Genomic DNA, 576,716 nt, shown 5'->3' with positions numbered 1-576,716 from the left:
TTTTTGAAGCCTATCTCTGCTGGCACCTAGGGAAACCTAGCAAACGTATACATTTTTGAAAAATAAACACCCAGGAGAATCCAGGATGGGGTGACTTGACTGCCTGCCTCCAGATTCTGTTACCCAGAATTCCTTGCAAACCTAAAAAATGTGACATAAAAAACACATATTTTCCTCACATTTCAGTGGTGGAAAGTTCTGGAATCTGCATGGATCAACAACTTTCCACCCACCCTGCATTCCCAAAAGTCTTCCGAGAAAAATGGTACCTCACTTGCATGGGTAGGCCTAGTGCCCGCGACTTGAAACGGCGCAAAATGCAACGTGGACACACCACAATTTCACAGTGAATAATGACCCTTTTTTGGCAAAGTGCCTAGCTGTAGTTTTTTAACCCTAGCACTGCTGGCACCTAGGGAAACCTAGCAAACCTATACATTTTTAAAAAATAGACACCCAGGGAAATCCAGGATGGGGTGACTTGACTGCCTGCCTCCAGATTCTGTTACCCAGAATTCCTTGCAAACCTAAAAAATGTGACATAAAAAACACATTTTCCTCACATTTCAGGGGTGGAAAGTTCTGGAATCTGCGTGGATCAACAAATTTCCACCCACCCTGTGTTCCCCAAAGTCTTCCAAGAACAATGGTACCTCACTTGCGTGGGTAGGCCTAGGTCCCGCGACATGAAACGGCGCAGAACGCAACTTGGACACACCACAATTTCACAGTGAAAAATCACCCTTTTTTGGGAAAGTGCCTAGCTGTAGTATTTGAACCCTAGCTCTCCTGGCACCTAAGGAAACCAAGCAAACCTATACATTTGTTAAAAATAGATACCCAGGGGAATCCAGGATGGGGTGACTTGACAACCTCCCACCAGGTTCTGTTACCCAGAATCTCTTACAAACCTAAACAATTGTCCTAAAAAACACATTTTCCTCACATTTCTGTGGTGGAAAGTTCTGGAATCTGCGTGGAACCACAAATTTCCACTCACCCCTTGTTCCCAAAAGTCTTCCGAGAAAAATGGTACCTCACTTGCATGGGTAGGTCTAGTTCCCGCGACATGAAACGGCGCAAAACGCAACGTGGACACATCACATTTTCTCAGTGAAAAATTACCCATTTTTGGCAAAGTGCCTAGCTGTAGTTTTTGAACCCTAGCTCTGCTGGCACCTAGGGAAACCTATCAAACCTATACATTTTTGAAAAATAGATACCCAGGGGAATCCAGGATGGGGTGACGTGATTGCCTCCCACCAGGTTCTCTTACAAAGAATCCCTTGCAAACCTAAAAAATTGTCCAAAAAAACAAATTTTCCTCACATTTCTGTGGTGGAAAGTTCTGGAATCTACGTGGATCCACAAATTTCCACTCACCCCGTGTTCCCAAAAGTCTTCCGAGAAAAATGTTACCTCACTTTTGTGGGTAGGCCTAATGCCCGCGACTTGAAACGGCGCAAAATGTAACGTGGGCACACTACAATTTCACAGTGAAAATGACCCTTTTTTGGCAAAGTGCCTAGCTGTAATTTTTTAACCCTAGCTCTGCTGGCACCCAGGGAAACCTAGCAAACCTATACATTTTTGAAAAATAGACACCCAGAGGAATCCAGGATGGGGTGACTTGACTGCCTGCCTCCAGGTTCTGTTACCCAGAATCCCTTGCAAACCTAAAAAATGTGACAAAAAAAACACATTTTTGTCACATTTCAGTGGTGGAAAGTTCTGGAATCTGCGTGGATCCACAAATTTGCTCCCACCCCGTATTCCCAAAAGTCTTCCGAGAAAAATGGTACCTCACTTTCGTGGGTAGGCATAATGCCCGCGACTTGAAACGGCGCAAATTGTAACATGGACACACTACAATTTCACAGTGAAAAATGACCCTTTTTTGGCAAAATGTCTAGCTGTAGTTTTTTAACCCTAGCTCTGCTGGCACCTAGGGAAACCTATCAAAGCTATACATTTTTGAAAAATAGATACCCTGGGGAATCCAGGATGGAGTGACGTGATTGCCTCCCAACAGGTTCTGTTACAAAGAGTCCCTTGCGAACCTAAAACATTGACAATAATAAACACATTTTCGTCACATTTCAGTGGTGGAAAGTTCTGGAATCTGCATGAATCCACAAATTTCATCCCACCCCGCGATCCCCAAAGTCTTCAGAGAAAAATGACCCTTTTTTGGCAAAGTGCCTAGCTGTAGTTTTTAATCCCTTGCAAACCTAAAGAATTGTCCAAAAAAAAGAAAAATTCCTCACATTTCAGTGGTGGAAAGTTCTGGAATCGGTATGGATCCACAAATGTCCACACAACCCGCGTTACCCAAAGTCTTCCAAGAAAAATGGTACCTCACTTGCATGGGTAGGCCTAGTTCCCGCTACATGAAATGGCGCAAAACGCAACGTGGACACACCACAATTTCACAGTTAAAAATGACCCTTTTTTGGCAAAGGGCCTAGCTGTAGTTTTTGAACCCTAGCTCTGCTGGCACCTAGGGGAACCTAGCAAACCTATACATTTTTGAAAAATAGACACCCAGAGGAATCCAGGATGGGGTGACTTGACTGCCTCCCGCCAGGTTCTGTTACCCAAAATCCCTGGCAAACCTAAAAAACTGTCAAAAGAAACATATTTTCCTCATATTTCTGTGGTGGGAAGTTCTGGAATCAGCGTGGATCCTCAAATTCTCACTCACCCCGCGTTACCCAAAGTCTTCCGAGAAAAATGGTAACTCACTTGCGTGGGTAGGCCTAGTCCCGTGAAAATAAATTGCGCAAAACGCAACATGGACACACCACAATTTCACAGTGAAAATTGACCCTTTTTTGGGAAAGTGCCTAGCTGTAGTTTTGAACCCTAGCTCTGCTGGCACCTAGGGAAACCTAGCAAAACTATACATTTTTGAAAACTAGATACCCTATGGAATCCAGGATGGGGTGACTCGACTACCTCCCTCCAGGTTCTGTTACCCAGAATCCCTTGCAAACCTAATAAATTGTCCAAAAAAACACATTTTCCTCACATTTCTGTGGTGGAAAGTTCTGGAATCTGCGTGGATCCACAAATTTCCAATCACCCCGTGTTCCCAAAAGTCTTCCGAGAAAAATAGTACCTCACTTGCGTGGGTAGGCCTAGTGCCTGTGACTTGAAACGGCGCAAAATGCAACGTGGACACACTACAATTTCACAGTGAAAAATGACCCTTTTTTGGTGAAGTGCCTAGCTGTAGTTTTTGAAACCTATCTCTGCTGGCACCTAGGGAAACCTTGCAAATGTATACATTGTTGAAAAATAGACACCCAGCGGAATCCAGGATGGGGTGACTTGACTGCCTGCCACCAGGTTCTGTTACCCAGAATCCCTTGCAAACCTAAAAAACGTGACAAAAAAAACACATTTTCCTCACATTTCAGTGGTGGAAAGTTCTGGAATCTGCCTGCCTCTAGATTCTGTTACCCAGAATTCCTTGCAAACCTAAATAACGTGACAAAAAAAACACATTTTCCTCACATTTCAGGGGTGGAAAGTTCTGGAATCTGCGTGGATAGGCCTAGTTCCCGCGACATGAAACGGCGCAGAACGCAATGTGGACACACCACAATTTCACAGTGAAAAATCACCCTTTTTTGGGAAAGTGCCTAGCTGTAGTAATTGAACCCTAGCTCTGCTGGCACCTAAGGAAACCAAGCAAACCTATACATTTGTGAAAAATAGACACCCAGGGGAATCCAGGATGGGGTGACTTGACTACCTCCCACCAGGTTCTGTTACCCAGAATCTCTTGCAAACCTAAACAATTGTCCTAAAAAACACATTTTCCTCACATTTCTGTGGTGGAAAGTTCTGGAATCTGCGTGGAACCACAAATTTCCACTCACCCCTTGTTCCCATAAGTCTTTCGAGAAAAATGGTACCTCACTTGCGTGGGTAGGTCTAGTTCCTGCGACATGAAACGGCGCAAAACGCAATGTGGACACACCACAATTTCACAGTGAAAAATGACCCTTTTTTGGCAAAGTGCCTAGCTGTAGATTTTGAAACCTATCTCTGCTGGCACCTAGGGAAACCTAGCAAACGTATACATTTTTGAAAAATAGACACCAAGGGAAATCTAGGATGGGGTGACTTGACTGCCTGCCACCAGATTCTGTTACCCAGAATCCCTTGCAAACCTAAAATACTTGACAAAAAAAATACATTTTCCTCACATTTCAGTGGTGGAAAGTTCTGAAATCTGTGTGGATCCACAAATTTCCACTCACCCTGCGTTTCCCAAAGTCTTCCGAGAAAAATGGTATCTCACTTGCAAGGGTAGGCCTAGTTCCCGCGACTTGAAACGGCGCAAAATGCAATGTGGACACACTAAGATTTCACAGTGAAAAATTATCCTTTTTTGGCGAAATGCCTAGCAGTAGTTTTTGAACCCTAGCTCTGCTGGCACCTAGGGAAACCTAGCAAACCTATACATTTTTCAAAACTAGACACCCAATGGAATCCAGGATGGGGTGACTCGACTACCTCCCTGCAGGTTCTGTTACCCAGAATCCCATGCAAACCTAAACAAGTGTAAAAAAAATACATTTTCCTCACATTTCTGTAGTGGAAAGTTCTGAAATATGCGTGGATCCACAAATTTCCAATCACCCTGCGTTTCCCAAAGTCTTCCGAGAAAAATGGTACCTCACTTGCGTGGGTAGGCCTAGTGCCTGCGACTTGAAATGGCACAAAATGCAACATGGACACACTACAATTTCACAGTGAAAAATTACCCTTTTTTGGCAAAGTGCCTAGCTGTAGTTTTTGAACACTAGCTCTGCTGGCACATAGGGAAACCTATCAAACCTATACATTTGTGAAAAACAGACACCCAGGGGCATGCAGGATGGGGTGACTTGACTACCTCCCACCAGGTTCTGTTACCCAGAATCCCTTGCAAACCTAAATATTTGACAAAAAAAAACATTTTCCTCACATTTCTGTGGTGGAAAGTTCTGGAATCTGCGTGGATCCACAAATTTCCACTCACCCAGTGTTCACCAAAGTCTTCTGAGAAAAATGGTACCTCACTTGTGTGGGTAGGACTTGTGCCCGGGACATGAAACGGCGCAAAATGCAACATGGACACACCACATTTTCTCAGTGAAAAATGACCCTTTTTTGGCAAAGTGCCTAGCTGTTGTTTTTGAACACTAGCTCTGCTGGCACATAGGGAAACCTATCAAACCTATACATTTTTGAAGAATAGATACCCAGGGGAATCCAGGATGGGGTGATGTGATTGCCTCCCACCAGGTTCTGTTACAAAGAATCCCTTGCAAACCTAAAAAATTGACAAAAAAAACACATTTTCCTCACATTTCAGTGGAGGAAAGTTCTGGAATCGGTGTGGATCCACAAATTTCCACACACCCCGCGTTCCCCAAAGTCTTCCAAGAAAAATGGTACCTCACTTGCGTGGGTAGGCCTAGTTCCCACGAAATTAAACAGCGCAAAACCCAACGTGGACACACCACAATTTCACAGTGAAAAATGATTCTTTTTTGGCAAAGTGCCTAGCTGTAGTTTTTGAACCCTAGCTCTGCTGGCACCAAGGGAAACCTAGCAAACCTATACATTTTTGAAAAATGGACACCCAGGGGAATCCAGGATGGGGTGACTTGACTGCCTCCAACCAGGTTCTGTTACACAGAATCCTTTGCAAACCTAAAAAATTGACAATAATAAACACATTTTCGTCACATTTCAGTGGTGGAAAGTTCTGGAATCTGTGAGGATCCACAAATTTCCTCCCACCCCGCGATCCCCAAAGTCTTCAGAGAAAAATGGTACCTCACTTGCGTGGGTAGGCCTAGTTCCCGTGACATGAAACGGTGCAAAACGCAACATCAACACACCCCAATTTCACAGTGAAAAATGACCGTTTTTGGCAAAGTGCCTAGCTGTAGGTTTTTGAACCCTAGCTATGCTGGCACCTAGGTAAACCTAGCAAACCTATACATTTTTGAAACTAGACACCAGGGGAATCCAGGATGGGGTGACTTTACTGCCTCCCACCAGGTTCTGTTACCCAAAATCCCTTGCAAACCTAAAGAATTGTCAAAAGAAACATATATGTCTCACATTTCTGTGGTGGAAAGTTCTGGAATCTGCGTGGATCCACAAATTCCCACTCACCCCGCGTTACCCAAAGTCTTCCGAGAATAATGGTACCATACTTGCGTGGGTAGGCCTAGTGCCCGCGACATGAAATGGCGCAAAATGCAACGTGGACACACTGTGGTAAATATTTCGTTACCGGTACTATTTTTTATGCGGTAAAGTCTATCAAGAATAACTCAGTAAATATAAGAGGCAGAATCCGTGGTATTAGAGGTTTAAAAATGCTTTATTCCTATAAAAAGGAAGACAATTCGAATTGTGGGCCTTCTATTCCATCACCACGAAAGTTCAGGAAGGAAGGGAGCATATATTATTAACAGATAGGCAGTTTTATAGAAAATACATTACAGTGAAACAGATGCAAGAGGCGTAACAGCTGATAAAAGGTGCATACGTAGCTAATAGAGGGCGTAATTAAAGAAACGTCATTAAACATGATGTCACAAGTGGGTGGATCCATAAAAGAATCCTGCAATGTCAGCAGAAATGTTTGGCAAAGATGCGCATGCAGCCGCATGACGTGTGATTGACGTGCAACTAGAGGGTGAAGGGGACTTGACATTTAGCTCTACATGTGGAGACAGAAGTCTGGGGTTATGTCAACCTAATTCCAAATCATATCTAATATCCTATGTTTAAAGAACTGTGTTATCCAAAAGGAAAGGTCTCTTAGGATAGAATCTTATTCTATACTGACTATACTGACTGTTAGTGCGTGTACAAGCGTCTAAGTGTCTACACTAGATGCGAGGGGGTAGGAATATTCCATGGTAACGGGGCTATGAATTACTTGCATGAGGACAGCGAGGCCTGGCCCCTTTGCATGGTAGCTGGAGGAATGTTTACCTAAACTACTAGACAGGAATGCATCGGATGAGGAGCGAAGGAGATAATCTCGAAGGTGAAATACAGTTTTTGGCAGGCGACAGGCTGGATCAGGCACCGTTAGCCGCGCAAGGAGTAAGACAAAGTTCATGGTCACAGATGCAGGCTCAGACTGGAGCTTTCAGAGGCAGAAGGCAGGAAAAGGCTTGATGACAGAATTCGGGCCTACTCGCCTGAATCTGTGAAATGTGGAAAGTGAACCACATAAAGTCGGTGGCCTTTCATACTTAGGAATGGAATATCTGACCCATTCATGGCGGATCTGAAAGAGGACATGTTGACGGTGGACGCACATATGTTTGCGTCTTCAGAACTGGAGCAGGAGGGAACATACATGTACTTATAGCATGCACATGGAGCCGTTGGGGTCTACGATAGGGGACATAACTGATCACAAAATTCATATTTCCTCATTCCCTCCTTGTCCCCTTCAGACCCTTAGGAGATATCGATCTTCATCAATCCATCGATCTGTTCATATAGCATCATTTGTTCTTCTTTCTTCTTCCGGGATCTCGAATGAAAACTTGGAGGTGGGATACACGAGGTGGCACACAGACCACAAATCGCTGGCCCACATTGTAGACATAAGCAGCAACTGAATAGTATGAGAAAGCCAATACCTAGGAAGGATAGGATTCTCCATCCCCAGGCTGACAACACACCCCAGAACCAACCGGACCAAGTCCAGGTGCCTGGACTCTGGTGTATCTGGCTTATAATCTTATGAAGGCGGGTTATGGCTTTATATACAGACGGTGAATTTTCTGGTATGAAAATGCAACAACTTGATCCGATGACCCTACAAGCTCCGCCCCTATCGGCCAGGATGACGTCAAGGACAAGACGATTTTGAAGCACAACAATCCGCATAGCAGACTGCTCTTCTGTTAAATTGCCTAAGGCGGAAATAGTCTCATTCACTACTGCTTCAAGGGTTCTTGTTAATCTACGTATCAGCTTACTATTAGTGACTGTACCTATATAGGGAAAGAAACCTTTATTGAAATCTGTGTATTTTTCCCATGCTGTTTCAGTGTAATCGACAATTGGGAGATCTCTCTGCTGTCTATTGTGTACTAAATGGGTATTTCTATGATAATCAGGAGGAGCTAGGAAAACAGGTGGCAGAAGGAATGCTATGTAACAGGTACCATCCCAATCTAAAGGTAGACATATATATGCGGTCTGGCCACATATGAAGTAGGAATGATGGGAAGCTCTAAATGTAGACTTGCCTTGATCACTGAATTTTATTACAGTGGTGCATTTACTATGGCCCATGTGTATGGAACCATTCTTTCTTATACATAATTCCCCTTTTACTGGGAATACTGACATGGCGGGCAAGATTGGTGTAGCTTCAGATTCAACGTTCAGGATCATGAGGTTAAGTGTAAAGTTACCTAATCCATATACTTCATTTTCTAGATCAGTTCCTGTTCTTTTGGGAAGTCCCTCCTTGTTAGGGTAGCAGACTTTAAGTAAAACTAGGTTCAGGTTTCCCCATACCCTGTTGTCTTGATAAACTGCGGAATTTGAATCTAGGGTATTAATCAAACTAAACCATGCTCCACAGGAGCCATTGTGTGTGAACGGATAGGGAAAGAGGGGCAAAACTCCCTTATAGTTCTGATAGGGAGGGAGTCGGCCACATATCCAACAATTTGTGGCATTGCTGGTTTGATGGGAATGATGTAACATACTAATGAATGTGTTGTTGCGCAGCGCAAATCTATATGACAACTCATGCGGAGGAAATTCGCTAAAAGAATGTTCTGCAGTTATATTATAAGCACGTTTAAGAATAGGGTAATACATGTGCAATAGTATGCTAAAAATAATAATCAGAAGACTTAGAAAAAACAAAATTAATAATGTTACTGTACAGTGACTACGAAGTGATTTACAATACGCATGCTTTTTCAGCTGTTTTCGCTGATTTCTTTCTCTATTCCGGTCTAGAGGATACATGTCAGAGACAAATTCAACCGATTCACCTTGGAGAGGACTTAAACAATCAAATTATCTGACTTACTAGACCTCAATTTTAGTTTATAAATTTCTGAGTTCGATTGCTCAACCAAGGGGAGCTTTGAGTCTGTTTGTGAGGGAATACAGGGTTGAGTATCTACACCGGTGGTAGTCCATAAAATTTCTTGATATGACTCGAGTGCAACCACCCTTTTCTTCCCTCGATTTTCACGGCTGTCCTTGTGGTGAGTAAAACCAACTTCGGTGACTTCCACCTAGGATCCAGTTGGGTCTTCCGGTCAAAATTCCTGACCAGCACCAGGTCACCAGGAACCACGTCATGGGGCTTCACCTCAGTATTGTCGGGAAAATCTGCGGATACCTGTGAACGACAAGATTGTAGTGCAGACATCAAGGAAGCCAGGTAATCTGTCAGCATATTACAGTCAACGTCAGTGATTTTACGAGGTATAGGCGTCCCCCACATATTTGGTGGTCTACCGAAGATCACCTCATACGGGGATAGCCCTGTTCGAGAATGTGCTACCATTCTCATGTAAAAGAGCGCAACTGGTAAGGCTACTATCCAATCGACTCCTTTTTCTCTACATATTTTGGACAATCTAATTTTCAAAGTTTGATTATGGCGTTCTACGAGACCTGCTGCCTCGGGATGTCGGACACAGTGAAATTTCCATTGATAGCCTAATAGAAGGGAAACGTGTTTCATTAGTTCGGATGAGAACGGCTGGCCGTTATCTGAGTAGACAACACGTGGTAAACCGTACCGTGGGAAGAATTCTCGAACTAACTGTTTGGCAGTAGTCGGGGCAGTGTAATCTGAAACCGGGTATGCTTCTGTCCAACGGGAAAGAGCACAGACAACTACGAGAACATATTTGAATCCTCGACATCGTTCCATCTGGATATAATCCATCTGGAGGACTTCAAAAGCATGATTAGGAGGTTGAAATCCACCCTGCTCTACGGGGATGCTTTTACCTGGATTAAACTGACAACATATCATACAGGTACGAACCTTTTGTTTAGCTGCGGCTCGCAAGTGTTTGTTGAACCAAATGTGTTGAATGCTGTCTAGCATAGCTTTCTCTCCTAGGTGTGCTGGACTATGTATTGTGTTAATAATAACTTGGACCATAGAGTCGGGAAGAAACCATATAGATTTTTCCTTCGTCATCCATCCTTGATCTGTTTGGATCCCTCCTAATTCAGTCCATTTCTTTATTTCTTCTGGTGTAGCATGTGTCTGTATGTCAATTACATCAAGGGCGGGATCCTTAACTGTCATGCAATGTGTTAGTGTCGGGACTATTGTCTTTGTCGCGTCAATTGTGAGAGTCTGATTCTGAGCAGTCTGTTTAGCTGTTCTGTCAGCTAGGTCATTACCCTGAGAAATGATATCGGTAACTTTTGTATGGGCTTTGCATTTCATAATCGATATTGCAGTAGGTAGATGAATCGCATCTAATAGGGCTTGAATAAGGGGTCCGTGCTGGATGTGGGCACCGTGAGAAGTTAAATAACCTCTCTCTCGCCACAGTACGCCGAAGTCATGGACGACTCCGAAGGCATAACGTGAATCTGTGTATATGTTGACCTTTTTGTTTGTGGCTTGAATACAGGCTTGTGTCAGAGCGGTGAGCTCTGCTGCTTGAGCTGACAAAGTGTTAATACAATTTGTTTCAATGACTTCAGTGTCTGTTGTGACTGCGTAAGCGGCCACTAGCTCTCCTGTACTTGTTCTCATACATGACCCATCTACATACAATGTCAAGTCTGGATCTGACAAAGGGATGTCTGTCAAGTCTTGTCTGGGTTTCGTCGTGATAGTAATAACTTCAACACAATCATGTGCCAATGGATCTGTTCCGCTCACTGGTAACAGTGTGGCAGGATTTAACGTATTACAACGTCTGATTTCTATATGTGGCTGAAAAAATGTTAATTCGTAACCGGTGAGTCTCGCTATAGTCAAGTGTTGTGTTTGTGTGTGGTTCAAGAGAACCTCTACTGCGTGGGGTACTTGTACTGTCAATTGATGTCCTAACACTATGGCATCGCTTTGTCTGATTGCTAAAGCTGTTGCTGCCACTGATTTCAGGCACGCAGGAAGAGCCTGAGCTACTGGATCTAATGTACTAGAGAAATAAGCACATGGTTTATGTGATCCTGCTTGTTCCTGAGTGAGTACTGACAAAGCAGTACCTTCGCGTTCTGTAACGAAGAGTGTAAACTGTTTACTGTAACATGGTGTTGCTAGGACAGGTGCTTGGCATAAAGCTTTCTTTAAGCTTTCAAAGGCGTGTGTATGTTCTTGAGTCCAAGGGAGGACAGTCGATGTGGCTGCCTCCTGTGTTGTCAACTGGATGAGTGGTTTTGCTAGAAATGCATATTGAGGGATCCACTGCCTACAGTATGAAGTGAGGCCTATAAAAGCCCGCACCTCCTTTTGTGTCTTGGGTGGTGGCATGTTAGCGATTAACTGGATGCGGTCGGGTGTAAGCTGCCTTCCCTCCTTGGACAGCGAGTGCCCAAGGTAAACAACTCGCTGGACACAGAATTGCAGCTTAGAAGGGGACACCTTGTGCCCCTTGTCAGCCAAAAATTTTAAAACCGTCAGTGACGCTTTTTCACATTCAGGTTCGCTTCGGGCGGTGATCAGCAGATCATCGACATATTGAAGCAAGGCAGTGTTAACTGGCATGTGGATACTGTCCAGTTCTCGTTTCAGTGCTTGGCTATAGATGCTGGGGCTTTCTGTAAATCCTTGAGGTGCGCGTGTAAATTTAAAACTTCGTCCATTTAAACTAAATCCGAATAAATATTGACTTTCCGGATCGATTGGGACACTAAAGAAAGCATTCTTGAGATCAATTACAGTGAAGAACGTAGCTTCTGCGTCAATAGCTGTGAGTAATGAAGAGATATCGGGAACCACAGGGTATTGTGGTACAATACATTTATTTAATTCGCGCAGATCAATAACTAATCGATATACTGGTGGAGCTTTTGGATCCGTTCTTTTAAGAATCGGAATTATCGGAGAATTACATACATTGGAGTCAGTTTCGACAACCACTCCTTGTGTAATGAGCTCGTCAATGATTTGCAGCAAAGCCACAACAGCATCGGGGGGTAACTTGTATTGTCGCATTCGTGGTAGTACTATTCCTGTTTTCAGTGTAACTCGATATGGTGTAATGTTCATGCAACCAACATCAGTGGGGCCTTGTGCCCATAAATGTGTAGGTAAATTCTGCAGTCGGTGATCCATGTCTCTGGACACGTAGTGACCTTTAAAGTCACGTAGAAATAGTCGTACTCCTTCCGGAGAACAACATATTATAGCTCCTAGAGCTTTCAATGTTTTTATACCTAATAAGTTTTCTGGACATGATTTAGTAAGCAATAAATCTGTAGTACGTGTCAATGGACCAATCGTAAGTGGAAGAGGTTGTGTCACATCATTAATTATAGGTTTTCCTGAGAATCCAAGGAAAATATTCTGTGAGCCTGAGAGGGGTGCCCCTGGAACTTCACTACGTCTTATAGTTGTTCTGCTTGCCCCTGTATCAAGTAAAAACTTTCTGTCTTCCCCTAATAATTTGCTATGTACATAAGGTCCCTCTTGGTCTACAGGAACCTCAATAAGGGGTAAGCCAACTTCCCTCTCTAGGCTATCTCATGAGTATCGCTGATAATCGGGATAATCTGCTTGTGCATACTGATACATCTGTTGCGTCGTTGCTTGTGTTGCAGCAATAGGCTGCGCTTGTGGTGGTGCTACAATTTGTTGTGGAGCTGCCTGTTGCGGAGCTAGCTGTTGCGGAGCTAACCTAGGTTGTGCATGCTGAGGGATTTGTTGTTGATTCTGATCCTGTCTAGGTGGACGTGGTCTCTCATGTGTTCTACCTGTAGCAATATTATGTTTCAGGACTGGACAATCGTGTATATAATGACCTGGTTGTTTACAATAGTTGCATGTCCCTTTCGCAGGGCCTGCGGAATCACCCTTTTGATGATTATCGGCTGGAACTGACTGTGCAACAAGCATTTTCATTTTTGTATCTTTCATACGTCTTTGTTCGTGTTCTTGTTCTTCTCTAATTCTATTGTGGTGATATTGTAACATCTGTAGCATCTGTGATGGGGTATTACCTTGCCAGGTACTTTCGAATTTTAATACTCTATTCTTAACTTGTATCAGAGAATTTTCAACTAATTTTGTCACAAACAGATGTGGGTATGACTCACTACTGGCTTTTATGCCACTATTTATACCAAAACATTTTTCAAATCGGGAATAGAAATCACTAGTATCTTCGTCTGGCTTTTGTTTACAGGCTGAGATTGCACCCCAGTCTTCCTTTTTCGTAGTTAATAAACGTGGCAATACCTGTATTAGTAATCCTGCTAGTGCTGTAGTCTTTTCCCCAAGCCCTGCTCCTGCAGCTCGGGCCTTTTCTTCATTTTCTAATGCTGTCCAATCTATCTTTTGGTCTCCCACCTCCCATTCCTTTTCTTTGAGTTTCTCATAAACACCGGCGGGTAGTAGGACTTTTAATATTTTCATAATGTCGGGGTAGGTATACTCTCCCATGAGTAACATGTCTTTTATCTCACGGTGGAAACCTGCTGGGTCTTTGTCATGGCTGGGTACTACTTTCTTCATTTCTAATAATTCTAATTTAGTTATAGGTGTGTACACAAATACGCGTGTAAAATTATCACCGGCACCTCTAATTGGGTGTACTTCGCGTAACGGGTTCTGTCTATCTATGTGATACATTTTTCTTCCCATTATGGGAACTGGAACGTGTTCTGGGCATACGAAATTTAAATATTGGTTTCGGGATTCTAGTATTTCTTTAATCAAATCAGTACCTGACCCTTTCCATATGTTCGTGAGTAGTTCTGTCAATATGTCAGGTAAGGGTCCTGGATCGGAGTGTTGGCTTTTATATAATATAAGGAGGTGTTGAATCATGTATATACTAGCTAAACGCTGTTCATATGGATCTAGATTCAGAAACGTGTGTGCAAGTACATCGTCATTGTATTCGCTGGGACTGTCAGCCCATTGTACTGCTGACCTGGCTAATTCTTGTTCGTCCATGGAATCGAGCATGTGGTACCCCCTTCGATCTCGGAGTAATTTATCAGCGGCTTGGAATAAGTGTTCGGGGGATTTTGTATTTAACATAGGGTTTGGAAAATGTCTATTATATTCTGGACGTATTGGACGTACCGGATCATTAAAACCTCTGGTATTATTATGGGGTCTTCCTCTACCTACATAAGCTATCGTTTCTACTTGCTCTGACTCTTGCTCCTCCTCTTCTCTGTTTAGGTTAGCGGCGTCTACCTCTAATCTTTCTTCGTGTATTCGTTCTACTTCTTTGCGGATCTTTCGGTACATAGCGACTATACATAACTGTTTATCATGTCTCCCTTCTGATATATTCTGACCCCAAGTGACAAGTTTTTGCATTTCTTCCGGATTTACCCCAGACCGGTCTTGATTTCTGATTACACAGTTTATGAGGAAACGTAACAGTTGTCCCTGTACCTCCGCTTTCTGGTACTCCATGGCTCTGCTAATACTTTCAGGACTTCGCCCTGACTGGACAAAGTGATACATATTTTCTAAATGTGTAGTCATTCCTGGTAGCTTCGTTAAATATATTGCAGCTCGTCGAATACGTAATGATGACAGCAGCATTTCGTCCCGTTTACCGGGCACAGGATCATATCTACAATCTACTAGAAGTTCCTTAAGCATGTCGGGAGTTGCTAGTTTGGGCGTACGTTGGAGGGCTAAATCTCTAAGAGTCTGTTTATTTCGCGGCGGAGTGGCAAACATGTCTGTCGTACCTCCTGTAGCACCGTCTGAGGTGCTAGGCACGAAAGGATTCGTTGGGCGTAGGATAGAGATTGTAGATGCGGGAAAAACTGTAGAAACGGACGGGTCTGTTGGAACTTGTGTAGGAGTTTGTAATTGCGGGGATACAGACGGATGCTCTTGGTGTTAAACACCATCGGCAAGCGGTGTGGGTGGTATGGCATTAGCATACTCGGGAGCTGCGTCATCTAAATAGGACGAAAGAAAAACGTCATTTGCTGTTTTGGGATGTGATTTGGGATGTGCTTTTATCGGAAACAATGGAGGTGGCAAGTCTTTTGGTATTTCCGGAGTAGCCTTAGGTAACCCTTCGGCCAGAAGTGGATACATACCATTCATAAGGGCGTTTCTTTGTCTATCTACTTGTTCTGATTTTACTCGGGTACCTTCCTCAAGTAATAGATTTTCTCGTGTTTTATTTGAATTCTCTCTACCTTTCTCTTCCTGTCTGCGTGCTTTTTCTGTACGTCTATATGATTCTTTACGCCATAATTCAATGGCATCTTTCTGTGACTGTCTGGCTTTCTTTTTCCATAATTCTTCTTCTACTCTCATGATGCAATCTGCATCCCAGGTCCCCGCTGCGGGCCATCTCTGACTCTCTGGTAATTCTTTGGTGTAGTCCACCCATAAATCAAGAAATAATACGGCATCTAGACCATGCTTATGATACATAAAGTATCCTGGAGTATCCCTAGGTGGAATGGGAACAGCTTCTTCGAGTACACCTTTTCTAGTTTTGATCTGTCTTAGTTTCGAAAAGAGCGGAATTTTTAGATCTTGTTTCTAGAACACACTTTATACAAGAAAACACAATAATGAACAGTCATTCACACCACAATATATAGAACGTATTAAAACATTTAACGCTTAACAGTTTTAACGAACAATGATAACTAATAGAAAACTAGTTACTGACATTATACTGACACTAGATAATACTTATTTATATGCGAAACATACTATATTACTATATATACTGCTAAACAGTACAGATACACTGCTGAAACAGTGCAGACCGGATTTGTGTACCCAAACCCGTCTTGACCGGCACAGACTATGTGCACGTAAAATGCCTCCCCGGTAATGGTACTCACCGGGTAGCTCGGAACGGAAGGCCTCGGAACGGAACTGAAACTGGACCGGACTGGACTCGACTCGACTGGACTCGACTGGACTCGGAACTTCGGAACCTGGCGGGACTCTGTATACCTCGGATCTTGCTCTCTCAGCTAGGCTCTGGTCGGGATACTTCGCACTTCTCACCGCCTCGTCTGGGTGTTGATCGCAGCCTCAGTCGTCCCCGCTTGGCCGGAGGGAGATACAGGAAATCCTGCAGGTACGCGTTTTTGTCCGTTCAGCTGTGGCAGGAGACCGGGCCTGCAACGCACCGCCGGCGCGTGAGATGAGAAAGTGTCCCTATTCGGGCGCCAATTTATGTGGTAAATATTTCGTTACCGGTACTATTTTTTATGCGGTAAAGTCTATCAAGAATAACTCAGTAAATATAAGAGGCAGAATCCGTGGTATTAGAGGTTTAAAAATGCTTTATTCCTATAAAAAGGAAGACAATTCGAATTGTGGGCCTTCTATTCCATCACCACGAAAGTTCAGGAAGGAAGGGAGCATATATTATTAACAGATAGGCAGTTTTATAGAAAATACATTACAGTGAAACAGATGCAAGAGGCGTAACAGCTGATAAAAGGTGCATACGTAGCTAATAGAGGGCGTAATTCAAGAAACGTCATTAAACATGATGTCACAAGTGGGTGGATCCATAAAAGAATCCTGCAATGTCAGCAGAAATGTTTGGCAAAGATGCGCACGCAGCCGCATGACGTGTGATTGACGTGCAACTAGAGGGTGAAGGGGACTTGACATTTAGCTCTACATGTGGAGACAGAAGTCTGGGGTTATGTCAACCTAATTCCAAATCATATCTAATATCCTATGTTTAAAGAACTGTGTTATCCAAAAGGAAAGGTCTCTTAGGATAGAATCTTATTCTATACTGACTATACTGACTGTTAGTGCGTGTACAAGCGTCTAAGTGTCTACACTAGATGCGAGGGGGTAGGAATATTCCATGGTAACGGGGCTATGAATTACTTGCATGAGGACAGCGAGGCCTGGCCCCTTTGCATGGTAGCTGGAGGAATGTTTACCTAAACTACTAGACAGGAATGCATCGGATGAGGAGCGAAGGAGATAATCTCGAAGGTGAAATACAGTTTTTGGCAGGCGACAGGCTGGATCAGGCACCGTTAGCCGCGCAAGGAGTAAGACAAAGTTCATGGTCACAGATGCAGGCTCAGACTGGAGCTTTCAGAGGCAGAAGGCAGGAAAAGGCTTGATGACAGAATTCGGGCCTACTCGCCTGAATCTGTGAAATGTGGAAAGTGAACCACATAAAGTCGGTGGCCTTTCATACTTAGGAATGGAATATCTGACCCATTCATGGCGGATCTGAAAGAGGACATGTTGACGGTGGACGCACATATGTTTGCGTCTTCAGAACTGGAGCAGGAGGGAACATACATGTACTTATAGCATGCACATGGAGCCGTTGGGGTCTACGATAGGGGACATAACTGATCACAAAATTCATATTTCCTCAACACCACAATTTCACAGTGAAAAATGACCCTTTTTTGGCAAAGTGCCTAGATGTGGTTTTTGAAACCTATCTCTGCTGGCACCTATAGAAACCTAGCAAACGTATACATTTTTGAAAAATAGACACCCAGGTAAATCTAGGATGGGGTGACTTGACTGCCTGCCACCAGATTCTGTTACCCAGAATCCCTTGCAAACCTAAAATACTTGACAAAAAAAAAACATTTTCCTCACATTTCAGTGGTGGAAAGTTCTGAATTCTGCGTGGATCCACAAATTTCCACTCACCCTGCGTTCCCCAAAGTCTTCCGAGAAAAATGGTACCTCACTTGCAAGGGTAGGCCTAGTTCCCGCGACTTGAAACGGCACAAAATGCAACGTGGACACACTACAATATCACAGTGAAAAATTATCCTTTTTTGGCGAAATGCCTAGCAGTAGTTTTTGAACCCTAGCTCTGCTGGCACCTAGGGAGACCTATCAAACCTATACATTTTTGAAAAATAGATACCCAGGGGAATCCAGAATGGGGTGACGTGATTGCCTCCCACCAGGTTCTGTTACAAAGAATCCCTTGCAAACCTAAAGAATTGTCAAAAAAACCACATTTACCTCACATTTCAGGGGTGGAAAGTTCTGGAATCGGTGTGGATCCATGAATTTCCACACACCCCGCGTTCCCCAAAGTCTTCCAAGAAAAATGGTACCTCACTTGCGTGGGTAGGCCTTGTTCCCGCACCATGAAACGGCGCAAAACCGAACGTGGTCACACCACAATTTCACAGTGAAAAATGACCCTTTTTTGGCAAAGTGCCTAGCTGTAGGTTTTTGAACCCTAGCTATGCTGGCACCTAGGTAAACCTAGCAAACCTATACATTTTTGAAAATTAGACACTAGGGGAATTCAGGATGGTGTGACTTGACTGCCTCCCATCAGGTTCTGTTACCCAATATCCCTTGTAAACCTAAAGAATTGTCAAAATATACACATTTTTCTCACATTTCTGTGGTGGAAAGTTCTGGAATCTGCGTGGATCCACAAATTCCCACTCACCCCGCGCTACCCAAAGTCTTCCGAGAAAAATGGTACCATACTTGCGTGGGTAGGCCTAGTGCCCGCGACATGAAATGGCGCAAAATGCAACGTGGACACATCACAATTTTACAGTGAAAAATGACACTTTTATGGCAAAGTGCCTAGCTGTAGTTTTTGAAACCTATCTTTGCTGGCACCTAGGGAAACCTGGCAAACGTATACATTTTTGAAAAATAGACACCCAGGGGAATCCAGGATGGGGTGACTTCAATGCCTGCCACAAGGTTCTGTTACCCAGAATCCCTTGCAAACATAAAAAACTTGACAAAAAAAACACATTTTCCTCACATTTCAGTGGTGGAAAGTTCTGAAATCTGCGTGGATCCACAAATTTCCACTCACCCTGCATTCCCCAAAGTCTTCCGATAAAAATGGTACCTCACTTGCATGGGTAGGCCTAGTACCCGCGACTTGAAACGGCGCAAAATGCAACGTGGACACACTCCAATTTCACAGTGAAAAATTACCCTTTTTTGGCAAAATACCTCGCTGTAGTTTTTGAACCCTAGCTCTGCTGGCACCTAGGGAAAACTATCAAACCTATACATTTTTGAAAAAAAGACACCCAGGGGAATCCAGGATGGGGTGACTTGACTGCCTCCCACCAGGTTCTGTTACCCAAAATCCCTTGTAAACCTAAAGAATTGTCAAAAGAAACACATTTTTCTCACATTTCTGTGGTGGAAAGTTCTGGAATCTGCGTGGATCCACAAATTCCCACTCACCCCGCGTTACCCAAAGTCTTCCGAGAAAAATGGTACCATACTTGCGTGGGTAGGCCTAGTGCCCGCGACATGAAATGGCGCAAAATGCAACGTGGAGACATCACAATTTCACAGTGAAAAATGACACTTTTATGGCAAAGTGCCTAGCTGTAGTTTTTGAAACCTATCTTTGCTGGCACCTAGGGAAACCTAGCAAACTGATACATTTTTGAAAACTAGACACCCAATAGAATCCAGGATGGCGTGACTCGACTACCTCCCTGCAGGTTCTGTTACCCAGAATCCCTTGTAAACCTAAACAAGTGTAAAAAAAATACATTTTCCTCACATTTCTGTGGTGGAAAGTTCTGAAATATGCGTTGATCCACAAGTTTCCAATCACCCTGCGTTCCCCAAAGTCTTCTGAGAAAAATGGTACCTCACTTGCGTGGGTAGGCCTAGTGCCCGTGACTTCCAACGGCGCAAAATGCAACGTGGACACACTACAATTTCACAGTGAAAAATGGCCCTTTTTTGGCAAAAGTGCCTAGCTGTAGTTTTTGAACACTAGCTCTGCTGGCACATAGGGAAACCTATCAAACCTATACATTTGTGAAAAATACACATCCAGGGGAATCCAGGATGGGGTGACTTGACTACCTCCCACCAGGTTCTGTTACCCAGAATCCCTTGCAAACCTAAATATTTGACAAAAAAAAACATTTTCCTCACATTTCGGGGGTGGAAAGTTCTGGAATCTGCGTAGATCCACAAATTTCCAGTCACCCAGTGTTCCCCAAAGTCTCCTGAGAAAAATGGTACCTCACTTGCGTGGGTAGGACTTGTGCCCGGGACATGAAACGGCGCAAAATGCAACGTGGACACATCAAATTTTCACAGTGAAAAATTACCCTTTTTTGGCTAAGTGCCTAGCTGTAGTTTTCGAACCCTAGCTCTGCTGGCACCTAGGGAAACCTATCAAAGCTATACAGTTGTGAAAAATAGATACCCAGGGGAATCCAGGATGGGGTGACGTGATTGCCTCCCACCAGGTTCTGTTACAAACAATCCCTTGCAAACCTAAAAAATTGACAAAAAAAACACATTTTCCTCACATTTCAGTGGTGGAAAGTTCTGGAATCGGTGAGGATCCACAAATTTTCACACACCCCGCGTTCTCCAAAGTCTTGCAAGAAAAATGGTACCTCATGCGTGGGTAGGCCTAGTACCCGCGACTTGAAACGGCGCAAAATGCAACGTGGACACACTCCAATTTCACAGTGAAAAATTACCCTTTTTTGGCAAAATGCCTCGCTGTAGTTTTTGAACCCTAGCTCTGCTGGCACCTAGGGAAAACTATCAAACCTATACATTTTTGAAAAAAAGACACCCAGGGGAATCCAGGATGGGGTGACTTGACTGCCTCCCACCAGGCTCTGTTACCCGGAATCCCTTGCAAACCTAAAAAACTTGGAAAAAAAACACATTTCCTCACATTTCAGTGGTGGAAAGTTCTGGAATCTGCGTGGATCAACAAAATTCCACCCACCCTGTGTTCCCCAAAGTCTTCCAAGAACAATGGTACCTCACTTGTGTGGGTAGGCCTAGTTCTCGCGACATGAAACGGCGCAAAACGCTACGTGGACATACCACAATTTCACAGTGAAAAATCACCCTTTTTTGAGAAAGTGCCTAGCTGTAGTTTTTGAACCCTAGCTCTGCTGGCACCTAGGGAAACCTAGCAAACCTATACATTTTTGAAAACTAGACACCCAATGGAATCCAGGATGGGGTGACTCGACTACCTCCCTGCAGGTTCTGTTACCCAGAATCCCTTGCAAACCTAAAAAAGTGTCAAAAAAAATACATTTATCTCACATTTCTGTGGTGGAAAGTTCTGAAATCTGCGTGGATCCACAAATTTCCACTCACCCTGAGTTCCCTGAAGTCTTCCGAGAAAAATGGTACCTCACTTGCGTGGGTAGGCCTAGTTCCCGCTACATGAAATGGCGCAAAACGCAACGTGGACACACCACAATTTAACAGTTAAAAATGACCCTTTTTGGCAAAGGGCCTAGCTGTAGTTTTTGAACCCTAGCTCTGCTGGCACCTAGGGAAACCTAGCAAACCTATACATTTTTTAAAAATAGACACCCAGGGGAATCCAGTATGGGGAGACTTGACTGCCTCCCGCCAGGTTCTGTTACCCAAAATCCCTTGCAAACCTAAAACATTGTCAAAAGAAACATATTTTCCTCATATTTCTGTGGTGGAAAGTTCTGGAATCTGCGTGGATCCTCAAATTCCCACTCACCCCGCGTTACCCAAAGTCTTCCGAGAAAAATGGTAACTCACTTGCGTGGGTAGGCCTAGTCCCGTGACATTAAATTGCGCAAAACGCAACGTGGACACACCACAATTTCACAGTGAAAATTGACCCTTTTTTGGGAAAGTGCCTAGCTGTAGTTTTGAACCCTAGCTCTGCTGGCACCTAGGGAAACCTAGCAAAACTATACATTTTTGAAAACTAGATACCCTATGGAATCCGGGATGGGGTGATTCGACTACCTCCCTCCAGGTTCTGTTACCCAGAATCCCTTGCAAACCTAATAAATTCTCCAAAAAAACACATTTTCCTCACATTTCTGTGGTGGAAAGTTCTGGAATCTGCGTGGATCCACAAATTTCCACTCACCCCGTGTTCCTAAAAGTCTTCCGAGAAAAATAGTACCTCACTTGCGTGGGAAGGCCTAGTGCCTGTGACTTGAAACGGCACAAAATGCAACGTGGACACACTGCAATTTCACAGTGAAAAATGACCCTTTTTTGGTGAAGTGCCTAGCTGTAGTTTTTTAACCCTAGCTCTGCTGGCACCTAGGGAAACCTAGCAAACCTATACATTTTTGAAAACTAGACACCCAATGGAATCCAGGATGGGGTGACTCGACTACCTCCCTGCAGGTTCTGTTACCCAGAATTCCTTGCAAACCTAAATAACGTGACAAAAAAAACACATTTTCCTCACATTTCAGGGGTGGAAAGTTCTGGAATTTGCATGGATAGGCCTAGTTCCCGCGACATGAAACGGCGCAGAACGCAACGTGGACACACCACAATTTCACAGTGAAAAATCACCCTTTTTTGGGAAAGTGCCTAGCTGTAGTAATTGAACCCTAGCTCTGCTGGCACCTAAGGAAACCAAGCAAACCTATACATTTGTGAAAAATAGACACCCAGGGGAATCCAGGATGGGGTGACTTGACTACCTCCCACCAGGTTCTGTTACCCAGAATCTCTTGCAAACCTAAACAATTGTCCTAAAAAACACATTTTCCTCACATTTCTGTGGTGGAAAGTTCTGGAATCTGCGTGGAACCACAAATTTCCCCTCACCCCTTGTTCCCATAAGTCTTCCGAGAAAAATGGTACCTCACTTGCGTGGGTAGGTCTAGTTCCTGCGACATGAAACGGCGCAAAACGCAACGTAGATACATCACATTTTCTCAGTGAAAAATGACCCTTTTTTGGCAAAGTGCCTAGCTGTAGTTTTTGAACCCTAGCTCTGCTGGCACCTAGGGAAACCTATCAAACCTATACATTTTTGAAAAATAGATACCCAGGGGAATCCAGGATGGGGTGACGTGATTGCCTCCCACCAGGTTCTGTTACAAAGAATCCCTTGCAAACCTAAAAAATTGTCAAAAAAAAAAAAATTTCCTCACATTTCTGTGGTGGAAAGTTCTGGAATCTACGTGGATCCACAAATTTCCACTCACCCCGTGTTCCCAAAAGTCTTCCGAGAAAAATGGTACCTCACTTTCGTGGGTAGGCCTAATGCCCGCGACTTGAAACGGCGCAAAATGTAACGTGGACACACTACAATTTCACAGTGAAAATGACCCTTTTTTGGCAAAGTGCCTAGCTGTAGTTTTTTAACCCTAGCTCTGCTGGCACCTAGGGAAACCTAGCAAACCTATACATTTTTGAAAAATAGACACCCAGGGGAATCCAGGATGGGGTGACTTGACTGCCTGCCTCCAGGTTCTGTTACCCAGAATCTCTTGCAAACCTAAAAAATGTGACAAAAAAAACAAATTTTCCTCACATTTCTGTGGTGGAAAGTTCTGAAATCTAAGTGGATCCACAAATTTCCACTCACCCTGCGTTCCCCAAAGTCTTCCGAGAAAAATGGTACCTCACTTGCATGGGTAGGCCTAGTGCCCGAGACTTGAAACGGCGCAAACTGCAATGTGGACACACTACAATTTCACAGTGAAAAATTATCCTTTTTTGGGAAAGTGCCTAGCTGTAGTTTTTGAACCCTAGCTCTGCTGGCACCTAGGGAAACCTATCAAACCTATACATTTTTGAAAAATAGATACCATGGGGAATCCAGGATGGGGTGACGTGATTGCGTCCCACCAGGTTCTGTTACAAAGAATCCCTTTCAAACCTAAAACATTGACAATAATAAACATATTTTCGTCACATTTCAGTGGTGGAAAGTTCTGGAATCTGCGTGAATCCACAAATTCCCACTCACCCCGCGTTACCCAAAGTCTTCCGAGAAAAATGGTAACTCACTTGCGTGGGTAGGCCTAGTCCCGTGTCATTAAATTGCGCAAAACGCAACGTGGACACACCACAATTTCACAGTGAAAATTGACCCTTTTTTGGGAAAGTGCCTAGCTGTAGTTTTGAACCCTAGCTCTGCTGGCACCTAGGGAAACCTAGCAAAACTATACATTTTTGAAAACTAGATACCCTATGGAATCCGGGATGGGGTGACTCGACTACCTCCCTCCAGGTTCTGTTACCCAGAATCCCTTGCAAACCTAATAAATTGTCGAAAAAACCACATTTTCCTCACATTTCTGTGGTGGAAAGTTCTGGAATCTGCGTGGATCCACAAATTTCCACTCACCCCGTGTTCCCAAAAGTCTTCCGAGAAAAATGGTACCTCACTTGCGTGGGTAGGCCTAGTGCCTGTGACTTAAAATGGCGCAAAATGCAATGTGGACACACTACAATTTCACAGTGAAAAATCACCCTTTTTTGAGAAAGTGCCTAGCTGTAGTTTTTTAACCCTAGCTCTGCTGGCACCTAGGGAAACCTAGCAAACCTATACATTTTTGAAAACTAGATACCCAATGGAATCCAGGATGGGGTGACTCGACTACCTCCTTGCAGGTTCTGTTACCCAGAATCCCTTGCAAACCTAAAAAAGTGTCAAAAAAAATACATTCATCTCACATTTCTGTGGTGGAAAGTTCTGAAATCTGCGTGGATCCACAAATTTCCACTCACCCTGAGTTCCCCGAAGTCTTCCGAGAAAAATGGTACCTCACTTGCGTGGGTAGGCCTAGTGCCCGCGACTTGAAACGGCGCAAAATGCAACGTGGACACACCACAATTTCACAGTGAATAATGACCCTTTTTTGGCAAAGTGCCTAGCTGTAGTTTTTTAACCCTAGCACTGCTGGCACCAAGGGAAACCTAGCAAACCTATACATTTTTGAAATATAGACACCCAGGGGAATCCAGGATGGGGTGACTCGACTACCTCCCTGCAGGTTCTGTTACCCAGAATCCCTTGCAAACCTAAAAAAGTGTCAAAAAAATACATTTATCTCACATTTCTGTGGTGGAAAGTTCTGAAATCTACGTGGATCCACAAATTTCCACCCACCCTGTGTTCCCCAAAGTCTTCCAAGAACAATGGTACCTCACTTGCGTGGGTAGGCCTAGTTCCTGCGACATGAAACGGCACAAAACGCAACGTGGACACACCACAATTTCACAGTGAAAAATCACCCTTTTTTGGGAAAGTGCCTAGCTGTAGTAATTGAACCCTAGCTCTGCTGGCACCTAAGGAAACCAAGCAAACCTATACATTTGTGAAAAATAGACACCCAGGGGAACCCAGGATGGGGTGACTTGACTACCTCCCACCAGGTTTTGTTACCCAGAATATCTTGCAAACCTAAACAATTGTCCTAAAAAACACATTTTCCTCACATTTCTGTGGCGGAAAGTTCTGGAATCTGCGTGGAACCACAAATTTCCACTCACCCCTTGTTCCCAAAAGTCTTCCGAGAAAAATGGTACCTCACTTGCGTGGGTAGGTCTAGTTCCTGCAACATGAAACGGCGCAAAACGCAACGTGGACACACCACAATTTCACAGTGAAAAATGACCCTTTTTTGGCAAAGTGCCTAGCTGTAGTTTTTGAAACCTATCTCTGCTGGCACCTAGGGAAACCTAGCAAACGTATACATTTTTGAAAAATAGACACCAAGGGAAATCTAGGATGGGGTGACTTGACTGCCTGCCACCAGATTCTGTTACCCAGAATCCCTTGCAAACCTAAAATACTTGACAAAAAAAATACATTTTCCTCACATTTCAGTGGTGGAAAGTTCTGAAATCTGTGTGGATCCACAAATTTCCACTCACCCTGCGTTCCCCAAAGTCTTCCGAGAAAAATGGTACCTCACTTGCAAGGGTAGGCCTAGTTCCCGCGACTTGAAACGGCGCAAAATGCAATGTGGACACACTAAGATTTCACAGTGAAAAATTATCCTTTTTTGGCGAAATGCCTAGCAGTAGTTTTTGAACCCTAGCTCTGCTGGCACCTAGGGAAACTAGCAAACCTATACATTTTTCAAAACTAGACACCCAATGGAATCCAGGATGGGGTGACTCGACTACCTCCCTGCAGGTTCTGTTACCCAGAATCCCATGCAAACCTAAACAAGTGTAAAAAAAAATACATTTTCCTCACATTTCTGTATTGGAAAGTTCTGAAATATGCGTGGACCCACAAATTTCCAATCACCCTGCGTTCCCCAAAGTCTTCCGAGAAAAATGGTACCTCACTTGCGTGGGTAGGCCTAGCGCCTGCGACTTGAAATGGCACAAAATGCAACGTGGACACACTACAATTTCACAGTGAAAAATTACCCTTTTTTGGCAAAGTGCCTAGCTGTAGTTTTTGAACACTAGCTCTGCTGGCACATAGGGAAACCTATCAAACCTATACATTTGTGAAAAATAGACACCCAGGGGAATGCAGGATGGGGTGACTTGACTACCTCCCACCAGGTTCTGTTACCCAGAATCCCTTGCAAACCTAAATATTTGACAAAAAAAAACATTTTCCTCACATTTCTGTGGTGGAAAGTTCTGGAATCTGCGTGGATCCACAAATTTCCACTCACCCAGTGTTCACCAAAGTCTTCTGAGAAAAATGGTACCTCACTTGTGTGGGTAGGACTTGTGCCCGGGACATGAAACGGCGCAAAATGCAACATGGACACACCACATTTTCTCAGTGAAAAATGACCCTTTTTTGGCAAAGTGCCTAGCTGTTGTTTTTGAACACTAGCTCTGCTGGCACATAGGGAAACCTAGCAAACCTATACATTTTTGAAAAATAGACACCCAGGGGAATCCAGGATGGGGTGACTTGACTGCCTGCCTCCAGATTCTGTTACCCAGAATTCCTTGCAAACCTAAAAAATGTGACATAAAAAACACATTTTCCTCACATTTCAGGGGTGGAAAGTTCTGGAATCTGCGTGGATCAACAAATTTCCACCCACCCTGTGTTCCCCAAAGTCTTCCAAGAACAATGGTACCTCACTTGCGTGGGTAGGCCTAGGTCCCGGGACATGAAACGGCGCAGAACGCAACTTGGACACACCACAATTTCACAGTGAAAAATCACCCTTTTTTGGGAAAGTGCCTAGCTGTAGTATTTGAACCCTAGCTCTCCTGGCACCTAAGGAAACCAAGCAAACCTATACAATTGTGAAAAATAGATACCCAGGGGAATCCAGGATGGGGTGACTTGACTACCTCCCACCAGGTTCTGTTACCCAGAATCTCTTGCAAACCTAAACAATTGTCGAAAAAAACACATTTTCCTCACATTTCTGTGGTGGAAAGTTCTGGAATCTGCGTGGAACCACAAATTTCCACTCAACCCCTGTTCCCAAAAGTCTTCCGAGAAAAATGGTACCTCACTTGCGTGGGTAGGTATAGTTCCCGCGACATGAAACTGCGCAAAACGCAACGTGGACACACCACATTTTCTCAGTGAAAAATGACCCTTTTTTGGCAAAGTGCCTAGCTGTAGTTTTTGAACCCTAGCTCTGCTGGCACCTAGGGAAACCTATCAAACCTATACATTTTTGAAAAATAGATACCATGGGGAATCCAGGATGGGGTGACATGATTGACTCCCACCAGGTTCTGTTACAAAGAATCCCTTGCAAACCTAAAAAATTGTCCAAAAAAACTAATTTTCCTCACATTTCTGTGGTGGAAAGTTCTGGAATCTGCGTGGATCCACAGTTTTCCCACTCACCCCGCGTTACCCAAAGTCTTCCGAGAAAAATGGTAACTCACTTGCGTGGGTAGGCCTAGTGCCCGCGACATGAAATGGCGTAAAATGCAACGTGGACACACCACAATTTCACAGTGAAAAATGGCCCTTTTTTGGCAAAGTGCCTAGCTGTAGTTTTTGAAGCCTATCTCTGATGGCACCTAGGGAAACCTAGCAAACGTATACATTTTTGAAAAATAAACACCCAGGAGAATCCAGGATGGGGTGACTTGACTGCCTCCCACGAGGTTCTGTTACCCCAAATCCCTTGCAAACCTAAAGAATTGTCAAGAGAAACACATTTTCCTCACATTTCCGTGGTGGAAAGTTCTGGAATCTGCGTGGATCCACAATATCCCACTCACCCCGCGTTACCCAAAGTCTTCCGAGAAAAATAGTAACTCACTTGCGTGGGTAGGCCTAGTGCCTGCGACATGAAATGGCGCAAAATGCAACGTGGACACACCACAATTTCACAGTGAAAAATGACCCTTTTTTGGCAAAGTGCCTAGCTGTAGTTTTTGAAGCCTATCTCTGCTGGCACCTAGGGAAACCTAGCAAACGTATACATTTTTGAAAAATAAACACCCAGGAGAATCCAGGATGGGGTGACTTGACTCCCTGCCACCAGGTTCTGTTACTCAGAATCCCTCGCAAACCTATAAAACTTGACAAAAAAAACACATATTTTCCTCACATTTCAGTGGTGGAAAGTTCTGGAATCTGCATGGATCAACAACTTTCCACCCACCCTGCATTCCCAAAAGTCTTCCGACAAAAATGGTACCTCACTTGCATGGGTAGGCCTAATGCCCGCGACTTGAAACGGCGCAAAATGCAACGTGGACACACCACAATTTCACAGTGAATAATGACCCTTTTTTGGCAAAGTGCCTAGCTGTAGTTTTTTAACCCTAGCTCTGCTGGCACCTAGGGAAACCTAGCAAACCTATACATTTTTGAAAAATAGACACCCATGGGAATCCAGGATGGGGTGACTTGACTGCCTGCCTCCAGATTCTGTTACCCAGAATTCCTTGCAAACCTAAAAAATGTGACATAAAAAACACATTTTCCTCACATTTCAGGGGTGGAAAGTTCTGGAATCTGCGTGGATCAACAAATTTAAACCCACCCTGTGTTCCCCAAAGTCTTCCAAGAACAATGGTATCTCACTTGCGTGGGTATGCCTAGGTCCCGCGACATGAAACGGCGCAGAACGCAACTTGGACACACCACAATTTCACAGTGAAAAATCACCCTTTTTTGGGAAGGTGCCTAGCTGTAGTATTTGAACCCTAGCTCTCCTGGCACCTAAGGAAACCAAGCAAACCTATACATTTGTGAAAAATAGATACCCAGGGGAATCCAGGATGGGGTGACTTGACTACCTCCCACCAGGTTCTGTTACCCAGAATCTCTTGCAAACCTAAACAATTGTCGAAAAAAACACATTTTCCTCACATTTCTGTGGTGGAAAGTTCTGGAATCTGCGTGGAACCACAAATTTCCACTCAACCCTTGTTCCCAAAAGTCTTCAGAGAAAAATGGTACCTCAATTGCGTGGGTAGGTATAGTTCCCGCGACATGAAACGGTGCAAAACGCAACGTGGACACACCACATTTTCTCAGTGAAAAATGACCCTTTTTTGGCAAAGTGCCTAGCTGTAGTTTTTGAACCCTAGCTCTGCTGGCACCTAGGGAAACCTATCAAACCTATACATTTTTGTAAAATAGATACCATGGGGAATCCAGGATGGGGTGACGTGATTGCCTCCCACCAGGTTCTGTTACAAAGAATCCCTTGCAAACCTAAAAAATTGTCCAAAAAAACAAATTTTCCTCACATTTCTGTGGTGGAAAGTTCTGGAATCTGCGTGGATCCACAATTTCCCACTCACCCCGTGTTACCCAAAGTCTTCCGAGAAAAATGGTAACTCACTTGCGTGGGTAGGCCTAGTGCCCGCGACATGAAATGGCGCAAAATGCAACGTGGACACACCACAATTTCACAGTGAAAAATTACCCTTTTTTGGCAAAGTGCCTAGCTGTAGTTTTTGAAGCCTATCTCTGCTGGCACCTAGGGAAACCTAGCAAACGTATACATTTTTGAAAAATAAACACCCAGGAGAATCCAGGATGGGGTGACTTGACTCCCTGCCACCAGGTTCTGTTACTCAGAATCCCTTGCAAACCTATAAAACTTGACAAAAAAAACACATATTTTCCTCACATTTCAGTGGTGGAAAGTTCTGGAATCTGCATGGATCAACAACTTTCCACCCACCCTGCATTCCCAAAAGTCTTCCAAGAAAAATGGTACCTCACTTGCATGGGTAGGCCTAGTGCCCGCGACTTGAAACGGCGCAAAATGCAACGTGGACACAACACAATTTCACAGTGAATAATGACCCTTTTTTGGCAAAGTGCCTAGCTGTAGTTTTTTAACCCTAGCTCTGCTGGCACCTAGGGAAACCTAGCAAACCTATACATTTTTGAAAAATAGACTCCCAGGGGAATCCAGGATGGGGTGACTTGACTGCCTGCCTCCAGATTCTGTTACCCAGAATTCCTTGCAAACCTAAAAAATATGACATAAAAAACACATTTTCCTCACATTTCAGGGGTGGAAAGTTCTGGAATCTGCGTGGATCAACAAATTTCCACCCACCCTGTGTTCCCCAAAGTCTTCCAAGAACAATGGTACCTCATTGCGTGGGTAGGCCTAGGTCCCGCAACATGAAACGGCGCAGAACGCAACTTGGACACACCACAATTTCACAGTGAAAAATCACCCTTTTTTGGGAAAGTGCCTAGCTGTAGTATTTGAACCCTAGCTCTCCTGGCACCTAAGGAAACCAAGCAAACCTATACATTTGTGAAAAATAGATACCCAGGGGAATCCAGGATGGGGTGACTTGACTACCTCCCACCAGGTTCTGTTACCCAGAATCTCTTGCAAACCTAAACAATTGTCGAAAAAAACACATTTTCCTCACATTTCTGTGGTGGAAAGTTCTGGAATCTGCATGGAACCACAAATTTCCACTCACCTCTTGTTCCCAAAAGTCTTCCAAGAAAAATGGTACCTCACTTGCGTGGGTAGGTCTAGTTCCCGCGACATGAAACGGCGCAAAACGCAACGTGGACACACCACAATTTCACAGTGAAAAATGACCCTTTTTTGGCAAAGTGCCTAGCTATAGTTTTTGAACCCTAGCTCTGCTGGCACCTAGGGAAACCTATCAAACCTATACATTTTTGAAAAATAGATACCATGGGGAATCCAGGATGGGGTGACGTGATTGCCTCCCACCAGGTTCTGTTACAAAGAATCCCTTGCAAACCTAAAAAATTGTCTAAAAAAACAAATTTTCCTCACATTTCTGTGGTGGAAAGTTCTGGAATCTGCGTGGATCCACAATTTCCCACTCACCCCGCGTTACCCAAAGTCTTCCGAGAAAAATGGTAACTCACTTGCGTGGGTAGGCCTAGTGCCCGCGACATGAAATGGCGCAAAATGCAACGTGGACACACCACAATTTCACAGTGAAAAATTACCCTTTTTTGGCAAAGTGCCTAGCTGTAGTTTTTGAAGCCTATCTCTGCTGGCACCTTGGGAAACCTAGCAATCGTATACATTTTTGAAAAATAAACACCCAGGAGAATCCAGGATGGGGTGACTTGACTCCCTGCCACCAGGTTCTGTTACTCAGAATCCCTTGCAAACCTATAAAACTTGACAAAAAAAACACATATTTTCCTCACATTTCAGTGGTGGAAAGTTCTGGAATCTGCATGGATCAACAACTTTCCACCCACCCTGCATTCCCAAAAGTCTTCCAAGAAAAATGGTACCTCACTTGCATGGGTAGGCCTAGTGCCCGCGACTTGAAACGGCGCAAAATGCAACGTGGACACACCACAATTTCACAGTGAATAATGACCCTTTTTTGGCAAAGTGCCTAGCTGTAGTTTTTTTAACCCTAGCTCTGCTGGCACCTAGGGAAACCTAGCAAACCTATACATTTTTGAAAAATAGACACCCAGGGGAATCCAGGATGGGGTGACTTGACTGCCTGCCTCCAGATTCTGTTACCCAGAATTCCTTGCAAACCTAAAAAATGTGACATAAAAAACACATTTTCCTCACATTTCAGGGGTGGAAAGTTCTGGAATCTGCGTGGATCAACAAATTTCCACCCACCCTGTGTTCCCCAAAGTCTTCCAAGAACAATGGTACCTCATTGCGTGGGTGGACCTAGGTCCCGCGACATGAAACGGCGCAGAACGCAACTTGGACACACCACAATTTCACAGTGAAAAATCACCCTTTTTTGGGAAAGTGCCTAGCTGTAGTATTTGAACCCTAGCTCTCCTGGCACCTAAGGAAACCAAGCAAACCTATACATTTGTGAAAAATAGATACCCAGGGGAATCCAGGATGGGGTGACTTGACTACCTCCCACCAGGTTCTGTTACCCAGAATCTCTTGCAAACCTAAACAATTGTCGAAAAAAACACATTTTCCTCACATTTCTGTGGTGGAAAGTTCTGGAATCTGCATGGAACCACAAATTTCCACTCACCTCTTGTTCCCAAAAGTCTTCCAAGAAAAATGGTACCTCACTTGCGTGGGTAGGTCTAGTTCCCGCGACATGAAACGGCGCAAAACGCAACGTGGACACACCACAATTTCACAGTGAAAAATGACCCTTTTTTGGCAAAGTGCCTAGCTGTAGTTTTTGAACCCTAGCTCTGCTGGCACCTAGGGAAACCTAGCAAACCTATACATTTTTGAAAACTAGACACCAAATGGAATCCAGGATGGGGTGACTCGACTACCTCTCTGCAGGTTCTGTTACCCAGAATCCCTTGAAAACCTAAATAATTGACAAAAAAAACACATTTTCCTCACATTTCAGTGGTGCAAAGTTCTGGAATCTGCGTGCATCCACAAATTTCCTCCCACCCCGCGATCCCCAAAGTCTTCCGAGAAAAATGGTACCTCACTTGCATGGGTAGGCCTAGTACCCACGACTTGAAACGGCGCAAAATGCAACGTGGACACACTACAATTTCACAGTGAAAAATTACCCTTTTTTGGCGAAATGCCTAGCTGTAGTTTTTGAACCCTAGCTCTGCTGGCACCTAGGGAAACCTATCGAACCTATACAGTTGTTTTTTAAAAATGACACCCAGGGGAATCCAGGACGGGGTGACTAGACTACCTCCCACCAGGTTCTGTTACCCAAAATCCCTTGCAAACCTAAAGAATTGTCAAAAGAAGCATATTTTTCTCACATTTCTGTGGTGGAAAGTTCTGGAATTTGCGTGCATCCACAAATTCCCACTCACCCCGCGTTACCCAAAGTCTTCTGAGAAAAATGGTAACTCACTTGCATGGGTAGGCCTAGTGCCCGTGACTTGAAACAATGCAAAATGCAACGTGGACACGCTACAATTTCACAGTGAAAAATGACCCTTTTTTGGCAAAGTGCCTAGCTTTCGTTTTTGAACCCTAGCTCTGCTGGCACCTAGGGAAACCTATCAAACCTATACATTTGTGAAAAATAGACACCCAGGGGAATCCAGGATGGGGTGACTTGACTGCCTGCCTCCAGATTCTGTTACCCAGAATTCCTTGCAAACCTAAAAAATGTGACATAAAAAACACATTTTCCTCACATTTCAGGGGTGGAAAGTTCTGGAATCTGCGTGGATCAACAAATTTCCACACACCCTGCATTCCCAAAAGTCTTCCAAGAAAAATGGTACCTCACTTGCATGGGTAGGCCTAGTGCCCGCGACTTGAAACGGCGCAAAATGCAACGTGGACACACCACAATTTCACAATGAATAATGACCCTTTTTTGGCAAAGTGCCTAGCTGTAGTTTTTTAACCCTAGCTCTGCTGGCACCTAGGGAAACCTAGCAAACCTATACATTTTTGAAAAATAGACACCCAGGGGAATCCAGGATGGGGTGACTTGACTGCCTGCCTCCAGATTCTGTTACCCAGAATTCCTTGCAAACTTAAAAAATGTGACATAAAAAACACATTTTCCTCACATTTCAGGGGTGGAAAGTTCTGGAATCTGCGTGGATCAACAAATTTCCACCCACCCTGTGTTCCCCAAAGTCTTCCAAGAACAATGGTACCTCACTTGCGTGGGTAGGCCTAGGTCCCGCGACATGAAACGGCGCAGAACGCAACTTGGACACACCACAATTTCACAGTGAAAAATCACCCTTTTTTGGGAAAGTGCCTAGCTGTAGTATTTGAACCCTAGCTCTCCTGGCACCTAAGGAAACCAAGCAAACCTATACATTTGTGAAAAATAGATACCCAGGGGAATCCAGGATGGGGTGACTTGACTACCTCCCACCAGGTTCTGTTACCCAGAATCTCTTGCAAACCTAAACAATTGTCGAAAAAAACATATTTTCCTCACATTTCTGTGGTGGAAAGTTCTGGAATCTGCATGGAACCACAAATTTCCACTCACCTCTTGTTCCCAAAAGTCTTCCGAGAAAAATGGTACCTCACTTGCGTGGGTAGGTCTAGTTCCCGCGACATGAAACGGCGCAAAACGCAACGTGGACACACCACATTTTCTCAGTGAAAAATGACCCTTTTTTGGCAAAGTGCCTAGCTGTAGTTTTTGAACCCTAGCTCTGCTGGCACCTAGGGAAACCTATCAAACCTATACATTTTTGAAAAATAGATACCATGGGGAATCCAGGATGGGGTGGCGTGATTGCCTCCCAGCAGGTTCTGTTACAAAGAATCCCTTGCAAACCTAAAAAATTGTCCAAAAAAACACATTTTCCTCACATTTCTGTGGTGGAAAGTTCTGGAATCTGCGTGGATCCACAATTTCCCACTTACCCCGCGTTACCCAAAGTTTGCCGAGAAAAATGGTAACTCCATTGCGTGGGTAGGCCTAGTGCCTGCGACATGAAATGGTGCAAAATGCAACGTGGACACACCACAATTTCACAGTGAAAAATGACCCTTTTTTGGCAAAGTGCCTAGCTGTAGTTTTTGAAGCCTATCTCTGATGGCACCTAGGGAAACCTAGCAAACGTATACATTTTTGAAAAATAAACACCCAGGAGAATCCAGGATGGGGTGACTTGACTGCCTCCCACGAGGTTCTGTTACCCCAAATCCCTTGCAAACCTAAAGAATTGTCAAGAGAAACACATTTTCCTCACATTTCTGTGGTGGAAAGTTCTGGAATCTGCGTGGATCCATAATTTCCCACTCACCCCACGTTACCCAAAGTCTTCCGAGAAAAATGGTAACTCACTTGCGTGGGTAGGCCTAGTGTCCGCGACATGAAATGGCGCAAAATGCAACGTGGACACACCACAATTTCACAGTGAAAAATGACCCTTTTTTGGCAAAGTGCCTAGCTGTAGTTTTTGAAGCCTATCTCTGCTGGCACCTAGGGAAACCTAGCAAACGTATACATTTTTGAAAAATAAACACCCAGGAGAATCCAGGATGGGGTGACTTGACTCCCTGCCACCAGGTTCTGTTACTCAGAATCCCTCGCAAACCTATAAAACTTGACAAAAAAAACACATATTTTCCTCACATTTCAGTGGTGGAAAGTTCTGGAATCTGCATGGATCAACAACTTTCCACCCACCCTGCATTCCCAAAAGTCTTCCGAGAAAAATGGTACCTCACTTGCATGGGTAGGCCTAGTGCCCGCGACTTGAAACGGCGCAAAATGCAACGTGGACACACCACAATTTCACAGTGAATAATGACCCTTTTTTGGCAAAGTGCCTAGCTGTAGTTTTTTAACCCTAGCTCTGCTGGCACCTATGGAAACCTAGCAAAGCTATATATTTTTGAAAAATAGACACCCAGGGGAATCCAGGATGGGGTGACTTGACTGCCTGCCTCCAGATTCTGTTACCCAGAATTCCTTGCAAACCTAAAAAATGTGACATAAAAAACACATTTTCCTCACATTTCAGGGGTGGAAAGTTCTGGAATCTGCGTGGATCAACAAATTTCCACCCACCCTGTGTTCCCCAAAGTCTTCCAAGAACAATGGTACCTCACTTGTGTGGGTAGGCCTAGGTCCCGCGACATGAAACGGCGCAGAACGCAACTTGGACACACCACAATTTCACAGTGAAAAATCACCCTTTTTTGGGAAAGTGCCTAGCTGTAGTATTTGAACCCTAGCTCTCCTGGCACCTAAGGAAACCAAGCAAACCTATACAATTGTGAAAAATAGATACCCAGGGGAATCCAGGATGGGGTGACTTGACTACCTCCCACCAGGTTCTGTTACCCAGAATCTCTTGCAAACCTAAACAATTGTCGAAAAAAACACATTTTCCTCACATTTCTGTGGTGGAAAGTTCTGGAATCTGCGTGGAACCACAAATTTCCACTCAACCCCTGTTCCCAAAAGTCTTCTGAGAAAAATGGTACCTCACTTGCGTGGGTAGGTATAGTTCCCGCGACATGAAACTGCGCAAAACGCAACATGGACACACCACATTTTCTCAGTGAAAAATGACCCTTTTTTGGCAAAGTGCCTAGCTGTAGTTTTTGAACCCTAGCTCTGCTGGCACCTAGGGAAACCTATCAAACCTATACATTTTTGAAAAATAGATACCATGGGGAATCCAGGATGGGGTGACATGATTGACTCCCACCAGGTTCTGTTACAAAGAATCCCTTGCAAACCTAAAAAATTGTCCAAAAAAACTAATTTTCCTCACATTTCTGTGGTGGAAAGTTCTGGAATCTGCGTGGATCCACAGTTTTCCCACTCACCCCGCGTTACCCAAAGTCTTCCGAGAAAAATGGTAACTCACTTGCGTGGGTAGGCCTAGTGCCCGCGACATGAAATGGCGCAAAATGCAACGTGGACACACCACAATTTCACAGTGAAAAATGGCCCTTTTTTCGCAAAGTGCCTAGCTGTAGTTTTTGAAGCCTATCTCTGATGGCACCTAGGGAAACCTAGCAAACGTATACATTTTTGAAAAATAAACACCCAGGAGAATCCAGGATGGGGTGACTTGACTGCCTCCCACCAGGTTCTGTTACCCCAAATCCCTTGCAAACCTAAAGAATTGTCAAGAGAAACACATTTTCCTCACATTTCCGTGGTGGAAAGTTCTGGAATCTGCGTGGATCCACAATATCCCACTCACCCCGCGTTACCCAAAGTCTTCCGAGAAAAATGGTAACTCACTTGCGTGGGTAGGCCTAGTGCCCGCGACTTGAAACGGCGCAAAATGCAACGTGGACACACCACAATTTCACAGTGAAAAATGACCCTTTTTTGGCAAAGTGCCTAGCTGTAGTTTTTGAACCCTAGCTCTGCTGGCACCTAGGGAAACCTAGCAAACCTATACATTTTTGAAAACTAGACACCAAATGGAATCCAGGATGGGGTGACTCGACTACCTCTCTGCAGGTTCTGTTACCCAGAATCCCTTGAAAACCTAAATAATTGACAAAAAAAACACATTTTCCTCATATTTCAGTGGTGCAAAGTTCTGGAATCTGCGTGCATCCACAAATTTCCTCCCACCCCGCGATCCCCAAAGTCTTCCGAGAAAAATGGTACCTCACTTGCATGGGTAGGCCTAGTACCCACGACTTGAAACGGCGCAAAATGCAACGTGGACACACTACAATTTCACAGTGAAAAATTACCCTTTTTTGGCGAAATGCCTAGCTGTAGTTTTTGAACCCTAGCTCTGCTGGCACCTAGGGAAACCTATCGAACCTATACAGTTGTTTTTTAAAAATGACACCCAGGGGAATCCAGGACGGGGTGACTAGACTACCTCCCACCAGGTTCTGTTACCCAAAATCCCTTGCAAACCTAAAGAATTGTCAAAAGAAGCATATTTTTCTCACATTTCTGTGGTGGAAAGTTCTGGAATTTGCGTGCATCCACAAATTCCCACTCACCCCGCGTTACCCAAAGTCTTCTGAGAAAAATGGTAACTCACTTGCATGGGTAGGCCTAGTGCCCGTGACTTGAAACAATGCAAAATGCAACGTGGACACGCTACAATTTCACAGTGAAAAATGACCCTTTTTTGGCAAAGTGCCTAGCTTTCGTTTTTGAACCCTAGCTCTGCTGGCACCTAGGGAAACCTATCAAACCTATACATTTGTGAAAAATAGACACCCAGGGGAATCCAGGATGGGGTGACTTGACTGCCTGCCTCCAGATTCTGTTACCCAGAATTCCTTGCAAACCTAAAAAATGTGACATAAAAAACACATTTTCCTCACATTTCAGGGGTGGAAAGTTCTGGAATCTGCGTGGATCAACAAATTTCCACACACCCTGCATTCCCAAAAGTCTTCCAAGAAAAATGGTACCTCACTTGCATGGGTAGGCCTAGTGCCCGCGACTTGAAACGGCGCAAAATGCAACGTGGACACACCACAATTTCACAGTGAATAATGACCCTTTTTTGGCAAAGTGCCTAGCTGTAGTTTTTTAACCCTAGCTCTGCTGGCACCTAGGGAAACCTAGCAAACCTATACATTTTTGAAAAATAGACACCCAGGGGAATCCAGGATGGGGTGACTTGACTGCCTGCCTCCAGATTCTGTTACCCAGAATTCCTTGCAAACTTAAAAAATGTGACATAAAAAACACATTTTCCTCACATTTCAGGGGTGGAAAGTTCTGGAATCTGCGTGGATCAACACATTTCCACCCACCCTGTGTTCCCCAAAGTCTTCCAAGAACAATGGTACCTCACTTGCGTGGGTAGGCCTAGGTCCCGCGACATGAAACGGCGCAGAACGCAACTTGGACACACCACAATTTCACAGTGAAAAATCACCCTTTTTTGGGAAAGTGCCTAGCTGTAGTATTTGAACCCTAGCTCTCCTGGCACCTAAGGAAACCAAGCAAACCTATACATTTGTGAAAAATAGATACCCAGGGGAATCCAGGATGGGGTGACTTGACTACCTCCCACCAGGTTCTGTTACCCAGAATCTCTTGCAAACCTAAACAATTGTCGAAAAAAACATATTTTCCTCACATTTCTGTGGTGGAAAGTTCTGGAATCTGCATGGAACCACAAATTTCCACTCACCTCTTGTTCCCAAAAGTCTTCCGAGAAAAATGGTACCTCACTTGCGTGGGTAGGTCTAGTTCCCGCGACATGAAACGGCGCAAAACGCAACGTGGACACACCACATTTTCTCAGTGAAAAATGACCCTTTTTTGGCAAAGTGCCTAGCTGTAGTTTTTGAACCCTAGCTCTGCTGGCACCTAGGGAAACCTATCAAACCTATACATTTTTGAAAAATAGATACCATGGGGAATCCAGGATGGGGTGGCGTGATTGCCTCCCAGCAGGTTCTGTTACAAAGAATCCCTTGCAAACCTAAAAAATTGTCCAAAAAAACACATTTTCCTCACATTTCTGTGGTGGAAAGTTCTGGAATCTGCGTGGATCCACAATTTCCCACTTACCCCGCGTTACCCAAAGTTTGCCGAGAAAAATGGTAACTCCATTGCGTGGGTAGGCCTAGTGCCTGCGACATGAAATGGCGCAAAATGCAACGTGGACACACCACAATTTCACAGTGAAAAATGACCCTTTTTTGGCAAAGTGCCTAGCTGTAGTTTTTGAAGCCTATCTCTGATGGCACCTAGGGAAACCTAGCAAACGTATACATTTTTGAAAAATAAACACCCAGGAGAATCCAGGATGGGGTGACTTGACTGCCTCCCACGAGGTTCTGTTACCCCAAATCCCTTGCAAACCTAAAGAATTGTCAAGAGAAACACATTTTCCTCACATTTCTGTGGTGGAAAGTTCTGGAATCTGCGTGGATCCACAATTTCCCACTCACCCCGCGTTACCCAAAGTCTTCCGAGAAAAATGGTAACTCACTTGCGTGGGTAGGCCTAGTGTCCGCGACATGAAATGGCGCAAAATGCAACGTGGACACACCACAATTTCACAGTGAAAAATGACCCTTTTTTGGCAAAGTGCCTAGCTGTAGTTTTTGAAGCCTATCTCTGCTGGCACCTAGGGAAACCTAGCAAACGTATACATTTTTGAAAAATAAACACCCAGGAGAATCCAGGATGGGGTGACTTGACTCCCTGCCACCAGGTTCTGTTACTCAGAATCCCTCGCAAACCTATAAAACTTGACAAAAAAACCACATATTTTCCTCACATTTCAGTGGTGGAAAGTTCTGGAATCTGCATGGATCAACAACTTTCCACCCACCCTGCATTCCCAAAAGTCTTCCGAGAAAAATGGTACCTCACTTGCATGGGTAGGCCTAGTGCCCGCGACTTGAAACGGCGCAAAATGCAACGTGGACACACCACAATTTCACAGTGAATAATGACCTTTTTTGGCAAAGTGCCTAGCTGTAGTTTTTTAACCCTAGCTCTGCTGGCACCTAGGGAAACCTAGCAAACCTATACATTTTTGAAAAATAGACACCCAGGGGAATCCAGGATGGGGTGACTTGACTGCCTGCCTCCAGATTCTGTTACCCAGAATTCCTTGCAAACCTAAAAAATGTGACATAAAAAACACATTTTCCTCACATTTCAGGGGTGGAAAGTTCTGGAATCTGCGTGGATCAACAAATTTCCACCCACCCTGTGTTCCCCAAAGTCTTCCAAGAACAATGGTACCTCACTTGTGTGGGTAGGCCTAGGTCCCGCGACATGAAACGGCGCAGAACGCAACTTGGACACACCACAATTTCACAGTGAAAAATCACCCTTTTTTGGGAAAGTGCCTAGCTGTAGTATTTGAACCCTAGCTCTCCTGGCACCTAAGGAAACCAAGCAAACCTATACAATTGTGAAAAATAGATACCCAGGGGAATCCAGGATGGGGTGACTTGACTACCTCCCACCAGGTTCTGTTACCCAGAATCTCTTGCAAACCTAAACAATTGTCGAAAAAAACACATTTTCCTCACATTTCTGTGGTGGAAAGTTCTGGAATCTGCGTGGAACCACAAATTTCCACTCAACCCCTGTTCCCAAAAGTCTTCTGAGAAAAATGGTACCTCACTTGCGTGGGTAGGTATAGTTCCCGCGACATGAAACTGCGCAAAACGCAACATGGACACACCACATTTTCTCAGTGAAAAATGACCCTTTTTTGGCAAAGTGCCTAGCTGTAGTTTTTGAACCCTAGCTCTGCTGGCACCTAGGGAAACCTATCAAACCTATACATTTTTGAAAAATAGATACCATGGGGAATCCAGGATGGGGTGACATGATTGACTCCCACCAGGTTCTGTTACAAAGAATCCCTTGCAAACCTAAAAAATTGTCCAAAAAAACTAATTTACCTCACATTTCTGTGGTGGAAAGTTCTGGAATCTGCGTGGATCCACAGTTTTCCCACTCACCCCGCGTTACCCAAAGTCTTCCGAGAAAAATGGTAACTCACTTGCGTGGGTAGGCCTAGTGCCCGCGACATGAAATGGCGCAAAATGCAACGTGGACACACCACAATTTCACAGTGAAAAATGGCCCTTTTTTGGCAAAGTGCCTAGCTGTAGTTTTTGAAGCCTATCTCTGATGGCACCTAGGGAAACCTAGCAAACGTATACATTTTTGAAAAATAAACACCCAGGAGAATCCAGGATGGGGTGACTTGACTGCCTCCCACGAGGTTCTGTTACCCCAAATCCCTTGCAAACCTAAAGAATTGTCAAGAGAAACACATTTTCCTCACATTTCCGTGGTGGAAAGTTCTGGAATCTGCGTGGATCCACAATATCCCACTCACCCCGCGTTACCCAAAGTCTTCCGAGAAAAATGGTAACTCACTTGCGTGGGTAGGCCTAGTGCCCGCGACTTGAAACGGCGCAAAATGCAACGTGGACACACCACAATTTCACAGTGAATAATGACCCTTTTTTGGCAATAGTGCCTAGCTGTAGTTTTTTAACCCTAGCTCTGCTGGCATCTAGGGAAACCTAGCAAACCTATACATTTTTTAAAAATAGACACCCAGGGGAATCCAGGATGGGGTGACTTGACTGCCTGCCTCCAGATTCTGTTACCCAGAATTCTTTGCAAACCTAAAAAATGTGACATAAAAAACACATTTTCCTCACATTTCAGGGGTGGAAAGTTCTGGAAGCTGCGTGGATCAACAAATTTAAACCCACCCTGTGTTCCCCAAAGTCTTCCAAGAACAATGGTATCTAACACGCGTGGGTATGCCTAGGTCCCGCGACATGAAACGGCGCAGAACGCAACTTGGACACACCACAATTTCACAGTGAAAAATCACCCTTTTTTGGGAAAGTGCCTAGCTGTAGTATTTGAACCCTAGCTCTCCTGGCACCTAAGGAAACCAAGCAAACCTATACATTTGTGAAAAATAGATACCCAGGGGAATCCAGGATGGGGTGACTTGACTACCTCCCACCAGGTTCTGTTACCCAGAATCTCTTGCAAACCTAAACAATTGTCGAAAAAAACACATTTTCCTCACATTTCTGTGGTGGAAAGTTCTGGAATCTGCGTGGAACCACAAATTTCCACTCAACCCTTGTTCCCAAAAGTCTTCAGAGAAAAATGGTACCTCAATTGCGTGGGTAGGTATAGTTCCCGCGACATGAAACGGTGCAAAACGCAACGTGGACACACCACATTTTCTCAGTGAAAAATGACCCTTTTTTGGCAAAGTGCCTAGCTGTAGTTTTTTAACCCTAGCTCTGCTGGCACCTAGGGAAACCTATCAAACCTATACATTTTTGTAAAATAGATACCATGGGGAATCCAGGATGGGGTGACGTGATTGCCTCCCACCAGGTTCTGTTACAAAGAATCCCTTGCAAACCTAAAAAATTGTCCAAAAAAACAAATTTTCCTCACATTTCTGTGGTGGAAAGTTCTGGAATCTGCGTGGATCCACAATTTACCACTCACCCCGTGTTACCCAAAGTCTTCCGAGAAAAATGGTAACTCACTTGCGTGGGTAGGCCTAGTGCCCGCGACATGAAATGGCGCAAAATGCAACGTGGACACACCACAATTTCACAGTGAAAAATTACCCTTTTTTGGCAAAGTGCCTAGCTGTAGTTTTTGAAGCCTATCTCTGCTGGCACCTAGGGAAACCTAGCAAACGTATACATTTTTGAAAAATAAACACCCAGGAGAATCCAGGATGGGGTGACTTGACTCCCTGCCACCAGGTTCTGTTACTCAGAATCCCTTGCAAACCTATAAAACTTGACAAAAAAAACACATATTTTCCTCACATTTCAGTGGTGGAAAGTTCTGGAATCTGCATGGATCAACAACTTTCCACCCACCCTGCATTCCCAAAAGTCTTCCAAGAAAAATGGTACCTCACTTGCATGGGTAGGCCTAGTGCCCGCGACTTGAAACGGCGCAAAATGCAACGTGGACACACCACAATTTCACAGTGAATAATGACCCTTTTTTGGCAAAGTGCCTAGCTGTAGTTTTTTAACCCTAGCTCTGCTGGCACCTAGGGAAACCTAGCAAACCTATACATTTTTGAAAAATAGACTCCCAGGGGAATCCAGGATGGGGTGACTTGACTGCCTGCCTCCAGATTCTGTTACCCAGAATTCCTTGCAAACCTAAAAAATGTGACATAAAAAACACATTTTCCTCACATTTCAGGGGTGGAAAGTTCTGGAATCTGCGTGGATCAACAAATTTCCACCCACCCTGTGTTCCCCAAAGTCTTCCAAGAACAATGGTACCTCATTGCGTGGGTAGGCCTAGGTCCCGCGACATGAAACGGCGCAGAACGCAACTTGGACACACCACAATTTCACAGTGAAAAATCACCCTTTTTTGGGAAAGTGCCTAGCTGTAGTATTTGAACCCTAGCTCTCCTGGCACCTAAGGAAACCAAGCAAACCTATACATTTGTGAAAAATAGATACCCAGGGGAATCCAGGATGGGGTGACTTGACTACCTCCCACCAGGTTCTGTTACCCAGAATCTCTTGCAAACCTAAACAATTGTCGAAAAAAACACATTTTCCTCACATTTGTGTGGTGGAAAGTTCTGGAATCTGCATGGAACCACAAATTTCCACTCACCTCTTGTTCCCAAAAGTCTTCCAAGAAAAATGGTACCTCACTTGCGTGGGTAGGTCTAGTTCCCGCGACATGAAACGGCGCAAAACGCAAAGTGGACACACCACAATTACACAGTGAAAAATGACCCTTTTTTGGCAAAGTGCCTAGCTATAGTTTTTGAACCCTAGCTCTGCTGGCACCTAGGGAAACCTATCAAACCTATACATTTTTGAAAAATAGATACCATGGGGAATCCAGGATGGGGTGACGTGATTGCCTCCCACCAGGTTCTGTTACAAAGAATCCCTTGCAAACCTAAAAAATTGTCTAAAAAAACAAATTTTCCTCACATTTCTGTGGTGGAAAGTTCTGGAATCTGCGTGGATCCACAATTTCCCACTCACCCCGCGTTACCCAAAGTCTTCTGAGAAAAATGGTAACTCACTTGCGTGGGTAGGCCTAGTGCCCGCGACATGAAATGGCGCAAAATGCAACGTGGACACACCACAATTTCACAGTGAAAAATGACCCTTTTTTGGCAAAGTGCCTAGCTGTAGTTTTTGAAGCCTATCTCTGCTGGCACCTAGGGAAACCTAGCAAACGTATACATTTTTGAAAAACAAACACCCAGGAGAATCCAGGATGGGGTGACTTGACTCCCTGCCACCAGGTTCTGTTACTCAGAATCCCTTGCAAACCTATAAAACTTGACAAAAAAAACACATATTTTCCTCACATTTCAGTGGTGGAAAGTTCTGGAATCTGCATGGATCAACAACTTTCCACCCACCCTGCATTTCCAAAAGTCTTCCAAGAAAAATGGTACCTCACTTGCATGGGTAGGCCTAGTGCCCGCGACTTGAAACGGCGCAAAATGCAACGTGGACACACCACAATTTCACAGTGAAAAATGACCCTTTTTTGGCAAAGTGCCTAGCTGTAGTTTTTGAAGCCTATCTCTGCTGGCACCTAGGGAAACCTAGCAAACGTATACATTTTTGAAAAATAAACACCCAGGAGAATCCAGGATGGGGTGACTTGACTCCCTGCCACCAGGTTCTGTTACTCAGAATCCCTCGCAAACCTATAAAACTTGACAAAAAAAACACATATTTTGCTCACATTTCAGTGGTGGAAAGTTCTGGAATCTGCATGGATCAACAACTTTCCACCCACCCTGCATTCCCAAAAGTCTTCCGAGAAAAATGGTACCTCACTTGCATGGGTAGGCCTAATGCCCGCGACTTGAAACGGCGCAAAATGCAACGTGGACACACCACAATTTCACAGTGAATAATGACCCTTTTTTGGCAAAGTGCCTAGCTGTAGTTTTTTAACCCTAGCTCTGCTGGCACCTAGGGAAACCTAGCAAACCTATACATTTTTGAAAAATAGACACCCAGGGGAATCCAGGATGGGGTGACTTGACTGCCTGCCTCCAGATTCTGTTACCCAGAATTCCTTGCAAACCTAAAAAATGTGACATAAAAAACACATTTTCCTCACATTTCAGGGGTGGAAAGTTCTGGAATCTGCGTGGATCAACAAATTTAAACCCACCCTGCATTCCCAAAAGTCTTCCGAGAAAAATGGTACCTCACTTGCATGGGTAGGCCTAGTGCCCGCGACTTGAAACGGCGCAAAATGCAACGTGGACACACCACAATTTCACAGTGAATAATGACCTTTTTTGGCAAAGTGCCTAGCTGTAGTTTTTTAACCCTAGCTCTGCTGGCACCTAGGGAAACCTAGCAAACCTATACATTTTTGAAAAATAGACACCCAGGGGAATCCAGGATGGGGTGACTTGACTGCCTGCCTCCAGATTCTGTTACCCAGAATTCCTTGCAAACCTAAAAAATGTGACATAAAAAACACATTTTCCTCACATTTCAGGGGTGGAAAGTTCTGGAATCTGCGTGGATCAACAAATTTCCACCCACCCTGTGTTCCCCAAAGTCTTCCAAGAACAATGGTACCTCACTTGTGTGGGTAGGCCTAGGTCCCGCGACATGAAACGGCGCAGAACGCAACTTGGACACACCACAATTTCACAGTGAAAAATCACCCTTTTTTGGGAAAGTGCCTAGCTGTAGTATTTGAACCCTAGCTCTCCTGGCACCTAAGGAAACCAAGCAAACCTATACAATTGTGAAAAATAGATACCCAGGGGAATCCAGGATGGGGTGACTTGACTACCTCCCACCAGGTTCTGTTACCCAGAATCTCTTGCAAACCTAAACAATTGTCGAAAAAAACACATTTTCCTCACATTTCTGTGGTGGAAAGTTCTGGAATCTGCGTGGAACCACAAATTTCCACTCAACCCCTGTTCCCAAAAGTCTTCTGAGAAAAATGGTACCTCACTTGCGTGGGTAGGTATAGTTCCCGCGACATGAAACTGCGCAAAACGCAACATGGACACACCACATTTTCTCAGTGAAAAATGACCCTTTTTTGGCAAAGTGCCTAGCTGTAGTTTTTGAACCCTAGCTCTGCTGGCACCTAGGGAAACCTATCAAACCTATACATTTTTGAAAAATAGATACCATGGGGAATCCAGGATGGGGTGACATGATTGACTCCCACCAGGTTCTGTTACAAAGAATCCCTTGCAAACCTAAAAAATTGTCCAAAAAAACTAATTTACCTCACATTTCTGTGGTGGAAAGTTCTGGAATCTGCGTGGATCCACAGTTTTCCCACTCACCCCGCGTTACCCAAAGTCTTCCGAGAAAAATGGTAACTCACTTGCGTGGGTAGGCCTAGTGCCCGCGACATGAAATGGCGCAAAATGCAACGTGGACACACCACAATTTCACAGTGAAAAATGGCCCTTTTTTGGCAAAGTGCCTAGCTGTAGTTTTTGAAGCCTATCTCTGATGGCACCTAGGGAAACCTAGCAAACGTATACATTTTTGAAAAATAAACACCCAGGAGAATCCAGGATGGGGTGACTTGACTGCCTCCCACGAGGTTCTGTTACCCCAAATCCCTTGCAAACCTAAAGAATTGTCAAGAGAAACACATTTTCCTCACATTTCCGTGGTGGAAAGTTCTGGAATCTGCGTGGATCCACAATATCCCACTCACCCCGCGTTACCCAAAGTCTTCCGAGAAAAATGGTAACTCACTTGCGTGGGTAGGCCTAGTGCCCGCGACTTGAAACGGCGCAAAATGCAACGTGGACACACCACAATTTCACAGTGAATAATGACCCTTTTTTGGCAATAGTGCCTAGCTGTAGTTTTTTAACCCTAGCTCTGCTGGCATCTAGGGAAACCTAGCAAACCTATACATTTTTTAAAAATAGACACCCAGGGGAATCCAGGATGGGGTGACTTGACTGCCTGCCTCCAGATTCTGTTACCCAGAATTCTTTGCAAACCTAAAAAATGTGACATAAAAAACACATTTTCCTCACATTTCAGGGGTGGAAAGTTCTGGAAGCTGCGTGGATCAACAAATTTAAACCCACCCTGTGTTCCCCAAAGTCTTCCAAGAACAATGGTATCTAACACGCGTGGGTATGCCTAGGTCCCGCGACATGAAACGGCGCAGAACGCAACTTGGACACACCACAATTTCACAGTGAAAAATCACCCTTTTTTGGGAAAGTGCCTAGCTGTAGTATTTGAACCCTAGCTCTCCTGGCACCTAAGGAAACCAAGCAAACCTATACATTTGTGAAAAATAGATACCCAGGGGAATCCAGGATGGGGTGACTTGACTACCTCCCACCAGGTTCTGTTACCCAGAATCTCTTGCAAACCTAAACAATTGTCGAAAAAAACACATTTTCCTCACATTTCTGTGGTGGAAAGTTCTGGAATCTGCGTGGAACCACAAATTTCCACTCAACCCTTGTTCCCAAAAGTCTTCAGAGAAAAATGGTACCTCAATTGCGTGGGTAGGTATAGTTCCCGCGACATGAAACGGTGCAAAACGCAACGTGGACACACCACATTTTCTCAGTGAAAAATGACCCTTTTTTGGCAAAGTGCCTAGCTGTAGTTTTTTAACCCTAGCTCTGCTGGCACCTAGGGAAACCTATCAAACCTATACATTTTTGTAAAATAGATACCATGGGGAATCCAGGATGGGGTGACGTGATTGCCTCCCACCAGGTTCTGTTACAAAGAATCCCTTGCAAACCTAAAAAATTGTCCAAAAAAACAAATTTTCCTCACATTTCTGTGGTGGAAAGTTCTGGAATCTGCGTGGATCCACAATTTACCACTCACCCCGTGTTACCCAAAGTCTTCCGAGAAAAATGGTAACTCACTTGCGTGGGTAGGCCTAGTGCCCGCGACATGAAATGGCGCAAAATGCAACGTGGACACACCACAATTTCACAGTGAAAAATTACCCTTTTTTGGCAAAGTGCCTAGCTGTAGTTTTTGAAGCCTATCTCTGCTGGCACCTAGGGAAACCTAGCAAACGTATACATTTTTGAAAAATAAACACCCAGGAGAATCCAGGATGGGGTGACTTGACTCCCTGCCACCAGGTTCTGTTACTCAGAATCCCTTGCAAACCTATAAAACTTGACAAAAAAAACACATATTTTCCTCACATTTCAGTGGTGGAAAGTTCTGGAATCTGCATGGATCAACAACTTTCCACCCACCCTGCATTCCCAAAAGTCTTCCAAGAAAAATGGTACCTCACTTGCATGGGTAGGCCTAGTGCCCGCGACTTGAAACGGCGCAAAATGCAACGTGGACACACCACAATTTCACAGTGAATAATGACCCTTTTTTGGCAAAGTGCCTAGCTGTAGTTTTTTAACCCTAGCTCTGCTGGCACCTAGGGAAACCTAGCAAACCTATACATTTTTGAAAAATAGACTCCCAGGGGAATCCAGGATGGGGTGACTTGACTGCCTGCCTCCAGATTCTGTTACCCAGAATTCCTTGCAAACCTAAAAAATGTGACATAAAAAACACATTTTCCTCACATTTCAGGGGTGGAAAGTTCTGGAATCTGCGTGGATCAACAAATTTCCACCCACCCTGTGTTCCCCAAAGTCTTCCAAGAACAATGGTACCTCATTGCGTGGGTAGGCCTAGGTCCCGCGACATGAAACGGCGCAGAACGCAACTTGGACACACCACAATTTCACAGTGAAAAATCACCCTTTTTTGGGAAAGTGCCTAGCTGTAGTATTTGAACCCTAGCTCTCCTGGCACCTAAGGAAACCAAGCAAACCTATACATTTGTGAAAAATAGATACCCAGGGGAATCCAGGATGGGGTGACTTGACTACCTCCCACCAGGTTCTGTTACCCAGAATCTCTTGCAAACCTAAACAATTGTCGAAAAAAACACATTTTCCTCACATTTGTGTGGTGGAAAGTTCTGGAATCTGCATGGAACCACAAATTTCCACTCACCTCTTGTTCCCAAAAGTCTTCCAAGAAAAATGGTACCTCACTTGCGTGGGTAGGTCTAGTTCCCGCGACATGAAACGGCGCAAAACGCAAAGTGGACACACCACAATTACACAGTGAAAAATGACCCTTTTTTGGCAAAGTGCCTAGCTATAGTTTTTGAACCCTAGCTCTGCTGGCACCTAGGGAAACCTATCAAACCTATACATTTTTGAAAAATAGATACCATGGGGAATCCAGGATGGGGTGACGTGATTGCCTCCCACCAGGTTCTGTTACAAAGAATCCCTTGCAAACCTAAAAAATTGTCTAAAAAAACAAATTTTCCTCACATTTCTGTGGTGGAAAGTTCTGGAATCTGCGTGGATCCACAATTTCCCACTCACCCCGCGTTACCCAAAGTCTTCTGAGAAAAATGGTAACTCACTTGCGTGGGTAGGCCTAGTGCCCGCGACATGAAATGGCGCAAAATGCAACGTGGACACACCACAATTTCACAGTGAAAAATGACCCTTTTTTGGCAAAGTGCCTAGCTGTAGTTTTTGAAGCCTATCTCTGCTGGCACCTAGGGAAACCTAGCAAACGTATACATTTTTGAAAAACAAACACCCAGGAGAATCCAGGATGGGGTGACTTGACTCCCTGCCACCAGGTTCTGTTACTCAGAATCCCTTGCAAACCTATAAAACTTGACAAAAAAACCACATATTTTCCTCACATTTCAGTGGTGGAAAGTTCTGGAATCTGCATGGATCAACAACTTTCCACCCACCCTGCATTTCCAAAAGTCTTCCAAGAAAAATGGTACCTCACTTGCATGGGTAGGCCTAGTGCCCGCGACTTGAAACGGCGCAAAATGCAACGTGGACACACCACAATTTCACAGTGAAAAATGACCCTTTTTTGGCAAAGTGCCTAGCTGTAGTTTTTGAAGCCTATCTCTGCTGGCACCTAGGGAAACCTAGCAAACGTATACATTTTTGAAAAATAAACACCCAGGAGAATCCAGGATGGGGTGACTTGACTCCCTGCCACCAGGTTCTGTTACTCAGAATCCCTCGCAAACCTATAAAACTTGACAAAAAAAACACATATTTTGCTCACATTTCAGTGGTGGAAAGTTCTGGAATCTGCATGGATCAACAACTTTCCACCCACCCTGCATTCCCAAAAGTCTTCCGAGAAAAATGGTACCTCACTTGCATGGGTAGGCCTAATGCCCGCGACTTGAAACGGCGCAAAATGCAACGTGGACACACCACAATTTCACAGTGAATAATGACCCTTTTTTGGCAAAGTGCCTAGCTGTAGTTTTTTAACCCTAGCTCTGCTGGCACCTAGGGAAACCTAGCAAACCTATACATTTTTGAAAAATAGACACCCAGGGGAATCCAGGATGGGGTGACTTGACTGCCTGCCTCCAGATTCTGTTACCCAGAATTCCTTGCAAACCTAAAAAATGTGACATAAAAAACACATTTTCCTCACATTTCAGGGGTGGAAAGTTCTGGAATCTGCGTGGATCAACAAATTTAAACCCACCCTGTGTTCCCCAAAGTCTTCCAAGAACAATGGTATCTCACTTGCGTGGGTATGCCTAGGTCCAGTGACATGAAACGGCGCAGAACGCAACTTGGACACACCACAATTTCACAGTGAAAAATCACCCTTTTTTGGGAAAGTGCCTAGCTGTAGTATTTGAACCCTAGCTCTCCTGGCACCTAAGGAAACCAAGCAAACCTATACATTTGTGAAAAATAGATACCCAGGGGAATCCAGGATGGGGTGACTTGACTACCTCCCACCAGGTTCTGTTACCCAGAATCTCTTGCAAACCTAAACAATTGTCGAAAAAAACACATTTTCCTCACATTTCTGTGGTGGAAAGTTCTGGAATCTGCGTGGAACCACAAATTTCCACTCAACCCTTGTTCCCAAAAGTCTTCAGAGAAAAATGGTACCTCAATTGCGTGGGTAGGTATAGTTCCCGCGACATGAAACGGTGCAAAACACAACGTGGACACACCACATTTTCTCAGTGAAAAATGACCCTTTTTTGGCAAAGTGCCTAGCTGTAGTTTTTGAACCCTAGCTCTGCTGGCACCTAGGGAAACCTATCAAACCTATACATTTTTGTAAAATAGATACCATGGGGAATCCAGGATGGGGTGACGTGATTGCCTCCCACCAGGTTCTGTTACAAAGAATCCCTTGCAAACCTAAAAAATTGTCCAAAAAAACAAATTTTCCTCACATTTCTGTGGTGGAAAGTTCTGGAATCTGCGTGGATCCACAATTTCCCACTCACCCCGCGTTACCCAAAGTCTTCCGAGAAAAATGGTAACTCACTTGCATGGGTAGGCCTAGTGCCCGCGACATGAAATGGCGCAAAATGCAACGTGGACACACCACAATTTCACAGTGAAAAATTACCCTTTTTTGGCAAAGTGCCTAGCTGTAGTTTTTGAAGCCTATCTCTGCTGGCACCTAGGGAAACCTAGCAAACGTATACATTTTTGAAAAATAAACACCCAGGAGAATCCAGGATGGGGTGACTTGACTCCCTGCCACCAGGTTCTGTTACTCAGAATCCCTTGCAAACCTATAAAACTTGACAAAAAAAACACATATTTTCCTCACATTTCAGTGGTGGAAAGTTCTGGAATCTGCATGGATCAACAACTTTCCACCCACCCTGCATTCCCAAAAGTCTTCCGAGAAAAATGGTACCTCACTTGCATGGGTAGGCCTAATGCCCGCGACTTGAAACAGCGCAAAATGCAACGTGGACACACCACAATTTCACAGTGAAAAATTACCCTTTTTTGGTGAAGTGCCTAGCTGTAGTTTTTTAACCCTAGCTCTGCTGGCACCTAGGGAAAACTAGCAAACCTATACATTTTGAAAAATAGACACCCAGGGGAATCCAGGATGGGGTGACTTGACTGCCTGCCTCCAGATTCTGTTACCCAGAATTCCTTGCAAACCTAAAAAATGTGACATAAAAAACACATTTTCCTCACATTTCAGGGGTGGAAAGTTCTGGAATCTGCGTGGATCAACAAATTTCCACCCACCCTGTGTTCCCCAAAGTCTTCCAAGAACAATGGTACCTCACTTGCGTGGGTAGGCCTAGGTCCCGCGACATGAAATGGCGCAGAACGCAACTTGGACACACCACAATTTCACAGTGAAAAATCACCCTTTTTTGGGAAAGTGCCTAGCTGTAGTATTTGAACCCTAGCTCTCCTGGCACCTAAGGAAACCAAGCAAACCTATAAATTTGTGAAAAATAGATACCCAGGGGAATCCAGGATGGGGTGACTTGACTACCTCCCACCAGGTTCTGTTACCCAGAATCTCTTGCAAACCTAAACAATTGTCGAAAAAAACACATTTTCCTCACATTTCTGTGGTGGAAAGTTCTGGAATCTGCGTGGAACCACAAATTTCCACTCAACCCTTGTTCCCAAAAGTCTTCAGAGAAAAATGGTACCTCAATTGCGTGGGTAGGTATAGTTCCCGCGACATGAAACGGTGCAAAACGCAACGTGGACACACCACATTTTCTCAGTGAAAAATGACCCTTTTTTGGCAAAGTGCCTAGCTGTAGTTTTTTAACCCTAGCTCTGCTGGCACCTAGGGAAACCTATCAAACCTATACATTTTTGTAAAATAGATACCATGGGGAATCCAGGATGGGGTGACGTGATTGCCTCCCACCAGGTTCTGTTACAAAGAATCCCTTGCAAACCTAAAAAATTGTCCAAAAAAACAAATTTTCCTCACATTTCTGTGGTGGAAAGTTCTGGAATCTGCGTGGATCCACAATTTACCACTCACCCCGTGTTACCCAAAGTCTTCCGAGAAAAATGGTAACTCACTTGCGTGGGTAGGCCTAGTGCCCGCGACATGAAATGGCGCAAAATGCAACGTGGACACACCACAATTTCACAGTGAAAAATTACCCTTTTTTGGCAAAGTGCCTAGCTGTAGTTTTTGAAGCCTATCTCTGCTGGCACCTAGGGAAACCTAGCAAATGTATACATTTTTGAAAAATAAACACCCAGGAGAATCCAGGATGGGGTGACTTGACTCCCTGCCACCAGGTTCTGTTACTCAGAATCCCTTGCAAACCTATAAAACTTGACAAAAAAAACACATATTTTCCTCACATTTCAGTGGTGGAAAGTTCTGGAATCTGCATGGATCAACAACTTTCCACCCACCCTGCATTCCCAAAAGTCTTCCAAGAAAAATGGTACCTCACTTGCATGGGTAGGCCTAGTGCCCGCGACTTGAAACGGCGCAAAATGCAACGTGGACACACCACAATTTCACAGTGAATAATGACCCTTTTTTGGCAAAGTGCCTAGCTGTAGTTTTTTAACCCTAGCTCTGCTGGCACCTAGGGAAACCTAGCAAACCTATACATTTTTGAAAAATAGACTCCCAGGGGAATCCAGGATGGGGTGACTTGACTGCCTGCCTCCAGATTCTGTTACCCAGAATTCCTTGCAAACCTAAAAAATGTGACATAAAAAACACATTTTCCTCACATTTCAGGGGTGGAAAGTTCTGGAATCTGCGTGGATCAACAAATTTCCACCCACCCTGTGTTCCCCAAAGTCTTCCAAGAACAATGGTACCTCATTGCGTGGGTAGGCCTAGGTCCCGCGACATAAAACGGCGCAGAACGCAACTTGGACACACCACAACTTCACAGTGAAAAATCACCCTTTTTTGGGAAAGTGCCTAGCTGTAGTATTTGAACCCTAGCTCTCCTGGCACCTAAGAAAACCAAGCAAACCTATACATTTGTGAAAAATAGATACCCAGGGGAATCCAGGATGGGGTGACTTGACTACCTCCCACCAGGTTCTGTTACCCAGAATCTCTTGCAAACCTAAACAATTGTCGAAAAAAACACATTTTCCTCACATTTGAGTGGTGGAAAGTTCTGGAATCTGCATGGAACCACAAATTTCCACTCACCTCTTGTTCCCAAAAGTCTTCCAAGAAAAACGGTACCTCACTTGCGTGGGTAGGTCTAGTTCCCGCGACATGAAACGGCGCAAAACGCAACGTGGACACACCACAATTTCACAGTGAAAAATGACCCTTTTTTGGCAAAGTGCCTAGCTATAGTTTTTGAACCCTAGCTCTGCTGGCACCTAGGGAAACCTATCAAACCTATACATTTTTGAAAAATAGATACCATGGGGAATCCAGGATGCGGTGACGTGATTGCCTCCCACCAGGTTCTGTTACAAAGAATCCCTTGCAAACCTAAAAAATTGTCTAAAAAAACAAATTTTCCTCACATTTCTGTGGTGGAAAGTTCTGGAATCTGCGTGGATCCACAATTTCCCACTCACCCCGCGTTACCCAAAGTCTTCCGAGAAAAATGGTAACTCACTTGCGTGGGTAGGCCTAGTGCCCGCGACATGAAATGGCGCAAAATGCAACGTGGACACACCACAATTTCACAGTGAAAAATGACCCTTTTTTGGCAAAGTGCCTAGCTGTAGTTTTTGAAGCCTATCTCTGCTGGCACCTAGGGAAACCTAGCAAACGTATACATTTTTGAAAAACAAACACCCAGGAGAATCCAGGATGGGGTGACTTGACTCCCTGCCACCAGGTTCTGTTACTCAGAATCCCTTGCAAACCTATAAAACTTGACAAAAAAACCACATATTTTCCTCACATTTCAGTGGTGGAAAGTTCTGGAATCTGCATGGATCAACAACTTTCCACCCACCCTGCATTTCCAAAAGTCTTCCAAGAAAAATGGTACCTCACTTGCATGGGTAGGCCTAGTGCCCGCGACTTGAAACGGCGCAAAATGCAACGTGGACACACCACAATTTCACAGTGAAAAATGACCCTTTTTTGGCAAAGTGCCTAGCTGTAGTTTTTGAAGCCTATCTCTGCTGGCACCTAGGGAAACCTAGCAAACGTATACATTTTTGAAAAATAAACACCCAGGAGAATCCAGGATGGGGTGACTTGACTCCCTGCCACCAGGTTCTGTTACTCAGAATCCCTCGCAAACCTATAAAACTTGACAAAAAAAACACATATTTTGCTCACATTTCACTGGTGGAAAGTTCTGGAATCTGCATGGATCAACAACTTTCCACCCACCCTGCATTCCCAAAAGTCTTCCGAGAAAAATGGTACCTCACTTGCATGGGTAGGCCTAATGCCCGCGACTTGAAACGGCGCAAAATGCAACGTGGACACACCACAATTTCACAGTGAAAAATTACCCTTTTTTGGCAAAGTGCCTAGCTGTAGTTTTTTAACCCTAGCTCTGCTGGCACCTAGGGAAACCTAGCAAACCTATACATTTTGAAAAATAGACACCCAGGGGAATCCAGGATGGGGTGACTTGACTGCCTGCCTCCAGATTCTGTTACCCAGAATTCCTTGCAAACCTAAAAAATGTGACATAAAAAACACATTTTCCTCACATTTCAGGGGTGGAAAGTTCTGTAATCTGCGTGGATCAACAAATTTCCACCCACCCTGTGTTCCACAAAGTCTTCCAAGAACAATGGTACCTTACTTGCGTGGGTAGGCCTAGGTCCCGCGACATGAAATGGCGCAGAACGCAACTTGGACACACCACAATTTCACAGTGAAAAATCATCCTTTTTTGGGAAAGTGCCTAGCTGTAGTATTTGAACCCTAGCTCTCCTGGCACCTAAGGAAACCAAGCAAACCTATAAATTTGTGAAAAATAGATACCCAGGGGAATCCAGGATGGGGTGACTTGACTACCTCCCACCAGGTTCTGTTACCCAGAATCTCTTGCAAACCTAAACAATTGTCGAAAAAAACACATTTTCCTCACATTTCTGTGGTGGAAAGTTCTGGAATCTGCGTGGAACCACAAATTTCCACTCAACCCTTGTTCCCAAAAGTCTTCCGAGAAAAATGGTACCTCACTTGCGTGGGTAGGTATAGTTCCCGCGACATGAAACTGCGCAAAACGCAACGTGGACACACCAGATTTTCTCAGTGAAAAATGACCCTTTTTTGGCAAAGTGCCTAGCTGTAGTTTTTGAACCCTAGCTCTGCTGGCACCTAGGGAAACCTATCAAACCTATACATTTTTGAAAAATAGATACCATGGGGAATCCAGGATGGGGTGACGTGATTGCCTCCCACCAGGTTCTGTTACAAAGAATCCCTTGCAAACCTAAAAAACTGTCGAAAAAAACAAATTTTCCTCACATTTCTGTGGTGGAACGTTCTGGAATCTGCGTGGATCCACAATTTCCCACTCACCCCGCGTTACCCAAAGTCTTCCGAGAAGAATGGTAACTCACTTGCGTGGCTAGGCCTAGTGCCCGCGACATGAAATGGCGCAAAATGCAACGTGGACACACCACAATTTCACGGTGAAAAATTACCGTTTTTTGGCAAAGTGCCTAGCTGTAGTTTTTGAAGCCTATCTCTGCTGGCACCTAGGGAAACCTAGCAAACCTATACATTTTTGAAAAATAGACACCCAGGGGAATCCAGGATGGGGTGACTTGACTGCCTGCCTCCAGATTCTGTTACCCAGAATTCCTTGCAAACCTAAAAAATGTGACATAAAAAACACATTTTCCTCACATTTCAGGGGTGGAAAGTTCTGGAATCTGCGTGGATCAACAAATTTCCACCTACCCTGTGTTCCCCAAAGTCTTCCAAGAACAATGGTACCTCACTTGCGTGGGTAGGCCTAGGTCCCGAGACATGAAACGGCGCAGAACGCAACTTGGACACACCACAATTTCACAGTGAAAAATCACCCTTTTTTGGGAAAGTGCCTAGCTGTAGTATTTGAACCCTAGCTCTCCTGGCACCTAAGGAAACCAAGCAAACCTATACATTTGTTAAAAATAGATACCCAGGGGAATCCAGGATGGGGTGACTTGATTACATCCCACCATTTTCTGTTACCCAGAATCTCTTGCAAACCTTAACGATTGTCGAAAAAAACACATTTTCCTCACATTTCTGTGGTGGAAAGTTCTGGAATCTGCGTGGAACCACAAATTTCCACTCACCCCTTGTTCCCAAAAGTCTTCCAAGAAAAATGGTACCTCACTTGCGTGGGTAGGTCTAGTTCCCGCGACATGAAACAGCGCAAAACGCATCGTGGACACACCACATTTTCTCAGTGAAAAATGACCCTTTTTTGGCAAAGTGCCTAGCTGTAGTTTTTGAACCCTAGCTCTGCTGGCACCTAGGGAAACCTATCAAACCTATACATTTTTGAAAAATAGATACCATGGGGAATCCAGGATGGGGTGACATGATTGCCTCCCCCCAGGTTCTGTTACAAAGAATCCCTTGCAAACCTAAAAAATTGTCCCCCAAAAAAATTGTCCTCACATTTCTGTGATGGAAAGTTCTGGAATCTATGTGGATCCACAAATTTCCACTCACCCCGTGTTCCCAAAAGTCTTCCGAGAAAAATGGTACCTCACTTTCGTGGGTAGGTATAATGCCCTCGACTTGAAACGGCGCAAAATGTAACGTGGACACACTACAATTTCACAGTGAAAAATGACCCTTTTTCGGCAAAGTGCCTAGCTGTAGTTTTTTAACCCTAGCTCTTCTGGCACCTAGGGAAACCTAGCAAACCTATACATTTGTGAAAAATAGACACCCAGGGGAATCCAGGATGGGGTGACTTGACTGCCTGCCTCCAGGTTCTGTTACCCAGAATCCCTTGCAAACCTAAAAAAAGTGACAAAAAAAACACATTTTCCTCACATTTCTGTGGTGGAAAGTTCTGAAATCTACATGGATCCACAAATGTCCACTCACCCTGCGTTCCCCAAAGTCTTCCGAGAAAAATGGTACCTCACTTGTGTGGGTAGGCCTAGTGCCCGAGACTTGAAACGGCGCAAACTGCAACGTGGACACACTACAATTTCACAGTGAAAAATTAACCTTTTTTGGCAAAATGCCTAGCTGTAGTTTTTGAACCCTAGCTCTGCTGGCACCTAGGGAAACTTATCAAACCTATACATTTTTGAAAACAGGACACCCAGGGGAATCCAGGATGGGGTGACTTGACTGCCTCCCACCAGGTTCTGTTACCCAAAATCCCTTGCAAACCTAAAGAATTGTCAAGAGAAACACATTTTCCTCACATTTCTGTGGTGGAAAGTTCTGGAATCTGCATGGATCCATAATTTCCCACTCACCCCGCATTACCCAAAGTCTTCCGAGAAAAATGGTAACTCACTTGCGTGGGTAGGCCTAGTGCCCGCGACATGAAATGGTGCAAAATGCAACGTGGACACACCACAATTTCACAGTGAAAAATGACCCTTTTTTGGCAAAGTGCCTAGCTGTAGTTTTTTAAGTCTATCTCTGCTGGCACCTAGGGAAATGTTGGACTTGGCCCTTCTGGCAGGTTCACCCCTGAACTTTTTTTGCTTTTTATTGGTGACTTGGTGTGGTGATATTTGGTTTCTGCGCACTTTCCCTGTGTCCCAGACGAAAGTGCGTGCGCATTCTGAGTGCATGTGGTGAGATAGGCCTGCCCTCCCATAGGAATGCATGGGGAATGTATGTGTCCCTAGTAGTTCCTGATGTGTGGGGTGTGCAGGCCCGAGTTTGGTATGTGCGGACTCGTGTGATTGAATGCTGCGCGATGATGTGTGCGGCGTGCATGTACCTAGTGTGGAAGTGCCACTTCTAGAAGTGGGCACTTCGGTGTGCAGTGTGAAATGTGTGCCTTGTCGCGTGATTGGCTGGTCATGTCATGTGACGGGCTAGGGATTCCCCAGAGTCAGGATGAGTCACCCAGTGGTGAATGGGGAGATCAGCAGCTAGATGGGTGGGAGGAGTACACCTGGGTCCTGAATAGGGCAGGGTTTTTCCCCACACAATTCTGGCTCCGCCCCCTGTGGTGCGACTGACGACCCTAGCCCTGCCAGTGAATAGAGTGAGGGGCTGAGCACATCAAGGGTGCTCCCCAACCAGCTGCGACTGGTTTTCCCCCTCACCCTGAACCAAGAACAAAGACTTTTACTGTATAAAAAGGGGCTGTGTCCCCTTACAATTTGTTCTCTGCCAGGTTCTTACCTGAGGGGGGCTGCTGCTGCCGCTGGACCAGAGGACCGCCACTTGGATTACCTCCCTGCCTGGAGGCCCAGTGAGCTGGCTCTGGGTCCAGCCTTGCCCCCCACCCCTGCCCTGCTGCATGTAGGGAAGAACTTTGCTGGACTTTGTGGTTCTTTTCATCCTACAGCGCTGGAAGCGCTTTATTTGTGTCCCCAAAGCGCCTGGAAGCGCTTCTGATGTGCCCTTAGCGCTAGGAGCGCTTTATTTCGGGAAGCCGGTGCCCACCCGGCGTTTGCCCCGTCTTTGCGGATCTTAAAGCCTCCTGGCAGGTGCCCACCCTGCCAGGGACATTGCCACTCGTTGGCGAGTGCCCACCCCGCTTTTTGTGCCGCTTTTGGTGGTGGTAAACTCACGTGGCGGGTGCCCACCCCGTTTATTTGCCTCACATCGCGGGTGCCCACCCCGCGACTTAAAACTACCTGGAGAATCACCGCCGCGGCCCAGTTCGGCCGATCCGGAAGTCAGGCAGGCCAAGGGCGGGCCTCCGGGACAACCGGAACTTTCAAGAGGAGGGCGGGAGCCAACGCCGCCTCCCAACAAAGCATCGCGGCTGCTCAGAGCCCCGGAGCCGGCAGGAGCCTACCCTGCGCCCCGGGGCACTCTGCCCAGAAGAGGAAGCAGCGCCGTGAAGGCCCCAGCCCCGCTGCGAGAGAAGTGACGGGAGTGCGACCGGAGCTGGTGCGGAGGGGGCGCGAGGCACATTGTCGGTGCCTGCCCCTCCGCGTTGCAAGGAGCCTCTGAGTCCTCCCTTCAGCCAGTGAGTGGGAGCCGGATTTACTCTCAAGAGCCGTGAAGGCTCCAACGACGGTGCAGCTATTTGTGTAGAGCCTGCGAGGCTCGGGGGCATTTGGTTTAAGAGCCGTGAAGGCTCCAGCGCGCAGAAGCATTGTGTTTCAGAGCCGGGTGAGGCTCTAACGTTACGGGGGTGATTTGAGTGGCGAGGGCCCCAGAGAGGGGGCCCCCACCTATCCCTGCCAGTGCTCGAGCGGCCCCGCCTGCCAGAGGGCCGCTCCAACGACGGGGCAGATATTTGTTCAGAGCCACGGAGGCTCAGGGAGCATTTCTTGGTTTAGAGCCTACAAGGCTCAGGGGGCATTGCTTGTCGTAGAGCCCAGAGGGGCTCAGGAGGCCATAATTGTTATAAGGGCCCAGAGGTGCCCAGGCCTCAGTCCCCACAGCTGCCCAGCACTTAGTGGGCAGCTGCCACGTTTAGCCCCCCCCCCTGACTTTGCTGGACACAGGGCGTCCTTGCCCCTTCAAGGCCAGTTGGCCTAGGGACTGCCACAGGTTGTGGCTAATGTGAGTTTGGCGCTATTCTTGTCCTGCACCTCTGAATGTATTTTATTCATCATGTGTTTTCCCTTCCTACACCTCTGAATGTGATGCATCATGTGTAATGTGCGTTTACCCCTACAGGTATTGTGATACTTAGGTGGTTGTTTTCTCCCTAGTACAGGTGGTGCTAGTGAGGTCCTGATTCCCTGCGCAATATTTTCCTAAGGTGGTTAGGGTTGCGTAGGTGATACTTACCTGATGCCAGTAGTTACTGGTTGTGTGCTACATTTGCTATTTTGTACTACAGTATTATTCCTATGTTCTAAAAAGTGCTAATTCCTGACAGTGGTCCATGTGGCCCTGTCCCCTGTATATATAATCCCTTGTAAATTCTGCCCGTGCCTGTTGGCACATTGTAAAGTGTGTGTTTTTATCTAATGTGTTTTTGATATAATACAAAGGTTATTTTTATATAATACCTTGTGTGGAGTTTCCTTTGTGGTGGGCCTTGGGTGTTGTTGCTGGGTGCGCGCGCAAACGCTTTACACATTGCCTCAGAGATAAGCCTGACTGCTCGTGCCAAGCTACCAAGGGGGTGAGCAGGGGTTATCTTTTGCGTGTACCTTCCTTGCCCTGACTAGAGTGGTGGTTTCTGCCTGGCTTTGGCGCAAGCCCTAGCCAACCAGAAATCCCATTTCTAACATTGGTGGCAGCGGTGGGATTTGGACTTGCGTTTGCGCTGTACCGCAGCGGCAACTGGCCGCACTACAAAACTCTGCATTTAGATAAATCACATGGTATAGGGATTATTGTTCTAAGTTTGTTTTTAATTGTCATTTCTTTGGAAATGTGTTTCTTGTGCACTGTGAGTTAGGTGTCCCTAGCTCGGGAGGGTAGATCATCCCCCTTAGTGCATTGTGTTTTCTGGATTCACCAGAGGGTGGGATCCAGTGGTGGCAGCGTAATAGTGTCCTGTACATTTGTCCCCCGCCCTGCGCCCAGAGTTGGTACCTGTGTCACGTGGTGGTCAGGTTGAGGAATCAGGGGTGGTAGAAACTGCCTTACCAGTCCGAGGGGAGGGTTGTGTGTGGATGAATGGTGTGTGGCACTAGGCAAGTGAGTGTGAGTTCTCTGGGATAGAGAGCTTGCTGAATCCTTTTTTTGAATTGTGTGCTCCTGTGTTAAACGCAGACCCCTAGGTTCCCTGTGTGATCTTTTCTCTAGAACGTCTGCCAGAATGGAGCCTGCTTTTGATCCCAGTGATCTAGTTTATTACAGTATGCAGGAGTTGGAAACGTTCTGTAGAGAGAGAAACATAGGGGTGAGAGAGTCAGACACTGTGTACGAACTGAGGAACCACATGATTGGATGGCAAACAGGTGAATGGGAACGTGAGCGCAGGGAGGAAGAAAGGGCCCGGGCCTCACACCTGGAGGGTGGTGGGTCTGTGGGGAGCCCTGAAGATTCAGAAGGAGATGACAGTACCTGGACGCCAGTAGAGAGTGAGGACCCCGTAGGTAGGGAGTCCCTTGCTGGGTCCAGCGTAGGAGCTAGCGCCTCATCCCTTTTCCTGTCCCCTGAGCACAGTGGTAGTTTTCTGGATTCCCCAGTGAGGGTGGAGTCCAGTGGTGGCAGCGATATAGAGTGCAGAACAGAGAGTCCCATTCCCAGTTCCCCGAGTGTGGTACCTTGTTCCCGAGAGGAGGAGGAATATAGGTTGACGTTCAGGGCCAGTAGGAAGCTGTCCCACCATTCTTGGGAGGAGTTTTTGGGGGAATGTGATGATGCACTGTTTGATTGGGTAAGAGTTACCACAGTAGATGATTTTGATAAACTGTATAGACTGGTTATCAAAGAGCAGATGCTCAGTAGTTGTTCTCCAGGGTTGCGCCAACACCTGTTGAGGTATGGCTCTTTTTGTCCATTTGAACTTGCAGAGGAAGCAGACCGCTGGGAAAGGGCCAGAGGTTCTCTAGAGTCATTAGTGAGTGATTCCAACAATAGTGGGTCAGAGATCCTCCAGCCCAGTGTGGTGGAGGAGGCTCAGTGTAGCCCAGCTAGGTCCCAGGATAGCGAGGAGGGTGTAGGGGCTCACTGCCTGGCTCAATGGAGCAGGAGTGAGGGGGTGACCGAGGGTCCCCAGACGCCCGAAACCCTGCCTCAGGACTTGGATGGTTTCATGAGGGAACACCAAGTTGGAGACCTAGGCTGTCCTGTTAGTCCACTTGAGGAAGATCTCTTAGTGAGTAGAGGACCTGGAGCGCCTGTAAACAGGGCTCCTGTGGTTCTGGAGTCTGGCAGTACTGCTCCGGTAGGGAGGGTACAGGAGTCCAGCGTGAGTGATTGGGGGATGAGTTCCCCAGTGGAAGAGCCGGTGGGTCAGGGACTTCCCAGTTGGGCTAGGATCCCGTGTAGTGACCAGGGTGACACCACTTCTGTTCTGGGGGATCTCCGCGCACTGTCAGGTGGACAGGGGACGGGAGATCAGCGCCAGACAGACAGTCGCTCGACATATGTGTCATTTGATAGCCTTAGGGGGATGGAGTGTAAATCCCCCAAAGTCCTGGAGTGCCAGGCGATTATTCCACCAAAGGTTCTAGGCCGGAGGTTGGAAGGCCAGGTTCGGGATCAGCCTGACCTGAAGAGTGGGACGTCTGTAATCAGCGTCCTGACCGGTTCTTCTTCCAGAGGTACCGCCCCAGTTGGTAGGGAGCAGGGTTCTGGAAGGGGGTGCAGAGGGTGGGAGAGCCCACCTCTGGCCCCGGTACAACCTGAGGGGTTAAACCCTGGGTTGGAATGGCGTTCTAGGTGTACCCCTCGCCAGAGGAGGAGGAAACCTAGGAGAAGAGGTAGGGGGAGGAAAGCCTTCCCTGAGACTCCTGGTCCGCCTGAGGGTGTAGACCCTAGGCTGGAGAACCAGTGGCAGTCTAGTCCTGTCTTGCAGAGAGGAAGAGTGGAGAATGGCCGCTATGTGCCAGGGGTTACTACCCCCCACTCTGTGATTAGGCAAAGACCGGGGGCACCTGGGTGGCCTAGGGCCTGGTCTTGGCCGCGGACAGCTTGGGAGTACCAGTGGGGTAGCCCAGTTGGTCCAGACAGTGGTGTTAGAAAGAATTCCATGGGTTCACCGTGGCGTAGAACCGGAGGGTGTCCCTGCAGTTGCGGGCCCGCGTCCGTGTTCTATCGCCCCAAGCAGGGAAGTCCATCACGGTGGTGATTGGTCTGCCCTGCGTTTTGGCTGGAAGGGGGTTGTGTTGGACTTGGCCCTTCTGGCAGGTTCACCCCTGAACTTTTTTTGCTTTTTATTGGTGACTTGGTGTGGTGATATTTGGTTTCTGCGCACTTTCCCTGTGTCCCAGAGGAAAGTGCGTGCGCATTCTGAGTGCATGTGGTGAGATAGGCCTGCCCTCCCATAGGAATGCATGGGGAATGTATGTGTCCCTAGTAGTTCCTGATGCGTGGGGTGTGCAGGCCCGAGTTTGGTATGTGCGGACTCGTGTGATTGAATGCTGCGCGATGATGTGTGCGGCGTGCATGTACCTAGTGTGGAAGTGCCACTTCTAGAAGTGGGCACTTTGGTGTGCAGTGTGAAATGTGTGCCTTGTCGCGTGATTGGCTGGTCATGTCATGTGACGGGCTAGGGATTCCCCAGAGTCAGGATGAGTCACCCAGTGGTGAATGGGGAGATCAGCAGCTAGATGGGTGGGAGGAGTACACCTGGGTCCTGAATAGGGCAGGGTTTTTCCCCACACAATGCTGGCTCCGCCCCCTGTGGTGCGACTGACGACCCTAGCCCTGCCAGTGAATAGAGTGAGGGGCTGAGCACATCAAGGGTGCTCCCCAACCAGCTGCGACTGGTTTTCCCCCTCACCCTGAACCAAGAACAAAGACTTTTACTGTATAAAAAGGGGCTGTGTCCCCTTACAATTTGTTCTCTGCCAGGATCTTACCTGAGGGGGGCTGCTGCTGCCGCTGGACCAGAGGACCGCCACTTGGATTACCTCCCTGCCTGGAGGCCCAGTGAGCTGGCTCTGGGTCCAGCCTTGCCCCCCACCCCTGCCCTGCTGCATGTAGGGAAGAACTTTGCTGGACTTTGTGGTTCTTTTCATCCTACAGCGCTGGAAGCGCTTTATTTGTGTCCCCAAAGCGCCTGGAAGCGCTTCTGATGTGCCCTTAGCGCTAGGAGCACTTTATTTCGGGAAGCCGGTGCCCACCCGGCGTTTGCCCCGTCTTTGCGGATCTTAAAGCCTCCTGGCAGGTGCCCACCCTGCCAGGGACATTGCCACTCGTTGGCGGGTGCCCACCCCGCTTTTTGTGCCGCTTTTGGTGGTGGTAAACTCACGTGGCGGGTGCCCACCCCGTTTATTTGCCTCACATCGCGGGTGCCCACCCCGCGACTTAAAACTACCTGGAGAATCACCGCCGCGGCCCCGTTCGGCCGATCCGGAAGTCAGGCAGGCCAAGGACGGGCCTCCGGGACAACCGGAACTTTCAAGAGGAGGGCGGGAGCCAACGCCGCCTCCCAACAAAGCATCGCGGCTGCTCAGAGCCCCGGAGCCGGCAGGAGCCTACCCTGCGCCCCGGGGCACTCTGCCCAGAAGAGGAAGCAGCGCCGTGAAGGCCCCAGCCCCGCTGCGAGAGAAGTGACGGGAGTGCGACCGGAGCTGGTGCGGAGGGGGCGCGAGGCACATTGTCGGTGCCTGCCCCTCCGCGTTGCAAGGAGCCTCTGAGTCCTCCCTTCAGCCGGTGAGTGGGAGCCGGATTTACTCTAAAGAGCCGTGAAGGCTCCAACGACGGTGCAGCTATTTGTGTAGAGCCTGCGAGGCTCGGGGGCATTTGGTTTAAGAGCCGTGAAGGCTCCAGCGCGCGGAAGCATTGTATTTCAGAGCCGGGTGAGGCTCTAACGTTACGGGGGTGATTTGAGTGGCGAGGGCCCCAGAGAGGGGGCCCCCACCTATCCCTGCCAGTGCTCGAGCGGCCCCGCCTGCCAGAGGGCCGCTCCAACGACGGGGCAGATATTTGTTCAGAGCCACGGAGGCTCAGGGGGCATTTCTTGGTTTAGAGCCTACAAGGCTCAGGGGGCATTGCTTGTCGTAGAGCCCAGAGGGGCTCAGGAGGCCATAATTGTTCTAAGGGCCCAGAGGTGCCCTGGCCTCAGTCCCCACAGCTGCCCAGCACTTAGTGGGCAGCTGCCACGTTTAGCCCCCAACCCCTGACTTTGCTGGACACAGGGCGTCCTTGCCCCTTCAAGGCCAGTTGGCCTAGGGACTGCCACAGGTTGTGGCTGATGTGAGTTTGGCGCTATTCTTGTCCTGCACCTCTGAATGTATTTTATTCATCATGTGTTTTCCCTTCCTACACCTCTGAATGTGATGCATCATGTGTAATGTGCGTTTACCCCTACAGGTATTGTGATACTTAGGTGGTTGTTTTCTCCCTAGTACAGGTGGTGCTAGTGAGGTCCTGATTCCCTGCGCAATATTTTCCTAAGGTGGTTAGGGTTGCGTAGGTGGTACTTACCTGATGCCAGTAGTTACTGGTTGTGTGCTACATTTGCTATTTTGTACTACAGTATTATTCCTATGTTCTAAAAAGTGCTAATTCCTGACAGTGGTCCATGTGGCCCTGTCCCCTGTATATATAATCCCTTGTAAATTCTGCCCGTGCCTGTTGGCACATTGTAAAGTGTGTGTTTTTATCTAATGTGTTTTTGATATAATACAAAGGTTATTTTTATATAATACCTTGTGTGGAGTTTCCTTTGTGGTGGGCCTTGGGTGTTGTTCCTGGGTGCGCGCGCAAACGCTTTACACATTGCCTCAGAGATAAGCCTGACTGCTCGTGCCAAGCTACCAAGGGGTTGAGCAGGGGTTATCTTTTGCGTGTACCTTCCTTGCCCTGACTAGAGTGGTGGTTTCTGCCTGGCTTTGGCGCAAGCCCTAGCCAACCAGAAATCCCATTTCTAACAGGAAACCTAGCAAACGTATACATTTTTGAAAAATAGACACCCAGAAGAATCCAGGATGGGGTGACTTGACTCCCTGCCACCAGGTTCTGTTACTCAGAATCCCTTGCAAACCTATAAAACTTGACAAAAAAAACACATATTTTCCTCACATTTCATTGGTGGAAAGTTCTGGAATCTGCATGGATCAACAACTTTCCACCCACCCTGCATTCCCAAAAGTCTTCCGAGAAAAATGGTACCTCACTTGCATGAGTAGGCCAAGTGCCCGCAACTTGAAACGGCGCAAAATGCAACGTGGACACACCACAATTTCACAGTGAATAATGACCCTTTTTTGGCAAAGTGCCTAGCTGTAGTTTTTTAACCCTAGCTCTGCTGGCACCGAGGGAAACCTAGCAAACCTATACATTTTTGAAAAATAGACACCCAGGGGAATCCAGGATGGGGTGACTTGACTGCCTGCCTCCAGATTCTGTTACCCAGAATTCCTTGCAAACCTAAAAAATGTGACATAAAAAACACATTTTCCTCACATTTCAGGGGTGGAAAGTTCTGGAATCTGCGTGGATCAACAAATTTCCACCCACCCTGTGTTCCCCAAAGTCTTCCAAGAACAATGGTACCTCACTTGCGTGGGTAGGCCTAGTTCCCACGACATGAAATGGCGCAGAACGCAACTTGGACACACCACAATTTCCCAGTGAAAAATCACCCTTTTTTGGGAAAGTGCCTACCTGTAGTATTTGAACCCTAGCTCTGCTGGCACCTAAGGAAACCAAGCAAACCTATAAATTTGTGAAAAATAGATACCCAGGGGAATCCAGGACGGGGTGACTTGACTACCTCCCACCAGGTTCTGTTACCCAGAATCTCTTGCAAACCTAAACAATTGTGGAAAAAACACATTTTCCTCACATTTCTGTGGTGGAAAGTTCGGGAATCTGCGTGGAACCACAAATTTCCACTCACCCCTTGTACCCAAAAGTCTTCCGAGAAAAATGGTACCTCACTTGCGTGGGTAGGTCTAGTTCCCGCGACATGAAACGGCGCAAAACGCAACCTAGACACACCACATTTTCTCAGTGAAAAATGACCCTTTTTTGTCAAAGTGCCTTGCTGTAGTTTTTGAACCCTAGCTCTGCTGGCACCTAGGGAAACCTATCAAACCTATACATTTTTGAAAAATAGATACCATGGGGAATCCAGGATGGGGTGACGTGATTGACTCCCACCAGGTTCTGTTACAAAGAATCCCTTGCAAACCTAAAAAATTGTCCAAAAAAACTAATTTTCCTCACATTTCTGTGGTGGAAAGTTCTGGAATCTGCGTGGATCCACAGTTTTCCCACTCACCCCGCGTTACCCAAGGTCTTCCGAGAAAAATGGTAACTCACTTGCGTGGGTAGGCCTAGTGCCCGCGACATGAAATGGCGCAAAATGCAACGTGGACACACCACAATTTCACAGTGAAAAATGACCCTTTTTTGGCAAAGTGCCTAGCTGTAGTTTTTGAAGCCTATCTCTGATGGCACCTAGGGAAACCTAGCAAACGTATACATTTTTGAAAAATAAACACCCAGGAGAATCCAGGATGGGGTGACTTGACTGCCTCCCACCAGGTTCTGTTACCCCAAATCCCTTGCAAACCTAAAGAATTGTCAAGAGAAACACATTTTCCTCACATTTCTGTGGTGGAAAGTTCTGGAATCTGCGTGAATCCACAATTTCCCACTCACCCCGCGTTACCCAAAGTCTTCCGAGAAAAATGGTAACTCACTTGCGTGGGTAGGCCTAGTGCCTGCGACATGAAATGGCGCAAAATGCAACGTGGACACACCACAATTTCACAGTGAAAAATGACCCTTTTTTGGCAAAGTGCCTAGCTGTAGTTTTTTAACCCTAGCTCTGCTGGCACCTAGGGAAACCTAGCAAACCTATACAATTTTGAAAAATAGACACCCAGGGGAATCCAGGATGGGGTGACTTGACTGCCTGCCTCCAGATTCTGTTACCCAGAATTCCTTGCAAACCTAAAAAATGTGACATAAAAAACAAATTTTCCTCACATTTCAGGGGTGGAAAGTTCTGGAATCTGCGTGGATCAACAAATGTAAACCCACCCTGTGTTCCCCAAAGTCTTCCAAGAACAATGGTATCTCATTTGCGTGGGTAGGCCTAGGTCCCGCGACATGAAACGGTGCAAAATGCAACGTGGACACACCACAATTTCACAGTGAATAATGACCCTTTTTTGGCAAAGTGCCTAGCTGTAGTATTTGAACCCTAGCTCTCCTGGCACCTAAGGAAACCAAGCAAACCTATACATTTGTGAAAAATAGATACCCAGGGGAATCCAGGATGGGGTGACTTGACTACCTCCCACCAGGTTCTGTTACAAAGAATCCCTTGCAAACCTAAAAAATTGTCCAAAAAAACTAATTTTCCTCACATTTCTGTCGTGGAAAGTTCTGGAATCTGCGTGGAACCACAAATTTCCACTCAACCCTTGTTCCCAAAAGTTTTCAGAGAAAAATGGTACCTCAATTGCGTGGGTAGGTATAGTTCCCGCGACATGAAACGGTGCAAAACGCAACGTGGACACACCACATTCTCTCAGTGAAAAATTACCCTTTTTTGGCAAAGTGCCTAGCTGTAGTTTTTGAACCCTAGCTCTGCTGGCACCTAGGGAAACCTATCAAACCTATACATTTTTGAAAAATAGATACCATTGGGAATCCAGGATGGGGTGACGTGATTGCCTCCCACCAGGTTCTGTTACAAAGAATCCCTTGCAAACCTAAAAAATTGTCCAAAAAAACAAATTTTCCTCACATTTCTGTGGTGGAAAGTTCTGGAATCTGCGTGGATCCACAATTTCCCACTCACCCCGCATTACCCAAAGTCTTCCGAGAAAAATGGTAACTCACTTGCGTGGGTAGGCCTAGTGCCCGCGACATGAAATGGTGCAAAATGCAACGTGGACACACCACAATTTCACAGTGAAAAATTACCCTTTTTTGGCAAAGTGCCTAGCTGTAGTTTTTGAAGCCTATCTCTGCTGGCACCTAGGGAAACCTAGCAAACGTATACATTTTTGAAAAATAAACACCCAGGAGAATCCAGGATGGGGTGACTTGACTCCCTGCCACCAGGTTCTGTTACTCAGAATCCCTTGCAAACCTATAAAACTTGACAAAAAAACACATATTTTCCTCACATTTCAGTGGTGGAAAGTTCTGGAATCTGCATGGATCAACAACTTTCCACCCACCCTGCATTCCCAAAAGTCTTCCAAGAAAAATGGTACCTCACTTGCATGGGTAGGCCTAGTGCCCGCGACTTGAAACGGCGCAAAATGCAACGTGGACACACCACAATTTCACAGTGAATAAAGACCCTTTTTTTGGCAAAGTGCCTAGCTGTAGTTTTTTAACCCTAGCTCTGCTGGCACCTAGGGAAACCTAGCAAACCTATACATTTTTGAAAAATAGACACCCAGGGGAATCCGGGATGGGGTGACTTGACTGCCTGCCTCCAGATTCTGTTACCCAGAATTACTTGCAAACCTAAAAAATGTGACATAAAAAACAAATTTTCCTCACATTTCAGGGGTGGAAAGTTCTGGAATCTGCGTGGATCAACAAATTTCCACCCACCCTGTGTTCCCCAAAGTCTTCCAAGAACAATGGTACCTCACTTGCGTGGGTAGGCCTAGGTCCCGCGACATGAAACGGCGCTGAACGCAACTTGGACACACCACAATTTCACAGTGAAAAATCACCCTTTTTTGGGAAAGTGCCTAGCTGTAGTATTTGAACCCTAGCTCTCCTGGCACCTATGGAAACCAAGCAAACCTATACATTTGTGAAAAATAGATACCCAGGGGAATCCAGGATGGGGTGACTTGACTACCTCCCACCAGGTTCTGTTACCCAGAATCTCTTGCAAACCTAAACAATTGTCGAAAAAAACACATTTTCCTCACATTTCTGTGGTGGAAAGTTCTGGAATCTGCGTGGAACCACAAATTTCCACTCACCTCTTGTTCCCAAAAGTCTTCCAAGAAAAATGGTACCTCACTTGCGTGGGTAGGTCTAGTTCCTGCGACATGAAACGGCGCAAAACGCAACATGGACACACCACATTTTCTCAGTGAAAAATGACCCTTTTTTGGCAAAGTGCCTAGCTGTAGTTTTTGAACCCTAGCTCTGCTGGAACCTAGGGAAACCTATCAAAAATATACATTTTTGAAAAATTGATACCCAGGGGAATCCAGGATGGGGTGACGTGATTGACTCCCACCAGGTTCTGTTACAAAGAATCCCTTGCAAACCTAAAAAATTGTCCAAAAAAACTAATTTTCCTCACATTTCTGTGGTGGAAAGTTCTGGAATCTGCGTGGATCCACAGTTTTCCCACTCACCCCGCGTTACCCAAAGTCTTCCGAGAAAAATGGTAACTCACTTGCGTGGGTAGGCCTAGTGCCCGCGACATGAAATGGCGCAAAATGCAACGTGGACACACCACAATTTCACAGTGAAAAATAACCCTTTTTTGGCAAAGTGCCTAGCTGTAGTTTTTGAAGCCTATCTCTGATGGCACCTAGGGAAACCTAGCAAACGTATACATTTTTGAAAAATAAACACCCAGGAGAATCCAGGATGGGGTGACTTGACTCCCTGCCACCAGGTTCTGTTACTCAGAATCCCTCGCAAACCTATAAAACTTGACAAAAAAACACATATTTTCCTCACATTTCAGTGGTGGAAAGTTCTGGAATCTGCATGGATCAACAACTTTCCACCCACCCTGCATTCCCAAAAGTCTTCCGAGAAAAATGGTACCTCACTTGCATGGGTAGGCCTAGTGCCCGCGACTTGAAACGGCGCAAAATGCAACGTGGACACACCACAATTTCGCAGTGAATAATGACCCTTATTTGGCAAAGTGCCTAGCTGTTGTTTTTTAACCCTAGCTCTGCTGGCACCTAGGGAAACCTAGCAAACCTATACATTTTTGAAAAATAGACACCCAGGGGAATCCAGGATGGGGTGACTTGACTGCCTGCCTCCAGATTCTGTTACCCAGAATTCCTTGCAAACCTAAAAAATGTGACATAAAAAACACATTTTCCTCACATTTCAGGGGTGGAAAGTTCTGGAATCTGCGTGGATCAACAAATTTAAACCCACCCTGTGTTCCCCAAAGTCTTCCAAGAACAATGGTACCTCACTTGCGTGGGTAGGCCTAGGTCCCGCGACATGAAACGGCGCTGAACGCAACTTGGACACACCACAATTTCACAGTGAAAAATCACCCTTTTTTGGGAAAGTGCCTAGCTGTAGTATTTGAACCCTAGCTCTCCTGGCACCTATGGAAACCAAGCAAACCTATACATTTGTGAAAAATAGATACCCAGGGGAATCCAGGATGGGGTGACTTGACTACCTCCCACCAGGTTCTGTTACCCAGAATCTCTTGCAAACCTAAACAATTGTCGAAAAAAACACATTTTCCTCACATTTCTGTGGTGGAAAGTTCTGGAATCTGCGTGGAACCACAAATTTCCACTCAACCCTTGTTCCCAAAAGTCTTCAGAGAAAAATGGTACCTCAATTGCGTGGGTAGGTATAGTTCCCGCGACATGAAACGGTGCAAAACGCAACGTGGACACACCACATTTTCTCAGTGAAAAATGACCCTTTTTTGGCAAAGTGCCTAGCTGTAGTTTTTGAACCCTAGCTCTGCTGGCACCTAGGGAAACCTATCAAACCTATACATTTTTGAAAAATAGATACCATGGGGAATCCAGGATGGGGTGACGTGATTGCCTCCCACCAGGTTCTGTTACAAAGAATCCCTTGCAAACCTAAAAAATTGTCCAAATAAATAAATTTTCCTCACATTTCTGTGGTGGAATGTTCTGGAATCTGCGTGGATCCACAATTTCCCACTTACCCCGCGTTACCCAAAGTTTGCCGAGAAAAATGGTAACTCCATTGCGTGGGTAGGCCTAGTGCCTGCGACATGAAATGGCGCAAAATGCAACGTGGACACACCACAATTTCACAGTGAAAAATGACCCTTTTTTGGCAAAGTGCCTAGCTGTAGTTTTTGAAGCCTATCTCTGCTGGCACCTAGGGAAACCTAGCAAACGTATACATTTTTGAAAAATAAACACCCAGGAGAATCCAGGATGGGGTGACTTGACTCCCTGCCACCAGGTTCTGTTACTCAGAATCCCTTGCAAACCTATAAAACTTGACAAAAAAAACACATATTTTCCTCACATTTCAGTGGTGGAAATTTCTGGAATCTGCATGGATCAACAACTTTCCACCCACCCTGCATTCCCAAAAGTCTTCCGAGAAAAATGGTACCTCACTTGCATGGGTAGGCCTAGTGCCCGCGACTTGAAACGGCGCAAAATGCAACGTGGACACACCACAATTTCACAGTGAATAATGACCCTTTTTTGGCAAAGTGCCTAGCTGTAGTTTTTTAACCCTAGCTCTGCTGGCACCTAGGGAAACCTAGCAAACCTATACATTTTTGAAAAATAGACACCCAGGGGAATCCAGGATGGGGTGACTTGACTGCCTGCCTCCAGATTCTGTTACCCAGAATTCCTTGCAAACCTAAAAAATGTGACATAAAAAACACATTTTCCTCACATTTCAGGGGTGGAAAGTTCTGGAATCTGCGTGGATCAACAAATTTCCACCCACCTTGTGTTCCCAAAGTCTTCCGAGAAAAATGGTACCTCACTTGCATGGGTAGGCCTAGGTCCCGCGACATGAAACGGCGCAGAACGCAACTTGGACACACCACAATTTCACAGTGAAAAATCACCCTTTTTTGGGAAAGTGCCTAGCTGTAGTATTTGAACCCTAGCTCTCCTGGCACCTAAGGAAACCAAGCAAACCTATACATTTGTGAAAAACAGATACCCAGGGGAATCCAGGATGGGGTGACTTGACTACCTCCCACCAGGTTCTGTTACCCAGAATCTCTTGCAAACCTAAACAATTGTCGAAAAAAACACATTTTCCTCACATTTCTGTGGTGGAAAGTTCTGGAATCTGCATGGAACCACAAATTTCCACTCACCTCTTGTTCCCAAAAGTCTTCCGAGAAAAATGGTACCTCACTTGCGTGGGTAGGTCTAGTTCCCGCGACATGAAACGGCACAAAACGCAACGTGGACACACCACATTTTCTCAGTGAAAAATGACCCTTTTTTGGCAAAGTGCCTAGCTGTAGTTTTTGAACCCTAGCTCTGCTGGCACCTAGGGAAACCTATCAAACCTATACATTTTTGAAAAATAGATACCATGGGGAATCCAGGATGGGGTGACGTGATTGACTCCCACCAGGTTCTGTTACAAAGAATCCCTTGCAAACCTAAAAAATTGTCCAAAAAAACTAATTTTCCTCACATTTCTGTGGTGGAAAGTTCTGGAATCTGCGTGGATCCACAGTTTTCCCACTCACCCCGCGTTACCCAAAGTCTTCCGAGAAAAATGGTAACTCACTTGCGTGGGTAGGCCTAGTGCCCGCGACATGAAATGGCGCAAAATGCAACGTGGACACACCACAATTTCACAGTGAAAAATGACCCTTTTTTGGCAAAGTGCCTAGCTGTAGTTTTTGAAGCCTATCTCTGATGGCACATAGGGAAACCTAGCAAACGTATACATTTTTGAAAAATAAACACCCAGGAGAATCCAGGATGGGGTGACTTGACTGCCTCCCACCAGGTTCTGTTACCCCAAATCACTTGCAAACCTAAAGAATTGTCAAGAGAAACACATTTTCCTCACATTTCTGTGGTGGAAAGTTCTGGAATCTGCGTGGATCCACAATTTCCCACTCACCCCGCGTTACCCAAAGTCTTCCGAGAAAAATGGTAACTCACTTGCGTGGGTAGGCCTAATGCCTGCGACATGAAATGGCGCAAAATGCAACGTGGACACACCACAATTTCACAGTGAAAAATGACCCTTTTTTGGCAAAGTGCCTAGCTGTAGTTTTTGAAGCCTATCTCTGCTGGCACCTAGGGAAACCTAGCAAACTTATACATTTTTGAAAAATAAACACCCAGGAGAATCCAGGATGGGGTGACTTGACTCCCTGCCACCAGGTTCTGTTACTCAGAATCCCTCGCAAACCTATAAAACTTGACAAAAAAAACACATATTTTCCTCACATTTCAGTGGTGGAAAGTTCTGGAATCTGCATGGATCAACAACTTTCCACCCACCCTGCATTCCCAAAAGTCTTCCGAGAAAAATGGTACCTCACTTGCATGGGTAGGCCTAATGCCTGCGACTTGAAACGGCGCAAAATGCAACGTGGACACACCACAATTTCACAGTGAATAATGACCCTTTTTTGGCAAAGTGCCTAGCTGTAGTTTTTTAACCCTAGCTCTGCTGGCACCTAGGTAAACCTAGCAAACCTATACATTTTTGAAAAATAGACACCCAGGGGAATCCAGGATGGGGTGACTTGACTGCCTGCCTCCAGATTCTGTTACCCAGAATTCCTTGCAAACCTAAAAAATGTGACATAAAAAACACATTTTCCTCACATTTCAGGGGTGGAAAGTTCTGGAATCTGCGTGGATCAACAAATTTAAACCCACCCTGTGTTCCCCAAAGTCTTCCAAGAACAATGGTATCTCACTTGCGTGGGTAGGCCTAGGTCCCGCGACATGAAACGGCGCAGAACGCAACTTGGACACACCACAATTTCACAGTGAAAAATCACCCTTTTTTGGGAAAGTGCCTAGCTGTAGTATTTGAACCCTAGCTCTCCTGGCACCTAAGGAAACCAAGCAAACCTATACATTTGTGAAAAATAGATACCCAGGGGAATCCAGGATGGGGTGACTTGACTACCTCCCACCAGGTTCTGTTACCCAGAATCTCTTGCAAACCTAAACAATTGTGGAAAAAAACACATTTTCCTCACATTTCTGTGGTGGAAAGTTCTGGAATCTGCGTGGAACCACAAATTTCCACTCAACCCTTGTTCCCAAAAGTCTTCAGAGAAAAATGGTACCTCAATTGCGTGGGTAGGTATAGTTCCCGCGACATGAAACGGGGCAAAACGCAACGTGGACACACCACATTTTCTCAGTGAAAAATGACCCTTTTTTGGCAAAGTGCCTAGCTGTAGTTTTTGAACCCTAGCTCTGCTGGCACCTAGGGAAACCTATCAAACCTATACATTTTTGAAAAATAGATACCATGGGGAATCCAGGATGGGTTGACGTGATTGCCTCCCACCAGGTTCTGTTACAAAGAATCCCTTGCAAACCTAAAAAATTGTCCAAAAAAACAAATTTTCCTCACATTTCTGTGGTGGAAAGTTCTGGAATCTGCGTGGATCCACAATTTCCCACTCTCCCCGCGTTACCCAAAGTCTTCCGAGAAAAATGGTAACTCACTTGCGTGGGTAGGTCTAGTGCCCGCGACATGAAATGGCGCAAAATGCAACGTGGACACATCACAATTTCACAGTGAAAAATGACCCTTTTTTGGCAAAGTGCCTAGCTGTAGTTTTTGAAGCCTATCTCTGCTGGCACCTAGGGAAACCTAGCAAACGTATACATTTTTGAAAAATAAACACCCAGGAGAATCCAGGATGGGGTGACTTGACTCCCTGCCACCAGGTTCTGTTACTCAGAATCCCTTGCAAACCTATAAAACTTGACAAAAAAAACACATATTTTCCGCACATTTCAGTGGTGGAAAGTTCTGTAATCTGCATGGATCAACAACTTTCCACCCACCCTGCATTCCCAAAAGTCTTCCAAGAAAAATGGTACCTCACTTTCGTGGGTAGGCCTAATGCCCATGACTTGAAACGGCGCAAAATGTAACGTGGACACACTACAATTTCACAGTGAAAAATGACCCTTTTTTGGCAAAGTGCCTAGCTGTAGTTTTTTAACCCTAGCTCTGCTGGCACCTAGGGAAACCTAGCAAACCTATACATTTTTTAAAAATAGACACCCAGGGGAATCCAGGATGGGGTGACTTGACTGCCTGCCTCCAGATTCTGTTACCCAGAATTCCTTGCAAACCTAAAAAATGTGACATAAAAAACAAATTTTCCTCACATTTCAGGGGTGAAAAGTTCTGGAATCTGCGTGGATCAACAAATTTCCACCCACCCTGTGTTCCCCAAAGTCTTCCAAGAACAATGGTACCTCACTTGCGTGGGTAGGCCTAGGTCCCGCGACATGAAACGGCGCAGAACGCAACTTGGACACACCACAATTTCACAGTGAAAAATCACCCTTTTTTGGGAAAGTGCCTAGCTGTAGTATTTGAACCCTAGCTCTCCTGGCACCTAAGGAAACCAAGCAAACCTATACATTTGTGAAAAATAGATACCCAGGGGAATCCAGGATGGGGTGACTTGACTACCTCCCACCAGGTTCTGTTACCCAGAATCTCTTGCAAACCTAAACAATTGTCGAAAAAAACACATTTTCCTCACATTTCTGTGGTGGAAAGTTCTGGAATCTGCATGGAACCACAAATTTCCACTCACCTCTTGTTCCCAAAAGTCTTCCAAGAAAAATGGTACCTCACTTGCGTGGGTAGGTCTAGTTCCCGCGACATGAAACGGCACAAAATGCAACGTGGACACACCACATTTTCTCAGTGAAAAATGACCCTTTTTTGGCAAAGTGCCTAGCTGTAGTTTTTTAACCCTAGCTCTGCTGGCACCTAGGGAAACCTATCAAACCTATACATTTTTGAAAAATAGATACCCAGGGGAATCCAGGATGGGGTGACGTGATTGACTCCCACCAGGTTCTGTTACAAAGAATCCCTTGCAAACCTAAAAAATTGTCCAAAAAAACAAATTTTCCTCACATTTCTGTGGTGGAAAGTTCTGGAATCTGCGTGGATCCACAGTTTTCCCACTCACCCAGCGTTACCCAAAGTCTTCCGAGAATATGGTAACTCACTTGCGTTGGTAGGCCTAGTGCCCGCGACATGAAATGGCGCAAAATGCAACGTGGACACACCACAATTTCACAGTGAAAAATGACCCTTTTTTGGCAAAGTGCCTAGCTGTAGTTTTTGAAGCCTATCTCTGATGGCACCTAGGGAAACCTAGCAAACGTATACATTTTTGAAAAATAAACACCCAGGAGAATCCAGGATGGGGTGACTTGACTGCCTCCCACCAGGTTCTGTTACCCCAAATCCCTTGCAAACCTAAAGAATTGTCAAGAGAAACACATTTTCCTCACATTTCTGTGGTGGAAAGTTCTGGAATCTGTGTGGATCCACAATTTCCCACTCACCCCGCGTTACCCAAAGTCTTCCGAGAAAAATGGTAACTCACTTGCGTGGGTAGGCCTAGTGTCCGCGACATGAAATAGCGCAAAATGCAACGTGGACACACCACAATTTCACAGTGAAAAATGACCCTTTTTTGGCAAAGTGCCTAGCTGTAGTTTTTGAAGCCTATCTCTGCTGGCACCTAGGGAAACCTAGCAAACGTATACATTTTTGAAAAATAAACACCCAGGAGAATCCAGGATGGGGTGACTTGACTCCCTGCCACCAGGTTCTGTTACTCAGAATCCCTCGCAAACCTATAAAACTTGACAAAAAAAACACATATTTTCCTCACATTTCAGTGGTGGAAAGTTCTGGAATCTGCAAGGATCAACAACTTTCCACCCACCCTGCATTCCCAAAAGTCTTCCGAGAAAAATGGTACCTCACTTGCATGGGTAGGCCTAGTGCCCGCGACTTGAAACGGCGCAAAATGCAACGTGGACACACCACAATTTCACAGTGAATAATGACCCTTTTTTGGCAAAGTGCCTAGCTGTAGTTTTTTAACCCTAGCTCTGCTGGCACCTAGGGAAACCTAGCAAACCTATACATTTGTGAAAAATAGACACCCAGGGGAATCCAGGATGGGGTGACTTGACTGCCTGCCTCCAGATTCTGTTACCCAGAATTCCTTGCAAACCTAAAAAATGTGACATAAAAAACACATTTTCCTCACATTTCAGGGGTGGAAAGTTCTGGAATCTGCGTGGATCAACAAATTTAAACCCACCCTGTGTTCCCCAAAGTCTTCCAAGAACAATGGTATCTAACTTGCGTGGGTAGGCCTAGGTCCCGCGACATGAAACGGCGCAGAACGCAACTTGGACACACCACAATTTCACAGTGAAAAATCACCCTTTTTTGGGAAAGTGCCTAGCTGTAGTATTTGAACCCTAGCTCTCCTGGCACCTAAGGAAACCAAGCAAACCTATATATTTGTGAAAAATAGATACCCAGGGGAATCCAGGATGGGGTGACTTGACTACCTCCCACCAGGTTCTGTTACCCAGAATCTCTTGCAAACCTAAACAATTGTCGAAAAAAACACATTTTCCTCACATTTCTGTGGTGGAAAGTTCTGGAATCTGCGTGGAACCACAAATTTCCACTCAAACCTTGTTCCCAAAAGTCTTCAGAGAAAAATGGTACCTCAATTGCGTGGGTAGGTATAGTTCCCGCGACATGAAACGGGGCAAAACGCAACGTGGACACACCACATTTTCTCAGTGAAAAATGACCCTTTTTTGGCAAAGTGCCTAGCTGTAGTTTTTGAACCCTAGCTCTGCTGGCACCTAGGGAAACCTATCAAACCTATACATTTTTGAAAAATAGATACCATGGGGAATCCAGGATGGGTTGACGTGATTGCCTCCCACCAGGTTGTGTTACAAAGAATCCCTTGCAAACCTAAAAAATTGTCCAAAAAAACAAATTTTCCTCACATTTCTGTGGTGGAAAGTTCTGGAATCTGCGTGGATCCACAATTTCCCACTCACCCCGCATTACCCAAAGTCTTCCGAGAAAAATGGTAACTCACTTGCGTGGGTAGGTCTAGTGCCCGCGACATGAAATGGCGCAAAATGCAACGTGGACACACCACAATTTCACAGTGAAAAATGACCCTTTTTTGGCAAAGTGCCTAGCTGTAGTTTTTGAAGCCTATCTCTGCTGGCACCTAGGGAACCCTAGCAAACGTATACATTTTTGAAAAATAAACACCCAGGAGAATCCAGGATGGGGTGACTTGACTCCCTGCCACCAGGTTCTGTTACTCAGAATCCCTTGCAAACCTATAAAACTTGACAAAAAAAACACATATTTTCCTCACATTTCAGTGGTGGAAAGTTCTGGAATCGGCATGGATCAACAACTTTCCACCCACCCTGCATTCCCAAAAGTCTTCCAAGAAAAATGGTACCTCACTTTCGTGGGTAGGCCTAATGCCCGCGACTTGAAACGGCGCAAAATGTAACGTGGACACACTACAATTTCACAGTGAAAAATGACCCTTTTTTGGCAAAGTGCCTAGCTGTAGTTTTTTAACCCTAGCTCTGCTGGCACCTAGGGAAACCTAGCAAACCTATACATTTTTGAAAAATAGACACCCAGGGGAATCCAGGATGGGGTGACTTGACTGCCTGCCTCCAGATTCAGTTACCCAGAATTCCTTGCAAACCTAAAAAATGTGACATAAAAAACAAATTTTCCTCACATTTCAGGGGTGAAAAGTTCTGGAATCTGCGTGGATCAACAAATTTCCACCCACCCTGTGTTCCCCAAAGTCTTCCAAGAACAATGGTACCTCACTTGCGTGGGTAGGCCTAGGTCCCGCGACATGAAACGGCGCAGAACGCAACTTGGACACACCACAATTTCACAGTGAAAAATCACCCTTTTTTGGGAAAGTGCCTAGCTGTAGTATTTGAACCCTAGCTCTCCTGGCACCTAAGGAAACCAAGCAAACCTATACATTTGTGAAAAATAGATACCCAGGGGAATCCAGGATGGGGTGACTTGACTACCTCCCACCAGGTTCTGTTACCCAGAATCTCTTGCAAACCTAAACAATTGTCGAAAAAAACACATTTTCCTCACATTTCTGTGGTGGAAAGTTCTGGAATCTGCATGGAACCACAAATTTCCACTCACCTCTTGTTCCCAAAAGTCTTCCAAGAAAAATGGTACCTCACTTGCGTGGGTAGGTCTAGTTCCCGCGACATGAAACGGCGCAAAATGCAACGTGGACACATCACATTTTCTCAGTGAAAAATGACCCTTTTTTGGCAAAGTGCCTAGCTGTAGTTTTTGAACCCTAGCTCTGCTGGCACCTAGGGAAACCTATCAAACCTATACATTTTTGAAAAATAGATACCCAGGGGAATCCAGGATGGGGTGACGTGATTGACTCCCACCAGGTTCTGTTACAAAGAATCCCTTGCAAACCTAAAAAATTGTCCAAAAAAACAAATTTTCCTCACATTTCTGTGGTGGAAAGTTCTGGAATCTGCGTGGATCCACAGTTTTCCCACTCACCCCGCGTTACCCAAAGTCTTCCGAGAATATGGTAACTCACTTGCGTTGGTAGGCCTAGTGCCCGCGACATGAAATGGCGCAAAATGCAACGTGGACACACCACAATTTCACAGTGAAAAATGACCCTTTTTTGGCAAAGTGCCTAGCTGTAGTTTTGGAAGCCTATCTCTGATGGCACCTAGGGAAACCTAGCAAACGTATACATTTTTGAAAAATAAACACCCAGGAGAATCCAGGATGGGGTGACTTGACTGCCTCCCACCAGGTTCTGTTACCCCAAATCCCTTGCAAACCTAAAGAATTGTCAAGAGAAACACATTTTCCTCACATTTCTGTGGTGGAAAGTTCTGGAATCTGTGTGGATCCACAATTTCCCACTCACCCCGCGTTACCCAAAGTCTTCCGAGAAAAATGGTAACTCACTTGCGTGGGTAGGCCTAGTGTCCACGACATGAAATGGCGCAAAATGCAACGTGGACACACCACAATTTCACAGTGAAAAATGACCCTTTTTTGGCAAAGTGCCTAGCTGTAGTTTTTGAAGCCTATCTCTGCTGGCACCTAGGGAAACCTAGCAAACGTATACATTTTTGAAAATTAAACACCCAGGAGAATCCAGGATGGGGTGACTTGACTCCCTGCCACCAGGTTCTGTTACTCAGAATCCCTCGCAAACCTATAAAACTTGACAAAAAAAACACATATTTTCCTCACATTTCAGTGGTGGAAAGTTCTGGAATCTGCAAGGATCAACAACTTTCCACCCACCCTGCATTCCCAAAAGTCTTCCGAGAAAAATGGTACCTCACTTGCATGGGTAGGCCTAGTGCCCGCGACTTGAAACGGCGCAAAATGCAACGTGGAAACACCACAATTTCACAGTGAATAATGAACCTTTTTTGGCAAAGTGCCTAGCTGTAGTTTATTAACCCTAGCTCTGCTGGCACCTAGGGAAACCTAGCAAACCTATACATTTTTGAAAAATAGACACCCAGGGGAATCCAGGATGGGGTGACTTGACTGCCTGCCTCCAGATTCTGTTACCCAGAATTCCTTGCAAACCTAAAAAATGTGACATAAAAAACACATTTTCCTCACATTTCAGGGGTGGAAAGTTCTGGAATCTGCGTGGATCAACAAATTTAAACCCACCCTGTGTTCCCCAAAGTCTTCCAAGAACAATGGTACCTCACTTGCGTGGGTAGTCCTAGGTCCAGCGACATGAAACGGCGCTGAACGCAACTTGGACACACCACAATTTCACAGTGAAAAATCACCCTTTTTTGGCAAAGTGCCTAGCTGTAGTTTTTGAAGCCTATCTCTGATGGCACCTAGGGGAACCTAGCAAACGTATACATTTTTGAAAAATAGATACCCAGGAGAATCCAGGATGGGGTGACTTGACTGCCTCCCACCAGGTTCTGTTACCCCAAATCCCTTGCAAACCTAAAGAATTGTCAAGAGAAACACATTTTTCTCACATTTCTGTGGTGGAAAGTTCTGGAATCTGCATGGATCCACAACTTTCCACCCACCCTGCATTCCCAAAAGTCTTCCAAGAAAAATGGTACCTCACTTTCGTGGGTAGGCCTAATGCCCGCGACTTGAAACGGCGCAAAATGTAACGTGGACACACTACAATTTCACAGTGAAAAATGACCCTTTTTTGGCAAAGTGCCTAGCTGTAGTTTTTTAACCCTAGCTCTGCTGGCACCTAAGGAAACCAAGCAAACCTATACATTTGTGAAAAATAGATACCCAGGGTAATCCAGGATGGGGTGACTTGACTACCTCCCACCAGGTTCTGTTTCCCAGAATCTCTTGCAAACCTAAACAATTGTCGAAAAAAACACATTTTCCTCACATTTCTGTGGTGGAAAGTTCTGGAATCTGCATGGAACCACAAATTTCCAGTCACCTCTTGTTCCCAAAAGTCTTCCAAGAAAAATGGTACCTCACTTGTGTGGGTAGGTCTAGTTCCCGCGACATGAAACGGCGCAAAATGCAACGTGGACACACCACATTTTCTCAGTGAAAAATGACCCTTTTTTGGCAAAGTGCCTAGCTGTAGTTTTTGAACCCTAGCTCTGCTGGCACCTAGGGAAACCTATCAAACCTATACATTTTTGAAAAATAGATACCCAGGGGAATCCAGGATGGGGTGACGTGATTGACTCCCACCAGGTTCTGTTACAAAGAATCCCTTGCAAACCTAAATAATTGTCCAAAAAAACAAATTTTCCTCACATTTCTGTGGTGGAAAGTTCTGGAATCTGCGTGGATCCACAGTTTTCACACTCACCCCGCGTTACCCAAAGTCTTCCGAGAATATGGTAACTCACTTGCGTGGGTAGGCCTAGTGCCTGTGACATGAAATGGCGCAAAATGCAACGTGGACACACCACAATTTCACAGTGAAAAATGACCCTTTTTTGGCAAAGTGCCTAGCTGTAGTTTTTGAAGCCTATCTCTGATGGCACCTAGGGAAACCTAGCAAACGTATACATTTTTGAAAAATAAACACCCAGGAGAATCCAGGATGGGGTGACTTGAATGCCTCCCACCAGGTTCTGTTACCCCAAATCCCTTGCAAACCTAAAGAATTGTCAAGAGAAACACATTTTCCTCACATTTCTGTGGTGGAAAGTTCTGGAATCTGCGTGGATCCACAATTTCCCACTCACCCCGCGTTACCCAAAGTGTGGAAATATGGATTTTTATGGTCGGTTATGTCCCCTATCTTGGACCCCAACGGTTTCATGTATATATCACAAGTACATGTATGTTCCCTCCAGTTCCAGTTATGAAGACGCAAACACATGTGCATCCACCGTCAACATGTCCTCTTTCAGATCCGCCATGAATGGGCTGGATATTCTATTCCTAAGTATGAAAGGCCACCGGCTTTATATGGTTCATTTATCCCATTTTACAGTCCAGGCGAGTAGGCCCTGATTCTGCCACCAAGCCTTTTCCTGCCTTCTGCCTCTGAAAGCTCCAGTCTGAGCCTGCATCTGTGACCATGAACTCTGTCCTTCTCCCTGTGCGGCTAACGGTGCCTGATCCAGCCCGTAGCCTGCCAGAAAACTGTACTTCACCTTCAAGATTATCTCCTCCGCCCCTCATCCGATGCATTCCTGTCTCGTAGTTTAGGTAAACATTCCTCCAGCTACCGTGCAAAGGGGCCAGGCCTCGCTGTCCTCATGCAAGTAATTCATAAACCCTGTTACCATAGAATATTCCTACCCCCTCGCATCTAGTGTAGACACTTAGACGCTTGTACACGCACTAACAGTCAGTATAGTCAGTATAGAATAAGATTCTATCCTAAGAGACCTTTCTTTTTGGATAACACAGTTCTTTAAACATAGGATATTAGATATGATTTGGGATTAGGTTGACATAACCCCAGACTTTTGTCTCCACATGTAGAGCTAAATGTCAAGTCCCATTCTCCCCCTAGTTGCACGTCAAATCACACGTCATGCTGCCGCGCGCGCATCTCTGCCAAGTATTTTTGCTGACATTGCGAAATTCTTTCATGGAACCACCCATTTGTGACATCATACCTAATGACGTTCTTTGGTTACGCCTAGTTACACCCATTTTAGTTACGCATGTATATCTTTATCTCTGTTATCAACTGTTACGCCTCCTGCATCTGTTTCACTGTAATGCCTCTTCTATAAAAATGATTACCTGTCAATAATGTATTGTCCTTCACTTCCTGAACCTCCATGGTGATGGAATATGAAGCCAACAATTCGAATTGTTATTGGAATAAAGCTCGTTCCGAATCTCTAATACCACGGATTCTGCCTCTTATTTTACTGAGCTATTCTTATTAATTTTCCGCATCAAATTAAGTACCGGTAATTAAATTATTTACCACATATATGGCGCCCGAATAGGGACACTTTCTCATCTCACGCGCCGGAGGTGCGTTGCAGGCCCGGTCTCCTGCCACAGCTGGACGGACAACAACGCGTACCCACAGGATTTCCTGTATCTCCCTCCTGCCGAGCGGGGGTAACTGAGGCTGCGATCAACACCCAGAGCCTAGCTAAGAGAGCAAGATCCGAGGTATACAGAGGCCCACCAGGTTCCGAAGTTCCGAAGTTTGGAGTCGAGTCCAGTCCGGTCCAAGTCCAGTTCAGTTCAGTTCCGAGGCTTTCCGTTCCGAGCTACCCGGTGAGTACCATTGCCGGGGAGGCGTTCTGACGTGCACATAGGTTGTGCCGGTCAAGACGGGTTTGGGTACACAAATCCGGTCTGCACTGTTTCAGCAGTGTATCTGTACTGTTTAGCAGTATATCTAGTATGTCTAGTATATAATTCAGAATACCTAGTTAGTGCCGAGTATTATGCTTAGTGACTAGTTCCCTAAATGGCCATCATTGTTGTTCATTAAATATTAAATGTTAAATGTTTTAAATACGTTCTGCATATTGTGGTGTGAATGACTGTTCATTGTTGTGTTTTGTTGTATTAAACGTGTTCAAAATTAGGTCTCAGATCAGTTCTCAATATGCCGCTCTTTTCGAAATTAAGACAGATCAAAACTAGAAAAGGGGTACTCGAAGAAGCTGTTCCCATTCCTCCTAGGGACACTCCAGGGTACTTCATGTATCATAAACATGGCCTAGACGCCATATTATTTCTTGATTTATGGGTAGACTACACCAAGGAATTACCAGAAAGTCAGAGGTGGCCCGCAGCTGGGACCTGGGATGCAGATTGCATCATGAAAATAGAGGAAGAATTATGGAAAAAGAAAGCTAGACAATCACAGAAAGATGCCATTGAATTATGGCGTAAAGAATCGTATAGACGTACAGAAAAAGCACTCAGACAGGAAGAGAAAAGTAAGGAGAATTCAAATAAAGTCCGAGAAAATCTATTAATTGAAGAAGGTACCCGAGCAAAAGCAGAACAAGTAGACAGACAAAGAAATGCCCTTATGAATGGTATGTATCCTCTTCTGGCCGAAGGGTTACCTAAGGCTACTCCGGAGATACCAAAAGACTTGCCACCTCCATTGTTTCCGATAAAAGCACATCCCAAAGGGCATCCCAGAACCGCAGAAGATGTTTTCCTTTCCTCTTATTTAGACGACGCAGCTCCCGAGTATGCTAATACTGCACCACATAGACCGCCTGCCGAGGGGGTTCAACGCCAAGACCCTCCGTCTGTACCTCCGCAACAACAAACTCCGACACAAGTTCCGGCAAGCACATCTGTTTCTACAGCTGTACCCACACCTATGGTTGCTATATCACGTTCAACGAATCCTTTCACATCCAGCACCCCAGGCGGTGCTACAGGAGGTACGACAAACATTTTTTTCACGCCACCCAGAGTAAATAAACTTTCCTTTCAAGAATTAGCCCACCAACGTACGCCCAAACTAGTAACTCCCGACATGCTTAAGGAACTTCTAGTAGATTGTAGATATGACCCTGTGCCCGGCAAAGAGGAACAAGAACATGAACAAAGACGCATGAAAGACACGAAAATGAAAATGCTAGTTTCTCAGACAGTTCCAGCTGACGGTCATAAAAAGGGTATGACACAGTCCAGTGTTTCAGCAGGTTCTGTAAAAGGGACATGCAACTATTGTAAACAGCCAGGTCATTATGTACACGATTGTCCAGTTTTAAAACATAATATCGCCATAGGTAATACAAAAGAAAGGCCACGGCCACTTAGACAGGATCAGAACCAACAAGGAGCCCCGCAGCATGCACAGGCCATGCCAGCTCCGCAACAGTCTATGCCAGCTCCATCACCGCAGCCTATTGCTGCCACACCAACAACGACACGACAGATGTACCAGACCGCACAGTATGACTATCCTGATTATCAACGATACTCATGAAACAGCCTAGAGAGGGAAGTTGGCTTACCCCTTATCGAGGTCCCTGTAGATCAAGAAGGACCTTATGTACACAGTGAACTATTAGGCCAAGATAGAAAATTTTTACTTGATACAGGGGCAAGCCGAACAACCATAAAACGTAGTGAAGTTCCAGGGGCACCCCTCTCAGGCTCACAGAATATTTCCCTTGGTTTTTCAGGAAAGCCTATCATTAACGAAGTATCACAGCCTCTTCCACTTACGATTGGTCCCTTGACACGAACTACAGATTTATTGCTTACAAAATCATGTCCAGAAAACCTGTTAGGTATAAAAACATTGAAAGCTCTAGGAGCTATAATATGTTGTTCTCCGGAAGGAGTAAGATTGTTTTTACGTGATTTCAAAGGGCACTATGTGTCCCGAGACATGGATCACCGACTACAGACTTTACCCACATATTTATGGGCACAAGGCCCTACAGATGTTGGTTGCATGAACATTACACCATATCGAGTCACACTAAAGACAGGAGTGGTACTACCACGAATGCGACAATACAAGTTACCCCCAGATGCTGTAGTGGCTTTACTGCAAATCATTGACGAGCTTATTACCCAAGGAGTGGTTGTGGAAACCGACTCCAATGTATGTAATTCCCCGATAATTCCGATTCTTAAACGAACTGATCCAAAAGCCCCGCCAGTATATCGATTGGTTATTGATCTGCGCGAATTAAATAAATGTATCGTACCACAATACCCCGTAGTTCCAGACATTTCTTCATTACTGACAGCCATTGATTCCGAAGCAACATTCTTTACTGTAATTGATCTCAAGAATGCCTTTTTCAGCGTCCCAATAGATCCGGAAAGCCAATACTTGTTCGGATTTAGTTTAAATGGACGAAGCTTTAAATTCACACGCGCACCTCAAGGATTCACAGAAAGCCCCAGCATCTATAGCCAAGCACTGAAACGAGAACTTGACAGTATCCACATGCCAGTCAACACTGCCCTGCTTCAATATGTCGATGATCTGCTGATCACCGCTAGAAGCGAAACTGAATGTGAAAAAGCTTCACTGACGGTTTTACAATTTTTGGCCGAAAAGGGGCACAAGGTGTCCCCTTCTAAGCTGCAATTCTGTGTCCAGCGAGTTGTTTACCTTGGGCACTCGCTGTCCAAGGAGGGAAGGCAGCTTACGTCAGATCGCATCCAGTTAATTGCTAACATACCAATACCCAAGACACAAAAGGAGGTACGGGCTTTTATAGGCCTCACTTCATATTGTAGGTAGTGGATCCCTCAGTATGCATGTCTAGCAAAACCACTCATTCAGTTGACAACACAGGAGGCGGCCACATCGACTGTCCTCCCTTGGACTCAGGAACATACACAAGCTTTTGAAAGCCTAAAGAAAGCTTTATGTCAAGCACCTGTCCTAGCAACACCATGTTACAGTAAACAGTTTACACTCTTTGTTACAGAACGCGAAGGTACTGCTTTGTCAGTACTCACACAGGAACAAGCAGGATCACACAAACCATGTGCTTATTTTTCTAGTACATTAGATCCCGTAGCTCAGGCTCTGCCTGCGTGCCTGAAATCAGTGGCAGCGACAGCTTTAGCAATCAGACAAAGCGATGCCATAGTGTTAGGACATCCATTGACAGTACAAGTACCACACGCAGTAGAGGTTCTTGTGAACCGAACGCAAACACAACACTTGACTATAGCAAGACTTACCGGTTACGAATTGACATTGTTTCAGCCACACATAGAAATCAGACGTTGTAATACCTTGAATCCTGCCACACTTTTGCCAGTAAACGGAACAGACCCACTAGCACATGATTGTATCGAAGTTATTACTATCACGACGAAACCCAGACAAGACTTGACAGATATCCCATTGTCAGATCCAGACCTGACGTTGTATGTAGATGGTTCATGTATGAGAACAAGTACAGGAGAGCTAGTGGCCGCGTATGCAGTCACAACAGACACTGAAGTCATTGAAACAAATTGCATAAACACCTTGTCAGCTCAAGCAGCAGAGCTCATAGCTCTGACACAAGCCTGTATTCAAGCCACAAATAAGAAAGTCAACATATACACTGATTCACGTTATGCATTCGGAGTTGTACATGACTTCGGCGTACTGTGGCGAGAGAGAGGTTATTTAACTTCTCACGGTGCCCACATTCAGCACGGACCCCTCATTCATGCCTTATTAGATGCAATACATCTACCCACTGCAATATCAATTATGAAATGTAAAGCTCATACGAAAGTTACTGATATCATTTCCCAAGGCAATAACCTAGCTGACAGAACAGCTAAACAGACTGCTCAGAATCAAACTCACACATCTGACATGACAAAGACAATAGTTCTGACACCAACACATTGCATGACGGTTAAGGATCCCGCTCTTGACGTAATTGACATACAGACACATGCTACACCAGATGAAATAAAGAAATGGACTGAATTAGGAGGGATCCAAACGAATCAAGGATGGATGATGAAGGAAAAATCTATATGGTTTCTTCCCGACTCTATGGTTCAAGTTATCATTAATACAATACATAGTCCAGCGCACCTAGGAGAAAAAGCTATGCTAGACAGCATTCAACACATTTGGTTCAACAAACATTTACGAGCAGCAGCTAAACGAAAAGTTCGTACCTGTATGATCTGTTGTCAGTTTAACCCAGGTAAAAGCATTCCCGTAGAACAGGGTGGATTTCAGCCTCCTGATCACCCTTTTGAAGTCCTCCAGATGGATTATATCCAGATGGAACGATGTCGAGGATTCAAATATGTTCTCGTAGTTGTCTGTGCTCTTTCCCGTTGGACAGAAGCATACCCGGTCTCAGATTACACTGCCCCGACTACTGCCAAACAGTTGGTTCGAGAATTCTTCCCACGGTACGGTTTACCACGTGTTGTCTACTCAGATAACGGCCAGCCGTTCTCATCCGAACTAATGAAACACGTTTCACTTTTGTTAGGCTATCAATGGAGATTTCACTGTGTCCGACACCCCGAGGCAGCAGGTCTCGTGGAACGACATAATCAAACTCTAAAAATTAGATTGTCCAAAATATGTAGAGAGAAAGGTGTCGATTGGGTAGTAGCCTTACCAGTTGCACTCTTTTACATGAGAATGGTGGCGCACTCTCGAACAGGGCTATCCCCTTATGAGGTGATCTTTGGCAGACCACCAAATATGTGGGGGACGCCTATACCACGCAAAATAACTGATGTTGACTGTAATATGCTGACAGATTACCTGGCTTCCTTGATGTCTGCACTACAATCTTGTCGTTCACAGGTAGCTGCAGCCTTTCCCGACAACACCGAGGTGAAACCCCATGACGTAGTTCCCGGGGACCTGGTGTTAGTGCGTAATTTTGACCGGAAGACTCAGCTGGATCCTAGGTGGAAATCGCCTCAACTTGTACTACTCACCACGAGGACAGCCGTGAAGATCGAGGGTCGCAAAGGATGGTTACATTCAAGTCATATCAAGAAATTTCATGGACTACCGTCTGATGTAAACGTTACACCTCGCGTGTCTTCACCGATTGACTCAAAGCTCCCTTTGGTTGAACAAAGCGATAAGGAACTATACAAACTAAAATTACGGTCTAATAAGTCAGACAATTTGATTGTTTAAGTCCTCTCCAAGGTGAATCGGTCGAATTTGTCTCTGACATGTATCCCCTAGACCTGAATAGAGAAAGAAACCGAAAGATGCAGTTGAAAAAGCATGCGTACTGTAAATCACTGTGTAGTCATTGCACAGTGACGTTATTAATCTTGTTTTTTTTAAGTCTTTTAATAATCGCTGCAAGTATATTGTTGCACATATATTATCCTATTTCTAAACATGTTTACAATATTACTGCTGAACATTCTTTTAGTGAATTACCCCCGCATGAGTTGTCCTATAGATTTGCGCTGCGCAATAACACTTTCATTAGTATGCTACATCATTCCCATCAAACCAGCAATGCCACAAATTGTTGGATATGTGGCCGACTCCCTCCCTATCAGAACTATAAGGGAGTTTTGCCCCTCTTTCCTTATCCGTTCACACACAATGGCTCCTGTGGAGCATGGTTTAGTTTGATTAATTCCCTAGATTCGAATTCCGCAGTCTATCAAGACAACTGGGTATGGGGAAACCTGAACTTAGTTTTGCTTAAAGTCTGCTACCCTAACAAGGAGGGACTTCCCAAAAGAACAGGAACTGATCTAGAAAATGAAGTATATGGATTAGGTAATTTTACACTTAACCTCATGATCCTGAACGTTGAATCTGAAGCTACACCAATCTTGCCCGCCATGTCCGTATTCCCAGTAAAAGGGGAACTATGTATAAGAAAGAATGGCTCCATACACATGGGCCATAGTAAATGCACCACTGTGATAAAATTCAGTGATCAAGGCAAGTCTACATTTAGAGCTTCTCGTCATTCCTACTTTATATGTGGCCAGACTGCATATATACGCCTACCTCTAGATTGGGATGGTACCTGTTACATAGCATTCCTCCTACCACCTGTTTTTCTAGCTCCTCCTGATTATCATAGAAATACTCATTTAATACACAATAGACAGCAGAGAGATCTCCCAATCGTCGATTACACTGAAACAGCATGGGAAAAATACACAGATTTCAATAAAGGTTTCTTTCCCTATATAGGTACAGTCACTAATAGTAAATTGATACGTAGATTAACCAGAACCCTTGAAGCAGTAGTGAACGAAACTATTTCCGCCTTAGGCAATTTAACAGAAGAACAGTCTGCTATGCGGATTGTTGTGCTTCAAAATCGTCTTGTCCTTGACGTCATCCTGGCCGATAGGGGCGGAGCTTGTAGGGTCATCGGATCAAGTTGTTGCATTTTCATACCAGAAAATTCACCGTCAGTATATAAAGCCATAACCCGCCTTCATAAGATTGTAAGCCAGATACACCAGAGTCCAGGCACCTGGACTTGGTCCGGTTGGTTCTGGGGCGTGTTGTCAGCCTGGGGATGGAGAATGCTCTCCTTCCTAGGTATTGGCTTTCTCATACTATTCAGTTGCTGCTTATGTCTACAATGTGGGCCAGCGATTTGTGGTCTGTGTGCCACCTCGTGTATCCCACATCCAAGTTTTCGTTCGAGATCCCGGAAGAAGAAAGAAGAACAAATGATGTTATATGAACAGATCAATGGATTGATGAAGATTGATATCTCCTAAGGGCCAGTAGGGGACAAGGAGGGAATGTGGAAATATGGATTTTTATGGTCGGTTATGTCCCCTATCTTGGACCCCAACGGTTTCATAAATATATCACAAGTACATGTATGTTCCCTCCAGTTCCAGTTATGAAGACGCAAACACATGTGCGTCCACCGTCAACATGTCCTCTTTCAGATCCGCCATGAATGGGCTGGATATTCTATTCCTAAGTATGAAAGGCCACCGGCTTTATATGGTTCATTTATCCCATTTTACAGTCCAGGCGAGCAGGCCCTGATTCTGCCACCAAGCCTTTTCCTGCCTTCTGCCTCTGAAAGCTCCAGTCTGAGCCTGCATCTGTGACCATGAACTTTGTCCTACTCCCTGTGCGGCTAACGGTGCCTGATCCAGCCCGTAGCCTGCCAGAAAACTGTACTTCACCTTCAAGATTATCTCCTCCGCCCCTCATCCGATGCATTCCTGTCTCGTAGTTTAGGTAAACATTCCTCCAGCTACCGTGCAAAGGGGCCAGGCCTCGCTGTCCTCATGCAAGTAATTCATAAACCCTGTTACCATGGAATATTCCTACCCCCTCGCATCTAGTGTAGACACTTAGACGCTTGTACACGCACTAACAGTCAGTATAGTCAGTATAGAATAAGATTCTATCCTAAGAGACCTTTCTTTTTGGATAACACAGTTCTTTAAACATAGGATATTAGATATGATTTGGGATTAGGTTGACATAACCCCAGACTTTTGTCTCCACATGTAGAGCTAAATGTCAAGTCCCATTCTCCCCCTAGTTGCACGTCAAATCACACGTCATGCTGCCGCGCGCGCATCTCTGCCAAGTATTTTTGCTGACATTGCGAAATTCTTTCATGGAACCACCCATTTGTGACATCATACCTAATGACGTTCTTTGGTTACGCCTAGTTACACCCATTTTAGTTACGCATGTATATCTTTATCTCTGTTATCAACTGTTACGCCTCCTGCATCTGTTTCACTGTAATGCCTCTTCTATAAAAATGATTACCTGTCAATAATGTATTGTCCTTCACTTCCTGAACCTCCGTGGTGATGGAATATGAAGCCAACAATTCGAATTGTTATTGGAATAAAGCCCGTTCCGAATCTCTAATACCACGGATTCTGCCTCTTATTTTACTGAGCTATTCTTATTAATTTTCCGCATCAAATTAAGTACCGGTAATTAAATTATTTACCACAAAAGTCTTCCGAGAAAAATGGTAACTCACTTGCGTGGGTAGGCCTAGTGTCCGCGACATGAAATGGCGCAAAATGCAACGTGGACACACCACAATTTCACAGTGAAAAATGACCCTTTTTTGGCAAAGTGCCTAGCTGTAGTTTTTGAAGCCTATCTCTGCTGGCACCTAGGGAAACCTAGCAAACGTATACATGTTTGAAAAATAAACACCCAGGAGAATCCAGGATGGGGTGACTTGAGTCCCTGCCACCAGGTTCTGTTACTCAGAATCCCTCGCAAACCTATAAAACTTGACAAAAAAAACACATATTTTCCTCACATTTCAGTGGTGGAAAGTTCTGGAATCTGCATGGATCAACAACTTTCCACCCACCCTGCATTCCCAAAAGTCTTCCGAGAAAAATGGTACCTCACTTGCATGGGTAGGCCTAGTGCCCGCGACTTGAAACGGCGCAAAATGCAACGTGGACACACCACAATTTCACAGTGAATAATGACCCTTTTTTGGCAAAGTGCCTAGCTGTAGTTTTTTAACCCTAGCTCTGCTGGCACCTAGGGAAACCTAGCAAACCTATACATTTTTGAAAAATAGCCACCCAGGGGAATCCAGGATGGGGTGACTTGACTGCCTGCCTCCAGATTCTGATACCCAGAATTCCTTGCAAACCTAAAAAATGTGACATAAAAAACACATTTTCCTCACATTTCAGGGGTGGAAAGTTCTGGAATCTGCGTGGATCAACAAATTTAAACCCACCCTGTGTTCCCCAAAGTCTTCCAAGAACAATGGTACCTCACTTGCGTGGGTAGGCCTAGGTCCCGCGACATGAAACGGCGCTGAACACAACTTGGACACACCACAATTTCACAGTGAAAAATCACCCTTTTTTGGCAAAGTGCCTAGCTGTAGTTTTTGAAGCCTATCTCTGATGGCACCTAGGGAAACCTAGCAAACGTATACATTTTTGAAAAATAAACACCCAGGAGAATCCAGGATGGGGTGATTTGACTGCCTCCCACCAGGTTCTGTTACCCCAAATCCCTTGCAAACCTAAAGAATTGTCAAGAGAAACACATTTTCCTCACATTTCTGTGGTGGAAAGTTCTGGAATCTGCGTGGATCCACAATTTCCCACTCACCCCGCGTTACCCAAAGTCTTCCGAGAAAAATGGTAACTCACTTGCATGGGTAGGCCTAGTGTCCGCGACATGAAATGGCGCAAAATGCAACGTGGACACACCACAATTTCACAGTGAAAAATGACCCTTTTTTGGCAAAGTGCCTAGCTGTAGTTTTTGAAGCCTATCTCTGCTGGCACCTAGGGAAACCTAGCAAACGTATACATTTTTGAAAAATAAACACCCAGGAGAATCCAGGATGGGGTGACTTGACTACCTGCCACCAGGTTCTGTTACTCAGAATCCCTCGCAAACATATAAAACTTGACAAAAAAAACACATATTTTCCTCACATTTCAGTGGTGGAAAGTTCTGGAATCTGCATGGATCAACAACTTTCCACCCACCCTGCATTCCCAAAAGTCTTCCGAGAAAAATGGTACCTCACTTGCATGGGTAGGCCTAGTGCCCGCGACTTGAAACGGCGCAAAATGCAACGTGGACACACCACAATTTCACAGTGAATAATGACCCTTTTTTGGCAAAGTGCCTAGCTGTAGTTTTTTAACCCTAGCTCTGCTGGCACCTAGGGAAACCTAGCAAACCTATACATTTTTTAAAAATAGACACTCAGGGAAATCCAGGATGGGGTGACTTGACTGCCTGCCTCCAAATTCTGTTACCCAGAATTCCTTGCAAACCTAAAAAATGTGACATAAAAAACACATTTTCCTCACATTTCAGGGGTGGAAAGTTCTGGAATCTGCGTGGATCAACAAATTTAAACCCACCCTGTGTTCCCCAAAGTCTTCCAAGAACAATGGTACCTCACTTGCGTGGGTAGGCCTAGGTCCCGCGACATGAAACGGTGCAGAACGCAACTTGGACACACCACAATTTCACAGTGAAAAATCACCCTTTTTTGGGAAAGTGCCTAGCTGTAGTATTTGAACCCTAGCTCTCCTGGCACCTAAGGAAACCAAGCAAACCTATACATTTGTGAAAAATAGATACCCAGGGGAATCCAGGATGGGGTGACTTGACTACCTTCCACCAGGTTCTGTTACCCAGAATCTCTTGCAAACCTAAACAATTGTCGAAAAAAACACATTTTCCTCACATTTCTGTGGTGGAAAGTTCTGGAATCTGCGTGGAACCACAAATTTCCACTCAACCCTTGTTCCCAAAAGTCTTCAGAGAAAAATGGTACCTCAATTGCATGGGTAGGTATAGTTCCCGCGACATGAAACGGTGCAAAACGCAACGTGGACACACCACATTTTCTCAGTGAAAAATGACCCTTTTTTAGCAAAGTGCCTAGCTGTAGTTTTTGAACCCTAGCTCTGCTGGCACCTAGGGAAACCTATCAAACCTATACATTTTTGAAAAATAGATACCATGGGGAATCCAGGATGGGGTGACGTGATTGCCTCTCACCAGGTTCTGTTACAAAGAATCCCTTGCAAACCTAAAAAATTGTCCAAAAAAACAAATTTTCCTCACATTTCTGTGGTGGAAAGTTCTGGAATCTGCGTGGATCCACAATTTCCCACTCACCCCACGTTACCCAAAGTCTTCAGAGAAAAATGGTAACTCACTTGCGTGGGTAGGCCTAGCGCCCGCGACATGAAATGGCACAAAATGCAACGTGGACACACCACAATTTCACAGTGAATAATGACCCTTTTTTGGCAAAGTGCCTAGCTGTAGTTTTTTAACCCTAGCTCTGCTGGCACCTAGGGAAACCTAGCAAACGTATACATTTTTGAAAAATAAACACCCAGGAGAATCCAGGATGGGGTGACTTGACTCCCTGCCACCAGGTTCTGTTACTCAGAATCCCTTGCAAACCTATAAAACTTGACAAAAAAAAAACATATTTTCCTCACATTTCAGTGGTGGAAAGTTCTGGAATCTGCATGGATCAACAACTTTCCACCCACCCTGCATTCCCAAAAGTCTTCCGAGAAAAATGGTACCTCACTTGCATGAGTAGGCCAAGTGCCCGCAACTTGAAACGGCGCAAAATGCAACGTGGACACACCACAATTTCACAGTGAATAATGACCCTTTTAAGGGAAAGTGCCTAGCTGTAGTTTTTTAACCCTAGCTCTGCTGGCACCTAGGGAAACCTAGCAAACCTATACATTTTTTAAAAATAGCCACCCAGGGGAATCCAGGATGGGGTGACTTGACTGCCTGCCTCCAGATTCTGTTACCCAGAATTCCTTGCAAACCTAAAAAATGTGACATAAAAAACACATTTTCCTCACATTTCAGGGGTGGAAAGTTCTGGAATCTGCGTGGATCAACAAATTTAAACCCACCCTGTGTTCCCCAAAGTCTTCCAAGAACAATGGTACCTCACTTGCGTGGGTAGGCCTAGGTCCCGCGACATGAAACGGCGCTGAACGCAACTTGGACACACCACAATTTCACAGTGAAAAATCACCCTTTTTTCCCAAAGTGCCTAGCTGTAGTTTTTGAAGCCTATCTCTGATGGCACCTAGGGAAACCTAGCAAACGTATACATTTTTGAAAAATAAACACCCAGGAGAATCCAGGATGGGGTGACTTGACTGCCTCCCACCAGGTTCTGTTACCCCAAATCCCTTGCAAACCTAAAGAATTGTCAAGAGAAACACATTTTCCTCACATTTCTGTGGTGGAAAGTTCTGGAATCTGCGTGGATCCACAATTTCCCACTCACCCCTCGTTACCCAAAGTCTTCCGAGAAAAATGGTAACTCACTTGCGTGGGTAGGCCTAGTGCCCGCGACATGAAATGGCGCAAAATGCAACGTGGACACACCACAATTTCACAGTGAAAAATGACCCTTTTTTGGCAAAGTGCCTAGCTGTAGTTTTTGAAGCCTAGCTCTGCTGGCACCTAGGGAAACCTAGCAAACCTATACATTTTTGAAAAATAGACACCCAGGGGAATCCAGGATGGGGTGACTTGACTGCCTGCCTCCAGATTCTGTTACCCAGAATTCCTTGCAAACCTAAAAAATGTGACATAAAAAACACATTTTCCTCACATTTCAGGGGTGGAAAGTTCTGGAATCTGCGTGGTTCAACAAATTTCCACCCACCCTGTGTTCCCCAAAGTCTTCCAAAAACAATGGTACCTCACTTGCGTGGGTAGGCCTAGTTCCCACGACATGAAATGGCGCAGAACCCAACTTGGACACACCACAATTTCACAGTGAAAAATCACCCTTTTTTGGGAAAGTGCCTAGCTGTAGTATTTGAACCCTACCTTTGCTGGCACCTAAGGAAACCAAGCAAACCTATACATTTGTGAAAAATAGATACCGAGGGGAATCCAGGACGGGGTGACTTGACTGCCTCCCACCAGGTTCTGTTACTCCAAATCCCTTGCAAACCTAAAGAATTGTCAAGAGAAACACATTTTCCTCACATTTCTGTGGTGGAAAGTGCTGGAATCTGCGTGGATCCACAATTTCCCACTCACCCCGCGTTACCCAAAGTCTTCCGAGAAAAATGGTAACTCACTTGCTTGGGTAGGCCTAGTGTCCGCGACATGAAATGGCGCAAAATGCAACGTGGACACACCACAATTTCACAGTGAAAAATGACCCTTTTTTGGCAAAGTGCCTAGCTGTAGTTTTTGAAGCCTATCTCTGCTGGCACCTAGGGAAACCTAGCAAACGTATACATTTTTGAAAAATAAACACCCAGGAGAATCCAGGATGGGGTGACTTGACTCCCTGCCACCAGGTTCTGTTACTCAGAATCCCTCGCAAACCTATAAAACTTGACAAAAAAAACACATATTTTCCTCACATTTCAGTGGTGGAAAGTTCTGGAATCTGCATGGATCAACAACTTTCCACCCACCCTGCATTCCCAAAAGTCTTCCGAGAAAAATGGTACCTCACTTGCATGGGTAGGCCTAGTGCCCGCGACTTGAAACGGCGCAAAATGCAACGTGGACACACCACAATTTCACAGTGAATAATGACCCTTTTTTGGCAAAGTGCCTAGCTGTAGTTTTTTAACCCTAGCTCTGCTGGCACCTAGGGAAACCTAGCAAACCTATACATTTTTGAAAAATAGACACCCAGGGGAATCCAGGATGGGGTGACTTGACTGCCTGCCTCCAGATTCTGTTACCCAGAATTCCTTGCAAACCTAAAAAATGTGACATAAAAAACACATTTTCCTCACATTTCAGGGGTGGAAAGTTCTGGAATCTGCGTGGATCAACAAATTTAAACCCACCCTGTGTTCCCCAAAGTCTTCCCTGAACAATGGTACCTCACTTGCGTGGGTAGGCCTAGGTCCCGCGACATGAAACGGCGCAGAACGCAACTTGGACACACCACAATTTCACAGTGAAAAATCACCCTTTTTTGGGAAAGTGCCTAGCTGTAGTATTTGAACCCTAGCTCTCCTGGCACCTAAGGAAACCAAGCAAACCTATACATTTGTGAAAAATAGATACCCAGGGGAATCCAGGATGGGGTGACTTGACAACCTCCCACCAGGTTCTGTTACCCAGAATCTCTTGCAAACCTAAACAATTGTCGAAAAAAACACATTTTCCTCACATTTCTGTGGTGGAAAGTTCTGGAATCTGCGTGGAACCATGAATTTCCACTCAACCCTTGTTCCCAAAAGTCTTCAGAGAAAAATGGTACCTCAATTGCGTGGGTAGGTATAGTTCCCGCGACATGAAACGTTGCAAAACGCAACGTGGACACACCACATTTTCTCAGTGAAAAATGACCCTTTTTTGGCAAAGTGCCTAGCTGTAGTTTTTGAACCCTAGCTCTGCTGGCACCTAGGGAAACCTATCAAACCTATACATTTTTGAAAAATAGATACCATGGGGAATCCAGGATGGGGTGACGTGATTGCCTCTCACCAGGTTCTGTTACAAAGAATCCCTTGCAAACCTAAAATATTGTCCAAAAAAACAAATTTTCCTCACATTTCTGTGGTGGAAAGTTCTGGAATCTGCGTGGATCCACAATTTCCCACTCACCCCGCGTTACCCAAAGTCTTCCGAGAAAAATGGTAACTCACTTGCGTGGGTAGGCCTAGTGCCCGCGACATGAAATGGCGCAAAATGCAACGTGGACACACCACAATTTCACAGTGAATAATAACCCTTTTTTGGCAAAGTGCCTAGCTGTAGTTTTTTGACCCTAGCTCTGCTGGCACCTAGGGAAACCTAGCAAACGTATACATTTTTGAAAAATAAACACCCAGGAGAATCCAGGATGGGGTGACTTGACTCCCTGCCACCAGGTTCTGTTACTCAGAATCCCTTGCAAACCTATAAAACTTGACAAAAAAAACACATATTTTCCTCACATTTCAGTGGTGGAAAGTTCTGGAATCTGCATGGATCAACAACTTTCCACCCACCCTGCATTCCCAAAAGTCTTCCGAGAAAAATGGTACCTCACTTGCATGAGTAGGCCAAGTGCCCGCAACTTGAAACGGCGCAAAATGCAACGTGGAAACACCACAATTTCACAGTGAATAATGACCCTTTTTTGGCAAAATGCCTAGCTGTAGTTTTTTAACCCTAGCTCTGCTGCCACCGAGGGAAACCTAGCAAACCTATACATTTTTGAAAAATAGACACCCAGGGGAATCCAGGATGGGGTGACTTGACTGCCTGCCTCCAGATTCTGTTACCCAGAATTCCTTGCAAACCTAAAAAATGTGACATAAAAAACACATTTTCCTCACATTTCAGGGGTGGAAAGTTCTGGAATCTGCGTGGATCAACAAATTTCCACCCACCCTGTGTTCCCCAAAGTCTTCCAAAAACAATGGTACCTCACTTGCATGGGTAGGCCTAGTTCCCACGACATGAAACGGCGCAGAACGCAACTTGGACACACCACAATTTCACAGTGAAAAATCACCCTTTTTTGGGAAAGTGCCTAGCTGTAGTATTTGAACCCTTGCTCTGCTGGCACCTAAGGAAACCAAGCAAACCTATACATTTGTGAAAAAAAGATACCCAGGGGAATCCAGGATGGGGTGACTTGACTACCTCCCACCAGGTTCTGTTACCCAGAATCTCTTGCAAACCTAAACAATTGTCGAAAAAAACATATTTTCCTCACATTTCTGTGGTGGAAAGTTCTGGAATCTGCGTGGAACCACAAATTTCCACTCAACCCTTGTTCCCAAAAGTCTTCAGAGAAAAATGGTACCTCAATTGCGTGGGTAGGTATAGTTCCCGTGACATGAAACGTTGCAAAACGCAACGTGGACACACCACATTTTCTCAGTGAAAAATGACCCTTTTTTGGCAAAGTGCCTAGCTGTAGTTTTTGAACCCTAGCTCTGCTGGCACCTAGGGAAACCTATCAAACCTATAAATTTTTGAAAAATAGATACCATGGGGAATCCAGGATGGGGTGACGTGATTGCCTCTCACCAGGTTCTGTTACAAAGAATCCCTTGCAAACCTAAAAAATTGTCCAAAAAAACAAATTTTCCTCACATTTCTGTGGTGGAAAGTTCTGGAATCTGCGTGGATCCACAATTTCCCACTCACCCCGCGTTACCCAAAGTCTTCCGAGAAAAATGGTAACTCACTTGCGTGGGTAGGCCTAGTGCCCGCGACATGAAATGGCGCAAAATGCAACGTGGACACACGCCAATTTCACAGTGAATAATGACCCTTTTTTGGCAAAGTGCCTAGCTGTAGTTTTTTGACCCTAGCTCTGCTGGCACCTAGGGAAACCTAGCAAACGTATACATTTTTGAAAAATAAACACCCAGGAGAATCCAGGATGGGGTGACTTGACTCCCTGCCACCAGGTTCTGTTACTCAGAATCCCTTGCAAACCTATAAAACTTGACAAAAAAAACACATATTTTCCTCACATTTCAGTGGTGGAAAGTTCTGGAATCTGCATGGATCAACAACTTTCCACCCACCCTGCATTCCCAAAAGTCTTCCGAGAAAAATGGTACCTCACTTGCATGAGTAGGCCAAGTGCCCGCAACTTGAAACGGTGCAAAATGCAACGTGGACACACCACAATTTCACAGTGAATAATGACCCTTTTTTGGCAAAATGCCTAGCTGTAGTTTTTTAACCCTAGCTCTGCTGCCACCGAGGGAAACCTAGCAAACCTATACATTTTTGAAAAATAGACACCCAGGGGAATCCAGGATGGGGTGACTTGACTGCCTGCCTCCAGATTCTGTTACCCAGAATTCCTTGCAAACCTAAAAAATGTGACATAAAAAACACATTTTCCTCACATTTCAGGGGTGGAAAGTTCTGGAATCTGCGTGGATCAACAAATTTCCACCCACCCTGTGTTCCCCAAAGTCTTCCAAGAACAATGGTACCTCACTTGCGTGGGTAGGCCTAGGTCCCGCGACATGAAACGGCGCTGAACGCAACTTGGACACACCACAATTTCACAGTGAAAAATCACCCTTTTTTCCCAAAGTGCCTAGCTGTAGTTTTTGAAGCCTATCTCTGATGGCACCTAGGGAAACCTAGCAAACGTATACATTTTTGAAAAATAAACACCCAGGAGAATCCAGGATGGGGTGACTTGACTGCCTCCCACCAGGTTCTGTTACCCCAAATCCCTTGCAAACCTAAAGAATTGTCAAGAGAAACACATTTTCCTCACATTTCTGTGGTGGAAAGTTCTGGAATCTGCGTGGATCCACAATTTCCCACTCACCCCTCGTTACCCAAAGTCTTCCGAGAAAAATGGTAACTCACTTGCGTGGGTAGGCCTAGTGCCCGCGACATGAAATGGCGCAAAATGCAACGTGGACACACCACAATTTCACAGTGAAAAATGACCCTTTTTTGGCAAAGTGCCTAGCTGTAGTTTTTGAAGCCTATCTCTGCTGGCACCTAGGGAAACCTAGCAAACGTATACATTTTTGAAAAATAAACACCCAGGAGAATCCAGGATGGGGTGACTTGACTCCCTGTCACCAGGTTCTGTTACTCAGAATCCCTTGCAAACCTATAAAACTTGACAAAAAAAACACATATTTTCCTCACATTTCAGTGGTGGAAAGTTCTGGAATCTGCATGGATCAACAACTTTCCACCCACCCTGCATTCCCAAAAGTCTTCCGAGAAAAATGGTACCTCACTTGCATGAGTAGGCCAAGTGCCCGCAACTTGAAACGGCGCAAAATGCAACGTGGACACACCACAATTTCACAGTGAATAATGACCCTTTTTTGGCAAAGTGCCTAGCTGTAGTTTTTTAACCCTAGCTCTGCTGGCACCTAGGGAAACCTAGCAAACCTATACATTTTTGAAAAATAGACACCCAGGGGAATCCAGGATGGGGTGACTTGACTGCCTGCCTCCAGATTCTGTTACCCAGAATTCCTTGCAAACCTAAAAAATGTGACATAAAAAACACATTTTCCTCACATTTCAGGGGTGGAAAGTTCTGGAATCTGCGTGGTTCAACAAATTTCCACCCACCCTGTGTTCCCCAAAGTCTTCCAAAAACAATGGTACCTCACTTGCGTGGGTAGGCCTAGTTCCCACGACATGAAATGGCGCAGAACCCAACTTAGACACACCACAATTTCACAGTGAAAAATCACCCTTTTTTGGGAAAGTGCCTAGCTGTAGTATTTGAACCCTACCTTTGCTGGCACCTAAGGAAACCAAGCAAACCTATACATTTGTGAAAAATAGATACCGAGGGGAATCCAGGACGGGGTGACTTGACTGCCTCCCACCAGGTTCTGTTACTCCAAATCCCTTGCAAACCTAAAGAATTGTCAAGAGAAACACATTTTCCTCACATTTCTGTGGTGGAAAGTGCTGGAATCTGCGTGGATCCACAATTTCCCACTCACCCCGCGTTACCCAAAGTCTTCCGAGAAAAATGGTAACTCACTTGCGTGGGTAGGCCTAGTGTCCGCGACATGAAATGGCGCAAAATGCAACGTGGACACACCACAATTTCACAGTGAAAAATGACCCTTTTTTGGCAAAGTGCCTAGCTGTAGTTTTTGAAGCCTATCTCTGCTGGCACCTAGGGAAACCTAGCAAACGTATACATTTTTGAAAAATAAACACCCAGGAGAATCCAGGATGGGGTGACTTGACTCCCTGCCACCAGGTTCTGTTACTCAGAATCCCTCGCAAACCTATAAAACTTGACAAAAAAAACACATATTTTCCTCACATTTCAGTGGTGGAAAGTTCTGGAATCTGCATGGATCAACAACTTTCCACCCACCCTGCATTCCCAAAAGTCTTCCGAGAAAAATGGTACCTCACTTGCATGGGTAGGCCTAGTGCCCGCGACTTGAAACGGCGCAAAATGCAACGTGGACACACCACAATTTCACAGTGAATAATGACCCTTTTTTGGCAAAGTGCCTAGCTGTAGTTTTTTAACCCTAGCTCTGCTGGCACCTAGGGAAACCTAGCAAACCTATACATTTTTGAAAAATAGACACCCAGGGGAATCCAGGATGGGGTGACTTGACTGCCTGCCTCCAGATTCTGTTACCCAGAATTCCTTGCAAACCTAAAAAATGTGACATAAAAAACACATTTTCCTCACATTTCAGGGGTGGAAAGTTCTGGAATCTGCGTGGATCAACAAATTTAAACCCACCCTGTGTTCCCCAAAGTCTTCCCTGAACAATGGTACCTCACTTGCGTGGGTAGGCCTAGGTCCCGCGACATGAAACGGCGCAGAACGCAACTTGGACACACCACAATTTCACAGTGAAAAATCACCCTTTTTTGGGAAAGTGCCTAGCTGTAGTATTTGAACCCTAGCTCTCCTGGCACCTAAGGAAACCAAGCAAACCTATACATTTGTGAAAAATAGATACCCAGGGGAATCCAGGATGGGGTGACTTGACAACCTCCCACCAGGTTCTGTTACCCAGAATCTCTTGCAAACCTAAACAATTGTCGAAAAAAACACATTTTCCTCACATTTCTGTGGTGGAAAGTTCTGGAATCTGCGTGGAACCATGAATTTCCACTCAACCCTTGTTCCCAAAAGTCTTCAGAGAAAAATGGTACCTCAATTGCGTGGGTAGGTATAGTTCCCGCGACATGAAACGTTGCAAAACGCAACGTGGACACACCACATTTTCTCAGTGAAAAATGACCCTTTTTTGGCAAAGTGCCTAGCTGTAGTTTTTGAACCCTAGCTCTGCTGGCACCTAGGGAAACCTATCAAACCTATACATTTTTGAAAAATAGATACCATGGGGAATCCAGGATGGGGTGACGTGATTGCCTCTCACCAGGTTCTGTTACAAAGAATCCCTTGCAAACCTAAAAAATTGTCCAAAAAAACAAATTTTCCTCACATTTCTGTGGTGGAAAGTTCTGGAATCTGCGTGGATCCACAATTTCCCACTCACCCCGCGTTACCCAAAGTCTTCCGAGAAAAATGGTAACTCACTTGCGTGGGTAGGCCTAGTGCCCGCGACATGAAATGGCGCAAAATGCAACGTGGACACACCACAATTTCACAGTGAATAATAACCCTTTTTTGGCAAAGTGCCTAGCTGTAGTTTTTTGACCCTAGCTCTGCTGGCACCTAGGGAAACCTAGCAAACGTATACATTTTTGAAAAATAAACACCCAGGAGAATCCAGGATGGGGTGACTTGACTCCCTGCCACCAGGTTCTGTTACTCAGAATCCCTTGCAAACCTATAAAACTTGACGAAAAAAACACATATTTTCCTCACATTTCAGTGGTGGAAAGTTCTGGAATCTGCATGGATCAACAACTTTCCACCCACCCTGCATTCCCAAAAGTCTTCCGAGAAAAATGGTACCTCACTTGCATGAGTATGCCAAGTGCCCGCAACTTGAAACGGCGCAAAATGCAACGTGGAAACACCACAATTTCACAGTGAATAATGACCCTTTTTTGGCAAAATGCCTAGCTGTAGTTTTTTAACCCTAGCTCTGCTGCCACCGAGGGAAACCTAGCAAACCTATACATTTTTGAAAAATAGACACCCAGGGGAATCCAGGATGGGGTGACTTGACTGCCTGCCTCCAGATTCTGTTACCCAGAATTCCTTGCAAACCTAAAAAATGTGACATAAAAAACACATTTTCCTCACATTTCAGGGGTGGAAAGTTCTGGAATCTGCGTGGATCAACAAATTTCCACCCACCCTGTGTTCCCCAAAGTCTTCCAAAAACAATGGTACCTCACTTGCGTGGGTAGGCCTAGTTCCCACGACATGAAACGGCGCAGAACGCAACTTGGACACACCACAATTTCACAGTGAAAAATCACCCTTTTTTGGGAAAGTGCCTAGCTGTAGTATTTGAACCCTTGCTCTGCTGGCACCTAAGGAAACCAAGCAAACCTATACATTTGTGAAAAATAGATACCCAGGGGAATCCAGGATGGGGTGACTTGACTACCTCCCACCAGGTTCTGTTACCCAGAATCTCTTGCAAACCTAAACAATTGTCGAAAAAAACACATTTTCCTCACATTTCTGTGGTGGAAAGTTCTGGAATCTGCGTGGAACCACAAATTTCCACTCAACCCTTGTTCCCAAAAGTCTTCAGAGAAAAATGGTACCTCAATTGCAAGGGTAGGTATAGTTCCCGTGACATGAAACGTTGCAAAACGCAACGTGGACACACCACATTTTCTCAGTGAAAAATGACCCTTTTTTGGCAAAGTGCCTAGCTGTAGTTTTTGAACCCTAGCTCTGCTGGCACCTAGGGAAACCTATCAAACCTATACATTTTTGAAAAATAGATACCATGGGGAATCCAGGATGGGGTGACGTGATTGCCTCTCACCAGGTTCTGTTACAAAGAATCCCTTGCAAACCTAAAAAATTGTCCAAAAAAACAAATTTTCCTCACATTTCTGTGGTGGAAAGTTCTGGAATCTGCGTGGATCCACAATTTCCCACTCACCCCGCGTTACCCAAAGTCTTCCGAGAAAAATGGTAACTCACTTGCGTGGGTAGGCCTAGTGCCCGCGACATGAAATGGCGCAAAATGCAACGTGGACACACCACAATTTCACAGTGAATAATGACCCTTTTTTGGCAAAGTGCCTAGCTGTAGTTTTTTGACCCTAGCTCTGCTGGCACCTAGGGAAACCTAGCAAACGTATACATTTTTGAAAAATAAACACCCAGGAGAATCCAGGATGGGGTGACTTGACTCCCTGCCACCAGGTTCTGTTACTCAGAATCCCTTGCAAACCTATAAAACTTGACAAAAAAAACACATATTTTCCTCACATTTCAGTGGTGGAAAGTTCTGGAATCTGCATGGATCAACAACTTTCCACCCACCCTGCATTCCCAAAAGTCTTCCGAGAAAAATGGTACCTCACTTGCATGAGTAGGCCAAGTGCCCGCAACTTGAAACGGTGCAAAATGCAACGTGGACACACCACAATTTCACAGTGAATAATGACCCTTTTTTGGCAAAATGCCTAGCTGTAGTTTTTTAACCCTAGCTCTGCTGCCACCGAGGGAAACCTAGCAAACCTATACATTTTTGAAAAATAGACACCCAGGGGAATCCAGGATGGGGTGATTTGACTGCCTGCCTCCAGATTCTGTTACCCAGAATTCCTTGCAAACCTAAAAAATGTGACATAAAAAACACATTTTCCTCACATTTCAGGGGTGGAAAGTTCTGGAATCTGCGTGGATCAACAAATTTCCACCCACCCTGTGTTCCCCAAAGTCTTCCAAAAACAATGGTACCTCACTTGCGTGGGTAGGCCTAGTTCCCACGACATGAAACGGCGCAAAACGCAACTTGGACACACCACAATTTCACAGTGAAAAATCACCCTTTTTTGGGAAAGTGCCTAGCTGTAGTATTTGAACCCTTGCTCTGCTGGCACCTAAGGAAACTAAGCAAACCTATACATTTGTGAAAAATAGATACCCAGGGGAATCCAGGATGGGGTGACTTGACTACCTCCCACCAGGTTCTGTTACCCAGAATCTCTTGTAAACCTAAACGATTGTCGAAAAAAACACATTTTCCTCACATTTCTGTGGTGGAAAGTTCTGGAATCTGTGTGGAACCACAAATTTCCACTCACCCCTTGTTCCCAAAAGTCTTCCAAGAAAAATGGTACCTCACTTGCGTGGGTAGGTCTAGTTCCCGCGACATGAAACGGCGCAAAACGCAACGTGGATACACTACATTTTCTCAGTGAAAAATGACCCTTTTTTGGCAAAGTGCCTAGCTGTAGTTTTTGAACCCTAGCTCTGCTGGCACCTAGGGAAACCTAACAAACCTATACATTTTTGAAAAATAGATACCATGGGGAATCCAGGATGGGGTGACGTGATTGCCTCCCACCAGGTTCTGTTACAAAGAATCCCTTGCAAACCTAAAAAATTGTCCAAAAAAACAAATTTTCCTCACATTTCTGTGGTGGAAAGTTCTGGAATCTGCGTGGATCCACAATTTCCCACTCACCCCGCGTTACCCAAAGTCTTCCGAGAAAAATGGTAACTCACTTGCGTGGGTAGGCCTAGTGCCCGCGACATGAAATGGCGCAAAATGCAACGTGGACACACCACAGTTTCACAGTGAAAAATGACCCTTTTTTGGCAAAGTGCCTAGCTGTAGTTTTTGAAGGCGATCTCTGCTGGCACCTAGGGAAACCTAGCAAACGTATACATTTTTGAAAAATAAACACCCAGGAGAATCCAGGATGGGGTGACTTGACTCCCTGCCACCAGGTTCTGTTACTCAGAATCCCTTGCAAACCTATAAAACTTGACAAGAAAAACACATATTTTCCTCACATTTCAGTGGTGGAAAGTTCTGGAATCTGCATGGATCAACAACTTTCCACCCACCCTGCATTCCCAAAAGTCTTCCGAGAAAAATGGTACCTCACTTGCATGGGTAGGCCTAGTGCCCGCGACTTGAAACGGCGCAAAATGCAACGTGGACACACCACAATTTCACAGTGAATAATGACCCTTTTTTGGCAAAGTGCCTAGCTGTAGTTTTTTAACCCTAGCTCTGCTGGCACCTAGGGAAACCTAGCAAACCTATAAATTTTTGAAAAATAGACACCCAGGGGAATCCAGGATGGGGTGACTTGACTGTCTGCCTCCAGATTCTGTTACCCAGAATTCCTTGCAAACCTAAAAAATGTGACATAAAAAACACATTTTCCTCACATTTCAGGGGTGGAAAGTTCTGGAATCTGCGTGGATCAACAAATTTAAACCCACCCTGTGTTCCCCAAAGTCTTCCCTGAACAATGGTACCTCACTTGCGTGGGTAGGCCTAGGTCCCGCGACATGAAACGGCGCAGAACGCAACTTGGACACACCACAATTTCACAGTGAAAAATCACCCTTTTTTGGGAAAGTGCCTAGCTGTAGTATTTGAACCCTAGCTCTCCTGGCACCTAAGGAAACCAAGCAAACCTATACATTTGTGAAAAATAGATACCCAGGGGAATCCAGGATGGGGTGACTTGACAACCTCCCACCAGGTTCTGTTACCCAGAATCTCTTGCAAACCTAAACAATTGTCGAAAAAAACACATTTTCCTCACATTTCTGTGGTGGAAAGTTCTGGAATCTGCGTGGAACCACAAATTTCCACTCAACCCTTGTTCCCAAAAGTCTTCAGAGAAAAATGGTACCTCAATTGCGTGGGTAGGTATAGTTCCCGTGACATGAAACGTTGCAAAACGCAACGTGGACACACCACATTTTCTCAGTGAAAAATGACCCTTTTTTGGCAAAGTGCCTAGCTGTAGTTTTTGAACCCTAGCTCTGCTGGCACCTAGGGAAACCTATCAAACCTATACATTTTTGAAAAATAGATACCATGGGGAATCCAGGATGGGGTGACGTGATTGCCTCTCACCAGGTTCTGTTACAAAGAATCCCTTGCAAACCTAAAAAATTGTCCAAAAAAACAAATTTTCCTCACATTTCTGTGGTGGAAAGTTCTGGAATCTGCGTGGATCCACAATTTCCCACTCACCCCGCGTTACCCAAAGTCTTCCGAGAAAAATGGTAACTCACTTGCGTGGGTAGGCCTAGTGCCCGCGACATGAAATGGCGCAAAATGCAACGTGGACACACCACAATTTCACAGTGAATAATGACCCTTTTTTGGCAAAGTGCCTAGCTGTAGTTTTTTGACCCTAGCTCTGCTGGCACCTAGGGAAACCTAGCAAACGTATACATTTTTGAAAAATAAACACCCAGGAGAATCCAGGATGGGGTGACTTGACTCCCTGCCACCAGGTTCTGTTACTCAGAATCCCTTGCAAACCTATAAAACTTGACAAAAAAACACATATTTTCCTCACATTTCAGTGGTGGAAAGTTCTGGAATCTGCATGGATCAACAACTTTCCACCCACCCTGCATTCCCAAAAGTCTTCCGAGAAAAATGGTACCTCACTTGCATGAGTAGGCCAAGTGCCCGCAACTTGAAACGGTGCAAAATGCAACGTGGACACACCACAATTTCACAGTGAATAATGACCCTTTTTTGGCAAAATGCCTAGCTGTAGTTTTTTAACCCTAGCTCTGCTGCCACCGAGGGAAACCTAGCAAACCTATACATTTTTGAAAAATAGACACCCAGGGGAATCCAGGATGGGGTGACTTGACTGCCTGCCTCCAGATTCTGTTACCCAGAATTCCTTGCAAACCTAAAAAATGTGACATAAAAAACACATTTTCCTCACATTTCAGGGGTGGAAAGTTCTGGAATCTGCGTGGATCAACAAATTTAAACCCACCCTGTGTTCCCCAAAGTCTTCCCTGAACAATGGTGCCTCACTTGCGTGGGTAGGCCTAGGTCCCGCGACATGAAACGGCGCAGAACGCAACTTGGACACACCACAATTTCACAGTGAAAAATCACCCTTTTTTTGGGAAAGTGCCTAGCTGTAGTATTTGAACCCGAGCTCTCCTGGCACCTAAGGAAACCAAGCAAACCTATACATTTGTGAAAAATAGATACCCAGGGGAATCCAGGATGGGGTGACTTGACAACCTCCCACCAGGTTCTGTTACCCAGAATCTCTTGCAAACCTAAACAATTGTCGAAAAAAACACATTTTCCTCACATTTCTGTGGTGGAAAGTTCTGGAATCTGCGTGGAACCACAAATTTCCACTCAACCCTTGTTCCCAAAAGTCTTCAGAGAAAAATGGTACCTCAATTTCGTGGGTAGGTATAGTTCCCGCGACATGAAACGTTGCAAAACGCAACGTGGACACACCACATTTTCTCAGTGAAAAATGACCCTTTTTTGGCAAAGTGCCTAGCTGTAGTTTTTGAACCCTAGCTCTGCTGGCACCTAGGGAAACCTATCAAACCTATACATTTTTGAAAAATAGATACCATGGGGAATCCAGGATGGGGTGACGTGATTGCCTCTCACCAGGTTCTGTTACAAAGAATCCCTTGCAAACCTAAAAAATTGTCCAAAAAAACAAATTTTCCTCACATTTCTGTGGTGGAAAGTTCTGGAATCTGCGTGGATCCACAATTTCCCACTCACCCCGCGTTACCCAAAGTCTTCCGAGAAAAATGGTAACTCACTTGCGTGGGTAGGCCTAGTGCCCGCGACATGAAATGGCGCAAAATGCAACGTGGACACACCACAATTTCACAGTGAATAATGACCCTTTTTTGGCAAAGTGCCTAGCTGTAGTTTTTGACCCTAGCTCTGCTGGCACCTAGGGAAACCTAGCAAACGTATACATTTTTGAAAAATAAACACCCAGGAGAATCCAGGATGGGGTGACTTGACTCCCTGCCACCAGGTTCTGTTACTCAGAATCCCTTGCAAACCTATAAAACTTGACAAAAAAACCACATATTTTCCTCACATTTCAGTGGTGGAAAGTTCTGGAATCTGCATGGATCAACAACTTTCCACCCACCCTGCATTCCCAAAAGTCTTCCGAGAAAAATGGTACCTCACTTGCATGATTAGGCCAAGTGCCCGCAACTTGAAACGGGGCAAAATGCAACGTGGACACACCACAATTTCACAGTGAATAATGACCCTTTTTTGGCAAAATGCCTAGCTGTAGTTTTTTAACCCTAGCTCTGCTGCCACCGAGGGAAACCTAGCAAACCTATACATTTTTGAAAAATAGACACCCAGGGGAATCCAGGATGGGGTGACTTGACTGCCTGCCTCCAGATTCTGTTACCCAGAATTCCTTGCAAACCTAAAAAATGTGACATAAAAAACACATTTTCCTCACATTTCAGGGGTGGAAAGTTCTGGAATCTGCGTGGATCCACAATTTCCCACTCACCCCGCGTTACCCAAAGTCTTCCGAGAAAAATGGTAACTCACTTGCGTGGGTAGGCCTAGTGCCCGCGACATGAAATGGCGCAAAATGCAACGTGGACACACCACAATTTCACAGTGAATAATGACCCTTTTTTGGCAAAGTGCCTAGCTGTAGTTTTTTGACCCTAGCTCTGCTGGCACCTAGGGAAACCTAGCAAACGTATACATTTTTGAAAAATAAACACCCAGGAGAATCCAGGATGGGGTGACTTGACTCCCTGCCACCAGGTTCTGTTACTCAGAATCCCTTGCAAACCTATAAAACTTGACAAAAAAACACATATTTTCCTCACATTTCAGTGGTGGAAAGTTCTGGAATCTGCATGGATCAACAACTTTCCACCCACCCTGCATTCCCAAAAGTCTTCCGAGAAAAATGGTACCTCACTTGCATGAGTAGGCCAAGTGCCCGCAACTTGAAACGGTGCAAAATGCAACGTGGACACACCACAATTTCACAGTGAATAATGACCCTTTTTTGGCAAAATGCCTAGCTGTAGTTTTTTAACCCTAGCTCTGCTGCCACCGAGGGAAACCTAGCAAACCTATACATTTTTGAAAAATAGACACCCAGGGGAATCCAGGATGGGGTGACTTGACTGCCTGCCTCCAGATTCTGTTACCCAGAATTCCTTGCAAACCTAAAAAATGTGACATAAAAAACACATTTTCCTCACATTTCAGGGGTGGAAAGTTCTGGAATCTGCGTGGATCAACAAATTTAAACCCACCCTGTGTTCCCCAAAGTCTTCCCTGAACAATGGTGCCTCACTTGCGTGGGTAGGCCTAGGTCCCGCGACATGAAACGGCGCAGAACGCAACTTGGACACACCACAATTTCACAGTGAAAAATCACCCTTTTTTTGGGAAAGTGCCTAGCTGTAGTATTTGAACCCGAGCTCTCCTGGCACCTAAGGAAACCAAGCAAACCTATACATTTGTGAAAAATAGATACCCAGGGGAATCCAGGATGGGGTGACTTGACAACCTCCCACCAGGTTCTGTTACCCAGAATCTCTTGCAAACCTAAACAATTGTCGAAAAAAACACATTTTCCTCACATTTCTGTGGTGGAAAGTTCTGGAATCTGCGTGGAACCACAAATTTCCACTCAACCCTTGTTCCCAAAAGTCTTCAGAGAAAAATGGTACCTCAATTTCGTGGGTAGGTATAGTTCCCGCGACATGAAACGTTGCAAAACGCAACGTGGACACACCACATTTTCTCAGTGAAAAATGACCCTTTTTTGGCAAAGTGCCTAGCTGTAGTTTTTGAACCCTAGCTCTGCTGGCACCTAGGGAAACCTATCAAACCTATACATTTTTGAAAAATAGATACCATGGGGAATCCAGGATGGGGTGACGTGATTGCCTCTCACCAGGTTCTGTTACAAAGAATCCCTTGCAAACCTAAAAAATTGTCCAAAAAAACAAATTTTCCTCACATTTCTGTGGTGGAAAGTTCTGGAATCTGCGTGGATCCACAATTTCCCACTCACCCCGCGTTACCCAAAGTCTTCCGAGAAAAATGGTAACTCACTTGCGTGGGTAGGCCTAGTGCCCGCGACATGAAATGGCGCAAAATGCAACGTGGACACACCACAATTTCACAGTGAATAATGACCCTTTTTTGGCAAAGTGCCTAGCTGTAGTTTTTGACCCTAGCTCTGCTGGCACCTAGGGAAACCTAGCAAACGTATACATTTTTGAAAAATAAACACCCAGGAGAATCCAGGATGGGGTGACTTGACTCCCTGCCACCAGGTTCTGTTACTCAGAATCCCTTGCAAACCTATAAAACTTGACAAAAAAACCACATATTTTCCTCACATTTCAGTGGTGGAAAGTTCTGGAATCTGCATGGATCAACAACTTTCCACCCACCCTGCATTCCCAAAAGTCTTCCGAGAAAAATGGTACCTCACTTGCATGATTAGGCCAAGTGCCCGCAACTTGAAACGGGGCAAAATGCAACGTGGACACACCACAATTTCACAGTGAATAATGACCCTTTTTTGGCAAAATGCCTAGCTGTAGTTTTTTAACCCTAGCTCTGCTGCCACCGAGGGAAACCTAGCAAACCTATACATTTTTGAAAAATAGACACCCAGGGGAATCCAGGATGGGGTGACTTGACTGCCTGCCTCCAGATTCTGTTACCCAGAATTCCTTGCAAACCTAAAAAATGTGACATAAAAAACACATTTTCCTCACATTTCAGGGGTGGAAAGTTCTGGAATCTGCGTGGATCAACAAATTTCCACCCACCCTGTGTTCCCCAAAGTCTTCCAAAAACAATGGTACCTCACTTGCGTGGGTAGGCCTAGTTCCCACGACATGAAACGGCGCAGAACGCAACTTGGACACACCACAATTTCACAGTGAAAAATCACCCTTTTTTGGGAAAGTGCCTAGCTGTAGTATTTGAACCCTTGCTCTGCTGGCACCTAAGGAAACCAAGCAAACCTATACATTTGTGAAAAATAGATACCCAGGGGAATCCAGGATGGGGTGACTTGACTACCTCCCACCAGGTTCTGTTACCCAGAATCTCTTGTAAACCTAAACGATTGTCGAAAAAAACACATTTTCCTCACATTTCTGTGGTGGAAAGTTCTGGAATCTATGTGGAACCACAAATTTCCACTCACCCCTTGTTCCCAAAAGTCTTCCAAGAAAAATGGTACCTCACTTGTGTGGGTAGGTCTAGTTCCCGCGACATGAAACGGCGCAAAACGCAACGTGGATACACCACATTTTCTCAGTGAAAAATGACCCTTTTTTGGCAAAGTGCCTAGCTGTAGTTTTTGAACCCTAGCTCTGCTGGCACCTAGGGAAACCTAACAAACCTATACATTTTTGAAAAATAGATACCATGGGGAATCCAGGATGGGGTGACGTGATTGCCTCCCACCAGGTTCTGTTACAAAGAATCCCTTGCAAACCTAAAAAATTGTCCAAAAAAACAAATTTTCCTCACATTTCTGTGGTGGAAAGTTCTGGAATCTGCGTGGATCCACAATTTCCCACTCACCCCGCGTTACCCAAAGTCTTCCGAGAAAAATGGTAACTCACTTGCGTGGGTAGGCCTAGTGCCCGCGACATGAAATCGAGCAAAATGCAACGTGGACACACCACAATTTCACAGTGAAAAATGACCCTTTTTTGGCAAAGTGCCTAGCTGTAGTTTTTGAAGGCGATCTCTGCTGGCACCTAGGGAAACCTAGCAAACGTATACATTTTTGAAAAATAAACACCCAGGAGAATCCAGGATGGGGTGACTTGACTCCCTGCCACCAGGTTCTGTTACTCAGAATCCCTTGCAAACCTATAAAACTTGACAAGAAAAACACATATTTTCCTCACATTTCAGTGGTGGAGAGTTCTGGAATCTGAATGGATCAACAACTTTCCACCCACCCTGCATTCCCAAAAGTCTTCCGAGAAAAATGGTACCTCACTTGCATGGGTAGGCCTAGTGCCCGCGACTTGAAACGGCGCAAAATGCAACGTGGACACACCACTATTTCACAGTGAATAATGACCCTTTTTTGGCAAAGTGCCTAGCTGTAGTTTTTTAACCCTAGCTCTGCTGGCACCTAGGGAAACCTAGCAAACCTATACATTTTTGAAAAATAGATACCCAGGGGAATCCAGGATGGGGTGACTTGACTACCTCCCACCAGGTTCTGTTACCCAGAATTCCTTGCAAACCTAAAAAATGTGACATAAAAAACACATTTTCCTCACATTTCAGGGGTGGAAAGTTCTGGAATCTGCGTGGATCAACAATTTTTCACCCACGCTGTGTTCCCCAAAGTCTTCCAAGAACAATGGTACCTCACTTGCGTGGGTAGGCCTAGGTCCCGCGACATGAAACGGCGCAGAACGCAACTTGGACACACCACAATTTCACAGTGAAAAATCACCCTTTTTTGGGAAAGTGCCTAGCTGTAGTATTTGAACCCTAGCTCTCCTGGCACCTAAGGAAACCAAGCAAACCTATACATTTGTGAAAAATAGATACCCAGGGGAATCCAGGATGGGGTGACTTGACTACCTCCCACCAGGTTCTGTTACCCAGAATCTCTTGCAAACCTAAACAATTGTCGAAAAAAACACATTTTCCTCACATTTCTGTGGTGGAAAGTTCTGGAATCTGCGTGGAACCACAAATTTCCACTCAACCCTTGTTCCCAAAAGTCTTCAGAGAAAAATGGTACCTCAATTGCGTGGGTAGGTATAGTTCCCGCGACATGAAACGGTGCAAAACGCAACGTGGACACACCACATTTTCTCAGTGAAAAATGACCCTTTTTTGGCAAAGTGCCTAGCTGTAGTTTTTGAACCCTAGCTCTGCTGGCACCTAGGGAAACCTATCAAACCTATACATTTTTGAAAAATAGATACCATGGGGAATCCAGGATGGGGTGACGTGATTGCCTCTCACCAGGTTCTGTTACAAAGAATCCCTTGCAAACCTAAAAAATTGTCCAAAAAAACAAATTTTCCTCACATTTCTGTGGTGGAAAGTTCTGGAATCTGCGTGGATCCACAATTTCCCACTCACCCCGCGTTGCCCAAAGTCTTCAGAGAAAAATGGTAACTCACTTGCGTGGGTAGGCCTAGTGCCCGCGACATGAAATGACACAAAATGCAACGTGGACACACCACAATTTCACAGTGAATAATGACCCTTTTTTGGCAAAGTGCCTAGCTGTAGTTTTTTAACCCTAGCTCTGCTGGCACCTAGGGAAACCTAGCAAACGTATACATTTTTGAAAAATAAACACCCAGGAGAATCCAGGATGGGGTGACTTGACTCCCTGCCACCAGGTTCTGTTACTCAGAATCCCTTGCAAACCTATAAAACTTGACAAAAAAAACACATATTTTCCTCACATTTCAGTGGTGGAAAGTTCTGGAATCTGCATAGATCAACAACTTTCCACCCACCCTGCATTCCCAAAAGTCTTCCGAGAAAAATGGTACCTCACTTGCATGAGTAGGCCAAGTGCCCGCAACTTGAAACGGCGCAAAATGCAACGTGGACACACCACAATTTCACAGTGAATAATGACCCTTTTTTGGCAAAGTGCCTAGCTGTAGTTTTTTAACCCTAGCTCTGCTGGCACCGAGGGAAACCTAGCAAACCTATACATTTTTGAAAAATAGACACCCAGGACAATCCAGGATGGGGTGACTTGACTGCCTGCCTCCAGATTCTGTCACCCAGAATTCCTTGCAAACCTAAAAAATGTGACATAAAAAACACATTTTCCTCACATTTCAGGGGTGGAAAGTTCTGGAATCTGCGTGGTTCAAAAAATTTCCACCCACCCTGTGTTCCCCAAAGTCTTCCAAAAACAATGGTACCTCACTTGCGTGGGTAGGCCTAGTTCCCACGACATGAAATGGCGCAGAACGCAACTTGGACACACCACAATTTCACAGTGAAAAATCACCCTTTTTTGGGAAAGTGCCTAGCTGTAGTATTTGAACCCTACCTTTGCTGGCACCTAAGGAAACCAAGCAAACCTATACATTTGTGAAAAATAGATACCGAGGGGAATCCAGGACGGGGTGACTTGACTGCCTCCCACCAGGTTCTGTTACCCCAAATCCCTTGCAAACCTAAAGAATTGTCAAGAGAAACACATTTTCCTCACATTTCTGTGGTGGAAAGTTCTGGAATCTGCGTGGATCCACAAATTTCCACTCAACCCTTGTTCCCAAAAGTCTTCAGAGAAAAATGGTACCTCAATTGCGTGGGTAGGTATAGTTCCCGCGACATGAAACGTTGCAAAACGCAACGTGGACACACCACATTTTCTCAGTGAAAAATGACCCTTTTTTGGCAAAGTGCCTAGCTGTAGTTTTTGAACCCTAGCTCTGCTGGCACCTAGGGAAACCTATCAAACCTATACATTTTTGAAAAATAGATACCATGGGGAATCCAGGATGGGGTGACGTGATTGCCTCTCACCAGGTTCTGTTACAAAGAATCCCTTGCAAACCTAAAAAATTGTCCAAAAAAACAAATTTATCTCACATTTCTGTGGTGGAAAGTTCTGGAATCTGCGTGGATCCACAATTTCCCACTCACCCCGCGTTACCCAAAGTCTTCCGAGAAAAATGGTAACTCACTTGCGTGGGTAGGCCTAGTGCCCGCGACATGAAATGGCGCAAAATGCAACGTGGACACACCACAATTTCACAGTGAATAATGACCCTTTTTTGGCAAAGTGCCTAGCTGTAGTTTTCCCTAGCTCTGCTGGCACCTAGGGAAACCTATCAAACCTATACATTTTTGAAAAATAGATACCATGGGGAATCCAGGATGGGGTGACGTGATTGCCTCTCACCAGGTTCTGTTACAAAGAATCCCTTGCAAACCTAAAAAATTGTCCAAAAAAACAAATTTATCTCACATTTCTGTGGTGGAAAGTTCTGGAATCTGCGTGGATCCACAATTTCCCACTCACCCCGCGTTACCCAAAGTCTTCCGAGAAAAATGGTAACTCACTTGCGTGGGTAGGCCTAGTGCCCGCGACATGAAATGGCGCAAAATGCAACGTGGACACACCACAATTTCACAGTGAATAATGACCCTTTTTTGGCAAAGTGCCTAGCTGTAGTTTTTTGACCCTAGCTCTGCTGGCACCTAGGGAAACCTAGCAAACGTATACATTTTTGAAAAATAAACACCCAGGAGAATCCAGGATGGGGTGACTTGACTCCCTGCCACCAGGTTCTGTTACTCAGAATCCCTTGCAAACCTGTAAAACTTGACAACAAAAAAAACATATTTTCCTCACATTTCAGTGGTGGAAAGTTCTGGAATCTGCATGGATCAACAACTTTCCACCCACCCTGCATTCCCAAAAGTCTTCCGAGAAAAATGGTACCTCACTTGCATGAGTAGGCCAAGTGCCCGCAACTTGAAACGGCGCAAAATGCAACGTGGACACACCACAATTTCACAGTGAATAATGACCCTTTTTTGGCAAAATGCCTAGCTGTAGTTTTTTAACCCTAGCTCTGCTGCCACCAAGGGAAACCTAGCAAACCTATACATTTTTGAAAAATAGACACCCAGGGGAATCCAGGATGGGGTGACTTGACTGCCTGCCTCCAGATTCTGTTACCCAGAATTCCTTGCAAACCTAAAAAATGTGACATAAAAAACACATTTTCCTCACATTTCAGGGGTGGAAAGTTCTGGAATCTGCGTGGATCAACAAATTTCCACCCACCCTGTGTTCCCCAAAGTCTTCCAAAAACAATGGTACCTCACTTGCGTGGGTAGGCCTAGTTCCCACGACATGAAACGGCGCAGAACGCAACTTGGACACACCACAATTTCACAGTGAAAAATCACCCTTTTTTGGGAAAGTGCCTAGCTGTAGTATTTGAACCCTTGCTCTGCTGGCACCTAAGGAAACCAAGCAAACCTATACATTTGTGAAAAATAGATACCCAGGGGAATCCAGGATGGGGTGACTTGACTACCTCCCACCAGGTTCTGTTACCCAGAATCTCTTGTAAACCTAAACGATTGTCGAAAAAAACACATTTTCCTCACATTTCTGTGGTGGAAAGTTCTGGAATCTGTGTGGAACCACAAATTTCCACTCACCCCTTGTTCCCAAAAGTCTTCCAAGAAAAATGGTACCTCCCTTGCGTGGGTAGGTCTAGTTCCCGCGACATGAAACGGCGCAAAACGCAACGTGGATACACCACATTTTCTCAGTGAAAAATGACCCTTTTTTGGCAAAGTGCCTAGCTGTAGTTTTTGAACCCTAGCTCTGCTGGCACCTAGGGAAACCTAACAAACCTATACATTTTTGAAAAATAGATACCATGGGGAATCCAGGATGGGGTGACGTGATTGCCTCCCACCAGGTTCTGTTACAAAGAATCCCTTGCAAACCTAAAAAATTGTCCAAAAAAACAAATTTTCCTCACATTTCTGTGGTGGAAAGTTCTGGAATCTGCGTGGATCCACAATTTCCCACTCACCCCGCGTTACCCAAAGTCTTCCGAGAAAAATGGTAACTCACTTGCGTGGGTAGGCCTAGTGCCCGCGACATGAAATGGCGCAAAATGCAACGTGGACACACCACAATTTCACAGTGAAAAATGACCCTTTTTTGGCAAAGTGCCTAGCTGTAGTTTTTGAAGGCGATCTCTGCTGGCACCTAGGGAAACCTAGCAAACGTATACATTTTTGAAAAATAAACACCCAGGAGAATCCAGGATGGGGTGACTTGACTCCCTGCCACCAGGTTCTGTTACTCAGAATCCCTTGCAAACCTATAAAACTTGACAAGAAAAACACATATTTTCCTCACATTTCAGTGGTGGAAAGTTCTGGAATCTGCATGGATCAACAACTTTCCACCCACCCTGCATTCCCAAAAGTCTTCCGAGAAAAATGGTACCTCACTTGCATGGGTAGGCCTAGTGCCCGCGACTTGAAACGGCGCAAAATGCAACGTGGACACACCACAATTTCACAGTGAATAATGACCCTTTTTTGGCAAAGTGCCTAGCTTTAGTTTTTTAACCCTAGCTCTGCTGGCACCTAGGGAAACCTAGCAAACCTATACATTTTTGAAAAATAGATACCCAGGAGAATCCAGGATGGGGTGACTTGACTACCTCCCACCAGGTTCTGTTACCCAGAATTCCTTGCAAACCTAAAAAATGTGACATAAAAAACACATTTTCCTCACATTTCAGGGGTGGAAAGTTCTGGAATCTGCGTGGATCAACAAATTTTCACCCACGCTGTGTTCCCCAAAGTCTTCCAAGAACAATGGTACCTCACTTGCGTGGGTAGGCCTAGGTCCCGCGACATGAAACGGCGCAGAACGCAACTTGGACACACCACAATTTCACAGTGAAAAATCACCCTTTTTTGGGAAAGTGCCTAGCTGTAGTATTTGAACCCTAGCTCTCCTGGCACCTAAGGAAACCAAGCAAACCTATACATTTGTGAAAAATAGATACCCAGGGGAATCCAGGATGGGGTTACTTGACTACCTCCCACCAGGTTCTGTTACCCAGAATCTCTTGCAAACCTAAACAATTGTCGAAAAAAACACATTTTCCTCACATTTCTGTGGTGGAAAGTTCTGGAATCTGCGTGGAACCACAAATTTCCACTCAACCCTTGTTCCCAAAAGTCTTCAGAGAAAAATGGTACCTCAATTGCGTGGGTAGGTATAGTTCCCGTGACATGAAACGGTGCAAAACACAACGTGGACACACCACATTTTCTCAGTGAAAAATGACCCTTTTTTGGCAAAGTGCCTAGCTGTAGTTTTTGAACCCTAGCTCTGCTGGCACCTAGGGAAACCTAACAAACCTATACATTTTTGAAAAATAGATACCATGGGGAATCCAGGATAGGGTGACGTGATTGCCTCTCACCAGGTTCTGTTACAAAAAATCCCTTGCAAACCTAAAAAATTGTCCAAAAAAACAAATTTTCCTCACATTTCTGTGGTGGAAAGTTCTGGAATCTGCGTGGATCCACAATTTCCCACTCACCCCGCGTTACCCAAAGTCTTCAGAGAAAAATGGTAACTCACTTGCGTGGGTAGGCCTAGTGCCCGCGACATGAAATGACACAAAATGCAACGTGGACACACCACAATTTCACAGTGAATAATGACCCTTTTTTGGCAAAGTGCCTAGCTGTAGTTTTTTAACCCTAGCTCTGCTGGCACCTAGGGAAACCTAGCAAACGTATACATTTTTGAAAAATAAACACCCAGGAGAATCCAGGATGGGGTGACTTGACTCCCTGCCACCAGGTTCTGTTACTCAGAATCCCTTGCAAACCTATAAAACTTGACAAAAAAAACACATATTTTCCTCACATTTCAGTGGTGGAAAGTTCTGGAATCTGCATGGATCAACAACTTTCCACCCACCCTGCATTCCCAAAAGTCTTCCGAGAAAAATGGTACCTCAATTGCATGAGCAGGCCAAGTGCCCGCAACTTGAAACGGCGCAAAATGCAACGTGGACACACCACAATTTCACAGTGAATAATGACCCTTTTTTGGCAAAGTGCCTAGCTGTAGTTTTTTAACCCTAGCTCTGCTGGCACCGAGGGAAACCTAGCAAACCTATACATTTTTGAAAAATAGACACCCAGGGGAATCCAGGATGGGGTGACTTGACTGCCTGCCTCCAGATTCTGTTACCCAGAATTCCTTGCAAACCTAAAAAATGTGACATAAAAAACACATTTTCCTCACATTTCAGGGGTGGAAAGTTCTGGAATCTGCGTGGTTCAACAAATTTCCACCCACCCTGTGTTCCCCAAAGTCTTCCAAAAACAATGGTACCTCACTTGCGTGGGTAGGCCTAGTTCCCACGACATGAAATGGCGCAGAACGCAACTTGGACACACCACAATTTCACAGTGAAAAATCACCCTTTTTTGGGAAAGTGCCTAGCTGTAGTATTTGAACCCTACCTTTGCTGGCACCTAAGGAAACCAAGCAAACCTATACATTTGTGAAAAATAGATACTGAGGGGAATCCAGGACGGGGTGACTTGACTGCCTCCCACCAGGTTCTGTTACCCCAAATCCCTTGCAAACCTAAAGAATTGTCAAGAGAAACACATTTTCCTCACATTTCTGTGGTGGAAAGTTCTGGAATCTGCGTGGATCCACAATTTCCCACTCACCCCGCGTTACCCAAAGTCTTCCGAGAAAAATGGTAACTCACTTGCGTGGGTAGGCCTAGTGTCCGCGACATGAAATGGCGCAAAATGCAACGTGGACACACCACAATTTCACAGTGAAAAATGACCCTTTTTTGGCAAAGTGCCTAGCTGTAGTTTTTGAAGCCTATCTCTGCTGGCACCTAGGGAAACCTAGCAAACGTATACATTTTTGAAAAATAAACACCCAGGAGAATCCAGGATGGGGTGACTTGACTCCCTGCCACCAGGTTCTGTTACTCAGAATCCCTCGCAAACATATAAAACTTGACAAAAAAAACACATATTTTCCTCACATTTCAGTGGTGGAAAGTTCTGGAATCTGCATGGATCAACAACTTTCCACCCACCCTGCATTCCCAAAAGTCTTCCGAGAAAAATGGTACCTCACTTGCATGGGTAGGCCTAGTGCCCGCGACTTGAAACGGCGCAAAATGCAACGTGGACACACCACAATTTCACAGTGAATAATGACCCTTTTTTGGCAAAGTGCCTAGCTGTAGTTTTTTAACCCTAGCTCTGCTGGCACCTAGGGAAACCTAGCAAACCTATAAATTTTTGAAAAATAGACACCCAGGGGAATCCAGGATGGGGTGACTTGACTGCCTGCCTCCGGATTCTGTTACCCAGAATTCCTTGCAAACCTAAAAAATGTGACATAAAAAACACATTTTCCTCACATTTCAGGGGTGGAAAGTTCTGGAATCTGCGTGGATCAACAAATTTAAACCCACCCTGTGTTCCCCAAAGTCTTCCCTGAACAATGGTACCTCACTTGCGTGGGTAGGCCTAGGTCCCGTGACATGAAACGGCGCAGAACGCAACTTGGACACACCACAATTTCACAGTGAAATATCACCCTTTTTTGGGAAAGTGCCTAGCTGTAGTATTTGAACCCTAGCTCTCCTGGCACCTAAGGAAACCAAGCAAACCTATACATTTGTGAAAAATAGATACCCAGGGGAATCCAGGATGGGGTGACTTGACTACCTCCCACCAGGTTCTGTTACCCAGAATCTCTTGCAAACCTAAACAATTGTCGAAAAAAACACATTTTCCTCACATTTCTGTGGTGGAAAGTTCTGGAATCTGCGTGGAACCACAAATTTCCACTCAACCCTTGTTCCCAAAAGTCTTCAGAGAAAAATGGTACCTCAATTGCGTGGGTAGGTATAGTTCCCGCGACATGAAACGTTGCAAAACGCAACGTGGACACACCACATTTTCTCAGTGAAAAATGACCCTTTTTTGGCAAAGTGCCTAGCTGTAGTTTTTGAACCCTAGCTCTGCTGGCACCTAGGGAAACCTATCAAACCTATACATTTTTGAAAAATAGATACCATGGGGAATCCAGGATGGGGTGACGTGATTGCCTCTCACCAGGTTCTGTTACAAAGAATCCCTTGCAAACCTAAAAAATTGTCCAAAAAAACAAATTTTCCTCACATTTCTGTGGTGGAAAGTTCTGGAATCTGCGTGGATCCACAATTTCCCACTCACCCCGCGTTACCCAAAGTCTTCCGAGAAAAATGGTAACTCACTTGCGTGGGTAGGCCTAGTGCCCGCGACATGAAATGGCGCAAAATGCAACGTGGACACACCACAATTTCACAGTGAATAATGACCCTTTTTTGGCAAAGTGCCTAGCTGTAGTTTTTTGACCCTAGCTCTGCTGGCACCTAGGGAAACCTAGCAAACGTATACATTTTTGAAAAATAAACACCCAGGAGAATCCAGGATGGGGTGACTTGACTCCCTGCCACCAGGTTCTGTTACTCAGAATCCCTTGCAAACCTATAAAACTTGACAAAAAAAACACATATTTTCCTCACATTTCAGTGGTGGAAAGTTCTGGAATCTGCATGGATCAACAACTTTCCACCCACCCTGCATTCCCAAAAGTCTTCCGAGAAAAATGGTACCTCACTTGCATGAGTAGGCCAAGTGCCCGCAACTTGAAACGGCGCAAAATGCAACGTGGACACACCACAATTTCACAGTGAATATGACCCTTTTTTGGCAAAATGCCTAGCTGTAGTTTTTTAACCCTAGCTCTGCTGCCACCGAGGGAAACCTAGCAAACCTATACATTTTTGAAAAATAGACACCCAGGGGAATCCAGGATGGGGTGACTTGACTGCCTGCCTCCAGATTCTGTTACCCAGAATTCCTTGCAAACCTAAAAAATGTGACATAAAAAACACATTTTCCTCACATTTCAGGGGTGGAAAGTTCTGGAATCTGCGTGGATCAACAAATTTCCACCCACCCTGTGTTCCCCAAAGTCTTCCAAAAACAATGGTACCTCACTTGCGTGGGTAGGCCTAGTTCCCACGACATGAAACGGCGCAGAACGCAACTTGGACACACCACAATTTCACAGTGAAAAATCACCCTTTTTTGGGAAAGTGCCTAGCTGTAGTATTTGAACCCTAGCTCTGCTGGCACCTAAGGAAACCAAGCAAACCTATACATTTGTGAAAAATAGATACCCAGGGGAATCCAGGATGGGGTGACTTGACTACCTCCCACCAGGTTCTGTTACCCAGAATCTCTTGTAAACCTAAACGATTGTCGAAAAAAACACATTTTCCTCACATTTCTGTGGTGGAAAGTTCTGGAATCTGCGTGGAACCACAAATTTCCACTCACCCCTTGTTCCCAAAAGTCTTCCAAGAAAAATTGTACCTCACTTGCGTGGGTAGGTCTAGTTCCCGCGACATGAAACGGCGCAAAACGCAACGTGGATACACCACATTTTCTCAGTGAAAAATGACCCTTTTTTGGCAAAGTGCCTAGCTGTAGTTTTTGAACCCTAGCTCTGCTGGCACCTAGGGAAACCTAACAAACCTATACATTTTTGAAAAATAGATACCATGGGGAATCCAGGATGGGGTGACGTGATTGCCTCCCACAAGGTTCTGTTACAAAGAATCCCTTGCAAACCTAAAAAATTGTCGAAAAAAAAAAATTTTCCTCACATTTCTGTGGTGGAAAGTTCTGGAATCTGCGTGGATCCACAATTTCCCACTCACCCCGCGTTACCAAAAGTCTTCCGAGAAAAATGGTAACTCACTTGCGTGGGTAGGCCTAGTGCCCGCGATATGAAATGGCGCAAAATGCAACGTGGACACACCACAATTTCACAGTGAAAAATGACACTTTTTTGGCAAAGTGCCTAGCTGTAGTTTTTGAAGGCGATCTCTGCTGGCACCTAGGGAAACCTAGCAAACGTATACATTTTTGAAAAATAAACACCCAGGAGAATCCAGGATGGGGTGACTTGACTCCCTGCCACCAGGTTCTGTTACTCAGAATCCCTTGCAAACCTATAAAACATGACAAGAAAAACACATATTTTCCTCACATTTCAGTGGTGGAAAGTTCTGGAATCTGCATGGATCAACAACTTTCCACCCACCCTGCATTCCCAAAAGTCTTCCGAGAAAAATGGTACCTCACTTGCATGGGTAGGCCTAGTGCCCGCGACTTGAAACGGCGCAAAATGCAACATGGACACACCACAATTTCACAGTGAATAATGACCCTTTTTTGGCAAAGTGCCTAGCTGTAGTTTTTTAACCCTAGCTCTGCTGGCACCTAGGGAAACCTAGCAAACCTATACATTTTTGAAAAATAGATACCCAAGGGAATCCAGGATGGGGTGACTTGACTACCTCCCACCAGGTTCTGTTACCCAGAATTCCTTGCAAACCTAAAAAATGTGACATAAAAAACACATTTTCCTCACATTTCAGGGGTGGAAAGTTCTGGAATCTGCGTGGATCAACACATTTTCACCCTTGCTGTGTTCCCCAAAGTCTTCCAAGAACAATGGTACCTCACTTGCGTGGGTAGGCCTAGGTCCCGCGACATGAAACGGCGCAGAACGCAACTTGGACACACCACAATTTCACAGTGAAAAATCACCCTTTTTTGGGAAAGTGCCTAGCTGTAGTATTTGAACCCTAGCTCTCCTGGCACCTAAGGAAACCAAGCAAACCTATACATTTGTGAAAAATAGATACCCAGGGGAATCCAGGATGGGGTGACTTGACTACCTCCCACCAGGTTCTGTTACCCAGAATCTCTTGCAAACCTAAACAATTGTCGAAAAAAACACATTTTCCTCACATTTCTGTGGTGGAAAGTTCTGGAATCTGCGTGGAACCACAAATTTCCACTCAACCCTTGTTCCCAAAAGTCTTCAGAGAAAAATGGTACCTCAATTGCGTGGGTAGGTATAGTTCCCGCGACATGAAACGGTGCAAAACGCAACGTGGACACACTACATTTTCTCAGTGAAAAATGACCCTTTTTTGGCAAAGTGCCTAGCTGTAGTTTTTTACCCTAGCTCTGCTGGCACCTAGGGAAACCTATCAAACCTATACATTTTTGAAAAATAGATACCATGGGGAATCCAGGATGGGGTGACGTGATTGCCTCTCACCAGGTTCTGTTACAAAGAATCCCTTGCAAACCTAAAAAATTGTCCAAAAAAACAAATTTTCCTCACATTTCTGTGGTGGAAAGTTCTGAAATCTGTGTGGATCCACAATTTCCCACTCACCCCGCGTTACCCAAAGTCTTCCGAGAAAAATGGTAACTCACTTGCGTGGGTAGGCCTAGTGCCCGCGACATGAAATGGCACAAAATGCAACGTGGACACACCACAATTTCACAGTGAATAATGACCCTTTTTTGGCAAAGTGCCTAGCTGTAGTTTTTTAACCCTAGCTCTGCTGGCACCTAGGGAAACCTAGCAAACGTATACATTTTTGAAAATTAAAACACCCAGGAGAATCCAGGATGGGGTGACTTGACTCCCTGCCACCAGGTTCTGTTACTCAGAATCCCTTGCAAACCTATAAAACTTGACAAAAAAAACACATATTTTCCTCACATTTCAGTGGTGGAAAGTTCTGGAATCTGCATGGATCAACAACTTTCCACCCACCCTGCATTCCCAAAAGTCTTCCGAGAAAAATGGTACCTCACTTGCATGAGTAGGCCAAGTGCCCGCAACTTGAAACGGCGCAAAATGCAACGTGGACACACCACAATTTCACAGTGAATAATGACCCTTTTAAGGGAAAGTGCCTAGCTGTAGTTTTTTAACCCTAGCTCTGCTGGCACCTAGGGAAACCTAGCAAACCTATACATTTTTGAAAAATAGCCACCCAGGGGAATCCAGGATGGGGTGACTTGACTGCCTGCCTCCAGATTCTGTTACCCAGAATTCCTTGCAAACCTAAAAAATGTGACATAAAAAACACATTTTCCTCACGTTTCAGGGGTGGAAAGTTCTGGAATCTGCGTGGATCAACAAATTTAAACCCACCCTGTGTTCCCCAAAGTCTTCCAAGAACAATGGTACCTCACTTGCGTGGGTAGGCCTAGGTCCCGCGACATGAAACGGCGCTGAACGCAACTTGGACACACCACAATTTCACAGTGAAAAATCACCCTTTTTTGGCAAAGTGCCTAGCTGTAGTTTTTGAAGCCTATCTCTGATGGCACCTAGGGAAACCTAGCAAACGTATACATTTTTGAAAAATAAACACCCAGGAGAATCCAGGATGGGGTGACTTGACTGCCTCCCACCAGGTTCTGTTACCCCAAATCCCTTGCAAACCTAAAGAATTGTCAAGAGAAACACATTTTCCTCACATTTCTGTGGTGGAAAGTTCTGGAATCTGCGTGGATCCACAATTTCCCACTCACCCCGCGTTACCCAAAGTCTTCCGAGAAAAATGGTAACTCACTTGCGTGGGTAGGCCTAGTGTCCGCGACATGAAATGGCGCAAAATGCAACGTGGACACACCACAATTTCACAGTGAAAAATGACCCTTTTTTGGCAAAGTGCCTAGCTGTAGTTTTTGAAGCCTATCTCTGCTGGCACCTAGGGAAACCTAGCAAACATATACATTTTTGAAAAATAAACACCCAGGAGAATCCAGGATGGGGTGACTTGACTCCCTGCCACCAGGTTCTGTTACTCAGAATCCCTCGCAAACCTATAAAACTTGACAAAAAAACCACATATTTTCCTCACATTTCAGTGGAGGAAAGTTCTGGAATCTGCATGGATCAACAACTTTCCACCCACCCTGCATTCCCAAAAGTCTTCCGAGAAAAATGGTACCTCACTTGCATGGGTAGGCCTAGTGCCCGCGACTTGAAACGGCGCAAAATGGAACGTGGACACACCACAATTTCACAGTGAATAATGACCCTTTTTTGGCAAAGTGCCTAGCTGTAGTTTTTTAACCCTAGCTCTGCTGGCACCTAGGGAAACCTAGCAAACCTATACATTTTTTAAAAATGGACACTCAGGGAAATCTAGGATGGGGTGACTTGACTGCCTGCCTCCAGATTCTGTTACCCAGAATTCCTTGCAAACCTAAAAAATGTGACATAAAAAACACATTTTCCTCACATTTCAGGGGTGGAAAGTTCTGGAATCTGTGTGGATCAACAAATTTAAACCCACCCTGTGTTCCCCAAAGTCTTCCAAGAACAATGGTACCTCACTTGCGTGGGTAGGCCTAGGTCCCGCGACATGAAACGGCGCAGAACGCAACTTGGACACACCACAATTCCACAGTGAAAAATCACCCTTTTTTGGGAAAGTGCCTAGCTGTAGTATTTGAACCCTAGCTCTCCTGGCACCAAAGGAAACCAAGCAAACCTATACATTTGTGAAAAATAGATACCCAGGGGAATCCAGGATGGGGTGACTTGACTACCTCCCACCAGGTTCTGTTACCCAGAATCTCTTGCAAACCTAAACAATTGTCGAAAAAAACACATTTTCCTCACATTTCTGTGGTGGAAAGTTCTGGAATCTGCGTGGAACCACAAATTTCCACTCAACCCTTGTTCCCAAAAGTCTTCAGAGAAAAATGGTACCTCAATTGCGTGGGTAGGTATAGTTCCCGCGACATGAAACGGTGCAAAACGCAACGTGGACACACCACATTTTCTCAGTGAAAAATGACCCTTTTTTGGCAAAGTGCCTAGCTGTAGTTTTTGAACCCAAGCTCTGCTGGCACCTAGGGAAACCTATCAAACCTATACATTTTTGAAAAATAGATACCATGGGGAATCCAGGATGAGGTGACGTGACTGCCTCTCACCAGGTTCTGTTACAAAGAATCCCTTGCAAACCTAAAAAATTGTCCAAAAAAACAAATTTTCCTCACATTTCTGTGGTGGAAAGTTCTGGAATCTGCGTGGATCCACAATTTCCCACTCACCCCTCGTTACCCAAAGTCTTCCGAGAAAAATGGTAACTCACTTGCGTGGGTAGGCCTAGTGCCCGCGACATGACATGGTGCAAAATGCAACGTGGACACACCATAATTTCACAGTGAAAAATGACCCTTTTTTGGCAAAGTGCCTAGCTGTAGTTTTTGAAGCCTATCTCTGCTGACACCTAGGGAAACCTAGCAAACGTATACATTTTTGAAAAATAAACACCCAGGAGAATCCAGGATGGGGTGACTTGACTCCCTGCCACCAGGTTCTGTTACTCAGAATCCCTCGCAAACATATAAAACTTGACAAAAAAAACACATATTTTCCTTACATTTCAGTGGTGGAAAGTTCTGGAATCTGCATGGATCAACAACTTTCCACCCACCCTGCATTCCCAAAAGTCTTCCGAGAAAAATGGTACCTCACTTGCATGGGTAGGCCTAGTGCCCGCGACTTGAAACGGCGCAAAATGCAACGTGGACACACCACAATTTCACAGTGAATAATGACCCTTTTTTGGCAAAGTGCCTAGCTGTAGTTTTTTAACCCTAGCTCTGCTGGCACCTAGGGAAACCTAGCAAACCTATAAATTTTTGAAAAATAGACACCCAGGGGAATCCAGGATGGGGTGACTTGACTGCCTGCCTCCGGATTCTGTTACCCAGAATTCCTTGCAAACCTAAAAAATGTGACATAAAAAACACATTTTCCTCACATTTCAGGGGTGGAAAGTTCTGGAATCTGCGTGGATCAACAAATTTAAACCCACCCTGTGTTCCCCAAAGTCTTCCCTGAACAATGGTACCTCACTTGCGTGGGTAGGCCTAGGTCCCGTGACATGAAACGGCGCAGAACGCAACTTGGACACACCACAATTTCACAGTGAAATATCACCCTTTTTTGGGAAAGTGCCTAGCTGTAGTATTTGAACCCTAGCTCTCCTGGCACCTAAGGAAACCAAGCAAACCTATACATTTGTGAAAAATAGATACCCAGGGGAATCCAGGATGGGGTGACTTGACTACCTCCCACCAGGTTCTGTTACCCAGAATCTCTTGCAAACCTAACCAATTGTCGAAAAAAACACATTTTCCTCACATTTCTGTGGTGGAAAGTTCTGGAATCTGCGTGGAACCACAAATTTCCACTCAACCCTTGTTCCCAAAAGTCTTCAGAGAAAAATGGTACCACAATTGCGTGGGTAGGTATAGTTCCCGCGACATGAAACGTTGCAAAACGCAACGTGGACACACCACATTTTCTCAGTGAAAAATGACCCTTTTTTGGCAAAGTGCCTAGCTGTAGTTTTTGAACCCTAGCTCTGCTGGCACCTAGGGAAACCTATCAAACCTATACATTTTTGAAAAATAGATACCATGGGGAATCCAGGATGGGGTGACGTGATTGCCTCTCACCAGGTTCTGTTACAAAGAATCCCTTGCAAACCTAAAAAATTGTCCAAAAAAACAAATTTTCCTCACATTTCTGTGGTGGAAAGTTCTGGAATCTGCGTGGATCCACAATTTCCCACTCACCCCGCGTTACCCAAAGTCTTCCGAGAAAAATGGTAACTCACTTGCGTGGGTAGGCCTAGTGCCCGCGACATGAAATGGCGCAAAATGCAACGTGGACACACCACAATTTCACAGTGAATAATGACCCTTTTTTGGCAAAGTGCCTAGCTGTAGTTTTTTGACCCTAGCTCTGCTGGCACCTAGGGAAACCTAGCAAACGTATACATTTTTGAAAAATAAACACCCAGGAGAATCCAGGATGGGGTGACTTGACTCCCTGCCACCAGGTTCTGTAACTCAGAATCCCTTGCAAACCTATAAAACTTGACAAAAAAAACACATATTTTCCTCACATTTCAGTGGTGGAAAGTTCTGGAATCTGCATGGATCAACAACTTTCCACCCACCCTGCATTCCCAAAAGTCTTCCGAGAAAAATGGTACCTCACTTGCATGAGTAGGCCAAGTGCCCGCAACTTGAAACGGCGCAAAATGCAACGTGGACACACCACAATTTCACAGTGAATATGACCCTTTTTTGGCAAAATGCCTAGCTGTAGTTTTTTAACCCTAGCTCTGCTGCCACCGAGGGAAACCTAGCAAACCTATACATTTTTGAAAAATAGACACCCAGGGGAATCCAGGATGGGGTGACTTGACTGCCTGCCTCCAGATTCTGTTACCCAGAATTCCTTGCAAACCTAAAAAATGTGACATAAAAAACACATTTTCCTCACATTTCAGGGGTGGAAAGTTCTGGAATCTGCGTGGATCAACAAATTTCCACCCACCCTGTGTTCCCCAAAGTCTTCCAAAAACAATGGTACCTCACTTGCGTGGGTAGGCCTAGTTCCCACGACATGAAACGGCGCAGAACGCAACTTGGACACACCACAATTTCACAGTGAAAAATCACCCTTTTTTGGGAAAGTGCCTAGCTGTAGTATTTGAACCCTAGCTCTGCTGGCACCTAAGGAAACCAAGCAAACCTATACATTTGTGAAAAATAGATACCCAGGGGAATCCAGGATGGGGTGACTTGACTACCTCCCACCAGGTTCTGTTACCCAGAATCTCTTGTAAACCTAAACGATTGTCGAAAAAAACACATTTTCCTCACATTTCTGTGGTGGAAAGTTCTGGAATCTGCGTGGAACCACAAATTTCCACTCACCCCTTGTTCCCAAAAGTCTTCCAAGAAAAACTGTACCTCACTTGCGTGGGTAGGTCTAGTTCCCGCGACATGAAACGGCGCAAAACGCAACGTGGATACACCACATTTTCTCAGTGAAAAATGACCCTTTTTTGGCAAAGTGCCTAGCTGTAGTTTTTGAACCCTAGCTCTGCTGGCACCTAGGGAAACCTAACAAACCTATACATTTTTGAAAAATAGATACCATGGGGAATCCAGGATGGGGTGACGTGATTGCCTCTCACCAGGTTCTGTTACAAAGAATCCCTTGCAAACCTAAAAAATTGTCCAAAAAAACAAATTTTCCTCACATTTCTGTGGTGGAAAGTTCTGGAATCTGCGTGGATCCACAATTTCCCACTCACCCCGCGTTACCAAAAGTCTTCCGAGAAAAATGGTAACTCACTTGCGTGGGTAGGCCTAGTGCCCGCGATATGAAATGGCGCAAAATGCAACGTGGACACACCACAATTTCACAGTGAAAAATGACCCTTTTTTGGCAAAGTGCCTAGCTGTAGTTTTTGAAGGCGATCTCTGCTGGCACCTAGGGAAACCTAGCAAACGTATACATTTTTGAAAAATAAACACCCAGGAGAATCCAGGATGGGGTGACTTGACTCCCTGCCACCAGGTTCTGTTACTCAGAATCCCTTGCAAACCTATAAAACATGACAAGAAAAACACATATTTTCCTCACATTTCAGTGGTGGAAAGTTCTGGAATCTGCATGGATCAAAAACTTTCCACCCACCCTGCATTCCCAAAAGTCTTCCGAGAAAAATGGTACCTCACTTGCATGGGTAGGCCTAGTGCCCGCGACTTGAAACGGCGCAAAATGCAACATGGACACACCACAATTTCACAGTGAATAATGACCCTTTTTTGGCAAAGTGCCTAGCTGTAGTTTTTTAACCCTAGCTCTGCTGGCACCTAGGGAAACCTAGCAAACCTATACATTTTTGAAAAATAGATACCCAAGGGAATCCAGGATGGGGTGACTTGACTACCTCCCACCAGGTTCTGTTACCCAGAATTCCTTGCAAACCTAAAAAATGTGACATAAAAAACACATTTTCCTCACATTTCAGGGGTGGAAAGTTCTGGAATCTGCGTGGATCAACACATTTTCACCCACGCTGTGTTCCCCAAAGTCTTCCAAGAACAATGGTACCTCACTTGCGTGGGTAGGCCTAGGTCCCGCGACATGAAACGGCGCAGAACGCAACTTGGACACACCACAATTTCACAGTGAAAAATCACCCTTTTTTGGGAAAGTGCCTAGCTGTAGTATTTGAACCCTAGCTCTCCTGGCACCTAAGGAAACCAAGCAAACCTATACATTTGTGAAAAATAGATACCCAGGGGAATCCAGGATGGGGTGACTTGACTACCTCCCACCAGGTTCTGTTACCCAGAATCTCTTGCAAACCTAAACAATTGTCGAAAAAAACACATTTTCCTCACATTTCTGTGGTGGAAAGTTCTGGAATCTGCGTGGAACCACAAATTTCCACTCAACCCTTGTTCCCAAAAGTCTTCAGAGAAAAATGGTACCTCAATTGCGTGGGTAGGTATAGTTCCCGCGACATGAAACGGTGCAAAACGCAACGTGGACACACCACATTTTCTCAGTGAAAAATGACCCTTTTTTGGCAAAGTGCCTAGCTGTAGTTTTTGAACCCTAGCTCTGCTGGCACCTAGGGAAACCTATCAAACCTATACATTTTTGAAAAAAAGATACCATGGGGAATCCAGGATGGGGTGACGTGATTGCCTCTCACCAGGTTCTGTTACAAAGAATCCCTTGCAAACCTAAAAAAATTGTCCAAAAAAACAAATTTTCCTCACATTTCTGTGGTGGAAAGTTCTGAAATCTGTGTGGATCCACAATTTCCCACTCACCCCGCGTTACCCAAAGTCTTCCGAGAAAAATGGTAACTCACTTGCGTGGGTAGGCCTAGTGCCCGCGACATGAAATGGCACAAAATGCAACGTGGACACACCACAATTTCACAGTGAATAATGACCCTTTTTTGGCAAAGTGCCTAGCTGTAGTTTTTTAACCCTAGCTCTGCTGGCACCTAGGGAAACCTAGCAAACGTATACATTTTTGAAAATTAAAACACCCAGGAGAATCCAGGATGGGGTGACTTGACTCCCTGCCACCAGGTTCTGTTACTCAGAATCCCTTGCAAACCTATAAAACTTGACAAAAAAAACACATATTTTCCTCACATTTCAGTGGTGGAAAGTTCTGGAATCTGCATGGATCAACAACTTTCCACCCACCCTGCATTCCCAAAAGTCTTCCGAGAAAAATGGTACCTCACTTGCATGAGTACGCCAAGTGCCCGCAACTTGAAACGGCGCAAAATGCAACGTGGACACACCACAATTTCACAGTGAATAATGACCCTTTTAAGGGAAAGTGCCTAGCTGTAGGTTTTTAACCCTAGCTCTGCTGGCACCTAGGGAAACCTAGCAAACCTATACATTTTTGAAAAATAGCCACCCAGGGGAATCCAGGATGGGGTGACTTGACTGCCTGCCTCCAGATTCTGTTACCCAGAATTCCTTGCAAACCTAAAAAATGTGACATAAAAAACACATTTTCCTCACGTTTCAGGTGTGGAAAGTTCTGGAATTTGCGTGGATCAACAAATTTAAACCCACCCTGTGTTCCCCAAAGTCTTCCAAGAACAATGGTACCTCACTTGCGTGGGTAGGCCTAGGTCCCGCGACATGAAACGGCGCTGAACGCAACTTGGACACACCACAATTTCACAGTGAAAAATCACCCTTTTTTGGCAAAGTGCCTAGCTGTAGTTTTTGAAGCCTATCTCTGATGGCACCTAGGGAAACCTAGCAAACGTATACATTTTTGAAAAATAAACACCCAGGAGAATCCAGGATGGGGTGACTTGACTGCCTCCCACCAGGTTCTGTTACCCCAAATCCCTTGCAAACCTAAAGAATTGTCAAGAGAAACACATTTTCCTCACATTTCTGTGGTGGAAAGTTCTGGAATCTGCGTGGATCCACAATTTCCCACTCACCCCGCGTTACCCAAAGTCTTCCGAGAAAAATGGTAACTCACTTGCGTGGGTAGGCCTAGTGTCCGCGACATGAAATGGCGCAAAATGCAACGTGGACACACCACAATTTCACAGTGAAAAATGACCCTTTTTTGGCAAAGTGCCTAGCTGTAGTTTTTGAAGCCTATCTCTGCTGGCACCTAGGGAAACCTAGCAAACATATACATTTTTGAAAAATAAACACCCAGGAGAATCCAGGATGGGGTGACTTGACTCCCTGCCACCAGGTTCTGTTACTCAGAATCCCTCGCAAACCTATAAAACTTGACAAAAAAAACACATATTTTCCTCACATTTCAGTGGAGGAAAGTTCTGGAATCTGCATGGATCAACAACTTTCCACCCACCCTGCATTCCCAAAAGTCTTCCGAGAAAAATGGTACCTCACTTGCATGGGTAGGCCTAGTGCCCGCGACTTGAAACGGCGCAAAATGGAACGTGGACACACCACAATTTCACAGTGAATAATGACCCTTTTTTGGCAAAGTGCCTAGCTGTAGTTTTTTAACCCTAGCTCTGCTGGCACCTAGGGAAACCTAGCAAACCTATACATTTTTTAAAAATGGACACTCAGGGAAATCTAGGATGGGGTGACTTGACTGCCTGCCTCCAGATTCTGTTACCCAGAATTCCTTGCAAACCTAAAAAATGTGACATAAAAAACACATTTTCCTCACATTTCAGGGGTGGAAAGTTCTGGAATCTGCGTGGATCAACAAATTTAAACCCACCCTGTGTTCCCCAAAGTCTTCCAAGAACAATGGTACCTCACTTGCGTGGGTAGGCCTAGGTCCCGCGACATGAAACGGCGCAGAACGCAACTTGGACACACCACAATTCCACAGTGAAAAATCACCCTTTTTTGGGAAAGTGCCTAGCTGTAGTATTTGAACCCTAGCTCTCCTGGCACCAAAGGAAACCAAGCAAACCTATACATTTGTGAAAAATAGATACCCAGGGGAATCCAGGATGGGGTGACTTGACTACCTCCCACCAGGTTCTGTTACCCAGAATCTCTTGCAAACCTAAACAATTGTCGAAAAAAACACATTTTCCTCACATTTCTGTGGTGGAAAGTTCTGGAATCTGCGTGGAACCACAAATTTCCACTCAACCCTTGTTCCCAAAAGTCTTCAGAGAAAAATGGTACCTCAATTGCGTGGGTAGGTATAGTTCCCGCGACATGAAACGGTGCAAAACGCAACGTGGACACACCACATTTTATCAGTGAAAAATGACCCTTTTTTGGCAAAGTGCCTAGCTGTAGTTTTTGAACCCAAGCTCTGCTGGCACCTAGGGAAAACTATCAAACCTATACATTTTTGAAAAATAGATACCATGGGGAATCCAGGATGAGGTGACGTGACTGCCTCTCACCAGGTTCTGTTACAAAGAATCCCTTGCAAACCTAAAAAATTGTCCAAAAAAACAAATTTTCCTCACATTTCTGTGGTGGAAAGTTCTGGAATCTGCGTGGATCCACAATTTCCCACTCACCCCTCGTTACCCAAAGTCTTCCGAGAAAAATGGTAACTCACTTGCGTGGGTAGGCCTAGTGCCCGCGACATGACATGGCGCAAAATGCAACGTGGACACACCATAATTTCACAGTGAAAAATGACCCTTTTTTGGCAAAGTGCCTAGCTGTAGTTTTTGAAGCCTATCTCTGCTGGCACCTAGGGAAACCTAGCAAACGTATACATTTTTGAAAAATAAACACCCAGGAGAATCCAGGATGGGGTGACTTGACTCCCTGCCACCAGGTTCTGTTACTCAGAATCCCTTGCAAACCTATAAAACTTGACAAAAAAAACACATATTTTCCTCACATTTCAGTGGTGGAAAGTTCTGGAATCGGCATGGATCAACAACTTTCCACCCACCCTGCATTCCCAAAAGTCTTCCAAGAAAAATGGTACCTCACTTGCATGAGTAGGCCAAGTGCCCGCAACTTGAAACGGCGCAAAATGCAACGTGGACACACCACAATTTCACAGTGAATAATGACCCTTTTTTGGCAAAGTGCCTAGCTGTAGTTTTTTAACCCTAGCTCTGCTGGCACCGAGGGAAACCTAGCAAACCTATACATTTTTGAAAAATAGACACCCAGGGGAATCCAGGATGGGGTGACTTGACTGCCTGCCTCCAGATTCTGTTACCCAGAATTCCTTGCAAACCTAAAAAATGTGACATAAAAAACACATTTTCCTCACATTTCAGGGGTGGAAAGTTCTGTAATCTGCGTGGTTCAACAAATTTCCACCCACCCTGTGTTCCCCAAAGTCTTCCAAAAACAATGGTACCTCACTTGCGTGGGTAGGCCTAGTTCCCACGACATGAAATGGCGCAGAACGCAACTTGGACACACCACAATTTCACAGTGAAAAATCACCCTTTTTTGGGAAAGTGCCTAGCTGTAGTATTTGAACCCTACCTCTGCTGGCACCTAAGGAAACCAAGCAAACCTATACATTTGTAAAAAATAGATACCGAGGGGAATCCAGGACAGGGTGACTTGACTGCCTCCCACCAGGTTCTGTTACCCCAAATCCCTTGCAAACCTAAAGAATTGTCAAGAGAAACACATTTTCCTCACATTTCTGTGGTGGAAAGTTCTGGAATCTGCATGGATCCACAATTTCCCACTCACCCCGCGTTACCCAAAGTCTTCCGAGAAAAATGGTAACTCACTTGCGTGGGTAGGCCTAGTGTCCGCGACATGAAATGGCGCAAAATGCAACGTGGACACACCACAATTTCACAGTGAAAAATGACCCTTTTTTGGCAATGTGCCTAGCTGTAGTTTTTGAAGCCTATCTCTGCTGGCACCTAGGGAAACCTAGCAAACGTATACATTTTTGAAAAATAAACACCCAGGAGAATCCAGGATGGGGTGACTTGACTCCCTGCCACCAGGTTCTGTTACTCAGAATCCCTCGCAAACCTATAAAACTTGACAAAAAAAACACATATTTTCCTCACATTTCAGTGGTGGAAAGTTCTGGAATCTGCATGGATCAACAACTTTCCACCCACCCTGCATTCCCAAAAGTCTTCCAAGAAAAATGGTACCTCACTTGCATGGGTAGGCCTAGTGCCCGCGACTTGAAACGGCGCAAAATGCAACGTGGACACACCACAATTTCACAGTGAATAATGACCCTTTTTTGGCAAAGTGCCTAGCTGTAGTTTTTTAACCCTAGCTCTGCTGGCACCTAGGGAAACCTATCAAACCTATACATTTTTGAAAAATAGACACCCAGGGGAATCCAGGATGGGGTGACTTGACTGCCTGCCTCCAGATTCTGTTACCCAGAATTCCTTGCAAACCTAAAAAATGTGACATAAAAAACACATTTTCCTCACATTTCAGGGGTGGAAAGTTCTGGAATCTGCGTGGATCAACAAATTTAAACCCACCCTGTGTTCCCCAAAGTCTTCCCTGAACAATGGTACCTCACTTGCGTGGGTAGGCCTAGGTCCCGCGACATGAAACGGCGCAGAACGCAACTTGGACACACCACAATTTCACAGTGAAAAATCACCCTTTTTTGGGAAAGTGCCTAGCTGTAGTATTTGAACCCTAGCTCTCCTGGCACCTAAGGAAACCAAGCAAACCTATACATTTGTGAAAAATAGATACCCAGGGGAATCCAGGATGGGGTGACTTGACTACCTCCCACCAGGTTCTGTTACCCAGAATCTCTTGCAAACCTAAACAATTGTCGAAAAAAACACATTTTCCTCACATTTCTGTGGTGGAAAGTTCTGGAATCTGCGTGGAACCACAAATTTCCACTCAACCCTTGTTCCCAAAAGTCTTCAGAGAAAAATGGTACCTCAATTGCGTGGGTAGGTATAGTTCCCGCGACATGAAACGGTGCAAAACGCAACGTGGACACACCACATTTTCTCAGTGAAAAATGACCCTTTTTTGGCAAAGTGCCTAGCTGTAGTTTTTGAACCCAAGCTCTGCTGGCACCTAGGGAAACCTATCAAACCTATACATTTTTGAAAAATAGATACCATGGGGAATCCAGGATGAGGTGACGTGACTGCCTCTCACCAGGTTCTGTTACAAAGAATCCCTTGCAAACCTAAAAAATTGTCCAAAAAAACAAATTTTCCTCACATTTCTGTGGTGGAAAGTTCTGGAATCTGCGTGGATCCACAATTTCCCACTCACCCCGCGTTACCCAAAGTCTTCGGAGAAAAATGGTAACTCACTTGCGTGGGTATGCCTAGTGCCCGCGACATGAAATGGCGCAAAATGCAACGTGGACACACCACAATTTCACAGTGAATAATGACCCTTTTTTGGCAAAGTGCCTAGCTGTAGTTTTTTGACCCTAGCTCTGCTGGCACCTAGGGAAACCTAGCAAACGTATACATTTTTGAAAAATAAACACCCAGGAGAATCCAGGATGGGGTGACTTGACTCCCTGCCACCAGGTTCTGTTACTCAGAATCCCTTGCAAACCTATAAAACTTGACAAGAAAAGCACATATTTTCCTCACATTTCAGTGGTGGAAAGTTCTGGAATCTGCATGGATCAACAACTTTCCACCCACCCTGCATTCCCAAAAGTCTTCCGAGAAAAATGGTACCTCACTTCCATGGATAGGCCTAGTGCCCGCGACTTGAAACGGCGCAAAATGCAACGTGGACACACCACAATTTCACAGTGAATAATGACCCTTTTTTGGCAAAGTGCCTAGCTGTAGTTTTTTAACCCTAGCTCTGCTGGCACCTAGGGAAACCTATCAAACCTATACATTTTTGAAAAATAGATACCCAGGGGAATCCAGGATGGGGTGACTTGACTACCTCCCACCAGGTTCTGTTACCCAGAATTCCTTGCAAACCTAAAAGATGTGACATAAAAAACACATTTTCCTCACATTTCAGGGGTGGAAAGTTCTGGAATCTGCGTGGATCAACAAATTTTCACCCACGCTGTGTTCCCCAAAGTCTTCCAAGAACAATGGTACCTCACTTGCGTGGGTAGGCCTAGGTCCCGCGACATGAAACGGCGCAGAACGCAACTTGGACACACCACAATTTCACAGTGAAAAATCACCCTTTTTTGGGAAAGTGCCTAGCTGTAGTATTTGAACCCTAGCTCTCCTGGCACCTAAGGAAACCAAGCAAACCTATACATTTGTGAAAAATAGATACCCAGGGGAATCCAGGATGGGGTGACTTGACTACCTCCCACCAGGTTCTGTTACCCAGAATCTCTTGCAAACCTAAACAATTGTCGAAAAAAACACATTTTCCTCACATTTCTGTGGTGGAAAGTTCTGGAATCTGCGTGGATCCACAATTTCCCACTCACCCCGCGTTACCCAAAGTCTTCCGAGAAAAATGGTAACTCACTTGCGTGGGTAGGCCTAGTGCCCGCGACATGAAATGGCGCAAAATGCAACGTGGACACACCACAATTTCACAGTGAAAAATGACCCTTTTTTGGCAAAGTGCCTAGCTGTAGTTTTTGAAGGCTATCTCTGCTGGCACCTAGGGAAACCTAGCAAACGTATACATTTTTGAAAAATAAACACCCAGGAGAATCCAGGATGGGGTGACTTGACTCCCTGCCACCAGGTTCTGTTACTCAGAATCCCTTGCAAACCTATAAAACTTGACAAGAAAAGCACATATTTTCCTCACATTTCAGTGGTGGAAAGTTCTGGAATCTGCATGGATCAACAACTTTCCACCCACCCTGCATTCCCAAAAGTCTTCCGAGAAAAATGGTACCTCACTTGCATGGATAGGCCTAGTGCCCGCGACTTGAAACGGCGCAAAATGCAACGTGGACACACCACAATTTCACAGTGAATAATGACCCTTTTTTGGCAAAGTGCCTAGCTGTAGTTTTTTAACCCTAGCTCTGCTGGCACCTAGGGAAACCTATCAAACCTATACATTTTTGAAAAATAGATACCCAGGGGAATCCAGGATGGGGTGACTTGACTACCTCCCACCAGGTTCTGTTACCCAGAATTCCTTGCAAACCTAAAAAATGTGACATAAAAAACACATTTTCCTCACATTTCAGGGGTGGAAAGTTCTGGAATCTGCGTGGATCAACAAATTTTCACCCACGCTGTGTTCCCCAAAGTCTTCCAAGAACAATGGTACCTCACTTGCGTGGGTAGGCCTAGGTCCCGCGACATGAAACGGCGCAGAACGCAACTTGGACACACCACAATTTCACAGTGAAAAATCACCCTTTTTTGGGAAAGTGCCTAGCTGTAGTATTTGAACCCTAGCTCTCCTGGCACCTAAGGAAACCAAGCAAACCTATACATTTGTGAAAAATAGATACCCAGGGAAATCCAGAATGGGGTGACTTGACTACCTCCCACCAGGTTCTGTTACCCAGAATCTCTTGCAAACCTAAACGATTGTCGAAAAAAACACATTTTCCTCACATTTCTGTGGTGGAAAGTTCTGGAATCTGCGTGGAACCACAAATTTCCACTCACCCCTTGTTCCCAAAAGTCTTCCAAGAAAAATGGTACCTCACTTGCGTCGGTAGGTCTAGTTCCCGCGACATGAAACGGCGCAAAACGCAATGTGGATACACCACATTTTCTCAGTGAAAAATGACCCTTTTTTGGCAAAGTGCCTAGCTGTAGTTTTTGAACCCTAGCTCTGCTGGCACCTAGGGAAACCTATCAAACCTATACATTTTTGAAAAATAGATACCATGGGGAATCCAGGATGGGGTGACATGATTGCCTCCCACCAGGTTCTGTTACAAAGAATCCCTTGCAAACCTAAAAAATTGTCTCCCAAAAAAACTTTTCCTCACATTTCTGTGATGGAAAGTTCTGGAATCTATGTGGATCCACAAATTTCCACTCACCCCGTGTTCCCAAAAGTCTTCAGAGAAAAATGGTACCTCACTTTTGTGGGTAAGTATAATGCCCGCGACTTGAAACGGCGCAAAATGTAACGTGGACACACCACAATTTCACAGTGAATAATGACCCTTTTTTGGCAAAGTGCCTAGCTGTAGTTTTTTAACCCTAGCACTGCTGGCACCTAGGGAAACCTAGCAAACCTATACATTTTTGAAAAATAGATACCCAGGGGAATCCAGGATGGGGTGACTTGACTACCTCCCACCAGGTTCTGTTACCCAGAATTCCTTGCAAACCTAAAAAATGTGACATAAAAAACACATTTTCCTCACATTTCAGGGGTGGAAAGTTCTGGAATCTGCGTGGATCAACAAATTTTCACCCACGCTGTGTTCCCCAAAGTCTTCCAAGAACAATGGTACCTCACTTGCGTGGGTAGGCCTAGGTCCCGCGACATGAAACGGCGCAGAACGCAACTTGGACACACCACAATTTCACAGTGAAAAATCACCCTTTTTTGGGAAAGTGCCTAGCTGTAGTATTTGAACCCTAGCTCTCCTGGCACCTAAGGAAACCAAGCAAACCTATACATTTGTGAAAAATAGATACCCAGGGGAATCCAGGATGGGGTGACTTGACTACCTCCCACCAGGTTCTGTTACCCAGAATCTCTTGCAAACCTAAACAATTGTCGAAAAAAACACATTTTCCTCACATTTCTGTGGTGGAAAGTTCTGGAATCTGCGTGGATCCACAATTTCCCACTCACCCCGCGTTACCCAAAGTCTTCCGAGAAAAATGGTAACTCACTTGCGTGGGTAGGCCTAGTGCCCGCGACATGAAATGGCGCAAAATGCAACGTGGACACACCACAATTTCACAGTGAAAAATGACCCTTTTTTGGCAAAGTGCCTAGCTGTAGTTTTTGAAGGCTATCTCTGCTGGCACCTAGGGAAACCTAGCAAACGTATACATTTTTGAAAAATAAACACCCAGGAGAATCCAGGATGGGGTGACTTGACTCCCTGCCACCAGGTTCTGTTACTCAGAATCCCTTGCAAACCTATAAAACTTGACAAGAAAAGCACATATTTTCCTCACATTTCAGTGGTGGAAAGTTCTGGAATCTGCATGGATCAACAACTTTCCACCCACCCTGCATTCCCAAAAGTCTTCCGAGAAAAATGGTACCTCACTTGCATGGATAGGCCTAGTGCCCGCGACTTGAAACGGCGCAAAATGCAACGTGGACACACCACAATTTCACAGTGAATAATGACCCTTTTTTGGCAAAGTGCCTAGCTGTAGTTTTTTAACCCTAGCTCTGCTGGCACCTAGGGAAACCTATCAAACCTATACATTTTTGAAAAATAGATACCCAGGGGAATCCAGGATGGGGTGACTTGACTACCTCCCACCAGGTTCTGTTACCCAGAATTCCTTGCAAACCTAAAAAATGTGACATAAAAAACACATTTTCCTCACATTTCAGGGGTGGAAAGTTCTGGAATCTGCGTGGATCAACAAATTTTCACCCACGCTGTGTTCCCCAAAGTCTTCCAAGAACAATGGTACCTCACTTGCGTGGGTAGGCCTAGGTCCCGCGACATGAAACGGCGCAGAACGCAACTTGGACACACCACAATTTCACAGTGAAAAATCACCCTTTTTTGGGAAAGTGCCTAGCTGTAGTATTTGAACCCTAGCTCTCCTGGCACCTAAGGAAACCAAGCAAACCTATACATTTGTGAAAAATAGATACCCAGGGGAATCCAGGATGGGGTGACTTGACTACCTCCCACCAGGTTCTGTTACCCAGAATCTCTTGCAAACCTAAACAATTGTCGAAAAAAACACATTTTCCTCACATTTCTGTGGGGGAAAGTTCTGGAATCTGCGTGGAACCACAAATTTCCACTCAACCCTTGTTCCCAAAAGTCTTCAGAGAAAAATGGTACCTCACTTGCGTCGGTAGGTCTAGTTCCCGCGACATGAAACGGCGCAAAACGCAATGTGGATACACCACATTTTCTCAGTGAAAAATGACCCTTTTTTGGCAAAGTGCCTAGCTGTAGTTTTTTAACCCTAGCTCTGCTGGCACCTAGGGAAACCTAGCAAACCTATACATTTTTGAAAAAAAGACACCCAGGGGAATCCAGGATGGGGTGACTTGACTGCCTGCCTCCAGGTTCTGTTACCCAGAATCCCTTGCAAACCTAAAAAATGTGACAAAAAAAACAAATTTTCCTCACATTTCTGTGGTGGAAAGTTCTGAAATCTACGTGGATCCACAAATTTCCACTCACCCTGCGTTCACCAAAGTCTTCCGAGAAAAATGGTACGTCACTTGCGTGGGTAGGCCTAGTGCCCGAGACTTGAAACGGCGCAAACTGCAATGTGGACACACTACAATTTCACAGTGAAAAATTATCCTGTTTTGGGAAAGTGCCTAGCTGTAGTTTTTGAACCCTAGCTCTGCTGGCACCTAGGGAAACCTATCAAACCTATACATTTTTGAAAAATAGATACCCAGGGGAATCCAGGATGGGGTGACGTGATTGCGTCCCACCAGGTTCTGTTACAAAGAATCCCTTTCAAACCTAAAACATTGACAATAATAAACACATTTTCGTCACATTTCAGTGGTGGAAAGTTCTGGAATCTGCGTGAATCCACAAATTCCCACTCACCCCGCGTTACCCAAAGTCTTCCGAGAAAAATGGTAACTCACTTGCGTGGGTAGGCCTAGTCCCGTGACATTAAATTGCGCAAAACGCAACGTGGACACACCACAATTTCACAGTAAAAATTGACCCTTTTTTGGGAAAGTGCCTAGCTGTAGTTTTGAACCCTAGCTCTGCTGGCACCTAGGGAAACCTAGCAAAACTATACATTTTTGAAAACTAGATACCCTACGGAATCCGGGATGGGGTGACTCGACTACCTCCCTCCAGGTTCTGTTACCCAGAATCCCTTGCAAACCTAATAAATTGTCGAAAAAAACACATTTTCCTCACATTTCTGTGGTGGAAAGTTCTGGAATCTGCGTGGATCCACAAATTTCCACTCACCCCGTGTTCCCAAAAGTCTTCCGAGAAAAATGGTACCTCACTTGCGTGGGTAGGCCTAGTGCCTGTGACTTGAAATGGCGCAAAATGCAACGTGGACACACTACAATTTCACAGTGAAAAATCACTCTTTTTTGAGAAAGTGCCTAGCTGTAGTTTTTGAACCCTAGCTCTGCTGGCACCTAGGGAAACCTAGCAAACTTATACATTTTTGAAAACTAGACACCCAATGGAATCCAGGATGGGGTGACTCGACTACCTCCTTGCAGGTTCTGTTACCCAGAATCCCTTGCAAACCTAAAAAAGTGTCCAAAAAAATACATTCATCTCACATTTCTGTGGTGGAAAGTTCTGAAATCTGCGTGGATCCACAAATTTCCACTCACCCTGAGTTCCCCGAAGTCTTCCGAGAAAAATGGTACCTCACTTGCGTGGGTAGGCCTAGTGCCCGCGACTTGAAACGGCGCAAAATGCAACGTGGACACACCACAATTTCACAGTGAATAATGACCCTTTTTTGGCAAAGTGCCTAGCTGTAGTTTTTTAACCCTAGCACTGCTGGCACCAAGGGAAACCTAGCAAACCTATACATTTTTTAAATATAGACACCCAGGGGAATCCAGGATGGGGTGACTCGACTACCTCCCTGCAGGTTCTGTTACCCAGAATCCCTTGCAAACCTAAAAAAGTATCAAAAAAATATATTTATCTAACATTTCTGTGGTGGAAAGTTCTGAAATCTGCGTGGATCCACAAATTTCCACCCACCCCGCGATCCCCAAAGTCTTCAGAGAAAAATGGTACCTCACTTGCGTGGGTAGGCCTAGTTCCCGTGACATGAAACGGTGCAAAACGCAACATGAACACACCCCAATTTCACAGTGAAAAATGACCGTTTTTGGCAAAGTGCCTGGCTGTAGGTTTTTGAACCCTAGCTATGCTGGCACCTAGGTAAACCTAGCAAACCTATACATTTTTGAAAACTAGACACCAGGGGAATCCAGGATGGGGTGACTTTACTGCCTCCCACCAGGTTCTGTTACCCAGAATCTCTTGCAAACCTAAACAATTGTCCTAAGAAACACATTTTCCTCACATTTCTGTGGTGGAAAGTTCTGGAATCTGCGTGGAACCACAAATTTCCACTCACCCCTTGTTCCCAAAAGTCTTCCGAGAAAAATGGTACCTCACTTGCGTGGGTAGGTCTAGTTCCTGCGACATGAAACGGCGCAAAACGCAACGTGGACACACCACAATTTCACAGTAAAAAATGACCCTTTTTTGGCAAAGTGCCTAGCTGTAGTTTTTGAAACCTATCTCTGCTGGCACCTAGGGAAACCTAGCAAACGTATACATTTTTGAAAAATAGACACCCAGGGAAATCTAGGATGGGGTGACTTGACTGCCTGCCACCAGATTCTGTTACCCAGAATCCCTTGCAAACCTAAAATACTTGACAAAAAAAAAACATTTTCCTCACATTTCAGTGGTGGAAAGTTCTGAATTCTGCGTGGATCCACAAATTTCCACTCACCCTGCGTTCCCCAAAGTCTTCCGAGAAAAATGGTACCTCACTTGCAAGGGTAGGCCTAGTTCCCGCGACTTGAAACGGCACAAAATGCAACGTGGACACACTACAATATCACAGTGAAAAATTATCCTTTTTTGGCGAAATGCCTAGCAGTAGTTTTTGAACCCTAGCTCTGCTGGCACCTAGGGAAACCTAGCAAACCTATACATTTTTGAAAACTAGACACCCAATAGAATCCAGGATGGCGTGACTCGACTACCTCCCTGCAGGTTCTGTTACCCAGAATCCCTTGCAAACCTAAACAAGTGTAAAAAAAATACATTTTCCTCACATTTCTGTGGTGGAAAGTTCTGAAATATGCGTTGATCCACAAGTTTCCAATCACCCTGCGTTCCCCAAAGTCTTCTGAGAAAAATGGTACCTCACTTGCGTGGGTAGGCCTAGTGCCCGTGACTTCCAACGGCGCAAAATGCAACGTGGACACACTACAATTTCACAGTGAAAAATGGCCCTTTTTTGGCAAAAGTGCCTAGCTGTAGTTTTTGAACACTAGCTCTGCTGGCACATAGGGAAACCTATCAAACCTATACATTTGTGAAAAATGCACATCCAGGGGAATCCAGGATGGGGTGACTTGACTACCTCCCACCAGGTTCTGTTACCCAGAATCCCTTGCAAACCTAAATATTTGACAAAAAAAAACATTTTCCTCACATTTCGGGGGTGGAAAGTTCTAGAATCTGCGTGGATCCACAAATTTCCAGTCACCCAGTGTTCCCCAAAGTCTTCTGAGAAAAATGGTACCTCACTTGCGTGGGTAGGACTTGTGCCCGGGACATGAAACGGCACAAAATGCAACGTGGACACATCACATTTTCACAGTGAAAAATGACCCTTTTTTGGCAAAGTGCCTAGCTGTTGTTTTTGAACACTAGCTCTGCTGGCACCTAGGGAAACCTATCAAAGCTATACATTTGTGAAAAATAGATACCCAGGGGAATCCAGGATGGGGTGACGTGATTGCCTCCCACCAGGTTCTGTTACAAAGAATCCCTTGCAAACCTAAAAAATTGACAAAAAAAACACATTTTCCTCACATTTCAGTGGTGGAAAGTTCTGGAATCGGTGAGGATCCACAAATTTTCACACACCCCGCGTTCTCCAAAGTCTTGCAAGAAAAATGGTACCTCATGCGTGGGTAGGCCTAGTACCCGCGACTTGAAACGGCGCAAAATGCAACGAGGACACACTCCAATTTCACAGTGAAAAATTACCCTTTTTTGGCAAAATGCCTCGCTGTAGTTTTTGAACCCTAGCTCTGCTGGCACCTAGGGAAAACTATCAAACCTATACATTTTTGAAAAAAAGACACCCAGGGGAATCCAGGATGTGGTGACTTGACTGCCTCCCACCAGGCTCTGTTACCCGGAATCCCTTGCAAACCTAAAAAACTTGGAAAAAAAACACATTTCCTCACATTTCAGTGGTGGAAAGTTCTGGAATCTGCGTGGATCAACAAAATTCCACCCACCCTGTGTTCCTCAAAGTCTTCCAAGAAAAATGGTACCTCACTTGCGTGGGTAGGCCTAGTTCCCGCGACATGAAATGGCGCAAAACGCAACGTGGACACACCACAATTTCATAGTGAAAAATCACCCTTTTAAGGGAAAGTGCCTAGCTGTAGTTTTTGAACCCTAGCTCTGCTGGCACCTAGGGAAACCTAGCAAACCTATACATTTTTTAAAACTAGACACCCAATAGAATCCAGGATGGCGTGACTCGACTACCTCCCTGCAGGTTCTGTTACCCAGAATCCCTTGCAAACCTAAACAAGTGTAAAAAAAATACATTTTCCTCACATTTCTGTGGTGGAAAGTTCCTAAATATGCGTTGATCCACAAGTTTCCAATCACCCTGCGTTCCCCAATGTCTTCTGAGAAAAATGGTACCTCACTTGCGTGGGTAGGCCTAGTGTCCGTGACTTCCAACGGCGCAAAATGCAACGTGGACACACTACAATTTCACAGTGAAAAATGGCCCTTTTTTGGCAAAAGTGCCTAGCTGTAGTTTTTGAACACTAGCTCTGCTGGCACATAGGGAAACCTATCAAACCTATACATTTGTGAAAAATACACATCCAGGGGAATCCAGGATGGGGTGACTTGACTACCTCCCACCAGGTTCTGTTACCCAGAATCTCTTGCAAACCTAAATATTTGACAAAAAAAAACATTTTCCTCATATTTCGGGGGTGGAAAGTTCTAGAATCTGCGTGGATCCACAAATTTCCAGTCACCCAGTGTTCCCCAAAGTCTTCTGAGAAAAATGGTACCTCACTTGCGTGGGTAGGACTTGTGCCCGGGACATGAAACGGCGCAATGCAACGTGGACACATCACATTTTCACAGTGAAAAATGACCCTTTTTTGGCTAAGTGCCTAGCTGTAGTTTTCGAACCCTAGCTCTGCTGGCACCTAGGGAAACCTATCAAAGCTATACATTTGTGAAAAATAGATACCCAGGGGAATCCAGGATGGGGTGACGTGATTGCCTCCCACCAGGTTCTGTTACAAAGAATCCCTTGCAAACCTAAAAAATTGACAAAAAAAACACATTTTCCTCACATTTCAGTGGTGGAAAGTTCGGGAATCGGTGAGGATCCACAAATTTTCACACACCCCGCGTTCTCCAAAGTCTTGCAAGAAAAATGGTACCTCATGTGTGGGTAGGCCTAGTTCCCGCGACATGAAACGGCGCAAAACCCAACGTTTACACACCACAATTTCACAGTGAAAAATGACCCTTTTTTGACAAAGTGCCTAGCTGTAGTTTTTGAACCCTAGCTCTGCTGGCACCAAGGGAAACCTAGCAAAGCTATACATTTTTGAAAAATAGACACCCAGGGGAATCCAGGATGGGGTGACTTGACTGCCTCCCACCAGGTTCTGTTACACAGAATCCTTTGCAAACCTAAAAAATTGACAATAATAAACACATTTTCGTCACATTTCAGTAGTGGAAAGTTCTGGAATCTGCGTGGATCCACAAATTTCCTCCCACCCCGCGATCCCCAAAGCCGTCAGAGAAAAATGGTACCTCACTTGCGTGGGTAGGCCTGGTTCCCGTGACATGAAATGGCGCAAAATGCACCGTGGACACACCACAATTTCACAGTGAAAAATGACCCTTTTTTGGCAATGTGCCTAGCTGTAGTTTTTGAAACCTATCTCTGCTGGCACCTAGGGAAACCTAGCAAACGTATACATTTTTGAAAAGTAGACACCCAGAGGAATCCAGGATGGGGTGACTTGACTGCCTGCCACCAGATTCTGTTACCCAGAATCCCTTGCAAACCTAAAATACTTGACAAAAAAAACACATTTTCCTCACATTTCAGTGGTGGAAAGTTCTGAAATCTGCGTGGATCCAGAAATTTCCACTCACCCTGCGTTTCCCAAAGTCTTCCGAGAAAAATGGTACCTCACTTGCATGGGGAAGCCTAGTTCCCGCGACTTGAAACGGGGCGAAATGCAACGTGGACACACCACAATTTCACAGTGAAAAATCACCCTTTTTTGGGAAAGTGCCTAGCTGTCGTTTTTTAACCCTAGCTCTGCTGGCACCTAGGGAAACCTATCAAACGTATACATTTTTGAAAAATAGACACCCAGGGGAATCCAGGATGGGGTGACTTGACTTCCTGCCACCAGGTTCTGTTACTCAGAATCCCTTGCAAACCTAAAAAACTTGACAAAACAAACACATTTTCCTCACATTTCAGTGGTGGAAAGTTCTGGAATCTGCATGGATCAACAATTTACCACCCACCCTGCGTTCCCCAAAGTCTTCCAAGAAAAATGGTACCTCACTTGCGTGGGTAGGCCTAGTTCCCGTGACATGAAACGGCGCAAAACGCAACGTGGACACACCACAATTTCACAGTGAAAAATGACCCTTTTTTGGGAAAGTGCCTAGCTGTAGTTTTTGAACCCTAGCTCTGCTGGCACCTAGGGAAATGTTAGAAATGGGATTTCTGGTTGGCTAGGGCTTGCGCCAAAGCCAGGCAGAAACCACCACTCTAGTCAGGGCTGGGGAGTTACACACCAAAGATAACCCCTGCTCACCCCCTTGGTAGCTTGGCACGAGCAGTCAGGCTTATCCCGGAGGCAATGTGTAAAGCATTTGCGCGCGCACCCAGCAACAACACCCAAGGCCCACCACAAAGGAAACTCCACACAAGGTATTATATAAAAATAGCCTTTGTATTATACCAAGACACATTAGATAAAAACACACACTTTACAATGTGCCAACAGGCACGGGCAGAATTTACAAGGGATTATATGTACAGGGGACAGGGCCACATGGACCACTGTCAGGAATTAGCACTTTTAGAACTTAGCACTTAGAACATAGGATATGAAATTACATAGCGCAAAATAACACATGTAGCACACAACCAGTAACTACTGGTAACAGGTAAGTACCACCTACACAACCCTAACCACCTTAGGAGAATATTATGCAGGGAACCAGGACCTCACTAGCACCAACTGTACTAGGAGAAAACAACCACCTAAGTATCACAATACCTGTAGGGGTATAAGCACATTACACATGATGCATCACAACACATTCAGAGGTGTAAACACATTCAGAGGTGCAGGTTTAGGAACAATAGCACAAAACTCACATTAGCCACCACCTGTGGCAGTCCCTAGGCCAACTGGCCTTGTCAGAGCTAGGACGCCCTGTGTCCAGCAGAGTCAGGGCGCGCCTGCGCAGGCTGCGCAAACCATGGCGCACAAGGCACAACCTACACGTTGCAGCTGCCCACTAAGTGCTGGGCAGCTGGGAAAGGGAGCGTGGGCACCACTGTGCCCTTTAACACAAATATGCCGCACTCATGTGGAGCCTCTCCTGGGCTCTAACCACACGAAAGGCCCCCTAGAGCCTTCGTGGCTCAAGAACGATGTGCCCCCAACGTTGGAGCGCCCAAGCGCTCGGAAACCAACAATGCCCGGCGTGGGAGCCTCGTGGGCTCTGGAACAAATGTGGGGGCAAGGTTGGAGCGGCCCGCTGCTTTCCGGGGCCGCTCTTAACAGGAGGAAAAAGCCCCCGCTCGTCGGAGCGCGCAGTGCGCTCTGAACACGCACACAATGCCCCCGCTCGTCAGAGCCTTCGCCGGCTCGTAACTAGAACACTCCGCCCCCTCACTCACCGGGACTCTGGAGGACTCCTTCAGACCTCCTCCGGTCGTCTCGGTGCTCCACGGGGCTTGGATGTGGAGCCTACGGGTTCAACAGAGCGCCTCACCTGACACAGGAGGGCTCCCGCTCCTCGGGGGCTCTCTCACTCACGGCAGCACTCCGGCGGGGCAGCAGCGTCTCGCTGCCTCGCTTCCTTCTTCCTCTGCCGAAGCGTGGGGTAGGCTCCCGTCGCTTCCGGCTCGATGACCCGCCCACGTCCCAACAAGGGCCGCCTGACTTCCGGTTACAAACCGGGCCGCAGTGGTGATTTTTCCGGCGATAAGAGGGGTGGGCTCCCTCGGTATATGCAATATACGGCGAGGTGGGCACCCGCCGTAGGAATAATTAAATAAGCGGGGTAGGCACCCGCCAACGAGCGCCACAATGCGGGGTGGGCACCCGCTTGAAATCCGGCAAAAGTGGGGGAATCCCTACGTCGGGGTTCCCTCAATTATCGTAGCGCCGCACTACGGGCCACCATGAAGGCGCTCTTCAGGGAAAGCGCTTCTCAATGCTGTGGTCTCCAATTAAAGCACTCCTAGCGCTACCAGTAAAATAAAAGCGCTTCCAGGCGCTTTGGGGAGAAGGAGAGTCCAGCAAAGTTCAGGAAGGTAGGCAGGGGGGCAAGGCTGGGCCAGGGGCCAGCTCACTGGGCCCTCCAGGCAGGAAGGCAGTCCTAAGTGGCGGTTCCTCCTGGCCTCCAGCAGCAGCAGCCCCCCCTCAGATAGGATCCTGGCAGAGAACATTTTTCTTATACACAGAACACCTTTGTCTCAAGGTGCAGGGAAGGGGTGAACCAGTTACAACTGGTTCCTGAGCACTTTGTTTTGCTCAGCCCCTCTCCCTATTCAGAGAGCAGGCCAGGGTCATCAGTCGCACCACAGGGGGCGGAGGCAGCATTGTGTGGGGAAAACCCAGCCCTATTCAGGACCCAGGTGTACTCCTGCCACCCATCTAGCTGCTGATCTCCCTATTCACCACTGGGTGACTCCTCCTGACTCTGGGGATTCCCTAGCCCGTCACATGACCTCAGCCAGCCAACCGCCAGACAAGGCACACATTTCACACTGCAAACAGAAGTGCCCACTTCTAGAAGTGGCACTTCCATACTAGGTACATGCACGCAGCACACATCATCGCGCATTATTTCATCACACCAGTCCGCACAATACCAGACTCGACCCTGCACACCCCACGCATCAGGAACTACCAGGGGCACATACATTCCCCATGCATTCCTATGGGAGGGCAGGCCTATCTCACCACATACACTCAGAGTGCGCACGCACTTTACTCTGGGACACAGGGAAAGTGCGCAGAAACCAAAATCACTACCACCAGGTCACCAGTAAAAGCAAAAAGTTCAGGGGTGAACCTGCCAGAAGGGCCAAGTCCAACAGGAAACTTAGCAATCCTATACATTTTTGAAAACTAGACACCCAGGGGAATCCAGGATGGGGTGACTTGACTGCCTCCCACCTGGTTCTGTTACCCAAAATCCCTTGCAAACCTAAAGAATTGTCAAAAGAAACATATTGTCCTCATATTTCTGTGGTGGAAAGTTCTGGAATTTGCGTGGATCCACAAATTCCCCCTCACCCCGCGTTACCCAAAGTCTTCCGAGAAAAATAGTAACTAACTTGCGTGGGTAGGCCTAGTGCCCGTGACATTAAATTGCACAAAACACAAGGTGGACACACGACAATTTCACAGTGAAAAATGACCCTTTTTTGGGAAAGTGCCTAGCTGTAGTTTTTGAACCCTACCTCTGCTGGCACTTAGGGAAACCTAGCAAACCTATACATTTTTGAAAACTATACACCCAATGGAATCCAGGATGGGGTGACTTGACTACCTCCCTGCAGGTTCTGTTACCCAGAATCCCTTGCAAACCTAAAAAAGTGTAAAAGAAAATACATTTTCCTCCCATTTCTGTGGTGGAAAGTTCTGCAATATGCGTGGATCCACAAAGTTCCACTCACCCTGCGTTCCCCAAAGTCATCCGAGAAAAATGGTACCTCACTTGCATGGGTAGGCCTAGTAGCCGTGACTTGAAACAATGCAAAATGCAACGTGGACACACTACAATTTCACAGTGAAAAATGACCCTTTTTTTTGGCAAAGTCCTAGCTTTCGTTTTTGAACCCTAGCTCTGCTGGCACCTAGGGAAATGTTGGACTTGGCCCTTCTGGCAGGTTCACCCCTGAAACTTTTTGCTTTCACTGGTGACTTGTGTTAGTGATTTTTTGGTTTCTGCGCACTTTCCCTGTGTCCCAGAGTAAAGTGCGTGCGCATTCTGAGTGCATGTGGTGAGATAGGCCTGCCCTCCCATAGGAATGCATGGGGAATGTATGTGTCCCTGGTAGTTCCTGATGCGTGGGGTGTGCAGGCTCGAGTTTGGTATGTGCGGACTTGTGTGATTGAATGCTGCACGATGATGTGTGCAGCGTGCATGTACCTAGTGTGGAAGTGCCACTTCTAGAAGTGGGCACTTCGGTGTGCATGCTCCGGCCCATTTTAGTATCCGTCAATTATCTACAAGAACCCACTCTGGTCGGATGGAACTTTTTACTTGCCCAATAGCGTGGAGGGAATGAGCACAATTATCGAAAAATGCTGTCCGCAATTTGTCATAATCAAGGACTCGAGACTTAGTCTCTTGGCTCTCTGGCTTTTATTATCAGCATAAAGATTTGTAGATACAGACTCCTTGTAGGAAGGTGGATATCTGACTATGGTTACCCCCAAATTTTTGCCTAGTGTCTAGCTGGTTTTTCGACTTAGTTGGCCTGAGATCCTGCCATTCAGGCTCTCAGGCTATCTGCTCTCTCTGTAAAATGGACTCCATGTACCCTAGGTACATACCCAATTGGTTGGATCACCCTGTCAGCCCCTGTACCAGTGTACACTAGGTACCCAGGGCATTGGTGTACCCAAGGCCTGCCAGGGGCTGCAGCATGTATTATGCCACCCCAGGCTTGGCCTAACAATCTGACACAACTGGCTGATCACTCAGCTGGGGTAAGTTGGTGTAATCACCTCTTACTTAGGTGTAGTATACCTATACCTAACCTTAAATGGGACACCTGGTAACCTATGAGTCACTCCTATGGCAGGCCTTAACAATCCTGAAGGCAGAGTGCTTGGTTCCATGTGAGATGGTGCTCTGGCATGAGCTGAGCCTGTCTGCAGTGGTCGGAACAACTTCCTTCTACTGTTTCCAGATATCGTCATACCATATACTCTTAAGTGCATTATGAACCTCGCGGTTAAATGCTATCTTTGGTTTGGCTTTATCAAAACATGTCGAGTAAGGTGTCATACGAATTGGAATACTAACCCCTCGCCAATTCTGGCGACGGGGTTAGCATTCCACCCTTCTAGAGGGACACGACATGTACAGTGCCTGAAACCCGGGTAAAATCAGACATAGCCTCAGCTCCACAAAATGGATGCTGCCACCACAGACACAAGTCTGCCCTCCTGCTGCTGGGAGTCCTTCCAGCTTGGGAGGTGTGGACAAAGGGTTTCCTGCCAGGGGAGGTGCGTGCACCACCCCAGACAGGATTTTGTGTATTGGTCAGGTAGGGCTTGAAAGAAACCAGACATGCCTGTGGCTCACAAGGAGCCTCGGTGCATATGCCAGTTCAAACCGGTCCTGGGGCACACCAGTCCCGGGCCTGGGGCGAGCTGGACAAAGGATTGGGGGTGTAACCACCCCCCTTCCTGGTCCCACCCTTAGGGAGGGACCTAGCAGGTAGTCCGGCCCCTAGAATCCGCTTAAAGGTAGGAGCTGTGTCCTAAGACTTCAGACATCCTGGAATCAACTTGAAACTAAGAAGAAGACGGGAACTTCGACATTCTGCTGCACAGAAGACTGAAGAAAATCTCCCCTGTGGTCAGGGAGTGACCACCTTGCTAACGCAAGCACCATCCAGCGAATCAACGTCTGCTTTGCCGCCGCCTCCCGCCGGAGCCCGAGCCCAGAGACTGACAAGACCTGGACCTCCAGACCTCTCACCGCCCGATCCACAGTCCCTGAAAAGAGGAGACCCGTGGAGGCACCGAGACACGTGGAGCCAGCCATCTTGGAACGACTACGACAAGCTGACCAGTGCAACAACCGAGGCTCCCTCCAAGTTGTGCTTTGGGTCCTGAGAAGCCCAACCCTCGAGCAGCATCTGCACCAAAGGTGAGCCCTCCAGCATCTCCACGATCTGCGTGGGGCCCTTCTGCATTTTGCCACTCGACGCGCCTAACCGGTTGCTGGCCCGCTGGCTAGTGGCCATCTTGGCGACGAAATCTACGACAAACACCGCTGGTCTGGTTGCTCCAGACTGGCCCTTGCTCCCCTCCAAAGGAGCAATCCCTCTGACCTTGCTGGTCAGAACCAACAGCTGATTTCCGAATCCTCCTGCAATTGCTTTTGCCAAGGCTTGGTTGCTTCGATCAAGTCGCCGACACCGCCGACAGCGAGAGCCTGCGTGGGACAGCTCGTGAGCCGACTCCTGGACGTCGTCGACCTTCAGGGACCACGTGGCTGCGGAGACAAGCTACCCCTCATCACCTGTTTGCACCCGACATCGCCTGGTACCCACCTGGTGCCACGCTGGTCACTGGCTAGTGACTGTGAACACTGTCCCCTCTGCTTACAGGTCTTCAACATCTCCGATCCACTCTTGGATCCACTGCATCTCTCCCGGACCGACCGCCTGCAGCATCTTTGTCTTCAAGCTCCACGGAACAGATAGAAGAAACCCGACGCACTTCGAGGCCTATGCACCCGCTTCCTGTGGGTGAGGTAAAGCTGGCACACCTGTGCCCAAGTGTAGTAATACATCTCTAGTGCCTGTGTTCCAAATCTTAAGTTCCTAGGTCATCCGGAAGATTCCTTTTGCAGTAACTTTGTACTTTTTACGCACCCATTGAAACCTATGGGAGCACGCGTGTGACTATTTGCTCTGCACACGCCACCCGTGGACCTCCTGGTCACTAACTGACGTTAGCTCCTTGTAGGCCCAGCGATTCTAGAGGCCCTAGGCCTTTTCCCTTTTCTGTTCGTGGTACTTATACCACTATTTTAGTATATGGTTTGAGTGGCCACCAGGGCCTACCCATATAAAGTGCAACTTCTGTGTATTCTGTGATAATCTTGTTTGACGATTTGTGCTCCTGTGCTCATAAAGAGACTAGGGGTAACTTTGATAAATAAATACACATATATTTTGAATATATATCTGTGTGGTGTCCTTTCATTGGTATAAAAGGGGGTTGCATTTGGTAAAACAGCTTGCTTAACACGCTTCACGAGTTTAGCCTCAAAGACTGCTTAGCCTACGCTACCACTAGGGCAGCTAGTCCGAAAAGGTTGACTTACAACCACACCATAAGGGTTGCTTGGCATGGTACAAGGTGATCACTTTAACTAGTGAGCATCATATACCAGGCCAACTTCTCACATTGGTGAGCAGCGGTTGGATTTGAGCTTGCTGTGTTTTACCATTGTAATCTCTTGGTTACCAATTGAAAGATCACATAGGTACCTGTAGGTACATATAAAACAAGATTAGATATACATAAGTTCTACTGAACTTAGTTGTTGTAGAGCAAAGGGAGTAGCACACCCTGACTACAACTACTAGATAGGTTTAGTAGGTAAACCCAAGTGTAGGTAGATTGCAACACATCCACCCACACTTAAGAGCAATGGCTGGGGCAGAGGGGTCCACTGTACCCATCTCTGTTGAGAGTGACCCCCCGAGGGCACCATCCATCTATGCTACCCTTAATCAAAATGAGCTCAGGCAGCTGGCAACTCTTAGAGGCCTTAAACAGCCCAAGAACCCTACCTCTGCTTTGCTCAGAGAGCTCTTGCAAGAAGATGAAAATCAAAAAGAGCTCAGGAAAGCTTCCCAGTTAGCCCCCTTAGGGACAGGAACAGGAGGCCCCCCTTCTGAAGATGCCACTGAGGTACCCCTTTCCAATAGTCACCCCTTAGATGGGATGCCTACCACAGAGGATGAGAGTGAAAAGGATACTGACAGTAGTGAGGATGAAGGGAGAACTAGCCCAGTGCCAAGTGTTATACTTGGCCCAGCTAAACTAAGGCTATTGGGGACTGACAGTGGGTTCACCCCACTGGATCTCCCCAGTGGACTTAACACAGGGCTTGGAAGGCAAAGGAATCGCTCAGGTGACTCCAATGCTTCCCATGGCTCTAGAGGCTCTCAAGGTCACTCCAGGAGAAGGATGACCACCCCTCAGAGGAGGGAACATGAGGCCAAGATGCAAGAAGCCCAGCTGAGGATCAGGAAGCAGGAGCTAGAAGTAGCCCTGATGGAAGAAAAACTGAGCAAGGCTAGGCAGCATAGAGAGAGTGGGTCTATACCCACTGGTGGCAGCAATGTCCCTAGGGACAAAGATAGGGTCTTTGACAATAGGAACCTGTCCAAGATTGTGCCCCCCTACAAAAGTGGGGATGACATCCACAAATGGATGACTGCTCTTGAGAGAGCCTGCAAAGTGCAGCAGGTTCCTGAAGACCAGTGGGCAGCAATCTTATGGCTCTCCTTTGAGGGGAGAGGCAGAGATAGACTCCTCACTGTTAGAGAAGAGGATGTCAGAAATTACAGAGTCCTGAAGAGTGTCCTAGTTGATGGGTTAGGCTTAACCACTGAACAGTACAGGTTAATGTTCAGAGACACCCAGAAGACACAGACTCAGGACTGGTCTGAATATGTGGAATGTGCCACTAAGGCTTTGGAGGGTTGGTTGCTGGGAAGTAAGGTGTCTGATTATACAGGATTGTACAATTTGATGATGAGAGAGCAGATTTTAAGTAATTGTCAAAACCAGCTTCTCCATCAACACCTGGTAGACTCAGATTTGACCTCTCCCCAAGAATTGGGAAAGAGGGCAGATAAATGGGTCAGGACCAGGATCAGGCCTAAAAACCAGGGTGGTGACCAAAAGAAAGATACCACCAAGCCTCAAGAGAAGGGTGGGGATAAAGAAAAAGAGAAACCTTCCTCAGGGCCCCAAAACTCCACACAGGGTGGTGGGTCCCAAGCTCCCTCCTCTACCACAGCCAAAAAGCCCTACTGCCATGAGTGTAAAACTCCTGGGCATTGGAAAACTGACAGCGGTTGCCCAAGGGCTAAAAACAAAACTGTTCCTCCAATTACTCCTGTCACACCACCTATTACTGTCAGCAGTAATCCCCCAGGTGGTGGGAGTGCCCCCAGAAATCTGGGTGGGTTTACTTGGGGAACACAGGGGGACCCTGGCTTAGCCAATTCCCCTGCAGCAGATACTCTTGTCTGTGATGGTGGCATGGGGTTTGCCAACTTCACTGCCTGTCCCAACACTTTGGGTAGGTACAGACAGGAGCCCTACATCAATGGTACAAAAGCTGAGGCCTACAGAGACACTGGAGCTAGCATCACAATGGTGGCCCATTGGCTAGTTCCCTCTGAGCAGCTTTTGCCTGGTTTCTCCTACCAGGTGACCAACATTGATGGCAAACAGAACAGTCATCCCATGGCAGAGGTATGTCTCAGCTGGGGAGGTGTCACTGGCCCTAAAAGGGTGGCAGTGTCCCCAACCTTGCCTGTAGACTGCTTACTGGGAAATGACTTAGAACTCTCAGCTTGGGCTGGAGTTGAACAAGACACCCATTCTAAAATGGTAGGCCTGTCACAAAAGGGTAGGGGGGTTGTGCCATTCACAACCCCTGTCCAAATAGATTTCCTCCCTGAAAAGGTTGGAAGGGCAGTGGTAGCCACAGCCCAGGCACAGACAGACTTCCCTGTAGAGACTGGCAGAGCTGTGACAGTCACAGCTCAAACACAAACTGAGTGCCCCCCTGAAAAGGTTGGCAAGGCTGTAATGGTCTCAGCCTATACTCAGACTGACATAGGTGTAGTGAAGCCTGAAACAATGGATCACTCCACACAAACTGAGAGTAGTGGGGAGGAAGAAAAGTCTCCCTCTCCCCAGACATTAGGAAAAGGTCAGCCTCCTCAGGGATCTGACCTCACCCCTTGTGAAGGAACTGCCCCAGAGGTAGCCAGGCCTGGCCTGGCAGAGCCTCTGATGTCAGTGGCCCCTTCCAAGGTGGGACCCAGTCTGGTGCAGGTAGCCTGCCTCTCTCTACCCTGCCTCAGTCAGCCCAGGGCTGCAGAGGTCAGGGAGGCCAGTGGACCCCCAGAGGGCCCCTGTCCACAAGAACCCCCCCATCAAAAGAATGAGGATTGCCTGGCTAGTAGCCCTAGTCAGGGGATGGGTAAAAACATTCCTGAGGGATCTCCTTTACAGGTAGTTAGGGACCTCCCCCAGAGGGATTCTGTTGGGCACAGGCAAACCTGGGACCTTAGGGCCCCAAACCTGACCTGTCCCTCCAGTAAGCCCACAAAAGGGACCCAGCCTCCAGCTTTAGGTAGCCAGAGGCTGACCCTGAGAGCACAGTGCAACTCAGTTAAAGGAAGAAAGGCATCCATGGTGGAGGATGATTGGAGGAAGCTGAGGCCTCACTTTGAGGACACTCACTTCAGTACTCCATCTCAACACCAGCCTTTTACTTTGCCAAGACACACCACAGGTAGAGATTCCCTATGGTGGAGACCCTCTGATACCCTTAGGGTGAGGGATTGCTTAGTGGACCATGAGACAGGGGGTAACCATGCCAGTGCTGGTTCCTCCTTATATGGCCACTTGGGCAATATAGGCTTACCTGGTCAAGGTCAGCCTTATCTCCCTTCGTTTGGGGGGGGGTTGTGTAGGAAGGTGGATATCTGACTATGGTTACCCCCAAATTTTTGCCTAGTGTCTAGCTGGTTTTTCGACTTAGTTGGCCTGAGATCCTGCCATTCAGGCTCTCAGGCTATCTGCTCTCTCTGTAAAATGGACTCCATGTACCCTAGGTACATACCCAATTGGTTGGATCACCCTGTCAGCCCCTGTACCAGTGTACACTAGGTACCCAGGGCATTGGTGTACCCAAGGCCTGCCAGGGGCTGCAGCATGTATTATGCCACCCCAGGCTTGGCCTAACAATCTGACACAACTGGCTGATCACTCAGCTGGGGTAAGTTGGTGTAATCACCTCTTACTTAGGTGTAGTATACCTATACCTAACCTTAAATGGGACACCTGGTAACCTATGAGTCACTCCTATGGCAGGCCTTAACAATCCTGAAGGCAGAGTGCTTGGTTCCATGTGAGATGGTGCTCTGGCATGAGCTGAGCCTGTCTGCAGTGGTCGGAACAACTTCCTTCTACTGTTTCCAGATATCGTCATACCATATACTCTTAAGTGCATTATGAACCTCGCGGTTAAATGCTATCTTTGGTTTGGCTTTATCAAAACATGTCGAGTAAGGTGTCATACGAATTGGAATACTAACCCCTCGCCAATTCTGGCGACGGGGTTAGCATTCCACCCTTCTAGAGGGACACGACATGTACAGTGCCTGAAACCCGGGTAAAATCAGACATAGCCTCAGCTCCACAAAATGGATGCTGCCACCACAGACACAAGTCTGCCCTCCTGCTGCTGGGAGTCCTTCCAGCTTGGGAGGTGTGGACAAAGGGTTTCCTGCCAGGGGAGGTGCGTGCACCACCCCAGACAGGATTTTGTGTATTGGTCAGGTAGGGCTTGAAAGAAACCAGACATGCCTGTGGCTCACAAGGAGCCTCGGTGCATATGCCAGTTCAAACCGGTCCTGGGGCACACCAGTCCCGGGCCTGGGGCGAGCTGGACAAAGGATTGGGGGTGTAACCACCCCCCTTCCTGGTCCCACCCTTAGGGAGGGACCTAGCAGGTAGTCCGGCCCCTAGAATCCGCTTAAAGGTAGGAGCTGTGTCCTAAGACTTCAGACATCCTGGAATCAACTTGAAACTAAGAAGAAGACGGGAACTTCGACATTCTGCTGCACAGAAGACTGAAGAAAATCTCCCCTGTGGTCAGGGAGTGACCACCTTGCTAACGCAAGCACCATCCAGCGAATCAACGTCTGCTTTGCCGCCGCCTCCCGCCGGAGCCCGAGCCCAGAGACTGACAAGACCTGGACCTCCAGACCTCTCACCGCCCGATCCACAGTCCCTGAAAAGAGGAGACCCGTGGAGGCACCGAGACACGTGGAGCCAGCCATCTTGGAACGACTACGACAAGCTGACCAGTGCAACAACCGAGGCTCCCTCCAAGTTGTGCTTTGGGTCCTGAGAAGCCCAACCCTCGAGCAGCATCTGCACCAAAGGTGAGCCCTCCAGCATCTCCACGATCTGCGTGGGGCCCTTCTGCATTTTGCCACTCGACGCGCCTAACCGGTTGCTGGCCCGCTGGCTAGTGGCCATCTTGGCGACGAAATCTACGACAAACACCGCTGGTCTGGTTGCTCCAGACTGGCCCTTGCTCCCCTCCAAAGGAGCAATCCCTCTGACCTTGCTGGTCAGAACCAACAGCTGATTTCCGAATCCTCCTGCAATTGCTTTTGCCAAGGCTTGGTTGCTTCGATCAAGTCGCCGACACCGCCGACAGCGAGAGCCTGCGTGGGACAGCTCGTGAGCCGACTCCTGGACGTCGTCGACCTTCAGGGACCACGTGGCTGCGGAGACAAGCTACCCCTCATCACCTGTTTGCACCCGACATCGCCTGGTACCCACCTGGTGCCACGCTGGTCACTGGCTAGTGACTGTGAACACTGTCCCCTCTGCTTACAGGTCTTCAACATCTCCGATCCACTCTTGGATCCACTGCATCTCTCCCGGACCGACCGCCTGCAGCATCTTTGTCTTCAAGCTCCACGGAACAGATAGAAGAAACCCGACGCACTTCGAGGCCTATGCACCCGCTTCCTGTGGGTGAGGTAAAGCTGGCACACCTGTGCCCAAGTGTAGTAATACATCTCTAGTGCCTGTGTTCCAAATCTTAAGTTCCTAGGTCATCCGGAAGATTCCTTTTGCAGTAACTTTGTACTTTTTACGCACCCATTGAAACCTATGGGAGCACGCGTGTGACTATTTGCTCTGCACACGCCACCCGTGGACCTCCTGGTCACTAACTGACGTTAGCTCCTTGTAGGCCCAGCGATTCTAGAGGCCCTAGGCCTTTTCCCTTTTCTGTTCGTGGTACTTATACCACTATTTTAGTATATGGTTTGAGTGGCCACCAGGGCCTACCCATATAAAGTGCAACTTCTGTGTATTCTGTGATAATCTTGTTTGACGATTTGTGCTCCTGTGCTCATAAAGAGACTAGGGGTAACTTTGATAAATAAATACACATATATTTTGAATATATATCTGTGTGGTGTCCTTTCATTGGTATAAAAGGGGGTTGCATTTGGTAAAACAGCTTGCTTAACACGCTTCACGAGTTTAGCCTCAAAGACTGCTTAGCCTACGCTACCACTAGGGCAGCTAGTCCGAAAAGGTTGACTTACAACCACACCATAAGGGTTGCTTGGCATGGTACAAGGTGATCACTTTAACTAGTGAGCATCATATACCAGGCCAACTTCTCACACTCCTCAACACGAGGCACAACAAATACATAGGCACTAACACAAATGCTACTCTACGAAGATTCCGCATACGACTAAAAATAACTAAAAGCACAATTTCTAAAAGCATGAGGTAGAAAACTACCAAGCCAATGTCGATATTAGGGACACTGGACCATACCATCTCTGTCCCTACTCTGTACTAGATGTCATCCCTACTTAACAATCCCTTGAGACCCTCAAATCGAGAAAAGGTGTCAGAGTGAAACTTCTAAGAAGTCTTCACCCAGAGAGCTTGATCTAAAATTGCCCCCTCTAGCTCCTCGCCTAACTCTTCTCTGCTCTGGGCTGCTCTGTTCTGCTTCCACCCTCGGGGCGCTTTCCCTAATACAGAACCCCAAATCCCAGAACACGCCCTTTTGCACCTCCTCTTCAGCCGGGTCGTCTTTCAGTAATTTTCCACTGAGCGCTGTCCAGTTCCATCGTCCATCAGCTTGGCCTTGAGTCCCAGACACAGTCCGCACTAGGAGTTACGATTGGCACATTCCAATGCACTCCCATGTCTGGCTTTAACTACATAAGTCAATTCGTGAACAAAGAACTTCTCTACTAACGAAGCAACTGTCCTTGCACCTGGAGTGAGATCATGGAATGCAGACATACTTCACATCTTTTAACTTTGCAATTTACTACAGCCTAAAACTTCTACTGGAATAAATTCTTTTGGCCTATTGCCCTCGGCTAACATAAGAAAATAACAGGCCTTTCGCCTCAACGATATATGTGAATTCTGGCCACTACTTCGGTTACACAAGCATGCCTAAATCAGGCTATTGACATTTACGTCTTCCCTTTCATGTATGTTTAAACAGTCTACATGCACGTATTCTAGGTTACACATTTTAACATCACATTGCGTTTATATAGACTAAAACTCTATGCATTTCTCTAAATACTTTCACAATATGCTTACACATTGCTAACACTTCTAAATTAAATCGATATAGGCTATACAATTCTTAATACATTGCACACAAAATACCTGAGTACACATTTGATTATATACGGGTGCCAACTAACAGTGAATATGACACACCCCTACAATTTTCAACCTTTTAAACGCTACATCAGTGTGCAGTGTAAAATGTGTGCCTGGTCTGGCGATTGGCTGGTTGAGGTCATGTGACAGGCTAGAGAATCCCCCGAGTAAGGATGAGTCACCCAGTGGTGAATGGGGAGATCAGCAGCTAGATGGGTGGGAGGAGTACACCTGGGTCCTGAATAGGGCTGGGTTTCCCCTACACAATGCTGGCTCCGCCCCCTGTGGTGCGACTGATGACCCTAGCCATGCCAGTGAATAGGGAGAGGGGCTGAGCAAAACAAAGTGCTCAGGAACCAGTTGTAACTGGTTCGCCCCTTCCCTGCACCTTGAAACAAAGGGGAAAGCTGTATAAAAAGGGGCTGTGTCCCCTTACAATTCGTTCTCTTCCAGGATCCTATCTGAGGGGGGCTGCTGCTGCTGGGTGCCAGGAGAGACCGCCACTGGGGACTGCCTCCCTGCTGGAGGGCCCTGTGAGCTGGCCCCTGGGCCCAGTCCTGGCCCCCTGCATCTGAAGAATTTGCTTCTGGACCTGGTTTCTATCCCTAAGCACCTGGGAGCACTTTTATTTGCTTTATAGCGCTAGGAGCGCTTTGTTTGGGACCCCAGCGCCGAGGAGCGTGTTTCTTGGCGCTTCACTACAGCCTCCAGTGCCTGGAAGCGCTGGACTTGCCCTCGGCGCCAGGAGCGCTTTGTTTCTGACAACGGGTGCCCACCCCGTGTGCTGCCGGTGTCACGGGAGCCTACCCCGTATTTGGGTGCTTGTTGGTGGGTGCCCACCCCGCTTAACCGATTGTTCCTGTGGCGGGTGCCCACCCCGCAAATTTGCGTTTATTTCGAGGGAGCCTACCCCTCTTACGGCCGGAATAATCACCGTTGCAGCCCGGGCCGAAACCCAGGAAGTCAGGCAGCCTTCTTCGGACGTGGGCGGGACTTAAATAGGAAGCGGACGGGAGCCATTAGCCATTGAGTTATAATCTCCTTTCTTTAGAACTGATTTTAAACAGTACTGGTCATTGCTCTGCCATGTCGAACTCCCTCCATTCTCTTAAGACTCTCATATTGTTGATCCTGAAATTTCGCCATTCTCTGCTCATTTGCTCTAAGAGCTCTTTCAACTTTGCCTCCTTGATACCACTTCCAAGCTTTCACACATCCCCACAAACAAATCACACAAACTACAGCGATGATAATTGGCTTCAACACCGATCCAAGAAATCTCCTACCCAAATTTGCAAACCATGTTCCCACTCTACCAAATCCCTGTCCAATCTTTTCCCACACATTCTCCTCCGTCAAATCCATAATTTCCTTGTGAATAGTGGTGATGTTATCTATGTACTTCCCCAACTCCTTCGTATTGTCTGGAATATACGTGCAGCATTCTTGAACCTTCAATAATTTGCAGACCCTGCCCTCTTTGGCTAATAGCACGTCTAACGCAAGGCGATTCTGCATAACCATATTCCGTATCGACAACATCTCTCCAGTCACCAACAACAAAGACCTCGCCGTATTCATAGACAGCTCATCAACTACTGTCGCCAACCTTCTGATCTTCACGTCATTCAAAACCACACCCATACTAGGTATCATTGCTCCATATAGATCACCAATTACTGCACCTGCCTTTACAGTCCTACGTCTTCTAGAGTGTTGTCTCGTCTCTAACAGCTCCAAGTCCTCCGTGTGATAAATCTTCGGGAATATGATAGCCAAATAACATATGCCATATCAATTTGCAGGCAATCTGACATAAGCATTCTTCCCACATACATAATACACGGTCGGAATCACTTGTACTGGACCTTGCATAAAGTCCTTAACAGAAGCCTCCATAGTGAAGGTCTGAGAACAGGTGCTATGTCCTACTGCAACCTTCTCAGTAGCTGATTGAGGACGTCCAATACACAAATTCCCCTTCTGCACTTCATCTAATGCAATTGGTCCATAGCTTCCCTTGGACTTGTGAGATTTCTCCTCCTCAGTCCAATCTACTGGACTATCTCCGGTGTCTCGTGTCTGGCACAACTTTCTATATCTGTCCTCTACCTGATCAATGAATTTCTTCTCCGTCTCGGATAATGCACATGTCAGGTTATGCCTGTGAGCATGCGCAGTATCCAACTTCACAGTAGGTCTAAAATACTTCAGGAGTCTGTCCTCTTTCTTATAATAGTCGTACTTATTCAAATGCTTGATTGCTGGAACTTCAGGAAGTACCGTATCAAAATTTGAAAAGAAATACTCGAACTGCCTCCTGTCGTAAAATAAACTAAGCAATAAACTACAAGAAATCCCATACGTCAATGGGAGATGGTGATACTTGATACCCTCATCCACTGAAGCAGGCAACTGCATACACACATAACAATCCTTCACATTCATCGCATCAACATACTCGTACAACAACTTCGCATAAGCATTGAGTTTAAAATCACCCTTCGACAAATCCATGTGGAGTCTACGATCCTCCCTTAACTTTGATGTTCTCTGATCTCTAATACTGACACCTCTCTGTCCTGGGATAATAGGTGTAGGTGCTCCCTGAACCTCCCCCTCCTGCCTGTGGGCCACCATGTACGAAGTTATCACTACTGCAAATATAGTGACTATCACAACTCCTACCAATGTGCCTACTATTAATCTAGCCCTACGATGTGTGTTTGCAGGATCTGCCATCTTCGGAATATACTCAATGTTCAATACAATCTCTGGAATGGTGAGTCTCTTTCTCATTAATGTCTCTTTTGCGAACTTTGGCAAACCTCCCTAACTTTTCTTCGTTCTACAACGGAAGGTCCCTAATTTTATTCTTCTTCCGCTCAGGTCTAGGTTATCTTCCTTTTCCTGCTTTACAAACTCTTGAATCAGTCCAAAATAACTGCTGGTCCCAACAGTTCTAGGACCCCCTGCAATATCTCGAGCTTAAGAATGGTCAGTTCTTGTGGAGCTGGCACAACTGTGAATGTCAGGAAATCCAAAGTATCCAAGATCATACCACGAATGAGGCTTAGAAATGGTGGATCCGGGATGTTGATGGTCAGGATTCCATCGATCTCCAATCCCGGAATTCTCAGCAACACTTCTACTCTCGGAAACGGAGCACTGCTGACCAATGTCATTGACCTCAATCTTCCTGTGCTCGGTAAGCATGGCATCAGTCACTGGATATGCCCACTCCGGTGAAGCGTACTTCTGATTTGGCACTCTAGTTCTCTTTGACCTTCTCAGAGTACCTTGAGGATGCTCCTCGTCACTCGATTCTGCTTCTGGCTCCTCCGAAACTGGTGCAAGATCTGTGCTCGGCGCCAACCTGAGGTTTACCCGTTTCTGTCTTGCGGGCCAAACCCTTTCTGCTTCTGTGGCACCTCCGGTGTTCCCCTCGATACCCTGTGCACTGGTCTCCTCTTCCTCGGCAGAACTCGATTCTGTACTGCCCACTGCACCTCTTATTTCTTCCCCTGTTTCTGGTTCGGTGCTTCTCTCACGTTCTCCTTCAGCTTGATTCAGTGCACCATCAGCTGCTTCAGCAACCCTTACAGCTTGACTTGCCCTCTCAGGTGGCTCTGTCGGCTCAGCTGGGTTTTCGTTCTCAAGAGGGGCTGTATCTTCTAAGGGTGCTGGAACTCTACGGGTATGGGAAGCATGCACCCAGTTCGGTAAACCTCCACACTTGACTGCTGTGTTTGTGATGAGGATCACTTGAAACAGTCCTCGCCACCTAGCATCCAAGCAACTCTTCCTCACGTGCTTGCGGACCAGGACCCAATCGCCGGGACATAGGTCGTGGCACAGGTCACTCGCAGCTGGAACCGTTGCTGTCTGCACCTGCTGAGACACAGAACGGACCACGTCAGCAAGGCCTTTACAATAGTCCAGGATCATATCATCAGTGATATTTATCAGAGCAGTGGCAGGTATTGCAGGCAAACGCATCGCCCTCCCCATGAGAATCTCATGGGGTGACAATCCAGTCCTTCTATCAGGCACACTTCGAAGGCTCATGAGAACTAAAGGTAATGCGTCGGGCCATTTCAGGGAGGTTGACGAACACACCTTTGCCATTTGAGCTTTTAAAGTCCCATTCACTTGCTCCACTATCCCTGAAGCTTCTGGTCTATAGCTACAATGTAACCTCTGATCTATATTTAAGGCGGCACAAAGCAACTTCATGACTTCACTGTGGAAATGAGTTCCTCTATCTGATTCAAAAGAGGTCGGGAAACCGTACCTCGGAATGAGTTCTCTCAATAATAATTTGGCTACCGTGAGTGTGTCACACCTGCGTGTAGGGTATGCCTCCACCCACCTGGAAAAGACACATACTATGACTAATATGTACCTCAACCCATTACACTTCGGCATTTCAATGAAATCCAGCTGCATCCTATTGAAAGGTCCACCTGACCTCCCTATGTGACTCAACGTCACAGCTGTCCTCTTCCCTACATTCATCTGTTGACAGGTGACACACCTCTGGCACACGGTTTCGGCCACCGCCCGAAACTTCGGGTTATACCAAGTTTGGCGAAACACTCGCATCATTGCGTCTCTACCAAGATGTACAGCACCATGTATCAACCTCGCCATGGGATTTAACAAACATTCTGGCAACACCGCTCGTCCATCATTCGAAACCCATATGTCCACATCTCCTTTCTCACATCCAGCTCTTATCCAACTGTCTCGCTCCTGATCCGAAACCCCTTCCTGAAGCTGCTTCAGTTCCTCCCATGAGTCTGCCATTGCTAACATCTGATCATACACTGTTTTCTCCTCAGTTTCCTCAATGCGATTCTCCGTGTAATTACATCCCTGCTCTGCACAAAACCGGGCTACTTCGTCAGCATAAGTGTTACCCAATGAAACAAAATCATTTCCCTTAGTGTGTATGGAACATTTAACAACAGCAATTTCATCAGGACCTTGCAATGCTTCAAGCAATTTTCGCACATGGTCACCATTTCTAATGGGTGAACCTGAAGACGTCATAAACCCTCTCTGGGCCCATAGCTGTCCAAAGTCATGAACCACACCAAACCCATATTGGCTGTCCGTGTAAATAGTTACACGGATTTTATCAGCTGCCACACAGGCATGAGTCAAGGCAATAAGCTCAGCCACCTGCGCGGAGTGTACTCCTTCTAAACAAGCGGCTTCAACCACCCCCGTGATGGTGCATACTGCAAACGCTGCTCTCAATCGACCGACACTGTCTCTTAAACATGAACCGTCCACAAAGAAGGTCTCATCTGAAACTGGGAGCGGTTCATCAACAATGTCAGGTCTCGGTTTGGTGCATAGTTCAGTCACATCGAGACAATCATGGTCCTCACAATCTTCATCATCATCCACGTTTGGGACAGGTAACAATGTAGCAGGATTTAAAACAGCACACCTCTTCAATATCACATTATCGGCTGCAAGGATGACTTGCTCGTAACGAGTCAGCCTATTATTCGTGAGGTGCTGTGTTTTAGTCCTAGTCATCAACAGTTCAACGGAATGTGGCACATGTACAGTAAGAGGATGACTCATCACAATGCTCTCACATCTCTCGATGCTGACACCTGTTGCCGCAACGGATCTGAGACATCCGGGCAACACAAAAGCTACTGGATCTAGAGTAGCTGAGAAATAGGCAACTGGTCTACGGACACCTCCATGATTCTGAGTTAACACTGCTAATGCGCAACCTTCTCTTTCGCAGCAGAATAATGCGAATGCCTTGTTGTAGTCCGGCATTCCCAACTCAGGAGCGCTACATAAGGCTTCTCTCAGCCTCAGAAATGATTTCAAACAGTCGTCGTCCCATGGTACCGGATCACTTACGTCCTTTCGCGTCAGCCGCTGTAAAGGCTTCGCTTCAAAGGAAAAGTTTGGGATCCACTGGCGGCAATAACCCACCATTCCCAAAAACATTCTAACTTCCCTCTGCGTCGAGGGAACTGGCATTCTCAGAATCGCATCTATGCGATCTGGAGACACCTTTCTTTTGCCCTTCTCAATTCTGTGCCCCAAATACTGTACCTCAGGTAAACAGTATTGCAGCTTGTTTGGGGACACCTTGTGACCATTTTCTCCCAGGAAATTCAACAATGCAATCGTATCAGTTCTGCAAGCGTCTTCTGTTTCTGACGCAACAAGCAGATCGTCAATGTATTGCACTAAAACAGAGTTTTGTGGCAACACAAGACTTTCGAGGTTTTTCTTCAAAAGTTGATTAAAAATCGATGGGCTCTCTGTATACCCCTGTGGGATACGACACCACGTTAATACACGGTTCTCTAGTCTAAATGCAAAAAGAAATCTGCTCTCTTCATGTAGGGGAATTGAAAAAAATGCTTGACACAAGTCAATCACTGTGAACCATTCAGCTTCACATGGGATCTGAAACAGGATCACAGATGGATTCGGTACCACCGGACAACATGGAACAACTATGTCGTTTATTTTCCGCAAATCTTGCACGATCCTGAACTTCCCACTTGGCTTCTGCAGTCCCATAATGGGCGAATTGCATGGACTACCCATGATTTCCATCAGTATTCCCTGCTTAATCATGGACTCGATCACAGGTTTAATCCCTGCAATCGTCTCAGGGGATAATTTATACTGAGGGGTTCTCGGGAATTCCGCATTTGGCTTGATCTGTATCCTCACTGGATCCACTCCCCTGACTAATCCAATCTCTTCTCCACTTAGGTCCCACACGTCGATGGACACTGAGTCCCTCAAATCAAGTGGAAGCTCCTCCACTGTCAAAGCAGGGTACATTTCCACGCACACCCGCTGATTCGCAACCTTAAAGGTCACGTCGTCATCCCTTGTCTGTACCTCTACTCCTTTCGGGGTACAGTAGATTGTGCAGTTGAGCTTGCACAACAAGTCTCTCCCCAATAGACAAACAGGACTAGAATCGCACACCACGAACTGGTGTCGATCCCTAAAATTGCCTATCCTAACTGGGATCGGTTCTGTCAATGGGCTCACTAGCCTCTTATTCGCCACTCCAACAACCTGTATACTTTCCCCAGAAAGGGCTACCCCCGGAACTACTGCCGATCTTATAGTCGACCTAGTAGCCCCCGTATCGACCAAAAAGGTAGTAGGGTGTCCGTCGAGCTCTGCTTCCACAAAGGGTCCTCTCTGATCTACCTCTAAGATGGCCCTAAGTATGCAGTCATCATCTTGGCTTAAACTCAACCGGGCCAGCAAATCTGTATCCTTCTCTTCGCTTACTTCAAACATGGGCATCTGCAAATAAGTTCGAGCTCCCTGCTGTATGTTCTGTATCCTGGGTGGCTGGGGAACCTGCACCTGCAGGATGTCTGTCCCCCCTTTCATCATTCTCGGTGTAGTCACCGTCTGTACCTGTTCCGCCCCAGGGACCTGAGCTATTCCTCCCTCCATCTGTTGCTGGTTCCAGGGGTTCAGGGGACACTCGCGTCTTCAGTGTCCTACCTGGTGACACTGGTGACAAGCAGTCGTCTTTTTCAGTATCGCTACATCCATGCCTGTCCTAGGGTCTATGGGCCTTGGCCTTCCCTGCCCCTGAACATTCTGATTTCCTACTTGATAGTTTCCCTGTCTCCTTACCACTGGTCTCCCATTCGTCGGTCCCTGCGCGGCTTGCATCTGAATAAACAACAAATTATCTTTCATCTTCTTATGCTTCGACTCAATCTCATCCGTGCAGTACCTGGCGTACCGTAAAATTTCATCCACGGGCTTATTCTGCCAACAGATCAAATGCTGCTGTATCATGAGACTAACCTCTGGCTTCAAACCCAACACAAACTTAGAAACGAACTGTCCCATATCTTTCGTTTCTAACTCGTCTAGGCCACTGTACTGCTTAAAAGCCTTTAAGAGTCTCTCATAAAACTCATGTACTGTCTCCTTTGGTTCTTGCACTGTCCTGTCTATTTTCACCCAATCAATATCTTGGGGTGAAACCTTCGATTTCAAACAGGTAATTACCTTATCATACAGCCTCATCACCGCTGGCGACGGACCATTTGTAATCATGTTCCTATCAGGCTCATAGTCCGGCCAATCAACAGCAACCTTACATGCGTTCCACAAATCTCCCAGAACCACAATATCGAATAAGGTATTGAGATAGATCCATAATACCTTCGAAATCTTAACAAAGCGCTCAACTTGCTTGTACCACTCTGCAGGCTTCTCCCTGAGCCTGGGAAAGTCATTCGTAAATGATGCCAAATCACCCCTGCTCCATGGTACATGCACATATCCCCCATTCGCCACTTCCCTCAGGGGGAAGGTCTTTGCCAATAGCAACCCTCCACCCGGAGTTCCTCCTTCCGCTCCCTTAGAGCTCTTTTTCTTAGACCATCTCTCCTCCCATTTATCAAGCATCAGCCATACTCGCATGGCTAGAATCAGTTCTCTGGTATGTGACCTTAATCCAACAACCCTTTTCTCCTCCAGCTCCCGCTCGGTATAATGCATCCTATCACTTCCTTGCAACGCCCTAGTCTTGGATAAATCCACCTCATATTCCTTCGCCAATCCCCTCAATTTCTCGTGTGCAATTCGTGCTTTACGAGTCACATCTTTCGCTACAAAGAACAGCTCATCCGGGTTGTATGTTACTATTCTCTCAAGAGGTAGACTTCCATATATTATTTCATCTACCTCCGCCTTGAACCTTACTATGTCTATCATCCCTACTTTCAAGGCTCCTCTCAACACCTGACAACTGGTTCCCTGTCTCTCGTCATATTCACATTCCGGTTCCCTCTCTCTACTCTCTTCTGGTGCTTCTGTAAGAGCAGAACGGCTCATAAAATTTGCCCGATCTCTCTCCGATTGGACCGCATTCGTGTTCTGATTCCTCTCTGATGGTACCCACGACCTTAAATCTGACCTTGACTCCATCAGATTTCTCGGCCTCACTGATCTTGGTTCCTCTTCGCCCCTAGATGTGTCTGACACCGCTACCAATGGTGTACTCCATTGTACAGGGCTAGGAGGTCGGGCCATTGCGCCCTCCAACCCACTTTCCTCACTTTCCCTCCTCGTTCTTTCTGCTACCTGTTCGGACCTCTCCCTTTCCTCCGATTCCGGACTATAAATCGACACAATCGGTCCAATGGTGACCGGTACCCTTAATGCATCCGGTAACCTCATCTCTCTCTCAATCCTCCCACTAGCCTCAGACTGACTCCGTGGACTCTCTGTTCCAAACGAGACCAACCCTTCTACTCGAGTCTCGGGTTGCATTGCTACCCTTCTAGTTTCCCCTCTCTCACCCCACCTGTCCTCTGCTTCTTCTGGATTGTAAGGAGGTGGCCTCTCCTCCAACAATCTTTCCAATACTCCGTTATCAGAGTCACTTTCTTCATCCTCTGCTTTCACATGCCTTATCCCCGTCGAATCTATCAATAAGGGATACAGTTTCTCTTCCTCAATTGCCTGCACTCTCCATCTTTTATCCGCTGCATCCCACTTGGCATCCTGGAATGCCCTGATCGATTTTCTCATCCTTTCCTGACTCCTTCCCTTTTCCTTATCATGCGCTGCTCTAATCCACGCATGTAATGCTTCGAACTGTGTTGGTCTTGGCAAAGGTCTTAAGGACGCCATCACCGACTTCAGCTGGTACAGCACCGCTAGTCTAAATGAGCCATACCTCGGGAAAGCTAGTTCCCCTTCACCTTGTGTAATCTTATGCCAATTCTCGATCCAAACTATGGTATGTAATCCCACATTCTTTGCCCTGTAAGGTGCTGGGGTATCCTCGGGAGGGGCTTCTTCTCCCTTCCGAGTAACCACATGCTTGTCGCCTCTACACAATTCTCGTAAAACCTTAAGACACTTCATGACGAGCAAGTTCGATCTCGCGCTCTGTTTACTTCTTGCTCTTAAATCCTCCAATAACAGCGTGACTCACACCAACCGGCCTATCACAGCGCAACACTCTCTGACGTCACCTTCCTCCGTTCGCAGCAGTTCCCTTCACCAGACACGTTTCACGCCGACTCTCGTCCCATTCATACACTGAAATAACCAATTTGAGTTACCTCTCTGGCTGTTCGTCCACAGCCTCTGACTGTTCGTCCACAGTCTCTCGACCTTGTTGACCTCGATTGGCGACCGTCTGTCCCCGTCCGGCCAGACAGATCGCCTCTGATAGGTTACTAACACTCCGACCCACACACAACAACCCACAACCAGCGTTAAGTTGCCATACACACACACGTTCGCTCCCCCTATCTCGGTCCAGGTGATCGATGGTACCTCACGATCTCCTTTGGGTGGTCAACAAAATCTATCTCAGGTGTCTTCTACGCCACAACTCCCGGGCTGCACGCGCTCACAGCCTGATCTCACAAGCACTCAACATACACATCAACTCCGCAAGACATCACACAGCAATCAACACCGCAATCTACAACATCTCATTTTGTTCATACTCACTTCTGGAACTGCTGCTTCCTGCCGCACTGCTATTCGCCATCGATGCTCATCTGCCGCCGTCGTCTCCCGCTCACCATCTGATGATTCACCATCACTTATCGTCTATGGGCCTCAAGGATCACTTATCCTTATCTAATCTAATCGTCCCTCGCTATCGGAAGTAACCATCCGTCTCTGCTACCAACTGCTCCGGCCCATTTTAGTATCCGTCAATTATCTACAAGAACCCACTCTGGTCAGATGGAACTTTTTACTTGCCCAATAGCGTGGAGGGAATGAGCACAATTATCGAAAAATGCTGTCCGCAATTTGTCATAATCAAGGACTCGAGACTTAGTCTCTTGGCTCTCTGGCTTTTATTATCAGCATAAAGATTTGTAGATACAGACTCCTCAACACGAGGCACAACAAATACATAGGCACTAACACAAATGCTACTCTACGAAGATTCCGCATACGACTAAAAATAACTAAAAGCACAATTTCTAAAAGCATGAGGTAGAAAACTACCAAGCCAATGTCGATATTAGGGACACTGGACCATACCATCTCTGTCCCTACTCTGTACTAGATGTCATCCCTACTTAGCAATCCCTTGAGACCCTCAAATCAAGAAAAGGTGTCAGAGTGAAACTTCTAAGAAGTCTTCACTTAGAGAGCTTGATCTAAAATTGCCCCTCTAGCTCTTCGCCTAACTCTTCTCTGCTCTGGGCTGCTCTGTTCTCCTTCCACCCTCGGGGCGCTTTCCCTAATACAGAACCCCAAATCCCAGAACACGCCCTTTTGCACCTCCTCTTCAGCCGGGTCGTCTTTCAGTAATTTTCCATCGAGCGCTGTCCAGTTCCATCGTCCATCAGCTTGGCCTTGAGTCCCAGACACCGTCCGCACTAGGAGTTACGATTGGCACATTCCAATGCACTCCCATGTCTGGCTTTAACTACATAAGTCAATTCGTGAACAAAGAACTTCTCTACTAACGAAGCAACTGTCCTTGCCCCTGGAGTGAGATCATGGAATGCAGACATACTTAACATCTTTTAACTTTGCAATTTACTACAGCCTAAAACCTCTACTGGAATAAATCCTTTTGGCCTATTGCCCTCGGCTAACATAAGAAAATAACAGGCCTTTCGCCTCAACGATATATGTGAATTCTGGCCACTACTTCAGTTACACAAGCATGCCTAAATCAGGCTATTGACATTTACGTCTTCCCTTTCATGTATGTTTAAACAGTCTACATGCACGTATTCTAGGTTACACATTTTAACATCACATTGCGTTTATATAGACTAAAACTCTATGCATTTCTCTAAATACTTTCACAATATGCTTACACATTGCTAACACTTCTAAATTAAATCGATATAGGCTATACAATTCTTAATACATTGCACACAAAATACCTGAGTACACATTTGATTATATACGGGTGCCAACAGTGAATATGACGCACCCCTACACTTTTCAACCTTTTAAACGCTACATCAGTGTGCAGTGTGAAATGTGTGCCTGGTCTGGCGATTGGCTGGTTGAGGTCATGTGACGGGCTAGAGAATCCCCCGAGTCAGGATGAGTCACCCAGTGGTGAATGGGGAGATCAGCAGCTAGATGGGTGGGAGGAGTACACCTGGGTCCTGAATAGGGCTGGGTTTTCCCTACACAATGCTGGCTCCGCCCCCTGTGGTGCGACTGATGACCCTAGCCATGCCAGTGAATAGGGAGAGGGGCTGAGCAAAACAAAGTGCTCAGGAACCAATTGTAACTGGTTCGCCCCTTCCCTTCACCTTGAAACAAAGGGGAAAGCTGTATAAAAAGGGGCTGTGTCCCCTTACAATTCGTTCTCTTCCAGGATCCTATCTGAGGGGGCTGCTGCTGCTGGGCGCCAGGAGAGACCGCCACTGGGGACTGCCTCCCTGCTGGAGGGCCCTGTGAGCTGGCCCCTGGGCCCAGTCCTGGCCCCCTGCATCTGAAGACTTTGCTTCTGGACCTGGTTTCTATCCCTAAGCACCTGGGAGCGCTTTTATTTGCTTTATAGCGCTAGGAGCGCTTTGTTTGGGACCCCAGCGCCGAGGAGCGTGTTTCTTGGCGATTCACTACAGACTCCAGCGCCTGGAAGCGCTGGACTTGCCCTCGGCGCCAGGAGCGCTTTGTTTCTGACAACGGGTGCCCACCCCGTGTGCTGCCGGTGTCACGGGAGACTACCCCATATTTGGGTGCTTGTTGGCGGGCGCCCACCCCGCTTAGCCGATTGTTCCTGTGGCGGGTGCCCACCCCGCTTATTTGCGTTTATTTCGAGGGAGCCTACCACTCTTACGGCCGGAATAATCACCGCTGCAGCCCGGGCCGAAACCCAGGAAGTCAGGCAGCCTTGTTCGGACGTGGGCGGGACTTAAATAGGAAGCGGACGGGAGCCTACCCCACGCTCCTACCGCCGGACGAGGAAGAAGAAGCGAGAAGTCCGGAGGGGGGCCCGGGGGGAAGGAAGGTCCGCGCCGCAGAGGAGACACCCGAGGAAGGAGACGCCGCCTCGTAAGCAATCGGTGATTGCGGTCTCCAACGGCAGGGGCACTTTTGTGGTGCCTGAGCCAGGCACCGAGGCGCTAAAAGTACCGGGCGGCCCCGGAAGGCAGTGGGCTGCCCCCACGTGGTTGGGGGCAGTGGTTCAGAGCCCCGTGAAGGCTCCAACGTTGCCTGGCATACTGGGACAACCAGAGAGGCCCCGGAAGGCAGTGGGCCGCTCCAACGATAACGGCAGCATTTCATTGCGCTGAGTCCCTGAGCAGGACTCCAACGTCGGGGGGTGATTTTTAGTTGCCCAGGCCCCAGAGAGGGGGCCCCCACCTACTTGTACCGGCGCATTGTTTGTTTAGAGCGCTGGTGCGCTCCAATGTTAAGGGGGCAGATTGCTGAGAGCAGAGGTCGCTCCAACGACGGGGCAGATTATTGTTTCAGAGCCCAGAGAGGCTCCAAGTGCGGCAGATTGGGTCATTTGATTTAAAAAGGCACAGTGGTGCCCAGGCTCATTTCTCCAGCTGCCCAGCACTTAGTGGGCAGCTGCAACGTTTAGGTTGTGCACAGTGCGCCCTGGTTTGCGCCTGACTCTGCGTCCTGACTCTGCTGGACACCGGGTGTCCTAGCCCCGACAAGGCCAGTTGGCCTAGGGACTGCCACAACTGGTGGCTTATGTGAGTTCTTGCGCAATTGTGTTTCCCTGCACCTCTGAATGTGTTTTTATGCGTCATGTGCCTTGTTTTACACCGCTGAATGTATTTTATGTATCATGTGTTTTCCTTCCCTACACCTCTGAATGTGATGCATCATGTGTAATGTGCGTTTACCCCTACAGGTATTGTGATACTTAGGTGGTTGTTTGCTTTCTCCTAGTACAGGTGGTGCTAGTGAGGTCCTAGTTCCCTGCGTGACATTTTCCTAAGGTGGATAGGGTTGCGTAGGTGGTACTTACCTGTTACCAGTAGTTACTGGTTGTGTGCTACATTTGCTATTTTGTACTACAGTATTTTATATCCTATGTGCTAATTTCTACAAAGTGCTAATTCCTGACAGTGGTCCATGTGGCCCTGTCCCCTGTACATTTAATCCCTTGTAAATTCTGCCCGTGCCTGTTGGCACATTGTAAAGTGTGTGTTTTTATCTAATGTGTTTTGGTAATATAAAGGCTATTTTTATAGAATACCTTGTGTGGAGTTTCTTTTGTGGTGGGCCTTGGGTGTTGTTGCTGGGTGCGCGCGCAAACGCTTTACACATTGCCTCAGAGATAAGCCTGACTGCTCGTGCCAAGCTACCAAGGGGGTGAGCAGGGGTTATCTTTGGCGTGTAACTTCCTTGCTCTGACTAGAGTGGTGGTTTCTGCCTGACTTTGGCGCAAGCCATAGCCAACCAGAAATCGACATTTCTAACAGGAAACCTATCAAACCTATACATTTGTGAAAAATAGACACCCAGGGGAATCCAGGATGGGGTGAGTTGACTACCTCCCACCAGGTTCTGTTACCCAAAATCCCTTGCAAACCTAAAGAATTGTCAAAAGAAGCATATTTTCCTCACATTTCTGTGGTGGAAAGTTCTGGAATTTGCGTGGATCCACAAATTCCCACTCACCCCGCGTTACCCCAAGTCTTCCGAGAAAAATGGTAACTCACTTGCGTGGGTAGGCCTAGTGCCCGTGACATTAAATTGCGCAAAACGCAACGTGGAAACACCACAATTTCACAGTGAAAAATGGCCCTTTTTTGGGAAAGTGCCTAGCTGTAGTTTTTGAACCCTAGCTCTGCTGGCACTTAGGGAAACCTAGCAAACCTATACATTTTTGAAAACTATACACCCAATGGAATCCAGGATGGGGTGACTTGACTACCTCCCTGCAGGTTCTGTTACCCAGAATCCCTTGCAAACCTAAAAAAGTGTCCAAAAAAAAAAAATTCCTCATATTTCTGTGGTGGAAAATTCTGAAATATGCGTGGATCCACAAATTTCCACTCACCCTGCGTTCCCCAAAGTCTTCCGAGAAAAATGGTACTTCACTTTCATGGGTAGGCCTAGTGCCCGTGACTTGAAACAATGCAAAATGCAACGTGGACACACTACAATTTCACAGTGAAAAATGACCCTTTTTTGTCAAAGTGCCTAGCTTTCGTTTTTGAACCCTAGCTCTGCTAGCACCTAGGGAAACCTATCAAACCTATACATTTGTGAAAAATAGACACCCAGGGGAATCCAGGATGGGGTGAATTGACTACCTCCCACCAGGTTCTGTTACCCAGAATCCCTTGCAAACCTAAATAATTGACAAAAAAAACACATTTTCCTTGCATTTCAGTGGTGAAAAGTTCTGGAATCGGCATGGATCCACACATTTCCTCCCACCCCATGTTCCCCAAAGTGTTCCGTGAAAAATGGTACCTCACTTGCGTGGGGTGGCCTTGTTCCCGCGACATGAAACGGCGAAAACGGCAACGTGTATACACCACAATTTCACAGTAAAAAATGACCCTTTTTTGGAAAAGTGCCTAGCTGTAGTTTTTGAACCCTAGCTCTGTTGGCACCTAGGGAAATCTAGCAAACCTATACATATTGAAAACTAGACACCCAATGGAACCCAGAAGGTGGTGACTCGACTGCCTCCCTCCAGGTTCTGTTACCCAGAATCCCTTGCAAACCTAAAAAATTGTCCAAAAAAAACACATTTTCCTCACATTTCCGTCGTGGAAAGTTCAGGAATCTGAGTGGATCCACAAATTTCCACTCACCCCATGTTCCCAAAAGTCTTCTGAGAAAAATGGTACCTCACTTGCGTGGGTAGGCCTAGTGCCCGCGACTTGAAACGGCGCAAAATGCAACGTGGACACACTACAATTTCACAGTGAAAAATGACCCTTTTTGGCAAAGTGCCTAGCTGTAGTTTTTGAAACCTATCTCTGCTCGCACCTAGGGAAACCTAACAAATGTATACATGTTTTAAAAATAGACACCCAGGGGAATCCAGGATGGTGTGACTTGACTGCCTGCCACCAGGTTCTGTTACCCAGAGTCCCTTGCAAACCTAAAAAACATGACAAAAAAAACACATTTTCCTCAAATTTCAGTGGTGGAGAGTTCTGGAATCTGTGTGGATCAACAAATTTCCACCCACCCCGTGTTCCCCAAAGTCTACCAAGAACACTGGTACCTCACTTGCGTGGGTAGGCCTAATTCCCGCGACATGAAACGGCGCAAAACGCAACGTGGACACACCACAATTTCACAGTGAAAAATCACCCTTTTTTGGGAAAGTGCCTAGCTGTCGTTTTTTAACCCTAGCTCTGCTGGCACCTAGGGAAACCTATCAAACATATACATTTTTGAAAAATAGACACCTAGGGGAATCCAGGATGGGGTGACTTGACTTCCTGCCACCAGGTTCTGTTACTCAGAATCCCTTGCAAACCTAAAAAACTTGACAAAACAAACACATTTTCCTCACATTTCAGTGGTAGAAAGTTCTGGAATCTGCATGGATCAACAATTTACCACCCACCCTGCGTTCCCCAAAGTCTTCCAAGAAAAATGGTACCTCACTTGCGTGGGTAGGCCTAGTTCCCGTGACATGAAACGGCGCAAAACGCAACGTGGACACACCACAATTTCACAGTGAAAAATGACCCTTTTTTGGGAAAGTGCCTAGCTGTAGTTTTTGAACCCTAGCTCTGCTGGCACCTAGGGAAACCTAGCGAACCTATACATTTTTGAAAACTAGACACCAAATGGAATCCAGGATGGGGTGACTTGACTACCTCTGTGCAGGTTCTGTTACCCAGAATCCCTTGCAGACCTAAATAATTGACAAAAAAAACGCATTTTCCTCACATTTCAGTGGTGGAAAGTTCTGGAATCTGCGTGGATCCACAAATTTCCTCCCACCCCGCGATCCCCAAAGTCTTCCGAGAAAAATGGTACCTCACTTGCATGGGTACGCCTAGCCCCCATGACGTGAAACGGCGCAAAATTCAACGTGGACACACTACAATATCACAGTGAAAAATTACCCTTTTTTGGCGATATGCCTAGCTGTAGTTTTTGAACCCTAGCTCTGCTGGCACCTAGGGAAACCTATCAAACCTATACATTTGTGAAAAATAGACACCCAGGGGAATCCAGGATGGGGTGAGTTGACTACCTCCCACCAGGTTCTGTTACCCAAAATCCCTTGCAAACCTAAAGAATTGTCAAAAGAAACATATTTTCCTCACATTTCTGTGGTGGAAAGTTCTGGAATTTGCGTGGATCCACACATTTCCTCCCACCCCATGTTCCCCAAAGTGTTCCGTAAAAAATGTTACCTCACTTGCGTGGGGTGGCCTTGTTCCCGCGACATGAAACGGCGAAAAACGCAACGTGTACACGCCACAATTTCACAGTGAAAAATGACCCTTTTTTGGAAAAGTGCCTAGCTGCAGTTTTTGAACCCTAGCTCTGTTGGCACCTAGGGAAACCTAGCAAACCTATACATTTTTGAAAACTAGACACCCAATGGAACCCAGAAGGTGGTGACTCGACTGCCTCCCTCCAGGTTCTGTTACCCAGAATCCCTTGCAAACCTAAAATATTGTCCAAAAAAACACATTTTCCTCACATTTCTGTCGTGGAAAGTTCAGGAATCTGAGTGGATCCACAAATTTCCACTCACCCCATGTTCCCAAAAGTCTTCTCAGAAAAATGGTACATCACTTGCGAGGGTAGGCCTAGTGCCCGCGACTTGAAACGGCGCAAAATGCAACGTGGACACACTACAATTTCACAGTGAAAAATGACCCTTTTTGGCAAAGTGCCTAGCTGTCGCTTTTTAACCCTAGCTCTGCTGGCACCTAGGGAAACCTATCAAACGTATACATTTTTGAAAAATAGACACCTAGGGGAATCCAGGATGGGGTGACTTGACTTCCTGCCACCAGGTTCTGTTACTCAGAATCCCTTGCAAACCTAAAAAACTTGACAAAACAAACACATTTTCCTCACATTTCAGTGGTGGAAAGTTCTGGAATCTGCATGGATCAACAATTTACCACCCACCCTGCGTTCCCCAAAGTCTTCCAAGAAAAATGGTACCTCACTTGCGTGGGTAGGCCTAGTTCCCGTGACATGAAACGCCGCAAAACGCAACGTGGACACACCACAATTTCACAGTGAAAAATGACCCTTTTTTGGGAAAGTGCCTAGCTGTAGTTTTTGAACCCTAGCTCTGCTGGCACCTAGGGAAACCTAGCGAACCTATACATTTTTGAAAACTAGACACCAAATGGAATCCAGGATGGGGTGACTTGACTACCTCTGTGCAGGTTCTGTTACCCAGAATCCCTTGCAGACCTAAATAATTGACAGAAAAAAACGCATTTTCCTCACATTTCAGTGGTGGAAAGTTCTGGAATCTGCGTGGATCCACAAATTTCCTCCCACCTCGCGATCCCCAAAGTCTTCCGAGAAAAATGGTACCTCACTTGCATGGGTAGGCCTAGCCCCCACGACTTGAAACGGCGCAAAATTCAACGTGGACACACTACAATTTCACAGTGAAAAATTACCCTTTTTTGGCGAAATGCCTAGCTGTAGTTTTTTAACCCTAGCTCTGCTGGCACCTAGGGAAACTGTTGGACTTGGCCCTTCTGGCAGGTTCACCCCTGAACTTTTTGCTTTTATTGATGACATGGTGATAGCGATTTTTGGTTTCTGCGCACTTTCCCTGTGTCCCAGGGTAAAGTGCGTGCGCACTCTGAGTGCAAGTGGTGAGATAGGCCTGCCCTCCCATAGGAATGCATGGGGAATGTATGTGTCCCTAGTAGTTCCTGATGCGTGGGGTGTGCAGGCCCGAGTTTGGTATGTGCGGACTCGTGTGATTGAATGCTGCGCGATGATGTGTGCGGCGTGCATGTACCTAGTGTGGAAGTGCCACTTCTAGAAGTAGGCACTTCGGTGTGCAGTGTAAAATGTGTGCCTTGTCGCGTGATTGGCTGGCTGAGGTCATGTGACGGGCTAGGGATTCCCCAGAGTCAGGAGGAGTCACCCGGTGGTGAATAGGGAGATCAGCAGCTAGATGGGTGGGAGGAGTACACCTGGGTCCTGAATAGGGCAGGGTTTTTCCCACACAATGCTGGCTCCGCCCCCTGTGGTGCGACTGACGACCCTAGCCCTGCCAGTGAATAGAGTGAGGGGCTGAGCACATCAAGGGTGCTCCCCAACCAGCTGCGACTGGTTTTCCCCCTCACCCTGAACCCAGAACAAAAGGATTTGGTGTATAAAAGAGGGGCTGTGACCCCATGAAAATGTTCTTGTTCTGACTTGAATCTGCCAGGGGCGTGCTGCTGCTGGGGCCCAGGGGAAGGCTTGCCTCCCTGGGCCCTGCCCAGCCCCTGGATGCCCTGGGCGCTGGAGGACTTCTTGGACCATTCTTGCTATTGCCCCTTCCTTTCTGAAGACCTCTTTGCTGGGAGCTTTTTGCTCCATTTCTTTATGCCTCCAGGACTTTATTGACCTAGCGCCTGGAAAGCGCTATCTTTTCCCCCAGGAAGGAGGAACTTGTGGGCCTTGGCAGCGCTGGGCTGCGATCTCCGCCGCGGGAATCCCGACGTAGGGATTCTCCCGTAATGCTGGTCTCGCGGGTGCCCACCCCGCTGCCTTTGCGTTAATTCTATGCAGGTGCCCACCCTGCGTCTTCGTGCTTAAGGAGTAATACGGGTGCCTACCCCGCGTATTTAATGATTTAAAATTGCGGGTGCCCACCCCGCACTTTGCCCGCTAAAGAAATCACCGCCGCGGCCCGAGCCGCATTCAAAACTCGCCGCCGCGGCCCGCCTGGTTGTGGGCGGGGCCGCGGGACGGAAGCGGAAGTGCCGCCATTCTCCCTGGATGTGGAAGTCAGAGCCTCGCAGGCTCCTTCAGAGAAATCCCGGTCCCGAGATGGGGGACCGGGTAAAGACCGTGGCGCGTCTAGAGGACGGGGCTCTCCCGAGGTGAGAGAGCCCCGCCATGATCACCGCTGAAGAGTTCGCCCCGCAAAGAGAAGCGAAGGAGTCTGCCTGCAATAGCCCGGTGAGTAGGGCTGTGTGGAGTGTCCGGGGAGGGGTGAGACCGCGCCTTCCCCCCCCCCAGGCCGCCGAAGACCCGAAAGTGCCAGTGAAGGCACAGTGTTCCGGTTTCCTGGGCGGCCCCGTCTGGCAGCGGGTCGCCCCCACGATGGGACATGGTCATTCTAGAGCCAGAGAAGGCTCCAACGGTTGGGGCAGTGTTTGTGTTTAGAGCGCTAGTGCGCTCGGCTTCGGGGGCATTTCCTGGGTGTTCTGAGCCCACGAGGCTCCAACGCTTGGGCATGATGGGTTCTTGAGCCTGCCTGGCTCCCACGAGCCTAATTGTTTCTCGAGCCCAGAGAGGCTCCAACGCTATGGGGGCATGCTGTTTCTAGAGCCTAGAGGGCTCCAAGGATTGGCGCAGTTTGTTTTGAAGGGCTATTGAGAGCCCCTGCCTCATTTGCCTCCCCCAGCTGCGCAGCACGTAGTGCCAGCTGCAGCGTTTAGGCCCTGCATTGTCCCCAGCTGCCAAGCAAGTAGTGGGCAGCTGCTACGTTTAGGTTTTGGCGCAACCTGGACTATAATGTGATTTTGGTGCTAGGAAATGTACTGTGTAGTATGTTTTGCGCACCCTGCGTTCATGCTTATGGGGGTTAGGAAATGTACTGTGTATAGTATGTTTTGCGCACCCTGTATTTCATACCTCTAGATAGGATTCCTGCCTAGGAGGTTGTTTTACCTTTTCAGGTTGATGGTAGGGAGAATGTACTTCCCTGTGTTATGTACGCCCCTAGAGTAGTTATACTTAGGTTTTTTAGGTCTAATGCGTTAGACCGATGAGAAATTGCATAAAGGTGTTTATGCCCCTGTGATGGATACAGGATAGGTTTTATACCTGATGCTAGTGTGATGACGCTGAGGTCATTATTGCGCCAGTAGAGACTGGTTGTGCTCTACAGTTACTTTGTGTTATGTTCTACGTTTACTATTGGTGATTCCTGCTATGTTCTAAGTGCTAATTCCTGACAGTGGTCCATGTGGCCCTGTCCCCTGTATATATAATCCCTTGTAAATTCTGCCCGTGCCTGTTGGCACATTGTAAAGTGTGTGTTTTTATCTGATGTGTTGTGTATAATACAAAGGCTATTTTTATAGAATACCTTGTGTGGAGTTTCCTTTGTGGTGGGCCTTGGGTGTTGTTGCTGGGTGCGCGCGCAAACGCTTTACACATCGCCTCAGGGATAAGCCTGTCTGCTCATGCCAAGCTACCAAGGGGGTGAGCAGGGGTTATCTTTGGCGTGTAACTTCCTTGCCCTGACTAGAGTGGTGGTTTCTGCCTGACTTTGACGCAAGCCCTAGCCAACCAGAAATCCCATTTCTAACATTGGTGATCAGCGGTGGGATTTGGACTTGCGTTTGCGCTGTACCGCAGCAGCAACTGGCTGCACTACAAAACTCTGCATTTAGATAATCACATGGTATAGGGATTATTGTTCTAAGGTTGCTTTTAAATGTCATTTCTTTGGAAATGTGGTTCTTGTGCACTGTGAGTTAGGTGTCCCTAGCTCGGGAGGGTAGATCATCCCCCTTAGTGCATTGTGTTTTCTGGATTCACCAGAGGATGGGATCCAGTGGTGGCAGCAGATGTGTGTCCAGTGCATGTATTCCCATTCCCAGTTCCAGGGGTAATGGTACCTGTGTCACGTGGTGGTCAGGTTGAGAAATCAGGGGCGGTAGAAACTGTCTTACCAGTCTTGGGAGGGGTTTGGGGATGAATGTGTAATGCGCTGGATGAATGTGAATGTCCCATTCCCAGTTCCCAGAGTGATAGTACCTGTGTCACGTGGTGGTCAGGTTGAGAAATCAGGGGCGGTAGAAACTGTCTTACTAGTCTGGGGGGTGTGTGTATGTGGATGAATGGTGTGAGTTCTCTGAAATAAGGAGATTGCTGGTTGATTGGGTGTGAGTTCTCTGGGATAGGGAGCTTGCATTGGGGAGTGATTCCAAAAGTAGTGGCTGAGGTGTCTTCCAGCCCAGCGTGGTGGAAGAGGTTCAGAGTAGCCCAGCTAGGTCTCGGTGTAGGGGCTCACGGCCTGTCTCTGCGGAGAAGGAGTGGGTGGGACTGCGTGTCTCCAGGTGCCCGAAACCCAGTGTCAGGGCCTGGATGGTTTCTTTAGGGAACATCAGGTCGGGGGCCTAGGCTGTACCAATAGGTCATTTGAGGAGGATCTCCCAGTGTCTAGAGGACGTGGAGCGTCTGTAATCAGAGCTCCAGTAGTCCTGGTGTCTGGCGGTACCGCTCCAGTATGGAGGGTGCAGAAGTCCAGAGGGAGGGGTGAGGGGGGGAGTGATTCCCCAGTGGGAACCAGTAGGTCAGGGACCAGCCAGGAGGGCTGAGTCGCCACTGAGTGACCGTGGTGTCGCCACTTCTGTCCTGGGGGGTCTGCACGCACTGTCAGATGGACAGGAGGTCGTGAGATCAGCGCCAGGCAGACTGTCACACGACCCATTAGGTATGTGTCACCCTCGTTAAGTCCTGGTTCGCCAGGCATCTGACCAAAGGGTACGTCCCTCGGTTGGGGAGCCAGTATTCGGTGTTTCCGGATCTGGACGTAAGGGCGGCTGTAGTCCTGAGGGCAGGTGGGGCTCATCTTAAGTGAAGAGACCCTGCTCTACAGTGGAAGGGGGTGCAGAGGGAGGGAGTCCTCGCCTCTGACCCCTTGGATCCCAGGTGGTAGACCAGTTGGTGGAGAGAGGTCCTGAACTGGTGGGAGAGTTGTGTTCTGGTGGGTGCTTCCCTGGGAGGGTGCGGAACCCCAGAAGTAGAGGTAGGGTGGGGCATTCTTGCCCGTGACCTCTGGTCAACCTGAGGGTGCGGACCCTAGGTTGAAGGATCAGTGGTATTTGGGAACTACACTGAGAGGGAGAGTGGAGAATGGCTTGCATGCCAGGGGTTACTACCCCCCACTCTGGGTTTGGCAAGGACCAGTGGTATCTGGGTGGCCTAGGGCCTGGTCCTGGCCATGGACGACTAGGTAGTACCAGTGGGGTAGCCTAGTTGGGCCTAAGTTCTTTTCCGGTTGTTTTTTTTTTCAGATGGAACCATGTTGATTGAGAATGGCGTAGAACCGGAGAGTGTCCCTGCAGTGCGGGCCTGCGTTCGTGTTCTATCGCCCCAAGCAGGGAAGACCATCACGGTGGTGATTGGTCTGCCCTGCGTTTTGGCTGGAAGGGGGTTGTGTTGGACTTGGCCCTTCTGGCAGGTTCACCCCTGAACTTTTTGCTTTTATTGATGACATGGTGATAGTGATTTTTGGTTTCTGCGCACTTTCCCTGTGTCCCAGGGTAAAGTGTGTGCGCACTCTGAGTGCATGTGGTGAGATAGGCCTGCCCTCCCATAGGAATGCATGGGGAATGTATGTGTCCCTAGTAGTTCCTGATGCGTGGGGTGTGCAGGCCCGAGTTTGGTATGTGCGGACTCGTGTGATTGAATGCTGCGCGATGATGTGTGCGGCGTGCATGTACCTAGTGTGGAAGTGCCACTTCTAGAAGTAGGCACTTCGGTGTGCAGTGTAAAATGTGTGCCTTGTCGCGTGATTGGCTGGCTGAGGTCATGTGACGGGCTAGGGATTCCCCAGAGTCAGGAGGAGTCACCCAGTGGTGAATAGGGAGATCAGCAGCTAGATGGGTGGGAGGAGTACACCTGGGTCCTGAATAGGGCAGGGTTTTTCCCACACAATGCTGGCTCCGCCCCCTGTGGTGCGACTGACGACCCTAGCCCTGACAGTGAATAGAGTGAGGGGCTGAGCACATCAAGGGTGTTCTCCAACCAGCTGCGACTGGTTTTCCCCCTCACCCTGAACCCAGAACAAAGGGATTTGGTGTATAAAAGAGGGGCTGTGACCCAATGAAAATGTTCTTGTTCTGACTTGAATCTGCCAGGGGCATGCTGCTGCTGGGGCCCAGGGGAAGGCTTGCCTCCCTGGGCCCTGCCCAGCCCCTGGATGCCCTGGGCGCTGGAGGACTTCTTGGACCATTCTTGCTATTGCCCCTTCCTTTCTGAAGACCTCTTTGCTGGGAGCTTTTTGCTCCATTTCTTTATGCCTCCAGGACTTTATTGACCTAGCGCCTGGAAAGCGCTATCTTTTCCCCCAGGAAGGAGGAACTTGTGGGCCTTGGCAGCGCTGGGCTGCGATCTCCGCCGCGGGAATCCCGACGTAGGGATTCCCCCGTAATGCTGTTCTCGCGGGTGCCCACCCCGCTGCATTTGCGTTAATTCTATGCAGGTGCCCACCCTGCATCTTCGTGCTTAAGGAGTAATACGGGTGCCTACCCCGCGTATTTAATGATTTAAAATTGCGGTTGCCCACCCTGCACTTTGCCCGCAAAAGAAATCGCCGTATTCAAAACTCGCCGCCGCGGCCCGCCTGGTTGTGGGCGGGGCCACCGGGACGGAAGCGGAAGTGCCGCCATTCTCCCTGGATGTGGAAGTCAGAGCCTCGCAGGCTCCTTCAGAGAAATCCCGGTCCCGAGATGGGGGACCGGGTAAAGACCGTGGCGCGTCTAGAGGACGGGGCTCTCCCGAGGTGAGAGAGCCCCGCCATGATCACCGCTGAAGAGTTCGCCCCGCAAAGAGAAGCGAAGGAGTCTGCCTGCAATAGCCCGGTGAGTAGGGCTGTGTGGAGTGTCCAGGGAGGGGTGAGACCGCGCCTTCCCCCCCCCCCCCAGGCCGCCGAAGTCTTGAGAGTGCCAGTGAAGGCACAGTGTTCCGGTTTCCTGGGCGGCCCCGTCTGGCAGCGGGTCGCCCCCACGATGGGACATGGTCATTCTAGAGCCAGAGAAGGCTCCAACGGTTGGGGCAGTGTTTGTGTTTAGAGCGCTAGTGCGCTCGGCTTCGGGGGCATTTCCTGGGTGTTCTGAGCCCACGAGGCTCCAACGCTTGGGCATGATGGGTTCTTGAGCCTGCCTGGCTCCCACAAGCCTAATTGTTTCTCGAGCCCAGAGAGGCTCCAACGCTATGGGGGCATGCTGTTTCTAGAGCCTAGAGGGCTCCAAGGATTGGCGCAGTTTGTTTTGAAGGGCTATTGAGAGCCCCTGCCTCATTTGCCTCCCCCAGCTGCGCAGCACGTAGTGCAAGCTGCAGCGTTTAGGCCCTGCCTTGTCCCCAGCTGCCCAGCAAGTAGTGGTACAAAAGGGGGTGGTGATGGACGGAGCATCAGAACCAATCAAACACTCACACCCAATCAACAGATCTGGGTTTGATCCATCACCGTTCTTTAGCCCACTCTGCCACCCCAGTTCAGACATGACCATATGCAAATCAGTCTGACCCTGTGCCTCATGGGAACAGTCCAGCCCGAACTGCCAAGCCATGCCTTCCCTGGACCGGAAACAAGCTTCCTAGGACCGGTTTCTGGCATTTCAGCCGTATTCAGCCAGGCTTGCTTGAATCCAGTGGCAAAGTGAGCAAGGGACTCACGTCTGAGCATACCCTGCCAACTTATGGCGAACAAAGCGGTACAAAAGGGGGTGGTGAAGGACGGAGCATCAGAACCAATCAAACACTCACACCCAATCAACAGATCTGGGTTTGATCCATCACCGTTCTTTAGCCCACTCTGCCACCCCAGTTCAGACATGACCATATGCAAATCAGTCTGACCCTGTGCCTCATGGGAACAGTCCAGCCCGAACTGCCAAGCCATGCCTTCCCTGGACCGGAAACAAGCTTCCTAGGACCGGTTTCTGGCATTTCAGCCGTCTTCAGCCAGGCTTGCTTGAATCCAGTGGCAAAGTGAGCAAGGGACTCACGTCTGAGCATACCCTGCCAACTTATGGCGAACAAAGCGGTACAAAAGGGGGTGGTGATGGACGGAGCATCAGAACCAATCAAACACGCACACCCATTCAACAGATCTGGGTTTGATCCATCACCGTTCTTTAGCCGACTCTGCCACCCCAGTTCAGACATGACCATATGCAAATCAGTCTGACCCTGTGCCTCATGGGAACAGTCCAGCCCGAACTGCCAAGCCATGCCTTCCCTGGACCGGAAACAAGCTTCCTAGGACCGGTTTCTGGCATTTCAGCCGTCTTCAGCCAGGCTTGCTTGAATCCAGTGGCAAAGTGAGCAAGGGACTCACGTCTGAGCATACCCTGCCAACTTATGGCGAACAAAGCGGTACAAAAGGGGGTGGTGATGGACGGAGCATCAGAACCAATCAAACACTCACACCCAATCAACAGATCTAGGTTTGATCCATCACCGTTCTTTAGCCCACTCTGCCACCCCAGTTCAGACATGACCATATGCAAATCAGTCTGACCCTGTGCCTCATGGGAACAGTCCAGCCCGAACTGCCAAGCCATGCCTTCCCTGGACCGGAAACAAGCTTCCTAGGACCGGTTTCTGGCATTTCAGCCGTCTTCAGCCAGGCTTGCTTGAATCCAGTGGCAAAGTGAGCAAGGGACTCACGTCTGAGCATACCCTGCCAACTTATGGCGAACAAAGCGGTACAAAAGGGGGTGGTGATGGACGGAGCATCAGAACCAATCAAACACTCACACCCAATCAACAGATCTGGGTTTGATCCATCACCGTTCTTTAGCCCACTCTGCCACCCCAGTTCAGACATGACCATATGCAAATCAGTCTGACCTTGTGCCTCATGGGAACAGTCCAGCCCGAACTGCCAAGCCATGCCTTCCCTGGACCGGAAACAAGCTTCCTAGGACCGGTTTCTGGCATTTCAGCCGTCTTCAGCCAGGCTTGCTTGAATCCAGTGGCAAATTGAGCAAGGGACTCACGTCTGAGCATACCCTGCCAACTTATGGCGAACAAAGCGGTACAAAAGGGGGTGGTGATGGACGGAGCATCAGAACCAATCAAACACTCACACCCAATCAACAGATCTGGGTTTGATCCATCACCGTTCTTTAGCCCACTCTGCCACCCCAGTTCAGACATGACCATATGCAAATCAGTCTGACCCTGTGCCTCATGGGAACAGTCCAGCCCGAACTGCCAAGCCATGCCTTCCCTGGACCGGAAACAAGCTTCCTAGGACCGGTTTCTGGCATTTCAGCCGTCTTCAAGTAGTGGGCAGCTGCTACGTTTAGGTTTTGGCGCAACCTGGACTATAATGTGATTTTGGTGCTAGGAAATGTACTGTGTAGTATGTTTTGCGCACCCTGCGTTCATGCTTATGGGGGTTAGTAAATGTACTGTGTGAGAAGTTGGCCTGGTATATGATGTTCACTAGTTAAAGTGACCACCTTGTACCATGCCAAGCAACCCTTATGGTGTGGTTGTAAGTCAACCTTTTCGGACTAGCTGCCCTAGTGGTAGCGTAGGCTAAGCAGTCTTTGAGGCTAAACTCGTGAAGCGTGTTAAGCCAGCTGTTTTACCAAATGTAACCCCCTTTTATACCAATGAAAGGACACCACACAGATATATATTGAAAATATATATGTATTTATTTCTCAAAGTAACCCCTAGACTCTTTATGAGCACAGGAGCACAAATCGTTAAACAAGATTACGTTAGAATACACAGAAGTTGCACTTTATATGGATAGGCCCTGGTGGCCGCTCAAACCATATACTAAAATAGTGGTATAAGTACCACAAACAGAAAAGGGAAAAGGCCTAGGGCCTCTAGAATCGCTGGGCGTACAAGGAGCTAACTTTAGTTAGTGACCAGGAGGTCCACGGGTTGCGTGTGCAGAGCAAATAGTCACACGCGAGCTCCCATAGGTTTTCAATAAGTGCGTAAAAGTTACAAAGTTACTGCAAAAAGGATCTTCCGGATGGACTATGAACTCAAGATTGGAAACACAGACACTAGAGATGATACTCTACACTTGGGCACCGGAGTGCCAGCTTTACCTCACCCACAGGAAGCGGGTGCATAGGTCTCGAAGTGCGTCGGGTTTCTTCTATCTGTTCAATGGAGCCTGTGGACAAAGATGCTGCAGGCGATCGGTCCGGAAGAGATGCGGTGGATCCAAGGGTGGATCGGAGTTGTAGAAGACCTGTAAGCAGAGGGGACAGTGTTCACAGTCACTAGCCAGTGACCAGCGTGGCACCAGGTGGGTACCAGGCGATGTCGGGTGCAAACAGGAAGGAAGGTGTAGCTTGTCTCTGCAGCCACGTGGTCCCTGAAGGTCGACGACGTCCAGGAGTCGGTGCACGAGCTGTCCCACGCAGGCTCTCGCTGTCGGCGGTGTCGGCGACTTGATCGAAGCAAATAAGCCTTGGTAAAAGCAATTGTTGTGGGAAACAAAATAAGCTGATGGTTCTGACCAGCAAGGTCAGAGGGACTGCTCCTTTGGAGGGGAGCAAGGGCCAGTCTGGAGCAACCAGACCAGCGGTGTAGTTCTTGAAGTTCGTCGCCAAGATGGCCACTAGCCAGCGGGCGAGCAACCGGTTAGGCGCGTCGAGTGGCAAAATGCAGAAGGGCCCCACGCAGATCGTGGAGATGCTGGAGGGCTCACCTTTGGTGCAGATGCTGCTCGAGGATTGGGCTTCTCAGATCCCAAAGCACAACTTGGAGGGAGCCTCGGTTGTTGCGCTTGCAGCTTGTCGTGGTCGTTTCAAGATGGCTGGCTCCACGTGTCTCGGTGCCTCCACGGGTCTCCTCTTTTCAAGGACTGTGGATCGGGCGGTGAGAGGTCTGGAGGTCCAGGTCTTGTCAGTCTCTGGGCTCGGGCTCCGGCGGGAGGCGGCGGCAAAGCAGACGTTGATTCGCTGGATGGTGCTTGCGTTAGCAAGGTGGTCACTCCCTGACCACAGGGGAGATTGGCTTCAGTCCTCTGTGCGGCAGAGCGTCGAAGTTCCCGTCTTCTTCTTGTAGTTAAGTTGATTCCAGGATGTCTGAAGTCTTAGGACACAGCTCCTACCTTTATTCGGATTCTAGGGGCCGGACTACCTGCTAGGTCCCTCCCTAAGGGTGGGACCAGGAAGGGGGGTGGTTACACCCCCAATCCTTTGTCCAGCTCGCCCCAGGTCCAGGGCTGGTGTGCCCCAGGACCGGTTTGAACTGGCATATGCACCGAGGCTCCTTGTGAGCCTCAGGCATGTCTGGTTTCTTTCAAGCCCTACCTGACCAATACACAAAATCCTGTCTGGGGTGGTGCACGCACCTCCCCTGGCAGGAAACCCTTTGTCCACACCTCCCAAGCTGGAAGGACTCCCAGCAGCAGGAGGGCAGACTTGTGTCTGTGGTGGCAGCATCCATTTTGTGGAGCTGAGGCTATGTCTGATTTTACCCGGGTTTCAGGTACTGTACATGTCGTGTCCCTCTAGAAGGATGGAATGCTAACCCCGTCACCAGAATTGGTGAGGGGTTAGTATTCCAATTCGTATGACACCTTACTCGACATGTTTTGATAAAGCCAAACCAAAGACAGCATTTAACCGCGAGGTTCATAATGCACTTAAGAGTATATGGTATGACGATATCTGGAAACAGTAGAAGGAAGTTGTTCCGACCACTGCAGACAGGCTCAGCTCATGCCAGAGCACCATCTCACATGGAACCAAGCACTCTGCCTTCAGGATTGTTAAGGCCTGCCATAGGAGTGACTTATACGTTAACATGTGTCCCATTTAAGGTTAGGTATAGGTATACTACACCTAAGTAAGAGGTGGTTACACCAACTTACCCCAGCTGAGTGATCAGCCAGTTGTGTCAAATTTGTTAGGCCAAGCCTGGGGTGGCATAATACATGCTTCAGCCCCTGGCAGGCCTTAGAGACACCAATGCCCTGGGTACCTAGTGTACACTGGTACAGGGGCTCACAGGGTGATCCAATTCCAATTGGTTATGCACCTAGGGTGCATAGTGTAAATTTAGTAGAGAGAACAGCAGGCTGGGGGTCTGATTGGCAGGCCCACAGCCTCAATATGTCAAAAACCAGTGAAGCAAAAAGCAAAAATTTGGGGTGACCATAGGATAGCAGACCCTACTCTCCTACACAACCCCCCCCCCCCCAAACGCAGGGACATTAAACTAGCCTTGACCAGTCTCGTCTTCATGTCCTAAGTGGAAGTACATGGAGAGACCATCTGCATTCCCATGGTTAGTACCTGGCCGGTGCTCCACTGTAAAGTCCATCCCGTGTAGGGAAATGGACCACCTAAGCAGTTTGGGGTTTTCACCCTTCATCTGATTTAGCCACAAGAGGGGCTTATGGTCGGTCTGAATCTTGAAGTGAGTGCCAAACAAGTATGGCCTCAGCTTCTTCAGGGCCCACACCACAGCAAAGGCCTCCCTCTCAATAGCTGACCAATTCTTCTCTCTGGGGGTCAACCTTCTGCTAATAAAAGCAATGGGTTGGTCTTGACCATCTACATTAAGTTGTGACAGCACAGCTCCCACACCCAACTCAGAAGCATCTGTTTGGACAATAAACTCTTTGGAGTAGTCAGGACTTTTCAGGATAGGTGCAGAGCACATGGCCTTCTTCAGGTCATCAAATGCCTTTTGACAGCTTACTGTCCACTGAACCTTTTTGGGCATCTTCTTGGATGTCAGATCATTAAGAGTAGTCACAATGGACCCATAGTTCTTAACAAACTTCCTGTAGTACCCAGTCAAGCCCAAGAAAGCTCAAACTTGAGTCTGGGTGGTTGGAGGGGACCAGTCCTTGATGGATTGTATCTTACTCTCCAGTGGTTGAACTTGGCCTTCACCTACAAGGTGGCCCAAATACACAACCTTACTCTGCCCTATCTGGCACTTAGTAGCCTTGATAGTGAGGCCTGCCCTTTGCAGAGCCTCAAGAGCCTTCTTCAGGTGGATCAGGTGATCCTCCCAGGTGGAGCTAAAGACAGCAATGTCATCAAGATATGCTGCACAAAAGTCATCCAACCCAGTAAGGACTTGGTTCACCAGCCTTTGGAAGGTGGCAGGTGCATTCTTCAGACCAAAGGGCATCACCACAAATTGTTAGTGCCCACCTGGGGTTGAGAATGCTGTTTTGGCCTTAGACTCCTCAGCTAATCTGATTTGCTAATAGCCAGCTGTTAAGTCAAATGTGCTCAAAAACTTAGCAGAAGCTAGTTTGTCTATGAGCTCATCTGCCATTGGAATAGGGTGTGCATCTGTCCTGGTGACAGCATTGAGACCCCTGTAATCCACACAGAACCTCATCTCTCTCTTGCCATCTTTGGTGTGAGGTTTGGGGACCAGAACCACTGGGCTAGCCCAGGGGCTCTCTGAGGGTTCAATGACACCTAATTCCAGCATTTTGTGTACCTCAGCCTTTATACAGTCCCTGACGTGGTCAGGTTGTCTGTAAAGCTTGTTCTTTACAGGCAGACTGTCACCAGTGTCCACCACATGGGTACACCAGTCAGTTTGGCTAGGTATCAAGGAAAACATGTGTTGAAATGATTGTAGAACTTGTCTACATTCAGTCTGTTGATGATCAGTGAGGTTGCCTCCAAGGGTCACTCCTTCAACTGAGCCATCTTCAGGGTTCTGAGACTACAGGTCTGGGAGAGGGTCACTCTCTTCCTCCTGTCCCTCATCTGTAGCCATGAGCAAGCCCATGTCTGCCCTGTCAACATATGCTTTTAACCTGTTAACATGGAGTACCCTGTGGGGACTCCTGGGAGTTCCTAGGTCCACCAAGTAGGTAACCTCTCCCTTCTTTTCCAGGATTGTATGGGGTCCAGACCATTTGTCTTGGAGTGCTGCTGGGGCCACTGGCTCCAACACCCATACCTTCTGTCCTGGCTGAAACTCAACCAAGACAGCCTTTTGGTCATGCCAAGCTTTCTGTAAGGCCTGGCTTGCCTCAAGGTTTTTGGATGCCTTCTCCATATACTCAGCCATCCTGGAGCGGAGACCAAGTACATAGTCCACTATGTCTTGCTTAGGCTTTTTGAGAGGTAACTCCCATCCTTCCTTCACCAAACACAGTGGGCCTCTTACAGGGTGCCCAAACAACAATTCAAAGGGGCTGTAGCCAACCCCCTTTTGTGGGACCTCTCTGTAAGCAAACAGAAGGCAGGGTAGAAGGATGTCCCATCTTCGCCTGAGCTTTTCAGGTAATCCTTTGATCATACCCTTTAGGGTCTTGTTGAATCTCTCAACAAGCCCATTGCATTGTGGGTGATAAGGGGTGGTGAACTTGTAGTTGACACCACATTCCTTCCACATAGCTGTCAAGTATCCTGACATGAAGTTGGTACCTCTGTCAGAAACTACCTCCTTAGGAAACCCCACTCTGGAGAATACTCCCAGCAGGGCCCTGGCCACAACAGGTGCTGTAGTGGTCCTAAGGGGAATTGCCTCTGGATACCTGGTGGCATGATCCACTACCACCAGTATAAATCTGTGCCCAGATGCAGTGGGAGGATCCATGGGACCCACTATATCTATTCCCACTCTTTCAAAGGGGACCCCCACCACAGGTAGTGGTATTAGGGGGGCCTTTGTTGTGCCACCTGATTTGCCACTGGCTTGGCAGGTCACACAGGAGCGACAAAACTCCTTGGTATCTTCATTCATGTGAGGCCAGTGAAAGTGAGGGACAAGCCTGTCCCAAGTCTTGTTCTGGCCTAAGTGTCCTGCTAAAGGAATATCATGGGCCAAGGTAAGAAGGAAGCCCCTAAATTGCAGAGGTATAACCAACCTCCTGGTTGCACCAGGCTTGGGGTCTCTAGCCTCTGAATAAAGGAGCCCTTCATCCCAATACACTTTATGGGTACCTTGAGCATTCCCAGCAGCCTCAGCAGCAGCCAGCTGTCTGAGGGGTTCAAGAGAGGGACAGGATAACTGAGCCTGCCTCAAGTCAGCCCTTGAAGGTCCCCCTGTCCCCAGAAACTCAACCTGATCAGGTTCAAGCTCTTCAGGGACAGTTCCTTCAGGGTTCTCTAGATCAGCTTCCTGGGAAGGTTGATCATCACTCTGAGGCAGGGGGGAAGGCACAGCCTTGACCCTCCTGTTCTTCTTCTTGGTAGGTGCTTGGTCCATTGTTCCAGGATCCAAGACCTGAGGTTCAGTAAGGCACTTTTTGGCCTGTGACCTGGTCACAGCAAGGACATGTGGTGATATACCTAACATCTCTGCATGTGTCCTGTAGTCCACTTCAGACCATAGAGAACTCTCTAGGTCATTGCCCAACAAACATTCTACTGGGAGGTCTGCACTAACCACAACCCTTATGAGGCCAGTTACCCCTCCACATGACAAGTTAACAACTGCCACACTATGTGAAGTAGTGGCATTGCTGGCATTGGTCACCAGGTAATTCTCACCTGGTATGTACTGTCCAGGGTCCAAAAAGCCTGGTGTCACCATAGAGACACTGGCACATGTGTCCCTTTAGGCTTGAGCCACTTTTTCATTAATTAAAGGAGTCTGTCTGTACTTGCCCAGGTTACTGGGGCTCACAGTCAGGGACAAATCAATGTCCCCATCACAGATCAGGACTGCCTGGGTCAGGGTTCTGTCTAAGTCAGAATCTCCTTCAGTTCCCATAGTGATTCCCACTACACCCTTTGTCTGGGGACCAACACTGCTAACAGTAGTACTGGGAGCAGGTGCCTTAGGGGCAACAGTGTTGGGGGCTCCACCCTTCTTACAATCACTAGTCCAGTGAGTTGTATTCTTGCAATGATTGCACCAGGGTTTCTTTTGACCTTCTTTCTTCTTTCCCTTGGATTGTTGTTGGGACCCACCCTCCTTAGCAGTAGTTTGGGGCCCTGTTGAAGACTTCTGGTCTTTAGATTTCTGATCTCCACCCTTTTGGTCTGTTTTCTTCTGATCACCCCCTTGGCCCTGGTTCTGGTTCTTTTGCTTAACCCTGGTTCTGACCCATTTGTCTGCCTTCTTTCCCAATTCTTGGGGAGAGGTCAGATCAGAGTCAACCAAGTGTTGATGCAGTTGCTGGTTTTGACAGTTATTTAAAATCTGTTCTCTCATCATCAAATTGTACAATCCTGTATAATCAGATACCTTACTTCCCAGCAACCAACCCTCCAAAGCCTTAGTGGCACATTCAATGTATTCAGACCAGTCCTGAGTCTGTGTCTTCTGGGTGTCTCTGAACATTAACCTGTACTGTTCAGTGGTTAAGCCTAACCCATCAACTAGGACACTCTTCAGGACTCTGTAGTTTCTGACATCCTCCTCCCTAACAGTGAGGAGTCTGTCTCTGCCTCTTCCTTCAAAGGAGAGCCAGAGGATTGCTGCCCACTGGTCTTCAGGAACCTGCTGCACTTTTCAGGCTCTCTCAAGAGCAGTCATCCATTTGTGGATGTCATCCCCACTTTTGTAGGGGGGCACAACCTTAGACAGGTTCCTATTATCAAAGACCCTATCTTTGTCCTTTGGAACAATGCTGCCACCAGTGGGTATAGACCCACTCTCTTTAGGTCGCCTAGCATTACTCAGTTTCTCTTCCATCAGAGCTACTTCTAGCTCCTGTTTCCTGATTCTCAGCTGAGCTTCCTGCATTCTGGCCTCATGTTCCCTCCTCTGAGGGGTGGTCATCCTCCTCCTGGAGTGACCTTGAGAGCCTCTAGAGGCATGAGAAGCATTAGATTCACCTGAGTGATTCCTTTGCCTCCCAAGCCCCTGGTTAAGTCCACTAGGGAGATCCAATGGGGTGATCCCATTGTCAGTCCCCAGTAGCCTTAAGTTAGCTGGGCCACGTATAACACTTGGCACTGGGCTAGTTCTCCCTTCATCCTCACTACCTTCTGTATCCCCACCACTTTCCTCCTCTGTAGTATGATTCTCATCTAAGGGATGACTATTGGAAAGGGGTACTTCAGTAGCATCTTCAGAAGGGGGGCCTCCTGTTCCTGTCCCTAAGGGGGCTAACTGGGAGGCTTTCCTGAGAGCTTTCTGATCTTCATCAGCCTGTAAAAGCTCTCTGAGTTCAGCAGAAGTAGGATTCTTGGGCTGCTTAAGGCCCCTGATATTTGCCAACTGCCTGAGCTCATTTTGATTAAGGGTAGTAAAGATGGATGGTGCCCTCTGGGGGTCACTCTCAACAGAGATGGGTACAGTGGACCCCTCTGCCCCAGCCATTGCTCTTAAGTGTGGGTGGATGTGTTGCAATCTACCTACACTTGGGTTTACCTACTAAACCTATCTTGTAGTTGTAGTCAGGGTGTGCTACTCCCTTTGCTCTACAACAACTAAGTTCAGTAGAACTTAAGTATATCTAATCTTGTTTTATATGTACCTACAGGTACCTATGTGATCTTTCAATTGGTAACCAAGAGATTACAATGGTAAAACACAGCAAGCTCAAAACCAACCGCTGCTCACCAATGTGAGAAGTTGGCCTGGTATATGATGTTCACTAGTTAAAGTGACCACCTTGTACCATGCCAAGCAACCCTTATGGTGTGGTTGTAAGTCAACCTTTTCGGACCAGCTGCCCTAGTGGTAGCGTAGGCTAAGCAGTCTTTGAGGCTAAACTCGTGAAACGTGTTAAGCAAGCTGTTTTACCAAATGCAACCCCCTTTTATACCAATGAAAGGACACCACACAGATATATATTCAAAATATATGTGTATTTATTTCTCAAAGTAACCCCTAGTCTCTTTATGAGCACAGGAGCACAAATCGTCAAACAAGATTACAGTAGAATACACAGAAGTTGCACTTTATATGGATAGGCCCTGGTGGCCGCTCAAACCATATACTAAAATAGTGGTATAAGTACCACGAACAGAAAAGGGAAAAGGCCTAGGGCCTCTAGAATCGCTGGGCCTACAAGGAGCTAACTTCAGTTAGTGACCAGGAGGTCCACGGGTTGCGTGTGCAGAGAAAATAGTCACACGCGTGCTCCCATAGGTTTTCAATGGGTGCGTAAAAGTTACAAAGTTACTGCAAAGAGGATCTTCCGGGTGGACTATGAACTCAAGATTGGAAACACAGACACTAGAGATGATACTCTACACTTGGGCACCGGAGTGCCAGCTTTACCTCACCCACAGGAAGCGGGTGCATAGGCCTCGAAGTGCGTCGGGTTTCTTCTATCTGTTCAATGGAGCCTGGGGACAAAGATGCTGCAGGCGGTCGGTCCGGAAGGGATGCAGTGGATCCAAGAGTGGATCGGAGTTGTAGAAGACCTGTAAGCAGAGGGGACAGTGTTCACAGTCACTAGCCAGTGACGAGCGTGGCACCAGGTGGGTACCAGGCGATGTCGGGTGCAAACAGGAAGGAAGGTATAGCTTGTCTCTGCAGCCACGTGGTCCCTGAAGGTCAATGACGTCCAGGAGTCGGTTCACGAGCTGTCCCACGCAGGCTCTCGCTGTCGGCGGTGTCGTCGACTTGATCGAAGCAAACAAGCCTTGGCAAAAGCAATTGTTGTGGGAAACGAAATAAGCTGATGTTTCTGACCAGCAAGGTCAGAGGGACTGCTCCTTTGGAGGGGAGCAAGGGCCAGTCTGGAGCAACCAGACCAGTGGTGTAGTTCTTGAAGTTCGTCGCCAAGATGGCCACTAGCCAGCGGGCCAGCAACCGGTTAGGCGCGTTGAGTGGCAAAATGCAGAAGGGCCCCACGCAGATCGTGGAGATGCTGGAGGGCTCACCTTTGGTGCAGATGCTGCTCGAGGGTTGGGCTTCTCAGATCCCAAAGCACAACTTGGAGGGAGCCTCGGTTGTTGCGCTTGCAGCTTGTCGTGGTCGTTTCAAGATGGCTGGCTCCACGTGTCTCGGTGCCTCCACGGGTCTCCTCTTTTCAGGGACTGTGGATCGGGCGGTGAGAGGTCTGGAGGTCCAGGTCTTGTCAGTCTCTGGGCTCGGGCTCCGGCGGGAGGCGGCAGCAAAGCAGACGTTGATTCGCTGGATGGTGCTTGCGTTAGCAAGGTGGTCACTCCCTGACCACAGGGGAGATTGGCTTCAGTCCTCTGTGCGGCAGAGCGTCGAAGTTCCCGTCTTCTTCTTGTAGTTAAGTTCCAGGATGTCTGAAGTCTTAGGACACAGCTCCTACCTTTATTCGGATTCTAGGGGCCGGACTACCTGCTAGGTCCCTCCCTAAGGGTGGAACCAGGAAGGGGGGTGGTTACACCCCCAATCCTTTGTCCAGCTCGCCCCAGGTCCAGGGCTGGTGTGCCCCAGGACTGGTTTGAACTGGCATATGCACCGAGGCTCCTTGTGAGCCTCAGGCATGTCTGGTTTCTTTCAAGCCCTGCCTGACCAATACACAAAATCCTGTCTGGGGTGGTGCACGCACCTCCCCTGGCAGGAAACCCTTTGTCCACACCTCCCAAGCTGGAAGGACTCCCAGCAGCAGGAGGGCAGACTTGTGTCTGTGGTGGCAGCATCCATTTTGTGGAGCTCAGGCTATGTCTGATTTTACCCGGGTTTCAGGTACTGTACATGTCGTGTCCCTCTAGAAGGGTGGAATGCTAACCCCGTCGCCAGAATTGGCGAGGGGTTAGTATTCCAATTCGTATGACACCTTACTCGACATGTTTTGATAAAGCCAAACCAAAGACAGCATTTAACCGCGAGGTTCATAATGCACTTAAGAGTATATGGTATGACGATATCTGGAAACAGTAGAAGGAAGTTGTTCCGACCACTGCAGACAGGCTCAGCTCATGCCAGAGCACCATCTCACATGGAACCCAGCACTCTGCCTTCAGGATTGTTAAGGCCTGCCATAGGAGTGACTTATAGGTTAACATGTGTCCCATTTAAGGTTAGGTATAGGTATACTACACCTAAGTAAGAGGTGGTTACACCAACTTACCCCAGCTGAGTGATCAGCCAGTTGTGTCAAATTTGTTAGGCCAAGCCTGGGGTGGCATAATACATGCTTCAGCCCCTGGCAGGCCTTAGATACACCAATGCCCTGGGTACCTAGTGTACACTGGTACAGGGGCTCACAGGGTGATCCACTTCCAATTGGTTATGCACCTAGGGTGCATAGTGTAAATTATGTAGAGAGAACAGCAGGCTGGGGGTCTGATTGGCAGGCCCACAGCCTCAATATGTCAAAAACCAGTGAAGCAAAAAGCAAATATTTGGGGTGACCATAGGATGGCAGACCCTACTCTCCTACATACTGTGTATAGTATGTTTTGCGCACCCTGTATTTCATACCTCTAGATAGGATTCCTGCCTAGGAGGTTGTTTTACCTTTTCAGGTTGATGGTAGGGAGAATGTACTTCCCTGTGTTATGTACGCCCCTAGAGTAGTTATACTTAGGTGGTTAGGTCTAATGCGTTAGACCGATGAGAAATTGCATAAAGGTGTTTATGCCCCTGTGATGGATACAGGATAGGTTTTATACCTGATGCTAGTGTGATGACGCTGAGGTCATTATTGCGCCAGTAGAGACTGGTTGTGCTCTACAGTTACTTTGTGTTATGTTCTACGTTTACTATTGGGGATTCCTGCTATGTTCTAAGTGCTAATTCCTGACAGTGGTCCATGTGGCCCTGTCCCCTGTAGATATATAATCCCTTGTAAATTCTGCCCGTGCCTGTTGGCACATTGTAAAGTGTGTGTTTTTATCTGATGTGTTGTGTATAATACAAAGGCTATTTTTATAGAATACCTTGTGTCGAGTTTCCTTTGTGGTGGGCCTTGGGTGTTGTTGCTGGGTGCGCGCGCAAACGCTTTACACATCGCCTCAGGGATAAGCCTGTCTGCTCGTGCCAAGCTACCAAGGGGGTGAGCAGGGGTTATCTTTGGCGTGTAACTTCCTTGCCCTGACTAGAGTGGTGGTGTCTGCCTGACTTTGGCGCAAGCCCTAGCCAACCAGAAATCCCATTTCTAACAGAAACCTATCAAACCTATACATTTTTAAAAAAAAAGGCACCCAGGGGAATCCAGGATGGGGTGAGTTGACTACCTCCCACCAGGTTCTGTTACCCAAAATCCCTTGCAAACCTAAAGAATTGTCAAAAGAAACATATTTTCCTCACATTTCTGTGGTGGAAAGTTCTGGAATTTGCGTGGATCCACAAATTCCCACTCACCCCGCGTTACCCAAAGTCTTCCGAGAAAAATGGTAACTCACTTGCGTGGATAGGCCTAGTGCCCGTGACATTAAATTGCACAAAACGCAACGTGGACACACCACAATTTCACAGTGAAAAATGGCCCTTTTTTAGGAAAGTGCCTAGCTGTTGTTTTTGAACCCTAGCTCTGCTGACACTTAGGGAAACCTAGCAAACCTATACATTTTTGAAAACTATACACCCAATGGAATCCAGGATGGGGTGACTTGACTACCTCCCTGCAGGTTCTGTTACCCAGAATCCCTTGCAAACCTAAAAATTAATTTTCCTCATATTTCTGTGGTGGAAAATTCTGAAATATGCGTGGATCCACAAATTTCCACTCACCCTGCGTTCCCCAAAGTCTTCCGAGAAAAATGGTACTTCACTTGCATGGGTAGGCCTAGTGCCCATGACTTGAAACAATGCAAAATGCAACATGAACCCACTACAATTTCACAGTGAAAAATGACCCTTTTTTGGCAAAGTGCCTAGCTGTAGTTTTTGAAACCTATCTCTGCTGGCACCTGGGGAAACCTAACAAATGTATACAATTTTTAAAAATAGACACCCAGGGGAATCCAGGATGGTGTGACTTGACTGCCTGCCACCAGGTTCTGTTACCCAGAGTCCCTTGCAAACCTAAAAAACGTGACAAAAAAAACACATTTTCCTCACATTTCAGTGGTGGAAAGTTCTGGAATCTGCGTGGATCAACAAATTTCCACCCACCCTGTGTTCCCCAAGGTCTACCAAGAACAATGGTACCTCACTTGCGTGGGTAGGCCTAGTTCTCGCGACATGAAACAGCGCAAAACGCAACGTGGACACACCACAATTTCACGGTGAAAAATCACCCTTTTTTGGGAAAGTGCCTAGCTGTAGTTTTTTAACCCTAGCTCTGCTGGCACCTAGGGAAACCTATCAAACCTATACATTTTTTTTTAAAAGACACCTAGGGGAATCCAGGATGGGGTGACTTGACTGCCTCCCACCAGGTTCTGTTACCCAAAATCCCTTGCAAACCTAAATAATTGTCAAAAGAAACACATTTTCCTCACATTTCTGTGGTGGAAAGTTCTGGAATTTGCGTGGATCCCCAAATTCCCAATCACCCCGCATTACCCAAAGTCTTCCGAGAAAAATGGAAACTCACTTGCGTGGATAGGCCTTGTGCCCGCGACATGAAATGGCGCAAAATGCAACGTGGACACACCACAATTTCACAGTAAAAAAATGACCCTTTTTTGGCAAAGTACCTAGCTGTAGTTTTTGAGACCTATCTCTGCTGGCACCTAGGGAAACCTAGCAAACGTATACATTTTTGAAAAATAGACTCCCAGGGGAATCCAGGATGGGATGACTTGACTTCCTGCCACCAGGTTCTGTTATTCAGAATCCCTTGCAAACCTAAAAACCTTGACAAAACAAACGCATTTTCCTCACATTTCAGTGGTGGAAAGTTCTGTAATCTGCGTGGATCAACAAATTACCACCCAAAGTGCCTAGCTGTAGTTTTTGAACCCTAGCTCTGCTGGCACCTAGGGAAACCTAGCAAACCTATACATTTTTGAAAACTAGACAACAAATGGCCAACTTTTTGTTCGCTTGCCCTGCCTATAAAAGTGCAAGGGCAAAATGGTTAAAACCTATTTGCAGAGATCTGGAGAGCACGTGACTATTGTATTGCCTTACGCATCTTGAAGGCCGACCCGCGAACTCTTTTCGCCTGTGGTGTAGCCAAATATCTTGGTCGTGCCTGGATTGTTAGATTCAAATATCTGAACTAAGTTTAGTATTCAATTATGCTCTTATCGCTATTGCTATGGCCCCTTTCCCTATCCATTGCACAGTCACTTTATACTCGAGAGCTATTTGGCACCAACAGGAAAAAGGGCTCCCCCGATTAGAAGGGCACTCAACCAAAGTTTGCAATTTTTATTTTTAGATTTGTAGGTATTTTGTATGTGATGAGCTTAATGTTGGTCGCTCTTACTCTTTTAACTGATGTTTTATATCTTTTTAACTTTTTCTATTTAATGTATGTATTGGATGAAATGCTTTCAAGATACTGGATATCGAAATAAAGCTTTTTGAACTGAACTGAACTGGAATCCAGGATGGGGTGACTCGACTACCTCTCTGCAGGTTCTGTTACCCAGAATCCCTTGCAAACCTAAATAATTGACAAAAAAAACACATTTTCCTCACATTTCAGTGGTGGAAAGTTCTGGAATCTGCGTGGATCCACAAATTTCCTCCCACCCCGCGATCCCCAAAGTCTTCCGAGAAAAATGGTACCTCACTTGCGTGGGTAGGCCTAGTTCCCGTGACATGAAACGGTGCCAACCGCAACATGAACACACCACAATTTCACAGTGAAAAATTACCCTTTTTTGGCAAAGTGCTTAGCTGTAGGTTTGTAGTAAATAAAGTATTACGCACTCATAATTTCTATAGGTATCAATAGGATCATGCATAAAGCAAGAGGCTGAGTCCGTGGTATCAGGTTCAAAAGGGCTTTATTCCAATAACTCGAGTTATAGGGAGAATAGTTCCATCACCACAAGGGATCAGGAAGGGTCTTCTGCTCAGAATTCTCAAACTTTATTCACAGAGTACAGTATATATGCATTCCATATTATACGTAAGCAGGAGCGCTTCAGGCAGAGCAAGAGAGAAAGAGATAAGAGCATGTGGGCGTGTAAGTAGGCGTGAAGGTGGGCGTCCATGTGGGCGTCCGCTTGATGAGTCATAGGTGAGTGTCATAGGTGGGTGGGTACCTGGAGGGGGTTGCGTGATCAGCTGGAACTTTACTGGAACTTTGCCTTACTTGTGCTCAACTCGAGCATGACGTGTAACTGACGTGTAACTGGGGGAAGGCTGCTGTGCAGTCGGGGAGTCTGGAAGAGAGGCCTTCAGTGTCAGGACGACCAGCACATCTTGTATTATCTGATATCTAAAGTCCGGAGCAGGAACTGATCTGTGACATAGGTTGCCCATCACCACGAGCCGATGTGGCGTCTATTTCTTCATTCACTGCGTGGGCCTTACATGGGGGCTATGGGCTTTTCACTTACGTGAGCTTTGCAATCACATAAAAGAAGACAGAAAGGCTAGGCTCTCTCCTTTGCATACGGGTTGTGTTTATTCCTCCTTATCCAGGCAGGAATGTGATTCAGTAGGAGTAAGCAGATAACCGTGCTCAATACTGTCTCGGCACCCCGGACTGGGCCCCTTTGGCTGAGGCCCAAGTGTGCGAGGCCAAGGATACGCAGCTGCAGCTCTCAGAGCGTCTGAGGCCTGAAACCTCTTTTCGGCTCTGGCTGAGCCACAAAAATGGGCTTTCATGAAATGACACGAGTGCAGGAAAACATGATGCAAAACGTGTAGGCCTCAATGCAGATTTGTCGTCTCTCTCATGGGAGACTTGATGGCAGGCCACGTTATAGCATAGGCATCATGGTAGACAGGCCATGGAGGGCAAATGCATGGCGTACATGCATGTAAACAAAAAACGTTTGGGGAACACATAGGGGACACATAGGCCTCATAATTTTTATTTCCTCATTCCCTCCTTGTCCCCTAGTGGACCCTTCATGCCACATCTATTCTCATGAGACAGTCGATCTGTTCTTGCAGCATTATTTTTCCATTTTCAATGCTTTGTATATGGGGACGTGGAACACATGCAGTAGCACACAGGCCGTAAATGGCCGGGCCACACTGCAGACATAGACAACAACTGAATACCATTAGTAGTATTAACCCACAGACGGTCAACACTTTCCATCCCCATGCCGATATTACTCCCCAGAGCCAACTGGACCAAGTCCACGTGCCTGGGTCTTGATGTATGCTTTGGGCAATCTTGTGGAGCCTTGTTATTGCTTTGTATACAGATGGTGCGTTATTAGGAATAAAAGAAATGATATGTAGCACGTCCCACCCCAGTCTAAGGGCAGCTGTACATAGGCTGTCTGGCCACAAATAAAGTAGGTGTGTCGTGATGCTCTGAAATAGGACTTTCCTTTGTCTTTAAACTCTATTATAGTATTACACTCGCTGTGCCCCAAATGTACTGAGCCTTCTTTTCTGACACATAAGTCTCCTTTTACTGGCAGGACTGTAATTGAGGATGGACCTACATTGTGTATGGGTTTGACATTCAACATTATAAAGTCGAGGGTCGCATTTCCTTGCTGATACTCTTCATTTTCTAGATCTGTACCTTTTCTTTGGGGAAGACCTTCTTTGTCTGGGAAACATGCTTCATTCATGACTTTATTCAAGTTACCCCATACCCAGTCACCCCTACACTCCTTGTCTTGACATTCTTTGGCATCACCGTTGATGGATGTCATTAAGGCAAACCATGCTCCGCAAGAACCATTATGGGAGAACGGAAAAGGGAAAAGAGGCAACACCCCCTTCACCTTCTGATACGGGGGAAGTCGGCCACAGACCCAGCAGTCTGTAGCATTGCTAGTCTGATGTGAATGGTGCAGCATCTGAATAAAGGTATTGTTGCGCAGGGCAAGTCGATAGGATAGCTCATAGGATGGCAGATCACTAAATGTATGCTTTATGGTATCATTAGTGGAGGAGTGTAAGAGTGAGGCAATAGGAGGAAAAATAGCATGTAGTATTAAGCTGATACATATTATCGTGATGCACAGAAGAGATAGAAAAATCAAAGTCACTATACATCTACCACGTAATATTTTACAGTATTTGCTTTTCATCTTGCTCTTTTTATGATTATCATTGTCCGAGATCTTATGCAAGCCAGAATACATGTTCAACCGATTCACCACCTAGTGGACTTAATTGATCAAACGGGGTCTGGCTTTCTAGATCTAAGTTTAGCTTTGTACTCCTGCTGAGGAGTCTCCTCTAGTACAGGGGGCTCAAAGTCTGAAAAGTTTGTTTCCTTTTTAAAAGAGTCGTTATTCCCGAAGTAGCGCTTGCAGTGATGTATATGCAGCCATCCTTTCCGTCCTTCGACTTTAACGGCTGTCCTTGTGGTCAATAGCACTAACTTCGGCGCCTTCCACCTCGGCTCAAGAGGACTCGTCCTGTCAAAGTTCCTTATTAAAATATAATCCCCAGGAGCGATGGAGTGTTCCTTGACCTGGGTGTTGTCAGGGAAGGCGGCGGCAACCTGCGAACGACAAGAGAGTAGTGCAGACATCAAGGAAGCCAGGTAATCTGTCAGCATGTTACTATCAACATCAGTAATCTTTTTAGGCATCGGAGTGCCCCACATATTCGGTGGTCTACCAAAGACCACTTCGTAAGGGGATAAGCCAGTTCTAGAATGGGCTACCATTCGCATGTAAAAGAGGGCAACCGGCAGGGCTACCATCCAATCTACACCTTTTTCAGCACAAATCTTTGCTAGTTTTGTCTTTAGGGTCTGATTGTGCCTTTCTACAAGGCCTGCTGCTTCAGGATGTCGCACACAATGAGACTTCCAGGTATACCCTAACAGAAGGGACACCTGCTTCATGAGTACCAGGACATATTTGTAACCTCTACATCTGTTCATTTGGATATAATCCATTTGGAGGACTTCAAAAGGATGGTCAGGTGGAGAGAAATCCACCTTGTTCCACCGGAATGCCTTTACCTGGATTGAATTGGCAACAGATCATACATGTTCTGACTTTTTGTTTCGCTGCTGCACGCAGGTGCTTGTTGAACCAGATATTCTGTAAGCTGTCTATCATTGCTTTCTCTCCTAAGTGTGCAGGACTATGTGCGGTATTTATGATCACTTGTACCATCGAATCAGGAAGAAACCATGTTGCTTTGCCCTTAGTCATCCAACCCTGATCAGTCAGTACCCCTCCTTGTTCCGACCATTTCTTTAATTCGTCTAGAGTAGCATGTGTCTGTATGTCTTGTACATCCCTGGAAGGATCCCTGACTGTCATGGCTTTGGTCATTGATGGTATCTGTGAGTTCATCATGTCTAGTGGGGTCTGAGCTGTCTGTTTAGCAGTTCGGTCTGCCAGATCATTGCCTTGAGAAATGGTATCTGTAGCTTTCGTATGTGCTTTGCATTTCAGGATAGCTATGGCTGTCGGTAAATGTATCGCTTCCAAAAGGGCTTGTATAAGGGGGCCATGCTGTATCTTGGCCCCGTGAGAGGTCAAGAAACCTCTTTCTCTCCACAGTACTCCGAAATCATGAACTACCCGAATGCGTATTGTGAATCGGTGTAAATGTTTACTCTCAAGTGCTTAGCTCTTATGCATGCTTGTGTCAGAGCGATGAGCTCTGCTGCTTGGGCTGACAGTATGTCTATTCTTTTAGTCTCTATGATTTCAGTAGCAGTGGTCACTGCATACGCTGCCACTAATTCTCCCGCCCCCGTCCTCATGCATGAGCCGTCAACATAGAGTGTTAGGTCAGGGTCTGGGAGTGCAACATCTGTCAAGTCTTGTCTTGGTTTAGTCACGGTATGTATCACTTCAACACAGTCATGTGGGGGAACGTTTTCTGTACTAGAGGGCAAAAGAGTAGCAGGATTCAGTATGTTGCATCGTCTGATCTCTATGTGTGGTTGAAATAACGTCAGCTCATAACCTGTCAGTCTCGCTACAGTCAAGTGTTGGGTTTGTGTCCGGTTCAAGAGAACCTCCACTGCGTGTGGTACTTGTATTGTCAGGGGGTGGCCCAGCACTATCGAGTCACTTTGTCTTATGGCTAAGGCCGTTGCTGCAACAGATTTTAAGCACGCAGGCAAAGCCTGTGCTACTGGGTCCAATGTACTAGAAAAATAAGCACAGGGCTTATGTTTTCCTGCATGATCTTGTGTTAGGACAGATAGTGCTGTTCCATCCCGCTCTGTCACAAAAAGCATAAAAGATTTGTTGTAATCAGGGATTGCTAAAACTGGAGCTTGACATAAAGCTCTTTTTAATTCTTCAAATGCCACAGTGTGTTCTTGTGTCCAAGGGAGGACATTAGTAGAAGCTGCCTCCTGTGTCGTCAACTGTATTAGGGGCTTGGCTATGTAAGCATACTGGGGAATCCACTGCCTGCAATATGAAGTGAGGCCAATGAATGCACGTACCTCCTTTTGTGTCTTGGGCTGTGAAAGGCCAGAAATCAATTGAATACGTTCCGGTGTTAGTCGCCTACCCTCCTTGGATAGCAAGTGCCCAAGGTACGCCACTTGCTGTTCACAGAATTGTAACTTCGAAGGGGACACCTTGTGCCCCTTGTCAGCCAGAAAGTGTAAAACCGTGAGTGATGCATCTTTCTGATCTTGCAGTGACGAGAATGTCATCTACGTACTGTATCAGCGCTGTAGTGGTAGGCATATGAATACTGTCTAGTTGTCGTTTTAGCGCCTGACTGTAGATGCTAGGACTCTCTGTGAAGCCCTGTGGTGCTCTTGTGAATCTGAAGCTGCGGCCTTTTAAACTGAAGCCAAAAAGATATTGGCTGTCTGGATGTATTGGGATACTGAAAAATGCGTTCTTCAGATCGATAACTGTAAAGAACGTAGCCTCTGCATCAATAGCAGTCAATAATGAAGAAATGTCCGGGACCACCGGGTACTGTGGGACTACACATTTGTTTAATTCCCGCAGGTCCACAACTAATCTATAGACAGGTGGTGCTTTGGGATCAATTCGCTTAAGAATAGGAAGAACAGGTGAGTTGCATATGTTTGAATCTGTCTCCACCACCACCCCTTGTGTAACGAGTTCGTCTATTATTTTCGGTAACCCTACTTCAGCCTCAGGTGGGATCTTGTATTGTCGTATCTGTGGCAGCACTACTCCCGCCTTGAGGGTGACCTGGTGTGGTGTAATGTTCATGAAACCTACGTCAGTCAGACCTTGTGCCCATAGGTGCTGTGGTACATTTTGGAGCCTGATATCAAAATCTTTCATTACAAAATGTCCCTTGAAATCACGTAAATACAGTCGCACTCCTTCTGGCGAGCAACAGATAATCGCTCCCAGTTCCTTTAATGTCTTTATACCAAGTAAGTTTTCTGGACATGATTTAGTAAGCAGTAAGTCTGTTGTATGTATCAGTGGACCAACTCCTAAAGAGACTGGTTCCGAAACATCATTTATAATTGGCTTTCCTGAAAAACCCAGGGATATGTTCTTTGAGCCCGAGAGGGGTGCCCCTGGAACCTCGGAGTGACTGATGGTAGTTCTACTCGCCCCAGTGTCAATCAAAAACTTTTTATCCTGTCCCAGTAAACGTGCATGTACATAGGGACCCTCTTGGTCCACAGGAACTGGAATAAGGGGCAAGTCGAATTCCCTCTCTAGGCTGCTTCATGAATATGCTTGGTATTCTGGATAGTTGGGTTGAGCGTGCTGATACATTTGTGCTGTAGCGTGGGTGGGTGCAGGTGCATGGACAGGCGGTGGCGGCGGTGGAAACGTATCCGATGTCTGATGAGTGTTATTTTCCTTGGGAGGATATGGACGTGGCTTTGTTTTACCTATAGCTATATTGTGTTTCAGGACTGCACATTCATTTACGTAGTGGCCTGGCTTCTTGCAATAATTACAGTTCCCTTTAACTGGTGTCGCGCTACTTTTGTTCGTATTTGTGTTTGTGTTTGCCGGTGTCGATTGGGCCACCAGCATCTTCATCTTTGTGTCTTTCATGCGTCTCTTTTTCTGGTCGTGTTCTTCTCTAATTCTGTTCTGGTGATATTGTAACATTTGTAACATTTGTGAAGGGCTGTTTGCTTGCCAAGTACTCTCAACCTTCAGTACCCTATACTTTATCTCGGGTAGGGAATTTTCTACTAATTTGCTCACGAAAAGATGGGGATATGAGTCGCTACCGGGCTTAAGGCCACTATTAATAGTAAAACATTTCTCAAACCTAGAGTAAAAATCGCTTGTGTCCTCGTCTGGTTTCTCCTTACAGGCTGAAATAGCATCCCAGTCTTCCTTTTTGGTAACTAATAATCTAGGCAAAACTTGTACAAGGAGTTCAGGTAATTCTTTAGCTCGGGGACCCAGACCAATCCCCGTGGCTCTGGCGGCATCCTCTGTTTCCAACACATCCCAGCTAATCTTTTTCTCTCCCACCTCCCAATCCTTTTCTTTAAGCTTCTCGTAAATACCAGCAGGCAATAGTACTTTCAATAACTTTAGAATGTCAGCATATGTATACTCTCCTAAGCGGAGAATGTCCTTTAGCTCTCGGTGAAAACCCCCCGGGTCTTTCTCATGGGAGGGCAACATCTTTTTCATTTCCAGTATCTCTAATTTCGACAAGGGGGTGTAGACATACACCCGTTGTAGCACATTGTTTGCATCTTTTACAGGATGAACCTCTCGTAGGGGGTTCAGCTTGTCGTATAACTGTCCCCTATCCTGGGGTGGAGCGGGAAGCAGGGACCTAGTCACGTATACTATATATTTGTGTCGCTGATCTAGGATGACATTAATCAATTCAGTACCCATGTTCATCCATCTGTCTAGTATTATGTCGTCCAGCAACTTATACAATAGACCGGGATCAGAATATTGACTCTCATACAACGTAATCAAATGTTGGACCATGTAGACACCAGCTATGCGCTGTTCGTTTGGTGGGAGGCTCAAGAACGTTTGAGCTACTATATCATTATTATATGTATCATATTGGGATACCCACAGGGTGGCTGACCGTGCGAATTCATTTTCGATCGGGGTGAGGGGCTGGTCGTTACCTATCCATTTATTCAGGGCTTTGTCGGTAATTTGGAATAAACTTTCAAGGGAATATCTTTCTTTTATAGCCGTTCCCTTTTTACGGTAATTGAGGCCCTTGGGCCTCTCGAACCGTCAAGCATGGCCCACGTATAGTACTTTGTCTTTGTCCCCGGCTTCGTCATCAGAGGATGACTCAGCCTTTCCGTCCGGTCCTGCTTTGTGTGAGGCTATTATTGCCTTTCGGATTTTGGTCAACATGCTGTCTGTCTGTCCTGATTTATCATGCTGACCGGCATTTATATGATCACTCCAACCTATATAACAAGGATGTACATCCCCGTCACCTTCGTCTTTTTCCTTGATCAGACAGTTAATTAGGAAACGAAGGATATAGTTCTTAATAATTACTTTTCTGTTTTGTGTGGCCTCTGCTATGCACTCAGGACCCTCCCCTGTTCTTATGAATTTGTACATTTTCTTTAGGTCTTTATCCATATCTGGTAATTTTTCCAAATATGCGACTGCTCGCCTAAGTCTTAGTGAAATCACGAGCATATTGCCCTTTCCTGGATCTGGATCGTATATACATTCGGAGATGTCTACTTTTACAGTCGGCCCCCCTCCTGATGCTGTCCCGGATCCCTCCCCGCCGTCCTCGAGCTCCTGGAGCTGGGCCTGTGTTGGGGGTGCAGGGAAAGATCCGTCTAGGTATGCTGGTGGGGATTCCTCTAGGTAGGTGTTAATAAACGCTTCGGATGCTGTTGGTCTTATTTTTCGGGGTACTTGCGGTGGCACTCTAACTGGTCTTTCTACTGGGGCCACTCTTGCTAGTTCCTCTGAAAGGACGGGATAAATACCAGCAATGACAGTATTTCTTTCTCTTTCAGTCTGTTCTCTTTTTACCCGCTCCCCTTCCTCCTGTAACTTCTTTTCTTTGGCTTTCTCAGATTCCTGTCTACTTCTCTCTGCTTTGTGGAACTCTTTCTCTGTTCTTCTATGTGACTCCTTGCGCCAAAACTCAATGGCATCCTTCTGAGCAGGTCTACATTTTCTCTTCCATAGCTCTTCCTCTACCTTCATAATGCATTCCGCATCCCACGTTCCCGTGATAGGTCATCTATACTGTGTCTCTAAATCCTTCGTGTAATCCACCCATAGCTCTAAAAACAACACGTCATCTAAACCATGTTTACAGTACATGAAATGTCCAGGTGTGTCTCTAGGCGGAATGTTAACTGATTCCTCTAGTACACCTTTCCTGGTACATATTTTACGCAGTTTCGAAAACAACGGCATGTTGAAATGTAACCAAAAAACAAAAAAATCACAATGAAACAATCTTACATACAAACCTGACACATTCAAACCTAACTGAACCTGACTAAGACAACAACATTCATACAGTTGAATCGGTGCACCTGAATACTTGAATACTTGAATACTTTATGCATGCACTTGAATACTTGAATACTTGAAAACTTTATGCACTGGAATACAGCACAACCATACCGGTCTCACAAGTGAGACACGTCTTTACCGTGTTCATTAAATGAACCCGTCTTTATGCAACCCCCATGAAACTCACCGGGAAGCAGAACTTGAAGGCCTCGGACACTCGACGCTGCGCGGGAAGGGCGTATCTTTGGTGGATCTCTAGAAACCTCGGACACAGCTCTCTCGCAGGGTGGGCTCTGGGTCGGGACGATCCGCAATCCTCACCGCCTCGTATGGATGCCTGGTCGCAGTCCGTCTCTGTAGGAGAGTAGGGTCTGCTATCCTATGGTCACCCCAAATTTTTGCTTTTTGCTTCACTGGTTTTTGACATATTGAGGCTGTGGGCCTGCCAATCAGACCCCCAGCCTGCTGTTCTCTCTACTAAATTAAAACTATGCACCCTAGGTGCATAACCAATTGGAAGTGGATCACCCTGTCAGCCCCTGTACCAGTGTACACTAGGTACCCAGGGCATTGGTGTACCCAAGGCCTGCCAGGGGCTGAAGCATGTATTATGCCACCCCAGGCTTGGCCTAACAATTTGACACAACTGGCTGATCACTCAGCTGGGGTAAGTTGGTGTAATCACCTCTTACTTAGGTGTAGTATACCTATACCTAACCTTAAATGGGACACCTGGTAACCTATAAGTCACTCCTATGGCAGGCCTTAACAATCCTGAAGGCAGAGTGCTTGGTTCCATGTGAGATGGTGCTCTGGCATGAGCTGAGCCTGTCTGCAGTGGTTGGAACAACTTCCTTCTATTGTTTCCAGATATCGTCATACCATATACTCTTAAGTGCATTATGAACCTCGCGGTTAAATGCTATCTTTGGTTTGGCTTTATCAAAACATGTCGAGTAAGGTGTCATACGAATTGGAATACTAACCCCTCGCCAATTCTGGCGACGGGGTTAGCATTCCACCCTTCTAGAGGGACACGACATGTACAGTACCTGAAACCCGGGTAAAATCAGACATAGCCTCAGCTCCACAAAATGGATGCTGCCACCACAGACACAAGTCTGCCCTCCTGCTGCTGAGAGTCCTTCCAGCTTGGGAGGTGTGGACAAAGGGTTTCCTGCCAGGGGAGGTGCATGCACCACCCCAGACAGGATTTTGTGTATTGGTCAGGTAGGGCTTGAAAGAAACCAGACATGCCTGTGGCTCACAAGGAGCCTCGGTGCATATGCCAGTTCAAACCGGTCCTGGGGCACACCAGTCCCGGGCCTGGGGCGAGCTGGACAAAGGATTGGGGGTGTAACCACCCCCCTTCCTGGTCCCACCCATAGGGAGGGACCTAGCAGGTAGTCCGGCCCCTAGAATCCGCTTAAAGGTAGGAGCTGTGTCCTAAGACTTCAGACATCCTGGAATCAACTTGAAACTAAGAAGAAGACGGGAACTTCGACATTCTGCTGCACAGAAGACTGAAGGAAATCTCCCCTGTGGTCAGGGAGTGACCACCTTGCTAACGCAAGCACCATCCAGCGAATCAACGTCTGCTTTGCCGCCGCCTCCCGCCGGAGCCCGAGCCCAGAGACTGACAAGACCTGGACCTCCAGACCTCTCACCGCCCGATCCACAGTCCCTGAAAAGAGGAGACCCGTGGAGGCACCGAGACACGTGGAGCCAGCCATCTTGAAACGACCACGACAAGCTGACAAGTGCAACAACCGAGGCTCCCTCCAAGTTGTGCTTTGGGATCTGAGAAGCCCAACCCTCGAGCAGCATCTGCACCAAAGGTGAGCCCTCCAGCACCTCCACGATCTGCGTGGGGCCCTTCTGCATTTTGCCACTCGACGCGCCTAACTGGTTGCTGGCCGCTGGCTAGTAGCCATCTTGGCGACGAACTTTACAAAATACACTGCTGGTCTGGTTGCTCCAGACTGGCCCTTGCTCCCCTCCAAAGGAGCAGTCCCTCTGACCTTGCTGATCAGAACCATCAGCTTATTTCATCTCCTACAACAATTGCTTTTGCCAAGGCTTGTTTGCTTCGATCAAGTCGCCGACACCGCCGACAGCGAGAGCCTGCATGGGACAGCTCGTGAACCGACTCCTGGACGTCGTCGACCTCCAGGGACCACGTGGCTGCAGAGACAAGCTACACCTTTCTTCCTGTTTGCACCCGACATTGCCTGGTACCCACCTGGTGCCACGCTGGCCACTGGCTAGTGACTGTGAACACTGTCCCCTCTGCTTACAGGTCTTCAACAGCTCCGATCCACTCTTGGATCCACCGCATCTCTCCCGGACCGACCGCCTGCAGCATATTTGTCCACAGGCTCCACGGAACAGATAGAAGAAACCCGACGCACTTCGAGGCCTATGCACCCGCTTCCTGTGGGTGAGGTAAAGCTGGCACTCCTGTGCCCAAGTGTAGTATTACATCTCTAGTGCCTGTGTTCCAAATCTTGAGTTCCTAGTCCTTTCGGAAGATCCTCTTTGCAGTAACTTTGTACTTTTTACGCACCCATTGAAACCTATGGGAGCACGCGTGTGACTATTTGCTCTGCACACGCCACCCGTGGACCTCCTGGTCACTAACTGAAGTTAGCTCCTTGTAGGCCCAGCGATTCTAGAGGCCCTAGGCCTTTTCCCTTTTCTGTTCGTGGTACTTATACCACTATTTTAGTATATGGTTCGAGCGGCCACCAGGGCCTATCCATATAAAGTGCAACTTCTGTGTATTCTACTGTAATCTTGTTTGACGATTTGTGCTCCTGTGCTCATAAAGAGACTAGGGGTTACTTTGAGAAATAAATACATATATATTTTGAATATATATCTGTGTGGTGTCCTTTCATTGGTATAAAAGGGGGTCGCATTTGGTAAAACAGCTGGCTTAACACGCTTCACGAGTTTAGCCTCAAAGACTGCTTAGCCTACGCTACCACTAGGGCAGCTAGTCCGAAAAGGTTGACTTACAACCACACCATAAGGGTTGCTTGGCATGGTACAAGGTGATCATTTTAACTAGTGAGCATCATATACCAGGCCAACTTCTCACATTGGTGAGCAGCGGTTGGATTTGAGCTTGCTGTGTTTTACCATTGTAATCTCTTGGTTACCAATTGAAAGATCACATAGGTACCTGTAGGTACATATAAAACAAGATTAGATATACATAAGTTCTACTGAACTTAGTTGTTGTAGAGCAAAGGGAGTAGCACACCCTGACTACAACTACTAGATAGGTTTAGTAGGTAAACCCAAGTGTAGGTAGATGGCAACACATCCACCCACACTTAAGAGCAATGGCTGGGGCAGAGGGGTCCACTGTACCCATCTCTGTTGAGAGTGACCCCCAGAGGGCACCATCCATCTTTGCTACCCTTAATCAGAATGAGCTCAGGCATTTGGCAACTCTTAGAGGCCTTAAACAGCCCAAGAACCCTACCTCTGCTGAGCTCAGAGAACTCTTGCAAAATGATGAAAATCAGAGAGAGCTCAAGAAAGCTTCCCAGTTAGCCCCCTTAGGGACAGGAACAGGAGGCCCCCCTTCTGAAGATGCTACAGAAGTACCCCTTTCCAATAGCCATCCCTTAGATGAGAACCATACTACAGAGGAGGAAAGTGGAGAGGATACAGAGAGTAGTGATGATGAAGGGAGAACTAGCCCAGTGCCAAGTGTTATACTTGGCCCAGCTAAACTAAGGCTATTGGGGACTGACAATGGGATCATCCCATTGGATCTCCCCAGTGGACTTAACCAGGGGCTTGGGAGGCAAAGGAATCGCTCAGGCGACTCTAATGCTTCTCATGCCTCTAGAGGCTCTCAAGGTCACTCCAGGAAAAGGATGACCACCCCTCAGAGGAGGGAACATGAGGCCAGAATGCAGGAAGCCCAGCTGAGGATCAGGAAGCAGGAGCTAGAGGTAGCCCTGATGGAAGAAAAACTGAACAAGGCTAGGCAACCTAGAGAGAGTGGGTCTATACCCACTGGTGGCAGCATTGTCCCTAAGGACAAAGATAGGGTCTTTGATAATAGGAACCTGTCTAAGGTTGTGCCCCCCTACAAAAGTGGGGATGATATCCACAAATGGATAACTGCTCTTGAGAGAGCCTGCAAAGTACAGCAGGTTCCTGAAGACCAGTGGGCAGCAATCCTCTGGCTCTCCTTTGAAGGAAGAGGCAGAGACAGACTCCTCACTGTTAGAGAAGAGGATGTCAGAAATTACAGAGTCCTGAAGAGTGTTCTGGTTGATGGGTTAGGCTTAACCACTGAACAGTACAGGTTAATGTTCAGAGACACCCAAAAGACACAGACTCAGGACTGGTCTGAATATGTTGAATGTGCCACTAAGGCTTTGGAGGGTTGGTTGCTGGGAAGTAAGGTATCTGATTTTACAGGATTGTATAATTTGATGATGAGAGAACAGATTTTAAATAACTGTCAAAACCAGCAACTGCATCAACACTTGGTTGACTCTGATCTGACCTCTCCCCAAGAATTGGGAAAGAAGGCAGACAAATGGGTCAGAACCAGGGTTAAGCAAAAGAACCAGAACCAGGGCCAAGGGGGTGATCAGAAGAAAACAGACCAAAAGGGTGGAGATCAGAAATCTAAAGACCAGAAGTCTTCAACAGGGCCCCAAACTACTGCTAAGGAGGGTGGGTCCCAACAACAATCCAAGGGAAAGAAGAAAGAAGGTCAAAAGAAACCCTGGTGCAATCATTGCAAGAATACAACTCACTGGACTAGTGATTGTAAGAAGGGTGGAGCCCCCAACACTGTTGCCCCTAAGGCACCTGCTCCCAGTACTACTGTTAGCAGTGTTGGTCCCCAGACAAAGGGTGTAGTGGGAATCACTACGGGAACTGAGGGAGATTCTGACTTAGACAGAACCCTGACACAGGCAGTCTTGATCTGTGATGGGGACATTGATTTGTCCCTGACTGTGAGCCCCAGTAACCTGGGCAAGTACAGACAGACTCTTTTAATTAACGAAAAAGTGGCTCAAGCCTACAGGGACACATGTGCCAGTGTCACTATGGTGACACCAGGCTTTGTGGACCCTGGACAGTACATACCAGGTGAGAACTACCTGGTGACCAATGCCAGCAATGCCACTACTTCACATAGTGTGGCAGTTGTTAACTTCTCATGGGGAGGGGTAACTGGCCTCAAAAGGGTTGTGGTTAGTGCAGACCTCCCAGTAAAATGTTTGTTGGGCAATGACCTAGAGAGTTCTCTATGGTCAGAAGTGGAGTACAGGACTCATTCAGAGATGTTAGGTATATCATCACATGTCCTTGCTGTGACCAGGTCACAGGCCAAAAAGTGCCTCACTGAACCTCAGGTCTTGGATCCTGGAACAATGGACCAAGCACCTACCAAGAAGAAGAACAGGAGGGTCAAGGCTGTGCCTTCCCCCCTGCCTCAGAGTGATGATCAGCCTTCCCAGGAAGCTGATCTAGAGGACCCTGAAGGAACTGTCCCTGAAGAGCTTGAACCTGATCAGGTTGAGTTTCTGGGGACAGGGGGACCTTCAAGGGCTGACTTGAGGCAGGCTCAGTTATCCTGTCCCTCTCTTGAACCCCTCAGACAGCTGGCTGCTGCTGAGGCTGCTGGGAATGCTCAAGGTACCCATAAAGTGTATTGGGATGAAGGGCTCCTTTATTCAGAGGCTAGAGACCCCAAGCCTGGTGCTACCAGGAGGTTGGTTATACCTCTGCAATTTAGGGGCTTCCTTCTTACCTTGGCCCATGATATTCCTTTAGCAGGACACTTAGGCCAGAACAAGACTTGGGACAGGCTTGTCCCTCACTTTCACTGGCCTCATATGAATGAAGATACAAAGGAGTTTTGTCGCTCCTGTGTGACCTGACAAGCCAGTGGCAAATCAGGTGGCACAACAAAGGCCCCCCTAATACCACTACCTGTGGTGGGGGTCCCCTTTGAAAGAGTGGGAATAGATATAGTGGGCCCCATGGATCCTCCCACTGCATCTGGGCACAGATTTATACTGGTGGTAGTGGATCATGCCACCAGGTATCCAGAGGCAATTCCCCTTAGGACCACTACAGCTCCTGTTGTGGCCAGGGCCCTGCTGGGAGTATTCTCCAGAGTGGGGTTTCCTAAGGAGGTAGTATCTGACAGAGGTACCAACTTTATGTCAGGATACTTGACAGCTATGTGGAAGGAATGTGGTGTCAACTACAAGTTCACCACCCCTTATCACCCACAATGCAATGGGCTTGTTGAGAGATTCAACAAGACCCTAAAGGGTATGATCAAAGGATTACCTGAAAAGCTCAGGCGAAGGTGGGACATCCTTCTACCCTGCCTTCTGTTTGCTTACAGAGAGGTCCCACAAAAAGGAGTTGGCTACAGCCCCTTTGAATTGTTGTTTGGGCACCCTGTAAGAGGCCCACTGTGTTTAGTGAAGGAAGGATGGGAGTTACCTCTCAAAAAGCCTAAACAAGACATAGTGGACTATGTACTTGGTCTCCGCTCCAGGATGGCTGAGTATATGAAGAAGGCATCCAAAAACCTTGAGGCAAGCCAGGCCTTACAGAAAGCTTGGCATGACCAAAAGGCTGTCTTGGTTGAGTTTCAGCCAGGACAGAAGGTATGGGTGTTGGAGCCAGTGGCCCCAGCAGCACTCCAAGACAAATTGTCTGGACCCCATACAATCCTGGAAAAGAAGGGAGAGGTCACCTACTTGGTGGACCTAGGAACTCCCAGGAGTCCCCACAGGGTACTCCATGTTAACAGGCTTAAAGCATATGTTGGCAGGGCAGACATGGGCTTGCTCATGGCTACAGATGAGGGACAGGAGGAAGAGAGTGACCCTCTCCCAGACCTGTTGTCTCAGAACCCTGAAGATGGCTCAGTTGAAGGAGTGACCCTTGGAGGCAACCTCACTGCCCATCAGCAGACTGAATATAGACAGGTTCTACAATCATTTTCACATATGTTTTCCTTAATACCTAGTCAAACTGACTGGTGTACCCATGTGGTGGACACTGGTGACAGTCTGCCTGTAAAGAACAAGCTTTACAGACAACCTGACCACGTCAGGGACTGTATAAAGGCTGAGGTACATAAAATGCTGGAATTAGGTGTCATTGAACCCTCAGAGAGCCCCTGGGCTAGCCCAGTGGTTCTGGTCCCCAAACCTCACACCAAAGATGGCAAGAGAGAGATGAGGTTCTGTGTGGATTACAGAGGACTCAATGCTGTCACCAGGACAGATGCACACCCTATTCCAAGGGCAGATGAGCTCATAGACAAACTAGCTTCTGCAAAGTTTTTGAGCACATTTGACTTAACAGCTGGCTATTGGCAAATCAGATTAGCTGAGGAGTCTAAGGCCAAAACAGCATTCTCAACCCCAGGTGAGCACTACCAGTTTGTGGTGATGCCCTTTGGTCTGAAGAATGCACCTGCCACCTTCCAAAGGCTGGTGAACCAAGTCCTTACTGGGTTGGATGACTTTTGCGCAGCATATCTTGATGACATTGCTGTCTTTAGCTCCACCTGGGAGGATCACCTGATCCACCTGAAGAAGGCTCTTGAGGCTCTGCAAAGGGCAGGCCTCACTATCAAGGCTACTAAGTGCCAGATAGGGCAGAGTAAGGTTGTATATTTGGGACACCTTGTAGGTGGAGGCCAAGTTCAACCACTGGAGAGTAAGATACAATCCATCAAGGACTGGTCTCCTCCAACCACCCAGACTCAAGTTCGAGCTTTCTTGGGCTTGACTGGGTACTACAGGAAGTTTGTTAAGAACTATGGGTCCATTGTGACTCCTCTTAATGATCTGACATCCAAGAAGATGCCCAAAAAGGTTCAGTAGACAGTAAGCTGTCAAAAGGCATTTGATGACCTGAAGGAGGCCATGTGCTCTGCACCTATCCTGAAATGTCCTGACTACTCCAAAGAGTTTATTGTCCAAACAGATGCTTCTGAGTTGGGTGTGGGAGCTGTGCTGTCACAACTTAATGTAGATGGTCAAGACCAACCCATTGCTTTTATTAGCAGAAGGTTGACCCCCAGAGAGAAGAATTGGTCAGCTATTGAGAGGGAGGCCTTTGCTGTGGTGTGGGCCCTGAAGAAGCTGAGGCCATACTTGTTTGGCACTCACTTCAAGATTCAGACCGACCATAAGCCCCTCTTGTGGCTAAATCAGATGAAGGGTGAAAACCCCAAACTGCTTAGGTTGTCCATTTCCCTACAGGGGATGGACTTTACAGTGGAGCACCGGCCAGGTACTGACCATGGGAATGCAGATGGTCTCTCCAGGTACTTCCACTTAGGACATGAAGACGAGACTGGTCAAGGCTAGTTTAATGTCCCAGCGTTTGGTGGGGGGGGTTGTGTAGGAGAGTAGGGTCTGCTATCCTATGGTCACCCCAAATTTTTGCTTTTTGCTTCACTGGTTTTTGACATATTGAGGCTGTGGGCCTGCCAATCAGACCCCCAGCCTGCTGTTCTCTCTATTAAATTAAAACTATGCACCCTAGGTGCATAACCAATTGGAAGTGGATCACCCTGTCAGCCCCTGTACCAGTGTACACTAGGTACCCAGGGCATTGGTGTACCCAAGGCCTGCCAGGGGCTGAAGCATGTATTATGCCACCCCAGGCTTGGCCTAACAATTTGACACAACTGGCTGATCACTCAGCTGGGGTAAGTTGGTGTAATCACCTCTTACTTAGGTGAAGTATACCTATACCTAACCTTAAATGGGACACCTGGTAACCTATAAGTCACTCCTATGGCAGGCCTTAACAATCCTGAAGACAGAGTGCTTGGTTCCATGTGAGATGGTGCTCTGGCATGAGCTGAGCCTGTCTGCAGTGGTCGGAACAACTTCCTTCTACTGTTTCCAGATATCGTCATACCATATACTCTTAAGTGCATTATGAACCTCGCGGTTAAATGCTATCTTTGGTTTGGCTTTATCAAAACATGTCGAGTAAGGTGTCATACGAATTGGAATACTAACCCCTCGCCAATTCTGGCGACGGGGTTAGCATTCCACCCTTCTAGAGGGACACGACATGTACAGTACCTGAAACCCGGGTAAAATCAGACATAGCCTCAGCTCCACAAAATGGATGCTGCCACCACAGACACAAGTCTGCCCTCCTGCTGCTGGGAGTCCTTCCAGCTTGGGAGGTGTGGACAAAGGGTTTCCTGCCAGGGGAGGTGCATGCACCACCCCAGACAGGATTTTGTGTATTGGTCAGGTAGGGCTTGAAAGAAACCAGACATGCCTGTGGCTCACAAGGAGCCTCGGTGCATATGCCAGTTCAAACCGGTCCTGGGGCACACCAGTCCCGGGCCTGGGGCGAGCTGGACAAAGGATTGGGGGTGTAACCACCCCCCTTCCTGGTCCCACCCATAGGGAGGGACCTAGCAGGTAGTCCGGCCCCTAGAATCCGCTTAAAGGTAGGAGCTGTGTCCTAAGACTTCAGACATCCTGGAATCAACTTGAAACTAAGAAGAAGACGGGAACTACGACATTCTGCTGCACAGAAGACTGAAGGAAATCTCCCCTGTGGTCAGGGAGTGACCACCTTGCTAACGCAAGCACCATCCAGCGAATCAACGTCTGCTTTGCCGCCGCCTCCCGCCGGAGCCCGAGCCCAGAGACTGACAAGACCTGGACCTCCAGACCTCTCACCGCCCGATCCACAGTCCCTGAAAAGAGGAGACCCGTGGAGGCACCGAGACACGTGGAGCCAGCCATCTTGAAACGACCACGACAAGCTGACAAGTGCAACAACCGAGGCTCCCTCCAAGTTGTGCTTTGGGATCTGAGAAGCCCAACCCTCGAGCAGCATCTGCACCAAAGGTGAGCCGTCCAGCATCTCCACGATCTGCGTGGGGCCCTTCTGCATTTTGCCACTCGACGCGCCTAACCGGTTGCTGGCCGCTGGCTAGTAGCCATCTTGGCGACGAACTTTACAAAATACACCGCTGGTCTGGTTGCTCCAGACTGGCCCTTGCTCCCCTCCAAAGGAGCAGTCCCCCTGCCCTTGCTGGTCAGAACCATCAGCTTATTTCATCTCCTACAACAATTGCTTTTGCCAAGGCTTGTTTGCTTTGATCAAGTCGCCGACACCGCCGACAGCGAGAGCCTGCGTGGGACAGCTCGTGAACCGACTCCTGGACGTCGTCGACCTCCAGGGACCACGTGGCTGCAGAGACAAGCTACACCTTTCTTCCTGTTTGCACCCGACATTGCCTGGTACCCACCTGGTGCCACGCTGGCCACTGGCTAGTGACTGTGAACACTGTCTCCTCTGCTTACAGGTCTTCAACATCTCCGATCCACTCTTGGATCCACCGCATCTCTCCCGGACCGACCGCCTGCAGCATCTTTGTCCACAGGCTCCACGGAACAGATAGAAGAAACCCGACGCACTTCGAGGCCTATGCACCCGCTTCCTGTGGGTGAGGTAAAGCTGGCACTCCTGTGCCCAAGTGTAGTATTACATCTCTAGTGCCTGTGTTCCAAATCTTGAGTTCCTAGTCCATCCGGAAGATCCTCTTTGCAGTAACTTTGTACTTTTTACGCAAACATTGAAACCTATGGGAGCACGCGTGTGACTATTTGCTCTGCACACGCCACCCGTGGACCTCCTGGTCACTAACTGAAGTTAGCTCCTTGTAGGCCCAGCGATTCTAGAGGCCCTAGGCCTTTTCCCTTTTCTGTTCGTGGTACTTATACCACTATTTTAGTATATGGTTCGAGCGGCCACCAGGGCCTATCCATATAAAGTGCAACTTCTGTGTATTCTACTGTAATCTTGTTTGACGATTTGTGCTCCTGTGCTCATAAAGAGACTAGGGGTTACTTTGAGAAATAAATACATATATATTTTGAATATATATCTGTGTGGTGTCCTTTCATTGGTATAAAAGGGGGTTGCATTTGGTAAAACAGCTGGCTTAACACGCTTCACGAGTTTAGCCTCAAAGACTGCTTAGCCTACGCTACCACTAGGGCAGCTAGTCCGAAAAGGTTGACTTACAACCACACCATAAGGGTTGCTTGGCATGGTACAAGGTGATCACTTTAACTAGTGAGCATCATATACCAGGCCAACTTCTCACAGTCTCCTTCGTTGGCCTGAGGGAGTTGGCGGGAAAACCCGCGACGTGCGCACTTGAAGTCCGTCACGGCTGTAGAAGGGGGCAAAACTGGACCTTCATCTCCGGCGCATGGGGAAGGGGATTCGTCCCTGTTCGGGCGCCATTAAATGTCGTAAATAAAGTATTACGCACTCATAATTTCTATAGGTATCAATAGGATCATGCATAAAGCAAGAGGCTGAGTCTGTGGTATCAGGTTCAAAAGGGCTTTATTCCAATAACTCGAGGTATAGGGAGAATAGTTCCATCACCACAAGGGATCAGGAAGGGTCTTCTGCTCAGAATTCTCAAACTTTATTCACAGAGTACAGTATATATACATTCCATATTATACGTAAGCAGGAGCGCTTCAGGCAGAGCAAGAGAGAAAGAGATAAGAGCATGTGGGCGTGTAAGTAGGCGTGAAGGTGGGCGTCCATGTGGGCGTCCACTTGATGAGTCATAGGTGAGTGTCATAGGTGGGTGGGTACCTGGAGGGGGTTGCGTGATCAGCTGGAACTTTACTGGAACTTTGCCTTACTTGTGCTCAACTCGAGCATGACGTGTAACTGACGTGTAACTGGGGGAAGGCTGCTGTGCAGTCGGGGAGTCTGGAAGAGAGGCCTTCAGTGTCAGGACGACCAGCACATCTTGTATTATCTGATATCTAAAGTCCGGAGCAGGAACTGATCTGTGACATAGGTTGCCCATCACCACGAGCCGATGTGGCGTTTATTTCTTCATTCACTGCGTGGGCCTTACATGGGGGCTATGGGCTTTTCACTGACGTGAGCTTTGCAATCACATAAAAGAAGACAGAAAGGCTAGGCTCTCTCCTTTGCATACGGGTTGTGTTTATTCCTCCTTATCCAGGCAGGAATGTGATTCAGTAGGAGTAAGCAGATAACCGTGCTCAATACTGTCTCGGCACCCCGGACTGGGCCCCTTTGGCTGAGGCCCAAGTGTGCGAGGCCAAGGATACGCAGCTGCAGCTCTCAGAGCGTCTGAGGCCTGAAACCTCTTTTCGGCTCTGGCTGAGCCACAAAAATGGGCTTTCATGAAATGACACGAGTGCAGGAAAACATGATGCAAAACGTGTAGGCCTCAATGCAGATTTGTCGTCTCTCTCATGGGAGACTTGATGGCAGGCCACGTTATAGCATAGGCATCATGGTAGACAGGCCATGGAGGGCAAATGCATGGCGTACATGCATGTAAACAAAAAACGTTTGGGGAACACATAGGGGACACATAGGCCTCATAATTTTTATTTCCTCAGGTTTTTGAACCCTAGCTATTCTGGCACCTAGGTAAACCTAGCAAACCTATACATTTTTGAAAACTAGACACCAGGGAAATCCAGGATGGTGTGACTTGACTGCCTCCCACCAGGTTCTGTGACCCAAAATCCCTTGCAAACATAAAGAATTGTCAAAAGAAACACATTTTTCTCACATTTCTGTGGTGGAAAGTTCTGGAATTTGCGTGGATCCACAAATTCCTACTCACCCCGCGTTACCCAAAGTCTTACGAGAAAAATGGTACCATTCTTGCGTGGGTAGGCCTAGTGCCCGCGACATGAAATGGCGCAAAATGCTACGTGGACACACCACAATTTCACAGTGAAAAATGACTCTTTTTTGGCAAAGTGCCTAGCTGTAGTTTTTGAAACCTATCTTTGCTAGTACCTAGGGAAACCTAGCAAACGTATACATTTTTGAAAAATAGACACCCAGGGGAATCCAGGATGCGGTGACTTGACTGCCTGCCACCAGGTTCTGTTACCCAGAATCCCTTGCAAACCTAAACAACTTGACAAAAAAAAACACATTTTCCTCACATTTCAGTGGTGGAAAGTTCTGAAATCTGCGGGGATCCACAAATTTCCACTCACCCTGCGTTCCCCAAAGTCTTCCGAGAAAGATGGTACCTCACTTGCATGGGTAGGCCTAGTGCCCGCAACTTGAAACGGCGCAAAATGCAACGTGGACACACTACAATTTCACAGTGAAAAAGTACCCTTTTTTGGCGAAATGCATAGCTCTAGTTTTTGAACCCTAGCTCTGCTGGCACATAGGGAAATGTTAGAAATGGGATTTCTGGTTGGCTAGGGCTTGCGCCAAAGCCAGGCAGAAACCACCACTCTAAGTCAGGGCTGGGGAGTTACACGCCAAAGATAACCTCTGCTCACCCCCTTGGAAGCTTGGCACGAGCAGTCAGGCTTATCCGGGACGGAATGTGTAAAGCGTTTGCGCGTGCACACAGCAACAACACCCTGGGCCCACCACAAAGGAAACTCCACACAAGGTTATATATAAAAAATAGCCTTTGTATTATAATAAACACATTAGATGATAATCACATAATTTACACAGTGCCAACTGGCACTGGGCAGAATTTTACAGGGGACTATTTACACAAGACAGGGCCACATGGACCACTGTCAGAATTAGCACAAATCACTAATTGTAAATGTAGAACATATACCAACTGTAACACAAATTATAACTGTAGAGCACAACCAGTAACTACAGGCGCAATAATGACCTCAGCATTATCAATCTCTCACAAGTCTAACGCATTAGACCCTAACCTCCTAAGCATAACTACCTTAGGGAATAATTCTCACTAGCATAAACCAACATATGCGAACCAACCTCATAATCATGAATCACATTTAGAGGTATCAACACAGGTGCGTAAAACATACTACAGGAATTACATTTCCTAGCACCAAAATCACATTAGGGCCGGGCGCCCTATAAACCTAACAATCCCAACAGCCCCCCTGGCCAACTGGCCATCGCAACGGAGTGGCTCAAACGCCCTGTGTCCCAACAGTCAGGGCGCGCTGCAAAGGCAGCGACCACAAAGGGCGCAATGAATTTGCCTGAACGTTGCAGCTGCCCACTAATTGCTGGGCAGTTGTAGAAATGATCATGGGCACCAGCATGCCCTCTGAGCCCCTCTCTGGGACTCTGAAACGGAATGGGCCCAAGGGTTGCAGCTGCCTGCGCAACGTTGCAGCTGCCCTCTATCCCGTGGGAAAGCTGGGGAAAGTAAGTCCGTTTTAGACAAGTTGGAGCCCCTCTCTGGGACACGGTGATCAAAAAGCCCCCCCCCCCGGGTTTGTAAAAACAACATCCTTCTCAACGTTGCAGCTGCCCGCTCTCTCTCGCGGTACAGCTGGAATGGGGCCTGGCACCACTGTGCCTCACGAAGGAATGCTCCCGAGTCCCACTCCGGGACTTCACCAGAGAACTGACCCAACACGTTGCAGCTGCCCGCTTCTGTGGTGCAGCTGAGAAAATGTCACCGGCACCGAAAATGTGCCCCGAGCGGCACCAACACTGCGGTGCATTCAGCCCCCCCTCACTCACTGGAGGTGCACCGGCAGCTTTCCCTGGGGCCCCATGGGTGGGGGCAGGCACCGGCAACGTGCTTTGGCTCTCTCCCACCCATCGGGCCCCTCCTCACCTCGTCGGCAGTCTCTTCCCTGGTCTGAGGTCACAGGAGCGCGGGGTGGGCTCCCGTCTGCTTCCTGCTTCTCTCGTTGGCCAGCGCGGGGCTCTCCTTCACGCAGGGGAACTCCGCTGTACTCTGATCGCTTCTCCTGGGACGATGTGTGGCTTCCCTTCCTCACCGGAGCCCCACTGGTTGATTTCCGGCTGCACTTCCTGACTCTGACCTTGGCTTCCGTCTTGAGGCCCCGCCCACAGTCAGGCGGCCCGCCTTACTTCTTGCTTTTGCCGGGCTTGGCGGCGGTGATCCTTTCGTGAGGTTCGCTGAGGCAATGCGGGGTGGGCACCCGCTTCCTATCAATATTTGAAGTTGGCCACAATGCGCGGGTGGGCACCCGCTTCTTATTACTAATAAAATACAAGTCGGCGCCTCTACGCGTAGTGGGCACCCGCGCTGAAAAGAAGTTGGATTGCGGGGGGGAATCTCCACACCGGGGATTCCCTTACATGGATGATTGCAGCTTCGTGCTGCTGTTGGTAATCGAAACGCTGCTCCTCGTGGCGTAGAAAAATAGCGCGCTCACTAGAAGATAAAGATATAGCGCTTCCCAGGCGCTTGAAGGCAAGGTCCAGGAGCAAAAGTTCTTAGGAAGGCAGGGGCAAGGGCTGGGCCCAGGGGCCAGCTCACAGGGCCCTCCAGGCAGGGAGGCAGTCCCCAGTGGTGGTCCTACTGGCGCCCAGCAGCAGCAGCGGGCCCCCTCCCAGTTAAGATCAGCAGAACAGAACAACCTACTTGGGGTAACAGCCCCTTTTTATATACACATTTTCTTTGTCTCAGGCTGCAGGGTTAAGGAAAAACCAGATGCAACTGGTTTTGGAGCACTCTGTTGTGCTCAGTCCCTCTCCCCATTCACTGGACAGGCTAGGGACATCAGTCGCACCACAGGGGGTGGAGCCAGCATTGTGTAGGGAAGGCCCAGTCCTATTCAGGTCCCAGGTGCACTCCTCCCCCCCATCTTGATGTAAATCTCCCTATTCACCACTGGGGCAGACCCCTCCTGACTCCTGGAGCCAGGCACACCAGCCAATCACAAGCCAGACACTCACTTCACCTTTATTACCCAGACATGCCAGCTTCTAGAAGTGGCACTTCTACACTAGGTACAGTAACACCGCACACATCATCACGCAGCATTCAATCGCACAAGTTCGCACATACCAAACTCGACCCTGCACTCCCCACGCATCAGGAACTACCATGGACACACACATTCCCCATGCATTCCTATGGGAGGGCAGGTCAGTCTCACTCAATGTAACACAGAGCGCACGTACATTACACGGGGACACCGTGCTAAAGTGCCCAGGGGTCTAAAACCACTAACACTCCATAGGGAAAAAGCTAGGATAATTGCAAAAAGTTTAGGGGAGAACCTGCCAGAAGGGCCAAGTCCAACAGGAAACCTATCAAACCTATACATTTTTGAAAAAAATACACCGAGGGGAATCCAGGATGGGGGGACTTGACTGCCTCCCACCAGGTTCTGTTACCCGAAATCCCTTTCAAACATAAAGAATTGTCAAAAGAAACATATTTTCCTCACCTTTCTGTGGTGGAAAGTTCTGGAATCTGCGTGGATCCACAAATTCCCACTCACCCCGCGTTACCCAAAGCCTTCCGAGAAAAATGGTAACTTACTTGCGTGGGTAGGCCTAGTGCCCGTGACATTAAATTGCGCAAAACGCAAAGTGGACACACCACAATTTCACAGTGAAAAATGACCCTTTTTTGGGAAAGTGCCTAGCTGTAGTTTTTGAACCCTAGCTCTGCTGGCACCTAGGGAAACCTAGCAAACCTATACATTTTTGAAAACTAGACACCCAATGGAATCCAGGAGGGGGTGACTCGACTACCTCCCTGCAGGCTCTGTTACCCAGAATCCCTTGCAAACCTAAAAAAGTGTCAAAAAAATACATTTTCCTCACATTTCTGTGGTGGAAAGTTCTGAAATATGCGTGGATCCACAAATTCCCACTCACCCTGCGTTCCCCAAAGTCTTCCGAGAAAAATGGTACCTCACTTGCATGGGTAGGCCTAGTGCCCGCGACTTGAAACGGCGCAAAATGCAACGTGGACACACTACAATTTCACAGTGAAAAATGACCCTTTTTTGGCAAAGTGCCTAGCTGTCGTTTTTGAACCCTAGCTCTGCTGGCACCTAGGGAAACCTATCAAACCTATACATTTGTGAAAAATAAACACCCAGGGGAATCCAGGATGGGGTGACTTGACTACCTCCCACCAGGTTCTGTTACCCAGAATCCCTTGCAAACCTAATAAATTGTCCAAAAAAAACACATTTTCCTCACATTTCTGTGGTGGAAAGTTCTGGAATCTGCATGGATCCACAAATTTCCACTCACCCCGTGTTCCCAAAAGTCTTCCGAGAAAAATGGTACTTCACTTGCGTGGGTAGGCCTAGTTCCTGTGACATGAAACGGCGCAAAACGCAACGTGGACACACCACAATTTCACAGTGAAAAATCACCCTTTTTTGGGAAAGTGCCTGGCTGTAGTTTTTGAACCCTAGCTCTGCTGGCACCTAAGGAAACCTAGCAAACCTATACATGTTTGAAAACTAGACACCCAATGGAATCCAGGATGGGGTGACTCGACTACCTCCCTGCAGGTTCTGTTACCCAGAATCCCTTGCAAACCTAAAAAAGTGTCAAAAGAAACACATTTTCCACACATTTCTGTGGTGGAAAATTGTGGAATCTGCGCGGATCAACAAATTTCCACCAACCCTGCGTTCCCCAATGTCTTCCGAGAAAAATGGTACCTCACGTGCATGGGTAGGCCTATTTCCCGTGACATGAAACGGCGCAAACTGCAACGTGGACACACTACAATTTCACAGTCAAAAATTCCCCTTTTTTGGCAAAATGCCTAGCTTTAGTTTTTGAACCCTAGCTCTGCTGGCACCTAGGGAAACCTATCAAACCTATACATTTTAAAAAAAAAGATACCCAGCGGAATCCAGGATGGGGTGACTTGACTGCCTCCCACCAGGTTCTGTTACCCAGAATCCCTTGCAAACCTAAAAAAGTGTCCAAAGAAACAAATTTTCCTCACATTTCTGTGGGGGAAAGTTCTGGAATCGGCGTGGATCCACAAATTCCCACTCACCCTGTGTTTCCCAAAGTCTTCCGGGAAAAATGGAAACTCACTTGCGTGGGTAGGCCTAGTGCCCGCGACATGAAATGGCGCAAAATGCAACGTGGACACGCCACAATTTCACAGTGAAAAATGACCCTTTTTTGGCAAAGTGCCTAGCTGTAGTTTTTGAAACCTATCTCTGCTGGCACCTAGGGAAACCTAGCAAACATATACATTTTTGAAAAATAGACACCCAGGGGAATCCAGGATGGGGTGACTTGACTCCCTGCCACCAGGTTCTGTTACTCAGATTCCCTTGCAAACCTAAAAAACTTGACAAAAAAAACACATTTTCCTCAAATTTCTGTGGTGGAAAGTTTTGAAATCTGCGTGGATCCACAAATTTCCACTCACCCTGCATTCCCCGAAGTCTTCCGAGAAAAATGGTACCTCACTTGCGTCGGTAGGCCTAGTGCCCTCGACTTGAAACGGCGCAAACTGCGACGTGGACACACTACAATTTCACAGTGAAAAATTACCCTTTTTTGGCAAAATGCCTAGCTGTAGTTTTTGAACCCTAGCTCTGTTGGCACCTAGGGAAACCTAGCAAACCTATACATTTTTGAAAACTAGACACCCAATGGAATCCAGGATGGGGTGACTCGACTACCTCCCTGCAAGTTCTGTTACCCAGAATCCCTTGCAAACCTAAAAAAGTATCAAAAAAAATACATTTTCCTCACATTTCTGTGGTGGAAAGTTTTGAAATCTGCGTGGATCCACAAATTTCCACTCACTCTGCGTTCCCCGAAGTCTTCCGAGAAAAATGGTACCTCACTTGCGTGGGTAGGCGTAGTGCCCGCGACTTGAAACGGCGCAAACTGCAATGTGGACACACTACAATTTCACAGTGAAAAATTACCCTTTTTTTGGCAAAATGCCTAGCTGTAGTTTTTGAACCCTAGCTCTGCTGGCACCTAGGGAAACCTATCAAACCTATACATTTTTTAAAAAAGGAAACAAAGCGGAATCCAGGATGGGGTGACTTGACTGCCTCCCACCAGGTTCTGTTACCCAGAATCCCTTGCAAACCTAAAAAAGTGTCAAAAGAAACACATTTTCCTCACATTTCTGTGGTGGAAAGTTCTGGAATCTGCGTGGATCCACAAATTCCCACTCACACCACGTTACCCAAAGTCTTCCGGGAAAAATGGAAACTCACTTGCGTGGGTAGGCCTAGTGCCCGCGACATGAAATGGCGCAAAATGCAACGTGGACACGCCACAATTTCACAGTGAAAAATGACCCTTTTTTGGCAAAGTGCCTAGCTGTAGTTTTTGAAACCTATCTCTGCTGGCACCTAGGGAAACCAAGCAAACGTATACATTTTTGAAAAATAGACACCCAGGGGAATCCAGGATGGGGTGACTTGACTCCCTGCCACCAGGTTCTGTTACTCAGAATCCCTTGCAAACCTAAACAACTTGACAAAAAAAACACATTTTCCTCACATTTCAGTGGTGGAAAGTTCTGGAATCTGCATGGATCAACACATTTCCACCCACCCTGTGTTCCCCAAAGTCTTCCAAGAACAATGGTACCTCACTTGCGTGGGTAGGCCTAGTTCCTGCAACTTAAAACGGCACAAAACGCAACGTGGACACACCACAATTTCACAGTGAACAATCACCCTTTTTTGGGAAAGTGCCTAGCTGTAGTTTTTGAACCCTAGCTCAGCTGGCACCTAGGGAAACCTAGCAAACCTATACATTTTTGAGAACTAGACACCCAATGGATTCCAGGATTGGGTGACTCGACTACCTCCCTGCAGGTTCTGTTACCCAGAATCCCTTGCAAACCTAAAAAAGTGTCTAAAAAAAAAACAATTCCTCACATTTCTGTGGTGGAAAGTTTTGAAATCTGCGTGGATCCACAAATTTCCACTCACCCTGCCTTTCCCGAAGTCTTCCGAGAAAAATGGTACCTCACTTGCGTGGGTAGGCATAGTGCCTGCAACTTGAAACGGCGCAAACTGCAACGTGGACACACTACAATTTCACAGAGACAAAATTACCCTTTTTTGGCAAAATGCAAAGCTGTAGTTTTTGAACCCTAGCTCTGCTGGCACCTAGGGAAACCTATCAAACCTATACATTTAAAAAAAAAAAAAGACACCCAGCGGAATCCAGGATGGGGTGACTTGACTGCCTCCCACCAGGTTCTGTTACTCAGAATCCCTTGCAAACCTAAAAAATTGTCCAAAAAAACACATTTTCCTCACATTTCAGTGGTGGACAATTCTGGAATCTGCGTGGATTCACAAATTTACACTCACCTCGCGATCCCCAAAGTCTTCCGAGAAAAATGGTACCTCACTTGCGTGACACACCACAATTTCACAGTGAAAAATGACCCTTTATTGGTAAAGTGCCTAGCTGTAGTTATTGTACCCTAGCTCTGCTGGCACCTAGGGAAACCTAGCAAACCTATGAATTTTTTAAAACTAGACACAAGGGGAATCCAGGATAGGGTGTCTCGAATGCCTCCCTCCAGGTTCTGTTACCCAAAATCCCTTGCAAACCTAAAAAACATGGCAAAAAAACACATTTTCCTCACATTTCAGTGGTGGAAAGTTCTGGAATCTGCGTGGATCAACACATTTCCACCCACCCTGCGTTCCCCAAAGTCTTCCAAGAAAAATGGTACCTCACTTGCGTGGGTAGGCCTAGTTCCCGCAACATGAAACGGCACAAAACGCAACATGGATACACCACAATTTCACAGTGAAAGATGACCCTTTTTCCACAAAGTGCCTAGCTGTATTTTTAACCCTAGCACTGCTGGCACCTAGGGAAACCTAGCAAACCTATACATTTTTGAAAACTAGACACCGAATGGAATCCAGGATGGGGTGATTCGACTGCCTCCCTCCAGGTTCTGTTACCCAGAATCCCTTGCAAACCTAACAAATTGTATAAAAAACACATTTTCCTCAAATTTCTGTGGTGGAAAGTTCTGGAATCTGCGTTGATCAACAAATGTCCCCTCACTCCATGTTCCCCAAAGTCTTCCGAGAAAAATGGTACCTCACTTGCATGGATAGGCCTAGCGCCCGTGACATGAAACGGCGCAAAATGCAACGTGGACACATCACAATTTCACAGTGAAAAATTACCCTTTTTTGGCAAAGTGCCTAGCTGTAGTTTGTGAACCCTAGCTCTGCTGGCCCTAGGGAAACCTATCAAACCTATACATTGTTGAAAAATAGACAACAAAGGAAATCCAGGATGGGGTGATTTGACTGCCTCCCACCAGGTTCTGTTACCCAGAATCCCTTGCAAACCTAAGAAAATGACCGAAAAAACACATTTTCCTCATATTTTAGTGGTGGAAAGTTCTGGAATCTGAGTGGATCCACAAATTTCCACCAACACCGTGTTCCCCAAAGTCTTACAAGAAAAAAGGTACCTCACTTGCATGGGTAGGCCTAGTTCCCGCAACATGAAACGGCGCAAAACGCAACATGGATACACCACAATTTCACAGTGAAAAATGACCCTTTTTCCGCAAAGTGCCTAGCTGTATTTTTTAACCCTAGCTCTGCTGGCACCTAGGGAGACCTAGCAAACCTATACATTTTTTAAAACTAGACACCGAATGGAATCCAGGATGGGGTGATTCGACTGCCTCCCTCCAGGTTCTGTTACCCAGAATCCCTTGCAAACCTAACAAATTGTATAAAAAACACATTTTCCTCACATTTCTGTGGTGGAAAGTTCTGGAATCTGCGTTGATCAACAAATTTCCACTCACCCCATGTTCCCCAAAGTCTTCCGAGAAAAATGGCACCTCACTTGCGTGGATAGGCCTAGTGCCCGTGACAAGAAACGGCGCAAAATGCAACGTGGACACATCACAATTTCACAGTGAAAAATTACCTTTTTTTGGCAAAGTGCCTAGCTGTAGTTTGTGAACCCTAGCTCTGCTGGCCCTAGGGAAACCTATCAAACCTATACATTTTTGAAAAATAGACAACAAACGAAATCCAGGATGGGGTGATTTGACTGCCTCCCAGCAGGTTCTGTCACCCAGAATCCCTTGCAAACCTAAGTAAATGACCAAAAAACACATTTTCCTCATATTTCAGTGGTAGAAAGATCTGGAATCTGCGTGGATCCACAAATTTCCACCAACACCGCGTTCCCCAAAGTCTTACAAGAAAAAAGGTACCTCACTTGTGTGGGTAGGCCTAGTTCCCGCGACATGAAACGGCGCAAAACCCAACGTGGACACACCACAATTTCACAGTGAAAAATGACCCTTTATTGGTAAAGTGCCTAGCTGTAGTTATTGTACCCTAGCTCTGCTGGCACCTAGGGAAACCTAGCAAACCTATGCATTTTCTAAAACTAGACACAAGGGGAATCCAGGATAGGGTGTCTCGAATGCCTCCCTCCAGGTTCTGTTACCCAAAATCCCTTGCAAACCTAAAAAACATGGCAAAAAAACACATTTCCTCACATTTCAGTGGTGGAAAGTTCAGGAATCTGCGTGGATCAACAAATATCCACCCACCCTGCGTTCCCCAAAGTCTTCCAAGAAAAATGGTACCTCATTTGCGTGGGTAGGCCTAGTTCCCGCAACATGAAACGGCGCAAAACGCAACATGGATACACCACCATTTCACAGGGAAAGATGACCCTTTTTCAACAAAGTGCCTAGCTGTATTTTTTAACCCTAGCTCTGCTGGCACCTAAGGAAACCTCGCAAACCTATACATTTTTGAAAACTAGACACCGAATGGAATCCAGGATGGGGTGATTCGACTGCCTCCCTCCAGGTTCCGTTACCCAGAATCCCTTGCAAACCTAACAAATTGTATAAAAAACACATTTTCCTCACATTTCTGTGGTGGAAAGTTCTAGAATATGCGTTGATCAACAAATTTCCACTCACCCCATATTCCCCAAAGTCTTCTGAGAAAAATGGTACCTCACTTGCATGGATAGGCCTAGTGCCCGTGACATGAAACGGCGCAAAATGCAACGTGGACACATCACAATTTCACAGTGAAAAAGTACCCTTTTTTGGCAAAGTGCCTAGCTGTAGTTTGTGAACCCTAGCTCTGCTGGCCCTAGGGAAACCTATCAAACCTATACATTTTTGAAAAATAGACAACAAACGAAATCCAGGATGGGGTGATTTGACTGCCTCCCACCAGGTTCTGTCACCCAGAATCCCTTGCAAACCTAAGTAAATGACCAAAAAAACACATTTTCCTCATATTTCAGTGGTAGAAAGTTCTGGAATCTGCGTGGATCCACAAACTTCCACAAACACTGCTTTCCCCAAAGTCTTACAAGAAAAATGGTACCTTACTTGTGTGGGTAGGCCTAGTTCCCGCGACATGAAACGGCGCAAAACCCAACGTGGACACACCACAATTTCACAGTGAAAAATGACCCTTTATTGGTAAAGTGCCTAGCTATCGTTATTGTACCCTAGCTCTGCTGGCACCTAGGGAAACCTAGCAAACCTATGCATTCTTTAAAACTAGACACAAGGGGAATCCAGGATAGGGTGTCTCGAATGCCTCCCTCCAGGTTCTGTTACCCAAAATCCCTTGCAAACCTAAAAAACATGGCAAAAAACCACATTTTCCTCACATTTCAGTGGTGGAAAGTTCTGGAATCTGCGTGGATCAACAAATTTCCACCCACCCTGCATTCCCCAAAGTCTTCCAAGAAAAATGGTACCTCATTTGCGTGGGTAGGCCTAGTTCCCGCAACATGAAACGGCGCAAAACGCAACATGGATACACCACCATTTCACAGGGAAAGATGACCCTTTTTCCACAATGTGCCTAGCTGTATTTTTTAACCCTAGCTCTGCTGGCACCTAGGAAAACCTAGCAAACCTATACATTTTTTAAAACTAGACACCGAATGGAATCCAGGATGGGGTGATTCGACTGCCTCCCTCCAGGTTCCGTTAACCAGAATCCCTTGCAAACCTAACAAATTGTATAAAAAACACATTTTCCTCACATTTCTGTGGTGGAAAGTTCTGGAATCTGCGTGGATCCACAAATTTCCACCAACACCGTGTTCCCCAAAGTCTTACAAGAAAAAAGGTACCTCACTTGCATGGGTAGGCCTAGTTCCCGCAACATGAAACGGCGCAAAACGCAACATGGATACACCACAATTTCACAGTGAAAAATGACCCTTTTTCCGCAAAGTGCCTAGCTGTATTTTTTAACCCTAGCTCTGCTGGCACCTAGGGAGACCTAGCAAACCTATACATTTTTGAAAACTAGACACCGAATGGAATCCAGGATGGGGTGATTCGACTGCCTCCCTCCAGGTTCTGTTACCCAGAATCCCTTGCAAACCTAACAAATTGTATAAAAAACACATTTTCCTCACATTTCTGTGGTGGAAAGTTCTGGAATCTGCGTTGATCAACAAATTTCCACTCACCCCATATTCCCCAAAGTCTTCCGAGAAAAATGGTACCTCACTTGCATGGATAGGCCTAGTGCCCGTGACATGAAAAGGCGCAAAATGCAACGTGGACACATCACAATTTCACAGTGAAAAATTACCCTTTTTTGGCAAAGTGCCTAGCTGTAGTTTGTGAACCCTAGCTCTGCTGGCCCTAGGGAAACCTATCAAACCTATACATTGTTGAAAAATAGACAACAAAGGAAATCCAGGATGGGGTGATTTGACTGCCTCCCACCAGGTTCTGTTACCCAGAATCCCTTGCAAACCTAAGTAAATGACCAAAAAAACACATTTTCCTCATATTTCAGTGGTAGAAAGTTCTGGAATCTGCGTGGATCCACAAATTTCCACCAACACTGCGTTCCCCAAAGTCTTACAAGAAAAAAGGTGCCTCACTTGCGTGGGTAGACCTAGTTCCCGCGACATGAAACGGCGCAAAACCCAACGTGGACACACCACAATTTCACAGTGAAAAATGACCCTTTATTGGTAAAGTGCCTAGCTGTAGTTATTGTACCCTAGCTCTGCTAGCACCTAGGGAAACCTAGCAAACCTATGAATTTTTTAAAACTAGACACAAGGGGAATCCAGGATAGGGTGTCTCGAATGCCTCCCTCCAGGTTCTGTTACCCAAAATCCCTTGGAAACCTAAAAAACATGGCAAAAAAACACATTTTCCCCACATTTCAGTGGTGGAAAGTTCTGGAATCTGCGTGGATCAACAAATATCCACCCACCCTGCGTTCCCCAAAGTCTTCCAAGAAAAATGGTACCTCACTTGCGTGGGTAGGCCTAGTGCCCGCAACATGAAACGGCACAAAACGCAACATGGATACACCACAATTTCACAGTGAAAGATGACCCTTTTTCCACAAAGTGCCTAGCTGTATTTTTTAACCCAGCTCTGCTGCAACCTAGGGAAACCTATCAAACCTATACATTGTTGAAAAATAGACAACAAAGGAAATCCAGGATGGGGTGATTTGACTGCCTCCCACCAGGTTCTGTTACCCAGAATCCCTAGCAAACCTAAGTAAATGACCGAAAAAACAAATTTTCCTCATATTTTAGTGGTGGAAAGTTCTGGAATCTGCGTGGGTCCACAAATTTCCACCAACACCACTAGGCCTACCTCACTTGCGTGGGTAGGCCTAGTTCCCGCAACATGAAACGGCGCAAAACGCAACATGGATACACTACAATTTCACAGTGAAAGATGACCCTTTTTCCACAAAGTGCCTAGCTGTATTTTTTAACCCTAGCTCTGCTGGCACCTAGAGAAACCTAGCAAACCTATACATTTTTGAAAACTAGACACCGAATGGAATCCAGGATGGGTGATTCGACTGCCTCCCTCCAGGTTCTGTTACCCAGAATCCCTTGCAAACCTAACAAATTGTATAAAAAACACATTTTCCTCACATTTCTGTGGTGGAAAGTTCTGGAATCTGCGTTGATCAACAAATTCCCACTCACCCCATGTTCCCCAAAGTCTTCCGAGAAAAATGGTACCTCACTTGCGTGGATATGCCTAGTGCCGTGACATGAAACGGCGCAAGATGCAAAGTGGACACATCACAATTTCACAGTGAAAAATTACCCTTTTTTGGCAAAGTGCCTAGCTGTAGTTTGTGAACCCTAGCTCTGCTGGCCCTAGGGAAACCTATCAAACCTATACATTGTTGAAACATAGACAACAAAGGAAATCCAGGATGGGGTGATTTGACTGCCTCCCACCAGGTTCTGTTACCCAGAATCCCTTGCAAACCTAAGTAAATGACCAAAAAAACACATTTTCCTCATATTTCAGTGGTAGAAAGTTCTGGAATCTGCGTGGATCCACAAATTTCCACCAACACTGCGTTCCCCAAAGTCTTACAAGAAAAAAGGTACCTCACTTGCGTGGGTAGGCCTAGTTCCCGCGACATGAAACGGCGCAAAACCCAACGTGGACACACCACAATTTCACAGTGAAAAATGACCCTTTATTGGTAAAGTGCCTAGCTGTAGTTATTGTACCCTAGCTCTGCTGGCACCTAGGGAAACCTAGCAAACCTATGAATTTTTTAAAACTAGACACAAGGGAAATCCAGGATAGGGTGTCTCGAATGCCTCCCTCCAGGTTCTGTTACCCAAAATCCCTTGCAAACCTAAAAAACATGGCAAAAAAACACATTTTCCTCACATTTCAGTGGTGAAAAGTTCTGGAATCAGCGTGGATCAACAAATTTCCACCCACCCTGCGTTCCCCAAAGTCTTCCAAGAAAAATGGTACCTCACTTGCGTAGGTAGGCCTAGTTCCCGCAACATGAAACGGCGCAAAACGCAACATGGATACACCACAATTTCACAGTGAAAGATGACCCTTTTTCCACAAAGTGCCTAGCTGTATTTTTTAACCCTAGCTCTGCTGGCACCTAGGGAAACCTAGCAAACCTATACATTTTTGAAAACTAGACACCGAATGGAATCCAGGATGGGGTGATTCGACTGCCTCCCTCCAGGTTCCGTTACCCAGAATCCCTTGCAAACCTAACAAATTGTATAAAAAACACATTTTCCTCACATTTCTGTGGTGGAAAGTTCTGGAATCTGCGTGGATCCACAAATTTCCACCAACACCGTGTTCCCCAAAGTCTTACAAGAAAAAAGGTACCTCACTTGCATGGGTAGGCCTAGTTCCCGCAACATGAAACGGCGCAAAACGCAACATGGATACACCACAATTTCACAGTGAAAAATGACCCTTTTTCCGCAAAGTGCCTAGCTGTATTTTTTAACCCTAGCTCTGCTTGCACCTAGGGAGACCTAGCAAACCTATACATTTTTTAAAACTAGACACCGAATGGAATCCAGGATGGGGTGATTCGACTGCCTCCCTCCAGGTTCTGTTACCCAGAATCCCTTGCAAACCTAACAAATTGTATAAAAAACACATTTTCCTCACATTTCTGTGGTGGAAAGTTCTGGAATCTGCCTTGATCAACAAATTTCCACTCACCCCATGTTCCCCAAAGTCTTCCGAGAAAAATGGTACCTCACTTGCGTGGATAGGCCTAGTGCCCGTGACATGAAACGGCGCAAAATGCAACGTGGACACATCACAATTTCACAGTGAAAAATTACCCTTTTTTGGCAAAGTGCCTAGCTGTAGTTTGTGAACTCTAGCTCTGCTGGCCCTAGGGAAACCTATCAAACCTATACATTTTTGAAAAATAGACAACAAACGAAATCCAGGATGGGGTGATTTGACTGCCTCCCACCAGGTTCTGTCCCCCAGAATCCCTTGCAAACCTAAGTAAATGACCAAAAAAACACATTTTCCTCATATTTCAGTGGTAGAAAGTTCTGGAATCTGCGTGGATCCACAAATTTCCACCAACATTGCGTTCTCCAAAGTCTTACAAGAAAAAAGGTACCTCACTTGTGTGGGTAGGCCTAGTTCCCGCAGCATGAAACGGCGCAAAACCCAACGTGGACACACCACAATTTCACAGTGAAAAATGACCCTTTATTGGTAAAGTGCCTAGCTGTAGTTATTGTATCCTAGCTCTGCTGGCACCTAGGGAAACCTAGCAAACCTATGCATTTTTTAAAACTAGACTCAAGGGGAATCCAGGATAGGGTGTCTCGAATGCCTCCCTCCAGGTTCTGTTACCCAAAATCCCTTGCAAACCTAAAAAACATGGCAAAAAAACACATTTTCCTCACATTTCAGTGGTGGAAAGTTCTGGAATCTGCGTGGATCAACAAATTTCCACCCACCCTGCGTTCCCCAAAGTCTTCCAAGAAAAATGGTACCTCATTTGCGTGGGTAGGCCTAGTTCCCGCAACATGAAACGGCGCAAAACGCAACATGGATACACCACCATTTCACAGGGAAAGATGACCCTTTTTCCACAAAGTGCCTAGCTGTATTTTTTAACCCTAGCTCTGCTGGCACCTAGGGAAACCTAGCACACCTATACATTTTTGAAAACTAGACACCGAATGGAATCCAGGATGGGGTGATTTGACTGCCTCCCTCCAGGTTCTGTTACCCAGAATCTCTTGCAAACCTAACAAATTGTATAAAAAACACATTTTCCTCACAGTTCTGTGGTGGAAAGTTCTGGAATCTGCATTGATCAACAAATTTCCACTCACCTCATGTTCCCCAAAGTCTTCCGAGAAAAATGGTACCTCACTTGCATGGATAGGCCTAGTGCCCGTGACATGAAACGGCGTTAAATGCAACGTGGACACATCACAATTTCACAGTGAAAAATTACCTTTTTTTGGCAAAGTGCCTAGCTGTAGTTTGTGAACACTAGCTCTGCTGGCCCTAGGGAAACCTATCAAACCTATACTTAGTTGAAACATAGACAACAAAGGAAATCCAGGATGGGGTAATTTGACTGCCTCCCACCAGGTTCTGTTACCCAGAATCCCTTGCAAACCTAAGTAAATGACCAAAAAAACACATTTTTCTCATATTTCAGTGGTAGAAAGTTCTGGAATCTGCGTGGATCCACAAATTTCCACCAACACTGCGTTCCCCAAAGTCTTACAAGAAAAAAGGTACCTCACTTGCGTGGGTAGGCCTAGTTCCCGCGACATGAAACGGCGCAAAACCCAACGTGGACACACCACAATTTCACAGTGAAAAATGACCCTTTATTGGTAAAGTGCCTAGCTGTAGTTATTGTACCCTAGCTCTGCTGGCACCTAGGGAAACCTAGCAAACCTATGAATTTTTTAAAACTAGACACAAGGGGAATCCAGGATAGGGTGTCTCGAATGCCTCCCTCCAGGTTCTGTTACCCAAAATCCCTTGCAAACCTAAAAAACATGGCAAAAAAACACATTTTCCTCACATTTCAGTGGTGAAAAGTTCTGGAATCAGCGTGGATCAACAAATTTCCACCCACCCTGCGTTCCCCAAAGTCTTCCAAGAAAAATGGTACCTCACTTGCGTAGGTAGGCCTAGTTCCCGCAACATGAAACGGCGCAAAACGCAACATGGATACACCACAATTTCACAGTGAAAGATGACCCTTTTTCCACAAAGTGCCTAGCTGTATTTTTTAACCCTAGCTCTGCTGGCACCTAGGGAAACCTAGCAAACCTATACATTTTTGAAAACTAGACACCGAATGGAATCCAGGATGGGGTGATTCGACTGCCTCCCTCCAGGTTCCGTTACCCAGAATCCCTTGCAAACCTAACAAATTGTATAAAAAACACATTTTCCTCACATTTCTGTGGTGGAAAGTTCTGGAATCTGCGTGGATCCACAAATTTCCACCAACACCGTGTTCCCCAAAGTCTTACAAGAAAAAAGGTACCTCACTTGCATGGGTAGGCCTAGTTCCCGCAACATGAAACGGCGTAAAACGCAACATGGATACACCACAATTTCACAGTGAAAGATGACCCTTTTTCCACAAAGTGCCTAGCTGTATTTTTAACCCTAGCTCTGCTGGCACCTAGGGAAACCTAGCAAACCTATACATTTTTGAAAACTAGACACCGAATGGAACCCAGGATGGGGTGATTCGACTGCCTCCCTCCAGGTTCTGTTACCCAGAATCCCTTGCAAACCTAACAAATTGTATAAAAAACACATTTTCCTCACATTTCTGTGGTGGAAAGTTCTGGAATCTGCGTTGATCAACAAATTTCCACTCACCTCATGTTCCCCAAAGTCTTCCCAGAAAAATGGTACCTCACTTGCATGGATAGGCCTAGCGCCCGTGACATGAAACGGCGCAAAATGCAACGAGGACACATCACAATTTCACAGTGAAAAATTACCCTTTTTGGCAAAATGCCTAGCTGTAGTTTGTGAACCCTAGCTCTGCTGGCCCTAAGGAAACCTATCAAACCTATACATTGTTGAAAAATAGACAACAAAGGAAATCCAGGATGGGGTGATTTGACTGCCTCCCACCAGGTTCTGTTACCCAGAATCCCTTGCAAACCTAAGTAAATGACCGAAAAAACACATTTTCCTCACATTTCAGTGGTGGAAAGTTCTGGAATCTGCGTGGATCAACAAATTTCCACCCACCCTGCATTCCCCAAAGTCTTCCAAGAAAAATGGTACCTCACTTGCGTGGGTAGGCCTAGTTCCCGCAACATGAAACGGCGCAAAACGCAACATGGATACACCACAATTTCACAGTGAAAGATGACCCTTTTTCCACAAAGTGCCTAGCTGTATTTTTTAACCCTAGCTCTGCTGGCACCTAGGGAGACCTAGCAAACCTATACATTTTTTAAAACTAGACACCAAATGAAATCCAGGATGGGGTGATTCGACTGCCTCCCTCCAGGTTCTGTTACCCAGAATCCCTTGCAAACCTAACAAATTGTATAAAAAACACATTTTCCTCACATTTCTGTGGTGGAAAGTTCTGGAATCTGCCTTGATCAACAAATTTCCACTCACCCCATGTTCCCCAAAGTCTTCCGAGAAAAATGGTACCTCACTTGCGTGGATAGGCCTAGTGCCCGTGACATGAAACGGCGCAAAATGCAACGTGGACACATCACAATTTCACAGTGAAAAATTACCCTTTTTTGGCAAAGTGCCTAGCTGTAGTTTGTGAACCCTAGCTCTGCTGGCCCTAGGGAAACCTATCAAACCTATACATTTTTGAAAAATAGACAACAAACGAGATCCAGGATGGGGTGATTTGACTGCCTCCCACCAGGTTCTGTCACCCAGAATCCCTTGCAAACCTAAGTAAATGACCAAAAAAACACATTTTCCTCATATTTCAGTGGTAGAAAGTTCTGGAATCTGCGTGGATCCACAAATTTCCACCAACACCACGTTCCCCAAAGTCTTACAAGAAAAAAGGTACCTCACTTGCATGGGTAGGCCTAGTTCCCGCGACATGAAACGGAGCAAAACCCAACGTGGACACACCACAATTTCACAGTGAAAAATGACCCTTTATTGGTAAAGTGCCTAGCTGTAGTTATTGTACCCTAGCTCTGCTGGCACCTAGGGAAACCTAGCAAACCTATGCATTTTTTAAAACTAGACACAAGGGGAATCCAGGATAGGGTGTCTCGAATGCCTCCCTCCAGGTTCTGTTACCCAAAATCCCTTGCAAACCTAAAAAACATGGCAAAAAAACACATTTTCCTCACATTTCAGTGGTGGAAAGTTCTGGAATCTGCGTGGATCAACAAATTTCCACCCACCCTGCAGTCCCCAAAGTCTTCCAAGAAAAATGGTACCTCACTTGCGTGGGTAGGCCTAGTTCCCGCAACATGAAACGGCACAAAACGCAACATGGATACACCACAATTTCACAGTGAAAGATGACCCTTTTTCCACAAAGTGCCTAGCTGTATTTTTTAACCCTAGCTCTGCTGGCACCTAGGGAAACCTAGCAAACCTATACATTTTTGAAAACTAGACACCGAATGGAACCCAGGATGGGGTGATTCGACTGCCTCCCTCCAGGTTCTGTTACCCAGAATCCCTTGCAAACCTAACAAATTATATAAAAAACACATTTTCCTCACATTTCTGTGGTGGAAAGTTCTGGAATCTGCGTTGATCAACAAATTTCCACTCACCTCATGTTCCCCAAAGTCTTCCGAGAAAAATGGTACCTCACTTGCATGGATAGGCCTAGTGCCCGTGACATGAAACGGCGCAAAATGCAACGTGGACACATCACAATTTCACAGTGAAAAATTACCCTTTTTTGGCAAAGTGCCTAGCTGTAGTTTGTGAACCCTAGCTCTGCTGGCCCTAGGGAAACCTATCAAACCTATACATTGTTGAAACATAGACAACAAAGGAAATCCAGGATGGGGTGATTTGACTGCCTCCCACCAGGTTCTGTTACCCAGAATCCCTTGCAAACCTAAGTAAATGACCAAAAAAACACATTTTCCTCATATTTCAGTGGTAGAAAGTTCTGGAATCTGCGTGGATCCACAAATTTCCACCAACACTGCGTTCCCCAAAGTCTTACAAGAAAAAGGTACCTCACTTGCGTGGGTAGGCCTAGTTCCCGCGACATGAAACGGCGCAAAACCCAACGTGGACACACCACAATTTCACAGTGAAAAATGACCCTTTATTGGTAAAGTGCCTAGCTGTAGTTATTGTACCCTAGCTCTGCTGGCACCTAGGGAAACCTAGAAAACCTATGAATTTTTTAAAACTAGACACAAGGGGAATCCAGGATAGGGTGTCTCGAATGCCTCGCTCCAGGTTCTGTTACCCAAAATCCCTTGCAAACCTAAAAAACATGGCAAAAAAACACATTTTCCTCACATTTCAGTGGTGAAAAGTTCTGGAATCAGCGTGGATCAACAAATTTCCACCCACCCTGCGTTCCCCAAAGTCTTCCAAGAAAAATGGTACCTCACTTGCGTAGGTAGGCCTAGTTCCCGCAGCATGAAACGGCGCAAAACGCAACATGGATACACCACAATGTCACAGTGAAAGATGACCCTTTTTCCACAAAGTGCCTAGCTGTATTTTTTAACCCTAGCTCTGCTGGCACCTAGGGAAACCTAGCAAACCTATACATTTTTGAAAACTAGACACCGAATGGAATCCAGGATTGGGTGATTCGACTGCCTCCCTCCAGGTTCCGTTACCCAGAATCCCTTGCAAACCTAACAAATTGTATAAAAAACACATTTTCCTCACATTTCTGTGGTGGAAAGTTCTGGAATCTGCGTGGATCCACAAATTTCCACCAACACCGTGTTCCCCAAAGTCTTAAAAGAAAAAAGGTACCTCACTTGCATGGGTAGGCCTAGTTCCCGCAACATGAAACGGCGCAAAACGCAACATGGATACACCACAATTTCACAGTGAAAAATGACCCTTTTTCCGCAAAGTGCCTAGCTGTATTTTTTAACCCTAGCTCTGCTGGCACCTAGGGAGACCTAGCAAACCTATACATTTTTTAAAACTAGACACCGAATGGAATCGAAATCCAGGATGGGGTGATTTGACTGCCTCCCACCAGGTTCTGTCACCCAGAATCCCTTGCAAACCTAAGTAAATGACCAAAAAAACACATTTTCCTCATATTTCAGTGGTAGAAAGTTCTGGAATCTGCGTGGATCCACAAATTTCCACCAACACCGCGTTCCCCAAAGTCTTACAAGAAAAAAGGTACCTCACTTGCATGGGTAGGCCTAGTTCCCGCGACATGAAACGGAGCAAAACCCAACGTGGACACACCACAATTTCACAGTGAAAAATGACCCTTTATTGGTAAAGTGCCTAGCTGTAGTTATTGTACCCTAGCTCTGCTGGCACCTAGGGAAACCTAGCAAACCTATGCATTTTTTAAAACTAGACACAAGGGGAATCCAGGATAGGGTGTCTCGAATGCCTCCCTCCAGGTTCTGTTACCCAAAATCCCTTGCAAACCTAAAAAACATGGCAAAAAAACACATTTTCCTCACATTTCAGTGGTGGAAAGTTCTGGAATCTGCGTAGATTAACAAATTTCCACCCACCCTGCAGTCCCCAAAGTCTTCCAAGAAAAATGGTACCTCACTTGCGTGGGTAGGCCTAGTTCCCGCAACATGAAACGGCGCAAAACGCAACATGGATACACCACAATTTCACAGTGAAAGATGACCCTTTTTCCACAAAGTGCCTAGCTGTATTTTTAACCCTAGCTCTGCTGGCACCTAGGGAAACCTAGCAAACCTATACATTTTTGAAAACTAGACACCGAATGGAACCCAGGATGGGGTGATTCGACTGCCTCCCTCCAGGTTCTGTTACCCAGAATCCCTTGCAAACCTAACAAATTGTATAAAAAACACATTTTCCTCACATTTCTGAGGTGGAAAGTTCTGGAATCTGCGTTGATCAACAAATTTCCACTCACCTCATGTTCCCCAAAGTCTTCCCAGAAAAATGGTACCTCACTTGCATGGATAGGCCTAGCGCCCGTGACATGAAACGGCGCAAAATGCAACGAGGACACATCACAATTTCACAGTGAAAAATTACCCTTTTTGGCAAAATGCCTAGCTGTAGTTTGTGAACCCTAGCTCTGCTGGCCCTAAGGAAACCTATCAAACCTATACATTGTTGAAAAATAGACAACAAAGGAAATCCAGGATGGGGTGATTTGACTGCCTCCCACCAGGTTCTGTTACCCAGAATCCCTTGCAAACCTAAGTAAATGACCGAAAAAACACATTTTCCTCACATTTCAGTGGTGGAAAGTTCTGGAATCTGCGTGGATCAACAAATTTCCACCCACCCTGCATTCCCCAAAGTCTTCCAAGAAAAATGGTACCTCACTTGCGTGGGTAGGCCTAGTTCCCGCAACATGAAACGGCGCAAAACGCAACATGGATACACCACAATTTCACAGTGAAAGATGACCCTTTTTCCACAAAGTGCCTAGCTGTATTTTTTAACCCTAGCTCTGCTGGCACCTAGAGAAACCTAGCAAACCTATACATTTTTGAAAACTAGACACCGAATGGAATCCAGGATGGGGTGATTCGACTGCCTCCCTCCAGGTTCTGTTACCCAGAATCCCTTGCAAACCTAACAAATTGTATAAAAAACACATTTTCCTCACATTTCTGTGGTGGCAAGTTCTGGAATCTGCGTTGATCAACAAATTTCTACTCACCCCATGTTCCCCAAAGTCTTCCGAGAAAAATGGTACCTCACTTGCGTGGATAGGCCTAGTGCCCGTGACATGAAACGGCGCAAAACACAACGTGGACACACCACAATTTCACAGTGAAAAATGACCCTTTATTGGTAAAGTGCCTAGCTGTAGTTATTGTACCCTAGCTCTGCTGGCAACTAGGGAAACCTAGCAAACCTATGCATTTTTTGAAACTAGACACAAGGGGAATCCAGGATAGGGTGTCTCGAATGCCTACCTCCAGGTCCTGTTACCCAAAATCCCTTGCAAACCTAAAAAACATGGACAAATTTCCACCCACCCTGCGTTCCCAAAAGTCTTCCAAGAAAAATGGAACCTCACTTGCGTGGGTAGGCCTACTTCCCGCGACATGAAACGGCGCAAAACGCAACGTGGATACACCACAATTTCACAGTGAAAAATGACCCTTTTTCCGCAAAGTGCCTAGCTGTATTTTTGAACCCTAGCTCTGCTGGCACCTAGGGAAACCTAGCAAACCTATACATTTTTGAAAACTAGACACCCAATGGAATCCCGGATGGGGTGACTCAACTGCCTCCCTGCAGGTTCTGTTACCCAGAATCCCTTGTAAACCTAAAAAAGTGTAAAAATAAAAATACATTTTCCGCACATTTCTGTGGTGGAAAGATCTGGAATCTGCGTAGATACACAAATTTCCACTCACCCCGCGTTTCCCAAAGTCTTCCGAGAAAAATGGTACCTCACTTGCGTGGGTAGGCCTAGTGCCCGCAACATGAAACGGCGCAAAATGCAACGAGGACACACCACAATTTCACAGTGAAAAATGAGCCTTTTTTGGCAAAGTGCCTAGCTCTAGTTTTTTAACCCTAGCTCTGCTGGCACCTTGGGAAACCTATCTAACCTATACATTTTTGAAAACTAGACACCGAATGGAATCCAGGATGAGGTGATTCGACTGCCTCCCTCCAGGTTCTGTTACCCAGAATCCCTTGCAAACCTAACAAATTGTATAAAAAAACACATTTTCCTCACATTTCTGTGGTAGAAAGTTCTGGAATCTGCGAGGATCAACAAATTTCCACTCACCCCATGTTCCCCAAAGTCTTCCGAGAAAAATGGTACCTCACTTGCGTGGGTAGGCCTAGTGCCCGTAACATGAAACGGCGCAAAATGCAATGTGGACACACCACACTTTCACAGTGAAAAATTACCTTTTGGCAAATTGCCTAGCTGTAGGTTTTTGAACCCTAGTTCTGCTGGCACCTAGGAAAACCTAGCAAACCTATACATTTTTGAAAACTAGACACCAGGGGAATCCAGGATGGTATGACTTGACTACCTTCCACCAGGTTCTGTTACTCAAAATCCCTTGCAAACCTAAATAATTGTCCAAAAAAACACATTTTCCTCACATTTCTGTGGTGGAAAGTTCTGGAATCTGCGTGGATCCACAAATTTCTACTCACCCCGCGTTCCCCAAATTCTTCCGAGAAAAATGGTACCTCACTAGCCTGGGTAGGCCTAGTGCCCGCGACATGAAACGGTGCAAAATGCAACATGGACACACCACAATTTCACAGTGAAAAATGGCCCTTTTTTGGCTAAGTGCCTAGCTGTAGTTTGTAAACCCTAGTTCTGCTGGCACCTAGGGAAACCTATCAAACCTATACATTTTTGAAAATTAGACATGCAGGGGAATCCAGGATGGGGTGACTTGACTGCCTCCCACCAGGTTCTGTTACCCATAATCCCTTGCAAACCTAACAAATTGTACAAAAAAACTAATTTTCCTCACATTTCTGTGGTGGAAAGTTCTGGAATCTGTGTGGATCCACAAATTTCCACTCACCCCGCGTTCCCCATCGTCTTCCGAGAAAAATGGTAGCTCACTTGTGTGGGTAGGTGTGAGAAAGTGCCATGGTATGCCCCCACTTTTTGCTGAATTGCTGAATGTTCTTTGACTGAGTGTGCCCTGGACTCCTGCCAATCAGGTGCCCAGGGCCTATGTTCCTTATCCTAAAACACAAAACACAAATTGGCAAACCCTGGCCACATGTCAACCCTTGGTAAATGGTACCCTAGGTACCCAGGGACTTGTGGCTAGGGAAGGCCTCTAAGGGCTGCAGCACTCATTGTGCCACCCTTAGAGGCCCTGTACCCTCACACACACACATTGCCCTTGCAGGCTGTGTGTCTGGGTACAAGACAAAACAAAGAGTCGACATGGCACACATCCCTGTGTGCCATGCCCACCACCTACACTGCCATGGCATACATCAGCCACCCCTCTAGCTGGGTGCCCTATGCCAGTGGTGTGGGCACAGGGGCAGGAGCCCTGTGCCGCTACAGTACCCAGGTCCATTCCTGGGCACTGTAAGTGCAGTGCTGCCTTTTAAGAGCACATGGTGCTGAGAGCTCGTCAAACACGAACTCCACAGCACCATAATGGCAACACTGAAGACTGAGAAGTTTGGTATCAAACTTCTCAGCACATTAAACCTGCAGTGATGCCAGTGTGGGATTTAATGTACCAAGCACCCCAGAGGGCATCTTAGAGATGCCCCCTAAAACCTAACCTTCAATCCACGTCTGTTCTGAGGCTGCCTAGGCTGCCACACAGCAGACATGTTGCTGGACCCCTGGGTAGGAGAGCCCCTGCTCTCCTGGGCCTGCAACAATGCACATCCTGGGCGAGGTGCTAAATCTCCTCCCCCAGGATGGGCAGGGGGAAGCTTCAAAGGCATGCCGCCTCTGTGAGCTTCCCCAGGCCACTGCAACCCCCCACTCTGGCGGGAAGCTTGGCCGGGAACCCCAAATAAGGACAGGGGATGTGCCAGCCTGCCAACCCCACCCCTCAGGTGTGGGAGGCGAGGTGAAGCACATCTCCGGGCTCTGGCCATCTTGAAGATGGGAAGCCCTGCCCAATCAGGATTAGGCTACTGCCCCCCTCCCACAGGAGAGAGGCAGGATAGGAGGTGTACCCACCCCAGGATAGGGACCCATTGGTCCCTGCCCTTCACCTACCTGTAACGCCCCTAAATCTAGTATTTAGGGGCACCCTGAACCTTCCTTCCCCAGATTCCAGATTCCGAAATCCGAAGAAGAGCTAGAAGAAAGAAGACCTGCCCTGCAGCTGCTAAAAACAGGAAGACACCAACTGCTTTGGCCCCAGCCCTACCGGCCTGTCAACCCTCGAACCTGCTCCTGCTCCAAACCGGTTTCTCTTGTGGCCAGCAACCTCACAAACCCCGGAGGACCTGACTACCTTTTGGCTCTAAGCCCCTGGGACTCCCATGAGTAGAGGCTCTACTCAAAATCTACTTCTAATCCCTGGCAGCAGCCCGGAACCGCGAACCCAGCACACTCTGCACCCGCCAAGCCTGGCCTGTGCCGGAGTGAACAAAGACCACGAGGACGACCCCACGGCGACTGTGACCCCGAGTCCGGCACCCAAGGACCTCCCTTGACACTCCAGAAGAAGCCTGCAGCCTCAGAACCAGGTGCCCCCCAACCGCGATCAACAGAGGGTAAGATTCCCGACACCAAAAGGCACCCCTGCACCCGGCGCCCCACGGACCCCTGTGCCCAATCGTGGGGTACCTACCTATCCTCCAACTACCCAACTTATATCTCAAAGTGGTGGTGGCACCTGAAGAATCTTCGTCCCCGAGCTTGCAGTCTTTTTCTAAACCGGACCTTTCCCACTGAAATCAATTGAGCGCCCCAAGGCTCAAAAGCACCCTGCACCCAGCCGCCCGAGTGGCCCTGGCAGTGCAACCTCTACATCTATCCACTTCCCCACTTGCCCTGAGTAAGTGACCAGGAGCCCAGCTCCCACAGCCGCGTGGCCTGCTAGTCAGCAGCCACCAACCAAGGCCCCCCTACCTCTCATACATTGGGCCTAACTCTCTCTGCACCCGGCCGCCCTTGTGCCGCTGAGGGTGAACCAACTGTACCTACCTGACCCTGGGAGACCCCTGAGTCTATGCCCAGAACCTTAACTCTGCCAGTCGAGTACTTACCTTTAAACCGATAACTCAATTTTCTCCATAGGATAACATTGACTGGTTTTTCCTGAAATTTCTTCTGTGTGGACTTTTCAAAACTTAAAATATTCACCAAAAATCAGCCGAGTAACGAAAACGAAAATACTCACCTGCTATTAGCTGAGCTCCCAATGCTGGATCTTGGTGCACAACACTGACTCTGAAAAATACTTACAACTGTACTTACCAGTAACCCAATTTTCTCCCATAGGAAATCATTGACTTCTAAGTGTCAATTTCTGTAAACTTTAAATATTCTTTAAAAATCGTATAATTTCGGAAAACATAATTACCTACCTGTTTTGGATAAAGGTCCCAGTACTGAGTCTAGGCACCCAGTACTGGATTACAAAAGTAACGAGAACATACTATACCTGCAACTTGAATTTTCTACCATAGGGAATCATTGACTGTTTTCTATGAAATATTTTCTAAGTGTCAACTTTTAAAATAGCAAAATATTGTCTAAAAATCATCACAGTAATTAAGTCGACTTTTATCACTTGTTTCTAAGTACTGTCCCTGGACTGAATCTAGGATCCAGTCCTGGATTTCCAAAAGTAATCCAAAAAGTAATCTACTGCAAATAACTTGAAACTTCCATTGAACTCAATGCATTCTTGTGTTTAAAATTGTGTTGCCTATTGCAACCACTTGTATCTTTCTACAAAGCCAATTGCATATTGCAATAGTATTTATATAAAGCATCTCATTCTGAGAAAGTATATTTTAATACCAATTGTTGGTTCTAAAATAAAACAAGCATATATTTTTTATATATAAACCATTGGCCTAGAGTTCAGTTATTGAGTGTGTGAAACCATTTGCTGACTGAGTGTGTACAACAAATGCTTTACACTGTCCTCTGATACTGCCTTACTGCTCGACCAAGCTACCACTTTAGAGAGTAAGGCTATATCTAACTTTAGCCTTTGCCAAACCTCTGGGGTCTGTGGACTCTGTACACACTGTACCTATTTGGGAACAGTATATACAGAGCCACTTTCTCACAGTAGGCCTTGTGCCCGCGACAGGAAACGGCCCAAAACGCAACGTGGACACAGCACAATTTCACAGTGAAAAATTACCCTTTTTAGGCAAAAAGCCTAGCTGTAGTTTTTTAACCCTAGATCTGCCGGCACCTAGGGAAACCTATCAAACCTATAAATTTTTTTAAACTAGACACCCAGGGGAATCCAGGATGGGGTGACTCGACTGCCTCTCACCAGGTTCTGTTACCCTGAATCCCTAGCAAACCTACATAATTGCAAAAAAAACACTTGCCTGTCGCGAGTACTTGGGCCTCCCACACGAGTGAGGCACCATTTTTATTGGGAGACCCGGGGGAACGCTGAGTGGTAGGAAATTTGTGTCAGCCCGGTGATGTCACAACTTTCCCACACAAAAATGTGCAAAACAAATGCTTTTTTCTGCTAAATTTGAGGTTTACCGGGGATTCTGGGTAAGGAAACGTTGGGGGATCCACGCAAGCCATACCTCCTGGAATCCCCCGGGTGTCTAGTTTTCAGAAATGTGTGGGTTTGGTAGGTTTCCCTCGATGGCCGCCGAGCACGGGGCCAAAAACAAAGGTGACCCTCCTTGCAAAACCAGGTTATTTTGACATAGTCAATTTTGATGTTGCCTCACTACGTTTTGGGCCCTTGCCTGTCGTGGGAAATTGGGCCTCCCGCGCGAGTGAGGTACCATTTCTATTGGAATACTTGGAGAAAGGTGGGGGATAGGAAAGTTGTTGTTTCTTTCTGCAGCGTGAAAATTTTGGCACAATAATGTAAGGAAAACGTGACAGACATTTTGAGGTTTGCAGGACATTGTGGGTAAGATAACGTGTTGGTATCCACAAGAGAGACATCACCATGTACTCCTATGGGTGTTTAGTTTACGACAAGATCTACAGTTGGTAGGTTATTCTTAGATGGAATGTACACCTTGGCAGAGAGACTAAAAAGAAAAAGATTCCTGCACAGCCATCTATTCCTCAAGCACACACACATACTGGTTGGATTTGGCACAAGAGCGAGTGATGGTTCAGTATATAAAATTTTATTAACAAGAGATTTCCCAAAAATGAAATGCACTGTCAATAGTTAAACGGACAAAAAACTGAACGTGAGCTGTAAAGCCACAGCAAGGCACCAACAGCTTTAAAGGCCATTCACACACCTTTCATACGTGATACACACAAGACCATTCACACCACCAGGCACGAAACCAACACATTACAACACTCACAAAAAGGGACAAGGTATGAGCCCTTACCTGGGTTCACTGATTCCATCACCAGAGAGGAGGACGATCAGTGGTCTATACCGGCCCTCCAAATTCCACCAATTAAGGCCTGGACACCTCTGGCAGTGCAAATAAATTCTTTAACCCTGGCTAACTCACTAAGAGCCTGCAATGGGAGCACTGCATCGGACTTAGAGGGGAGCCACACTTTCAACCGACCAGGCCAGACCTCTCGCATCGATTACATTATGGTAGAGGTTAAAACATGGTCTAGGATTGTGGACTTTGTGGTTTATCCTCGTCATGATAGTGACCACAACGCCCTGATCCTCGACCTAACTTTACCGATGGGGAATTGCTCCCCACAAAATAGTGGGAACAATTCAAGACCTCCACTCCTCTCTAATGATAGAAGACGGCTCAAATGGCCAGTGATTCTTAAATCCCCGGACAAAATAAACTCTGTCTATTTGGCCATATATAAAGCCCTCACAGAACTTTGTTATTTTTTAGACCAGGGAAACGACATTAGAGAAAGTTATATACTTTACATCCATACAGGTCTAGTTACAGCACTGGGTGACCTTCTTAACCCAGTAGTTTTTAAGTCTAAAAAAACTTCGAAAGTTTTTTCCTGGTTTAATAGAAACTGCAGGAGAGCCAAGCAGGCTCTTCTGGCCTCATTAAAATCTGGCGATAGGCCAATGGTGGCAATGAGGAGAATCGAATATAAGTTTGTGGTAAAAGAGGCAAAACAGAACTGGGAAAATAATAAATGGGAAGATATTAAAAAAGCCCTAATTAAAAGAGACATGAGGGAATTCTGGGCAATTGTCCGATCAGATACAAAGGAAGGGCCAGTGGCAGACGACCCGAACATCGCTCCGGATCAATGGACCGATCATTACCAGAGTCTATATGCTCCTTTAGCTCCGGATAATGACCCTCTACATGTCCCTATTTTGAATGTAGAACACGTTAATATAATAACCCTCATGGAAGTAGAAAAGGCTATAAACAGGCTTCCAACAGGAAAAGCACCGGGTTTGGACAAAATTCCTGGGGATCTATACAGGCATCAACCCGAGGTATGGATTCCCTATCTTTGTTCCTTGTATAATGCTGTACTCCACGGTGCGCCTATCCCTGATACTTGGGCGGGCGCTGAAATAGTCCCAGTTTTTAAGAAAGGCTCCCCACTTCTGCCAAATAATTACCGCCCGATAAGTTTGATTAACGTCAGTCAAAAGCTTTTTGCACACATTATTTTAGATCGAGTGCAATCCTGGATGGATGAACAATCAATATTGACTCCATATCAGGCTGGCTTTAGGGAGAAGACATCCACGGTGGACCAACTTCTCCGTTTACAACTTCTTTATTGGAAAACCGTGAGGGTAGAGGGTGGCAGCCTCTACCTAATTTTCGTCGACCTTAAAGCGGCTTTTGACTTGGTCCCTCGTCAGACACTTTGGGCGGTTTTGGCAGAGATGGGGATGCCTACTTGTCTACTTGGGATTATTAAGCGACTCCATAAAGACTACTTTGCCCAAGTAAGGTGCGGCAAATGGGGCAACTTGACATCTAAGTTCCCTGTTAACCGTGGAGTCAGACAGGGGTGTGTGCTGGCCCCAACCTTATTTTCCCTTTATGTCAATGCACTAGTGGCCCACCTGAGGGGAGTCAAGGACATTGATGCCCCGAAACTTAATAATGAGCAGGTAGTGGTATTAATGTTTGCCGACGACACTCTTTTAGTGTCAAAATCCCCTATGGGGATACAGCGTGCTCTTGACAGTTTTACTGAATTCTGTTCCCTAAGAGGGCTTGAGATTAACTCCACGAAAACAAAATTCATGGTATGTAACCCGCCCAAAATCACTCGCCCTAATCCTTCCCTTAACGGTATTACACTGGATAGGGTAACTGTGTTTGAATATCTTGGAGTTATACTCACTGATAGAATGGAATGGGGTCCTAAACTAGCAAAAGCAAAACTTCGACTTACCCAGACCTGCGGTGGGATCCTTAAATTGCACAGAGCATCCACCTCCAAACCTATAGCACCCATTATTGAGATCTATAAAGCCCAAGCACGGGGTGCAATCTTTTATGGGGCTGAGCTCTGGGGGCACTGTCCAGCTGGAGACATCAGCAGGTCTGAGAATTTGTTTTTGAGGTCTTTATTGGCCCTACCACCCAGTACACCACTCAATCCACTTAGAATGGATTTGGGCATTAGATCTATACAGGAAGAAGTTGCGTTGAGGCCTCTAATGTATTGGCGGAGGTTGTGGGCAACGCCAGAATTGGTAAATTATCAAAATGATTTAAAGGCACTAATGGCTCTTCCTGGCTTAGACAAAATACCGTGGCTAGTATACATCAAAAAGGAGTTTATGAGATTGGGAATTCCTGCCCTCTGGTATCAGCCAGAGACAATCGCTCCAAATCTCTCTAGAGCTGAACTGGCTAACATATTTTGGTTAAATAGTAAGGACAAACTGCTAACTAATAATAGGCTAGGCCCATTGACCCTAGAATTCTTTAATATGAAGGAGGAGTTCAAAATAGAGCCCTTCCTAGATGAGATTGAGCCGTGTGCCTCTAGAAAGCTCTATATTCAATTTAGACACGGCACACTTCCCCTGAGAGCCTTTTCGGGAAATTGGTCGACTAACAATCCTTCTGATTGCCCGACCTGTGGAGCTATAAAAGAAACTGAGTTACACGTCCTGTTCTTTTGCCCCACATACAAATCGATTAGGAAACACTGGCGTGCCCAAGTTTTTACGAACTTAGGCACTACACACTGTTATGAGGCCTATAGAATTTTGAAGACTGATACCTCAACACCTATAGTTTTTTCGGTATCACGTTATTGGCACGCTATGTGGCGGAGGAGATGTTCCCTTACCTCATTTAACGCCTAGGGCCATTTAAACAGATATACCTATTAACCTTCGTCACTAGTACTTTTTTAATCACTTTAAATTGTTTCATTCTTTTATCCCTCTTTTAAATATTTGTCTTGGTAATTAATGTAATTTACAATGAAATGTCATTTAATATGAATTGTAACTGTTTACTTCTATCTTTTTATGATGTGTGTTTTTATGTTCTACCATCTTTTATGGTCCAAGACCGAAATAAAGATCACTTTGATTGATTGAAAAGGTACACCCTGCTTGAGAAAGACAGAAAAGACAAATATGTCTGCACAACCACCTATTCTTCAAGCACACAGACATACTGGTTGGATTTGGTGCTAGGGTGAGTGATGGTTCAGTATATACAGTTGTATTAACCAAAGATTTTTAAAAAAATGAAATGCACTGTTAATAATTGAAAGGACGAGAAACTGAACCATTGACTCACAGCTCATGAGCTGTAAAGCCACGACAACGCACCAACCGCTTTACAGGCCATTCATACACCTTTCACACGTGTGACACATACAAAACCATTCATACCACCAGCCGCGGGCCCAGCACATTACAACACTCACACCAGCAGACAGCACCATTCAAGGGCCCATCACTTTCACACGCCCACATTCCTGACACAGCAACCACACCAGCTCAAGGATTGCATGGAGTGGCGTTTAGCTAACAGTGTGTGTAGTGACCAGGAGTAAGTCACTATTCACACACCGCCAGCCGAGCGCAGTCCACGCACACCGCCAGGCAGGCACCAGTCCACGCACACCGCCAGCCAAGCGCCAGTCCATGCACACCGCCAGCCAAGCGCCAGTCCACGTACACAGCCAGCCAAACGCCAAGCCACGCACACCGCCAGCCAAGCGCCAGTCCACGCACACCTTCAGCCAAGCGCCAGTCCACGCACACCTTCAGCCAAGCGCCCGTCCACGCACACCGCCAGCCAAGCGCCAAATCACGCACATGTGACCAGGAGTAAGTCACTACTCTCACACCGCCAGCCAAGCGCCAATCCACGCACACCACCAGCCAAACGCCAATCCACGCACACCGCCAGCCAAGCACCAGACCACGCACACCGCCAGCCAAGTGCCTGTCCACGCACACCACCAGCCAAGCGCCAGCCTACACACACCACCATCACATTTAGGATTGTTTTATACAAAAAAGAAAACACAAACAAATTGCTAATAGATACAAATCTGCTAACATAAAATCTGAAGCTAAATACATTGCACTAATGCCAACCTTGAAACAGAACAACATTTTTTAAACAATACAGACCAGGCAGTTCACTTTACCACTCATGGATGCTCCCAATAATTCTTTTGCGTGAGGTACGTTCTAAAACAAGCAGGCACACACAGCCCAGGGTTAGAAGGACACTCGGGACAGTACATACGAGTCTCCTTCCGCGTACCTCTTCGCCAACAGACTCTACATCTCCTAGTGGGAATGTCTTTTGAGGGTGTGGGAGGAATGTGATCAGGAAAGTGGCGATCTTTCAATCGAGCCACATCCTCCACCACTCCAACTCTAGGAACACTTGCCTGTTCCACAGCAACAAGGCTGCCTATCACAAACTGCTGAAACTGAACAAAAGTCAACTTTGAAGCAGGAGAACACTCCTTGAACACAACAAAAGCATTGAAAGTTGCTAAATTGAAGAGATGGATGGTGTGAGAAGTTGGCCTGGCATATGCTGGTCACTAGTTATAGTGGCCACCTTGCACCAGTCCAATTCGACTCTTATGGTAGATAGGTTTAAGACAACCTTTTAAAGAAAGCTATCCTAGTGGTAGCTGTGGAGAGCAGCCTTCAGGCTAAGTCTCTGAGGAATGTAAAGCAGCTTGTTTTACCTTAAAATCTCTTGAATTACCAAATGAAAAGGACACCACACAGGTATATATATCAAATATATATGTATTTATTCTTAGATACACTCTACTAATCTCTTTATGAGATTAGAACCCAGATACACATTTAAATGTCAACACTTCTCAATAAATTAAGCACAAATATGGCTGTAGCCCTAGGGGCGTACCAGACCATATACTAAGAAAATGGTTAGGCCTAGGGCCTTGAGAATCGCTGGGGCTTCACTTCTGCAGTGTTAGCAGGTAAGTAATCAGCCCACGGTAGACGTGTGCAGTGTCTAAACACAGCAGCGGGTTTCCTATTGGTTTCAATGGCACAAGTCACGGTTTGTAATTTAAACTTTTAGGGCACTTCGGAGAAGTCAACAAGCAAGCCACTTACAGGGTAAGTATTTCGAGGGCCAACACACACTTGGGCACCGGAGTGCACGAGTTACCTCACCCACGGAAGCCGGGTGCATAGGTGTCTTTTGGTGTCGGGTCGCGATGCTGTTTTCAATGGAGATCACTGAAGACTTGCTGCTTGTGATGACTGGAGAGGTGTCCGCTGGAATCCGAAGATGGATTGAAGTTGAAGAGGACCTGAAAATTGAGGGGACAGAGTTCAAAGTCACTTGCCAGTGACCGATGGCCAGCAGGATGGATGACCACTGATGTCGTGTCACTTCAGATCGTCGATGGTGATTTGTCTCTTCGCTCACGAGGTCCAGGAGAGATCGACGATGACCAGCAGCTGGATTCGGAGGGTCCCACGACGTCTGCAGCTGATGACAGTGTCGGCAACAGGATTGGAGCCAACAAACCTTGGCAACTGCAAGTCTTGTGTGGAAGATTGACGGTGATGCAAACCAGCAAGGTCTGATGGACTTACCCAGTGAGGGTAAGTGAGGGCAGGCCCGGAGCAACCAGGAGAGCCCTTGAAGTTGATGAGAAAGTCTTTGGGTGAGTCACTAGCCAACGGGCAAGCAACCGCGAAGACGCCTTTGCAGGAAAAGTTCCACAGGAGCCCACGGTCACTCGGGACTGGGTAGGCCGCTGATTTTCGGTACCAGACCTGCTAGGGACTTGGACTACAGATGGCCCAAAGCACAAGTTCGTAGAACGTTGTTTAGGGTTTGCACTCAAAATCAGTGCACGGTTCCCTGGTATTGCTGTTCCTCGTCACTCGTGGGGTCCAGATGCCACAGCTTTGCTGGGGACTCAAAATGGCCGTCGAGAGGTCAGGAAATCCACTTCAGGGGACGCAGGGACTTCGGACTCCGGCGGGAGTGGTGAAGTTTGCAACCGTTGATCAAAGTTACTGGTGCCTGCCAAGCAGGGGAGTCACTCCTTGACTCCAAGGGAGATTCTTCAGTCTTCCAGAGATAGTGGAACGTCGAAGGGCCAGGATTCTTCTTTGTAGAGCGTCGTCCAGGGTTAATCTGAATTGCATTGGCAATGCTTGTTATCTTATAGTGAAGATAGGGGAGGGACTAGCTCTATGACCAATCCTCTAGGAGGGTCAGGGTAGTGGGTGGTTACACCCACTTCCCTTTGTTCAGTTTCGGGCCAGAGCAGGGGCAGGTAGCCCCTGAACCGGTTTGAGCTGGCGTATGCACAGAGGAGCCTACTGCTCCCCCAGTGCAGGACTTCAAAGCACTCTAAGAGTGCACCCACACAGCTCCAATACACTAAATCCTGTCTGGGAGGTGGTGACACCTCCCTGTGACAGGATACCCTTTGTTGGACTTCCTCCACTGCGAGTTTCGGTCAGCAGCAGGAGGGCAGCCCAGTGTCTGTGCTGATGGCATCCATTTTGTGATGCCAGGGCTCTAGAAGATTTCTACCGTTTAGTACAGTGGGTACAAGTCGTCCCCTCTAGAAGGGTGGGATCATACTCCCACACCAGTTAATGGTGTACGGGTAGGATTCCAAGTTGTTTGACACCAAACACGACATGTTTTGATGCAGTCATTCCAAAGTTAGCATTTACCGCGAGGTTATAATGTACTTAAGAGTATATGGTTTAACCGCATCCACAAACAGCAGCAGAGAATAGACTCTGCCAGCTGCAGAGGGGTCCTGCTCATGCAGAAGCACCCCCTCACATAGTAAACCAAGCACCCTGCCCTCAGGATTGTTAGGGCCTGCAAGAGGGGTGAGGTTTATATGTGTGTGTATGGTGAGATATAGGAACCTATACCTCAGTGAGGAGTGCTAACACTACCTCACACAGGCTGCAGTAGCAGGCCTGTGGTGTCAGATTGTGAATGCTTCTCAGGGGTGGCATAATACATGCTGCAGCCCCTGGTAGGCCTGTGAAGTACCAATGCCCTAGGTACCTAAGGTACCATATACTAGGGGCTCATAAGGTATCACAGTATCCAATCACTAGTGCATCTAATATGCACACCAAGTTGTTTTAGAGAGATCAGTGAGACTAGGGCCCTGATTAGCAGGGACCCAGCCAGACTATAGTCAGAAACCAGTGTATACATCAGAAAAAAAGTGGGGGCAATATAAGTGCAGATCCTACTCTCCTACACAACCCTCCCCCCCAAACGCAGGGACATTAAACTAACCAGGACCAGTTGAGTCTTCATGTTCTAAGTGGAAATACCTTGAGAGTCCATCTGCATTGGCATGTTGGGTCCCAGGTCTATGTTCCACTGTATAGTCCATCCCCTGTAGGGAAATGGACCACCTGAGCAGTTTAGGATTTTCACCTTTCATCTGTTTGAGCCATAGGAGGGGCTTATGGTCAGTCTGAACTATGAAGTGAGTGCCAAACAAGTATGGCCTCAGCTTCTTCAGGGCCCACACCACAGCAAAGGTCTCCCTCTCAATAGCTGACCAACGTTTCTCTCTAGGGGTCAGCCTTCTGCTTATGAAAGCTACTGGCTGGTCTTGACCTTCTTCATTAAGTTGAGACAGTACAGCTCCCACACCCAGCTCTGAAGCATCTGTTTGAACAATGAACTTCTTTTTGTAATCTGGACTCTGTAAGATGGGGGCAGTGCACATTGCCTGCTTGAGGTCATCAAATGCCTTTTGACAGCTAGCTGTCCACTGAACCTTTTTTGGCATTTTCTTGGAGGTCAGATCATTTAAGGGGGTCACTATAGATCCCTATCCCTTAACAAACCTCCTGTAATACCCAGTCAGGCCCAAGAAGGCTCTCACCTGTGTCTGGGTGGTTGGAGCTACCCAGTCCATTATGGTCTGGATCTTGCTCTGCAATGGTTGAACCTGGCCTCCACCTACAAGGTGGCCCAGGTACTCAATCTGACTCTACCCTATCTGGCACTTAGTGGCCTTGATAGTGAGGCCTGCTTTCTGCAGGGCCTCCAGTACATTCCTGAGGTGGACCAGGTGATCCTGCCAGGTGGAACTAAAGACAGCAATATCATCAAGATAAAAGCTGAGCAATAGGTTTCCATACCAGTCAGAACTTTATTCACCAACCTCTGAAATGTGGCAGGTGCATTCTTCAAACCAAAGGGCATTACCACAGAGTGATAGTGCCCACCAGGGGTCGAAAATGCTGTTTTAGCCTTGGCATTATCAGCTAACTTGATTTGCCAATAGCCTGTTGTAAGGTCAAATGTACTGAGATACTTGGCTGAGGCCAAAGTGTCTATTAGTTCATCTGCCCTTGGTATTGGGTAGGCATCAGTCCTGGTGACTGCATTGAGGCCCCTGTAGTCAACACAAAACCTCATCTCTTTCTTACCACCCTGGGTGTGAGGTTTTGGGACAAGTACTACTGGGCTAGCCCAAGGGCTATCTGAGGGCTCAATAACACCTAGCTCCAACATTTTCTGGACTTCAGTCCTGATACAATCCCTGACATGGTCAGGTTGTCTGTAGATTTTACTCTTTACAGGCAGACTGCCTCCAGTGTCCACCTCATGGGTGCACCAGGAAGTCTGACTTGGGGTCAGGCTAAACATATGTCTAAACTGCTGTAGCACTTGTCTACATTCAGTTTGTTGATGTTCAGTGAGGCTGCTTGCCAAAGCAACACCATCAACTGATCCATCTTCAGGGTTCTGTGAGAGCAGGTCAGGGAGAGGGTCACTCTCCTCCTCCTGGTCCTCATCAGTTGCCATGAGCAAGCTCATGTCAGCCCTGTCCACATATGCTTTAAGTCTGTTGACATGGAGCCCCCTAAGGGGGCTCCTGGGAGTGCCAAGATCTACCAAGTAGGTGACCTCTCCCTTCTTTTCAACAATTGTATGGGGGCCACTCCATTTGTCCTGGAGAGCTGCTGGGGCCACAGGCTCCAACACCCACACTTTCTGGCCTGGCTGGTAAACAGTCAAGACAGCCTTTTGGTCATGCCAAGCTTTTTGGAGTTCTTGGCTTGCCTCAAGGTTTTTACTGGCCTTCTTCATGTACTCAGCCATCCTGGAGCGGAGACCAAGTACATAGTCTACTACATCTTGTTTGGGAGGTTTGAGAGGTAACTCCCATCCCTCCTTCACCAGACATAATGGTCCTCTAACAGGGTGCCCAAACAGAAGTTCAAAAGGGCTGTAGCCAACCCCCTTCTGAGGAACCTCCCTGTATGCAAACAGAAGGCAGGGAAGTCAAAGGTCCCATTTTCGCCTAAGCTTCTCTGGGAGTCCTTTAATCATCCCCTTTAGGGTTTTGTTGACTCTCTCAACTAACCCATTGCATTGTGGGTCATAGGGAGTAGTGAATTTGTAGTTTACACCACACTCCTTCCACATTGCAGTTAGATATCCTGACATAAAGTTAGAACCTCTGTCAGAGATGACCTCCTTAGGGAAACCCACTCTGGAGAAGACTCCAATGAGGGCTCTTGCTACCACAGGGGCTGTGGTAGTCCTTAGGGGTATAGCTTCTGGATACCTGGTGGCATGATCCACTACCACCAGTATAAATCTGTGCCCAGATGCAGTTGGTGGGTCAAGGGGACCAACAATGTCAATCCCTACCCTTTCAAAGGGAACCCCCACCACAGGTAGTGGTATCGGGGGGGCCTTTGTGGTGCCGCCAGTCTTGCCACTGGTTTGACAAGTGACAATGGAGCGACAAAACTCCTTTGTGTCTTCAGACATGTGTGGCCAATGAAAATGTGGAACAAGCCTGTCCCAGGTCTTGTTTTGGCCTAAGTGTCCTGCCAATGGGATATCATGTGCTAGGGTCAAGAGAAACCCCCTAAACTTCTAAGGAATTACCAACCTCCTGGTGGCTCCAGGGGTAGGGGTAGGATCTCTAGCCTCAGAATATAGGAGCCCCTCATCCCAATAAACCTTATGGGACCCACTAGCACTCTCAGCAGCCTCAGCAGCAGCCACCTGTCTGAGGGGTTTAAGAGTGGGGCAGCACTGTTGCTCTTTGCTCAGATCTTCCCTGGAAGGTCCCCCTGCCCCCAAAAACTCAACCTGACCAGGCTCAAGTTCCTCTGGGGCAGTTCCTTCTTCAGGCTCTGCTTCTCCTCCCTCAGGAGGAAAATCTGAGATCTGAGACAGAGGGGGAGGCCCAGCCTTAACCCTACTGCTCCTCCTCTCGGGTAGCATCTGGTTCATAGTTTCAGGATCCAGAGCTGGTTCAGCTTTATGCATTTTGGCTTGTGACCTGGTCACAGCAAATACCTCTGCAGGTATGCCCAACATCTCAGCATGAGTCCATAATTCTACTTCAGACCAGGCTGAAGTCTCCAGATCATTGCCCAACAAACATTCGACAGGGAGGTCTGCACTGACTACTACCTTTTTGAGGCCAGTTACCCCTCCCCAGGAGAAATTCACAACTGCCAGGCTATGGTTGGTCCTGGTGTTGCTTGCATTGGTTACCTGGTACATTTCACCCAGGATGATCTGTGTAGGGCCAATAGGTCCTCTGCCACCATGGTGACACTAGCACCTGTGTCCCTAAATGCCAAAGCCTGTTTGCCATTTATGATAGGCTGCTGTTTGTACTTGACCAGATTACTGGGGCTCACTAGGAAGTACATATCAAGGTCTCCCTCACAAACTAGCAATGCCTGTGTTGGTACTCTGACTAGGCCAGAGTCCACATCAGAACCCAGGGTCAACCCTACTATACCCTTATTATGAGAATTACCTCCACCAATGACTGCACTAGGGGGAACAGTTGCCTTAGGGGCTGGAGTGGTGGTGGTTTGGTCTTTGTACAGTCAGAAGTCCAGTGCCCTTTCTGTTTACAGAATTTGCACCAGGGCTTCTTTTGACCTTTTCCCTTTGCAGGTTGTGACTCTCCACCAGTTGCAGATTTTTGGGGCCCTTGTGAAGACTTCTGAACTTTAGATTTATCCCCACCTTTCCCTGAGCCTTTAGGATCTTGCTTCTTAGTGTCACCACCTTGGTTCTGGCTTTTCTGCCTCACCCTGGTTCTGACCCATTTGTCTGCCTTCTTTCCCAATTCTTGGGGAGAGGTCAGATCAGAGTCCACCAGGTACTGATGCAACAACTGGTTCTGGCAATTATTAAGGATCTGTTCTCTCATTATAAGATTATACAATCCCTTAAAGTCAGTTACTCTACTACCAACCAGCCAACCTTCTAGAGCCTTGGTTGCACAATCAACAAAGTCAGTCCAATCCTGAGTCTCTGCTTTCTGGGTGTCTCTGAACTTCAACCTGTACTGTTCAGTGGTTAAGCCAAACCCATCTATGAAAGCACTCTTCAGGGCTTCATAATCATTAGCATCCTCTTCTCTAACAGTGAGGAGCTTGTCTCTACCTTTATCTGAAAAGGAGAGCCACAAGATTGCTGCCCACTGTGTCTGGGGGACATGTTGAACTTTACAGGCCCTCTCCATAGCAGTTATCCATTTGTGGATATCATCCCCACTCTGGTAGGGAGGAACAGCCTTAGACAGGTTCCTATGGTCTGGAATGTAATCTCTGCCACCAGGGGTATCTAACCCCTCCTTCTTAGAAGCTCTTTGGAGCTCGAAGGCTTCCCTATCTAAGGTCAATTGCTTGGTTCAGAAGGCAAGCCTAGCTTCCTCATACTGGAGCATCTTGAACCTTCTTTCAGAGGAGGACTCCCTGGGAAAGGTGGAGTTCCTCTGGTGAACAGATTCTCTTCAAGGTATGAATGGTCAGAGTCCCTTGAGAGGGACCTAGGCCTTTCTCCCACTTTGTCAGTTCTCTTAGGGAGAATTCATCTGTTCTTTTCAGACCCTTCTGGGTCTGGCCCTTCAATCACAGACTCCAGGTCATCTTGATTTTCATCATCAGACCCAGAGACTATGGCTGACCCACTCCTTGATGCAGACCCACTTGCTCCTAGAGCTTGTTTCAGGTCATCTGCTACTAACAGATCTATCAGGTGTTGTGATGAGGGACTCCTGCCCACCCTCAGTTGTCTTTCAAAGCATAAGGCCTTCAGTTCAGTGTAGGCTATATCTTTGTACTGAGATGGGGTGGACCCACTGGCTCCACCTTGGTGAGACATACTAGTGGTGTGCAGTGTTGTACTACCTACACTAGTTGAGGCCTACTGGACCTAGCTTAAGCTGTAGCAAGGGTGTGCTTATCCCTTCACAAACAGCTCTAAGTTCAGTAGAACTTATTGATACTAGCTTGACTTTATATGTACCTTGAGTACCTTTAGTGGTTTTCAGTTAGTAATTCAAATAGAGATTTTCTGGTAAAACAATGGCAAGCTGGAATCCCACACGCTGCCCACCAATGTGAGAAGTTGGCCTGGCATATGCTGGTCACTAGTTATAGTGGCCACCTTGCACCAGTCCAATTCGACTCTTATGGTAGATAGGTTTAAGACAGCCTTTTAAAGAAAGCTATCCTAGTGGTAGCTGTGGAGAGCAGCCTTCAGGCTAAGTCTCTGAGGAATGTAAAGCAGCTTGTTTTACCTTATAATCTCTTGAATTACCAAATGAAAAGGACACCACACAGGTATATATATCAAATATATATGTATTTATTCTTAGATACACTCTACTAATCTCTTTATGAGATTAGAACCCAGATACACATTTAAATGTCAACACTTCTCAATAAATTAAGCACAAATATGGCTGTAGCCCTAGGGGCGTACCAGACCATTTACTAAGAAAATGGTTTAACAAACTCGACTTGCAAAATGAAAAGGCCTGGGGCCTTGGGAATCGCTGGGGCTTCACTTCTGCAGTGTTAGCAGGTAAGTAATCAGCCCACGGGAGACGCGTGCAGTGTCTAAACACAGCCGCGGGTTTCCTATTGGTTTCAATGGCACAAGTCGCGGTTTGTAATTTAAACTTTTAGGGCACTTCGGAGAAGTCAACAAGCAAGCCACTTACAGGGTAAGTATTTCGAGGGCCAACACACACTTGGGCACCGGAGTGCACAAGTTACCTCACCCACGGAAGCCGGGTGCATAGGTGTCTTTTGGTGTCGGGTCGCGATGCTGTTTTCAACGGAGATCACTGAAGACTTGCTGCTTGTGACGACTGGAGAGGTGTCCGCTGGAATCCGAAGATGGATTGAAGTTGAAGAGGACCTGAAAATTGAGGGGACAGAGTTCAAAGTCACTTGCCAGTGACCGCTGGCCAGCAGGATGGATGACCACTGATGTTGCGTCGCTTCAGGTCGTCGATGGTGATTTGTCTCTTCGCTCACGAGGTCCAGGAGAGATCGATGATGACCAGCAGCTGGATTCAGAGGGTCCCACAATGTCTGCAGCTGATGACAGTGTCGGCAACCGGATTAAAGCCATCAAACCTTGGCAACTGCAAGTCTCGTGTGCAGTGAAGATTGACGGTGATGCAGACCAGCAAGGTCTGATGGACTTACCCAGCGAAGGTAAGTGAGGGCAGGCCCGGAGCAACCAGGAGAGCCCTTGAAGTTGATGAGAAAGTCTTCGGGTGAGTCATTAGCCAACGGGCAAGCAACCGCAAAGACGCCTTTGCAGGAAAAGTTCCACAGGAGCCCACGGTCACTCGGGATGGGGTAGGCTGCTGATTTTCGGTACCAGACCTGCTAGGGACGTGGACTACAGATGGTCCAAAGCACAAGTTCGTAGAACGTTGTTTATGGTTTGCACTCGAAATCAGTGCACGGTTCCCTGGTATTGCTGTTCCTCATCACTCGTGGGGTCCAGATGCCACAGCTTCGCTGGGGACTCAAAATGGCCGTCGAGAGAACAGGAAATCTGCTTCAGGGGATGCAGGGACTTCGGACTCCGGCGGGAGCGGTGAAGTTTGCAACCGTTGATGAAAGTTACTGGTGCCTGCCAAGCAGGGGAGTCACTCCTTGACTCCAAGGGAGATTCTTCAGTCTTCCAGAGATAGTGCAACGTCGAAGGGCCAGGATTCTTCTTTGTAGAGCGTCGTCCAGGGTTAATCTGAATTGCATTGGCAATGCTTGGTATCTTATTTTGAAGATAGGGGAGGGACTAGCTCTATGGCCACTCCTCTAGGAGGGTCAGGGTAGTGGGTGGTTACACCCAGTACCCTTTGTCCAGTTTCGCGCCAGAGCAGGGGCAGGTAGCCCCTGAACCAGTTTGAGCTGGCATATGCACAGAGGAGCCTACTGCTCCCTCAGTGCAGGACTTCAAAGCACTCTAAGAGTGCACCCACACAGCTCCGATACACTAAATCCTGTCTGGGAGGTGGTGACACCTCCCTGTGACAGGATACCCTTTGTTGGACTTCCTCCACTGCGAGTTTCGGTCAGCAGCAGGAGGGCAGCCCAGTGTCTGTGCTGGTGGCATCCTTTTTGTGATGCCAGGGCTCTAGAAGATTTCTACCGTTTAGTACAGTGGGTACATGTTGTCCCCTCTAGAAGGGTGGGATCATACTCCCACACCAGTTACTGGTGTGGGGGTATGATTCCAAGTTGTTTGACACCAAACACGATATGTTTTGATGCAGTCATTCCAAAGTTAGCATTTACCGCGAGGTTATAATGCACTTAAGAGTATATGGTTTAACCGCATCCACAAACAGCAGCAGAGAATAGACTCTGCCAGCTGCAGAGGGGTCCTGCTCATGCAGAAGCACCCCCTCACATAGTAAACCAAGCACCCTGCCCTCAGGATTGTTAGGGCCTGCAAGAGGGGTGACTGATAGGTTTATATGTGTGTGTATGGTGAGATATAGGAACCTATACCTCAGTGAGGAGTGCTAACACTACCTCACACAGGCCGCAGTAGCAGGCCTGTGGTGTCAGATTGTGAATGCTTCCCAGGGGTGGCATAATACATGCTGCAGCCCCTGGTAGGCCTGTGAAGTACCAATGCCATAGGTACCTAATGTACCATATACTAGGGGCTTATAAGGTACCACAGTATCCAATCACTAGTGCATCTAATATGCACACCAAGTTGTTTTAGAGAGATCAGTGAGACTGGGGCCCTGATTAGCAGGGACCCAGCCAGACTATAGTCAGAAACCAGTGTATACATCAGAAAAAAAGTGGGGGCAACATAAGTGCAGATCCTACTCTCCTACAGATGGCCAACTTCTTATACCAAACGTAAGCCTTACGAATAGCAGTGTAAGGTTCCAACCTCTGATCTACTCTATCAACACCACCCATGTGCTTATTGTAGTCTAAAATGCACACAGGTTTGCGCACTTCAGCAATCTGACCCCAAACAGCCACAGGTGAAGTACTCTCATCATGGATGGTAGTCAGCATGTACACATCCCTTCTATCCACAAATTTCACAGCTAGTAGTTCATCACTATGTAAGGAACTGCACTGACCCCTCTGAAGTTTTTTGCAAACAAGCTCTTTTGGATAACCTTTACGGTTAGAGCGGATTGTGCCACAAGCAAAAGTGTCCACTTTGAACAATTCCTTAAACAATTGCAGAGCAGTGTAGAAGTTATCAAGGTACAAATGGTGGCCTCTGTTAAACAGTCCTCTAGCAAGATCCCACACAATTTTCTCTGAAACTCCAAAAGTGGACAGACAACCAGGGGGGTCAATAGTGGAATCCCTACCAGTGTACACACGGAACTTAAAAACATATCCTAACCTACTATCAGACATATACAGCTTAATTCCATAGTGTGCCCTCTTGCTAGGAATGTACTGCCTAAAAACCAAACGGCCCTTGAACAGGACCAAAGACTCATTAATAGATATTTCTTTCCCTGGAGTATAGATCTCTGAAAATCGATCTACAAAGTGATCAAGAACAGGCCGAATCTTAAAAAGACGTTCACAGTCAGGGTGATCTTGTGGCAACGCCAAAGTATTATCAACAAAATGCAGCATCCGAAGCAAAAGTAAATACTGATCACGAGTCAACTGCAAAAAATATGGCCGTTGCCATCAAAGGACTGGTAGACCAATATGAAGCCATGGACGGCTTCCTTATCAAACCCATCAATAAAGTCAAACCCAAAAACTTCTTCATCTCTTCCAGATTTGTGGGAGTCCGCCGGGTAACTCTAGAGTGGGGCCTAAGTTTGTCTCTGTTGTCCCTCAAAAACAGTTCAGCATACAAATTAGTCTGCTCAATAATCTCACCCAAAAATACATCATCCATAAACAACTGAAAAAACTGTATAGGCCACAAATGTTCACAATCCACTCTACACCCTGCATCACCACTAAAGGCAGGCAACACTGGCTGCACCATGTTTGGATCAACCCAGAGTCCCGCACTTCCAGTAGGAAACCTAGCAGCTTCAGGCTGCAATCCAGATGCCTCTTGCACCATCGTGTTGGACTTGGCCCTTCTGGCAGGTTCACCCCTGAACTTTTTGCTTTTTATTGGTGACTTGGTGTGGTGGTTTTTGGTTTCTGCGCACTTTCCCTGTGTCCCAGGGTAAAGTGCGTGCACACTCTGAGTGCATGTGGTGAGATAGGCCTGCCCTCCCATAGGAATGCATGGGGAATGTATGTGTCCCTAGTAGTTCCTGATGCGTGGGGTGTGCAGGCCCGAGTTTGGTATGTGCGGACTCGTGTGATTGAATGCTGCGCGATGATGTGTGCGGCGTGCATGTACCTAGTGTGGAAGTGCCACTTCTAGAAGTGGGCACTTCGGTGTGCAGTGTAAAATGTGTGCCTTGTCGCGTGATTGGCTGGCTGAGGTCATGTGACGGGCTAGGGATTCCCCAGAGTCAGGAGGAGTCACCCGGTGGTGAATAGGGAGATCAGCAGCTAGATGGGTGGGAGGAGTACACCTGGGTCCTGAATAGGGCAGGGCTTTCCCCACACAATGCTGGCTCCGCCCCCTGTGGTGCGACTGACGACCCTAGCCCTGCCAGTGAATAGAGTGAGGGGCTGAGCACATCAAGGGTGCTCCCCAACCAGCTGCGACTGGTTTTCCCCCTCACCCTGAACCAAGAACAAAGGGTTTTACAGTATAAGAAGGGGCTGTGCCCCCTTACAATTTGTTCTCTGCCAGGATCTTACCTGAGGGGGGCTGCTGCTGCTGCTGGACCAGAGGACCGCCACTTGGACTACCTCCCTGCCTGGAGGCCCAGTGAGCTGGCTCTGGGTCCAGCCTTGCCCCCCACCCCTGCCCTGCTGCATGCAGGGAAGAACTTTGCTGGACTTAGGTGTTGACTGGCACCCCTAAGCGCCTGGAAGCGCTTTTCTCTCCCCCAAAGCGCTTGGATTTGCCTGTAGCGCTCAGGAGCGCTTTATTTTTGGAAGCCGGTGCCCACCCGGCGTTTGCCCTGTCTTTGCCGATTCCGACGTCCACTGGCAGGTGCCCACCCCGCCAGGGACTTTGCCGCGTTCGTTTAGTGACCCCCCATAGCGGGTGCCCACCCCGCATCACCGCGACAACAAAATCACCGCCGCAGCCCGGAGTCCCGGCCGCGTCATCCCCTGCCGCGCTGGGATTGGTCCAGCGGGAGGGGTGTGGCCCACGTGATCGGGGCCTCCAGGATGAAGCCGCGTCGCGAGCCGGGAAGCGGAAGAAGCTGGTGTCTCCCACCGGGGCTCCCGAGAGCGAGGGAGAGCCCCCGGGTGACCAGCGGAAGTGAGGAGGAGAGGTTGCGGGCCGAGAGGGGCTCCCATGGTGTTGGGAGAGCCCCGCGTAGCGTGTCCGAACCAAGCCAGCAGAGACCCAGGCAGGAGCCTACCCCGCGCTGGGCCGGACCGGGTGGAGATGGGAGCCCCGCGTGTCGTCAGCGCCGACGGAGTCCGGAGGTGAGTGAGGGCCGCAGGAGGGCGATCCTTGTCTGTGAGCCCCGGGAGGCTCCAAGTGCTCGGCAGTACTTACTCTCGAGCCCCGAGCGGGCTCCAATGTGAACGGGGGCATTACTATTCAAGAGTCCCCTGAGTGGGACTCCAACCTTTTGGGGGCATATTCGTTTAAGAGCCACAAGGGCTCGAACGCTACGGGGGCAGTTGTATCTGGGAGAAGAGCGGCCCCGGAAGGCAGCGGGCCGCTCCACCATTGGCCCCAACATTGGTTGTAGAGCCTGCGAGGCTCAGGGGGCATTTCTTTTGTGACTGAGTGGCCCCGGATGGCAGCGGGCCCCTCCCACCTTGCCCCACAGCAACATTCAGAGCCACGAAGGCTCTAGGGGGCATTTTGTGCATTTAGAGTCCAGGAGAGGCTCCAACCCCTGCCATATTTGTTTAGGAAGGCACAGTGGTGCCCCAGCATCTCTCCAGTTGCCCAGCACTTAGTGGGCAACTGCTACATGTAGGTTGTGCTTTGTGCGCCCTGGGTTGCGCAGCCTGCGCCGGCGCGCCCTGACTCTGCTGGACACAGGGCGTCCTTGCCCCTTCACGGCCAGTTGGCCTAGGGACTGCCACAGTGGTGGCTAATGTGAGTTTGGCGCTATTCTTCCTACCTGCACCTCTGAATGTGTTTATGCGTCATGTGCCTTGTTCTACACCTCTGAATGTGATGCACCATGTGTAATGTGCGTTTACCCCTACAGGTATTGTGATACTTAGGTGGTTGTTTTCTCCCTAGTACAGGTGGTACTAGTGAGGTCCTGATTCCCTGCGTAATATTTTCCTAAGGTGGTTAGGGTTGCGTAGGTGGTACTTACCTGATACCAGTAGTAACTGGTTATGTGCTACATGTGTTATTTTGTGCTACAGTAATTTTATATCCTATGTTCTAAGAGTGCTAATTCCTGACAGTGGTCCATGTGGCCCTGTCCCCTGTACATATAATCCCTTGTAAATTCTGCCCATGCCTGTTGGCACATTGTAAAGTGTGTGTTTTTATCTAATGTGTTTTGGTATAATACAAAGGCTATTTTTATATAATACCTTGTGTGGAGTTTCCTTTGTGGTGGGCCTTGGGTGTTGTTGCTGGGTGCACGCGCAAACGCTTTACACATCGCCTCAGAGATAAGCCTGACTGCTCGTGCCAAGCTACCAAGGGGGTGAGCAGGGGTTATCTTTGGCGTGTACCTTCCTTGCCCTGACTAGAGTGGTGGTTTCTGCCTGGCTTTGGCGCAAGCCCTAGCCAACCAGAAATCCCATTTCTAACACATCGGCACAGCAGTATCCTCCTCTAAAACAGGCACTTCATCCGCACTGAGAGTTGCTTCATCCACACCAAGTGTGCCGTCATCTGCACTGAGAGTACCTTCATTATCCGATGATTCCATGTGGAGAGAAAACTTACTGCCTGAATCTTCACCTCCCTCCTCTTCCCTCAGACGCACTGTCAGTCTCATAATCCTGCTCAGAGGAAGATTCAAGAAGCATACCAACCACCTGCTGAGCAGTCATTCTACGGCTAGCCATACTGCTTACTAATAAAGGTAACTTGTCAAACAAGTCAACAACAACAAACCCTTTGTAAAAAAAGAAATAAACAAAATGTAGCTTTATCACAAAGACCTATATACTCCAACACTATACCACTCACTTGACAGAAGCAGCTAGACTCACCACTACCTACTCTGCACAGAGTAAGGATCAACAACATCCCACTAAAAAAGAAAAAGAAAATAAAATTACACATAAGACAATGCAAAACACATTGCAAAGAATTTCATGCTCTGAACACTAACAAATATGCTGCCATTATGACACCACTTACAAAAAATTCATTCATGCATGACAATAATACTCATTTGGAGTAAACACAACAAAAATGTATTTCTTACTAAATAAATGCAATTACACATAACTGCAGAACAACCACTGCCAAAACCGCAAGCAGGAATCAAAAGCTTTACACTAGACTAAAAAGGAGAAAATAAACCATTACAATCACATATTCAAATAATGCACCAGTCCACACACAATCCACCAGCTAAGCTAAGGGGTAGGTGGGCCTAAGAGTATAAATAAAATATTCACCCCTGCAAAAGGGGAGCAACCCTTGCCCTTGAGGCCACTCCCCAATTCAAAAATTTAAAAACCCCTGTTGTCTAGTGGCTTCTGCCCCCCTTGGGGCAGATGGGCCTAAAAAACATACTGCTGATCTGCCACCCAAAGAGGACAGAAATGGCCACAATCATCCTCCCATAAAGGGGAGCGACCCTTGCCCAAGGGGTCACTCTCCCCCTAAAAAATCCCTGCCAAAACATAGCCCCCGAGGGGGAGTAACCCTTGCCCAAGGGGCCACTCCCCACAAAGTATTCAATGGTGGTCCAATGGGTCACTGTAAAAAACAAATTGCAAAATCTCACTGTAAAAAAAATGGCGAAATCTGCCCCCTGGGGGGGGGGTGGGGGGGGCAGACAAAGCCAAAAAACATTGCCCCCATAAGGGGAGCAACCCTTGCCCAAGGGGCCACTCCCCACAAACAAATTCCTGGTGGTCTACTGGGTCAAACATAGGGGGACACAGCCCCCAAAGGAGAGCGACCCTTGCCCAAGTGGTCACCCTCCCAAAATCAATTCCCTGGTGGCCTAGTGGGCCCTAGATAAAATAAAAGGTAAGATCTACCCCCCCATGGGGGCAGACAGCCAAAAACATAGCCCTCGAAGGGGAGCCACTCCCCACAAAGCATTCACTGGTGGTCCAGTGGACCACATTAAAAAAAAATGTGAAATCTGCCCCACAGAGGGGCAGACAAAGCCAAAAAACATTCCCCGCATAAGGGGAGTGATCCTTGCCCAAGGGGCTACTCCCCACAAACAAATCCCTGGTGGTCCAGTGGGCCAAATATGGGGAGAGACAACCCCCAAGGGAGAGCAACCCTTGCCCAAGGGGTCACGCTCCAAAAAAACCCTGATGGCCTAGTGGGCCCTAGACAACATAAAAAGGCAATATCTGCCCCCCCATGGGGGCAGACATCCATAAACATACCCCCAAAGGGAGTGACTCTTGCCCACTCCTCGGAGTAACTATTGCGCGCTATAAAAATATTTAACATAACATAACAAGGGGCCACTCCCAACACAAAACGGACTCCTGGTCCTATGGGCCATTGTTTAAAAAAATTAGGCAAAAACCTGCCCCCCAGGGGGGCAGACAAAGTTACCTAATTATGCCCCCAATAAGGAGAACGACCCTTGCCTAAGGGGCCGCTCCCCGCACGCAGTATTGCTCTTTAAATAAAAAAATGTTTAAATCCCTGGCGCTAGTGGGCATTCCTGCTGCACGATCGCACGATCGTGCAGCAGGAATGCACAAAAGAGGCATCGGGGGAAACCCTTTCCTTTCCCCCGATGCCTCTTTTGGAGAAATCCCCCCCTCCCCAGCGAAAACCGTACCTTTTTGTTCCCCGACGCGCTGGAAGCAAATGGCTTGCTGCGCGTCGGTGAACAAAGGGAAACCTCCAATGACGTGACGTCATTGATGACGCGGAGGGGGGCGGGGGAGGCAGGGGAAGGGCTTCCCCTGCCTTCCCTGGTACAAACCCGACGATCGGCGTCCCACGGGGGAAGCACCAGCGCTTCCCCCGTGGGTGGGTGCCATGACGGCCTGAAGCCGTCATGAGCACACACCCACTGTGCATCATGACGGCTCCACGCCGTCATGAGCACAGAACGGGTTAAACCACATTTCTGTATGTCCTTGTGATGCCAAATCAAGACAATCGATTTCAAACATTTAATTTTTTTTGCTCTCTATATGAAGCAGAGAAAAAACAGTTTATGGTTCCATTATTGCGAAAGTTTATTCTGCGATAGCACTTTCAGTCCTCCAACAATACGATTCGCTAATTTTACCGATTCGGTAAATACCGAATCATGAAATGAGATGTAGGGGGAGTGTGTCGTGGGTGTGGGGATTCGTTATTTACCACCAACTAAAGGTTGGTGGCAAATGACGAATAGGTGAAAAAAAGCATTTTTGTGCACGTTTAAGTGTGCAATGTGGCAGACATACATGCCCTCAGGGCATGTATGTGTGCCACATGTGCACACATGCAGGAATCAGGGGTGCAACAGGGTGTCAATGTGACACCCTGCCACCCTTGAATGTGCTCCCCCCATTACCGAATCGGTATTTAACGATTCGGTAATGAGGCATACCTTCCCATTGAGGAATCAATGGGAAGGTATGCCTCATTACCGAATCGGTAAATACCGATTCGGTAATTACCGAATTTTTCCGAATCGGTAATATTTACCGACTTTTTACCTACATTGCATTTACCACTTCATAAATACCGAATCGGTATGATTCTGTATTTATGAAGTGGTAAATGTAATTTACCTACATGAGGCCCTATATATCATTCTAAAAAAGAATGACTTTAGATCGTGTATACAAATGTAATGCCACTATATGCTAATATTGAATCCACACAAAATTATTCATGTGACACAAACCTGTGCTGAACTACTCCAAGTGTGCCCGAATTATATTCTGTAGGAATGGACTGGACGCAGCAGGTAGGTATTAGTAAAGTGTTGGAGCAAGCAGGTACAATCCATCTCCCTTAGTTGCTGCCCAATGAGTTAGTGGAAGGAATATACTGGAACAAGAGCTGCACGTAGAACCAAAGACCTCCTCCAGTGATTCAAATTCAACTTGTCGCCAATTATAGGAATGGACTGTACGCAGCAGGTAGGTATGACTAAAGTACTTTATTGGAGGAAGCACGTACAATCCATCTCCATTAGTCGCTGGTTCCAACAGTCACCCAACACCTTTCTCGAACCCCTGTATTCCTGAGCTGAGATCCCGTGAACTTTCCAAGTGGCCTCTACCAGGTGTGTGCCAGGTAGGCACACCTCTGACAGTGGTTTAAAAACATTCAGATGGAGTGTTACACTTCTCTTTGTTGGGCTGTACGTGGCAGGGAGAATAGTTAAAGATGGCTGTTCGTAATCTTGGATGAGGTATGCTGAGAATTTAAGTGTCCGAATGACAGGTCCTGTTGATTGAACTTGGAGAACTGTTCAAGGTTTCACTGAACATCTGGACCTGAATAAGCAGAGGCCTTTCCTCAGATCCCCACTGAGGATATATTCAACAACTTAGCCCAAAGCATCTCCTCCGGGTCCCGTTTGGACCCCCTTCCACATGCGATCTGGAAAGAGTTTTGATTTAGACCACGCCCCTACTCGGATAGGCCACGCCCCTTCAAGACATTAACCACGCCCCTTTTGGAGCACCCCCAGGTTTTTTTTCCCACTTAAAGCACTGCTGGCATGTAAATATATAATGCCATTTCTCATTTACACGTGCCCCTGGTTCTTTCTGGAGAGGCGCTGAACTTCACAACAACAAGTGCATGAACAATGCCATTTGGCTGTTCGGCCAGCAGGCGGAGACACACTGCAGGATCCACCGATACACCCACTTATACAGCGCCATTATCCGGGGTGCAATGGGATCAGAAGCGGGCCAAATGCAATGGTAAACCCGGGGGTGCAATGATTTACAAAGTGGCAACAGCCAGCGGTGCTCGTATGCTCGTTCTGCTGCTACCCACCACCAGCCAAGGAATACTGACGCACCCCAGAAACTCATACACCCCAGCCTTTCCTATAAGGCATGTGTTTTGTTCTTATGTCGCAACACCCCTAAAACCGCTTCTACTTTCCCACAAACCCTAACAGAACAACACTGCAACTTCGGATGACGACAAGAAACCTCCATGCTACCTGTGCCCAGGTTCGCACCGCTGCTCCTATGGTCTTCGCCACACGAGCTTGGTGTGCTCACTACCCCTTGCTATCTGAGGCGCTAGCTCGCAGGCTCTGCTGGTGTTTTACATCAGACATCCTCCCCACCACTCAAGACAAACCCGGTGTTCTAAGGAGCTTTGCTCCCCCATCGGGAAATGCTCCCCCTACGTCAGAGGGGAGCTGACAAATATAGCATTTATCTATCGAGCTCTGCTCCCCCATCGGTATTTGCTCCCCCTACGTCTTTTGCTTGTTGGTGCCTGGCCATAAGTTTATGCCTCCCTTAAAGCGCTGCAGCTATTTTACCGATTTTACCAGAATCTGTTATGGCATGGGTAAAGTAGTCAAACATTTACTTTTTTAGGCCATACATTTGAATATATTTTCATATGTAGCATATGCATCAGGCATTTGAACATTTTAAATTTTCCGAAATTTTTGTTATTTAAATTATTTTTTGATTTTGAAAAAAGGAGTTTATTCGTGTTTGAGTAATGCCATAATTTTTTCTACAAATATGTATATATTTATACATAAATAAAATAGTGCCTTTCCCCACCACCCTGTGTTCATCCTTCTTTTTTTAATTTATTTTTTATTTTGCACTTAGGCCCTTGTAACTTTTTGTCCACATAAGGTATCAATGTTAATTTTGTCATAAACAAAGTAGGTCGCACACTGCTCGTCATACCAGTAAATAGCCCCATAGAACTCTGGATAATGTAGTGGCAGCGGTGAGTACGCCTATGCCACGAGTAGGTCTGTATTATGCCATCCCTGGACACGTGTTTCTAGGTGATTGCCTCTCGTCAGCAGGGAGCAGGTAAGTATGTGGGGTGCGGTATGTGAGGTGCCGAGTACTTGGCACCCCACATACTTACCTGCTCCCTGCTGACAAGATGCAATTACCTCGAAACATGTGTCCAGGGATGGCATTATATGGACATACTCGTGGCATAGGTGTACTCACCGCTGCCACTACATTATCCAGAATTCTTTGGGGCTATTTGCTAGTATGACTAGCAGTGTGCGACCTACTCCGTATTTGAATGTTAATTTTTTCCCCTTTTTCCCAACAACCGCAGTATTTGAAAGGTACGCAGTGTTTTTTAATTCCCCTGCAAGGTACATATACATTTTCTAAATATTTTAATTTTTTGCCTTATTAAATGAAAAACATCTACATTCGAAAGGGTCTGGTGTGCAGCGGGACTCCAGGCATCTGCATGTAGTATGTTGTAGTTGTCGGGCACATGGCAGAGGTATCATGTCTCAGCTTGTCAGTCTACAATATATCTTGGATTCCCCTCTACACCATCACATGCGCACAGCATCTCATCATCAGTTTGTGTGCCATTGACAGCCAGGTGCTCCTCACCCTCCCCAAAGACACTCACCTTGCCAGTTCTCATATTCAATAATGCATGAGATCCATTTGTAGATGGCTGAACATCAGCCACCTGATGCTGGACTTGTACAGGACTGAGGTGATCATCTGCGGCTTGTCCCCTTACAGCTGGTTCAACTGCTTGTGTTCCACCCGCAAGGGCCCTGCACAAGCACACAGTGGCCACGCACACAATCTGGTGTGTATCATGGATTGCTTGCTCACATGAGCTATGCTGATCACCAGCATCTGTACCTCAGGCTGTAGCGCACTCTGCATTATTCACATGATTCCCAGTTCGGTCCACCTCAAGGCAAGACAGACCATCCCCCATGTCCACTACAACATTTGTGCCGAATCCTACCCTGCCCTCTACTGAGCAAGTACATTACAACTCCCATTATATTTGTCTACATCTAGGGTGCCTGCATAGCTGTGCTTCAACATCCGGCGACCCAGCCACATCACCGTCCAGCAGAGATATCTGCAATGGATAACTGTTTGCTGCCGGATGACCTTCACAATCAACACCCACACTCATGAGGCAGACCACGAGCCCAACACAACCTTGTGCCACTGTCATCCAAGACCCCCTTGTGCCATCTCCATGCTTCCAACCTTGGCCTGGCCACCATTCTCCACATCCACCTTACTCAAGCGTGCAGGACACATTTCTCCCACCTGGCTACACATACCTGGGACTCCCACCCCAGGACACTCCACATGAGCCCTGACCTCTGTGCATGAATGTTGCTCTTCAAAATACGTCTGTCCGCACAGTTGTGCAAGCCCCCCCTCAGCAGGTTGCTCCCATCACGGGTAAATATAGTGCACCATGTCTGTATTGAATTATACATTGTGACCCATGTGTGTCCTGTGCCAGACTCAGATCCCAGGGTATGGATGGTTTGAGTTTCTTCAACATTCAGGCATTGTTTGATATTACAACACACACATGTAATGGAATAATGCAAAATGACTGCTTCATCTCATGATTGTGAGTATTTTTATTTGTGGCGTGTTTTTTGTTTTGCGGTGGATGAAAAGAGGTGCTCGCCGGGTGTCTTGGATTTGGAAGTCATCAGAGTCCATTGCACAGTCTTGGTCATCATTGGTCAGACTGTGACCACTAAGTCCATGTGAGGTGCTGCTGTTGCGCCAGAGGGCCAGGTAACAGGCCAGGTGACCTGTGACATGTCGATGGTCTGCTGACTCTCACGGTCTTTTCTGTGGACGACCCACCTTCCTCTGGGGACCCTCAGATGCAGGCATTGACGATGTTTGTGATGCTCCGTTGGACTAATCCTCCTCCTCCTCATCCCTCTTTGTGGCTGTTGGTGATCTTCGCCTGGTGGCACAGGGAGGGTTGCCCATGTTGTTAGCAATCCGATGGAGTGAACGGCTCATGTCCGTTTGCACTGCCACAAGCTCAGCCACTCTTGCCTCCATCCGTCCTTAGTGTTGTCGTTGACTGGCATGTTGCTCGGCCTGCAGGGTCCTCATCTCCTCGAGGGTCCCCTTGATGTCTGTGAGTGTCGACCCAACCTGCCTTATGCCCCTGATGTCATGCCGGTATGTGTCGAGGATGTGGCGTACGTGTGCCATACCGGTTCCCTCAGCTGGCTGGTCAGGTTCTCGCCTCCTCCGTCCTCCACTCCCACCACCCCTGCCCACACGAGCCTGGCCTGCCGTTGTGGGCACATCAGGTCTAAGGGACCCCTGAGGGATGGCATTTGCGGGGTCAACTGCCTCCTCCTGGGTGCCCTGAGAACCTTGTCCCTCCTGGTCATACTGGCTGTGTTGTCCAGTACGAGCAGGGCTCCTGTGTGTATCCTGGGATGTGGCATGAATGGAGGTGGTGGTTGGCACAGTTTTTCCTTATGCAGGTGCGGCAGTGGCTTGGGCACCAGATGGGCCAGGTTGGTCGTGGTCATCCACGGAGTGGTGAGAGTCGTCGCTGCTGGTGGTGTCTTCTTGACGCCGATCCTGTGCCTTTGATTCTTCCCCCCCAGTGTTTGGTGTAGATCCATGACTTTTCACTGTCTGTCAGAGACAGAGAATGGTAATGGTGTTTACTGCGACATCCATGTTGCATACATATTTATGTTGGCACAGTTCCTGTTGGTAGTTGGATATGGCTAGCATTCCTCTCAAATTACATTTGTGCATGGGTATGATGCGGGGGACAGATTGATATGTACTCCTGAGTCTTTGGCCTGTCTAATGAGTGCTTATCTGGCTATGGATTGGTCTGGTTGTGTCACATGTCCATTGTGGTAGTGTCAAAATCCGTTGCCTGCCACAGTGGTGTGTGCTTGTTTAAGGGTTTGGGGGGGTGTGTGACCGGGCATGCTGTTGGGTGTGGTGTGATTTGTCATTGGGTCTACCAGGTGATGTGTTTATCCCCTCATGGTGCATGTTGGCATGACAGTGAATGTGAGTTCCTCTGGTAAGTAGGACGCATGTGCAGTTGGTGTTGTTTGATTGTACAGTGGTCACATGAGTGCCTTGTGCTGTCTACAGCAGGGCCAAGTGTCATCTACTTTGTCTGTACTTGCCAACTCACTGTGTATTGTGCATGTTGCATGGGTATGTCCCTAGGCCACTGCTTTCCACACTTTTTCTGTTGTTGACACACTTTTTGTAGATGCATCATTTTGGGACGTAGTAAGGCAGTCTAGTCAGCAAGCGTAGCGAGTGAGGCAGTACCACCTGACGGTTTCCACTGTAAGTGGGCAAATGGTGCATTTTCAAGTCAATTAGAGAAAGCAGGAAGGTTACTAAAGTATTTGTCAATCTGTTCTAACAAACACAGTCAGTGGCAAAACTTGGTTTTAAGGTTAGGTTTGTGCCTCAAGCAAGCATCTACTCATGCACAGATTGACACATGCCCCACTGATTTAAAACACAAGAAGGGCTGGTTCACGCACTGCCAAACCTTGTAACCATGCACACAGTCCACCTGCTGACGAGCAATCAAGCCCAAACCACCCAAGGGTGATTTGGTGTCCCTCTGTCTCCCTCTCTCCCTCCCTCTGTCACCCTCCTCCCTCTGTCTGTCTCCCTCTGTCTTCCTCTGTCTCCCTCCATCTCACTCTCTTTCCTTCTCCCTCCGTCTGTCTGTCACCCTCGGTTACCTCAGCCCAGCTTCCTGGGCACTCACACTTTGCAGTTCTTTCACAGGCCATTTGCTTTTTCATGAGGCTTAGTTTTTAATCTCCTGTCCCCCATAGATCAGAGTGTCTCTGACTGCGCTGCTGCGGCGGTGTGTGCTGACACTCTGTCAAAGGGATGTCTCTTCATTAGCTGCTGTTATGTTCAAAATGGCCGTTCATACTAATGTCATCCTTCAACGCGTCCACTATTTGCAGGCGACACAGTACTGTGTCGGCACACACTGTTTGGCAAGCTCTGCCCTAGGCCATATGGGCTGAGGGCATTGCTGTCTGCTTCTGAGTTGCACAATGTGTTTTGTGATGCCCACCCTCCGAGCATCGCGGACATCCAGTCTTGTGTTTGTATTTTATGTGGCCTGTGACTTTGCATGGCCTTGCTTGGGGAATGTGGCATGGACCCGTTAGTGGCATGTGCGTGTTTTTGGAGTGTGGTTGTGTCCGGTGTGGGCTTTGGGGTAGTTGCTTGTATTTTTTTTGCAGTTGGCTTGTGGACTTGGTTCCCTCCATGTTACTTGAGTTGTTTGTGTACTCACCAGGCTCTGCGACTCCTTCAAGTCCATGTACTCACACCGGCGGAAGCGTGCCCATCACCTTCTCCTCCCAGGGATGGTAATTTGCTGGTTTGCGGGGGGAGGCGCCTCCACTGATGTTTGTCTGGCCGTGCTCTTCATTCGTTTTTCCCTTTGACCGCCCTCCTCAGATTGTACCACCTGTCTTGGCATTCATGCCTGGTCCTTCTGATGGGCGCAACATCATTCACCTGATCTACGATCCTCTGCCATATGGCTCATTTCTCCACTATGCGGGTCTGTCTTACCAATGTTCCAAAGAGCTGTTTCTCGACTCTGATGACTTCTTTGACAAGTATGTCCAGTTCCTCCCTTGACAACTTTGAATTCCTGTGTGTGGGCATGGTGTGGGGTGTGGGTGTGGATGGTTGTGGGTGTGTGGGTGTGGATGTGACGGTGTTTGTGTGAATGTGATTAGGGGGTGTTTGTGAAGGTGGTTGTGTGAAGGTGGGCAAGTGAAAGTTGTAGTCAGGATTCAGGTATGCTGCAGTGGTTTGTATGTGGACTCTGTCTGTAGTGGGTCTGTTGCAAAGGCTCATGGTTTGTTTGTGTCTTGGCCCTTTTCAATGGTACATTTGTGAGTGTGGCTGTGTTTGAACTTTGGGTGGGTGTGTTATAAGAAGTGGTTGTGTTTTGGGCCTCTGTTTACCTGTTTTGATGTTGCAGGTCAGTGTATTCCATGTATTTGGGCTTGAAGGACGTGTTCTGCGATTCTAATTGACCCTCCTGGTGGGTTTTAGCAGTGTCCTGGTTTAGTGCTAGTTGTTTTTGCGTCTTCGGCCATGTTGTTGTACAGTGCTCACATTTGCAATGGTTTGGTACGATTCTTAAATGCGCAATGCTGGGTCAGGGTGCTTTTGTATGGGCCTGGGGTAGGGTGCGTACAGGCATGGGTATGGGGTACGGTGTTGGGGTACGGTGCTTACAGGCACGGCCATGGTGTAGGGGCCTGGGGGTACAGGCGGTATATATGGGGGACTGGGGGTACGACACGTACATACGGGGGGGCTGGGGGTAAGTCGCATACATAGGTGGGTCTGGGTGTACGGCCCGTACATACTGTGGACCAGGGGTATGGTGCGTACATACGGGGGACCGGGGGTACAGTGCGGATATATGGGGGCTGGGTGTACGGCACGTACATACGTGGGTGTGCTGGGTGTACGGCGCGTCCATCTGGGGGTGGTGTTCTGCCCGTATGCGGGCACATGTTTAGACGTCTACATGGTTGCTATTGGATTTTGCTCTATAGGGTGTTTTTCCATACGTTTGTACATTTTGACGGACGGGACAGATCGTACTTTTGCGCTTGGTCTTCAATTTTACAAAATGGACGTAAAAATGTACGGGGAAGTTTTTTGGACTTTTTCCGATCCGACGACGTGTCGAGCAATTTTCCCAATGCGATTCGTATGTAGTTTTCCACATACAAATCGTACTTGTCAGTTTGTACGTGACTTGTACGAGTTGTACTTAAAAAAATATGGATTGGATTTGTATGGGTAATATTTTTTAAGGATCAGAATCGGCACCTAAAAGTATTAGGTAAGTACTATTTTTTTTACATTTAGAGGTGCCTTTTCAATTGTGTTTTTGTTTAGGGGAGGTAATTTACATTTCTATGTTTAAGTAAAAAGTTTTTTTTTTTTTTTTTTTAGGTCAAGCCAATTTCTTAAGTTTTTATAATTTAATATAATAATTATTTTCATGTGTTATATGCATTTATCCTTAGTATATGTTTTCCTCAATATGTAATATTAAATATATTTTTAATTTTTTTTTATCAGATTTATATATATATATTTTGTGTGAGTACGTTTGCTGTTTTTAATATTTCTATTCTTTTTAATTTGTTACTGACTGTAGTGATAATATTGATTCTATTTATTAATTCATGTGTGAATATTAACATTTAGCTTGCTACTATCCTTACTGTTGCCCTCACTGGAGTATGAATAATATTTTTGGCTCCTCTGCTATCCAACACTTTCTCAACTCTTTCACTCATGTGATTTCGAATATTTTTTGTTAACCAGTCCACTATCCAACCCTTTCCCTATTCTTGCACTCATTGCATTTCTAATTGTATATTTCTACCCCTCCGCTATCCAATACTTTCACTACTGTTACACTCATTTTAATGTGAAGCTTAATTTTTACCCCTCTGCTTTCCAACACTTTCCCTACTGTTTCAATTATTGTAGTGGCAATAGTAAAGGTTATCCCTTGCAAATTCAATTTTTTACCTACTGTTGCACTCATTTTGTTGGCAATTTTACATTTTACCCCGCCACTATCCAATACTTTCACCACTGTTGCACCCACTTGGACTGTGATTAGTAGTTTCTACACCTCCGATACCCAGCACTTTGCCAATTGTTGCACTCATTGGAATGTGAATATTTATTTTTTCGCCGTACGCTATCCAAGGCTTTCCTTATTGTTACACAGAGGGCCTGATTCTGATGCATTTATTAAAGCATTCCCCACCAGGGCCTGATTCTGATGCGGTTACGAATGCCTCCTAATGACATTTTCTCCTTCCAAATTGTATCGGGAAATTTTTTCCTGACCGAGGGTCCAATTATCATGCGGTTAGGAACATATGCTCCCATTTAAGTCAAGGGGAATCCAACCATATTGTATCTGGAAGCATCCGGATGCATCGTACTCTGCCGGTTGGACTCTCCCGATCAGAGTGGGTCGCAAACTATTTCCCAAACGATTTGTTTGTGAAACTTTAACAACCAGCATCCTTTTTCTTGCCTTTACTGGAGTGTGAACTGTAATTTTTACCCCTCCCCTATGTAACACTTTCACCTTCTGATACACTTTCTCGAGTCTGACAAGTATTTTTAACACCTCCGCTATCCAACACTTTTAATATTGTTGTAGTCACTTAAGTGGGAATAGTATTTAGAACTCTATTGTTATTCAACTTTTACCTTACTGTTGCACTGACTTTATTACTATATAAAAGTTAAAATACTTTTATATTTATGTTTTATTTTTTAATATTATTGATCTGTCTATATATATATATATATATTTTTGTGTGTCTGTGTGTTTATAGTTTGATATAAATTTACATTTAAACAAACACAAATATATATTGTATTTATTTTATAATCTGTACTTTTTTGGTTATGTATGTTTGTTTTACCTTAATTTTATAGCGGTATATTTGGTTAAATATTTTATTACTTTTATTTTTTAAACCAAAATTTATTTACTAATTATATATATACTTATGTATTTCATTTGTTTCACACACACACAGATATATATATTTAAAATATCTATATAAAATATTATATATATACATATATATATATATATATATATAATCTTGCCAAAAGATATGTTGTCACTTAAATCCTGGGTTTTGTCAACGTCGCTCGCATGCAACTTGGACTTGTTGTTCTTCTGGTCTTTTTCTTGGCTTACAATCCGGATGGCCTTGCCCCTTCCTTTAGGAATCTGCCCCTTTTAAATAGTATTTTATAAATAGATATTATTTACAAAGAGTCCTAGTATTCTAAAATAAATGTACATGGCTTTCTCTACCAATCACAAGTTTTCTTTTACGTGGTATTGTCGTAGAGTACCCTTATGCTCATAACCGAGGACTGTTACACAACTGCAAACATACTCAATATTCAAAAATTGATTTACATGACTCAAGTAGATCGTTAAAACTGTTTAACAAAACAAAGGAACCTTTATGTATATTTTGTCACTAAAACAAATAAGATCAGATAAGTACGGTTAGCAAGATAAACATTTTGACGTTTACAATGTTGCCAATGCCCTTTTCAGAGGTTGCAAAGTTGTCCTCTGGCAGGAGAAACACATATTGATTATAATATCTTTGATGCAACTTACAACAGAACCCACTTTCTGTTAAGTTTAATACGGGCAAGTTCAATGGCAGCAACATCAGTTTACTTCCAGTGACTTTAGGCTTCAAATATTAAAATCTTCTAATTAAAATTTGATTGAAAATGCAAGTAATTTTTTAGCAAAGCCATGATTTACGACGATTATTGATTTTGGGACAACTTTGGTCCTCTTCTCCACAGTCCAGAGTAGACAAGTACAGAGTTCTCCTAAGGCGTGGGGTTGTTTGTCACTGTGAATGCCCACGGTACATGGGGCATGCAAACAAAGGCTAAAGGCTAAAGTATAAAGGCTGCGTCGGTAACCACACTGCGTAGAAACACAATAGGTCATGAAGTTGGTATTTTACAAAACTTAACAGTAAAAATATTTTGTTAGCTAAATATCTTCTACATAATATTGTAAGGTTAAAATATCATAAATTATAATAACTATTTAAAAATAATCAAAATTACGTGACTCATTATTTTCTTCTTCTAAAAATATCTGACATACAGTCTCGTTTCCTTCGCCTGACTCATAAACCATCTGCCCGAGTAGGCCGTAATAAAATCTTAATAACCTATTCAAATGCTCACGTACGGAAGGGCAACTGTTTGGTCATTCTCAATTGTTCACGGATGGAAATCGAAGAAACTAACTTGGTGTGAGGTCATCCTTACAATTTTGCATATACAGTTTGCGACTGCCACATTAAGATTTGTTATTCTGAAAGCCATTCTTAATTGGTATGTCCAACACGTACTAATGCTTTTGGATACTGACTTTTGGGAGTTCTATAAGGACACTTGTCATAGTCTATGGTTTTGCGCAGATATTTATTTCCCATACAGTAGTTTCTGTGGTTGTTTTTTGGAATGCAGGCTCCCTTAGAAGCGAACGCGAGTCCCTCAACATTTTTTGGGATTCATTATATTCTGTCATGTTCAACCGCCGACCAGTAGTTGGTCTAATCCGTATTATCTAGTGGTTTTGTTAGCAATATGTAAAAGTTGTTTTTTTTTTTTTTAAACAATTTTTATTTTTGTCAATATAGCCATTACCATGCAGAGCCCTGTAACCCCGAGACGTCTGCCAAATCCATCATACATGGACATAAAGGCAATAGACTGCTGTATATTCAATAACTCCCCAACTCCCGTCCCAACTCCACCTCCGTCCTCCAACCCCCAAAGATCGCACTTCCTACTGCTAGCCTTACTCTCCCCCTTTCGTCCATCTTGCCCCTTCAGGACCACCAGCGTCTGTGTGTAGCTGCCCCTATGGAGTGATTTCCCTCTCTGCGGGGGGTTCCAGCCCAATTCCCCGGTAGTCTGCCCATCCTTTCCAGATCTTAAAGTGTTTGCGTGGGCAGCCCCTTGCCTCGAAAATGGGCCGCTCCTGCCCCATACAAAAGTCCAGGCCTTTCTTCCATCTCATCATTGAAGGTGCTCGTGCCACCTTCCACTCCCTTGCAATATCCCGCTTGGCCAGAGTGATTCCCAGCAACAAGAGATGACGTTTGTATATATTTCCCCCTATATCCTCCATGACATGGAGTAGAGCCAGCCGCTGCTAGCGGGGGAGCCCCCACCCCAGTACTTCCGAGAGGCACGCCAACACTCACTTCCAGAATCGATCAAGGGAAGCGCACTGCCAGATAGTGTGAAAGAATGTGCCCTCTTCCCTGCCACACCTCAGGCACTCCGGTGATGCAATCAGCCCTGTCCGCCACAGACGCTCCCTTGTGAAGTTCACCCGGCGCAGTTATTTAAATTGAACTAACCGGAGCCTCATGCTTATGGGAGCACTTCGCGGGCCGGCCAGCGCCTCCCTACAATCCTCTTCCTCCAGAGCACCCACATCTGCCTCCCAGTCCCCCGGAAGTTTGTTCAGTATGGGAGAGCTGTGTATAACAAGGGATTCATAGATCCTGGATATTTTTTTATCTGGTATATCCCCCCATGAATACTTTTGCCTCCAATTGGCTGAAGTCAGGAAGCGATTCCAGTCCCACAAATGTGGGCGACAGGGCATGCCTGATCTGGAGATATCTTTAAAATTGCCCACGTGGCATTTGGAATTCCTGCTGTAGCTCATGGAAAGATTTAAGTGTTGTCTCTCTCATTACATCTCCCAGCGTGTAGATGTTAATGTCATCCCATGCCTTAAAAACCTTGTAGGGCCGCCAAGTGTGGTAAACGCCCATTGTGCCACAGGGGAGTCTCCCGAGTCAAGGTCCGCCACCACCCCAGACGGCGCAAGGCCTGCCTCCAGATTTGAAACACTACATGTGTTACCGGGGGCATAGCACCCCTCAGTGACTCCGAGTAGAGGAGCGTATGCAGCGTATTGCGTCCCAGAAGCTTCCGTTCCAGCTCATATCCCGGTTCTCCCCTGTACCCGTACCACCATTCGTTAAGGACTAGAAGATGTGAAGCTTGATAATATGACAGAATATCCGAACTCGCCAGCCCTCCACATTGGCTGGACAGCAAACACGTCCGTTTAGCCATGCGCACCTTACCCCCCTCCCATAGGAATTGCCCAAGCACAGAATTCACCTGCCTGAACCAACCGTGCTGAATCTTGTACGGATGATTCTGGAGCTGATATGAGTTGAGGAAGCACCACCATTTTAAATATTGCCGATCGCCCATACTAAAATTGACATTTTAATGAAATGATTTATGTTTTGTGAATTAAGTCTGTTAAAAATACATTATTATGAAAATGAGATTTAAATATGTCAAAAAAGTCATTATTTTGTTATGTTTTCATATGGTTTGGAAATTTATCACAATATTTTTTATATTTTTTGCCACATGTATATGTATTTAAAACTTTGAATTCTACTAATATTGGATTATCTGAGGTTTTTTTTTTTTTTTAATCCAAATTTTTTCCGGGTTATAACATTATTTAATTTTTATAATTTTTTTTTTTTTTAACATTGGTTAAGATATATATTTTTTTAACTTTATAAATACATTATGATAAATTTCTCTGAAGGTTTCTTTTTTTTTCTGGCGGATAAACAAGGGGACTAATTAAAAACACTAGAAACATGTTTCTTTAAAAGAAAATACTTTTCAATTTACATTTTTAAATGTAACTACATTTACTTTAAATATCCTAGTTGGATGTTTGAGGTACATTTTTTTTTTTTCTTTTTTACCTTAACATTTGGAGGTTAATTAAATTACAATATTTTTTTAATCTATTGTATGATAAAACAATCTAATATTTCTTAGCTTTTAAAACATTTTTTTCTAATTATTTATATTACTTTGAGATTAAATAAAATATTGTAATTATCTTCTTTATTCGATTGCAATTTTAACAAAGTTAATTACTTTTTTTTTTTTTGGAGGTGTTATTAATAGAAGTCTGATTAGGTGACCTTAAGATTTTGTTTTTGACTGGTTGGTCACATATTGTATTCAAACATTTTTGTTTAGAAAAAAATTACGAGAGGGTTAATTACTGGCAGAGTAGTATTGTCAAAATATAGCTATTTTTCTTTGACATTGAAGAACTCCAAAACAATCTTTTTTTAAAAAATAAATAACATACTTTCTAATCCTTATTTCTCTTCTCTTTCTTTGTCAACATTTCTTTTGCTTACAATTATATAACACAAAAAAATTATACCGCCTTACATTTAATATTTTAAACAAATCTTATTTTTGAATATTTATATGTTACTTATATATTGACAAAAGGTGAATACTAGAATTTGGCCTTTCATACTTAGGGGATTATTACAATGTCGGGTTGACCATACCCGAATCCGGACAGAGATACAGTCGCTGCTCCTGACACTGTCATCTGGATGCAAGTGCACATGGTGTGGTCTCAAACTACCATTTCCCTATGGAAAATTGTGCTGCATTTGGAAACACATCGCAGCACTACCTACTATATAGAAATACAAGTTTGACTAAATCCATGCAGAGTGTGACGTGCACCTCATACATGCATAGGGTTATGGGGGAACAGGGTCTTGGTTAGTGTCCATAAAGACTCTCTATAACACCAAATACATGCCTGAAAGTCCTACATGCATTTCACTTAGGAAAACAACATCTTTTTAAAAAAAGTGTAAATGCCTTCTCTAAGCAATCATTAGGCCATTCCAACTACACATCATTATAATTGACAACTTAGGATTCCATTCCGATCTCCATGCCACTATCAAATTCCATTTTCCAACTTTGTTATGTGGTGTTTCAAATTGAAGACATGCAATGTCCTTCTAACAGCCTCCCCACCAACGGGAGGAGACTATACCAATTGCATGGTAAACAGTTACGACATTTCAGAATTTTGAAATCTGGACTTTATTTTTTTATATTTCTTATATTTTTAAAATGTTAACTTTCTAAATGGTACATTTAATATATATCATACAGTAATGAATACATATATATTAAATAAACATGTTTTAGGAATTCATACAGCAATTTACAATATTCATTAATATTAATATGGTGTTACGTTACTGATTTTGTTTTACGACAAGTTAAAGTTTTCTTTTTAGGTACTACTAATTTAATCTACTTTATGTTCATTGAAGGGTGAAATTTATATTTTTGTTTGCCTCTTGACATTTCATCATTGGTGTTAGATTTCCGTTGGGATAATTGAATTAATTTGATGTTTAATGATAACAAATTTTAGTAAATGTTTGGTGTTTCATATGACTTCAATTATTTAACATATTAATGCCTGCACATTCAGTGGATTTCATATTATTTTTTGTGTGAGTACTATTCCTTTAGGTACTTTACAGCTGCTTCACACGGTAATGTGATACTGTAGATAGAATGCAAATTTTTTAATTTTGACTGTCCATCACGTTTTTTAACATTAATTTACTTATCGATTTGTGATAGTTATTTACTTAAATTTAGTTTTCCAAAACCGTCAATAATTTTGTTAAGGTTTCCTAATGGGAATAGTTCTTTGGGTTTATTATTTTGTTAATTACTTCATCTGTATTCGATTAAGTATCCAATGTAAATTTTATATTTACAGTTTTTATTATCATACACAATATATTACTTAGCAAAAATATATTATTCGGAATATTGAAATATTTAGCCAGATTAACTACTAATTAACCTTACTTACTTTAGTTGTGCAATGGGGTTAGTTAATTATTTGCCTTTAAGTATCCAGTAGCTTCACTGAATTATGTTACATTGGAATGGAAAGAATAATTTCTATCCATTTATTCTTAACATTTTTATATATATATTTATTGATTTTCGGAATGTTAAAAAACAAAATCCCAATATTTACTGTTACACGGAGTAGTAGGGAGTTGACATTGTACATTAGTTAACGATGTGCCTCTTTACAAGGTCAATTTGTGAGCGTTAGATTTCAGGTCTGAGTCATTCGGAGTTACATGTTATGTGTCAATGCCGCATTACAATGCAGGTTATCGAAAGATAAACAGGAAGGTTAATTATGTACAATTTCAACTGGGTTAAGTAGACCTTGTACAAGTCAGAGGCCTTACCGTATTTGCTATGCTCCATGTTTTTGCTGTTGTTTTTACAATGTTGTTTTCCATTATGCTTTCTATGGTGGGCTTTAATACATGAAAAACCTTTGGAAACCTATCTCTGTGTGCCGCTACCTGTTCCCTCCATTATCCATGCGCCCTATGTTTGTTGTTGTGATAATTCCTGCACTGTGTGGCAGGTACCCCTATCCGGACACAGAATCCACAGTTTGGGAAAGGGAGTGGGATCTTCCATTTACTCAATGTCGGTACATGAGACACCACTTCTATTGTTGGCCAGTGCCCTCACAGATTTGTACGTAATCCTACAGGTTGCCCTGATGCTGCGCACACTGGAACTTCAGGGCCCACTTCAGAGCCTGCATATGCCATCTGGATGCAGGCCACGAGCCCCATCAGCCTCAGGCTCATCAGGACAGAAAAGCGGGACAAGGGCAGAAAGATCGGAATTATAGCCAGAATATCCCGGACTCGCAGTTCAGTAGGATACAGCCTAAAACACATTGTGTCCATAAGCGCTCCCATTAAGACGAACTTCTGAAAGCAAATAAGTTGCAATTTTGGCATGCAGATTGACAACCACAGCAAATGCAGGAGGTCAGCCTTAGTCTGGAGGGGGGAAATGCAGTCTGGGGCAAGCCCGGATTCAACAGCCAGTCATTGAGATAGGGGAAGACTTCAACCCCAAATCTGCGCAGATGGGCTGCAAACACCGCCAGCACTTTTGTGAACAGAGGGCTGGTGGGAAGGCAAAAATCGAGCACGGTCAAATGAAACTGCTCGTGGCCTACCATGAAACAGCGATACCGCCTTTGGACCTGTAGTTATATGAAAATAAGCATCCTGCTTGTAAAACACCACCATCCAGTCTTGCAGGTCAAGGGCAGATAAGACTTGGGCTAGCATCAACATTTTTTACTTCTCCTTCAGGATGAAGCAAACATGGTGTTGAGGTGGTCCAAAATAGGCCACAGGTCCTGGTTCAACTTTGGGACCAGAAAGTATTGTGAATAACTTCACACATTAATGCTGCCGTCGGAACGCGCCCGATGGCCCTATTGGCTAAGAGGGCCACACATTCCTGTTTAAGTGCGTTGTGATTCCCGACATGCAGTGAAACTGAGATGGCATTGCTGGAGGGGTAGTCTCGTAGGGAGTAGCCACTCTGGGACTATTTGTAAAACCCACCTTTCCAAAGTAAAGGGACACCAGTGTGGGAGTTGACAGCGAATCCTGCCGCAAACTGTACTTTGGTGGGCATGAAAGACCTGAATCAGAAGGTTTGGAGGCAGTGGTGGCTTTGGTGGAGGTGAAATCACACGCTCACTGTACCCCTGACACGTCTCGCCAGATCCAACTTGCGCAGACGCGCTGAGACTGTTGCTGCGCATGCCTGTGCCTCGTAAACAAACCTTTTTAGCACAATTCCAGCTGACTAAAAATGATTGAAAAGCAAATGTTTCAGGAGGGCGCTTGGCCAAAAGGATCAAGGACTTGGGCCTTGGCCTGCGAGTTTTTAAACTGGTCCAAAACACTATCTGCTTTGTTGTCAAAAATGCGATTGCTATCAAAGGACATTTACATAAGAAAGTTCTGGACATCAACATAAAAAATTGTAGTCCTCATCCGGGACTTATGACACATCTTCTCTCCTGTGTCTAGGCCAGAAATAATATTGAACTTGTCTGCAACCCTCCCTTCAATTTCTGTGCTAACTGTCCAAGCCTCCTCTGACATTCAGGCAGCACTTGCGACACTGTATCACACACAGATTGGAAATAACGTCCCAAGAGGCATGCACAGTTCACAGACCAAAACCCTAAACTTGAAAGAGGAGAATTCTTCTTACCCAATTGCTCAATTTGCTAGTATTATCTGTCCGGGGTGGTCGAAGGGAAGGTTCTTGTGTACGCAGAGGTTTGGAATATAAAGCTCTCAGGGGTATTGTGTTTTTAGAGGAAAATGGGTTCGCACAGGGCTATGCAATGGGGTTGTGCCACGTTCCTAGCTACAGGAGCGCCTGTGTTGTGCTTGGATCAGGTGCCAAAAATAACGTCCCAAAGTGCATCATTAAAACGCAGCAGCGGCAAAGCAAAGGTTGGTCTGCTCTAAAGCACTTTGGTCGTGGGTTAGTCATGACGGCCACTGTAAGTAGCTCATGGTGGAGGTCCTCGTCCGCCCTACGCAACAAAACTGCATAACTTGCACCCTCCTACGTAGCCAAGGTAGGAGGATTCAGCATGCAAAGCTCTTGAGAGATCTTCATACCACTGGCGTCCCCCAACTCCTCGGGCCAGTCTGGGTCAAACTCACATTCTGCTGTGAGATGCTCCTCAGACCACTCCTAGGGCTCCCCTTCCTCCAATAGGCTGATGGACAGGCTAAAAATAAGGAGGATGGACAAAGGGATAGAAATTCAACATCTGTGTCGGAATCAACATCGAGCAATGCCGTTCCGTCCACGTATCCACTTCCAACATTAACCACATCCCCACATAATCTGGCGTTGCTGTGCAATGTCTGAAGTAGTGCTGGTATTGTCGACATCGGTGGAGGTGTCACGAGGTACACCACCGTGATCCAGCCCTGGATCCATGTTTGACCTGCAGCTCAGAAGCTCGACCCAACGCCTAATCCGTGGACCTAGCCACCTGTGGAAACATGCTACGGCCCCATCCTTTCCCGCAGTGACACAATGCGCACAGCCAGTATGCAACGAGCAAAAGCGCAAAGCTATGGCTCACAGAAATTTAGTAAATCTGTGCAGGAGTCGCCGACAGACCCGTGAAAGGCAGGTAGGCTTCCAGCCACTGTGTAGGCTCCGCCACATACAAGAGGGAAGCACCACCTGCACACCCAGCTGTGTTTCGCAACCGGTGATAGTAAGTCAGAGAGCAAAACGCTGCTTCTTCGACTACTTGCAATGCTTCGTCTTACTTTAACACAATTGTGAATACTTGATCCCGCTGAACGACGGTGTTGGCTGCGTGACTGGTCCCTTGACGTCACACAAGACCAGGACATGCAACGGCGCGTAGCCGACTGCCGGACTTCTGGCAACTTTCGGTGCCGTTCCCACTAAGTCTTCGTCGCCATGGCCTGGCAGTCGGGCCACAAAGTGGGGTCGTGGTCGTGTCACATGATTCAAAGACACATGCAGTGCTGGTCAGTCAACGACATCATGCGATGACAGTCCCCGCAGGACTTGAAGCCTGTCATCCATAGTGCACCAGGAGTCCATCCACTTGGAAAACAGATATAAAAATCATTGAAAAAACTCAAGTTAATAAGTGACTGGTGGGACAAGCGCTCCAAATCTGCGCTGTGTTGAAATAGAAGAACAAGTTACTTTCCTTTGGTAACGATGTATCTGTAAGAAACATTAGTTAGTTAGATTACTCACCTTAGAATATCCCCAGGCGTCACACTGGATCCGGAAGATTTTTCGTCAGAAATACCCCTTGTGCGTCGCTCGGCCTCGTCTGCGGCTCCGCGTCTGACGTTTGCATCGTGGGCCGGAATGACGTCGTCGGAGTACTTAGACGCCGCCCTCGCTCGCTTACGTCAGTTCTTGTACATAGCTTTCCGTGCCAGGAACGCAGAGCCATGCAAGAGACCGACACTGGTGCCAAAAAATGCTAGGTGCCTGAAAGGGATAACCTTAACCCTAGATGTCCGTTCGCAGAACGGGGAGGATGGGTGGGTTGGTGAGGAATCTTAACTAACTAATGTTTCTTACAGATACATCGTTACTGAAGGTAAGTAACTTGTTCATCTGAAAGAAACACGTTAGTTAGATTCCTCACCTTAGAATAGATACCCAAGCAATACCAACCACGGTGGTGGGTCTGCGAACCAAGACCACACCAGAAACTCCTGGAGGACAGGACGGCCAAAGAAGCCATCCCTCTGTACTTGCCTGTCTAGGCAATAATACCTGGCAAACGTATGTAGCGAAGCCGACGTTGCCGCCTGACAGATGTACTGCAAATGTACTCCCCGTCCCAAAGCAGTAGTATCCGCTGTGGCCCGAGTAGAATGGGCGCGCAGCCCAATATGAGGGTCCTTTTTTGCCAAGGAATAACACATTTTGATGCACAAAACGGCCCACCAAGAGATGGTCCGTTAGTGCACAGCTTTCCCCTTCTTAGCACCCACGTATCCAACGAAAAGTTGGTCGTCCACCCAGAACTGTTTTGTGCGGTACAGATAAAAGGAGAGCGCACGTTTTGGGTCCGGACAGTGGAGCCTCTCTTCCTCTTTGGAAGGATGCGGAGGCGGAAAGAAGGTGGGCAAGGTGACAGATTGCCCAAGATGAAAAGGGGTCAACACTTTTGGAAGAAAGGAAGGACGAGTCCGAAGGACAACCTTGTCCGGATGAACAGATAGAAAAGGAGGCTTTCATGATAGAGCCTGGAGCTCACTCACTCGTCTAGCTAAGGTGGTGGCTACCAGAAAAGCAGTCTTAAGCGTCGGAAGACGAAGAGGACAATTATGAAGAGGCTCAAAGGGATCGCACAACAGTAATGTGAGAACAAGATTCAAGTCCCACTGAGGCATTACAAAAGGGACAGGAGGGAACGTGTGATTAATGCCTTTAAGAAAGCGTGTAACTACAGGTGACTTGAAAAGACAAGGCTGATCAGGAAGCCGTAAGAAGGCAGAAATGGCAGCAAGATAACCTTTTAAGGTGCCCAAGGCAGAGCCCTGCTGGGCCGAAGAAAGAGGAGCACCTCAGAAAGAGGGGCGGAAAGGGGATCCACAGCCTTTGCTGTGCACCATTCCACAAATTTTTTTCCACCGGCAGGCTTATACCGACTTTGTGGAGGGACGCCTGGCTGCCAGAATGATATCACAGACTTCAGGAGGAAAGTCAAATGGCATCAACTGCCGCCGCTCAATCTCCACGCATGGAGGTGGAGGCTGGACAGGTTCGGGTGGAGGACCGTCCCCTGCTGCTGCGACAGAAGATCCTCCCGAAGGGGCAGACGTATCGGAGGATCGGTCAACATACTGAGTAGCTCGGGATAACAGTACCTTCGTGCCCAGTCCGGAGCCACCAAGAGGACTTGTGCCCGGTCGTGCATGATCTTCTTCAGCACTCTGGGCAGAAGTGGTATAGGCGGAAAGGCGTACAATAGACCGCAACTCCAGTCGCAACGAAAAGCGTCGCCGAGCGAGTGCCGCTTTGGAAATTCCAACGCGCAGAACTGCGGACATTACGCGTTCTCTTTGGTGGCGAATAGATCTAACCAAGGCTCTCCCCACTGCTGAAAGAGACCTTGCGCCACTTCGGAGTTCAGACAACATTCGTGATCCATCATGCACCGCCGGCTGAGTTCGTCTGCCCTGGTGTTCAGAGAGCCCGCCAGATTTTGAACCACTAGGGTGACGCCCTGGTGTTCCAGCCATGTCCAGAGGCGCAGAGCCTCCTGACAAAGGGTCCACGACCCCACCCTGCCCTGTTTGTTGCAATACCACATGGCGGTGGTGTTGTCCTTGAAAACCTGCACGACACTTCCCCTGACAGAGGGAAGGAAGGCTTTCAGTGCAAATTGTATCGCTCTCAACTCCAACAGGTTGATGTGGAGACGAGACTCCGCCGGAGACCAGAGGCCTCTGATCTCCGCCTCTCCCATATGGCCACCCCATCCCAGGAGGGACGCATCCGTCACTACGACATGCTCCGGTTGGGGAAGGGAGAGGCTCTTGCCCGTGACCCAATCGCGGTCCGTGAGCCACCTCTGCAACTGCTGTGTGGTGCCCTCCGAGATCAATACATGGTCGGACAGGTTGCTGTGATGCTGTGCCCATTGAAACTTCAGGTCACACTGCAGAGCCCGCATGCGACGTCTGTCGTCATGCACTAGTAGGATGCAGGAGGGCATCAGCCCCAGAAGCCGCAACACTAGCCTGGCGAAAACCCAGGATAGAGGCCGAAAGATGGGAATCAGGGCATGAATATTCCGGACCCGCTGTTCCGGTGGATAGACTCTGAACTGCGCCGAATTGATAACCGCTCCGATGAAGAGGAGCTTCTGAGAGGGGCTCAGGTGTGACTTCGGCACATTGATGGAAAACCCCAGCAAATGCAGGAGATCCGCCGTAGTCTGGAGGTGGGAGACGACTTGCTGGGGCGATCCCGCCTTCAACAACCAGTCGTCGAGATAGGGGCAGACTGTAAGCCCTCATCTGCCCAGATGAGCTGCAAACACCACCATCACTTTTGTGAACACCCGAGTGGCACTGGTGAGGCCGAAGGGGAGCACGGTGAACTGAAAGTGCTCCTGACCCACAGTGAACCGCAGGTAACGCCGATGGGCCAGCAGCACGGGTATGTGAAAATAAGCGTCCTCCAAGTCTAACACTACCATCCAGTCTACAGGATTGAGGGCAGGCAGAACCGGAGCTAGCATGAGCATCTTGAACCGCTCCTTCATAAGCAAGGCGTTGATGCTCCTGAGGTCCAAGATAGGGCGTAGTCCCCTTTGCCCTTCTTGCGAACCAGAAAGTAGTGGGAATAGCAACCACGACCTACTTCAGGCCCAGGAACGCGCTCGACGGCCTCTTTTGCCAAGAGGGCCGTAAAATCCTCCCGCATCAGATTCAAGTGATCCTACGACTTTTGGTGGTATTGCGGTGGCATGGCTGGAGGGTTCGTCTCGAAGGGGAGGGAGTAGCCCCTTTGGACTATTTGCAGCACCCACCTGTCCGAAGTGATGGTATGCCACTGGAGCAAGTGATGGCGAACTCTTCCGCCCACTGGCGAGGAATGGGTCGGAAAGCTCGGACTCGGAAGGCTTGGAGGCGGATGCTGCCGGGGTGGATGTGGGCTGACCGCGTCGTCCTCCAGAAACGCCTCGGCGGAAACCACGTACGCACGCAGGTTAGTTCTGTGGCTGGTGGCTAGGCGGATGTGAGGAGGCGCCTCTTCCTTGGTCACGAAAGGGGCGAAAAGCGGAGGGTTGCGACCGCGGGTACAAGAGGCCCAAGGACTTGGCCGTAGCCCAGGAGTCCTTAAAGCGATTCAGCGCACTGTCCGCTTGCTCACCAAAAAGGCGACTGCCATGAAAGGTCATGTCCATGAGAGTGCTCTTGACATCCCCTCAAAAGGACGTGGACCGCAGCCAGGCGTGACGTCTAAGCGCCACCGTTGTAGAAATCGCCCTACCCAGCGAGTGCGTAGTGTCAAGCCCATATCGGATTGCATGTCGTGCTGCATCCCTCCCATCGTCCAGAGCCTGGGTAAGTCGTGTCCGGGCCTCCTACGGGCACAGGGGCAGCACTTCCTCCACCGTATCCCACAGAGATTGGAAATAACGGTCCAAGAGACAGGCGGTGTTTAAAGACCGCAGGCCCAAACTAAGGGAAGAGAACAGCTTTTTGCCAAACTGCTCCAGTCTCTTGGAGTCTCGGTCCGGTGGAGCGGTCGGGATGGAGGATTGGGAAGTAGAAGCCTGGATAACCAGACTCTCGGGGGTGGGTTGTTTGGACAGAAAACTGTGGTCGCCCCGAGCAGGGTGCTGGCAACGTTCCTATCCACAGGAGGAACTGTGGAGGTCTTTCACCAGGTGCCCTGCAGAACGTCAGTGAGGGCCTCATTGAACTGCAGCAGAGGCTTAGTGGAGCTTGCTGCAGATTGAAGCACCTCAGTGAGGATGTTAGTCCTCACAGCCACGGCAGGCAGCTCAAGCCCAAGGGCTGCGGCCGCCTTGCTCAGCACCACAGAGAACGCTGCACCCTCCTCCACAGCCACAATCGGAGAAGAGGTGAAGCCAGTGTCTGGCGAGGTATCCAGACCACTGGCCTCCCCCATTTCATCTGCCCATTCCTGTGAAAGCTGAGACTGAACAGCCATAGGGTCCTCGAACCCCTCACAGTCGCCCCCGTCATCCGATTCGTGATAAACAGGAGGAACGTTTTGAGTCGGACGATAGAGATAATGTGTCGCGTCGGGTCCTGAACAGGGCTGAACTGAGGCTCGACTTTGACCGGAGTCGGCGTCGGTGGTACCGGTGTCGGCGCATGCGGAGGAGGCGTGACGAGGTCGACCGGCGTTGACGGGGGCCCAGGCATTGGCCCCGTGGGGACCTGCGGCGTCGGGACCGTAGTCTCCAATGGCGCCGGGGCCATAGCCGGCGGCGCGCAAGGTCGCACAGTCGAGTCCGCGGGGCCCGAAGGCGTGCCAGCGGCCGTCGACGGCGGGCCCAGGCTTCTCATGGCTGAGAGGAAGGCACTGACCTCCGCCGGCGTCGCGTCAGTCCCAGGGACCGGCGGGTATGGGGACGTGCGCGGCGCCTGTGGCTTCGACGGAGCCACGGGGGTGGAACTACCCTGACCCTCGGCCGAGGCGCACGTCCGGCGAGGGGAGTCCGAAGAGCGGTGTCGCCTCTTGGACTTCTTAGAATGTTTGGACTTACCCGAGGACTTCGAGCCCGACGAGCGATGATGATGTCGACTGCGGCTCCGCGACCGATCCTTGGACCTCCTCTCGGACCGGGATCGAGCGGGGCGCGGAGCCTAGTGGCGAAGCTCGAGAAGCTTGCGGGACGGCTTCCGCCTAGCTTTCGATGTCAGGGCTTGGCAGTCGGAACACGACTTCGCGTCGTGGTCGAGGCCCAAACAGTAGAGGCACCGGCGGTGGTTATCTGTCACCGACATCAGTCGGTGGCAATCTTCGCAAGCCTTGAAACCAGGCATCCTACCGGCACCAGATGTCGAAGACAGGATCAAAAAGGATCAAAAAGATTTAGTCAAAAAAGACTAAAAGTGGAATCTCTCCCGGATCGGCGCTTACTGGCGCGGAAAAAATAAGAACTGACATCAGCGCGCGAAGGCGGCGTATAAGTACTCCGACGACGCCATTGATACGCGCACGACGCCAACGACGGACGCGGAGCCGCAGACGACGCCTAGCGACGTGCAAGGGGGATTTCTGACGAAAAATCTTCCGGATCCAGTCTGACGCCTGGGGATATTCGAAGGTGAGGAATCTAACTAACGTGTTTCTTTCAGATAGAGTTGATATAAGTGCGCAAGTCCGGCGTATAAGTAGCATATGCTACGTCATCACTGCGACCACACAGACTGACGCGGAGCCTCAGGACGCCAACATTCTGACAAGCAGTGATCATGATGATGAAAATTATCCATATCCAGACTGACGCTGTGCACAATTCAAACGGAATGAATCTATCACTAAGGATTTTATTTTACTTATTACAATTTTTGCAAAAATATATATTTTGTAAAATTTTTGAAATCAATAAATATAATACTAAAAGTCTGAATTGTAAATTACACAAACATTACAAAATGTTTAAAAATTGGTAAATGAAATATTGCGTGTATAATACTGCTTACTTTTACTAGTTTCTAAACTATGGGCCTCACTTAGATGTCGGGCGTAATCTTTCTTCCAGACATTGTTTTTGATTCATGAACAAACATAATGCCTGCCCAACAACAACAATTACAAAGCTTCCAAACAACATTTGTAGGGACTACCATTGAATACTATCGGATCCCCTTTTTCGACCATCAATACTGGCTCCCATGGGTGAAATAATCACTTGAAAACCTTTCACCCTGTCGTTGAACTTTTCTTGTTCGTACATAGCAATTTGTAAATGCTGTCTGAATCTTACATCCTTTTATCTCAGCTGTAAACACAGGCCATTGCCTGCTACCATTCCGCTTTCAAAGATTCGGATAATACCAATGCCTTTCGTAACATACTTTTACAGTTTGTACAATTTCCAGCCGTCGTAATTTGCTGTTTTTCAAAACTGTTTTAGTAATTTTACAATGCGGGTTGGAAATGGGATTCAAGGTAATCAGATGACGTTCAGAGACTTTGCTTACAGTATGGTAATCGGGGACTTAGTGACATGATGTTAGTGAAATTGCGGAAATGGCAGCAAGAGTGCGTCAACAATCAGCTATTACTAGTAACAGTTTGTTTCTAATTACTATAGGATTAATATTTATTCAAATATAAGTTTGTTCTTTACATTTTTGATAGTATGAACATGCTCATGTTTGTGGTCGGGAAGCAAGGTTACCAGACTTACTTCGTTGTGACTATTTGTAATACACATGTTTTATTAAAAATAAATTGTTATTAATTCATATTTTTTTTCCTTCTCATGCTTACTCATTGTCTAATATTTTACTATAATAATCTAAAAAAGACAATGTGGGAAACCGCTACAACACTACTATTTGGTGACGATATTTAATTTATAAATGCCTAGTGTGTGAATTTTATTATTAATATTTACAAATTATTAATACAACATGCTTACTTGTAGAATGTTTTGTAAAGTAAATGACAAGTAACATCAAATTTACTACAAATTTGGAATTACATGCTAATCTCAAAATCCGCAATAGGATTCAAATAATATAGGCTTCAGGATTAAGGGGAATATTGCAAAGGCTGCTGTTACCCCTGTTATGGGCAGACACAAACTCACCTTTCCAAAGTTTCTGATTTTGTTGGACCACTCAGAAAAGGCTATGGGGCATGGATGTTAGAAATAATATAACGGCTACTGCATATTAACCAACTTCTTTGTATATACTAATCTACAACTGCCTTACCAATTGTTAGAGGTATTTACCAATAACATTATCCCTTAGGCCCGTGGTATAAAAATCTAGCAGTCTGAACGTTACTCATGATTTCTGTTGGACCACCACGATGGCATGTTGTTTGAGGTCCACATGACATCAAAATGAGTGTCACAGTGTTTAAAAAGTTTGAAGGTGATCATGACATAACACTTGTTCTTATTATAATACTGCTACATTACTCTTTCGTTATAGTATGCTAGTGTTAGGTTCAAATTGTTTTTTTTTTTTTTACGCAGGTAATCATTTAAATACTTGTGTCATGAGATATATATATATATATATATATATATATATATATATATATATAAATATATATAAATAAAACACAAAGATTAAAATAATTTCTTTTCACAAAATTACATAACTTTAAACAAGATTTGCAAACAAATAACAGAGCTTGCAAAAATTGGAGAACAGATTTTGGTGTTGGTCTGAATTGCCTCCAACACACACCATCTCAACGTCTGACCGAGCCATCAAAAGACCTTTGGTTATAAAAAAATAAAATAGGATGTGACCACACATGGTGCAGTTCAAAACTCACAAGTAAGGGACAGATTTAGATCTCGTTGTGATCGGCTGAGAACAACTGTCTGAGCCCTACAGACAGATTATTATCGTGTCGTGCGGATTCCTTCCTGACCAACCCATTCCGATGGGCTCCATCGGAAAGGAATCCCACACGTATTTCCAGATTGTGGTCAACAGCCTCGGCCTGTATGCCGTCTGCAACTCCCTCAGTACTACCCCTGCCGCCTCTTGCAACCAAGGGATTTCAATGGCATTTTTTCTCAGATTTTTATTTTTTGGATTTGAGGCACAAAAAGGCAGTCGAGAACTGTCTTTGTGTGTGAGCCTGCCTAATGGGGCACATAAAGTGCACCTCAGTGGATCTTTGTAACTGGTTGCATGCACCTTAGGGTTGCCGAACACATGGTGCATGGATGAACTGCTCCCCTGCTTTTAACGATGCATGAATTCATTCCATTCCGCTCGGAATGCATGCATGCATTGTGTTGTATACGATTGCAAGCGAACCCTGTTCTGCCGCATCCTACTAGCAGTGCTGTAATTGACAACAGCAGGTTGGTCGGTTATGGCGCATGACCAATGTTGGACGTACATGAGTATGTCCGACATTGGAATATGCCCCTACGTATGATACTTTATTCTACGTGCGTACACAGTATTCAGCACAAGCACACATAGTCAAATGTGAATTTGTGTTCATTAATGCACTATGGGGAGAGAGGTGATTGCAGCTCCTCTATGGAGACAAGTTTTCCTGTCTTCAATCATCTCGAAAATTGGTTTTTGAAGATGGGACCATCCATAGCTATCTCCAACCTTCCGACAAACCTGTACTTCCTGCATTTTGTCTGGTTCGTTATAAACTTGCTGAAGTCGCAACTGCCTCACGCTCAGACGCTTCCTTTCATCCTAGCAGTTCTGCACACTGTGCAGTTTCAGGCTTATCGTACAAATCATCCATTACAGGATATTTTGGCTATGATACTGATCTTGGAACATTGATCTTGGATTTAAAAGATAATGATTCTCGTGCTGTTCATTCTCCTGCATCCAGCTTGTGTACAATGCAAAATTCCACAGTTAGGGTCAGGAATGTGACCTTACGTTCAAAATGGAACAGCTTCTGTCTAAAAACACCAACCTGGATCACTTATTTGATGTTATTTCTTTACCTGTTCAGTCTGTTAAGAAATTGCTATTTGGTCAGACGCAGAACACTTTTATTTCACAAACCATATGTCACAGTATTTTGGGATGCTTACCTTATGGCATGTGGAGGCCATGTGTGAGAGTTGGTTTGCAGAGGGTGCTTATCCCCGGTGGAAGCCAACCTCCATATCACCTTTTTGGATCACCTCACAATATTGTTGTTTAGAAAAGCCTTTTTGCATGGTAGGCTGGTTCTTGTATTCACATACAACTTGACCGTCATGTTGTACTGCAATAATCTGGGCGACTTTGGGCGGTGAACCCTGTGTGGAGCGGCCATGTGCCTTTAGGTTTGGCTTTGACAACATGTCATGTCCCTGTAGGCCTAACATCTGTATAGGTTTAGTAAATACCATAGCGGACGAACGTAGCTGACGGTGCCTTGAAAAACACCATTGCATTCACCATCCGTGCAAAAGGACTCTTTCAGCCTATGGAAGAAAATTTGTTAGATCGTTTTGCCTCTGATGATAAATATCAATGTATTTCTTTTGGAAGATTGAATATTGAATTTGAAGATCATTTGTCAGCAACGTTTTTCGTTGGTAGTATAGTTCACGCCTCCTTTAATCATTAACGGCCATGCCACTTCTGGCAAGAGTCTTGCAAACGCTCCAGAAAAAATGGCCAAAAGTCATTCTAGGGGCGCAGAAATCTTTAGATATTCTGGTACCACAAACTGATGACAATAAACACAGATCCTGCAATCCGACTGCCACTCATGGAGGATGTTCTGTTGCAGCAGCAGAGATTGCGGGTGTTGTTAATCTCTGCCAGAACCAGTACAACCTTTGTCAGCTTGCGTGGTGATTTGTCATTGTCAGATGTCAAGTTTCAAACATATTTTCAGAGTTTGTGAAATTATTACGGCAACATGAGATCCCGCAACAAAATTGGTATATGACTGCAAAAGTGACAACAATTCTAAACATTGTACACAATGGGCTGTCAACCACCTATCTTACTGTATTCCAGCAATTGTCTTATTAATTATTGCTTTGTCCATCCAGTGTTCTTCTGCTTAAAATCTGAATGTCTATTTTTTTTGCCCTCTCATCTTCCCTTCACAGCACGACCAGTCACCCCTTTTAAGTGTCCTTTGGAAAAAATATTTTTTAATGTGTTAATCCAGTATTTTATCTTTTCAACATTTATTATACCTTACTTGTACATTATTTTTGTTCTCAGTTACTTTATTATCAACACCATATTTAAAAATGGGCAACTTTCCTCTTTGGTTGCTCACTATCAAATGATCTGTTTTAATGGTAATAAACCAATGCAAGTAGGATGAGTCAGCTGCAGACACCTAGCTTTGCAGACAAGGTAGTGCTCAACAAAACGTCATCCCTGCATTGTAAGGTGTTAACACATTTATGATTTGGACTTTTAAAATAAATGAAAGTCGAAAGTTGAAAAAAATTTATATAGCGCTCTATCACCAAGCGGCTTCTTGACGCTGTAGGCCGAAGACTAAACCTGAGAAAAAGACGGGGATGAAAGAGTTTTCAAAGGGAAGTCTAGGGAGAACAAATGAGTTTTAAGTTTGGCTCGAAAATCTAAGTAAGAAGGGGTGGAACGTATAGCAAGAGGAAGGGAGTTCCAGAAAAAATGGGCAAGAGTAGAACATCTGCTGCCAACAGATTTCTAATTACGGAAACGTGGCACCTCAAGCAGGAACAGAGTGTAAGAGCGAAGGTCTCGGCAGGGGACATATGCTATTATTTTAGATCCAACTACAGCATGGTCAGTACCAGTGAGGGACATGAAAGTCAGGCAGCCTATCTTGAAAAGTGATCGTTCCCGGATGGGTAGCCAGTGCAGAGTCCTTAATACAGGCGTAATGTGACTAGATTTAGGAAGCCTATAGATGAGGCGGTCCGCTTGGTTCTGGATGAGTTGTAAGCGGCGACATTCATAGGCAGGAATGCCTACGAAAAGGGCATTGCTGTAATCCAGGCGGGACAAGATAAGTGCTAAAATGATGAGTTTAAGAGCTTCAACTCAAAAGTATCGTGAATTTTTGCTAATGGTTCTTAGGGCCAAAAAACATGAAGACACTACGGAACTAATCTGAGGGCGCATGGAGAGGTCTTGACTAAATTTAATGCACGGGGTTTGCACAGATGCAGAAGGTGAGGGAGGGGAACCAAGGTTAGGGGGCCAGAAAGCAGAAGACCAGGGGTTGGATGGGCCACCAAAAAGAACCAGCTCGGTCTTATCGGGGTTCAATTTCAATTGGTTGGAGTTCATCCAGTTGAATATGAACGTAAGCGTGGAGTGCACCTTGAGAATACCATCAGGTGAGGCAGAGAGATTGAAGATGAGCTTGAGGTAATCGGCGTAATTAAACGCCGTGACCTCCATATCCTGTAAAGCAACAATAATGGGTTAAATTTAGAGATTAAACAAGAGGGTAGATAGTGACGACCCCTGGGGAACTCCGCAGGTAACGGAGTTGATGGTAGCAAGGAAGCCCTCCAGGCTAACAGCCTGAGTGCGGCAGGTTAGAAAGGAGGTGAGCCAGGCCAGGGCCGAACCCCACAGGCCGGCGCCTCCGACACGGTCGAGAAGGATGGAATGATCGACCGTTTTGAAGGCGGCAGAGAGATCGAGGTTGACTAGGGCCTGGGGGGAGTTGGTATCGGCGCTGCGCCTGAGCTCATCTACTTCCAAGAGGACAACAGATTCCGTAGAGTCAGCTGGCAGAAAACCGAGCTGATTGGTTGCTAGGAGGTGATGGGCTTCGATGTTGTTGGAGAGTGAAGTCGTAATGTGACAATCCAAAATTTGGCTTTAGAGTGGCAACAATGAGATGGGTCTGAAATTTGAAGGGACCGCTGTATCGGCACCGGGATTTTTGAGGATGGGTATGATGGTGGCAGATTTGAAAGAGTCATGTACAGAACCGAGGGTGATGGAGGTATTAAGAAGAGTAATAGGAGGTGCCGGACAACGGGAGAAAATCGCTCTTAAGATGTGTGCTGGGCAAAGATCAGCAGGGTAACCCTAAGTAACTTTTCCCAGGATATAGTGGAAGACCTCAAATGGAATTGATCAATGGAGGAGGATGGCTGGGGTCGTGGGGGACAGGTAAAGGAGGCAGGTGCCAAAGGGATATTCTGTTTTATGATGGCAATCTTCTCAATGAAGAAATTGTTGAGAGCATTACACAGGGTTTGACAAGGGATGGGCCTAGAGTCAGCACTATTAGAGCCAGAGAGTTCGTGCACAATTCTAAAGATCTCTTTTTGTTTATTAGTTGCCAGATGAATTTTCGGATTGAAATATTCCTGCTATGCGGAGATAATTCACTTTTTGTACACCTGCAACAGGGCCAAATAGTGAGGCTTTGAATCGGGACAGTATTTACGGCGCCAGAGGCGCTCCGCCTGGCGAAGTGCTAGTTTTTGAGATTTTAGGTTATTGGAAAACCATGTGTTGGGATCGTGCGGGCGACGGATTCTGACACATCTCAGAGGAGCAATCTGATTCCATGCTTCAGAGAGCCAGGTATTGATAAGGGTTACCTGCTTATTTAATCGGTAGTCACTCAGAGTTGGAGCGAAAGGGGCTAATTAAAGACCTAGAGTGACGGTATCTACTGTATTCCAATTTAGAGCATAAGTGTTTTTGTACAAGGTTGAAGGTTTTTCATTTGGCAAAGGGGCAGAGAAAATGATCAAAAAGTGATCAGACCAAACCCAAGGGGATATATTAGGTATGGAAATGGGAAGATTGACGTTCCAGATTTGGTCAAGAATGTCATTGTGAATGTTTGTGGGAACAAAAATATGAGGAATGAAGTTAATGCTATGTAGTGTGTCAGAAAAAACTTTAGACATAGAGTCTTCCGTGAGTCCCCTGGCCAAAAATTACAATCACCTAATAACAAAATAGAGGAGTTGTTAACGACCAGGGTGGCTACAAGATCCTGTAAGGCTGGGATAAAGTGGGACATGGATTGAGGGGGACGATAAAGCAGTACAACAGTGAGAGGGGACTCGAGATTGGTAGAACGTACCACCAAGAGGTCGACTGATGGAATAGATAATTGAGGAAGAGGTTGAAATAGGAGGTTAGAACAAACAATCATAGCCACTACGCCCCCCATCTTACCCTCAGGGCGGTCAGCGCGGAGGATATAATAGGAGTATGGGGGAGAAGTGAGAACATCAGGTATGGAATTGGCAGTGTACCAGGTTTACATTAAATACAAAATCTCAGGACTGTAACTTTTGATAAAGTCAAAGAGCTCCAATTGGTGTTTAACAGCAGAGCGAGTGTTGAGAAGAGAGACCGAGGCCAAATGATGACCTTCCATATTATTGTAACGTCACCACTGTTTGTAACCTAAACTTGCGTTGTCTGTCTCAATTTAAATACATTGTTCATGGATAATCTTTAAATTCTATATAGTGTAGCCTGTAGCAAATAAGGGGCTAGATTTTCTAAAAGATGACCTAATCCTGCATGCTCATCCTCCGGATCAATATCCTTAACAATTTAGCAAAGATAAAACCTTTTTACGGTCTTTCAGACAATTATGACAGGGCAAAGTCAGCCAACACAAGTATCATGCATTATATTCTCATTAAAGAACACTACTAAGTTGCCACTTCTACATCCTAGTACACGTCCTTTGGACATTTCATTCTTTATATTTCATGTTTGCATGGATGGCCATTTTGATAGGTCAGTTTGGCACGATTTATTGTTATTAATTTTCCTTGGTACCACCAAAGTGGAAGGTATTGCTTGTGTATCTGTTCAAAAATTAAGTCATTTCTGAGGTATCGGTCTCAATCATGTAAGAGAAGTCACCCTCACTTTGGTAATGCATCAACTGTCAGACCTTATGTTGCAGCAGATTCCTTACAGACCTACTTTTCACTCAAAACACTGTTGATTTATTTAGGGTTCAAAGGCAAGACCCTTCAGGGCAATAGTTGTAATTAATAACACTCCACGGCCATTCACTTCATTACTCGGCGCTTAAAGCATGGAAAGAAGTGAAAAGTCATGAGAAAAGCGCAAATTAGAGTTGGCGACATACACAATGCAAATATCACAATGATGCAGGACAAAAATCCTAAGATGACACGCGTAGTAGACTGGCAACCCGTTACGTCACACAGGGGTTCCATTAACAATCATCTTAAATATCTATCATGACGTTTGGAAAATGAAAATTAATGAATATTTGGATAGGTCATGTCTCTATCACAATATGCCTTACATAAGGTAGGTAACTTAACCTTTATGTCGGTTGTTTTAAAATTTTACAATTTCATATTTCTTAATGGTTTACATTTGGACTTTAATATATCTTCATTAATTATCATGCATTGGAACTCTATGCAGTTACAACTGTAACTGCATTAAGAATCTTAGTTTATGAACACATATACTGTATTACGTAAGACAAAATTTTAGATTTAAATCATGTATGTTATTTCCAGACCACACTAACAAAAATGTAACAAAAAAAGAAAGTTCACACATAACTCTTAAAGTCTTTGTCCCCAAAACAAATTAAAACAAGAACTGTGTCTTTATTGCTTAGGATGCATTATGACAAGTATGTTTAGAACACTAAGTCGCCCAACCTTCTTAGCATTTGTACATAGCTATTGTATCTCTCACACACAAAGTAGATTCAGGTCATGGATTACATATTGAAACTACACTGGGAATCTAGTTAACAAAGAAAGTTGCAACATGTGTTATTTAACATTGATCTTTTGTAACTCTTAAGGAATTGTCCCAAAAAACAATAATTCCTTTTTTATTTTTTTGGGGGAAATATTTTGGATTGCATATCCCATTGATACATGTTCTCAAAAAAGATAATTGTCATGTTATGACAAGGAAAGAGACTTTGTCCATGCTTGCTTGGAATAATGCTTCAAAGACTACAAAGAGTCAAACCATTAAATTTGTATTTTTCAAATGTTGTCAAATATATTTACACTCAAGTACAAAACACTGTTCTGCTTACGAAAAATAAATATTACATATAATTTTACATAATACATATGATATGTGAACAAATTAAACGCCTATATTACTCTTAAAAATAAATGTAAAATAGATTATATGCATCTAAAAATCTCACTTCACATCACAGAGGTAGGGTTTCTAATACTCTTACAGCACTGCACAAATAAATAGCATTATAAGCATTTTCGGCATCTAAAACCATCAATTGCCAATAAGGATGATGCATCTGTTTCAATGCATTCAAGATGAATCCAACGACCGCATTCATCACAAAACGGCTGTTGGAAAAGGAAATGAATAAATCAATGTAATCCCTTTAAATTGTATGCTGGTAAATATGTTATAGCTTAGCTAACATTTTTTAAAATTTTTGACATTTGTAAACAATTTGCATAGTAACCGGGCCCAATTTAAAAAGGAAAACTATTATTTAAAAACGATACGTGATGCAAGTTTTCCTGATAATCACTAGGTTCATCAAAACTAGTACCTTAGTGCTATTCTGGTTTTCACAAAACATGGTCAATGCATGCTTATTATCACATTGGCGCTTCACCTCTCAAAGTTTTCATTAATTATAAAACCTGGTTGTTAGAGCATTGGTATTAAGAAGGGTCCCTTTAAACAACACCTTGCATTGTGCCACCATAATGGTAGTTTGGAATCAACTCACACAAACTTCCAATAGAGGAGGCATTAAATACTGCAAACAAAATTAAAGATTTTAAAAGCATCAGGAAAAATACCTTACAGATACATCGTTAGCAAAGGTAATTAACTTTTTTATCTGAAAGAAACACGTTACTTATATTCCTCACCTTAGAATAGATACCACAGCAATACCAACACCGGTGGTGGGTCTGCAAACCAAGATCACAACACAAAGTCCTGGAGAACAGAACTGCCAAAGAAGCCATCACTCCTTACTTCGCTATCTAGGCAATAATGCCAGGCGAACGTGTGCAGTGAAGCCCACGACGCCGCCGGACAGATGTCCTGCAAAGGGACTCCCCGTCCCAGGGCAGTTGTATCCGCTGTGGCCCGGGTGGAATGGGCTCCCAGCCCAACAGGAGGGTCCTTTTTAGACAAATACTACCTGATCTTTATACATAAAACGACCCACCTTGGCATGGTCTTCTTGTGTACAGCTTTCACCTTATTAGCACCTACGTATATAACTAAAATTTAGTCCTCCTCCCGGAAATGTTTGATCACGTCCAAATACAAGGAGAGCACACATTTTTGATCCAGACGGTGGAGCCTCTCTTCCTCTTTTGGACGATGCAGAGCAGGAAAGAAGGTGGGCAAGGTGACAGATTGCACAATGTGAAAGGGTGTCACCACTTTCCGTAGAAAAGAATGACGAGTCCGGAGGACAACCTTGTCCGTATGAACATACAGAAAAGGAGGCTTAGATGATAGAGCCTGGAGCTCACTCACCCGTCTAGCCCAGGTGACATCTAACAGGAAAGCAGTCTTAAGAGTCAGAAGACGAAGGGGACAATTATGAAGAGGCTCAAAGGGAGCGCACATCAGAATTGTCAGGACATGATTCAAATCCCACTGAGGCATTACGAAAGGGACAGGAGGGAACATGTGGGTAATGCTTTTATGAAAATGTGAAACTACAGGGGACTTGAAAAGAGAAGGCTGATCAGGAAGCCTCTATATTTTAGAGATTGCATAAACATAACCTTCAAAGATCCCCATAGCAGAGCGCTGCTGGCCAAAAGAATGGAGAAAGAGGAGAACCTGAGAAACAGGGGCGTAAAGGAGATCCACAGCCTTTGCTGTGCACCATTCCACAAATTTGTTCCACCTGTAGGCGTATACCGTTTTTGTTGAGGGACGCCTTGCGGCCAGAATGACATCCCAGACTTCAGGAGGCAAGTCAAATGGCATCAACTGCCGCCGCTGAAACTCCACGCATGGAGGTGGAGGCTGGACAGGTTCTGGTGAAGGAACGCCCCCTGTTGCTGCGACATAAGGTCCTCCTGAAGAGGCAGACGTATCGGAGGATCGGTTAACATACCGAGTAGCTCTGGATACCAGTACCTTCGTGCCCACTCCTGAGCCACTAATTTGACTAGGGCCCGGGCGTGCCTTATCTTCTTCAGCACTCTGGGCAGAAGTGGTATAGGCGTAAATGTGTACAACATACCGCAACTCCGCTCGCGACGAAAAGCGTCTCAGAGCGAGTGCCTTTTTGCAAATTCAAACACACAGAACTGCTGACATTGCGCGTTCTCTTTGTTGGTGAATAGATCTAAATAAGGGTCTTCCCACTGTAGAAAGAGACCTTGCGCCAAGTCCGAGTTCAGACGTTATTTGTGATCCATCATGCACCAGCGGATGAGTTAGTCTGCTCTGGTGTTCAGAGAGCCCGCCAGATGTTGAACCACCATGGTGATGCCCTTGTGTTCCAGCCATGTCCAGAGGCGCAGAGCCTCCTGACAAAGCGTCAACGACCCTACCCCGCCATGTTTGCTGCAATACCACATGGCGGTGGTGTTGTCCGTGAACACCTGCACGACACTTCCCCGGAAAGAGCGAAGGAAGGCTTTCAGTGCTAGTCGGATGGCTCTCAGCTCCAAGCATGTTGATATGGAGTCGAGACTCAGCCGGAGACCATAGGTCACTGATCTCCGCCTCTCCCATATGGCCCCCCCAAGACAGGAGGGAGTCATCCGTCACTACTACATGCTCCGGTTGGGGTTAGGGAGAGCCATCTGCCCTTCACCCAATCGCTGTCCGTGAACCACCAATGCAATTGTTTCGCAGTGCCAACCGAGATCAAGACATGGTCGGATAGGTTGCCTCTATGCTGGGCCCACTGAAACTTATGTTTCCATTGCAGAGCACGCATGCGCCGCATGGTGTAATTCACTAACAGGATGCAGGAGGCCATCAGCCACAGAATCCACAGCACCAACCTGACCGAAAGCAAGGATAGAGGCGGAAAAGATGGGAATCAGAGCTTGAATATCACTGACCCGCTGCTCCAGTGGATAGACCCGGAAATGTGCCAAATCGAAAAAGGCTCCGATGAAAAGGAGCTTCTGGCAGTGACTCTGGTGCGACTTTGGCACATTGATGGAGAACACCAGCGGATGCAGGAGGTTGGACGTAGTCTGGAGGTGGGAGAAGACTTGCTGGGGCGAGCCCGCCTTCAACAACCAGTCGTCGAGATAGGTGAAGACTGTAACCCCTCATCTGCGCAGATGACCTGCAAACACCACCATCACTTGTGTGAACACCCGAGTGGCACTGGTGAGGCCGAAGGGGAGCACGGTGAACTGAAAGTGCTCCTGACCCACAGTGAACCGCAGGTAACGCTGATGGGCCGGCAGGACGGGGATGTGAAAGTAAGTGTCCTCCAAGTCTAACACTACCATCCAGTCTACAGGATTGAGGGCAGCCAGAACCGGAGCTAGCGTGAGCATCTTGACCCGCTCCTTCATAAGCAAGGCGTTGAAGCTCATGAGGTCCAAGATAGTGCGTAGGCCCCCTTTGCCCTTCTTTCGAACCAGAAAGTAGTGGGAATAGCAACCACGACCTACTTCAGGCCCAGGAACGCGCTCGACGGCCTCTTTTGCCAAGAGGGCCGTAAAATCCTCCCGCAGCAGATTCAAGTGATCCTACGACTTTTGGTGGTATTGCGGTGGCATGGCTGGAGGGTTCGTCTCGAAGGGGAGGGAGTAGCCCCTTTGGACTATTTGCAGCACCCACCTGTCCTAAGTAATGGACCACCAGTGGAGCAGGTGAGGGCAAACCATGCCACCCACTGTGGTGGGATGGTCCAGAAATCTCGGACTTGTAGCCCTTTGAGTCGGATGGTGTCGGGGTGGATGTGGAATGACCGGCACATTGTCCTCCCATACCGGCTCTGTGGAAAACCACGCCCCTGACCTCATGCAGGTTGTTTTGTTGGCCGGTGGGTCGGCAGACGTGAGGAGGCACCCCTTCCTTGGCCACAAAAGGTGCGAAAGGCAGAAGTTTGCTGCCGTGGGTACGAGAGACCTAAGGACTTGCCCGTAGCCCGGGAGTCCATAAAACGACCCAGCGCAATATCCGCCTTCTTACCACAAAGACCCTTTGGCTTCGTTATTGTTAACAATATAAAGGTTTTTCTATTTTTTTCTTCATATTTTCTCCATAAGAAATGACGTAATATTTCTTTCATTTTTAATTTCATAAGTTTATCCAGAAACATGTGTGGACACTATCATACGTCCATAGTGGAGAAAACACTCTGTTGAAACACGTACTCCCAAAAGGACTTTTGTTTACTGCAGCTCACAAATAAACTAATTATATGTCACTCTCTCTCTCTCCCCATTTTTGGCATGCTGCTGCCTCCATCACAAAATACCTCATATTACATGACGTGGTGAGGTATGCTCTATCCAGTATTTAGATTTTGATTTTCTATAATTGTGTATTGTTAGATAATTTTAAGGTTACGCTAATGAATCTTCCACCGACTCAACATCTGGGATCTGCATCCACATGTCTTATTCTCACTGTAATTTCCAACCCGTACTTTGCATTTCTTGCCTCATTGCTTTTGAGAACTAGGAGACAGTCTTCATCCTCAAAGCAGATATAGCAACATATCTAAATACGTCTGAGATTTGCGGCTCAATGCCTCTCAATCCCCACTGTTTTCTAATTCTTCTGGCAAGGCCCACATGCGTCAGGAAGTTTCATTCCCGAAATTATTATTCTGCTTCTATTACATTGAATGTGAGCAGTGTACAATATTGGTATTAGTCCCCTATTTAAATTCTGACCCGTCCCTACCCAGAACTCATACAACGACCACTAGTCTCACTGTGTAAGACCACTTAGTATTGAGATAGGTAGGTCCATGGAGTATGGTGTCTTGACCAATCTCATCTTTATAGCTCAGAAGCTGTCCCCCAACATGGTTTACATTGTGTCTTCAAATATGTTCTGCCGCACCAGTAAATGGATCTTTGATAGAGCTATGTCATCTGGAGGATCCGTGTTACGTTACCTTTTTTTATTTTTTTTCCAACAACAGACACTGCATCAGCCGGGACAAGTGGCAAGCCATATAACTTACATCTAAGTCATGGACCGCTAGTCTACCTCCGCTTTGGAGCTATCTAATGACTAATATTGGACTGAGGGGACGCGTTGCACTTCAAATCTATGCAAAACCATTCCTGCCAAATTTTCAGAGAGTACCCACGGAGGTGCCTCTTTGGAATAGAACTGCACTACATGTTTCATGCACATCATTAACTCTAAAACCATGTGGTCCATGAACCAATCAACATGCGCACAGGTGGGCAAAAGTAATCACACACGGTGTACATGCACATGCATTTTAAGCACGGGGCCTCTGCAATGCCTCATTCATTTCCTTTATACCATAATTTTCATGGTGGTGGAAGAGCTGGCAGTCACAGTGATGCTCCAGTGAAAAAGTTGTAATTTCTCGATCGCACTGCCTGAGAGGCATTGGGTAGATGAGCCACCCCCAAGCTGACACAAGTGTTCCGGTCATCCAATTCCCAGGAGCATTAACAATTTACCACATTTATCAAAAACTATTTGTGGGAAGGAACACTGTAGATCTGTTAAAAAAATTATAGGTGCATTATGTAAAATGTAAATTTAATAAAATGATTCCTGAAAAATAAGTTTATTCTGCTTTCCAAGTTATTTTTATTCACATATTTACAAATAGTATTGCTATAAAAAATAAAAAATTACCAGAAATTGATGTTCATCTTCAGGTGACTTCTTTTCGTTGCAGACCCCGCAGAACTCGTCAACAGAATCTAGATGTAATATTAAGTTAAATTAGAACATCTTAATAGTAAAATAAAATAGAAATTACACTTATCTGATGTTTCAATTACATGTTTCTAACTTTATAAAAATTACTATTTTTTTCGCATATGTCTACAATCAAGGAAATTAAGAATATTACAATTTTGAAAAAATTGCATGTTTAACCACATATTAAGGAATTCTATGATGGCAGATAATGTGCATGTTTAAATGCATAACAAGTAATACATGTAAAGAGAGAAGCATGTCTGTTGTTACATTAACGGATTCATTGCTACAAGTCTAATCATGCATTTTTAAAAAAAGTGGTTCTTTATGATGGCAGCAGGATCACCACCCCCGTGCCGGTGATGTTGATCCTCCCACCATCACAATGTGATTCAACCACCCCAAAATTCGGATGGCGGTGGAAATCACATTGTTTACACGGCGTGTCTTGCAAGTCGGTCATTTTATGTCTGACTTGTGTACCCCTTAAAAAGGTCTTCATTGCTACGGTGCTTTACACGCACCGCCCTAGTTATTAGTATGAGCCCGTCCATATGTATTTTTGCGGCGGATATCCAGCCTCCAAAGAGACAGACTGATAGTCTATTTTGGTGCATGTTTATTAAGCACTATGTGAGGTCGCACTGTGCCTTTGGGGTGTACGGGTACACACAAATATTTTACATGAACAAGGTGGCATGCACCACCTTGTGCCTGATACTTTGTACTTTTAAAATGCACATAAGAGCCTTTTAACATTGCGGAATGTGCTGTTGCCTGCAGCACCGTTCGCAATGTTAAATGGCCACTATGCACCTGCCCTAATGGGGGGTGCATCCGAATTGGGCTATTGGGACTGCCGGAAATCTGGCTGCCGGTCCCATCACCATTAATATGGTGGGCGGACTTATGTCCGACTGCCATCTAAATCAGCCCCTAAGTACAGGTCATATAGGTAATATTCAATAATTACCAAAAAAATATATATTTTATATTCTAAACTTGACATACTTCTTTGACGGTGTAATAATTTTTCAAAACTTAATGGCAAGACAAATGACATTTTTTAACATACTCAAACATTTACATTTAATTTTAAATAATAACACACTTTTATATTTATTAATAATTAGCAATGGATTCAAAACATTCAGTTGCCACAAAGGGATTACATATAAACCAAAAAAGAGACATATAAATTTTTAAACTCTAACCTGATGACTCCATTAGATCAAGCGCAATCTTGATTCTTAAATCATCCATACATTTAGGATTTTGGGTAATTTCTGTTAGCGACTGATGACTGAGGTAGTGATCTGCAAACTAAGAAAATATTGGAAATTCTTACTTTCCTTAATTAATTTAGAGTAAACTGTCTATGTTATTAAAAAGATCATGTTTTACATTATTGTGCGTAAAAACAAATATTGTGTTAATAGGATGTCATTTTCAAAGCCATACAACATCTTATTTCCGTTATTCGGAACAACATCAGAGTTCTCAATCAAACCACATTATTACACTACTTTTGGTTTTGTTGATACCCAAGCTGGAATCCCAACCTGCTTCCAATGGGCGATTTAACTTAGTCTGTGCCGCCGTCAGCAATCTAATCTCGGAAAGGCAACCGATACAGCCTTGCTTCCACTTTCAAGGCACATTTTTGTTTTTTATTCAGCACTTTCACAATGGCCAAACACCAATTAAAAGTCTTTTGAAAAATGACTTTGGTAACCACTAACAGGGCTGCATACTCCCCTTGTCCTCCACATTGTGTAGTTGTGGGCACATGTAGTGCCACATCAAATATAAGCCACATGTGGCTGCCACCTCATGAAGCCTGCAAGACTGTGCAGTGTTCATTAAACTAAGCATTTTTTTAATGTGGCTTGTGCTGCGAAGATCAGCATAAGGTGCAATTGAAAAAATTCTGTATCATACAGCAAACTCAGATATCAGATTCATAATTTGAAAATATGAACTTGGACTCCTTGTTGGCAATTCTGCTTACGCAATCATGAAGGTTTAATGCGATTCAAAACCGACATCGTAATCCGGATCAATGTGTCTTTAAGTGTTTTTACATGACGCTGGCTTTTTATCATCAATGAACTCTCCCTCTCCTGCAAATTATTTCAGAAAAAGCCCTTGTGACTATTTTATAACATTTGTTTAAAAAATTATTCTTAAAAATCAATGCAAACAGTTATTATTTAATTTACAATTATCCACTGTTACATTTCATAACACCAGTTAAGGTTAATAATAACTTGAAAATTCGTTACCATCATGCAAAAAACACCGCAATTGAAGATGTCTCTTTGCTTTTGGGTACATTGTACCACCAATTCCCAATTATTGTAGCCTGGACGCTTCACACCCTGTAGGAAAGTGCTTTTGAGACATATGAATTAAGATGTTACAAATGTACTGGTTTTCCATCTGAATTAATCCTTAACAAACAATAAAAACATGGTCTCCAATAATGTTATAATGGAAAAACAACATTACATGATTTTTTTTTTTTAAAGAAATCTTACAAATACAAAATAGAAAAAGCAAATAATTTTGGGGAAAGGGTACCTCCAATTAGTCAATAACTTTTCGTAACTTTGGGGATTTGTTGTCAATGAGTCATACAGTAAAATTTTCTTTGTAAGAGGTTTCAATACCTGTGGTGAATTAAGTGAAATTTGTTGTAAAAACATACTCAGAAAGACAAACGCAATAACTAAATGTTATATTTACTTTAAATTATCTGTTCGTATCAACATAGGTATAGAACATTAAATTAAATTCTATTCTATAGACATAAATATAACCTCATATGAATTGTAAATTTAACACAATTACTAACAAAATTATTCACAATAGTTCTTATGCCTCATTATGAAATTAGACTGTAATGTTTCCATTTATAATGTTTACTATTCCTTATTAAAGTATGTTTATAGGGGTGTAGGGTCGTGCCACATGGCAAAACCCAGTACTAACCACAATAAAAAGTTTTTTGTATGAAGAATATTATAATCCACCCTTTCAAAAACTGGCTTGGTATATGGTTCTCACTTATGAAAGTGTAGCATCGTGCACCAATAGAGAGAACACTTTTGGTGATTCCAGTTTTCAAAAACAACTTTACAAAGCTCTATAAGTGGTAGATTTGCAGAACAGATTTCATGTTTACTCGAGAAGGACTATAAAGCACTTATGTTCACAATGCAAAATGATATGGTATAGGTTAAGTGAAAAAAATAAAAAAAAAGCACACAGAGGGGCCGATTCAGATTCCGTCCACAAAACGTACCGACTGACACGGAGCCGGACAAGCAACAAACATACATGGACCGGCACCCTATGACCCGTGCAGTACAATGCAACGCGTGTGAATTACAAACGTCATGTACGGAATACAAGCCTTACAACCGAGCCATAGGGAAAACAATGATCTGGCTGGAAAACAAATGCTAGTTGCAACAACCGACACCATCCTGGAATGAACCCGACCGACAACTAACCGCGATGTCCGATCTGTGCTGTAGGATGCAATGTGTGTAAACCCTGATCTACTCGCACAAAGCCCAAGAAGCATAACATCTCTACATCCACACATCACTGCCACTATATTGCGATCAGTGGCGACGGGGCAGATGAAGCCTCGTAATAATGCGTCTCTTCCTCTCGCCTTGAATCAAAGTGTCTCAATTGATGTAGCAGACTTTCCCCTTCCTGCACCACCGTTTCAATCTCGGGCGTGGCGGGCTAGGGCTTGATTACGGCATTAAAGTTGTTGGGCCGGCGTGGAGCTACTGGCTCACACGTCACCATTCGTTGCTCCCAAAACACGCCTCCAACCATCTATTGCATGGATACTTAAACTGAAATTTTCAATCCGTAATTCAACTAGTTGCGGCAGAATTAGCTTCAGAAATAGGTGTGTTAAACCTTATCCGTGACGATTAGCACAATGGCACTCTAATTGGTAACGGGACGGGTGGATGACTACTCAACGCTCATCCCGGTTTTGATAACCTTTAAGTGATCAATTACAATTAACAGCCTCATTACGATGTCAGGCGTAAAGCCGCCTCCCAACAGTTGGATTCCCCTATACAGTGTCAGAAACCTTCCTACCACTTACAATGTTCACGGTGGGATTTCAAACCAAATGGTCTTTCCGAATCGGTTATGATCAGCTCTCGGAGCATTCATGTCGGTCAGACCCGCATCATACAACCCTACAGACTGCATTTCCAGATGAGCAATAACGATGTTGGCTTCAAACAGCATGTCCGAGTCGGACCGACACGAAAAGGCTGTGGTAAAGTGACTAGTAAGGCCACCCTCATCCTGAGTCCTCCGGTTTGGAGTCAAGGGGGTAGACAAGGAACCCCCCTGTAAAATAATGCAGTGTGGTCACCGCCACAGGGTGCAAGATTTTCTGCAAACACCCATTTTCCCCATAAAGGCCCCTGTGCTGTTGGTAGGAACACAGGCTGCCATTTAAGTCAATGTGAGTTCTTCCAAACGGTGTTCGGAAGCATAATAATCAGTCAGGCGTAACAGGTAACCACGAGTCGGTTGGAACCGTATCCGACAAGAAGTCAGGTGGTTTACTTTCCGACCGAGATCGTAATGTGGCCCCAAGTAATAAATAAAATAAATTATTTTAAATTTAGCTGCTAAATAAACTTCCCACCTTGTTCTCCTACAACCACAAAAAAACACCAAACATACAATGTAAAAAGTGCAAATAGAATTTTGCAAATTATCACTAAATTGAACATTTTAATAAAGATTAATTACTAAATAGTTATTTAACTACCTGCCAAGCCATTTTGACCTACAAACTAAACCTGCCGCTAAAATGTAACTTTAAAAATATGAGTTACACAATTTACATTTTATTCAATTAAATAATCAAGAATAACTTAACTTCGCACCCAAAATCTCCAACACAACCCACATCTAATATAATTTTAAAAATATATTCAAAAATTACATAATAATTAATAAATGTTAAATATTTATAATTGATTACATTTTCACCCTGTACCCCTACAAAATCAAACAAGCTGCGTCTAAAATATACAACTATCGCCCGATTTCCAACATTGCAATGCTAGCCAAACTCCTGGAAAAACGCGTTAACTCACAGCTGAACAGCCACATTGTTAAATTCAACCTACTTAACCAGTTTCAATCAGGCTTCCGAGCAAATCATAGCACTGAATCTGCTATGACACATATTCTGGACGACGCGTTAAAAATCCTAGACCAAAACGAAGCCTGGTTACTAATTCTACTCGATCTTCAGCTTTTGACACTGTCAAACACGGCAACCTGCTCTTACTCCTGAAACACAGAATGGGAATTTCTGGTTCTGTACTTAACTGCTTCACTTCTTTCCTACAAAATAGATCCCAAAGCTTCAAGGTCAACCAAACCCTGTCCAACCACATGCCAGTCACGTTAGGAGTTCCTCAAGGCTCCTCTCTCTCTCCCACCCTTTTTAACCTCTTTATGCAACCACTTACCGATCTTCTCAGCCTTGCCAAAATTCACTTTCACATGTACGCTGACGATACCCAAATCTACATCAAGATTCATTCACTTGATGACATCATATCACTCAACTCCACGCTACAAAAAACCCAAACTTGGCTGGCCGAAAACCACTTGAAACTAAACTCCCTCAAAACTGAATTCCTCTTAATCGCTCCCCCAAACAAAACTCCAATTATACTGGACTGGATGAAAAACCTAACCGCTATTAATGGACATCCTCTAGTCGCGGACTCAGCGAAATCGCTGGGGGTCACACTGGACAGTAACCTGAAGATGCAGAAACATATCAGCGCCACCACAAAAGGAGCTAACTTCCATCTGAAGACTCTACGAAAACTAAAACCCTTTCTACCGGCCCAAGATTTCAAACTAGCGGTTCAATCCCTAGTAATCCCTCGTGTGGAATATGGGGCGGTTACCCTATGCGGCCTCCCGAGGGCATCGACAGCCCCGCTAAGAGCCACGATCAACTCAGCTGCGAGACTCATCACGGGCTCAAAGAGAAACTCCCACATTTCACGAGACCTGAGAGCACTCAACTGGCTTCCGTTTGAGGCCAGAATACATCTGAAAATCACTTGTATGACACACAAGGCCCTCCACAACAATGCCCCCACTACCTAGCTCAGAAATTGGTGCTCTCATCGAGCAGCATTGCCTCCAGGATTGCCAAAACTCTTCTTCTGAAACCTCAAAGATTTGCGCAAAAAAAAAACTATACGCAGCTGGAAGGCGGGAGTCGGCAGGGAGGAGGGTCTGTGGGGGCAGTTGCGGCAGGAAAGGGTGACAAACTGGCACGGGGGCACAAGGGCAAAAGCAGCATCGCAACAGAAAGATAACAAAATCACTTCTACAATTAGAATACAGGAACAATTACGAATTCAGGCAGAACAAGGCTCACCGGGCACAACACGGGAGGCAGGACTCGAACACCAACACACTAGGAGAGGCGGGGGCAGCGGCTGACTAGCAGAGCTGCTGGGGCAGGGGGCAGAGTCCCTTAATAGGAGGTCAGAGATCATGCTTGCGCGCCCTAGCAGCGGCTGACATTAAATAGGGAAGGGGGGGGAGGGGGGGGGAAGCGCAGCTGGGAGGCGGGAGTCTGCAGGGAGGAGGGGCTGCAGGGGCAGCAGCGGCAGGAAAGGGCAACAAACGGACACAACTATGGCAAAAGCAGCGAGGCAACAGAAAGATAACAACAAAAGAACAAGTTACTTACCTTCAGTAACGCTTTTTCTGGTGGATACAGTATCTGCCTGTGGATTCCTCACCTTGTGAATATCCCCTGCGCCAGCATTCCACGGAACTTTTCTTTCCCAGCCCTCCACGTCGACATGGGCGACGTCACAATGCATCGGCTCCGCTCACGACTCCGATCGACGTCACCGGAGCCATAAGAAACACACGTCGGCGTGATGACGTCAGTTCCACCCTTTTTTTCCGTGCCTTCGAGGCACATGGACGGACTGACAGCACTATACATACACAGTATACACAGTACACAATATGCAAAGCAACACACACAGTGTGGAGAATATATAAAAAGGCAAAAGAAAAACATAATGCCTCTGACAGTAACAAATACACCTTAAAATACCATCATGAAACATCATTAACAGAACATTAGGTATGGAAGGATGGACAACGGGGAGGCGGGTGGGCCAGTGAGGAATCCACAGGCAGATACTGTATCCACCAGAAAAAGCGTTACCGAAGGTAAGTAACTTGTTCTTCTGATGGATACATCTGCCAGTGGATTCCTCACCTTGTGAATAGATACCCACAGCAGTCCCCACTCCGGGAGGAGGGTGTCCACCTTCCTATACCAGAAAGTCCTGAAACACAGAGCACGCGAAGTGGCCCTCCCTCCTCATCTCAGAGTCCAAGCAATAATGCTTTGCGAAAGTATGGAGGGAGGCCCAAGTCGCGGCTTTACAAATATCCGCCACGGGAACACCACGGGCCAGAGCAGATGTTGAAGACTTAGATCTAGTAGAGAGAGCACGAATACCCTCAGGAGGAGTCTTACCAGCCAGGGCGTAGCAGATCTTGATGGTCAGTATTATCCATCTCGACAGCGTGCGCTTGTGCACCGCTTTACCCTTAGAACGACCAACAAAGCCAATAAAAAGCTGGTCATCAAGACAAAAGTCCTTGGTCCTGTCCAGATAAAAACTCATAGCCCTCTTCGGGTCAAGGCGATGGAGTCTTTCCTCTTCTTTGGAAGGATGAGGGGGTGGATAGAAAACAGGGAGGGTAATAGACTGCCCAAAATGAAATGGAGTGACAACTTTTGGCAGGAAGGCAGCCCTGGTCCTGAGAACCATCCGTTCAGCATGTAAGGTAAGAAAAGGAGGTTTGGAACTTAGAGCTTGAAGCTCACTTACCCTCCTTGACGAGGTTATGGCTACAAGAAAAACCACCTTAAAGGACAACAGCCTCAAAGGACAACTATGTAGAGGCTCAAAAGGGGACCCCATTAGAAAGGTCAAAACAAGATTAAGGTCCCACTGAGGCATTACAAATGGAGTGGGAGGAAACATGTTTGTAAGGCCCTTGATGAACCTCAGAACAACCGGAGATTTAAACAGTGAAGGTTGATCTGGGAGGCATAGAAAAGCCGATAAGGCCGAAAGGTAGCCCTTGACCGTGGCCACAGCACAGCCCTGCTGAGCCAAGGAAGGAGCAAACTGGAGCACATTGGAAAGATGGGCTTTTAAAGGGTCAATGGACCTCTCTCCACACCATTTTACAAATTTTGACCACCTGTAGGAGTAAATGGACTTGGTGGAGTGTCGCCTGGCCGATAAAATAACGTCCACCACATCAGGTGGGAGAGAGAAAGAACTCAGGTTGCCCCGTTCAATCTCCAGGCATGAAGGTGTAAGCTCTGGAGGTGGGGGTGTATAACCTGCCCCTCCGACTGCGAGAGGAGGTCTGCCCTCAGAGGGAGACGGAGCGGAGGGCACAAGGAGAGGTGGAGAGGTGGAGAAGATCTGTATACCACACCCTTCTTGGCCAATCCGGGGCGACCAATATGACTTGGGCCCGGTCTTGGCGAATCCTCAGAACCCGAGGAATCAAGGGTATGGGAGGAAACGTGTCAAGGAGTCGTGAGCCCCAACTCAACTGAAACGCGTCCCCCAACGCCCCCTGCATCGGATACTGGAGACTGCAGAATGACGGGCAGTGCGCATTCTCGAAAGTGGCAAACAGATCCACCCGAGGAGTCCCCCACGTCCGAAAGACGTGACGAACTACCTCCGGATGGAGCCTCCACTCGTGGTCGGCGGAGAACTGCCGACTGAGACTGTCCGCACGCACGCACGTTCAGTACCCCGGCCAGATGATTTGCCATCAGAAAAATCTGATGGTCCTGAGCCCAGGACCATAGACGTAAAGCCTCTCGGCAAAGACAAAGAGACCCCACTCCTCCCTGCTTGTTGACATACCACATCGCGGTCGTGTTGTCTGTCAGGACTTGAATCGACTGACCGCGAAGGGAAGGGAGGAAGGCCTTGAGCGCCAAACGAATCGCCCGCAACTCCAAAAGGTTGTTGTGAAGCAACCTTTCCTCTGGAGACCAAAGACCCTTGATCTCCAGGTCCCCCAGATGCGCACCCCACCCTAAGGTGGATGCATACGTTATTACTGTGGCCACCGATGGAGGCAGATGAAAAGGCTTTCCTTGAGACAGATTGCCCTCCACGCTCCACCAAAACAGATCCGCTGCAGCTTCTCTGGAGATCCTGATCGACTCCCCGAGATCCCCGTTGTGCTGATACCACTGCTTGCGGAGGCACCACTGGAGCGCCCTCATGTGCCAGCGTGCATGGTTGACCAACAGAATGCAGGAAGCGAACAGACTGAGCAGGCGAAGGACCTTCAGAACTGGAACAACCGCTCCATTGTGGAATAAAGGGACCATCTCCTGAATGTCGAGAATCCTTTGAGGTGGAGGGAATGCTCGACACACAGTAGTGTCCAGTACCGCCCCTATGAACAGGTTGCGTTGAGAGGGCACCAGGTGAGATTTGGGCACATTGATCGAAAAACCCAAGTCGAATAACAGCTGAGATGTTACCTGCAGATGACGCTGCACCATCTCTGGGGACTCTGCCTTCAGAAGCCAGTCGTCCAGGTAGGGGAAAACTGCAATCCCCGACCTCCTGAGATGAGCAGCCACCACTGCCATAACCTTCGTGAAGACCCGAGGTGCGGAAGTAAGACCAAATGGGAGGACCACAAACTGGTAGTGTTGCGACCCAACCGTAAAACGGAGATACTTCCTGTGCGACTTCAGGATTGGGACATGAAAGTACGCATCCTGCAAGTCGAGCGACACCATCCAGTCTCCTTGCTGCAACGCTTGAAGAACCTGCGCAAGGGTCAGCATCTTGAATTTCTCCTGCTTCAAGTAAAAATTCAAGATTCTGAGGTCCAGGATTGGACGCAATCTGCCGTCCTTTTTGGGAATCAGGAAATAGCGGGAGTAGCATCCCTGACCCCTTTCCTGCTCCGGAACCACCTCTATCGCACCCTTCTGAAGCAAGGCTAGAACTTCTTTCTGCAGGAGAAGCAGATGGTCTTCCGAGCAATAACCTTGGCAAGGAGGATAAGGGGAGGAAATTCCCGAAAGGGAAGGGCGTACCCAGTCTGTATGAGGTTCAAAACCCAAAGGTCTGTTGTAGCAGATATCCAACCCCGTAGAAAGTAGGACACCCGACCCCCCACAGGACTTACATGATCCGGGATGGGGGGGGGATCTAGGGCTGCTTCCCTGAAGCTTCATTGGGAGCAGAAGAGGAAGAGGAAGAAGAGGGGTTGCGCCCAGAACCTCTCCGACCCCTTTGTCTCCCTCTATAGGACTTATAGAGGGGATTCTGCTGCTGTTGCTGCTGCTGGTGGGGCTGCTGGTAAGAGCGAAAAGACGATCTTCCAAAACCCCTAAATTTTCGAAAAGACGAACCCCTAGCAGGAGCTTGCAGTACCAAGGATTTCGCAGTCAACGTGCTGTCCTTAAATCGCTGCAGGGCAGAGTCTGCCTTTTCCCCAAACAGCTTCTGTCTGTCGAATGGCAGATCAACCAGCGTAGCTTGCACATCAGCTGACAACCCAGAGGTACGGAGCCAAGCCTGCCTCCTTGCAGCAACAGACGACCCCATGATCCTTGCCACAGAGTCCACAGTATCCAACCCTGATTGGATAACTTGTCTGGCAGCCGCCTGAGTGTCCGCCACAACCTCCAAAAAGGACGACTTATCCCCCTCAGGCAACTTAGGGGCCAAAGACTTAATGGAGTCCATTAGCGCATGCACATAACGCCCCAACAGGCATGTAGCATTAGTTGATTTTAACGCCATACTTCCAGTAGAAAAGGTCTTCTTGGCTGCCTGATCAACCTTTTTAGATTCCCTGTCAGCTGGAGACTTGAGGGAAGGCACCCGAAGCATGCTTGGAACATGAAGCCTGCACAACCAAGCTGTCCGGAGATGGATGAGTTGACAAGAAGTTAGGATCCCCTGGTGCAACCTTGTACCTTCTTGCCACCTGCCTACACACCGCCGGTGATGAAAGGGGTTTCTTCCATACCTCCAAGACCGGCTCCAAGATGGCCTCATTGAAAGGCAACAAAGGCTCTGATGTTGATGTTGGAGAATGCAACACTTCTGTAAGCAAGTTGGATTTGTACTCCACAGAAGGCAGCTGCAAATCCAAAAGTTCTGCCGCCTTTTTGATCACTACATGATAGGGAGACAATTCCTGAGGTGGAGAAGACCTGGCAGATGCATGCTCCCACTCTGGGGTTGTATCCAATCCACTAGCTTCATCAATGCCTTCAAATTCATCTGAGGAAGAGTCAACCTCACCTTCTTCCACATCTATCCGATATCTCTTTTCCTCCAACACCCTCTGGGCCTCCCTCCTCGACCGAATCCGGGGAGCCGGCGTCGACGTCGTACGCGGCGTCGGAGGAGCCAAAGGTACAGGAGTCGGCGGCGCCAAAGGTGGAGTGGGCGGCGCCGGACGCGGCGCCGATGGAGTCAGCGTCGAGGAAGGCTCCGAAGTCCGCTGGTCCTTCCGAGGTCGAATCGGATCCCCAGACGGCGCCGGAAACTGCCAAGATGGCGCCATCGGCATAAAGGGCATAAAGGGGGCCTGAGCATACTGCTGCGGCACCCCTAGTGTAAATGCCATCAGATCCACGGGACCAGTTGGTACTCCAGATGGGTAGGCTGCCCTATTAAAAATGCCATACATAGCATTTAAGAAATTGGTAGAATCTGTACCTGGAGCCGGGAACTGAGGAAAAGGAACAGGCCCTGTATCCCCTTGTGGAGTCACCGGCGTCGGCTCCGCAGTATCTTCAACCGGAGCCTCAGACTCTTCAGGCACTGGAACAGACTCTTCCTGCTCCTGTTCATGCATGGAAGCATCCGACTCCACTCGAACCGGAGTCGATTCCTTGGACGGATCCGATGACCGCGTCGGGGACTGAACCGGAGTCTGCTTCTTCGAAGGAGAACACCTCGGTGACTTCAAAGGTGAAGGAGAAGGAGACAAGCATTTGCTCCGGCGTCGAAGGGGCGAAGCCGACCTCGACTTCCTGGACCTCGAGGACCGACGTCGAGAAGAATGTTTCCTCTTCTTGTGGAGCTTCTTCGACCTCGAAGACTTCGAAGTCGATGACCCCCTCTTCGACTTCTCTTTTTTCCTCCCTCTCTTCTCCTCACCGATTCTCTTCATGAAGAGCTTAGTCTTCCTCTCCTTGAGTGCCTTGGGGTTCATGCTTCTACAGCATCCGCACTCCTCCATATCATGTTCCGAAGAGAGGCACCATAAACAGTTCTGGTGTGGATCCGTCATCGACATTAGACCTCCACATTCCCTACAGGGCTTAAATCCCGACTTTCTAGTCAAAGACATACTCGAATTAACAGAATAACACGGCTAAACTACAAAGTAGCCAACGAGCACTGGAAAAAAAACGTTGCGCGTCGAAGGCGCGGAAAAAAAGGAACTGACGTCATCACGCCGACGTGGGCTTCTTATGGCTCCGGTGACGTCGATCGGAGTCGCGAGCGGAGCCGATGCATTGTGACGTCGCCCACGTCGACGTGGAGGGCTGGGAAAGAAAAGTTCCGTGGAATGCTGGCGCAGGGGATATTCACAAGGTGAGGAATCCACTGGCAGATGTATCCATCAGAATCACTATTACAATACAGGCACAATTACGAATCCTGGTGGATCAACGCTCACCAGGCACCACACCTACTCACTAGGCGAGGTGAGGGGGCAGCGACAGCGACACTAGCGGAGCTGCTGGGGCAGAGGGCAGAGTCCCTGAACAGGAGTTCAGAGGTCTTGCCTGGTTCCTTCATGGCCCCTCTTGTTGCCACTGCATCTTTCGGGTTCGTGGGGCATCGGTGACAGCCTCCTCTGCTGTCCTGGCCTGCTGGTTCCATGTTTGGTGTCCGGTTGTTTGGTTTACCAGGTTGCCAGGCTTGGTTGCCCTCCTGGTCCGGTTGGTCTTCTCTCTGCTCTTTTTCTAGTTTGGCTGCCTGCATCCCATGGGTTTTTCCTGCATGCAGTACCCCATTTCTTTTCCTTCTGTGGGGTGGTTTCTGCCTGGATGAGATTGGCGTCTGTTTTTCCGCTGTACTGCAAGGTCCCTCTGGCTGTGTGCCTAGTCTGGGGTGGCCAGTGTGCACCTGTCCTGTGGCTGGTTGGTTGCCGTGGGTAATCCTGCTGGGGGCTTGCCTTTCCTTCTAGTGGGTGTGTTGGATTGTTCGGGTCTCCCGTCTTTTCCTCCAAACTAGTTTGTAGTGCCTCCCTGCTCCCGTACCCTGGCAGGCCCCCTTGGTTCTGCCGGCTTTGGGTCAGGGGAGGGACATTTGCCGTTGGCACTTGGGTCTTCGTTCCTGCTTCTTTTTGCTGGTTAAGTTCCTGCACGTCCCCGTTGGTCCATGTCTTCTGCGTTTTTTGGGGGGTCCGCTGTGATCTCTGAGCCTTTCTGGTTCCTGGCGACCGGGCTATATCCTGTGATCACCTGGGTATGGGTTGCCCTAGGGGCTGTTCAGGCGCCTCTTTTACATAGTTTACCGCTTTGGTTTGTGGATGTGGGGGGGTTGCTCTGCGGTTTACTTGACCTCCGGGCCTCTTGGTGGCTTCTCTCTCTAGGACTTGTTCCAGGGTTCGGTTTCAGTGGGATGTGAGTCTGGTTTTCTGGTGCCTCCGGCCTGTCCTGTTCCTTTAGTCCCTCTGTTATTGGAGTTGGTGGTGGTTCTGGAATCTCCGAGTCCGTTGGTGACTGTGGGCCTGTGGTTTCTTTTTTCCTGGTGCCCTCTCGGGTGTTTCCCAAGTGGGCGTCTTGCAGATGGAGCATGGTGGACGATGGTGCCTTGGTCTCTCGGCTTTGGTCGCCTCTTCTGTGAGAGTGCCTTTTGGGGGTCTGTCTGGTCTTACGGTGCTCTGCGTCGACTGTTGGCTGGGACGTGGTGTGCTCGTGGTTCCTTTCTGTTTCTCTGGCACTCCGGCTGGACTTTAGGGGCTTAGCGGTCCTAATGCTGGTGTCTGTTGATCAGTCTGGGTCTGTTGTACCGGTCCTTTTGTTGCGTTTATCTGTGGGGGTTGCACCTTCTGGTTCTGCTGGCTTTCTTCCTTTTGTTTTCGGGTTGCCTTTTGTGTCGGCTTGCAGGCTCGGGGGTCCTCGGCTCGTTATCTGTGGGTCATCTTCTTTCTTGTGTTTGAGGCCGGGCGTACCTCCGTGATTCGGTCCACAGTGTTGGGACTGGCCTATCTTTTCTGTTTGTTTGCCCTTCATTTGGGCATCTTTTGTGGTGCTCTGGGATGATGCTTGGACCGTTGGCCTGGTTTTTTCCTTAGCTTGGTATGGCTCATTGCGTAATGGAGATAAGCAAGAGGGACGTGGAGGTAATATTACTTGCCGGTAATTACATTACTCTTAGTCCTGCTCTCGCTTATCTCCACTGCGGCTCACCCTTCCTCCTGGTGGCCCGGCCAACTGGCTATGTTGGCTTGGTACATACAGGTATTGTGTACTGGCCGATGTCTTTTTATATTGGTAGGGGAGTGTGTCTACGAGGCACACGGGCCTCATTGCATAATAGAGATAAATGAGAGTAGGACTAGGTGTAACGTGGTTACCGGCAGGAAATATAAGCATTTTCACTATTATCGTATTTATTGGAGGGAGATTTAAAAAAAAAAAAATAATAATAAATGCGTTGCGTAAAGTGGGAATTGTACGTTTAACTATTTTTATTATAATAGTTTGCGTAGTTTTAAATACATTTTAGTGTGAATAGTATATGTATTAAATGTAATATTTTATTACATATTTTTTCAATTGTTTTTTTTAAATTCAAAATTATGATAATTTTATTTATTGTTTTTTCATGAGTGAAATATCTTTTACCAAATTTTTAAAAAGTTCTTTTGTTTTTTAATTAGAATGGTGTTTTAGTAAAGATTTTATTAGTATATGTATTTTTTTAGAACATATAATTATTTTTTAAATTGATATAAATTAAAATTATTAGTTTAAAAAATTATATATTTATTATATATGTGTTTCACTTTGTTGAATGTTATTATTTAACTTATTTTTTAAAAGTACATAAAATAAATAATATTAAGTATAATGCTAGTAATTACATACAATTTTTTTGTTGATATTTCTGTACTTCAGATTATGAACATAGGATGAGAATATTTTTGTAATCGATATGTTGGTTGCAATATTTATGTATCGCAATATTTTGCGGTCGATATTCTGTCAGCGAACCCTCACCAGGGCAGATATGACCAACCGGCTGATGAAACTTTGGTCCTGATCCCTCAAACGTGTCACGTACGAAATGGGTCCCACGGAAATGCATTACAAGTATCTGTATGCAGTAAATGTTATTCGTCTCATAGGAAAGCATTACACGTAAAGACGCAATATATTTTATGTTTGACTTACCTGCTAAAATCAATAACACAGAAAGTACATACCTATATACGAAGTTTGTGGTATCTAAATTGATATAAATGCTTAGCAATAACCTCTGATAAGCCTAAACTTCCCACCCACACTGCCACAAAATAGAGCATGTAGTGGTCATCATTTGAGCCCTGTAAAGCAAGAAGGGTCATCTTAACTCTACACAGTATACCTTACTTGGGTGCACTATATAGAGATCCAGGTTCCTACAATGCCAAATCAAAATAGGTTTAATATTTTCCTAATATTGACTTGTAGGTTAATTAAGGCTCTTCACAAGGAGGAGAGAGCATGTCCGACTTCAAAAGCACCATAGGTAACACATCCAGAACCTTATGACGCCTGTGCGACACACCTGACTCCGCCAGAATAATGGCCCCTTCTTCAATAGTGATTTTCCATGTAATTTCCAAAGCACAATTCCTTGATTTAATGATGGCTAGACCATGAGTAGACGTTGTGTCCAAGACCTAATAGTAGTACAGAAATACTAGGTGTATTTGATTTTTAATTTTTTTTTACATAGTCTAAGGAACAGCCCTGGACACTGATCATGTTGTCCTGTGGAGTGTGTTATTAACCCTCTATGTAGTTATCCAGATGTCCTGGAACCCATCCTTGTTTGGCTGTACTTACACTGAAACCCTTTAAAACGTTTTGAACATCTGAATCCTTGGATGAACACGAAAAACATGCAAAGTATATTTGTAACATTATTATTACTATACCACTAATCTACTTCAAGATGAAGTCCTTGAATGTGCTCCTTAATGCAAAAGAGAACAACTTTTACAAAATGTAGAAAAAAATAATGCGTTAACACTGTACATTGGGTAATGAGTTTTACAATTAAGGGGCCGATACCGATCCGGGTCGGACAGCACTCCGACCGAGACAGATCCGGAGTGTTTTCCAAACGAGCCGGGGTCCTGCAGTCCGACCGAGCAAGTACGATGCGGCCGTATGCTGTCGGACTAGGTTCAGTCGAACTCCCATAGAAGTCAATGGGAGCCGGTCGTACATGGGCTCCCATTGACTGAATGGGTACGTCGCGGACAAGTGCGCCCCCTAAAGTGGGTACGCGTCGGTGCCATCCGAACCGTACATGCCTGTGTTAGGGAGACCCATAGGTCTCCCCCTGTGTCCGAGTTGTAAGTCTGCGGGTGACCGGGGGGGGGGGGGCCGTCGCGGACCCCCGAAGTCCAACTCCGGGAGCTATTGCGAGCCGGACGCTCATACTCGATCCGGCTGTCCGAATCGAGCATCATACTAGCTCGGTCGTGAAACGTCTCCATTGCACGCCACGGTTTGCTTGTGACCATGTTGTACCGAGCGGTTTGGAACCGGAAAAGATTCGGACGGAGATTTCGCGCTTGTTCGCATCGTACTTCGACCCGTGTACGACTCGGACTGAAAATCAGCCTCCGAATCGGATTCGTTAATGTCGTAACCCGATTCGGTGCCCTTCCGACCGAGATCGGAATCGGCCCCTAAGTGGTATACCATATACAGAGCAAGCTTCTGCCAACATCCAACTTTTTAAATAGGACCACACTCTACTCATGAGATTTTTCTAAATATACACTAGCGAAAAGCAAAAATACTGCTGTTCAGTTTCATATTGTCATGGGAACCCTAGGTCGTTTGGGCAGGTCATATGGTGCCGAGCCAGAACATCGTGCTAAAAATATTGTTGGTCAAGAATATCGAAAGAAAAATATTGTGATGCAGAATATCAATTTTGTGTATTTAATATAAATGTAAAACATATCGAAGTGTTTAATATAGTTTGCAGAAATATAGATGTTAAAAATGTCAATTTTTGTATTAATGTTATGTATTAAAGTAAATATGTTATGTTTGTGATGCATGTATTTTTTGTGTAAGAATTGTTTGTATTTTTATTATTTGTGTTATGGTGAGAAGAGTGGGAAGTAGTTTATTTTTAATTGATAAATTAATTAGTTAACTATTTTGAATTAATTAGTAATTAATTATGGTAATTGTGCAATTAATGTTAGGGGTGTTGTGGTGTTTATAGGTGTAAATGATGAGAAGGGTGAGAAGTAATTTATTGTTAAATTTCGGAATCAATAATTAGTTAAAAAAAAATTAATAAGTAATTTTGGTAATTGTTTAATTTATTTTCGGTGCGTTGTGCATATTATAGTGTTAAAGAATGTGCATTCAACAAATGTGTATTAATCTTTTTTTATACTAATTTGTAAAATCATAATTACGTTCAAATTTGAAAAACAAAAAAACATTTAAAACATAAATGTATTTATTTTGTTCCCTACCATATAACACCACCACCACTTTCCCTATTGTTGCACTCACTGGAGTGAGAATAGTAATTTTTACCCCTCTGCTATCCAACACTTTCCCTACTGTTGCACTCGCTGGAGTGGGAATAATAATGTTTACCCCTCCACTATCCAACATTTTCCCTACTGTTGCACTCTTTGGAGTTGGAATAGTAATTTTTTCCCTTCCACTATCCAACACTTTCCCTACTGTTGCACTCACTGTAATGGGAATAGTAAGTTTTACCCCTGTGTTTTCAAACACTTTTTCTACTGTTGCAGTCACTGGAGTGGGAATAGTAATTTTTACCCCTCCGCTATCCAACATTTTCCCTACTGTTGTATTTATTTTACTGTGAAATGTATGTTGTAATTATTTTTATAATAGTTAAATGTTAGAATTACTTATAAAATGGTATGTTTAAATTTTAAATTGATATAATTAATTTTATGTTTATGTAATTTAAAAGTTTACAAATTCAATAAAGATAATTGTTAAATTATTTTTAAGTAAATATATGTATAAATTATTGTTTGTGTGTTTATATTTTTTAAATTAATTTTATTTGTAATATTTAGTTAAAATGTCAATTAAATTTAATTAGTTTGGTTAAAAATAACATTCGTATCGAATACATTATATTTTTGGTTATATATATTTAAAAAAAATCTATATTATTTACATCTATATTTTTGTACTTACCTGTTCAAGTTTTGGGTTGTCAATATTTTGGTATTCAATATTTTTACTGCGATATGTTACATCGATATTTTAACAGTGAACCGGTCATATTCTTCCTCCTTGGACCTTTCTGTAGCTTTCAGCTCCCTATGCAACAGCTTAAACATTCCGACATATAATCCCTGCCAGATCTTTTCTGTGGTGGACAACAGATTGTGTGCCCCCATCTGTTTTGTCACCATGTATGAAAACTTTTTTCAAATCCTTTCTTTCTTTGAACTCCGCTATTTTGACCGTACCTTTCTACCTCTCATCACAGTCTGTTCCACAGCATCAGTTCCCGTGTTTGACCTTGCCCCCTCGTTGTTCTCTTGCTGACTTACCTGTCCGTGCACAAGATCCTACATCTCTTTGTGCAGCCTCCTTTTTTTGCGTACCTTCTTCCTTTGTATCAGAGCTTCGCTCCTCCGTGCCTAACCCAGTGTGCTTAACATACCAGTACATCTGTAGACATGTTGTTTACTACTTTCCATTCTCAGCCTCCACCACAATTGAAAACATAACAGTGGCAGAGAAAGCGGCACTTACATCCTTACCTGGCATTAAAGTCAGTACCCGCTCCGTAGTCTGCTGCCTTGCTTCTGTTGCCTTGCCAGTAGAAGTCTCCTGCCCGCCAACCTTGTGTCAGTGGATCTGGACAATACTGTGTCTTAAACCTGTTAAACACTAGGTGGACACTGATTAACAAATCCAGCCCCCACCACCCACTGACCTTCCTGCCCCTTGCTGCCACCACGTCTGTGACGCCTTATCAATTACATGACTGCCCAAGACCTCGTCCTGCTCCAGGCTATCCTTCTCATAGTCAAAGTCCATCCAACCCACCAATTCAGTTGCCTGGTCTCAAGATGGCAGCTTTCTAGGTGAGCTCCGTATGCAATCGTAACTATCCGGCAGGAATCCGGCAACATTCAAGCAACAAATTACATGCTCGCTGCCGCTCTGTAAAGCACTTGAGGTTCATTGCCCATCGGCGTGCTCATCGTGTCTGTCCGAGTTGCTGGTGGACGGGGCTGCGCTGCGGCCTCCAAAGGCCTAGTGAAGACGAGTGACATAGTCCTGTAGTGAGATGGCTTCCCACCACTTGGCCGTTTCAGACTTTTTTAGTTTCTCCAGGCGTCGTAATTTAGAATTCAATGATGTATCCACTTGATAGGTAGTTTTGATACTGGTCCCTTTTCCTGGCGCACGTGCCAGCAGCGTCACTGCCGCTGCCCGCTGTTCTGTTTCGGTGTTCATGCTGACTGCAAAAAATTCTGTAAATCTCAATGCACTTTCAAGAAAGTACACTTGCGTAGTACTCGAAAAAGAGGTAGGAACTTCCCCTCTAGGAATGGTATGGTCACCTTGCCCTCCCAAATGAGGAGGTTCCTGCTGCCGTCTTGCTATGCAATATGTATTTATGATTAACCGCTAAGGTTTCCTATACATAGTCTTTTAGTGACTTGGTGCATTTAGTTTGCGAGGACTTTGTCCGTATATTATTTAAGTAACACCAATTTATGTATATAATATTGTACGATGTACACATAGAGGCTACGACATTCACCCACTATGGGTTGTATTATATGGATAGAGTTAGTTGTATTATAGGGATAGCGTTAGCACCATTTCAGTGTTATTAGGCACTAGGATACATTCATGTTAGAACTTGGTTGAAGCTATGCTCTCGCTAAAGGGTGCAAAACATTAACCACATAAATGCTCAAACTGGGCTCCGTATTGCAACTCCCCTTTTAAATGTTCAATACAGAGGGTGTACAGCTCTACGCAATGTCGCAAAAACATAAATCTTTACGCTGCGATGAATTAATTTCACCCATTATGGGACGCAGTATATGGACAGTGGTAATATTATTTTAGTTTTTTCAGGCACTAGGCCACTTATACGAAAACTAGGTGGGAGCTATGCTTGTATTAAACAAACTACACATCGCTAACATGGGTTCCGTATGGCACTATGCTGGATACTTACATATTACGGATGGTGTTCAAAAACTATGAAGTATATAATTTTCATCTTTGGCTACATGTGGCACTTTGCCGTTTTTATGCATAGCACGGAGATTGCTTGGCTTTATACGATGCAGCCATATGTATGCTACACCATGTTAAATAGGAACACATACGAAAATTCTAGGCAGCGTATACGAGCAATGGCTATGAATAAATACTGTATGTTTTTAATGCATTTCACCATGCGCCCCAATCACATATGCAATGGTTAAAATGTATTCAAACGTATACTCATTGGTTTCTTGCACATTAAGAAATGGCCGCCGTGGTACCTGTTACTACTTGTCAATTACGAGTCCATCATCGATTTCAACATCTATGTAATGCCTCCTCACTTTGTGGTATACTGTGTGATCAAGACAGCTTGCCTGTCGAAACGCGTTACCTACACAAATAAACCGTGGTGCACCTTCCGAGTGTGAGTCCTTCTTTGAAGAAGACGAATGTGTGGAATTTAATTTGCCGGGGGACCTGCCCGACGCGACTCACCACCTGCCTATGGGCCACAAACTTCAGTAAACCTGGTCGTCTTGTGGATATATTGTATATATATAGGTTTAAAGTAGTAAACCTTGAATTTGTTGTTCAAAATATCTATTGTACATTATTTTATTGTTTTGTTTAATTATTTGAATTTACTACTAGAAAAATCATATACATATATAAATATATATATATATATTATATATAAAATATTAAAATTATTTACATTCCAAAACATTGTATAAATTACTAAATTAAAAAAAATAACAAATACATTTGAAATAAGGCATTTACAAAAAATATTATACAAATTTAGAAGCAACACTATTAACAATTACTATGACATTCTAAACAAATAATAATAATAAATATATTTAAACGATGTTAGGTAATATATTTAAATCTAGTTTATGCAATATTAGAGAAAACTTTGGACTTCAGAGGGGTAAAATGTACTATTCCCACTCCAGTGTAAGCAACAGTAGGGAAAGCACTGGACTTCAGAGGGATACGATTTTCTACTCCCACTCCAGTCTGTGCAACAGTAGCGAAAGTGTTGGACTTCGGAGGGGGAAAATTTACTATTCCCATTTCAGTCTGTGCACCAGTAGGGAAATTGTTGTACTTTGAATGGGTAAGATTTAGTATTCCTACTCCAGTCTGCGTAGCAGTAGGGAAAGGGCTGTACTTCGGAGGGGTAAAATTTAAAATTCCCACTCCAGTCTAAGCAACAGGAAGGAAAGCGTTGAACTTCAGAGGGGTTAAATTTACTATTCCCACTCCCGTCTGCGCAACAGTAGGGAAAGGGTTGGATTTCAGAGGGGTTAAAATTACTATTCCTACTCCAGTCTATGCAACAGTAGCGAAAGTGTTGGTGTTAGAAATGGGGGTCTCTAGTTGGCAATGGCTGGCCACTGTCCAAGTAGGGACCCTTCTTCCTAAGTCAGAGTAAGCAGCCTACACCCTTTGACAACCCCTGCTGAACCCTGTGGTAACGTAGCACGAGCAGCTAGGCTTATCTCAGAGGCAGTGTGTGAAGCATTTATGACCATACACAGTAATATAATGAGGAACACTACAAATGGACACCACTCAAGTAGTTATGAAAAATAGGTATTTTTATATAGACTTAATCACAAGACCAATAACAGTAAAAATCCACAATACTATAAAAATATAATTACTTTAGAAATGCTGCAAGGAAAAATAGTTCAGGATGCCCAAAATGATGTTTAGTTCAAGGCAGTGGTCTCTGCGACCCTTTTACTCACAAAGTATCTGGTTCCTGGAGCAAAGCAACAAAAATGTCGCTAAGGAGTTGTTGCGATAGATTTCCTCACGCTAGCCAGCGATACGGTGAATCCTTACCGCAACGGAGGATGATGCGCTGGGTTGCGGGCAGGACAAAGCGACAAACTTCTTCACGCTGATCCGGTGATGCGATAAAATCCTTGCCGCAAAGGGAGGATGATGCACCGGGCCTGTTGCGTGTGCGATCTTGCTGCGTTGACAAAGATGGCGCTCCGCGAGGGAGCGACGATCCGGATTCGATGCGGGGAAAATGGCGAATGCTCGGCGTCCGCGCTGCGATGATCCTGTTGCGATGATTTCAGATAGCGGGCGTTTTCAGGCCCGCAGACAGGTGCTGCGACGATCTTCGGATAGTGGGCGTTTTCAGGCCCGCAGACAGGTGCTGCGACGATCTTCGGGGTTAGCGAGCGCTCGGCGACAGCGGAGCGGCGATTTTTCTCAGGCTCACCAGCTGCAGCGGCTCGCTAACGGAGGTTAGCGACGATTTTCAGCGCTCTCTTCTCAACAGTAGAAATAGAGGTCCTGGAACACACAGGAGCCTCACCTGCAGATAGTAATCCTCGCTGGGAGGAAACATGGTGGAGTCTAATGTGCCTGAGACTCCAGCAGGAGGCTAGCTCTCTCCTAGCCCTTGGGTAGTTGCTGTAGCAAAAGAAATAAAAGTCCAATCAAAGTTCCTTTCCTCTTCTTGAAGTCCAGTAGTAACAGCTGCAGGCCAGTCCCAGAAACAGCACACAAGCCACAAGGACAGTCCTTCTCTTGCAGATTCCTGTAGCCACACGGACAGAGGTTCTTCTTGTTATCCAGGAGCAATACAAATTGTAGGGGTTTGTGCACAAATATTTATACCCCCAAAGTCTTTGTTCTTAGGGGTCCCAAGTCTCTGAACCCAGCCAGAACCAGTTCTGCCCAGCCCTGGAGCACTTTGTTGATCAGGCTGCATCCTTCCTTTCAGAAAGAGGGGGTCTGCCTCAGACGCACAGTGGGAGGTGGAGCCAGCTTTCACCTTGCCAGGCACAGCCCTATTCAAGTGCAGGAGCTACCCCTCCCCTCACACCTAGGCAGGTCACTCTATTCAACCCAGGTCTGACTCAGCCTGCCCTGTCCCTCCAAAACCAGACAGCCAATACACATAATAGCAGAGCAACTGGAAGGCTTAGGCAAGAAAGTACCTATACTCTAAAAGTGGTAGTTTCAAACACAGAATATAAAAATAACCTTCACTAAAAGATGTATTTTAATATTCTGAGCTCAGGCATACTAGATTCGTTTTTCTACCATGTTCTGTGGGTCAGTTAGGACTACAGGATGTAATAGCCCAGACCTCCAATTCTGGCCTATGGAGAACAGGTAGCCTTACAGTAGTGAAAAACGAAATTGGGTGTAATTCACTACTAGGACATGCTACATACAACAGGGCATGTCCTACCTTACACATACAATGCGCCCTATCATAAGGGGGGCTTACATGATGCCAAGGGAAGGTTTTAGGGGCTGGGAAGCGGTTGCACTTCACAGCCAAGATGGCAGTTCTGGACTGCACGCAGACACTGCAGTGGCAGGTCTGAGACACACTTTACAAGCTGCTTCTGTGGGTGGCACAAACCAGTGCTGCAGGCCCACCAGCAGCATTCGGTTTACCAGCCCTGGGCACACACAGGCCACGCTACTAGGGACTAACAGGTAAACCAAATAGCCAATCAGGGATGTACCAATTCATATGTCATCTTTACAAAGGGAGCATTCGCGCCGTGGCACTGAATGGCAGTGGCACAGCGCCCAGAGCATCTATAACCAGCAAAAACAGAGGAGATACAGCGGAAAAATGGAAGGGAGACTCACGACAATGGTGCCAGGTCTAACAGTTGGGCTTTGGAGGGGTTAAATGTATCACTCCCTCTCCAGTCTGTGGAACAGTAGAAAAAGCATTGGACTTTGAAGAGGAACAATTTCCTATTCCCACTCCAGTCTATGTAACAGTATGGACTTTGGAGGGGTTAAAATTATTATTCCCTCTCCAGTCTGTGCAACAGTAGGGAAAGTGTTGGACTTCGAAGGGTTAAAATGTATTATTCTCACTTCAGTCTGTGCAAAAGTAGAAAAAGCATTGGACTTCGGAGGGGAAACATTTACTATTCCCACTCCAGTCTATGCAACAGTAGGGAAAGTGTTGGACTTCGAAGGGTTTAATTTGAAAAAATAAAAAAACTCTGAATACAAACATTAAAACGTAACATAAAATATATAGATATATGTATTAAGAAAGGAAAATATAAAAACCAATTACCCAATTTTCAAAATTATTTAACAATGTAATAATGACTTGCCTTTTTAAAATTAATCGTCATTTTATTATTACTTAATTGACTTGCCAGCCACTACTCCTGCAAGCCTAGCAACCCATAACTAAAATAAATAAGTATAAGTCAATTTACATAATTGATAATCAATCGAATAACTAATTAACAATTATTTGTTAATTAATAATTGCTTAATTTATTTCCCACCCAATAACCCTACAAACCCAGCAGCTCACATCTAAAATATAACTAATATATATAATTATTACACAATTTACATAATTATTAATCAATTAAATATTTAATTATACAATAAACATTATTATTATTTGTTTTATTATTAATATTTAAATATTTCTCAATTAACATCCCACCCTCGACCCCTACAAACCAAGCAACCTGCAACCAGAATATAACTAATACAAATCAGTATTGCATAATGTCCATAATTAATAATCACTCCAATAATTCATAATGCTGTAATAATGTATTATTAAATAATAATTACTTAGTTAAATTCCCACCCTATCCTACTAAAAAACCAGGAGCTGCACCTAAAATGTAACTAAAATAAATGATGACTACATAATTTACATATGTAATAATCAATGAAATAATTAATGATGAATTAAAACTATGATGTTTATTATTACCTAATTAACTTCCCACCCAATATCCCTATAAACCCAGCAACCTGCACCTAAAATCTAACTAAAATAAATGACTAACACATAATTCACATAATTAATAATCAACTAAACAATTAATTAGAAATTAAAATTAAGTTTTAGATATGACCTAATTAACTTCCCACCTATACCCCTACAACATAGCAACCTGTACCTAATATATAATTAAATAAATCAGCATAACATAATATACATAATTAATATCAATCACATCTCTTTAAAATTATTAATTTATTAATACCCAACAACTTTCTATGACACCATAAATTGATGTTAACAAATAAATTAGTAATTCGAAATCAACTAAAATTACACACTATATTAAACTATTAATAACAACTATACAAACAATAAAACATAAGATTAATATTTTAATAGGGGAGAACATGGCGGCAGACGGCTGATCTGCCGTGGTGCTCCGTGAGTTCGGGCTCCCGTTTCCTCGCTTCCCCCGGCTCCCTCGATTTCCCCGTCTGAGTTACCGATGGCTGCCGATGGCGGACACTAATTCAGTGTTTTGACTCTCTTACCGGTGTTTTGTGCTTGTGTCTGTGCCCTCGGTTTTGGCAGTTTCCTCGGAGACTTGCTGGGTTTGCTGGTTTTCCTCTGTGTGCTACGTGCGGTGGCTGCGGTCTGCTGACTGCCTGTCGCCCGATTGCTGCTGGGTCCTAATTCCTCCCTTTGGTGCGGATCTGTCTTCTCTCTATGCCTTGCTACTCCGGTGACGCCCTTGGTACTCTTGGAGGTGCAGCTGATACTCCTGGTTGCCGCGGTTCTTCCTCTTCCATCGGCTGTTCACTGGTTCGGTGGTCGTGGTCCTCAGCCGCCCTGGAGCTGCGGCGCGGCAGGAGAGTGCGCAGTTTGGTGCGTGCTGTGTGTGTTGGAGACAGCCTTGTTCAACATTTGGAAGACTTTTCTCAGGTTACAGCTGAGAATACTGAAGCGGTTACGACCGAAGCGGATGGTTACAGCGACACAAGCACACAGGAATCAGCCTCAGTCTTACCTCAGTGTGGGGTATTAAAAGATTCTGAAGGTTTGCACCAACACTATCAAACGTCCAGAGGTAAGGGGAGAGGTGGAAAATCTGGTCGAGGACGAGGTAAGGAGCAGGCTAGAGTGCCTACGAGGGGGGTTGTTATCGGCCCTAATTCATCCGGTGCCGTTATTCCACCCCAATTTGGTAAGAGAACCTCCTCCTATTTATCCAAGGAAGTGAAATCAAAGGGCACCAGAGGGAAAGTAACACGTAATCCCGTTGCTGGAGCCGAGGTTGCATCTAAAATTACACCATCTCTTCGGTCATACTTCAAAGTTGTTCCACAGGTCTTGCGCCTTGTGGAATCCAAGGCAATGACCACACCAAATGATTCTGCTCAACTGATTTCCCCTACTTTAACTCCATCATCTCTCTCAACCCCCCCCCCTTTAGTTGTTGTGCCAACCCTTTCGGTTCCTGGTGACTCCGTGATGACTGTAAGGGAGGTAGCGCCAGCTGTCTCAGTTGCTCCTGGAATCTCCGTACCTTCCCCACCTATTATTATACCCAAGAGTGGAGTTTTGTCTTGTGAAATGACGGGAGGCCGGGCAACACCTATTAGTTCTAACATGAGGGGCGACGTTGCAGCAGCTAGTGAAGGTGGTTTTACCCACTCCGATTCCTGTGCTCTTGAATCCATCACGCAGGTCACTGGGGGGGCTACTGTATTGGAGCCATCTCTCGAGCTATCCTTGGCAACATCTGTCCCTGTTCTTGTACCTTCCATTCCATCTTGTGAAGAAGCAACACCAGAAAACATCTCGGCAGCCACCTTATTTGCGATGCTCACTACCTTGTCTCAGGACATAAAAAAAGGGTTTGAGCAATCCTCAGTTATGCAGAAGGAGATTCGCGATTATTGCCAGTCATTGGATAATAAGATCGATGGGCTGTCAACAAGGACAGAAGTCTTGGAGGAAAAACTAGCTATAATGTCGATACATCTAGTTAAGACAGAAGAGGACATTACTAAACTTAAAAGAGATGATCAGGCCTTGTTGGACTGGATGGAGGTTTTAGAAAATAACGCAAGAAGATGTAACATTCGTATTCTTAATGTTCCGGAGGGATCTGAGGGGGCGGATGTTAAGCAGTTTATTGTTTGCCTTTTGAAGGAAGGTTTATGTCTGGGTCAATCCCTGGAGCAGCTAGCAACCGACATTCAGAGGGTCCATAGGGAACCCTTCAAACAGAACCCGCAAAGGCAAAAGCCGCGTAAAATCCTTGTTAATTTCCTTACATACACTCTCAAAGAGCAGATACTGAATGCAGCTCTTAAACAGAAGCCCCTACCTGGTAAGGGGTTTACTTTCCTCATCAGGTCTAATCTATCTAGGGTCACACTTGAGAAGCAATGGGAGTTTGGAAGGCGGCTGGAGTCCTTTAGGAAGTTGGGCGCTTCTGCTCAATTGGTGTTCCCGGCCTCTCTGAAGGTCATGTATAATAATAAAATGGTAAACATTAGGTCAATCGAAGCTGCCGATGAATTCCTTTTGGATATAGGCAATAAGTCATCTGGTAATAGCACTTAACTCGCTTTTTTCTCTTGGAGTTTAGGTCCTTTTACAGCCTTATGGTCGCCCACAGGGATTGAAGCATATTTAAGAAAAAAAAAATGAGAAGGAAAGAGGAAGAGAGAAAAAAAACAATATATATTACTTTTCTTTTATTATTTCAGGGAAGGAAAGGAATAGGAGAAAGGGGAGGGAAAAAAAAGAAAAAAAAAAAAGTATGTTTTTCTCTTGCTTTCTCCTGCTTTCCTTTTTTTTTTTTTTTTACACTATCATAAGTGGGATCACTTCTCTTTTTTTTCTTTACCTTTTAGCTGTGAGTTTCGGGGGGGGTGTAATGGGAGCCTGAGGTAGGGGTGCCATCTACTGGACTTGATCCGGTTAGATACACCACGGGTTCTCCATGGGGAGGGTGAAGGGCGGGTGGGGGGGGTTCACGGGCAAAATTTAAAAATTCCTCATCAGCCATCTTTTCTATTTTCTGTAGGTTTTTTTAAGTTTTTCTGCGAGATTTCTCATGGAGGTGGGTCAGTATATATCTGGTCGCATTATAAAGGCAAGACTGGTTGTGCTCTGGTTCAGTGGAGATGGCTAGTTTAAAGATTATGTCTTGGAATGTCAATGGGCTCCGTACTAAACCTAGGGCTAGAATATTGATGCAGTATCTCCGGGACTCTGATGCCCAGGTCATCATCCTTCAAGAGACACATTTGATCGAGTCTGAAATCGATACCTTGGTTAAAAAGAATAAATGGATTGATTTTATGATATCAACCTCACAATCTATGACTTCTTGAGGTGTGTCACTGATTTTCAGAAAGCAGCTTAGGGCCAGGGTAGTAGAGTTTAAAGTTGACCCTGCGGGAAGATGGGTTATTGCTTCTGTGGTAATTATGGGTGCCTGTTTTACTATTGTTGGATACTATGGTCCCAATCTTGATGACCCTACATCTTTGGAAGTGATTTTTTCTCACCTTTTGTCCTTCCCGGAACCAGTTATATTAGCTGGCGACTTCAACATTGTTTTAGATCCAGTACTGGATAAATCTCATAACAGTAGATCCCGTGTCCCTTCAAAATCAAGATCTTTCTTGTTGAATGAGATGAAACAATACGGATATATCGATATTTGGAGGTTAAGGGCCGGGCAGCAGCAGGGGGTGTCTTTTAGAAATTATAAATATAATCACCAGTCCAGGATAGATTTTATATTAATTAACCATAGTTTATCCGACGCAGTTAGGGACATTTGTTATTTCCCGTTACATTTATCTGACCATTCTGCCGTTTTCCTGGAACTTATGGTACCTACCTCTGATGCAGTAAGGACTTGGTCTTTTGACCGTACTCTACTTTCTCACCCTGAAGATGTCACTGTTTTAAAAACTGAAGTGAGGTCTTTCTTAGAGATGAATGTGGGTTCTGCTGGACCTGGTGTGGTCTGGGACTCACTTAAAGCCTCTTTGAGGGGTCTTATTACAAGTGAGATGTCATATAGAAGGAGGGAATATAGAGAGGCTATTGCCTCAGTTGAGGCGAACCTGACTAGTGCACAGGTTGACATTGATGCCAACTTGGCTTCCACAGATGCTGTTTTAGCACCTTTGCGGGTTAAATTATTGACCCTAAGAGGCCAACTGACCTCGATCCTTAACCGGCGGCTTCAGGAAAGATGGGAGGCCAGTAAAATCGCACATTTTCAGTATGGAGAGTGTGCTGGTAAATTATTGGCATGGAAAGTAAAAACTGATCAGGTTCGTAACAACATCAACCAGATCTATGTCAATAATGTCCCTCTTTCTTCTGATGCAGATATTAGAGCAGCATTTAAAGATTACTATCAAGATATTTATCATGAAGATAAGAAATTGGATACTGATATGATTAATGAATGGCTTGGGAAAATAGATCTACCAAAACTCTCTGTTGATCAGTCAGCAATGCTAGATAGTAAAATCTCGGAAGAGGAGGTAAGGAAAGCCATTCGGGATGCCAGGAAAGGCAAGGCCTCTGGGCCTGATGGGCTGCCTGCTGAAATATATAATTCTTTGGAGCAGGAACTTGTTCCTTTCCTGGTTACATTGTTCAATCAGATATTGCTAGATGGAGTACGACCACCTGTGTCATGGGATAACGCTTCCATAACTGTTATTTTGAAACCAGGGAAGTCTCCAACCGCCTGTGGCTCCTATAGGCCAATCTCTGTTTTGAATGGAGACTATAAGATCTTTGCCTCCATTCTTGCAAATAGATTGGCCTTGGTCGCTCCTTCCATTTTACATGTCGATCAGAAGGGATTTATTAAGGGGCGACAGCTTTTTGAACTAACTTTTGATTTGATTGGATCAATAGATATGGCATGTTTGAAGTCTTTGCCCTTGGCGGTTCTCACGCTGGACGCCACCAAGGCCTTCGACAGAGTTAATTGGTTGTATCTGTCGGAGGCCTTGGCAAAGTTTGGCGTGGGGGGTAGATTTCGTCAGGCGATTAGTCTTCTCTATAGTAACCCTAGTGCCCGTGTCTTGGTTAATGGTATACTCTCCGACTCATTTGACATCTCGAGGGGTACCAGACAGGGATGTCCTCTCTCCCCACTCCTGTTCGATTTATATGCTGAACCCTTTGCCCAGATTTTGAGGGATAGTGTTAACATCAAGGCATTTGCGTACAGGGGCTGGGAGAGAAAGGTGGCACTTTACGCTGACGATATTCTCATATTTACCTCTGATCCGCATGAGGCCCTCCCAGCAATATTCAGGCTGGCTTCGGAGTTTGGGATGGTCTCTGGATATGAGATTAATGCTCTAAAGACTGAGATGATGACCTGGAATATTGATCGAAATACCTTCGATTCGGAAATCCGGCCGGCGAGTCGGATGAGATACTTAGGTTTGGATATTGTATCTGACCTCGATCAGATTACTACTACTAATTTTTTTTAAATTGCAAAGGATTGTCGTAGGTTGCTCCAGTCCTGGGCCCATCTTCCACTCTCCCTTCTGGGCAGGGTCAGCCTTGTCAAAATGTCCATCTTGCCTAAGGTTTCTTTTTTGTTTAATGCGATACCTCTATGTTTTGATCCCGCCTCTATCAGGAAATTACAGTCGGATATTAGCACCTTTATTTGGAATAAACATCTGCCAAGAATCTCCTGGAAAAAAATTAGGAGACGTAGGGAAAAAGGAGGGCTTGCTGCTCCTGATCTCCAGGCTTATGCCTGGGCTTTCCAGCTTTCACATGCCAGGATTCTATTAAAGAGACCAGTAGGGGTTGGAGTGGGTTCCCTCTATTCAATGTTATTGGATGTAGAAGGTGTAAGTCAGTCAGGGTTTCTTTTTAAATTTGGAAACCCCAAGTTTTTCAAAAAAATTAAATTGAAAATTTTAAGGGGTATGGCAAGAATGTGGGCCCAGATGTCTAAAGCAATTAAAGTTGGTTACTATGGAAGTAGGACACCGTTGTGGGGCCTTCCTGATGGTCCAGCATGGTTAGGGGATGCACTAGCTACACCTATGAGAGAGGCAGGGCTGGAGGAGTGGGGTAACCTATTTGTTGACGGGGACTTGTTACCCTGGGATTATCTTTGCACAAAAATTGGTCCACACTTCTCCAGGCTTAAATATCTTCAGATGTTGAGCTGGTCTCGTGCATACTCTGTTCAACCTCCACATGGTGTTAAATATGCCTTGGGCGCATATAGTTATCTTATAACGCTTTTGGCAGATAAGCCGTCTGCCAAGAAGGAAATTTCACTGTGGTATAATTTAATCTTGGAGGAAATGGACGGAACTTTCTCACTGCCAGAGGATCTTTGGTCTCAACACGTCATCAATTCCGATTTACAACATCTTTGGAATTCGTCTTCTAAGATGATGTGGGATATTGTCAAGCCTGCATGGTTACGCAGGAACCATCTTTTCACCATTCATCGAGCATACTACTCACCCCTTCGTCTTTCTAAATTTACTGAGGGGAGTAGTGTGGCCTGTGCGAAGTGTGGTTTGGTGGCTGCTTCTGACATTCACATGTTCTTTGATTGCCCACATTTGTCCCCATTTTGGGATGCCATTAGTAAGACTCTTTCACTTTCTGTTGGAGTTAACATTACCCTAGATTTAACATCAGTAATTTTTGGTTGCTACCAAGGGGTCCCCTCCTTGGCAAAAAAGCTTATTTTTTATGCCATCCTGCTAGCCAGGAGGGAGATATGCAGAAAATGGAAGGATTCTTCATCTCCTTCTATTAATGACTGGTATGCTTCTACTTTGCTGGTCTCTAAGCTAGACCTGGCTAGAACTGGTAATCCAGATACAAGATCTTTCTGGCACCTCCTGAATTGGGTTCATTGAACATCTGGGTTTTTTTTTTGTTTTTTTTCCCCAGGTCCAATGATTATGCCATCAACCTCATTCCGGGGGTTACTTGTTTCATGGTGCTAAGTTTAGTACCTTGGCTGGACTTTAGCAATTGCCTGTCTGGTAGCAAATTAGTGATCATTGTTGGTTGAAACATGTTGCTGAGGGGTGAGCTTTTCGTTCTATTACTGCCCCAACCAGTCTTGGCAACTGAGGCAGCACAATGTGTGTAAACCTACAAGATTGCATATTGAAACTTGTCTGGCAGATGAGGACAAAAAAAAAAAAAAAAGATTAATATTTTAACTAAAATACATAAAATTATTAAAAAACGATATTCTTTACAACTAATCATTAAAAACAATATTAACTACAATATTCTTGAAAACATTATTACTTACCTAAAAAAATGATATTCTTGACTATGATATTTCTGCAACCCAATATGTTTTTTCCGATATTTCTATGTTCCGATGTTTATAACTCAATATTTTGTCCAAATACCATATCATATACTTTGGCGAGTGCAGGAGGACAGGGATGAGGTCCTTCTCTCCCTGGAGGCCGAAAAGGCTTTTGATCATGTGGATGGGGTTATCTTTATCTTTTTCGGACAATGAAGAAAACGAGTATCGCCAGGACTTTCTCACACTTGTCAAAGGCATGTACTATGACCCTACCACCTCAGTTATATGCATGGACATCTCCTCCCTATATCTCCCTATACACCATGCTACAAGACAGTAGTGCCCTCTATCCCTGCTACTGTTCCTATTGGTGCTGGAACACCTGGTGATCGCCAATGACAAAATTATGGGTATCATGAGGCAGCAGGGAAGGTCAAGGCCTTGTATTACGGATCTGACATTTTTCAGTGGTACGTCTACTAGGGAGAGTTGCAGAAGCCACTGCTAATAATGGTTGCTGCTACAAGTGTAAGTTGCACATAACAGCAACATTTAGTGGTGTTTCCAAAGAGGGGAGTCATAACACCAATATTTAGAGATTCTCCCAAAAGATCAATCCACAAATACCGCCCACCATTTAACTGTGTTGCTCCCAATGAAGATATCTGCACACACAATCAGGTTTTATGTGTGCACCTTTTGGGAGTTAGTGACATCCACCACCAATTTTTGTGTCTCTGCCACTTGAGTAAAATGACACACCTCCATTGTAGGTGAGAGTCACACCAACCGCTGTTAAGGTCTCTCTGGGGTCGGAGCACCAACCGTAGCAGCTTGATACACCCACCCTCAAAGCAGTGATTAGTACATTTAATTGGTGGAACAAATTGTGGAATGTCACTGCATAGTTTCATCAAGATGCAACTCATAAAATACCAGAGGGTACAGTCACACCAAAATATTTTCCTACTTATCTAAAATATTTTCCTACTTACCTCCAGCATCTTCTTCCAGTTGTCCTCAAAACCTGCTCAGGATATAAATAAATTGGAGTGAGCAGGTTCTCCCAAGCTGTATATACGACACACTTTCATTACATCGGCTTGACAGACAATTACGGGCTGACTAGCAGTGTTGTAACTGTGACTGGTCTAGGGACCCTGGCTATGAAACTCACAGATCTGGGAAGGATTTCTGGTGTTTCCCTTTTCACTCACTCTGGAGCATATTATCAAGAAACGGCGTTAAAATTATCGCCGCTTTAGCGGACGAAAACTGCCGCTAAAGCGGCTCTAATGGGTTTGATAATATGCCCTTGAGAATTCTAACAGAAGCCCATGTTCTGGTGTCAACATGGGCTTCTATTGGAATTCTCACGGGCATATTATCAAGTCCATTATTGCCGCTTTAGCTGCAGTTTTCTGCCGCTAAAGCGGCGATAATTTTAACGCCGTGCTTGATAATATGCCCCTGAGTTTCTAATGCTCAGTCTTATTCTCTTGCTGATTCTCTTTCTCACACCCCTGAGGGAACACATTAATAACATTACCTGTGTCTTCATCATTAAGCAAACAAATACTAGGTAGACTGATGACTATTGCCAAGGTTGCCGACTCCTCGTCGTGTATTTTAAATGAATGAAGAGTGCAAATTCAACCGCAGAAAGTACTGCATCCTCACCCGCCATAGAGCTTCCTGTGAGCATCTGGTTGACCAGGACCATTGCATCCAATGACAAGGTGAACAAAAGTGTGTTCTCTTTAACAACATCCGGCCTAACAGCCTTAGGACAGAGTGTTCTCAGCCATTGTGATCTCACTAGGACAAACCAGAAAAATAGTGGGATCTTTCATGAAGTGGATCAAGCTCCAGAGAGATTAATTGTTCTTGTATGTAGTTCTTGCTGTGTAGTTGCTTAATTTTAGGACTGGTGAGGTTTTAATGAAGTGAGTTCAATCTGCTAGGGTTATAGCTGCTTCATGGAATATGCTTTAGTGGGTAGTAATATTATAATAGGAATTGTGAAAATTTAGTTAGGAGGGGTCAAATTGCTGGGAAAAAATCTGTTTTATGGAAGTAGTTCCTGTGTCCAAGAGCTTTCACAACGAGTGCCGAGGGCCTGTTTTGTGTAGTTTTATATAAAGTGAACTCGACCAGAAGGTGTAGGAGCTCCTTACATGAGCACCAATTACGTTACACAAGGCATTGGCAGACTGGGCCACGCTCCAGGGCACAAAGCTGTTTCTTGAAAGCAGTTCTGGGTGGGCATCCTACATCTCAAAGGAGTCCCAGTAGTTGCGAAAATCTATTATCTTGTGCTATTTAGTTCAGAAATAGAAGATTTGAAATTGACTTCCCCTTCCCAAACCTAATAACTTTAAAAAAAAAAGTTATTTCAAGAAATGCCACTAACCTGAAAAAAAACAATCGAAGAAAGCAAAAAGTGATTTTTCTGGGTAGTTTTCATTGATCCGCTCTTCACTGTCCTGAAGGTCTAGACTGCGAAGGGCGAGGTTTTAAGAGTTCATGAGAGCTATGTTGGAATGAGAGGTAGGGTCCCGACCACTTTTCTCTACTTATTTGGAGCTTTCCGTATCCCTTCTCAACCTTCTAAAGCTACATGTGTGCCCTTGTTGTCCACTCCACAGGACCAGGCAGTCCTGACACACACTCACCTGACTGTGGGTGCTGCTGCCCGAATAAGCACACTGCAGCCAGTCCTATCAGCCCATTCTGACGTTTGATTCTCATCGTGATTCTCAGATCCCCGCTGCAGCAGAAGCTTTACTCTTCTCCAAACATCCAATGGAAAGGGGAGTTTGGTAATATCAACATCATCCAATTGACTGGTGTTGGGATTTGTGAAGACAACAACCTGCCATTGTAGCGCCTAGTCATGTATTTTTAAATATAATGCTATACCCCTAAAACAATCATAAAATGGGGAACAAAAAACTAAACATGGATGCCAATGAAAACAAGCCACACTACACACTGTACCAACCAAACTAAAAAGTCCTCTCATAAAAAGAGTACTAACATAAAAACATACTGCCCCTAAATAAGAAATGAAAATATTAATCTCACTGTAAGCCTCTCTCTCACAAGCCCTTTCTTAGCTCATCCAGTTTTTGACTTGTCTTTCTGTAGACTATTCAAATCCAAAGAAGCAAGAAGGCTCCGATTACTTCTAGAAGCTCAAATTTAAATCTAGTATTACTGCACTCCTTTATATCTCACATGGTTGCCTTATAATGGCCAAACTGCGCCAGGTAATTTAACTGGCCACATTCACCTGCAGTTTCATCCACACTGATCGGGATCTCACCAAGTTACTTTCTTTGGCGTCTCAGACCACGAGGAAGTGTTGACCAACCCTATTCGTAACTACAATTTGGTAAACCAATAGCTTTCATGTAGGCTGATCTGGGGTGTTTCCACTCCCTGCTCATTTGGAAACTACATCTAATATAAAGGTCATTCATTCATTTCCACTACTACCACAGCGGCAGTAACTCTCTTGGGAGTCGCTGGGCACTTAGTTTACTTGAATCTATTGCCAGAGGAATATATGGAGCGCAAAGTATGATATGTTCAACCCCACCCTCTCAGAAGCTATCTCCCCTGCTGCCAGTGGTACAAGAGGGCATTGATCTGCACCTGGCCTATTATTCACTTGACAAGTTAGGCAGCTCCTGAAATATTTCTTAATCTTTACTTCCATTTTGGGTCAGTAAAAGCCACTTTGCATTCTGTTACTTCTCATAGTCCACAGCATATGGAGAGCTAAACAATTATTGTTGAGCCAGTAATCAACTACATTTGATGTGCATATCTGCCTTTTCACCATATTGTGGTCCTACTGGGGGCAACTCGTTTACCATATGCCTGCTGGGAATTCTCATTGCTATTTGCCAGCAATTGAGGTTGTTGGTCTTACTGGAAGCTAGGCTTTGGTGCGTCCTTCACCAGTATAAGCATATGTTTGATGTACACCTGGCCTGAGAATTACTCAAGTTCATGCAAAACAGCACAGCACATCAGGTTGTTGCGCTGCATTGCGTGAAGCAGAGAGAATGGAACGGTTTTAATTTTGCAAAGCTACGGCACAGTTCTGCCTGCTCCTAACACTGGCACACTTGTGGCTGCCTAGTGCCAATGCAGGCAAACATGAGCCACAGTATAAGGGTGCCTGCATTAACAACAGGATCGTTTTTGTGCAGGAAGGGATACCTTCTTGCACATTAAGTATCCTTTGGACTTATTTCTGCATGGCTTAATAAATACCAAGAAAGTGACGCAACCCTACACAAAATCCTAGCAAGTCTTGCCTTAGTGTTTCTTCTTTACCCTGCTGCTGGCATATTTGCCAGCTTTCCACGTCTGCGATCCTGCATTCTCCAGATTTTGTTCTAACCCTCCAAACATATTTCTCAGACTATCTCTTTGATAATAGACTACACAGAAGCTTATCTTTGTCCATAAAATTCCGCTAATCCAAACCATAGTTTTAAGTGCGTTGACACAAGCTTAGAAGGCCTTATTAGGGATCCAAAGCAATGACCTGGAAACATCTCTAAATATTGTTGTGGGGTCTTGCAAAACCTTCTTAGAACTGCTTGATTCATATGTGCGCACACCACAATCTCCTCTGGCTTTAGCTCTATATGCGAACTGCACATTGAGAATGCAGTCTTCAGTGATATGAGTATTATTACACCTTCCCATTAAAGAAGTCCTACTCCAGTGCACTTCCATGAGATGCAGTTTGCAGCTATTTTATAGAGCAGTGCATAACCAGTGGTATAATTCCCCAAAATAGCAGCATAACAAAATGAATGGATATTTGGCAATAAGAACATACTTGGTCACCACTTCCACTCTGGTGGTGTGGGCAGTAGAGTAGAATGAGTTTTTCTATCAGGGTTTCGAGTTCTAACACCTTTATTTTCACTGATGGGAAATGTTCTTCTTTTTCAGCTTTTCCTCCTACACCATTTTCCCTGTAGGCATGCTTTCAAAATGTGGTATATTCTTTAAAGGAATCTACTGTATCTGGTAGCAGTGTGCCTCCTTTTTTCTATTCCATCTCTCTCAGTGCATTTCATCAGGGCTGATTTTTTCATTTATCTGGAAGAGATCCGATTACCGATCTTGGAGTGGGATTTATAAAGAATAATATTTTTGATCTCATGTGGCGTATTACAAGGCTCTCCTCTCTCATCATGAAGATATTTGGTTGGTGAGGGTTATATAGATCTTCTACTCTCTTTGGTCATCCTACTCAGAAGATGTAAGTTCTTTCTCAAATCCTATCTTCTTTTGAGTAGAATCACATGGGAAACCTATCTCTTCACTCGCCTTCTGAAAGCTAATACTGTCAGTGTCTGCTGTGTGGTCAATTCAGATCAGTTTTCAAAAATTAAAGTGACTTATTTTGTCCAGGTGGTAGTTCCTTATTCAAACTGCAAAGTGAAACTATAGTTCTACAAAGGACCCTAACATTCATGCTCCAATATGAGCAATTCTCTCGCCTGAGAGGAACAGAGAGAAGGTAAATGATTAGTGTACTAAGCATGCGCTTCAAATATACTCAAACATGGATATTTTCCAAAAGAGGTGGGCTAAATCCTTTCTAGCTTCATTGGACGCAAGGATTACCCTCCAGGATGTATAGAGGAACAAAGAACAGAATGTAAAACAGTTGCAAGACAGAGAAAACAATCTCCACTTGAATGCAGTTCCACAGATAGTAAGAGGTTTTATTTAGATACTATGAACACATTGGGGATGAAAATAATAACACCTGTCATTCCATTTCTAAGAACTCTAAGTAACAGTTGCTACTAGTACCGAATTCCAATGTTATTCGGACATTAATGTAAGTATTGCTATTTACATACCATGAAGTTAGCTGGGGAGCATTGAAATGCTGCACTGGAGACCCACTGAGGTGCAGGTACAAGGAGGGTAGAAACCTCAAGATTTGTTTTATATAACGGGGAGGAGTTGACAGTCACTCAAGAGGGCATGATTGTTGGCAGGCATATCAGCGGATTAGGGACTCTCTGAAGAGGTGCTGGTTCAGACATGTCCTGAACTGACGGAATGGCATGTAGTAGGGTGTTGTGTCCTCATTTGGGTGTTTAGATGGAGGGGGAATGCTTCTGCATTTTTTTTTCAGTTCTTTATTTCCAATCTGGTGATAAAAAAGAAATTGTAATTCACTGACCCCAGAGATGTTGTGATATCTTCCAGGAAGATGGCGTGCCAGTCACTGCTGCTTTGTACATGATGGAGCAGTACCTGTGGACGCTGTGTGCTTGGAGAAAAAGCCTAGTAGGACTTTCAGGGAAGGAAATATGCAGTTGAGCCTCCTGTGTCCAATAATGAGACATACAACTGTCTGAAGATTGCTACGCATGGGTGAGAAGAGTCTCAGCCCCATGTGAGTAGGGAGAGGACTAGGACTCGCAATGTTATCTGGAGTGAGCTTCAGGCAGGTTCAAATGGATCTTTCACGAAGAGAGAGTAAAGCACTGATGATGATGAGAAATATGAGCGTGTCTATGGTGTGGAATTTCAGGATGGTCGAAGAGAGGATGTCATCTTCTTAGGTGGTTGTCTTGAAGCTAGAGAGAATGGCTTGAAGGTCAGCCTGTAAGAGTGCAATCTGGGTGTGCTGCATGCAGGAATCAGTGGTACTGTGGTCATTTGTTTGGCGTTGTTGTTGATAGTGGTGAACAATTTATCAGTCTCCAAAAGTTTAGAGGCTGATGGAATTGGTCCTACCAGGGTTCAATCTCATGGCCATATAAGATGAGGTGTCAACATCAATCATCTAATTCATTAACCTGTCTTGCAGGGTATATCAGAGCAAGCGTGATAACTAATAAAGTGCCATGCATTTGGAAATTAGTGATGGGCCACCTTTGTTTTATATTGGTCCTGAAAGAGTGTTGTGCACTTCAAAGGAGCAAAAATCAGAGGTGTGGCTGGTGGTTTGGCTGAGACAGTCTTAGCTAAGGTCCCAGTGTAGGGGGTCACAGAAAAATTAAAATCGGTGGCCACAGTTTAATATGCTTGAAATACATGATACATATTCTTACAGAGTATGACAGTGTTTTCAACTACCACAGTGACAGCGCTTTGCCAATTGTGTTATTTGACTCCATGAACCTGATTTGGCTAAAAGGTTTAGATTGCCATGCAATACAAAAACGACACTGCTTGCAGCAAAGAAAATCTAAGGACTGGGACAATGACGCGTGGTTATGATTTTGTCTCTTTTCTGCCATAGGTAGCGCCTCCTATTTACCTGCCAAGGCAGTGGTACAAATGAGCATGCAGATGCTGGGTGTATACTTGGTTTCTGCAAATGTATTAGTGAGTGAGTGCACAGTGATGCACTGTTCAAATGCTCGACTGGGTGAACATTTGGTTCTTGCAAATACATTTGTGATTTAGTGCACATTGATGCATGACAAGGCATGACACAGCAACTGGTTTTGAATATTAGATCTCTCATGCAGATTTCCACTCCGAGCACATGTGCACTGTGCATCTTCCTGCTTCTCTGTTTTCAGAGTTCAGTTTGAGTTACATTTGTAAATTCTTTTAGAGTTCCTACCTGGATGCATGGCACGACTCCCATAGGGAGACTACAAAAACAAGTTACAAGTTTTCTTCATCATAATAACTTCATTTCATAAAAGTACAATAAAAATATGATAAAACCAACAATTCATTGAACACAGGAACCATACAGATAGAGATCAAAAGCATCTGAAATAAACATTTTACATGTGGATCTAAATAATATCATACAGAGTACCGTTCCAATCCCCGATTCTACTGACCAAATATGCCTATATGGTTTAGCAGAGGCTATATATTAAAGCCCACAAAAACCAGCATCACATTAAACACGAGGGCCCTACAAACCACCCAACAGGGATACATATATTTACTAAGGGCTAGACATTTATTTCAGGCGGAGCATCCCACGTGTAAATTTAGCAATAAAGTGCACGTTCTTTGTATGAACCACACGGAGACTTTAATTGTTAATCCTTTTAATATGTGCGAAATTGCAATAGACCACTATGCAATGAAGAGCAAGTTTTTCATTTGGGCTCCTGGACATGTGTCCTATAACGTGATGCCTGCCTCAGGCACGGATGCGTCGCATGGCTCCTAAAACCCGCCTATATCGCCACTCACCCGGGGCCACTGCCGCACAGTCCACTGCCCACCAGGAAGCGACAATCTGAAATTAAAGAGCTATGATTGGGGAGTAAAGCAGGCTTGTGGTGTTTGGCGGTCTTCAGTCCTGCTTGTGAAGCCCGTGGCCAGCTCCAAGAAGCCAGCACATGCTCGTCAATCAGAGAAAGTCGGCCGGTGTTCACATGGCAATGCTTCCGCGCACGCGCGTAGACTTGTGCGCTGGGGAGCAGATAATTATAGGCTCCAAGTTTTGTGGATGCATACGCGCCTGCGAAAAGAGATACGCATGCGCAAATGCTTAGGGGGAGCGCATAGCCGAGGGGAGCAATCCATTATGGAACACCCCCGGTAACACATGTAGTGTTTCAAATCTGGAGGCAGGCCTTGCGCCGTCTGGGGTGGTGGCGGACCTTGACTCGGGAGACTCCCCTGTGGCACAATGGGCGTTTACCACACTTGGCGGCCCTACAAGGTTTTTAAGGCATGGGATGACATTAACATCTACACGCTGGGAGATGTAATGAGAGAGACAACACTTAAATCTTTCCATGAGCTACAGCAGGAATTCCAAATGCCACGTGGGCAATTTTAAAGATATCTCCAGATCAGGCATGCCCTGTCGCCCACATTTGTGGGACTGGAATCGCTTCCTGACTTCAGCCAATTGGAGGCAAAAGTATTCATGGGGGGATATACCAGATAAAAAAATATCCAGGATCTATGAATCCCTTGTTATACACAGCTCCCCCATACTGAACAAACTTCCGGGGGACTGGGAGGCAGATGTGGGTGCTCTGGAGGAAGAGGATTGTAGGGAGGCGCTGGCCGGCCCGCGAAGTGCTCCCATAAGCATGAGGCTCCGGTTAGTTCAATTTAAATAACTGCGCCGGGTGAACTTCACAAGGGAGCGTCTGTGGCGGACAGGGCTGATTGCATCACCGGAGTGCCTGAGGTGTGGCAGGGAAGAGGGCACATTCTTTCACACTATCTGGCAGTGCGCTTCCCTTGATCGATTCTGGAAGTGAGTGTTGGAGTGCCTCTCGGAAGTACTGGGGTGGGGGCTCCCCCGCTAGCAGCGGCTGGCTCTACTCCATGTCATGGAGGATATAGGGGGAAATATATACAAACGTCATCTCTTGTTGCTGGGAATCACTCTGGCCAAGCGGGATATTGCAAGGGAGTGGAAGGTGGCACGAGCACCTTCAATGATGAGATGGAAGAAAGGCCTGGACTTTTGTATGGGGCAGGAGCGGCCCATTTTCGAGGCAAGGGGCTGCCCACGCAAACACTTTAAGATCTGGAAAGGATGGGCAGACTACCGGGGAATTGGGCTGGAACCCCCCGCAGAGAGGGAAATCACTCCATAGGGGCAGCTACACACAGACGCTGGTGGTCCTGAAGGGGCAAGATGGACGAAAGGGGGAGAGTAAGGCTAGCAGTAGGAAGTGCGATCTTTGGGGGTTGGAGGACGGAGGTGGAGTTGGGACGGGAGTTGGGGAGTTATTGAATATACAGCAGTCTATTGCCTTTATGTCCATGTATGATGGATTTGGCAGACGTCTCGGGGTTACAGGGCTCTGCATGGTAATGGCTATATTGACAAAAAAAAAAATTGTTTAAAAAAAAAAAAAACAACTTTTACATATTGCTAACAAAACCACTAGATAATACGGATTAGACCAACTACTGGTCGGCGGTTGAACATGACAGAATATAATGAATCCCAAAAAATGTTGAGGGACTCGCGTTCGCTTCTAAGGGAGCCTGCGTTCCAAAAAACAACCACAGAAACTACTGTATGGGAAATAAATATCTGCGCAAAACCATAGACTATGACAAGTGTCCTTATAGAACTCCCAAAAGTCAGTATCCAAAAGCATTAGTACGTGTTGGACATACCAATTAAGAATGGCTTTCAGAATAACAAATCTTAATGTGGCAGTCGCAAACTGTATATGCAAAATTGTAAGGATGACCTCACACCAAGTTAGTTTCTTCGATTTCCATCCTTGAACAATTGAGAATGACCAAACAGTTGCCCTTCCGTACGTGAGCATTTGAATAGGTTATTAAGATTTTATTACGGCCTACTCGGGCAGATGGTTTATGAGTCAGGCGAAGGAAACGAGACTGTATGTCAGATATTTTTAGAAGAAGAAAATAATGAGTCACGTAATTTTGATTATTTTTAAATAGTTATTATAATTCATGATATTTTAACCTTACAATATTATGTAGAAGATATTTAGCTAACAAAATATTTTTACTGTTAAGTTTTGTAAAATACCAACTTCATGACCTATTGTGTTTCTACGCAGTGTGGTTACCGACGCAGCCTTTATACTTTAGCCTTTAGCCTTTGTTTGCATGCCCCATGTACCGTGGGCATTCACAGTGACAAACAACCCCACGCCTTAGGAGAACTCTGTACTTGTCTACTCTGGACTGTGGAGAAGAGGACCAAAGTTGTCCCAAAATCAATAATCGTCGTAAATCATGGCTTTGCTAAAAAATTACTTGCATTTTCAATCAAATTTTAATTAGAAGATTTTAATATTTGAAGCCTAAAGTCACTGGAAGTAAACTGATGTTGCTGCCATTGAACTTGCCCGTATTAAACTTAACAGAAAGTGGGTTCTGTTGTAAGTTGCATCAAAGATATTATAATCAATATGTGTTTCTCCTGCCAGAGGACAACTTTGCAACCTCTGAAAAGGGCATTGGCAACATTGTAAACGTCAAAATGTTTATCTTGCTAACCGTACTTATCTGATCTTATTTGTTTTAGTGACAAAATATACATAAAGTTTCCTTTGTTTTGTTAAACAGTTTTAACGATCTACTTGAGTCATGTAAATCAATTTTTGAATATTGAGTATGTTTGCAGTTGTGTAACAGTCCTCGGTTATGAGCATAAGGGTACTCTACGACAATACCACGTAAAAGAAAACTTGTGATTGGTAGAGAAAGCCATGTACATTTATTTTAGAATACTAGGACTCTTTGTAAATAATATCTATTTATAAAATACTATTTAAAAGGGGCAGATTCCTAAAGGAAGGGGCAAGGCCATCCGGATTGTAAGCCAAGAAAAAGACCAGAAGAACAACAAGTCCAAGTTGCATGCGAGCGACGTTGACAAAACCCCGGATTTAAGTGACAACATATCTTTTGGCAAGATTATATATATATATATATATATATATATATATATATATATATATATATATGTATATATATAATATTTTATATAGATATTTTAAATATATATATCTGTGTGTGTGTGAAACAAATGAAATACATAAGTATATATATAATTAGTAAATAAATTTTGGTTTAAAAAATAAAAGTAATAAAATATTTAACCAAATATACCGCTATAAAATTAAGGTAAAACAAACATACATAACCAAAAAAGTACAGATTATAAAATAAATACAATATATATTTGTGTTTGTTTAAATGTAAATTTATATCAAACTATAAACACACAGACACACAAAAATATATATATATATATATAGACAGATCAATAATATTAAAAAATAAAACATAAATATAAAAGTATTTTAACTTTTATATAGTAATAAAGTCAGTGCAACAGTAAGGTAAAAGTTGAATAACAATAGAGTTCTAAATACTATTCCCACTTAAGTGACTACAACAATATTAAAAGTGTTGGATAGCGGAGGTGTTAAAAATACTTGTCAGACTCGAGAAAGTGTATCAGAAGGTGAAAGTGTTACATAGGGGAGGGGTAAAAATTACAGTTCACACTCCAGTAAAGGCAAGAAAAAGGATGCTGGTTGTTAAAGATTCGCAAACAAATCGTTTGGGAAATAGTTTGCGACCCACTCTGATCGGGAGAGTCCAACCGGCAGAGTACGATGCATCCGGATGCTTCCAGATACAATATGGTTGGATTCCCCTTGACTTAAATGGGAGCATATGTTCCTAACCGCATGATAATTGGACCCTCGGTCAGGAAAAAATTTCCCGATACAATTTGGAAGGAGAAAATGTCATTAGGAGGCATTCGTAACCGCATCAGAATCAGGCCCTGGTGGGGAATGCTTTAATAAATGCATCAGAATCAGGCCCTCTGTGTAACAATAAGGAAAGCCTTGGATAGCGTACGGCGAAAAAATAAATATTCACAATCCAATGAGTGCAACAATTGGCAAAGTGCTGGGTATCGGAGGTGTAGAAACTACTAATCACAGTCCAAGTGGGTGCAACAGTGGTGAAAGTATTGGATAGTGGCGGGGTAAAATGTAAAATTGCCAACAAAATGAGTGCAACAGTAGGTAAAAAATTGAATTTGCAAGGGATAACCTTTACTATTGCCACTACAATAATTGAAACAGTAGGGAAAGTGTTGGAAAGCAGAGGGGTAAAAATTAAGCTTCACATTAAAATGAGTGTAACAGTAGTGAAAGTATTGGATAGCGGAGGGGTAGAAATATACAATTAGAAATGCAATGAGTGCAAGAATAGGGAAAGGGTTGGATAGTGGACTGGTTAACAAAAAATATTCGAAATCACATGAGTGAAAGAGTTGAGAAAGTGTTGGATAGCAGAGGAGCCAAAAATATTATTCATACTCCAGTGAGGGCAACAGTAAGGATAGTAGCAAGCTAAATGTTAATATTCACACATGAATTAATAAATAGAATCAATATTATCACTACAGTCAGTAACAAATTAAAAAGAATAGAAATATTAAAAACAGCAAACGTACTCACACAAAATATATATATATAAATCTGATTAAAAAAAATTAAAAATATATTTAATATTACATATTGAGGAAAACATATACTAAGGATAAATGCATATAACACATGAAAATAATTATTATATTAAATTATAAAAACTTAAGAAATTGGCTTGACCTAAAAAAAAAAAAAAAAAACTTTTTACTTAAACATAGAAATGTAAATTACCTCCCCTAAACAAAAACACAATTGAAAAGGCACCTCTAAATGTAAAAAAAATAGTACTTACCTAATACTTTTAGGTGCCGATTCTGATCCTTAAAAAATATTACCCATACAAATCCAATCCATATTTTTTTAAGTACAACTCGTACAAGTCACGTACAAACTGACAAGTACGATTTGTATGTGGAAAACTACATACGAATCGCATTGGGAAAATTGCTCGACACGTCGTCGGATCGGAAAAAGTCCAAAAAACTTCCCCGTACATTTTTACGTCCATTTTGTAAAATTGAAGACCAAGCGCAAAAGTACGATCTGTCCCGTCCGTCAAAATGTACAAACGTATGGAAAAACACCCTATAGAGCAAAATCCAATAGCAACCATGTAGACGTCTAAACATGTGCCCGCATACGGGCAGAACACCACCCCCAGATGGACGCGCCGTACACCCAGCACACCCACGTATGTACGTGCCGTACACCCAGCCCCCATATATCCGCACTGTACCCCCGGTCCCCCGTATGTACGCACCATACCCCTGGTCCACAGTATGTACGGGCCGTACACCCAGACCCACCTATGTATGCGACTTACCCCCAGCCCCCCCGTATGTACGTGTCGTACCCCCAGTCCCCCATATATACCGCCTGTACCCCCAGGCCCCTACACCATGGCCGTGCCTGTAAGCACCGTACCCCAACACCGTACCCCATACCCATGCCTGTACGCACCCTACCCCAGGCCCATACAAAAGCACCCTGACCCAGCATTGCGCATTTAAGAATCGTACCAAACCATTGCAAATGTGAGCACTGTACAACAACATGGCCGAAGACGCAAAAACAACTAGCACTAAACCAGGACACTGCTAAAACCCACCAGGAGGGTCAATTAGAATCGCAGAACACGTCCTTCAAGCCCAAATACATGGAATACACTGACCTGCAACATCAAAACAGGTAAACAGAGGCCCAAAACACAACCACTTCTTATAACACACCCACCCAAAGTTCAAACACAGCCACACTCACAAATGTACCATTGAAAAGGGCCAAGACACAAACAAACCATGAGCCTTTGCAACAGACCCACTACAGACAGAGTCCACATACAAACCACTGCAGCATACCTGAATCCTGACTACAACTTTCACTTGCCCACCTTCACACAACCACCTTCACAAACACCCCCTAATCACATTCACACAAACACCGTCACATCCACACCCACACACCCACAACCATCCACACCCACACCCCACACCATGCCCACACACAGGAATTCAAAGTTGTCAAGGGAGGAACTGGACATACTTGTCAAAGAAGTCATCAGAGTCGAGAAACAGCTCTTTGGAACATTGGTAAGACAGACCCGCATAGTGGAGAAATGAGCCACATGGCAGAGGATCGTAGATCAGGTGAATGATGTTGCGCCCATCAGAAGGACCAGGCATGAATGCCAAGACAGGTGGTACAATCTGAGGAGGGCGGTCAAAGGGAAAAACGAATGAAGAGCACGGCCAGACAAACATCAGTGGAGGCGCCTCCCCCCGCAAACCAGCAAATTACCATCCCTGGGAGGAGAAGGTGATGGGCACGCTTCCGCCGGTGTGAGTACATGGACTTGAAGGAGTCGCAGAGCCTGGTGAGTACACAAACAACTCAAGTAACATGGAGGGAACCAAGTCCACAAGCCAACTGCAAAAAAAATACAAGCAACTACCCCAAAGCCCACACCGGACACAACCACACTCCAAAAACACGCACATGCCACTAACGGGTCCATGCCACATTCCCCAAGCAAGGCCATGCAAAGTCACAGGCCACATAAAATACACACACAAGACTGGATGTCCGCGATGCTCGGAGGGTGGGCATCACAAAACACATTGTGCAACTCAGAAGCAGACAGCAATGCCCTCAGCCCATATGGCCTAGGGCAGAGCTTGCCAAACAGTGTGTGCCGACACAGTACTGTGTCGCCTGCAAATAGTGGACGCGTTGAAGGATGACATTAGTATGAACGGCCATTTTGAACATAACAGCAGCTAAAGAAGAGACATCCCTTTGACAGAGTGTCAGCACACACCGCCGCAGCAGCGCAGTCAGAGACACTCTGATCTATGGGGGACAGGAGATTAAAAACTAAGCCTCATGAAAAAGCAAATGGCCTGTGAAAGAACTGCAAAGTGTGAGTGCCCAGGAAGCTGGGCTGAGGTAACCGAGGGTGACAGACAGACGGAGGGAGAAGGAAAGAGAGTGAGATGGAGGGAGACAGAGGAAGACAGAGGGAGACAGACAGAGGGAGGAGGGTGACAGAGGGAGGGAGAGAGGGAGACAGAGGGACACCAAATCACCCTTGGGTGGTTTGGGCTTGATTGCTCGTCAGCAGGTGGACTGTGTGCATGGTTACAAGGTTTGGCAGTGCGTGAACCAGCCCTTCTTGTGTTTTAAATCAGTGGGGCATGTGTCAATCTGTGCATGAGTAGATGCTTGCTTGAGGCACAAACCTAACCTTAAAACCAAGTTTTGCCACTGACTGTGTTTGTTAGAACAGATTGACAAATACTTTAGTAACCTTCCTGCTTTCTCTAATTGACTTGAAAATGCACCATTTGCCCACTTACAGTGGAAACCGTCAGGTGGTACTGCCTCACTCGCTACGCTTGCTGACTAGACTGCCTTACTACGTCCCAAAATGATGCATCTACAAAAAGTGTGTCAACAACAGAAAAAGTGTGGAAAGCAGTGGCCTAGGGACATACCCATGCAACATGCACAATGCACAGTGAGTTGGCAAGTACAGACAAAGTAGATGACACTTGGCCCTGCTGTAGACAGCACAAGGCACTCATGTGACCACTGTACAATCAAACAACACCAACTGCACATGTGTCCTACTTACCAGAGGAACTCACATTCACTGTCATGCCAACATGCACCATGAGGGGATAAACACATCACCTGGTAGACCCAATGACAAATCACACCACACCCAACAGCATGCCCGGTCACACACCCCCCCAAACCCTTAAACAAGCACACACCACTGTGGCAGGCAACGGATTTTGACACTACCACAATGGACATGTGACACAACCAGACCAATCCATAGCCAGATAAGCACTCATTAGACAGGCCAAAGACTCAGGAGTACATATCAATCTGTCCCCCGCATCATACCCATGCACAAATGTAATTTGAGAGGAATGCTAGCCATATCCAACTACCAACAGGAACTGTACCAACATAAATATGTATGCAACATGGATGTCGCAGTAAACACCATTACCATTCTCTGTCTCTGACAGACAGTGAAAAGTCATGGATCTACACCAAACACTGGGGGGGAAGAATCAAAGGCACAGGATCGGTGTCAAGAAGACACCACCAGCAGCGACGACTCTCACCACTCCGTGGATGACCACGACCAACCTGGCCCATCTGGTGCCCAAGCCACTGCCGCACCTGCATAAGGAAAAACTGTGCCAACCACCACCTCCATTCATGCCACATCCCAGGATACACACAGGAGCCCTGCTCGTACTGGACAACACAGCCAGTATGACCAGGAGGGACAAGGTTCTCAGGGCACCCAGGAGGAGGCAGTTGACCCCGCAAATGCCATCCCTCAGGGGTCCCTTAGACCTGATGTGCCCACAACGGCAGGCCAGGCTCGTGTGGGCAGGGGTGGTGGGAGTGGAGGACGGAGGAGGCGAGAACCTGACCAGCCAGCTGAGGGAACCGGTATGGCACACGTACGCCACATCCTCGACACATACCGGCATGACATCAGGGGCATAAGGCAGGTTGGGTCGACACTCACAGACATCAAGGGGACCCTCGAGGAGATGAGGACCCTGCAGGCCGAGCAACATGCCAGTCAACGACAACACTAAGGACGGATGGAGGCAAGAGTGGCTGAGCTTGTGGCAGTGCAAACGGACATGAGCCGTTCACTCCATCGGATTGCTAACAACATGGGCAACCCTCCCTGTGCCACCAGGCGAAGATCACCAACAGCCACAAAGAGAGATGAGGAGGAGGAGGATTAGTCCAACGGAGCATCACAAACATCGTCAATGCCTGCATCTGAGGGTCTCCAGAGGAAGGTGGGTCGTCCACAGAAAAGACCGTGAGAGTCAGCAGACCATCGACATGTCACAGGTCACCTGGCCTGTTACCTGGCCCTCTGGCGCAACAGCAGCACCTCACATGGACTTAGTGGTCACAGTCTGACCAATGATGACCAAGACTGTGCAATGGACTCTGATGACTTCCAAATCCAAGACACCCGGCGAGCACCTCTTTTCATCCACCGCAAAACAAAAAACACGCCACAAATAAAAATACTCACAATCATGAGATGAAGCAGTCATTTTGCATTATTCCATTACATGTGTGTGTTGTAATATCAAACAATGCCTGAATGTTGAAGAAACTCAAACCATCCATACCCTGGGATCTGAGTCTGGCACAGGACACACATGGGTCACAATGTATAATTCAATACAGACATGGTGCACTATATTTACCCGTGATGGGAGCAACCTGCTGAGGGGGGGCTTGCACAACTGTGCGGACAGACGTATTTTGAAGAGCAACATTCATGCACAGAGGTCAGGGCTCATGTGGAGTGTCCTGGGGTGGGAGTCCCAGGTATGTGTAGCCAGGTGGGAGAAATGTGTCCTGCACGCTTGAGTAAGGTGGATGTGGAGAATGGTGGCCAGGCCAAGGTTGGAAGCATGGAGATGGCACAAGGGGGTCTTGGATGACAGTGGCACAAGGTTGTGTTGGGCTCGTGGTCTGCCTCATGAGTGTGGGTGTTGATTGTGAAGGTCATCCGGCAGCAAACAGTTATCCATTGCAGATATCTCTGCTGGACGGTGATGTGGCTGGGTCGCCGGATGTTGAAGCACAGCTATGCAGGCACCCTAGATGTAGACAAATATAATGGGAGTTGTAATGTACTTGCTCAGTAGAGGGCAGTGTAGGATTTGGCACAAATGTTGTAGTGGACATGGGGGATGGTCTGTCTTGCCTTGAGGTGGACCGAACTGGGAATCATGTGAATAATGCAGAGTGCGCTACAGCCTGAGGTACAGATGCTGGTGATCAGCATAGCTCATGTGAGCAAGCAATCCATGATACACACCAGATTGTGTGCGTGGCCACTGTGTGCTTGTGCAGGGCCCTTGCGGGTGGAACACAAGCAGTTGAACCAGCTGTAAGGGGACAAGCCGCAGATGATCACCTCAGTCCTGTACAAGTCCAGCATCAGGTGGCTGATGTTCAGCCATCTACAAATGGATCTCATGCATTATTGAATATGAGAACTGGCAAGGTGAGTGTCTTTGGGGAGGGTGAGGAGCACCTGGCTGTCAATGGCACACAAACTGATGATGAGATGCTGTGCGCATGTGATGGTGTAGAGGGGAATCCAAGATACATTGTAGACTGACAAGCTGAGACATGATACCTCTGCCATGTGCCCGACAACTACAACATACTACATGCAGATGCCTGGAGTCCCGCTGCACACCAGACCCTTTCGAATGTAGATGTTTTTCATTTAATAAGGCAAAAAATTAAAATATTTAGAAAATGTATATGTAGCTTGCAGGGGAATTAAAAAACACTGCGTACCTTTCAAATACTGCGGTTGTTGGGAAAAAGGGGAAAAAATTAACATTCAAATACGGAGTAGGTCGCACACTGCTAGTCATACTAGCAAAAAGCCCCAAAGAATTCTGGATAATGTAGTGGCAGCGGTGAGTACACCTATGCCACGAGTATGTCCATATAATGCCATCCCTGGACACATGTTTCGAGGTAATTGCATCTTGTCAGCAGGGAGCAGGTAAGTATGTGGGGTGCCAAGTACTCGGCACCTCACATACCGCACCCCACATACTTACCTGCTCCCTGCTGACGAGAGGCAATCACCTAGAAACACGTGTCCAGGGATGGCAAAATACAGACCTACTCGTGGCATAGGCGTACTCACCGCTGCCACTACATTATCCAGAGTTCTATGGGGCTATTTACTGGTATGACGAGCAGTGTGCGACCTACTTTGTTTATGACAAAATTAACATTGATACCTTATGTGGACAAAAAGTTACAAGGGCCTAAGTGCAAAATAAAAAATAAATTAAAAAAAGAAGGATGAACACAGGGTGGTGGGGAAAGGCACTATTTTATTTATGTATAAATATATACATATTTGTAGAAAAAATTATGGCATTACTCAAACACGAATAAACTCCTTTTTTCAAAATCAAAAAATAATTTAAATAACAAAAATTTCGGAAAATTTAAAATGTTCAAATGCCTGATGCATATGCTACATATGAAAATATATTCAAATGTATGGCCTAAAAAAGTAAATGTTTGACTACTTTACCCATGCCATAACAGATTCTGGTAAAATCGGTAAAATAGCTGCAGCGCTTTAAGGGAGGCATAAACTTATGGCCAGGCACCAACAAGCAAAAGACGTAGGGGGAGCAAATACCGATGGGGGAGCAGAGCTCGATAGATAAATGCTATATTTGTCAGCTCCCCTCTGACGTAGGGGGAGCATTTCCCGATGGGGGAGCAAAGCTCCTTAGAACACCGGGTTCCTCCTCCTTTTGGTGTGCCCCCGTGCACGCTACAGGCCACATTCGTGGCGTTCTCACCGTGCGCTTATTGTTGTTGCTACAAATAGAATATTTGCTGAAGCTCCCTGAAGGCAAGCAACTAAATTATAGGCACATGCATGTTCCGCCAATTATCTCATTGCCGGGGGAGTTTAGAAAGAGGGGGGATCGCGAGGAATCGTGTGAAATCAGGGCGGGTTTTTCAGTCCTCTTAATCCTAAATTGCTTTACAATCACCCCACTCCCCAAGCCTCCGTCCATCACACACAAGATACACCAAGACAATAGCAGAAGCCCAGCGTGGGGATAGTTTAACAGTAAATTACACAAAAAATCTGTTTCAAATATGAGAGTAGACCTTTTGTCACAATTTAGCATAACTACTCATTTTAGTCCCATCCCACCTTTTTTTGTCAAAAGCAGTTTGCCTCCTGAAACTTCTAGTTTTACTATTCAGTCTGTGAACCTACAACAAGTCCCAGCATGCAAAGTGCTAACATGCTAAAAATGCACGCAAAGGTTCTCTGATGACATGGGACTACATGTCCCTTTCCTGCTCCCTCCTTGAATGCATAATGGGAATTCCAGCCTTTGTTGACTTCAATTGTGCACCTGGAAATCAAAGCAAATACCTTAATAGTACTACGTAGTCCCTGGTAAAGAAGATCACTGGAATTACGCGGCAAAGTGGGATCAAATGACGCGCCTGAGATGACTAAATATGCAGCAAGCGAAGGATAATTCTGCGGTACATTGTGCGGTATACTTATCTCTCTGATGTTGGCATCCTGACACACATTCAAAAAGGGATGTCAAGGCTGTAGAAACTGCACAGGAATTGTACAAGAAAGACAACTAGACGTGTTGAAATCATTATTCACCAACAAAAATGCTATTGTCTCGCAGAGGACTATAGAAATATTCTTTTGTTTATACTGTCCTCTCTTAACTCAAAGAGTTAAATGGTTTGTAGGAAATATACAAAATCACATTTAACAGAAAACAATCCTAAATGGTTGTTATGTTTTACTTTGCACAATACTACAAATCTGCTCAAAGTTAGTTTTCAGTTACTGGTGCTGTAGGAAAGTAGGATAATTCTGGCAAAGTTACCCCCACTTTTTGCCTTGTGTCAGTGTGTTTTGACTGTGGTTCACTGGGATACTGCTAACCAGGACTCCAGTGGCAGTGCTCTCTCCTCCAAATTGACTGGTGACCGCCTGTCCTTTAGAATTAGGTAGGGTAGGGGTGCTTGCGAGAGCCTCCAGACTGCATTGAAGGGCACAGTTGTTACCCTCCTTGCATAAACCAGTATTCACCAGTACAGCAGCCCTCGGCTCCTGCTCTGGCACAAAACTACAAAAAGGACAGGGGAGAGCAAATAGTTTCTAGCGTCACTAGCAGAGGCTTTTAATAGAGCCGTTATCGACTAGAGCGGACGACTTTGAAGCCGAGGAACCGGGTCCGTGTCTCGGTGCGAGGCTCAACATCCTTTGAAGCTGGACAAATCGCTCCGTGCCTAAAAATGAATGTGTCTGCAACGCAACAGGTGATCACATAGAGCGCCCCGATATCTGTGGGTTGAGTTCGCGCTATATAAAAAAGAACTGCAAAAACAAACAAACAACAATGTACGTGGCAAGCAACCTACATCACGGGGTGCGGGCTCGGGTCGGCTCTCAGCAGTTGACTTGGGTAGGGTGTGTATGTGGGGGGAATAATGAAAAGCAGAGGGTCTTTGCGGCCCGGGGGCAGTTGCGCAGTCACCCGTTCATAACAAAAGGCCCCTATGATCCCTGCAGGGGAGTCAGGCTGTTTGGGAAGGAGGCTGACAGAGATAGTGTATGAGGTGGGGCGAGGTGACAGGACATTTTTTCTCTTTTTTGGGGGTGGTTTGTTATTGCGTGAAAGTGCTTTTTTACTGGAAGTGCGATAACTTGGTGTGAATCTCAGCTTGAGGCTCAATGGCTTTGTTCAGCTTGGCCGAAAGCGTGTTTTGTGTGGAGGTGTTCTCTTCAAACATGGCGATGCTACAATCACAGGTTCTAAGCAGGGTGGGTTCTTTGTCTGGCACTTGCTCGAAGAATTCTTTGTTGGAAGATCACAGCTGCTAGAACACAAACTAATATACTCTAAAAGGTTTCTCATTGTGATCACATGAGCCGTCTGTAGGCATCTGCATCACTGTGTTCGCCCTCGCCCTTCGGTTCAAGCCCTCTCATCTCCCTCTGCACCCCCCGTTCTTCCTAACCAACGAGTAAGTGCACGTCACTGTCGTTGTTTTGCTTCATTATTTCTTTCTTTTCCTCCGCCTAGAACAAAAAAATGCAAACAACCCGCTTTTTTTCCGCCCTCCTCGCTACAAAGTCTGCGTGGAACAAGTGCCGCATTGTGCGTTTTGGTCTACCTGGTCCGACTTAAGCTGCCAGCCTTTTGACTTTGTCAATGCATTAGCTTTGTTAATGCTTGTTGGTTTTTGTAAAACGTTATTGTTTCGGACTAACAGTTACCCTAACCCCTTTCCATGGCGCCCTACTGAAAACAAATGCTCTTTTCATCCGGTTATAGCAGTTGTGTAAGGCTAAATGACAAGACTTAATATAACAGCCAGGATAATGTGCTGCATAGCTAAATACTTTTAAGATCCTAAAGGACAGACCGTTGCATTGCAAATGCTTGTTTTTAAATGGTGTAAATCCGTTCAGTAGTTTTTGAGATATTAAAGGAAAAATTTGTTTATATATCTTGGCGGGACCTAACTACACAAGCACGAGCTTGGCTCTAATGGGATGACAACACTACAATCCAGGAAGTGTTGACAGCCATCTTAGTGCAATGCTTTTAGGTCTCGCTTAGCGACACAGCGCATGCGCTGAACGCTTGGCGAGATCTAATGTTGTTGATCTACCCAAACACCACTGCACTAACCTAAACCCTAAAACACTACCCCCAGCACGACCCCCTACACTACACAAACAACACTGCACTACCCTACACCCTGAAACACTACCCCCAGTACGACCCCCTACACTACCCAAACACCACTGCACTACCCTAAAACGTAAAACACTACCCCCAGCATGAACCCCTACACTATCCAAATACCACTGCACTACCCTAAAACATGACTCCCTACACTAAACAAACACCAATGCACTATCCTAAACCCTAAAACACTACCCCAGCACGACAAGTTACACTACACAAACACCACTTCTCCACCCTAAAACCTTAAACACTACCCCAAGCATGACCCGCTACACTACCCAAACACCACTGCACTGCCCTAAATCCTAAAACACTACCCCAAGCACGATCCCCCTGCACAACCCAAACACCACTGCACTGCCCTAAACCCAAAAACACTACCCTCAGCACGACCCCCTACACCACTGCACAACCCTAAATCTAACCCCAGCACGACCCCCTACACTACACAAACACCACTGCACTACCCTAAACCCTAAATCTAGCCCTAGCATGACCCCCTACACTACACAAACACCACTTCACTATCCCAAACCCTGAAAAACTACCCCCAGCACGACCCCCTACACTACCCAAACACCAGTGCACTACCCTAAAACCTAAAATATGACCCCTACACTACACTACCCTAAACACTAAAACACTACCCCCAGCACAGCCCCATACACTACCCAAACACCACTGCACTACCCTAAACCCTAAAACACTAACCCAGCACTACCCCCTACACTACCCAAACACCAGTGCACTATCCTAAACCCTAATACACTACCCCCAGCACAACCCCCAACACTACCCAAACACCACGGCACTACCCTAAAACCTACAACACTACCCCAGCATGAACCCCTACACTATCCAAATACCACTGCACTACCCTAAAACATGACTCCCTACACTAAACAAACACCACTGCGCTATCCTAAACCCTAAAACACTACCCCCAGCACGACAAGCTACACTACACAAACACCACTGCTCCACCCTAAACCCTGAAACACTACCCCCAGCATGACACCCTACACTACACAAACACCACTGCACTGCCGTAAACCCTAAAACACAACCCCCAGCACAACCCGCTACACTACTCAAACACCACTGCACTGCCCTAAATCCTAAAACACTACACCTATCACGATCCCCCTGCACTACCCAAACACCACTGCACTGCACTGCCCTAAACCCAAAAACACTACCCTCAGCACGACCCCTACACTTTCCAAACACCACTGCACTACCCTAAACCCTAAATCTACCCCCAGCACGACCCCCTACACTACACAAACACCACTGCACTACCCTAAACCCTAAATCTACCCCTAGCATAACCCCCTACACTACCCAAACACCAGTGCACTACCCTAAAACCTAAAACATGACCCCCTACACTACACAAACACTGCACTACCCTAAACACTAAAACAGTACGCCCAGCACAACCCCCTACACTACCCAAACACACTGCACTACCCTAAACCCTAAAACACGACCCCCTACACTACACAAACACCACTGCACTACCCTAAACCCTAAATCTACCCCCAGCATGACCCCCTATATTACACAAACACCTCTGCACTGCCCTAAAAACTACCCCCAGCCAAACCCCCTACACTACCTTAACACAACTGCACTACCCTAAACCATAACACACTACCCCAGCATGACCCCATACACTACCAAAACACCCCTGCACTACCTAAACCCTAAAACACTACCCCAAGCATGACCCCCTACACTACACAAACTCCACTGCACTACCATAAACCCTAAAACATTACCCCTAGCACGACCCACTGCACTACCCAAAGACCACTGCACTACCCTAAACCCTAAAACATGTCCACCTACACTACACAAACACCACTGCACTACCCTAAACCCTACATCTACCCCCAGCGCGACCGGCTACACTACCCAAACACCACTGCACTACCCTAAACCCTAAAACACGACCCCCTACACTACCCAAACACCACTGCACTACCCTAAACCTTAAAACACTATCCCCAGCAGTAACTCCTACACTACCCAAACACAACTGACTACCCTAAACCCTAAAACACTACCCCAGCATGACCCCCTACACTACCCAAACACCACTGCACTACCATAAACCTTAAAACACTACCCCCAGGACGACCCCCTGCACTACCCAAAGACCACTGCACTACCCTACACCCTAAAACATGTCCCCCTACACTACACAAACACCACTGCACTACCCTAAACCCTACATCTACCCCCAGCGTGACCCGCTACACTACCCAAACACCACTGCACTACCCTAAACCCTAAAACACGACCCCCTACACTACACAAACACCACTGCACTACCCTAAACCCTAAAACACTACCCCAGCACGACCCCTAAACTACACAAACACCACTGCACTGCCCTAAACCCTAAAACACTACCCCAGCACGACCCCCTACACTACCCAAACACCACTGTACTACCCTAAACCTTAAAACACTACCCCAGCACTACCCCTACACTACCCAAACACCACTGCACTACACTAAACCCTAAAACACTACTCCCACCATGACCCCCTAAACTATAAAAACACCACGGCACTACACTAAACCCTAAAACACTATCCCCAGCAGTAACTCCTTTACTACCCAAACACAACTGACTCCCCTAAACCCTAAAACACTACCCCAGCATGACCCCTACACTACCCAAACACCACTGCACGTACCTAAACCTTAAAACACTACCCCCAGCACGACCCACTGCACTACCCAAACACCACTGCACTGCCCTAAACCCTAAAACCCCACCCCCAGCATGAACCCCTACACTACCCAAACACCACTGCACTGCACTGCCCTAAACCCAAAAACACTACCCTCAGCACGACCCCAACACTTTCCAAACACCACTGCACTACCCTAAATCTACCCCCAGCACGATCCCCTACACTACACAAACACCACTGCACTACCCTAAACCCTAAATCCACCCCTAGCATAACCCCCTACACTACACAAACACCACATCCCTATCCCAAACCCTGAAAAACTACCCCCAGCACGAACCCCTACACTACCCAAACACCAGTGCACTACCCTATAACCTAAAACATGACCCCCTACACTACACAAACACTGCACTACCCTAAACACTAAAACACTACCCCCAGCACAACCCCCTACACTACCCAAACACCACTGCACTACCCTAAACCCTAAAACACGACCCCCTACACTACACAAACACCACTGCACTACCCTAAACCCTAAATCTACCCCCAGCACGACCCCCTATATTACACAAACACCTCTGCACTGCCCTAAAACACTACCCCCAGCACAACCCCCTACACAACCTTAACACAACTGCACTACCCTAAACCATAACACACTACCCCAGCATGACCCATACACTACCAAAACACCCCTGCACTACCTAAACCCTAAAACACTACCCCAAGCATGACCCCCTACACTACACAAACTCCACTGCACTACCATAAACCCTAAAACATTACCCTAGCACGACCCCCTACACTACCCAAACACCACTGCACTACCCTAAACCTTAAAACACTACCCCGAGCATGACCCACTGCACTACCCAAAGACCACTGCACTACCCTACACCCTAAAACATGTCCCCCTACCCTACACAAACACCACTGCACTACCCTAAACCCTACATCTACCCCCAGCACGACCCGCTACACTACCCAAACACCACTGCACTACCCTAAACCCTAACACACGACCCCCTACACTACACAAACACCACTGCACCTCCCTAAACCCTAAAACACTACCCCAGCACGACCCCTAAACTACACGAACACCACTGCACTGCCCTAAACCCTAAAACACTACCCCCAGCACGACCCCCTACACTACCCAAACACCACTGCGCTACACTAAACCTTAAAACACTACCCCAGCACTACCCCTACACTACCCAAACACCACTGCACTACACTAAACCCTAAAACACTACTCCCAGAACTACCATCAATACTACACAAACACCACAGCACTACCCTAAAACACAACCCCCAGCAGTACCCTGTACACTACCCAACACCACTGCACTACCCTATACCCTAAAACACTACCCCCACCATGACCCCCTAAACTATACAAACACCACGGCACTACACTAAACCCTAAAACACTATCCCCAGCAGTAACTCCTACACTACCCAAACACAACTGACTACCCTAAACCCTAAAACACTACCCCAGCATGACCCCTACACTACCCAAACACCACTGCACTATCCTAAACCTTAAAACACTACCCCCAGCACGACCCCCTGCACTACCCAAACACCACTGCACTGCCCTAAACCCTAAAACCCCACCCCCAGCATGAACCCCTACACTACCCAAACACCACTGCACTGCCATAAACCCTAAAACACTTCCACCAGCACGATGCCCCTACACTACCCAAACACCACTGCACTTCCCTAAACCATAAAACCCCACCCCCAGCATGAACCCCTACACTACCCAAACACCACTGCACTTTCGTAAACCCTAAATCTACCCCCAGTACGACCCCATACACTACCCAAACACCACTGCACTACCCTAAACCCTAAAACACTACCCCAGCACGACCCCTAAACTACACAAACACCACTGCACTGCCCTAAACCCTAAAACACTACCCCAGCACGACCCCCTACACTACCCAAACACCACTGTACTACCCTAAACCTTAAAACACTACCCCAGCACTACCCCTACACTACCCAAACACCACTGCACTACACTAAACCCTAAAACACTACTCCCACCATGACCCCCTAAACTATAAAAACACCACGGCACTACACTAAACCCTAAAACACTATCCCCAGCAGTAACTCCTTTACTACCCAAACACAACTGACTCCCCTAAACCCTAAAACACTACCCCAGCATGACCCCTACACTACCCAAACACCACTGCACGTACCTAAACCTTAAAACACTACCCCCAGCACGACCCACTGCACTACCCAAACACCACTGCACTGCCCTAAACCCTAAAACCCCACCCCCAGCATGAACCCCTACATTACCCAAACACCACTGCACTGCACTGCCCTAAACCCAAAAACACTACCCTCAGCACGACCCCAACACTTTCCAAACACCACTGCACTACCCTAAATCTACCCCCAGCACGATCCCCTACACTACACAAACACCACTGCACTACCCTAAACCCTAAATCCACCCCTAGCATAACCCCCTACACTACACAAACACCACATCCCTATCCCAAACCCTGAAAAACTACCCCCAGCACGAACCCCTACACTACCCAAACACCAGTGCACTACCCTATAACCTAAAACATGACCCCCTACACTACACAAACACTGCACTACCCTAAACACTAAAACACTACCCCCAGCACAACCCCCTACACTACCCAAACACCACTGCACTACCCTAAACCCTAAAACACGACCCCCTACACTACACAAACACCACTGCACTACCCTAAACCCTAAATCTACCCCCAGCACGACCCCCTATATTACACAAACACCTCTGCACTGCCCTAAAACACTACCCCCAGCACAACCCCCTACACAACCTTAACACAACTGCACTACCCTAAACCATAACACACTACCCCAGCATGACCCATACACTACCAAAACACCCCTGCACTACCTAAACCCTAAAACACTACCCCAAGCATGACCCCCTACACTACACAAACTCCACTGCACTACCATAAACCCTAAAACATTACCCTAGCACGACCCCCTACACTACCCAAACACCACTGCACTACCCTAAACCTTAAAACACTACCCCGAGCACGACCCACTGCACTACCCAAAGACCACTGCACTACCCTACACCCTAAAACATGTCCCCCTACCCTACACAAACACCACTGCACTACTCTAAACCCTACATCTACCCCCAGCGCGACCCGCTACACTACCCAAACACCACTGCACTACCCTAAAACCTAACACACGACCCCCTACACTACACAAACACCACTGTGTTGTAATTAATCGTTACTGTAAGTGTGAAATCGTTCCCCTTATCACAATTACTGTTATACGTTGGTTTGCTCCGCCCCCCCTCCATTTTCCATGTAGAATCCCGTGTTAAGAGAGGCCATCTCAATTGCGCAATCTATTGAGCACACAGCTAGATGTGTTAAGGAAATGAAAGTCAAGGAGGAGATAGTTTCGGTGGTACAAGCCGAGTCTAGTGAAAATAGTGTTCAAAAGATTCAAGAAAAGAAGAGTAATAAGGAGACTGCTATGGGGAAACATAATACTGAGGGGCATGTGTTGAAATGTTATAGGTGTGGTATCAGCAACCATTTGGCAAACAATCCTGTATGTTCTGCAAGAGGTGTTCTGTGCAAGAAATGTAACAGGAGGGGGCATTTGGCAAGGATGTGTAGAGAGGGGATAAGTAACACAGTCAGTGTGGTTAGCACACAAGAAGAACCACAGGCTAGATATGTGTTTCAAGTTAAGGACAGCGATACAAGTACAGAGATTAACTATCCTAAATGTATTGTGTTATTTGATAACAAACCCCTTGAAGTATTTGCAGATTCTTGCTCTCCATTTACGTTAATAAATGTTAAAGATTTTGAGGGATCGCTAAAAGGATGCAAAATAAAGTTATGTATACCGGATATATCTCCGGAAGGTTACACCAAAGAACCCATTCCCTTAGTGGGCATGACAAAGAGCCATTTGAACTTTATGGGAAGGACCACAGTGGGTAAAGTGTATGTGGTAGAGTGTGGGGCCAACTTGCTAGGGTGGCAACATCAGAAGGAGTTGGGGATCATCCTGGATCCCAATAATAAGAACCAAGTACTGCTAGTCAAGGAACCGGTTAGCAATGGGCACCTGCAAGAGTCTTTCCCGAGGTTGTTCACGGATAGGCTGGGCAAGCTAAGGGACTTCCAACACAAGATTAGGGTCAGACAAGGGGCTAAACCTGTCGTGCATAAGACACGTCCTGTCCCTTTCCGACTCAGAGACATGCTTAAAGGAGAGCTAGACAGACTGAGTGAGATGGGGGTCATCCAACCGGTGGAGGCCACAGAATGGCTCGCACCTTTGGTTCTAGCATCTAAAGGCAATGGGCAAGGCATCCGCTTGTGTGTGGATCTCCGCTCACTGAATGACAACATATGGGTAGAAAGGTTCCCCCTCCCCAATATCAATGAAATGTTGAGTACCATGGGGAGGGCCAGTTTCTTTTCGGTCATTGACTTGTCCATGGCGTATCACCAGGTGGAACTGCACCCTGATTCAAGGCCACTAACTGCTTTCAGTTCTCCGTTTGGTGCATATATGTTCAAGAGGATGCCGTTTGGCCTCGCCTCGGCGGCGTCCATTTTTCAGAAAATAATGCAACAGGTTCTGCAGGGGGTTGGGAACACACTCTGTTTCCAAGATGACATACTGATGTATGGGCCACTGAGGAAGAGCATGATGATACGCTCAACAGGGTGTGTGGTAAACTCTCAGAAGCGGGACTAACTGTGCGTTTGGACAAGTGTAAGATTAAGGTTACCTCAGTCGACTATCTAGGCCACACCATATCCAGAGAAGGTTTTAGACCTAAATACAGTCTTATTCAAGCTGTTGAGGATGCCCCACACCCAGCGAACAAAGATGAACTAAAATCGTTCTTAGGACTAGTGGAGTATATGTCAAAATTTGTGAGAAATTTTTTGGACTTGTGTGAAGGGTTGCGGGAGCTTCTCAAGAAAAATGCAGAATTTGTGTGGGAAAGTAGACATGAGGAGATGTTTGCAAGGATAAAACAGCAAATTGTTGAGTCCCCGGCTCTTGGCACTTTTGACCCTAAAAAGAAAACCATTTTGACGACAGATGCATCCAATAAAGGATTAGGGGCCATGCTGTCGCAGAAAGGGGATGGAAAAGAAACAGTCATCGCTTTTGCGTCTCGCACGTTGACTTCATCTGAGCGCAACTACTCAGTTATTGAGAGAGAAGCATTGGCCTGTTTTTGGGCAGTACTCCACTTTAAGTTTTTTCTGTGGGGCACGAAGTTTGTAATACACACTGACCACAAGCCTCTCACCTTCATGTTTTCTCCCAAACAGGCTCAGAGCGTATCTCCTCGCATAAGTAAATGGGTCCTAGGATTAGAAAATTATTGTTTTAAGGTGGAGTACTTGCCAGGTCCGGAAAATGTCATAGCAGACTACCTATCGAGGGCACCTGTAGAAGGAAGTCCTAATGAAGAAGTGCTAGATGTTCCCATATTCCCGATCCATCTCATGTCTATTACTAATGGTGAGTGGGAAAAAGGAATGAAGGAGGACACCGCCATGGAAACATTAAAGAAATTCATCATCAAAGGATGGCCGGAGAAAATATCGGAGGTTCCGGACTGTATCAAAGACTTTTGGGAAGTGAGGCTAGAATTGTTCCTCCTCGAAGGACGCATACAACGCGGGGATAAGATCATTCCTCCAAGGGAGATGAGGAGCAGAATAATTGACTTGGCCCATGAAGGGCATCTGGGCAGAAGCCTCACAAAGAGCAAGGTCAGGAGTTGTTATTGGTTTCCGAAGATGGATTCCATGATCGAAGTAAAAGTCAAGGAGTGTATCAGCTGTGCAAGGAGTGACAAAAGTAAGATTCCTCACAGAACTCCTCTATCACCAGTCATGGTTCCTACGATCCCATGGACAAAGTTAGCGGTAGACATCATAGGGCCCATGGACAAGTTAGGCCCACAGAAGCGGTTCATGTTTGTCCTAGTGGATTACACCTCCCATTGGGTCAATTACAAGTTCACGGCATCCACGACAACCACTAACCTCATCACGTTTTTGAAGAACATTTTTGTATATGAAGGTATCCCGGGCACTTTGGTCACGGACAATGGGGTGCAATTCATCTCGGAGTCAATGAAGGCTTTTTTGGAGGAGCTTAATATAAGGCATGAGAAGACCGCACTCTATTGTCCGAAAGCCAATGGCCTAGTTGAGAGGGTGAACAGGATGGTGAAGGAACACATCCAACTAGCAATCATAAAATGGGTTCAACGTGGAAGACTCGTTAAGAGAATGGTTGTGGGCATACCACACAGCTCCCAATATGGTTACAGGAGTGTCTCCCTTTGTATTTTTAAGAGGGAGGGAGCCGGGTACCAAGATGCATCCCAGGTGGTTAGGCAGTGGGAAAAGTGTTGGTCACGATCTAGACCGGAGCAGAAGGAAAGTTGAGGGTCATCAACAGAAGTACAAAGCCTGGTATGATGGGAAACATGGGGTGAAGGATGTGGAGTTCGAGCAAGGTACGCTCGTGAGAGTCAAGAAACCTACTCATGTGGCACCAGGTGCGAGTAAGTACGGGGATACCACGCCAGTAGAAAAATCAGGGAAAAATGTAGTGCGTCTGGAAAGTGGGCAGACTTGGAGTAAAGATAGAGTGGTTAATGCTACATAACCTTTAGGAGTATGCAACTCTACAATGATACAGATGCCAAGCTTGCTTTCCCTACAGAGGGAGATGTGTTGTAATTAATCGTTACTGTAAGTGTGAAATCGTTCCCCTTATCACAATTACTGTTATACGTTGGTTTGCTCCGCCCCCCCTCCATTTTCCATGTAGTTGGTCCCTCCCATGGAGCTTATCTTAGAATGTTGGTGTTCCTCCCCTGTCAGATGGAGAGTGGATGATCAGTTAATAAAGTAACGTGGACTTACCAGCCTGGGAGTCTGTATTATTTCAACTTTACAACACACTGCACCTCCCTAAACCCTAAAACACTACCCCAGCACGACCCCTAAACTACACGAACACCACTGCACTGCCCTAAACCCTAAAACACTACCCCCAGCACGACCCCCTACACTACCCAAACACCACTGCACTACACTAAACCTTAAAACACTACCCCAGCACTACCCCTACACTACCCAAACACCACTGCACTACACTAAACCCTAAAACACTACTCCCAGAACTACCATCAATACTACACAAACACCACAGCACTACCCTAAAACACAACCCCCAGCAGTACCCTCTACACTACCCAACACCACTGCACTACCCTATACCCTAAAACACTACCCCCACCATGACCCCCTAAACTATACAAACACCACGGCACTACACTAAACCCTAAAACACTATCCCCAGCAGTAACTCCTACACTACCCAAACACAACTGACTACCCTAAACCCTAAAACACTACCCCAGCATGACCCCTACACTACCCAACACCACTGCACTATCCTAAACCTTAAAACACTACCCCCTGCACTACCCAAACACCACTGCACTGCCCTAAACCCTAAAACCCCACCCCCAGCATGAACCCCTACACTACCCAAACACCACTGCACTGCCATAAACCCTAAAACACTTCCACCAGCACGATGCCCCTACACTACCCAAACACCACTGCACTTCCCTAAACCCATAAAACCCCACCCCCAGCATGAACCCCTACACTACCCAAACACCACTGCACTTTCGTAAACCCTAAATCTACCCCCAGTACGACCCCCTACACTACCCAAACACCACTGCACTACCCTAAACCCTAAAACACTACCCCAGCATGTCCCCATACACTACACAAACACCACTGCACTACCCTAAACACTAAAACACTACCCCCAGCATGACTCCCTACACTACACAAACACCACTGCACTACCCTAAACCTGAAAACACTACCCCCAGCACGACCCCCTACACTACACAAACACCACTGCACTACCCTAAACCCTAAATCTACCCCCAGCATGACCCCTTACACTACCCAAACACCACTGCACAACCCTAAACACTAAAATACTACCTCCAGCACAAGCCCCTGCAATATCCAAACACCACTGCACTGCCCTGAACCCTAAAACACTACCCCCAGCATGACCCCCTATACTACCCAAACACCACTGCACTACCCTAAACCCTAAAACACTACCCCAAGCAGTACCCCCTATACTACCCAACACCACTGCACTACCCTATACCCTAAAACACTACCCCTACCATGACCCCCTAAACTATACAAACACCACAGCACTACACTAAACCCTAAAACACTACCCCCAGCAGTACCCCCTACACTACCCAAACACAACTGACTACCCTAAACCCTAAAACACTACCCCAGCATGACCCCCTACACTACCCAAACACCACTGTAATACACTAAACCTAAAACACTACTCCCAGAATTACCCCCAATACTACGCAAACACCACAGCACTACCCTAAACCCTAAAACACTACCCACAGCAGTACCCCCTACACTACCCAAACACAACTGCACTACCCTAAACCATAAAACACTACCCCAGCATGACCCCATACACTACGAAAACAAACCTGCACTACCCTAAACCCTAAAACACTACCCCAAGCACGACCCCCTACACTACACAAACTCCACTGCACTACCTTAAACCCTAAAACATTACCCCTAGCACGACCCCTACACTACCCAAACACCAATGCACTACCCTAAACCCTACATCTACCCCCAGCACGACCTGCTACACTACCCAAACACCACTGCACTATCCTAAACCCTAAAACACGACCCCTACACTACACAAACCCCACTGCACTACCCTAAACCCTAAAACACTACCCCAGCACGACCACTACACTACACAAACACCACTGCACTGCCCAAAACCCTAAAACACTACCCCAGCAAGACCCCCTACACTACCTAAACCCCACTGCACTACCCTAAACCTTAAAACAGTACCCCCAGCACTACCCCTACACTTCCCAAACACCACTGCACTACACTAAACCCTAACACACTACTCCCAGAACTACCCCAATACTACACAAACACCACAGCACTACCCTAAACCCTAAAACACTACCCCCAGCAGTACCCTCTACACTACCGAACACCACTGCACTACCCTATACCCTAAACACTACCCCCACCATGACCCCTAAACTATACAAACACAACGGCACTACACTAAACCCTAAAACACTATCCCCAGCAGTACCCCCTACACTACCCAAATACAACTGACTACCCTAAACCCTAAAACACTACCCCAGCATGACCCCCTACACTACCCAAACACCACTACACTACCCTAAACCTTAAAACACTACCCCCAGCACGACCCCCTGCACTACCCAAACACCATTGCACTACCCTAAACCCTAAAACATGTCTCCCTACACTACACAAACACTGCACTACCCTAAACACTAAACCACTACCCCCAGCACAACCCCCTACACTACCCAAACACCACTTCACTACCCTAAACCCTAAAACACGACCCCCTAATCTACACAATCACCAATGCACTACCCTAAACCCTAAATCTACCCCCAGCACGACCACCTACACTACACAAACACCACTGCACTACCCTAAACCCTAAGACACTACCACCAGCACGACACCGTATACTACACAATCACCTCTGTACTGCCCTAAAACTCTACCCTCAACACAACCTCTTACACTACCCAAACACCACTGCACTGCCATAAACCCTAAAACACTTCCACCAGCACGATCCCCCTACACTACCCAAACACCACTGCACTGCCCTAAACCCTAAAAACCCACCCCCAGCACGAACCCCTACACTACACAAACACCACTGCACTTTAGTAAACCCTAAATCTAACCCCAGTACAACCCCATACACTACACAAACACCACTGCACTACTCTAAACCCTAAAACACTACCCCCAGCATGACCCCCTACACTACACAAACACCACTGCACTACCCTAAACCCGAAAACACTACCCCAACGTGACCCCCTACACTACCCTCAACCATAAAACACTACCCCCAGCGCGACCCCCTACACTACACAAACACCACTGCACTACCCTAAACCCTAAATCTACCCCAGCATGACCCCTTACACTACCCAAACACCACTGCACAACCCTAAACACTAAAGTACTTCCCCCAGCACAAGCCCCTGCAATACCCAAACACCACTGCACTGCCCTAAACCCTAAAACACTACACCCAGCACAACCTCATATACTACCCAAATACCTCTGCACTACCCTAAACCCTAAAACACTACCCCCAGCAGTACCCCCTACATTACCCAACACCACTGCACTACCCTATACCCTAAAACACTACCCCTACCATGACCCCCTAAACTATACAAACACCACAGCACGACACTAAACCCTAAAACACTTCCCCCGCCAGTACCCCCTACACTACCCAAACACAACTGACTACCCTAAACCCTAAAACACTACTCCAGCAAGACCCCCTACACTACCCAAGCACCACTGCACTACCCAAAACCTTAAAACACTACCCCCAGCATGACCCCCTACACTACCCAAGCACCCCGGCACTACCCTAAACCCTAAAACATGACACCCTACACTACACAAACAATGCACTACCCTAAACACTAAAACACTACCCCCAGCACAACCCCCTACACTACCCAAACACCACTGCACTACCCTAAACCCTAAAACACGACTCCCTAAACTACACAAACACCACTGCACTACCCTAAACCCTAAATCTACCCCAGCATGACCCCCTACACTACACAAACAACACTGCACTACCCTTAACCCTAAGACACTACCACCAGCACGACCCCTATACTACACAAACACCTCTGTACCGCCTTAAAACACTACCCCAGCACGACCTCCTACACTACCCAAATACCACTGCACTGCCCTAAACCCTAATACACTTCCACCCGCACGATCTACCTACACTACCCAAACACCACTGCACTGCCCTAAACCCTAAAACCCTACCCCCATCATGACACCCTACACTACCCAAACAACACTGCACTTTCGTAAACCCTAAATCTACGCTCAGTACTACCCCCTACACTACCCAAACACCACTGCACTACCCTAAACTCTAAAACACTACCCCAGCACGTCCCCCTACACTACGCAAGCACCAATGCTCTACCCTAAACCCTAAAACACTACCCCCAGCATGACCCCCTAACTGCACAAACACCACTGCACTACCCTAAACCCTAAAACACTACCCCCAGTGCGACCCCTGAACTACACAAACACTGCTGCACTACCCTAAACCCTAAATCTACCCCCAACATGACCCCTTACACTACCCAAACACCACTGCACAACCCTAAACACTAAAATACTACCCCCAGCACAACCCCCTGCAATACTCAAACACCACTGCACTGCCCTAAACCCTAAAACACTACCCCCAGCGTGACCCCCTACACTACCAAAACACCACTGCACTACCCTAAACCCTAAAACACTACCCCCAGCACTACCCCTACACTACCCAAACACCACTGCACTACACTAAACCCTAAAACACTACTCCCAAAACTACCCCAATACTACACAACACCACAGCACTACACTAAACCCTAAAACACTATCCCCCAGCAGTACCCCCTACACTATCCAAGACCACTGCACTACCCTATACCCTAAATCAATACCCCCACCATGACCCCCTAAACTATACAAACACCATGGCTCTACACTAAACCCTAAAACCTTACTGCTAGCAGTACCCCCTACACAACCCAAACACAACTGCACTACCCTAAACACATAAAACACTACCCCCAGAAAGACCCCCTACACTACCAAAACACCCCTGCACTACCCTAAACCTTAAAACACTACACCCAGCATGACCCCCTGCACTACCCAAACACCACTGCACTACCCTATACCCTTAAACACGACCCCCTAGACTACACAAACACCACTGCACTACCCTAAACCCTAAATCTACCCCAGCACGACCCCCTACACTACCCAAAGACCACTGCACTACCCTACACCCTAAAACATGTCCCCCTACACTACACAAACACCACTGCACTACCCTAAACCCTACATCTACCCCCAGCGCGACCCGCTACACTACCCAAACACCACTGCACTACCCTAAACCCTAAAACACGACCCCCTACACTACACAAATTGCACTGCACTACCCTAAACACTAAAACACTACCCCAGCACAATCCCCTACACTACCCAAACACCACTGCACTACCCTATACCCTTAAACACGACCCCCTAGATTACACAAACACCACTGCACTACCCTAAACCCTAAATCTACCCCAGCACGACGCCCTACACTACCCAAAGACCACTGCACTACCCTACACCCTAAAACATGTCCCCCTACACTACCCAAACAACACTGCACTACCCTAAACCCTAAAACACGACCCCCTACAGTACACAAATTGCACTGCACTACCCTAAACACTAAAACACTACCCCAGCACAATCCCCTACACTACCCAAACACTACGGCACTACCCTATACCCTTAAACATGACCCCCTAGACTACACAAACACCACTGCACTACCCTAAACCCTAAAACACTACCCCCAGCATGGCCCCCTACACTTCCCAAACACCACTGCACTACCCTAAACCCTAAAACACTACCCCCAGCACGACCCCCTTCACTACCCAAACACAACTGCACTATGCTAAACCTAAAAACACTACCCCAGCACAACCTCCTACACCACCCAAACACGACTGCACTACACTAAACCCTAATAAATCAACCTCCTACAATACACAAACACCACTGCACTGCCCTAAACCCTAAAACACTACCCCCAGCACGACCCCCTACACTACCCAAACACCACTGCACTACACTAAACCTTAAAACACTACCCCAGCACTACCCCTACACTACCCAAACACCACTGCACTACACTAAACCCTAAAACACTACTCCCAGAACTACCATCAATACTACACAAACACCACAGCACTACCCTAAAACACAACCCCCAGCAGTACCCTCTACACTACCCAACACCACTGCACTACCCTATACCCTAAAACACTACCCCCACCATGACCCCCTAAACTATACAAACACCACGGCACTACACTAAACCCTAAAACACTATCCCCAGCAGTAACTCCTACACTACCCAAACACAACTGACTACCCTAAACCCTAAAACACTACCCCAGCATGACCCCTACACTACCCAAACACCACTGCACTATCCTAAACCTTAAAACACTACCCCCAGCACGACCCCCTGCACTACCCAAACACCACTGCACGGCCCTAAACCCTAAAACCCCACCCCCAGCATGAACCCCTACACTACCCAAACACCACTGCACTGCCATAAACCCTAAAACACTTCCACCAGCACGATACCCCTACACTACCCAAACACCACTGCACTTCCCTAAACCATAAAACCCCACCCCCAGCATGAACCCCTACACTACCCAAACACCACTGCACTTTCGTAAACCCTAAATCTACCCCCAGTACGACCCCCTACACTACCCAAACACCACTGCACTACCCTAAACCCTAAAACACTACCCCAGCATGTCCCCATACACTACACAAACACCACTGCACTACCCTAAACACTAAAACACTACCCCAGCATGACTCCCTACACTACACAAACACCACTGCACTACCCTAAACCTGAAAACACTACCCCCAGCACGACCCCCTACACTACACAAACACCACTGCACTACCCTAAACCCTAAATCTACCCCCAGCATGACCCCTTACACTACCCAAACACCACTGCACAACCCTAAACACTAAAATACTACCTCCAGCACAAGCCCCTGCAATATCCAAACACCACTGCACTGCCCTGAACCCTAAAACACTACCCCCAGCATGACCCCCTATACTACCCAAACACCACTGCACTACCCTAAACCCTAAAACACTACCCCAAGCAGTACCCCCTATACTACCCAACACCACTGCACTACCCTATACCCTAAAACACTACCCCTACCATGACCCCCTAAACTATACAAACACCACAGCACTACACTAAACCCTAAAACACTACCCCCAGCAGTACCCCCTACACTACCCAAACACAACTGACTACCCTAAACCCTAAAACACTACCCCAGCATGACCCCCTACACTACCCAAACACCATTGCAATACACTAAACCTAAAAACACTACTCCCAGAATTACCCCCAATACTACGCAAACACCACAGCACTACCCTAAACCCTAAAACACTACCCACAGCAGTACCCCCTACACTACCCAAACACAACTGCACTACCCTAAACCATAAAACACTACCCCAGCATGACCCCATACACTACGAAAACAACCCTGCACTACCCTAAACCCTAAAACACTACCCCAAGCACGACCCCCTACACTACACAAACTCCACTGCACTACCTTAACCCTAAAACATTACCCCTAGCACGACCCCTATACTACCCAAACACCAATGCACTACCCTAAACCCTACATCTACTCCCAGCACGACCTGCTACACTACCCAAACACCACTGCACTATCCTAAACCCTAAAACACGACCCCTACACTACACAAACCCCACTGCACTACCCTAAACCCTAAAACACTACCCCAGCACGACCACTACACTACACAAACACCACTGCACTGCCCAAAACCCTAAAACACTACCCCAGCACGACCCCCTATACTACCTAAACCCCACTGCACTACCCTAAACCTTAAAACAGTACCCCTAGCACTACCCCTACACTTCCCAAACACCACTGCACTACACTAAACCCTAAAACACTACTCCCAGAACTACCCCCAATACTACACAAACACCACAGCACTACCCTAAACCCTAAAACACCACCCCCAGCAGTACCCTCTACACTACCGAACACCACTGCACTACCCTATACCCTAAACACTACCCCCACCATGACCCCTAAACTATACAAACACCACGGCACTACACTAAACCCTAAAACACTATCCCCAGCAGTACCCCCTACACTACCCAAATACAACTGACTACCCTAAACCCTAAAACACTACCCCAGCATGACCCCCTACACTACCCAAACACCACTACACTACCCTAAACCTTAAAACACTACCCCCAGCACGACCCCCTGCACTACCCAAACACCATTGCACTACCCTAAACCCTAAAACATGTCCCTCTACACTACACAAACACTGCACTACCCTAAACACTAAAACACTACCCCCAGCACAACCCCCTACACTACCCAAACACCACTTCACTACCCTAAACCCTAAAACACGACCCCCTAATCTACACAATCACCAATGCACTACCCTAAACCCTAAGTCTACCCCCAGCACGACCCCCTACACTACACAAACTCCACTGCACTACCCTAAACCCTAAGACACTACCACCAGCACGACACCGTATACTACACAATCACCTCTGTACTGCCCTAAAACTCTACCCTCAACACAACCTCTTACACTACCCAAACACCACTGCACTGCCATAAACCCTAAAACACTTCCACCAGCACGATCCCCCTACACTACCCAAACACCACTGCACTGCCCTAAACCCTAAAAACCCACCCCCAGCACGAACCCCTACACTACGCAAACACCAGTGCACTTTAGTAAACCCTAAATCTAACCCCAGTACGACCCCATACACTACACAAACACCACAGCACTACTCTAAACCCTAAAACACTACCCCCAGCATGACCCCCTACACTACACAAAAACCACTGCACTACCCTAAACCCGAAAACACTACCCCAACGTGACCCCCTACACTACCCTAAACCATAAAACACTACCCCCAGCGCGACCCCCTACACTACACAAACACCACTGCACTACCCTAAACCCTAAATCTACCCCAGCATGACCCCTTACACTACCCAAACACCACTGCACAACCCTAAACACTAAAGTACTTCCCCCAGCACAAGCCCCTGCAATACCCAAACACCACTGCACTGCCCTAAACCCTAAAACACTACACCCAGCACAACCTCATATACTACCCAAATACCTCTGCACTACCCTAAACCCTAAAACACTACCCCCAGCAGTACCCCCTACATTACCCAACACCACTGCACTACCCTATACCCTAAAACACTACCCCTACCATGACCCCCTAAACTATACAAACACCACAGCACGACACTAAACCCTAAAAAACTTCCCCCAACAGTACCCCCTACACTACCCAAACACAACTGACTACCCTAAACCCTAAAACACTACTCCAGCATGACCCCCTACACTACCCAAGCACCACTGCACTACCCAAAACCTTAAAACACTACCCCCAGCATGACCCCTACACTACCCAAGCACCCCTGCACTACCCTAAACCCTAAAACATGACACCCTACACTACACAAACAATGCACTACCCTAAACACTAAAACACTACCCCCAGCACAACCCCCTACACTACCCAAACACCACTGCACTACCCTAAACCCTAAAACACGACCCCCTAAACTACACAAACACCACAGCACTACCCTAAACCCTAAATCTACCCCAGCATGACCCCCTACACTACACAAACAACACTGCACTACCCTTAACCCTAAGACACTACCACCAGCACGACCCCCTATACTACAAAAACACCTCTGTACCGCCTTAAAACACTACCCCAGCACGACCTCCTACACTACCCAAATACCACTGCACTGCCCTAAACCCTAATACACTTCCACCCGCACGATCTACCTTCACTACCCAAACACCACTGCACTGCCCTAAACCCTAAAACCCTACCCCCATCATGACACCCTACACTACCCAAACAACACTGCACTTTCGTAAACCCTAAATCTACGCTCAGTACTACCCCCTACACTACCTAAACACCACTGCACTACCCTAAACTCTAAAACACTACCCCAGCACGTCCCCCTACACTACGCAAACACCAATGCTCTACCCTAAACCCTAAAACACTACCCCCAGCATGACCCCCTAACTGCACAAACACCACTGCACTACCCTAAACCCTAAAACACTACCCCCAGCGCGACCCCTGAACTACACAAACACTGCTGCACTACCCTAAACCTAAATCTACCCCCAACATGACCCCTTACACTACCCAAACACCACTGCACAACCCTAAACACTAAAATACTACCCCCAGCACAACCCCCTGCAATACCCAAACACCACTGCACTGCCCTAAACCCTAAAACACTACCCCCAGCGTGACCCCCTACACTACCAAAACACCACTGCACTACCCTAAACCCTAAAACACTACCCCCAGCACTACCCCTACACTACCCAAACACCACTGCACTACACTAAACCCTAAAACACTACTCCCAAAACTACCCCAATACTACACAAACACCACAGCACTACACTAAACCCTAAAACACTACCCCCAGCAGTACCCCCTACACTATCCAAGACCACTGCACTACCCTATACCCTAAATCAATACCCCCACCATGACCCCCTAAACTATACAAACACCATGGCTCTACACTAAACCCTAAAACCCTACTGCTAGCAGTACCCCCTACACAACCCAAACACAACTGCACTACCCTAAACACATAAAACACTACCCCAGAAAGACCCCCTACACTACCAAAACACCCCTGCACTACCCTAAACCTTAAAACATGACACCCAGCATGACCCCCTGCACTACCCAAACACCACTGCACTACCCTATACCCTTAAACACGACCCCCTAGACTACACAAACACCACTGCACTACCCTAAACCCTAAATCTACCCCAGCACGACCCCCTACACTACCCAAAGACCACTGCACTACCCTACACCCTAAAACATGTCCCCCTACACTACACAAACACCACTGCACTACCCTAAACCCTACATCTACCCCCAGCGCGACCCGCTACACTACCCAAACACCACTGCACTACCCTAAACCCTAAAACACGACCCCCTACACTACACAAATTGCACTGCACTACCCTAAACACTAAAACACTACCCCAGCACAATCCCCTACACTACCCAAACACCACTGCACTACCCTATACCCTTAAACACGACCCCCTAGATTACACAAACACCACTGCACTACCCTAAACCCTAAATCTACCCCAGCACGACCCCCTACACTACCCAAAGACCACTGCACTACCCTACACCCTAAAACATGTCCCCCTACACTACCCAAACACCACTGCACTACCCTAAACCCTAAAACACGACCCCTACAGTACACAAATTGCACTGCACTACCCTAAACACTAAAACAATACCCCAGCACAATCCCCTACACTACCCAAACACTACTGCACTACCCTATACCCTTAAACATGACCCCCTAGACTACACAAACACCACTGCACTACCCTAAACCCTAAATCTACCCCAGCATGACCCCCTACACTACCCAAAGACCACTTCACTACCCTAAACCCTAAAACACGACCCCCTACACTACACAAACACCACTGCACTACCCTAAACCCTAAAACACTACCCCAACACGACCCCTAAACTACACAAACACCACTGCACTGCCCTAAACCCTAAAACACTACCCCAGCACGACCCCCTACACTACCCAAACACCACTGCACTACCCTAAACCTTAAAACACTACCCCAGCACTACCCCTACACTACCCAAACACCACTGCACTACACTAAACCCTAAAACACTACTCCCACCATGACCCCCTAAACTATAAAAACACCACGGCACTACACTAAACCCTAAAACACTATCCCCAGCAGTAACTCCTTTACTACCCAAACACAACTGACTACCCTAAACCCTAAAACACTACCCCAGCATGACCCCTACACTACCCAAACACCACTGCACTATCCTAAACCTTAAAACACTACCCCCAGCACGACCCCCTGCACTACCCAAACACCACTGCACTGCCCTAAACCCTAAAACCCCATCCCCAGCATGAACCCCTACACTACCCAAACACCACTGCACTGCCCTAAACCCAAAAACACTACCCTCAGCACGACCCCAACACTTTACAAACACCACTGCACTACCCTAAATCTACCCCAGCACGATCCCCTACACTACACAAACACCACTGCACTACCATAAACTCTAAAACACTACCCCCAGATTGAACCCTACTCTTCCCAAACACCACTGCACTACCCTAACCCCTAAAACACTACCCCAGCAAACCCCCTACACTACCGAAACACCACTGCACTAACCTAAACCCTAAAACCCCACCCCCAGCATGAACCCCTACACTACCCAAACACCACTGCACTGCCATAAACCCTAAAACACTTCCACCAGCACGATGCCCCTACACTACCCAAACACCACTGCACTTCCCTAAAACAATACCCCCAGCACAACCCCCTGCACAACCTTAACACAACTGCACTACCCTAAACCATAACACACTACCCCAGCATGACCCATACACTACCAAAACACCCCTGCACTACCTAAACCCTAAAACACTACCCCAAGCATGACCCCCTACACTACACAAACTCCACTGCACTACCATAAACCCTAAAACATTACCCCTAGCACGACCCCCTGCACTACCCAAAGACCACTGCACTACCCTAAACCCTAAAACATTACCCCTACACTACACAAACACCACTACACTACCCTAAACCCTACATCTACCCCCAGCGCGACCGGCTACACTACCCAAACACCACTGCACTACCCTAAACCTTAAAACACTATCCCCAGCAGTAACTCCTACACTACCCAAACACAACTGACTACCCTAAACCCTAAAACACTACCCCCAGCACGACCCACTGCACTACCCAAAGACCACTGCACTACCCTACACCCTAAAACATGTCCCCCTACCCTACACAAACACCACTGCACTACCCTAAACCCTACATCTACCCCCAGCGCGACCCGCTACACTACCCAAACACCACTGCACTACCCTAAACCCTAACACACGACCCCCTACACTACACAAACACCACTGCACCTCCCTAAACCCTAAAACACTACCCCAGCACGACCCCTAAACTACACAAACACCACTGCACTGCCCTAAACCCTAAAACACTACCCCCAGCACGACCCCCTACACTACCCAAACACCACTGCACTACCCTAAACCTTAAAACACTACCCCAGCACTACCCCTACACTACCCAAACACCACTGCACTACACTAAACCCTAAAACACTACTCCCATAACTACCATCAATACTACACAAACACCACAGCACTACCCTAAAACACAACCCCCAGCAGTACCCTCTACACTACCCAACACCACTGCACTACCCTATACCCTAAAACACTACCTCACCATGACCCCCTAAACTATACAAACACCACGGCACTACACTAAACCCTAAAACACTATCCCCAGCAGTAACTCCTACACTACCCAAACACAACTGACTACCCTAAACCCTAAAACACTACCCCAGCATGACCCCTACACTACCCAAACACCACTGCACTATCCTAAACCTTAAAACACTACCCCCAGCACGACCCCCTACACTACCCAAACACCACTGCACTTTCGTAAACCCTAAATCTACCCCCAGTACGACCCCCTACACTACCCAAACACCACTGCACTACCCTAAACCCTAAAACATGACCCCCTAAACTACACAAACACCACTGCACTACCCTAAACCCTAAATCTACCCCCAGCATGACCCCCTACACTACCCAAATACCACTGCACTGCCCTAAACCCTAATACACTTCCACCCGCAAGATCTACCTACACTACCCAAACACCACTGCACTGCCCTAAACCCTAAAACCCTACCCCCATCATGACACCCTACACTACCCAAACCACACTGCACTTTCGTAAACCCTAAATCTACGCTCAGTACTACCCCCTACACTACCCAAACACCACTGCACTACCCTAAACTCTAAAACACTACCCCAGCATGTCCCCCTACACTACGCAAACACCAATGCTCTACCCTAAACCCTAAAACACTACCCCCAGCATGACCCCCCAACTGCACAAACACCACTGCACTACCCTAAACCCCAAAACACTACCCCCAGCGTGACACCCTACACTACCCTAAACCCTAAAACACTACCCCCAGCGCGACCCCTACACTACACAAACACTGCTGCACTACCCTAAACCCTAAATCTACCCCCAACATGACCACTTACACTACCCAAACACCACTGCACAACCCTAAACACTAAAATACTACCCCCAGCACAACCCCCTGCAATACCCAAACACCACTGCACTGCCCTAAACCCTAAAACACTACCCCCAGCACGACCCCCTACACTACCAAAACACCACTGCACTACCCTAAACCCTAAAACACTACCCCCAGCACTACCCCTACACTACCCAAACACCACTGCACTACACTAAACCCTAAAACACTACTCCCAAAACTACCCCAATACTACACAAACACCACAGCACTACACTAAACCCTAAAACACTACCCCCAGCAGTACCCCCTACACTATCCAAGACCACTGCACTACCCTATACCCTAAATCAATACCCCCACCATGACCTCCTAAACTATACAAACACCACGGCTCTACACTAAACCCTAAAACCCTACTGCTAGCAGTACCCCCTACACAACCCAAACACAACTGCACTACCCTAAACACCTAAAACACTACCCCAGAAAGACCCCCTACACTACCAAAACACCCCTGCACTACCCTAAACCTTAAAACACTACACCCAGCATGACCCCCTGCACTACCCAAACACCACTGCACTACCCTATACCCTAAAACATGACACCCTACACTACACAAACTGCACTGCACTACCCTAAACACTAAAACACTACCCCAGCACAATCCCCTACACTACCCAAACACCACTGCACTACCCTATACCCTTAAACACGACCCCCTAGACTACACAAACACCACTGCACTACCCTCAACCCTAAATCTACCCCAGCACGACCCCCTACACTACCCAAAGACCACTGCACTACCCTACACCCTAAAACATGTCCCCCTGCACTACACAAACACCACTGCACTACCCTAAACCCTACATCTACCCCCAGCTGTTAAATGGTAGCGGCAGTCGTAGTCGGTAACCTTTCAAGTATTGCCCGGCGGTAATTGCCTCTTATACCATTCGATGCTAAACCAACAAAGAGGCAGGCGCCGGAGACTGGAAGGCAGGAAACGAGGTTTTATTCTCTCCGGAGGAGAACACATCAGGTCAGACAGCAAGGTATCGTCATGAGGTGCTCTAACTGCATCTCTGAGGCCTGGCCTCTTATACACAGGTTTATGACTTTATTGCAGGTTTATCATTCATGGCACATTCTTGAGATCGCTTTGATACATGAAAGAACATCCTCAGAATCCCCACTTCAAGCTCGTTCCCACACATATCTACAGTGGAAGTCCCCACCCCACCCACAGTAGGAGATGGCTATCACACAGCTGGGCATTCCGCCAATTCCCGGGGGTGTGTGTGTGACCGGTCGGGTCTCAGGGGGTGGGGGGCCTTGATCTACTGTAATCCCTTTGATGTGGGGTGTTTCCCTTACAGTAGGGGCAATAAACTGCATCCGCAGGGCTAGGTGATGGCCTGGGATCGGTTCGGACAATTGAGCGCGGAGGAAGGGGGTTATCAAAGAGATGCATGACCATATATGGGATGTCGGTCAGGCGTGGGATGTGGGTCCATGGCAGGGTCGCGCAGAAGGAGAGGGTTTATGGCCTGTGTATGGGAGAGCTGGGGTGGCCGGCGCGCGGGGGGATGCTCGCAGCACCAGGGGGGACGCGCTGGCGATCGGCAATGAGCAGGGAGAGACCAGGGTGCCTAAAAATGGCTGCCGTGCGCTTTCCTGGGTGTCGCGCTGGGGAGAGACAAGATGGCGCAGATAATGTTCAGTTCGCAAGCTAAATTTCCACACAGCGCTACCCGCTACACTACCCAAACACCACTGCACTACCCTAAACCCTAAAACACGACCCCCTACACTACACAAACACCACTGCACTAGCCTAAACCCTAAAACACTACCCTAGCACGACCCCTAAACTACACAAACACCACTGCACTGCCCTAAACCCTAAAACACTACCCCAGCACGACCCCCTACACTACCCAAACACCACTGCACTACCCTAAACCTTAAAACACTACCCCAGCACTACCCCTACACTACCCAAACACCACTGCACTACACTAAACCCTAAAACACTACTCCCACCATGACCCCCTAAACTATAAAAACACCACGGCACTACACTAAACCCTAAAACACTATCCCCAGCAGTAACTCCTTTACAACCCAAACACAACTGACTACCCTAAACCCTAAAACACTACCCCAGCATGACCCCTACACTACCCAAACACCACTGCACTATCCTAAACCTTAAAACACTACCCCCAGCACGACCCCCTGCACTACCCAAACACCACTGCACTGCCTTAAACCCTAAAACCCCATCCCCAGCATGAACCCCTACACTACCCAAACACCACTGCACTGCCCTAAACCCAAAAACACTACCCTCAGCATGACCCCAACACTTTCCAAACACCACTGCACTACCCTAAATCTACCCCAGCACGATCCCCTACACTACACAAACACCACTGCACTACCCTAAACCCTAAATCCACCCCTAGCATAACCCCCTACACTACACAAACACCACATCACTATCCCAAACCCTGAAAAACTACCCCCAGCACGAACCCCTACACTACCCAAACACCAGTGCACTACCCTAAAACCTAAAACATGACCCCCTACACTACACAAACACTGCACTACCCTAAACACTAAAACACTACCCCCAGCACAACCCCCTACACTACCCAAACACCACTGCACTACCCTAAACCCTAAAACACGACCCCCTACACTACACAAACACCACTGCACTACCCTAAACCCTAAATCTACCCCAGCACGATCCCCTATATTATACAAACACCTCTGCACTGCCCTAAAACACTACCCCCAGCACGACCCCCTGCACTACCCAAACACCACTGCACTGCCCTAAACCCTAAAACCCTACCCCCAGCATGAACCCCTACACTACCCAAACACCACTGCACTGCCATAAACCCTAAAATACTTCCACCAGCACGATGCCCCTACACTACCCAAACACCACTGTACTGCCCTAAACCATAAACCCCAACCCCAGCATGAACCCCTACACTACCCAAACACCACTGCACTTTCGTAAACCCTAAATCTACCCCCAGTACGACCCCCTACACAACCCAAACACCACTGCACTTCCCTAAACCCTAAAACATGACCCCCTAAACTACACAAACACCACTGCACTACCCTAAACCCTAAATCTACCCCCAGCATGACCCCCTACACTACACAAACAACACTGCACTACCCTAAACCCTAAGACACTACCACCAGCAAGACCCCTTATACTACACAAACACCTCTGAACCGCCTTAAAACACTACCCCAGCACGACCTCCTACACTACCCAAATACCACTGCACTGCCCTAAACCCTAATACACTTCCACCCGCACGATCTACCTACACTACCCAAACACCACTGCACTGCCCTAAACCCTAAAACCCTACCCCCATCATGACACCCTACACTACCCAAACAACACTGCACTTTCGTAAACCCTAAATCTACGCTCAGTACTACCCCCTACACTACCCAAACACCACTGCACTACCCTAAACTCTAAAACACTACCCCAGCACGTCCCCCTACACTACGCAAACACCAATGCTATACCCTAAACCCTAAAACACTACCCCCAGCATGACCCCCTCACTGCACAAACACCACTGCACTACCCTAAACCCAAAAACACTACCCCCAGCGTGACACCCTACACTACCCTAAACCCTAAAACACTACCCCCAGCGCGACCCCTACACTACACAAACACTGCTGCACTACCCTAAACCCTAAATCTACCCCCAACATGACCACTTACACTACCCAAACACCACTGCACTACCCTAAACACTAAAATACTACCCCCAGCACAACCCCCTGCAATACCCAAACACCACTGCACTGCCCTAAACCCTAAAACACTACCCCCAGCGCGACCCCCTACACTACCAAAACACCACTGCACTACCCTAAACCCTAAAACACTACCCCCAGCACTACCCCTACACTACCCAAACACCACTGCACTACACTAAACCCTAAAACACTACTCCCAAAACTACCCCAATACTACACAAACACCACAGCACTACACTAAACCCTAAAACACTACCCCCAGCAGTACCCCCTACACTATCCAAGACCACTGCACTACCCTATACCCTAAATCAATACCCCCACCATGACCTCCTAAACTATACAAACACCACGGCTCTACACTAAACCCTAAAACCCTACTGCTAGCAGCACCCCCTACACAATCCAAACACAACTGCACTACCCTATACACCTAAAACACTACCCCAGAAAGACCCCCTACACTACCAAAACACCCCTGCACTACGCTAAACCTTAAAACACTACAACCAGCATGACCCCCTGCACTACCCAAACACCACTGCACTACCCTATACCCTAAAACATGACACCCTACACTACACAACCTGCACTGCACTACCCTAAACACTAAAACACTAACCCAGCACAATCCCCTACACTACCCAAACACCGCTGCACTACCCTATACCCTTATCCACGACCCCCTAGACTACACAAACACCACTGCACTACCCTCAACCCTAAATCTACCCCAGCACGACCCCCTACACTACCCAAAGACCACTGCACTACCCTACACCCTAAAACATGTCCCCCTACACTACACAAACACCACTGCACTACCCTAAACCCTACATCTACCTCCAGCGCTACCCGCATCACTACCCAAACACCACTGCACTACCCTAAACCCTAAAACACTACCCCAGCACGACCCCTAAACTACACAAACACCACTGCACTGCCCTAAACCCTAAAACACTACCCCAGCACAACCCCCTACACTACCCAAACACCACTGCACTACCCTAAACCTTAAAACACTACCCCAGCACTACCCCTACACTACCCAAACACCACTGCACTACACTAAACCCTAAAACACTACTCCCACCATGACCCCCTAAACTATAAAAACACCACGGCACTACACTAAACCCTAAAACACTATCCCCAGCAGTAAGTCCTTTACTACCCAAACACAACTGACTACCCTAAACCCTAAAACACTACCCCAGCATGACCCCTACACTACCCAAACACCACTGCACTATCCTAAACCTTAAAACACTACCCCCAGCACGGCCCCCTGCACTACCCAAACACCACTGTACTGCCTTAAACCCTAAAACCCCATCCCCAGCATGAACCCCTACACTACCCAAACACCACTGCACTGCACTGCCCTAAACCCAAAAACACTACCCTCAGCACGACCCCAACACTTTCCAAACACCACTGCACTACCCTAAATCTACCCCAGCACGATCGCCTACACTACACAAACACCACTGCACTACCCTAAACCCTAAATCCACCCCTAGCATAACCCCCTACACTACAAAAACACCACATCACTATCCCAAACCCTGAAAAACTACCCCCAGCACGAACCCCTACACTACCCAAACACCAGTGCACGACCCTAAAACCTAAAACATGACCCCCTACACTACACAAACACTGCACTACCCTAAACACTAAAAGACTACCCCCAGCACAACCCCCTACACTACACAAACACCACTGCACTACCCTAAACCCTAAATCTACCCCAGCACGATCCCCTATATTACACAAACACCTCTGCACTGCCCTGAAACACTAGCCCCAGCACAACCCCCTGCACAACCTTAACACAACTGCACTACCCTAAACCATAACACACTACCCCAGCATGACCCATACACTACCAAAACACCCCTGCACTACCTAAACCCTAAAACACTACCCCAAGCATGACCCCCTACACTACACAAACTCCACTGCACTACCATAAACCCTAAAACATTACCCCTAGCACGACCCCCTGCACTACCCAAAGACCACTGCACTACCATAAACCCTAAAACATTACCCCCAGCACTACCCCTACACTACCCAAACACCACTGCACTACACTAAACCCTAAAACACTACTCCCAAAACGACCCCAATACTACACAAACACCACAGCACTACACTAAACCCTAAAACACTACCCCCAGCAGTACCCCCTACACTATCCAAGACCACTGCACTACCCTATACCCTAAATCAATACCCCCACCATGACCTCCTAAACTATACAAACACCACGGCTCTACACTAAACCCTAAAACCCTACTGCTAGCAGTACCCCCTACACAACCCAAACACAACTGCACTACCCTAAACACCTAAAACACTACCCCAGAAAGACCCCCTACAATACCAAAACACCCCTGCACTACCCTAAACCTTAAAACACTACACCCAGCATGACCCCCTGCACTACCCAAACACCACTGCACTACCCTATACCCTAAAACATGACACCCTACACTACACAAACTGCACTGCACTACCCTAAACACTAAAACACTACCCCAGCACAATCCCCTACACTACCCAAACACCACTGCACTACCCTATACCCTTAAACACGACCCCCTAGACTACACAAACACCTCTGCACTACCCTCAACCCTAAATCTACCCCAGCACGACCCCCTACACTACCCAAAGACCACTGCGCTACCCTACACCCTAAAACATGTCCCCCTACACTACACAAACACCACTGCACTACCCTAAACCTTACATCTACGCCCAGCTCTACCCGCTACACTACCCAAACACCACTGCACTACCCTAAACCCTAAAACACGACCCCCTACACTACACAAACACCACTGCACTACCCTAAACCCTAAAACACTACCCCAGCACGACCCCTAAACTACACAAACACCACTGCACTGCCCTAAACCCTAAAACACTACCCCAGCATGACCCCTACACTACCCAAACACCACTGCACTATCCTAAACCTTAAAACACTACCCCCAGCACGACCCCCTGCACTACCCAAACACCACTGCACTGCCTTAAACCCTAAAACCCCATCCCCAGCATGAACCCCTACACTACCCAAACACCACTGCACTGCACTGCCCTAAACCCAAAAACAGTACCCTCAGCACGACCCCAACACTTTCCAAACACCACTGCACTACCCTAAATCTACCCCCAGCACGATCCCCTACACTACACAAACACCACTGCACTACCCTAAACCCTAAATCCACCCCTAGCATAACCCCCTACACTACACAAACACCACATCACTATCCCAAACCCTGAAAAACTACCCCCAGCACGAACCCCTACACTACCCAAACACCAGTGCACTACCCTAACACCTAAAACATGACCCCCTACACTACACAAACACTGCACTACCCTAAACACTAAAACACTACCCCCAGCACAACCCCCTACACTACCCAAACACTACTGCACTACCCTAAACCCTAAAACACGACCCCCTCCACTACACAAACACCACTGCACTACCCTAAACCCTAAATCTACCCCCAGCACGATCCCTATATTACACAAACACCTCTGCACTGCCCTAAAACACTGCCCCCAGCACAACCCCCTGCACAACCTTAACACAACTGCACTACCCTAAACCATAACACACTACCCCAGCATGACCCATACACTACCAAAACACCCCTGCACTACCTAAACCCTAAAACACTACCCCAAGCATGACCCCCTACACTACACAAACTCCACTGCAGTACCATAAACCCTAAAACATTACCCCTAGCACGACCCCCTGCACTACCCAAAGACCACTGCACTACCCTAAACCCTAAACATGTCCCCCTACACTACACAAACACCACTACACTACCCTAAACCCTACATCTACCCGCAGCGCGACCGGCTACTCTACCCAAACACCACTGCACTATCCTAAACCTTAAAACACTATCCCCAGCAGTAACTCCTACACTACCCAAACACAACTGACTACCCTAAACCCTAAAACACTAAGCCAGCATGACCCCCTACACTACCCAAACACCACTGCACTACCCTAAACCTTAAAACACTACCCCAGCACGACCCCCTACACTACCTAAACACCACTGCACTACCCTAAACCTTAAAACAGCACCCCCAGCACTACCCCTACACTTCCCAAACACCACTGCACTACACTAAACTAAGGGTGGGCGTAGTTCGCGAAGTAGCACTTCGCGAAGCTACGCAAAGTGAAGTTCGCACTACGCGAGCTACGCGTAGCACTTCGCGAACTGCGAAGTAACATGTTCGCACTGTGCAAGATGTTGTTTTCAATGATTGCACAGTGCGGACAAGCAACCGGCACTGTGCAATCATTGAAAATGGCATCTTGCACAGTGCGAGCTGTAGTTTTCTGCTGCTCGAGTAGATTTTTCCTCGAGCTGCAGCTTTCTCAACGCGAACTGGTAGTTTCTCATCGCGAGCGGTCGCGAGCATACGCGACCCCTCGCAATGAGAAACCTGACCTTCTCGCGTTGTGAATCTCGCCGGGAGGTTTATTTTCCATGCTCGCGATCGCGAACAAGGAAAAAGTCTCGCCAGGATGTCATTTTGCTTGCTCGCGGTCGCCAACTTGACGTTGAGTCCCGCGAGCAAGCAAAAAATGACCGCAGCACTACGCAACACTACGCTACGCGTGTTCGCACTGTGCTACGTGCAGTTCGCGTAGTGCGAAGTAGCGCGAACTTCGCAAACTACGCGAGCGTAGCGTAGTGCTTCGCCCAGGCCTACACTAAACCCTAAAACACTACTCCCAGAACTACCCCCAATACTACACAAACACCACAGCACTACCCTAAACCCTAAAACACTACCCCCAGCAGTACCCTCTACACTACCGAACACCACTGCACTACCCTATACCCTAAAACACTACCCCCACCATGCCCCCTAAACTATACAAACACCACGGCACTACACTAAACCCTAAAACACTATCCCCAGCAGTACCCCCTACACTACCCAAACACAACTGACTACCCTAAACCCTAAAACACTACCCCAGCATGACCCCCTACACTACCCAAACACCATTGCACTACCCTAAACCCTAAAACATGCCCCCCTACACTACACAAACACTGCACTACCCTAAACACTAAAACACTACCCCCAGCACAACCCCCTACACTACCCAAACACCACTTCACTACCCTAAACCCTAAAACACGACCCCCTAATCTACACAATCACCAATGCACTACCCTAAACCCTAAGACACTACCACCAGCACGACACCGTATACTACACAAACACCTCTGTACTGCCCTAAAACTCTACCCCCAGCACAACCTCTTACACTACCCAAACACCACTGCACTGCCATAAACCCTAAAACACTTCCACCAGCACGATCCCCCTACACTACCCAAACACCACTGCACTGCCCTAAACCCTAAAACCCCACCCCCAGCACGAACCCCTACACTACCCAAACACCACTGCACTTTCGTAAACCCTAAATCTAACCCCAGTATGACCCCATACACTACACAAACACCACTGCACTACTCTAAACCCTAAAACACTACCCCCAGCATGACCCCCTACACTACACAAACACCACTGCACTACCCTAAACCCGAAAACACTACCCCAACGTGACCCCCTACACTACCCTAAACCATAAAACACTACCCCCAGCGCGACCCCCTACACTACACAAACACCACTGCACTACCCTAAACCCTAAATCTACCCCAGCATGACCCCTTACACTACCCAAACACCACTGCACAACCCTAAACACTAAAATACTACCCCCAGCACAAGCCCCTGCAATACCCAAATACCACTGCACTACCCTAAACACTAAAACACTACCCCCAGCAGTACCCCCTACATTACCCAACACCACTGCACTACCCTATACTCTAAAACACTACCCCTACCATGACCCCCTAAACTATACAAACACCACAGCACGACACTAAGCCCTAAAACACTTCCCCCAGCAGTACCCCCTACACTACCCAAACACAACTGACTACCCTAAACCCTAAAACACTACTCCAGCATGACCCCCTACACTACCCAAGCACCACTGCACTACCCAAAACCTTAAAACACTACCCCCAGCATGACCCCCTACACTACCCAAGCACCCCTGCACTACCCTAAACCCTAAAACATGACACCTTACACTACACAGACAATGCACTACCCTAAACACTAAAACACTACCCCCAGCACAACCCCCTACACTACCCAAACACCACTGCTCTACCCTAAACCCTAAAACACGACCCCCTAAACTATACAAACACCACTGCACTACCCTAAACCCTAAATCTACCCCCAGCATGACCCCCTACACTACACAAACAACACTGCACTACCCTAAACCCTAAGACACTACCACCAGCACGACCTCCTATACTACACAAACACCTCTCTACCGCCTTAAAACACTACCCCAGCACAACCTCCTACACTACCCAAACACCACTGCACTGCCCTAAACCCTAATACACTTCCACCAGCACGATCTACCTACACTACCCAAACACCACTGCACTGCCCTAAACCCTAAAACCCTACCCCCATCATGACACCCTACACTACCCAAACACCACTGCACTTTCGTAAACCCTAAATCTACGCCCAGTACTACCCCCTACACTACCCAAACACCACTGCACTACCCTAAACTCTAAAACACTACCCCAGCACGTCCCCCTACACTACGCAAACACCAATGCTCTACCATAAACCCTAAAACACTACCCCCAGCATGACCCCCTAACTGCACAAACACCACTGCACTACCCTAAACCCAAAAACACTACCCCCAGCGTGACACCCTATACTACCCCAAACCCTAAAACACTACCCCCATCGCGACCCCTACACTACACAAACACAGCTGCACTACCCTAAACCCTAAATCTACCCCCAACATGACCCCTTACAATACCCAAACACCACTGCACAACCCTAAACACTAAAATACTACCCCCAGCACAACCCCCTGCAATACCCAAACACCACTGCACTGCCCTAAACCCTAAAACACTACCCCCAGCACGACCCCTACACTACCAAAACAACACTGCACTACCCTAAACCCTAAAACACTACCCCTAGCACTACCCCTACACTACCCAAACACCACTGCACTACACTAAACCCTAAAACACTACTCCCAAAACTACCCCAATACTACACAAACACCACAGCACTACCCTAAACCCTAAAACACTACCCCCAGCAGTACCCCCTACACTATCCAAGACCACTGCACTACCCTATACCCTAAATCAATACCCCCACCATGACCCCCTAAACTATACAAACACCACGGCTCTACACTAAACCCTAAAACCCTACTGCTAGCAGTCCCCCTACACAACCCAAACACAACTGCACTACCCTAAACACCTAAAACACTACCCCAGAAAGACCCCCTACACTACCAAAACACCCCTGCACTACCCTAAACCTTAAAACACTACACCCAGCATGACCTCCTGCACTACCCAAATACCACTGCACTACCCTATACCCTAAAACATGACACCCTACACTACACAAACTGCACTGCTCTACCCTAAACACTAAAACACTACCCCAGCACAATCCCCTACACTACCCAAACACCACTGCACTACCCTATACCCTTAAACACGACACCCTAGACTACACGAACACCACTGCACTACCCTAAACCCTAAATCTACCCCAGCACGACCCCCTACACTACACAAACACCACTGCACTACCCTAAACCCAAAAACACTACCCCCAGCATGACCCCCTACACTATACAAACACCACTGCACTACCCTAAACTCGAAAACACTACCCCCAACGTGACCCCCTACACTACCCTAAAACCCTACCTCCAGCGCGACCCCCTACACTACACAAACACCACTGCACTACCCTAAACCCAAAATCTACCCCCAGCATGACCTCTTACACTACCTGAACACCACTACACTGCCCTAACCCTAAAACACTACCCCCAGCACGACCCCCTTGTGAGAAGTTGGCCTGGTATATGCTGTTCACTAGTTCTAGTGACCACCTTGTACCATGCCAAGCAACCCTTATGGTGTGGTTGTAAGTCAACCTTTTCGGACTAGCTGCCCTAGTGGTAGCGTAGGCTAAGCAGTCTTTGAGGCTAAACTCGTGAAGCGTGTTAAGCAAGCTGTTTTACCAATAGTAACCCCCTTTTATACCAATGAAAGGACACCACACAGATATATATTCAAAATATATATGTATTTATTTCTCAAAGTAACCCCTAGTCTCTTTATGAGCACAGGAGCACAAATCGTCAAACAAGATTATCACAGAATACACAGAAGTTGCACTTTATATGGATAGGCCCGGGTGGCCACTCGAACCATATACTAAAATAGTGGTATAAGTACCACGAACAGAAAAGGGAAAAGGCCTAGGGCCTCTAGAATCGCTGGGCCTACAAGGAGCTAACGTCAGTTAGTGACCAGGAGGTCCACGGGTGGCGTGTGCAGAGCAAATAGTCACACGCGTGCTCCCATAGGTTTCAATGGGTGCGTAAAAAGTACAAAGTTACTGCAAAAGGAATCTTCCGGATGACCTAGGAACTTAAGATTTGGAACACAGGCACTAGAGATGTATTACTACACATGGGCACCGGAGTACCAGCTTTACCTCACCCACAGGAAGCGGGTGCATAGGCCTCAAAGTGCGTCGGGTTTCTTCTATCTGTTCCGTTGAGCCTGGGACAAAGATGCTGCAGGCGGTCGGTCGGGAAGGGATGCAGTGGATCCAAGAGTGGATCGGAGATGTTGAAGACCTGTAAGCAGAGGGGACAGTGTTCACAGTCACTAGCCAGTGACCAGCGTGGCACCAGGTGGGTACCAGGCGATGTCGGGTGCAAACAGGTGATGAGGGGTAGCTTGTCTCCGCAGCCACGTGGTCCCTGAAGGTCGACGACGTCCAGGAGTCGGCTCACGAGCTGTCCCACGCAGGCTCTTGCTGTCGGCGGTGTCGGCGACTTGATCGAAGCAAACAAGCCTTGGCAAAAGCAATTGCAGGAGGATTCGGAAATCAGCTGTTGGTTCTGACCAGCAAGGTCAGAGGGATTGCTCCTTTGGAGGGGAGCAAGGGCCAGTCTGGAGCAACCAGACCAGCGGTGTTTGTCGTAGATTTCGTCGCCAAGATGGCCACTAGCCAGCGGGCCAGCAACCGGTTAGGCGCGTCGAGTGGCAAAATGCAGAAGGGCCCCACGCAGATCGTGGAGATGCTGGAGGGCTCACCTTTGGTGCAGATGCTGCTCGAGGGTTGGGCTTCTCAGGACCCAAAGCACAACTTGGAGGGAGCCTCGGTTGTTGCACTGGTCAGCTTGTCGTAGTCGTTCCAAGATGGCTGGCTCCACGTGTCTCGGTGCCTCCACGGGTCTCCTCTTTGCAGGGACTGTGGATCGGGCGGTGAGAGGTCTGGAGGTCCAGGTCTTGTCAGTCTCTGGGCTCGGGCTCCGGCGGGAGGCGGCGGCAAAGCAGACGGTGATTCGCTGGATGGTGCTTGCGTTAGCAAGGTGGTCACTCCCTGACCACAGGGGAGATTTTCTTCAGTCTTCTGTGCAGCAGAATGTCGAAGTTCCCGTCTTCTTCTTAGTTTCAAGTTGATTCCAGGATGTCTGAAGTCTTAGGACACAGCTCCTACCTTTATTCGGATTCTAGGGGCCGGACTACCTGCTAGGTCCCTCCCTATGGGTGGGACCAGGAAGGGGGGTGGTTACACCCCCAATCCTTTGTCCAGCTCGCCCCAGGCCCGGGACTGGTGTGCCCCAGGACCGGTTTGAACTGGCATATGCACCGAGGCTCCTTGTGAGCCACAGGCATGTCTGGTTTCTTTCAAGCCCTACCTGTCCAATACACAAAATCCTGTCTGGGGTGGTGCACGCACCTCCCCTGGCAGGAAACCCTTTGTCCACACCTCCCAAGCTGGAAGGACTCCCAGCAGCAGGAGGGCAGACTTGTGTCTGTGGTGGCAGCATCCATTTTGTGGAGCTGAGGCTATGTCTGATTTTACCCGGGTTTCAGGTACTGTACATGTCGTGTCCCTCTAGAAGGGTGGAATGCTAACCCCGTCGCCAGAATTGGCGAGGGGTTAGTATTCCAATTCGTATGACACCTTACTCGACATGTTTTGATAAAGCCAAACCAAAGATAGCATTCAACCGCGAGGTTCATAATGCACTTAAGAGTATATGGTATGACGATATCTGGAAACAGTAGAAGGAAGTTGTTCCGACCACTGCAGACAGGCTCAGCTCATGCCAGAGCACCATCTCACATGGAACCAAGCACTCTGCCTTCAGGATTGTTAAGGCCTGCCATAGGAGTGACTCATAGGTTACCAGGTGTCCCATTTAAGGTTAGGTATAGGTATACTACACCTAAGTAAGAGGTGATTACACCAACTTACCCCAGCTGAGTGATCAGCCAGTTGTGTCAGATTGTTAGGCCAAGCCTGGGGTGGCATAATACATGCTGCAGCCCCTGGCAGGCCTTGGGTACACCAATGCCCTGGGTACCTAGTGTACACTGGTACAGGGGCTGACAGGGTGATCCACTTCCAATTGGTTATGCACCTAGGGTGCATAGTTGTAATTTAGTAGAGAGAACAGCAGGCTGGGGGTCTGATTGGCAGGCCCACAGCCTCAATATGTCAAAAACCAGTGAAGCAAAAAGCAAAAATTTGGGGTGACCATAGGATAGCAGACCCTACTCTCCTACACAACCCCCCCCCAAACGCTGGGACATTAAACTAGCCTTGACCAGTCTCGTCTTCATGTCCTAAGTGGAAGTACCTGGAGAGACCATCTGCATTCCCATGGTCAGTACCTGGCCGGTGCTCCACTGTAAAGTCCATCCCCTGTAGGGAAATGGACCACCTAAGCAGTTTGGGGTTTTCACCCTTCATCTGATTTAGCCACAAGAGGGGCTTATGGTCGGTCTGAATCTTGAAGTGAGTGCCAAACAAGTATGGCCTCAGCTTCTTCAGGGCCCACACCACAGCAAAGGCCTCCCTCTCAATAGCTGACCAATTCTTCTCTCTGGGGGTCAACCTTCTGCTAATAAAAGCAATGGGTTGGTCTTGACCATCTACATTAAGTTGTGACAGCACAGCTCCCACACCCAACTCAGAAGCATCTGTTTGGACAATAAACTCTTTGGAGTAGTCAGGACTTTTCAGGATAGGTGCAGAGCACATGGCCTCCTTCAGGTCATCAAATGCCTTTTGACAGCTTACTGTCCACTGAACCTTTTTGGGCATCTTCTTGGATGTCAGATCATTAAGAGGAGTCACAATGGACCCATAGTTCTTAACAAACTTCCTGTAATACCCAGTCAAGCCCAAGAAAGCTCGAACTTGAGTCTGGGTGGTTGGAGGGGACCAGTCCTTGATGGATTGTATCTTACTCTCCAGTGGTTGAACTTGGCCTCCACCCACAAGGTGGCCCAAATATACAACCTTACTCTGCCCTATCTGGCACTTAGTAGCCTTGATAGTGAGGCCTGCCCTCTGCAGGGCCTCAAGAGCCTTCTTCAGGTGGATCAGGTGATCCTCCCAGGTGGAGCTAAAGACAGCAATGTCATCCAGATATGCTGCACAAAAGTCATCCAACCCAGTAAGGACTTGGTTCACCAGCCTTTGGAAGGTGGCAGGTGCATTCTTCAGACCAAAGGGCATCACCACAAACTGATAATGCCCACCTGGGGTTGAGAATGCTGTTTTGGCCTTAGACTCCTCAGCTAATCTGATTTGCCAATAGCCAGCTGTTAAGTCAAATGTGCTCAAAAACTTTGCAGAAGCTAGTTTGTCTATGAGCTCATCTGCCCTTGGAATAGGGTGTGCATCTGTCCTGGTGACAGCATTGAGTCCTCTGTAATCCACACAGAACCTCATCTCTCTCTTGCCATCTTTGGTGTGAGGTTTGGGGACCAGAACCACTGGGCTAGCCCAGGGGCTCTCTGAGGGTTCAATGACACCTAATTCCAGCATTTTATGTACCTCAGCCTTTATACAGTCCCTGACGTGGTCAGGTTGTCTGTAAAGTTTGTTCTTTACAGGCAGACTGTCACCAGTGTCCACAACATGGGTACACCAGTCAGTTTGACTAGGTATCAAGGAAAACATATGTGAAAATGATTGTAGAACCTGTCTACATTCAGTCTGCTGATGGGCAGTGAGGTTGCCTCCAAGGGTCACTCCTTCAACTGAGCCATCTTCAGGGTTCTGAGACAACAGGTCTGGGAGAGGGTCACTCTCTTCCTCCTGTCCCTCATCTGTAGCCATGAGCAAGCCCATGTCTGCCCTGTCAACATATGCTTTAAGCCTGTTAACATGGAGTACCCTGTGGGGACTCCTGGGAGTTCCTAGGTCCACCAAGTAGGTGACCTCTCCCTTCTTTTCCAGGATTGTATGGGGTCCAGACCATTTGTCTTGGAGTGCTGCTGGGGCCACTGGCTCCAACACCCATACCTTCTGTCCTGGCTGATACTCAACCAAGACAGCCTTTTGGTCATGCCAAGCTTTCTGTAAGGCCTGGCTTGCCTCAAGGTTTTTAGATGCCTTCTCCATATACTCAGCCATCCTGGAGCGGAGACCAAGTACATAGTCCACTATGTCTAGCTTAGGCTTTTTGAGAGGTAACTCCCATCCTTCCTTCACCAAACACAGTGGGCCTCTCACAGGGTGCCCAAACAACAATTCAAAGGGGCTGTAGCCAACTCCTTTTTGTGGGACCTCTCTGTAAGCAAACAGAAGGCAGGGTAGAAGGATATCCCATCTTCGCCTGAGCTTTTCAGGTAATCCTTTGATCATACCCTTTAGGGTCTTGTTGAATCTCTCAACAAGCCCATTGCATTGTGGGTGATAAGGGGTGGTGAACTTGTAGTTGACACCACATTCCTTCCACATAGCTGTCAAGTATCCTGACATAAAGTTGGTACCTCTGTCAGATACTACCTCCTTAGGAAACCCCACTCTGGAGAATACTCCCAGCAGGGCCCTGGCCACAACAGGAGCTGTAGTGGTCCTAAGGGGAATTGCCTCTGGGTACCTGGTGGCATGATCCACTACCACCAGTATAAATCTGTGCCCAGATGCAGTGGGAGGATCCATGGGACCCACTATGTCTATTCCCACTCTTTCAAAGGGAACCCCCACCACAGGTAGTGGTATCAGGGGGGCCTTTGTTGTGCCACCTGATTTGCCACTGGCTTGGCAGGTAACACAGGAGCGACAAAACTCCTTTGTATCTTCATTCATATGAGGCCAGTGAAAGTGAGGGACAAGTCTGTCCCAGGTCTTGTTCTGGCCTAGGTGTCCTGCTAAAGGAATGTCATGGGCCAAGGTAAGAAGGAAGCCCCTAAATTGCAGAGGTATAACCAACCTCCTGGTTGCACCAGGCTTGGGGTCTCTAGCCTCTGAATAAAGGAGCCCTTCATCCCAATACACTTTATGGGTACCTTGAGCATTCCCAGCAGCCTCAGCAGCAGCCAGCTGTCTGAGGGGTTCAAGAGAGGGACAGGATAACTGAGCCTGCCTCAAGTCAGCCCTTGAAGGTCCCCCTGTCCCCAGAAACTCAACCTGATCAGGTTCAAGCTCTTCAGGGACAGTTCCTTCAGGGTCCTCTAGATCAGCTTCCTGGGAAGGCTGATCATCACTCTGAGGCAGGGGGGAAGGCACAGCCTTGACCCTCCTGTTCTTCTTCTTGGTAGGTGCTTGGTCCATTGTTCCAGGATCCAAGACCTGTGGTTCAGTGAGGCACTTTTTGGCCTGTGACCTGGTCACAGCAAGGACATGTGATGATATCCCTAACATCTCTGCATGAGTCCTGTACTCCACTTCTGACCATAGAGAACTCTCTAGGTCATTGCCCAACAAACATTCTACTGGGAGGTCTGCACTAACCACAACCCTTTTGAGGCCAGTTACCCCTCCCCATGAGAAGTTAACAACTGCCACACTGTGTGAAGTAGTGGCATTGCTGGCATTGGTCACCAGGTAGTTCTCACCTGGTATGTACTGTCCAGGGTCCACAAAGCCTGGTGTCACCATAGTGACACTGGCACATGTGTCCCTGTAGGCTTGAGCCACTTTGTCATTAATTAAAGGAGTCTGTCTGTACTTGCCCAGGTTACTGGGGCTCACAGTCAGGGACAAATCAATGTCCCCATCACAGATCAAGACTGCCTGTGTAAGGGTTCTGTCTAAGTCAGAATCTCCTTCAGTTCCCATAGTGATTCCCACTACACCCTTTGTCTGGGGACCAACACTGCTAACAGTAGTACTGGGAGCAGGTGCCTTAGGGGCAACAGTGTTGGGGGCTCCACCCTTTTTGCAATCACTAGTCCAGTGAGTTGTATTTTTACAATGATTGCACCAGGGTTTCTTCTGACCTTCTTTCTTCTTCTTGGACTGTTGGGACCCACCCTCCTTAGCAGTAGTTTGGGGCCCTGTTGAAGACTTCTGGTCTTTAGGTTTCTGATCTCCACCCTTTTGGTCTGTTTTCTTCTGATCACCCCCTTGGCCCTGGTTCTGGTTCTTTTGCTTAACCCTGGTTCTGACCCATTTGTCTGCCTTCTTTCCCAATTCTTGGGGAGAGGTCAGATCAGAGTCAACCAAGTGTTGATGCAGTTGCTGGTTTTGACAGTTATTTAAAATCTGTTCTCTCATCATCAAATTATACAATCCTGTAAAATCAGATACCTTACTTCCCAGCAACCAACCCTCCAAAGCCTTAGTGGCACATTCAATGTATTCAGACCAGTCCTGAGTCTGTGTCTTTTGGGTGTCTCTGAACATTAACCTGTACTGCTCAGTGGTTAAGCCTAACCCATCAACTAGAACACTCTTCAGGACTCTGTAGTTTCTGACATCCTCTTCTCTAACAGTGAGGAGTCTGTCTCTGCCTCTTCCTTCAAAGGAGAGCCAGAGGATTGCTGCCCACTGATCTTCAGGAACCTGCTGTACTTTGCAGGCTCTCTCAAGAGCAGTTATCCACTTGTGGATGTCATCCCCACTTTTGTAGGGGGGCACAACCTTAGACAGGTTTCTATTGTCGAAAACCCTATCTTTGTCCTTAGGGACAATGCTGCCACCAGTGGGTATAGACCCACTCTCTTTATGCTGTCTAGCCTTGCTAAGTTTCTCTTCCATCAGGGCTACTTCTAGCTCCTGCTTCCTGATCCTCAGCTGGGCCTCTTGCATCTTGGCCTCATGTTCCCTCCTCTGAGGGGTGGTCATCCTTCTCCTGGAGTGACCTTGAGAGCCTCTAGAGCCATGGGAAGCATTGGAGTCACCTGAGCGATTCCTTTGCCTTCCAAGCCCTGTGTTAAGTCCACTGGGGAGATCCAGTGGGTTGAACCCACTGTCAGTCCCCAATAGCCTTGGTTTAGCTGGGCCAAGTATAATACTTGGCACTGGGCTAGTTCTCCCTTCATCCTCACTACTGTCAGTATCCTTTTCACTCTCATCCTCTGTGGTAGGCATCCCATCTAAGGGGTGACTATTGGGAAGGGGTACTTCAGTGGCATCTTTAGAAGGGGGGCCTCCTGTTCCTGTCCCTAAGGGGGCTAACTGGGAAGCTTTCTTGAGTGCTCTCTGATTCTCATCATTCTGTAAGAGCTCTCTGAGCTCAGCAGAGTTTGGGTTCTTGGGCTGTTTAAGGCCTCTAAGAGTTGCCAAATGCCTGAGCTCATTCTGATTAAGGGTAGCAAAGCTGGATGGTGCCCTCTGGGGGTCACTCTCAACAGAGATGGGTACAGTGGACCCCTCTGCCCCGGCCATTGCTCTTAAGTGTGGGTGGATGTGTTGCAATCTACCTACACTTGGGTTTACCTACTAAACCTATCTAGTAGTTGTAGTCAGGGTGTGCTACTCCCTTTGCTCTACAACAACTAAGTTCAGTAGAACTTAAGTATATCTAATCTTGTTTTATATGTACCTACAGGTACCTATGTGATCTTTTCAATTGGTAACCAAGAGATTACAATGGTAAAACACAGCAAGCTCAAATCCAACCGCTGCTCACCAATGTGAGAAGTTGGCCTGGTATATGCTGTTCACTAGTTCTAGTGACCACCTTGTACCATGCCAAGCAACCCTTATGGTGTGGTTGTAAGTCAACCTTTTCGGACTAGCTGCCCTAGTGGTAGCGTAGGCTAAGCAGTCTTTGAGGCTAAACTCGTGAAGCGTGTTAAGCAAGCTGTTTTACCAATAGTAACCCCCTTTTATACCAATGAAAGGACACCACACAGATATATATTCAAAATATATATGTATTTATTTCTCAAAGTAACCCCTAGTCTCTTTATGAGCACAGGAGCACAAATCGTCAAACAAGATTATCACAGAATACACAGAAGTTGCACTTTATATGGATAGGCCCGGGTGGCCACTCGAACCATATACTAAAATAGTGGTATAAGTACCACGAACAGAAAAGGGAAAAGGCCTAGGGCCTCTAGAATCGCTGGGCCTACAAGGAGCTAACGTCAGTTAGTGACCAGGAGGTCCACGGGTGGCGTGTGCAGAGCAAATAGTCACACGCGTGCTCCCATAGGTTTCAATGGGTGCGTAAAAAGTACAAAGTTACTGCAAAAGGAATCTTCCGGATGACCTAGGAACTTAAGATTTGGAACACAGGCACTAGAGATGTATTACTACACATGGGCACCGGAGTACCAGCTTTACCTCACCCACAGGAAGCGGGTGCATAGGCCTCAAAGTGCGTCGGGTTTCTTCTATCTGTTCCGTTGAGCCTGGGACAAAGATGCTGCAGGCGGTCGGTCGGGAAGGGATGCAGTGGATCCAAGAGTGGATCGGAGATGTTGAAGACCTGTAAGCAGAGGGGACAGTGTTCACAGTCACTAGCCAGTGACCAGCGTGGCACCAGGTGGGTACCAGGCGATGTCGGGTGCAAACAGGTGATGAGGGGTAGCTTGTCTCCGCAGCCACGTGGTCCCTGAAGGTCGACGACGTCCAGGAGTCGGCTCACGAGCTGTCCCACGCAGGCTCTCGCTGTCGGCGGTGTCGGCGACTTGATCGAAGCAAACAAGCCTTGGCAAAAGCAATTGCAGGAGGATTCGGAAATCAGCTGTTGGTTCTGACCAGCAAGGTCAGAGGGATTGCTCCTTTGGAGGGGAGCAAGGGCCAGTCTGGAGCAACCAGACCAGCGGTGTTTGTCGTAGATTTCGTCGCCAAGATGGCCACTAGCCAGCGGGCCAGCAACCGGTTAGGCGCGTCGAGTGGCAAAATGCAGAAGGGCCCCACGCAGATCGTGGAGATGCTGGAGGGCTCACCTTTGGTGCAGATGCTGCTCGAGGGTTGGGCTTCTCAGGACCCAAAGCACAACTTGGAGGGAGCCTCGGTTGTTGCACTGGTCAGCTTGTCGTAGTCGTTCCAAGATGGCTGGCTCCACGTGTCTCGGTGCCTCCACGGGTCTCCTCTTTGCAGGGACTGTGGATCGGGCGGTGAGAGGTCTGGAGGTCCAGGTCTTGTCAGTCTCTGGGCTCGGGCTCCGGCGGGAGGCGGCGGCAAAGCAGACGGTGATTCGCTGGATGGTGCTTGCGTTAGCAAGGTGGTCACTCCCTGACCACAGGGGAGATTTTCTTCAGTCTTCTGTGCAGCAGAATGTCGAAGTTCCCGTCTTCTTCTTAGTTTCAAGTTGATTCCAGGATGTCTGAAGTCTTAGGACACAGCTCCTACCTTTATTCGGATTCTAGGGGCCGGACTACCTGCTAGGTCCCTCCCTATGGGTGGGACCAGGAAGGGGGGTGGTTACACCCCCAATCCTTTGTCCAGCTCGCCCCAGGCCCGGGACTGGTGTGCCCCAGGACCGGTTTGAACTGGCATATGCACCGAGGCTCCTTGTGAGCCACAGGCATGTCTGGTTTCTTTCAAGCCCTACCTGTCCAATACACAAAATCCTGTCTGGGGTGGTGCACGCACCTCCCCTGGCAGGAAACCCTTTGTCCACACCTCCCAAGCTGGAAGGACTCCCAGCAGCAGGAGGGCAGACTTGTGTCTGTGGTGGCAGCATCCATTTTGTGGAGCTGAGGCTATGTCTGATTTTACCCGGGTTTCAGGTACTGTACATGTCGTGTCCCTCTAGAAGGGTGGAATGCTAACCCCGTCGCCAGAATTGGCGAGGGGTTAGTATTCCAATTCGTATGACACCTTACTCGACATGTTTTGATAAAGCCAAACCAAAGATAGCATTCAACCGCGAGGTTCATAATGCACTTAAGAGTATATGGTATGACGATATCTGGAAACAGTAGAAGGAAGTTGTTCCGACCACTGCAGACAGGCTCAGCTCAATGCAGAGCACCATCTCACATGGAACCAAGCACTCTGCCTTCAGGATTGTTAAGGCCTGCCATAGGAGTGACTCATAGGTTACCAGGTGTCCCATTTAAGGTTAGGTATAGGTATACTACACCTAAGTAAGAGGTGATTACACCAACTTACCCCAGCTGAGTGATCAGCCAGTTGTGTCAGATTGTTAGGCCAAGCCTGGGGTGGCATAATACATGCTGCAGCCCCTGGCAGGCCTTGGGTACACCAATGCCCTGGGTACCTAGTGTACACTGGTACAGGGGCTGACAGGGTGATCCACTTCCAATTGGTTATGCACCTAGGGTGCATAGTTGTAATTTAGTAGAGAGAACAGCAGGCTGGGGGTCTGATTGGCAGGCCCACAGCCTCAATATGTCAAAAACCAGTGAAGCAAAAAGCAAAAATTTGGGGTGACCATAGGATAGCAGACCCTACTCTCCTACACCCCTAAACTACCCAAACACCACTGCACTACCCTAAACCCTAAAACACTACCCTTAGCAGTACCCCCTACACTATCCACCACTGCACTACCCTATACCCTAAAACACTACCCCTACCATGACCCCCTAAACTATAAAAACACCACAGCACTACACTAAACCCTAAAACACTACCCCAGCAGTACCCTTACACTACCCAAACACAACTGACTACCCTAAACCCTAAAACACTAGCCCAGCATGAACCCCTACACTACACAAACAGCACTGCACTACCCTAAACACTAAAACACTACCCAGCACAATCCCCTATACTACCCAAACACCACTGCTCTACCCTATACCCTTAAACACGACCCCCTAGACTACACAAACACCACTGCACTACCCTTAACACTAAATCTACCCCAGCACGACCTCCTACACTACACAAACACCACTGCACTACCCTAAACCCTAAAACACTACCCCCAGCATGACCCCCTACACCACACAAACACCACTGCACTACCCTAAACCTTAAAACACTACCCCAGCACTACCCCTACACTACCCAAACACCACTACACTACACTAAACCCTAAAACACTACTCCATAACTACCATCAATACTACACAAACACCACAGCACTACCCTAAAACACAACCCCCAGCAGTACCCTCTACACTACCCAACACCACTGCACTACCCTATACCCTAAAACACTACCCCCACCATGACCCCCTAAACTATACAAACACCACGGCACTACACTAAACCCTAAAACACTATCCCCAGCAGTAACTCCTACACTACCCAAACACAACTGACTACCCTAAACCCTAAAACACTACCCCTGCATGACCCCTACACTACCCAAACACCACTGCACTATCCTAAACCTTAAAACACTACACCCAGCACGACCCCCTGCACTACCCAAACACCACTGCACTGCCCTAAACCCTAAAACCCCACCCCCAGCATGAACCCCTACACTACCCAAACACCACTGCACTGCCATAAACCCTAAAATACTTCCACCAGCACGATGCCCCTACACTACCCAAACACCACTGCACTGCCCTAAACCATAAAACCCCACCCCCAGCATGAACCCCTACACTACCCAAACACCACTGCACTTTCGTAAACCCTAAATCTACCCCCAGTACGACCCCCTACACTACCCAAACACCACTGCACTACCCTAAACCCTAAAACACGACCCCCTAAACTACACAAACACCACTGCACTACCCTAAACCCTAAATCTACCCCCAGCATGACCCCCTACACTACACAAACAACACTGCACTACCCTAAACCCTAAGACACTACCACCAGCACGACCCCTTATACTACACAAACACCTCTGTACCGCCTTAAAACACTACCCCAGCACGACCTCCTACACTACCCAAATACCACTGCACTGCCCTAAACCCTAATACACTTCCACCCGCACGATCTACCTACACTACCCAAACACCACTGCACTGCCCTAAACCCTAAAACCCTACCCCCATCATGACACCCTACACTACCCAAACAACACTGCACTTTCGTAAACCCTAAATCTACGCTCAGTACTACCCCCTACACTACCCAAACACCACTGCACTACCCTAAACTCTAAAACACTACCCCAGCACGTTCCCCTACACTACGCAAAAACCAATGCTCTACCTTAAACCCTAAAACACTACCCCCAGCATGACCCCCTGTTGTAAATTGGCTGCGATTAAATTAGCGTTAGCAGAATCCATCTGGTATTTACAGGCTATCCTGTACATTTTGTGGAATCCATTTTGTATTTCTGGCAGCCATTTTGTCTTCCCTTGTGCTCTGTTTAAAGGACTGGCTATACTTAGACTCTGCTACCCTGCACATGCGCAGGAATTTCTAACTGTCCATGCATCTGTTTTTAGTCTGTAACTATCAGGTTGTTTCTACCAGAGTCAGCAACGGCTAGCTCCTCCCTTGCTATTGACAGTGCATTTCTGTATGACCATCTATGTATGTAACTCTTCTCATGTATGCCTGCACCGCCCTTTTCCTGAGCCCCTGTGTGGGTATAAAAGACCCATGGTTCTTCTACTCTGGGTGCTACCTTCATTCAGCACCACAGGGTGCTGGGTGAATGTGGTTCCACCTCCTGAGGTTTAATAAACTATGTATTTTCTATTTCAGTTTCTGTGCCAACTTCTTTCTAATAGTCTGAGGACTTTGTGCAGAGAAGGGCGAACCCCTTGCACTGGTAGGCCTAGCTGAGGCCTATTTTCTACAATTGGCGCCTCAACTTGGGGCTCATCGGTGACTCGGATGCCCAAAGGATTGGTCGCGATGAAGGATTGGAATCTCGCTCTGGACATGATCACTGCCCGATAAGACCAGAGTCTTGGCATCCACGGCGACTTTTCCTTTCTTTCTGATCTGACCATCCAGGTGGCACCGGTCCTCGACTGAGATCTCTTCTGTTGATTCACCGTGCAGTGACCTCTTTGGTCGATTTTAGAACTTGGCAGGATGAATCTGGACACCAAGTGATTGGTAAGTGTCTGCGGCGCTTGCTGTTGGTTTTGATGCCTGTGATTGGTAAGGTAGTTTAGTAACGCTTACTGTGGCTTTGAGTATGGTATATTTTGTGTTGGCCAACTTGGTTTGTTTTGACATATGTGACTTGCAATTCACATAGGCAGGTAATGAGGAGAATTTTCTCTAACTGAATTGATTTGAACGGCACATCGTACTAAAGGTACCTTAAGTGCTACTTTGATTATAATATTGCATATTCTGCACTATTTTTGGCATATCTGTCTTTAGCACACTTCAAAAGATGTGTTGCTTTTGGAATGGTACCGAAATGAGACTTGATGAAGCACAACTGCCCCCCCCCCCCCCGGAGGGGACGCCTAATAGGGATATGTATATTAAGTATGGTCTTTCTTCTATAATGTACAGCGCATTATGGAATAAAAATACTTGTAAGTGGTGACTAGTACCCCGAGGAACTAAATATGTACATAAAAGGATCCTGGTCTGTGCACTTAGTAACATTCATAAGTGATGAGATGCAGAGCGTTTTTTTGGTGTTCTGCCAGCCAAATCTGGTGAATATGACTTGCAACTAGTATTTACAAATGGTTTGGTTTAAGTACAGTCTGTGGGCTGTCTTTTGTTTCTGTCTTAAGTGTTGATCTGTTAAATGTGTGTTTACATGTTATGGTGTGGTAAATTGTGTTTTGGATGTTGCTAGCACTGGAAAAAGCGTGTGATTGAATGACTGTGAATATGTGAAAGAATTCTGAGAAGTAAAATTGTTAAGGAGTAAATTTAATTTGGTCTCATCACCATCAATAAGTCGCAAAAGGAAATTGAGAGGGGTGTAGCTAGAGAAAGAGCAACCCCTGTGATTTGATGACACCCTTAATGTACAAAAGTATTAATGAAGAGTAATTAGGGACCGGTTAAAAGTTTAGCTTGAGAAAATTGTGGGTATTTCGAATTTGCAAATTGTTCCTATGCAGCTTTGTGTTCTTGGTGGTTCAGTGAGCCAATGTGCTGGGTCCACAGGGTTGTAGGTTCTAATTTAAGCTGAACCTGCTAATCTGAGACTAGAAAATAAAATTATGACCCCTGAAAAGAAATTGTAAATCAAAATTAATTTTACCATAGGGCAAATTATTGCAGTTTACATAAAATTAGGAAGGCTTTTTGTCTTTGACAGCTTCAGGGCTGTGCAAGGCAGATTTTGACCTTGCAGCTTATAAGGTGGGGGCTAAAAATAGGGGAGTGAACCAGGAGGTGAAATCACTGCTTAGAAAGCTTCACTGACATGAAAATGTGTAATGCTTGCAGCAGGACAGCCTTGGAGAAAGGTGGGGGCTAGGAGCAATCGCTGTGGCCCGGTTCTGCGCTGAGGGGCTATTTTTAGCTTCTCTGATGAGACAGGGCAGCTGAGGAACGAAACCCAAGGAGCCTTCCTTGGCCCTATTTTGTGCAAAGACCAGTTAGACTTTCCATAGAAAACTGTTTTTATTTGTTTTAAAAACTGTTGCATTTATCCTACACAAAAAGTAAAATGATGCTCTTGCTTGAAATTTTAAGGGCTATATGCCTATATAAAAACGATTTTCCAATTGAGAATTAATTTTCTCAGTGGAAATTGTGGCGCAAAAATAACATGGATTATCGGATAAGAGTTTTACCTTTAGAAAGTTAAAATTAAGATGACCTGTGTAAAGAGAAAAACGAAATTGTGTGTTTTACAATAGACTAAATTCAGATACAAAATGTCACAGCATTTATCTTTTGTATAGGGTATTAAAAGGCATTCACATTATACAGCACAACAGATTTGTGTTGGCTTGAAAGGTTGACTTGCAAGGCGTGTGAATTTCGACGCCTTTACGTGTCAAACAGCTGTGTCAGCAAGACTATTTCTGTTCCTCTGCGGACTCCGGCCGCAGAGAACAGCTACAGTCAAACACATTGTAAAATGCGGCATTTCAGACTGCTGTTTTAACAGTTAGAAATGTAGTTTCATTATTTTTTGATAAACAGAGGACAGATTGACAGTAGGGATTTCTTTTGTTAATGCCTTTTTAAATAAGGATAAGAGTTGTTTTTGATGTTAAATAATAATGACTGTCCTTCATTTAAAAGTGGCGCAGACTTAAGATGTTTCAAGCTAAGCTTCTGTGCTTAGGGCTAAGAATTAATGTGTTTCAATGTAATAGGCAAGGGATGCAGCTCGCTTTTCATATGTAGACTCATCAAAATGATTAGATTTATTAACAAAAAATATATATTTTGATTATATAAAAAAAATGGTATTTCAAATAGGTGCAAAAACAAATTCGTTTTTTACTATTTATAATGCCTAATAATGATACTGTGACCTCCTAGCATCCAAATTGCATTTAAGCCGTGCTATACAGCAATAGGGGGTCAATTACATGTGAAAATGTCACTTTACCCAGGCGTACAAAACTCATTTTTATAAGGGTATACATTATACATTTTTGATGCCACATCTCTGGGATATGTAGAGGACATTCTGGGGATGACTATTATGCAAAAACATTGTAGGATGTTAATTTTTAAGTGCCCTGAAAATCAAAGTCGAAATTGGGTAAAAATTCACTATTTAAATGAGTTTTCTCCAGTCAGATCAGTTTTTAAACTGCCTTACGCCCCAGTAAATGCACATATGTAAGCATAGACCATCTATACTGCTAGACAAACGCTTGGCACACTGCTTATACATATCAATGTACAAAAATTGGCAGAAGTTATTAAGCTTACCTCTGAAATTGCTGGTCGGCACACAGAGTGGGTTTTGCTGCTCTGTCTTCGGTCTTTAGGGTCACTTTGACTTGGAAGCACCGCATGAAAACCTTGCATGCATGCTGGGACAACTGCATAGGTTATAGGTCAAAGTCCTACATTTAGAAGCCTGTAGGGCTCAGCACAACGTTGCTTTGGCATTTCGACATTTGAAAAACGAAATGGCAGGGGAAGAAAGAGGTTTTTGCTTACCTTTTTTTTTTGGTAAAAGCAAGTTTTTGTGTGCACTCCATGAACATAGTATATGTGACCTCTCTTTAAAAGACAATGGCTCTGCCATATATATATAGTATAAATGTTTTTAGGGTTGAATTCAGGAAGCAATGGGATTCAGTTTGAATTCATGCGGCCTCATGTTGCACTAGTACATTTGCTAAAGGAATATGTTCTTTGGCTAGCTGAACTGTGCTATTTCGCTCCTCAGAGTTTGTTTATGCCCAGTTGCTACAAATTGGGGTTGATAGTGTTGACAGAATGAAACCTGGTACAGGTTTCTTACTGTCAAAACTGGGGAGTGGAGGCTAGCTCCTCTACAAATTAAGGGTAGGCAAATTTATGTGTTCTCTCTCTTTTTCTTAATTTTTTTCGAGCCTGTCTAAACTGTCTGTGAAATAACCATGAGACATTTAATTGGCTATTCAGTAATACTGTTTTCAACATTATTAGCATTAATAAAACGAATAAATATATTTTGCTATGTTACTACCAATCCTCTCTGATGGAATTATGAGAGGATGAGTAGTCTAGATTGCTGCTTCCTTATTTGATCTTGAAGGGGAACTAGCTGTGGGTAGTTTTTGTTTGAAAATTCTCAGGTGACAACACCACTATTGTTTGTTATTCTCATGCTACATACAGTTTTTGCAAGGGCATTGCTAGTTTTTATTAGCTAGTCTGTGTAGATAAACTGACAGTCCTTGCTAGAGCTGATGTAGCATAGTTTGGATTGTGAAAAATAGAATGCAGAGAAGATGCCCATGTGAACCTTAGCAAACATTTTTGAGGAAAATATTGTTTTACAGGAGTCTGTTAGTCACAAGATGTTCCGCTGGAGAACATGTACCCATTATGTTGAAGTTTTTAGTTCTGTATGTAATAGGAATCCTTGTTAAATTAGCAGTTTTAGATTTTCCTGTTGCTCCTATAACATAAGAGCATGGTCCTGAGTATACAATGTAGGTGCTTTAATTAAGAAAAATCATTTTAGAAGTGTCTGCAGTCCTGTACAAATAATGCAATGTTTAGGAGTAAACGTGTGTAACATTTCCTTTTTCTTGAGGGTCTTTAAAAATGAACACAGACTTCCTTGACTGCTTGGCATTGGGTGACGTATTACTCTTATCAGTTCACTAAAGAGTTCTTTTTATACTTGCCAATAGGTCCAGGCTGTTGTTTTATTTACTCTCACATAGATGAAAGTGGTTCCAGGGTGCCTTGTTAATATATGGGGCGTCCCTGGACTAGGAAGTATTCTGAGACTATCCTCTCTGTTGATAGATTATTTCTGTGCCTTGTCTAAAGACCTTTTGTTCTGTCCACCAATAGATATTTGCTGCCTTACAACCATTGCCAGAGGGGCGCGGACATCAGATCCAGCTTGAGGAGTCAGCACCAGTCCAGCTTGAAGTCAAAGTGAAGGTAACCAGCACAGGCATTACTGGCAACCAGGACCTGCATTGTGATGAGCGTACCCCTGCTACTATCTTGGGCGAAAGACGGGGTCACAAATCAGAAAGGAGAAATCGTGGATCAAGCTTTTGATGCCCAGCCGAGAGTCACAGACCGACCAGGAAGGGAAGAAGGTTTTTGCTTGAGGTAACCCCCTTTGAAACAAGGGTTGCTTCAGAGATCCTAGCATCAGGCCTCTGAATCCTGGTCCCAAAGTGGCTGTAAAGGAGATACCTGGGCACACTGAATGCAATCCATGGCCCCAACGAAAGAGCAGTATGCCAGCAGAGCAATACAGGAGTTAGGGAAGGACTTGAGTTCAGGGTACAGGTGCTGTGTCTCTGGTGCCTGTTAGATTGAAATGAAGAAAACTGGTGCACTGCCTGAGACACTGGACAGGATCGCTGAGCGCATTTGCCCTGGTGGGTGATTGCCCTATCCTGAAAGAAGAAACTTTTTCCTTGAAACTGGGCCATGATTCCTGAGTTGCGAGTTGTGCAGCTCCACCGTGGGAACAACAAGAGCCTGCCTGTGAGGCTCAAACGGACACAGGGAGAAGGCTCCCCTCTGGTTGGTTGTACAGCGGCTTTAATTTCCCAAGGACTTCTTTTTCTTTTTGTTGAAAATGTACCCCATTGATCGTCCCATTTTTTAGGAGGAGCAACCCTTTGCAGCTCTTCGTCCTAATTCTCATGGTTCTGTGTAGTTCTCCTGGTCCTCTGGATCCAGGATCATTTTTGTAAATAATATGTCTGACTGCTTTAATGTGTGTATTGGGTATAATGATAGATACTCTAGCCCTCATAAAAGAAACACTGGAAAAGTCTAGCGAAAATGTTTTTGAAGTTGAAATTGATGGTAACTGAAATGCATAGGAGCCGTGAAAATGTTTTTACTGGATGATTCTAGGATTTGCTTAGGACTAGAAAGCTAATAATTCTGTTTCTGATAATAGTAATTACTCTCTCCTGCTATCTGTATGACCCAATTCTCTGTTCCCTTTGTACTTCTGTTTATACCTCATACATACCCGCTTAACAATATTTAGAATGAGAAATGCCCACCTAGCAATGAATTAGGAAATTTATGAAAAGAAAAAAAAAATTATTAAAAATTAATATGCATATTTTTCATTTTTCCTACTGGATTATGGGAGATGTCTTCAGCTAACGCTAAAAGGGTCGTCTGTTGTAAATTTGCTGCGATTAAATTAGCGTTAGCAGAATCCATCTGGTATTTACAGGCTATCCTGTACATTTTGTGGAATCCATTTTGTATTTCTGGCAGCCATTTTGTCTTCCCTTGTGCTCTGTTTAAAGGACTGGCTATACTTAGACTCTGCTACCCTGCACATGCGCAGGAATTTCTAACTGTCCATGCATCTGTTTTTAGTCTGTAACTATCAGGTTGTTTCTACCAGAGTCAGCAACGGCTAGCTCCTCCCTTGCTATTGACAGTGCATTTCTGTATGACCATCTATGTATGTAACTCTTCTCATGTATGCCTGCACCGCCCTTTTCCTGAGCCCCTGTGTGGGTATAAAAGACCCATGGTTCTTCTACTCTGGGTGCTACCTTCATTCAGCACCACAGGGTGCTGGGTGAATGTGGTTCCACCTCCTGAGGTTTAATAAACTATGTATTTTCTATTTCAGTTTCTGTGCCAACTTCTTTCTAATAGTCTGAGGACTTTGTGCAGAGAAGGGCGAACCCCTTGCACTGGTAGGCCTAGCTGAGGCCTATTTTCTACACCCCTAACTGCACAAACACCACTGCACTACCCTAAACCCAAAAACACTACCCCCAGCGTGACACCCTACACTACCCTAAACCCTAAAACACTACCCCCAGAGCGACCCCTACACTACACAAACACTGATGCACTACCCTAAACCCTAAATATACCCCCAACATGACCACTTACACTACCCAAACACCACTGCACAACCCTAAACACTAAAATACTACCCCCAGCACAACCCCCTGCAATACCCAAACACCACTGCACTGCCCTAAACCCTAAAACACTACCCCCAGCGCAACCCCCTACACTACCAAAACACCACTGCACTACCCTAAACCCTAAAACATTACCCCCAGCACTACCCCTACACTACCCAAACACCACTGCACTACACTAAACCCTAAAACACTACTCCCAAAACTACCCCAATACTACACAAACACCACAGCACTACACTAAACCCTAAAACACTACCCCCAGCAGTACCCCCTACACTATCCAAGACCACTGCACTACCCTATACCCTAAATCAATACCCCCACCATGACCTCCTAAACTATACAAACACCACGGCTCTACACTGAACCCTAAAACCCTACTGCTAGCAGTACCCCCTACACAACCCAAACACAACTGCACTACCCTAAACACCTAAAACACTACCCCAGAAAGACCCCCTACACTACCAAAACACCCCTGCACTACCCTAAACCTTAAAACACTACACCCAGCATGACCCCCTGCACTACCCAAACACCACTGCACTACCCTATACCCTAAAACATGACACCCTACACTACACAAACTGCACTGCACTACCCTAAACACTAAAACACTACCCCAGCACAATCCCCTACACTACCCAAACACCTCTGCACTACCCTATACCCTTAAACACGGCCCCCTAGACTACACAAACACCACTGCACTACCCTCAACCCTAAATCTACCCCAGCACGACCCCCAACACTACCCAAAGACCACTGCACTACCCTACACCCTAAAACATGTCCCCCTACACTACACAAACACCACTGCACTACCCTAAACCCTACATCTACCCCCAGCGCTACCCGCTACACTACACAAACACCACTGCACTACCCTAAACCCTAAAACACGACCCCCTACACTACACACACACCACTGCACTACCCTAAACCCTAAAACACTACCCCAGCGCGACCCCTAAACTACACAAACACCAGTGCACTGCCCTAAACCCTAAAACACTACCCCAGCTCGACCCCCTACACTACCCAAACACCACTGCACTACCCTAAACCTTAAAACACTACCCCAGCACTACCCCTACACTACCCAAACACCACTGCACCACACTAAACCCTAAAACACTACTCCCACCATGACCCCCTAAACTATAAAAACACCACGGCACTACACTAAACCCTAAAACACTATCCCCAGCAGTAACTCCTTTACTACCCAAACACAACTGACTACCCTAAACCCTAAAACACTACCCCAGCATGACCCCTACACTACCCAAACACCACTGCACTATCCTAAACCTTAAAACACTACCCCCAGCACGACCCCCTGCACTACCCAAACACCACTGCACTGCCTTAAACCCTAAAACCCCATCCCCAGCATGAACCCCTACACTACCCAAACACCACTGCACTGCACTAAACCCAAAAACACTACCCTCAGCACGACCCCAACACTTTCCAAACACCACTGCACTACCCTAAATCTACCCCCAGCACGATCCCCTACACTACACAAACACCACTGCACTACCCTAAACCCTAAATCTACCCCTAGCATAACCCCCTACACTACACAAACACCACATCACTATCCCAAACCCTGAAAAACTACCCCCAGCACAAACCCCTACACTACCCAAACACCAGTGCACTACCCTAAAACCTAAAACATGACCCCCTACACTACACAAACACTGCACTACCCTAAACACTAAAACACTACCCCCAGCACAACCCCCTACACTACCCAAACACCACTGCACTACCCTAAACCCTAAAACACCACCCCCTACACTACACAAACACCACTGCACTACCCTAAACCCTAAATCTACCCCCAGCACGATCCCCTATATTACACAAACACCTCTGCACTGCCCTAAAACACTACCCCCAGCACAACCCCCTGCACAACCTTAACACAACTGCACTACCCTAAACCATAACACACTACCCCAGCATGACCCATACACTACCAAAACACCCCTGCACTACCTAAACCCTAAAACACTACCCCAAGCATGACCCCCTCCACTACATAAACTCCACTGCACTACCATAAACCCTAAAACATTACCCTTAGCACGACCCCCTGCACTACCCAAAGACCACTGCACTACCCTAAACCCTAAAACATGTCCCCCTACACTACACAAACACCACTACACTACCCTAAACCCTACATCTACCCCCAGCGCGACCGGCTACACTACCCAAACACCACTGCACTACCCTAAACCTTAAAACACTATCCCCAGCAGTAACTCCTACACTACCCAAACACAACTGACTACCCTAAACCCTAAAACACTACTCCAGCATGACCCCCTACACTACCCAAACACCACTGTACTACCCTAAACCTTAAAACATTACCCCCAGCACGACCCACTGCACTACCCAAAGACCACTGCACTACCCTACACCCTACAACATGTCCCCCTACCCTACACAAACACCACTGCACTACCCTAAACTCTACATCTACCCCCAGCGCGACCCGCTACACTACCCAAACACAACTGCACTACCCTAAACCCTAACACACGACCCCCTACACTACACAAACACCACTGCACCTCCCTAAACCCTGAAACACTACCCCAGCACGACCCCTAAACTACACAAACACCACTGCACTGCCCTAAACCCTAAAACACTACCCCCAGCACGACCCCCTACACTACCCAAACACCACTGCACTACCCTAAACCTTAAAACACTACCCCAGCACTACCCCTACACTACCCAAACACCACTGCACTACACTAAACCCTAAAACACTACTCCCATAACTACCATCAATACTACACAAACACCACAGCACTACCCTAAAACACAACCCCCAGCAGTACCCTCTACACTACCCAACACCACTGCACTACCCTATACCCTAAAACACTACCCCCACCATGACCCCCTAAACTATACAAACACCACGGCACTACACTAAACCCTAAAACACTATCCCCAGCAGTAACTCCTACACTACCCAAACACAACTGACTACCCTAAACCCTAAAACACTACCCCAGCATGACCCCTACACTACCCAAACACCACTGCACTATCCTAAACCTTAAAACACTACCCCCAGCACGACCCCCTGCACTACCCAAACACCATTGCACTGCCCTAAACCCTAAAACCCTACCCCCAGCATGAACCCCTACACTACCCAAACACCTCTGCACTGCCATAAACCCTAAAATACTTCCACCAGCACGATGCCCCTACACTACCCAAACACCACTGCACTGCCCTAAACCATAAAACCCCACCCCCAGCATGAACCCCTACACTACCCAAACACCACTGCACTTTTGTAAACCCTAAATCTAACCCCAGTACGACCCCCTACACTACCCAAACACCACTGCACTACCCTAAACCCTAAAACACTACCCCATCATGTCCCCATACACTACACAAACACCACGGCACTACCCTAAACCTGAAAACACTACCCCCAACGTGACCCCCTACACTACCCTAAAACACTACCCCCAGCGCGACCCCCTACACAACACAAACACCACTGCACTACCCTAAACCCTAAATCTACCCCCAGCATGACCCCTTACACTACCCAAACACCACTGCACAACCCTAAACACTAAAATACTACCTCCAGCACAAGCCCCTGCAATAACCAAACACCACTGCACTGCCCTGAACCCTAAACCACTACCCCCAGCATGACCCCCTATACTACCCAAACACCACTGCACTACCCGAAACCCTAAAACACTACCCCCAGCAGTACCCCCTATACTAGCCTACACCACTGCACTACCCTATACCCTATACCCTAAAACACTACCCCTACCATGACCCCCTAAACTATACAAACACCACAGCATTACACTAAACCCTAAATCACTACCCCCAGCAGTACCCCCTACACTACCCAAACACAACTGACTACCCTAAACCCTAAAACACTACCCCAGCATGACCCCCTACACTACCCAAACACCACTGCAATACACTAAACCTAAAAACACTACTCCCAGAATTACCCCCAATACTACGCAAACACCACAGCACTACCCTAAACCCTAAAACACTACCCACAGCAGTACCCCCTACACTACCCAAACACAACTGCACTACCCTAAACCATAAAACACTACCCCAGCATGACCCCATACACTCCTAAAACAACCCTGCACTACACTAAACCCTAAAACACTACCCCAAGCACGACCCCCTACACTACACAAACTCCACTGCACTACCTTAAACCCTAAAACATTACCCCTAGCACGACCCCTACACTACCCAAACACCACTGCACTACCCTAAACCCTACATCTACCCCCAGCACGACCCGCTACACTACCCAAACACCACTGCACTATCCTAAACCCTAAAACACGACCCCTACACTACACAAACCCCACTGCACTACCCTAAACCCTAAAACACTACCCCAGCACGACCACTACACTACACAAACACCACTGCACTGCCCAAAACCCTAAAACACTACCCCAGCACGACCCCCTACACTACCTAAACACCACTGCACTACCCTAAACCTTAAAACAGTACCCCCAGCACTACCCCTACACTTCCCAAACACCACTGCACTACACTAAACCCTAAAACACTACTCCCAGAACTACCCCCAATACTACACAAACACCACAGCACTACCCTAAACCCTAAAACACTACCCCCAGCAGGACCCTCTACACGACCGAACACCACTGCACTACCCTATACCCTAAAACACTACCCCCACCATGACCCCTAAACTATACAAACACCACGGCACTACACTAAACCCTAAAACACTATCCCCAGCAGTACCCCCTACACTACCCAAACACAACTGACTACCCTAAACCCTAAAACACTACCCCAGCATGACCCCCTACACTACCCAAACACCATTGCACTACTATAAACCCTAAAACATGTCCCCCTACACTACACAAACACTGCACTACCCTAAACACTAAAACACTACCCCCAGCACAACGCCCTACACTACCCAAACACCACTTCACTACCCTAAACCCTAAAACACGACCCCCTAATCTACACAGTCACCAATGCACTACCCTAAACCCTAAATCTACCCCAGCACGACCCCCTACACTACACAAACTCCACTGCACTACCCTAAACCCTAAGACACTACCACCAGCACGACACCGTATACTACACAAACACCTCTGTACTGCCCTAAAACTCTACCCCCAGCACAACTTCTTACACTACCCAAACACCACTGCACTGCCCTAAACCCTAAAACCCCACCCCCAGCACGAACCCCTACACTACCCAAACACCCCTGCACTTTCGTAAACCCTAAATCTAACCCCAGTATGACCCCATACACTACACAAACACCACTGCACTACTCTAAACCCTAAAACACTACCCCCAGCATGAGCCCCTACACTACACAAACACCACTGCACTACCCTAAACCCGAAAACACTACCCCAACGTGACCCCCTACACTACCATAAACCATAAAACACTACCCCCAGCGCGACCCCCTACACTACACAAACACCACTGCACTACCCTAAACCCTAAATCTACCCCAACATGACCCCTTACACTACCCAAACACCACTGCACAACCCTAAACACTAAAATACTACCCCCAGCACAAGCCCCTGCAATACCCAAACACCACTGCACTGCCCTAAACCCTAAAACACTACCCCCAGCACAACCTCCTATACTACCCAAATACCACTGCACTACCCTAAACCCTAAAACACTACCTCCAGCAGTACCCCCTACATTACCCAACACCACTGCACTACCCTATACTCTAAAACACTACCCCTACCATGACCCCCTACACTACACAAACCCCACTGCACTACCCTAAACCCTAAAACACTACCCCAGCACGACCACTACACTACACAAACACCACTGCACTGCCCAAAACCCTAAAACACTACCACAGCACGACCCCCTACACTACCTAAACACCACTGCACTACCCTAAACCTTAAAACAGTACCCCCAGCACTACCCCTACACTTCCCAAACACCACTGCACTACACTAAACCCTAAAACACTACTCTCAGAACTACCCCCAATACTACACAAACACCACAGCACTACCCTAAACCCTAAAACACTACCCCCAGCAGTACCCTCTACACTACCGAACACCACTGCACTACCCTATAACACTACCCCCACCATGACCCCTAAACTGTACAAACACCAGGGCACTACACTAAACCCTAAAACACTATCCCCAGCAGTACCCCCTACACTACCCAAACACAACTGACTACCCTAAACCCTAAAACACTACCCCAGCATGACCCCCTACACTACCCAAACACCATTGCACTACCCTAAACCCTAAAACATGTCCCCCTACACTACACAAACACTGCACTACCCTAAACACTAAAACACTACCCCCAGCACAACCCCCTACACTACCCAAACACCACTTCACTACCCTAAACCCTAAAACACAACACCCTAATCTACACAATCACCAATGCACTACCCTAAACCCTAAATCTACCCCCAGCACGACCCCCTACACTACACAAACTCCACTGCACTACCCTAAACCCTAAGACACTACCACCAGCACGACACCGTATACTACACAAACACCTCTGTACGGCCCTAAAACTCTACCCCCAGCACAACCTCTTACACTACCCAAAGACCACTGCACTACCCTACACCCTACAACATGTCCCCCTACCCTACACAAACACCACTGCACTACCCTAAACTCTACATCTACCCCCAGCGCGACCCGCTACACTACCCAAACACAACTGCACTACCCTAAACCCTAACACACGACCCCCTACACTACACAAACACCACTGCACCTCCCTAAACCCTGAAACACTACCCCAGCACGACCCCTAAACTACACAAACACCACTGCACTGCCCTAAACCCTAAAACACTACCCCCAGCACGACCCCCTACACTACCCAAACACCACTGCACTACCCTAAACCTTAAAACACTACCCCAGCACTACCCCTACACTACCCAAACACCACTGCACTACACTAAACCCTAAAACACTACTCCCATAACTACCATCAATACTACACAAACACCACAGCACTACCCTAAAACACAACCCCCAGCAGTACCCTCTACACTACCCAACACCACTGCACTACCCTATACCCTAAAACACTACCCCCACCATGACCCCCTAAACTATACAAACACCACGGCACTACACTAAACCCTAAAACACTATCCCCAGCAGTAACTCCTACACTACCCAAACACAACTGACTACCCTAAACCCTAAAACACTACCCCAGCATGACCCCTACACTACCCAAACACCACTGCACTATCCTAAACCTTAAAACACTACCCCCAGCACGACCCCCTGCACTACCCAAACACCATTGCACTGCCCTAAACCCTAAAACCCTACCCCCAGCATGAACCCCTACACTACCCAAACACCTCTGCACTGCCATAAACCCTAAAATACTTCCACCAGCACGATGCCCCTACACTACCCAAACACCACTGCACTGCCCTAAACCATAAAACCCCACCCCCAGCATGAACCCCTACACTACCCAAACACCACTGCACTTTTGTAAACCCTAAATCTAACCCCAGTACGACCCCCTACACTACCCAAACACCACTGCACTACCCTAAACCCTAAAACACTACCCCATCATGTCCCCATACACTACACAAACACCACGGCACTACCCTAAACCTGAAAACACTACCCCCAACGTGACCCCCTACACTACCCTAAAACACTACCCCCAGCGCGACCCCCTACACAACACAAACACCACTGCACTACCCTAAACCCTAAATCTACCCCCAGCATGACCCCTTACACTACCCAAACACCACTGCACAACCCTAAACACTAAAATACTACCTCCAGCACAAGCCCCTGCAATAACCAAACACCACTGCACTGCCCTGAACCCTAAACCACTACCCCCAGCATGACCCCCTATACTACCCAAACACCACTGCACTACCCGAAACCCTAAAACACTACCCCCAGCAGTACCCCCTATACTAGCCTACACCACTGCACTACCCTATACCCTATACCCTAAAACACTACCCCTACCATGACCCCCTAAACTATACAAACACCACAGCATTACACTAAACCCTAAATCACTACCCCCAGCAGTACCCCCTACACTACCCAAACACAACTGACTACCCTAAACCCTAAAACACTACCCCAGCATGACCCCCTACACTACCCAAACACCACTGCAATACACTAAACCTAAAAACACTACTCCCAGAATTACCCCCAATACTACGCAAACACCACAGCACTACCCTAAACCCTAAAACACTACCCACAGCAGTACCCCCTACACTACCCAAACACAACTGCACTACCCTAAACCATAAAACACTACCCCAGCATGACCCCATACACTCCTAAAACAACCCTGCACTACACTAAACCCTAAAACACTACCCCAAGCACGACCCCCTACACTACACAAACTCCACTGCACTACCTTAAACCCTAAAACATTACCCCTAGCACGACCCCTACACTACCCAAACACCACTGCACTACCCTAAACCCTACATCTACCCCCAGCACGACCCGCTACACTACCCAAACACCACTGCACTATCCTAAACCCTAAAACACGACCCCTACACTACACAAACCCCACTGCACTACCCTAAACCCTAAAACACTACCCCAGCACGACCACTACACTACACAAACACCACTGCACTGCCCAAAACCCTAAAACACTACCCCAGCACGACCCCCTACACTACCTAAACACCACTGCACTACCCTAAACCTTAAAACAGTACCCCCAGCACTACCCCTACACTTCCCAAACACCACTGCACTACACTAAACCCTAAAACACTACTCCCAGAACTACCCCCAATACTACACAAACACCACAGCACTACCCTAAACCCTAAAACACTACCCCCAGCAGGACCCTCTACACGACCGAACACCACTGCACTACCCTATACCCTAAAACACTACCCCCACCATGACCCCTAAACTATACAAACACCACGGCACTACACTAAACCCTAAAACACTATCCCCAGCAGTACCCCCTACACTACCCAAACACAACTGACTACCCTAAACCCTAAAACACTACCCCAGCATGACCCCCTACACTACCCAAACACCATTGCACTACTATAAACCCTAAAACATGTCCCCCTACACTACACAAACACTGCACTACCCTAAACACTAAAACACTACCCCCAGCACAACGCCCTACACTACCCAAACACCACTTCACTACCCTAAACCCTAAAACACGACCCCCTAATCTACACAGTCACCAATGCACTACCCTAAACCCTAAATCTACCCCAGCACGACCCCCTACACTACACAAACTCCACTGCACTACCCTAAACCCTAAGACACTACCACCAGCACGACACCGTATACTACACAAACACCTCTGTACTGCCCTAAAACTCTACCCCCAGCACAACTTCTTACACTACCCAAACACCACTGCACTGCCCTAAACCCTAAAACCCCACCCCCAGCACGAACCCCTACACTACCCAAACACCACTGCACTTTCGTAAACCCTAAATCTAACCCCAGTATGACCCCATACACTACACAAACACCACTGCACTACTCTAAACCCTAAAACACTACCCCCAGCATGACCCCCTACACTACACAAACACCACTGCACTACCCTAAACCCGAAAACACTACCCCAACGTGACCCCCTACACTACCATAAACCATAAAACACTACCCCCAGCGCGACCCCCTACACTACACAAACACCACTGCACTACCCTAAACCCTAAATCTACCCCAACATGACCCCTTACACTACCCAAACACCACTGCACAACCCTAAACACTAAAATACTACCCCCAGCACAAGCCCCTGCAATACCCAAACACCACTGCACTGCCCTAAACCCTAAAACACTACCCCCAGCACAACCTCCTATACTACCCAAATACCACTGCACTACCCTAAACCCTAAAACACTACCCCCAGCAGTACCCCCTACATTACCCAACACCACTGCACTACCCTATACTCTAAAACACTACCCCTACCATGACCCCCTACACTACACAAACCCCACTGCACTACCCTAAACCCTAAAACACTACCCCAGCACGACCACTACACTACACAAACACCACTGCACTGCCCAAAACCCTAAAACACTACCACAGCACGACCCCCTACACTACCTAAACACCACTGCACTACCCTAAACCTTAAAACAGTACCCCCAGCACTACCCCTACACTTCCCAAACACCACTGCACTACACTAAACCCTAAAACACTACTCTCAGAACTACCCCCAATACTACACAAACACCACAGCACTACCCTAAACCCTAAAACACTACCCCCAGCAGTACCCTCTACACTACCGAACACCACTGCACTACCCTATAACACTACCCCCACCATGACCCCTAAACTGTACAAACACCAGGGCACTACACTAAACCCTAAAACACTATCCCCAGCAGTACCCCCTACACTACCCAAACACAACTGACTACCCTAAACCCTAAAACACTACCCCAGCATGACCCCCTACACTACCCAAACACCATTGCACTACCCTAAACCCTAAAACATGTCCCCCTACACTACACAAACACTGCACTACCCTAAACACTAAAACACTACCCCCAGCACAACCCCCTACACTACCCAAACACCACTTCACTACCCTAAACCCTAAAACACAACACCCTAATCTACACAATCACCAATGCACTACCCTAAACCCTAAATCTACCCCCAGCACGACCCCCTACACTACACAAACTCCACTGCACTACCCTAAACCCTAAGACACTACCACCAGCACGACACCGTATACTACACAAACACCTCTGTACGGCCCTAAAACTCTACCCCCAGCACAACCTCTTACACTACCCAAAGACCACTGCACTACCCTACACCCTACAACATGTCCCCCTACCCTACACAAACACCACTGCACTACCCTAAACTCTACATCTACCCCCAGCGCGACCCGCTACACTACCCAAACACAACTGCACTACCCTAAACCCTAACACACGACCCCCTACACTACACAAACACCACTGCACCTCCCTAAACCCTGAAACACTACCCCAGCACGACCCCTAAACTACACAAACACCACTGCACTGCCCTAAACCCTAAAACACTACCCCCAGCACGACCCCCTACACTACCCAAACACCACTGCACTACCCTAAACCTTAAAACACTACCCCAGCACTACCCCTACACTACCCAAACACCACTGCACTACACTAAACCCTAAAACACTACTCCCATAACTACCATCAATACTACACAAACACCACAGCACTACCCTAAAACACAACCCCCAGCAGTACCCTCTACACTACCCAACACCACTGCACTACCCTATACCCTAAAACACTACCCCCACCATGACCCCCTAAACTATACAAACACCACGGCACTACACTAAACCCTAAAACACTATCCCCAGCAGTAACTCCTACACTACCCAAACACAACTGACTACCCTAAACCCTAAAACACTACCCCAGCATGACCCCTACACTACCCAAACACCACTGCACTATCCTAAACCTTAAAACACTACCCCCAGCACGACCCCCTGCACTACCCAAACACCATTGCACTGCCCTAAACCCTAAAACCCTACCCCCAGCATGAACCCCTACACTACCCAAACACCACTGCACTATCCTAAACCTTAAAACACTACCCCCAGCACGATGCCCCTACACTACCCAAACACCACTGCACTGCCCTAAACCATAAAACCCCACCCCCAGCATGAACCCCTACACTACCCAAACACCACTGCACTTTCGTAAACCCTAAATCTAACCCCAGTACGACCCCCTACACTACCCAAACACCACTGCACTACCCTAAACCCTAAAACACTACCCCATCATGTCCCCATACACTACACAAACACCACGGCACTACCCTAAACCTGAAAACACTACCCCCAACGTGACCCCCTACACTACCCTAAAACACTACCCCCAGCGCGACCCCCTACACAACACAAACACCACTGCACTACCCTAAACCCTAAATCTACCCCCAGCATGACCCCTTACACTACCCAAACACCACTGCACAACCCTAAACACTAAAATACTACCTCCAGCACAAGCCCCTGCAATAACCAAACACCACTGCACTGCCCTGAACCCTAAACCACTACCCCCAGCATGACCCCCTATACTACCCAAACACCACTGCACTACCCGAAACCCTAAAACACTACCCCCAGCAGTACCCCCTATACTAGCCTACACCACTGCACTACCCTATACCCTATACCCTAAAACACTACCCCTACCATGACCCCCTAAACTATACAAACACCACAGCATTACACTAAACCCTAAATCACTACCCCCAGCAGTACCCCCTACACTACCCAAACACAACTGACTACCCTAAACCCTAAAACACTACCCCAGCATGACCCCCTACACTACCCAAACACCACTGCAATACACTAAACCTAAAAACACTACTCCCAGAATTACCCCCAATACTACGCAAACACCACAGCACTACCCTAAACCCTAAAACACTACCCACAGCAGTACCCCCTACACTACCCAAACACAACTGCACTACCCTAAACCATAAAACACTACCCCAGCATGACCCCATACACTCCTAAAACAACCCTGCACTACACTAAACCCTAAAACACTACCCCAAGCACGACCCCCTACACTACACAAACTCCACTGCACTACCTTAAACCCTAAAACATTACCCCTAGCACGACCCCTACACTACCCAAACACCACTGCACTACCCTAAACCCTACATCTACCCCCAGCACGACCCGCTACACTACCCAAACACCACTGCACTATCCTAAACCCTAAAACACGACCCCTACACTACACAAACCCCACTGCACTACCCTAAACCCTAAAACACTACCCCAGCACGACCACTACACTACACAAACACCACTGCACTGCCCAAAACCCTAAAACACTACCCCAGCACGACCCCCTACACTACCTAAACACCACTGCACTACCCTAAACCTTAAAACAGTACCCCCAGCACTACCCCTACACTTCCCAAACACCACTGCACTACACTAAACCCTAAAACACTACTCCCAGAACTACCCCCAATACTACACAAACACCACAGCACTACCCTAAACCCTAAAACACTACCCCCAGCAGGACCCTCTACACGACCGAACACCACTGCACTACCCTATACCCTAAAACACTACCCCCACCATGACCCCTAAACTATACAAACACCACGGCACTACACTAAACCCTAAAACACTATCCCCAGCAGTACCCCCTACACTACCCAAACACAACTGACTACCCTAAACCCTAAAACACTACCCCAGCATGACCCCCTACACTACCCAAACACCATTGCACTACTATAAACCCTAAAACATGTCCCCCTACACTACACAAACACTGCACTACCCTAAACACTAAAACACTACCCCCAGCACAACGCCCTACACTACCCAAACACCACTTCACTACCCTAAACCCTAAAACACGACCCCCTAATCTACACAGTCACCAATGCACTACCCTAAACCCTAAATCTACCCCAGCACGACCCCCTACACTACACAAACTCCACTGCACTACCCTAAACCCTAAGACACTACCACCAGCACGACACCGTATACTACACAAACACCTCTGTACTGCCCTAAAACTCTACCCCCAGCACAACTTCTTACACTACCCAAACACCACTGCACTGCCCTAAACCCTAAAACCCCACCCCCAGCACGAACCCCTACACTACCCAAACACCACTGCACTTTCGTAAACCCTAAATCTAACCCCAGTATGACCCCATACACTACACAAACACCACTGCACTACTCTAAACCCTAAAACACTACCCCCAGCATGACCCCCTACACTACACAAACACCACTGCACTACCCTAAACCCGAAAACACTACCCCAACGTGACCCCCTACACTACCATAAACCATAAAACACTACCCCCAGCGCGACCCCCTACACTACACAAACACCACTGCACTACCCTAAACCCTAAATCTACCCCAACATGACCCCTTACACTACCCAAACACCACTGCACAACCCTAAACACTAAAATACTACCCCCAGCACAAGCCCCTGCAATACCCAAACACCACTGCACTGCCCTAAACCCTAAAACACTACCCCCAGCACAACCTCCTATACTACCCAAATACCACTGCACTACCCTAAACCCTAAAACACTACCCCCAGCAGTACCCCCTACATTACCCAACACCACTGCACTACCCTATACTCTAAAACACTACCCCTACCATGACCCCCTACACTACACAAACCCCACTGCACTACCCTAAACCCTAAAACACTACCCCAGCACGACCACTACACTACACAAACACCACTGCACTGCCCAAAACCCTAAAACACTACCACAGCACGACCCCCTACACTACCTAAACACCACTGCACTACCCTAAACCTTAAAACAGTACCCCCAGCACTACCCCTACACTTCCCAAACACCACTGCACTACACTAAACCCTAAAACACTACTCTCAGAACTACCCCCAATACTACACAAACACCACAGCACTACCCTAAACCCTAAAACACTACCCCCAGCAGTACCCTCTACACTACCGAACACCACTGCACTACCCTATAACACTACCCCCACCATGACCCCTAAACTGTACAAACACCAGGGCACTACACTAAACCCTAAAACACTATCCCCAGCAGTACCCCCTACACTACCCAAACACAACTGACTACCCTAAACCCTAAAACACTACCCCAGCATGACCCCCTACACTACCCAAACACCATTGCACTACCCTAAACCCTAAAACATGTCCCCCTACACTACACAAACACTGCACTACCCTAAACACTAAAACACTACCCCCAGCACAACCCCCTACACTACCCAAACACCACTTCACTACCCTAAACCCTAAAACACAACACCCTAATCTACACAATCACCAATGCACTACCCTAAACCCTAAATCTACCCCCAGCACGACCCCCTACACTACACAAACTCCACTGCACTACCCTAAACCCTAAGACACTACCACCAGCACGACACCGTATACTACACAAACACCTCTGTACGGCCCTAAAACTCTACCCCCAGCACAACCTCTTACACTACCCAAAGACCACTGCACTACCCTACACCCTACAACATGTCCCCCTACCCTACACAAACACCACTGCACTACCCTAAACTCTACATCTACCCCCAGCGCGACCCGCTACACTACCCAAACACAACTGCACTACCCTAAACCCTAACACACGACCCCCTACACTACACAAACACCACTGCACCTCCCTAAACCCTGAAACACTACCCCAGCACGACCCCTAAACTACACAAACACCACTGCACTGCCCTAAACCCTAAAACACTACCCCCAGCACGACCCCCTACACTACCCAAACACCACTGCACTACCCTAAACCTTAAAACACTACCCCAGCACTACCCCTACACTACCCAAACACCACTGCACTACACTAAACCCTAAAACACTACTCCCATAACTACCATCAATACTACACAAACACCACAGCACTACCCTAAAACACAACCCCCAGCAGTACCCTCTACACTACCCAACACCACTGCACTACCCTATACCCTAAAACACTACCCCCACCATGACCCCCTAAACTATACAAACACCACGGCACTACACTAAACCCTAAAACACTATCCCCAGCAGTAACTCCTACACTACCCAAACACAACTGACTACCCTAAACCCTAAAACACTACCCCAGCATGACCCCTACACTACCCAAACACCACTGCACTATCCTAAACCTTAAAACACTACCCCCAGCACGACCCCCTGCACTACCCAAACACCATTGCACTGCCCTAAACCCTAAAACCCTACCCCCAGCATGAACCCCTACACTACCCAAACACCACTGCACTATCCTAAACCTTAAAACACTACCCCCAGCACGATGCCCCTACACTACCCAAACACCACTGCACTGCCCTAAACCATAAAACCCCACCCCCAGCATGAACCCCTACACTACCCAAACACCACTGCACTTTCGTAAACCCTAAATCTAACCCCAGTACGACCCCCTACACTACCCAAACACCACTGCACTAACCTAAACCCTAAAACACTACCCCATCATGTCCCCATACACTACACAAACACCACGGCACTACCCTAAACCTGAAAACACTACCCCCAACGTGACCCCCTACACTACCCTAAAACACTACCCCCAGCGCGACCCCCTACACAACACAAACACCACTGCACTACCCTAAACCCTAAATCTACCCCCAGCATGACCCCTTACACTACCCAAACACCACTGCACAACCCTAAACACTAAAATACTACCTCCAGCACAAGCCCCTGCAATAACCAAACACCACTGCACTGCCCTGAACCCTAAACCACTACCCCCAGCATGACCCCCTATACTACCCAAACACCACTGCACTACCCGAAACCCTAAAACACTACCCCCAGCAGTACCCCCTATACTAGCCTACACCACTGCACTACCCTATACCCTATACCCTAAAACACTACCCCTACCATGACCCCCTAAACTATACAAACACCACAGCATTACACTAAACCCTAAATCACTACCCCCAGCAGTACCCCCTACACTACCCAAACACAACTGACTACCCTAAACCCTAAAACACTACCCCAGCATGACCCCCTACACTACCCAAACACCACTGCAATACACTAAACCTAAAAACACTACTCCCAGAATTACCCCCAATACTACGCAAACACCACAGCACTACCCTAAACCCTAAAACACTACCCACAGCAGTACCCCCTACACTACCCAAACACAACTGCACTACCCTAAACCATAAAACACTACCCCAGCATGACCCCATACACTCCTAAAACAACCCTGCACTACACTAAACCCTAAAACACTACCCCAAGCACGACCCCCTACACTACACAAACTCCACTGCACTACCTTAAACCCTAAAACATTACCCCTAGCACGACCCCTACACTACCCAAACACCACTGCACTACCCTAAACCCTACATCTACCCCCAGCACGACCCGCTACACTACCCAAACACCACTGCACTATCCTAAACCCTAAAACACGACCCCTACACTACACAAACCCCACTGCACTACCCTAAACCCTAAAACACTACCCCAGCACGACCACTACACTACACAAACACCACTGCACTGCCCAAAACCCTAAAACACTACCCCAGCACGACCCCCTACACTACCTAAACACCACTGCACTACCCTAAACCTTAAAACAGTACCCCCAGCACTACCCCTACACTTCCCAAACACCACTGCACTACACTAAACCCTAAAACACTACTCCCAGAACTACCCCCAATACTACACAAACACCACAGCACTACCCTAGACCCTAAAACACTACCCCCAGCAGGACCCTCTACACGACCGAACACCACTGCACTACCCTATACCCTAAAACACTACCCCCACCATGACCCCTAAACTATACAAACACCACGGCACTACACTAAACCCTAAAACACTATCCCCAGCAGTACCCCCTACACTACCCAAACACAACTGACTACCCTAAACCCTAAAACACTACCCCAGCATGACCCCCTACACTACCCAAACACCATTGCACTACTATAAACCCTAAAACATGTCCCCCTACACTACACAAACACTGCACTACCCTAAACACTAAAACACTACCCCCAGCACAACGCCCTACACTACCCAAACACCACTTCACTACCCTAAACCCTAAAACACGACCCCCTAATCTACACAGTCACCAATGCACTACCCTAAACCCTAAATCTACCCCCAGCACGACCCCCTACACTACACAAACTCCACTGCACTACCCTAAACCCTAAGACACTACCACCAGCACGACACCGTATACTACACAAACACCTCTGTACTGCCCTAAAACTCTACCCCCAGCACAACTTCTTACACTACCCAAACACCACTGCACTGCCCTAAACCCTAAAACCCCACCCCCAGCACGAACCCCTACACTACCCAAACACCACTGCACTTTCGTAAACCCTAAATCTAACCCCAGTATGACCCCATACACTACACAAACACCACTGCACTACTCTAAACCCTAAAACACTACCCCCAGCATGACCCCCTACACTACACAAACACCACTGCACTACCCTAAACCCGAAAACACTACCCCAACGTGACCCCCTACACTACCATAAACCATAAAACACTACCCCCAGCGCGACCCCCTACACTACACAAACACCACTGCACTACCCTAAACCCTAAATCTACCCCAACATGACCCCTTACACTACCCAAACACCACTGCACAACCCTAAACACTAAAATACTACCCCCAGCACAAGCCCCTGCAATACCCAAACACCACTGCACTGCCCTAAACCCTAAAACACTACCCCCAGCACAACCTCCTATACTACCCAAATACCACTGCACTACCCTAAACCCTAAAACACTACCCCCAGCAGTACCCCCTACATTACCCAACACCACTGCACTACCCTATACTCTAAAACACTACCCCTACCATGACCCCCTACACTACACAAACCCCACTGCACTACCCTAAACCCTAAAACACTACCCCAGCACGACCACTACACTACACAAACACCACTGCACTGCCCAAAACCCTAAAACACTACCACAGCACGACCCCCTACACTACCTAAACACCACTGCACTACCCTAAACCTTAAAACAGTACCCCCAGCACTACCCCTACACTTCCCAAACACCACTGCACTACACTAAACCCTAAAACACTACTCTCAGAACTACCCCCAATACTACACAAACACCACAGCACTACCCTAAACCCTAAAACACTACCCCCAGCAGTACCCTCTACACTACCGAACACCACTGCACTACCCTATAACACTACCCCCACCATGACCCCTAAACTGTACAAACACCAGGGCACTACACTAAACCCTAAAACACTATCCCCAGCAGTACCCCCTACACTACCCAAACACAACTGACTACCCTAAACCCTAAAACACTACCCCAGCATGACCCCCTACACTACCCAAACACCATCGCACTACCCTAAACCCTAAAACATGTCCCCCTACACTACACAAACACTGCACTACCCTAAACACTAAAACACTACCCCCAGCACAACCCCCTACACTACCCAAACACCACTTCACTACCCTAAACCCTAAAACACGACCCCCTAATCTACACAATCACCAATGCACTACCCTAAACCCTAAATCTACCCCCAGCACGACCCCCTACACTACACAAACTCCACTGCACTACCCTAAACCCTAAGACACTACCACCAGCACGACACCGTATACTACACAAACACCTCTGTACGGCCCTAAAACTCTACCCCCAGCACAACCTCTTACACTACCCAAACACCACTGCACTGCCATAAACACTAAAACACTTCCACCAGCACGATCCCCCTACACTACCCAAACACCACTGCACTGCCCTAAACCCTAAAACCCCACCCCCAGCACAAACCCCTACACTACCCAAACACCACTGCACTTTCGTAAACCCTAAATCTAACCCCAGTATGACCCCATACACTACACAAACACCACTGCACTACTCTAAACCCTAAAACACTACCCCCAGCATGACCCCCTACACTACACAAACACCACTGCACTACCCTAAACCCGAAAACACTACCCCAACGTGACCCCCTACACTACCCTAAACCATAAAACAATACCCCCAGCGTGACCCCCTACACTACACAAACACCACTGCACTACCCTAAACCCTAAATCTACCCCAGCATGACCCCTTACACTACCCAAACACCACTGCACAACCCTAAACACTAAAATACTACCCCCAGCACAAGCCCCTGCAATACCCAAACACCACTGCACTACACTAAACCCTAGAACACTACTCCCAGAACTACCCCCAATACTACACAAACACCACAGCACTACCCTAAACCCTAAAACACTACCCCCAGCGGTACCCTCTACACTACCGAACACCACTGCACTACCCTATAACACTACCCCCACCATGACCCCTAAACTATACAAACACCAGGGCACTACACTAAACCCTAAAACACTATCCCCAGCAGTACCCCCTACACTACCCAAACACAACTGACTACCCTAAACCCTAAAACACTACCCCAGCATGACCCCCTACACTACCCAAACACCATTGCACTACCCTAAACCCTAAAACATGTCCCCCTACACTACACAAACACTGCACTACCCTAAACACTAAAACACTACCCCCAGCACAACCCCCTACACTACCCAAACACCACTTCACTACCCTAAACCCTAAAACACGACCCCCTAATCTACACAATCACCAATGCACTACCCTAAACCCTAAATCTACCCCCAGCACGACCCCCTACACTACACAAACTCCACTGCACTACCCTAAACCCTAAGACACTACCACCAGCACGATACCGTATACTACACAAACACCTCTGTATGGCCCTAAAACTCTACCCCCAGCACAACCTCTTACACTACCCAAACACCACTGCACTGCCATAAACCCTAAAACACTTCCACCAGCACGATCCCCCTACACTACCCAAACACCACTGCACTGCCCTAAACCCTAAAACCCCACCCCCAGCACGAACCCCTACACTACCCAAACACCACTGCACTTTCGTAAACCCTAAATCTAACCCCAGTATGACCCCATACACTACACAAACACCACTGCACTACTCTAAACCCTAAAACACTACCCCCAGCATGACCCCCTACACTACACAAACACCACTGCACTACCCTAAACCCGAAAACACTACCCCAACGTGACCCCCTACACTACCCTAAACCATAAAACAATACCCCCAGCGCGACCCCCTACACTACACAAACACCACTGCACTACCCTAAACCCTAAATCTACCCCAGCATGACCCCTTACACTACCCAAACACCACTGCACAACCCTAAACACTAAAATACTACCCCCAGCACAAGCCCCTGCAATACCCAAACACCACTGCACTGCCCTAAACCCTAAAACACTACCCCCAGCACAACCTCCTATACTACCCAAATACCACTGCACTACCCTAAACCCTAAAACACTACCCCCAGCAGTACCCCCTACATTACCCAACACCACTGCACTACCCTATACTCTAAAACACTACCCCTACCATGACCCCCTAAACTATACAAACACCACAGCACGACACTAAGCCCTAAAACACTTCCCCCAGCAGTACCCCCTACACTACCCAAACACAACTGACTACCCTAAACCCTAAAACACTACTCCAGCATGACCCCCTACACTACCCAAGCACCACTGCACTACCCAAAACCTTAAAACACTACCCCCAGCATGACCCCCTACACTACCCAAGCACCCCTGCACTACCCTAAACCCTAAAACATGACACCTTACACTACACAAACAATGCACTACCCTAAACACTAAAACACTACCCCCAGCACAACCCCCTACACTACCCAAATACCACTGCTCTACCCTAAACCCTAAAACAGGACCCCCTAAACTACACGAACACCACTGCACTACCCTAAACCCTAAATCTACCCCCAGCATGACCCCCTACACTACACAAACAACACTGCACTACCCTAAACCCTAAGACACTACCACCAGCACGACCTCCTATACTACACAAACACCTCTGTACCGCCTTAAAACACTACCCCAGCACAGCCTCCTACACTACCCAAACACCACTGCACTGCCCTAAACCCTAATACACTTCCACCAGCACGATCTACCTACACTACCCAAACACCACTGCACTGCCCTAAACCCTAAAACCCTACCCCCATCATGACACCCTACACTACCCAAACACCACTGCACTTTCGTAAACCCTAAATCTACGCCCAGTACTACCCCCTACACTTTCCAAACACCACTGCACTACCCTAAACTCTAAAACACTACCCCAGCACGTCCCCCTACACTACGCAAACACCAATGCTCTACCATAAACCCTAAAACACTACCCCCAGCATGACCCCCTAACTGCACAAACACCACTGCACTACCCTAAACCCAAAAACACTACCCCCAGCGTGACACCCTATACTACCCTAAACCCTAAAACACTACCCCCAGCGCGACCCCTACACTACACAAACACTGCTGCACTACCCTAAACCCTAAATATACCCCCAACATGACCCCTTACAATACCCAAACACCACTGCACAACCCTAAACACTAAAATACTACCCCCAGCACAACCCCGTGCAATACCCAAACACCACTGCACTGCCCTAAACCCTAAAACACTACCCCCAGCACGACCCCCTACACTACCAAAACAACACTGCACTACCCTAAACCCTAAAACACTACCCCCAGCACTACCCCTACACTACCCAAACACCACTGCACTACACTAAACCCTAAAACACTACTCCCAAAACTACCCCAATACTACACAAACACCACAGCACTACCCTAAACCCTAAAACACTACCCCCAGCAGTACCCCCTACACTATCCAAGACCACTGCACTACCCTATACCCTAAATCAATACCCCCACCATGACCCCCTAAACTATACAAACACCACGGCTCTCCACTAAACCCTAAAACCCTACTGCTAGCAGTACCCCCTACACAACCCAAACACAACCGCACTACCCTAAACACCTAAAACACTACCCCAGAAAGACCCCCTACACTACCAAAACACCCCTGCACTACCCTAAACTTTAAAACACTACACCCAGCATGACCTCCTGCACTACCCAAACACCACTGCACTACCCTATACCCTAAAACATGACACCCTACACTACACAAACTGCACTGCACTACCCTAAACACTAAAACACTACCCCAGCACAATCCCCTACACTACCCAAACACCACTGCACTACCCTATACCCTTAAACACGACACCCTAGACTACACAAACACCACTGCACTACCCTAAATCTACCCCAGCACGACCCCCTACACTACACAAACACCACTGCACTACCCTAAACCCAAAAACACTACCCCCAGCATGACCCCCTACACTATACAAACACCACTGCACTACCCTAAACTCGAAAACACTACCCCCAACGTGACCCCCTACACTACCCTAAAACACTACCTCCAGCGCGACCCCCTACACTACACAAACACCACTGCACTACCCTAAACCCGAAATCTACCCCCACCATGACCTCTTACACTACCCGAACACCACTACACTGCCCTAACCCTAAAACACTACCCCCAGCACGACCCCCTAAACTACCCAAACACCACTGCACTACCCTAAACCCTAAAACACTACCCTTAGCAGTACCCCCTACACTACCCACCACTGCACTATCCTATTGAGGAAATATGAATTTTTATGGTCAATTGTGTCCCCTATCTAGACCCCAACGGCTCCATGTACATGCTACAAGTACATGTATGTTCCCTCCACTTCAAGCTATGAAGACGCAAATACAATTGTGTCCAACGTTAATATGTCCTCTTTCAGATCTGCCATGAATGGGTCAGATATTCCGTTCCTAAGTATGCCTTGCCACCGTCTTTATATGGTATACTTTTCACGTTTTCCAGCTCTGGCAAGGTAGGCCCTGAATTCTGCCATCGAGCTTTTTCTGCTTCTGCCTCTGAATGCTCCAGTCTGGACCGGCATCTGTATCCATGAACTTTGTCTTACTTCCTGCGCGGCTAACGGTGCCTAACCCGGCCTGTTGCCTGCCAAAACTGTATTCAGCCTTCAAGTTATCTGCTCCGCTCTTCAAGAAATGCATTCCTGTCTAAGTAGCTTAGGTAAACATCCCCCCAGCTACAGAGAAAAGGGCCCGGCCTTACTGTCTCCATGCAAGTAATTCATGACTTTCGTTACCATGGTAGGCCCATGCCCCCTCGCATCTCATGTAGACACTTAGACGCTTGTACACGCACTAGCAGTCAGTATAGAATAGGATCTGTCCGAGAAGACCTTTCTTTCCAGATAATATAGTTCCTTAAACACAAGATATTAGATATGATTTAGGACTAGGTTGTCCTGACACCCCAGACTTCTGTCTCCTCACGTAGGGCTAAATGTCAAGTTCCCTTCACCCTCTAGTTACACGTCAATCACACGTCATGCGGCTGCGCGCGCATCTCTGCCATGTATTTCCGCTGACTTTGCAGGATTCTCTTATGGATCCACCCACTTGTGTCATCATCATAATGACGTTTTTAGTATACGCCTCTATGCACGCCTATTGTAACGCCTTTTCATTACGTATGTGTATTCTTATCAACTGTTACGCCTCCTGCATCTGTCTTTACTGTAATGCACTTCAATATAAATATGACAACTTGTCAATAATGTATTGCTGATCCCTTCCTGAACCTTCGTGGTGACGGAACTCGATTGCCTGGTTCGAACCATCATTCCTTTGTAAGGAATAAATTCCCTTTTATAACCTCAAATACCACGGATTCTGCCTCTTATTTTTCTGAGTTATTCTTACTAGACTTTTACCGCATAAAAAATAGTACAGGTAATTAAAATTTACCACATAATTGGCGCCCGAATAGGGACACCTCTCACACCCCACGCGCCGGAGGTGTGTTGCAGACCCGGTCTCCTGCCACAGCCGGACGGAAAATTACGCGTACCTGCAGGATTTCCTGTATCTCCCTCAGGCCAACGGGGGCGACTGAGGCTGCGATCAACACCCAGACGAGGCGGTGAGGAGTGCGGAGAATCCCGACCAGAGCCTAGCTGAGAGAGCAAGATCCGAGGTATACGGAGGCCCACCAGATTCCGAAGTTCCGAAGTATCTAAGTCACGAGTCGAGTCCAGTCCAGTTTGGTCTAGTCCAGTCCAGACTTCCGAGGCCTTCCGTTCCGTGCTTCCCGGTGAGTACCGTTGCTGGGGACGCATCTAGACGTGCACATTAGTTTGTGCCGGTCAAGACGGGTCTGGGTACACAGACCTGGTCTGCACTGTTTTAGCAGTGTATCTGTACTGTTTAGCAGTACGTACAGTATATTTAGTATTATGCAGTTAACTAGTTTTATTCTAATTGTTATTGTTCGTTCTGAAATGTTTTGATATGTTTTTAAATGTCGTGGTATGAGTGATTGTTCGATCTTCATTATTGTGTTTATTGTAATTATTGTGTTCAAGACCGAGTAAGAATTAAGTAGCAAGGTTCAAGATGCCGTTATTTTCAAAATTAAGACAGATAAAAACTAGAAAAGGGATACTCGAGGAAGCTGTTCCTATCCCACCTAGGGACACTCCAGGGTACTTTATGTACCATAAACATGGCCTAGATGCCGTATTATATCTTGATCTATGGGTGGACTACACCAAGGATTTAACAGAGAGTCAGAGATGGCCCGCTGCTGGAACATGGGATGCAGATTGCATCATGAGAATAGAAGAAGCGTTATGGAAAAAGAAAGCCAGACAGTCACAGAAAGATGCCATTGAACTATGGCGTAAAGAATCGCATAGGCGCACAGAGAAAGCGCTCAGAAAGGAAGAGAAAAGTAGGGAAGATTCAGAAAAGGCCCGAGAAAACATATTAATTGGCGAAGGTACCCGAGTAAAATCAGAACAAGTAGACAGACAACGAAACACTCTTATGAATGGTATGTATCCTCTTCTGGCCGAGGGTTTGCCTAAGGCCACCTTGGAGGTACCAAAAGATCTGCCACCTCCATTACTCCCGATTAAAGTACATCCCAAGACCGCAAAGGACATTTTCCTTTCTTCCTATTTAGATGATGTAGCCCCCGAATATGCTAATGGTGCGCAGCCACGCACACCATCCGTTAACGACGCTCAACCCCAAGAACAGCTGCACCCACCTCCGCAGCAACAAAGTCCTACTCAAGTCCTAACCATTCCATCTGTTTCTACAGTCCTTCCTGCACCCACACTCTCTACCATACACCCAACAAATCCTTTTGGACTTGGCACCTCGGGAGGTGCGACAGGAGGTTTTTCCACGCCACCGCCAACAACTAGATTGACTTATAGGGATTTAGCATACCAACGCACACCCCAAAGAGCTAATGACAATATATTAAATGAGCCTCTTTCCGATTGTAGATATGATCCAGTGCCAGGAAAACACGACAGAATGTTGCTATCTTCAGTACGTTTGCGACGAGCTGCAAACTATTTAATGACGTTACCAGGAATGGTTGAACATCTAGACAAAATATATCGTTTTATCCAAACAGGGCAAGGTCCTGAAAGTATTGCCGAAGCCATGGAATACCAGAAAGTAGACATGCAAAAATTATTGTTACGCTTTTTTATAAACTGCTTGATCAGAAACAGAGATAGGCCTGAAGTAGATCCGGAGGAAATGCAAGTACTTACCAGATGGGGTCAGAATATAACAGACGGGAAACATGATAAACAGAAGTATATAGAAGTCATGTGCCGAAAAATAAGAAAAGAAGTAGAACGAATACATGAAAGAAGAGTTGAGGCAGATAAAACTGAATCAGAGGAAGAGGAGGAGGAACAGTCAGAAATGGGCACAGGACAATTAGAATTACCAGCTAGACAAAGGATAGCTTATGTAGGAAAAGGAAGATCCTTTAATAAAACAATACGTCCGATACGTCCAGAATTTAACAGAATTTTTCAAACAGTTATCTCAAATCCAAGGACCTCTGAACACTTATTCCAGGCTACCGATAAATTACTTCGAGAACGAAGGGGGTACCATGTGCTCGATTCTATGGATGAACAAGAATTAGCTAGGTCAGCAGTACAATGGGCTGACAGCTCTGAAAAATACAGTGATGATGCGCTAGCACACACGTTTCTGAATCTCGCCCCAGACGAACAGCGTTTAGCTAGTATATACATGATACAATATCTCCTTACATTATATAAAGGCCAACACTCCGATCCTGGTCCCCTACCTGATATATTGATAGAACTACTCACGAATAAATGGAGAGGTCTAGGTACCGATCTAATTAAAGTAATTCTAGAATACCGACATAGATATAATGCCTTTTTGTGTCCAGAACATGATCCAGCTCCTTCCATGGAGAGAAAAACGTATTACATAGACAGACAGAATCCTTTACGCGAAGTACACCCAGTTAGAAATGATGATAATACGTTTAGACGCGTATTCGTGTACACGCCCATAACTAAAATAGAACTATTGGAAATGAAAAAATTAGTGCCCAGCCATGACAAAGACCCAGCAGGTTTCCACCGTGAACTAAAGGACATGTTACTCATGGGTGACTATACCTATCCAGACATTATGAAAATATTGAAAGTATTATTGCCTGCTGGTATTTATGAGAAACTCAAAGAAAAAGAATGGGAAGTGGGAGACCAAAAGATTGATTGGACCGCATTAGAAACCGAAGAAAATAACAGAACTGCAGGCGTAGGGCTTGGGGACAAAACTAAAGCATTACCAGGATTATTAGAGCAAGTATTGCCACGTTTATTAACTACGAAAAAGGAAGATTGGGGAGCAATATCAGCTTGTAAACAGAAACCTGAGGAAGACACTAGTGATTTTCATTCCCGTTTTGAAAAATGTTTTGGTATTAATAGCGGCCTGAAAGCAAGTAGTGATTCATATCCACATCTTTTTGTAACAAAACTAGTCGAGAATTCCCTGCCACAGGTTAGAAACAGAGTATTGAAAGTGGAGAGCACTTGGCAAGCTAACACTCCTTCACAAATGTTACAAATGTTACAGTATCACCAGAATAGAATTAGAGAAGAACAAGAACACGAACAAAGACGTATGAAAGACACGAAAATGAAAATGCTCGTCGCTCAGTCAGTTCCAGCTGACAGTCATAAGAAGGGTGCGACACAGTCCAGTAATTCAGCGGTTCCCGTTAAAGGGACATGCAACTATTGTAAACAGCCAGGTCATTATATAAACGATTGTGCAGTTCTGAAACATAATATCTCTACGGGTAAAACCAAGGAGAGACCACGTCCGCCTAGACAGGATCAGATTCAACAACAAGCACCTCAGAATGTACAGCCTATGCAAGCTGCACAACAGACCATAACGGTACCACAACCACAGCCTATTGCTGCAACACAGAACACGACACAACAGATGTACCAGTACGCACAAAATGACTATCCAGAGTATCAGCGATACACATGAAATAGCCTAGAGAGGGAAGTTGGCTTACCCCTTATTGAGGTTCCTGTAGATCAAGAGGGTCCTTATGTACAGAGTCAAGTATTAGGGAAAGACAGAAAGTTTCTACTTGATACAGGGGCAAGCAGAACAACTATAAGTCACGACGAAGTCCCAGGGGCACCCCTCTCAGGCTCACAAAATATTTCCCTTGGTTTTTCAGGAAAGCCTACTATTAACGAAGTATCGCAACCACTTGCATTTACAGTTGGTCCATTGAGACGGACTACAGATCTATTGCTTACGAAATCATGTCCAGAAAACTTGTTAGGTATAAAAACATTAAAAGCTCTAGGAGCTATAATATGTTGTTCTCCGGACGGAGTACGACTATTTTTGCGTGACTTTAAAGGTCACTACGTGTCTAGAGACATGGATCACCGGTTACAGAATCTACCTGCACATTTATGGGCAAAAGGCCCCACTGATGTAGGTTGTATGCACATCACACCATATCGAGTTACACTCAAAGCAGGAGTGGTATTACCACGAATGCGACAATACAAGTTACCTCCAGATGCTGTAGTGGCTTTACTGCAAATCATTGACGAGCTCATTTCACAAGGAGTGGTTGTAGAAACCAACTCCAATGTATGTAATTCTCCGATCATTCCGATTCTTAAACGAACTGATCCAAAAGCACCCCCAGTATATCGATTAGTTATTGATCTACGCGAATTAAATAAATGCATTGTACCACAATATCCCGTGGTCCCAGATATCTCTTCATTACTGACAGCCATTGATTCAGAAGCAACGTTCTTTACTGTAATTGACCTCAAGAACGCCTTCTTCAGCGTCCCAATCGATCCGGAAAGCCAATATTTGTTCGGATTCAGTTTAAATGGACGAAGTTTTAAATTCGCACGCGCACCTCAACGATTTACAGAAAGTCCTAGCATCTACAGCCAAGCACTGAAAAGACAACTTGACAGTATCCACATGCCTGTTAACACTGCACTGCTTCAGTATGTCGATGATCTGCTGATCACCGCCCGAAGCGAACCCGAATGTGAAAAAGCATCACTGACGGTTTTACATTTCTTAGCCGACAAGGGGCACAAGGTGTCCCCTTCAAAGCTGCAATTTTGTGCCCAGCAAGTTGTGTACCTAGGGCACTTGCTGTCCAAATGGGGGAGACAGCTCACATCTGACCGCATCCAGTTAATTGTAAACATGCCACCACCCAAGACACAAAAGGAGGTACGGGCCTTCATAGGCCTCACTTCGTACTGCAGGCAGTGGATTCCCCAATATGCATTTTTAGCTAAACCGCTCATTCAGTTGACAACCCAGGAGGCAGCGACATCGACTGTCCTCCCTTGGACTCCAGAACATACACAAGCATTTGAAGACTTAAAGAAAGCTTTATGCCAAGCACCTGTTTTAGCGACACCATGTTACAGTAAGCCTTTTACACTCTTTGTTACAGAACGTGAAGGTACTGCCTTGTCAGTACTCACTCAGGAACAAGCAGGATCACACAAGCCGTGTGCTTACTTTTCTAGCACGTTAGATCCCGTAGCTCAAGCTCTTCCTGCGTGTCTGAAATCAGTTGCAGCAACAGCTCTAGCGATCAGACAAAGCGATTCCATAGTATTAGGACATCAATTGACAGTACAAGTACCACACGCAGTAGAGGTTCTCTTGAATCGGACACAAACACAACACTTGACTATAGCACGACTGACAGGTTACGAACTCACATTGTTTCAGCCACACATAGAAATCAGACGTTGTAGTACATTAAATCCTGCCACACTTTTGCCATTAAGTGGAACAGACCCACTGGCGCATGATTGTATTGAAGTCATCACTATTACGACGAAACCCAGACAAGACTTGACAGACGTTCCATTACCAGACCCAGACCTGACACTTTATGTAGATGGCTCATGTATGAGAACAAGTACAGGAAAGTTAGTGGCCGCTTATGCAGTCACGACAGACACCGAAGTCATTGAAACAAATTGTATTGACACATTATCAGCTCAAGCAGCAGAACTTATTGCTCTGAAACAAGCCTGTATTCAAGCCAAGAATAGAAAAGTTAACATATACACAGATTCACGTTATGCATTCGGAGTTGTACACGACTTCGGAGTTCTTTGGCGAGAGAGAGGTTATTTGACTTCTCACGGTGCCAACATTCAACACGGTCCCCTCATTCAAGCTCTGTTAGATGCAATACATCTACCTATTTCAATATCTATCATGAAGTGTAAAGCTCATACAAAGGTCACCGATATTATTTCCCAGGGTAACGACCTAGCAGACCGAACAGCTAAGCAAACAGCACAGAATCGGACTCATGCAACTGACTTGACAAAGACAATAGTTCCGACGCCGACACACTGCATGACAGTTAAGGATCCCGCCCTTGATGTAATTGACATACAGACACATGCTACACCAGAGGAAATAAAGAAATGGACTGAATTAGGAGGGATCCAAACAGATCAGGGATGGATGACGAAGGGAAAATCTATATGGTTTCTCCCCGACTCAATGGTTCAAGTTATCATTAACACAATACATAGTCCAGCACATCTAGGAGAAAAAGCTATGATAGACAGTATTCAACACATTTGGTTCAACAAACACTTACGAGCTGCAGCCAAACAGAAAGTCCGAACTTGTATGATATGTTGTCAGTTCAATCCAGGTAAAGGCGTACCTGTAGAGCAGGGTGGATTTCAACCTCCCGATCACCCTTTTGAAGTCCTCCAGATGGATTATATCCAGATGGAACGATGTTGAGGATTCAAATACGTCCTCGTAGTTGTATGCACTCTTTCCCGTTGGACAGAGGCATATCCCGTCTCAGATTACACTGCCCCGACTACTGCCAAACAATTAGTTCGTGAATTCTTCCCACGGTATGGTTTGCCCCGTATCGTGTATTCAGATAATGGCCAGCCGTTCTCATCCGAGCTAATGAAACACATTTCACTCTTGTTAGGCTATCAATGGAAATTCCACTGTGTCCGACATCCCGAGGCAGCAGGTCTCGTGGAACGTCATAATCAGACCCTGAAAATACGACTTTCTAAAATATGTAGAGAGAAAGGCGTTGACTGGATAGTAGCCTTACCAGTTGCACTATTTTACATGAGATTGGTAGCACATTCTCGCACAGGGCTATCCCCGTACGAGGTGGTCTTCGGTAGGCCACCAAATATGTGGGGGACGCCTATACCTCGTAAAATCACTGATGTTGATTGTAATATGCTGACAGATTACCTTGCTTCCTTGATGTCTGCACTACAATCTTGCCGTTCACAGGTAGCTGCAGCCTTTCCCGACAACACCGAGGTAAAGCCCCATGAAGTGGTTCCTGGAGATCTAGTTCTCGTGAGAAACTTCGACAGGAGGAGCCCGCTGGAGCCTCGTTGGCAACAACCCAAGCTGGTTCTTCTAACGACGAGGACAGCAGTGAAGGTCGAGGGTCGCAAGGGTTGGTTACACTCGAGTCATATCAAGAAATTTCATGGACTACCGTCTGAACTGAACTCTCAGCCCTGCCCCCTTCCAGAGACTGATTCAAAACTCCCCCTGGTTGAACAGACCGAAACACAGGAATACAAACTGAAACTAAGGTCTAGCAAGTCAGACAATTCGATTGTTTAAGTCCTCTCCAAGGTGAATCGGTTGAATTAAGTCTTTGACATGTATCCTCTAGACCGAATTAGAGAGAGAAATAGACAGAAACAGCTCAAGAAACATGCGTACTGTAAATCACTTCATAGTCACTGTATAGTGACATTGTTGATTATGTTTTTTCTATGTCTTTTTATTATTGCTGCAAGTATACTGTTACACATGTACTATCCTATTTTCAAGCGTGCTTACAATGTTACTGCCGAACATTCTTTTAGTGAACTACCTCCACATGAGTTGTCCTATAGATTTGCGCTGCGCAACAACACATTTATTAGTATGTTACATCATTCCCATCAGACCAGCAATGCTACCAATTGTTGGATATGTGGCCGACTCCCTCCCTATCAGAAATACAAAGGAGTTCTACCTCTCTTTCCGTACCCATTTACACACAATGGTTCCTGTGGAGCATGGTTTAGTTTGATTAACTCTTTAGACTCAAACACTGTAGTTTACCAGAGCAACTGGGTATGGGGAAACCTGAACTTAGTTTTGCTTAAAGCCTGTTATCCTAACAAGGAGGGACTTCCCAAAGGAACAGGAACTGATCTAGAAAATGAAGTATATGGATTAGGTAATTTTACACTTAACCTCATGATTCTAAATGTTGAATCTGAAACTACACTAGTCTTGCCTGCTATGTCCGTATTACCAGTCAAAGGTGAATTCTGTGTAAGAAAGAATGGTTCAGTACACCTGGGTCAAAGTAAATGTACTACTGTGATCGAATTCAGTGATAAAGGCAAGTCTACATTTAGAGCTTCCCGTCATTCCTACTTCATATGTGGTCATACCGCATATATACGCCTACCTCCAGACTGGGATGGTACCTGCTACATTGCATTCCTTTTGCCACCTGTTTTCCTAGCCCCTCCCGATTATCATAGAAATACCAATCTAGTACACCATAGACCCCAGAGAGATATCCCGATTGTTGACTACACCGAAACAGCATGGGAACAATATACAGACTTCAATAAAGGTCTCTTTCCTTACATAGGTGTTGTCTCAAATAGTAAACTGATACGTAGATTAACCAGAACCCTTGAAGCAGTAGTGAATTAAACTACCTCTGCCCTAGGCAACTTAACAGAGGAGCAGTCTGCGATGCGGATTGTTGTTCTCCAAAATCGTCTTGTCCTTGACCTCATCCTAGCCGATAGGGGCGGAGCCTGTAGGGTCATCGGATCAAGTTGCTGTGTTTTCATCCCAGAAAACGCGCCATCCGTATATAAAGCCATAACTCGTCTTCACAAGATTGCAAGCCAGATACATCAGAATCCAGGCACCTGGACATGGTCCGGTTGGTTCTGGAGCATATTGTCAGCCTGGGGATGGAAAGTCCTATCCTTCCTAGGTATTGGCCTTCTCATAGTATTCAGTTGTTGCCTGTGTCTACAATGTGGACCAGCGATTTGCGGCCTGTGTGCCACATCGTGTATTCCACGTTCAAGTTTTCATTCAAGATCCCGGAAGAAGAAAGAAGAGCAAATGATGTTACATGAACAGATTGATGGATTCCTGAAGATCGATATTTCATGAGGGTCCGTAGGGGACAAGGAGGGAATGAGGAAATATGAATTTTTATGGTCAATTGTGTCCCCTATCTAGACCCCAACGGCTCCATGTACATGCTACAAGTACATGTATGTTCCCTCCACTTCAAGCTATGAAGACGCAAATACAATTGTGTCCAACGTTAATATGTCCTCTTTCAGATCTGCCATGAATGGGTCAGATATTCCGTTCCTAAGTATGCCTTGCCACCGTCTTTATATGGTATACTTTTCACGTTTTCCAGCTCTGGCAAGGTAGGCCCTGAATTCTGCCATCGAGCTTTTTCTGCTTCTGCCTCTGAATGCTCCAGTCTGGACCGGCATCTGTATCCATGAACTTTGTCTTACTTCCTGCGCGGCTAACGGTGCCTAACCCGGCCTGTTGCCTGCCAAAACTGTATTCAGCCTTCAAGTTGTCTGCTCCGCTCTTCAAGAAATGCATTCCTGTCTAAGTAGCTTAGGTAAACATCCCCCCAGCTACAGAGCAAAGGGCCCGGCCTTACTGTCTCCATGCAAGTAATTCATGACTTTCGTTACCATGGTAGGCCCATGCCCCCTCGCATCTCATGTAGACACCTAGACGCTTGTACACGCACTAGCAGTCAGTATAGAATAGGATCTGTCCGAGAAGACCTTTCTTTCCAGATAATATAGTTCCTTAAACACAAGATATTAGATATGATTTAGGACTAGGTTGTCCTGACACCCCAGACTTCTGTCTCCTCACGTAGGGCTAAATGTCAAGTTCCCTTCACCCTCTAGTTACACGTCAATCACACATCATGCGGCTGCGCGCGCATCTCTGCCATGTATTTCCGCTGACTTTGCAGGATTCTCTTATGGATCCACCCACTTGTGTCATCATCATAATGACGTTTTTAGTATACGCCTCTATGCACGCCTATTGTAACGCCTTTTCATTACGTATGTGTATTCTTATCAACTGTTACGCCTCCTGCATCTGTCTTTACTGTAATGCACTTCAATATAAATATGACAACTTGTCAATAATGTATTGCTGATCCCTTCCTGAACCTTCGTGGTGACGGAACTCGATTGCCTGGTTCGAACCATCATTCCTTTGTAAGGAATAAATTCCCTTTTATAACCTCAAATACCACGGATTCTGCCTCTTATTTTTCTGAGTTATTCTTACTAGACTTTTACCGCATAAAAAATAGTACAGGTAATTAAAATTTACCACACTATACCCTAAAACACTACCCCTACCATGACCCCCTAAACTATAAAAACACCACAGCACTACACTAAACCCTAAAACACTACCCCAGCAGTACCCCTACACTACCCAAACACAACTGACTACCCTAAACCCTAAAACACTACCCCAGCATGAACCCCTACACTATGTCAAAGATTTGTCAATGTCAAAGATTTTTGTATAGCGCACAAATCACCAGGGGTCGCAAGGCCCCCTACACTATACAAACAACACAGTACTACCCTAAACCCTAAAACACTACCCCAGCACGATCCCCTTCACTACCCAAACACCACTGTACTACCCTAAACCCTAAAAGACGACTCCCTACACTAGACAAACACCATTGCACTACCCTTAACCTTAAAACACTATACCCAGCACTACCCCTACACTACCCAAACACCACTGCAATACACTAAACCCTAAAGCACTACTCCCAGAACTACCCCAATACTACGCAAACACCACAGCACTACCCTAAACCCTAAAACACTACCCCCAGCATGACTCCTTGCACTAAACAAACACCTCTGCACAACCCTAAACCCTAAAACACATTCCCCAGCATGACCCCTTACAACATAAACACCACTGCGCTACCCTAAACCCTATATCTACCCACAGCATGACCCTCTACACTACCCAACCACAGCACTACCCTAAACAATAAAACACTACCCCCAGCACGACCCCTTACACTACACAAGCACTACTGTACTACCCTAAACCCTAAACACTACCCCCAGCACGACACCCTACACTATCAAAACATAACTGCACTACCCTAAACCCCAAAACACTACCACCAGCACGACTCCCTACACTTACCAAACACCACTGCAATACCCTAAACCCTAAATCTACCCCAGCACAACCCCTTAGACTACACAAACACCACTGCACTACCCTAAACCATAAAACCTACCCCATGCACTATGCCCTACGCTACCCAAACTCCACTGCACTACCCTAAACCCTAAAACACTACACCGTACCCTACACAAACACCACTGCACTACCCTCAACTCTAAAAAACTACCCCCGGCACTATGCCCTACACTACACAAGCACCACTGCACTACCCTAAACCCTAAATCACTACCCCCAGCATGACACACTACACTACCCTAAACACTAAAACACCACCACCAGAACGATCCCCTATACTACCCAAACACCACTGCACTACCCTAAACCCTAAATCTACCCCTAGACTACACAAATACCACTGTACGACCCTAAAACAATATCCGTAGCACAACCCCCTACACTACACAAACACTGCACTACCCTAAACCCTAAAACACTATCCGTAGCACGACCCCCTACACTACACAAACACTGCACTACCCTAAACCCTAAAACACTACCCCCAGCATGACTCCTACACTACCCAAACACCACTGCACTACCCTAAATCTTAAAACACTACACCAGCACGACCCCCTACACTACCCAAACACCACTGCACCACCCTAAACACTACCCCCAGCATGAATCTCTACACTACCTAAACAGCACTGCACTACCCTAAACCCTAAAACACTACCACCAGCACGACTCCCTACACTACCCAAACATAATTGCACTACCATAAACCCTACATCTACCCCCAGCATGACCCCCTACACTATCCAAACACCACTGCACTACCTTAAACCCTAAAACACACCCCCTATACCACATAACAACCACTGCACTACCCTAAACCCTACAACACTACCCCCAGCACAACCCCCTTCACTACACAAACACCACTGCACTAACCTCAACCCCAAAACACTACCCCCAGCATGACCCCCTACACTACCCAAACACCACTGCACTACCCTAAACCCTAAAAGACTACCCCAGCATGAACCCCTACACTACCCAACCCCAGCACTACCCTAAACCCTAAAACACTACCCCCAGCATGAACCCCTATACTACGCAAACACCACTGCACTACCCTAAACAATAAAACACTACACCAGCACGACCCCCTACACTGCACAAGCACCACAACACTACTCTAAACCCTAAAACACTACCACCAGCACGACTCCGAAAATTACCCAAACACCACTGCACTACCCTAAACCCTAAATCTACCCCAGCACAACCCCTTAGACTACACAAACACAACTGCACTTTCCTAAACCCTAAATCTACACCCAGCATCACCCCCTACACTACACAAACACCACTGCACTACCCTAAACCATAAGACTACCCCAAGCACGACCCCCTACACTACACAAACACAACTGTACTACCCTAAACCCTAAAACACTACCACTAGCACGACCCCCTTCACTACTCAAACACAACTGCACTATGCTAAACCCAAAAACACTACCCCAGCACGACCCCATACACTACCCAAACACCAACGCACTACCCTAATCCCTAAAACACTACCCCTAGCACGACCCCTACACTACACAAACACCACTGCACTACCCTAAAACCTAAAACACTACCCCCAGCCTGACCCCTACACTACCCAATCACCATTGCACTACCCTTAACCCTAAAACACTACCCAAGCATCACTCCCTACACTACCCAAACACCCCTGGACTACCCTAAACCCTAAAGCACTACCCCCTACACTACACAAACACCACTGCACTACCCTAAATTCTAAATTTACCCCCAGCACAACACCTTAGACTACACAAACATCACTGCACTACCATAAACCTTAAAACACTACCCCCTGCATGACCCCCTTCACTACACTAACACCAATGCACTGCCTTAAACCGTAAACACTACCCCCAGCACGACCCCCTACACTACACAAACACCACTGCACGACCCTAAACCCCAAATCTACCATCAGCATGACCCCCTACACTACCCAAACACGACTGCACTACCCTAAACCCTAAAACACTATCCCCTACACTACACAAACACCACTGCACTACCCTCAAACCTAAAACACTACCCCTACACTACACAAACACCACTGCACTACTCAACCCTAAAACACTACCCCTAGCACTACGCCCTTCACTACACAAGCACCACTGCACTACCCTAAACCCTAAATCACTACCCCAGCATGACAGCCTACACTACCCAAACACCACTGAACTACCCTAAACCCTAAATCTACCCCCAGCACAACCCCCTAGACTACAAAAACACCACTGTACTACCCTAAAACACTACCCTCAGCACGACCCCCTTCACTACTCAAACACAACTGCACTACGCTAAATCCAAAAACACTACCCCCAGCACTAAGCCCTACACTACAAAAACACCACTGCACTACCCTAAACCCTAAAACACTACCCCTACACTACACAAACACCACTGCACTACTCAACCCTAAAACACTACCCCTAGCACTACGCCCTTCACTACACAAGCACCACTGCACTACCCTAAACCCTAAATCACTACCCCAGCATGACAGCCTACACTACCCAAACACCACTGAACTACCCTAAACCCTAAATCTACCCCCAGCACAACCCCCTAGACTACAAAAACACCACTGTACTACCCTAAAACACTACCCTCAGCACGACCCCCTTCACTACTCAAACACAACTGCACTACGCTAAATCCAAAAACACTACCCCCAGCACGACCCCCTACACTACCCAAAAACCACTGCAGTACCCTAAACCCTAAAACACGACCCCCTACACTGCACAAACACCACTGCACTACCCTAAACCCTACAACACTACCACCAGCACGACCCCCTACACTATACAAACACCAATGCACTACCCTAAACCCTAAAACACTACCCCCAGCACGACCCCCTAAACTACAAAAACATCACTGCACTGCCCTAAACCCTAAAACACTACCCCAGCACTACCCCCCTACACTACCCAAACACCACTGCACTGCCCCAAACCCTAAAACACTACCCACAGCATGACTTCCTACAAGACACAAATACCACTGCAGTACGCTAAACCGTAAATCTACCCCCAGCATGAACCCCTACACTACACAAACACCACTGCACTACCCTAAACCCTAAAACACTTCCCCAAGCACGACCACCTACACTACACAAACACCACTGTACTATCCTAAACACTAAAACACTACCCCAGCACGAACCCCTACACTACCCAAACACAACTGCACTACGCTAAAACTAAAAACACTACCCCCTGCACGACCCCCTACACTACACAAACACCACTGCATAACCCTAAACCCTAAAACACTACCCCAGCACAACCCCCTTAACTACCCAAACACCGCTGAACTACCATAAACTCTAAAACACTACCCCCAGCACAACCCCATACACTACACAAACTCCACTGCACTACCGTAAACCCTTAAACACTACCCCCAACATGACTCCCTACACTGCACACACACCACTGTACTACCCTAAACCCTAAAACACTACCCCAGCACGACCCCCTTCACTACCCAAACACAACTGCACTATGCTAAACCCAAAGATACTACCCCCAGCATGACCCCTACACTACACAAACACTGCACTACCCTAAACCCTAAAACACTACCCCTAGCATGTCCCCTACGCTATCCAAACACTACTGCACTACACTAAACCCTAAAACACTACCCCAGCATGACCCCCTAAACCCTAAAACACTACCCCAGCACAAACCCCTTAACTACCCAACCACCACTGCACTACCATAAACTCTAAAACACTACCCCAAGCACAACCCACTACACTACACAAACTCCACTGCACTACCCTAAACCCTTAAACACTACCCCCAACATGACCCCCTACACTACACAAACACCACTGTACTACCCTTAACCCTAAAACACTACCCCAGCACGACCCCCTTCACTACCCAAACACAACTTCACTATGCTAAACCCAAAAATACTACTCCCGGCATGACCCCTAACCTACACAAACATAACTGCACTACTCTAAACCCTAAAACACTAACACCACTCCCTACACAACCCAAACACCACTGCACTACCCTAAACCCTAAATCTACCCCCAGCACGACCCACTACACTACACAAACACCACTGCACTATACTAATCACTAAAACACTACCCCCATACTACACAAACACCATTGCACTACCCTAAACCTAAATCACTATACCCAGCATGAGCCCCTACACTATACAAACACGACTGCACTACCCTAAACCCTAAAAGACTACCCCCAGCATGAACCCCTACACTACCCAAACACCACTGCACAACCCTAAAACATTACCCCCAACATGACTCGCTGCACTAAACAAACACCACTGCACTACCCTAAACCCTAAAACACAACCCCCAGCATGACCCCCTCACAACACAAACACCACTGTGCTATCCTAAACCCTAAATCTACGCCCAGCATGACCCCCTACACTACCCAACCACAGCACTACCCTAAACCCTAAAACACTACCCCCAGCATGAACCCCTACACTACCCAAACACCACTGCACTACCCTAAACAATAAAAAACTACCCCCACCACGACACCCTACACTACCCAAACATAACCGCACCACCCTAAACCCTAAAACACTACCAGCAGCACAACTCCCTACACTATTCAAATACCACTGCACGACCCTAAATCTACCCCCAGCACAAACCCCTAGACTACACAAACACCACTGCACTACCCTAAACCCTAAAACACTACACCCGCACAACCTCATCACTACACAAACACAACTGCACTGCCTTAAACCCTAATTCGCTGCCCCAGCACGACCCCCTACACTACACAAACATCACTACACTACTCTAAACCTTAAATATACCCCCAGCATGACCCCCTACACTACACAAACTCCACTGTACTACCATAAACCGTAAAACACTACCCCAGCACGACCCCCTTCACTACCCAAACACAACTGCACTACGCTAAACCCCAAAACACTACCCCCAGCACGACCCCCTATGCTACCCAAACATCACTGCACTACCCTAAACTCTAAAACACGACAACCTACACAACACAAACACTACTACACTACCCTAAACCCTAAAACACAACCCCCTATACTCTACAAACACCACTGCACTACCCTAAACCCTAAAACACTACCCCCAGCATGTCCCCCTTCACTACACAAACACTATTGCACCACCCTTACACACTACCCCAGCATGAACCCCTATACTACCCAAACACCACTGCAATACCCTAAACCCTAAAACACTACCCCCAGCATGACTCCCTACACTAAACAAACACCACTGCGCTCCCCTAAACCCTGAATCTATCCCCAGCTTGACCCCCTATACTACCCAAACACCACTGCACTACCCTAAACCCTAATACACTACCCCCAGCATGAACCCATACTCTACCCAAACACCACTGCACTACACTAAACACTAAAACACTACCTCCAGCACGACACCCTTCACATCCCAAACATAACTGAACTACCCTCAACCCTAAAACACTACCCCCAGCACTACGCCCTACACTACCCTAACATAACTACACTAACCTACACCCTAAAACAATACCACCAGCACAACTCCCTACACTACCCAAACACCACTGCACTACCCGAAACCCTAAATCTACCCCCAGCACAACCCCCTAGACTACACACAAACACCAGTGCACTACCCTAAACCCTAAAACACTACCCCCAGCATGACCCCCTTCACTACCCAAACACAACTGCACTACGCTAAACCCAAAAACACGACCCCCTACACTACCCAAACACCACTGCATTACCCTAAACCCTAAAACACGACCCCTTACACTACACAAACACAACTGCACTACCATCAACCCTAAAACACTACCCCCAGCACTACACCCTACACTACACAAGCACCACTGCACTACCCTAAACCCTAAAACACTACACCCAGAACGACACCCTACACTACCCAAACATAACTGACCTGTCTTAACGAGACTCCCGTGGCGGATGCCTGACGGAGTGAGCTATACATACTGAGCTTTTTAATAAATTGTCTTTGCACTTTTCTTGCGCGCTGTTTCAAATTGCATTGCACTGTGTCTTTGACTCTTGCCACTGTTTTAATTGTTCACTGTTCTTCTCTCCTGAGGCGAAAAGCCGGGAGATCTCTCTCTGTACTCTTTTATTTCATCGTGTGGGGGACTCGGTTCCTTACCAATTTGGGGGCATCTGCGCACCTACCTGCAACCCTGGTGGCCGCGCCGCTCTTCCCCTGCCATCCTCTTGCCGTGCTCTTCTGGGCGCCCCCCTCTCAGCCGATTAGGAGCTGAGGGACAGACGGGGAGGCTGCGCACCAGTACGGCGGCCATCTTGGGTGAGGCAGGCTTGCTAGTTTGCGGACTAGGCTTGCTGCCTCACGGTTGGGAAGTATAAATTTAGCTTCCATTCTGGGCTCTGGTCAGACCTGTCTTAACGAGACTTCCGTGGCGGATGCCTGACGGAGTGAGCTATACATACTGAGCTTTTTAATAAATTGTCTGTGCACTTTTCTTGCGCGCTGTTTTAAATTGCATTGCACTGTGTCTTTGACTCTTGCCACTGTTTTAATTGTTCACTGTTCTTCTCTCCGGGTGTGAAAAGCCGGGAGATGTCTCTCTGTACTCTTATATTTCATCGTGTGGGGGATTCGGTTCCTTACCTATTTGGGGGCAGTTGCGCACCTACCTGTAACCCTGGTGGCCGCGCCGCTCTTCCCATGCCACCCTCTTGCCGTGCTCTTCTGGGCGCCCACCTCACAGCCGATTAGGAGCTGAGGGACAGACGGGGAGGCTGCGCACAAGTGCGGCGGCCATCTTGGGTGAGGCAGGCTTGCTAGTTTATGGACTAGGCTTGCTGCCTCACGGGCGGGAAGTATAAATTTAGACGGGGATGGCTCCACGCAGCGGACGCGAGCAGCGGATGCGCCTAACCCACGCCAAAGGAGTGCCTAAGGAAAGCCCGTCTGCGCCCGTCAGCGTCCCGGAAGCGGACGGGTGCGGACGGGTGGGCGACCTTTGGACGCAGCACCAGGGAGGAACCCGAGGCTACTCCGCAGCACATCTCCTGGGCTTAAGACAGTCTATTCATAGAGGCTGCATTGTCCATGACCACTGTTTTAAGGGAAATTTACATTGCCTTGGCTGTGGGTGGTCATTGAAGGAAGTATGGGCTGAGAGGGGCCCCGCGGAGCCAGGGCACCATGTCATCCCGATGGTGGGGCGGGGACCATCTGAACGCTTTTTCAGCTGCGCCCTTCTAAACACTCGGTCTGCGAGCAAACATGCTCTGGATCTGTTTAACTACCTATCAGAATCTAATCCCGCCTGCCTTTTCCTGACGGAAACTTGGCTTGGCGAAGCCTCAAGTCCAGATGTAGCTAATTCCCTGCCCTCTAACTACTTTATGCTGAGGAAAGACCGGTGCACAGGTAAAGGAGGGGGAGTGGCTCTGGTGATAGATAGACGCTATGAGTGCTCTATCGTTCATACGGAAGACATTCCTGGGGCAGAAGCATTGGGATTTTGGCTGACACTTTCACCCGCCCAATCTTGCGCGGGTCTGCTGGTTTACAGACCCCCAGGTCCTATTGGATCATTTCACGAGGGGCTGGACTCAGTGATTTCGGCAATGAGTGTACAGTTTAAACACTTCGTTCTCCTGGGCGATTTTAACATTCATTTTGATGCAGCGGATGCCGCGGATACCATCAAAGTCTTAGACATCACTATTCCACTGGGCTTGTCACCCTATGTAGTGTCTCCTACTCACAACAAGGGACATATAATCGACCAAATTTTCTCCACTATGCCTATTACAGTGGCTCCCCCCCTTCCCGTGTTGTGGTCTGACCACCTACTAGTGACATTTAATATCCAGTATAAAACCACCCTGACTATTAGAGACAATGGGTGTCAGCCCCGGTTGTCCCGTGCCCTCCATCGAGTAACACCGGATATGATTGAACAATATCTGTTAACTCACCCCTGTTTGTCGACGGGTGACATAGAGGAGGACTTAGTCCGCTTTCAAACGTGGCTCACGCAGTGTTTGGGGGAATTGGCACCGCCTGGGCGGACTCCTAAGAACTCTACGCGAGCGTCTGCCCCATGGTTCACGCCAGCGCTCAATACCAGTCGACGGCTCTGTAAGAAGGCCGAAAGAGCATGGCGATCAAACTATCTGGAACCATTGAGGGAGGCTTTTAGGTGCTGCACTAAGGCCTATCACAAGGAAATTTATCTGGCTAAGAAAATCTACTTTGCTCGAAGGATTGAGGAGGCCACTAACACCAGCAAAGAAATCTTCCTGATTGTGAAGGAATTCACATCGCCAGCCTCCTTCACTCCGAAGTGCTCTTTTCCGGAACCTTGGGTTACGCAACTGGCAGGCTTCTTTGCTAACAAGATCAAAAGCATCCAGGCAACTTTTCCATCTGTTGTGTTAGGGGGAGTGTCTAATCCAGAACCCCATTCCTTTGTGTCTGACTCGGGACTGCCCAGTCTGTTGAGCTTTCCTCCTATTGAGCCTCAAGTCTCACTGGAACTTCTTTCTAAAATGAAATCTGGCTCTCCGCTGGACCCCTGTCCCGCTAAGGTTTTAGCCAAAGTGGCATATGTCATCAACCCCATTGTTAATCCGATTTTAAATCGTTCATTGGAGACAGGGATAGTGCCGCTTGCCTGGAAACAGGCGCTGGTTCTTCCTCTTTTGAAGAAACCCTCTCTGGACCCCGCCATCCATGCTAATTACCGGCCTATCTCTCTGCTCCCGGTCCTGGCTAAGGTGGCGGAAAAGCATGTACAGTCCGTTCTCTCAGACTTTGTTGAGTCACACGGTGTTCTGCATTATACCCAATCCGGTTTCCGTGCGAATATGAGCACGGAAACGGCACTGCTGGAGGTGGCGGAGGCCATTAAGGAGGTCCAGGACACCGGAGGGAAGGCACTGCTGGTGTTGCTTGATCTTTCGGCGGCATTTGACACCGTTCCACACGACCGCCTATTGGTTAGACTCTTGGAGATTGGCGTCGGGGGAACGGTGTTCAGATGGTTTAAGTCCTTTCTCTCCAACCGGCAACAGACAGTCTGGGCTCCCCCGTTCTTGGCGGCAGTGCCGCATCTGGAGGTGGGAGTACCCCAAGGGTCGATATTAAGCCCCACTCTTTTCAACATATATATGTCCCCTCTGGCGGCGCTGGCTGAGTCATTTGGCGCCCAAATTGTCTCATATGCTGATGACACTCAGCTTCTCTTCACATGCGGAAAAAACATGGACTTTAACGTGGATCGCATTAAAAGCTGTCTGGGTGAGGTTTTTGCCTGGTTTCAACTTAATCAGTTGAAATGCAACTCGGACAAATCTGAGGTTCTTTTCTTCGGCTGTCCCCCGAATCCCTGTTGCAAGTTCTGGTGGCCGGCGGATATGTTTCCTCCTTCCACTGTGGCCTCGGTGGCTAGGAATCTTGGTGTTAGGATGGACAATTGTCTTACTCTTAAGCCACAGATTCTGAGCCTGGTCGGTCAGTGTTTTGGGATACTGAAAATGCTAAGGAAATTCCTCCCTTTCCTATCTATTGCCCATAGGAAAACCACGGTGCAAGCTATGATAGGATCAAGGCTGGACTACGCTAACATCCTCTACCTGGGTCTCCCGAAGTACCTTCTTTCACGCTTGCAGGTAGTGCAGAACTCGGCCGCACGGGCAATCTTTGGCCTCGGCCATCAATCCCATGCTGCGGGACTGCTGGAGTCTCTTCACTGGCTGCCAATTCAGAAACGCATTGAGTTTAAGGCTCTCACCATGGCGTTTAAGGCACTCCATGGCACTGGTGCCCTCTATTTGAGGAAGAGAATTGGTTTTCACCTGCCTTCCAGAGCCTCGGTGTCATTGTCTCTGACTACGGTCCCGGCAATTAGGCGTGCTCGGATTTGTGGGCGGTCCTTTAAATATCTTGCGCCCCGCGCCTGGAATGCCCTCCCACTGTCCTTAAGAAAGAGTGAGAGCTTACTGTCGTTCAGAAAGGAGCTCAAAACTTGGCTGTTTGGCCAATAAATCTCCTCTATTTCGCCGGGGCTCTGCCATTATGGGTCTGATAGCGCCGGGACACTCTGCTTGAGTAGCTGAGCGCTCAATAAAACACCAGCTAACATAACATAACATAACTGCACTACCTTAAACCCTAAAATACTACCACCAGCATGGCCCCCTACACTACACAAGCACAACTGCACTACCCAAAAGCCTAAAACACTACCCCCAGCATAACACACTGCACTACCCAAACATAACTGCACTACCCTGAGCCCTAAAACACTACCACCAGCACGACTCCCTACACTACACAAACAAGACTGCACTACCCAAAACCCTGAAACACTTCACCCCAGCATGACCCCATCACTACACAAACACCACTGCACTGCCTTAAACCCCAAAACACTACCCCAGCACGACCCACTACACTACACAAACATCACTGCACTACCCTAAACCCTAACTCTACACCATCATCAACCCCACACTATACAAACACCACTGCACTACCCTAAACCCTAAAGCACTACCCCAAACATGACCCCCTACACTACACAAACACCACTGTACTTTCCTAAACCCTAAAACACTACCCCCAGCACTTCCCCCTTCACTCCCCAAACACAACTGCACTATGCTAAACCCAAAAACACTACCCCCAGCATGGCCCCCTAAACTACCCAAACGCCACTGCACTACCCTAAACTCTAAAACACTACCCCAGCATGATCCCTACTCTACCCAAACACCACTGCACTACACTAAACTCTAAAACACTATACCAGCATGACCCCCTACACTACCCAAATCCCCCTGCACTACCCTAAACCCTAAAACACTACCTCCAGCATGAACCCCTACACTACCCAAACACCACTGCATTACCCTAAACAATAAAACACTACCCACAGCATGACCCCATAAACTACACAAGCACCACTGCACTACCCTAAACCCTAAATCACTACCCCCAGCATGACCTCCTCACAACACAAACACCACAGCACTACCCTAAACACTAAAACACTACCCCCAGCATCAACCCCTACACTACCCAAAGACCACTGCAATACCATAAACCCTTAAACACTACCCGCAGCATGACTCCCTACAGTAAACAAAAACCACTGCACTACCCTAAACCCTAAATCTACCCCCAGCATGAACCCCTACACTACCCAAACATCACTGCACTAACATAAACAATAAAACACTAACCCCAGCACGACACCCTACACTACCCAAAAATAACTGCACTACCCTAAACCCTAAGACACTACCCCAGCACGACCCCCTTCACTATACAAACACCACTGCACTGCCTTAAACACTAAAGCAGGGCCCCCAGCACGACCCCTACACTACACAAATACCACTGCACTACCCTAAACCATAAATCTACCCCCATCATGACCCCATACACTACCCAAACACAACTGCACTACGCTAAACCCCAAAACACTACCCCAGCACGACCCCCTACACTTGCCAAACATCACTTCACTACCCTAAATCCTAAAACACGACCCCCTATACTACACAAACACCACTGCACTACCCTAAACCCTAAAACACTACCCCCTGTACTACACAAACACCACTGCACTACCCTAAAACACTACCCCCAGCATGAACCACTATACTACCCAAACATCACGGCACTACCCTAAACCCTAAAACGCCACCCCCAGCATGACTCCCTACACTAAACAAACACCACTGCACTACCCTAAACCCTAAAACACTACCCCCAGCATGACCCCCTCACAACACAAACACCACTGCGCTACCCTAAACCCTAAATCTACCCCCAGCATGACCCCCTACTCTACCTAAACACCACTGCACTACCCTAAACCCTAAAACACTACCCCCAGCACGACCCCCTACACTACCCAAACACCACAGCACTAACCTAAACCCTAAACCACTACCCCAGCACGACACCCTACACATCCCAAACATAACTGCACTACCCTAAACCCTGTAACACTACCAACACCAGCACTCCCTACACTACCCAAACAACACTGCACTACCCTAAACCCCAAATCTGCCCCAGCACAACCCCTTAGACTACACAATCACCACTGCACTACCCTCAACCCTAAAACACTACCCCCAGCACTACGCCCTACACTACCCTAACATAACTGCACTACACTTAACCCTAAATCTACCCCCAGCAGAGCCCCCTAGACTACACAAACACCACTGCACTACCCTAAACCCTAAAACACTATGCCCAGCATGACTCCCTTCACTACCCAATCACAACTGCACTACGCTAAACCCAAAATCACGACCCCCTACACTACCCAAACACCTCTGCATTACCCTAAACCCTAAAACATGACCCCCTCCACTACACAAACACCACTACACTAACCTAAACCCTACAACACTACCCCCAGCGTGACCCCCTACACTACACAAACACCACTGCACTGCCCTAAACCCTAAAACACTACCCCTGCACTACCCGCTGCACTACCCAAACACCACTGCACTACCCTAAATCCTAACACAGTACCCCCAGCATGAACCCCTACACTACACAAACACCACTGCATTACCCTAAACCCTAAATCTACCCCCAGCACGAACCCTATACTCCCAAACACCACTGCACTACCCTAAAACCGAAAAAACTAACCCCAGCATGACCTCTGCACTACCCAAACACCACTGCGCTACCCAAAACCCTAAAACACTACCCCCAGCATGACTTCTTTCACTACCCAAACACCACTGCACTATCCTAAACCCTAAATCTACCCCAGGACAACCCCCTACACTACCCAAACTCCACTGCAGTACCCTAAACCCTAAAACACTACCCCTAGCATGGCCCCCTACACTTCCCAAACACCACTGCACTACCCTAAACCCTAAAACACTACCCCAGCACAACCTCCTACACCACCCAAACACGACTGCACTACACTAAACCCTAATAATCGACCTCCTACAATACACAAACACCACTGCACTAACCTAAACCCTACAACACTACCCCCAGCACGCACCCCTACACTACACAAACACCACTGCATTACACTAAACCCTAAAACACTACCCCCTATACCACACAAACACCACTGTACTACCCTAAAACCTAAAACACTAACACCAGCATCAACCCCTACACTATCCAAACACCACTGCAATACCCTAAACCCTAAAACACTACCCACAGCATGACTCCCTACAGTAAACAAACACCACTGCACTACCCTAAACTCTAAAACACTACCCCCAGCATGACCCCCTCACAACACAAACACAACTGCGCTACCCTAAACCCTAAATCTACCCCCGGCATGACCCCCTACACTACCTAAACACCACTGCACTACCCTAAACCCTAAAACACTACCCCCAGCACGACCCCCTACACTACCAAAACACCACTGCACTAACCTAAACCCTAAACCACTACCTCAGCACGACACCCTACACATCCCAAACATAACTGCACTACCCTAAACCCTGTAACACTACCAACACCAGCACTCCCTACACTACCCAAACAGCACTGCACTACCCTAAACCCCAAATCTACCCCAGCACAACCCCTTAGACTACACAATCACCACTGCACTACCCTCAACCCTAAAACACTACCCCCAGCACTACGCCCTACACTACCCTAACATAACTGCACTACACTAAACCCTAAAACAATACCACCAGCACGAATCCCTACACTGCCCAAACACCACTGCACTACCCTAAACCCTAAATCTACCCCCAGCAGAACCCCCTAGACTACACAAACACCACTGCACTACCCTAAACCCTAAAACACTATGCCCAGCATGACTCCCTTCACTATCCAATCACAACTGCACTACCCTAAACCCAAAATCACGACCCCCTACACTACCCAAACACCACTGCATTACCCTAAACCCTAACACATGACCCCCTCCACTACACAAACACCACTGCACTAACCTAAACCCTACAACACTACCCCCAGCGTGACCCCCTACACTACACAAACACCACTGCACTGCCCTAAACCCTAAAACACTACCCCTGCACTACCCCCTTCACTACCCAAACACCACTGCACTACCCTAAACCCTAAAACAGTACCCAGCATAAACCCCTATACTACACAAACACCACTGCATTACCCTAAACCCTAAATCTACCCCAGCACGAACCCTATACTACACAAACACCACTGCACTACCCTAAAACCGAAAACACTAACCCCAGCATGACCTCTGCACTACCCAAACACCACTACGCTACCCTAAACCCTAAAACACTACCCCCAGCATGACTTCCTTCACTACCCAAACACCACTGCACTATCCTAAACCCTAAATCTACCCCAGGACAACCCCCTACACTACCCAAACTCCACTGCAGTACCCTAAACTCTAAAACACTACCCATAGCATGGCCCCCTACACTTCCGAAACACCACTGCACGACCCTAAACCCTAAAACACTACCCCCAGCACGACCCCCTTCACTACCCAAACACAACTGCACTATGCTAAACCCAAAAACACTACCCTAGTAAAACCTCCTACACCACCCAAACACGACTGCACTACACTAAACCCTAAAAATCGACCTCCTACAATACACAAACACCACTGCACTAACCTAAACCCTACAACACTACCCCCAGCACGCACCCCTACACTACACAAACACCACTGCATTACACTAGACCCTAAATCACAACCCCCTATACCACACAAACACCACTGTACTACCCTAAAACCTAAAACACTAATACCAGCATCAACCACTACACTATCCAAACACCACTGCAGTACCCTAAACCCTAAAACACTACCCACAGTATGGCCCCCTCACAACACAAACGCCACTGCGCTACCCTAAACCATAAATCTACACCCTGCTTGACCCCCTACACTACCCAACCACTGCACTACCCTAAACCCTAAAACACTACCCCCAGCATGAATACCTACACTACCGAAAAAACACTGCATTCCCTTAAACCCTAAGACACTACCCCCAGCACGACCCCCTTCACTATACAAACACCACTGCACTGCCTTAAAACCCAAAACACTGCCCTCAGCACGACCCCTACAGTACACAAACACCACTGCACTACCCTAAACCATAAATCTACCCCCAGCAGGACCCCCTACACTACCTAAACACCACTGTACTACCCTAAACCCTAAAACACTACCGTCTACACTACACAAACACCACTGCACTACCCTCAACCCTAAAACACTACCTGCCAGAACGACACCCTACACTACCCAAACACCACTGCACTACCCTAAACCCTAAAACACCACCCCTACACTACACAAATACCACTGCCTTACCAGCAACCCTCATACACTACCCCCAACACTACACCCTACACTACACAAGCCCCACTGCACTACCCTAAACCCTAAAACACTACCCCCAGAATGACACCCTACACTACCCAAACATAACTGCACTACCTTAAACCCTAAAACACTACCACCAGCACGACCCCCTACACTATACAAGCACCACTGCACTACCCTAAACCCTAAAACAATACTACCAGCACGACTCCCTACACTACCCAAACACCACTGCACTACCGTAAACCCTAAATCTACCCCAGCACAACCCCCTAGACTACACAAACACCACTGCATTACCCTAAACCCTAAAACACTACCACTAGCATGACCCCCTTCACTACCCATTCACAACTGCACTACGCTGAACCCAAAAACACGACCCCCTACACTACCCAATCACCACTGCATTACCCTAAAGCCTAAAACACGACCCCCTACACTACACAAACACCACTGCACTAACCTAAATCCTACAACACTACCCCCAGTACGACCCCCTACACTACACAAAAACCACTGCACTACCCTAAGACCTAAAACACTACCCCAAGCATTACACCCTACACTACACAAACACCACTGCACTGTCCTAAGCCCTAAAACACTACCTCAGCACTACCCCCTACACTATCCAAACAGCACTGCACTACCCTTAACCCTAAAGCAGTACCCCCAGCACGAACCCTTACACTACACAAACACCACTGCACTACCCTAAACCCTAAATCTACCCCCAGCACGACCCCCTAGACTACACATACACCACTGCACTACCCTAAACCCTGAAACACTAACCCCAGCATGACCCCTACACTACCCAAAAACCAGTGCGCTACCCTTAACCCTAAAGCAGTACCCCCAGCACGAACCCTTACACTACACAAACACCACAGTGTAGGAGAGTAGGGTCTGCTTTCTATGTTCACCCCCACTTTTTGCTTTTGCTTTACTGGTTTTCGACTTAGATGTGGCTGTGGGCCTGCTAATCAGACCCACAACCCTGCTGTTCTCTCTCTAAATTAATACTATGTACTTTAGGTGCATAACCCATTTGGATAGGATCACCTTATTGGCCCCTGTACAGTGTACCCTAGGTACCCAGGGCATAGGTGTACCCTAGGCCTACCAGGGGCTGCAGCATGTATTGTGCCACCCCTGGCCTGGCCTTCCATTTTTGACACAACTGGCTGATCACTCAGCTGGGGCAAGGTCGTGTAATCACCCCTTGCTTAGGTGTAGTATTCCTATACCTAACTTACATATAGACACATGTGTACCTATCAGTCACTCCTATGGCAGGCCTTGACCATCCTGGAGGCAGAGTGCTTGGTAACATGTGAGATGGTGCTCTAGCATGAGCTGAGCCTGTCTGCAGCTTTCGGAACCTTGTCCTTATAGCTGTTCTATGATATAGCCTACCATATACTCTTAAAGTGCCTTATAATCTTAGACGGTTATGGTAACTATGGTCTGGCTTTATCAAAACATGTCGTGTAAGGTGTCTAACACTCGGGAATAATACCCCCATGCCATTTCTGGACATGAGAATATTATTCCCCCCTTCTAGAGGGAAAGACATGTTAAAATCATACTTCAACTGTTAGCCTCTGACCAAAGCCTCAGCATCACAAAATGGATGCTGCTGCCACGACACAAGTCTGACCTCCTGCAGCTGGGAGTGATCCCAGCCAGGGAGGCCTGGACAATAGGTTTCCTGCTTGGGGAGGTGCTAGCACCTCCCCAGACAGCCTTTAGTGTATTGGGGCAGGGTGGGCTGAAAGGAATGAGACATGCCTGGGGCACACAAGGTGTTCCTTGCATAGTCCAGTTCAAACCGGCGCTGGGGCACTCCAGCCCCAGCTCTGGCGCGAAACTGGACAAAGGGAAGTGGGTGTAACCACCCCCTCCCAGGTCCCACCCATAAGGCGTGACCTAGCAGGTATCCCAGCCCCCCAGATTAGTATAAGAGTGGGAGTTGGGCCTCAAGACTTTAGATTATCCTGAACCTGCAAAACTGAACAGAAACTCTGGACCTTCGACATTCGACGAAAGAAGAAGACTGAAGAATCTTCCTTGTAGCCAAGGAGTGGCTACCCTGTGCAAACAGGCACCATCAAGAGACTACCCTTTGCTTTGTGAAACGTTCGACGAGGAACCGACTGCAGAGCCCGACCAGAGCCTTGATTTCCAGACTTCTCCGACCCTCATCCACATCTGCAGCAGAGCTGAGATCCGTGGAGGCGACGAGCGACGTGGGACCGGCTACCTGGGAAAAGTGGCTAGTAACTTACAGCGCAGCTTCTGAGGTACCCTCGAAGTTGTGCACCGGGGATTGAGAAGCCCCAACCCCAAGCACCATCTGCACCGAAGACCAGCCCCCCACACTCCACGAGTCCTGCGTGGGGCCCTTCAGCATTTTCCTGCTTGCCGCGTCTGTCCGGTTGCTTGCCCGCTGGCTAGTGGCCTTGGTGACGACGCTCCCTGAAATCTTCTGCGCTGGTTTGGCTCCTCCAGACTGGCTCCCGCTTCTCTGCAAAGAAGAAGCACCCCAGACCTTCCTGGTCTGCACCAGAAGCAAGTCCCTTGTTCTTCGTGGGTTCCGCTTGCCAAGGCTTGGTGAGTCCTAGTCCAACTTCGACGCCGCCGACAGCAAGAGCCTTCGTGGGACAGCTCGCCTCCTGGTCCTGGTCGTCCTTGACGCTTCCTGGTCCTCCTGGCTGCAGCGACAAGCTTCACCTTCACCTGCAACTCTTCACGACATCGCCTGGTTCCCTCCTGGTTCCACGTGGTCACTGGCTAGTGACCTTGACTCTGTCCCTTCTGCTTGCAGGTTTCTTCTCTTCTTGATCCCCGCCTTGGGATCCACCGGACACTCTCCCCTGACTGCCTGTCAGCATCTTTCTTCAGGCATCCATAGGAGTCGACGACGAAAACGACGCATCTTCACCCCTATGCACCCGCAGCCTGTGGGCTAGGTAACTTGGGTACTCCGGTGCTCATCAGGATAGTGACTATCCTAGTGTCTAGTTTTCAAGTCTCAACTTCCTAGCTACTCCGGAAGTGTCCTAAATCTATCTATTTCTAAACTGTAACATTGCTATTGACTTTTACGCATTACGCGTGAGTGTTTCCACTCTGCACACGAATCCCGTGGGCCTCCCACTTCCTAACTAACGCTAGTGTAGTGTAGCCCCAGCGATTCCCTAGGCCTAGGCCTATTCTATTTCCGTGACAGTGGTTCTTATACCACTTATTTAGTATATGGTTTGCGTGGCCCCTAGGGCCTAACTGTATTACTTACCTGTGTGACTTACTGTATGCATTAATAAGACTGTGTTGTACTTACCTCTAAACTCATAAAGAGTGCTGAGGGTTTGCTTAGAATAAATACACTTTATTTTATATATATATCTGTTGTGGTGTCCTTTCATTTGGTATTCAAGGGATTATATATGGTATCACAGCTGGCTTCACATGCCATTCAGAGTTTAGCCTAAGACTGCTCTTGTCCAGGCTACCACTAGGATAGCTGGTCTATAAGGTTGACTTTACAACCAATCACCATAAGGGTATTTGGACTGATATAAGGTGTACACTATAACTAGTGACATCATACATCAGGCCAACTTCTCACATTGGTGAGCAGCGGTTGGGATCTGAGCTTGCTGTTGTAATACCATTGTAATCTTGAGATACTAAATTGAAAGATCACACAGATATTGTCTAGGTACATATAACATAGTTTATAATACTTAAGTCCTACTGGACTTAGTGGTTGTAGGTTGAAGGGAGTAACACACCCTGACTACAACTACTAGAGAGGTTTAGTAGAAACAACTAGTGTAGGTAGGTGCACACACCACACCCTCACTAGATCATGCCTCTGGGAGGAGATCAAGTAGATGCTCTCTCAGGAGGGGCAGGTCTGCAGAAGACCCCCTCTAGGTATGATACCTTAACATTCCAGGAGATGAGACAATTGTGTACCTCCAGAGGAATAAAACAGGGTGCAAACCCTACCCTCCTTCAGTTAAGACAACTCCTAGAGGAGTATGATGCTCAGAGGGCATCTCAGAAAGGTGCCCTAGGCACAGAGGAGGGTCTACCCACCACAGAGGAGTCAGATGGGGCTTCAGATGGGGAGGTAGACAGCCAGAGCCAAGTAAGGAGACTTAGCCAGGCTAACTTAAGTTTACATGGGAGTTTGCATGGGATCCCCCCATACAGACCCACAAGTAGACATTCACAGAGAAGCAGGAGGGACAGATCCCCTTCAAGGGAATCCATCCACTCCCATGTCTCTAACATCTCTAATGCTTCCTCTCACAGGGGAATGACTTCACCTGAGAGAAAGGAGCATGCAGCCAGAATGAGGGAGGCTAATCTGAGGATTCAGAGGGAAGAACTTGCCCTTGCCAAAGAGAAGCTTGCTCTGGCTAGAGAACAAAAGTTAAGTGGGTTAGAACCCACTGGTGGCAGCAACATTCCTAGAGATAGAGACAGGCACTATGATAATAGAAACCTGAGCAAGATTGTCCCTCCCTACAAGTGTGGGGATGACATCCACAAATGGATAACTGCTTTGGAGAGAGCTTGCAAAGTACAGCAGGTACCCCAAAGTCAGTGGGCAGCTATCTTGTGGCTCTCCTTCTCTGAGAAAGGAAGAGACAAGCTCCTCACAGTTAGTGATGAGGATGCAGATAATTACACTGTCCTGAAGAGTGCTCTGATTGATGGGTTTGGCCTAACCACTGAACAATACAGGTTGTTGTTCAGGGATACCCAGAAGACACAGACTCAGGACTGGACTGACTTTGTAGATTGTGCCACTAAGGCTCTGGAAGGCTGGCTAATGGGAAGTAAGGTTAAGGACTATACAGGATTGTATAATTTGATCATGAGAGAACAAATACTTAACAACTGTCAAAACCAGCTATTGCATCAACACCTGATTGATTCTGATCTGACTTCTCCCCAAGAATTGGGAAAGAAGGCAGATAGATGGGTCAGGACTAGAGTTAAGCAGAAAAACCAGAACCAGGGCGGTGATCAGAAAAAGGCAGACCAGAAGGGTAATGAGCAGAAACAAAAAGACCAGAAGTCTTCACCAGGCCCCCAAAAGGCTCAGGGGGAGGGTGGTTCCAAAAAGGATAAGAAGAAAGAAGGTCAAAAGAAACCATGGTGCAACTATTGTAAGTCTACCTCACATTGGTTTAGTGAGTGCACCAAAAAGGATAAGCCCCCAGCCACCATTGCCCCTAAGGCAACTGTACCCCCTAGTTCAGCTGTAAGTGGTGGTTCCCAGCAAAAGGGTGTAGTAGGGTTAACCCTGGGAACTGAGGAGGATTCTGGCCTAGTCAGAGTACCTACTCAGGCTGTCCTGATCTGTGATGGGGACTTAGCTTTGTCCTCTACTGTAGGCCCCAGTAACCTGGGCAAGTACAGACAGACACCTTTTATCAACCAAAGAATGGCTCAGGCCTACAGGGACACTGGGGCTAGTGTCACAATGGTGACACCTGCTTTTGTGGACCCTGGACAGATCATACTAGGTGAGAACTACCTAGTGACCAACGCTAGCAATGCCACTACCTCCCATAGTGTGGCTATTGTTAACTTCTCCTGGGGAGGGGTAACTGGCCTCAAGAAAGTTGTTGTTAGTTCAGACCTTCCTGTAGAGTGTTTACTGGGCAATGATCTTGAAACTTCAGTTTGGTCTGAAGTGGAGTATAGGACCCATGCAGAAATGCTGGGGATAGATGCACATGTCCTTGCTGTGACCAGGTCACAGGCCAAAAAGTGCAACACTGAACAAGTGCTGGATCCTGAAACTATGGACCAGTCACAATCCAAGAGAAAGAGCAGTAGGGTTAAGGCTGTGCCTTCCCCCCTGCCTCAGGTGGTGGATCAGCCCTCCCAGAAGGATGATTCTGAGAGCCCTGAAGGAACTGTCCTAGAAGAACTTGAACCTGATCAGGTTGAGTTTATTGGGACAGGGGGACCTTCCAGGGCAGATCTGAGGCAGGCTCAATTAGACTGCCCCTCTCTTGAACCCCTCAGACAGCTGGCTGCTGCTGAGGCTGCAGGGAATGCTCAAGGTACCCATAGAGTGTATTGGGATGAAGGGCTACTGTACTCAGAGGCTAGAGACCCCAAGCCTGGTGCATCCAGGAGGTTGGTCATACCACTGAAGTTCAGAGGCTTCCTTCTAACCTTGGCCCATGATATTCCCCTTGCAGGACATTTAGGCCAGAACAAGACTTGGGACAGGCTTGTCCCTCACTTTCACTGGCCCCATATGTCAGAAGATACTAAGGAGTTTTGTCGCTCCTGTGTCACCTGCCAAGCCAGTGGCAAATCAGGTGGCACCACAAAGGCCCCCCTCATACCACTACCTGTGGTGGGGGTCCCCTTTGAAAGAGTGGGCATAGATATTGTTGGACCAATGGACCCACAAACAGCATCTGGGCACAGATTCATACTGGTGATAGTGGACCATGCCACCAGGTACCCAGAAGCAATTCCCCTGAGGACCACAACAGCTCCTGTTGTGGCAAGGGCCCTGCTTGGAGTATTCTCCAGAGTGGGCTTTCCAAAGGAGGTCATTTCTGACAGAGGTGCCAACTTTATGTCAGGATACTTGACTGCAATGTGGAAGGAGTGTGGTGTTAACTATAAGTTCACCACACCCTATCACCCACAGTGCAATGGGCTTGTTGAGAGATTCAACAAGACCCTAAAGGGAATGATAAAAGGATTACCAGACAAGCTTAGGCGAAGATGGGACATCCTTTTACCCTGCCTTCTGTTTGCTTACAGAGAGGTCCCACAAAAGGGGGTTGGCTACAGCCCTTTTGAGCTTTTGTTTGGGCATCCTGTAAGAGGACCCCTGTGTTTGGTGAAGGAAGGATGGGAGAGACCTCTCAGACAACCCAAACTAGACATAGTGGATTATGTACTTGGTCTCCGCTCCAGGATGGCAGAGTATATGAAGAAGGCTTCTAAAAACCTTGAGGCAAGCCAAGAACTCCAAAAAGCTCGGCATGACCAAAAGGCTGTACTGACTGTTTACCAGCCAGGACAGAAAGTGTGGGTGTTGGAGCCAGTGGCCCCAGCAGCACTCCAAGACAAATGGTCTGGACCCCACACTATTGTTGAGAAAAAGGGAGAAGTCACCTACTTGGTGGACCTTGGGACTCCCAGAAGCCCCCACAGGGTGCTTCATGTCAACAGATTGAAGGCATATGTTGACAGGGCAGACATGGGGCTACTCATGGCTACAGATGAGGGGCAGGAGGAAGAGAGTGACCCTCTCCCAGACCTGTTGACTCAGAACCCTGATGATGGCTCAGTTGATGGTGTGGTCTTTTCTGACAGCCTCACTGTCCATCAGCAACAGGACTGCAGACAAGTTCTGCAGGCCTACAGACATATGTTCTCTCTGACCCCAAGTCAGACAAACTGGTGCACCCATGAGGTGGACACTGGTGACAGTCTGCCTGTGAAGAGTAAAATCTACAGGCAACCTGACCATGTCAGGGACTGCATAAAAGTTGAGGTACAAAAGATGTTGGAACTGGGAGTCATTGAACCTTCAGAGAGCCCTTGGGCTAGTCCTGTAGTCCTTGTGCCAAAACCTCACACCCAAGATGGTAAGAGAGAGATGAGGTTTTGCGTGGATTACAGAGGTCTCAATGCTGTCACTAGGACAGATGCCCACCCAATACCTAGGGCAGATGAGCTCATTGACAGACTGGCAGCTGCTAAGTTTTTGAGCACATTTGACCTAACAGCAGGCTACTGGCAAATCAGACTAGCTGAGAGTGCAAAGGCCAAAACTGCTTTCTCGACCCCAGGAGGACATTATCAATTTGTGGTAATGCCCTTTGGTCTGAAGAATGCACCTGCCACTTTCCAAAGGCTGGTGAATCAAGTCTTTACTGGGTTGGATGATTATTGTGCAGCTTATAATGATGATATTGCTGTCTTTAGCTCCACCTGGGAGGATCACCTGGTCCACCTGAGGAATGTTTTAGAGGCCCTGCAAAAGGCAGGCCTCACTATCAAGGCCACTAAGTGCCAGATAGGGCAGAGCAAGGTTGTATACCTGGGCCACCTAGTTGGTGGGGGTCAGGTTCAACCACTGGAGAGCAAGATCCAGACCATAAAGGACAGGGCTCCTCCAACTACCCAGACTCAGGTCAGAGCTTTCTTGGGCCTGTCTGGGTACTAGAGAAAGTTTGTTAAGAACTATGGGTCCATAGTGACACCACTTAATGACTTGACCTCCAAGAAGATGCCAAAGAAAGTTCAGTGGACAGTAAGCTGTCAAAAAGCATTTGATGACCTGAAGCAGGCCATGTGCAGTGCACCTATTCTGAAAAGTCCAGACTACTCCAAAGAGTTCATTGTCCAGACAGATGCTTCTGAGTTAGGTGTGGGAGCTGTTCTTTCACAACTGAATGTAGATGGTCAAGACCAGCCCATTGCTTTTATAAGTAGAAGGCTGACCCCTAGAGAGAAACGTTGGTCAGCTATTGAGAGGGAGGCCTTTGCTGTGGTTTGGGCCCTGAAGAAGCTGAGGCCATACTTGTTTGGCACTCACTTCAAGATTCAGACAGACCATAAGCCCCTCTTGTGGCTAAATCAGATGAAGGGTGAAAATCCCAAACTTCTTAGGTGGTCCATTTCCCTACAGGGGATGGACTTCACAGTGGAACATAGACCTGGGACTGACCATGCCAATGCAGATGGACTCTCCAGATATTTCCACTTAGAACATGAAGACTCAACTGGTCAAGGTTAGTTTAATGTCCCTAAGTTTGGGGGGGGGGTTGTGTAGGAGAGTAGGGTCTGCTTTCTATGTTCACCCCACACTTTTTGCTTTTGCTTTACTGGTTTTCGACTTAGATGTGGCTGTGGGCCTGCTAATCAGACCCACAGCCCTGCTGTTCTCTCTCTAAATTAATACTATGTACTTTAGGTGCATAACCCATTTGGATAGGATCACCTTGTTGGCCCCTGTACAGTGTACCCTAGGTACCCAGGGCATAGGTGTACCCTAGGCCTACCAGGGGCTGCAGCATGTATTGTGCCACCCCTGGCCTGGCCTTCCATTTTTGACACAACTGGCTGATCACTCAGCTGGGGCAAGGTCGTGTAATCACCCCTTGCTTAGGTGTAGTATTCCTATACCTAACTTACATATAGACACATGTGTACCTATCAGTCACTCCTATGGCAGGCCTTGACCATCCTGGAGGCAGAGTGCTTGGTAACATGTGAGATGGTGCTCTAGCATGAGCTGAGCCTGTCTGCAGCTTTCGGAACCTTGTCCTTATAGCTGTTCTATGATATAGCCTACCATATACTCTTAAAGTGCCTTATAATCTTAGACGGTTATGGTAACTATGGTCTGGCTTTATCAAAACATGTCGTGTAAGGTGTCTAACACTCGGGAATAATACCCCCATGCCATTTCTGGACATGAGAATATTATTCCCCCCTTCTAGAGGGAAAGACATGTTAAAATCATACTTCAACTGTTAGCCTCTGACCAAAGCCTCAGCATCACAAAATGGATGCTGCTGCCACGACACAAGTCTGACCTCCTGCAGCTGGGAGTGATCCCAGCCAGGGAGGCCTGGACAATAGGTTTCCTGCTTGGGGAGGTGCTAGCACCTCCCCAGACAGCCTTTAGTGTATTGGGGCAGGGTGGGCTGAAAGGAATGAGACATGCCTGGGGCACACAAGGTGTTCCTTGCATAGTCCAGTTCAAACCGGCGCTGGGGCACTCCAGCCCCAGCTCTGGCGCGAAACTGGACAAAGGGAAGTGGGTGTAACCACCCCCTCCCAGGTCCCACCCATAAGGCGTGACCTAGCAGGTATCCCAGCCCCCCAGATTAGTATAAGAGTGGGAGTTGGGCCTCAAGACTTTAGATTATCCTGAACCTGCAAAACTGAACAGAAACTCTGGACCTTCGACATTCGACGAAAGAAGAAGACTGAAGAATCTCCCTTGTAGCCAAGGAGTGGCTACCCTGTGCAAACAGGCACCATCAAGAGACTACCCTTTGCTTTGTGAAACGTTCGACGAGGAACCGACTGCAGAGCCCGACCAGAGCCTTGATTTCCAGACTTCTCCGACCCTCATCCACATCTGCAGCAGAGCTGAGATCCGTGGAGGCGACGAGCGACGTGGGACCGGCTACCTGGGAAAAGTGGCTAGTAACTTACAGCGCAGCTTCTGAGGTACCCTCGAAGTTGTGCACCGGGGATTGAGAAGCCCCAACCCCAAGCACCATCTGCACCGAAGACCAGCCCCCCACACTCCACGAGTCCTGCGTGGGGCCCTTCAGCATTTTCCTGCTTGCCGTGTCTGTCCGGTTGCTTGCCCGCTGGCTAGTGGCCTTGGTGACGACGCTCCCTGAAATCTTCTGCACTGGTTTGGCTCCTCCAGACTGGCTCCCGCTTCTCTGCAAAGAAGAAGCACCCCAGACCTTCCTGGTCTGCACCAGAAGCAAGTCCCTTGTTCTTCGTGGGTTCCGCTTGCCAAGGCTTGGTGAGTCCTAGTCCAACTTCGACGCCGCCGACAGCAAGAGCCTTCGTGGGACAGCTCGCCTCCTGGTCCTGGTCGTCCTCGACGCTTCCTGGTCCTCCTGGCTGCAGCGACAAGCTTCACCTTCACCTGCAACTCTTCACGACATCGCCTGGTTCCTTCCTGGTTCCACGTGGTCACTGGCTAGTGACCTTGACTCTGTCCCTTCTGCTTGCAGGTTTCTTCTCTTCTTGATCCCCGCCTTGGGATCCACCGGACACTCTCCCCTGACTGCCTGTCAGCATCTTTCTTCAGGCATCCATAGGAGTCGACGACGAAAACGACGCATCTTCACCCCTATGCACCCGCAGCCTGTGGGCTAGGTAACTTGGGTACTCCGGTGCTCATCAGGATAGTGACTATCCTAGTGTCTAGTTTTCAAGTCTCAACTTCCTAGCTACTCCGGAAGTGTCCTAAATCTATCTATTTCTAAACTGTAACATTGCTATTGACTTTTACGCATTACGCGTGAGTGTTTCCACTCTGCACACGAATCCCGTGGGCCTCCCACTTCCTAACTAACGCTAGTGTAGTGTAGCCCCAGCGATTCCCTAGGCCTAGGCCTATTCTATTTCCGTGACAGTGGTTCTTATACCACTTATTTAGTATATGGTTTGCGTGGCCCCTAGGGCCTAACTGTATTACTTACCTGTGTGACTTACTGTATGCATTAATAAGACTGTGTTGTACTTACCTCTAAACTCATAAAGAGTGCTGAGGGTTTGCTTAGAATAAATACACTTTATTTTATATATATATCTGTTGTGGTGTCCTTTCATTTGGTATTCAAGGGATTATATATGGTATCACAGCTGGCTTCACATGCCATTCAGAGTTTAGCCTAAGACTGCTCTTGTCCATGCTACCACTAGGATAGCTGGTCTATAAGGTTGACTTTACAACCAATCACCATAAGGGTATTTGGACTGATATAAGGTGTACACTATAACTAGTGACATCATACATCAGGCCAACTTCTCACACACAGCACTACCCTAAACCCTAAATCTACCCCCAGCACGACCCCCTAGACTACACATACACCACTGCACTACCCTAAACCCTGAAACACTAACCCCAGCATGACCCCTACACTACCCAAACACCACTGCACTATCCTAAACCCTAAATCTACCCCCAGGACAACCCCTACACTAACCAAACACACTGCACTACCCTAAACCCTAAAACACTACCCCTAGCACGGCCCCCTACACTACACAAACACCACCGCACTGCCCTAAACCCTAAAACACTACCCCAGCATGACAACTACACTACCCAAACACCACTGCACTACACTAAACCCTTAAACACTACCCCAGCACGACCCCCTACACTACCTAAACACAGCTACACTACCCTAAACCCTAAAACACTATCCCAGTACGACCCCCTACACTACCCAAACACAACTGCACTACGCTAAACCCAAAAACACTATCCCAGCACAACCCCCTACACTACCCAAACACCACTGCACTACACTAAACCCTAAAAAACGACCCCCTACACTAAACAAACACCACTGCACTAACCTAAACCCTACAACACTACCCCCAGCACGACCCCCTACACTATACAAACACCACTGCACTAACCTGAACCCTAAAACACTACCCGCAGCATGACTCCCTACAGTAAACAAACACCACTGCACTACCCTAAACCCTAAAACACTACCCCCAGCATGACCCCCTCACAACACAAACACCACAGTGCTACCCTAAACCCTAAATCTACCCCAGCATGACCCCCTACCCTACCCAACCACTGCACTACCCTAAACTCTAAAACACTACCCCCAGCATGAACCCCTACACTACCCAAACACCACTGAACTACCATAAACAATAAAACACTACCCCCAGCACGACCCCCTACACTACACAAGCATGACTGCACATCCCTGAACCCTAAAACACTACCCCTAGCACGACACCCTATACTACCCAAACATAACTGCATTACCCTAAACCGTAAGACCCTACCCCCAGCACTACCCCCTTGACTTGACAAACACCACTGCACTACCCTAAACTCTAAAACACTACCCCCAGCATGACCCCCTTCATTACCCAAACACAACTGCACTACGCTAAATCCCAAAACACGAACCCCTACACTACACAAACATCACTGCATTATCCTAAACCCTAAAACACGACCCCCTACACTGCAGAAACACCACTGCACTACCCTAAACCCTAAAACACTACCCCCAGCATGACCCCTACATTACCCAAACACCACTGCACTACCCTAAACCCTAAAACACTACCCCAGCATGAACCCCTACACTACCCAAACACCCCTGCACTAAACTAAACCCTAAAACATGACCTCCAGCATGAACCCCTACGCTACCCTAACACCACTGCACTACCCTAAAAAATAAAACACTACCCACAACGCGACCCCATACACTACACAAGCACCACTGCACTATCCTAAACCCTAAAACACTACCCGGAGCACGACACCCTACACTACCCAAACATAACTGCAATACCCTAAACCCTAAAACACTACCACCAGCACGACTCCCTACACTACACCAACACCACTGCACAACCCTAAACCCTAAATCTACCCCCAAGATGATCCCCTACATTACCCAAACACCACTGTACTACCCTTAACCCTAAAACACTACCCCCTACACTACACAAACACCACTGCACTACCCTAAACCCCAAAACACTACCCTCTACACTACACAAACACCACTGCACTACGCTCAACCCTAAAACACTATCCCCAGCACTAGGCCCTACACTACACAAGCACCACTGCACTACACTAAACCTAAATCACTACATTCAGCACAACACCCTACACAACCCAAACACCACTACACTACCATAAACCCTAAATCTACCCCCAGCACAACCCCCTAGACTACACAAACACCACTGTACTACCCTAAACCCTAAAACACTACCCCCAGCACGACCCCCTTCACTACCCAAACACAACTGCACTACGCTAAACCCCAAAACACTACCCCCAGCATGACCCCCTACACTACCTAAAAACCACTGCACTACCCTAAACCCTAAAACACGACCCCTAAAATACCCAAACAACACTGCAGTACCCTAAACCCAACAGCACTACCCCCAGCACGACCCTCTACACTACACAAACACCACTGCACTGCCCTAAACCCTAAAACACTACCCCAGCACTACCCCCTATACTACCCAAACACCACTGCACTACCCCAAACCCTAAAACACTACCCCAGCACGACTCCCTACACTACACAAACACCACTGCAGTACACTAAACCCTAAATCTGTCCCCAGCATGACCCCCTACACTACACAAACACTACTGCACTACCCTAAACCCTAAAACACTTCACCATGCACGACCACCTACACTACACAAACACCACCGTACTGCCCTAAACCCTAAAACACTACCCCCAGCATGACCCCCTTCACTACCCAAACACAACTGCACTACGCTAAACCCAAAAACTACCACCAGCAAGACCCCCTACACTACACAAACACCACTGCACTACCCTAAACCCTAAAACACTACCCCCTGTACTACACAAACACCACTGCACTACCCTAAAACACTACCCCCAGCATGAACCACTATACTACCCAAACATCACGGCACTACCCTAAACCCTAAAACACCACCCCCTGCATGACTCCCTACACTAAACAAACACCACTGCACTAGCCTAAACCCTAAAACACTACCCCCAGCATGACCCCCCTCACAACACAAACACCACTGCGCTACCCTAAACCCTAAATCTACCCCCAGCATGACCCCCTACACTACCTAAACACCACTGCACTACCCTAATCCCTAAAACACTACCCCCAGCACGACCCCCTACACTACCCAAACACCACTGCTCTAACCTAAACCCTAAACCACTACCCCAGCACGACACCCTACACATCCCAAACATAACTGCACTACCCTAAACCCTGTAACACTACCAACACCAGCACTCCCTACACTACCCAAACAACACTGCACTACCCTAAACCCCAAATCTACCCCAGCACAACCCCTTAGACTACACAATCACCACTGCACTACCCTCAACCCTAAAACACTACCCCCAGCACTACGCCCTACACTACCCTAACATAACTGCACTACACTAAACCCTAAATCTACCCCCAGCAGAACCCCCTAGACTACACAAACACCACTGCACTTCCCTAAACCCTAAAACACTATGCCCAGCATGACTCCCTTCACTACCCAATCACAACTGCACTACGCTAAACCCAAAATCACGACCCCCTACACTACCCAAACACCACTGCATTACCTTAAACCCTAAAACATGACCCCCTCCACTACACAAACAGCACTGCACTAACCTAAACCCTACAATACTACCCCCAGCGTGACCCTCTACACTACACAAACACCACTGTACTGCCATAAACCCTAAAACACTACCCCCTGCACTACCCGCTACACTACCCAAACACCACTGCACTACCCTAAACCCTAAAACAGTACCCCCAGCATGAACCCCTACACTACACAAACACCACTGCATTACCCTAAACCTTAAATCTACCCCCGCACGAACCCTATACTACACAAACACCACTGCACTACCCTAAAACCGAAAAAACTAACCCCAGCATGACCTCTGCACTACCCAAACACCACTGCGCTACCCAAAACCCTAAAACACTACCCCCAGCATGACTTCCTTCACTACCCAAACACCACTGCACTAACCTAAACCCTAAATCTACTCCAGGACAACCCCCTACACTACCCAAACTCCACTGCAGTACCCTAAACCCTAAAACACTACCCCTAGCATGGCCCCCTACACTTCCCAAACACCACTGCACTACCCTAAACCCTAAAACACTACCCCCAGCACGACCCCCTTCACTACCCAAACACAACTGCACTATGCTAAACCTAAAAACACTACCCCAGCACAACCTCCTACGCCACCCAAACACGACTGCACTACACTAAACCCTAATAATCAACCTCCTACAATACACAAACACCACTGCACTAACCTAAACCCTACAACACTACCCCCAGCACGCACCCCTACACTACACAAACACCACTGCATTACACTAAACCCTAAAACGCTACCCCCTATACCACACAAACACCACTGTACTACCCTAAAACCTAAAACACTAACACCGGCATCAACCCCTACACTATCCAAACACCACTGCAATACCCTAAACCCTAAAACACTACCCACAGCATGACTCCCTACAGTACACAAACACCACTGCACTACCCTAAACCCTAAACCACTACCCCCAGCACGACCCCCTACACTACCCAAACACCACTGCACTAACCTAAACCCTAAACCACTACTTCAGCACGACACCCTACACATCCCAAACATAACTGCACTACCCTAAACCCTGTAACACTACCAACACCAGCACTCCCTACACTACCCAAACAGCACTGCACTACCCTAAACCCCAAATCTACCCCAGCACAACCCCTTAGACTACACAATCACCACTGCACTACCCTCAACCCTAAAACACTACCCCCAGCACTACGCCCTACACTACCCTAACATAACTGCACTACACTAAACCCTAAAACAATACCACCAGCACGAATCCCTACACTGCCCAAACACCACTGCACTACCCTAAACCCTAAATCTACCCCCAGCAGATCCCCTAGACTACACAAACACCACTGCACTACCCTAAACCCTAAAACACTATGCCCAGCATGACTCCCTTCACTACCCAATCACAACTGCACTACCCGAAACCCAAAATCACGACCCCCTACACTACCCAAACACCACTGCATTACCCTAAACCCTAAAACATGACCCCCTCCACTACACAAACACCACTGCACTAACCTAAACCCTACACCACTACCCCCAGCATGACCACCTACACTACACAAACACCACTGCACTGCCCTAAACCCTAAAACACTACCCCTGCACTACCCCCTTCACTACCCAAACACCACTGCACTGCCCTAAAACCGAAAACACTAACCCCAGCATGACCTCTGCACTACCCAAACACCACTGCGCTACCCTAAACCCTAAAACACTACCTCCAGCATGACTTCCTTCACTACCCAAACACCACTGCACTATCCTAAACCCTAAATCTACCCCAGGACAACCCCCTACACTACCCAAACTCCACTGCAGTACCCTAAACCCTAAAACACTACCCCTAGCATGGCCCCCTACACTTCCGAAACACCACTGCACTACCCTAAACCCTAAAACACTACCCCCAGCACGACCCCCTTCACTACCCAAACACAACTGCACTATGCTAAACCCAAAAACACTACCCCACCACAACCTCCTACACCACCCAAACACGACTGCACTACACTAAACCCTAAAAATCAACCTCCTACAATACACAAACACCACTGCACTAACCTAAACCCTACAACACTACCCCCAGCATGCACCCCTACACTACACAAACACCACTGCATTACACTAAACCCTAAAACACTACCCCCTATACCACACAAACACCACTGTACTACCCTAAAACCTAAAACACTAACACCAGCATCAACCCCTACACTATCCAAACACCACTGCAGAACCTAAAACACTACCCACAGCATGACTCCCTACAGTAAACAAACACAGCTGCACTACCCTAAACCCTAAAACACTACCCTCAGTATGGCCCCCTCACAACACAAATGCCACTGCGCTACCCTAATCCATAAATCTACACCCTGCTTGATCCCCTACACTACCCAACCACTGCACTACCCTAAACCCTAAACCACTACCCCCAGCATGAATACCTACACTACCCAAAAATAACTGCATTCCCTTAAACCCTAAGACACTATCCCCAGCACGACCCCCTTCACTATACAAACACCACTGCACTGCCTTAAAACTTAAAACACTGCCCTCAGCACGACCCCTACAGTACACAAACACCACTGCACTACCCTAAACCATAAATCTACCCCCAGCATGACCCCCTACACTATCCAAACACCACTGCAATACCCTAAACCCTAAAACACTACCCACAGCATGACTCCCTACAGTAAACAAACACCACTGCACTACCCTAAACCCTAAACCACTACCCCCAGCACGACCCCCTACACTACCCAAACACCACTGCACTAACCTAAACCCTAAACCACTACTTCAGCACGACACCCTACACATCCCAAACATAACTGCACTACCCTAAACCCTGTAACACTACCAACACCGGCACTCCCTACACTACCCAAACAGCACTGCACTACCCTAAACCCCAAATCTACCCCAGCACAACCCCTTAGACTACACAATCACCACTGCACTACCCTCAACCCTAAAACACTACCCCCAGCACTACGCCCTACACTACCCTAACATAACTGCACTACACTAAACCCTAAAACAATACCACCAGCACGAATCCCTACACTGCCCAAACACCACTGCACTACCCTAAACCCTAAATCTACCCCCAGCAGAACCCCCTAGACTACACAAACACCACTGCACTACCCTAAACCCTAAAACACTATGCCCAGCATGACTCCCTTCACTACCCAATCACAACTGCACTACCCGAAACCCAAAATCACGACCCCCTACACTACCCAAACACCACTGCATTACCCTAAACCCTAAAACATGACCCCCTCCACTACACAATCACCACTGCACTAACCTAAACCCTACAACACTACCCCCAGCATGACCACCTACACTACACAAACACCACTGCACTGCCCTAAACCCTAAAACACTACCCCTGCACTACCCCCTTCACTACCCAAACACCACTGCACTGCCCTAAAACCGAAAACACTAACCCCAGCATGACCTCTGCACTACCCAAACACCACTGCGCTACCCTAAACCCTAAAACACTACCTCCAGCATGACTTCCTTCACTACCCAAACACCACTGCACTATCCTAAACCCTAAATCTACCCCAGGACAACCCCCTACACTACCCAAACTCCACTGCAGTACCCTAAACCCTAAAAAACTACCCCTAGCATGGCCCCCTACACTTCCGAAACACCACTGCACTACCCTAAACCCTAAAACACTACCCCCAGCACGACCCCCTTCACTACCCAAACACAACTGCACTATGCTAAACCCAAAAACACTACCCCACCACAACCTCCTACACCACCCAAACACGACTGCACTACACTAAACCCTAAAAATCAACCTCCTACAATACACAAACACCACTGCACTAACCTAAACCCTACAACACTACCCCCAGCATGCACCCCTACACTACACAAACACCACTGCATTACACTAAACCCTAAAACACTACCCCCTATACCACACAAACACCACTGTACTACCCCAAAACCTAAAACACTAACACCAGCATCAACCCCTACACTATCCAAACACCACTGCAGAACCTAAAACACTACCCACAGCATGACTCCCTACAGTAAACAAACACAGCTGCACTACCCTAAACCCTAAAACACTACCCTCAGTATGGCCCCCTCACAACACAAATGCCACTGCGCTACCCTAATCCATAAATCTACACCCTGCTTGACCCCCTACACTACCCAACCACTGCACTACCCTAAACCCTAAACCACTACCCCCAGCATGAATACCTACACTACCCAAAAATAACTGCATTCCCTTAAACCCTAAGACACTACCCCCAGCACGACCCCCTTCACTATACAAACACCACTGCACTGCCTTAAAACTTAAAACACTGCCCTCAGCACGACCCCTACAGTACACAAACACCACTGCACTACCCTAAACCATAAATCTACCCCCAGCATGACCCCCTACACTACCCAAACACCACTGTACTACCCTAAACCCTAAAACACTACCCCCTACACTACACAAACACCACTGCACTACCCTCAACCCTAAAACACTACCTGCCAGAACGACACCCTACACTACACAAACACCACTGCACTACCCTAAACCCTAAAACACTACCCCATCCACTACACAAATACCACTGCCTTACCATCAACTCTCATACACTACCCCCAGCACTACACCCTACACTACACAAGCCCCACTGCACTACCCTAAACCCTAAAACAATACTACCAGCACGACTCCCTACACTACCCAAACACCACTGCACTACCTTAAACCCTAAATCTATCCCAGCACAACCCCCTAGTCTACACAAACACCACTGCACTACACTAAACCCTAAAACACTACCACCAGCATGACCCCCTTCACTACCCATTCACAACTGCACTACGCTGAACCCAAAAACACGACCCCCTACACTACCCAATCACCACTGCATTACCCTTAAGCCTGAAACACGACCCCCTACACTACACAAACACCACTGCACTAACCTAAACCCTAGAACACTACCCCCAGTACGACCCCCTACACTACACAAAAACCACTGCACTACCCTAAAACCTAAAACACTAGCCCAAGCATTACACCCTACACTACACAAACACCACTGCACTCCCCTAAGCCCTAAAACACTACCTCAGCACTACCCCCTACACTATCCAAACAGCACTGCACTACCCTTAACCCTAAAGCAGTACCCCAGCACGGACCCCTACACTACACAAACACCACTGCACTACCCTAAACCCTAAATCTACCCCCAGCACAACCCCCTAGACTACACATACACCACTGCACTACCCTAAACCCTGAAACACTAACCCCAGCATGACCCCTACACTACCCAAAAACCAGTGCGCTACCCTAAACCCTAAAACACTACCCCAGCATGACTCCCTTCACTACCCAAACACCACTGCACTATCCTAAACCCTAAATCTACCCCCAGGACAACCCCTACACTAACCAAACACACTGCACTACCCTAAACCCTAAAACACTACCCCTAGCACGGCCCCCTACACTACACAAACACCACTGCACTGCCCTAAACCCTAAAACACTACCCCCAGCATGACAACTACACTACCCAAACACCACTGCACTACACTAAACCCTTAAACACTACCCCAGCACGACCCCGTACACTACCCAAACAGAGCTACACTACCCTAAACCCTAAAACACTACCCCAGCACGACCCCCTACACTACCCAAACACAGCTACACTACCCTAAACCCTAAAACACTACCACGAGCACGACTCCCTTCACTACCCAAACACAACTGCACTAACCTAAATCCTACAACACTACCCCCAGCACGACCCCCTACACTACACAAACACCACTGCACTAACCTGAACCCTAAAACACTACCTGCAGCATGACTCCCTACAGTAAACAAACACCACAGTGCTACCCTAAACCCTAAATCTACTCCTGCATGACCCCCTACACTACCCAACCACTGCACTACCCTAAACCCTAAAACACTACCCCCAGCATGAACCCCTACACTACCCAAACAGCACTGAACTACCATAAACAATAAAACACTACCCCCAGCACGACCCCCTACACTACACAAGCATGACTGCACATCCCTGAACCCTAAAACACTACCCCCAGCACGACACCCTATACTACCCAAACATAACTGCATTACCCTAAACCGTAAGACCCTACCCCCAGCACTACCCCCTTGACTTGACAAACACCACTGCACTACCCTAAACCCTAAAACACTACCCCCAGCATGACCCCTATATTACCCAAACACAACTGCACTACGCTAAATCCAAAAACACGAACCCCTACACTACACAAACATCACTGCATTACCCTAAACCCTAAAACACGAACCCCTACACTGCAGAAACACCACTGCACTACCCTAAACCCTAAAACACTACCCCCAGCATGACCCCTACATTACCCAAACACCACTGCTACCCTAAACCCTAAAACACTACCCCAGCATGAACCCCTACACTACCCAAACACCCCTGCACTACCCTAAACCCTAAAACATGACCTCCAGCATGAACCCCTACGCTACCCAAACACCACTGCACTACCCTAAAAAATAAAATACTACCCACAGCACGACCCCATACACTACACAAGCACCACTGCACTACCCTAAACCCTAAAACACTACCCGGAGCACGACACCCTACACTACCCAAACATAACTGCAATACCCTAAACCCTAAAACACTACCACCAGCATGACTCCCTACACTACACCAACACCACTGCACAACCCTAAACCCTAAAACACTACCCTCTACACTACACAAACACCACTGCACTACGCTCAACCCTAAAACACTATCCCCAGCACTAGGCCCTACACTACACAAGCACCACTGCACTACACTAAACCTAAATTACTACCCCCAGCACGACACCCTACACTACCCAAACACCACTACACTACCATAAACCCCAAAACACTACCTCCAGCACGACCCCCTACACTACCTAAAAACCACTGCACTACCCTAAACCCTAAAACACGACCCCTAAAATACCCAAACATCACTGCAGTACCCTAAACCCAACAGCACTACCCCCAGCACGACCCTCTACACTACACAAACACCACTGCACTGCCCTAAACCCTAAAACACTACCCCAGCACTACCCCTATACTACCCAAACACCACTGCACTACCCCAAACCCTAAAACACTACCCCAGCATGACCCCCTACACTACACAAACACCACTGCAGTACACTAAACCCTAAATCTGTCCCCAGCATGACCCCCTACGCTACACAAACACCACTGCACTACCCTAAACCCTAAAACACTTCACCATGCACGGCCACCTACACTACACAAACACCACTGTACTGCCCTAAACCCTAAAACACTACCCCCAGCATGACCCCCTTCACTACCCAAACACAACTGCACTACGCTAAACCCAAAAACTACCACCAGCAAGACCCCCTACACTACACAAACACCACTGCACTACCCTAAACCCTAAAACACTACCCCCGCACAACCCCCTACACTACCTAAACACCACTGCACTACCATAATCTCTAAAACACTACCCCCAGCAAAACCCCCTACACTAAACAAACACCACTGCACTACCCTAAACCCTAAAACACTACCCCCAGCACGACTCCCTACACTACCCAAACACCACTGCACTACCCAAAACACTAAATCTACCCCAGGACGACACCCTACACTACCCAAACACCACTGCACTACACTAAACACTAAAACACTAACCTTAGCATGACCCCTACACTACCCAAACACCACTGCACTACCCTAAAACCTACAGCACTACCCCCAGCACGACTCCCTTCACTACCCAAACACCACGGCACTACTCTAAACCCTAAATCTATCCCCAGGACAACCCCCTACACTACCCAACCACTGCACTACCCTAAACCCTAAAACACTACCCCTAGCACGACCCCCTACACTACACAAACACCACTGCACTACCCTAAACCCTGAAACACTACCCCCAGCATGACCCCTACACTACCCACACACCACTGCGCTACCCTAAACCCTAAAACACTATCCCAGCACGAACCCCTACACAACCCTACCACCTCTGCACTACACTAAACCCTATAACACAACCCCCAGCATGAACCGCTACACTACACAAACACCACTGCACTAACCTAAACAATGAAACACTACCTCCAGCATGACCCCCTACACTACACAAGCACCGCTGCACCACCCTAAACCCTAAAACACTACCCACAGCACGACACCATACACTACCCAAACATAACCGCTCTACCCTAAACCCTAAATCTACCCCAGCACAACCCCCTAGACTACACAAACACCACTGCACTACCCTAAACCCTTTAACACTACACCCAGCACGACCGCCTTCACTACCCAAACACAACTGCACTACGCTATACTCCAATACACTACCCCATTATGACCCCCTACACTACACAAACATAACTGCACTACCCTAAACCCTAAAACACGAAACACTACACTAGACAAACACCACTGCACTAATCTAAACAATGAACCACAACCCCCAGCATGACCCCCTACACTACACAAGCACCGCTGCACTACCCTAAACACTAAAACGCTACCCCAGCACTACCCCGAAACTACCCAAACACCACTGCACTACCCTAAACTCTAAAACACTATTCCAGCACGACCCCCTACACTACCCAAATACCACTGCACTACCCTATACCCTAAAACATGACCCGCTACACTACACAAACACCACTGGACTACCCTAAACCCCAAAACACTACTCACAGCATGACCTCCTACACTATACAAACACCACTGCACTGCCTTACACCCTAAAACACTACCCCCAGCATGACCCCCTACACTACTCAAACGCCACTACACTACCCTTAACCCCAAAACACTACTCACAGCATGACCCCCTACACTACACAAACACCACTGCGCTATCCTAAACCCTAAAACACTACCCCTAGAATGACCCCCTACACTATACAAACACCACTGCACTACACTAAACCCTAAAACACTACCCCCAGCATGATCCCCTCACAACACAAACACCACTGCACTACCCTAAACCCTAAATCTACCCCCAGCATGACCCCCTACACTACCCAAACACTACTGCACTACCCTAAACCCTAAAACAATACCCCCAGCATGAAACCTTAGACTACCCAAACACCACTGTAGTACCCTAAACCCTAAAACACTACCCCCTACACTACCAAAACACCACTGCACTACCATAAGCTCTAAAACACTACCCCAGCACAACCCCCTACACTACACAAACACCACTGCACTACCCTAAACCCTAAAACACTACTCCCAGCACGACTCCCTACACTACCCAAACACCACTGCACTACCCTAAACCCTAAAACACTACCACCAGCATGACTCCCTACACTACCCAAACACCACTGCACTACCCTAAACCCTAAATCTACCCCCAGCACAACCCCCTAGACTACATAAACACCACTGCACTGCCCTTAACCCTAAAACACTTACCCCAGCACGACCCCCTTCACTACACAAACACCACTGCAGTACCCTAATCCCTAAAACACTGCCCCAAGCACGACCCCCTACACTACACAAACACCACTGTACTACGCTAAACCATAAAACACTACCCCAGCACGACCCCTTACACTACACAAACATCACTGCACTACCCAAAACCCTAAAACACGACCCACTACACTAGACAAACACCACTGCACTACTCTAAACCCAACAACACGCCCCCCAGTATTACCCCTACACTACACAAACACCACTGCACTACACTAATCCCTAAAACACTACCCCCTATACTACACAAACATCACTGCACTACCCTAAACCCTATAAAACTACCCCCAGAATGACTCCCTACACTACCCAAACACCATGCACTACCCTAAACCCTAAAACACTACCACCAGCACGACTCCCTACACTACCCAAACACCACTGCACTACCCTAAACCCTACATCTACCCCCAGCACAACCCCCTAGACTACATAAACACCACTGCACTGCCCTAAACCCTAAAACACTTACCCCAGCACGACCCCTTCACTAAACAAACACCACTGCAGTACCCTAATCCCTAAAACACTGCCCCAAGCACGACCCCCTACACTACACAAACACCACTGTACTACGTTAAACCATAAAACACAACCCCCAGCATGACCCCCTACACTACCCAAACATCACTGCACCACCCTAAACCCTAAATCACGACAACTACACTACAGAAACATCACTGCACAACACTAAACCCTAAAACACGACCCCCAGCATGACCCCCTACACTACACAAGCACCACTGCACTACACTAATCCCTAAAACACTACCCCCTATACTACACAAACATCACTGCACTACCCTAAACCCTAAAAAACTACCCCCAGAATGACTCCCTACACTAAACAAACACCACTGCACTTCCCTAAACCCTAAATCTACCCCCTTCACAACACCCTAGACTACACAAACACCACTGCACTACCCTAAACCCTAAAACACTACCCCCAGTACAACCCCCTTCACTACCCAAACACAACTGCACTACGCTAAACCCTAAAACACTACCCTAGCACTACCCCTACACTACCCAAACCCCACTGCACTACCCTAAACCCTAAAACAGGCCCCCCAGCACGACTCCCTACAAAACCCAAACACGACTGCACTATACTAAACCCTAAATCTACCCACAGCATGCCCTCCCACACGACACAAACACCACTGCACTTCCCTAACCCCTAAAACACAACCCCATCAGGAACCCCTATACTACCCAAACACCACTGTACTACCCTAAACCCTAAAACACTACCCCCAGCACGACCCCTTACACTACACAAACATAACTGCACTACCCTAAACCCTAAAACACGAACCACTACACTAGACAAACACCACTGCACTACCCTAAACCCTAAATCTACCCCCAGCATGACCCCCTACACTACCCAAACACCACTGTACAACCCTAAACAATAAAACACTACCCCCAGCAGGACCCCCTACACTACCCAATCACCACTGTACTACCCTAAACCTTAAGACACAACCCCCAGAACGACACCCTACACATCCAAAACATAACTGCACTACCCTAAACCCTAAAACACTATCACCAGCACGACTCCCTACACTACCCAAACACCACTGCACTACCCTAAACCCTAACACACTACCCACAGCACAACCCCCTACACTACACAAACACAACTGCACTACCCTAAACCCTACAACACTACTCCCAGCACGACCCCTACACTACACAAACACCACTGCACTACACTAAACCCTAAAACACTACCCCCTATACACCACAAACACCACTGCACTACCCTAAACATTAAAACACTACCCCCAGCACGACCCCCCTACACTACACAAACACCACAACACTGCCCTAAACCCTAAAACACTACCCCCAGCATCAACCCCTATACTACCCAAACACCACTGCGCTACCCTAAACCCTAAATCTACCCCCAGCATGACCCCCTATACTACCCAACCACTGCACTACCCTAAACCCTAGAACACTACCCCAGCATGAACCCCTATACTACCCAAACACCACTGCACTACCCTAAACAATAAAACACTACCCCCAGCATGACCCCCTACACTACACAAGCATGACTGCACTACACTTAACTCTAAAACACTACCCCCAGCACAACACCCTACACTACCCAAACATAACTGCACTACCCTAAACCATAAATCTACCCCCAGCATGACCCCCCACACTACCCAAACACCACTGCACTACCCTAAACCCTAAAACACTTCCCCAGCACGGCCCCCTAGCCTACAAAAACACCACTGCACTACCCTAAACCATAAATCTACCCCCAGCATGACCCCCTAGACTACACAAACAAGACTGCACCACCCTAAACCCTAAAACACTACCCCCACGACGACACCTTACATTACCCAAACATAACTGCACTACCCTAAACCCTAAAAAACTACCCACAGCATAACCCCCTATACTACCCAAACACCACTGCACTTCCCTAAACCTTAAATCTACCTCCAGCACAACCCCCTACACTACCCAAACACCACTGCACTGCCCTAAACCCTAAAGTACTAGCCTAGCACTAGCCCCTACCCTATCCAAACCCCACTGCACTACCCAAAACCCTTAAACACTACCCCAGCACAACTCTCTACAAAACCCAAACACGACAGCACTACACTAAAACCTAAATATACCCCCAGCATGCCCTCTCACACTAAACAAACACCACTGCACTTCCTAACCCCTAAAACACAACCCCATCAGGTACCCCTATTCTACCCAAACACCACTGTACTACCCTAAACCCTAACACACTAACCCTAGCATGACCCCCTACACTAAACAAACACCACTGCACTACCCTAAACTCTAAAACACTACCCCATCATGACCCCCTTACAACACAAACACTACTGTGCTACCCTAACCCCTAAATTTACCCACAGCATGATCCCCTACACTACCCAAACACCACTGTACTACCCCAAACCCTAAAACACTTCCCCCAGCATGAACCCCTACACTACCCAAACACCACTGTACTACCCTAAACAATAAAACACTACCCCAGCACGACCCCCTACAGTACACAAGCACCACTGCACTACCCTAAACCCCAAATCTACCCCAGCACAGCACCTTAGACTACACAAACACCACTGCACTACCCTCAACTCTAAAACACTACCCCCAGTACTACGCCCTAAACTACCCAAAAACCACTGCACTACCCTAAACCCTAAAACACTACCCCCTACTCTACACAAGCACCACTGCACTACCCTAAACCCTAAAACACTAAACCCAGCACGACACCCTTCACTACCCAAACATAACTGCACTACCCTAAACCCTAAAACACTACCACCAGCATGACTCCCTACACTACCCAAACACCACTGTCCCAGCCTAAACCCTAAGTCTACCCCAGCACAACCCCCTAGACTACACAAACAAGACTGCACTACCCTAAACCATAAAACACTACCCCCAACATGACCCCCTTCACTACCCAAACACAACTGCACTACGCTATCCCAAAAACACTGCCCCCAGCACGACCCCCTATACTACCCAAACACCACTGCACTACCCTAAACCCTACAACACTACCCCCAGCACGACCCCCTACACTACACAAACACCACTGCACTACCCTAAACCCTAAAACTCTACCCCCAGTGTTGCCCCCTACACTACACAAACACCACTGCACTACCCTAAACCCTAAAAATACCCCCAGCATGACCCCCTTCACTGCACAAACACCACTTCACTACCCTAAACCCTAAAAAACAAACCCCAGTATGACCCCCTACAGTACCCAAACACCACTGCGCTACCCTAAACTCTAAAATCCTACCCCCAGTGCGACTCCATTCACTACCCAAACACCACTGCACTACCCTAAACCCTAAATCTACAATCAGGATAACCCCCTACACTACCCAAACACCACTGCACTACCCTAAACCCTAAAACACTATCCCTAGCATGACCCCCTACACTACCCAAACACCACTGCACTACCCTAAACCCTAAATCACTACCCCCAGCATGACCCCTACACTACCCAAACACCACTGTACTACCCTAAACTCTAAAACACTACCCCAGCACGACCTCCTACACGACCAAAACACCACTGCACTACCCTAAACCCTAAAACACTATCCCCAGCACGAACCCCTACAATACCCAAACACTACTGCACTACCCTAAACCCTAAACACAACCCCCAGCACGACCCCCTACACTACACAACCGCCATTGCACTACCCTAAACAATAAAAACACTACCCGCAGCATGACCCCCTACAATACACAAACACCACTGCACGATCCTAAAACACTACCCGCAGCATGAACCCCTATACTACCCAAACACCACTGCACTACCCTAAAACCTAAAACACTACCCCCAGCATGACTCCCTACACTTAACAAACACCACTGCACTGCCCTAAACCCTAAAACACTACCCCAGCATGACCCCCTCACAACACAAACTCTACTGTGCTACCCTAAACCCTAAATTTACCCGCAGCATGATCCCCTACACTACCCAAACACCACTGTACTACCCTAAACCCTAAAACACTGCCCCCAGCATGAACCCCTACTCTACCCAAACTCCACTGCACTACCCTAAACAATAAAACACTACCCCCAGCACGACTCCCTACACTACTCAAACACCACTGCACTACCCTAAACCCCAAATCTACCCCAGCACAGCACCTTAGACTGCACAAACACCACTGCACTACCCTTAACCCTAAAACACTACCCCCAGTACTACGCCCTAAACTACCCAAAAACCACTGCACTACCCTAAACCACTACCCCTTCACTACACAAACACCACTGCACTACCCTCAACCCTAAAACACTACCCCCAGTACTACGCCCTACACTACACAAGCACCACTGCACTACCTTAAACCCTAAAACACAACTACCAGCACAACACCCTACACTACCCAAATATAACTGCACTACCCTAAACCCTAAAACACTACCACCAGCATGACTCCCTACACTACCCAAACACCACTGTACTACCCTAAACCCTAAGTCTACCCCAGCAGAACCCCCTAGACTACACAAACAAGACTGCACTACCCTAAACCATAAAACATTACCCCCAACATGACCCCCTTTACCACCGAAACACAACTGCACTACGCTATCCAAAAAACTCTACCCCAGCACGACCCCCTACACTACCCAAACACCACTGCACTTCACTAAACCCTAAAACACGACCCCTACACTACACAAACACCACTGCACTACCCTAATGCCTACAACACTACCCCCAACACGGCCCCCTACACTACACAAACACCACTGCACTACCCTAAACCCTAAATCTACCCCCAGCACGACCCCCTTCACTACACAAACACCACTTCACTACCCTAAACCCTAAAAAACAAACCCCAGCATGACCCCCTACACTACCCAAACACCACTGCGCTACCCTAAACTCTAAAATCCTACCCCCAGCGCGACTCCATTCACTACCCAAACACCACTGCACTACTCTAAACCCTAAATCTACAATCAGGATAACCCCCTACACTACCCAAACACTACTGCACTACCCTAAACCCTAAAACACTATCCCTAGCATGACCCCCTACACTACCCAAACACCACTGCACTACCCTAAACCCTAAAACCCTACCCCAGCATGACCCCCTACACTACCCAAACACCACTGCACTACCCTAAAACCTAAAACACTACCCCCAGCATGACTCCCTACACTTAACAAACACCACTGCACTGCCCTAAACCCTAAAACACTACCCCAGCATGACCCCCTCACAACACAAACTCTACTGTGCTACCCTAAACCCTAAATTTACCCGCAGCATGATCCCCTACACTACCCAAACACCACTGTACTACCCTAAACCCTAAAACACTGCCCCCAGCATGAACCCCTACTCTACCCAAACTCCACTGCACTACCCTAAACAATAAAACACTACCCCCAGCACGACTCCCTACACTACTCAAACACCACTGCACCAAACCCCAAATCTACCCCAGCACAGCACCTTAGACTGCACAAACACCACTGCACTACCCTTAACCCTAAAACACTACCCCCAGTACTACGCCCTAAACTACCAAAAAACCACTGCACTACCATAAACCACTACCCCTTCACTACACAAACACCACTGCACTACCCTCAACCCTAAAACACTACCCCCAGTACTACGCCCTACACTACACAAGCACCACTGCACTACCTTAAACCCTAAAACACAACTACCAGCACAACACCCTACACTACCCAAATATAACTGCACTACCCTAAACCCTAAAACACTACCACCAGCATGACTCCCTACACTACCCAAACACCACTGTACTACCCTAAACCCTAAGTCTACCCCAGCAGAACCCCCTAGACTACACAAACAAGACTGCACTACCCTAAACCATAAAACATTACCCCCAACATGACCCCCTTTACCACCGAAACACAACTGCACTACGCTATCCAAAAAACTCTACCCCAGCACGACCCCCTACACTACCCAAACACCACTGCACTTCACTAAACCCTAAAACACGACCCCTACACTACACAAACACCACTGCACTACCCTAATGCCTACAACACTACCCCCAACACGGCCCCCTACACTACACAAACACCACTGCACTACCCTAAACCCTAAATCTACCCCCAGCACGACCCCCTTCACTACACAAACACCACTTCACTACCCTAAACCCTAAAAAACAAACCCCAGCATGACCCCCTACACTACCCAAACACCACTGCGCTACCCTAAACTCTAAAATCCTACCCCCAGCGCGACTCCATTCACTACCCAAACACCACTGCACTACTCTAAACCCTAAATCTACAATCAGGATAACCCCCTACACTACCCAAACACTACTGCACTACCCTAAACCCTAAAACACTATCCCTAGCATGACCCCCTACACTACCCAAACACCACTGCACTACCCTAAACCCTAAAACCCTACCCCAGCATGACCCCCTACACTACCTAAACACCACTGCACTACCCTAAACAATAAAACACTACCCCCAGCATGACCCCCTACAGTACACAAGTAACACTGGACTACCATAAACCCTAAAGCACTACCCCCAGAACGACTCCCTACACTACTCAAACACCACTGCACTACCCTAAACCCAAATCTATCCCAGCACAGCACCTTAGACTCCACAAACACCACTGCACTACCCTCAACCCTAAAACACTACTCCCAGTACTACACCCTAAACTACCCAAAAACCACTACACTACCCTAAACCCTAAACCCTAAAACACTACTCCCTACACTACACAAACACCCCTGCACTACCCTAAACCCTCAAACACAACACCCAGCACGACACACTACACTGCCCAAACATAACTGCACTACCCTAAACCCTATGTCTACCACAGCACAACCCCCTAGACTACACCAACAAGACTGCACTACCCTAAACCATAAAACACTACCCTCAACATGACCCCCTTCACTACCCAAACATCACTGCACTACCCTAAACTCTAAAACACTATCCCAGCACGACCCCCTACACTACCCAAACACCACTGCACTACCCTAAACCCTACAACACAACCCCCAGCACGACCCCCTACACTACACAACCACCACTGCACTGCCTTAAACCCTAAAACACTACCCCAGCATGACCCTCTCACAACACAAACTCTACTGTGCTACCCTAAACCCTAAATTTACCCACAGCATGATCCCCTACACTACCCAAACTCCACTGTACTACCCTAAACCCTAAAACACTGCCCCCAGCATGAACCCCTTGTTAGACCTGGCACCTTGGCGTGAGTCTCCCTTCCTCTTTTTGTCGCTGTGCCTCATGTGTTTTTATGGTGATGGCCGCTCAGAGCACTGTGCCACTGCCAACCAGTGCCACAGTGCAAGTGCTCACTATGTAAATTGTATCTGTTGATTGAAATCCATGATTGGCTTATTTGGTTTACTATCAGACCCCAGTAAAGTGCACCAGGAGTGCCAGGGCATGTAAATACAAATACCGCTGGTGGGCTCGCAGCACTGGTTGTGCCACCCACAGAAGCGGCCTAGTAAGATGTGTCTAGGGTCTGCCACTGCAGAACCCGCGTGCAGTCTGGTACTGTCGCGCTGACTGCGCAAGTGCCCCCACTTGCCAATCCCTAAACCTTCCCTTAACTTCATATCAGTCACCCCTATGGTAGGCCCAAGGGCAGGGTGCGTTGTAAGTATAAGGTAGGACAAGCCCTGATGTATGGCCTGTCCTCATAGTGAATTACCGCCATATTCGTTTTCACTATGTAAGGCTACCCTGTTCTCATAGGCCAGACTGGGCTGTTAAGATCGTTACATCCTATGATCCTAACAGGCCCAGGGAACATGGTAGGAGATCGAGTTTAGTATGCCTGAACTCAGAATAATAATGTACACCTTCTCGTGAGGTTTATTTTAATATTCCGCGTTTGCAAATGCCGCTTTTAGAAAGCTGGCCTTTGCTTGCCTAAACCATTTCAGCCGCCTCTGCGCGATGTGTATCTGCTGTCTGGCTGCGTGAGTGACAGGACTGGAAGCACCCAGATGGGCGGGGCCAGGTAGGCCAGTAAAGAATAGGACGATCGCCAGGTAGATGGGTGGGAGGAGTGCCCCTGAGCTTTGAATAGGGCTGTGCTCTGCCCCCACGATACCGGCTCCGCCCCCTGTGGAGCGTCTGAGGACTCTGCACTGCACCTTGAATGAAAGAACCTGCATCGCGTAAACAAAGTGCTCCAGAACTGGAATGAGCTGGGCAAGGGCCCCCCTGGCCTGAGAGAACAAATGAATTATGGTATAAATGAAGGAGCCCTGCTCCTAAGAAATTAGATCCTGCTACAAGACGAACCTCTGCCTGAGGAGAAGGAACCAAGGAACTGTAGGAGGAGTACTGTCCCTGACCTGGGGGATTGGCCTACAGTGGTTGCCCTGCTGCTGAAGGAGAGGAGAAATACTGCTGATAAACTTTGCTTCAACTTGTGCTGTTTAAGATCTCCAAGGGCTTGTGCGGAGCTTGCCCCCTGAACGAAGTCCCAGGACCAGTGGACTTCACCGCCGTGTGGGAGAGCAGGAAAACTGACCGTTTTCCCTGCCATCTGGAAGAGAACTGCTGCCGGCGCTTCCCAACCGAAGCGCACTTTCCCTGAAGCTTGCACCCACTGTCCGGCCCAAACAACGTGATTGTGGCCCCTCTACGAGCCGTAGCTCGCACCGCAAAGGAGGGTCTCACCCCGCCTGAGCATCGTGACTATTGGCCCCTACGAGTCGCAACTCGCACCGTGAAGGAAGGCCTGTGACCTTACTTGCTTTGCCCCCTACGAACCACATTTGCCTGCGTACCCGCCTTCCCTCTGCTTTGGGGAAAGCTGCGGCGTGTGTGGCGATTCCGTGCATCTCCCCGGTGAGGAGCGTACGAGTGTTTGTGCCCCGCAGCGTGATCTTCAAGTGACCCACCACCGGCACGGCGCGAACGCCGCCCCCAGCTGAAGAGTGCCCCCGGATGCCCGTCTTCTGAGCCTGCAAACCCAAGGTCGCCGAGTACCGTAGTACGCATCGCCTGGACAACCTCGCTTCCCCGCACTGAAAGCTGCGCTGCCTTCGCGCCGACTTCCAAAGACTAAGGTACTGTGCCCGATCGCACCTCGAGGTGCCCGCTCCCCCTTGGAGCGCCGCCGAGCAAGTGAGACCCGTTCCCCCATCCGAACCGGGAACGAAGTGCACGGACCGTGTAACCATACCCTGAACTAAGAACTCTTTTGACAAATAGTATTGTGGGCCCGTTTTACACGTTATTGGGTCTTGTCATTAAGTCTGCTTATATAAAGAAGTCTATTTTTGATACATCCCGTGTGGAGTCCATTTGTGGGGGTAACATTGAATTGATGTAAGTGATCACAACTGCTTAACCATTACGCCTGCGATAACGCCTTGTCTGCTCGCACCAAGCTACCTAGAGGGTGAGCAGGGTTTATTAAAGGAGTGTAACCCCTTACCCTGACTGGAAGAAAGGTTCCCTGCTTGGCATTAGTACCCACTGGTGCCAACTAGAGAATCTGGATTCTAACACCCCAACTCTACCCAAACACCACTGCACTACCCTAAACAATAAAGCACTACCCCCAGCATGACCCCCTACAGTACACAAGTAACACTGTACTACCCTAAACCCTAAAACACTACCCCCAGCACAACTCCCTACACTACTCAAACACCACTGCGCCACCCTAAACCCCAAATCTACCCCAGCACAGCACCTTAGACTGCACAAACACCACTGCACTACCCTCAACCCTAAAACACTACCCCCAGTACTACGCCGTAAACTACCCAAAAACCACTGCACTACCCTAAACCCTAAAACACTACCCCCTTCATTACACAAACACCACTGCACTACCCTCAACCCTAAAACACTACCCCCAATACTACGCCCTACACTACACAAGCACCACTGCACTACCCTAAACCCTAAAACACAACACCCAGCGCGACACCCTACACTACCCAAATATAACTGCATTACCCTAAACCCTAAGTCTACCCCAGCACAACCCCCTAGACTACACAAACAAGACTGCACTACCCTAAACCATAAAACATTACCCCCAGCACGACCCCCTACAGTACACAAGTAACACTGGACTACCATAAACCCTAAAGCACTACCCCCAGAACGACTCGCTACACTACTCAAACACCACTGCACTACCCTAAACCCCAAATCTACCCCCAGCACAGCACCTTAGACTGCACAAACACCACTACACTACCCTCAACCCTAAAACACTACCCCCAGTACTACGCCCTAAACTACCCAAAAACCACTGAACTACCCTAAACCCTAAAACACTACCCCCTACACTACACAAACACCACTGCACTACCCTCAACCCTAAAACACTACCCCCAGTACTACGCCCTACACTACACAAGCACCACTGCACTACCCTAAACCCTAAAACACACCACCCAGCATGACACACTACACTGCCCAAACATAACTGCACTACCCTAAACCCTATGTCTACCACAGCACAACCCCCTAGACTACACAAACAAGACTGCACTACCCTAAACCATAAAGCACTACCCTCAACATGACCCCCTTCACTACCCAAACATCACTGCACTACCCTAAACCCTAAAACACGATCCCCTACAATACACAAACTCCACTGCACTACCCTAAACTCTAAAACCCTACCCCAGCACGACCCCCTACCCTACCCAAACACCACTGCACTACCCTAAACCCTAAAACACTATCCCCAGCACGAACCCCTATAATACCCAAACACTACTGCACTACCCTAAACCCTACAACACAACCCCCAGCACGACCCCCTACACTACACAACCACCACAGCACTACCCTAAACATTAAAACACTACCCGCAGCTTGACCTTCTGCACTATACAAACACCACTGCACTACCCTAAACCCTAAAACACTACCCCTATACTACACAAACACCACTGCACTACCCTAAACCCTAAAACACTACCCCAGCATGAACCCCTATACTACCCAAACACCACTGCACTACCCTAAAACCTAAAACACTACCCCCAGCATGACTCCCTACACTAAACAAACACCACTGCACTGCCCTAAACCCTAAAACACGACCCCAGCATGACCCCCTCACAACACAAACTCTACTGTGCTACCCTAAACCCTAAATTTACCCGCAGCGTGATCCCCTACAGTACCCAAACACCACTGTACTACCCTAAACCCTAAAACACTGCCCCCAGCATGAACCACTACTCTACCCAAACACGACTGCACTACCCTAAACAATAAAACACTACCCCCAGCATGACCCCCTACAGTACACAAGTAACACTGTACTACCCTAAACCCTAAAACCCTACCGCCAGCACGACCCCCTACACTACACAAACACTACTGCACTACCCTAAACCCTAAATCTTCCCCCAGCACGACCCCTACACTACCCAAACAGCACTGCGCTACCCTATACTCTAAAATCCTACCCCCAGCGCGACTCCATTCACTACCCAAACACCACTGCACTACCCTAAACCCTAAAACACTATCCCTAGCATGACCCCCTACACTACCCAAACACCACTGCACTCCCTAAACCCTAAAACACTGCCCCCAGCATGAAGCCCTACACTACCTAAACACCACTGCACTACCCTAAACAATAAAACACTACCCCCAGCACGACCCCCTAGAGTACACAAGTAATACTGGACTACCATAAACCCTAAAGCACTACCCCCAGAACGACTCCCTACACTACTCAAACACCACTGCACTACCCTAAACCCTAAAACACTATCCCCAGCACGAACCCCTACAATACCCAAACACTACTGCACTACCTTAAACCCTACAACACAACCCACAGCACGACCACCTACACTACACAAACACCACTGCACTACCCTAAACATTAACACACTACCCGCAGCATGACCTCCTACACTATACAAACACCACTACACTACCCTAAACCCTAAAACACTACCCCCAGCATCAACCCCTACATTACCCAAACACCACTGCACTATCATAAACCCTAAATCTACTCCCAGCATGACCCCCTACACTACACAAACACCACTGCACTACCCTAAACCCTAAAACACTACCCCAACATGAAACCTTACACTACACAAACACCACTGTACTACCCTAAACCCTAAAACAATACCCCCAGCATGACCCCCTACACTACCCAAACACCACTGCACTACCCTAACCCTAAAACACTACCCCCAGCACGACTCCCTACAAAACCCTACAACACAACCCCCAGCATGACCCCCTACACTACACAAACACCACTGCACTACCCTAAACATTAAAACACTACCCGCAGCAAGACCCCCTACACTATACAAACACCACTGCACTACCCTAAACCCTTAAACACTACCCCCTATACTACACAAATACCACTGCACTACCCTAAACCCTACAACAATTCCCCCGCATGACCCCCTACAATACACAAATACCACTGCACTACCCTAAAACACTACCCCCAGCATGAACTCCTATACTACCCAAACACCACTGCACTACCCTAAAACCTAACACACTACCCCCAGCATGACTCCCTACACTAAACAAATACCACTGCACTACCCTAAACCCTAAAACACTACCCCAGCATGACCCCCTCAAAACACAAACACTACTGTGCTACCCTAAACCCTGAATTTACCCGCAGCATGATCCCCTACACTACCCAAACACCACTGTACCACCCTAAACCCTAAAACACTGCCCCCAGCATGAACCCCTACACTACCCAAACACCACTGCACTACCCTAAACAATAAAACACTACCCCCAGCACGACCCCCTGCAGTACACAAGTAACACTGGACTTCCATAAACCCTAAAACACTACCCCCAGCACGACTCCGTACACTACTCAAACACCACTGCACTACCCTAAACCCCAAATCTATCCCAGCACAGCACCTTAGACTACACAAACACCACTGCACTACCCTCAACCATAAACACTACCCCCAGTACTACGCCCTAAACTACCCAAAAACCACAGCACTACCCTAAACCCTAAAACACTACCCCTACACTACACAAACCCCACTGTACTACCCTCAACCCTAAAACACTATCCCCAGTACTACGCCCTATACTACACAAGCACCACTGCACTACCCTAAACCCTAAAACACAACACCCAGCACGACACCCTACACTATCCAAACATAACTGCTCTACCCTAAACCCTAAAACACTACCACCAGCATGACTCCCTACACTACCCAAACACCACTGTACTACCCTAAACCCTATGTCTACTCCAGCACAACCCCCTAGACTACACAAACCAGACTGTACTACCCTAAACCATAAAACACTACCCCCAGAACGACCCCCTACACTACACAAACACCACTGCACTACCCTAACCCCTAAAACACGACCCCTAGCGTGACCCCCTAAACTACACAAACACCACTGCACCACCCTAAACCCTGAATCTACCCCCAGCACGACACCCTTCAGTACACAAACATCACTTCACTATCCTAAACCCTAAAAAACAATCCCCAGCATGACCCCTACACTACCCAAACACAACTGCACTACGCTATCCCAAAAACACTACCCGCAGCACGACCCCCTACACTACCCAAACACCACTGCACTACCCTAAACCCTAAAACACGACCCCCAGCACGACCCCTACACTACACAAACACCACTACCCTAAACTCTAAAACACTACCCCCAGCATCACCCCTACACTACCCAAACATCACTGCACTACCCTAAACTCTAAAACACAACCCCAGTACGACCCCCTACACTACCCAAACACCACTGCACTACCCTAAACCCTAAAACACTATCCCTAGCACGAACCCCTACAATACCCAAACACTACTGCACTACCCTAAACCCTACAACATAACCCCCAGCACGACCACCTACACTACACAAACACCACTGCACTACCCTAAACATTAAAACACTACCCGCAGCATGACCCCCTACACCATACAAACACCACTACACTACCCTAAACCCTAAAACACTACCCCCAGCATCAACCCCTACACTACCCAATCACCACTGCACTACCATAAACCCTAAAATACTATCTGTTGCATGACTTTCTAAACTAAACAAACACCACTACACTACCCTAAACCCTAAAACACTACCCCCAGCATGACCCCCTCACAACATAAACCCCACTGCGCTACCCTAAACCCTAAATCTTCCCCCAGCATGACCTACTATACTACCTAACCACTGCACTACACTAAACCCTAAAACACTACCCCCAGCATGAACCTCTACACTACCCAAACACCACTGCACTACCCTAAACCCTAAAACACTACCCCCAGCACAACCCCTTTCACTACCCAAACAAAACTGCACTACGCTAAACCCAAAAACACTACCCCCAGCACGACCCCCTACACTACCCAAAACCACTGCACTACCCTAAATCCTATAGCACGACATCATACACTACACAAACACCACTGCACTACCCTAAACCCTACAACACTAACCCCAGCACGAACCCCTACACTACACAAACACCACTGAACTGCCCTAAACCCTAAAACACTACCCTAGCACTAACCCCTACACTACCCAAACCCCACTGCGCTATGCTAAACCCTGAAACACTACCCTCAGCACGACCCCCTAAACTATACAAACATCACTGCACTACCCTAACCCCTAAAACACTACCCCCGGCAGGACTCCCTACAAAAACCAAACACGACTGCAATATACTAAACCCTAAATCTACCCACAGCATGCCCTCCCACACTACACAAACACCACTGCACTTCCCTAACCCCTAAAACACTACCCCATCAGGAACCCCTATACTACCAAAACACCACTGCACTACCCTAAGCCTAAAACATGACCCGCTATACTACACAAACACCACTGCACTACCCTAAAACCTAAAACACTACCCAATGCATGACCCCCTACACTACACAAACACCACTGCACTGCCTTAAACCCTAAAACACTACCCCAGCATGAAACCCTACACTACACAAACACCACTGCACTACCCTAAACCCTAAAACACTACCCCCAGCACTACACCAACACTACTCAAAAACCACTGCACTTCCCTAAACCCTAAAACACTACCCACAGCATGACCCCCTACACTACACAAAAACCACTGCACTGCCTTAAACCCTAAAACACTACCCGCAACATGACTTTCCAAACTAAACAAACACCACTGTACAACCCTAAAACACTACCCCCAGCATGACCCCCTCACAACACAAACACCACTGCGCTACCCTAAACCCTAAATCTTCTCCCAGCATGACCCCCTACACTACACAAACACCACTGCTCTACCCTAAACCCCAAAACACTACCCCCAGCATTAACCTCTACACTTGACAAACACCACTGCACTACCCTAAACCCAGAAACACAACCAACAGCCTGACCCCGTACACTACCCAAACACCACTGCACTATCCTAAACCCTAAAATGCTACCCCTAGCATGACCCCCTACACCATACAGACACCACTGCACTACCCTAAACTGTAAAACACTACCCCAGCATGAAACCCTACACTACACAAACACCACTGCACTACCCTAATCCCTAAAACACTACCCCCAGCACTACCCCTACACTACTCAAAAACCACTGCACTTCCCTAAACCCTAAAACACTACCCCAGCACTACCCCTACACTACCAAAACACTACCGCACTACCATAAACTCTAAAACACTAGCTCCAGCACAACCCCCTACACTACACAAACACCACTGCACTATCCTAAAACACTACCCCCAGCTTGACCCCCTACACTACACAAACACCAGTTCACTACCCTAAACCCTAAAACACTACCCCCAGCATGACCGCCTACACTACCCAAATACCACTGCACCACCCTAAACGCTAAAACACTACCCCCAGCACAACCCCCTACAATACCCAAACACCACTGCACTGCCCTAATCCCTAAAACAATACCCCTGGCGCGACCCCTACACTACCCAAACACCACTGCACTACCCTAAAAGCTAAAACACTACCCCCTACACTACACAAACACCACTGCACTGCCCTACACCCTAAAACACTACCTGCAGCACGACTCCCTACACCACCCAAACACCACTGCACTACCCTAAAAGCTAAAACACTACCACCAGCATGACTCCCTACACTACCCAAATATGACTGCACTGCCCTAACCCCAAATTTACCCCCAGCACGACCCCTTCACTACACAAAAACAACAGCACTGTCTTAAACCCTAAAACAAAACCCCCAGCACGACCCCTACACTACGCAAACACCACTGCAGTACCCTAAACCCTAAAACACTACCCCATCATGACCCCCTTACAACACAAACACTACTGTGCTACCATAACCCCTAAATTTAACCGCAGCATGATCCCCTACACTACCCAAACACCACTGTACTACCCTAAACCCTAAAACACTTCCCCCAGCATGAACCCCTACACTACCCAAACACCACTGCACTACCCTAAACAATAAAACACTACCCCCAGCACGACCCCCTACAGTACACAAGTAACACTGGACTACCCTAAACTCTAAGACACTACCCCCAGCACGACTCCCTACACTACTCAAACACCACTGCACTACCCTAAACCCCAAATCTATCCCAGCACAGCACCTTAGACTACACAAACACCACTGCACTACCCTCAACCATAAACACTACCCCCAGTACTATGCCCTAAACTACCCAAAAACCACTGCACTACCCTAAACCACTACCCCCTACACTACACAAACACCACTGCACTACCCTCAACCCTAAAACACTACCCCCAGTACTACGCCCTATACTACACAAGCACCACTGCACTACCCTAAACCCTAAAACACAACACCCAGCACGACACCCTACACTACCCAAACATAACTGCACTTCCCTAAACACTAAGTCTACTCCAGCACAACCCCCTAGACTACACAAACAAGACTGCACTACCATAAACCACCAACATGACCCCCTTCACTACCCAAACACAACTGCACTACGCTATCCCAAAAACACTACCCCCAGCACAATCCCCTACACTACCCAAACACCACTGCACTACACTAAACCCTAAAACACGACCCCTACACTACACAAACACCGCTGCACTACCCTAAACTCTAAGACACTACGCCCAGCACGACCCCTACACTACACAAACACCACTGCACTACCCTAAACCCTAAACCACTACCCCTAGCCTGACCCCTACACTACACAAACACCACTGCACTACCCTAAATCTATCCCCAGCACGACCCCCTTCACTACACAAACACCACTTCACTACCCTAAACCCTAAAAAACAAACCCCAGCATGACCCCTACACTTCCCAAACACCACTGCGCTACCCTAAACTCTAAAATCCTACCCCCAGCGCGACTCTATTCACTACCCAAACACAACTGCACTACCCTAAACCCTAAATCTACAATCAGGATAACCCCCTACACTACCCAAACACCACTGCACTACCCTAAACCCTAAAACACTATCCCTAGCATGACCCCCTACACTACCCAAACACCAGTGCACTACCCTAAACCCTAAAACATTACCCCCAGCATGACCCCTACACTACCCAAACACCACTGCACTACCCTAAACTCTAAAACACTACCCCAGCACGACCCCCTACACTACCCAAACACCACTGCACTACCCAAAACCCTAAAACACTATCCCCAGGACGAACCCCTACAATACCCAAACACTACTGCACTACCCTAAACCCTACAACACAACCCCCAGCACAAACACCTACACTACACAAACACCACTGCACTACCCTAAACATTAAAACACTACCCGCAGCATGACCCCCTACACTATACAAACACCACTACACTACCCTAAACCAGAAAACACTACCCCCAGCATCAACCCCTACACTACCCAAGCACAACTGCACTACCATAAACCCTAAAACACTACCCGTAGCATGACTTTCTAAACTAAACAAACACCACTGCACAACCCTAAAACACTACCCCCAGCGCGACCCCCTACACTACCCAAAACCACTGCACTACCCTGAATCCTAAAACACAACATCATACAGCACACAAATACCACTGCAATACCCTAAACCCTACAACACTAACCCCAGAACGAACCCCTACAGTACACAAACACCACTGCACTGCCCTAAACCCTAAAACACTACCGTAGCACCAACTCCTACACTGCCCAAACCCCACTGCACTACGCTAAACCCTAAAACACTACCCTCAGCACGACCCCCTATACTATACAAACACCACTGCACTACCCTAACACCTAAAACACTACCCCCAGCAGGACCCCCTACAACACCCAAACACGACTGCACTATACTAAACCCTAAATCTACCCACAGCATGCCCTCCCACACTACACAAAAACCACTGCACTTCCATAACACGTAAAACACTACCCCATCAGGAACCCCTATACTACCCAAACACCACTGCACTACCCTAAGCCTAAATCACTAACACTAGCATGACCACCTACACTACCCAAACACCACTGCACTACCCTATACCCTAAAACATGACACGCTATACTACACAAACACCACTGCACTACCCTAAACCCTAAAACACTACCCACAGCATGACCCCCTACACTACACAAACACCACTGCACTACCTTAAACCCTAAAACACTACCCGCAGCATGACTTTCTAAACTAAACAAACACCACTGCACAACCCTAAACCCTAAAACACTACCCCCAGCATGACCCCCTCACAACATAAACACCACTGCGCTACCCTAAACCCTAAATCTACCCCCAGCATGACCCCCTACACTACCCAAACACCACTGTACTACCCTTAACCCTAAAACACTACCCCCAGCACGACACCCTACACATCCAAAACATAACTGCACTACCCTAAACCCTAAAACACTACCACTAGCACGACTCCCTACACTACCCAAACACCACTGCACTACCCTAAACCCTAAAACACTACCCCAGCACAACCCCCTACACTACCCAAACACCACTGCACTACAATAAACCCCAAAACACTACCCCAGCACGACTCTCTACACTACCCAAACACCACTGTACTACCCTAAACCCTAAATTTACCCCCAGGACAACCCCCTACACTACCCAACCACTGCACTACCTTCACCCCTAAAACACTACCCCTAGCACGTCCCCCTACACTACACAAACAGCACTGCACTACCCTAAACACTACAACACTACCCCCACCATGACCCCTACTCTACCCAAACATAACTGCACTACCCTAAACCCTAAAACACTACCACCAGCACAACTCCCTACACTACCCAAACTCCACTGCAATACCCTAAACCCTAAAACACTATCCCTAGCATGACCCCCTACACTACCCAAACACCACTGCACTACACTAAACCCTAAAACACTTCCCCAAGCATGACCACCTACACTACACAAACACCACTGTACTACCCTAAACCCTAAAACACTACCTCCAGCACGACCCCCTTCACTACCCAAACACAACTGCACTACGCTATCCCAAAAACACTACCCCCAGCACGACCCACTACACTACCCAAACACCACTGCGCTACCCTAAACTCTAAAATCCTACCCCCAGCGTGAATCCATTCACTACCCAAACACCACTGCACTACCATAAACCCTAAATCTACAATCAGGATAACCCCCTACACTACCCAAACACCACTGCACTACCCTAAAACCTAAAACACTACCCCCAACGTGACCCCCTACACTACACAAAAACCACTACACTAACCCTAAACCCTAAATCTATCCCCAGCACGACCCTCTTCAATACACAAACACCACTTCACTACCCTAAACCCTAAAAAACAAACCCCAGCATGACCCCTACACTACCCAAACACCACTGCGCTACCCTAAACTCTAAAATCCTACCCCCAGCATGAATCCATTCACTACCCAAACACCACTGCACTACCATAAACCCTAAATCTACAATCAAGATAACCCCCTACACCACCCAAACACCACTGCACTACCCTAAACCCTAAAACACTATCCCTAGCATGACCCCCTACACTACCCAAACACCACTGCACTACCCTAAACCCTAAAACACTACCCCCAGCATGACCCCTACACTACCCAAACACCACTGTAATACCCTAAACCCTAAAACATTATCCCCAGCACGAACCCCTACAATACCCAAACACTACTGCACTACCCTAACCCTACAACACAACCCCTAGCAAGACCCCCTACACTACACAAACACCAGTGCATTACACTAAACCCTAAAACACTACCCCCTATTCCACACAAACACCACTGCACTACCCTAAACATTAAAACACTACCCCCAGCATGACCCCCTACACTATACAAACATCACTACACTACGCTAAACCCTAAAACACTACCCCCAGCATGAACCCCTACACTACCCAAACACCACTGCACTCCCCTAAACCCTAAAACACTACCCGCAGCATGACTTTCTAAACTAAACAAACACTACTGCACTACCCTAAACCCTAAAACACTACCCCCAGCATGACCCCCTCACAACACAAACACCACTGCGCTACCCTAAACCCTAAATCTTCCCCCTAGCATTACCCCCTATACTACCTAACCACTGCAGTACACTAAACCCTAAAACACTACCCCCAGCATGAACCCCTACACTACCCAAACACCACTGCACTACCCTAAACCCTAAAACACTACCCTCAGCACAACCCCTTCACTACCCAAACACAACTGCACTACGCTAAATCCTAAAACACAACATCATACACTACACAAACACCACTGCACTACCCTAAACCCTAGAACACTAACCCCAGCACAAACACCTACACTACACAAACACCACTGCACTGCCCTAAACCCTAAAACACTACCTTAGCACTACCCCCTACACTACCCAAACCCCACTGCACTACCCTAAACCCTAAATCTACCCCCAGCATGACCCCCTAGACTACACAAACACCACTGCACTACCCTAACCCCTAAAACACTATCCCCAGTACGACTCCCTACAAAACCCAAACACGACTGCACTATACTAAACCCTAAATCTACCCACAGCATGCCCTCCCATACTACACAAACACCACTGCACTTCCCTAACCCCTAAAACACTACCCCATCAGGAACCCCTATACTACCCAAACACCACTGCACTACCCTAAGCCTAAATCACTAACACTAGCATGACCACCTACACTACCCAAACACCACTGCACTACCCTATGCCCTAAAACATGACCCGCTACACTACACAAACACCACTGCACTACCCTAAACCCTAAAACACTACCTTAGCACTACCCCCTACACTGCCCAAACCCCACTGCCCTACCCTAAACCCTAAATCTACCCCCAGCATGACCCCCTAGACTACACAAACACCACTGCACTACCCTAAATCCTAAAACACGACATCATACACTACACAAACACCACTGCACTACCCTAAACCCTAGAACACTAAGCCCAGCACAAACACCTACACTACCCAAACCCCACTGCACTACCCTAAACCCTGAAACCCTACCCTCAGCACGACCCCCTATACTACACAAACACCACTGCACTACCCTAACCCCTAAAACACTACCTCCAGCACGACCCCCTTCACTACCCAAACACAACTGCACTACGCTATCCCAAAAACACTACCCCCAGCACGACCCACTACACTACCCAAACACCACTGCGCTACCCTAAACTCTAAAATCCTACCCCCAGCGTGAATCCATTCACTACCCAAACACCACTGCACTACCATAAACCCTAAATCTACAATCAGGATAACCCCCTACACTACCCAAACACCACTGCACTACCCTAAAACCTAAAACACTACCCCCAACGTGACCCCCTACACTACACAAAAACCACTACACTAACCCTAAACCCTAAATTTATCCCCAGCACGACCCCCTTCAATACACAAACACCACTTCACTACCCTAAACCCTAAAAACCAAACCCCAGCATGACCCCTACACTACCCAAACACCACTGCGCTACCCTAAACTCTAAAATCCTACCCCCAGCGTGAATCCATTCACTACCCAAACACCACTGCACTACCATAAACCCTAAATCTACAATCAGGATAACCCCCTACACTACCCAAACACCACTGCACTACCCTAAACCCTAAAACACTATCTCTAGCATGACCCCCTACACTACCTAAACACCACTGCACTACCCTAAACCCTAAAACACTACCCCCAGCATGACCCCTACACTACCCAAACACCACTGTAATACCCTAAACCCTAAAACATTATCCCCAGCACGAACCCCTACAATACCCAAACACTACTGCACTACCCTAACCCTACAACACAACCCCTAGCAAGACCCCCTACACTACATAAACACCAGTGCATTACACTAAACCCTAAAACACTACCCCCTATTCCACACAAACACCACTGCACTACCCTAAACATTAAAACACTACCCCCAGCATGACCCCCTACACTATACAAACATCACTACACTACGCTAAACCCTAAAACACTACCCCCAGCATGAACCCCTACACTACCCAAACACCACTGCACTCCCCTAAACCCTAAAACACTACCCGCAGCATGACTTTCTAAACTAAACAAACACTACTGCACTACCCTAAACCCTAAAACACTACCCCCAGCATGACCCCCTCACAACACAAACACCACTGCGCTACCCTAAACCCTAAATCTTCCCCCTAGCATTACCCCCTATACTACCTAACCACTGCAGTACACTAAACCCTAAAACACTACCCCCAGCATGAACCCCTACACTACCCAAACACCACTGCACTACCCTAAACCCTAAAACACTACCCTCAGCACAACCCCTTCACTACCCAAACACAACTGCACTACGCTAAATCCTAAAACACAACATCATACACTACACAAACACCACTGCACTACCCTAAACCCTAGAACACTAACCCCAGCACAAACACCTACACTACACAAACACCACTGCACTGCCCTAAACCCTAAAACACTACCTTAGCACTACCCCCTACACTGCCCAAACCCCACTGCACTACCCTAAACCCTAAATCTACCCCCAGCATGACCCCCTAGACTACACAAACACCACTGCACTACCCTAACCCCTAAAACACTATCCCCAGTACGACTCCCTACAAAACTCAAACACGACTGCACTATACTAAACCCTAAATCTACCCACAGCATGCCCTCCCATACTACACAAACACCACTGCACTTCCCTAACCCCTAAAACACTACCCCATCAGGAACCCTATACTACCCAAACACCACTGCACTACCCTAAGCCTAAATCACTAACACTAGCATGACCACCTACACTACCCAAACACCACTGCACTACCCTATGCCCTAAAACATGACCCGCTACACTACACAAACACCACTGCCCTACCCTAAACCCTAAAACACTACCCACAGCATAACCCCCTACACTACACAAACACCACTGCACTGCCTTAAACCCTAAAATACTACCCCCAGCACGACCCCCTACACTACACAAACACCACTGCACTACCCTAAACCCTAAAACACTACTCTCAGCACGACCCCTTCACTACCCAAAAAGCACTGCACTACGCTAAACCCAAAAACACTACCCCCAGCACGACCCCCTACACTACCCAAACACCACTGCACTACCCTAAAGCCTAAAACACGACATCATACACTACACAAACACCACTGCACTACCCTAAACCCTAGAACACTAAGCCCAGCACAAACACCTACACTACACAAACACCACTGCACTGCCCTAAACCCTAAAACACTACCTTAGCACCACCCCCTACACTACCCAAACCCCACTGCACTACCCTAAACCCTGAAACCCTACCCTCAGCACGACCCCCTATACTACACAAACACCACTGCACTACCCTAACCCCTAAAACACTACCCCCAGTACGACTCCCTACAAAACCCAAACACGACTGCACTATACTAAACCCTAAATCTACCCACAGCATGCCCTCCCATACTACACAAACACCACTGCACTTCCCTAACCCCTAAAACACTACCCCATCAGGAACCCCTATACTACCCAAACACCACTGCACTACCCTAAACCCTAAAACACTATCCCTAGCATGACCCCCTACACTACCCAAACACCACTGCACTACCCTAAACCCTAAAACATTACCCCCAGCATGACCCCTACACTACCCAAACACCACTGCACTACCCTAAACTCTAAAACACTACCCCAGCACGACCCCCTACACTACCCAAACACCACTGCACTACCCTAAACCCTAAAACACTATCTCCAGCACGAACCCCTACAATACCCAAACACTACTGCACTACCCTAAACCCTACAACACAACCCCCAGCACAAACACCTACACTACACAAACACCACTGCACTACCCTAAACATTAAAACACTTCCCGCAGTATGACCCCCACACTATACAAACACCACTACACTACCCTAAACCCTAAAACACTACCCCCAGCATCAACCCCTACACTACCCAAGCACAACTGCACTACCATAAACCCTAAAACACTACCCGTAGCATGACTTTCTAAACTAAACAAACACCACTGCACAACCCTAAAACACTACCCCCAGCACGACCCCCTACACTACCCAAAACCACTGCACTACTCTGAATCCTAAAACACGACATCATACAGCACACAAACACCACTGCAATACCCTAAACCCTACAACACTAACCCCAGAATGAACCCCTACACTACACAAACACCACTGCACTGCCCTAAACCCTAAAACACTACCGTAGCACTAACCCCTACACTACCCAAACCCCACTGCACTACGCTAAACCCTGAAACACTACCCTCAGCACGACCCCCTATACTATACATACACCACTGCACTACCCTAACCCCTAAAACCCTACCCCCAGCAGAACCCCCTACAACACCCAAACACGACTGCACTATACTAAACCCTAAATCTACCCACAGCATGCCCTCCCACAGTACACAAACACCACTGCACTTCCCTAACCCCTAAAACACTACCCCATCAGGAACCCCTATACTACCCAAACACCACTGCACTACCCTAAGCCTAAATCACTAACACTAGCATGACCACCTACACTACCCAAACACCACTGCACTACCCTATACCCTAAAACATGACCCGCTATACTACACAAACACCACTGCACTACCCTAAACCCTAAAACACTACCCACAGCATGACCCCCTACACTACACAAACACCACTGCACTACCTTAAACCCTAAAACACTACCTGAAGCATGACTTTCTAAACTAAACAAACACCACTGCACAACCCTAAACCCTAAAACACTACCCCCAGCATGACCCCCTCACAACACAAACACCACTGCGCTACCCTAAACCCTAAATCTACCCCCAGCATGACCCCCTACACTACCCAAACAGCACTGTACTACCCTAAATCCTAAAATACTACCCCCAGCACGACACCCTACACATCCAAAACATAACTGCACTACCCTAAACCCTAAAACACTACCACCAGCACGACTCCCTACACTACCCAAACACCACTGCACTACCCTAAACCCTAAAACACTACCCCAGCACAACCCCCTACACTACCCAAACACCACTGCACTACAATAAACCCAAAAAAACTATCCCAGCACGACTCTCTACACTATCCAAACACCACTGTACTACCCTAAACCCTAAATTTACCCCCAGGACAACCCCCTACACTACCCAACCACTGCACTACCTTCACCCCTAAAACACTACCCCTAGCACGTCCCCCTACGCTACACAAACAGCACTGCACTACCCTAAACACTACAACACTACCCCCACCATGACCCCTACACTACCCAAACATAACTGCACTACCCTAAACCCTAAAAAACTACCACCAGCACAACTCCCTACACTACCCAAACACCACTGCACTACCCTAAACCCTAAAACACTATCCCTAGCATGACCCCCTACACTACCCAAACACCACTGCACTACACTAAACCCTAAAACACTTCCCCAAGCATGACCACCTACATCAGGATAACCCCCTACACTACCCAAACACCACTGCACTACCCTAAACCCTAAAACACTATCCCTAGCATGACCCCCTACACTACCCAAACACCAGTGCACTACCCTAAACCCTAAAACATTACCCCCAGCATGACCCCTACACTACCCAAACACCACTGCACTACCCTAAACTCTAAAACACTACCCCAGCACGACCCCCTACACTACCCAAACACCACTGCACTACCCAAAACCCTAAAACACTATCCCCAGGACGAACCCCTACAATACCCAAACACTACTGCACTACCCTAAACCCTACAACACAACCCCCAGCACAAACACCTACACTACACAAACACCACTGCACTACCCTAAACATTAAAACACTACCCGCAGCATGACCCCCTACACTATACAAACACCACTACACTACCCTAAACCAGAAAACACTACCCCCAGCATCAACCCCTACACTACCCAAGCACAACTGCACTACCATAAACCCTAAAACACTACCCGTAGCATGACTTTCTAAACTAAACAAACACCACTGCACAACCCTAAAACACTACCCCCAGCGCGACCCCCTTCACTACCCAAAACCACTGCACTACCCTGAATCCTAAAACACAACATCATACACTACACAAATACCACTGCAATACCCTAAACCCTACAACACTAACCCCAGAACGAACCCCTACAGTACACAAACACCACTGCACTGCCCTAAACCCTAAAACACTACCGTAGCACCAACCCCTACACTGCCCAAACCCCACTGCACTACGCTAAACCCTAAAACACTACCCTCAGCACGACCCCCTATACTATACAAACACCACTGCACTACCCTAACACCTAAAACACTACCCCCAGCAGGACCCCCTACAACACCCAAACACGACTGCACTATACTAAACCCTAAATCTACCCACAGCATGCCCTCTCACACTACACAAAAACCACTGCACTTCCATAACACGTAAAACACTACCCCATCAGGAACCCCTATACTACCCAAACACCACTGCACTACCCTAAGCCTAAATCACTAACACTAGCATGACCACCTACACTACCCAAACACCACTGCACTACCCTATACCCTAAAACATGACACGCTATACTACACAAACACCACTGCACTACCCTAAACCCTAAAACACTACCCACAGCATGACCCCCTACACTACACAAACACCACTGCACTACCTTAAACCCTAAAACACTACCCGCAGCATGACTTTCTAAACTAAACAAACACCACTGCACAACCCTAAACCCTAAAACACTACCCCCAGCATGACCCCCTCACAACATAAACACCACTGCGCTACCCTAAACCCTAAATCTACCCCCAGCATGACCCCCTACACTACCCAAACACCACTGTACTACCCTTAACCCTAAAACACTACCCCCAGCACGACACCCTACACATCCAAAACATAACTGCACTACCCTAAACCCTAAAACACTACCACTAGCACGACTCCCTACACTACCCAAACACCACTGCACTACCCTAAACCCTAAAACACTACCCCAGCACAACCCCCTACACTACCCAAACACCACTGCACTACAATAAACCCCAAAACACTACCCCAGCACGACTCTCTACACTACCCAAACACCACTGTACTACCCTAAACCCTAAATTTACCCCAGGACAACCCCCTACACTACCCAACCACTGCACTACCTTCACCCCTAAAACACTACCCCTAGCACGTCCCCCTACACTACACAAACAGCACTGCACTACCCTAAACACTACAACACTACCCCCACCATGACCCCTACTCTACCCAAACATAACTGCACTACCCTAAACCCTAAAACACTACCACCAGCACAACTCCCTACACTACCCAAACACCACTGCAATACCCTAAACCCTAAAACACTATCCCTAGCATGACCCCCTACACTACCCAAACACCACTGCACTACACTAAACCCTAAAACACTTCCCCAAGCATGACCACCTACACTACACAAACGCCACTGTACTACCCTAAACCCTAAAACACTACCTCCAGCACAACCCCCTTCACTACCCAAACACAACTGCACTATGCTATCCCAAAAACACTACCCCCAGCACGACCCACTACACTACCCAAACACCACTGCGCTACCCTAAACTCTAAAATCCTACCCCCAGCGTGAAACCATTCACTACCCAAACACCACTGCACTACCATAAACCCTAAATCTACAATCAGGATAACCCCCTACACTACTCAAACACCACTGCACTACCCTAAAACCTAAAACACTACCCCCAACGTGACCCCCTACACTACACAAAAACCACTACACTAACCCTAAACCCTAAATCTATCCCCAGCACGACCCTCTTCAATACACAAACACCACTTCACTACCCTAAACCCTAAAAAACAAACCCCAGCATGACCCCTACACTACCCAAACACCACTGCGCTACCCTAAACTCTAAAATCCTACCCCCAGCGTGAATCCATTCACTACCCAAACACCACTGCACTACCATAAACCCTAAATCTACAATCAAGATAACCCCCTACACCACCCAAACACCACTGCACTACCCTAAACCCTAAAACACTATCCCTAGCATGACCCCCTACACTACCCAAACACCACTGCACTACCCTAAACCCTAAAACACTACCCCCAGCATGACCCCTACACTACCCAAACACCACTGTAATACCCTAAACCCTAAAACATTATCCCCAGCACGAACCCCTACAATACCCAAACACTACTGCACTACCCTAACCCTACAACACAACCCCTAGCAAGACCCCCTACACTACACAAACACCAGTGCATTACACTAAACCCTAAAACACTACCCCCTATTCCACACAAACACCACTGCACTACCCTAAACATTAAAACACTACCCCCAGCATGACCCCCTACACTATACAAACATCACTACACTACGCTAAACCCTAAAACACTACCCCCAGCATGAACCCCTACACTACCCAAACACCACTGCACTCCCCTAAACCCTAAAACACTACCCGCAGCATGACTTTCTAAACTAAACAAACACTACTGCACTACCCTAAACCCTAAAACACTACCCCCAGCATGACCCCCTCACAACACAAACACCACTGCGCTACCCTAAACCCTAAATCTTCCCCCTAGCATTACCCCCTATACTACCTAACCACTGCAGTACACTAAACCCTAAAACACTACCCCCAGCATGAACCCCTACACTACCCAAACACCACTGCACTACCCTAAACCCTAAAACACTACCCTCAGCACAACCCCTTCACTACCCAAACACAACTGCACTACGCTAAATCCTAAAACACAACATCATACACTACACAAACACCACTGCACTACCCTAAACCCTAGAACACTAACCCCAGCACAAACACCTACACTACACAAACACCACTGCCCTAAACCCTAAAACACTACCTTAGCACTACCCCCTACACTACCCAAACCCCACTGCACTACCCTAAACCCTAAATCTACCCCCAGCATGACCCCCTAGACTACACAAACACCACTGCACTACCCTAACCCCTAAAACACTATCCCCAGTACGACTCCCTACAAAACCCAAACACGACTGCACTATACTAAACCCTAAATCTACCCACAGCATGCCCTCCCATACTACACAAACACCACTGCACTTCCCTAACCCCTAAAACACTACCCCATCAGGAACCCCTATACTACCCAAACACCACTGCACTACCCTAAGCCTAAATCACTAACACTAGCATGACCACCTACACTACCCAAACACCACTGCACTACCCTATGCCCTAAAACATGACCCGCTACACTACACAAACACCACTGCACTACCCTAAACCCTAAAACACTACCCACAGCATAACCCCCTACACTACACAAACACCACTGCACTGCCTTAAACCCTAAAATACTACCCCCAGCACGACCCCCTACACTACACAAACACCACTGCACTACCCTAAACCCTAAAACACTACTCTCAGCACGACCCCTTCACTACCCAAAAAGCACTGCACTACGCTAAACCCAAAAACACTACCCCCAGCACGACCCCCTACACTACCCAAACACCACTGCACTACCCTAAATCCTAAAACACGACATCATACACTACACAAACACCACTGCACTACCCTAAACCCTAGAACACTAAGCCCAGCACAAACACCTACACTACACAAACACCACTGCACTGCCCTAAACCCTAAAACACTACCTTAGCACCACCCCCTACACTACCCAAACCCCACTGCACTACCCTAAACCCTGAAACCCTACCCTCAGCACGACCCCCTATACTACACAAACACCACTGCACTACCCTAACCCCTAAAACACTACCTCCAGCACGACCCCCTTCACTACCCAAACACAACTGCACTACGCTATCCCAAAAACACTACCCCCAGCACGACCCACTACACTACCCAAACACCACTGCGCTACCCTAAACTCTAAAATCCTACCCCCAGCGTGAATCCATTCACTACCCAAACACCACTGCACTACCATAAACCCTAAATCTACAATCAGGATAACCCCCTACACTACCCAAACACCACTGCACTACCCTAAAACCTAAAACACTACCCCCAACGTGACCCCCTACACTACACAAAAACCACTACACTAACCCTAAACCCTAAATTTATCCCCAGCACGACCCCCTTCAATACACAAACACCACTTCACTACCCTAAACCCTAAAAAACAAACCCCAGCATGACCCCTACACTACCCAAACACCACTGCGCTACCCTAAACTCTAAAATCCTACCCCCAGCGTGAATCCATTCACTACCCAAACACCACTGCACTACCATAAACCCTAAATCTACAATCAGGATAACCCCCTGCACTACCCAAACACCACTGCACTACCCTAAACCCTAAAACACTATCCCTAGCATGACCCCCTACACTACCTAAACACCACTGCACTACCCTAAACCCTAAAACACTACCCCCAGCATGACCCCTACACTACCCAAACACCACTGTAATACCCTAAACCCTAAAACATTATCCCCAGCACGAACCCCTACAATACCCAAACACTACTGCACTACCCTAACCCTACAACACAACCCCTAGCAAGACCCCCTACACTACACAAACACCAGTGCATTACACTAAACCCTAAAACACTACCCCCTATTCCACACAAACACCACTGCACTACCCTAAACATTAAAACACTACCCCCAGCATGACCCCCTACACTATACAAACATCACTACACTACGCTAAACCCTAAAACACTACCCCCAGCATGAACCCCTACACTACCCAAACACCACTGCACTCCCCTAAACCCTAAAACACTACCCGCAGCATGACTTTCTAAACTAAACAAACACTACTGCACTACCCTAAACCCTAAAACACTACCCCCAGCATGACCCCCTCACAACACAAACACCACTGGCCTACCCTAAACCCTAAATCTTCCCCCTAGCATTACCCCCTATACTACCTAACCACTGCAGTACACTAAACCCTAAAACACTACCCCCAGCATGAACCCCTACACTACCCAAACACCACTGCACTACCCTAAACCCTAAAACACTACCCTCAGCACAACCCCTTCACTACCCAAACACAACTGCACTACGCTAAATCCTAAAACACAACATCATACACTACACAAACACCACTGCACTACCCTAAACCCTAGAACACTAACCCCAGCACAAACACCTACACTACACAAACACCACTGCACTGCCCTAAACCCTAAAACACTACCTTAGCACTACCCCCTACACTGCCCAAACCCCACTGCCCTACCCTAAACCCTAAATCTACCCCCAGCATGACCCCCTAGACTACACAAACACCACTGCACTACCCTAACCCCTAAAACACTATCCCCAGTACGACTCCCTACAAAACCCAAACACGACTGCACTATACTAAACCCTAAATCTACCCACAGCATGCCCTCCCATACTACACAAACACCACTGCACTTCCCTAACCCCTAAAACACTACCCCATCAGGAACCCCTATACTACCCAAACACCACTGCACTACCCTAAGCCTAAATCACTAACACTAGCATGACCACCTACACTACCCAAACACCACTGCACTACCCTATGCCCTAAAACATGACCCGCTACACTACACAAACACCACTGCACTACCCTAAACCCTAAAACACTACCCACAGCATAACCCCCTACACTACACAAACACCACTGCACTGCCTTAAACCCTAAAATACTACCCCCAGCACGACCCCCTACACTACACAAACACCACTGCACTACCCTAAACCCCTAAAACACTACTCTCAGCACGACCCCTTCACTACCCAAAAAGCACTGCACTACGCTAAACCCAAAAACACTACCCCCAGCACGACCCCCTACACTACCCAAACACCACTGCACTACCCTAAATCCTAAAACACGACATCATACACTACACAAACACCACTGCACTACCCTAAACCCTAGAACACTAAGCCCAGCACAAACACCTACACTACACAAACACCACTGCACTGCCCTAAACCCCAAAACACTACCTTAGCACCACCCCCTACACTACCCAAACCCCACTGCACTACCCTAAACCCTGAAACCCTACCCTCAGCACGACCCCCTATACTACACAAACACCACTGCACTACCCTAACCCCTAAAACACTACCCCAGTACGACTCCCTACAAAACCCAAACACGACTGCACTATACTAAACCCTAAATCTACCCACAGCATGCCCTCCCATACTACACAAACACCACTGCACTTCCCTAACCCCTAAAACACTACCCCATCAGGAACCCCTATACTACCCAAACACCACTGCACTACCCTAAACCCTAAAACACTATCCCTAGCATGACCCCCTACACTACCCAAACACCACTGCACTACCCTAAACCCTAAAACATTACCCCCAGCATGACCCCTACACTACCCAAACACCACTGCACTACCCTAAACTCTAAAACACTACCCCAGCACGACCCCCTACACTACCCAAACACCACTGCACTACCCTAAACCCTAAAACACTATCTCCAGCACGAACCCCTACAATACCCAAACACTACTGCACTACCCTAAACCCTACAACACAACCCCCAGCACAAACACCTACACTACACAAACACCACTGCACTACCCTAAACATTAAAACACTACCCGCAGTATGACCCCCTACACTATACAAACACCACTACACTACCCTAAACCCTAAAACACTACCCCCAGCATCAACCCCTACACTACCCAAGCACAACTGCACTACCATAAACCCTAAAACACTACCCGTAGCATGACTTTCTAAACTAAACAAACACCACTGCACAACCCTAAAACACTACCCCCAGCACGACCCCCTACACTACCCAAAACCACTGCACTACTCTGAATCCTAAAACACGACATCATACAGCACACAAACACCACTGCAATACCCTAAACCCTACAACACTAACCCCAGAATGAACCCCTACACTACACAAACACCACTGCACTGCCCTAAACCCTAAAACACTACCGTAGCACTAACCCCTACACTACCCAAACCCCACTGCACTACGCTAAACCCTGAAACACTACCCTCAGCACGACCCCCTATACTATACAAACACCACTGCACTACCCTAACCCCTAAAACCCTACCCCCAGCAGGACCCCCTACAACACCCAAACACGACTGCACTATACTAAACCCTAAATCTACCCACAGCATGCCCTCCCACACTACACAAACACCACTGCACTTCCCTAACCCCTAAAACACTACCCCATCAGGAACCCCTATACTACCCAAACACCACTGCACTACCCTAAGCCTAAATCACTAACACTAGCATGACCACCTACACTACCCAAACACCACTGCACTACTCTATACCCTAAAACATGACCCGCTATACTACACAAACACCACTGCACTACCCTAAACCCTAAAACACTACCCACAGCATGACCCCCTACACTACACAAACACCACTGCACTACCTTAAACCCTAAAACACTACCCCCAGCATGACCCCCTACACTACCCAAACACCACTGTACTACCCTAAATCCTAAATCTACCCCCAGCATGACCCCCTACACTACCCAAACACCACTGTACTACCCTAAATCCTAAAATACTACCCCCAGCACGACACCCTACACATCCAAAACATAACTGCACTACCCTAAACCCTAAAACACTACCACCAGCACGACTCCCTACACTACCCAAACACCACTGCACTACCCTAAACCCTAAAACACTACCCCAGCACAACCCCCTACACTACCCAAACACCACTGCACTACAATAAACCCCAAAAAACTATCCCAGCACGACTCTCTACACTATCCAAACACCACTGTACTACCCTAAACCCTAAATTTACCCCCAGGACAACCCCCTACACTACCCAACCACTGCACTACCTTCACCCCTAAAACACTACCCCTAGCACGTCCCCCTACACTACACAAACAGCACTGCACTACCCTAAACACTACAACACTACCCCCACCATGACCCCTACACTACCCAAACATAACTGCACTACCCTAAACCCTAAAAAACTACCACCAGCACAACTCCCTACACTACCCAAACACCACTGCACTACCCTAAACCCTAAAACACTATCCCTAGCATGACCCCCTACACTTCCCAAACACCACTGCACAACACTAAACCCTAAAACACTTCCCCAAGCATGACCACCTACACTACACAAACACCACTGTACTACCCTAAACCCTAAAACACTACCTCCAGCACGACCCCCTTCACTACCCAAACACAACTGCACTATGCTATCCCAAAAACACTACCCCAGCACGACCCACTACACTACCCAAACACCACTGCGCTACCCTAAACTCTAAAATCCTACCCCCAGCGTGAATCCATTCACTACCCAAACACCACTGCACTACCATAAACCCTAAATCTACAATCAGGAAAACCCCCTACACTACCCAAACACCACTGCACTACCCTAAAACCTAAAACACTACCCCCAACGTGACCCCCTACACTACACAAACACCACTACACTAACCCTAAACCCTAAATCTATCCCCAGCACGACCCCCTTCAATACACAAACACCACTTCACTACCCTAAACCCTAAAAAACAAACCCCAGCATGACCCCTACACTACCCAAACACCACTGCGCTACCCTAAACTCTAAAATCCTACCCCCAGCGTGAATCCATTCACTACCCAAACACCACTGCACTACCATAAACCCTAAATCTACAATCAGGATAACCCCCTACACTACCCAAACACCACTGCACTACCCTAAACCCTAAAACACTATCCCTAGCATGACCCCTACACTACCCAAACACCACTGCACTACCCTAAACTCTAAAACACTACCCCAGCACGACCCCCTACACTACCCAAACACCACTGCACTACCCTAAACCCTAAAACACTATCCCCAGCATGAACCCCTACAATACCCAAACACTACTGCACTACCCTAAACCCTACAACACAACCACCAGCACAAACACCTACACTACACAAACACCACTGCACTACCCTAAACATTAAAACACTACCCGCAGTATGACCCCCTACACTATACAAACACCACTACACTACCCTAAACCCTAAAACACTACCCCCAGCATCAACCCCTACACTACCCAAGCACAACTGCACTACCATAAACCCTAAAACACTACCCGTAGCATGACTTTCTAAACTAAACAAACACCACTGCACAACCCTAAAACACTACCCCCAGCACGACCCCCTACACTACCCAAAACCACTGCACTACTCTGAATCCTAAAACACGACATCATACACCACACAAACACCACTGCAATACCCTAAACCCTACAACACTAACCCCAGAATGAACCCCTACACTACACAAACACCACTGCACTGCCCTAAACCCTAAAACACTACCGTAGCACTAACCCCTACACTACCCAAACCCCACTGCACTACGCTAAACCCTGAAACACTACCCTCAGCACGACCCCCTATACTATACAAACACCACTGCACTACCCTAACCCCTAAAACCCTACCCCCAGCAGGACCCCCTACAACACCCAAACACGACTGCACTATACTAAACCCTAAATCTACCCACAGCATGCCCTCCCACACTACACATACACCACTGCACTTCCCTAACCCCTAAAACACTACCCCATCAGGAACCCCTATTCTACCCAAACACCACTGCACTACCCTAAGCCTAAATCACTAACACTAGCATGACCACCTACACTACCCAAACACCACTGCACTACCCTATACCCTAAAACATGACCCGCTATACTACACAAACACCACTGCACTACCCTAAACCCTAAAACACTACCCACAGCATGACCCCCTACACTACACAAACACCACTGCACTACCTTAAACCCTAAAACACTACCCGAAGCATGACTTTCTAAACTAAACAAACACCACTGCACAACCCTAAACCCTAAAACACTACCCCCAGCATGACCCCCTCACAACACAAACACCACTGCGCTACCCTAAACCCTAAATCTACCCCCAGCATGACCCCCTACACTACCCAAACACCACTGTACTACCCTAAATCCTAAAATACTACCCCCAGCACGACACCCTACACATCCAAAACATAACTGCACTACCCTAAACCCTAAAACACTACCACCAGCACGACTCCCTACACTACCCAAACACCACTGCACTACCCTAAACCCTAAAACACTACCCGAACACAACCCCCTACACTACCCAAACACCACTGCACTACAATAAACCCAAAAAAACTACCCCAGCACGACCCTCTACACTATCCAAACACCACTGTACTACCCTAAACCCTAAATTTACCCCCAGGACAACCCCCTACACTACCCAACCACTGCACTACCTTCACCCCTAAAACACTACCCCTAGCACGTCCTCCTACACTACACAAACAGCACTGCACTACCCTAAACACTACAACACTACCCAAACCATGACCCCTACACTACCCAAACATAACTGCACTACCCTAAACCCTAAAAAAATACCACCAGCACAACTCCCTACACTACCCAAACACCACTGCACTACCCTAAACCCTAAAACACTATCCCTAGCATGACCCCCTACACTACCCAAACACCACTGCACTACACTAAACCCTAAAACACTTCCCCAAGCATGACCACCTACACTACACAAACACCACTGTACTACCCTAAACCCTAAAACACTACCTCCAGCACGACCCCCTTCACTACCCAAACACAACTGCACTATGCTATCCCAAAAACACTACCCCCAGCACGACCCACTACACTACCCAAACACCACTGCGCTACCCTAAACTCTAAAATCCTACCCCCAGCGTGAATCCATTCACTACCCAAACACCACTGCACTACCATAAACCCTAAATCTACAATCAGGATAACCCCCTACACTACCCAAACACCACTGCACTACCCTAAAACCTAAAACACTACCCCCAACGTGACCCCCTACACTACACAAACACCACTACACTAACCCTAAACCCTAAGTCTATCCCCAGCATGACCCCCTTCAATACACAAACACCACTTCACTACCCTAAACCCTAAAAAACAAACCCCAGCATGACCCCTACACTACCCAAACACCACTGCCCTACCCTAAACTCTAAAATCCTACCCCCAGCGTGAATCCATTCACTACCCAAACACCACTGCACTACCATAAACCCTAAATCTACAATCAGGATAACCCCCTACACTACCCAAACACCACTGCACTACCCTAAACCCTAAAACACTATCCCTAGCATGACCCCCTACACTACCCAAACACCACTGCACTACCCTAAACCCTAAAACACTACCCCCAGCATGACCCCTACACTACCCAAACACCACTGTAATACCCTAAACCCTAAAACATTATCCCCAGCACGAACCCCTACAATACCCAAAAACTACTGCACTACCCTAACCCTACAACACAACCCCTAGCAAGACCCCCTACACTACACAAACACCAGTGCATTACACTAAACCCTAAAACACTACCCCCTATTCCACACAAACACCACTGCTCTACCCTAAACATTAAAACACTACCCCCAGCATGACCCCCTACACTATACAAACATCACTACACTACGCTAAACCCTAAAACACTACCCCCAGCATGAACCCCTACACTACCCAAACACCACTGCACTTCCCTAAACCCTAAAACACTACCCGCAGCATGACTTTCTAAACTAAACAAACACTACTGCACTACCCTAAACCCTAAAACACTACCCCCAGCATGACCCCCTCACAACACAAACACCACTGCGCTACCCTAAACCCTAAATCTTCCCCCTAGCATTACCCCCTATACTACCTAACCACTGCACTACACTAAACCCTAAAACACTACCCCCAGCATGAACCCCTACACTACCCAAACACCACTGCACTACCCTAAACCCTAAAACACTACCCTCAGCACAACCCCTTCACTACCCAAACACAACTGCACTACGCTAAATCCTAAAACACAACATCATACACTACACAAACACCACTGCACTACCCTAAACCCTAGAACACTAACCCCAGCACAAACACCTACACTACACAAACACCACTGCACTGCCCTAAGCCCTAAAACACTACCTTAGCACTACCCCCTACACTACCCAAACCCCACTGCACTACCCTAAACCCTAAATCTACCCCCAGCATGACCCCCTAGGCTACACAAACACCACTGCACTACCCTAACCCCTAAAACACTATCCCCAGTACGACTCCCTACAAAACCCAAACACGACTGCACTATACTAAACCCTAAATCTACCCACAGCATGCCCTCCCATACTACACAAACACCACTGCACTTCCCTAACCCCTAAAACACTACCCCATCAGGAACCCCTATACTACCCAAACACCACTGCACTACCCTAAGCCTAAATCACTAACACTAGCATGACCACCTACACTACCCAAACACCACTGCACTACCCTATGCCCTAAAACATGACCCGCTACACTACACAAACACCACTGCACTACCCTAAACCCTAAAACACTACCCACAGCATAACCCCCTACACTACACAAACACCACTGCACTGCCTTAAACCCTACAATACTACACCCAGCACGACCCCCTACACTACACAAACACCACTGCACTACCCTAAACCCTAAAACACTACTCTCAGCATGACCCCTTCACTACCCAAAAAGCACTGCACTACGCTAAACCAAAAAACACTACCCCCAGCACGACCCCCTACACTACCCAAACACCACTGCACTACCCTAAATCCTAAAACACGACATCATACACTACACAAACACCACTGCACTACCCTAAACCCTAGAACACTAAGCCCAGCACAAACACCTACACTACACAAACACCACTGCACTGCCCTAAACCCTAAAACACTACCTTAGCACCACCCCCTACACTACCCAAACCCCACTGCACTACCCTAAACCCTGAAACCCTACCCTCAGCACGACCCCCTATACTACACAAACACCACTGCACTACCCTAACCCCTAAAACACTACCCCCAGTACGACTCCCTACAAAACCCAAACACAACTGCACTATACTAAACCCTAAATCTACTCACAGCATGCCCTCCCATACTACACAAACACCACTGCACTTCCCTAACCCCTAAAACACTACCCCGTCAGGAACCCCTATACTACCCAAACACCACTGCACTACCCTAAACCCTAAAACACTATCACTAGCATGACCCCCTACACTACCCAAACACCACTGCACTACCCTAAACCCTAAAACATTACCCCCAGCATGACCCCTACACTACCCAAACACCACTGCACTACCCTAAACTCTAAAACACTACCCCAGCACAACCCCCTACACTACCCAAACACCACTGCACTACCCTAAACCCTAAAACACTATTCCCAGCATGAACCCCTACAATACCCAAACACTACTGCACTACCCTAAACCCTACAACACAACCCCCAGCACAAACACCTACACTACACAAACACCACTGCACTACCCTAAACATTAAAACACTACCCGCAGTATGACCCCCTACACTATACAAACACCACTACACTACCCTAAACCCTAAAACACTACCCCCAGCATCAACCCCTACACTACCCAAGCACAACTGCACTACCATAAACCCTAAAACACTACCCGTAGCATGACTTTCTAAACTAAACAAACACCACTGCACAACCCTAAAACACTACCCCCAGCACGACCCCATACACTACCCAAAACCACTGCACTACTCTGAATCCTAAAACACGACATCATACACCACACAAACACCACTGCAATACCCTAAACCCTACAACACTAACCCCAGAATGAACCCCTACACTACACAAACACCACTGCACTGCCCTAAACCCTAAAACACTACCGTAGCACTAACCCCTACACTACCCAAACCCCACTGCACTACGCTAAACCCTGAAACACTACCCTCAGCACGACCCCCTATACTATACAAACACCACTGCACTACCCTAACCCCTAAAACCCTACCCCCAGCAGGACCCCCTACAACACCCAAACACGACTGCACTATACTAAACCCTAAATCTACCCACAGCATGCCCTCCCACACTACACAAACACCACTGCACTTCCCTAACCCCTAAAACACTACCCCATCAGGAACCCCTATACTACCCAAACACCACTGCACTACCCTAAGCCTAAATCACTAACACTAGCATGACCACCTACACTACCCAAACACCACTGCACTACCCTATACCCTAAAACATGACCCGCTATACTACACAAACACCACTGCACTACCCTAAACCCTAAAACACTACCCACAGCATGACCCCCTACACTACACAAACACCACTGCACTACCTTAAACCCTAAAACACTACCCGAAGCATGACTTTCTAAACTAAACAAACACCACTGCACAACCCTAAACCCTAAAACACTACCCCCAGCATGACCCCCTCACAACACAAACACCACTGCGCTACCCTAAACCCTAAATCTACCCCCAGCATGACCCCCTACACTACCCAAACACCACTGTACTACCCTAAATCCTAAAATACTACCCCCAGCACGACACCCTACACATCCAAAACATAACTGCACTACCCTAAACCCTAAAACACTACCACCAGCACGACTCCCTACACTACCCAAACACCACTGCACTACCCTAAACCCTAAAACACTACCCCAGCACAACCCCCTACACTACCCAAACACCACTGCACTACAATAAACCCCCAAAAAACTACCCCAGCACGACTCTCTACACTATCCAAACACCACTGTACTACCCTAAACCCTAAATTTACCCCCAGGACAACCCCCTACACTACCCAACCACTGCACTACCTTCACCCCTAAAACACTACCCCTAGCACGTCCCCCTACACTACACAAACAGCACTGCACTACCCTAAACACTACAACACTACCCCCACCATGACCCCTACACTACCCAAACATAACTGCACTACCCTAAACCCTAAAAAACTACCACCAGCACAACTCCCTACACTACCCAAACACCACTGCACTACCCTAAACCCTAAAACACTATCCCTAGCATGACCCCCTACACTACCCAAACACCACTGCACTACACTAAACCCTAAAACACTTCCCCAAGCATGACCACCTACACTACACAAACACCACTGTACTACCCTAAACCCTAAAACACTACCTCCAGCACGACCCCCTTCACTACCCAAACACAACTGCACTATGCTATCCCAAAAACACTACCCCCAGCACGACCCACTACACTACCCAAACACCACTGCGCTACCCTAAACTCTAAAATCCTACCCCCAGCGTGAATCCATTCACTACCCAAACACCACTGCACTACCATAAACCCTAAATCTACAATCAGGATAACCCCCTACACTACCCAAACACCACTGCACTACCCTAAACCCTAAAACACTACCCCTAGCATGACCCCTACACTACCCAAACACCACTGTAATACCCTAAACCCTAAAACATTATCCCCAGCACGAACCCCTACAATACCCAAACACTACTGCACTACCCTAAACCCTACAACACAACCCCTAGCAAGACCCCCTACACTACACAAACACCACTGCACTGCCCTAAACCCTAAAACACTACCGTAGCACTAACCCCTACACTACCCAAACCCCACTGCACTACGCTAAACCCTGAAACACTACCCTCAGCATGACCCCCTATACTATACAAACACCACTGCACTACCCTAACCCCTAAAACCCTACCCCCAGCAGGACCCCCTACAACACCCAAACACGACTGCACTATACTAAACCCTAAATCTACCCACAGCATGCCCTCCCACACTACACAAACACCACTGCACTTCCCTAACCCCTAAAACACTACCCCATCAGGAACCCCTATACTACCCAAACACCACTGCACTACCCTAAGCCTAAATCACTAACACTAGCATGACCACCTACACTACCCAAACACCACTGCACTACCCTATACCCTAAAACATGACCCGCTATACTACACAAACACCACTGCACTACCCTAAACCCTAAAACACTACCCACAGCATGACCCCCTACACTACACAAACACCACTGCACTACATTAAACCCTAAAACACTACCCGAGGCATGACTTTCTAAACTAAACAAACACCACTGCACAACCCTAAACCCTAAAACACTACCCCCAGCATGACCCCCTCACAACACAAACACCACTGCGCTACCCTAAACCCTAAATCTACCCCCAGCATGACCCCCTACACTACCCAAACACCACTGTACTACCCTAAATCCTAAAATACTACCCCCAGCACGACACCCTACACATCCAAAACATAACTGCACTACCCTAAACCCTAAAACACTACCACCAGCACGACTCCCTAAACTACCCAAACACCACTGCACTACCCTAAACCCTAAAACACTACCCCAGCACAACCCCCTACACTACCCAAACACCACTGCACTACAATAAACCCCAAAAAAACTACCCCAGCACGACTCTCTACACTATCCAAACACCACTGTACTACCCTAAACCCTAAATTTACCCCCAGGACAACCCCCTACACTACCCAACCACTGCACTACCTTCACCCCTAAAACACTACCCCTAGCACGTCCCCCTTCACTACCCAAAAAGCACTGCACTACGCTAAACCAAAAAACACTACCCCCAGCACGACCCCCTACACTACCCAAACACCACTGCACTACCCTAAATCCTAAAACACGACATCATACACTACACAAACACCACTGCACTACCCTAAACCCTAGAACACTAAGCCCAGCACAAACACCTACACTACACAAACACCACTGCACTGCCCTAAACCCTAAAACACTACCTTAGCACCACCCCCTACACTCCCCAAACCCCACTGCACTACCCTAAACCCTGAAACCCTACCCTCAGCACGACCCCCTATACTACACAAACACCACTGCACTACCCTAACCCCTAAAACACTACCCCCAGTACGACTCCCTACAAAACCCAAACACGACTGCACTATACTAAACCCTAAATCTACCCACAGCATGCCCTCCCATACTACACAAACACCACTGCACTTCCCTAACCCCTAAAACACTACCCCATCAGGAACCCCTATACTACCCAAACACCACTGCACTACCCTAAACCCTAAAACACTATCCCTAGCATGACCCCCTACACTACCCAAACACCACTGCACTACCCTAAACCCTAAAACATTACCCCCAGCATGACCCCTACACTACCCAAACACCACTGCACTACCCTAAACTCTAAAACACTACCCCAGCACGACCCCCTACACTACCCAAACACCACTGCACTACCCTAAACCCTAAAACACTATTCCCAGCATGAACCCCTACAATACCCAAACACTACTGCACTACCCTAAACCCTACAACACAACCCCCAGCACAAACACCTACACTACACAAACACCACTGCACTACCCTAAACATTAAAACACTACCCGCAGTATGACCCCCTACACTATACAAACACCACTACACTACCCTAAACCCTAAAACACTACCCCCAGCATCAACCCCTACACTACCCAAGCACAACTGCACTACCATAAACCCTAAAACACTACCCGTAGCATGACTTTCTAAACTAACCAAACACCACTGCACAACCCTAAAACACTACCCCCAGCACGACCCCATACACTACCCAAAACCACTGCACTACTCTGAATCCTAAAACACGACATCATACACCACACAAACACCACTGCAATACCCTAAACCCTACAACACTAACCCCAGAATGAACCCCTACACTACACAAACACCACTGCACTGCCCTAAACCCTAAAACACTACCGTAGCACTAACCCCTACACTACCCAAACCCCACTGCACTACGCTAAACCCTGAAACACTACCCTCAGCACGACCCCCTATACTATACAAACACCACTGCACTACCCTAACCCCTAAAACCCTACCCCCAGCAGGACCCCCTACAACACCCAAACACGACTGCACTATACTAAACCCTAAATCTACCCACAGCATGCCCTCCCACACTACACAAACACCACTGCACTTCCCTAACCCCTAAAACACTACCCCATCAGGAACCCCTATACTACCCAAACACCACTGCACTACCCTAAGCCTAAATCACTAACACTAGCATGACCACCCACACTACCCAAACACCACTGCACTACCCTATACCCTAAAACATGACCCGCTATACTACACAAACACCACTGCACTACCCTAAACCCTAAAACACTACCCCCAGCGTGACCCCCTACACTACACAAACACCACTACACTAACCCTAAACCCTAAATCTATCCCCAGCACGACCCCCTTCAATATACAAACACCACTTCACTCCCCTAAACCCTAAAAAACAAACCCCAGCATGACCCCTACACTACCCAAACACCACTGCGCTACCCTAAACTCTAAAATCCTACCCCCAGCGTGAATCCATTCACTACCCAAACACCACTGCACTACCATAAACCCTAAATCTACAATCAGGATAACCCCCTACACTACCCAAACACCACTGCACTACCCTAAACCCTAAAACACTACCCCCAGCATGACCCCTACACTACCCAAACACCACTGTAATACCCTAAACCCTAAAACATTATCCCCAGCACGAACCCCTACAATACCCAAACACTACTGCACTACCCTAAACCCTACAACACAACCCCTAGCAAGACCCCCTACACTACACAAACACCACTGCACTGCCCTAAACCCTAAAACACTACCGTAGCACTAACCCCTACACTACCCAAACCCCACTGCACTACGCTAAACCCTGAAACACTACCCTCAGCACGACCCCCTATACTATACAAACACCACTGCACTACCCTAACCCCTAAAACCCTACCCCCAGCAGGACCCCCTACAACACCCAAACACAACTGCACTATACTAAACCCTAAATCTACCCACAGCATGCCCTCCCACACTACACAAACACCACTGCACTTCCCTAACCCCTAAAACACTACCCCATCAGGAACCCCTATACTACCCAAACACCACTGCACTACCCTAAGCCTAAATCACTAACACTAGCATGACCACCTACACTACCCAAACACCACTGCACTACCCTATACCCTAAAACATGACCCGCTATACTACACAAACACCACTGCACTACCCTAAACCCTAAAACACTACCCACAGCATGACCCCCTACACTACACAAACACCACTGCATACCTTAAACCCTAAAACACTACCCGAAGCATGACTTTCTAAACTAAACAAACACCACTGCACAACCCTAAACCCTAAAACACTACCCCCAGCATGACCCCCTCACAACACAAACACCACTGCGCTACCCTAAACCCTAAATCTACCCCCAGCATGACCCCCTACACTACCCAAACACCACTGTACTACCCTAAATCCTAAAATACTACCCCCAGCACGACACCCTACACATCCAAAACATAACTGCACTACCCTAAACCCTAAAACACTACCACCAGCACGACTCCCTACACTACCCAAACACCACTGCACTACCCTAAACCCTAAAACACTACCCCAGCACAACCCCCTACACTACCCAAACACCACTGCACTACAATAAACCCCAAAAAAACTACCCCAGCACGACTCTCTACACTATCCAAACACCACTGTACTACCCTAAACCCTAAATTTACCCCCAGGACAACCCCCTACACTACCCAACCACTGCACTACCTTCACCCCTAAAACACTACCCCTAGCACGTCCCCCTACACTACACAAACAGCACTGCACTACCCTAAACACTACAACACTACCCCCACCATGACCCCTACACTACCCAAACATAACTGCACTACCCTAAACCCTAAAAAACTACCACCAGCACAACTCCCTACACTACCCAAACACCACTGCACTACCCTAAACCCTAAAACACTATCCCTAGCATGACCCCCTACACTACCCAAACACCACTGCACTACACTAAACCCTAAAACACTTCCCCAAGCATGACCACCTACACTACACAAACACCACTGTACTACCCTAAACCCTAAAACACTACCTCCAGCACGACCCCCTTCACTACCCAAACACAACTGCACTATGCTATCCCAAAAACACTACCCCCAGCACGACCCACTACACTACCCAAACACCACTGCGCTACCCTAAACTCTAAAATCCTACCCCCAGCGTGAATCCATTCACTACCCATACACCACTGCACTACCATAAACCCTAAATCTACAATCAGGATAACCCCCTACACTACCCAAACACCACTGCACTACCCTAAAACCTAAAACACTACCCCCAGCGTGACCCCCTACACTACACAAACACCACTACACTAACCCTAAACCCTAAATCTATCCCCAGCACGACCCCCTTCAATATACAAACACCACTTCACTCCCCTAAACCCTAAAAAACAAACCCCAGCATGACCCCTACACTACCCAAACACCACTGCGCTACCCTAAACTCTAAAATCCTACCCCCAGCGTGAATCCATTCACTACCCAAACACCACTGCACTACCATAAACCCTAAATCTACAATCAGGATAACCCCCTACACTACCCAAACACCACTGCACTACCCTAAACCCTAAAACACTACCCCCAGCATGACCCCTACACTGCCCAAACACCACTGTAATACCCTAAACCCTAAAACATTATCCCCAGCACGAACCCCTACAATACCCAAACACTACTGCACTACCCTAAACCCTACAACACAACCCCTAGCAAGACCCCCTACACTACACAAACACCACTGCATTACACTAAACCCTAAAACACTACCCCTATTCCACACAAACACCACTGCACTACCCTAAACATTAAAACACTACCCCCAGCATGACCCCCTACACTATACAAACACCACTACACTACCCTAAACCCTAAAACACTACCCCCAGCATCAACCCCTACACTACCCAAACACCACTGCACTCCCCTAAACCCTAAAACGCTACCCGCAGCATGACTTTCTAAACTAAACAAACACCACTGCACTACCCTAAACCCTAAAACACTACCCCCAGCATGACCCCCTCACAACACAAACACCACTGCGCTACCCTAAACCCTAAATCTTCCCCCAGCATTACCCCCTATACTACCTAACCACTGCACTACACTAAACCCTAAAACACTACCCCCAGCATGAACCCCTACACTACCCAAACACCACTGCACTACCCTAAACCCTAAAACACTACCCTCAGCACAACCCCCTTCACTACCCAAACACAACTGCACTACGCTAAACCCAAAAACACTACCCCCAGCACGACCCCCTACACTACCCAAACACCACTGCACTACCCTAAATCCTAAAACACAACATCATACACTACACAAACACCACTACACTACCCTAAACCCTAGAACACTAACCCCAGCACAAACACCTACACTACACAAACACCACTGCACTGCCCTAAACCCTAAAACACTACCTTAGCACTACCCCCTACACTACCCAAACCCCACTGCACTACCCTAAACCCTAAATCTACCCCCAGCATGACCCCCTAGACTACACAAACACCACTGCACTTCCCTAACCCCTAAAACACTACCCCATCAGGAACCCCTATACTACCCAAACACCACTGCACTACCCTAAGTCTAAATCACTAACACTAGCATGACCACCTACACTACCCAAACAGCACTGCACTACCCTATACCCTAAAACATGACCCGCTATACTACACAAACACCACTGCACTACCCTAAAACCTAAAACACTACCCACAGCATGACCCCCTACACTACACAAACACCACTGCACTACCTTAAACTCTAAAACACTACCCGCAGCATGACTTTCTAAACTAAACAAACACCACTGCACAACCCTAAACCCTAAAACACTACCCCGAGCATGACCCCCTCACAACACAAACACCACTGCGCTACCCTAAACCCTAAATCTACCCCCAGTATGACCCCCTACACTACCCAAACACCACTGTACTACCCTAAACCCTAAAACACTACCCCCAGCACGACACCCTACACATCCAAAACATAACTGCACTACCCTAAACCCTAAAACACTACCACCAGCACGACTCCCTACACTACCCAAACACCACTGCACTACCCTAAACCCTAAAACACTACCCCAGCACAACCCCCTACACTACCCAAACACCACTGCACTACAATAAACCCAAAAACACTACCCCAGCATGACTCTCTACACTATCCAATCACCACTGTACTACCCTGAACCCCAAATTTACCCCCAGGACAACCCCCTACACTACCCAACCACTGCACTACCTTCACCCCTAAAACACTACCCCTAGCACGTCCCCCTACACTACACAAACAGCACTGCACTACCCTAAACACTACAACACTACCCCCACCATGACCCCTACACTACCCAAACATAACTGCACTACCCTAAACCCTAAACCGCTACTACCAGCACAACTCCCTACACTACCAAACACCACTGCACTACCCTAAACCCTAAAACTCTATCCCTAGCATGACCTCCTACACTACCCAGACACCACTGCACTACACTAAACCCTAAAACACTTCCCCAAGCATGACCACCTACACTACACAAACACCACTGTACTACCCTAAACCCTAAAACACTACCTCCAGCACGACCCCCTTCACTACCCAAACACAACTGCACTACGCGATCCCAAAAACACTACCCCCAGCACGACCCACTACACTACCCAAACACCACTGCGCTACCCTAAACTCTAAAATCCTACCCCCAGCGTGAATCCATTCACTACCCAAACACCACTGCACTACCATAAACCCTAAATCTACAATCAGGATAACCCCCTACACTACCCAAACACCACTGCACTACCCTAAACCCTAAAACACTATCCCTAGCATGACCCCCTACACTACCCAAACACCACTGCACTACCCTAAACCCTAAAACACTACCCCCAGCATGACCCCTACAATACCCAAACACCACTGTAATACACTAAACCCTAAAACATTATCCCCAGCACGAACCCCTACAATACCCAAACACTACTGCACTACCCTAAACCCTACAACACAACCCCTAGCAAGACCCCCTACACTACACAAACACCACTGCATTACACGAAACCCTAAAACACTACCCCCTATTCCACACAAACACCACTGCACTACCCTAAACATTAAAACACTACCCCCAGCATGACCCCCTACACTATACAAACACCACTACACTACCCTAAACCCTAAAACACTACCCCCAGCATCAACCCCTACACTACCCAAACACCACTGCACTCTCCTAAACCCTAAAACACTACCCGCAGCATGACTTTCTAAACTAAACAAACACCACTACACTACCCTAAACCCTAAAACACTACCCCCAGCATCAACCCCTACACTACCCAAACACCACTGCACTCCCTTAAACCCTAAAACACTACCCGCAGCATGACTTTCTAAACTAAACAAACACCACTGCACTACCCTAAACCCTAAAACACTACCTCCAGCATGACCCCCTCACAACACAAACACCACTGCACTACCCTAAACCCTAAATCTTCCCCCAGCATTACCCCCTATACTACCTAACCACTGCACTACACTAAACCCTAAAACACTACCCCCAGCATGAACCCCTACACTACCCAAACACCACTGCACTACCCTAAACCCTAAAACACTACCCTCAGCACAACCCCCTTCACTACCCAAACACAACCACACTACGCTAAACCCAAAAACACTACCCCCAGCACGACCCCCTACACTACCCAAACACCACTGCACTACCCTAAATCCTAAAACACAACATCATACACTACACAAACACCACTACACTACCCTAAACCCTAGAACACTAACCCCAGCACAAACACCTACACTACACAAACACCACTGCACTGCCCTAAACCCTAAAACACTACCTTAGCACTACCCCCTACACTACCCAAACCCCACTGCACTACCCTAAACCCTGAAACCCTACCCTCAGCATGATCCCCCCTAGACTACACAAACACCACTGCACTACCCTAACCCCTAAAACACTATCCCCAGTACGACTCCCTACAAAACCCGAACACGACTGCACTATACTAAACCCTAAATCTACCCACAGCATGCCCTCCCATACTACACAAACACCACTGCACTTCCCTAACCCCTAAAACACTACCCCATCAGGAACCCCTATACTACCCAAACACCACTGCACTACCCTAAGCCTAAATCACTAACACTAGCATGACCACCTACACTACCCAAACACCACTGCACTACCCTATGCCCTAAAACATGACCCGCTACACTACACAAACACCACTGCACTACCCTAAACCCTAAAACACTACCCACAGCATAACCCCCTACACTACACAAACACCACTGCACTGCCTTAAACCCTAAAATACTACCCCCAGCACGACCCCCTACACTACGCAAACACCACTGCACTACCCTAAAACCTAAGTTTACCCCCAGGACAACCCCCTACACTACCCAACCACTGCACTACCTTCACCCCTAAAACACTACCCCTAGCACGTCACTCTACACTACACAAACACCACTGCACTACCCTAAACACTATAACACTACCCCCAACATGACCCCTACACTACCCAAACACCACTGCACTACCCTAAACCCTAAAACACTACCCCAGCACGACCCCCTACACTAACCAAACACCACTGAACTACCCTAAACCCTAAAACACTACCCCCAGCATGAAACCCTACACTACACAAACACCACTGCACTACCCTAAACCCTAAATCTACCCCAGCACAACCCCCTAGACTACACAAACACCACTGCACTTCCCTAAACCCTAAAACACTACCCCCAGCATGACCCCCTACACTACCCAAACACAACTGCACTACGCTAAACCCAAAAACACTACCCCCAGCACGACCCCCTACACTACCCAAACACCACAGCACTACCCTAAACCCTAAAACACTACCCCCAGCATGACCCCCTACACTACACAAACACCACTGCACTACCCTAAACCCTAAAACACTCCCCCAGCACGACCCTACACTACACAAACACCACTGCACTGCCCTAAACCCTAAAACACTACCCCAGCACTACCCCCTACAATACCCAAATACCACTGCACTACCCTAAACCCTAAAACACTACCCCCACCAAGAACCCCAACACTTGACAAACACAACTGCACTACCCTAAACCCTAATTCAACCCCCAGCACGACCCCATACACTACACAAACAACAATGCACTACGCTAAACCCTAAACAAGGAACCCAAGCATGACCACCTACACTACCCAAACACCACTGCACTACCCTATACCCTAAATCATGACCCACTACACTACACAAACACCACTGCACTGCCTTTAACCCTAAAATACTACCCCCAGCACGACCCCCTACACTACACAAACACCACTGCACTACCCTAAACCCTAATTCTACCCCCAGCATGACCCCCTACACTACACAAACACAACTGCACTACCCTAAACCCTAAAACACTACCCCCACCAAGAACCCCAACACTTGACAAACACAACTGCACTATCCTAAACCCTAATTCAACCCCCAGCACGACCCCATACACTACACAAACACCAATGCACTACGCTAAACCCTAAACAAGGAACCCAAGCATGACCCCCTACACTACCCAAACACCACTGCACTACCCTAAACCCTAAATCTACAATCAGAATAACCCCCTATACTACCCAAACACCACTGTACTACCCTAAACCGTAAAACACTTCCCCTACCACGACCCCTAAACTACCCAAACACCACTGCACTACCCTAAACACTAAAACACTACTCCTAGCGCGACCCCTTCACTACACAAACACCATTGCACTGCCCTAAACCCTAAAGCAGTACCCCCAGCACGACCCCCTACACTACACAAACATCACTGCACTTCCCTAAACCCTAAAACACTGCACCAAGCACGAACTCTACACTACACAAACACAACTGTACTACCCTAAATCCTAAAACACTACACCCAGCACGACCCCTTCACTGCTCAAGCACCACTGCACTACCCTAAACCCTAAGACACTACCCACTGCATGACCCCCTCACAACACAAACACCACTGCGCTACTCTATACCCTAAATCTACCCCCAGCATGACCCCCTACACTACTCAAACACCACTGCACTACCCTAAACAATAAAACACTACTCCCAGCAGGATCCCCTACACTACCCAAACACCACTGTACTACCCTAAACCCTAAAACACTACCCCCAGCACGACACCCTACACACCCAAAACATAACGGCACTACCCTAAACCCTAAAACACTACAACCAGCACGACTCCATACACTACATAAACACCACTGCACTACCCAAAAACGCTAAAACACTATCCCTAGCATGACTCCCTACACTACCCAAACACCAGTGCACTACCCTAAAACACTTCCCCAAGCACGACCACCTACACTACACAAACACCACTGTACTACCCTAAACCCTAAAACACTACCCCAGCACAACCCCCTACACTACCCAAACACCACTGCACTCCCCTAAACCCTAAAACACTACCCCCAGCATGACTTTCTAAACTACCCAAACACCACTGCACTACCCTAAATCCTAAAACACGACATCATACACTACACAAACACCACTCCACTACCCTAAACCCTAGAACACTAACCCCAGCACAAACACCTACACTACACAAACACCACTGCACTGCCCTAAACCCTAAAACACTACCTTAGCACCACCCCCTACACTACCCAAACCCCACTGCACTACCCTAAACCCTGAAACATTACCCTCAGCACGACCCCCTATACTACACAAACACCACTGCACTACCCTAACCCCTAAAACACTACCCCCAGTACGACTCCCTACAAAACCCAAACACGACTGCACTATACTAAACCCTAAATCTACCCACAGCATGCCCTCCCATACTACACAAACACCACTGCACTTCCCTAACCCCTAAAACACTACCCCATCAGGAACCCCTATACTACCCAAACAACACTGCACTACCCTAAGCCTAAATCACTAACACTAGCATGACCACCTACACTACCCAAACACCACTGTACTACCCTATACCCTAAATCATGACCCGCTACACTACACAAACACCACTGCACTGCCTTTAACCCTAAAATACTACCCCCAGCACGACCCCCTACACTACACAAACACCACTGCACTACCCTAAACCCTAATTCTACCCCCAGCATGACCCCCTACACTACACAAACACCACTGCACTACCCTAAACCCTAAAACACTACCCCCACCAAGAACCCCAACACTTGACAAACACCACTGCACTACCCTAAACCCTAAAACACGACCCACTACACTAGACAAACACCACAGCACTACCCTAAACCCTACAATACGCCCCCCAGCATTACCCCCTACACTACACAAACAACCACTGCACTACACTAATCCCTAAAACACTACCCCCTATACTACACAAACATCACTGCACTACCCTAAACCCTAAAACACAACCCACAGAATGACTCCCTACACTAAACAAATACCACTGCACTACCCTAAACCCTAAGACACTACCCACAGCATGACCCCCTCACAACAGAAACACCACTGCGCTACTCTATACCCTAAATCTACCCCCAGCATGACCCCCTACACTACTCAAACACCACTGCACTACCCTAAACAATAAAACACTACCCCCAGCAGGATCCCCTACACTACCCAAACACCACTGTACTACCCTAAACCCTAAAACACTACCCCCAGCACGACACCCTACACACCCAAAACATAACGGCACTACCCTAAACCCTAAAACACTACAACCAGCACGACTCCATACACTACCCAAACACCACTGCACTACCCAAAAACGCTAAAACACTATCCCTAGCATGACTCCCTACACTACCCAAACACCAGTGCACTACCCTAAAACACTTCCCCAAGCACGACCACCTACACTACACAAACACCACTGTACTACCCTAAACCCTAAAACACTACCCCAGCACAACCCCCTACACTACCCAAACACCACTGCACTACCATAAACCCTAAAACACTACCCCCAGCACGACTCCCTACACTACTCAAACTCCACTGCACTACCCTAAAACCTAAGTTTACCCCAGGACAACCCCCTACACTACCCAACCACTGCACTATGTTCACCCCTAAAACACTACCCCTAGCACGTCCCCCTACACTACACAAACACCACTGCACTACCCTAAGCACTATAACACTACCCCCAACATGACCCCTACACTACCCAAACACCACTGCACTACCCTAAACCCTAAAACACTACCCCAGCACGACCCCCTACACTACCCAAACACTACTGCACTACCCTAAACCCTAAAAAACGACCCCCAGAATGAATCCTTACACTACCCAAAGACCACTGCACTACCCTAAACAATAAAACACTACCCCCAGCATGACACCCTACACTACACAAGCACCTCTGCACAACGATAAACCCTAAATCACTACCCCCAGCACGACACCCTACACTACCCAAACATAGCTGCACTACCCTAAATCCTAAAACACTACAACCAGCACGACTTCCTACACTACCCAAACACCACTGCACTACCCTAAACCCTAAATCTACCCCAGCACAACCACTGAGACTAAACAAACACCACTGCACTACCCTAAACCCTAAAACACTACCCCCAGCACGACACCCTACACTACCCAAACACCACTGCACTACCCTAAACCCTAAATCTACCCCCAGCATGACCCCCTACACTACCAAAACACCACTGCACTCCCCTAAACCCTAAAACACTACCCGCAGCATGACTTTCTAAACTAAACAAACACCACTGCACTACCCTAAACCCTAAAACACTACCCCCAGCATGACCCCCTCACAACACAAACACCACTGCACTACCCTAAACCCTAAATCTTCCCCCAGCATGAACCCCTACACTACCCAAACACCGCTGCACTACCCTAAAACCAAAAACACTACCCCCAGCATGACCCCCTCACAACACAAACACCACTGCACTACCCTAAACCCTAAATCTTCCCCCAGCATGAACCCCTATACTACCCAAACACCACTGCACTACCCTAAATCCTAAAACACAACATCATACACTACACAAACACCACTGCACTGCCCTAAACCCTAAAACACTACCTTAGCACCACCCCCTACACTACCCAAACCCCACTGCACTACCCTAAACCCTGAAACCCTACCCTCAGCACGACCCCCTATACTACACAAACACCACTGCACTACCCTAACCCCTAAAACACTACCCCCAGTACGACTCCCTACAAAACCCAAACACGACTGCACTATACTAAACCCTAAATCTACCCACAGCAAGCCCTCCCATACTACACAAACACCACTGCACTTCCCTAACCCCTAAAACACTACCCCATCAGGAACCCCTATACTACCCAAACACCACTGCACTACCCTAAGCCTAAATCACTAACACTAGCATGACCACCTACACTACCCAAACACCACTGCACTACCCTATGCCCTAAAACATGACCCGCTACACTACACAAACACCACTGCACTACCCTAAACCTTAAAACACTACCCACAGCATAACCCCCTACAACACACAAACACCACTGCACTGCCTTAAACCCTAAAATACTACCCCCAGCATGACCCCCTACACTACACAAACACCACTGCACTACCCAAATCCTAAGTTTACCCCCAGGACAACCCCCTACACTACCCAACCACTGCACTACCTTCAACCCTAAAACACTATCCCTAGCACATCCCCCTACACTACACAAACACCACTGCACTACCCTAAACACTATAACACTACCCCCAACATGACCCCTACACTACCCAAACACCACTGCACTACCCTAAACCCTAAAACACTACCCCAGCACGACCCCCTACACTACCCAAACACCACTGAACTACCCTAAACCCTAAAACACTACCCCCAGCATGAAACCCTACACTACACAAACACCACTGCACTACCCTAAACCCTAAATCTACCCCAGCACAACCCCCTAGACTACACAAACACCACTGCACTACCCTAAACCCTAAAACACTACCCCCAGGATGACCCCCTACACTACCCAAACACAACTGCACTACGCTAAACCCAAAAACACTACCCCCAGCACGACCCCCTACACTACCCAAACACCACTGCACTACCCTAAACCCTAAAACACTACCCCCAGCATGACCCCTACACTACACAAACACCACTGCACTACCCTAAACCCTAAAACACTCCCCCAGCGCGACCCTACACTACACAAACACCACTGCACTGCCCTAAACCCTAAAACACTACCCCAGCACAGCCCCCTACAATACCCAAATACCACTGCACTACCCTGAACCCTAAAACACTACCCCCAGCACGAAGCCCTACACTACACAAACACAACTGCACTACCCTAAACCCTAATTCAACCCCCAGCACGACCCCATACACTACACAAACACCAATGCACTACGCTAAACCCTAAACAAGGAACCCAAGCATGACCCCTACACTACCCAAACACCACTGCACTACCCTAAACCCTAAATCTAAAATCAGAATAACCCCCTATACTACCCAAACACCACTGCACTACCCTAAACCGTAAAACACTTCCCCTACCACGACCCCTAAACTACCCAAACACCACTGCACTACCCTAAACACTAAAACACTACTCCTAGCGCGACCCCTTCACTACACAAACACCATTGCACTGCCCTAAACCCTAAAACAGTACCCCCAGCACGACCCCCTACACTACACAAACATCACTGCACTTCCCTAAACCCTAAAACACTGCACCAAGCACGAACTCTACACTACACAAACACAACTGTACTACCCTAAATCCTAAAACACTACACCCAGCACGACCCCTTCACTGCTCAAACACAACTGCACTACACTAAACCCTAAAACACTACCCCCAGCACAACCCCCTTCACTACCCAAACACAACTGCACTACGCTAATCCCAAAAACACTACCCCCAGCACGACCCCCTACACTACCCTAACACTACTGCACTACCATAAATCCTAAATCACTACCCCCTACACTACACAAACACCACTGCACTACCCACAACCCAAAATAACTACACCCAGTACTATCCCCTACACTACACAAGCACCACTGCACTACCCTAAACCCTAAGACACTACCCACAGCATGACCCCCTCACAACACAAACACCACTGCGCTACTCTATACCCTAAATCTACCCCCAGCATGACCCCCTACACTACTCAAACACCACTGCACTACCCTAAACAATAAAACACTACCCCCAGCAGGATCCCCTACACTGCCCAAACACCACTGTACTACCCTAAACCCTAAAACACTACCCCCAGCACGACACCCTACACACCCAAAACATAACGGCACTACCCTAAACCCTAAAAGACTACAACCAGCACGACTCCATACTCTACATAAACACCACTGCACTACCCAAAAACGCTAAAACACTATCCCTAGCATGACTCCCTACACTACCCAAACACCAGTGCACTACCCTAAAACACTTCCCCAAGCACGACCACCTACACTACACAAACACCACTGTACTACCCTAAACCCTAAAACACTACCCCAGCACAACCCCCTACACTACCCAAACACCACTGCACTCCCCTAAACCCTAAAACACTACCCCCAGCATGACTTTCTAAACTAAACAAACACCACTGCACTACCCTAAACCCTAAAACACTACCCCCAGCATGACCCCCTCACAACACAAACACCACTGCGCTACCCTAAACCCTAAATCTTCCCCCAGCATTACCCCCTATACTACCTAACCACTGCACTACACTAAACCCTAAAACACTACCCCAGCATGAACCCCTACACTACCCAAACACCACTGCACTAACCTAAACCCTAAAACACTACCCTCAGCACAACCCCCTTCACTACCCAAACACAACTGCACTACGCTAAACCCAAAAACACTACCCCCAGCACGACCCCCTACACTACCCAAACACCACTGCACTACCCTAAATCCTAAAACACAACATCATACACTACACAAACACCACTGCACTACCCTAAACCCTAGAACACTAACCCCAGCACAAACACCTACACTACACAAACTCCACTGCACTGCCCTAAACCCTAAAACACTACCTTAGCACTACCCCCTACACTACCCAAACCCCACTGCACTACCCTAAACCCTAAATCTACCCCCAGCATGACCCCCTAGACTACACAAACACCACTGCACTACCCTAACCCCTAAAACACTATCCCCAGTGCGACTCCCTACAAAACCCAAACACGACTGCACTATACTAAACCCTAAATCTACCCACAGCATGCCCTCCCATACTACACAAACACCACTGCACTTCCCTCACCCCTAAAACACTATCCCATCAGGAACCCCTATACTACCCAAACACCACTGCACTACCCTAAGCCTTAATCACTAACACTAGCATGACCACCTACACTACCCAAACACCACTACACTACCCTATGCCCTAAAACATGACCCGCTACACTACACAAACACCACTGCACTACCCTAAACCCTAAAACACTACCCACAGCATAACCCCCTACACTACACAAACACCACTGCACTGCCTTAAACCCTAAAATACTACCCCCAGCACGACCCCCTACACTACACAAACACCACTGCACTACCCTAAACCCTAAAACACTACTCTCAGCACGACCCCTTCACTACCCAAAAAGCACTGCACTACGCTAAACCCAAAAACACTACCCCCAGCACGACCCCCTACACTACCCAAACACCACTGCACTACCCTAAATCCTAAAACACGACATCATACACTACACAAACACCACTGCACTACCCTAAACCCTAGAACACTAACCCCAGCACAAACACCTACACTACACAAACACCACTGCACTGCCCTAAACCCTAAAACACTACCTTAGCACCACCCCCTACACTACCCAAACCCCACTGCACTACCCTAAACCCTGAAACCCTACCCTCAGCACGACCCCCTATACTACACAAACAACACTGCACTACCCTAACCCCTAAAACACTACCCCCAGTACGACTCCCTACAAAACCCAAACACGACTGCACTATACTAAACCCTAAATCTACCCACAGCATGCCCTCCCATACTACACAAACACCACTGCACTTCCCTAACCCCTAAAACACTACCCCATCAGGAACCCCTATACTACCCAAACAACACTGCACTACCCTAAGCCTAAATCACTAACACTAGCATGACCACCTACACTACCCAAACACCACTGCACTACCCTATACCCTAAAACATGACCCGCTACACTACACAAACACCACTGCACTACCCTAAACCCTAAAACACTACCCACAGCATGACCCCCTACACTACACAAACACCACTGCACTGCCTTTAACCCTAAAATACTACCCTCAGCACGACCCCCTACACTACACAAACACCACTGCACTACCCTAAACCCTAATTCTACCCCCAGCATGACCCCCTACACTACACAAACACCACTGCACTACCCTAAACCCTAAAACACTACCCCCACCAAGAACCCCAACACTTGACAAACACCACTGCACTACCCTAAACCCTAAAACACGACCCACTACACTAGGCAAACACCACTGCACTACCCTAAACCCTACAATATGCCCCCCAGCATTACCCCCTACACTACACAAACAACCACTGCACTACACTAATCCCTAAAACACTACCCCCTATACTACACAAACATCACTGCACTACCCTAAACCCTAAAACACAACCCCCAGAATGACTCCCTACACTAAACAAACACCACTGCACTACCCTAAACCCTAAGACACTACCCACAGCATGACCCCCTCACAACACAAACACCAATGCGCTACTCGATACCCTAAATCTACCCCCAGCATGACCCCCTACACTACTCAAACACCACTGCACTACCCTAAACAATAAAACACTACCCCCAGCAGGATCCCCTACACTACCCAAACACCACTGTACTACCCTAAACCCTAAAACACTACCCCCAGCACGACACCCTACACACCCAAAACATAACGGCACTACCCTAAACCCTAAAACACTACAACCAGCACGACTCCATTCACTACCCAAACACCACTGCACTACCCAAAAACGCTAAAACACTATCCCTAGCATGACTCCCTACACTACCCAAACACCAGTGCACTACCCTAAAACACTTCCCCAAGCACGACCACATACACTACACAAACACCACTGTACTACCCTAAACCCTAAAACACTACCCCAGCACAACCCCCTACACTACCCAAACACCACTGCAGTACCATAAACCCTAAAACACTACCCCCAGCACGACTCCCTACACTACTCAAACACCACTGCACTACCCTAAAACCTAAGTTTACCCCCAGGACAACCCCCTGCACTACCCAACCACTGCACTACCTTCACCCCTAAAACACTACCCCTAGCACGTCCCCCTACACTACACAAACACCACTGCACTACCCTAAACACTATAACACTACCCCAGCACGACCCCCTACACTACCCAAACACTTCTGCACTACCCTAAACCCTAAAAAACGACCCCCAGAATGAATCCTTACACTACTCAAAGACAACTGCACTACCCTAAACAATAAAACACTACCCCAGCATGACACCCTACACTACACAAGCACCTCTGCACTACGATAAACACCAAATCACTACCCCCAGCACGACACCCTACACTACCCAAACATAGCTGCACTACCCTAAATCCTAAAACACTACAACCAGCACGACTTCCTACACTACCCAAACACCACTGCACTACCCTAAACCCTAAATCTACCCCAGCACAACCACTGAGACTACACAAACACCACTGCACTACCCTAAACCCTAAAACACTACCCCCAGCACGACACCCTACACTACCCAAACACCACTGCACTACCCTAAACCCTAAATCTACCCCCAGCATGACCCCCTACACTACACAAACATCACTGCACTACCCTAAACCCTAAAACACTACCGCCAGCACGACCCCCTTCACTACCCAAACACAACTGCACTATGCTAAACCCAAAAACACTACCCCCAGCATGACCCCCTACGCTAACCAAACACCACTGCACTACACTAAACCCTAGAACAGGACCCCCTACACTACACAAACAACACTGCACTACCCTAAAGCCTACAATGCTACTCCCAGCACGACCCCCTACACTACACAAACACCACTGCTCTACACTAAAGCCTAAAACACTACCCCTATACCACACAAACACCACTGCACTACCCTAAACATTAAAACACTACCCCCAGCATGAACCCCTACACTACCCAAACACCACTGCACTACCCTAAATCCTAAAAAACGACATCATACACTACACCAACACCACTGCACTACCCTAAACCCTACAACACTAACCCCAGCACGAACCCCTACACTACACAGACACCACTGCACTGCCCTAAACACTAAAACACTACCCTAGCACTACCCCCTACACTACCCAAACCCCACTGCACTACCCTAAACCCTGAAACACTACCCTCAGCACGACCCCCTATACTACACAAACACCACTGCACTACCCTAACCCCTAAAACACTACCCCCAGCACGACTCCCTACAAAACCCAAACACGACTGCACTATAATAAACCCTAAATCTACCCAAAGCATGCCCTCCCACACTACACAAACACCACTGCACTTCCCTAACCCCTAAAACACTACCCCATCAGGTACACCTATACTACCCAAACACCACTGCACTACCCTAAGCCTAAAACACTAACCCTAGCATGATCACCTACACTACCCAAACACCACTGCACTATCCTAAACCCTAAAACACTACCCCCAGCACTACCCCCTCACCACACAAACACCAATGCACTACCCTAAATCCTAAATCTACCCCCAGCATGACCCCCCTACACTACCCAAACACCACTGCACTACCCTAAACCCTAAAACACTACCCCCAGCATGAAACCCTACACTACACAAACACCACTGCACTACCCTAAACCCTAAAACACTACCCCCAGCACTACCCCTACACTACCCAAACACCACTGAGCTACCCTAAACCCTAAAACACTACCCCCAGCATGAAACCCTACACTACACAAACACCACTGCACTACCCTAAACCCTAAAACACTACTCCCAGCACTACCCCTACACTACTCAAACACCACTGCACTTCCCTAAACCCTAAAACACTACCCCAGCGCTACCCCTACACTGCCAAAACACTACTGCACTACCGTAAACTCTAAAACACTACCTCCAGCACAACCCCCTACACTACACAAACATCACTGCACTACCCTAAACCCTAAAACACTACTCCCAGCACGAGCCCCTTCACTACCCAAAAACCACTGCACTACCCTAAACCTTAAAACACTACCCCAGCATGACCCCCTACACTACCCAAACATCACTGCACTACCCTAAACCCTAAGACACTACCCCCAGCACTACCCCTACACTACTCAAACACCACTGCACTACCCTAAACCCTAAATCTACCCCCATCATGACCCCCTACACTACACAAACATCACTGCACTACCCTAAACCCTAAAACACTACCCCAAGCACGACCCCCTTCACTACCCAAACACAACTGCACTATGCTAAACCCAAAAACACTACCCCAAGCATGACCCCCTACGCTAACCAAACGCCACTGCACTACACTAAACCCTATAACACGACCCCCTACACTACACAGACACCACTGCACTACCCTAAAGCCTACAACACTACTCCCAGCACGACCCCCTACACTACACAAACACCACTGCTCTACACTAAACCCTAAAACACTACCCCTATACCACACAAACACCACTGCACTACCCTAAACATTAAAACACTACCCCAGCATGACTCTCTACACTACACAAACACCACTACACTACCCTAAACCCTAAAACACTACCCCCAGCATGAACCCCTACACTACCCAAACACCACTGCACTACCCTAAACCCTAAAACACTACCCCAGCACAACCCCCTTCACTACCCAAGCACAACTGCACGACGCTAAACCCAAAAACACTACCCCCAGCACGACCCCCTACACTACCCAAACACCACTGCACTACCCTAAATCCTAAAACACGACATCATACACTACACAAACACCACTGCACTACCCTAAACCTTACAACACTAACCCCAGCACGAAACCATACACTACACAGACACCACTGCACTGCCCTAAACCCTAAAAAACTACCCTAGCACTACCCCCTACACTACCCAAACCCCACTGCACTACCCTAAACCCTGAAACACTACCCTCAGCACGACCCCCTATACTACACAAACACCACGGCACTACCCTAACCCCTAAAACACTACCCCCAGCACGACTCCCTACAAAACCCAAACACGACTGCACTATAATAAATCCTAAACCTACCCACAGCATTCCCTCCTACACTACGCAAACACCACTGCACTTCCCTAACCCCTAAAACACTACCCCATCAGGTACCTCTATACTACCCAAACACCACTGCACTACCCTAAGACTAAAACACTAACCCTAGCATGAACACCTACACTACCCAAACACCACTGCACTACCCTAAACTCTAAATCTACCCCCAGCATGACCCCCTACACTACACAAACACCACTGCACTATCCTAAACCCTAAAACACTACCCCCAATATGACCCCCTCACCACACAAACACCAATGCACTACCCTAAACTCCCAATCTACCCCCAGCATGACCCCCTCACAACACAATCACCACTGCTCTACCCTAATCCCTAAATATACCCCAGCATGACCCCCTATACTACCCAACCACTGCACTACCCTAATCCCTAAAACACTACCCCCATCATGAACCCCTACACAACCCAAAAACCACTGCACTACCCTAAACCCTAAAACACTACCCCCTACACTACACAAACACCACTGCACTACCCACAACCCTAAATCTACCCCAGTACTATCCCCTTCACTACACAAGCACCACTGCACTACACTAAACCCTAAAACACTACCCCCAGCACGACCCCCTATACTACACAAACACCACTGCACTACCCTAAACCCTAAATCTACCCCCAGCACAACTCTCTAGACTACACAAACACCACTGCACTACCCTAAACTCTAAAACACTACCCCCAGCATGACCCCCTATACTACCCAAACACAACAGCACTACGCTATACCCAAAAACACTACCCCCATCACGAGCCCCTACACTACCCAAACACCACTGCACTACCCTAAACCCTAAAACACTACCCCCAGCATGAGCCCCTACACTACACAAACACCACTGCACTATCCTAAGCCCTAAAACACTACCCCAAGCATGACCCCCTACACTACACAAACACCACTGTACTACACTAAACCCTAAAACACTACTCTCAGCACAACCCCCTTTCACTACCCAAACACAACTGCACTACGCTAAACCCAAAACACTACCCCCAGTTCGACCCCCTACAGTACCCAAACACCAATGCACTGCCCTAAACCCTAAAACACTACCCCTAGCACAAACCCCTACACTACACAAACACCACTGCACTACCCTAAACCCTAAAACACTACCAACAGCATGACCCCTACACTACCCAAACGCCACTGCACTATCCTAAACCCTACATCTACCCCCAGCACAACCCCATAGACTACACAAACACCACTGCACTACACTAAACCCTAAAACACTACCCCATACACTACACCCTACACTACACAAGCACCACTTAACTACCTAAACCCCAAAACACTACCCCCAGCACGACACAAACAGCACTGCACTACCCTCAACCCTAAAACACTACCCCCAGCACTGCGCCCTACACTACCCAAACATAACTGCACTACCCTAAACCCTATTACACTTCCACCAGCATGACTCCCTACACTACCCAAACACCACTGCACTACCCTATACCCTAAAACACTACCCCATACACTACCCAAATATCACTGCACTACCATAAACTCTAAAAAACAAACCCCTTGCACAACCCTAAAAACTACACAAGCACCACTACACTGCCCTAAACCCTAAAAGACTACCCCAGCACGACACCCTACACTACCCAAACATTACTGCACTACCCAAAACGCTAAAGCACTACCACCAGCACGACCCCCTTCACTACACAAACACCACTGCACTACCCTAAACCCTAAATTTAACCCCAACATGACACCCTACACTACGCAAACACCCATGCACTACCATAAACCCTAAAATACTACCCGAAGCATGACCCCCTACACTACACAAACACCACTGTACTACCCTACACCCGAAAACACTGTCTCCAGCATGACCCCTTCACTACCCAATCACAAATGATCTACGCTAAACCCTTAAACACTACACCCAGCACGACCCCCTACACTACCCAAAGATAACTGCACTACCCTAAACCCTATTACACTTCCACCAGCATGACTCCCTACACTACCCAAACACCACTGCACTACCCTATACCCTAAAACACTACCCCATACACTACCCAAATATCACTGCACTACCATAAACTCTAAATCACAACCCCCTTGCACAACCCTCTATACTACACAAGCACCACTGCACTGTACTACCCTAAACCCGAAAACACTGTCTCCAGCATGACACCCTTCACTACCCAATCACAAATGATCTACGCTAAACCCTTAAACACTACACCCAGCACGACCCCCTACACTACCCAAACACCACTGCACTACCTTCAACCCTAAAACACGCCCCCAACTCTACACAAACACCACTGCACTACACTAAACCCTTAAACACTACCCCCTACACTACCCAAACACCACTGCACTACCCTAAACCCTAAAACACTACCCCCAGCATGACCCCCTACACTACACAAACACCACTGCACTACCCTAAACCCTAAATCTACCCTCAGCATGAGCCCCTACACTACACAAACACCACTGCACTATCCTAAGCCCTAAAACACTACGCCAAGCATGACCCCCTACACTACACACACACCACTGTACTACACTAAACCCTAAAACTCTACCCTCAGCACAACCCACTTTCACTACCCAAACACAACTGCACTACGCTAAACCCAAAACACTACCCCCAGTACGACCCCCTACACTACCCAAACTCCAATGCACTGCCCTAAACCCTAAAACACTACCCCTAGCACAAACCTCTACACTACACAAACACCACTGCACTACCTTAAACCCTAAAACACTACCAACAGCATGACCCCTACACTACCCAAACACCAATGCACTACCCTAAACCCTAAAAAACTGCCCCAGCACAACCCCCTGTACTACCCAAAGACCACTGCACCACCCTAAACCCTAAAACACTACCCCAAGCATGAACCCTACACTACCCAAACACCACTGCACTACTCTAAACCCTGAACCACTACCTCGCGCATGAACCCCTACACTACCCAAACATAACTGCACTACGCCAAACCCTAAAATACTACCACCAGCACGACTCCCTACACTACCAAAACACCACTGCACTATCCTAAACCCTAAATCTACCCCCAGCACAACCCCTTAGACTACACAAACACCACTGCACTACACTAAACCCTAAAACACTACACCATACACTACACCCTACACTACACAAGCACCACTGAACTACCCTAAACCCCAAAACACTACCCCAGCACGACACAAACACCACTGCACTACCCTCAACCCTAAAACACTACCCCCAGCACTACGCCCTACACTACCCAAACACCACTGCACTACACTAATACCTAAAACACTAACCCCTACACTACACAAACACCACTGCACTACCCTCAACCCTAAAACACAACCCTCAGCACTACACAAGCACCACTGCACTACCCTAAACCCTAAAACACTACCCCCAGCACGACACACTACACTACCCAAGCATAACTGCACTAGCCTAAACCCTATTACACTACCACCAGCATGACTCCCTATACTACCCAAAGACCACTGCACTACCCTATACCCTAAAACATTACCCCATACACTACCCAAATACCACTGCACTACCATAAACTCTAAAACACAACCCCCTTGCACAACCCTCTATACTACACAAGCACCACTGCACTGCCCTAAACCCTAAAAGACTACCCCCAGCATGACACCCTACACTTCACAAACATTACTGCACTACCCAAAACCCTAAAGCACTACCACCAGCACGACTCCCTACACTACCCAAACACCACAGCACTACCCTAAACCCTTAATCTACCCCAGCACAACCCCCTGGACTACACAAACACCACTGCACTACACTAAACCCTAAAACACTACCCCATACACTACACCCTACACTACACAAGCATCACTTAACTACCCTAAACCCCAAAACACTACCCCCAGCACGACACAAACAGCACTGTTATACCCTCAACCCTAAAACACTACCCCCAGCACTACGCCCTACAATACCCAAACACCACTGCACTACGCTCAACCCTAAAACACAACCCTCAGCACTACACCCTACACTACACAAGCACCACTGCACTACCCTAACCCCTAAAACACTACCCCCAGCACGACACACTACACTACCCAAACATAACGGCACTACCCTAAACCCTATTACGCTACCACCAGCATGACTCCCTACACTACCCAAACACCACTGCACTACCCTATACCCTAAAACACTACCCCATACACTACCCAAATATCACTGCACTACCATAAACTCTAAAACACAACCCCCAGCACTACGCCCTACACTACCCAAACAAAACTGCACTACACTAAACCCTAAAACACTACCCCTACACTACACAAACACCACTGCACTACGCTCAACCCTAAAACACAACCCCCTTGCACAATCCTCTATACTACACAAACACCACTGCACTACCCTAAACCCTAAACCCCTACCCCCAGCACGACCCCCTTCACTATACAAACACCACTGCACTACCCTAAACCCTAAATCTAACCCCACCATGACACCCTACACTACGCAAACACCACTGCACTACCCTAAACCCTTAAATACTACCCCAAGCATGACCCCCTACACTACACAAACACCACTGTACTACCCTAAACCCGAAAACACTATCTCCAGCATGACCCCCTTCACTACCCAATCACAAATGATCTACGCTAAACCCTTAAACACTACACCCAGCACGACCCACTACACTACCCAAACACCACTGCACTACCTTCAACCCTAAAACACGCCCCCTACTCTACACAAACACCACTGCACTACGCTAAACCCTTAAACACTACCCCCAGCCTGACCCCCTACACTACTCAAACACCACTGCACTACCATAAACCCTAAAACACTCCCCCTACTCTACACAAACACTACTGCACTACACTAAAACACTACCCCCATCATGAACCCCTACACAACCCAAAACCCACTGCACTACCCTAAACCCTAAAACACTACCCCCCTACACTACACAAACACCACTGCACTACCCACAACCCTAAATATACCCCCAGTACTATCCCCTTCACTACACAAGCACCACTGCACTACCCTAAACCCTAAAACACTACCCCCAGCACGACCCCCTACACTACACAAACACCACTGCACTACCCTAAACCCTAAATCTACTCCCAGCACAACCCCCTAAACTACACAAACACCACTGCACTACGCTAAACCCTAAAACACTACCCCCAGCATGACCCCCTACACTACCCAAACACAACTGCACTACGCTCAACCCAAAAACACTACCCCCAGCACGAGCCCCTACACTACCCAAACACCACTGCACTACCCTAAACCCTAAAACACTACCCCCAGCACGACCCCCTACACTACACAATCACCACTGCACTACCCTAAACCCTAAATCTACCCCCAGCATGAGCCCCTACACTACACAAACACCACTGCACTATCCTTAGCCCTAAAACACTACCCCAAGCATGACCCCCTACACTACACAAACACCACTGTACTACACTAAACCCTAAAACACTGCCCTCAGCACAACCCCCTTTCACTACGTAAACACAACTGCACTACGCTAAACCCAAAACACTACCCCCAGTACGACGCCCTACACTACCCAAACACCAATGCACTGCCCTAAACCCTAAAACACTACCCCTAGCACAAACCGCTACACTACACAAACACCACTGCACTACCCTAAACCCTAAAACACTACCAACAGCATGTCCCCTACACTACCCAAACACCAATGCACTACCCTAAACCCTAAAACACTGCCCCAGCACGACCCCCTACACTACCCAAACACCAATGCACTACCCTAAACCCTAAAACATTACCTCGAGCATGAACCCCTACACTACCCAAACATAACTGCACTACGCCAAACCCTAAAATACTACCACCAGCACGACTCCCTACACTACCGAAACACCACTGCACTATACTAAACCCTAAAACACTCCCCCATACACTACACCCTACACTACACAAGAACCACTGAACTACCCTAAACCCCAAAACACTACCCCCAGCACGACACAAACACCACTGCACTACCCTCAACCCTAAAAAACTACCCCCAGCACTACGCCCTACACTACCCAAACACCACTGCACTACACTAAACCCTAAAACACTACCCCTACACCACACAAACACCATTGCACTACCCTCAACCCTAAAACACAACCCTCAGCACTACACCCTACACTACAAAAGCACCACTGCACTACCCTAAACCCTAAAACACTACCCCCAGCACGACACACTACACTACCCAAACATAACTGCACTACCCTAAACCCTGTTACACTTCCACCAGCATGACTCCTTACACTACCCAAACACCACAGCACTGCCCTTAATCTACCCCAGCACAACCCCCTGGACTACACAAACACCACTGCACTACCCTAAACCCTAAAACCCTACCCCCAGCACGACCCCCTACATTACGCAAACACCACTGCACTACCCTAAACCCTAAAATACTACCCCAAGCATGACCCCCTACACTACACAAACACCACTGTACTACCCTAAACCCGAAAACACTGTCTCCAGCATGACCCCCTTTACTACCCAATCACAAATGATCTATGCTAAACCCTT

At 46.9% G+C, this 576,716-nt stretch overlaps 1 long non-coding RNA gene across 1 annotated transcript; it reads left to right on the top strand.

The window, feature by feature from the left end:
* The first annotated feature begins 189,439 nt into the window (after positions 1–189,439).
* LOC146870753 (uncharacterized) lies at positions 189,440–429,562 on the top strand. Its single transcript, XR_014979264.1, has 2 exons — positions 189,440–189,620; positions 427,787–429,562. It is a non-coding gene; the product is annotated as an uncharacterized LOC146870753 (long non-coding RNA).
* Positions 429,563–576,716: the final 147,154 nt, after the last annotated feature.

The sequence above is a fragment of the Triturus cristatus genome, chromosome 1_1 (assembly GCF_964204655.1).
Source record: "Triturus cristatus chromosome 1_1, aTriCri1.1, whole genome shotgun sequence".
Classification (NCBI taxonomy): Eukaryota; Metazoa; Chordata; class Amphibia; order Caudata; family Salamandridae; genus Triturus; species Triturus cristatus.
This window is presented reverse-complemented; position numbering and strand designations above follow the sequence as displayed.